This window comes from Heloderma suspectum, chromosome 4, assembly GCF_057233095.1.
Source record: "Heloderma suspectum isolate Gila_16-S chromosome 4, 16-S_ref, whole genome shotgun sequence".
Lineage (NCBI taxonomy): Eukaryota > Metazoa > Chordata > Lepidosauria > Squamata > Helodermatidae > Heloderma > Heloderma suspectum.
In genome coordinates, this window is record NC_139461.1 from 218,150,001 (window position 1) to 218,622,500 (window position 472,500).

The following is a 472,500-nucleotide window of genomic DNA, read 5'->3' on the forward strand; positions in this document are numbered from 1 at the left end:
TGCAGTGAAGAACACTGTATTAAGGGAAGCCATAAATGGATTTTTGTTTCAACTCAGAACCCACCGGTTAATTTTACATTCTCAGCTGGACATGAAAGGTACAGCCCCATTCATTATATAGTTTGTCTACAACAGGAGTGGGGCACTTGGGGCCCTCTAGATGTTTTGGCCTACAAAACCAATGGCCTCTCACCACTGACTATACAACCTAGGACTGACAGGAGTTGTAGGGCAGTACTCTGGAGGGCCACACATTGCCAACCCCTGGTCTACAACATCACTAGAGGGTACCTTGGTGACACATATAAGACCTCTGACACACAGTGGTGAATCCTTACATGGCCCATATCTACAGGGCCATGTAAAATAACTGAGATGCTAGAGACAGTGAGAGAAGTTAGTACTGAAATGCTGAACCAAAACTTACTAACATATCTACCACATAGTGATCTGGTTTGTACAATCAAATCAGCCCACCATGGCTTATTTAAACCACGGCAGGCTGTAGCACATGCCAGCTGGCAGCTGCCATTTTGAATATGCAAGCCATGGTGGGAAGGTGCCTCAGCTTGTCGTATCATGCAAACCTGGATGGCGCGAGTTATGTGAGGTTTAAACAACCTTCACATAACCCTAGAACAACCCATGGGTTGTTTAACCTTCACATAACCCATGCCAGATTTGTGCTGGGTTAATTAACCCACAGTTGTTTAGGTGATGTGCAAACCAGCCCAGATACTCTGCAAAACTATAAAAAGGTAAAGCTGTCCCCAACCAGTCGTGTTCGACTCTAGGGTATGGTGTTCATCTCCATTTCTAAGCCGAAGAGCCAGCGCTGTCCGAAGACGCTTCCGTGGTCATGTGGCCGGCATGACTGAACACCGAGGTGCACAGAACGCTGTTACCTTTCCAGCCAAAGCGGTACCTATTTATCTACTTGCAATTGCTTGCTTTCGAACTGCTAGGTTGGCAGGAGCTGGGACTGAAGACGGGAGCTCACTCCGTCACACAGCACTCGGGTCTCGAACTGCTGTCCTGCCAACCTTCCGGTCTGCAGTTCAGTGTCTTAACCACTAAGCCACCGCGGCCCCAAATTGCAAAACTACAGAGGGAGCATATTAGTGCAATGTTGGTATATCACTTCAGATCATGTACCAAAATTCACTTCAGATCACTGTCAGACTACAAGCCTTTGTTCATACATTAAGTTTGTGATTAGATGGGATGGGTTCAAAGCTGCCTGTTGAATGGAGCCAAGATGAAAAGAAAGAAACACTTTGCTTTTGGCATTTGGCATGTCACTATCTATACTATACAAAAGAGACAGAAAAATGCCATTATATAATGGACACATTTACCCTGCTAGAAGAATATTGTACAGTGAATCATGCCCTCAAATACTGAAATCCATATCTTTCCTGGGGGCTGCTTAGCACTGTGCTTGTCCAACATAAGGCACATTATTTTCTGCGCCATGAAAGGGTAAATAAAGGACACAATACAGAAGAGTGAGGAACTGCAATCTCACTCACTGCTGTTTTTACCCCTTCTCCATTTTCACAGAGACCATCAAAACCATTTGCGAATCATTTGCCCTGTGAGGAAGAACAGCAGGCCCATCTGCTCTGCGGTGGTGGTATCAACTGGGCCCTTAAGCTTTATTTGTAGCGGTGGAAGAGACGAGAAGCTGGCAGGTTCCAACTAGCCCCAGAAGACCAAGGCCCCACTCTGTAAGACCAACAACATCCAGTAGCTTTACAGCCATGTCAAGGAAGGTTGAGTCATGAGGATATTCCTTGGAGGCCAACCAAGGCCCATTTCTTAACAGTAAGCAGCCCATGTCCAGAACAGCTGGTCATTATAAGAATCTTATAAAATTAAGAACTGGTACCCGAGTTTTCTTGTTTTCTTTTTCTCTCCCTATCATTTCTTTCCTTTGTGTTCTGTCTTTTATATTGTAAGCCTGAAGGCAGGGCCTGTATTGTTTTTATTGACCCGTCAGCTGATCTGGCTGAAGAACAGAGTAGATACAATCAATCAAACAATCAATCAATCAATCAATAAAGGCACAATCCTATGGCCCCTACACATTATCTGAGGGGCCATAGGATACTGGGGATTTCCCCTTCCGAGACTGGAAACAAACAACACTCCGACCTTGGAAGGGAGAGTCTGGGATCTGACCCCCTGACCCCTTGCAGCCAGCATGGTATGAACTGCATTGGCTGCCCTACGTAGTCAGAAAATCAACCTCAGAAAAGGGGGAAAGGGGGCATTCCAGTGGGTGGGGAGGAGATCAGAGAGGCTAGGATATGAGTTATTTTAAGCCTCTTCCATCCTCCTTCTCTCCCCCACCAGAGCAGCTTCACTAGACAGAATAAAAAGCCCCTCTAGTGAAATATCTTCAGCAAAGGAGATCATTACCTTGTCGTGGTGCTGGAGCTTGACCTCAATGACGTCAAGAGCTAAACCGTGAAGGAACACCCAAGATGGGAAGGTCATGGCAGAGAGGTCAGACTAAATATGATCCCTGGGGAAGGAAACGGCAACCCACCCCAGTATTCTTGCCATGAAAACTAAACGGATCAGTACAACCAGAGATATGTTGGTATACCACTGGAAGATGGGACTCCCAGGTCGGAAGATGGTCAAAATGCTACTGGGGAGGAACAGAGGATAAGTTCAACTAGCCCCAGATGTGATGACGCAGCTAGCTCAAAGCTGAAAGGACGGCTAGCAGCCGATGGTGCTGGTGGTGAACGACGAATCCGATGTTCTAAAGATCAACACACCATAGGAACCTGCAATGTAAGATCTATGAGCCAGGGCAAATTGGATGTGGTTATTGGGGAGAGGTCACTATTAAATATAGACATTTTTGGGTGTCAGTGAACTGAAATGGACTGGAATGGGCCACTTCACATCAAATGACCACCAGATCTACTACTGTGGACAAGAGGACCACAGAAGAAATGGAGTAGCCTTCATAATTAATAATAAAGTGGCTAAAGCAGTGCTTGGATACAATCCAAAAAATGACAGAATTATCTCAATTCGAATTCAGGGTAAGCCATTTAACATCACAGTGATCCAAATATACGCCCCAACCACAGATGCTGAAAAAGCAGAAGTAGATCAGTTCTATGAGGATCTGCAGCACCTACTGGATAGTATACCAAAAAAAGATGTTATTTTCATTACAGGAGACTGGAATGCTAAGGTGGGTAGTCAAACAACACCTGGAATTACAGGCAAGCATGGTCTGGGAGAACAGCATGAAGCAGGACATAGGATGATAGAATTTTGCCAAGACAACTCACTGTGCGTAACAAACACTCTCTTCCAACAACCTAAGAGACGACTTTATACATGGACTTCACCAGACGGTCGACACCGAAATCAGATTGACTACATCCTTTGTAGCCAAAGGTGGCGGACATCTATGCAGTCGGTAAAAACAAGACCTGGAGCTGATTGTAATTCAGATCATGAACTTCTTATTGCACAATTTAGAATCAGACTAAAGAGAAGAGGGAAGACCCACAGCTCAGTTAGATACGAGCTCACTAATATTCCTCATGAATATGCAGTGGAGGTGAAGAATAGATTTAAGGGACTAGATTTAGTAGATAGGGTCCCGGAAGAACTATGGACGGAAGTTTGCAACATTGTTCAGGAGGCGGCAACAAAAAAATCCCAAAGAAAAAGAAAACCAAGAAGGCAAGATGGCTGTCTGCTGAGACACTGGAAGCAGCCCAAGAAAGAAGGAAAGCAAAAGGCAACAATGATAGGGGGAGATATGCCCAATTCAATGCAAAATTCCAGAGGTTAGCCAGAAGAGATAAGGAATTATTTTTAAACAAGCAATGCGCGGAAGCGGAAGATAATAGAATAGGAAGGACAGGAGACCTCTTCCAGAAAATTAGAACATTGGCGGTAAATTCCAGGCAAAAATGGGTATGATCAAAAACAAAGATGGCAAGGACCTAACAGAACCAGAAGAGAGCAAGAAAAGGTGGCAAGAATATACGGAAGATCTGTATAGGAAGGATAATAATATCGGGGATAGATTTGACAGTGTGGTCAGTGAGCTAGAGCCAGACATCCTGAAGAGTGAGGTTGAATGGGCCTTAAGAAGCATTGCTAATAACAAGGCAGCAGGAGATGACGGTATCCCAGCTGAACTGTTTAAAATCTTGCAAGATGATGCTGTCAAGGTGATGCATGCCATATGCCAGCAAATTTGGAAAACACAAGAATGGCCAACAGATTGGAAAAAATCAACTTATATCCCCATACCAAAAAAGGGAAGCACCAAAGAATGTTCAAACTATCAAACGGTGGCACTTATTTCACATGCCAGTAAGGTAATGCTCAAGATCTTGCAAGGTAGACTCCAGCAATTCATGGAATGAGAATTGCCAGATGTACAAGCTGGGTTTAGAAAAGGCAGAGGAACTAGAGACCAAATTGCCAATATCCGCTGGATAATGGAGAAAGCCAGGGAGTTTCAGAAAAACATCTATTTCTGTTTTATTGACTATTCTAAAGTCTTTGTGTGGATCATAACAAATTGTGGCAAGTTCTTGCTGGTATGGGGATACCAAGCCATCTTGTCTGCCTCCTGAGGAATCTGTATAATGACCAAGTAGCAACGGTAAGAACAGACCACGGAACAACGGACTGGTTTAAGATTGGGAAAGGAGTACGGCAGGGTTGTATACTCTCACCCTACCTATTCAACCTGTATGCAGAACACATCATGCAATGTGCTGGGCTTGATGAAGCCGAGGCTGGAGTTAAAATCGCTGGACAGCCATTTGTCAGGGATGCTCTGACTTGGATTCCTGCATTGAGCAGGGGGTTGGACTTGATGGCCTTGTAGGCCCCTTCCAACCCTACTATTCTGTGATTCTATGATTCTATGATTAACCATCTCCGATATGCAGATGATACCACTTTGATGGCTGAAAGTGAGGAGGAGCTGAGGAACCTCATGATGAAGGTGAAAGAAGAAAGTGCAAACGCTGGGTTGCAGTTAAACCTCAAAAAAACCAAGATTATGGCAACCAGCTTGATTGATAACTGGGAAATAGAGGGAGAAAACATGGAGGCAGTGACAGACTTTGTCTTTCTAGGCGCAAGGATTACTGCAGACGCTGACTGCAGCCAGGAAATCAGAAGACGTTTACTTCTTGGGAGGACAGCAATGACAAATCTTGATAAAATAGTGAAGAGCAGAGACATCACACTGACAACAAAAGTCCGCACAGTTAAAGCAATGTTCTTCCCCGTAGTAACCTATGCCTGCAAGAGCTGGACCATAAGGAAGGCTGAGCAAAGGAAGATACATGCTTTTGAACTGTGGTGCTGGAGGAAAATGCTGAGTGCGCCTTGGACTGCAAGAAGATCAAACCAGTCCATACTCCAGGAAATAAAGCCAGACTGCTCACTTGAGGGAATGATCTTAAAGGCAAAACTGAAGTACTTTGGCCACATCATGAGAAGACAAGATACCCTGGAGAAGATGCTGATGCTAGGGAAAGCGGAAGGCAGAAGGAAGAGGGGCCGACCAAGGGCAAGATGGATGGATAATATTCTGGAGGTGACGGACTCGACCTTGGGGGAGCTGGGAGTGGCGACGGCCAAGAGGAAGCTCTGGCATGGGCTGGTCCATGAAGTCATGAAGAGTCGGAAGCGACTGAACGAATAAACAACAACAACTAGTGAAATATGCAGGATGGGATGATGGGGAGGCAAATATCGCCTCTGCCACTCTTCCCGCCCTGCACTGGATGATCAGAAGCCTCTGGGTTCATGGGCTTCTGATGATCAGATGCAATCGAAAGACTATTCAAACATAACCAAGCAAGATGTAAACCTGAACAGGCTCCAGGGCAGTCCCACAAACCTTTGGCCACTGCCTTTCTGGGCAAATTATTAAAGTAATTATGAAGAAAATGTAACTGCTGCTTTACCCATCTCAGTATATCAAGCTCACTGGAGTAAACAGACGTTTATGTTCTCTGTTAAACATGAAATACACTGTTTCTCAGTTGCATAGCTACTCTTGTCAGATCTGAAGCTTTAACTCAAACTGTTGAGGCTTGTGCCTTCTTTACCAGGAAAACCCAAAACTACTAGCAAAGTTTGGACTGAATGGTGCCTGGCAACATTAGAGATAACATAGGAAGCTGCCTTATACTGAGTCCAATCACTGGTCTATCTAGCCCAGTATTGTCAACATCACTCTGGATTCAGGAGATCTGGATTCTAGTCCCCACTCGGCCATGAAGCTCACTGGGTGACTCTGGGCCAGTCACTGACTCAGCCTAACCTCACGGGGTTGTTGTGAGGAGAAATATGGAGAGGAGGAGGACCATGTAAGCCATCTTGGGTTCCTTGCAAGAAGAAAAAAGGTGGGATATAAATGTAATAATAATTGAACCTGGGACCTTGGGCATGCAAAGCAGTAACTCTACCACTGAGCTACGGCCCCTCACTGTGTGTTGCAGGTAACTATCAGCCTGGCCTACTGCCAAGTACTATAAGCTGCTATGGTCCAGTTTAGAAATTGTTATCAAAATGCAATGGCAAGGGAATTAAGAATGCTGATAGCTGAAGTCTGGGAGATATATGTATTATTTCAAAGTCACTATAATTTGACAGGATGTTGGAGTGAAATCTCTGTTCAAGTAAAGGAAGGCTTGAAAGTAGTACATGTAACCCATTTGAATAATAAAACCAATTAAAGCTACATGGTATTTGCTTTACTACCTCAACGTAGCAATATCGGGTGTGTGTTTTTTTTAAGTATTCCAGAAAGAACAAATTATGATGTCCCATTTAGAAAGGGTATAAACTGCCTTCTTTTTCCACTACCATGGTTAGGGGGTTTTTCTTTGAAGATTAAGAAAATCTTTCATCTCTTGAAATTGTTCAATTATGTTTTATTACCGGTACCTCCCAAAAGGTATGTTTAATTGGTGTGTTCAATTGGTTGGCTGCCAGGTAAGCCTGCATCCAATCCTCTCCAGCTAACTGCAAGTATTAACTGAAACATCTTAGAAGACAACAGAGCTCAAGATATGAAGGCCATCTTGTCCAAGGATGGACAACATGTGTTACTTGTGCAACCTGATGGATACACCACATGCTCATAGACTTGTTAAAACTTTTAGAGTAGTGTAGTACACGTTTAACAAGCAACATATGGCTGTGGTAACGCAAAGATGGTGATGTTCCTCTAAGAATCAGAGGGAGGGAGTACATTGACAGAGCACCACTTCAAAAGGTAGACTCTGAAAAATATCTTTCTTCCATGAATCTTAGTGTCTGTTAAATCCACCATCCTTCAGTTATAATGGTATTATGTCATGAGACAAGAAAATTGCAAGATGCCAAGATGTATTTTTGCTTATCACAACCTCCCAAAACTATTTATAAGAATAAAGATACCATTGCATTAAGTAGAGTTCTGCTATACTTAATAGCAGGCTTCTTAACAGAAGATTCTGGTCAAGTCCTGTAAATATGACTGAATAGCAAAGGTGCACTTTGTGTGAACAAAGGTGTATATACACACACACACACACACAATAATTGACATATTATAAGAATATACTATGGTAATTTAATAAAAATAATTTTATTCTGTCTGCTTTGCTAACTAGGAAGTAATTCAGAAATCTAGATTAAAAATGGTTAGGAAAACTAAAATGAGAGAAAGTTCATTTGAACAGGAAAATCCTATTAAAGTACTTTATGATCAGAGATCATTTAGTTCTCATTGTAAATATGCAATATCTTTTCTTTTTAAGTAGCCTTGTGCTTTCAGAGGTGTTAGTATTTTGAGTGTGCTCTAGGATCCATTAGGTCACCTTGTCCTTGGAATGTTGAAACGGAGGATTATAGGTATATACAAAAACACAGCTGTTCCACTTTTCCTGTTTTGTTTTATTTTTTGCATTAAATCTCTCCCACTTTCAGCCATCCAATTAGTTCCTCACTATCAAAAGACAGCTTTAGCCTTTCATCTTCTTGAAAACTGGATAAGACTGAAGGGTGTCATGGAAACCGTATCTAAGGTCATTTCCCATTTCAATTGTTTTGCCACCAAGTAAATAAATAAAATATACTGATTTATGAAATAGAAACAAAGGATAGTTGTTATTCCATCATACAGTGCCACACATACACAAAACAAAAATATGACATTAATTTACTTTACACACACACACCCCAATAACACTGCAATATGTAGATAAAATAAAATAAGAGGAATTTAAATACATAAACTCTTTCATAGTCCTTACGGGTAATGTTGTAGAAAAATCAGCTTTTCACAGCGGGCACTGTATTATAACATGACTATTAAGTGGATTTGAATATGTTTCAAACTATCAGCACATTCAGAATGTGGTTTGCCTATGACAAATCTTGTTCTAACCAGAGGATTATCTAGGGAGAATCATCATAACCACAGCAAATCATAAATTAGTTAACATCAGCTGTTTAAATGAGGAAGACGTGGGGGTAAAAGCAAGGAACCAACAGGACTTTGGTGCCTCCATTTGTGAAATGAACTGTGGAGCTGAAGGTGAGCATGCTCCTGAACATCATGGCAAGAAGACTAGCCTGACCGCATTCAATGCCTAAAGAAGAAGCAGCTGATTACCACTCCCCTGCCAGAAAGAACACTCAGCTCCAACTGCCAGTTGCCCTGGGACTACAAAAACAGAAGGGAAGTGTGTTTCCATCCCATCCATTAATCAGAGGACAAAAGGCTGCAGGGTTATGTGTATATGTATGAGAGGTTTGTGTCTGTCTGTCTCTGTAGTATTACAACCTGTTTTAAGCCACCGTAAGAAGCATTCAATCGAAAGGCATGGTATACATCTTTAAATAAATTCTTCAATAAATCAAACTATATAAAGCAGGGGTGGGCAGACTTCAAACTTGCAGGATCTACTTAGCTGGTTAATAAAACCCCAAGATCCACCAACCACAGCTTGGTGCAAAAGGCATACACTTAGGGCGCAATCCTATCAATTGCTCCCTCACCACTCGGAGGCCCCTGAACTTGGAAGCTTCCAAGTTTCCCATGCCCTGCCAGGTTGAGGGGCAGACGATGTAATCTTCTTCTCCCCGTCCTCCTTCTTTTTCTGATTTTCACTAGACAGGCTTTTCAGCCCATCTAGCAAGGCCACTCCAGGGGATGGGGGGAAAGAGCCTGGAGGAGGCTCAGGATAACTTGTATACTGGCATCTTCAGTCTCCTCCCCTCCCTCGCCATACTCCCTTTCCTCCTCCTGGGTCACTTTTCCATCCTCAGAGAAGCAGCCAATGTGATTCTCTCTGCACTGGCTGCAAGGGGGAGGGGTCTGGGGTTGGATCTCTGACTCCCTTTTCTGAGGTCAGAGTACTGTCTCCAATCTCAGAGCACTGTTTCCAACCTCAGAGGGGTTTTTCAAGTTGTGCTATGGTCCGTGGGATGCTCGCCCAGGGACCACAGGATTGCTCTCTTAGGGCACAATCCTATGCATGTTTAGACAGCCATGTTGGCTGGTGAATGCTGGGAGCTGAAAGACTTTTTTCTGCCTAAACGTGCATAGGTTTGTGCCCTTCGAATTAAAGAAGCCTAAGCAATGCTTGAATACAGGGCTGAACAGAGCTCACAGTCTTTCCACACACAAAAACACACCTGGTTTCCCTGCGCTTTTTAAAATTTCAGTAGTATAATCTAGGGGGAGATCAGAGTCATTTTGTTACTGCTATTGCTGAGCAATTGGAATTCAGAAGTCCTTCGTGATCTAAGTGTCAGGAATTGGATCGTCCTTCCCCTTCGCAATCAACACAAGGATACAAAGCTTCAGGCTAATACGACTGTATTTTGCTAGAGACTAGGCCTTCTACAAATGCAGATTCAAGGAAGCTCTCAGTCTGCATCAGGCCCTAAACAACTAATCTGCAAACTCTAATCAGGCAAGATGAACTGGAGGGTACTGAAGTTGCTTACAGTTTGCCCAGGAATCTCATGGCCAAACTCGCTTCACAGTGATGCCCTTCCCTTAGGGTGGCTCCCTCCTATGTTGGCTTCTAAGAGTGGCTATCCTGGCTGAGCATCTGAGCCCTGACCCTAACTTTTCCCACTTTGCTTTGTGACGCGCCCTAGCATCTCTCAAGTCACGCCCCTCTTCCTCCTCCTCTGAGACTTCAGTTCTGATGGTGGAGGGAGGGGGCAGTGACTCAGCCTGGGCCATCTGTTTGTCAAGGCCTTCAGAGGAATCTCTCCCAGCATCTTGGAGCTCTAGGGAAGGTCCGTCCCCTGGCTCTGATCTAGCTGTTCCAACCCCCATTCAGAATCAGAGCTGTCAGACATCTCAAGAGGCTTGGAGTCATCCCTGACACTAAGGATTTAAGCATATCACCCAGAGATCTACCAGTTGATCCAGATCTACCTTCTGCACACCCCTGACATAAAGGGTTACAAAGTTAAAGAGTAGGAAGATTTCTTATTTAAACAACTTAAAATACAAGGATGTCATTTTTTTAAAGTTTCATGATGTTCTGATAGATGTGGATTTAAAGCAGTGCCATCGTACCCTTCATGCTTCCACCAAATCCATGCAAAGCTATCACACTTTGGGAAGTGTTTTCAGCTTTCATTTTTTTCTCAGAATTGGTTCTTGGAATTCACAGAGGCCGATAACAGGTAGATTTTAGGAAATTTGAATGTCTTCATCATCAGCACACTTACCTCGAAGTAAGGTCTATTGAAAGCAATAGATCTTATTTCTAAGTTGTTTTCCAGGCCAAATTCAAGGTGCTGGTTTTGACCTTTAAAACCCTATACAGTTCCGGCCCAGCCTATCTCAAGGAGCACATCCAGCAACACCAGACAGGCTGCTTAACAAGATCAGCCTTGGATGGCCTTCTCTCTGTCCCATCGGCCAGGACAGCTGGACTGGTGAGGACGAGGGAGAGGGCTTTCTCTGTGGTGGCCCCCACTCTGTGGAACTCCCTCCCTAGGGAACTCCACCATGACCCCTCTTTAATGAGCTTCCGCCATGCATTGAAAATTTGGTTGTTTAGGTAGGCATTTGGGGTGGGTTAGGGCATTTTTAAATAATGTTTTAATTTGTAATTTTACTGTTTTAAATTGTACCGTTGTACATCGCCCAGAGTGGCCCAATGACCGGCCAGATGGGTGATTAAGAAATTAAATAAATAAATAAATAAATTTGGTGACACGGTGCTTATGTGGCATATGGTGTAGTTTGAAGAAAATACAATAATCTGTACTTGCATATCTAAACTGTACAAAAAGAGCAACTACCTTAGCCTTGTAATTTGTCACTCACCCACCTGCTTGACCAGTAGAGGGGGAGAGACCTGAGCAGAAAACTGCATAGCAGTTTTGCCACTCACACCAAACCATACATCCTCCGTCCCTCCCCCCCCTCTCCGCAATCCTAACCACACTCACTAAGGAATTAGTTCCACTGAGCATAGTGAGACTTACCCCATAGTCAACTGACACAGGATTGGACTATTAATCTCTAACAGCCTTAGGGCCAAGACAGACATCTCTTTAAATGTGTGTCTAGCAGCAATGTCTTTTCAGTTTTATTCTAGAGTAGATGTATGGGGCCTGATCCAGACTGGGGGCCCTGCACATGCTTTAGAGTGAAAATGGGGAGAGAGAAAAGACAGCTGCTAGACACACAGTTAATATATGTTTTGTCCCTTAAATAGCTAACAGTTCTTCATGACTACAGAAAGGAGAACCTCGGCTGCCAATACATCTTTCCTTTCCTCCTAGCCTTTAAGAAACAGAGCAAACATGTAGCTAACTCAGCACTGCTCAGCTGCACTTTCAGCTCACGATCCCTCTCTCAAGTGGACTATCCCTACCCCTATTCCACTGGGGTCAATGGAGGCTTTTCCTCTTTTTTTTAACCTTGCTGCAAGGGGGTGGGGGAGATTTCATGAAAAAAATGGGGGAAGGGGAAAGCTTAAATCTTCCTTTCCTGGAGTGCCATAGTTCCAATATAAATCAGGGCCTGCGCATGCTTCCAGGAGACTAGAGAAAGCTAGTGGAGTTATGCATGCTTGAATGAAAGTTTTGTTTGACCCTAAGTCTATATAGTTCCACTTCCACAAAGGCGCATAATGGTCTCAAATGCTAACACACATAATGGGCTCAAATGCTAACACACAAAATGGTCTCAAATGCTAACACACATAATGGGCTCAAATGCTGGCTTACCTGTAGACATGGCTCTTTTAGTGTTGTTGTCATTTTGACCACAGAGAAGGAGAGACCCTAAATATGAACACTTCTTACTGAAGCAAGTTCAGTTGATAAGAACAAATGCATTTGTGTGCACGAACACTTAAGTTTTACTTACAGCCACTTCATATGCATGGCTATGGGTGTACCATGATTGCATTTCTCAAGTGCTGGAGTTGGTACTGGGCACAGAATTCAGCATCCTGATCTCTTAGCGTCCCTTTCTTGCTCTAATAGTTATGAGAACAGACTGAAAATTGTGTAGCCAATGCTCAGTGAAATCTTATAAACCTACCAACTCCTGAAAAATAATGTTCTAGTTGCTGGGCAAGGCCTAGAGGGCACCCAAGGGATGGTAAAGAGGATGGTGCCCCACCCAGCTACCCCCTACTCCTTCCTTCAGCATATTCTCATCCCATTCCTTGACTAACCTACAGCGACCGTGGATGCTAGAGGCTTCCATATCCTCTGGGCTCCACTGAACTTGGCAGCAAGTTCAGAGCAGCTGGGCAGGTTTTCAGCTGCTGCTGGGCTGTTTCTGCTGGAGCCCCATCCCGGTGCTTGTCTGTGAAACGCAGCCAGCTTGCCTGCCAATTGGCTCAGCTGCCTCCTCCCTCTTCCTCTCTGTGCAGAGCCGCACAAGTCACTGCTGGGCTGCTGCGGCTGCTACCTCCAAAAGCAGATCCATCAGCTGCCTGGGTCAAGCCAAGATGAAACTCTGGCCACCACTTCCTCTGCCTGCCATGCTTCATGTCATGTACTACTCATGCACTGTACACACTCACAGAATAAAACTTCTACGGGTCTTCTCACTCCCATGGCTCACTATGTATGCGTGCACAACACTCAAGCACAAAACAAAACCAATCAATATTTGCGGCGAAAGCAGGTGAAGGGAGGGAAGTCCTCCTTCATTAAAAAGAAACAAAAACTTTGTCTGACAGGCAATCCCAGAGCCAAAAAATCAAGTGGGTCAGTCCAAAAACAATCTGTTGGCAACCCTACAGGAAACAGATGAGGCTGAGCAGAATTCTGAATAGTCAGGAGGTAAGATGTCTTCACCCTTTTCTGTGACTATCAGAAATAGAAAATATAAACAGTCACAGAGTTCTGATTTTCTTGGTGCAAAGTTGGGTGCAGAATAAACCCAACCCTGATTATTCATAACTTTTTATTACATAATTAAGGAGTAAGGAAAAGTCATGCATATTTTTTAACATATGAAGGATTGTTTTTTTCAACAAGGGCTAACATGCAATTGTGCATCTGCTGTGAGCTTTGAAATTCATGTACCACACTGCAGATCTGGCCTTCACCTTTATATATTTCAAAAATGAGTTGCTAATGAGTAACAAAATGGATTTTGGTTTGTTTTAAAATTGTACAATGTACTGCACTGTAATACGTGTAATACACAAGAGATATATGCACCAACAACATATTCGGCTAAAAAATATTTAAAACGGAATGGAGAACGTTGCATGCACTTCCTTGACTAAAAAGAAAACAACATTCTGTATTCTGTAGTAAGACAAAAATATTTTCCCCTTTATTTTCCTTTAGATAGCAGTATTTATTACACATCTTATAAAACTCACAAACTGCTCTGTACTTTCTTTATGGGGGAGGGAGAATTTATAGCCACTGTTTTGGACTAAAAATATCCATGTAAATGGACAAATGCTACAAGCTGTAATCTCATCTTTTAACAAGTTTATAGTTAGAATATCAGACAACAGGCAAAAGGGATCTGAACCAATGTATGTGTTCTGGCTCCCGTATCTATAGCAAGCTGTCTAAATATGAATGGAGTAAGACCAGTTTCTCCTCAGTCAGAATGGTCCTCACTACAAATGCAAAAGCTCCATTTGTAGGAGGAGGAATGAAAGTATTAAGTGCTCACACCACAAATGCCAATACCAATCCGTTCTGCTTTGCACACTACCAATTCCCTTCCCCCATCCCCATCTCTTTCTCCTCCCCCTCCAATTATTTTCCATTCAAGCTTAAAATTAGAAGGGTTTTTTTTTTTTTACTCTGAGTCAGAGGGACTTGGGAAGCTCCACAGGAACTGCAGAGAGATCCAGAAATGGACAATAGCAACCCTTCACAAAGCATTCTTTCATCTAGGCAGTACTTCTATTAAAAACATCCCTTTAACGTGCACACATTTTATAAAGAGATTATGAGGAGCAAACCCAAACACTAAATCACCCACATTATTAAGTTTTTAATTTTAATACTAAGGGAGGAAATGCAAGGCTTACAGAAAATGGAGCTGTTTACTCTTTTACAGCATTCAATGGTTGCTCCCAAATGCTTCAGCTGTGGTTATTATAAGACACATTCAAAATCCCAGTTGCCTGATGTTCCTGAGTGACTATGTTCTACTAATATGACCAAGACATTTATGAGAACCTCAACATTTGTGTTCTTAAAAAGTAATTCCACACTTGTGTGTGTGTGTGTGTGTGTGTGTGTGTAATCCCTGTGCCATGAGCATGATTTGGCTTAAAATACAAATCTTAATTCTTCTCTCAGACATTTAGTATGTGATTAACAGTGTCCTCGAATCTCAGCTTTCCAGCTTTCAGAGTTGAAGAGACATAAGGAAGACATCTGCATAGTATTTTCAAAAAGCTTAGTGTTCAGCCACAGCTTCTTTGGCCTGCATGACTACGTGCCCTGCCACCACAACCCCCGTTATTTTCCAGACCCTAAATACAAAACTCACCTGCTGCCACTATTCAATTCCTTGCTAAAACAACTGCAGGTTCTACAAAAATGCAAAATAATGTGTGTAAATTTAAAACATTTATGCAAGAATTAAAAAAAAAAACAACTTCCAGAATGTATGGTGTACAGAATATAATCCAAGTACAAAGTCTTGATTAAGAAATAAATTAATAAATATAAGTGTGTCATGCCACGTGTTCTCTTGTAAAATGCTAGGGCCTATAGTCTTCCAATTCAAGAGTACTTCCAGCATGCTTTCATGCAAACTTTAAGGCGCTGCTCATTACAGCTCTAAATTGTCAGGCACAGTATAACTTGAAAATAGCTACTCCCCATGTGAATCTCCCCTATTATTAGGATCTATGCAGGCAGTTCTTCTGCTGAGAGGTCCACACTTGTGTGAGTTTAATAACTGAATAATGGAATAACGGAATAACGGAGTAACAAAATAATGGAATGCCTCAATAATGGAACAAATTGCCTATGGGCTGCAACTTAGTAGAACTCCTATACATTTCTGGAAATTAATAAAAACCCTCCTCTCTTCCCCTGAGTTTTTCCAGCAAATTATTTATATGATAGTTGAAAACTGGGTTTTGAGGAATGTGAATTGATATTTTGTTGGACCATTTGTTTTTATGTGACATTTTAATTTCTGTTTGTCCAAAACCTTGTGTATTTTTAGTAGAAAAGTTTATAAACAAGCAATATTGATGCAGTAGATGTACTCTGCCCTTGAGTAGTCTTCTTTATTGAAGTGAAACATTTTGTCCTTGACAATAAAATGACCGAGTTTGGATGACACACTGCAGCTGCTAGGTTGCATATCTAATCCCCACTTGGGCGTTCTTGTGTCGTGCAAGCCTGGTGAGCATGGGTTATACAAGGATTAAACAAACAGACCATGGGTTATGCGAGGGTTGTTTAACCCTCACATAACCCATGCTCGCTGGGTTCACACAACACGACAACTCCTGAGTGGGGGTAGCATTAAAAATGGCAGTTGCACGTGCACACACACACACACACACACACACCTGCACGCAATGCCGCCTCACCGTGGGTTAAATCAATGTTTAGTCTGTCACTTTTTGTTTTGCCTTTTCCTACAGAGAGCAGGGGTGTGTGTGTGTGTGTGTCTGTGTGTGCGTGTATCTGGGAATATTTGGAGGATAATCCCCTTTAAAATACATGTTCTGTATGATACAAATCAAGGTTAAATTATATAGTTTTAGAACATAGTTTTAGAGAAGTTGTATACATTTCAGAGATGGTTACAGCAATCCTATACATGTACATGTCTACTTAGGAGTAAGCACCACTGAATAGATAAATGATATTGAGGCTGTTCACACAACATGACAGTTCACCGATAAGTAGATTTATCTATTTTCCTAACTTTGGCTGCTTTAAAGAGCTCTGCTGGGTGCAATCCTAAACACACTTATCTGAGGGTAACTACCATTGAATGTTCTAAAACTATCAAATTCAACTTTGATTTGTATCCTACAGAATTTGCTTTTTCAAAGGGATCCTCCTCCAAATACTCCCATGTGCAGACACACACAGCCCATTCGCTCTGTACGGGAAAACGCAAAACTAAAGATGACAAACTAAACAAGGATCAAAACATCAGACCAAGAGCCACCATCCCAGGGAAGACAGGGAAGCATGTTGTAGCATACACAAGCTGTCATAGCTGAAAAAGATATAACAGAAAGGTAGTTACGGTTGGGCTGGGGTGGTGGTGTTTTGTTTTGTTTTTTGAAGAACAGTTTTCTTCTCAAAATGACCAATGGTCAGGGATTATGGGAAATTTAGTCCAAAACATCTGGAGGACATCACTCCCTGATGTAGTGGATAAGCACTATAGATCAAGAGAACAAAGTCCAAAAAAACCCTTAGGAGGTGTTCTTGAGCTGGATGCTATCTCTCAACCCAACTTAAGTAAGAGTTATTGCAAGGACAAAACAGAGGATGGGGACAACATATTTGCTGCATTGAGCTTCTACGAGGATAAAAATCGAATTGATCAATGAATAAGCTGTTATTTTTCATCCCAATCCTGATTGACTGAATTCCCAAACATCATGACTGATGATACTAAGTTGCACAAAAAAAATAAACCATGTAAAGAGAGAGAAATAATGGAAACAAAAACTTGAGATACATTTGGCTGGCAGTTATGAAACAAGGTAAACTATCAGTATAAATTAGTGACAAATATTTTTCTTGGCTGCCTATTGTTTTCAGTTGTTGCAGACTTGATATACCTTGATATCCTGTCCAAACTGGTATGTGCTACTTTCAAATTGATTTTTCTCCCCCAAAATTTACTGCACCACCTCTTTGCTTGTTAGTTTTCACTATTTAAGACTTTATTTAGATCTTGAAAAAATGATGCTACTTAAAGTGAACCATTCCACATGAGAATAGAATAGAATAGAATAAAACTTTATTACAGTCAAAGACCAGCTCAAACACATGAGCATTATGTATTATTTCTACAGCTATCTCAGCTTAATCTTCCAGATTTCAAGACCAAACAACATGTTACATTACATTAGAAAAATACAACCAGTAAGCAATCCATAACAATTTGCAACTTCTTGCTACCAAATAAAGCACTCACTCGTAACAAAATTTACTTAAAAAGTCTTCCATGGTTAGTAGTTATGAGCAGATATTTTATTAATTCATGAGACTAAAATGTTCCCTCATGAGCTATCTACAACCATGAATACCTTCAGGAGACATGGCTTACAGATCTGTTGGAGACCATTCACAGTTTGTGTGGTACTCCAGGAACAATAGTGTTTGATCAGTATTTACCACAGTAAAAGTATGCAATATGAAGGGGAGGTGCACATCCTCAAACAGTTGGGATCATGTGTACTGCAGAACTATGACCGTATTGCCATGATGTGTTCACTATATTTGGAAATGAACCAGCCCTCCTTCACATTTTAGGGCTGGTTCAGAGGTAATGAACTTAGCTTCATAAACCATGGTTTATTAAATCAAAAACAAGCACTTGGCCCTTACACTCCTCCCTTGCCCTCCCATCCCCATATAAACCAGCTTTGATGCTTCTATTAAACCACAGTTTTTCAATGAACCAAAAAGCTGTGGTTTAATATTGGCTCACTGTCCAAAATATGAAACCAGGATGAATGGCAAGGGACAATAATACAAGCTTGACACTAATTTTTGACTTAATGAACTCAGCTTAGTAGACCATAATTTATTATGTCTGAAATGGTCCTATAGGTTTACCGCAGAGAACATCAGTGTTATCTAAAGGCCTGCCTCTGCATGCATAATGATGACAAGTAAGCCACAGCAAGATGGGCTCATTCTCTACGGTTAGGTGTCCTCTCTGGCATAAATTTTTCCTTCCTTTTTTTCACTTGCCTTGCCTACAGTTAAGGCTTATGGTGGCACTAATTTTACCAGTGGCTAATGCTAAGCAAAGTTTGCTCTTAACTTGAAGGCTAAACTAACCATTCTCCGTAATCACATAGTGTGGCTATGCGTGATAGTACTTACTCCTGTGTACCAACACAGCCTCGACTTGGATCAGGACCATGATGTTCTGGGAGAGGAGGTTAAATCATCCCCTCCACCCATTTTTTTCTCCGCCCACTATGCGGTGGGAGTGGGGACATGAAAAAGTCACCTAGGAGTCAATTGAGGCCTTTTCTTCTTTCTTTTTTTTTACCTTTCCCTTTTTTACCTTCAGTGAAAAATGGTTTAACCATCGCCTCCTAGAGCACTGTGGTCCTGATCCAAATTGGGGCCACATGGGCTTGCAAAAAGAGGAAGTAAAACAATCACACATAGCTGCACTATGCATGATTAGGAGAATGCTTAGTCTGGCCCCAAGAGTTGACATTAGCTTAAAACCCTGGTTTCCAATTCAGTTAATAGTGAACTGTGGATGAGCTTAATAAAGTCAATGAAGCTCTTAATATATTTGATTAAAGCAAGGTTTGAGACAATATCTCTTCCTCTCATCTGTGTTTTTAAAACAGAAAAGGTATGTTTTTAAACAAAAGGACAACATAGTCTGGAAAAGCGATAACTTCTTTTTTAATGGTTAACTATAATGGAATTTGTTTTCAATGAAAAAAGGAATATTAGGCTGAAATTTCAAACTTTATTAATATTATGATATGCTCCTAGGCAAAACATAGAATACTTATATACTAATAAATTGTAGATCTTTTTCAATATTTTTTTTAGCCATAGATTAAATCTGCCCAAGTGACCTGCTGAGAAATCCTCTTGCAACCAACACTATTTCCACTCTCTTGCTTCAGGTTGACAACTGCAGGGCCATGTGGAGGAAAGATTTGGCCCACAGGACATCAATTGCTGACAACTAGCAATCTATCTCAAAAGACAGATCAATATTTTATGTTCTACACATGAAATTTTTTAAAGGCTGACAAAGAAAACTAGTATTTTAAGGGTAGATGTTTCCCTTTTATTACTTTGCTATTGTATCCAAAAGTACAATGGTTGTTGTTTTTCAAAGTAAAAAGATATGCCAGTCACTACCTTACTATACTTCTTATCCATTATTTCTTAAATATAACACCACAAAGCTTGGTTATATTTCAGAACTTAATTAAATCAACCTGCCAGACAGATCAAAATTAAGGCAGATATAATTAAACAATTTTGTAAAACAAAGGAAAAGGAAAAGATGGCACCTGCAAACATTTCTTTATCATCTAAGCACTTCACTGCATGGCTGTACAAACACTATTTATAAACAAATAATTTTGTTTATAAAATTATACATGTATATAATTATATACATTTATAAATGTATACATTTATAATTGACTACAGCCAAGACTACATTCCTCTAATTGGTTCTTAGGCAAGAGGAGGAGATACTCTGGAAACGATTGTGGTAGGGAAACGTTATCTGGCCACCATGACATCAGCACCAGAGGGAGAGAAGAAGAGCACACATGGGTGCAGATGCATTAATGGAAGCTTATGAGACACCATCACAAAGGTCAGTGGATTTCTACCCTACCAACTTTAACCATTTATAAATAAGTAACTGCATCATCCGTTATACGCATGGAATTACACGGCAAACTATAAAATCATTAAGGAAATTACTTTTATTTTGAACAAAGAGAATACCCTTTCAAGTATCATGCAATTCAACTGGGACTAAAATCAGGTTTTGCACCTTTTCTCCAGAGGATATAGGTTAGTGTTCTCAAGTAGTGATGTCTATTAAAAGTAGGGCTAAGTGAGAGGGGTGCATAATTTCCCACTGGTTCATTTCAGTCAGGATCATGGTTACAAACTCCCGCAACTTTCTTATGTAGAAAGAAACCAGCTTTCTTTCCACCAGCTTCCACCATGTTTCACTGATAGTTGCTTCCACAATGCTTCACGTGATCATTAATCTTTGGCATTCACTGCCACCATGTGTGGTGATGGCCACTAAGCCAAAACAGTCTTTAAAGAGGGTCAGCCAAATCCAGGAAGGACAGATCTAGCAATGCCCTTTCAAGGATAGTCAGCGGCTATTAGTCATGATGGCTCTATAGAACCTCCATGTTCAGAGAAAGTTTGCCACTGGATGCCAGCTGTAGGACAGCAACAAATGAGGAACACTGCTGCCTCCATGCACACTCTGTGGGCTTCCCAGATGCATCTGGCTTGCCACTAGGAATAAGATCGGCCTCTGGTCTCATCCAGCAGGGCTTTTCTTAAGAGACCTGAGAGGGCATCTAAATCTGTACATGCAATGCCTTCCATTCAGACTTTTTGTTATTGTATGCTACAGTGTTTGCTACCAGGGTTTGAGACTCATGGGGCCGCAGCAATTCTTTTGGTATACAGTAAGAGATTATTACAGCCTGTGCTATATCCAGTTGGCAAAATTAAAGTGTGTTTTTTTAAGTGGAAGTGCCTAGCTAGAAAGCACAGGGCTTATTTTGTGTGCTTCCTTAACATACATCTTATCAACCTGCCACAGCTAAAGTGATTCCCAAAGTGCTTTATGGCACATTTGGATTTTCTCCCAGTTAATAATTCCCGCTTTCTCTTTTCCCCCAACATGACTGGCAGGGCTCTTCAACATAGCAGTAAAATGGGACAGCTAATTATCTACGAATCCACCTTGCTGCACCACATTTGGCAACTTTTATCTGCACAGGACAGCTGCATTCTCCGTGTTTGAAGTGAAATGTCAGTCTCTGCTAATGCAACAAAGCTTACATCACTAATGATGCCTTGACACTTTGAAGAAACAACTAAAGCCTAATTAAAAATTCAGATTTGTTCTCCTAAGCACGACAATATTAACTACTTTTCCACGAGGGCCTTGTTATATCTTTCCAAAATGTTTCATTTTTAAAAAGTGGAAGAGAAATAGGTTGAAAAACTGCTGTATTTGGGGCATTCACTGAGCCTTTTAAAATACTGTTATGGTTGGAACCAAACCAACACACAGCCATGTAAAACAGTTGAGTTTTACTTCACTGCCTTCCACTCTAATTACTGTAGTGTACACCATTTTGAAGCGGAAATGGCCCCATAACGCATTTATCAGCTATAACATTTTTTTGGTTTCAGTTTCTGTCAGTCAGAAATTTAAACAATCTATATCAACCCAAAGCCTAAGAAGAAAACTACATATGAGTCATTAAACTGGTCAATTTTAGTACAAGCCAGATATAGTATATACATTGTTAATGTAATTGTACACACTGAGTTCTTATAATGCAAAGCTTAATTTAATTGGTCAAAAGTTAATTTTTATGGCCTGTTGAAATACGTTTAATTGGATAAATGTTGCCAAATCATGGACAACCCATCTTTAGAATACAATGCAGATTAAAACAAAAACAAAAACATTGAGACCATGGGCATTAGAACACAATTTACCCCACAGTAGGCTCTACCTGAACATGTGTAATACCATCTACACCAGAGGTCCCAAGCAGCTGAAATTCCTTCCCTTTGTTCCAAAAAATGTCCTCTCAAATTATTCTTTGCAATTACACAATCTGGAAGTATCTGCTTCCTGGTTCCCATCCCTCTTTGTTCTTTTGCTCTCTTGCACATCCTCAATAATTGGGATATTGTATCTATTCTATAGTTTCAAGTCAGCTCATTTCAGACAAAGCCTTTTAACTAGAGTTTGCTAGCTTGGATAAAACAACAAACCACAGTTAAGCAAAAGGAAGGGGCCGTAACTCAGTGTGACAGAGCACCTGCTTTGCATGCAGAAGGTCCCAAGTTCGATCCCCGGCTTCTCCAGGTAGGGCAAGGAAAGGATCTTGCCTGAAACCCTGGAGAGCTGCCTGCCAGTCAGTGTCAACAATACTGGGCTAGATGGGCCAATGGTCTGACTCAGTATAAGGCAGCTTCCTCTGTTCCTATGTTCCAAACCCAACCCTGTGGGAGAAGGAGGGAGAGTGTTCACCTAGGTTCATTCATGTCACACTAAACTATGATTTAACATGACATCTGAACATGGCCAGTGTCTTTGCAGATAAAAGACTGAAAATATAAAAAATACTCCTTGAATGTCTCCAATGTCCATGGTCTCAAAATATCAGCAACTGCTGCTCCATCATACACTTGACTGGCATCTGATACACTGATTCAAGTCACCTAATTCCTCAGCAAAGGAGCGAACATTTTTTTACCCATTCTGTCCATATAAACTATCAACAATTTCTTTGTCTGCAACGACCCTGTTATCAATAACTACAAGGTAATGTAGTTCCTTTGGGAAGGAAACTCAAGAACTTTGGGGCCCAGAGAGTTTTCTCATCCATCCTTCCAGTAGTTAGAAGAGGGATAGAAAGGGAACAAAAAATACTCCGGGTGAATGACTGGCTACGAAGGTGGCACCGACGAGAGAGATTTGGATTCTGGGACCACGGGCTATACTTCCTGGAAGATGGGCTGTTGGCAAGGGACGGGTTGCACCCCACAAAGGATACGAAGACTGTGTTTGGCCACAGCATGAAGAACTTCATCAGGAGGACTTTAAACTGAATCCTATGGGGAAGGGAGATGTAATGTTGGGGGTAACAATGGATGTAGGCGCATGCACTGCAACGGAGAGAACAGCTCTGATAGCGCCCAATAATAGTCTTCAGACACATGTAGGAAGAAAGCCAGACTATGAAGCACATGGTCTTCGATGTCTATATACTAATGCCCAGAGTATGGGAAACAAACAGAACGAACTTGAACTCTTAAATACAGGAGGGAAATTATGACTTGACAGGTATAACTGAGACTTGGTGGGATGACTCTCATGACTGGAATACAGCAATTGAAGGATATAACTTGTTCAAAAAGAACAGGAGGAACAGAAAGGGAGGTGGGGTTGCACTGTATGTGAAAAATACATATCTCTGCACAGAAATACAGGAGGAGGAGCTTGGTAGCCCCATCGAGAGCATCTGGATCAAAATAAATGGAGCAAAGAATAAAAGGAACATGGTGGTCGGAGTCTACTACTGGCCACCCAACCAAGGAGAAGATGAGGATGAAACTTTTGAAAAGTAAATAGCCAATGTTTTAAGGAAGCATGATGTAGTAGTAATGGGGGACTTCAATTTCCCTGATATTTGTTGGGAGACAAATTCTGCAAAACATGGCCCCTCCAGGAAATTCCTGACTTGTGTGGTGGATAACTTCCTTCTACAGAAAGTAGAGGAAGGAACTAGAGGATTGGCTATCCTTGACTTGATCCTAACCAACAGAGATGACTTAGTGGATCAAGTAGCAGTTACAGGAACTCTGGGGGAAAGCAACCATTTTGTACTGGAGTTCTTGGTTCTAAGGGAAGCAAAAGCCGAGTGTAGTCAAACACGTACCCTGGATTTTAGGACAGCTGATTTTGATAAACTCAGAACAATGATCAGTAAGGTCCCATGGCAAGTGATGCTAACAAAAAAAGGAGTCCAAGATGGGTGGGAGCTTTTAAAAAAGGAAATTCTCAAGGCACAATTACAAACAATTCCAACAAGAAGAAAAGGTGGAAGACAACAGAAGAAGCCAATGTGGCTTCAGAAAAAGCTTAGGGATGACCTGAAAACAAAAAAGGACACATATAGGAAGTGGAAAGAAGGCCAAGCTACAAAGGAAGAGTACAGGCAGGTAGGACAGAATTGCAGGGATGGCGTCAGGAAGGCTAAAGCTGAGAACGAGCTGAGGTTAGCGAGGGATGCTAAAAACAACAAAAAGGCTTTCTTCAGATACCTGCATAATAAAAGGCTGAGGAAAGAAATGGTGGTTCAGCTATTAAATAAGGATGGCAAAACGATAACAGATGACAAAGAAAAGGCAGAGGTGCTCAATTCCTACTTTGGCTCAGTCTTCTCCCAAAAGAGGGTCTATGACCCCCCCTGGCAAAGGCGAAGTACAGGCTGAAGGGGCAGGATTGCAGCTTGAGATCGATAGGCATAGGGTCAAGGAACACCTAATTACTTTGAATGAGTTCAAATCTCCAGGGCCAGATGAACTGAACCCTAGAGTCATAAAGGAACTGGCAGAAGAACTCTCAGAACCACTGTCTATTCTCTTTGAGAAATCATGGAGGACGGGGGAAGTGCCAGATGACTGGAGGAGGGCCAATGTTGTCCCTATCTTCAAAAAGGGCAAAAAGGAGGAACCTGGGAACTACAGACCAGTCAGTCTGACATGAATCCCTGGGAAAATTCTGGAGCAGATGATAAAGCAATCCATCTGGAAGCACCTGGAAAACAATGCCATGATTACTCGAAGCCAACATGGATTTGTCAAAAACAAGTCCTGCCAGACAAATCTGACCTCATTTTTTGATCAAGTAACCTCCCTTGTAGACCGTGGGAATGCTGTAGACATCATATACCTCGACTTCAGCAAAGCTTTCGACAAAGTGACCCACAATATCCTCATTAGCAAACTAGCTAAAAGTGGGCTAGAAGAAACAACTATCCGGTAGATCCACAGAGTGCTTATCAATGGGACCTTCTCAAACTGGGGAGAGGTAACGAGTGGGGTACCGCAGGGCTCAGTCCTGGGCCCAGCGCTCTTCAATGTTTTTATTAATGACTTGGAGAAGGAGGTGCAGGGAATGCTGATCAAATCTGCAGATGACACAAAAGTGGGCGGGATAGCTAATACTTTGGAAGACAGAAACAAAATTCAAAGTGATCTGGATAGACTGGAGCACTGGGCAGAAAACAACAGAATGACATTTAATAGGGATAAATGACAAGTTCTGCACCTCGGAAAAAGAAACCAAATGCACCAAAGATGGGGGATACGTGGCTCAACAACACTACAAGCGAGAAAGATCCTGGAATTGTTGTTGATCACAAGCTGAGTATGAGCCAATAATGTGATGTGGCTGCAAAAAAGGCAAATGCTATTTCAGGCTGCATTAATAGAAGCATAGCTTCCAAATCTGGGAAGTACTAGTTCCCCTCTACTCAGCACTGGTTAGGCCTCATGTGGAGTACTGTGTCCAGTTCTGGGCACCACACTTTAAGAAGGATGCAGACAAACTGGAGAGGGTTCAGAGGAGGGCAACAAAGATGATCAGGGGACTGGAAACAAAGCCCTATAAAGAGAGACTGAAAGAACTGGGCATGTTTAGCCTTGAGAAGAGAAGACTGAGGGGAGATATGACAGCACTCTTCAAGTACTTGAAAGGTTGTCACAGAGAGGAAGGCCAGGATCTCTTCTTGATCATCCCAGAGAGCAGGACATGGAATAATGGGCTCAAGTTACAGGAAGCCAGATTCCGGCTGAACATCAGGAAAAATTTCTTGACTGTTAGAGCAATACGACAATGGAACCAATTACCTAGGGAGGTGGTGGGCTCTCCCACACTGGAGGCATTCAAGACAAGGCTGGACAACCATCTGTCAGGGATGCTCTGACTTGGATTCCTGCATTGAGCAGGGGGTTGGACTCGATGGCCTTGTAGGCCCCTTCCAACCCTACTATTCTATGATTCTGTGATTCTATGTAATTGAGCAGTTTCCATAAATGGATTGCCAAACTCCCTGAAGCCATCCCTCAGGGCATTATGTGTGTGAACTCAACTCTCAGGGTGGAAACTGAGCCAACAGAGCCCCAGAGCAGTTCTGATTCTGAGGAGAAACAGCAATCCGTGGGAGAGGAGCTCGCTCATCTCTCACAAGCACAGCAGCTGGCAGAGATTCCTCCTGCCAGCATTCCTGGGAGAGATAGTGACCCTAGCAGTGAGAGAACGCTAGAAGGGGGCTTGCTGGACGCTCAGCGCAGACGCAGGGAGTGACGACAGATGGACGCGGAAAGGAGGCGCACCACTAGTTTGGCGCGCAAACAACGGTTGCGTCCCAAGGACCCAAGGGAAAGAGGGGAGGATCTCTCCCTTACCCATACGTTCAGGGTCTTCCCGTGGTTCTCCTTCAAACGGGGACCAACTGTCTTACCTGGAGCTTAGGCTACTCTGCTATCTTTCCCCAGTGCTGTTCCTTGCTTTGTCGCTAGTGATTAGTATCTGAAAGAGTCATAAAGTAATAAAGGAATAAAGTCTCAGAAAGAATCCTTGTCGTCTTGTGTCCTGAGTTGGCTATTGGTGGGGACTGCAAGAGGCAGCTAGGGCACTCCTGACAGCAACTTGGAATTCTTTGTACTGGTCATGGTGAAGGGAATCCTTCTGCTACTGATTAAAGGTGCAATCCCATGCATTTTTAGACAGAAAAATTCCTAAAACTCCCAGTATTCCCCAGCCAGCCTGCTCCCTCCTCATTTGCATCCTCCCCCAAGACCGGAGCTCCAACCTCAGGTGAGAAAGTCACCATAGTGCTTTTCATGGCGGCTGCAAGTGGCAGGGGAAAACAATCCATGTTCAGATTCCCTCCTCTAAGGTCATAGGAGTGTCTACAGACTCAGATGAGAGAATCCAAAATATCCTATGGTCCCTGATATGCGCTTCCAGGAAACACAGGATTGCTCTCTCCATGTTACTATCGAATTCCTCAATTAATCAACAGATCTTCTGATCACTGACTATTCAACTTTTCAGTACTGAAGGATTCTCTGTCAACCTGCTACAACACGCTTTATGGCATTATGTTATGTACTTGGACTAAACTTTTTCCAAAGGGAGATAAATTTGTTTTATAAACCAAGTGACCAGAGTCCATTTCTTTCACAACTGATTGCCGGTGTGATAATGATCAAGGAGACTAAAACAGGATCATTTCCTTCAGACTATCACTATGCAGTAAAGCAATTTCCTTCTCTAAGCAAACATATGAAAAATAGCAAAGATTACTCTGAGCTACAGGTATGACATCCAGTACAAACATGGGCATCCCTTGGATTATGTGGAATGTCATAACACAAACTCCACAATCACACTGTCTTTTTCATGCACTTCACTCATAAGCTGGTAATGTATATCACAGCAGTTAGCTGAAGGCTTGCTTTGGTGACATGCATTATATTCAAATGGTAATTTCCACTACCAAAAGTATATATTCCAGCGCTCAAAATGACACTGTCAAGACAACACTTCCTTTCAACAACTTGAAGCACATGAAGAGCACCAACACTGAGAAATTTACTTCTTCTGTACAAGTCAGGATAATCAGTGAATGAGCCATTGCAATTACTGGAACCTGAGTTCTGTTCAATTTAGATGTCGATATAGGATGTGCTTCAGTCCTAAAGGAAATCAACCTTGAGTGCTCATGGGAAGGACAGATACTGAAGCTGAAGCTCAAATATTTTGGCCACCTAATGTGAAGAGAAAACTCTCTGGAAAAGACCCTGATGCTGGGAAAGACTGAAGGCGAAAGGAGAAGGGGACGGCAGAGGATGAGATGGCTAGATAGCATCACCGATGCAATGAATATGAATTTGAGCACGCTCCAGGAGACAGCGGAGGACAGGAAGGCCTGGCGTGCAATGGTCCATGGGGTCATGAAGAGTCGGACACGACTGAACAACTACAATAGGATGTGCTATCAGTCTACAGGTATAGGTTATTTCTCACAATCATCTCCCAAAATGGATTCACGGACCACTGTAAAGCATGTTTGTGTTTTTAGCATTATTTCCTTCAGTTTTAGAACATATGATATCAACAAACCTATCTGAAAAGGAAAATTAGACACTATATATTCATTTTGATTATTTATTTAAAAAACTAAACATTATTAAATCATATTTTAATGTTCACCTCAAAAACAACAGAGGGCAGTATCCAACAGGGCCATTCCACTGGTTCCGTTGTGCTGATGGGACTCACTGCTTGCACAAGAGGACCTTCGCACTTCTAAAAAATTATTCCAGAAACAAGCAGAAACACTAGTTTTCCAGCACTAGGGACAGATCAGTGGACCACCCTTCTGGGAGCTGCACTGACCTGGTCCATTCTAAATATGAGTGTTTTCTTTCATTTTGGGTTATTTTTAGAACAGCAAAAGCCCTGTTCTGCAAGTGGTGGGTCCCACAAGCATGCCAGCACAACAGGATACTACCCAGAAAGCACCACCATATTCACACACATATAATATAAAAAGCATACACCACATTGCAATCTTTCAATTTTACAAAATCTAAAACTGACTGTAAAACCGATATGAAAACAGTTGTGCAAAAATGCACATTTTTGTCACTGCTTGCAATCCCCAATTTTGATTATTTATTTCTAACATAAAATATGGGACTATAAGATTCTAAGCAGTTTGTACAAAAGCAGTTGACCAGCCCTATGAATACATTGTTAGAAAGTTAGATACTTCCCAAAATCAACAATGGTCATTGAATTTCTCTTTATCGTTAACGTTTTTACCATAAGAACGCCCAACGCAGCTTACAACCAAGGTCTCAAAAATACAACCTAAATTAACATAGCATTGCATATCATTTAACTAACAAAATTAGATTATTAAGACATTACTAAAATGACTCACCCATATAAAATCACTCTATGCTTCCAAAAATAAAATCCATTTGGATCGTTTCCTAAAACTCCTGCTATTCTTAAAAGGAGAGGCTGGCTCATATGGAGAGAGTAATTCCAGCCTAAATGAGTCACATGCAGGGCAATCCAGTGCTTGTCTACCCAGAAGTAAGTTCCATTCAGTTCAATGGGACTTACTCTCAGGTAAGTGTGTATAGGATTGCAGCCTTACTCAACAGAACAACTGACGATATCGCTCCCACCGGTTGCACGTCCATGTACATCACCTCAGTTGTCTACATCTGAGCACTGTGTTTCAGATGATTTCAGATATCAGATTAAAGTTGTCTTGAAAGTTAGGTCTGCAATTGCCTGCAAAGAGACGCAGATCTCCATATGATGCTGCATTCAATGTGAGTCCACTGTCTGTGTGTTCACACATTCATACTGAAAACATTGATCTGGTATTACCAAATGTATACTGCCATCTTCCCTTTTTAATTATTTATTTAACTTTATTTTAGGACACCTTTAAGGGTGTAATCCTCTCTAAGCTGCGTACAAGATAAAACCATACAAAGTGGATACAATAAAGATCAATAAGTACATATTCAATAAAAATCAATGAAAACAAAAATTACCAATCAAACCAGCAGCCCAGGACACTGTGAGGAACGCCAGTGAAAACAGGTGAGTCTTCGGGTTTCCTGAAGACCTGCAAGAAGGTGCCTAACAAAACCCTGATGGAAGCTGATTCCAGAGGTGCAGGACCACCACTGAGAAGGCCCTGTCCCTTGCACTCACCAGCCTAACTGCCTTTGGATTACATTCCTCATAGGTTTTGGTTTGTCTCTTATAAGGGATAGCTACCCAAACATCAGGTGCAAACAGAATCAGCTAGGTGGCTGAGTTGCTGGCAGCATTAGCCCCATATTTCCTATAGACTAGACCATAATAATGTGTGTCCCAGTGACACCAGATTACACATTTACACTGCGATGGGACAATTAAAATGTTTGTCAAATTTAAGGCTAATTAATGTTTTAAAATGTGTTATACATAGTTTGAGGCAGTTTATAATTTGAGCTAGTATTCTTTGTCAATTGTCATGGGATTATAATCACATGTATTTGATCTCTTTCCACCATCATATCTTAGGCACAGCCAAAGCCTGACTGCCTGGTAAAACTAAAATAATTTGACTTTAATACAAATGGTATAATTCTCTGAGGGCAAAGTTATAGATAATTTAGCGCAAAGCACTTGCAAAGACACAAAGCAAACCAGCAGGATGGGGAATTACTCCCCTCTCACATTTCTTTTAGCATCAGTAATTTTCAAAGTGTGTAAATTATGCAATAAATAGCAACACAGAAGCCTTTAGATAGAAGTGCAGAGTATATGGTGTCCCTTTAACTCTGGCACATTCATTATTGTATGGGCACTACCATGTTAAAGTGTGTTGTGAATTTTTTGACTTGGCAACCACAAGTGTTCTTCATATGCTAAGTCTCCAGCCAGCTTCATGTTTCATCCAATTACAACACCCAATTCTGAAGTGATCCGCTGACTGTTGCATGTTTTAAGTCTGCTTTTTCTTCACTAAATACAAAACATGCAGCAGTTTAGTGCTTCACAGGCTGAAGATCCCACTTTAGGTTATGCAGAACCAGAAACTTATCATGAACTGGAAAGGTGGACCTACTATTCCTATTTTAATTATATGGTATTTAGATATACAAGTACAATAAAACACAATTAGTGGACATTTTGGAGGAAGCGTGTGATATTCATACTCTGGATGGTTGACAAGTCTTCCATAAAAGCCATGCTGAATCAGATCGAAGTCCTATCTAGTCTAGCAACCTGTTTTCCAAGGTGGCAAACCAGATGCCTACTAGAAGCCCACAAGCAGGACAAGGAACACATGTGGTCACTTCCAAGAAACCACATGTATCAGGCAGTATCCTGCCTCTGATACTGGAGACAGTATATCGCCACCATGACTAGTAGCCATTGATATCCTCAATAAATCTGAGGATTAAAGTGTTCTAAATTAGTGGCCACAACCGCATTATGATAAAGCTGTGTGAACAAGTGTTTCCTTTCGTCTGTCCTGAATTTTCCATCATTCAGTTTCATTGGATGACCTCAGGTTCTAGGATTATGAGAAAGGCAGTAAAACTTCACCTTATCAACTTTCTCCACACCATGTATAAGTTCGTACCCTTCTATTACTTGTCTTCTTTTCTGAACTAAAATGATCTCAAAGGATTATTTTGGTTGCCCCTTTCAGCACCTTTTCTGGCTCTACAGTATCCTTTATGAGGCAAGACAACCAGAACTGTACACAGTATTCCAAGTGTGGTCACACCATAGATTTGTATAAAGGCATTCTGATATTGGCAGTTTTAGTTTCAATCTCTTTGCTAATGATCTCTGAGATAGAATTCACCCTTTTCACAGCTGCCACACACTGGGCTGATCTTTTCCATGAGCTATCCACCACAACCCTAAGACCCCTTTCCTGGAAGTCACTGCCATTTCAGATTCCATCACTGTATATATGAAGTTAAGATTTTAGCCCCAATGTTCGTCACTTTACACTTACTTATACTGAACTGCATTTGCCATTTTAATGCCCACTCACCCAGTTTAGACAGATCCTTTTGCAGCACTTCACAATCCCTTTTTTGTTTTTTATCATTCCAAATAATTTGGTGGTATTTGCAAACTTGGCCACCTCACTGCTCACCCTTTACTCCAGATCATTAATGGCCAAGTTAAAAAGCACTGGTCCCAATACAAATCCTTGAGGGAACCTCAGTATTTACAGCTGCCCGTTGTGAGAAGTGTCCATTTATTCCTACTCGATGTTTCCTGATCTTGAACCAGTTCTCAGTTCACAGGAGGACACTTCCTCTTATCCCATGACTGCGAAGTTTACTAAGGAGCCATCTTACCAGATGGGCAGCCAAATAGTATTAACAGAACCGAACTCCAGCATGTTTTACATTGTACACATTGACTATCATTGTCATTATTATATACCATCTGGTCACAGATACATCTTTGCACTAATGAGATCCTGCACCTGTGGGCAACTGTACGGGATTCAGCTCAGAGATGAGGTAACCACCCTCCCATTTCTTCTGATGTCTCCAAAATCAGGAGATTTCTGAAGGATCTGCAATAGAAGTGAATCTGCCTGATCTTAAGACTCATCTCCATTTCCTGTAACGTCCTTCACAGTGCTGAGATGTTCTGATCACCTGCAAAAAGTATATAGTACCAAAAGACTGCACAGACGTAGTAACCAGTATTGTTTCAGTAGGAGTTACAGTACAGTGGGCATGCCAGCTATTCATTAACATTTTGCCCCTTATACATGTTAAGCACAAGGAAAACACACACATCTCCAAAAAGTAGAGAACATACAGTGGACACATGATGAGGAGCACCACGCAGTTTCTTGGCACATGCCCACTGGATCTTTTGAGACATCCTTCTTGTCTTCACATTTTTCATATACAGGCAGAAAAATACAATTGCCATATAAAGTTTGAATCATTCCCTCAGAGACTAGTCTGGATATCATGAGCTTTGAAGGAGAACAAATGTCAATGCCTGCCAACTTGCCTTCTTATTTCTGAGCTTTTAATATATATTATTATCAGTTTCAAGCTTATATCAAGTACTATGAAAGACAGAAACTCAGAAGTCACAGGCTGTTCAAGAAATAATTGGCATGGCCCAAAATACTGGAACTTTCAAGGTTCTAACAAAAGCTTATAGGTCACTCCAATTTTTTTTATGTGAAGCATACAGCTTTTGAGTGATACAGACATGACTCTCACCCCAAGCAAACACTGTTATCCTTAAAATACTTGCTCCTTAGTAGTACCAATGAAATAAACATGTTCCTCCAGAGCGTTAGAGCTCAAAACCATGTGGTGGTTCCACATGGACCTACAGCCCGACTGGAGTCCACCAGGAGAACATTCAGTGTGGCAGTGCCCTTTCTTTGGAAGTTCCTGCCCCTGGAAGTCAGGCAGGCACCAACGCTGTGTTATTTCCAGCACGTCCTGAAAACTGTACTGTTCCAGGAGGCATTCCTTAATTGATCAATCATGGTTTCTATTAGCATTCTGTTTTTTTTTTTTAAAGCATAACTTTAATATGGTGTTTTAATCTTTTTATTCTTTTACTATTTTATCTTTGGGGTTCACCACTCCGAAATCTGCTTCAGATATGGCATGGTATACAAATATTGTAAATAATAAAATAAATAAATAAAACCTGTTAGCTATAAACTAGTGACCAATTCTTACATTACAACCATCATGTGTGAAATCTGTGGAAACACTTCTGAATGCAGGAGATTCCACACAGCAGCTGTAATGAACAGGGTCTGGTCACCTAACAGACCACCACAATGGCACGGATAATCCCTATGCCACTTCCATACATTCCTGATGTGAAGTGAATCATCTTAGGAACAAACTAGACGTTACATGGAAAATGCACAGAAATAGTCTGCTTTTTTCTTTCTCTTTTTAATGAAAAACAGTTGTGGGAGGTTACCAGTCTGATCAGAGGAATGGGAGGGAGGGGACTCTCTGGCCATTTTCCATTCTAAAATTAGGATGGGACAGTTACTTTTCTCCCCCATGGGTGGAAAAGCAAGTCACATTTTAAACAGAAGAAAAGCCAGAGTGGAAAGGGTAGCCCTTCCCTCCATTCTCCAATCAAGCTAGCAGCGTCCTGCAGCTGATTTTCATTATTAAAAATTTAAAAAGTCAGGAGACATACACACATCTCCCATCTAACATCTAGTGCAGTCCTTACTATGGAGCCACATGCATGTACATCACTTTGTACATGCAGCATCAAGTGATGGCTTGCATATATGAACAAGCTATCAGAGATTAATCAACATCAATAGGTACTTTCATATTGTCTGAAACCAACTCAGACCACAATACATTTCAGAGGAAATCATCCACACATTGGGCTGAGAGTCTCAAGTGTAAAATAAGTAAGTGATTGCACATGCATGCATGAGCTACTCTAGTCTTCTCCAAGCAATTAATAAAAAGCAATGGCTAACAGCCTGATCCTATACATGTTTACTCAGAAGTAATTCTCACTGAATTCAAGGAGACTCACTCCCAGGTAAGTCAGCATAAGATACATTGTTGAATTACCTCACTGGTCTATCAAGAAAAGAAATTCCCACTAATAATTAAACATTTCAATTAAACTAGAATGTTTTCACCCAGCATTTAGATGTATTGCATTACCTAGACACCAGCATCAAGCAGTTTGGAATCAGCCTAGTATGGCTTGACACCGGAATATAAAAATACCTTGGCACCAACATTACATTTGTATTACAGGTAAACACCTATGCACAGGGCACACCACTGAAAGTTACAGTGTTATCTTATACCTAATTACAAATACTACACTACAGAGACCTGTATTATTTCTCATTTATGAAATACAGTACAATACTATGCATGTTTACTCAGAATTATGTCCTGTTGTGTTCAGTTGGGCTTACTGTGTAGTAAGTATATTTAGGATTGCAACCTAAGTTAAAGAAAGCATCAAGTAGTTTTCATTTAAATGCTTATGATAATACTACTGATCAACATCAGCCAGACTCTTGTTCTGGATTATGAAAATACTTTACAGCTATTAATGAGATACAGCCATCAAACTGCAGAATCCTTTATACTTTTTATGTAACATTCATACAGTGCAAATGATTTATTTTCTTACTTATTTTGATAAAAAAATAGTGCAAGACACACAGTTATAAGAGTAGCCATGCAATCATCATCAGTATACTAAACGCAAATTAATACATCTATCTGTATTTAAAGCCTTCACACCAAAGTCAAAAGTTATTAATTCTTTGTGCTACAGAAAATAAAAAAACACTTGTATTTGCAGGCTCCTGTTTAGGACAATGCATTACTGCTACCATCCTCACTCTCTGTACAATAGATGTGTATTTTTTCACTATACAGATGTGTGTTACCTTATCACAGGTATTTTGGAAGAATTTTTTTAATATTTATATTAGAACTGCAAATCAAGCACTTCCTATTCATTGGGTATTAGAATTGTGATAATTCATTACATACAAGAAAAAACCTACAAGCTGACAGCTATAATCTGAAAACAGTAGGAAGACGCCTCCGAAGATTCCTATCAAAAGTTCAACATCTCAAAAATATTTTGCCCTGTATTATATATATGCACCCACCAATGGAGGGTCTTCTGAGGCCAAGAATTCCTCTGGTTCTTCTTCTCACTTTTCCAGCTGCTTGTTCAGTGACAGATTTACAGGTTCTGCTTCATCCATTCTCCTCCTTTTGGGCGGGGGATTTTGGATCATTTCTGTGGTGGGTTGGAGGCGGGTTGCTCCCTTACAAATGCTTCATGGGCAATTTTAACTAATTACCACAGATTCAAATGTACCCAACTCAACCTCTCAATGTGCATTCACAAACACTTCTGATATTTCATCTCAGTACCAAAAACTCACAATACAGCTGAAATGAAGTTTCCTGCTTCTCAAAGAGGAAATAAAAACCCTCTTGTGCTTTTCAAACCAACTACAGATAAACACTCCCATCCCCCCCTCATCATTAGTCTCATGAATCCCGGAGTGGCCATTCACTTTTCTGTTTTCATGCTATCCTGATTGCATCACGTCCTTCTGCTTAAAGATGACTTAGGGCGCAATCCTATGCATGTTTAGACAGAAAAAGTCCTACAGCTACCAGCATTCCCCAGCCAGCATGGCTGGCTAGGGAATCCTTGGAATTATAGGACTTTTTTCTGTCTAACTATGCCTAAGATGGCACCCTCAAACAGTCATCTTACACCAAATGCTTATAATTTTTTCCATGGCCATTAAGCATCTACCTTGGCATCTATCTTAGCTTCTATCGTCAATTCTACTCTTATTTAATGGTCAAAGAGAACACTGCATTCTCCTTCATCCCTCCTGACCATTTTCCCCTCACATCTGGAATATCAACACAAGTGTTTACCTTCAAAACTTCTTCTATCTAGTTCTCATTTGTTTCTACATTCCTTATACCACTAGTCGCTCTTCTCCGGGCTTAGTCCTTGTCATTCCTTTCATCTCCTTCAGTCGGTCTCTAATTTTAGGCCTTCTTCCATGCTGCCCCCACTGCAAGGAGCAGACTCATAATTAAGGTATGCAAAGGTCCTTCACTGTTTTTCTAGATCTTCTATTTCCTTTTTAATATATTCCAATTATAGCAGACAGCTGACCATGCTCTTAGGACCATAGGGAAATCCTCTATTATAGCATCCTAATGACTGTAGACCTTCAGGATAATTAAAATGTTTGACTACCACATGACTTCCCATACATAAATTAACATACTATATTGGGGGGTTGTCAACAAAATTACAATTTTCTAAATTAAGTATTTTCACTCTAGTGACTTACTTCTGTGTTAAATAACTTCAAAAATCATAGCAAAGTTGCCACCACCCACTTCAAGGTGAAACAGATGCAAGACAAAAATAATTTTTTTTAAGGGCACAGACCACAACATGAATATTAAAACAGGTTTTATTGTATTGATGGCATCTAGCATCACACGTCCCAATTAACAATAATGTGCTATACTAAGGATTTGCATCAAACACTCTTCCTCAAGCCAATAAACGGTTAAGAGATACAATTCTTAGGGACAGATCCTTCGTCACTCAAATATGCTGAAAAATTAACAGGAAAAGTAGCACATGTGCAATGTGTATGCATTTAATGTGCCTTGATATATATTTTTTTAAATGCCTTGTGCGCACACAGTGATATGCAGACATATACCAGTAAGGGAAAAGTTCATAAACCAAAGAATCCATTTTAACTGTACAGCATACCGAAGAATAGTAATATTCCTTGAATGGGATTTCCACAACCTACAGATTATACGCAGGTTTCTCAGGGAGGAAAGAATGTGCTGTTAGCTCTTGTGGGAGCAAGGAAGTGACTTCTGAATTCTCCATAGTTCAGTGTATCAATAATTCACTACTATCTACCTTGTTAAGCGAAGTCATTTTAATGCATTGCTTCTTACTATAAAGGAGGGGAAGAGAAGCACTGACAAAGCTCAAGCCCTAGGAGGGCTCCGAAACAATAATATTTCAAAAGATAGGAGAAGGGAGCGGGTTTGAAGACGATAAAGGGCCATTTGGGCACAGACCCCCTGCTGCTTCCATAGAAGTATCTCCTTTTCAATCCGGGAGGCTTTTAAAACTGCCTTTGCCACTGACCGTACCTTGCATTTGCAGTGTGTTTGGGATCCAATTTCACCTTTTGTCAGGGGAAGCTGCCGTTGGTTGTTGTAACACAGCTATTAGCCTCCTTTACAGAAAGCACAATAGTCAAACTGTCATTAATATGCAACCACAAAGGCAGAGGTAGGCTATAATTACTAATCTCCTCGCTCCCTCTGAACTGGGGCAAATTATGCAGTGCCGGGAAATGAGTTCCGGGAGGAAAACAATAAACTAGTTAAACTGCATTTCCAGATTTAAAAAGTAAACTATTCCTATTCTGTGTACATCTCCATTTATCAGTTTGACACTTTCCCCCACCCGCAATTTCTTGCCAGCTTTAAAATAGAGGGAAGCAGAAAAATCCGAAAATGTCAAATGCATAATAATAATCTGAACCAAAGCACTCAACCCCACCCCCCTGCCAGGAAGCCTTCAGTTTACATAATATTAGAGATAATTAAACCACGTGGCAACTCGAAGGAGAAACGTTAATAATCAGTTTAGGATTCAATTCTATGCTCACTTAACTTGGGAGAAAGCCCTATTGAACTCCAAGGGCTTTATCCCCAAGTAAACATGTATAAGATCATGCTGTTAATGTACTTTCTTTTTGAAGAAAACTGTCACTAAAATAGTCCAGAGAGAAAGCCGTATTGATCAACAATCAAATATAATTCCACACTTTTACGAATTATGGCTCCAGAGTTCAGAGGCTGGAATCATTCAAACTTTTCAGATCTGCCAAGGATTTCCATAACCACCTCAAAATGAAGTCGGTCTTTGGAAAAGGACAGAAAGTATGTTCCAAGCCTCCCCCCGCACCCCACCGTCCACATACACCGAAAGTATCTCTGCCCAGGAGGCAAGAGCCTGAAACCAAGGAATCATGTTTCAACATTCATCGATGCTCGCTTGTATGCGAGCCTGCTGTGATCAGAAGTCGGCAAATGGTGAGAAAACATGAACTCTTGCTGCCTAGATCCCCCCGCCCCGGTTCCCGCCCCATATCAACGGGGAGAGACAAGTTGGTGCCCCACATTGTGGAGAGTGGGGAAAGACGCCACTAGGAAAGAGGGTTCAGTCCCTGCACTTGGAGGGACGGATGCTACTTTCAATCAAGATTTTGAGTATCGAAAAAGCAGACATTCCAACAAGCAACAGCAGCACACTCATTTAGTCGCACTACAGAAAAAAGGAAAAGGAAGGAAAAGTAGGAGAGATGATTTTAAAGTGGGTGGAGGGTAAGAGAAAAGAAAGGGGGGGGGAACAGGAAGAAAGGATGAAGGAAAAGGAAAGAAAGAATACCAGGAAGGAAGATAAGAGAGGAGGAGGTTGAGAAACCAAGGGAAAGCGGGGCGGGGGGTAAGGAGCAGAAGGGACTAGGAGAGGGGGAGATTACCTGCATAGTGACCACCCCGAGCTCCTCCGTGGCCAGTTTTCTCATCTGAGTGGCTAAAACTTGCGCCTCATCCAAAATGGAAAACTCCGAGTCGGCGGCGCTGAGCCTCCAGAAAAGCGCCATGTAGACGACCCAGAGGGGCCGCCGGCCAGCGCTGCCCCTTCTCCAGGGGAGAGCCGGGCCGCCAGAGGGGCGGCGAGCCAGTCGGGCGGCCTCCTCCAGCGCTGCCGGCCTGCTCGCCATGATGCTGAGGGCGACTTCGCGAGCGCCCTGGCGGGGAGCGCGGCGCGCAAACTTTCCCGAGCGCCTCCCAAACTTCAGCGTGGGGTCGGGGGCGGGGGGAGATGCACGCTAAGCCGCGGGGCTCCGGGGAGCGGCGACCGACGTCTCCATGCGAGGGCCGTCGAACGCGCGAACCCTCCGCGGACCTGCCTCCAGCCGGACGGCCCGGCCGAGGCGAGCGTCCGGCGGTCTTCCTCCCTGCGCCGGGCAGCCAGTCGCTCCGCGCGCCGGCGCTTTAGCTCCAGGGCCACTGGGAGCTCTGCCTCTGCCGCCGACTGAAAACAGCAGCGGCTGCGGAGAGCGGCAAACTGCGGAGCAGAGAGCGGAGCAGGAGCAGCAGGGCCGGGATCGGAGTCACCGAGGGGGAAAGGGAGGCGTCTGGTGCCACCAAGCTGCGTGCAGCCTCTTGTGCGCAACAATGAGTCGAGTCGAAAGAATGGAGAGCCCGGGGAAGCCTCGCGCTCCCCGACGGCGCCCCCTGCCACGACAGGCAGAAACTTTCCAGCGAGCCGAGCCGGCCCACCTCCGCGCGCCTGCAGCTGGGAGAAAGCGCGGAGCTTTTCCAGAGCCGCCGCAGCAGCCTCGTTCACCTGTTGGACTGCGGGGATCGTCTGAGCGTTTCGCAGCTATCCTTTGTTAAACTTTGTTTTTTTAACTGGCCCCATCCATCTCCGGTCTTTTTACCGGATACGTGTGTGCGTCTTAGTGTTACCTGCCTATTTACTGTATTGCATCGTGCATCTAAGTCAATTCATTCTATACCTCCCAGAACGCTTAAGCCACAATTACTTTGCAGTCTTTATAGTGCAACAGGCCTCCACTGTTATATCTACTACTATAGAGGTGAGGAGCAGCTAGATTTTTAGCCTACAACTCCCATCAGCCCTAGCTGGCATAGCCAATGGTGAAGGATTATGGGAGTTGTAGGCCCAAAATCTGTAGGGACACAAGGGGTAGAATCCAATGTAAGTCCTACTTAGAGTAGACCCATTGACATGAACGGGACTTAAGTTAGTCATGACTAAGTTAAGTTCCATTCATTTGAATGGGTCTACTCTAAGTAGAACTTATGTTGGATTTTACCACCCCTGTGCCACGGCTCCATCTGTGCCAAGCCTCCTTCTGTGTTTCCAGTTTTCCCTAGGAGCAAGGAAGGTCCGTCTAATCAAAGCTCTGGTTTTCCCAGTAGTAATGTATGGCTGTGAGAGCTGGACTATAAGGAAGGCTGAGTGCCGAAGAATTGATGCTTTCGAACTGTGGTGCTGGAGAAGACTCTTACGAGTCCCCTGGACTGCAAGGAGGTCAAATCAGTCCATCCTAAAGGAAATCAACCCTGAGTGCTCATTGGAAGGACAGATAATGAAGCTGAAGCTCCAATATTTTGGCTACCTAATGCGAAGAGAAAACTCCCTGGAAAAGACCCTGATGCTGGGAAAGACTGAAGGCAAAAGGAGAAGGGGACGGCAGAGGATGAGATGGCTAGATAGCATCATGGATGCAATGAATATGAACTTGAGCACGCTCCGGGAGAGAGCGCAGGACAGGAAGGCCTGGTGTGCTATGGTCCATGGGGTCACGAAGAGTCGGACACGACTGAACAACAACAACAAGGATTCTAAAATGGTGGATTTATTTCACAATTGCATACATCCCATCCATGCCTCTTAAGTCAATTCCACACCTCATTGCTAGGTTCAATAAACGTAACCAAGGGACAAGAACTACCCCAAGCAAAACAGAAGCTGCCATTAAGCATTTTAGCCATTCTGCCAGGAATATTGACCAGCATATGCAGAATGTGGTATACATCAGATATATTTGTAGTGAATCACAATCACATGAAAAACAGTGGACTGAATGTGCATGCTGTGAAAAGGGCACGGGGAAGCTCACAACTCCCTAGGCTAGAGTTACGCAGAGTTGAAAATGAGGCTTCCCGCAGTAATTAGAGGTGCAAAGTGGAGGCTCCTAATGGTAATATTAAAAAGAACCAGCGCCAGCCCAAGACGTTCTGCTCTCTGAGACAAAGGTCAATATGGTGCCCCCTTCTGTTCCACATACAGAATTTGAGTTGGACTAGCACTTGGATCTAGGGATGTCAAAGAAATCCGCAACAAAACCGAATGAGTTTGGTTTTTTATGAATCCAATCTACAGATTCTGCAGCGGACCAGCTTTCTCCCTGTTGGGCGATTCTGCAAACTTGTGGACTGTTTTTCTAACCAGGAATTTTGTGCAAATGTTGTCATAGCAAAATATGCAAAAATAAGAAAAACCTAGCCAAAACTGCACATTTCCCCCATATGCTAAAGTGTGAAAAGGCGCATTAAGGTGCATGGGGGGAATTTTCACATTTTGTGGGAATTTGCACATTTTTGCACATGCAAATTTGGAAACTAAACAAAAAACCAGTTCCATTGATGGCCAGACAACGGAACGAAAGGCATGTGACAAACCATGAAACACAGACAGAACAGATTTTAAACAATCCATATATCCCTCCTTGCATCTTACTTTAACACTGGCGGGGGGGGGGGTCCTCCACCATACTCCAGGACAGCAGGCTTGTTTAGGGGTGCAGGACAGGCTGTGTGGCACATGCAGCTCTATCCTTCAGGACAAGGGAATGCCCCAGGGGTCCCAGGAGGATGCCTGCAGTGGGCTGCCATTGCTGCCCCCCCCAACATCTGCCACCTGAGACAGTTGCCTCACTCTGTTTAATGGTAGGACCAGCACTTAAAAAAACACTGAAGATTGATGTTTATTTTGATAGAAATAATATGGATTGAATATGGATTGTGAGCAAATAGGATGATGCAGCAGTGCTGAATATCATTGTGATGCAGGAGCCCAGAATGGAGACTTTGAGTACAGAAAACTAGGATCCAAATCCTTCCTCAGCTATGGAGAAACTTGGGTGGCCTTGAGCACTTCCGTAAAGCTCTGATTCATGGAAAATGAATAGGGGGGGGGGGGAGGACCACACCCACTGGCCCAGGGCCAAATGAAGACATTTTGCTGCCTGACTTGAACAACAAGATGTCTCCCCACACTCCGTATTCCATAGATAGAATGCTGACCAGACTGACAGATGAATCTTACTTCATCAGTGGCCATGGAAAATCTTTGTCCACACCTGAGGGTAGCAGACTGGCTTAGGGGGTGCAAGTCAGGCCATGTGGCATGCACAGCTCTGGGGTCTCAGGAGCATTGACTGGACGGCTGTCACACTTTGCACCCCCACACTCTCCTAAGGTGGACTTTTCACTTGCCTGCTGGTAAGGCCAGCCCTGCACTGGCCCCACACCCAAACCATAGAGTTGAACACATATCTTAGATGGTCTTAGTCTTACCTGAAGCTATATGCTTGATAAATGTATCTATATCTATTTTAAACTAACATTGTTCTTCGTTCACAAAGAGCTTTCCTCAATGGTAAAACTGGAAACTGCATTAGAGTATTTAATATTCCATAAGCATATTTCATTTTGAAAAGGTGAAGGTTTTCGAATGTTCCATGCATTTTCACAAGAGGCAGCCTACTCTTGAGAAAACATTTACAAAGCCCCAGAAAAAATACAGGACTGCATGTAAAAGTCTAACTGATTTAGCAACAAACAGTGACAGCTTCCATCCTGGGACATGAAGCTTAAAAGAGAGAGAATGTGACAGGCCAAAAACCCTAGGAAAAAAATCTCTGAGACATCCAAGTGGTAAAGCACTCTCCTGGGAAGTCAAAAAATGATTTGCAGTAATGCAAAGTAACCTCTTTAACCCTTTAGATGTACATTATCTACTCACTGCAATTGTAAATATTGGAGGTAATAACCCCACAACAGAACTAATATTTATATAACCATGTTTGGCAGCAATTGCACAGCAATAATAAAAAATAGGTTCCCAGTAGCTCTTCTGAATGTTACATATTTAGTAAATATTATTTACTATTTGTAATTAAGGCTACTTTATTGTGTACTTGTCCTCTTTCATTAGTCTTCAACAATTCTCTTCTATTCTCTGTTTTGTTCAACCCTCCTAAAAGTAAGTTTGAGATCATCACAATTTTATGTATGTAGAACATCGGTTGTATCCAGTTAGTCCTACTTAGAGTAGACCCATTGAAAAGAATGGGGTTTAAGTAAGTCATGAATAACTTAAGTCCTATTCTTTTCAATGGGTCTGCTCTAATGCAACTCTTTAGTTTATATTTGGGCCCCAATCCAGCTAAAGTTACTTATGCAATAGAAAGCTATGAAAAATAAGTTAGCTTTATTTTTTCCATTGGTTCCTATAAGACTTTGATCACAGCTAACTTTAGCTGGATTTGGGCCAGTGTTTATAATATAGAAATGGGCATGGCAATGAGAGGAAACTTGCCTGCAGCTGTGCATTTGAGAACATTCTTTCCATTAAACAATGTATCGCTAAACTTTATTTCTAATGCAAACCACAATGTTATGTCATGTCTAAATATGTAGTATTTCAACATATCTGTGGTACCCCATTGTAAAATTACTGGCTGAAAGACTGTTCAAGTTAGAAACCTCTCTACAGTACCACTGGCATTATTTCCTCTGAAACAACTTTGCCTCTCTTTTTCTCATTGGGGCTGATAATAACCGCTCTGGAAAATACTAGCAACTCACTCCCATCATGCATAAAAGCCTCTTCATGAGCAATGGATTATTTACACCCCTACTCTTGCCAGTGGATTGTCTAGAAGCATGGTGTTGCTCATGAGGTGCTTGCTGTAGCTGAAGAAACACCTTTATGGAGACTATTAAAATATTTCATTGCTTTCATCTCACAAACATAAATAAAACCATGTCCTGCCAGGAGAATGGATGCTGCTGGCAGGTGAAATTCCCCTTGCAGCCACCTGCACTTCCCCCAAATGCGCTCTAGGGGGTTGGGGGACCCTCTCGATGCTTGTTTTGGTAGAAAGTTGTTGCCTGAATACGGATTGTTTGCAGATAGGGTGGGTCCCAGTGTGGTGCAGGAGCTAGAAACTCTGGGTACAGGAAACCCATCCAAATCCTTGATCAGGTATGAAGAAACTGGATGGCTTTCAACAGTTCAGTATAGCCCTTCTCATGGATACTGAATATTTGGGGGGGATAAGATCTCACCTGCTGGCCCAAAGCCAACCCCAGACATTTTGCTGCCTGAGGCAAAGGACAAGATGTCTGTCCCACCCACCGTGATTGAGAGTTGAATCTTACTTCAACAACTGCAATAGGAAAGTATCCTTTACCACGTCTGAGGGCAGCAAGCTAGCTTGGAGGGGGGGGGGGCAAGGCAGGCCATGATGTGGCACATACAGCTATGTCCTCCAGCAATGGAGAACAACTGAGGGCCTCAGGAGGAATGACCGTGGGGGGTATTGTCACTTTTCACCCCCACATTTCCCACTGTCTGCCAACTAAGGCAGACTCCTCACACTGCCTACTGGTAAGGCCAGCACTGCACTGGCCCCACCCACAAACACTAGAGAGAACGGACATTGCTGGAAGTTTGCATCCCCCCTGCAGCCACCTGTGCTTCCCCCACATCTGCCCTAGAGGGTTGGAGGAACCTTTGGAGCAGATACGGGGGCTGCAGGGGGGAGAAGGGAAAGAGAAACTCTTGCTGCATGAGCAGAAGTCTGGTTGTGTATAATGCTGAATTTAACCCATAGACTGGAAAAGTAGCAGTAATTCCTCATGTGAAGTATTCCGTTATGCTCACAGAGTGAGTTGCTTTATAGCAACCCTTTTATGAATAGTGTGTCTTCCTCCCTGGACTCATTTAAAAATAGCCACAGTTTCCTTACCACATGTCAGATGCACATTGCCATGTTTCCAACTGTGAGGATATTTAAAATATCAGAAGTAGCCCTGCCTAGCACCCAGAAAAATATTAGCTACATGGTTTCCACCATGGGTTCTGGAGCACCTTTGGATCCAGTTAGATACACATTTTTGTGTTTTTCAAAGTAAGTGTGCTTGCCTATATGGATGTTGGCATAAGAATAAAAGAATCACAGTGCAATCCTATGCAAGTTTACTCAGAGGTAAGCCCTGTTAAGTTCAATAGGACTTACCTCCAGTTATGTGTACATAGGATTGCAGTTTAAGAGATCCAGGATGTGGTGGAACATGAGGTCCCCTACCCAAATTGTTTTCTCTGCCATTAGTAAGCCCTTGCCACGTTGACTTGTCCCATCTGCCAAGAAATCCTTGTGTGCCTGTCACAGAAACTCTGAACTTTGCAAAAGGATTCCGAGTCATGTTCTAGGGTGCACATTCATTTCACACAGGATGCTGACCAGGCCTGTTGGTGCTTCATGGTCTGTATGAACTGAGAACATGCCCTGGAAGTGAATATATCCAACATTTGCCTGTGGTTTCACATTGCAAAGAAAATCAATAGTAGTGACAAAGATGTCTTTCAGACAAGCTTATCTACCATTATTGATCTTCTCCTTGAGAAACCTCTGGTAAACAGCTGAAGAAGTCCAGGATTCTCTGGAACATGGTTTGAAAGCCACTGTCTCAAATTATAATCTAATTGTGCTCTATATAGAAGGGCATGGGAGGCAATAGGAACCTAGCAATGAAGGTAGTGTGTAAATGAGCATGGTCATTGATTGGTCCTTTCTTCCTAACATCTTGACCCACTCTTGTCCAGCACTTACCCAAAAACACATTGGCTGTTGCCCTGTGTTACTTACTCTTTTGGAATCAAACACGTATCCTATGCCTTTGGTCACCTATACACTTAGCTTGAGTATTTTGGCGTGAGGGGGGTGCTACTGAAGAAGTGATGGGACCTCAGCTCTGTCCCCACCCATTGTTTGGAATCAATCCAATTTAAAAACATGAATTCTTTCCCCATGCATGCCATAACGTGTACAAAACAGACAACATTTTATTCACAGTCCAGTGGCACTTATTAATCTATACTCCTACACATGTCTTTATAAATTATCTTCTCTATGAACCATAGCAAAAACTTTAATATACAGTTCACTTACTGTTCCATTATTATTTGTTTCATGACATCACTACATTTTTAAACCATCACTCATATTATTAGTCAAATATATGGTATAAAATAACATAAACACTTTAGCAATAAATTCAAACTGTTTCTTTTCTTAGCATTAACTCTATATATGAAATTCCAGAAACTATTTAAAAAAATCCATTTCTCATGGAAAGTTAAGTTGTGTCTGTTTATATAGAGGCTACATTTTAGACTTCCATTATTTTTGTGTGATTACTTTTTAGGCTGCCATCCTATGCCGACTTATCTGGACTCATTAAATCAATGGGACTTACTTCTTCATAGGCATGTATAGGATTGCGCTGTGAGGCTGCAATCCTATACACAACTTTGGTGTTTTTTTTAGCAGACATTCTTTTAGTAGACACCTTTTAGGATACATGCATAGAATTGCAGTATTAATAATACTGACCTACCTTATACAGTAAGTTCACCCCTGAGAGATTGTGAAGTGATCTCCACAGGGCAAGTCTATCTTTTCAGTGTTCAGCTGCAACAGGATTAAATTGAAAAGGAAGAGGACTAGAAACCAGGGCTTGGATCCTAACTTCTCTCCTATTAATGACTCTAAGGCTTTTCAACCTCCCTGTTCCCTGCTGGCCCCCTGTGCCTTCCACAGGGTTGAAGGACCTTTGGGAATGGGTATGGGATATTTTGTAGGAGGCTGCAGATGGACAGAAGAGTCAATGGAAATCATTGCACACACCTTTGCACAAACAGAAAAGTTAAGATCCAAACTCCAGAGAGCCGAGCCTTCACCATATAGCCACAGAACTAGACAGAAAAAAAGACACAGTGAAGCTCTTGTAGTATTCCAGGACATATCTCATGATTTACCCTCTTCCAACCTCCCTAGCTCCATTTGAATCCAGCCATATTGAACTAGAACTGAAGTACTGTATGTGGTATGGTAGAATGTGTGGAATTGCCACACCAGGGGCTCCAAGTTAGAATCCAGATGATCATCTCGCGGGAGAAAGCCCTGATAAAGAGCTCACATTCGCAGAGCCAGTGCAGTGTGAAAACCAATCAGAGCCATGCAAGGATCAATGGCCTCACCCTGGCCACTTTCTGCTGGAGGATGCCTTTCACTTTGCCCAGCTTCCTCCATCTCATCAATCCACATCCCCATGTGCATTTGGCTGTCTACATTAATAAATTTCTACCCACTCCAACAATCCAGCTCAACTGAGTGGTTTATCTCAGCAATAGCCATGGGGAAGCCAGAAGAAGAATGAGCTCCTGTTCCAAGTGGACTTGGCAAGTCCATGGCCAAGAAGCAGACTGGCAGCCCTGCTGAGTGTGGAGAACAGAGTGCCAGCTGCCCTGTGGGATGGGCCACTCTGCAATGCTTCTCTTCAACTTACCTATGGTTGCTACTTTCACCCCAGTCTTCAGCCCTAGAACGGGGGCAAGGAGGACCCAAGGATCTGCAAGTCTTACCTGGGAAGGGGCAATTACCAGCTAATACTCTCCAGTCACCATTGGGCAGGGTTTAGCATGATGCCCTCTTTTCCCTCCCCTTCACTAAAGCACATAAAGTGGCAAGTATTCTTGGGCTATCAAAGTAGGCAGTCAAGCCCCAGGTTTAATAAATAAGCTTTTTTCTTTTTCTTTTTTAAGATTAAAGATAAGGGAAGAGAAAGAGAAATCAGTTAGGTAGCATAACAGAATTAAACCAAGTTTACTTTGTAAATAAGCTACAATATACTATAGATACATGTAGATACTGTAGAATAAAGAGATATTCTGTACCTTACTTGCAAGTCACAATAGTCAAATTCATTAGAGGAAGAGTCACCTTTGTCTCTGGAGCATCAGGGGACAGAAACAGGTAGGAGAAAGAAAATCTACCAGTCAGGCTTGCCCAGCTTTCCTTGATGGGGATTTTATGTTACATTTGAAATAGGGTGTTTCAGCACATACACAAAGCAACTTGTGGAAATGGGCTATTAGCACCTTCCAACAACCCAGGTAGGATAGGAGGTGTGAATCAGAGAGATTTCCTATCTGCTGCTGGCATGCAGAACTCAAATGGAATTATCATCCTGCATGTCTGAGAGAGATGGATGAAATAGGTGACAAGGCAGCCTCCTTGCGATGAAGATTCTAGTTACTGGGCCAGAGAGAGGGAAGATTTGTCAAGAACCAGGTATTTTTCTGCACAGTAGGGCACTGTGTTGATTAACTCACTGATTCCTTTCCATTGTGCATCCCACCAGGAAGACAGTTGAAGTGAGCAAGAACAGCTATCATGAGAACAGAGTCTCAGCTGAAAAAGTCATAACTTCTATTGAACAGCATCAGTAATTAAGTGAGTTCTGAGATTATCACAGGATGCTTCCAGAAAGAGGGTTCTTAGCACTACCAAGTAGAAGTAGTGTGGAGCTATTTCATCTTTTTCTCCTTAACAGATTTTCTGTGGTCAAAGAAAAAGATGGAAGAGATACTGTGAACACATAAGACGGTTATGAGTGAACAACAACATCTGAACCCGTGGTAAAATTCTGTGAATGAGGCAGGGCGATGGTGCAATAAAAGCCTCGTCTTGAAGCAACCACAGAAGAACAGATTGTTGAATTTTTTGTTCTCTCAGAGCCCCTGTGCTTGATCCCAAAGTTGGTCATGCCCCCAGTTCCTTTTACCAGTGTGTGATGGGAGCTCACGTGGCTCACCAACAGGGCTCCCAGAATGCCTACCCTGTGACCCCTGTGAGGAAGACACCGCAATAAACCTTTGAGTAGTGGCAACATTTTGGTCCCTGAGGACCAAAAGGACAAAATGGTCTCTCCCCCCCGCCCTGCCACCTTCTATGTAAGTAAGCCAACTGGATTGACAGTTAAACACTGGTGACATGACAGCATCTTCCACTCACCTGAGGACAGCAAGAGGTGCACAGCAGGCCACATGGCACACACAGCTTGGTCCTTTATCACCTTACCCTCAGTCCCTAGCACAGGGGTCCCCAACCTTTTTGGACCTGTGGGCACATTAGGGAATTTGAGAATGCTGTGGGCACCACCACAAAATGCCTAATCAGTGGATTGCCATTTTGGTGTCTACCTGTTACGTCTATGGATCTTAGGCTGAGTCTTATTCAGCAAAACCTTTTGTTTAGTGTCCATTAGACACCATGATGTCTCTTTAATAAGGGATTGTCTAATTTGGCTAATTGCTGGTGGTGTAATGCAGCAAATGCTTCTTTTAAACATATGTTTTGGAAATGTCCAGTTGTTGCTTCTTTCTGGGAGAAGTTTATTACACAGATAAATTTTGTACTGGAACAGTCTTTAATATTCATTGACACGCATGCTCTTTTAATTATTTATCTGCTTCATGGAAATTAACAAATGCTGAGCGTAAATGGATTATCTGCATCATTTTGACAGCTAAAAGACTGATATTACAACATTGGAAGGATAAACACTCACCACCTATAATACAATGGATTGAGGACCTACACCGTGTTCAAGATTTGAATGGGTAGCATATAGATACCACTTTCAAATGGTTACTTATTTGGATATTTGAACTGCTTTTGTTGAAGCCTATGTATACTTGCTAGAAAGTTGTATGCATTTCATACAAATCCACGTATGCATATTAAAAGGGGAGAGATTTTTTTTTTTAAGTTTTGGGTGCCTACAGGCACCACATTGGAGACCCTTGCCCTAGCATGTGCTGCCTGAGATAGCTGCTTCATTCTGTCTAATGACAGAGCTGGCACTGTGTGCCAGAAGTGAATGGGAGACCTTCATACATGTCTGAATGCACTGTGCACCCATCTCTGTTCATGGGGATTCGCAGGGAAGGGACAGAAGATGTGGAAGGGTCCTCCTTTGAGGTTCCCTCCTTCTGGCTTTACCTGTGTGGGATGCCTTGCTCTTGTAAGTGCAGTTACTGGTATGGAATTGAGGTTCTTGGTGGGTATTTTCATCTGCAGCCCTGAGGTAAAGTACTTGTAAGCATTCTGAGAAGGTGAGTATTGTTTTTTTCATCTTTTTGTTCTCCCTGGCTGTTGGGTGTTTGTTATTTGTGTAAAGCATTCCCCACGGCTAAAGTCCCCAATAGACACAGAGTGATCTAGCCACATGCCATGGGTCTTAAACTATGAGACCTGTGTTCCCTTACTTAGTGGGTCATATATACTCCTGACTGTATGCTGTGTCTGGCTAAAGAGTTAGCTGGAATCTTATCCTCCACTGTGGCTGTAGGGGCAGAGTTGGGAGGTATAACGCGGTATAGAACGCGGCAGCTCACCTGATTAAAGGCAGCTGCCGGCAAGATCACATCACTCCAGTGCTGAAGGAGTTGCACTGGTTACCAGTTGTTTTCCGGGCCAAATTCAAGGTGTTGGTTTTGACCTTTAAAACCCTATATGGTTCCGGCCCAGCCTATCTTAAGGAGCGCCTCCAGCAGCACCAGACAGGCCGCTTAACAACATCAGCCTCGGATGGCCTTCTCTCTGTCCCATCAGCCAGGAAAGCTAGACTGGTGGGGATGAGGGAGAGGGCCTTTTCTGTGGTGGCCCCCACTCTGTGGAACTCCCTCCCTAGGGAACTCCGTCATGCCCCCTCTTTAATGAGCTTCCGTCGTGCATTAAAAACGTGGTTGTTCAGGCAGGCATTTGGGGTGGGTTAGGGTATTTTAGAAAAAGTTTTTATTGTAGAATTTTATTGTTTTAAACTGTTTTATTGTATGTTGTACATCACCCAGAGTGGCTAGGTGACCAGCCAGATCGGCGATTAATAAATATAATAATAATAATAATGCAGTCATTTGGGGGCTTTCCATTAATGCAATAAGAGTGTTTTAAGTTACACTGCCTCTCTCTTTTTTGGGCATAATGTGCCTTCGCCAGCACAAATGTGTCACTATGCCAACACTGATTCACTCTGCCAGCATATTTTCTGCCTCTACTACACAAGAGGATTTAGGACTGATCCTATCCTCACCCAGCGGGTGTAACTCAGAATTGTACCATAAGTAATTTGTGCCAGGAAAAATTGAAACCTTATTCCTTCTCTTCAAGATAGAATTGCCATTCCATGAGATCCAGACCAGTCACTACTTAGAACATACTATTTCTAAAAATAGGGGAAATCTTATATCTGCAGTAAAGGTACAGTGATATTCCATTAACAATGAAAGCATTTGTATGTGACTCCCCCATCCCCTACAGATTCTCTTTGGTTAATTTTTTCATTTAATAATTTGATTGATTATTGTCACAGAACTAAAACTGCAATTATATATGTATTCCATCAGATTTCTAACCTGTATAATACAAAGTCTTTCAGACTTAATTAAAACAACAAAGACTTGCAAATGTAGATGGATATATTCCCAGCTGACGTTTTTTTTCCTTCTTCCAGAAATAGGATTAGAATACTTATCAGTCCTGCTCTACAGTTCATATTCTTATCACAGATTTTCAGTTTCACTAGCTAATGAGAACATGAAATTGTTGTTTCCCACTTCAACATATCCATCCCCAATAAAGGTGACGGCAAAGTACAGTTTTCAGATGCCATATCTGAAATAGAGGAATCTATTTACATAAACAATTCAAGGATGTCACCCTCATTCTTTATAGCTGCAAAGAGGCCAAAGGAAGGAAATACATATGGCATATGAACAAGGGTGAAGATTAATATAACATATGGAGTGGTGAGGCGGGATTGGACACATGTCGTTGGGGGGGGGGGGCATCTCCAAAGCACAAAATTCCTCTGGGGACTGGGGAAAGGTGTTCTTGATGATATCACAGCAGGCCAGCCAATTAGCATCATCCACAGTCAGCTGTTGCTTCTAACATGCAGAACCATTTTTTTCAAAGCTCAGCTGTCCTATTCCTTTCTAGGGTTGAGCTCTGAAAAAATGGTTCTGCAAGAAGATGCCAGCACCTGACGCTAACTGTCTGGGCCTACTATGATATCACCAAGAACACCTCTCGCCCCCAATCCCTGGAGTAGCTTTGCACTTTAAAAAAAAGTTAAATCTTTTAAATCAGGTTTCTGATATACCCATTACACTTATGTTCTTTTTTAGTACTAGGATCTCCGGTTCTCCTGTTTTGACTTCAAGGGTTCTGGCGTTACAATACTAACACCTATACATTGTGTCTCACTCAAATGCCCTTTTCATGACCTAGGAAGTTCTTTCAGTATGTTCGTAGATTTACTAGACAGTAAAAAATACCCTACACCTAATATAAACTTGTTTCTACTGTACAACCAGGAATTATTTTGTTTAAAGAACCACAATAGTACAGTAATCGTTTTCAATATCTTGAACTGCTGGACTCTGGCCCTTTCAAGAAATTAGGCCCTTTGCTGGTATTGCCATTAAAGCAAATTTGTTAAGTCTGATTGAGATGTGGAAGTGTAACCCTTCCTTCCGCAAACAGGGCAATCTTGGAAAGAAAGGAAAAAAAGAAGGAAAGAAAGACTTGAAAACGAAATCTCTCAGCACATCCTTGATTATAGTACTGAGTTAGAATTACAATTAGGTTTAAGATTCTGGAAGAAATGCAACAAAATGAAGAAAGTCTCAAATGGTCTATGTATTGTCAGTGCCCTTTTTTTTGCTGGTGTAGCAAGAACATATAATTTAATGTATTTTAAATGTATTGAGATATATGAATCAAGGGCACAGAGTTAAGTATCTTTAAGTAGTATTGATTTTAATGGGAGAGATTTAAATATGCTTAACTCTCCTACTGAAATCTGTGGAACTTTAAAGTGCTTATGCCCCACATCTTTAAAAAGATACTTCATCCATGTCTTTAAAAATATTTCGCATTTATCTCAAATCCAATCTACATAATACAAAAATGGTAGGAGCTGGGTTGAATGAAAAACAGGTGGGGTGGCGGGATCAGAACTGGATATTATAATTTATTTATTTATTATTGCATTTATATCCCGCCTTTGTTCCTCTTGCAAGGAACCCAAGGCGGCTTCCATTATCCCCCTCCTCTCCATTTTATCCTCACAACAACAACCCTGTGAGGTAGGTTGGGCTGAGAGTCTGTGACTGGCCTAAAGTCACCCAGTGAGCTTCCATGGCTGAGTGGGGACTAGAACCCGGATCTCCCAGCTCCCAGTCCAACACTCTTACCACTACACCACACTGGCTCTCTTATAAGCATACAAGTAGCCGTTCACTCCATTATCTCATCTAGCAGTCCCATAAACACAAGGAAGAGAAAGCCGCAGGAATCTATGTGCTGCACAGAACTGGTATACAGAATGAAAATGTTATCAGATTAAAATTAGGGCATACCTATGGGGCACACTTTCCCACATCCTTGTCTAGATGAAGATGAGTAGCCAACGCTTCAGGTTTAGTCTAGGTGCTGCGAGAGACCGGTAGTAAGTTCCTGAAGACTATAGCAGTTACCCACTTGATAACTTACTATAGTAAGAAAAGGCTCAGAATGGGCTAGCTGGGGGGCAGGGGAATGCAGTTCTTACTCTATTAAAGACCGAACAATCATAGCACCCTAGCCTCTCTGAAGAGATATATTGATCTCTTCCCACACTGGAGGCATTCAAGATGAGGCTGGACAGCCATCTGTCAGGGATGCTCTGACTTGGATTCTTGCATTGAGCAAGGGGTTGGACTTGATGGTCTTGTAGGCCCCTTCCAACACTACTATTCTATGATTCTATGATGTTCCCAGTTTGCCCCCACCAGACATGATAGCTACAACAAGTAATCACTCACACAAAAGTTATCCTTTGTTATTGTTATTTAATGCATTCCTTAGCCGCCTTTCAAGTCTGCAATCTTCCTAAAATAGCTTACAATATAAAACAAACAATTCTATATCAATATGAAAAGTTCATAAAATCATAAATTTAAAACCAATTTAAAATCAACCAGTAACAAAACAATGAGGAGGAGGATGTTTTGTTACTGGTTGATTGTAAATAGGTTTTAAAGTTATTATTTATAAGTTGTTACAACACATTAATAAGTTATAAGTTATATTAAGTTATGATTATTATTAATAATAATCATAACTTAATTATAATAAGTAATTTTAATAATAATTCCAACAAGAAAAAAAGGTGGAAGACAACAGAAGAAGCCAATGTGGCTTCACAAAAAGCTGAGATAACCTGAAAACAAAAAAGGACACATATAGGAAGTGGAAGGAAGGCCAGGCTACAAAGGAAGAGTACAGGCAGGTAGCACAGAATTGCAGGGATGGCGTCAGGAAGGCTAAAGCTGAGAACGAGCTGAGGTTAGCGAGGGATGCTAAAAACAACAAAAAGGCGTTCTTCAGATACCTGCATAGTAAAAGACAGAGGAAAGAAATGACAGTTCAACTATTAAATAAGGATGGCAAAATGATAACAGATGACAAAGAAAAGGCAGAAGTGCTCAATTCCTACTTCGGGTCAGTCTTCTCCTGAAAGAGGGTCTATGACACTGCCACCGCCCCCCCGGCAAAGGCGAAGCACAGGCCGAAGGGGCAGGATTGCAGCTTGAGATCGATAGGCATAGGGTCAAGGAACACCTAATTACTTTGAATGAGTTCAAATCTCCAGGGCCAGATGAACTGCATCCTAGAGTAATAAAGGAACTGGCAGAAGAAATCTCAGAATCGCTGTCTATTCTCTTTGAGCAATAATGGAGGACGGGTGGAGTGCCAGATGACTGGAGGAGGGCTAATGTTGTCCCTATCTTCAAAAAGGGCAAAAAGGAGGAACCTGGGAGCTACAGACCAGTCAGTTTGACATCAATCCCTGGGAAAATTCTGGAGCAGATAATAAAGCAATCCATCTGTAAGCACCTTGAAAATAATACAGTGATTACTCAAAGCCTATATGAATTTGTGAAGAACAAATCCTGCCAGACTAATCTGACCTCATTTTTTTATCGGGTAACCTGCCTTGTGGACTGTGGGAATGCTGTGGACGTCATATACCTCAACTTCAGCAAAGCTTTCGACAAAGTGCCCCATGATATCCTGAAGAGCAAACTAGCTAAAAGTGGGCTAGATGAAACAACTATCAGGTGAATCCATAGAGTGCTTATCAATGGGATCTTCTCAAACTGGGGAGAGGTAAAGAGCTGGGTACTGCAGGGCTCAGTCCTGGGCCCAGTGCTCTTCAACATTTTTATTAATGACTTGGAGGAGGAGGAGATGCAGGGAATGCTGATCAAATTTGCAGATGACACAAAATTGGGCCGGATAGCTAATACCTTGAAAGACAGAAACAAAATTCAAAGTGATCTGGATAGGCTGGAGCGCTGGGCAGAAAACAACAGAATGACATTTAATAGGGGTAAATGCCAAGTTCTGCATCTTGGAAAAAGAAACCAAATGCACAATTACAAAATAAGCGATACTTGGCTCAAGAATACTACAAGGCAAATGCTATTTTGGGCTGCATTAATAGAAGCATAGCTTCCAAATCTGGGAAGTACTAGTTCTCCTCTACTCAGCACTGGTTAGGCCTCATCTGGAGTACTGTGTCCAGTTCTGGGCACCACACTTTAAGAAGGATGCAGACAAACTGGAGAGGGTTCAGAGGAGGGCAACGAAGATGATCAGGGGACTGGAAACAAAGCCCTGTGAGGAGAGACTGAAAGAACTGGGCATGTTTAGCCTTGAGAAGAGAAGACTGAGGGGAGATATGACAGCACTCTTCAAGTACTTGAAAGGTTGTCACATTGAGGAAGGCCAGGATCTCTTCTCAATCATCCTAGAGTGCAGGAAATGGAATAATGGGTTCAAGTTACAGGAAGCCAGATTCCGGCTGAGCATCAGGAAAAGGTCCCTGACTGTTAGAGCAATACAACAATGGAACCAAGTACCCAGGGAGGTGGTGGGCTCTCCCACACTGGAGGCATTCAAGATGAAGCTAGACAGCCATCTTTCAGGGATGTTTTGACTTAGATTCCCCCATTGAGCAGGGGGTTGGACTTGATGGTCTTATAGGCCCCTTCCAACCCTACTATTCTATGATTCTATTATTATTATTAGTGGCTCAATAAGGCTAAAAGAAAGTACATGATTTATTCTTAATTGAAAGCTATACCATATTGGTATTTTCAACACAACTTTTAGATCCAAACCATTTTTTCCCTGGCATACACTAAGTACAAAAGTTGTAAAATACGTAGTCCAGTAGATACTTTTAATGGAGTCTGGTAAAAAGAATTATGAAGGTTTTGTTTTTGTTTTTTATTTTAGAAAACGGGAAATAAAAGTATTTGCACCTACCCAGTGATAACCAGTTTAGTGCAGTGGTTACAGTATCAGACTGTGGAGACCCAGGTCAAAATCACCACTCATCTGTGTGTGAACCGACCTGAGTAACCTCAGGCCAGTCACTATTTCTCAGCCTAATGTACCACATGGTGTTGTTCTGAGGATAAAATGGAGTAGGTATGGGGAACAATATACTCCACTCTGAGCTTCTTGGAAGAAGGATGGGATAGAAATAAACACCAGGGCACCCACTAAGCCACAAACATGGGGGCCCTGGTTCATGTGATGTCCTCATTGGGAACTGCTGTGTCATTACAATGGAGAAGGCTTTTTCAGTGGTGGCACCTTGGCTTTGGAATACATTTCCTAAGGAAGTGAGCCTGGTGCCTACTTTACAAGCTTTTCAATCCCGCCAAGTTAAGACATTGTTAATTAAATCTTTGCACTGCTGGTAGGTTTTATTTTGCTTTTTATTTTATACTGTAGTTTTAAACTTTTATTTATATTTTATCATGTTGTATTTTATGATTTTAATTGTTGTAGAGCACTTTGGCTATTGGGCAGTATAGAACTGTAATAAATAAATAAAATTTACCCAGACATTAAACAGTATATATTGTCTTGATGTTGTATTCTTTATTTTATTATTTTTATGATGTTTCAGGTTCTTGTTTTATTGTATTATGATTTGTATATGTTGTACACAGTCCTGAAAATTTAATTGATGAAGGGTGGCTTAAAATGTTTTAGATAAATAAAATTATTAGTTCAATCAGAGATATAGAGGAAAATACAGAAAATATTATAATTATTTCATGTTCCTTTCTAATGGAATCTGTGGAATTCATCTTCTCTGCTTTATGACTAATCAATATATTATGTAACAGGATTAACAGAGAACAGGATCAAAGTAAAAACAGATGGGAATGGGATAATACAGTTCCAAAGCAGAAAATTTATAGAAGAGATAGACACAACAGGGCAGGTGGAATGTTGCCAATTTTGAGACACTGTATCTGAAGAAAGAAGGAATGTCATACAATATATAGTTTGGCAAGCAGGGCAGAAATTGTTTGGATTGAAATAAAAAGACCAAAGGAATTATAGGAAACTATTATGAGAACATCTGGCTCAGATAAAAAGACATCTGAAGTATTGATATAGATAAGGGAGATTACGAAGAGTTCAGGACAAGCAACAGCTGACTTCTAGATCTGGACTGGGAGTGCAATAAGCTATGAAGATGGCTCTATAATATTTTCCAACTTTTCTATAACACAAGTTGAACAAGCTTGGCAGCTTTTTAGGTCTATAGGTAGCCTGGTCCATCAAAGTAAAATGATCCCCTTTTTTATGGGTTAGGAGAGAATATGGGAATGTGTACTTTTCTTGTTCTGCTTACCTGTTCTATACATATCCATATAGATACCTAACCGTTCCTCCCACTCCCTCCACCATCACTACCAGCTATGGGGATACACTATTTATCTATTTATTGCATTTATACCCTGCCTTTTTTCCTCTTGCAAGGAACCCAAGGTGGCTTACATTATCCTTCTCCTCTCCATTTTATCCTCACAACAACAACTCTGTGAGGTGGGTTGGGCTGAGAGTCTGTGACTGGCCCAAAGTCACCCAGTGAGCTTCCATGGCCGAGTGGGGACTAGAACCCGGATCTCCCAGCTCCTAGTCCAACACTCTTGCCACTACACCACACTGGCTCAAAACAATCCTAAAGTCCCCCCCCCCAAAGACTCTGGATTGGAGGGTAATGCCTAAATCATTAGGCATTAACCATTCCTAATGAAGAGCCATGGTGGAGCAGGCCAAAGGCCTATCATGTCCAGCATTCTGTTACCACAGTGGCCAACCAGATGCCCATGGAAAGCCCACAAGCAGGACACAAGTGCAATGGCACCCATCCACACATGTTCCACAGCAACTGGTACTGAGATGCATACTGCCACTGATAAAAGAGGTAATATATAGCCATCATGACTGGGAGCCGTTGATAGACAAATTCATAGAGGATAAGGCTAATTTCCTTTTAAATCCATCCGTGTTGGTGGCCATCACTACCTCTTATAAATAATTCTATAGTTTAACTATGCATGGTGTGAAGTACTTCCCATTATCTGTCCTGAATCTCCCACCATTCAGCTTCATTGGATGACCTCAGGTGGGGGAGAGACAAAGGGCTTCTTCACACAGAGCTTTTATCCTACTATTGAGATTGCTCACTCATGGAATTTTACGGGTCCTTTTCATGACATCGTCAACCTCCAGGGCATATCCAGAGGTATTTCCTGGTTATTCCATGTTTAAAAGCTCCAGAAAAAATGAGGTATCAAAGAAACTCTGATCATTACGCCATTAAAACAGCCACTAGATGGTGCCATTTCATTGAGTTCTATGGAACCTTGACATTAAAATCTTCCCCTCTCAGCAATCACATGGTCACCATCTGGGAGTCCTCTGTAAACACGGAAGGGCTCCACAAAAGTAGGACTGTTTTTTTCTTTAATGTAAAGGCAGCCAGAGAAGAACCTGTAAATAGTAATAAAGTGTATAAACTGCAAATTTAGGCAACACAACTGCATTTGCAGATAAGGTAAGATACCACCAACTTGTGAGACAAGATATGCAAATGCTTAAGGCAGAGTTTCTCAGAGTTGGCTTTGAAACTACAGAACAGATTTCTCTGGAGCAATCCACCCTGCAACATCACTACTTAGTTTTTGACACTGTTAAGACATTTGTGTTCTCCAAGTCTTTCTGAAAAGCTGCTGCATTATGATTATCTGCTTTTTAAGCTTTATATTTTAAGATTGCTTTATTTTGTTTTATTTTTGTACAGCACCTTGGGCATTTTAATGGAAAGGTAGTTTAAAACAACCACAACTGCTGCAGGTTCATAACACAACTAGGATAATGACATGAAAGGGGTGGAGGAATATATCTTGCTAAAAACATACCCAATGTAATACTTTCCGCATTTCAAATGGAATTTCACCTTAAGAAATCAATGAGGAAAAGCTGAAATATACTGCATTTCTACATGAGAAAGGAGAAATAACAAGATTGCAGCATCAATTTCTTCTCTGAATGCATGGCCCACAATTTCAGAAACATCCCTAATCCAAACCATTCCCATTCTGGAGTTTTTCTAATTAGAGTATATTGGACCTCTCTCCCCCCTGCAAGTCTCTGGACACAATAATTTACACAATGTCTAACAGGATTCTGAGTAGGGTACTATTTCATTAATTAGCTCATCTAATGTTTCTGTGGATGCTCTGAATTGTTTTTCACAAAGGAGTCAGGAATTATAGCTAGGATTTTTCTTCATCATGATTCTGCCCCATAGCAGTGCCTCTGTTCATAGAGCATTGTGTATTCCTTGTAACAAGGCCACAATGACCACTCCTTCAACAAGATCATAAGTACATTTATCTTTTATTTTCGTACTTAGGGCACGATCTATGCATGTTTGGATGGAAAAAAAGGCCTACAATTCCCAGCATGCCCCAGCCAGTCATGCTGGATTTGGCATGCTGGGAGTTGTAGGACTTTTTTCTGCCTAAATATGCATAAGACTGCACCCTTACTTACTCTCCCATTCAGTACTCATTCACCAAAGATCTCCCCATTGGCTGTTTTGTAAAGGAGATCCCCCTTCTATCAGTCGCCAATATTATTGAAATCCGTCTTTTAAGGCACAATCCTATGGATGTTTAGATAGAAAAACAATCCTACAACTCCTAACATATCCCAAACAGAGAAAATGGCTAGTGCAGAAGCACCCTTAGTTGCCAGCTACTATCATAAGATAACATCTTGTGATATCATTAAAAAGTTCTTCATATTTTATTTGTGTGAATATGAAGAATGTTTTGAATAGTCCTTTTAAAAACAAGCTGCATAACCTAGGGCTGAGAAGAGGAATGACCCACTTATCTTAACATGTATTACAAGAATACGTTGTGAATGTGAGTAGTTAGAGAATTTACTGGGCTGCCAAAAGAAGTAGATGTTCAGACATGGGAATTGTCATGACAAGCCCAGTACTGATAAGAATTTCTTAATATTTGCCCAGTTCAGAAGTTGCATCATGATGCTTGATAATTAGGTAGGCTCGTTACACAAGCCTGAGAGAGGGACAGTGGGAGTGCAACCCTCTTAATTCCGCTTAATCTCTCATCAGCTTTTGATACCATCGACCATGGTATTCTCCTGAATCGACTCCGTGGGATGGGTATTGGAGACACTGTGTTACAGTGGTTCCAATCCTACCTATGGGACTGATTTCAGAAAGTAACATCGGGTGACTGTTCCTCAGCCCCTTGGCAATTGAGCTATGGGGTTCTGCAGGGTACCATCTTGTCCCCAATGCTGTTTAACATCTATATGAAGCCACTGGGAGCAGTCATTGAGGAATTTGGAGCTAAATGCCACCAGTATGCTGATGACATGCAGCTCTATCTCCCTGTGACAGCTGAATCAGCAGAGGCGATACAAGTCCTGGATCAGTGTCAGAGCTCAGTAATGAGCTGGATGAGGGCCAATAAACTGAAGCTGAATCCTGGCCAGATGGAAGCCCTATGGGTGAGTGGTTCCTGAGTCTGGGAGATAGACACATTGCCTGTTCTGGATGGGGTTGCCCTCCCTCAGAAAGATCAGGTTTGTAGTCCGGGGTTACTCCTAGATCCATAATTGTCTCTGGAGACCCAAGTGGCCACTGCGGCTCGGAGTGCCTTTTACCAGCTTCAGCTGGTTTGCCAGCTCTGGCTTCTCCTGGACAGGGATAGCTTGGCCACAGTGGTACAGGCATTAGTAACCTCAAGACTGGATTACTGCAATGCACTCTATGTGGGGCTGCCCTTGAGGCTGGTCCAGAAGCTGGAGTTAGTTTAGAATGCTGCAGCTTGGCTGTTGTTGGGAGCTGCCCCTTTTCAGGATTTAATTCCTTTGCCGATGGAACTGCACTGGCTGCCTATTCACTACTGGGCCAAGCTTAAAGTATTAGTTCTAGTGTACAAAACCTTAAACAACTTGGGACCAGGATACCTGAGAAAGCGCCTTCTTCTTGACCAACCTGCCTGGTCACTGAGGTCATCAGAAGGCTTCCTCCTGGTGGTTCCACATTGACCTATGGCCTGGTTGGAGTCCACCAGGAATAGAGCTTTCAGTGGAATTCATCGTTCCACAGGCCCCCTTCCTGTGGAATTCCCTGCATTTGGAGATCAGGCAGGCGCCAAAGTTGTGATGCTTTCAGCACCTCCTGAAGACATTGCTACTTTAAAAGGCCTTCCCTGAGTGACTAGCCATGGTTTATTAAGTTCAGAATCTGTTTTTTAAAGTGTTTTAATTGTTTTAATTATGGGGTTTTATTCTTTTATCTTGTTGTTCACCGCTCCAAAATCTTTGATCTGGAGTGGTATATAAATATTGTATATAAATAAATAAATAAATAAACCTTACTATTCTTTCTTAGGGCTTCATCACACAAGGCTAAAAATCCTGCAATTTACTGGGGCTTCTGCTTCCGGAATCTTTGTGAGATTAGATCGGGTCCTTTCCATGTGACTTTTAAAAAAACTAAACTTCTATGTGTTTCATTACAAAGCCACTAGGTGGCAATGTTGTTTTATTTGCAATAAAAGCGACTTCAAACAGTATACCCTCATTTATATAAACTCCATGGTGGGAGGAGGGAAAATGCCAGACTTTCGTCATCATGGAAAACAACACAGTAGAGGTTACAAAGAGCAGGAGGTTCCCTGGAGGAGGGCTGTGTCATGTACAGGACCCACAAACGTTTGTGAGTAAACAATCTCCATAGCAGGATAAAAGCCCCATGTGAAGGAGCACTTAGTTTCACACAATGCAGATTGAAATTGGTGAAAAGATGCACTGGGAAGGAGATAATATTAATAAACTTTAAAAAATAATATATGCATGTATTTGCCATACAAAAGAAAGCTAACATTTAAAAATTCTGGATTCACCATATAAGATAAATAGGGTGGTGTAATAAATATGATTGCTAATATTCATACTTCCACTCCCCACAGGTATCTCCTACCACCGATAACTTGCACATGAGATTGTTTTAAGTTCAAATTAATAATCTTTGTTGATTGCTTTGATACAGACCTGTGTGAGTTATCAACACAGAAAACCTGATTGTATCCCCTGAATGTATCTACCCCTTTTCTGTAAAGAGTAAAGCAGAGTGACCTTCCAGAAGCCAGTGGTCAGGGATGATAGAAATTGGTGTCCAGCACCATCTGGATGGCTGCAGGTTTCCCACTCCTGATGGAAAGGGGAAAAAAACCATGGTTTTGATTAAATGTTTCTTGTGCATCTTCCACTTTCAGATTTCAGGCTAACTGGACACTTCACAAGATTAATAATCAGACTCTTCCCTCCCCCCCTTCCTGTTTAAGCAGGAACTGACCTCCACTAATCTTGTGGAAGAGACTGACCTGTTAAAGATATTAAAGATGACAGATAAAACATGTGCTTAACTGACTTTACAGAATTAAAATTTAAGTGCAACTGTGTCAGCATCAATGGACTTGCATTCGTTTCTGAATAACATGTAGCTCATGATCCAGGGTTCAACCATACTTTTATTAATATACCTTAAATCTTAATGCAGCTGCTGGTGTCTCATGGAAAAATCCTCATCTACAAATCTGTATTCACAGTGTAAATGTGTCCTGTATCGTGGCAGACTGAGGAGATTAGGATTTTAAATTAATTACCCCTTTCTTTTTGTTAGGGTGCTTCTTTTGGTCTGGATGGAATTCACTTGTTTGCAGCACTGGCCCAAGACATTTTAGTGCCTGAGGGAAAGAACAAGATGGCGACCCCTCCCATTCCACCTATGAAAGCCAACCAGACTGACAGATTAATCTGTCTTCAGCACTTATGGTGGGACAGTATCCTCCACTGCATCTGAAAGCAGCAGGCTAACATAGGGGGCACAGGCTGCATGGCACAAATGTCTCTTCTCCAACAGCTTGCGGCTGCTTCCCAGCATCTCTCCTCTGAGATGACCGTTTCAGTCTGCCTAACAGTAGGGCCAGCCCTGCTTGTTTGAGGTGTTTGTCAAGTGCAAATGAAAAACTCTCTTGACAACATTTATCCTTCCCATATCTTCATGGGTGTATCTGATGTTCACTCTGTGTCTAGACTCTGACCCTATAAATGAACCATAGCTGGAAAATCTCCTTAGCATACTCGGAAACCTAACTTCAGAAGAATACTGTCAATACCCACCTGACTCACAGTCTTGTTCACACTGGCTGATCCTAAGTTAGCATCTTAAATTAGTGGGGCCTCATAGAAGCTGATTGGGCCATCCCCCCAAAACTACCACCCCTCTTTCCACAGGATCTCTTTGGAAGAGGCTAGCATGCCAGGTCAGTCTTTTCCAGTTTCCTTGGAGAATTATCCATCCATCAACTTATCAATGATAGGAGATACCGATACTGTTTAATAATGAGTGGGAAATGCAATGTATTAGATTAGCCTTCTCCAATGTGATGAGTCCAGATGTTTTAGACCACAATCCCCATCATTCCTGACTATTGGCCTATTGGCTGGGGCTGATGGAAGTTGTCATACAAAGCATATGCAGAGCACCTATTTGGGGAAAGCTGGATTAGATATTTGGGCACCTTAGTCTCTCCTAAATTAGATAAATCAGGAATGATCAATTATAATCCAGTGATTAATAAAATATAGAAAAGTCTAGAAATATGAAAATAAGGTAAAATATACTAGCTATGAAATATGTTTTTAATTAAAATGTATCAGTTGGAAAAAAAATGGCAAAAATGTTAGGATTCCTGTATGAATGGGAAATGGCAGAAGATTTCAAGGGAAATACAATTTTAAAATAAACAGGATGGTGTCAGTTAACAGTTATATTATACAGCTCAATTATTAGACTTGTTAGAGTGGATTAGACAAGATAATGTAACATCACAATTATCTTTTGAACAACAGACTGTTAAAAAACCTTGGAATATTTACCTTGGGCAAGAGAAAAAGAGCTGAAAATGTAATTGTATAGTAATGTTATAGTAAAAGCAATTTTAAAGGTTTGGAATAAATTACATCTCCTGCCTGGCATCAATTTAGTATAGTATAAAGGAGTTGTGGCAGCTTATGAACCTGTGAGGCACAACCCTAATTGAAGGAGAAACTAAAATATATATCTCAGAATCTTACAAGTTGGATAGGATGGGAAATACATTTGCTAAGAATGGGGAGTTGTATGAGAGAGCTCCAGCTATGGGGTGGTATAGAAATCTAATAAATGAAATGAATGAATGAATGAATGAATAACTTGAGACTATTACAGCATGAATTGAAACTAATAGAATATTTAGTTATGAAAAATTGATAGAAATAATGGACAAAATTACCCATTTTAAGTGTTTTGAACTAAGAGAAACAACACTACAGAAATTAAACAAGCAAGCATTGAGAAGGAAACAACCTTTGAAAAAACAGCAGCAGTGCAAGTAAGGGGAAGCTATTGAAAATATTCAGCTATTAATCAAGGTATTGTTTTTAGAAAGATAATTACCGCAACAGTGAATTTAACGAATAGCTTGCAAGAGATAACTGGAAATATGTCTGGAACACTTGTTTAAGCCACAGCGTGTGCTGGGCACCATTTGCTTAATCATCTGCCTGGGTGAGGCTTGTCATGCCATTCGAACTCAGGTGGCACAGCTTCTTAGAGAGTGAAACAACTCTCAAATAACCCAACAGCAGCTCATGGGTTATTTGAGGGTTGTTTCCCCTTCCAACAAGCCATGCTGCCCAGGTTCAGATGACATGATAAGCCACACCTGGGCAGACTATTAGACAAATGGCGCCTGGAATGCACTGTGGCTTAAACAAGCCACCATGGCTTGCTTAACCCACAGTGATCATATGAACCGGCCTAGTGGCTGCAGTGGGAACAGGGGAATTGGCAAAATTGGACAGTGGAAGTTACACAAGCAAAGCTTCTGCTTGTGTAACTTTGAATGCAATCTAGTAGTAGCATATTCCTTCATAAGCAGTGAATGGTAGTAGCTTGACAATCCATGGTGGCTTGTCACCCTTGCTTGATTCAGGGTGGCTTGTCATGACACCCAAACCCAGCATGGTTTCCTTAGCATGGTTTGTTAACCACACACAAGCCATCCTGAGAACCCGTGGCTTGTTGTTGGGTTGTTCAGGGTGGCTTATCATGACGTCCAAATCCAGCAGAGTGGCTTGTGCATGTTTTGCTGGAAAAAGCTGTAGAGCCACCTGGCAAGAGCACCGAAAAACCTGGTTGCTGCTTGCACTGTCCTCCACCTCTCCTCCTCCAGCTCAGTGCTTCATTTGACAGTGACTGGCTTTATCCCCTTGTTACCAGACTTAGCACAGCTATGGGTGTATGCATGACTGACTTACCTCTGAGTAAGTGCACACGTCCCCAATTCAGGACCATAGCAATTCGGGAGGGGAAGATTTAAGCTTTATGCACTCTTGTTTTCATGCCGAAATCTCCCCCCCCCCCGGGGAGGGGCGTTAACTTTTTTTTTTAAAGTCTTAATTTCTTTCTGTTTTTAACCATTTCCTGGGGCAGGGGGGCAGGATGTTGGCATGAAAACAGGTGAGGGGAAGCTTAAATCCCCCCTCTCAAATTGCTATGGTCCTGAATTGGGGTGCATATTGGGGGTGCACATATGGGTGATTGAATTACCCGTACAGGGATAGCTATGCTAGGAAGAGGAAAAGGCTGTGAGGAGCAGTCAAGGAGGATCTTTTTAAGTGTTAAAGAAAGAAAATAAATAAAACCCTCAGCCACCTCATCCTAAAATGAAGGTTAACACCCCCCTCCCCCCGAAGATATGGCACATATATGGAGAGCTAGTGTGATGTAGTGGCTAGAGTGTTGGACTGGGAGCCAGGAAATCTGGGTTCTAGTTCCCACTCGGCCATGGAAACTCATTGGGTGACTTTGGGCCAGTCACTGTCTCTCAGCCCAACCTACCTCACAGGTTTGTTGTTGTGAGGCTAAAATGGAGAGGAGAAGGATAATGTAAGTTGCTTTGGGTTCCTTGCAAGAGGAAAAAAGGCAGGATATAAATACAATAAATAAACAAATAAATAAATGTCAATGCAGGTGTTTTGCAAGGAAAGAAAGGAGGGGGAAGAATTTCATTACAGCAGGAGTATAGCCAAGTTGTGCCACAAAGGCCCCTGGGAAACATGCTGGGAGTGGGCAGGAAGAGGAAAGGGGAAACAAACAATGGCAAGCCAGCAAGAGGCTGATTATCTGTCAGCAGCAGCATGGCTTAGAGAGCGATTAACCAACCCACCAAGGCTTGTTTTCAGCATGGCTTATCATGATGTGTGAACCAGCACAATGTGCCCTTTGACAACCCCCCTATTTTTCTTCCAGTACCAGTTACGTAGGAGGGCAAAAGAAGTTAACTGCACCCTTGTGGATCACCACACCAAGAGAGCATCTACATTGCGCCCACCATCACAATGAAGTCGGGGTCCTGTCGGGTTAAACGCACTAGCTTTAAAACGTGATTATCCACACTCACCCATTTTCCCCGTTGGGGTTCTTGATCGAATGCACGAGCTCGGTTCACACTCGAGAGCTGTGCTGTTTTCCTGCTCTTAAAGATGGTGGCTCTCATTGGAGGAGCAGAAACTCTCCCTGTTTCTGCTGATTCCCCTCCCACTGCCCCTCGCTTCCTCTATCCGTGTGTGTGTGTGTGTGTGTGTGTATGTGTGTGTGTGTAGGGATGGTGCGAGCATCCTGTTGGGGCTTGAAGCCCGGTGAGAGCTTGTCCCTTGCTGCCGCCGCTGTGGCAGGTGGGGGTGGAGGGAAGAAGGAGGCACCTATCCTTTTCTCTCCTCCCCCCCACCCCCCGCTGGAGGCCAGGGCGAGAGGCTGGGGGGTGCCTGCCGATGCTCTTTTCCCCCGCACCAGCCCTCAATAGAACTTACTACTGAGTAGACATAAGATCACCCTGTAAGTCTGCAAGCCTCGAGTAAGCCCCATTGAGCCCCATAGGGTGCTCTGGAACAAAAGAGGACATTGCTTCTGAGCTTGGTGGGGTGGGGGATCAGAGGTGTCTCCTTTCATTACAAGGGGGCATTTTACCCTCTGCTCCCTCTGACTGAGAAATGCAGAGGCAGGAGATGCTCAGTTGGGGGGGGGGAGCTGCTTGTGTCTTCGAAGACTGCCCAGTCAAGAAATGTATGCTTGTGTGCAGAGAAATCAGGCTGGAGAAGGCCTATTTTTCGAAGATTTGAAAATTTGAATTTAATGCCTTAATTTTTTTAAAAAATAAATCACCTACAGGGTGATCTTCTGTCTACTCAGTAGTAAGTTCCATTGAGTTCAATGTGGCTTACTCCTGAGTAAGTGAGTGCCCAGGATTGGGGCCGTGAGAAAACATTACAGCACCAGTTAAGCTAGAATGGGGCGAAAAGGTGTGTACAGGCATTCAGTTGTGATCCTTAATTTTGTTTAAAAAAAGCCAAAGCAGGGGATAGAAGGAGGTAAAAGTTTGCGTCATCTGAAGGGAGAGAACAACCCCCTGCCTGCTCAATGCAGGAAGCCTGATTCCCAGGTGGTTTCCCATCCAAAATTCTGATGAGGGCTGACTCAGCTTAGCTTCCCAAATCAGACAAGAGCCAGCACCTCTAGCCCTCTGCTGGTTGGTGATAAAACTTCCAGCGCTGAGGAACCTATTCTATCAGTAGCCAGAAGACCAGATGGGCACATCTAGAGCTGTGATTGGACAGGAAGGAAATACAAACACCGCCATATATGGACAGGTGTGGGAGGGGACTACGCCCTTATAAGGTAATGAACACGGAGGAGCAGAGCACATGAATGGGAAATACCGGGATATCAGGGTATTGAAAGCGAGAGCAGATAAGTGGGAAATTATGGTCCCAATTCAAGGTAGGTCCTGCATAGTGTAAAAGACGAGTGGTGAAACCTTATTGGAAGCGGAAAAAAAACAGTAAGCATAGATCGGCCCCAAGCTGATGGATTTTGTTTGGCTAGCTGAATCAGAGGTTATACAGGCCAGATGTAAAATATCTGTTAATTTTTTAAATAAGTTGAACACTGAGGCAGGTTAAGACAGGCTATTAAAGCTCATGTGGTACATCTGCAACAGCAGGATGAGTTCCATCTGCACCGATCACCCAACCCAATTTTAGCATTGGAACTCTACTTTCTTAATGCATATTGAAATGCCTGCTGAAAGAACCATTCTGCCTATGAGCACTTCCTTCACCTGATGACATTCACTGCTGATGACTGATGTGGGAGTGTCAAACAGCAGCTGGGTTCCACCCAAAATTAGACAACATTATAGTACTGGTAGAGATTTTAACACATTCCTTTATCTATCCAATCTGACAGGTGGAGAATACTGTGTGGCTCAATTAGCTTACATTCATAAAATATTATCCTCCAATGAAAGAAGCTATAGAAGTGCAAAATGTCACGAATTGTAAAAACGCTTACAGGTCCCATAGTAGATCAAACAATTATAAATAATGAGGGAGGGGGAGGGGGAGGGGGAGGGGGAGGGGGAGGGGGAGGGGGAGGGGGAGGAACCAAACTACCAACATTGATTTAAAGAAGTTATAAACCTTAAGGAAGATAAAAATATAGGTAGACTCATTTGTCAATTTCTGTTCATTATTACTGTTTCACCAACTTAGACCACAGATTTCTGTCGGGAGGTCATTCCCTGTTGCCTTCCGATATCCTCAGTTAGCCAGAATCAACAAGCAGACAATAGTGCTCTTTTCCAAGGCTTTATTCCCATTCAACCTAATGATGCTTACAGATGCTAATTGCTTGATCCTACAAGTAAGACTTAAGAGGGCTGCCTACTCGGGGGTTCTAACCTTAGGAATCAGTTGATCTCCGTTTGGAGGGTCAGGCGGGAAACCACTGTACTTATGAGCTAGTAGGAGAGAGTCCACCCCTTTCCCATGGGGCATCAGGGCGCAGCTGTTGCTGATGCGCCAAGCGGGCTGAGCACCTCCTCTCGGCACCCACCATCTCCCGCTTGATGCTGCGCTGGCGCCTAGCATCCAGAAACTGCTGTTGCGCCTCCCTCTCCCTGCCAGGGTCACTATCACTCTCAGGAATGTGTACTGGGAGGGGCTCTCCCTCCGGCTGCACCTCTGAACAGCACACGGGTTCCTCTCCCGCAGTTTCTAACTCTTCCTCAGAATCAGAACTGCTTGGGGGCTCTCTGGGCTCCAATCCAACCCTGACAATTTCCTTGGTCTGCATACAGCTTCTGTGGATGCTGAGCCTAGGAGTCCACCTCCATTACAGGAGAATGCCCATTTTTCTAGATGCTTGATTCAGGTATTGTTGAAAATTACACTAAACTGCAATTCAAATTTCCCTAGATGTGGGGTGGCTCCCAGTGGGCACAAAACAAGTAGACTGCTCCAAGAACCTGGAATGAGAGTCACAACCACCTGCCAGGTTTGGGGACTCATACCTGTTTTAGCCTAGAAAGAGTATATTTTGCAGAAACAGTTGAGTAGTCATTCTTTAGAGATGGCTGACAATGTGGCTAAGGAGTTTTTAGAGCTAGAGAGTTGATTTTGGGGGAATGGACTGCAGTTGCTAAGTTATCATGTGTGCTTGCTTCTGTGCTCCAACAATCCCTATATAATTGGAAATAAACAGATTATTACAAAGGCCTTGTAAGTCTCCAGTATTCTCCCATCCAAGGTCTGCCCTGAATCTCTTAGAAATCAGAGAAAGGAATACCCCAAATAGCATCCCTCACATTGCTGGTTAAATATACCATCAAATTAATTTTAAAAAATTTATTCATAAATATTTTAATACTCTCCTCCCATCATATTCTGAGGGTAGTTTACCAAAATAATAAATTCCAAGAGAGGTGGCCTGTTAGAGAGAAATCCCATGGCCCCTAGACAGCATAGGATTTTTCAGACTCCTGAGGTCAGAGACAGTGTTCTGACCTCAGACCCAGGAGTCTGAGCTCTCTGTCCTCTCCCCCTTGCTGCCACCATGGAGAGAACCCTGAGACTGCTGCAAGCTCAGAGGGAAAAGTGGGAAGTGGAGGAGACCGGAACCGCAAGCTTACGAAGTTTCCTTGAGCTGTCCTAGCCTCCTCTCCTCCCACTCCGTAGAGCCGCAGCTAGATGGGCAAAATCACCCATCTAGCGAAAATGCAGGTCGAGAAGAGAGCAAGGGGACAATCACTTCCACGGTCTTTCCCCCCTCCCCATAGGATGCCCATCACTACTTCCTCATACTTCTATAATTACAGTTAAGTACAATGGCTTACTTGTAATTATACTTTAAACCTTTGTGAATGGATCTGAGAATATTAATGCAGTATTATATACTATATCAAGTCTTTTATAGATCTACGTTTGACATAGCATTCACATAAAAAATTGAAGCGAATTTTATATAACTCCTCTCCATTCTCATTTTAAAAAATTAACAGTAAGAAGGTAGAACTACACTTTTCTGCTTTGTCTGTTCTGTAATCAGAGGGATGAACAGGAATGGTCTACACAGTAGTACATAATTTGAGGACTATGTACTAATAACCTAAGATTAAGACTTGGTGCACTGGCAAATGAATAGGTGGCATGGGGAGGGAAGGGGTATTTCTGAGTTGGGTGCCCTTTCCTTTCCAAGAGGTGATCAATGCTTTGTTAGTGTCTAGGTCAGCAGAATGCTCATGTCAGAATCAGGGCCTTGTTTTCTTCAAGAAGAAAAAGTACTGTAAAGATAAATGACACTTATCAGAAATGCAGTAAACTGTTGTTCTTTAGGGGTGAAATCTCCCCAAATCAAAATAATAATAATAATTTGTTTAAAATGGAGAGCTTAGTTGCCATGTTGGTCCCAACAAACAAGAAATATGTGTGTGCACGTTGTGACAGATTCTGGGAATAGGACTAGGAAAAAGAGTGGTAACGGTATTCATCCCTGTAGTGTACAAGATGGCATGGGTGAGAGCTATGTTGGCCTCCAGAATATTGTGTGGTACTGATCTTATCTAGTCGTACGAATAGCAACCTAACTGATTGGAGAAGTAGGAATAACAATAGCGGCAGTTAAGAAAAAAATTATTAGAGGCTGTTCACAAGGCTAAAAGATATGACGCCGGAAGATGAGCCCCTCAGGTCAGAAGGTGTCCAATATGCTACTGGGGAAGAGCAGAGGGTATTTCCAAGTAGCGCCAGAAACAGTGAAGTGGCTGGGCCAAAGCCGAAAGGACACTCAGCTGTGGATGTGTCTGGTGGTGAAAAGAAAATCTGATGCTGTAAAGAACAATATTGTTTAGGAACCTGGAATGTCAGATCAATGAATCAAGGTAAGCTGGAGGTGGTCAAACATGAGATGGCAAGACTGAACATCGACATCTTGGGAATCAGCGAACTAAAATGGACAGGCATGGGCGAATTTAATTCAGGTGACCATCATATCTACTATTGTGGGCAAGAATCCCGTAGAAGAAATGGAATAGCACTCATAGTCAACAAAAGGGTAGGAAAAGCAGTACTGGGGTACAATCTTAAAAATGATAGAATGATCTCAGTACGAATCCAAGGCAAACCATTCAACATCACAGTAATTCAAGTCTATGCCCCAACCACTGAGGCCGAAGAAGCTGAGGTTGATCGGTTCTATGAAGACCTACAACACCTTCTAGAACTAACACCAAAAAAAGATGTCCTCTTCATCATAGGGGATTGGAATGCTAAAGTAGGAAGTCAAGAAATCACTGGGATAACAGGCAGGCATGGCCTTGGTGTACAAAATGAAGCAGGACAAAAGCTAATAGAGTTTTGCCAAGAGAACACGCTGATCATAGCAAACACTCTTTTTCAACAGCACAAGAGACGACTCTACACATGGACATCACCAGATGGTCAATATCAAAATCAGATTGATTATGTCCTCTGCAGCCAAAGATGGAGAAGCTCTATACAGTCAGTCAAAACAAGACCTGGAGCTGACTGTGGCTCAGATCATGAGCTTCTTCTTGCAAAATTTTGGCTTAAATTGAAGAACGTAGGGAAAACCACTAAACCATTCAGGTATGACCTCAATCATATCCCTTATGAATACACAGTGGAGGTGAGGAATAGATTTCAGGGATTAGACCTGATAGACAGAGTGCCTGAGGAACTATGGACGGAGGTCCGTAACATGGTTCAGGAGGCAGCAACTCAATCCAGCCCAAAGAAAAAGAAATGCAAGAAAGCCAAGTGGCTGTCTGATGAGGCTTTACAAGTAGCTGAGGAAAGAAGGGAAGCGAAAAGCAAACTGAAAGGGGAAGATATATCCAACTGAATGCAGAGTTCCAGAGAATAGCAAGGAGAGACAAGAAGGCCTTCTTAAATGAACAGTGCAAAGAAATCGAGGAAAACAACAGAATGGGAAAGACTAGAGATCTCTTCAAGAAAATCGGAGATCTCAAGGGAACGTTTTGTGCAAAGATGGGCATGATAAAGGACAAAGAAGGCAGGGACCTAACAGAAGCAGATGAGATTCAGAAGAGGTGGAAAGAGTACACAGAAGAACTCTACAGGAAAGATCTGAATGTCCCTGATAGCCATGATAGTGCAGTCACTGAACTTGAGCCGGACATCCTCGAGAGTGAAGTCAAGTGGGCCTTAGGAAGCATTACTAACAACAAAGCTAGCGGAGATGACAGTTTTCCAGCGGAGCTATTTAAAATCCTAAAAGATTATGCTGTTAAAGTGCTGCACTCAATATGCCAACAAATTTGGAACACTCAACAATGGCCGCAAGACTGGAAAAGGTCAGTTTACATTCCAATTCCAAAGAAGGGCAACGCCAAAGAGTGTTCAAACTACCGCACACTTGCGCTCATTTCACATGCCAGCAAGGTGATGCTCAAAATCCTACAAGCTAGGCTTCAGCAGTATGCGAACCGAGAACTATCGGAAGTACAAGCTCGGTTTTGAAGAGGCAGAGGAACTAGAGATCAAATCGCCAACATTCGCTGGATCATGGAGAAAGCAAGAGAATTCCAGAAAAACGTCCATTTCTGCTTCATTGACTACGCTAAAGCCTTTGATTGTGTGGATCACAACAAACTGTGGCAAATTCTGAAAGTGATGGGAGTACCAGACCACCTTACCTGTCTCCTGAGAAACCTGTACGAGGGTCAAGAAGCAGCAGTAAGAACCAGACATGGAACAACCGAGTGGTTCAAAATTGGGAAAGGAGTACGACAAGGCTGCATATTGTCTCCCTGCTTATTTAACTTATATGCAGAGTACATCATGAGAAATGCCGGGTTGGATGAATCAGAGGTCGGAATTAAGATTGCTGGGAGAATTATCAACAACCTCCGATATGCAGACGATACCACCCTAATGGCAGAAAGCGAAGAGGATCTAAAGAGCCTCTTGTTGAGGGTGAAAGAGGACAGTGCAAAAGCTGGTTTGAAACTCAACATTAAAAAAACTAAGATCATGGCATCTGGCCCTATCACTTCCTGGCATATAGAAGGGGAAGAAATGGAAGCAGTGACAGATTTTACTTTCTTGGGCTCCAAGATCACCGCAGACGGTGACTGTAGCCATGAAATTAAAAGACGCTTGCTCCTTGGGAGGAAAGCTATGGCAAACCTAGACAGCATAGTAAGAAGCAGAGACATCACTTTGCCGACAAAGGTCCATCTAATCAAAGCTATGGTTTTCCCAGTAGTAACGTATGGCTGTGAGAGCTGGACTATAAGGAAGGCTGAGCGCCGAAGAATTGATGCTTTCGAACTGTGGTGCTGGAGAAGACTCTTATGAGTCCCCTGGACTGTAAGGAGGTCAAATCAGTCACTCCTAAAGGAAATCAACCCTGACTGCTCATGGGAAGGACAGATACTGAAGCTGAAGCTCCAATATTTTGGCCACCTAATGCGAAGAGAAAACTCTCTGGAAAAGACCCTGATGCTGGGAAAGACTGAAGGCAAAAGGAGAAGGGGACGGCAGAGGATGAGATGGCTAGATAGCATCACGGATGCAATGAATATGAACTTGAGCACGCTCCGGGAGAGAGCGCAGGACAGGAAGGCCTGGCGTGCTATGGTCCATGGGGTCACAAACAGTCGGACACAACTGAACGACTGAACAACAACAACAGTCTTATTAAACCAATGGCAACACAACTGCAGAAGTCTAAACACAGATGTCGACCCCCTCTGCTGGCCTCCTCCTGATATGCACATTAGCAACTTTTTTCAAGGATGCAAAGAAGAACAAAGGTTCCTTTTCCAAGTGCGTGAGCAATGAATGAGGATGTGGTAATGAGACATCCTATTAAACTCAGATGGAGTCTTGTCATTAAAAAGAAAATACAGTGCTGGTGTCATAAATCTGAATTTTTCAAAGACAGAAGTGGGTGGGGCAAGGATGAGTGTAAAGCGAAAGAGCTGTTCCTGCTACAAGACTTGCAGTAGTGGCCAGAAACAGTGCTGGCTTAGGTTCGGGGGAGCCCTAAACAGGCCCCCTTCAGTCAGGCTGCTCCCTCACTGCCACTGTCACCAGCTGCTGCTGTTCCTCCTAATTTCTGCTTGTTTGCCCAGCGGAGAGGCAAGGAGCAAGCAGGCAGCTCCCACTGCTCCTTCTCTTACCACTGCTGTCTGGTTGCCTCCTTGCTTGTTTGCTCACTCCCTCTGGGCCAGTGAGAGAAGCGGGGGAACATGCAAGCTGCATTGCTGAAGAGGAGGGCCAGGCCGCTTGTCAGTTAGCTCCCCGGTGAGGTGTGGACCTTGGAGGCTGGCCTGGCTGGAACAGCTGGGAGGCTGGGGAAGAGGGCTTGCCAGCACTGCAACTTGCCAGCCTTTCCTTCTTGCTGCTTTCCACCTTCTCTGGAGGAGAGATGAACTGTATTTAAGCCAGTCTACTGTGGCCCCCTGAATGCAGCAAAACTGGTGCCTACTATAAGGGTTACTGGGTGGTGGCAATTTTGCTCTGTACCTGTTACATATTAAGTCTAGATTACTTCATTGTAATACTGAATTTATCCTAAGTTTACTGAATTGTGTTTTTTCTTATTTGAATTTATTGATACATTTTGTAAAATGCTCCCCGCCCCCAATGTGACATAGTTTGATAAGTTGATGTTTATTGTGAGCCACTTCGGGCACATTCCACTGTAGAAAAGCAGCATATAAATAAACTCAACTCAAACTATTCAGCTGTGGCCCACAGCTGAATAGCACTGCTCGACTGATTGGCTCATTGGAGAACAGAAGGCCTTTAAGCATGTGCAAAATATTTTCTCACCAATGGGTCACCACATGTGAATGTGTAGGCAGGACATGGGCCTTTGTGATGCAGAGCCAGTGAGCATCACAGTCAGGTAAATCCACAAGGTTCCACTGTCAGAGGATGTATTTCTGATCCGCTCCAGCTTCCCTGAACCACTTCAAGCAGCTGGATGCCTGCCATGCTATGACTAAAAAACACTCACATCTTCAGTGCAGTATCAATCCAAATGTCATGACGTGTTTATAGTGCAATATTTCCACGGTTTTCTTTACACTCAAAAACAGGTTTCCACTTTTTGTAAACTAAGGACCAAAACCAATGCCGGTTTCAGATTTTTGAGGGCTCTGGGGAAAGATACCCTCAATGGGTCCCCTCCATGAGTGAGGCTACCTATTCGCTGCCATTATCACCAGCTGGTATTGTTTCCCTTCCACTTTCTCACATTGCTACCGCTTGCTTGACTGGCAGAGAGCCAGTGAGCAAATAGGCCATGGCATCTTTTGCTCCTCCTTCTGACCACCACTATTGCCTGGTCCAGAGTGAAAGGCAGGTAAACAAGCAGATTGCAATGGTGAAGAGGAGGAGCAGGTCCAGGGGACTCTTGTGAGCAGTCCCTTCTGGCATGTGGGCTCCTGGCGGGTGCCCAGCCATGCCTACCCTAGATGCCAGCCATCTCCAAAACAGACATTACTTTAAATATGTGTCTAGCAGCTATGTCTTTTTAAATTTTTACTCTAGAGTAGGCACAGACCCCTGATCTGGATTAGGACCTTAGCATGAGGGGCCTTTAAGATCCGGGTTGGGCTCACTGTGTCTACTCTAAAGTAAAAAAATAAACAGAAGACATGGCTTCTAGGCACACATTTAAAATAATGCCTCCTTTGGTGCCAAGGCATTGCCCTCTGCTTCTTTCCGAACAAAACAAAACAAACCAGTAGAGTCTGGTGGCTCCAACAGCAGTGGGGTGGTGAATCCTTTCAGTGTTTCAGCCAGAACGCTACAGAGTTTAGAGAACTCTAGAGAACCTTTAGAGTTCTGACTGAAACCTGGAGCGGATTTACTGCCCCATTGACATCGGAACCACCAGCCTCCACTGAAAAAAAAGTCAGAGGAGAGATTGATGAAGGACTGTGCTTCTTAGCCATGTACACTCCAGAAGAGAAAGAGCAGAGTGATACTTTTCTCCGCCAAAGAATATGGTGTCCTGCTGAGACAGTGGAGGAGCTCAAAGCCAATGGTGCAGCCAGGACCATTACCTAGGGAGGTGGTGGGCTCTCCCACACTGGAGGCATTCAAGACGAGGTTGGACAGCCATCTGTCAGGGATGCTCTGACTTGGATTCCTGCATTGAGCAGGGGGTTGGACTCAGTGGCCTTGTAGGCCCCTTCCAGCCCTACTATTCTATGATTCTAGGACAGGACTTACAGGGGGGGGGGGGAGGTCCAAGGCCTCGCTCACCAGAATGACCAAGAGGGCCCCAAATGCAGCAGGGCTCACCACACTTTGACGTGAAATATTAGACATTCCCATCTTAAAGGTGGGGGAGGGACACCCTGCCAGACCATTAAGTCCAGAGTCTAAAGTTACCCAACTGCACCACTGTCCCAAGACAACCAAACTGGGGAGACGGTGGAGGGCCAAGCATATCTCTAACACTGAATGAAGTGGTAAGGAGGCAGTGGATGAAGGATTACATTCGTGTCGGATTTTCCTGCAGTGAAATTAGCCACAAGCCCTGTCCCCTTGTTACTGTGTTTCCCTGCATTGGCTGGATTTACAGATCACAGAACTGGCCCTCTTCGATCATTTGTTGGGGCTGCTTGATTGGCCCCAGACACTCGGCCACCCAGGACTCTGGTCCAGGAGGAGGGAAGATGGCCCACAAACACAAAGAAATCCTGCTCCTCCTTTAATTAGTGCAGGCTGGGCTGTTGCTTCTGGCATGTCTTGCCAATAGGGCTGCCAACCAGAAAACAATCAGGCCCATCTGTGTTCTTTTGCTTTCAGGTCAGTTGCCAGAAAAACAAGAGGGGGCTGTTTCCTTCTCATTCCACCCCGCAGCCATTTTTTTAAAGCTGCCCACTCAGATATTACGTTTTTGTGCTGGATTCTGATCCTGGATCCACTAGAAACCACTTTTTTATTTTTGTAAACCAGCTTGAAATATAAGGCAAGATGAACCTGCTCCTGATCTGTTCCAGGATCTGCCCAGGTATTATGATTTTCAAGAGCTGGCAATCCTTACTTGCCAAGCAGGAAGGGAAATCAGGAACAGACACTACTGGGGAATAGTGAAAAGGAGCAAAATTCTATCCTCCTTCCCCTTCCAGCCTTGGTGCAACGTGGTTTTGATTTCTTCTCCAATGTAATTTACTTCCAGAGAAGACAGTTAGGAAGGGAAATAAATCATAACTGGGCTGAAGTGAAGGGAAAAGTCTTTTCAGCACAGCCTGGTAAAGGGGTCAGCAACTGGGGGCTATGGAGTCAAATCTGTCCCTCAGGGGTAAAACCTGCTCCCTCTTCCAGTTGCCAACTAGAGGTGAAAAGCAGGGAGTAATGGCTGTGATAGAAGGTTAAGGGCCACTGGGAAGTTGCATCCCTCGCCTCTCAGAAGAACATCACAGAAGACCAGCCGGTCCCCAGCAATCAGCCAGAGAAGGAGCACTGCAAGATGCTTGCTTCCCCCAACCCTGCTCCCTACCAAAAATAAGAAAAGTGAGGGGAGGGACTCTCTAGCCTCTGATATCAGCCAGAGAATGAAAGGCCACCTGGTAGTTGCACCACTTCCATCCAAGCAAGTACGCCAGCAGGGGAAGACCAGCCCAGCCTCGACTGGACATAAAGGCCAGAACAACTCACCATATTGTTCTGGCCTTATCAAACTCATCTCCCTCTACCTTTTCACTCTGTTCCCCTTCCCTTGTGTATCTTGGTTTTCATTTTGTAAGCCCAAGGACAATTGTCTCATTTTTAAATTTGTGAGACCCTTTGAGAGGCAATACATGTCTGAAAAAGCAGGATGAAATAGAATAAACAAATAAGCAAAAAAAATAAATAACAGGACTTGCTGGAGATGGGACTTCTTTCTCCTCTACTTGAAGTGGTGCTCCAGACTTCCAGTTGCTCACTGAGGTGCAGTCTGGCCCGTCGTACTTGGCTTACCTCTGACGACCTTTTGCAGCATCCTGAGACTACTCTCTCCTTTTGGACTTGCCTTGGATGCTCATCTGCCTTTGCACCTTCAATAAAGACAGCAACCTCTTTTCTAAGTATCTTCTAATAAGCTATTTTAGAATGCTTACTGGTGGTTCTATATGTACCCTGAAGCTACCAGCTGTGTCTCTATAGTATGCTTAAGCAAATAAAGATATATTATGACTCACAAGCTTCATTAGTGGTGGTGATGATGATAGAATCATTGAGGCCACATTAGGCTGCATTGGGCACATCTGTAAGAACCCATGGACAATAGTGCCCACCACATCTCTGACTAAGGAATTACACACTTCCCGCCATATAGGATCCAACACATCCACACAGATAGAGCCTCATCAGCTAAGATGGAATTAATTAGCTCTTCTTCAGAGTATAACTTCATAAATACCAGCACCACACACATCAATCTGTGGGTTGCAGTTATGGATACCGAAATATCTGGTTTCGTTACATGAGATCAGATAGCAGCCTTACATGTGTCTTCACCTCATTCTCAAACCAAAGGAAGGCTGCAATCCTCCACCCACTGACCTGGGAATAATGCTGTTGAACTTACTTCTGAGTAGACATGTATAGGATTGCATTGAGAGTCTCCTTTCTGTTGTGCCTTAGCACTTGGTCTGCACTCACTTCACACATATACTAACTATATGTATTCTCTGTGCCACATATTTCTAGCCGCTGAGTTGACCTCATAAGCTTTCTTGGAACTGTAGGAAAGGAGAAAGGGGTAAGGTGTCAGCTAATTTCCCTTAGTACTTGCCCCATCCCTGTGCTTGCTTGCTCTTGCTCTCCCTCTCCCTGCCCCCTGTGGTGAGTGACTCTACCAGGTGTGAGTAGGGTCCCCTTCCCCACCTGCCAAACTGGTCATACTGCAGCTGCTCCCTCCCCCCTCACTCCACCACTACTTCCACACTTCCTCCCCCCATACTCTGCCACTCCCTTCCCCCAACTCCCTGGTGTCTGCTATGGCTGGGTTGGGGCTCAGTCCAATGGGAACCTAGGATCAAATCCATTTAGCAAAGTCAGCAAGCAAAGGGTCAGAGCAGTTTTATTAGTCTAGCACAAAGGGCAGTTCAAAGCAGGGTCTTTCTAGGAATCAGCAGCACAAGAGATCAATCCAAGGCTTCATGATGCTGGAAGCTGAGATAAAGGTATTGTTCTAGCAGCTACTAAGTCCCTACTGAAGAATTATAAGCTGAAGCTTCCAGAGCCCCACCCAGGACTCAGCTGTGGCACATCAGAGGCTTCTGGAAGAAGTCCTCCTCATGAGGAGGGTGCTACTCACAAGGGGCCCATTCGCACACAACAGCATGCCAGATTTGCTCCACAGCTTTTTTTGAATATTCAACCTCCCGTCAGGGGTTGCTATGTGATGTCCAAACCCAGGCACTATAGGTTAATTGTGGGTTAAACAACCCACAGTTAACCTGACTACTAATTGTAGGTTAACTGTGGGTTGTTTAGCCCACAAGTACCTTATAGTGTCCAGATTCAGACATCATGTTGTTGTTGTTGTTCAGTCGTTCAGTCGTGTCCGACTCTTCGTGACCCCATGGACCATAGCACGCCAGGCCTTCCTGTCCTGCGCTCCCTCCCGGAGCGTGCTCAAGTTCATATTCATTGCATCCGTGATGCTATCTAGCCATCTCATCCTCTGCCGTCCCCTTCTCCTTTTGCCTTCAGTCTTTCCCAGCATCAGGGTCTTTTCCAGGGAGTTTTCTCTTCGCATTAGGTGGCCAAAATATTGGAGCTTCAGCTTCATTATCTGTCCTTCCAATGAGCACTCAGGGTTGATTTCCTTTAGGATGGACTGATATGACCTCCTTGCAGTCCAGGGGACTCGTAAGAGTCTTCTCCAGCACCACAGTTCGAAAGCATCAATTCTTCGGCGCTCAGCCTTCCTTATAGTCCAGCTCTCACAGCCATACATTACTACTGGGAAAACCATAGCTTTGATTAGACGGACCTTTGTCGGCAAGGTGATGTCTCTGCTTCTTACTATGCTGTCTAGGTTGGCCATAGCTTTCCTCCCAAGGAGCAAGCGTCTTTTAATTTCATGGCTACAGTCACCGTCTGCGGAGATCTTGGAGCCCAAGAAAGTAAAATCTGTCACTGCTTCCAATTCTTCCCCTTCTATCTGCCAGGAAGTGATGGGGCCAGATGCCATGATCTTAGTTTTTTTAATGTTGAGTTTCAAACCAGCTTTTGCACTCTCCTCTTTCACCCTTAACAAGAGGCTCTTGAGATCCTCTTCGCTTTCTGCCATTAGGGTGGTATCGTCTGCATATCGGAGGTTGTTGATAATTCTCCCAGCAATCTTAATTCCGACCTCTGATTCATCCAACCCGGCATTTCTCATGATGTACTCTGCATATAAGTTAAATAAGCAGGGTGACAATATGCAGCCTTGTCGTACTCCTTTCCCAATTTTGAACCAATCGGTTGTTCCATGTCTGGTTCTTACTGTTGCTTCTTGACCGTCGTACAGGTTTCTCAGGAGACAGGTAAGGTGGTCTGGTACTCCCATCACTTTCAGAATTTGCCACAGTTTGTTGTGATCCACACAATCAAAGGCTTTAGCGTAGTCAATGAAGCAGAAATAGACGTTTTTCTGGAATTCTCTTGCTTTCTCCATGATGTAGCGAATGTTGGCGATTTGATCTCTAGTTCCTCTGCCTCTTCAAAACCGAGCTTGTACTTCCGGTAGTTCTCGGTTCGCATACTGCTGAAGCCTAGCTTGTAGGATTTTGAGCATCACCTTGCTGGCATGTGAAATGAGCGCAATTGTGCGGTAGTTTGAACACTCTTTGGCGTTGCCCTTCTTTGGAATTGGAATGTAAACTGACCTTTTCCAGTCTTGTGGCCACTGTTGAGTGTTCCAGATTTGTTGGCATATTGAATGCAGCACTTTAACAGCATCATCTTTTAGGATTTTAAATAGCTCAGCTGGAATACTGTCATCTCCGCTAGCTTTGTTGTTACTAATGCTTCCTAAGGCCCACTTGACTTCACTCTCGAGGATGTCCGGCTCAAGTTCAGTGACCGCACTATCATGGCTATCAGGGACATTCAGATCTTTCCTGTAGAGTTCTTCTGTGTATTCTTTCCACCTCTTCTTAATCTCATCTGCTTCTGTTAGGTCCCTGCCTTCTTTGTCTTTTATCATGCCCGTCTTTGCACAAAACGTTCCCTTGAGATCTCCAATTTTCTTGAAGAGATCTCTAGTCTTTCCCATTCTGTTGTTTTCCTCGATTTCTTTGCACTGTTCATTTAAGAAGGCCTTCTTGTCTCTCCTTGCTATTCTCTGGAACTCTGCATTCAGTTGGGTATATCTTCCCCTTCCTCCCTTGCTTTTCACTTCCCTTCTTTCCTCAGCTACTTGTAAAGCCTCATCAGACAGCCACTTGGCTTTCTTGCATTTCTTTTTCTTTGGGATGGATTGAGTTGCTGCCTCCTGAACAATGTTATGGACCTCCGTCCATAGTTCTTCAGGCACTCTGTCTATCAGGTCTAATCCCTGAAATCTATTCCTCACCTCCACTGTATATTCATCAGGGATATGATTTAGGTCATACCTGAACGGTTTAGTGGTTTTCCCGACGTTCTTCAATTTCAGCCGAAATTTTGCAAGAAGCAGCTCATGATCTGAGCCACAGTCAGCTCCAGGTCTTGTTTTTACTGACTGTATGGAGCTTCTCCATCTTTGGCTGCAAAGGACATAATCAATCTGATTTCGATATTGACCATCTGGTGATGTCCATGTGTAGAGTCGCCTCTTGTGCTGTTGGAAAAGAGTGTTTGCTATGATCAGCATGTTCTCTTGGCAAAACTCTATTAGCTTTTGTCCTGCTTCATTTTGTACACCAAGGCCATGCCTGCCTGTTATCCCGGTGATTTCTTGACTTCCTACTTTAGCATTCAAATCCCCTATGATGAAGAGGACATCTTTTTTTGGTGTTAGTTCTAGAAGGTGTTGTAGGTCTTCATAGAACCGATCAACCTCAGCTTCTTCGGCCTCAGTGGTTGGGGCATAGACTTGAATTACTGTGATGTTGAATGGTTTGCCTTGGATTCGTACTGAGATCATTCTATCATTTTTAAGATTGTACCCCAGTACTGCTTTTCCCACCCTTTTGTTGACTATGAGTGCTACTCCATTTCTTCTAAGGGATTCTTGCCCACAATAGTAGATATGATGGTCACCTGAATTAAATTCGCCCATGCCTGTCCATTTTAGTTCGCTGATTCCCAAGATGTCGATGTTCAGTCTTGCCATCTCATGTTTGACCACCTCCAGCTTACCTTGATTCATTGATCTGACATTCCAGGTTCCTAAACAATATTGTTCTTTACAGCATCGGATTTTCTTTTCACCACGACACATCCACAGCTGAGTGTCCTTTCAGGTTTGGCCCAGCCGCTGCACTCTTTCTGGCGCTACTTGGAAATACCCTCTGCTCTTCCCCAGTAGCATATTGGACACCTTCTGACCTGAGGGGCTCATCTTCCGGCGTCATCTCTTTTAGCCTTGTGATACGTTCCATGGGGTTTTCTTGGCAAGAATACTGGAGTGGGTTGCCATTTCCTTCTCCAGTGGACCACATTTTGTCAGAACTCTCTGCCATGACCTGTCCGTCTTGGGTGGCCCTGCACGGCATAGCTTATGGCTTCACTGAGTTACGCAAGCCCCTTCGCCACAACAAGGCAGTGATCCATGAAGGGGCAGACATCATGTAGCAACCCCCAATCAGTATGGTTGCAGAATGTTCCTGGAAGGCACCATGGCAAATCGTGGGTTAATTAACCCACGATTTGCCATCATTACATGCAAACTGGGTCAAGGAGCCCTGAGTAGCCTTGTTGCTGCAATTCTTGAGACATGAACTTTTCCTCTGAGTGGCAGCCTGTGCCACCACCTTCTGGAGCTGCGCATTCTAGTGCCTCCTCCTCTGACCCCATGGGTGAGATACAGTCCTTGGGGATCCTGTCTGGGGGTTCCTCAGGGACCACCCATGTTGAAGGGCTTGGTGTAGCTTCCCCACCAATGCCAGAGGTGCCTGGGGCCTCACTAGGGTCAGGGGGTCCTACAAGGTCTTTAGTCTCTGTAATGTCATGATCTTTGTCTAAAGAGTGTGGCCTGGGTCAGGCATCACACCTGGTCACTCCCATCTCCCCCACCCCAGTTTACCAGGTAGTAGCAGTAGTGAGCAGTCACTTTTTCCTTGTATTCTTTAGTTAAAATTTAGGAGGCGCATTGCGCAGTAAAGCACCTGCTGCCAAAGCTCCCGCTGTGTCCACCCGAGGCATTCTGGGCAAATGAAGATGGCAGGTGCATCTGGAGTCTCAGCAGCAGGCACTTTGCTACGCAGCATGCCTGCCCAACTAAATGTTGAAAAAGAAAAAAAAGGATGTTATGTGGCAACAGGTGTCCACCCAGGTATGCGGCTGCCCATGCCAGGATACTGACACTGCACCTGTTTACTGTCCCCCATCCTCTGTTGCTGCTGTCTCCCCTGGCAGCTGTTTAGGGGGACCCTGGGCTCGCACCCCTAGCAGAGCCACAGCTGGTACATTTTCTCCAGAACTTTCCCTCCTCATACATTTGCCTCTTCTGTTACTCTGACCCCTGGTTGGGGCACTAAGGGTGGTAAGATTTTATCCAGCCACTCTCTTACTTGTGGTATTTCAGACCAGACTACAGCTGCAGCACGAGCAGAAGCAATGCAGGAACCAGCACAATGCTGGCCCTTTAATGCTGGTTGCTCAAAGATGGGATACAGTTCAGTGATGCAATAGCTCTGCAGATGAATTTTGGTCATGTTAGGAAAAGGAGAAGGAGCCACAGGAACCTGGGCAGAGAAAGGAATCAACTACTTTGAGAGTATTTTGTTGAGAATGTGCAAGTAAGAATTTTGGTGAAACAAATCCACTACATTTCACGCTGTGGAAGGCTGGGTGGGACTTCATTTTGTGCACAACCTTTAATAAGCATCCAACATTAAATCTAATTTGACTCAATTCCCAGCACTGGAAGGGGCATTAGGCACTTTATGCTTTGGGGAAGAGTTATTACTGTTTGGCATCAATAATTAACTGGTCTCCTTTATTTTCTGTCTTTACAAAAGCAGAAATTAGTCAGGGGTTTCATATAAATAACTTCCTGCTCCGAGATGATGCATGCTGTGACAGTGAGGGACACAGTGATCCTGTAAGGTATTTTAATGTCAAATTGCACATTCACTCTGAAATAACAGAGCATTACAAATGAAGCAGTGTCAAGTTACAGGAAGCCAGATTCCGGCTGAACATCAGGAAAAACTTCCTGACTGTAAGAGCAATACGAAAATGGAACCAATTACCTGGGGAGGTGGTGGGCTCTCCCACACTGGAGGCCTTCAAGATGAGGCTGGACAGCCATTTGTCAGGGATGCTCTGACTTGGATTCCTGCATTGAGCAGGGGGTTGGACTCGATGGCCTTGTAGGCCCCTTCCAACCCCACTATTCTATGATTCTATGATTCATTGTACTGCATGCTGAGGATGTCTCGGGATTATTCAGGACCAGTGAGGCCCCCCAAGAGTCACCTATTATAAATTTGAAGTCCCTTATAATGCCCTCTCTCAATACCAAAGGGCCAAAAATGCTAACTTCACGAGGGCTGGGTGGCACTAAACTATCCATTCAGTAAGCACATCCATAGGAACTTCTGTGCCTTAGTAGACAAGAGTGTTGGATCTGTACACAGGACAGATCAGTACAACTGTCACTGATAAATCTTTGCATAGTAAAGTCACAAACAGTCACTCTGTACACATGGAGCAGCATCTTGTGATGCAGCATTTCCTGTAAGGATTATACAGGTATTGTGAGACTTTGAGCAGGGGCTGGGGGCCCTCATTGAAGCTTGAATGCTTGTGAATTGGATCAAGGGCTATGATCACCTTGATCCTGGGAGTCTCCTCCTTGCGCTAAGGTCCTGAAATGTAGGCCTGTACTGTACCTACTGTAGATGGGGTGGTGGTAGCAGGCCTGGCATCAAGAATAGGCATGGTCCGGCACCTGCTAGGGGCCCACACACCAGCAGAAACCCACTGAAAACAGCCTCCTGGAGTTGTTCCTCCTCCTCACCATTGTAACCTGTTTGTTCACTGGCCTTTCGCTCTGGCCCAGACAATGGTGGTGGTGGTAAGGAAGAGCAGCAGACACCACGGCCTACTTGCTCACTGCCTCTCTGCCTGTCAAGCAAGCAAGTGGTAGCACTGATGAGAAAAGGAGGATGAAGAGCAATAGCAGCAGGTGACAATAGGTAGACTTACTTAGGTAGACAGGTAGAGTTACTCAGAGAAGGTAGACTCACTTAGGGAGGTGCAAGGCTGACCTTCTCAGTGGGTAGACTGAGGCAAACAATTCAGGTGGCAGAGTGGGAAGAGCGGAAAATTGTGTTGTTCCCGCCCCTGGCCCTGCCAGGAGGGCCTGCCACCTCCTCCAGCAGGTGCTCTTGAGAGCCCCACCAGCTGCACTCCTGCTGTGGCATTTGCTGCAGCAAGAGAGTGGCTAGCACGGCTCTCTGGAGCAGCCACCCACCTTCCTGGTGTGCACCTCCATGTGCCCAAAGTCTCAGGAGACTCAGCCAAAGTCAAGACTTCAGGCAAGCTCTCATGAGACTTTGGGCGTGCTTCCCACAGCCAGGAAGGAAGGCAGTAGTGGCAGCTTCTTGCCCTGGGCAGCAAGATATGTTGGGCTGGGCCTGGGCAGTGGACCAATTGAAGGTGTCTTGCCCAATGGCCCTCAAAACCTGGAGCTGGCACCCGGGGCAGGGGCATATATCTGAATGCTCCTCCATGAAAAAGAAGATCCACCCACATCTCTTGATTTAATCTAATTGGCTATCTAGACCTAGATAGCTGAACTGAGTCCTCCTGACCCCTGCGGTGACCTCTGCTCTCTAAGACAGCACGGGCTGGATTTGCTGCATCTCCTGTGGTAAAGAGTAATTGAAGGAGAACAATAATATACGTTGCATTGCGGGCAACCTGGTTTGCACGAGGGAATGCACAGACTCCAGACAGACACCACAGGATGTTTAGTGGGCAAACGGAGGCCTACAACCCTGCTAATAAACATTGCTAAAACACCGCCCTACCATAGCTTCTTCTTTTTAAAAAAATAATTAGAAAGTATCTCTTGTATTCATTGCATTTCCCACAAAATGCAATAAATACCAAATGCAACAGAAGTAAATGGAATTTCAGTAGAAAATATAACCAATGCATTTTCTGTGTGTTTTTTGGATATGACATACAATCTGAATTGTATTTTAAACTGTGGGAGTTGGAGCTTCCAAACTGCCAAGTCACACCTTATTTCAGTCCGGCCCACCCCAAGCTCCTCCTGCCTACTCCACCAATTCAGGCCCCTCCTATGAGCCACGGTAGCTAAATTTAACTCCATTCTTCACAGGCAGCCTGCTTCTAAATGCCTGACTTCGAGGGCAAGCAGGAGAATGGCATGGTTCTCTTGCCCTGTTTGGTAAGCTTCCCAGAGGCATTTGGCTGGTCACTACTGGAAATAGAATTCTGGATGAGAAAGAGACAAGTGGTTTGTCCAAGAGCATAAAATGAGGACAAGGGAGAGATGGGGGTCTGTAGAAGGAACACAGCATGCATAAATAGGTGCAGTAGGTGCATTTCCCCAAACTGAAAAGCCTCATCCATTAGCTATGGCTCTGTGTGTTCAGCCACAGTTAGATTATGGGCTAGTCCTTGAACCACCTGTTAAGGGCTGAGAAGCGGAAGAGGGTGGTTGGACCCAGTCCCACCTAATTCTTATTTCTCCTAATAAAACATTGCCATTGTTGTTGTTGTTGTTCAGTCGTTCAGTCGTGTCCGACTCTTCGTGACCCCATGGACCATAGCACGCCAGGCCTTCCTGTCCTCCGCTCTCTCCCGGAGTGTGCTCAAGTTCATATTCATTGCATCGGTGATGCTATCTAGCCATCTCATCCTCTGCTGTCCCCTTCTCCTTTTGCCTTCAGTCTTTCCCAGCATCAGGGTCTTTTCCAGGGAGTTTTCTCTTCACATTAGGTGGCCAAAATATTGGAGCTTCAGCTTCAGTATCTGTCCTTCCCATGAGCAGTCAGGGCTGATTTCCTTTAGGATTGACTGATTGGACCTCCTTGCAGTCCAGGGGACTTGTAAGAGTCTTCTCCAGCACCACAGTTTGAAAGCATCGATTCTTTGGCGCTCAGCCTTCCAGCTCTCACAGCCATACATTACTACTGGGAAAACCTTAGCTTTGATTATACGAACCTGAACAGCACCAGTTGCTCAAGGGAGAGTTGCACTTTTGCTATGCATGGACGCAGTATTCCAATATATTATATTAGTGATCATTACAACAACCCTTTAAGATAGGTAAACTGCTAGCCACCCTGACACACCAGCTCCCTCTTCAGGAATGCCAATTTAAAAACTGTGACAAATTTCTGCAGACATTAAAAATATTAATAAATATGGGTATTCATGGTAACCTCATATGGCCTTTCGTTATAAAAATATAACACAGCTGAGAAATAAGGTTCAGGATTAGACTGGGCCACCAGTCCTCAACATGGGGTTGCCTCTGAAGAGGGTCTGGAAGCTGCAGCTTGTGCAAAGTGTGGAGGCCAGATTGATAGTAGAGATCAGAAGGTCTGAGCATGTGACACCAATTCTGGGCCACTTGCATTGGTTGTGTATATGTTTCCTAGCCCAATTCAAGGTGCTGGTTTAGACCTATAAAGCCTTACTTGGCTTGGAATGCAATGCCTGTGATGGAGTGGCTCCCTGGTATGAACCTATCCATATACTATGATCATCATCTGGGGCCCTCCTCCAAGTGCCTCTTCCAAAGGAGGTTCAGAGGAGAGCAACAAAGAGAGGGACCTTCTCAGTGGTGGCCCTCAATTGTGGAATTCTTTTCCCAGTGACAGTAACCTGGCCCAACATTGTCATCTTTTCAGCACCAGGTTAAGACTTTCCTGTACACCCAGCCAGTTGATGGCATCTGATGGGCTTTTTAAAATTGAAGTTCACTGTTATATCAGATCTTGGTATTTTATTGTTAATTTCTTTTAGCCTTTTTAAAATGTTAAATGTTTGTATATTAAAGGTTTTATATTATGTTATATTTTAGGTTCTAATTTTTGTGCACTGCCCAGAGAACTTTGTTTATTGGGCAGTATAGAAATGTAATAAATCATCATCATCATCAGGAAACCAGACAAGTTTCTACTATTTCATTTCTACCTCTTCATTTGGACCACAGGAAAATCTCAATTTTTTTCACTGGGGTTGGGGAATAAGGTTTAGCTGAATTTTTTAAAAAATCTTTGCTTTCCTAATATGGTAAGGAAGTTTTTATTTAATTTTAAAAAATTATTCTGGGATGATTTTATCATTTTGACATTCAAATTGTTGAGAGTCAGTCTGAAGCCCTTAGGATAGGGTGGAGTAAGAATCTAAATGAATATTTTTTTAAAAAAATTGACATGCAACATGTATAATTTAAAGTTAAAATATGAATGGATTTTATTACTTATTCATACAAATACAATGGTATTAAATTCCTGATCCTTGGCAAAACATTGTTTCTCAGCACAGATGGCCTGAGTTATGGTTGTATGAAAAACAGAAAGAATGAGTTCAGATGTATTTTGTTTTACTTGGTTTATTTGTTTGTGGTTGGGTAGAGTCTGGGGCCATGGATTCAAATCTTGCATTGTCAGTATGATTTGTCGAACACACCTTCAGAGCAGTGTGATCTTTTCCATCAAACTGGATGTATTCTGGGATACAAAATATCTATTCCTTTTTGTGGAACTACTGTGTCTAGAAATAAGGAGGAAATATCCAAAATAAGAGATATCTCACAATCTTGATTCAGCACTATTCAGGAGTTATCCTCCAGTCTCAGCTTAAACTCTCTCTCTCTCTCTCTCTCTCTCTCTATATATATATATACACACACACACACACATTCAAAAAGTGATGCAAGTTTTCTAGAAAGGATAAAAAAAGCTACAGAAATAAGCTCCTTTGATGACTTACAGAGACTAATCAAGCAACGTGTGCAGCAGTTGGATTATTTCCATACCACAGTACTGACCCAAGTTGTTAATTGTGTTAGAGAAATTGCCTTGCTTGGAGGATTGGTAACCAAGCTCACATGTTTGACTGCAGCAATGTATGAAATGGCAGATGCTTGTCAATGTCTGCAAAGGGAGATGCTCATCAATGTAAGAAAAGGATGATACATATCTGCAAACATTTGGACCCACCTAATGACACATCTCCAGGAACAACAATGAAGGTGTCCCTAGCATGTTTAGAACTGCCTGACTCTTCTCCACAAGTTAACACTTGTGCAGCCACAGCGGACATTATCGCCCTGTAGGGTAAAGCGGCTCTTTCCAAACAGGGATAAGCTTTTCTCAAAATCTGAAGCAGTTCTGAATCTCGCTTGGATGTGGGGTAGCGCCCCCTCTCCATTGCCTGCTGTGTGCTGAAGGCTTGGGTTGTTTATCCTGCAGCCATTCGGACCTGCTGCAGACAGCCTTTCTTCCTCTTGTGAAAAGTTAATCATTTAATAATAACCCTGGCAGAGTTCGCCTGAGCCCTTCCTTTGCCAGCAGCTCTCTCCCCTTCAGCACTAGTTTTCCACCCTGCTGTGACACTTCAGACAAAGCAGCTGGCCTTTATTACTTGTTGAATCAAATGTTTGTAAGAAGTGGCACAGAAAATGTCTCATTTGCTTGCTTCTCTGTCTCTCCCTCGTCTACCCAGTTTGCTTCAATATAAAACTAGCTTTAGATCATTGTGATGAAAGGTGCTATTAAGTGAAAATAAATCTGAATGGAGAGTATAATGGAGGCAAACCTCCCCCGCTCCAAAGCTGGCCCTTTTTTGATAGGAGCACGTCCATCTAGGAAGGAGCACTGGTTCCAAACCAATTTGAAACCAGGAGCCTGGAGACACACAATTGTGATGGGGGGGCAGGGAATGTGCTAGAGAGGAAAAAGACAAAACCTAGCTAGTGGATTTCGTTGAAGCTTTAACTGCCAAGAGCATATGATAACTTGAAGTCAGTCCCGGAGTAAGGCATGTACACAGGGTCATGGGTGCATCTCTCATCGCACCCACAATGTAACATGTAGCCCTGTTCACACAACCACATCTGTGGATAGGCGTGCATAAAAGCATAAGAAGATCCCAGCTGAACCAGACCAATCACCCAGCATCCTGTTTCCCACAGCCCAGAAGCAGGACATGAGGACTATAGCCCTCCCCTGCTGTTGTTCCCCAGCAACTGGTATTCAGAGGAATGCTGCCTCTGATCCTGGAGGTAGCATTGAACCATCATGACTAGGAGCCAGTCATGGGAGTTAAATTGTGCCTGCTAGCTCCATGCCCAACCTCCATTTATTGTTGCAAAAGATTGTTAAGCCATCTTTTAGGGTGCATTACCCTCACAGGGCAGTTTACAAGACTCTAAAACATATAAAAATAACCACAATATCAACATTTAAATCATAGATTAATAACAAAAAAAAATCAGCACCAGCTTAACTCACCACCCCCACCCCCTGTACAATTCAAGCCAAACACAGACCAGAACAAATATTCTGGAGAGTTTTCTTTAGAAACCAGCATGATTAAACTACATGTATTTCCCTGGGGCAGAACTCCAAAGGTGTGGGGCCACTATTTAGACAGCCAGTAACTGATAGCCTCAGAGCTATGATGAATTATAGGAGTTGCAGTCCAACACATCTGGAGGCACCAAGTTGGAGAAGGCTGCTCTAACAGGCCCCTGGAAAAAAAATATATTATGCCCAACACATTTTGGACAGGACTTTCCTTCCTCAGGGGCCACTTGAAAAGCATTTTTAGACATAGCATTGGGAAGATTTTTTGCAACACATTTGGAAAAAGGTAAGCAGTAGGCCTGTGCATGCAAATCCCCCCCCCCCCGATCTGACTCAGAAGCCACTTCAAGGCTTCCAAGGTGGGCCCAATTCAGCTCAGGCTGATTTGGGAGCCCCCATCCAACCTCGGCCTACAAAACCGAAGCAGCATTCGGATATCCGAATCTGGCTTCAGCCCCCCCCCCCCCAACACACTGCCCAGCCTCCAGCTCCTTGCCTGGGCCCTTGTTCGGGGGGCGGGGGGTGCTGCCACCAGGGGATCCGCTGCTGCCACTGCTGCTGGTGCTGCCAGGGAAAGCGCTACCAGGGAAAATGCTGCCTGTTGCAGCCCGCCAACAGCCAACAGGCACGAGGGCAGGAGTTGCCCTCCAACTGTGCTCTCCCCCTTCCTTGGAAGGAGGGGCAGTTGGAGGCCGACTCCTGCCTCTGCTCAAGCCTTCATGGGCTCCTTGCTTGCGAGGAGCCCATGAAGGCTGGAGTCAGGTGGTGGAGGCAGGAGTCGCCCTCCAACTGCACTCTCTCCATTCCTTGGAAGGAGGGGAGGGTGCCTGGCTGGAGGCCGACTCCTGCCAATGAGGGCGGGCTGCCAGCTTGCCGCCACCAGCTCCTAGGACCTCTAGACACGTCCTGGCAGCTGTATTGTTCCAGGGAATGGGGGGATCCATTTTCCCATTTTTGCGCCATGGTGGAGCCGTGGTTTTTCTGGTTCAGTCCACGGAGGCAGATGTGCTCTGTGATATGTTGGTGGTTTGGGGGATTTGCTCTGCAAAAGTAATATGAAATCAAGAGGATCCCTGCCAAGGATCCATGTTTTTGTGCCATGGCTGCACCCAGGAGTGGCGGATCCATGATTGTTCTGGTTCAGTCCACGGAGGCAGATATGCTCTGCGATTGGATGGTGGTTTTATGGGGCTCCCCTTTAAAAATCAAATGAAATCATGAGGATCCCTTTTTGATTTTATGGATCCTCCTTTTACCCAGTCCCCATAGCACATGCTATCTTCTCTGCCTCGTTCTGCCAAAAGAGAGTGGGAAGGGTCAAGGCTTCCTCTGCCATGCCTGGCAGAGACTGGGGCAGTTGCTCCCAGTGGCCGCAGCAGAGGCAGGATAGGACTGGAGCGGAGAGAGAAATGCCATGGAGCTTCCCTCTGGGCTCCCATCCGATCCTGCTGCTGCCACTGCCGCCACCACCACCACCATCACTGCACACAATGGCAGCTCGTCAGGGCAGCAGGAGGCTGCTCAATTATCAGACGGCTCACACACCCCAATGGATCATTTTGTGGTGCGCGCCCCCACTTCGGAGACCACTGCTCTAGCCAAATAACGTTCAGACAGTCCTCTTCTCTCACAGCAAAGGTCCCTCTCTCCTCCTCCCCCCTTTTCTCTCCCCTTCCTCCGCCTCTCCCGGTGGCTGGATCTCTCTGAAGCTAATACATTTGGCGCCTTTGCATCCTCTTGCCTTCCCTCCTCCCTCCCTCCTCCTCCTCCTCCTCCTGCCCCTCTGCATGATCTTTCAGAAGTTGATACATTTTGGAGACAGCCTGTCTAGGCTGCTCAGAAGGCATAAGAAAAGCTCTGAATACACAAGGCAGAGGAGGTGCTTCATAGAGGAGTTGCTTCTCTATGAGGCATCTCAGTGCTGGTCTGATCTGCTTCATATTACGACAAGGCGCCTCCAAATCAGCCAGCTTCGCATTGTTATTCGGGTTTTGTACCGAGGTGGTGCACAGCCCTAGTAAGCAGCCCCTGAGCAAGGAAAGTCCTTTCCAAAATGCTCTGGGCATAATTTTTTTTTTTCCAGGCACCTGAGAATATTTTCTCTTCTCTTTTGGGACACTTAAGTGCCTTCCACTCTTGCTGTTTCCTTACTCTAACAGGTAGCCAAAGTTCTCTAGAGAAGCCCTGTTCGGGTGGTCAGGTGAGTTTGTGATATCTGTAGTGGTGCAGGGGTGCACACACAAACTCCACCCCCAATGATCCCACATGCATGGGCTCCTCTCCAGATCTTTGCATGTTTAGCACAAAAGTCTGAAGATTTCAAAGCACATTTGGCTGAGAAGCCTCTGTGTAATCAGGAACCTGCATAGGGACATTGGGGGCAGGGCATGTGTGTACCTGAACAGGGCTAGAGAGCCAGCACCCCAAAAATGCTGTTAGCTTACAGTACGCAAAACCTCAGTTCTATCTTCAACTGTGTTCATACACAGACACCTGGATTGCATAATTTTTAGCTGGAACAGGGAAGGATCTGCCCCTTTCTCTGACTTGTTTTCCCTATTTACAATATTCCAGAATGGTCCTGTGTTAAATTGCAATTGTTCAATAATTAATTCCCATGGAAACACATCCCTGTAGTTTCCCTAAGAAATGGATGTGTCTGGCAATTTTGCCATGGGACTATCAAAGGACATATGTATTTTGAGTAGTAATCCTGCTGTGGAAACACACTCACTGCTCCCTCCCTCTCCCTCCCCTTCCCTCTCTCTCTCACACACACACACCACCTTCTCTCCTGGATCAAGCTCAGGTTGAATTGCTTTTGCTTGGTAACAGCGGATGCTGGCCGTACATCGTACTGATTAGTCAGAACTGGTGACACCTGTAGCCCACCTGCTCCCCCAAGCACTTTTTGAACATTTGAAATGTGTTCTTTTTTTCCCCCTAAGGGATGGGGACGGATATACATTGAACTGATTAAGGCTACAAACCTATACTCACTTACCTGGGAGTAACTCCTGTTAAACTCAGTGGGACTTACTTCTGAGTAGGCATGTATAGGATTGCATTGTAAGTGTCTATGTGGCACTTCAAAAAAGGTGAACAGCTACCTGAGGCAGGAGGAAGGAAAACGCCTAAGAACTGAATTTACTCTTGAATTAGTGGCATCTGAGTTTGTCCTCTTCACAGTGAATGCAGGTGTCAACTGGGCTCATCCCAGAATTTTTAAAAAAAATCCTATAAAAGTCCTTGTGTTGCGCTTTTCTACATGAGATATGTATTATGCACTCATGACTCCTTATTCATGGTTGTTTATAGGCTCTTTAGATGAAGTCATATCTTCCAGTTTCACTTCTATTTTTTTAAGAGTACTTTCCCATTTTTTTAGAGTGGTGAAAATGGGGTATTATTTCTGAAAGCAAAAGAAAAGTTATTTTCCTTGTTATGTAATTACAATCTTCTGCTATAGCACCGTGCCACCTAGAGGTTATGTAGCAGAAAAGCAGGAAAGGAAAAGCTCTTTGTGTAGAGCTTGGATCTCAATTCTGCAATGAAACTGAAGGTAGATACAGCGACTGACAGCCTTGTGTAGAAAAGCTGCGCATGTCACCTTGAAAAAGTATAGTTTATTCTACATATTTATTAAGATCTACACTCTACATCAAATTCTATTTGTAGAGTGCAAATAATGCTAATTGCCTACCCTAACTGGTTAGTGAGCCGGCTGATGACATCATTTAAGTAGGTAGATGATGCACTGAATGCTGAAGTGGCACGTGCAGTAGACATTGTGTAGCAGCCTTCGCCAACCTAGTACCCTCCAGATGTGTTATATGGCAACTCCCATCATTCCCATCCAGCCAATGCACACATCTAGAGGGCACCTGGTTGGGAAAGGCTGTTGTATAGGCTATGAGAAATAGGCAGCATTCCTTGAAATTCTTCATAATAGTGTTCACTGCATTCTGCATTTAGAAAGTATTTATCAGGCCTTGTGCTCAGGTAAATATCTGGATTTTATGTCCATTAATTTCCATGAATATGGTATAGTCTGGGAGCAGGCATTTATACGTCCCTTTATCAGTGTTTTTTCATAGGCTTTGTGTGTGATATATATTTAGCGAATGAACTCAGATGTGCTTTTGTTGTTGTCTTCCATCCCATATCATTCAAATTCTTTCTATTTTAATACGTACTTTAGTGTTTCGGTAGGTACTACTTGATAGGTATCATTCCAATTCTCTCATTATGTGTACAAATTTACTGGGGTGTGCTTAATTTGTACAGAATATGTCACTGGAACTTACTTGCCAACTGTAGCACTTTTGTCTGGCTTCATACCCTGACTTTAGAAGTACATCTCTCCTTCTTGCCAGTGTGTATTGTTTTTCTTTAAATATTCCGGCTGTCAAAAGGAATGATTAAATATCATTTATAAAAAAACAAAGGTACTTCAGGCCGTTTTTGACTGGGAATGCTCCTCACTTCATGAACTTGGATTTTTTTGGCTTCCTCAGTAACACACTACGAATCTGCATTTACTTAACTTAAAACAAGCGCACTTATTTTCTTCTGTCAGATGTTGGGGAGGTTGATAAACACATGCCAAACAGCCAATTTGCTTTCCATATATTCTTCTAAGGGTATTTTCATACTGATGTAACTTGACCGCATAACGTCAGTGTCAGGTGTTCAGATGCCTATAACCGTTGACACTGTCCTTGACTTGCAACTGATCCTTTTATGACAATGCTGCAAGTAACACCATTGTCACAAATGAATCAGAAGTATGCCAGAGATCCACAGTTCACAAATATCTCAACATAGGACTTAGCACACTAACTTCTTAGAGTTGTTGCCTTTACCCTTAAAGGCAGCTTATAAGTATCTACTTTAAATTAAATAAATAAATAAATAAATTAAAGCATTTCATCCCAAGAGCTGGATGGAGGAGCTGTTCTTTGTTTCTCTTAGCTAACACTCAACTATCAGCCAAGTATCCAGTTAATCAGGCTATTGTATTGAAAGTAAAAGACACCAGACCAAACAGGAACAATCACTAAATATATCCTAAACAAGAAGAGTAAAGCCAAGTTCACACTTTATCTTAGCAATATGGGACTACAGGGACACAAGTACCTTAGGTGTTAGTGGACTGGTGTGTGCGAACACAATGAGGCAGAATTGAGATTTAAGCTCTACACGAGGAGCTTTTCGTTTCCTGCTTTTCTGCTGCATAACCTGTAGATGGTGCTGTGCTATAGGGGAACATCACAGTTACATATGTAGGAAAATACATTTTCTTTTGTTTTCAGAAATAATATCCCATTTTCCCTGCTCTAACCCTGCCCCCCAGAAAGTGCTCTTTAAAAAACAGAAGTGAAAACTGGAGGGTCAGAATGTTGTCTAAAGGACCTGTAAACAACTGATTAAGGAATCACGAGTGCACAATCATGCCTCATGTGAAAAGCTCTTAGATGCTGACACTGGCTTTGAAGAACATACAAAAAATATTTACAGGTTAAATGGGACTGAACTACAACCATTATTCTCCCACCTTCATTCAGGTGAATCTCTGGAGAGCCATATTCTCTGGTAGCAACAATACAAAAACTACTTTAGGGGCGCCATTGTAAGCATCTCTTCAGCTATATGGAAAATGGCCTCAAGAATACTATTTGATATTTTCAACAAATAGATTTCTAATGTACCTTTCTTCATCTTTTAAAATGTACCTTTCTTGTTTATCTTTTCTCACACGCACACACACACACACGCACACACACACACACGCACACAACTTCTCTCTGGTTTAATGTCCACAGCCTATTCTTTGAAACTTTCAGCCATGTCTCCACCCAAACTACAAAGAGAAATGATAGAAATAAACAAGGATGATATTGACACTTGGCCAAGATTTGCCACCCCTTTCCATCATGTAGCTGTAACTTAAATTACCTAGCAAGAAGACATAGATTGTAGCAATGCCCTTTGTAATTTTAGCTCAGCTCAGTTATTCCAGATTGGCAGTGCTGATGTAACAGAGGGCAGAAATGTAGTTCAGTCTGTCTTCAGGCAGTGTAGGGTGAACTGTACTATAGGAATGGGACTTTGCCATTGTAAAGGTACATGGAAATGATTATGCACTCAGCTAAAAATAGGACAACAGCTGCTCTCAACATCCTCAACTTGTTTCTTCTCACGAGAGTTTTTTCCACAAATCAAGCACACAGGGAAGTGTATATGGCCTGTGTGTTTGTTTAGCTAGGGCCAAAGCAATCCTCCGTTCATTTTCTAGTGTTTCCCTTCTTTTCCTTAGCACCTTCATATTTTGTCTTTAGCTGTGTTTGGATCTTGCGCTAGATCTACTTTTGATGACAAGCGAGCTCGCTAACAGTCACAGCCCAGAGCTACCCCGCACCGCATGTGTGCACCGCCAAACTCCCTCTGCATTCCATAGCACTGTCTGATCAAGGTACTTTGGTTTTCTTCAACAAACCTGCCAGCATTCCCCTGCCATCATCATTAGTCACATCTTGTCAAGATGTTATAATCCTCACAGTATGTCTCTTCTCATCAGGTCATTATTACCATGTCAAAACAGAAACACTCTCATAAAAGTGGAGCGGGGAGAGAAGGGGAGATCAAAGCAGGAGGCCCAGTGGTTGTCGGATCTTGTAAGAACTCTGCAGTAATCTCAGAAAAGGGCTACTGACACTGCTTCAACTCCCACATATTTGGTTGGAGGCTTGGGATGAGACTTCTGCTCCTGCAGCAGGATCTCTCTTTTCCCCTACAGCTCCCTGATCCTTTCTCCAAATCTGTTTCTAAAGGTCCCCCAGCCCTCCTAAGCAGATTTTGAGGAATGTCAGGAGCTACAGGGGGAGGGGAAAATAAATTCCATTGGTGGACAGACATGATAGGATACAACCCCTGGGCCACAATCCAATAGAGTTAGGTGTGCTTCAACCCAATGATTGCAGTGGGTTTAAGCATGCCTGACTCTTTACTACAGTGATCTTCACTACAAGGCCTGAGAGCCACTGGCAACTTGGCATCACCTCAAGTATGGCTTCCCCCCACCCCTCTCATTCACTCACTTTCTCCCTTTTTGCAGCCAGTGCTTTACTGTGTTAGTGCAGCCACTAAAGTTGAATACAAAGTCAATGATATTAATATGATGTGTGCAAAATTTTCAAGCTTGCAATGTATGTCACTCAAGGATTTCATAGGATCTTGATCATTATGGTCCCTTTTTTCTTCCCCTGCAACTTTCAAAGTGGCTCTATGTCTATGCATAGGCAGGGGTCCCCAGTCTTTTTGGATCACTGGGCTCATTTGGAATTTTGAAAGAGTGCTGTGGGTGCTCACACAAAATGGCTATGATGGGATTGGGCTGCTTGCCCATTCCTAGAATAGCTGTGACCTGCTATTGCTGGGTCAGGCTCAGCCTGGCAAAAGGTCAAGCACTATCAGTCCAGCAAGAGGGCAGTTCAAAGCAGGAGAAATCAGTAGGCAGGCAAAGGTCAAGAGCACAGAATTACCAGTCAAGAAAAGTCCAAGAGCAGGGTCTGAATGTGGCCAAGGTCAAAACACAAGTAAACAATCTAACATACATGCAGTCCAAAGAGCAGAATCTAGCAGGCCCAAGACTCAGCTGCATAGAGGATTAGTCACAAAGCAAGGCACTGGAGCTGGTAGAAAGGCAAGGTTCTAACAGCTATCAAGTTCCAGCTGAAAGCTTATATGGCCAGAGCCTCAACCAAGGCTCAGCTGCAGGTCATCAGCACTTTGGGGGGACTCTTACTCATGAAGAAGACCTTTACTCATGAGGAGTTCAGTTGCTACGGGTCTGGATGTCCACGCTTCACCTCTGTGTGGCAGCCTGTGCCTCCACCTTCTGGAGCTGGTACTCTCAAGGACTGGGTGGACACTGAGCCTCCTGTTCTGATGCCATGGGCGAGGAATGGTTTTCAGGGATCCTATCTGGGGGTTCCTCAGAGTCTACTGCTGTTGAAGGGCCCGGTGTATCTTCTCCAGTGATGCCAGAGGTGCCTGGGCTCTCACTACAGTCAGGGAGCCCCACAGCATCCGCATGCTCTGCCGAGTCAGGCTTTTCATCTGAAGTCATCTCAGCCTCTGTCAGGTCAGGCATGACACATGATGGGCATGGCCAGTCACAGAACACTCATTCCCAAGAAGGCAAACTGGTGAGACTAAATGTAACATACCCAAGACCCTAAGTACAAGGCAGAGGTGGGGGTCTGAGCTCCAAAACACAAAACCACTCCTCTGAACCCAAATAAAGATGGCACTGTTGGGCAGCTCTTCACTTTGCAGCATACCAGCCTCACCGTTGAATTTTTTTTTAATTTTTAAAAATCTTAAGCGGTAAATTGAAATAGAAATCAGGAAGGGCAGGGAGCCTGGCAGGCACCAAGAGAGGAGTCTGTGGCCACATTGGAGCCCACAGGGACCACACTGGAAATTCCAGAAGTGTGTGCTTGAAAACATTTATTCATAAAAACACTATAGACCTTTAAAACACCATTTCTCTAGAAGTTTAGATGCCAGAATTCCTTACAGGATAACACTTTTACTATATGTTCCTGAGAAGTCTTTATAAAAAATGCTTTTGATAAATCCCTCTCAGGCAACTTCCTGTTCTACAAAATACAAAAATCCCACTCCTCAACAGGAAGGATGTACCATATTGTGTTAAAATTGCTAAAAGCCTTTATATACAATTAAAAACAAGAAAGTACTCTGGATAGCTGGCTTCAAATCAAGCAATTACCAAGTAATAGCACAGCAAGACTTTCTTTCTCAAGAGGTCTAAAAAAACTCTGTGAATAGGACAGTGATAGAGTGCCTTCTAGAGGACACTGAGCTCAAGAATAGTACACTGAAATCCAGTTCTCATTCCAACAAAGATACAAACTCATGGCTCCATCTGTGGTTCCTTCTATGAAGGGAATTTTAGATTTCTTAGCATTATTTATCCATTAAAAATGTATCCACATATGCAGGCTGCAGCCTGCTGAATACCAATGTGTTTTGTTACACTGAGGTATGGAGCAAGATTGGTCTTGTAAAAAGGACACAGTGGCAATTTTCATAACACATGAAAGGTACTTGGAAGTGAATGTCCATGTTGCAAGTTACGGGGGAAACTTAACATGATGATTTCTTACAAAGCATGAGGAGCAGAACTCTGCATGCTTTAGTATGGCTTGTATTTAGGAGGACAAGTTAAGGTGCATGCCCCTGTGGGTTAGCATAGGAGGAAGGAGTTTAGCATACGGGGCAGAGAAGTGTAGGGCTCCAGAATAAAGTTCAATGCATCGTCTCACTTCCTTTCATACAGCACTGTCACTGCTGATCGCAGTATAACAGACACAATTTAGCAGGTATTTCCCCATTCAAATACAACTTGCCAATATAGTGTTCCTCCTCACACAGCAAGCATGTAATTAGAAAAATACACCAGTCAACTGATACAAAAAGTACAAACCATTTCTGTGCAGAGCTTGGCATGCCTAACTCTGCCTATGATTAGACTGTTAAATTTATGACACGAAACTTCATCAGCCGAAGGGGCTGACAATGCTGAAATTAGGGAAATGCCAGTATAGTGATCCACAGGAATTTGCTAACGCTCTTCCCATGCTAGGGTCCTATATATAGTACTGAATAGGGCCACAGTCAAGGAGTGTCAAGTAAGCCCCAATAACGTACTGTTCTCACATTCACATTGCTGGGTTTCATTCAGCAGAGCGGCTACTTGCCTGCGCTCAGTTGAAGTATTTTAAAAACAAAGCTCTCTAAATGGTCCCAGATGTGCATGTGGAACTGTGCTCAGTTTGACACTTTGTTCCTCCCACATCTAATCCTGGCCATGTCCCTCTTTAAGCCACATGATCCTAGAACTCGTAAAAAGGGCCTGCGGTAAAACAGTTCCTATAAAAATGCACAAAACGGAAAAGCCTGGTTCTGCTCATAGAGTTAACGATCATTTGTTTAAAGCCAACTTACGATTAAGAACTCCTGATGTCTCCATTACTTTGAACTGAGAAAACTGTGATAATACTATCTTTAAAAAATTTTAATTATCAGCCTGCTCTTCAAGGTATGTATCCCAGCAGAAGCTGCTCTCAAAGGCCTTGCAGTGGACAAAGCATTGGGATGACCAGAGGCCCAAATAAGTTGTCATTTTGAAAATCATATATTTATACTGTAGTCATTTCTGGTAATCCTGGCACAGATCACAGCCCACCCATACTAGGCACTGCACAAACACATGGTGAGAGACAGACTGTGCTGCCAAAGGAGAGCTGCCCATAGGAAGGGAAACAGAACTGGAAAGCTTTCCACCACCCATACTATTGGCTAGGGATGGCATAACTGTACATGGTCTACTCTTGAGCTTCTCTATCCTTGCTGTGTGCAACGAGCACAAGGGTGACCAGAATAGCCCGTGAATAACCTGACTCAGAAGCAAGTATGCCACTCTCTTTCATTAGGAAGGAGCGGATGAGGAAGAAGTGGCACAGGCATCTCTCTATGAACCATTCCAGTGGTTGTCTTGCCCAAAAGTGATCAACAATGTATTCATGTCACTGCCAATGTAGTATGAGGCACATCTCTACTCCACACCTCTGTCTCCTTTCCTGTGCTTACCTTGTTACCCTGAGATCTCCAGCACTAACCTCAAGGCATAATTGACCTGGACATTTTCCTGCACAAGCCCATGAATATTAATGGGAGCTTTACAAGAGCTCAGCAACAGGAAGTAAATCATCCCAGGCTTGAAGGATATGGAAATTACTCTCAGCTGTCATATGGCGGGAAGGCATTAAAGGATGCCAGGAAGAGCTGCAGGCTATGGTATCATGGCTGGCTGGTGGGTGGGAAGTGTGAAGGAAAGGTTTCTCCTGGAAAATCTGTCAGACCGGCTAGCATCATTGGCATTGCACTAGAGGTTGCTTACACCTGTGCAACATAATTTACATTAGCGGTAGCGTCGCATTGGATGCTGCCCTCTGTTTCAGACTTATGTGTGCGGCTGGTGGATGCTGTACCTTATGGGTATGCTATAGACACAGGGGGATCAGATCTGAAGATAAGACTGGGAAGGGGACTGTACCTCAGGATAAATGGATTACAGAAGGACAGTAGACAGAGAAATGGAACAGCAAGATGGAATGACCTACCTAACCTTGTGGATTCATTTATAACGTATAAATGTCTACTAGATAAAGAAATGTGTAGACAAGGCTACCAGTGGAAGACGTATAGATGTCCCCAGTCATGGCATAAACCAGGGGCAGGGAACTGGATTCAGGTGGGGGGGCCAGATGACCCCCACTCATCCCTCTGTGGGCTAAATGATGTAAGGGCAGTCTGAAGATGTAAGGGGTGTGGCCCCAGACCCTTATGTTATGAGTGAGGTTAAAATGATGCTAAAATTCATGTGTGGTCTTTTCCCACAATTAATGAAACACTTTGAATCAAGCCAAGCTAGCTTTATCTGAACCACCAAGAAAACCCTGTCCATGTGCTTGTCTGCATGTGTGCCCTTTCATAATGAGAGAACACTGGGGGCTATGATTCAGGCAGTCTGAAGATCCTAGACCATGAGAATGTACCAGTTCCTGACAACCACCTTCTTGTCAAACTGCATAGGGATTCTCCTGATTCATATCTGAACATCTAGTCCTATTGCACAAGCAAATGAGTATTTTGCTTAATCTTAATTATACTGGTGACCATAGTTTAATCCCATCTTCTTTGATCAAGACTTGTAGACCAGAGTACTAGATCTTCCACTTCCTTCTCCCATTGCTCCTCATCTTGGTTTCTGGCTTGCTTCTTAAAATCCATAGCAGAAGTCCTTTGAGATCCAGATGCTTCTATGGTAGGAATTATGCAACAAAAGGAAACAAGAATAAATGGGGGGAAATCATTGTACAAAAGTTTGTGAACAAATAGAAATATGGAGCATTGAGGTATGTGTGCGTTGTGGCACTTTTGAGAGAGAGAGAGAGAGAGAGAGAGAGAGAGAGCAGTTGTTTAATAACACCTGCAATATTTAATTTTTCATATATTCTAAATAATGAAAATAGTCTTTTCATGTACTGAGAAAAGTGTAGCTATTTTAAAGTGACCTTTCATGATTTAGTACATGGACAATTTAAGAAATAATACACATATAATTATTTGTATATGGGAATATAACTTAAGATGGTAGAACATTATATTTGGGTTAGTATTGATTAAGTATTTGTTTTAGGTATAGTTACTGCATTGTTTATGTAAATGTCCCTGAGGAAGAGTGTATACTCAAAACATGTACACACTGGATTTTAAAGGGAAAAAAATTAATGGCTGGTATTTTATGTACACCATCCTGAAATCCCTTCAGGATGAAGGTGTGGTTTAGAAATGTTTTAACATAAATAAACATTCAAACATTTAGAATAAAACTATAATGTAGTTGAAATATGATTAAAGGGCAATACAATAACATTCTCCATATATTAAAAATGCAGTCACCAGGAAGACAGAGATTCACATTTGTCACTCATACAAGAAGAGGCAATGTGGCAGCAAAGATTTCAGCTGGGTATTAGAGAAAGAATCCTGTCTTGCAATTCTGAGGAATAGAACTAATTGCCTAGGGAGACTGTGTAGTCATCCTCTAGAGGTGTTAAGGGGAAGATGGATAAGCATTTGCCAAGGATGGATCATTACATTTTGGGAAGTCTCTTCAATCTCACAGAAGAATCTTCTCTCTCTCTGCATACTGTTCCAGCCAGAGTATGAACCCTCTGAGCATTAAACCACACCTGCAAGGCCTCCATTCCAGGTTCCCAGTACACAGGCTACTGGTGCATGGCACTACACATAGCTGTGGAAGGGCAGCATGATGCAAAACAGAAGGTTCTATTAAATGCCTATAGGGCATTCCTCCACATGATGCTCTTCACAAAGAGGAAAGAGCATAATGCCCATAGCGTTTTTCAGTCATCTAAATTGGGTTACATGATTTTTAACAGTAAAAAGATAAGCTATCATTTTTATACAGTATTATATATTTCCAGTAAGACATATGTGGGCAACCTGTGGCCCGTGGGCCAGATTTAGCCCTCAAATGCTCTCTATGCAATCCACTCTGAGAAGCCCCAGCCACTTTTGCCTGCCACCCACATGGCCAGCTATCTGTTGGGTGGCAGGGAACTGATCGTGGTTCCCTACTGCTAATAGTAATGGGGAAAAAGCAGTCCTGACCAAGATTGCTTCCGGGGGGCGGGGGTAAGAGGCTTTGACCTCACCCCCACCAGTGATCCCAAGACAGTCAAGATTGCTAGGGGGAAGCTTTAACCTTGCCCCGTGCGTCCCAGCAATCCTGTTGCAGTCAAGATCACTGGGGCAAGATGCCATCCCCAGGTAGGTTGTGCTCTTCCCAACTTGCCAAACAGCTGTCTTATGGGCTAGGAGCACAATCTTGCTCTGCTGAGGTCTGCCCTTCTCCATCCCAGCAGGGAAAGTCTGATCTCAGCATGCAGGGAGGGGTGGTTTAAACTATCCCTCCATGTGTGCATGTATGTGCAGCCCCCAACTTACCACCTGCCATCATATATGGTTCTTAGGGCCAAAAAGGTTGGCCACCCCTGATCTGACATCTCAGTGACTTCAGTCTCAGTGACTTCAGGAAAAGTTATTTATTTCTGCTGTCTACATGTATAGCTTTAGTGATATAGAAAGTAAAAAAAAAAAAAGCAAGTAAAGCATATTGGAATTTAACTGCAGCCTTTCATGGTTTCAGACTAGGAAGGCTCGCCTTCTCCTGTATGAACTTGCCCACATACTGAGTTAATTGTCAGAGGTCCTCCTGTGCATCCCAATGTCCCCAAAATATAGCTAGTTGGATCCTTCTCAGTGGCTGTGCAGAGGCTCTGGAATGCTCTCCAAAGGAAGCCTCATCTCATCCCTTCTCTAATAGTCTTTCATCGGATGGTCAAAACCTCCTGTTTTGAAGTGGTTTTAATTGCTATGGTTACATTATTTTTGATCATCATTTGCATTTTTATCTTTTTCTTAATGTTTTCAGGGTGTTTTACTGTATTTATTATTGTTGTAAAACTGATTTTAAATGATTAAAGGTGCAATCCTATGCATGTTCAGACAGAAAAAAGTCCTACAACTCCCAGCATTCCCCAGCCAGCATGGGTTCTCGTAGGACCTTTTTCTGTCTAAACGTGCATAGGATTGCACCCTAATTGTTTTAACTTATGTTGTTAGTTGTCTTGTGCTCACTGAGGAAAGGTAGGGTATAAAAACTTAAATACAGACAGACAGACAACTCTTGTTCTTCATTACTATAATTAAGAGGGAGCAGGAGTAAACACATGGGGTCCAGAGTTAAAATACTGGCCAAAGGTCCCACTGTAGTGTTTACATGACCTGTTATAAATTAAAATTGAATGCTACATCTTGGCAACTGAAGTTTATTACAGGGCCTTTCTACACAATCATTTGAAGTGTGTACCAATCATTTTTAGCCCTTATGTGTTACAGCCACAAGTCCCCTTTCAAAACCAAGATCATAATGGATGGAAAGTGCAGAAAAGAGTCTCACAAAATGGCAGATGGGTGTGGTGTTACTTTTGCTGCTTTTCACCAAAAGGGGAGGGGGGGAGAACTGGTAGAACAATGTCCTCAGGAGTTTTACAGTGGGAAGGGTATAGTAAAGAGTTACATTTTTCCAGATATGAAGCAGTGCAACTGGAATGTTGGAAAAATGTAATCTCACCACAAAAAAGTGCAGCCTTGTGGGAAGATGCGAGGCAACTATGTTCAACAAATAAGAAACAAAGGTACACTTATTAGACCTTGAAGGCTAATGAATACTCCTGCCTTACCTGGAGTTGGGCTTGGGGTACGTTGACTGACTGTCCGGCTTTCTAACAATTGTTGTCTCTTTTGTTTTTCAATAAATTCATAGACGAAAATTCGATGCCTGAAAGGAAAAAGAACCCCAGGAAAATTAGCACTATTGAGCATAACTTGGAGCATAACCAGAAACACAGGCTTATTACTATAGCATCAGAAGTAAAATCTTAGAAGTCTCATTGATTTTCAGTTAGTCTTATCTGCAAGAAACAGCCTTTAAGATGTGGGCACCAGAATTCTCACCTGAAAAAAGTATTTCACCATGCAAGAATGAAGCAACTCAGGCCTTGCTCTGCAACATACTTAGAACTTTACCTATCATTAGGCAAAATAAGAAAACAGGCTTTTAACCATTAAGCATGAGAAGAGACCCTTACAGAAGTGAATCAGATGAAGTATCCAGAGCACAGCCTTGTACAGGTTTTTTTTGGATGAGTTTCAGTTGGTACAGTTCGAAGACATTGGCAAAGTGCCTGCCCAGATTCGTGCAACCACTTTCGTATTGGGTCTTTGCCTCTCTTGGCTCATAAAAAGCAGCAAGGGGGGGGGATACACAGCTGGCTGGGCAGGGAGGTGTTTAATGCCTCCTTGCAAGAGGGAGTGGTCCATCTGAAAGAGGCGGTGGTGAGACCACTCATGAAGAAACCATAGCTGGACCTAGAAAATCTTAATAATTTTAGACCAGTGGCAAATGCTCCTTTCTTGGGCAAGGTCCTTGAGCAGGTGATTGCCAACCAGCTCCAGATGCTGTTTGAGGAGACCAATTATCCAGATTCATTTCAGTTGGGGCTCAGGCCAGGTTTGCGCATGGGAACAGCCTTGGTTGCCCTGTATGATTGATGACCTATGTCAGGAGAGAAACGGTGGGAGTGTAACTCTACTGATTCTCCTTGATCTCTCAGTGGCTTTTAATACCATCCTTCTGGGACAACTGTCTAAATTGGGAGTGGGAGGTACCTCCAACTTGGATGGTTGTCTCCAGAAGGTGATGCCTAGGGAATATTGCTTGATTCTCCAGTATGGGGTTCCGCAGTGGTCAGTTTTGTCCCCCATGCTATTCAACATCTACATGAAACTGTTGAGTGTGGTCATCCAGAGTTTTGGAGTGCATTGTCATCAGTATGCTGATGACATGAAGCTCTATTTTTCCTTTTCCTTTTTATCAGGTGAGGCTATGGGTGTGCTAAATCAGTATCTGGCTGTGACAATGGACTGGATGAGAACTAAACTGAAACGCAATCCAGACAAGACTGAGGTGCTCTTAGTGGGTGGTTCTTCTGACCAGATGGAGGGTTCTCACCCTGTTCTGGATGGGGTTTTACTCCCTGTGAAGGAGCAGGTTCATGGCTTGCAGGTTCTCCTGGAGCCCTCTTTGTCACTTGAGGCTCAGGTGGCCTCATTGACACAGAGTGACTTCGACCAACTTTGGCTGGTGGCTCAGCTACACCCTGATCTGGACAGGGATAACCTGGCTTCAGTTGTCTATGCTCTGGTAACCTCCAAGTTTGATTACTGCAATGCACTGTATGTGGGGCTGCCTTTGAAGACAGTTCAGAAGCTCCCACTCGTGCAAAATGCAGCAGCCAGATTGATAAAAGGTTCAAGAATATAACTGATTCTGGCCTGCTTGTACTAGCTGCCTGTATGTTTCTGAGTCTGATTCAAGGTGCTGGTTTTTATCTTTAAAGTCTTACACAGCTCAGGACTGCAATACCTGACAGAGTGCATCTCCCAGCATGAACCTACCCATTTACTACACCTATCATCTAAGGCCCTACTCCAGGTGCCTCCTCCAAGGGAGGCTTGGAATGAGGCAACAAGGGTGAGGGCCTTCTCAGTGGTGGCCCCCCAAGTGTGGAACGATCTCCCCAATGAGGCCTGCCAGGCACCAAGATTGTTGTTTTTTCGGTGCCAGGTTAAGACCTTCTTCTACTCTCAGGCATTTGACAGCGTATGATAAGGTTTTGAATCAAGTCCTGGATTTTCTTATTGTTGATGGTTTAAAATTGTTTAGGGGTGTGTGTGTGTGTGTGTGTGTGTCTGCGCGCACACACTTGTGTGTGAATGTGTTTATATGTAAATGGTTTTTATAATATTGTATCTTTATGGTTTTTAATCTTTGTAAACTGCCCAGAGAGCTTCAGCTGTTGAGTGTTATAGAAATGTAAGAAATAAAATGAAATGAATGAAGGAGCAGAAATATTTGGCAGGATAACCCACATTCTTAAGCATGCACTTATGGACTTTTGTGGATCAGAATGAGTGTGCCTTAGTACCTTTTGACTTATACTCCTTCCTGAAAGATGATTTTTCCCTATTCATGAACTCACAAAGGTTTTTTTAATGTGCTGTGCTATACAGTAAATATAGGATTTAGGATGGGGCATATCTACTGCTGTATTAGCATAATGTAACAGTCCATGATATTATGTTGTCACAGCAGACAAATACAGTGGCAGAAGTGTTTAGGATCAAGGGTGCAAGGACTAAACTAGATGAGTGATTCAGGAAATCCATGATCAGATCTCCTAGTTATCTAATGTATTTTTCAAAGCTTAAAAGTAGGCTGGGTGTGTATATGGGAGAGTGCGTATTAATTGGAATTGGGCCATGATGCTTCAAGAGTGTGTGCATGCGCGTGTAGGGGGAGATTTCAGAGCAAACAAAAAGGAAGGCTTGCCGCCTCCATCTCCCTGTTCTGTGGCCCCAATCCAGTTCAGGACCTTTCCCCTCTTATGGCTGCCTTTATGTTTTGTAAAAGACATTGGGACATCCAATCGTAGATCTTCCATGATGTCATGTACAGCTTGGTCCTAAGGAGACAATAAGATGAACTGCTCAGTTCATGCAAGTTTTTGCCTACCTACATGGTCTTGGGGGCTGTTCCCTGTGGCTCCCAGCAGTGCCACGATGCAAGCAAATAGAAATCAATAATAAACGTTTAGCCCACTCCATTCTTAAAGCATGTTCACCCTTTTTTATTAGAAAATGTGACTCCAGTGCTGGAAAGAGAGTGACACCTAGGAAACTCCCTTAAAAGAAAAACAACAACTATTGCAAGGGCAATGGTGTGTTGGAGAAGGGTTAGTCTTGAAATGTTTTTTCTTTTAAATGGGCCACATAAGCATTTTTGTGGTCCCGTGCATTTGTGTGAATCTTTACAGACTACCCCCACTCCTTTAATACACACACACACACACACACATACACACACATTAAAATAATGCAACTACTGTGCAAGTATACATAGGGGAGATGAGTCATTGCTGATGTCACTGACATGGTAAGACAGATGTCAATGACAGTCACAAGTGTTTACACACAAAAGTTTACATAATTTGCTTGAGTGGTTGCTAGGGGGAGGAAATCTGATTTGGCCAGCATGATTTGTGTTTTGATTGCTGTGAAAAAGAAATTTCTCCTTCCTGGCAAGGCATAAATGGAAAGGAAGTCAACCCAGTGAACCTGAGGGTCCCTTGATCTCCCAAAACATGAACAGTCTGTACAAGCTCTTGATTTATCCCTCTCATTACAACAAGCATGTACTTTCAATTAAATGTGCATTCAATTTAGTTATTCTCCTTTCAGCCACATGAGGGCATAAATGGTTTAGCTATCTACAAAGAATGCAGGAGGCCTGCCTTAAAATGTACCACGTACTTAAAAGTCTTCACTGAGCATTACAATAGTGAAATCCCCCTGCCGTCTCTTACACTGTTCACTGAACTGGAAACTCCCTTCCCAGTACAAATTTTAAATTTATATCTGTCTCTGTATACAAATTTGTCACTGTCATTTGTCACTGCCATATTGTATAGATAGTTTCAAAATATACCGTCTGGTACACATGGATAAACCAAGGGTTTTTCAGTGCAACAGAAATTAATTTGGTCTAATCATTAGGTAAGCAGGAGAAGGAAAAACAAAGGTATAAAATCAGGCAAAGAGCTTTTGTTGAAATTGCTTTGCCTGAAATCCCAGAATACGCATTTCCACTATTTGAAGTCAAATGTTCATGTGTACACTAATATTTTAAAATGGAAAAGGTTTATAGAACTGCTAATAAAATTACCATCAATAAGGGCTGTATGTGCGTGTGTATGTCTGTGCGCCTGTGTGTTTGTTGCAGGGTTTATGTGTTTCCAGTGTGTGTCTGTTATCTGTGTGCAAACACACAAACCCATACATGTCTCCCATGAAGTCCCTTGTCAGTGAAGGTGGAGCCACCCAGAGTAAAAAAACATACCTGGCTGTAGACAAAATCCACCCACCACCCCAAATGCTGGAGATTGCAATATCCAGACCAAAAAAATGAGTCTTGCCTCATCCCTTCCCTTCCCCAAAGTCCTCCAATTTGTAGCTAGCTTACTTTGTCCCATAGCACTTAATGGGAGCCTATGAAAAATGAACCCATCCATCTCTGCATAGCTTCATCCCAGCATTTCCTCATCATGCTATGATAAAGAGACAGGACTGAGGATCTGGCTTTTAGATATGTGTTGCCTCCTTACAGAAAAATCTGACCATCTATCATAGGATCTGCTAAACCTGCCCCAAACACTCACAATGGGGAACGTCAACTGGTGCACCTGCAGAATATCCACACACACAACAAAATGCTGGTGTTTCGTTGATATTACCCAGACATAGCAGATACACTGGGAAAGAACAAATGTTTAGGATCACTTAGTGTAAGTGGAATAGCTATGTAGCATATTGATACATAATGCTATTTACTGGGTCCAGCAAATGACAAAACCAACAGAAAAATATTGTAGCTTTTATGAGACAAGTGATAGGTGGTGACTGCTTGACAGTTTTTTCTCTTCAAACAACACATTTTCAGGCAGAGTCCAAAAGAGCTCTGTAGAAATAAGAAACTTACACCATCTAGTTATAAGCAGTACTGCTTTAAGTACTTTATGAAGCATCAGAATGAGACAACAGATAACTATTTACCATGCCATCATCAACTCAAAACATCCCCCATGGCAACTCCAATGTCACTGAGTGGCAGTCATCTAAAGGCTCCAGCTACTTGCTGAGCTGAATGGTACCAATCTCCCATTCTATACCTCTCCCCACTGGTATGGGAAGTCCACTGTTGTAATGCTCAGCTCACAATGTGGTTAGAGAGCCTCCAGACAATTGGTTATTTTCATGGTTCAAACTGGTAGAGGGGAAGTTTGAAGTGGTTGACTGTTCCCACCACAGTTTGTAGGAACAAATGCTACATAAAAGGAAATAACCTTGCAATCTATTTTATGAATTTAGCTTTAATCATCGTGATAAAATTATATTTAGTGTGTAGCTGAAATTATGGCTGTCAGGCTGTTCTTTTCTTCTTATACAAAGCTACATGTTAAAAGAGAAACTAAATGTTAAAACATGTATTGTCTGCTACAGGGGCAGCACTACAGGATGGATCACTTTACGCTCAGATCCAGTGTCACATATGTGGACTCATCTTTGGGCAAATTCACATCACCGTTTCTGTATGTTAAGTTGCAATATTAATTGCCAGTGAATTTGCTTACGGTGATTTTCAAAAATAGTATTTTCCAATATATTATATGTATTATATAGCCAGTACTCAGTGTACAGATACATGATGCTTATAAAATTATTATTTTCAGTATACTGACATTAGAAATGTTTGAGTGCTTCACCTGAGTACGGCTTGCTTGTAAGCCTGTGCTGAATAATTTGGCCTTGCCGAAGATGCTCGATAGACAATCTATGCTCATGGTAAAATGCTCAGACAACCAGTGCTGGCTCATGATATTTTGCTGCCTGAAACTGGCTCATGATATTTTGCTACCACAAATGGCACCTTCCAGTAGGGTCAACACTAAAAAGTCTGGCTGAACCATTCAGACACAAATCCCTTCCTTCAACTATCCCCTTTGCCCATGGGACCATCCAAAGCAGGCCGCTTCACCCTGCTATATGGCAAGGCCACTGGGTCTGCAGGCAACCATTTCAGCAGCAAAGCTACAGCTTGGATTGCTTGACACACAATCGTTGGGGAAATCAGCCCTCCACCATCCAAACCAAGCAACGGGTAAAAAGAACTGCTTCTATCCTACCACCAGGTGGCAGTGAAAGGTGGCCATTTCACTCTCATGAATTGAACGGGGGGGGGGGGAATTATAGCAATCTCCTTTCATACCCCTATGAAATTAACATGAAAAACCTGCTCTGATTCACAGCAAAGGCTGCTTTCTCAAACAGCACCAGCCTCTTCATGCCACAGGGAAAATAAATAAGTAAATAAATAAATTGATCAAAAAGGACATTCCTAGTTTTTTGGAATGTTTTCTTGGGTCACGTAGGATGCTGTGGTTCTACATGATGAAGCAATTATCAAACACATAAAACAAAGAACTTCTGTTAAGGGAAATAAAACAAGGAAGTTGTGTCAAAGAAAAATTAACCCTATCATATAAGAGTTTCTTCAGAAAGAAAAATAAACTCATTTAGTCCATAGTTTGCTTTCCTTGTATTTGACCCCAAATTAGATCTTCTTAGGGCTTCTATGCACTTGTGGCAAAACTATCAGGTAAAGTGCTTTTTCATGCCATACATATAAAAGATATGTATGAAATAATTAGTTGCAATCTTTTTTAGTACATTGGAAAACAAATTAAATAAATAATGCAAGTCACACAAAATAGATTATTCCATACGGCTATAATCTATATCACATATCTTATATATATGGCAACATAATAATCAGGCTGAACATTTATTCTGGGGTCAAAGGTACAGGGACACACACACACTCACACACACACTCCTTTGTCTCCAGAGCAAATCCCAAATAAAACTGAAGGCTTTGTAATGGCAGGTTGAGGAAAGCACTCCCCACCCACCCCCCAAACCAACTCCTTTCTGCGTATTCTGCCATATGTATAACTGAAATGCTGAAAAAGACAGGATAAAATAATTATTAGCTAGGTGGGTTGGTTAGCTAATATTGGGGATTACACCAGCTCAGGAAGCAACCAACTTCCATGCATTTATGTTGCCTCATCTCCTCAATGAGTATTAACAGACAAATTGGTTGCATTTGCACGTCATGCTAAACCATGGTGTAGTGTGATATGCACATGTAAGAATGAGCCTCAGCAAGCCTTATGCTTACACACACTGCTTTTTGTCCAATGTGGCCAGAAGAAGGACATCAGAAGGTTTTACTTCCAGTTTTAGCGACCCACGGTTTGCCATGACATCTGCCTCTAACAGCTAATAAGTGCTGCCCTTTGCAAAAGCTGTGAAACTGTCAAAGAGGCAAAGCCCACACACAAAAAAATGTTTCTATCCTGTATAAATTGTATTTGATGCAGATGGGCACCTTGCTAGACAGTATTATTGCTATAAGATTCTGTGTGATTTGATCTTATGACTGAATAAAGACATATGTTTTGATCTATTATTGACACTTGTTCACTGTAGAAGTGCGTGTATAACTATAATATCATGTCCTTAAATTTGCTATCATACTTGCTGAGTTATGTCTCCTAGGTGTGTACATTGTGAATTTTCATAAGATACCTACATATTTTCATCCCATTCTCCTTTAGCCACATTTTCTGCAACCCAGTTGTAGCGGTTTCCTATGAAGCTTGGGTCTTCAAACACTAGAAAGACAATTGAAAATAATTTTATATAAGAATAATTATGTTCAATGAACATATTAACTATCAGAACAAAAGCTAATTTAAGACCTGCTTCAAGGGCCCTTTTCCCCTGCCAGCAGAGATTAGGCAGTCGGCAATCAAGGAAAGAGCTTTCTCAGTGGTGGCACCCCATTAGTTGAATGCCCTTCCATGGCGAGTAAGGAAGGCACCAATCCTTTTATTATTCAGGAGACAAGTTGAAACCTATTTACTCACAGAAGCTTTTAAATATTTTTGCGGCTTCAGTGCATAATTATTTTATTGCTGTTCTTTTAAATTGTAATGTTTTAACTATTCTTTGTGTTTTAAGTTGTAAAAGATCTTATTTATTGTCCTTGCTCCTCTTTAATCAATTGCTGATATTGTTTATGGATTCTATTGCATGTTATGTAAGCTGCTTTGAATATTATTTTATTAGAAAAGCGAACTAACAATATTTTAAATAAATAAATAAGGGACTCGGCAGCAAAGTAGTGAACTACAAGCAGTGCTGGCTTCCGGTTTTTGAGGGCCCTTGGGCAAGACACCCTCAATGGGCCCCCTCCCTCAGTGAGTCTCCCTTCTTATCACCATTGTCATCAGCTGCGACTCTGACTCCTCCTCTTTCTCATCATTGTTATCATTTGTTTGTTTGACAGCCAGAGAGCCAGTGAGCAAGTGGCATCTACTGCTCCTCCTTCTTGCCACCATCATTGTCTGGGCCAGAGCAAGAGGCAGGTAAACAAGCAGGTTGCAATGATGAAGAGGAAGAACAAGTCCAGGGAGTTCTTGTCAGTGGGCCCCAGCTGAGGTGTGGGTCCTTGGCAGGTGCCCAACCATGCTTACCCTTGACCCCAGCCCTGACTACAAGTATTCCATATTGAATTGCATGCTGTTGTGCTATATTCAACTACATGCACCACTTCAGGGATGTAACCTTCTACTATTTTTGCATGACTTTTGGTATTATGCAACATGTTCTCTCTAATTTATGAAGAGGCTGCAAAAAAGATATGGAATTTCTCAGTAATACATTAGAACAACATTAGGATGTTTTTTAAGCATGCTTGAATTACTCTCAAAATGTTGCAAGCAACATGTCCTCACTGAGAAATGAAAGTAGAAGAACTACTCATCATCTTACAGGCACAATTAATGCCTGGCCAATTTTAAACAGGCCTGACTGGAATTTTGTTTGTCATTCACTTATGTTTTTTATTATTATTATGTACGTACACTTTTTAAAACCCTGTTTCAGAATCCTAGGGTACTTTTATGACACCATCACCCTCATTTACTGAAGTTTATAGGGGGGTCCAGATGCCATCGTCTTCTGTTCCTAACCCTCCTGTGTTTTCCCACCACTTAAGGGATGCAATTCCATTAAGGGAGCAATCATATGTCCCCCTAGACAGTGTCTGGGGGGACATAGGATCATTTGATTTCTGGACACCGAGATCAGAAACAGGGCTCTGACCTCAGAGCCCAGAAACCATGTTACTTTCCTCTGCCCCCTCGTAGCCAGCATGGTTCTGGCTACTTCTCTGTGCTTGGAAATGGAGCATGGAGACAGGAAAAGGGGGTGTTCCAGGGAGGAGACTGCAATGGCAGCCATACAACATGGCTGCCCCAGCCTCCTGCCCTCCCCCTCCAAAGCACCGCTGCTAGAAAGGCGAAATCACCCATCTAGCAGAAATGTAGGGTGGCTGGAGAGCAGAAGTGAAGATCGTCTCTGCGCTCCAGCTGCCCTGCATTGGATATTCAGCAGCCTCCGAATTCAGAGGCTGCTGACTATCTCCACAGGAATGCGCATAAGGAAAATAAGAGGGAATGATTGCATGATGCCTTCTGGTTGCTAGTGCCATGATCCTTCCATCTGGAAGCTCCCCTATTCATATGTGATCACAACAGTTTCATCTGCTGTCATTTGACATGCTATACTTGTTGCTGCTTCCTTACAGTCTTTGCATAAACCTCTGGTGAGGGGGGCATAGCTCACTGGTAGAGCACATGCTTTGTATTGTGGAAGATCTCAGGTCTGGCACAGTATAAGGCAGTTTCATTTCTATACATGCTATGTGCAATCCCAGAGGCCTTAGTGACGAGTCTGTAGTCAGATCCAGATCCTACCAAATACTGAAAACAAGTTATTTTTTAAGCAAACTGTACACTGAATTCTCTTAAGGAATTTGACTTTGAAAATGCAATGAGCATATGCTCCATATATAATGCCATAACAACATTAACAAAGCCCAGTATCACTCATGGAAATTCAGTTAACATGAAAGTAATTTTATTATACATATAAAGGTGTCAGAGAAACTTTGGGCTTTTTCAGTTTTGAGAATAGCCCAAGAATCTAGGTATGTAAATATACTTAGTTATTATGGAAGTAAGTGGAAATATAATTATTTTCACCAATGATTTCTAGACATTTAAGTAATCTTCCGTCGCCTGTCAAAATGAAAGGGGGCCAGAGTCCATTTTCACAACTTTCTTAGCTTATGGAAGGCATGATTTTGCATTAATCTGTGCTGATGTCCGGTCATTCTGCCATATATACCAATGCACATTTTTTGCTAGCTCTCACAAGATTAGCTTTTCAAGAACTTGTGTTAGGTGAAAAACATAAAGCCATGATGAACTGTGCATGTGGTACTGGCATCCACACAACCTTCTAAAAAAGCAAAGGAAAGTATAAGGTAGCTGTGTTAGTCCATAAGAAAAATCCAAAAGCTACAGTATTGTAAGACTTTTATTAGGGCCAACCTAAACGTCACAAAGTAATGAGCAAGCTTTTGTTCCACAACTTCCTCAGTGCATAACAGCACTCCTGGAAGTCTGTATGGCTTGACTTAAATCTGCAGCTGCTATACTGGGAGGTCATGAGAATGAGCCCTTGCACTTATTCAAAGCTAGCACAAGATCAGAATTGGACTTGCGATGTTTAATTTTACTAAAACCAAAAGCATCAGCTTACCTGGGGTTTTAAAATCTTCAGCTGCTTTTGATGTGGCAATTTCAACCCATGTCAAATAATAATCTTCAAATGATATGGCTGTAATCTTTCTGAAAACATATATTTGGAACAAAGGATGAGTTTTCAGGGGCGATTATGCAATTAGTTATGTGACACAGGTTTTCCTGCAGAATGGTTCACAAATAGCAGAATGAACAACATAGAGGTTTAAAGGGCTGTATTACTCACTACTCACCTTCCACACACACACATTAGACCAAAGAGCATGAGTTTAAAGAAACTCAAGCCCTGCCTACATACTTCCAGTTTGAGAAAGCTGGATTGGTTCTCACCCAAATCCTTTACTTTGATCTCTTACTTTAAAAAATACATGATTCCCTTTTATAAAATATGCACACTAAATGTAAAGGGTTTCCTCATAAAGAGCAGCTCCGACTTGCTGAAAGTAACAACAATAACAGGAACAAAGCTTGTAAATCCATATTAAGACTAATGTGTCTGTCAGAGCAAGTTCACACGTGAACACCTTTTCTCCATCTGATTCCTCCTCTGTATGCACAAACCTCAAAGTGAATCAGGCCAATGAAGATGCAGACTTTTCCAGAATTGTGGTGGCATTTTTCTTTTGCAGTGTGGCAAAATTTGAAGGACAATCCCTTCCATGGAAGGGATCACATTGAGAAAATAAAGTGACTAGTTTCCATCTGTGAACTGGGGAGGGCTTCTCCCTCCCTCCTTTTGTGTGAAACTGAAGAAAAAAGATTGGAATATTCCTGCCTGCAAAACTAGTCTGGAGGCTTCTTTGTACCTTTCCCTTTTAGTGGAGCTGCAGGACCCTAGAGCAAGACTCACTTCAGACAAGCATGATTTTGCTGCTTGAGATGACTTCTGCAAGAAAGGGTACATGATTCCCATAAACAGCAACCATCTTTTGTCAGACCTGCAGAGGTCAAGTGGGGAGAGGGAAAACCTATGGGAAAGCAGGCAAAGTTGCATGCAGCCTTTGAACAAATAGCCCTTAGGGCTCTTTGGGCTTTATGCACTGTTTGGTTCATACTGGACTCACTTCAGCAAAATAAGGCTATCACTGAATCACAATAATTAAGTAATTAAAAATGAAACAGCCAGCGTATAAAGAGACCAAACAGACACAACTGTGCATATGAGCCCCAGCCATCATGTGGACTTATCGCTATCACAGATATTTCAGCAGACATCAATGAGCTCAAGAAGAAGGAAACTAGCAACATGCTATGTTATGAAATGACAAGAATCTTGAGCACAATGACCATCAGTATTCTTGGTTTGTTTGATGTTCTTGCCCTGCTCTCTTCTCTTTTGCTTTTGCTCCTGCAAAATGCCAGCAGCTGCTCTTCAAAGACTTTATTCTTTTGCCTTTATTTAAAGTTGTGAGAAACTGTTCAACTATAAACACTGCTTCAGCCACTGACAGCAACGTTGGTACTTCTTTACTTTCTTAGTATCCTGAACTCTAAACATTTTTGGTCTCCAGACCATACACTGCCCTAAAACATTCTTAACATAGCAATTCCTTCCAGTGTAGGCCAAATCTTTCAAATTCTGCAATATAGGAAAGCTGTGCCAGAGTCTCTGTAGATTTGTATGGATTCCCAGATGCATGCTACCTGAAAGATCTACAACCTGAATTTCATTCCTGCTACGAGCAGCTTCAGTGTGAGGGGAGATCTACAGAGATTGTCAGTTGTTGGATGGATAAGAGCAGTGTCAGTGCCAACATATAGCACACTATGCTGCTCATGTTTTTAAAAGGGGAAAGATATCCTGTAGTTAGGTGGTCATTTGTGTATTGTGTATAAGAATGTGTGATGTATTCAACATTTTCACTTATTTGCCTTTGAAGACTTTCTGGAAACTTCTATTAGAACAAAATATAGCCGCTAGGCTATATGGATCATATACTGGTCATATGGATCGTATCTCACCAGTTTTCAACTCCAGTGGCTGTTGCTTCCATTTCCGGCCACAATTCAAAATGCCAGTGATTACTTACAAAGCTTGGAAGCCAGGGACCTGAAGGATCACTTTCTATGACATGAGCCTTCCCAAACTTCTCAGGCATTATCAGATAAATGCCTTCCTCCATGCCCCCACACCATTTGATATTAGGCAGGTGGTCACCAGGAAAAGAAGGCCATTTGCTCATAGTGTCCCATCTATGGGATGCCCTTCCCAAGAAGGCTTCCCTGATGCCAACTTTGATGTCACTGTATTGCCTTTTTATTTGCTTGGGCATTCCAGTAGTATAACTGATTTTGATTACAGCGTTGTCCATTCTGCTAAATATTTATGGTTCTGTTTTAATGTTGCTTCTGCTATTTTAGATCTAAATGGTTTCCATCATTTTATTATTTGCCACCCTGGGAATTTTACTGAAGGGTGGGAGAGTATTTTTCAAAATAGCTAATAATAAATTATTCAGACACATGAAAAAGAGTTAAACTGTACAGTTACCATAATTTGGATGGTTACAATATTTTGGCCCATTTACAGGACCTTAATCGTAAATTATTACCTCCTTTGGATAGGAACATATTCTTCAGGTGGATGGCAAAACTTAAGCGAAGTGACAGATCTTTCCAAACTGGGGTGAGCTATAAAAGAGAAGAACTTTTAAAAATATGTGTTCTGTTGGGCACTTACAAAGTCCAGTCATTTCATGTTAACCAAATGACAAACTAAGACCACGTTTAGATGCTGATTGGGCCCAATGCAATTACCTATGGGAGTACCTGGGAATGCCAATGGGCTCAGGACCTGGCCAAGATTAAATAGATAAAATGGTTTTGTGAATGGATACTTTCAAGTGTGAGGTAGACACTGAACTGCTGCTGTTTGCATAATCACAGCAGCTTGAAGAAGCACTGCCACTGCCATTCATTACACAGTGGCCAGTTGTCTACCCATCATGTGTAGACACTAGTTTATGCAACTAGTGCCACAATTGATCCTGTCTGGCTTATGAGATTTGCAGCTGTTCCACACATAATGCCATTCCACAGTCAATTGCATGGGGCTCAATGAAGAACTGGGTCTAACAAGGCTCGAGAATGCAATTCAGTGTATAGACCCAGAACCGAAATGATGATCTGACCCTGGAGGGGCCTTGTAAGTCAGCCTTGCTCATACCAGTCCTAAATCCCTTAACTTGAAAAAGTAAGTTCCATCAACTTCAGCTGGATTTTTTTTCTTCACACCTTTATAGGAAAGCATGTCTCTTGCTTTGAGAAACCACATTCAGCGTAAATGCAGCTATAACAGAGCTCTGAACCTTTGCCTTGATGTGGACTAGTAAGGTACTTGAAAGAAGACATAATTTCCTTCCAATCTCTACTTGCAAGAGAAGCAGGAGCTCATAAAGGGCAGTAATAGGAACCTGTAAGCTAGGGAGAAAGCGTCTAACTATTTGGGCCCTTCATAGAATCCAGAAGCAACACAGCAGACAAATGCTGAAAAAACTACAAGAGCAAAACAGGGCCTCAAAGAATTTTGCCATATGAAGATCAGAGCACACTACTTGGTGTCTCAATTCATGGGTGAGGTCCAGTGCCATATATATCCCCATGGGACATAATTCAGACACACCTCTGACCAGTTCAGACATGGAAAGTGCAGAATACATCTGAAGACAGTGGCAAAGTTGTGCTAATATTTACTTGGGCTCAAATCACAATGCAAAGCAGTGGCAGAACACTGATATTGCTGTGTGCATACTTCTCACTGTAGATGATGCCATGGAGTAAATCTGGCATCTGAAGGAATCATTGGTGTAACAACCCTAACTTTCTCTAATATCAGTGTTACTCTTGCCTTATTTTCCCACTCACGACCTCTGCATCACCTCTGAATAGTGCCTGGCAAATATGCTTTGTGAGATCACAGATCTGCCTAGAGAGCCTGTACTCAAGTTACATTGCCAATCACCACTAATTAAAATTTACTGCTGTATATAAAATAGTGGGTTTAAAAAAACCCATTTAAATGGTTTCTTCTAAAATTCCCTGTGGTGCTCAAAGAATATATTTATGACTAATAGCATAAAGCATGGAGGTTTATTACCTTCGAGGTGCTGGCTAGTTCTGACACACTGTATAACTCTGTGTCTATACAGGGGATAATTGTCCTGTAGCATTTTAGCTGCCTCCAGGTTCACTGCATTATTCAAAACTGGATTAGACAGCAAAACCTGTGTGGAGATACATGTACGTACCAGTTTGTAAAGCTTTATTAATCACCAGAATCAACCAAAAAAGTAAAACTGGTTTTACTCATGTAACGAAAGCTACAAACGCAATTCAGATGGTTTCGTTGGACAAGTCAGGGGAGACACAGAACATAAATCCTACTCTATGTATGCATGTAGATTTTAAAAATGTGTAGTCAGCCTACACCTCTCTTTTTGCTGCTGTCACCTCTCACTGACCACCCCGAAACAGGCTGCCATGGCTGAGTGGCAGTCAAGGGGGTGGATGTGGGAAGGAGGAATGATTAAGTCAGAATAATCTATTCCCTCTTTGCTTTTAAACCAGTTCTCAAGGAGCTAGCTTCCCAGACTCCACTCTTCTTATGTGGCGAATGGTGCAGGCCCCACCACACACAGTGCTTACTCTTAATTCTAGTGTATGTAGCATATGTGCACAGGTCCTTAGAAGCTGTATACTACAGTGAAAGAGTGAAGGGCCTTAGGCTGCCATGCAGGAGTTTCAAGCATTGATGTGTCCCTGGCATGGCAGGAGCCTCTGCCCTCTGCCTTCTGCACACGGAAGGTAGGAATTCACTTACAGCTTTCTGTTAGGCTTTATCCAACTGGGTGCCCTTGAAACACACCAAAGATATGCAGAAACATTTTGTCATAAGCCATTCAAATATTCAGGATAGAAAGCTAGTCATGTGATTTATGCTGTCCTCGCTGATCCGCTGCAGACCTATGCTAGCCTTGTGGACCCATGGCTGGTCCTAAACATCTGAACTATGGTGATAAAAAACGCTGAAACAGGACTTTCCTTCAACTTTTGCTATTCACACTGTCTGTAGGTGTCGTCAAAAACATCATATATCCAAATTAAGAATGTTATTATTGTTCTTGCTTTTACAGACCATCTATTTCTCCTTGTATTTTACTGCTTTTAAAAACAGTTTTGTAAAAACAGTATTGACATAAGGAGCATGGTAAACGCATGACTAAAACAAGGTGCAAGGAATTCAGTTTCATATTTCATAACTTAGTTGAAAAATGGAGTCAAAGAAACAACTTTGTACCAATCTGCTCTATAATGCATCCAAAGCAACATACTTCTTCTTCCCCCTCAACTGAAACAGATTTCCTTTTATTTTGATTTCCATGTTCTGGCTGTGAAACTTGATGGCAAACCACTAACAAGTTCAGTGAAGGAAATACATGAATAAATATTCCCACTTCATATAAATAGAATTTAGGTTTGAAATCAATACTGTGGCCAGAATCCAGAGAATGGTGAAACTGGCTGTGTGAGCCCAAAGGGGTATGTATTTCTCCCTCAACACTGCCCCCTGATACACGTCAAACTGCATTTGAAACTGAGGGGATCTTCCAAAGAAGCTTGGAAGAGGGGGAGGACAATTGTTCAAAACGTAAAAATCCCAACTGGACTAGTAGCTTGAGTGAACCTAAGTAGCTGTTAGGATCCTGGCCTTTCATATACAAAGCTAATTCTAATTCTCCCCACAACAAAAGAAAGTAAGAGAAATGAATGTTTGCAGTTTTTTTCTTTACCTGGATACTAAGTAGGATACTAGTCATCGTTAACCTGGTGTCCCACATGGTAGTGTCATCTAGAAAATCCACACAAGGTTTCCCAGACTGTGGATCAACTTAGATTGGGAACAAAAGCATTAATGTTCAAAATGTAGGTTTGCAAAATTATGTAATAATCAGATGGTTCAAACTTGGTATAATAATTCTATTGGAAAGGTTTGAATAAGGGTTATTCTCAACAACAAAACAGTGATGTCTAAAGATTTAACTACATGAAAGATAATTCATTTTGAGTTATATTTTATTTTAAAAATATACAGCCTGCTTTAGGTATTAAATAATTCAAAGTAGCTAACAAACAAAATTGTGAAAACAATAAATTACACAATAAAAACAAAAAGTACACAACAGCACAAACAAACAAAAAATAACCAAATTGCTGTAACCATATCAGCTGAAACTCATAAATAACCCAAACAGGGAGCAATCCATGCAAAAAGCAAAATGACAGCAACTCCATATTGGCCTCCTGTATTGCCCTGGCCATGGGCTGCTAAGGTTTGGTGATGCCGAGATAATAAGCTAGATCCAGGTTTGTTTACAAGGAGACTTTATTGAGTACTTACAGCACACAGGCGTACCCAATGGTTGGATCAGACAGCTTCTCTGAACCCAGAGCCATGGGGTAAAATGGGTTTTATACCATACATGTCAGTAGTGAGGCAGCATGACAGAAACAAGCGTTAATTAGCGTTCATTTGCAACTTTCCCAGCATAGGCTAACAGTACTTGTGCAGAGGGAAAACAATCAGAACTTTCCCAGCACAGCCACCTGTAACTCGGCATAAACATAGCCTCACTTCTCAGGCACATCCTAGGCCCTGATACGATACTAGTCTTCGTTAGCATGGAATGAGCTGAGGCCACGCTATCTACCTTTGACTCATCTCACATGCTCAGAGGCCCACTAGCAAGGAAATTGCACTTATAATGAACCTAAGCCAAGCATTATGGATCTCTAGGCCCCTCTAAAACTACAGGTGACGTGGTTACAGGCCTGGGGCCATTACACCTCCTTAGAGACAGGTTTTTATATGTGTTCTGAAAGCAGACAGTTTTACTGGGCAGGACTCCATGGGAAGGGAATTCCACAAGGCTGGTGATGGTACTACTGCTCCTAGTAAGCACGCAACAAACTTCACTGAGGGGAGGATAGAAAAGACCGCAATTAGTGAAAGCAGTACACGAGGGAGTACATACAGGAGAAGGCTGTCCTTAAGGTATTCAGGTTTCAAGCCGTTTAATGCTTTAAGAGCCATCATCTTGAATTGAGCCTGGAAACAAACAGGCAACCAGTGCATGCCAAACAATGCCAGAATAGTATGTTCTGATGGGCTATTCCATGCCAGCAACATAGATGTGGCATTTTACACCAGTTGTTTCTGGGTGCTTTTCAGGGGCAGCATCATGTAGAGCAGTAGTCAAGTCAAGTCCAGAGGTTACCAGATCATGAATGATTTGACTTTGAGGAAAGGATGCAGCTGATGTACCAGCTGAAGCTGGTAAAAGGCACTCCTAGTTAATCATCACCTATAGTTGAGACTCTAAGAACCATGCAGGATCAAGGATAACTTCCAAGCTGTTAAACTTGAGTATTTCAGGGGAAGTGCAGTCAGGCTGTACACCTGAAAACAGGCTGTACACCTATTCCTGAACCAGGCAGTCCACCAATATAGTACTTTTGTCTCATCTGGATTAAGTTTCAGCTTGCTTCAGTCTCTCACAAACACCAGTTCAGGGTTTCCATGGCCTTCCTAGGACTCAGGCAATGAGATACGGAACTGTGTGGCATCAGCATACTGATGACCCAACATGGTCACACTCCTCCTGTCTATTACCCAGCATGTCACCCACTAGGGGTGTCATGCTGTCTCAAAACCAGGCAGAACCCCAGCTGAAAGGGATCTGATAATCAGCATCATCCAGGAAAATCTGGAACTAGCACCTCGCTTAAAAATAGAAAACTGAATGCTACACAGTAATTGCCCAAATCAGAGGGGTCCAATTTATGGTATCATTCTGTTTATTTAAATGTTTATACTACATCTCTCTTCTAACAATTTCATCTATACAAATTATAATTCTAACTGGTGGATCTCCTTTGAAATCCTGAAACCTAGGGGAAGGAAACTTATGTAAAAATATGAACAATATACCAAAATGCAGTACAAATCCTGAGATATCAGAATACGAGTTGGTGTATATGTTCAGGACACCTGTCTACATTGCAAGTTCAACTCCCAAGCTGATAGCTCTTAGAAAGCCAGGACTGGTCCAGTGACTAGAGCTGGGTCTGAATGGTTCATCCATGAAGTTTCCTTGGTGGCTTTGGCAAATCACTGTCTCTTAGCTTAGTCCACCTCATTGGGTTGCTGTGAGGATAAAATGTAGCTCTAAGTTACTTTGAGAAATGTCAGTAGTAAATAAATAGATCCCTATCTTTGAGAAAAGGCTGTAATGATTCATTTATGTGCAACTTCTGAAACACACTCTGAAGTATCTATGTGATATCTAGGCGCAAAACACTCAGCCTCTGCTGCTGATCAAACACCATAGGAGGGACACTACAGTCAATAACATTCTTACCATTGGGATGGAAAGGAATAGTGGTGAAAGTGAGGCATGGAGGGATGCTGTTGTAGCCTTCAGTGTACTTCATTGATATTTGGAGTTCAGCTCCTAATACAGAAAAAGTACATACTACATGTGATTATATATAAGCACATACGCAGGCCCAGATTATGTGCATTTACTTGGAAGTACATCCCATGGAATTCAATAGGTCTTACTTCCAGCTAAGTATGCACAGATTGCAGCAAATATCTAACAACCTTTTAGATATTTATCAATACTTATATGCTGTTTTGCAATGAGCAATGTGCAAAGCAGCCACCAAATCCCTTGTAGCAGTAGGAGAAAAGGCCACCCAGTCACTTCATGGTTTTTTAATCCATTCTTTCCCTCACCTGTTGTGGGGAACAGGACTTCAAGTGTGCAATGCAATAGGCAATAGAGGGAGGCAGATGATAGGACCGGAAAGGGAAATGGCAGATAGAGCCTAGGGAATTTAAAGGGAAGCATACAGTGCCTGGGTTGTCAGTTAAAAACCCTATTTATACCTCAGTGGGATGTATCCAATGTTAGTTCTGCTTAGAATAGACCCACTGATATGCATGTGACTTGTTAGTCATGACTAATTTAAGTCCCATTCATTTCAATGGATCTACGCTAAGTAGGATTAACGTTGGATACTGCCCTATGGTGTTTTTGTTTTAAATTAAATTATGGTGGCTTTGAATTCACAAGTAGAGAAGCAGACTGGGGGCTTCTTCACATGACGCTTTTATCCTGCCATTGAGATTGGTTACTCACAGAATTTTGCGGGTCCTTTAGATGATGTTGTCAACCTCCACAGCGTCTCCTGCACTAAATGACCTTTATTCCATTTTTTTTAAGGGTCGGAGATAATGAGCTATCAGATATGCCCTCACCCGACACCAGCTTGTCTGGCTAAAAGGGGGGGGGCCATTGCGGGCGGGTGGGGTGACATGACGCAGGGGCCTTTGATTGGTGCACCCCAGTGGCACCACCATGCAAGGAGGGGCAGGCTGAGTTGCCTTAAACTCAGCCCCCTTCTCAAACTCAGGTCTCTGGCTCAACGCAGCTAGAGAGAACTACAGCTCCGCCAGAAACAACGAAGGACAAGGAGACCGGTGTCGTCGCGCACGCTGAGGGCCCCGGCTCTTGAGGCTGCAGTGCGCCCGCCCCCTCCTTTCTCCTCGGTCAGGACGAGGGACTTTGGCCTGCTGGAGAACGGCTTCATCCTTGTTCCAGCCGCCTGGACCCAGCGTACTTCTGCGCACCAAAATCTTCGCTTGGTGATATTGTTCGCCTCCCTCCCTCCTTCGCTGGCTCCTTTCCTCTCGCCCGCGCGTCCGCTCGGTCTCCTCGTGTAGTCGCTCTCCTGCCCGCTCGCCCGCCTGCCCGTCCGCTCGGTCTCCTCGTGTACTCGCTCTCCTGCCTGCTCACCTGCCCGCCTGCGCGCTCGCTCAACCCGCCCGCCCGCTCGCTCACCCTGCCCGCCCGCTTGCCTGACGGGCCCGCCAGCTGCCAGGCCGGCTCACGGCCCGCCTGCCGGCCGGCCTGTTTACCCGGCTGCCGGCCTTGCCGGCCTCTTCCTCCTCGCCTTGCCGGCCTCCCTGAGGTGTTGCTCCCGGAGGGGGGCGTCGGCGGGCTGGTGAGCGCGCCGCCGGTGTTTGCCAGCGGCAATGCTCCAAGCGACGGTCTGACTGCCCCCCCCCCCACTGGTCAGCGGAGCCTGCCTGTGGGAGGGGCGCCTGGCTGCTGAGCCGAGTCGGGGCGTGTATATCACGGCCTGATTGGTCGCTTCCCATGGGCTTGGGACGTCTCCCCCTCCCACCCAAAAATAAATAAATAATAAATAAATAAATAAATAATAATAAAAAAAAAAAATAGGAAGACCTGCAGCTCAGTGGTAGAGCACATGCTTGGCATGTGGAAGGCCCCAAGTTTAATCCCCAGCATCTCCAGGTAGGGCTACGAAAGAATCCTGCCTGGAACTTTGGAGATCTGCTGCTGCCAGTCAGTGTCAACAATTCTGTGCTAGATGGACCCAGGGTCTGACTCAGTATAAGGCAGCTTCCTATGTTTGTATGAAAAGAAAGCTTTAATTAAATAAATAATAACAATAATATTAATAATAAAAATTAATTAAATTACGATTATTAAATATTTAATTAATACAATTGCGTAACAGTGGCGACTGCCTGTTTGGCGCCTCCCGTGACAGGGTGCCCTCGGCTGTGGGAGCCCACGCTCAAACGCAGCTCCATCACCTTTGGCCCCTGGCTGCGCCTCTTGAAAATCTGATTTTCTATCTAAACGGTAGCGCAGCGCTCCCATCTTCATCCCCAGGCCTCTCTGTCTCGGTCTGGAACTCATACCCACAGATCTTAAGACTGTGGGGTGGCTGCCTATTGTCTGGGGTGCCCTGCGGCTTTATTAACTCTTTGATAGTGTCAAGGGCTCCTTAGAGGGCTCTCTCAGTCTAATCCAGTAGCCAAGTCCAGACATAGACAAAGGGATTCTTTTCAAAGCTTTATTCTTCCTTTGCAACTTAACAACTCTACAGGTATCAACTAGATCTGAGCAGCAGCATCCCTATGCCCTAAGTTGGAACAGTTGGTCCCCGTTTGAAAAGCAATTACTGGCAGACCCCTGAATATAAGGACTAGGGAGAATCCCTCCCCTTTTCCCTTGGATCCTCGGGGCGCAGCCGTTGAGTGCGCGCCTTCACTAAGTCTGCCATCTGTGCTCGGTCACTCCCTGGACTGCTAACTAAAACTAGGAATGTGGGGGGGAGGAAACTCCGTTAGCTGTTGGTCCTGGGAAAGAAGAGCGCGCTCCTCTCCCAGGAGCGACTGCTCTTCCTCAGCATTAGAACTACTCTGGGATTCTATGGGCTCAGTGTCCACCCTGACAGATAGCTTGCTTAATTCACCTCCTGCATCATGCCTCCTAAGAAGGGCCAGGGTGGTAAGAAAGGGAAGGGGAGGGCCCCGCCCCCCTGCCCCAAAAGTCCGCTGCCAAGGCCCGATTCTGACTCTGATGTGGACGCAGACCTGGTACTGGCATCAATTTTTTTCTCATTTGGAAGCTGCTGAGCGTTCCTCGTGGATCCCTCCTCCTTCCCTGGCCAGGCACAAAAATCCTCGGTGGTCCAGCACAAGCGAACACGACAGCAGACCCAACGCTCGTTGCTCCTTTCTATTTCAGATCGCCTGGACGCTATTGAGGCATCCACCTCCTCTTCATCGGCTCTTCCAGAAGGCTCACCGCCTTCAGCGGAGCTCCTCCCTTCTGCTGCCTCATCTTCCCTGGGCGCACAAGCAACAACCTCGGTTTTTTCCAGCTGGGGATCAGAGTGTGCCCACGATTGGTACAGCTCGTCTCTGGGTTCAGGGCACCCGGATGCCATTGAGGCCTCCATCTCGCCTTCGCAGGTTCACCATGGCAGCACCCCACCACTGTAGGCAGTCCACCTTCCTGCGGCATCTCCGTCAGCAGTGATCCAAGCAACATCCTCCTCCTTGGGGTTTCGCCCAGGCGACACAGCACACCTGAAGGCGGTCCGCCCTCATGAGGCATCTCCATCAGGAGCAATGCAAGTGGTATCACCTCCCTTGCTCCCGGGGACCCAGACACGGCTGCCCTGGATATGGGTGAGATGACTGCACCTCACCCCAGTTGTTCAGACGGGTGACCCTTAGGGCTGTGGGGTTGCTGCCTTAGCTTACCTACCTGGGGGCGGCTGTCCCTCCCAATGTCATCTCCCTATATGATGCTCGGGCCGCCTGCAGCTCCGTCAGTCACACCCCAGTAACCCCAGCCGCTTAATGCATCATCTTACAGGGTTTTTTCCTGGATTAAGTAGGATCCCTCGCCTGCCCCTGCCCGTTTTGGACATCCACGTAAGGGGCATATCAGATCCCTACGCTAATCTGGCGAGTTGTATTGTCACCAGGGCTACTCCTTCTCGTAAAGTCTTTCGCCCGAGGAGGTGTGCGAATGGCTTGTTGAGGCCTCTCGCAGGAGGGCCGCCATTGCCCTTCTCTGCGTAGGACCTGTTTGACCAGGACCTTTCACTCCAATTTTGACTCCTTCCCAGCTGGGGTCGGCAACAGATCTGGCCGTGGCCACGTTCACCAGGTGGTCTCCCGCACTGGCCCTCGGCCTCTGGCGGGTCCGCTGCTTCAGCCCTGCTATCTGGGCTGGGAGTAAAGCCCCACTGGGCACATGCTCCCAGCACACGTGCAGTTTCCGTCGTGAAGGCTCCCTTGTAGCAGCCAGCACTCTTGCACCTCTTGTCCAATGCTCGGGGAGGGGAGGGCCCCTTGGAAAAGCCGAGGCAGTAGGAAGCTCTGGATGGCCAATGCCTAGTAAGGTTGGCGCCGATACTCCGGCTTTAAGACACTACCCAACTGGGGGAACGCGTCTTAACTTGGAACACGGTTTATGCTAGGTTCTAGGGCCCCCTAGCATTATTTCTTTAGGTCAACATAGACCATCCCTACCTCGTAAGCAACATTTCTCCTCGCTAGGCGTCGACAGGTTCAGGAGAGGTTAACAATGCAGTACTGGCAGAAGGGTTTTAGCCCCCCCTTTTTTCCACACCCCGTTAGCTATTCTAGGGATCTCCCTTCTCGAAATGGTGCCCAGGAAATCCTCTAGGGAGTTTATCCTGATTCGTAACCTCTCTTTCCTGAGGGCCAGTCAATTATCAAGAGATCCCTGATCATCTCTGCTCAGTGTGTCACACCTCTTCGATGAGGCAGCTGTCTTTGTCTGGGATCCCGGCCACGGGTCCCTGATGGGCATGTGCTACATGGAGTCCAAAGATGGTAGTCATTGTTCTAACCTAACGCAAGTATTGCTTTCCCTTTTCTGTTACTTCGGTGCCCCTTAGCTCACAAAGGCTGAGGGCCTGTCTCCCACAGCAACATTCGGTGAAGCCAATCCGATACCCTTAGGTGTTATTCTCACCTCCCTCAGGACAATTTTCAGGTCCGTTAGGCACAGCTCCAAGTAGTTATACATCAGGCATGGCTTCAACTTAGTAGGGCTTTAATGCCACCTCCTTTCGGAAGTGTGAGCCTCTCCTCAAAGCCAGCCTGAGGACTCACATGGTTCCGCCCCTACCCCAAGGGGTTTCAGATTCTTAGGGCAGGTCCAATCGTGCAGTGGGTAAAGGCCTGTAGAGTGGAGGCTGCCGCCCCCGCCAAGCACATTGAGGGATAATCTTATAGCCAAGTCAGTAACCCCCCCCTTTGCTATGACAACATGACCACGTTATTAATTCTCCGTCCTCCCGAAATTGGAGGGTCATGTCATGTGTCAGTGTGTTCGCGCTCCAAAGTCAGTATTACAACATCTGGTTCTGGGTCCACCATGTGCCGGGTTAGGCAAACCCAATTGTCAATGCCTTGTCATTAAATTAGGTCAACATCTTCTGGGCCTTAGCCCCGTGGGTGCTCCATTCCCAGATCCCATCCTTGCAGTACTATGGGAGATCGGGATACTGAAGCCAGGCATGCCAGCCTGCATTCCATGGCTCTCCGTACAGGAGCCGCCTGCGACAGAGCAGGGTGTGTGTGCCGCGGATTAGGCAAAACCTCAGCGATAGGATTCATGGCCATTATCTATAGATCATTGGCCACAATTTCACGCCTCCGTAAGGAACAACAGACTATTTGGGACCATAAGTCGCAAGCTGGCCATTTAGCCTTCCAGCCCACAAAGGTGGGTTTCACTGACTCCATGTCAGAATTTAGGTTTCGGCATGCAAGATAGTGTTGGGCACAGATGTTTGCCTGCATTAGTAAATTAACCACCCTCTCTCTCCGGATACTCCTTTCGGGCTCCAGGGGTAATGGCCCTCCATTTGAGCTTTCCAATAAGACGTTTCCCTGTTCCACGTAGCAGCCCTAACAGAATGCAGGGTTGGTCTGGGCTCACAAGGCCGACTTGTCCCGGAGGGCCTTGATTTGCTGCAAAGTACAGGTCTGGCCCAAAGTAATCCATTTACATATTTGGTGATCAAATTGATCAGCATGGCAAGGGCACGGCAGTGGCCCACGGCCAAACGCAAGTCAATGGATTATGCTCTGGCGGCACCTTATGGGTTTTATGGCATGCCACGGGTCTGAGGAGGGGCCTCCGTTTTTATCACTTCAGCGGTTTGCTGTTGACTTAAGGGCAATTGTGTAGTTTCCCTTAATGTGCTTATTCCTGAGACCAGCAGACTGTTGTACGCTGGTACGGGTGCTCTTACATGGGCACGTTTTGATGTCTGGAGCTGCATGAAGAGCTTGTATGTCTTCTTCAGAATTCAGTTTCTGTCACCCTGTCACATTAAGATCCAGTGGCTCCATAGACATGGCATACGGTGGGAGTCCCCTCCTCACTCTGTCCCACCAAGTTTGTCAGTCTTCCTCCGCAGGTCCAGGTGCTGCACATTGGAGGGAATGACTTCGGCTGTAAGCCAGGCGAGGACCTGATGGAACAGGCCTTGGTTGAGATACAGGTGGTCCGGCATACCTGGCCGGAAGTAGCCTATTGCAGCCCTCACTGCTCCCATGGATCAATGGGAAGGAATGGAATGACGTTGCCAGTGGCAGGGCACGTTGGAAAGTGCACAGAGAAATGGCTTATTGCCAGGTGAATGAGGTGATGGATGCACCATCCGCCAGGGAATTTTGTGGACATGGAGGGAGCGTTACAGGTAGGACGGTGTCCGCCTGTCTCATTTAGTGAATAACATATGTCTGTCTGATCTGCAAAGGGGCCTCCGGGAAGTTCTTCTGCGCAGGTGGGGGGAGTTTCACAAGCTCTAGGCTTGTGACTCCTGTGGCGGCTAGGACGGGCAAAACAGGAAAGTAGGGATGGTGTGCATGCAGAGGCACCTTATGGTGACAGGTGACACCTGAGGGCCCCCCGAACGGGTTGTGCGGCTCGGCGGGGGGATAAGGGTTGCCTGGGAGACCAACCCTACTCACTCACCCAGGTGTTTCGCGGCACCGGGTTGGGGGTGACACCGGAAGGTCTACCTCCCCCAGAAGGGGCAGTCTGGAGGGATGGCGAGATCACCGCCACCCCTCAGGCTGGGTATGTTTTCGCCCAAGAAGTGCCAGCTAGCCGCTGACACAGTTAGATGCCTGTCCTAGTTACCCCTTTGCAGCTATTTCAATAAATGTGGCCCAATTTTTAACCCAAGCTTGTTGTCTGCGTCTTCTTTAACCCATCTCTGCTCGCAATAAAGCATTTGAGTTCCGCTTTAGTTCTCTCATGAAAGAGGAAAAGTCACAATAAGAGAAGCTAGACCACAGTGCCATCTAGGGGCTGTATAATGAAACATATGGAAGGCTCAGATAAGGCGGAAAAGGAGGGAGAAAAGTGGGCGGGGGGAAGCAGGTGTAAAAGGAATCTTTTCTGATCCTGCATTTAAAATGGAAGCAGAAAGCCCCGTTTTAAATGTGGGATTTTAGGCTGGTGTAAAGATACTCTAGAGTTCATTACATTAGCGCTTCTGCTTTTGAGAATTTGCAAAGCTGACAATAAATGTGCAGACATTTCAAATGTTATTGAAATCTGCTCCCTCCCCCAATATTTCCATCTAGCACAAAACATTTCAACATAATGAAATTTCATTTTGAAGTTAAGATTGACCTTGCAACCTAATATACAGTATGAAAGTACAAGAGCAGCACATGGACCCAAGCTCTGCCTTCTATGAGAGGAAGGGCTCCACTCACCAAAGGTCCCTCCGCCTAATTTATGGGGACCCCCTCCTCCCTGCCCCCATCACACAACAGCTCATTCCATTCAGCAGGGTTTCCTGCGTAGCTTTATCAGGGGCTAGAGGGACTGCTGAGGGAAAGAGGGGACGAGGAAGTCCACTTCCATCAACACAGTTGATCCAGTCTGGATCCATGTGCTACCCGCATTCAGTACAATAGGAACTGCTGTACCAGCACAGACATGAGTTGAAAGTGAGCACAGTAATGGGCGTGTTACTTTTGCTCCTACATAGATCCTGTCATTTCAGTGACTACCAGAACATGCAGATAGTATGGCTAGAATAGGAACTGTTGGAGTCACTTGGTGTCAAAATTCACTCCCAGTCTGCTTGCCGACAGTGCAGAGAACTTGTCAGAACAACTAGACCCAGCTACATCCTGGCTGCCTTGATTCTAGCCTCTCAGCAACCTTACATGAGGAAGTGGATGGAAGGCTGCTCAGCCATCGTCCGATCTCTATATTCTTGTTTTTTTAATCTTGCTCTTACTTAAAACAGGAATACTTTCTTGGGTACTCTTGAATTGTCAAAAGGTGCAAGGAATTACATTATTCTTGAAGAAATCCAACACATACGCTATTGGACTGAGATATGGATTCAAATTCCACCTCTAGACTGACTCAGCAAATTAATACAATCCCTCAATATAATTCAAGGTGACTGGAGATAGAACACAATATGTTGTAGTGCAGGAGTGGGCAACTTGTGGCCCTCCAGATGTTTTGGCCTCCTGCGTCCATTTTTTGTTCAGTCATTAGGTCGTGTCCGACTCTTCGTGACCCCATGGACCATAGCACGCCAGGCCCTCCTGTCCTCTGCTCTCTCCCGGAGTGTGCTCAAGTTCATATTCATTGCATCAGTGATGCTATCTAGCCATCTCATCCTCTGCCGTCCCCTTCTCCTTTTGCCTTCAATCCTTCCCAGCATCAGGGTCCCTGCGCCCATGCTCCCTTACTATTGACTATGCTGGCTAAGGCTGGTGAAACCTGAAGGTCAAAACATCTGGAGGGCCATAGGTTGCTTATCCCTGTTAAAGCATTTTGCAAAAGGTCCATATAGATAGTAAGCATTACAGTACATTAAAATACTGCATTGCATTCAGAATTGTTTTAGTAATGTAATATGACACTACCACAGAATTCCTAGGAAACAGAATACCTACCTTCCCATAGGGAATCCTTCAGTCCTTCGATTTCGGCTACCCATTCCATCAAGTTGTCTTTCACAGGAGTAACAGAAATGCCCTAAAGAAAGGAAAGAAAATGAAAATCTTTGGCTTGACTAATGTACTCCTCTGTGCTAGGAAAATGGCCTACTTCAGACTTAATGGGAATCCCCTCATTTATAATGCGCGAGAGGAGACTGGATTGGTTCTTCTGATGTCCATGCCTGGGGAACTCTAGTTTGTTTAAATCAGCCCTTCCCAACCTAGTGCCCTCCAGCTGTTTTGGATGCTCATAATCCAGGGGTAGGCAACCTATGGCCCTCCAGATGTCTTGGCCTTCAACTCCCATCAGCCCTATCCAGCATAGCCATAGTAAGGGATCACGGGAGCTGTAGGCCAAAACATCTGGAGGACCACAACTTGCCCACCTGCCATAATCCCTGACCATTGGCTATGCTGGCTAAGGCTTATGGGAGTTGCAGTCCAAAACATCTGGAAGGTGTCAAGTTGGGGAAGACTGGTTTAAACTATGGTTAATGAGAACGAGTCAGGTTCTGAAGCCTCAATTTGGCACACAAAAAAGGAGAGGAGATGAAGTGCAAAAGCTCAAGTTCAGGCAGGTTCTGTTCATGTAGTGAGAAGCTATAGTTAATTACAACTGAACTAGGCCAGTGAGTGTATTTGAATTTCAGATATGTCTACATATTATATAGAAATTACCATATGAATAATGCATATTTTTATCCTAAGCAGGACTTGGTTCAATGAGACTTACTTTCTCGTAAGTATGTTCAGGATTGCTGCCTTAGCTTATCATCATACCTTGTTTTGTGCAAACAAATAATTAGCTCAACAATTCATGAAATTAGATATTATTTCTAGATATCGAGTGCATTCCTATGGATCGTGTCCTCACTGCTTGGAAGCCCCCAAACTCAGGCTCAGGCTGGCAGGGCGGGAGGAGTGGTAGAGGCAGTCTTTGCTGCCACGTCCTCTGATCGTTGAGTGTTTCACTTCTCCGCCTGTCTAGCAAGGGCACTTTAGCGGGGGAGGGAAGGAGGCTGGCCTCCCCGGTCTCCTCCCTTTCTATTGAAACACCTCCTTTCCCCCCTCTCTGCAGTCAGTTTTCCAATCTTGGAGGCAGGCAGTGAAGTTCTCTCTGTGCCGGCTGCAAGGTGGGTGGGTGGAGGGTCAGATTTCCAATTCCCCCTTCCAAAGTTGGAGTGCTGTCTCCAACCTCGAAAGGGATTTTCCAAACCATCCTATGGTCCTTTGGACACTCACCCAAGGACGAAAAGATTTCTCTCTTAGGATGCAATCCTATGCAGGTTTAGACAAAAAACGTCCTACAATTCCCAGCATGCCCCAGCCAGCATGGCTGGCTGGGGCATGCTGAGAATTATAAGACTTTTTTCTGTCTAAACCTGCATAGGATTGCACCCTTAACTGATTTTATAGGCCATTCAGTCATATATGCAGGAAGTGTTTACAGTATCTTCCAAGCTTGCTGCTTTGCCTCCTACTAGTGAAGGGATAGAATCCATATTCTTGACTAATCCCATTCCTTCCATGGACAGGTGTTCTGTGTGTTTTTAAATAAAGTACATAATTTATTAAAAAGAGTTGCAAAACTCTTCCACACAGTTCAGATAATCTATTCCGGCCCTTATTTATCTTAATTCAAAATTGTTTCAAAGTTTATTCCTTGTTCAAAAGATCTTACACCAGGGAATGGTATGTCAACCCAGGATCCTCATCTCCCCAAAAATGCTGAAGGGGGGAAATTCGATAATTCCATAAACTGGATAGGTCTCAAAGACCAATACTATGGTGAGAAGCAGCATAGCATACATACAATCTCGAGCTAATCTCCCAGCAGCAATGTAAGGAAACCATAATTGCTTTGCTACAGCGCTACTAGACATTTGCCCAGCACATATAAATGATAACTGCTGCTGCTCCAGCTTTGTTGCAAAACCCAATAAGACATAGGACTTTTCTACATGAGGCACTTATCATGCGCTCGTCATTCCCCACTCACGGTTGTTTATGTGTTCTTTAGCTGACATTGTGATCCTCCATTTTTGCTTCTGTGTCTAACCAGCACTTTCAGTGAGTTTTTTTAGAGCAGGGAAAATGTGGCATTAAATTGTGAACGTGAAAGAAAGTGCGGTTTCTTCTTGTGTATTTGTGCTATTCTGCTATACCACAATGCCACCTAAAGTTTATGTAGTGGAAAAGCAGGAAAAAAAACACTCCTTGTCTAGTGCTCGGATCTCAATTCTGCAACGAAACTGAAAGTAGATACAGCAGATTAACAGCCGATTAACAGCCTTGTGTAGAAAAGCTCATGCACAGCAGTGTCACTCCAGGGACTCTTTACCTGGAGTTAGCACTTTGGGGATGACAGCTCTCCTGTGCCTTTAACTGCTGCATGACAGATAAAAAATTCAATCAGTAAAAGAGCATTCCCTAAACTGGTGCCATCCAGATGTGTTGGACTTCAACTCCTATCAACCCCAGCTAGCATGGCCAATGGTCAGGAATGCTAGGAGTTGTTGTCCAAAATATCTGGAGGGCATCAGGTTGGGGAAAGCTAGAGTAAAGGCTGTGCTTGTAAGGTTTCTGCCTGTTACGAAGCCTTTAAAGATGGCATTGACAACTTTGTTGTCAGGAAGTGGAGAGAAGGAAGGGCTGTTGGACTCTCATATCCACTAGCCTAAGCACTTGCGGAGCAGGTTTAATGGCCTAGCAAACTAGCTCCTGGTAATTCAAGGTATATGAGGAAGACTTTTTCAGAACAAAAAAGTGAGGGAGAGCTGGAAACATTTGTCAGCATTTGGTTAGATAATTCATAAATTGCCACCCCTCCATTTTAATAAAGGTAATAATCCTCTCTCCCTCTCATTTCTTTATTAAAAACATGTATAGCTGACTTCTCCATCTAGCTGGGGGCTTATCACAGCAGCCTGTCACTTACCATACGAAACATGTTATTTCAGAATCTCTAGCTTGATGGAACACAAAGAGCAGAAATTGCAGCTACGTAATATTCCTTATTATTATTATTATTAATTATAATAATGAGGAGGATTATAATAGCGATGATGATGATGAATACGGTGCCGACAATCTTGACCATTGTAAACAAAGTGGAGGAATCCAAATGTACTCACAAAGATGTCGGCTTTTCCAAACTCCATATACTCTCTTTCCAGTAATAAGTAAGCTCTTGAGTGATTCATAATTGCAGGAGCCTACACCTTGATCACGAAGCGTCACAGGGAATGAAATTTTCTGTTTTCTTTACCAACAGAATGAGCTATTTGTCCTAAAGACCACAGAAACAAAGGCTTAGCCATTTTCCTCTCTACAAATTGGTAAACTGAACTAGCAGGATGAATTTGTAAATAATGATAAATAGGAAGTTACCCTAGCAATGCAGTCCTGAAGCAGAGGATCTGAAACACGGCAAATTAAATTCTCTAGGCTGTCATGTAGTCACATTTGAAGAAGGGGAGACAGCAGCGAAAACAGGTCAGCCTTGATCCATTGCTTATAGAGCTTCGTCTGTCTGTCTGTCTGTCTGTCTGTCTGTCTATCTATCTATCTATCTATCTATCTATCTATCTATCTATCTATCTATCTATCAGAGCAGCTGCAGGCATAACATCTATAAGGAGAATGGGGACAAGCAGACCAAGAACTAAGCTGGCCTCTGTGTGTAGTACGTAACCTAGCAACAGCAGGTTTTCTTTCCTCTGAGGATACAACCTGGTAGATTAGTCCTCTCTCTCAACCAATCGGTATAGGTCTTTGTTTGCTCCTTTAGCCCACCTCCAATCATAGGGAACTTTTCATCCGGACACTGAAACTGCAATTCTCCATTTCTCCCGAGATTAGATTACAGAAGAACTGGTTTCCAAAACACAGGAAGTGTTCAGAAGTGTCGGTTATAGCTAAACTTCCCTTCCCTTCACTATAAGGATTAATCTCAGCTTCTTAATTGCTTGGCTTGATCAATTTACTTTCTCAGCAAGTAATTATGAGCTGGGCTGCTGAAGAATTTAAGATTTTGGCTAGATGAGGGATATTTCCAGAGAGAGGGCTGCTAGCACCATTCATTCATTCATTCATTCATTCATTCACATTTCTGTACCTGCCTTTTCTTCCTTAATGGATTTTCTGTGGTAAGAAACAAATGGAAGAAGCAGTGGGAAAACATGGAGGGTTATGAGTAGAAGATGCTGTTACCTGGATGGCCTGTAACTTTCCATGAATAACAGGGTGATGGTTTGATAAAAACCTCGCCTGTAAGCACTCCAGGAGTTGCTTAAGAAAATGAGGAAATTGTCAATTGGGGGGCAATGCAGTTTCCTGTTAATTTCTCAACCCTTATAGACTTTATACATGAAAACCTTCAAACCTGTCTAGTATTCAGTTCTTTCTGAACTGTAAAACTCATACTGGAAAGGCTCAGGATAATTGATGCGATGATGCCTGTGTGTGTGTGTGTGTGTGTGTGTGTGTATCTATCTTTATCTGTGACATAATCCAGGGGTGGGTCCTCAAGATCACAGCTATTACTGTGGAGTAGCTACTTTCTAGTTATTGCTTCAGCATCACTGACTTCCTGGGTCTTTGAATCAACATGCTACATGTGAAGATATAGGAAGACCAATTATGTGAACAAGATGATGACTAAATTAGTGTTTAATTTGCATTAAATCATCCTCTAATTCACACATTTATTAAATGTATACAACATTTCCAACCGCAAAAACATCCTCTCCAAAGCTGTCTACACTAGGAGGCGGAGAACAGAAGTTTAAACCTGTGCAACCAGATGGGACTGCCAGGTCTTTGTCAAAAACAGGGTCTATACTTTAAATGTTAATGGCAGGGCACTGAGACAAAATGGAGCTGCTAAGCAACCCATCCCATTCTCCTACCATTGCCTTTACCCACCTTGCTCAAGGGCCAAATTAGAGCTTGGCTGACATCAACAGATGGAGGAGGGGATGGCGTTAGGACCAGAGCATCGAGACTAGTGCTGTGCTGAAAGTTTCTCCCTTTTTTTTTCAGCCATTCTCATTCAATTTGATAGAAAAGAAATGGCTTTCGAAAAGAAATTCAAAGGAGGAGAAATTTCAAAGAAATTCTCATGGGCTGGGTTTGGGGTTCCTGTGCTTACCTTATTTATGGGGTGGCTGAGGAGTGTGCACGAGTGTTCTGTCTGTCATTGCACAGTCCACTCTGTGGCAGCCTGTAGCCTCCTTGGCTTCCTGTACTTCAGTTAAAGCCATCATGAGGAAGACATCATGAGGCAATTCCTCCCATGGGGCTTTTTCAGTTTAAAAAGTGCAGCTGGCCTGGGAGGCTGCAGAGCAATGGAAAGATGTGTAATAGAGAGAGAAAACACACACAGCACCCTCGGCCACTTCACAGTGATTAGGTAAGCTAAAAAATACCACTAAACGAAATTCAAAATTCTGCCTCAGAAGAGTGGAAGCCACAACACAGTTGATGCTGTTGCCCCCTACAGAAGCAGTGCAAAAAACCAAAAACCCTTAGGAAAAAAGAACTTGTGCGACAACCCCTGCCAATAGTGAGCCCTATCTGTGAGAAACTGTTGGAGAATTCTCCTCCCTTCAGAGAAATTTGGTGAAATTGTCCCCCCAATTTTTCTGCCCACAAATAGGCTGGAGAATTTTGAGAGGCCATTTGTGCACAGCTCTAATCGAGATTAGTTTTGGCACCTTGGAGCATATCAAGGCAACTTCCAGGTAAGGACTCATAAGCACAGCATCCTGATGGAAAATTCTATATGATTTCAAAATGTGGCAGGGTCTAAGGCTCACTTACATAATGGCCCAGTTTGCATGCCATGCTGGCCTCATCGGGGGTTGTTTGATCCCCATGCTGGCAACATTTTGAATATGTAACCTGCTGAACAGGGGTTTGCCATGTCATGTGAACCTGTCCACCATGGTTTATTTAAGGGTTAAGCAACCCTCACATAACCCTCAGTTTCTTGTGCAAATGGGGTCATAATTTTCTTTCAAGTCATCAACACACCGATGACTTGAAGAGATTGTCAGGCTCCACACTTTCTATTTATTTTTGCATGCCTGTAGAGGACGAATAGAAACTTTTCTATGTTTTCTATGGAAACATTCTTTTCATTGTGTTGTCACTTACCGAATCTGGACTTCATGTGTGAGAAAGTCACATGTTTATGTTATGTGTATGACATGACAGTGTACTTATGAACCATGTGCTGTTTAGAGGTGCGTACATGTATGCATGTGAGAGAAAGTACACGCCTGCATATGCGTAAAGCAAGATATTTATACCTGTATTGTGACAGTGTATGTGTGTGTCACAACATGTACAAATGCATATTTGTACATGGGTGATTGGCCAATTTCAAGTTTGCAAATGGTGGCCTTCACCCAGTGCTCCAAAGCTTCCCACATCTTATCTCTGTTATTTTTTCTTCTTCACAGTTTATTGTAGTTTTTGTGTTGAATTCAGTGTTTGGATTGAAGTGTGTCATCTTTACCCCAAAGGGGATATAGTATTCATCATGAAACAAGATAAAACTACTCCTGTAAGACTTGGTTCTTTAAATCATTCTACTGGCCATTAATTAAAGTAATTAAAGTCAGTCTGTGGCAGTAACATTGGAAAAAATATGTTTGCAACATCACATCTTTTCTTCTTTAAAAGCATTTTTGCAAATGCAACATCAGAACATAATTTAGGTGCTTCATTTCCACATGGCTCTGATCAAATCTGGATGCAATTTCAAGAAAAGGAAAAGGATTCCAGTTTTCAAGCTAAATCATATAACAGCTACATTCTGGCTAAAACATACTTAAGGGAGGGCTATGTACAGTTTGTTGCTATGCAGTAGGTGTGGGAAGGCCAGCGATTCTATAAGCTGGTATTGCAAATCCAAAAACGTGATGTTGTAACAAGGCCTAAGCAAATATAGTCCTCCTGGGACTACTACCTCTGTAACTGCAGTCTTTGGCCAATATTCCCACCTGTATTGGCCAGCTTCCATAGACCGAGTCTTTCTTTATTCCTATAACTCATGGTGTTTAAAATCCCAAATCATTTCATATCAGGGACAAAATCCTACATGGTGTTCTGTGATAGAGAAGTGCTGTCAAAAGCAAGGATAGAGAGAAGAAATGAAAATTAAGTCACATATTTCCTTTATGTTCCAAACATTCCACATTTGCTGCTCTGAGTAGGCTCTTAGGATTCAAACAGGAATATATTTTTTTATGTTGGATTCCTCCAACTTAAAGGTTTCTTGTTAATTCATATGGAGGATCCCTGTTCTTTCACATACATAAAATTATATTTTGTCTCACCAGTTCTTAGAGGTGTGCACAAGATTTTTGTTTAGGGATTGCATTTGTTTTCATACCTGAAAGCTTTGTTTATCTCATGTTTTCCTTTTTTTTTGAAGTTGCATTGATTTTGAATTTCCTTCATTAGCTCATTTTTATCTTTTTCTTTGTTATGTATTCATCTTTGGGGTTAACCCCCCCCCTTTTTAAAAATTTTAAAAATTAAAAATATGGTGGCAGTGACAGTAGAGCAGACATCAGTGGGCGCTCCTGGTGGCCACAGTTTGTTCCCTCAGAATGCCTCAGTGCAAATTAATTAGTGGCCACCAGTGGGGACAGCAATTATTTTTGCAGGAGTTACTAGTTTGGCCTGGTTCGCACATCACAACAACCAAGAATTGTAAAAAATTCTGGGTTATTGTGAATAACACTACTTGATTGCTTCTACTGCAAGTGGGAGCAGCTAAACATGCCACAGACCTTCTGTGGTATGTTTACCGTAACATGCAAACCAGGAACTCTGGCTCGTTTCTCCCCCGACAAGGCAGAGATCATTGTCAGGACCGAGTAATAGTGAGTGAGTGCACTGCCTTCTGTGTGCTTGTTGCTTCCACTTCCAGAAATCTGGGTCATTTAGGGGTTAAACAACCCAGAGTTAAACCAACAATTGCCCATGGTTTGTTGTTGGGTTAAGTCTGGGTTCTTTAACCCCTAAACAACCCAGAGTTCTGGGTTTTGATATCATGATAACATGATTGAAAGAGGAAATGACAAGCACACAGAAAGCAGAATGCTTGGTTGCTGCTGCTTGGCCCCGACAATTCCTGTGATAAACAACCTAGGAATTGTCATTATGTGCGAACCAGGCCTAGAATAAGCCATGGGTTGTGGTTTGTATACCCATTCGCTGCACACCCTTGCTGGGTTCAGATGACATGACAAACCGTGCCTGGCAAAAGTAATGATGGTAATGATGTTGCACGGGACAGGGAAATAAGCTTTCATGGCTTATTTTCCTTCCCCAGTCATGTGAACCCAGTCACTGTGGGTTAATTTTCCGGTTTGTCAGGGAGAGACAAGCCAGAGTTCCTTGCTTGCACATACTACTAAATGACCCATGGAAGGTCCATGGTTTGTTTAGCTGATTGGGCAGCCTGCACCGGACCTTCATCTCTCTAAATGCCTTGGAATTGCATTCTGGGGGAAATGGTGGCTGCCAGGAGTAGAGGCTGGTGTCTGATCTGCTGCTGCCAGAGACATGGAAGCCTCTGCATTCTGTCCGCCCCAGAAGCCTTTCACTGGACTCCCATTCCTGCTCATTTATTTCTCTATGCATTTGTTTTGAGATGAATGCAATTCGGTCCAAACGGCCCCCAAGTTGTTAAATTTTCCATTTGTCCCAAAATACACACGCCTAGTACTCAGTGATGCACTTCAATTATAGTCTGTCAGAATAGTTTAAATCTTGCTTCCCAGGCTACTGCTAAATATATACTTAGCACTAATGAGATGAAATGGGCAATTTCACCCACAAATGAAATCAATTTGTCCTACTGCGGGCACTACAGGTGCTTTCAATAATTCCAGTTTTTTTCAGAGTCTGTTTTGATACGTAGCCACAAAGTTGCATCTGTGTTTTTAATATTTTCTATTACCTTGGCAATATAAATGCTCTTATTCTTGCAAGATCAAACAAGTAAAAATACGATTGACTTTATAGGCTGTATCATCTTCTCTCATAAAAAACAAAGTTATAAAAATTATTGCAGAAATTTGCAGCTGCCACATTGTGGAGCCAAGGGGTTTGTAGGCCCACAGAGGGACTGGGGTAGTGGTGAGTGATGATCTTAGTGATTGAAGATCTAGCCAGAAGACAGACCTCTTCAGAGAATCAGTGGATGTGGTTTGCATGAGTAAGAGCCGTATGACAAGTCTCCAATATCATTAAACCTTCTTGTTATAGCAGTGCTTTGCATGTGCAACATAAGATAATTTGGCTGCTTTATTTCCTGTTGATGGACAAAAATACTCAGAAAGTAGGGACAAATATGTGCACAGTATTTTTTTTCTAGCTGTATTACATATACTCTAAATACACTACTGAGATTTTGCATTTGTTAATTAGTTCTAGCAGCTTCTTGAAGAGGCACATTAACCAGTCTGCAAAGCTGAAATGGGTCAACTAGCTAGAATCCCACTGAACCAAGCAAATACAAGAAGGAGCCTGGTGACAACATGTTTCAGCCCCAGTGACAAAGAAATAGAGCACACACGAGTTAAGCACCGATGTGAGGGGAAGGGAAGTGCTACCAATGTATTTATTTAATTCCTTTAAGTCATCATTTATAAATCATAAGATAACGCCAAAACAAAGGCACAGCACAGATTGCTAATCCCAGGAGAGTAATCCTTCAGAAATTTACAGTTTAAGAGCTAAATCCCAGGGGAGAAAATCCTGCAGCGGGCTATAGTCAACAAAAGCTTTTGCCATGATAAATATGTTAGTTTTTAAGGTGCCACAAGACCCTTTGTTGTTTTTTGCAGAAACTTCCAGCCCTGCTCTAGCAAAGAAGCCTGAGTGGTTGCACAAAATCTCAATCAGACACTTAGACTAAAGGGGCTAAAAGAACCAAATATATAGCTCTACATCAATAAGGGCCACATTGCAGACCTGGTTAATAGAAAAGTCTGTTTATAAACAAAATGTGTAGGGTCAGCTTTCAGTTTAGGCTCAGTTTTTAGGTAACCAAAGTTTAGGTATAAATCTCAGTCCAAATTTAAATGAAGCCTTCTTATGTAATTGGCTGCAATAGCAGCAGTTGGAGGAAATTAGGCAGGGTTATACATGCTTCAAAGGAGCCCAACTCACCAAGTACAAGGAGGAGCTCCAATGACAAAACAGTTTAGCCCCAGTGACAAAGCAAAAAGAAGTGAAGTACACACAGGAGTTATGCACCCATATGAGTTTGGCAACATGGCAAGGAGACCAGGGCAGTCAACCTTTCCCTGTCTTCTGCTAGTAAACTTATAAATAATAATAAAAAAAACAGCTGTGAAGACAGAAAGCCAGCAGAAGTGTGGACTACCCAGTTTATTGTACTGTGTCACTTGTATGACGTCTGCCTTATGGACAGGAGTCATGGGTGTATGCTCGATGTAATGAGCTGGCCATCAGGAAACAAGCTGGTTCCCATGAAGCAGGGGTTGCTGACATGGACAAGCTGAGAGAGACAGAAAAGTTTATGAATGAGACCTTCAGGGATATGAAAACCGTGTCCCAATCCCAGGGTGGCAGCTCCTTGTCAGAAATGGATTGTCCTTTCCCCTTCACAATCAACACAAGGAGACAAAGCTTCAGGCTAATACTATTCTATTTTCCTAGAGACTAGCCTCTTTATAAATGCAGATTCCAGAAAACTCTCAGACTGCCTCAGGCCCCTAAGCAACTAATCTATGATCCCTAATTAGAGGAGATGAACCAGATGGTAGTGAAGTTGGTGACAGTTTGGCCGTGAACCTCACGGCCAGACTTGCTTCGGAAGTCTTAGGGTAGGTCCCTCCTACATTGACTTCCAAGAGTGGCTATCTTGGTGGAGCGTCTGAGCCCTGCCCCTAACTTTTTCTGCTTTGCAACGCACCCTAGCGGCTCTCAAGTCACGCCCCTCTTCCTCCTCCTTGGAATCTTGAGTTTTTACAATGGAGGGAGGGGGAAAGGACTCAGCCTGGGCCATCTGCTTGTCAAGCTCTTTGGAGGAATCTCTTCCAGCGTCTTGGCTCCCTAGGGAGGGTCCCTCCCCCAGCCTCTGATCTAGCTGCTCCAACTCAGAATCGGAGGTGTCAGACATCTCAAGGCACTTGGACTTATCCCTGACAGTCCCCTGCTATCACAGGGAATGAGGATCTCAGAGGAGGGTGTCAGTCTCAGCAAGAGGGAAATGATCACCCAGAAGGGACCCATTCTTTGGGGAACAGATATCCCCTTGCACTGAGGATATGCCTCTGGGGATGGGGGACTCATAGTTGTGGGAGATTCAATCATTAGAGACATAAACAACTGGGTTTGTGATGGGTGTGTAGACTGCATCGAGAATTGTCTGCCTGGTGTGTCATGTGTCATCTAGAGCACCTGGTAGATAGTGCTGGCGTGGAGTCAGTGGTCATGGTCCATGCTGGTACCAATGACATGGGGAAATGTAGTCATGAGGTCCTGGAAGCCAAATTTAGGTTGTTAGGTAGGAGGTTGAAAACCAGGGGCACCTTGTATGCCAAAATGGGAGAGCTGGAGTGTTTCGTTTTAAAGGAGAACCTAGATATAGTGGGCATAATGGAAACCTGGTGGAATGGATAGAACCAGTGGGATATGGTCATATCTAGATACAAACTCTCTAGGAAAGAGAGGGAAGGACATACAGGGGAGGTGTCACTCTGTACATCAAAGAAGGCTTAGAATCAAACTAGAGACCTTAAAAGGGTCTGACTCTTCCACAGAATGATTATGGACTTTTTCAGCCCCCCAAAACAATTTAGCGTTGTGAACATACCATCATCAACCTGACCCAAATACTCAGGGTGATTTTGAGATGGAGAATGAAATCAGGGAAGCATCCAAAGGAGAAAGTGTTGTAGTAATGGGTAACTTCAATTACCCTCGCATAGACTGGATAAATATGTGATCTAGTCATGCCAAAGATATAAAAGCTCTTGATACTCTAAACTAGATGTGCATGACCTTTTTGGCCTCAAAAGCAACACTGGATGTTGGCTGGGTGGCCAAGGCCACACATGCATACATGCATGCATGCACACCCACACGTACTTACATTCACACACATACACACACACTTCAGGATTCATTGGAGGTGGGAGGAGGCTAAAGCCCTCCCTGTTCCAGTGACCCCAGCCAGAGTGCGGCTTTACTGCTGTCATTAGCGGCAGCAGACCAGTGATCTGGGCTTTGTGGGGGTTGCTCGGAGAGGGAGAAGGCTGGAGCCTCCTCTTTGCCTCAGTGACCTCAACCCAGTCATTGCCTTACTTCTGCCATTAATGGTTTTAATTATGTTTAAACATTAATTATGTTCTTAATTAATAATTACTGTTTATACAGTCCTCTAGATTGTTCAGTGTGCTTCACATCCATTAGCATGTTGTAATTCTTACAGAAACCCTTGTATGCGTATGTGTGTGTTTCCCATGTGAGTGGGTTTCCTCATTCATTCCAGCCACAGAAACTCTTGCTCTATATGCTACTGCTATAGAACACCTGGAACTGCCCCTTCTTCTGAAGTGAATGGAATCCTTAGTGGACTGGGCCTGTGCATCATAGTTCCTAGACCAACAAGAGATTTAATGGGTAAGTGTGCAAATCTTAAATACCTTCATGCAATGCTAAAATCATATTTTACTTGTTTGTCAAGCCCCAGCCTTCTACAAAATTCACACAGTACCCTGTTCTTTGTCTTGTACATACTTTCATTCCTGAACTCCCTGCAGGGCAATTCTCAGTTTCATTTGTGATGCTCAGTTTGTAAAAGTGACCCTCCCTCTCATCTTTGTTTGTGAAAGTTAACTTTTTTCTGTTCATTAAAATAGACAGGATTTTGTCCACAGATGCAGCTTATTCTCAAGTTTCATAAGGTATCATAGTTTTAACTATTGTATTTAGTTTGTTTGAAGAAAGGTACAATGATGATTTTACAATCTGAACGTTTGGGACATTTTCTGTTTTTATGTCTATGATGCAGAAACCATCTCTGCATCTGGCTTTATAAAATGTTGATTCTTGGCAAAGGTATTATTTCCACATTATCTAATTTAGAGTGAACGGCTTTCCTTTCTTTATTATACCCCCCGCCCCCGAATTCCTGTTGCTGTCTAAGCGCATCTACTAACAAACTGTACCTTGTGTGTGAAGCCAACGATTGGATACTTGGCATTGACAAAGTTTTCATTCATGGATGACAACAGTTCTATGCGCTAATTAATGTCTCTCCTGAATTTTACTTTTTTTTTTTTTTATAAGTGTGCAATTTTCTGAACTGTATCATGCTATGATGATGTAAAAAGCCTAACACATTGAAAGTACATGCATGGCTTTGGTTTTTCTTATGTTACAGAAAACTCAAAACCAGTCATGAAACACCTGGCTTTTCAGTGGTGACAATTTATATATATTCTCATTTAATGACCAGACTGTGTTTTTTACATCTCAGACCCTAAGCCTATATTTAAGCATGGAAATAATATGCTAAACGGTCACTAAATCTATGCAATTTGGCTTGAAATTCAGGATGCATCTCATAAGGACTTTCGATTTGTTTAGCAACAGTTTCTAGAATCTAAAGAACAAGGCAAAAGGGAGCTTTTGTCTTGTTTTTCGTACAACACCAGCCCCTTCACCACATCGCATGGTAAACTACTTTGGGAAGTGACGGGGGGTGGTGGTTCAAAAGCAGATTGTGGTGTAGCATGAAGGTCAGAAGTATGAAGCAAACTTCAGTTAGCCCACTGAGTTAACATGAGCCTACATATGTTTTCAGAACTTGGTCTATGTTAACAACAAAATTACAGGGGACAAAATCCCAAGAAAACTAAGCAGACAAGTCTTATTGATTACCCATAATTGCAGATAGTTCAATTTACAATTGAACTAAGACAGGAGCTTTATGAATATAAGTGTCTCAATTCCTGCAATATTTGTTCAATGGTGTAGTTTGAAATGCGGCATCACTCAAAGAAAAGTCAATACAGACATGTTGATAAGTATATGTGCAATTCATGATCAGTTGAAATCCACAGCAAAGTACCTATATTGAATTCTAACGGAGGATTGTCCTCCCATTGCCTAGATATCAGTTCATGCACATATATCTGTGCCTTTCCATTATCATTATACTGTTAATAGTGTTTACCGGTACATGGCCTCTTCAACTAAGCACAGACAGAAATCAAGATTTATGAAATAGAAACAAGCGTGATCTCTAAATGCTCACTTCCTTGCATTCCAATCAATATCAGATATCCTGTTCCATGTTCCCCTGCTTATGGGGAATCTATGGGGGTGTGGTTCCATTCTGGCAAGTGTGCTTTAGAGTACCATCTACAGGAAAGCCCTTTTGAACCCATCAGTTTATACATTTTGCCAGCTTCTTAAAACTTGGCTTTTCTAGGAAGCCATTGGAAAAGGTTGATGGGTAGTTGAGACCCTTCTGCTATTGCTGATTTTGTTGCTACTGTTTCCTTTGTTTTATTAAATTAGTTTATTTTAAGTCTTCATTATTAGCTGCATTGGGCTCCATTGTTGAGCGAAAATGAAATATACATTTTAAATACAAATATAAACAAATAATCCTGAGTCATCTGAGCGTGGTGTGTGTATGTGAAAGTCTGATCAAGCATAACAACAGTAAGTGATTTCACTATTTACATGCCAGTCCTATGAGCTGAAACATATGCATAGTAGCACGGAAACCTCTAAGTAGTTGGAGGACACAAATGATGATCTTGTGCACCCATCCTAGCAAAAAAGCACCAATTGTGGATGTTGTTGCAAGATTTATCTTCTGCCCTACTGTAGTGCTATGAAAGGAAATACACAAAGCACTAGTGAGTGTGGGAATATGATCTCCTCTGACCTTATGACCACCCAAAAGGTGGTTTTGGACCAACCAGCACTGTGGAATTTAGAGTAGAAGGAGGGTTAGCTGGACAGGAAGGTAAACCTGCTCTTTGCCAGATATCGAATGCCACAGGAGTCTGGTGGTCTAACCTACTACTTGCACTAGTAGAATGCTGACATTTCCTCTGGGAAAAAAGAGCAAATTTCTATTATTCTTCACAATATTTTGTGCACACACACAAAAACTCTTACAGGTTGGTACTACCAAACTGGGCCAGTTTGGGATGCATCCCAGTTGTTTCTGAGACACATGCATGAAACTATACCTTACCTCCTGTAATGTAATGTCACTTAATTTCACCCAATGCAAAAATGCATCTATGCCATAATAAGAAAATTACATTTAGGGCACATTCAGTATGCATTGAGGCACTACCATAAAAACACTTATTTTATACATTTTGATGCCACATCTCTATTTAGTAACACATCATGCATAGCACTGAACCCTACACCAACAAAAATGGTAAGCGAAACACCAGATCAGGCTCAGTGTCACCTCGGGCATCTTTGGGCAACTGACAGGGCCCCAACACCTTACCAGGGCCCACCAGTGCTGATGCCTGCTCTGGGCCCTCCTGCCTCCCCAAACTCCAGGGTTCAGGCTTACTAAGTGGTAGTGGCAGGGTGGCTGGCAAACTGTCATTTTAAATTGTCCACTATGTCCTTGGATGATGTTACTTCAGGATGTTGTGGATAACTACAATGGTGGCTGGGTCACAGCCACTTGACGCAAACCAAAGCTCTGCTACTGCTGCCTGTCACTGCCACACTCGCTAAGGACGCCCACTGATGCCGGAGGTGTTTACCAGAGGTCGCGTAGCTGGAGGGGGGGAAGGGGGCTAATACCTGGCACCAGTCCATATAGTCTTCATCTATAAAGACTAACAGCGATTATAATTTTTTTCATTCTGTTAGCCCTGTCATTTTAATAGTCTTGGTCAAACATCTGGAATGAGAGGTGTTTCAAGAAACCATATATTCCTCTAATCAGCGAACGGTAGTCTGAGTTGATGGATATGTGTGTGGAAGGCCATCAGGATGTGGTTTTTAATCCACTTGAGATTCTGAGTATATTTATTTATATCATCATCCAGAAAATATGTATATTATTTGAAAACCAAGTTTTAATAACCAGCAGCATATAATAATCAGGGTTTAATACCACTCTAGAATCTGAAATACACAAATGCACTTCGCCTGTGTTATTACAATTCCATGCTTACCTTAGTGCAACAGCCTTAATGAGCAGATCAATAAAGTAATACAGTAATTAAATGCATGCACTGAAAACAACCAAATATATATCAAAACAGTGACTGAATACCATGATATATTTTCAAGCCATCCCCACCTAGTTAAAAAATGAGAAACAGACCAAGAAATAAAAAGCAGGATGTATTTTTTCAATTCTGCTATACAAAACAAAAACATTTTTGTGCAAAAGATTTTGAAAAAATTGCTGTCAAGTGTTTGAAAGGTTGTGTATGTATAATCCATACAAAAACTATTTTAATAAAAAAAAGTCTGAGAAGCTGTAATTTACACAGTATTTTTTTCAAACATTACAGTGGTTTCAAAATAATCCAGATTGATTATACCTGAATAAATTTCAGTAATACAAATGCCATATTTTCTAGTAAAAAGTTAATTCTAATTCACATTATTTGAATGTCATACAAAAGTTATCATAGACAATTTCTAGAAAATTGTTGTGTACATCTGATGGAATGTAGACTTCCTGTTTCAAGGTTAACACTACAAAAGCTATTTATTTTACTGAATAATAAATATTCTTGGGAAAACTGATTGTCCATTTATTATAAAATAAGAATTTAGAGCTTTCTTTAATTCAAGGGTTGCATAGCAACAAAGGGATACAAAATTCTATTGCAACTACAGATATAAAGTCAAGAAATACAATTTTTCCACTCATTTATTATATGTATTTCCATGATGGTTCTTGTATTCTAAGTCTCTATTGCTTGCAGTACTCTCTGATATTGCGTTATGCTTTAACATAACATTACGCATTTTGAGTTTATGTATGAGTTTACACTTATCACTAGACAGGAAAGGTTAACTTAAAATAATTTATCTGCCCATCAAAGGTCAAAACAGAATACAAACATTCTTCTCTAGAAAGGATACAAATGTGTCTCTCTGATTTTGATTTGATATTGCACATCCACTTTGTTTCTGATTACGTGGATGTTGTTAGAGGAAAAACCCCCCAGCGCATATCAATGCCCAATGTGTGCCTTCACAATGGGGTAAAAGCAAATTTGTCACTGTGCCTGGCCTCACCCTAGCTTAACGGATCAGGTATTTGTGTATGCCTTGTTTTGCAAGGCTCCCATATCATGCAAGACCAACTAAGAGTGAAACTTCCATTCAACAGGGGTATAATTAATTGCTCTAAACATTTGGCCACCATACCACATTCAATAAAAGAAAAGAGAGACAAATATTAAAATAAGTGTTCAGAATAATAAGGTTGCCGAGACAGAAGCTGCTGTGATGAAAGAACTGTGATTAAATAAAATGTGTCACAGTTAAGTTTCTTTAAAAAAAAAGAACAATCACACAAATAGTTTCCCCTTAATATCTGCAAAATAAATGTACACCCAAGATATTGAGTGTTAACTACATTTTAAAAAAAATCTAGTTGGCAACTCTTTATCCTGTTAGACACAAATAAACTTCACAGAAGATACTTATTGCAAATATCTCTTTTTACAGCCAGAAGAATCTCCAATAAAATATTTGAATATAAATCTCCTCTAAAACATTCTAGTCCATATTGTAAATAGTTTTATTTACAAAGGTCTTATTTATTTACATCTCTGCTGAAATAACAGTCTCATTATGTCCATGAATATTGGAATCTCCTAATAAAGACGCCTGTTTGGAGTCAATTTTGTAGGGTTTTTGAGTTTTGTTTCCAAAAACGGTTATACTTATCCCACTTGGATGATTTGGCATTGACATGTGAGAGAGCAAAGGAATATTTGCATCCTGATTGGATCCTGAAGATGGCAAGCTAGTCACATGACCAGTGCTGGTTGATCCACTTGCACTGCTTGGTGAACGGCTCTTTGGTGGAGGACAGTGTTGAATTACCCTTGGTGGGCCTGCAGGCTGGTAGTGGGCAGCTGGAAAAGCAGCATATCCAGGAGGAATTGGATATCCATTAATAGGAATAAATCGTTGGTTTTGAGGTATAGGTGGGCCAATAAATCCAGCAATTTGGCCTTGTGGTATACCCTGTGCTGGGAACATGTAGTTAGGGTATCTAGGGTTACTTAGGTTGCTAACTGGGCTTGCACTCAGAGAAGTTGTTTGAGTGGTAGCATTTCCACCAGAAGGTGTAGTAGAACTAGTGTGACTTGACAGCCCCTCCCAAGACCGCAGCCTAGCATGGATATCTTTAAATCTTGGTCTCCGAGATGGTAGCTCATGCCAGCATTCTGTCATCAAACTGTACATTCTGGGAGGGCACTCTTCAGAACATGGTAAAAGTTGCCGTTTTCTAACCATTTCTATGACCTCTTGGTTACTAAATCCATAATAGGGCTGGAGACCAAAGCTGAAAATCTCCCACAGGACAACGCCAAAGGACCAGATGTCTGAATCAGAAGAGAACTTTCCATACAAAATTGCCTCTGGAGGCATCCAACGAATGGGCAAGAGGGATTTATTTTGAACTCTGTAATAATCTGCTGAGTATATTTCTCTCGACAATCCCAGATCAGAAATCTTCACATGGAGCTGTTCTCCGATTAAAATATTGCGAGCGGCCAAATCCTTATGGACAAAAAAATGACTTGATAAATATTCCATCCCTGCTGCAATCTGGACTGCTATGTGCAGGAAATCCCCATGATCTAAGCTGGATTTTACAGTACCGTCCTCATCACTGCTACACCCAACATCTGAATGTGGTGATCGCATAATAAGAAATTCATGGAGGTCCCCTTGGTTCATGTACTCAAAAAGCATGCAGACTGGTTGCTCTTGAGTCACAACCCCAAGAAGGCAAACAATGTTGGGATGATGCAACTCTGCCATCAAAGAAGCTTCTTGCTGGAACTCTGCCCACTGTTGTGGATTATTGTAGTCCTTTAGAGTCTTTATTGCAACCAGCTGAGCATGGTCCATGCCTGGTAGATAGAGATGTCCCTTGTAGATTTTGCCAAAAGCACATTCACCCAACTCTTCCATAAAACGAACAGCAGAAAGAGGCAGTTCTTTAGCTTTGCTCTGTTAGAAAAAAGACAACACATGTCAGAAGTAGTATTGGGCTGTTGCTGAATCTTGCACTGCCATAGGTCTCCTACTACAGAAGGCAACTGGAAGAATGGAACTACAGTGTTTCTCAAGAAAAGACCACTCCCAGCGTACAAGATGTTAGCTTCCCTTTCTATACAGGATTTAAAAGAACAGCACTGTAATCCATGCGAATATACACATTTCCATATAAGAAGTAGGTGACAGAGTAATTGAGGGAGGAGCTAAGTGTTCAGGGGCCTTAGGAAATAAGGCGGTCATTTACTTGGAATTATTGTTAGTCCCGTCGGTACAATTAACGACTCCAGTTTTACTAAAAGAGTATGGCAAACAAACAACCCCTCCAAAAAAAAGAGATAGAAAAGTGGAGTGGGGGTCGGGTGGGGTGGGGTGCAGGAAGGAACCAGTGTGCTTTTATTGTAATTAGAAAGTGACACACAGAACTGAATTCTAATTTTCCTGATCATTTACAAATTTTAGATAAATACTGTGTGAATTAATATATCACAGAGGCATTTAAGCAGCCAGTTGACTGTGCAGTGATGGCAGGAAATTAGCTGTATTGTTGAGAAACAGATGGTTTATATTATACAAATCCTTTAGGCTAAAACTTGTTTAGGTCTGGCATATTGTAAATTATATTTTAGTAATGAAAGTTAAATGACCTCTGTCTGACCTCCTGCAGGGTTGTGTGTTTTAACCAGCCTAGTGGAAAACTATGAAAGAAAATGAAGTCAAAGTTTGGCAGGAAGGGGGTTCATTTTGAGTTAAGCAGTTATAAATCTGCTTAGTTTTTGTTTGACAGGTATTTGTCATACATTAGTGTACAAAATACAAAGAAGTGTAAAACACATATGAGGCATCACGCCAAAATAAACCAAGTACAAAGGGAATTCAGCAGGGGCACTCCATCTCTATCAGTTGCTTCTATTAGATGAATAACAAGAGTGGAGTCAATTTATGATATTGTGCAATATACTTAATAGCAAAGTCATAAACATGTAATAAGTACCCTGAACTAGGGATTACTCCCTATTAAGTGTGCTTAGTGCAATCCTATACATGCCTACTCAAAAGTAAGCCCCATTCAAAAGGACCCATTCCCAGGTAGGTGAGTATAAGATTACCACCTTCGCCTCTTGGATAAAACCAGGTTGGTTTGTTTTACAATGAATTAATAAACATATATCCAAACTCAGTATGATCCCATATTTAAATAAACGTTTTTGGGAATGTATTAAAATAGCAGACAGTAGTACAGTGATTTCCTTAAAACTGTGAAATGCAGCCAGCTAGGACTGGTATTTCATTAGGAAAAATACAGAATCAAGAAGTTGGAAGGGACTAAAATAAAAAGGATCTTTGAGCTTGAAATCAAAATGAAAACATGTCTACTCTGTAAGTAAGTATTTTACTCTTATGTGACATTGGCATATGAAGTAGATGTCACCTGCAGTACCTTTGGTTTGTATGCATTTAGCATAGACATTTCTACATTCTGCCCTCTGACATGCTTAGGTTGTCTTTGTACTGGAGGGGAAGAAGACTTCTGGTTGTTCCGGCAAATACAGATGAAGAAAAACAGTAAGGCGATAGCCAAGGGAATTGTAACGCTTGGCACCAATATATACAGGATTTCCATTTTGTTCTTTTCCTTGGAGTCTTTTGTGTCTAATTCAGGTGGAGAACAACAGGAAGAAAAGCATAAAATCGCATACAAAGAATGTGTTCTTGTACACATAATAAAGACATATGGAACATATAGTTCTGAATCAGATTTTGTCTTTTGCATTAACTGTACCTTCTCTTTGTTGTATTTCTTGATGGGCAGCAATAGCACAGGGGCTGTATACTAACTAGATAGCTGTGTGTTATTGAGTTCAGTTTGGGTGGATGCATTTGGGTTTTCCTGGTGGGTAGCCACAGATCCTATTTGGGAAATTCTAGCTAAAAAAAAGTTTTCCATATCATTATATATTAATTCATGCAATAGCTACAGGGTATGAAGTGAACTTTGTGGAGCACTTTTAAAATCCCTAACAAATAATTATCTTCACATTAGTGTTGGATTTCATGTATCTCTGAAAGGCCTGACACATGCCAGGGGGCTTGTAGGATGTTTTTGTAGCGAAGACTTGACAGTAGTTGAGTAAGAAAAGACATAAGCTAGGCAAAAAGATATATATCCACCTAAACTGGCTGCATTTGCCCTGCAATGAGAGAGATTAGGCATCAAGAGAAAAAAGGGACCCATGAGCACTAAATGCAGAGTTAATTGTTTCCCTAATACTGTCTTTTGGCAGACAAGTATTTTTGTAGCTTAAAAGTGCTTTACTGGAGGGGGAAAAATGAAAAACCAATTCTTTTCCCTGCACAGAGTGGGTTTATGTAAGTAACATTACAATAATACCCATCTGCAGTGCCAGTGGCATAACCCATCAATGGCTAGGTGCCTATGAATCCCTTCCACACAAAATTTGGCTGACACTTTTTGATTGTATTGGGAAGTTGCCAACAAATTTGGAAGGCCAGACAGGCATGCAATACCTTGGCCAAACCAAATTGGGTGGAATGCTTTCTATATCTTTTAGGTAAAAAAAGCTACATAGATAATGTATAATATTACAGAGAGCCAACAGATACTGTTGTTTAGGACCTTGAAAGTATGAGGCTCTGCATTACCTTACTCTGACACTCCATGAACAACTTTGTTTCTTAAATTCAAGTGCAGGCTAGTTCTCTAATTTCTTTTAAGTATTCCTAATTGTGCTTCTTCAGGTAGGGGCAAAAATAAAACTCCTAATTTTCGGTTTCTCTGATTCATCTCTTTCACGGATGGGGAACCTGTGGCCCTCCAGATGTTATTGAACTTCAATTCTCATCAACTCCAGCCAGCATGGCCAATGGTCAAGCATGATGGGAACTGTAGTCCAACCAAATCCAGAGGGCCACAGGTTCCCCACCTCTGATCTAGTTGGACCCCACTTCTTATGCCATCCATTTGGTATTAAGTGGCCTCATTTAAATATAATGCTAAACCATAGTTTAGTATTATGAGAACAAGACACAGCAAACCTCATACTCCCTCATTCCTCCCTCTCCCCAGCATTGCCATGGGAAGAGTTCAGAAGCTTTTGCTGCCATTTTGGACTAACTGTAGCTTGTTGTGACATCTGGACCTGGACAAACTGTGGTTAATCTTAAGTATGATTTATTGAAATAAGCCAACTGTAAACCATAGTTTATGAAGCTGGCTTGTTTCAACTAACACTGAACTGTCAGATGACCCACTGAAGCTTCTGATCTCTGCCTCACAGCGATGCTAGAGTAAATTAAGGAGAGGGGAGCACGTGAGCCTGAGGACTGCTCTGGGCTTGTTCTTGTACTGCATTTGGGGGGGGGAGAACGCTTCAGAGTTTGGAGGGGGAAGGTGTACAGAATTCTTACACCCCAACTCTGGGACAATGATTGCTGACTCAGAACAAGTGTACCTATTCCTGTTTTTAAAATGCTGAAGAACATTTTTTAGTTTATCTTACCAATTTCTCCAGTATTACAGAACCAGGTAACTGCCTTCCTCATTCTTGTTCTCCATTCTTGCAAGGCTTTAACCTCCTGGGGCCTACACATCACTTCTAGATTGCTAACTGCTGGTTTCTATCAACACCCAGCATTTTCTCTTGAAGCAGCCATATAAATGCTGGCCAGTAGGGCATGCTGCCAAAAGAGGTGGGTATTCCGTACAGCAAACTGAGCACTGGTCCAGCTCAAGCCCTGCCAAAAGAGGCTAGTGGGAGCTTGAACATTAGCCTAAGATATCTTGACATGTAAAGACAGACAAGTAGGAAGAGAAGACGTGAACTACCAAGTCAAGGAAACCACATGTAACAAAGTGATGAAAGAGATGAGAAAAAGCAGAAGCGTTACAACCACTTGATGCATCTTTACAGGTGAAAAAAGGCTTTTGAATTTTTGGCAGCAAAACCTGTAACACAATTCACCTCTTTTCCCCTCTCTTCTATTAAAAGAAAGCTAAATAAGTATGTCTTTCAAAAGCTTTCAAAATCTGACTTCGTAGCTGTATTTAACATTCCCCTTTATCCCGTCCTGTCATATTTGAGGCTACCATCATCTTTTTGGGGTAGCCTGATATCTTGTAAAAATAGAATCATAGAATAGTAGCGTTGGAAGGGGCCTATAAGACCATCGAGTCCAACCCACTGCTCAATGTGGGAATCTAAGTCAAAGCATCCCTGAAAGATGGCTGTCTAGCTTCATCTTGATGCCTCCAGCGTGGGAGAACCCACTACCTTCCTGGGTAGTTGGTTCCATTGTCGTATTGCTCTAACAGTCAGGAACCTTTTCCTGATGCACAGCCAGAATCTGCCTTCCTGTAACTTGAGCCCATTATTCCACTTCCTGCACTCTGGGATGATCAAGAAGAGATCCTGGCCTTCTTCTCTGTGACAACCTTTCAAGTACTTGAAGAGTGCTATCATATCTCCCCTCAGTCTTCTCTTCTCAAGGCTAAACATGCCCAGTTCTTTCAGTCTCTCTTCATAGGGCTTTGTTTCCAGTCCCCTGATCATCTTTGTTGCCCTCCTCTGAACCCTCTCCAGTTTGTCTGCATCCTTCTTAAAGTGTGGTGCCCAGAACTGGACACAGTACTCCAGATGAGGCCTAACCAGTGCTGAGTACAGGGGAACTAGTACTTCATGGGTTTTGGAAGCTATACTTATATTAATGCAGCCCAAAAGAGCATTTGCCTTTTTTGCAGCTACATCACATTGTTGGCTGCAAATACTTTCAGGGCAACCTTAAGGACTGTTGTGACCTTATTCTGTGGAGAAATTATAGGCTGTAGGATGGAAGGTTTAAAAAAGTTCAGGAAAATATGTTGTGGAAAACTGGTTTCCATACTGATTGGCTCCACCATTCAATCAGGCATGGATTTATTACTACCCTTTATCCTCAAGCAACTGCCGGGTTCAGAAAACACAGGATTTTCCCCCACTGTGTTTTTACAAAAGATTTATGCTGTTATCTCTATGCAGACTTGAGGTTTAATTATTGTTCCAATTTTTGAATGTATTTTCATTCTGGCAGATGCAGTAGTAAAATGCATTCAAAATGAGGCACCCAATGATATTACTAGAGCAGCTCCTAAATCTACATGGAGGCCTCAGGGCTAATTCCACAAGTACAATTCATCACCAATTAAGTGGATTTATCATTTCTCTAAAGCTGCACCCTAACACCATAAAGCCTTGTTAGCTTTAAAAGGATCTCAATTAAAGTAGTTTCCCAATTCAGCATGCCATCACTTCTGAGTGTTTTACACTTCAAAAAAACAAAACAAAACACTGCCGCCCTAAGACCTGAATTGTGAATACTTCACACTTCAATAGCATTTTATACTTTTCAAAATGCCAATTAATATGACCATTAATTTAAATACCCTGCAGCTTGAAGTAGTAACATACTTATCCAGTTTTCTGAACTAAAGAAGACTCAGGTTTGTTTTGTATCTAATTTTTACAGAACTAGAAAAGCTGACAAAAAAGAATGATTAAAGTCAGGCACATGCACCATAGAATTGGTGGGAAACTGGCATTAAGTTGCAGACGTGACCACAGCAGGTGGGGGACTGTTGTTTGCGAGTTACAAGAGACAACTTTAATGCAGCTTATGGACAACTGCAGAAAGTGAATATAATTACAACCACCAAAAATTACTAAGATGTTTCTTCTGATCCAGATTGGGGGCCCGTGCCAGTTTTCTACTGAAAATCTCTCCCACCTGGCTGTTTTTTGTCCCTGACAGGGCTGTTTGTGACAAGCCGCAACTTCGGAGAAAAATAACGCCAAGTGGGGGTCAATTTTCAGCAGAAAACCATCGTGGGAGCCCAATCTGGGCCAGGAGCAGGTTCTGGATCTGGGCCCAACAGCTGCTTTTTTCCTCCAAAATAAAAGCCACCTGGTAAATTAAGCACCCGTGTTTAAACATGTGACTAACATTATGTGTAGTCTGGCCCTTGGTCTAAAGCTACAACTTCCGTATGAGGGAAGGTCACAACATCTGGGATTGTTTAGCTTAGATAAAAGACAAGTAAGGGGAGACATGACAGAGGTGTACAAAATTATGCATGGTGTGGAGAATGTGAATAGGGAGACATTTTTCTCCCTCTCGTATAATACTAGAACCCGGAGTCATCCCATGAAGCTCATTGGTGGGAGAATCAGGACAGATAAAAGGAAGTACTTCTTCACACAGCACATAGTTAAAACTATGGAATTCGCTACCATGGGATGTGGTGATGGCCACCACCAAAAGCCAATTTGGATGGCTTTGAAAGGGGATTGGACAAATTCATGAAGGATGCTATTGATGGCTACTAGTCCTGCTGGTCATATGCTACCTCCAGTATCAGACGTGGTATGGCTATGTACACCAGTTGCTGGGGAACATGGGTGGGAGAATGCTTTGGCACTCATGTCCTGTTTGTGGATTTCCTGTGGGCAGCTGGTTGGCCACAGAATACTGGACTAGATGGACCCTTGATGTGATCCAGCATGGCTCTTCTTATGTTCTTAACCACAATAAAATAATTTTCTTATTTTCTTTTCAAAATGCAAGAATTCTGTATTTACCACAAGCTGGAATGTCACAAAGCTCTGATTTAAAATGTTCATCTAAGGTGAAGCACCATGGAGCCTCTTTCTGATTTCCTGGATTGCGGCAGTAGGAATGGCCTCCATTTAGCTCTGGATATCTGACAGCAGTGAATGTATGTGTGTGGGGATATTGAGAATTCCATGGCTGGCACTGTCGACCAGATTTTGTGACGCTCATGGTCCCTCGGTAGTCTGCCCCTGTGCTGTTATAACATTTGTGATCTGTAAAAGAAGGCAGCAGTTCACTGTGGTGAATCAGAACAGAATTGCGCACACAGGTGTCTGCTAGGTATAAGAACATGAAATGTATCTCCAGAGAGGCATGCTGTGTTTCTGCTGGCTTATGTCCTAAAAACTATTAAGGCTCCCAATTTTCACAGTCTATAATGCTGGGCTTGCTATACATTCATATTCTTGAGAAGCGTTAAATGTTACGTTTCATTCACACACAAAAACCTTATTCCCAATATTTTTAGAATAAAATATATATAAGAACTCAAACCTGCCATGGTAACCCTGAAATGAATCCTTATTTTGGCATGAAAGTAAAGAGAAATTGTGAGACCCAATTGTTATTGAGCTATCTTGGAAATAAAGGCATTTGATATTATGTTCACTCTAATCAGTCTGTGATCGAACATGAACTTTTACTCAGTGTCTAGAGGTAGGCCTAGTAATATAGCTCACAAAGACTTCACAGCAACTTTTGACCCTTTAAGAAGTCTTTACTTACTATTAGTATCATTTACTTTAATGGAAGAGATAGTGGGTATTTTAAAGGGAAAGGCTTTGGGGTAGTGGACGTTAATGGGTATAAGGATATTTCAGAGAATAGTACAAATAAAATTTAAAATTAAAAGGCATTATTCTAAATATACAATTGACAAACAAAATCCATACAAAATGGGGAATTGTATTGGAAGATGGATTCTGGAATAATAAGCTGGTCTTTCCGCTAGGCTAGTAATCTGAAAACTGAATTTACACACTGTATTTATTATTAATTCTTCTTCTTGAGGTTTAGGGACTGCAGCAAAAAACGTTTTGATGGATTAGATATTACATCAAATCTACAATGGTCACTTACTCTTATTGATTGGATCTGACATAGGGATGCCAATGCGGATACAGTTTATAGCCTCGGGACTATCAGGCTGTGGTAGATCTTCACAATTCGGCAGCTTTAAGCGCATCAGAATCATGGGGTTGGATCTTGCAAAGATATACTCAGTTTGGCAGAGAACATTTTCCAGAATTTCACACTCATCGCGGCACAGGTCCCGTGGCTTTGCAACTGAAGAAGTCTCATCACAATATGGGAAAGCGTAATGGCACAGGGAAGGAATAGCAAACTGGGAACATTTATCAGATAGATGACTGGAAGTTCCAATCATAGTGAAGGCAGCTGTAATATATACACACCAAAGGAGTTTAGGCAATGTGATGTGGAGTGGCAAATTCAATACCATAATACTTGCACATACCCTAACAATTTACCATATCCAAATAAACACACAATAGGAAGTTAATTCCTGGTGAGAAGAACAGTACTTTTTTTTAAGTCCATCTTTTCAAAAATTATTTCAAGTCAAATTTTGGCAAGCCTGTGACCTGCCATGCTTAATGCTACCAATAAGAGACACCCTTCTATTTTTTATGTCTGTGTGTGGCTGCAGCAACAGGAGAGTTGTTAAGCACCTAGCAGGCACGATACATGGCTTGTGGATCACAGCTCAAGGGCTGAATTTGGCTTGATATATCCCAAATTGTACAGCATTGCTTTAAGAGGACACTGGCCTATAAAGTAGACATCATGTTTCCTGAAAAGTTTGGTCCAAATCAGAGCAGGATAGTTGCACTGAAGACCCCACTACTGGAGCTGGAATTACTCAAAACAAATTTGTCACGCTGGTATCAATGCAACTTAAGTACAACTAACTTTCTCTGGATTTGGGCCACTGTATTTATTCTAAAGTTAACAAGTTGTAAATATACACACACATTGGGAAAGATAAATAATAAACTTTAAACAATATACAAAATTATTCTTGCTTTATATCTTTTTAAAGCACACATTTCATTTTCATGGTAGCTTTTTCAAAATGTGCAACGCCAAACCCAGTTCTTTTCTTCTGAATAACTGTAAGTTCTCCTAAACATGTAAAAGTAAAATTAAATGTACATTAAACTATTAAATTCAGAGTGAGTTTGCTATAGTGTTCAGGAGTGGGCAGCTTGGAAGGAGTGGCCTTCCAGATGTTTTGCCCTAAAATTTCCATCAGGCCTAGCCAGGATCATGGGAGTTGTAGGCCAAAACATCTGGAGGGCCACAAGTTGCCTACCCCTGTGTCAAGGTCAAGAATGACGACAAACCAGCTGAAAATAGAAGGAAGGAAAATTCTTTACGTACCAGTAATCTGATTTTCTATTTCACCCTGCATATGCAGAGACTCCATATAAATGGTTCGGTTTCCAATAAACCTTGCACACGCAATTCCTCTGTAAGGCTGACAAAATCCATCCTCTTCATATTCATCACTAAAACCAAATATGCATAATATATGATACAATACTGTGTTATTAGTAATAACTATTACGATGAATCACAAAGTAAAATCGCTTAAAAGCCAAATTTAGGAATTTCTTCTTTGTTGTGTAATGAGCACTGTGGATTAGTCAGAGCGATTGTATATAAGCACTAACCTTGTGTACAACTGCCCTGGGCAGACACATCCTTGGATTCATTCAAGGTAGCCGGATCTTTCCACTAACTCTTAAACTGATTTTCACCCCTCTCAAGATTTCCATTCTTGTCCCATGTTATCTTTTTAAGATACTAGATCAAATTGAACAATCCAGTTATTTTCTAATCACCATTTTCCCCGAAAGACCAGTTTCCCAAAATGGCTTGTTTGAGAAGGGTTGTGGTGGAAAAGTGTTGGGGGAAGTTTTAGGCACCCATACATACTCTGGCTCTGCTCTGAATTGCCACTCCTAAGGCTGCTTTACAATTAAGAACCAGGCTGTGGTGGAACTTTTAGGAGTGGAGGAAGAAATATGCAATGTGAAAAAATGAGAACATTCAAAGCTAGACAGATTCACAGTTGCCTCAAATTACAGATGACAAGGAAGATCTTGAAACATGCATTTAAGACTGATTTAATGAATCTGCAGAATGAGCCTTCCTATGCATCTTCATTTGTATATTTGGAAGCATTTGGTAATGAAAAAAAATTAAACAGGTGTTCACCCTAATTACATATTGAAGTAGACGGACCCAATAACACAAGCCTAATCATATTAATCCGTGCTGTGCTATTGGAGCACCTAAGATCACGAATAAAGGTTTTCTTAGTACCAGTTTAATGCCACAACTGGCAAGGTTGGCACGAGCACCTGGACGTAGAGCCAGTGAAGTGTTGTTTTTCACTTGTAATGAATTATGCTTATATTCACAGGAACTGAAGTAATGAATAATGAATGGAATAATATTTTATTTTCCGGGTAAATCACTAAGGGCGCAATTCTGTAGAGACAGACGGGCGCCTTAACCTCCCTCGAAGTTGGAGGTGACTGCCTATCTAACACAGGGTGGAAGCAGCATGGAGGAGAGGATTCCCTCTGTACTGCAGCTGCCCTGCACTTTGCCTTAGATGCGCTTTTAAGAGCGGCTTCGAGGAGGGAACGGGGCTGGAGACCACAAAAGAAGCTGCCTAAAACAGCTTCCGTGGTCTCCTCCCATCCCCGCCTCCAGGAACTCCCTGTTTTCACCCCTCCATGAGAGGTGGCGGCAGTGCAGTTCTCTCTGCGTGAGCTACGAGGGGGTGGGGGAGGGGGCGATGAGCACGTTTCCTGGCTACGAGCTCGTAGCGCTGTCTATGAGCTTGGAGCTGGGAAACCGAAAAACCCTATCTCCCCCAGACACTGCCTAGGGGACATGGGATTGCTGTCTAAGGAACATACATTCCTATCAAATATATATTGGGTATATAGATGTTCAGTTTAGTTCAATGTTTTAACATTTTGGATTTGTGGATATTCTCATGACATGGGATTTCATTACTATATTGAAGACATAAAGCTTTAAGTGACAGAAGAGAGTGCCAGTGTACCTGATGACTAGTTACATTTAAGATTGGGCACCATGTCCTTCAAGGGTTGATTTTAGTAAGCCTCACACAAACAATCCCCCTTGCTTCCAGCAATTAGATCTCTAACCAAACCAGAAGGAACTTTGCCTATGAGGAGAAAGCTTTTCAAAATACACACAAATGATCAGGTGGCCCTAGATTGTCACATATATTGGCACCACAAACCTGTATGTAGAAATATGTTCCACTGATTCAACATAAAGAGCAACATAAAGAGTAGAAAAAAGCAACTTTCTCTGTTAAATTGGGTAACTTATTTTATGTGCACTGAGATAGGTAATTTTACTATTATATATAGCAGAGCATAACAACACACATATATTAGAACAGTATGATTTAGTTTCATATTCTTAACAAACTCTCCATCGTATTCTGTAATGTTCCAGCTTTATGTGAAGTAAAATGTAAAGGCTTTTGCTTGGCAAGAAATCTTTAATGCAAATGGATAAATAATATTCTGTCATACTTTCCAAAGGAGTACAAAATAACTACTTGTGTCCACGTTAAAATTGAATATATGCTCACTTTGTTTCATAACAAAATATTGGAAATTCAGAGTTTATGTTATACTTTGGAAGGAGAGAGAGATAATTATCCCAGATACTATTTTTGTATAATTTAAAAGTCACGTACAAATGTATAATATTAGCTTGGCATCTGATAACTTAGGTCCTCCCCTTATCCAATCAACACAAAGTAAGATTTTTATGAACAGCTTGGTGCTATGTCATAGAATCATGGAGATGGAGGAGGCATTTGTAGGCCATCTAGTCCAAGCCTCTGCTCAATGTAATCTGAATGGATACAAAATGGAGTACATTCTAGAGTTGCCCACACTTTTGGCAAGCTGCAAAAATGTAGCATCCTGAATGTGTGGTTGCTACCCAAGCTATTGTGCACTTATCACTTTTAGATGACAGGCAAAGGTCAAGATCATACCCCCTCCCGTTTCCATCTACAGAAGCCAACTAGACTGGTAGTTGAATCTTACTCCAGTTGGACAGCATCTTCCACTGCACCTGAGGGCAGCAGGCAAGAAACATGGCACACACAGTCCTTGCCCTCTAACATCATATTGCCGCTCCCAGATCTCCAGCAACTGCTGCCTGCGGTGGCCACCTAATGATAGGGCTGGCCCTGAAGTCTCTACATGTTCTTTCAAAGTTAAGATACAAGCAGTTCCACATGAGCAGTCCAAAGCAGACAGCAAAGGACTATATCAATATTATTTAATTGCCCAAATAATACTGTAACACAATAGCTAATGAAAATTCTAATTTCTTCTGAGAATTTCACATGCAGCCTGGACAACTAATTTTGCTGTTAAATGTATTTAGATTAATACTTATAAGTAAACATTGTGAAGACTGTGACCTGAAGCCGCAAACCTAGACTTTACTCCAAAAACCAGTAATTTCTAATGGAACTACTTCAGAATAAGGATTTGAGATTAGCAGCCTAATCATGATAAGCATTATAAACACTTTAGAAATGTCCGGAATACGTAAGCTGACAACCTCTAGTCAGTAAGAAGATAGGCATGTGCAAAGACAAATATCACTGATGAGTGCTGATGCGTTTCCTGCTAGTGAAAGTAAAGTAGCAGAATAGTTTGAATGGTTTTGTTAGCCACATGACATTGCTTATGTCATTAATCTCCTAGCAGAGACATATTGTAGCAATTATTGTGTATTTTACCTTGTCATCATTAGCAAGTTTAAAAACATATATCATTCATTTCAGGAAACTAAAAGGCTGCATAGAAAATTTTACTTCTGGATACATAGGCCTTGTGATGTTTATTATAAGTTTGGCCAGATTGATCTAACAGTTTGGGGACAGTTCTTAGCCATACAAAAAGATGGTGTAGTGTGAGTATGGAACATCTGTGATCCAGATTTTGTAGAGTGAATACCAACAGCCAACCGCCAACCCATTGCCACGCTGCCAATAATTCCAGAAAAGAAACCCAGTGCTGGGGGAGAAAATAGGCCAGATCTAGCCCTCTGAAAATGACCTCCATATTTTCAGATTAAATGGTTTGCAATAATTATTTCCTTTCTAGAAACCCAGTTCTGCAGGGAAGAGAGGCAAAAACTATGGTAGCTGCTGTCAGATCAACAGCAGCTGTGACTGGTTATGAAACAGCATTGGTAATACTGCTTGGATCTTTCTTGGCAACTTTCTTACAGCATTTTTCAACATGAACAACGACTCATTTGCTCACAGTTATGAAAATGGCAGGAATCTCCTAGGACTCACATTTTGTTTGACAGAGTTATTTTGGGTTTATCTTGGAGGGGAACTAGCCTTCCAAACTTCAGATAGAGAAATATATACAAAATGAGGACCAGACAAATAAGATACAACTATAAATGTTGACCATTGCCTATGCTACTAGACCTTTACATTAAAAATGGTGAATCTCTTGAGTATGCAAAACCATGTGACCATGGAATTTGGCATCTGGTGTAGAAATTGATATGCTGAGAATCTCAGCTTTCATTTAAAACAAAGTCAAGAAAGCCAAAACCACCATAAAGGTTAGAAACAAAACGCGAAAGTTTCTAGTTCTTATGATGGCTCAAATAAGCTTGAAAGCATTTTAGACATGATCTGGTGAAATCTCAGAAAGCCAAGAGAGACTAAACTGGACGTCTGTGGTCACAAAGTGGAGCTTCAGTGCGCGGTGGGGCTCCTTGACTGACAGAACCAAGATTGTGCAAAAATAATCAAGACAGAAAATTTTTATTGTTTGCATAATTTATTCAAAGTGCAGAATTTGTGTTGTCTTGCCAACAGTATTTTCATGTATTGGTTTTTAGTAGAACTCAGTTTCTGCTCTACAAACTAATACTTTATTGGTCCAGGTTACCTGAAAGACTGTATCCTCCCTTATGAACCTGCCTGTGTCCTGAGATCTTCTGGGGAGGCCCTTCTCTCAGTCCCACCACTGTCTCTGGTGGGAACCCGGGAGAAGGCCTTCTCAGTGGCTGCCCCACAGCTGTGGAACACCCTTCCCAGGGAGGCTAGGATGGCTCCCTCCTTGATGTGTTTCTGGAGGCAGACTAAAACATTCTTGTTCCAGCAGGCCTTTGGGACATAGTTGGAACCTGGGAGTAAGCTGCTAAAATGCTGTTTTAATGTTTTAATATAATTTTAATTGTATTGTTGTTTAATTTATATTTTAACTTTTGTATATTTTCATATGTTTTAATTGTATATGTTTTAATTTTTGTAAGCTGCCTTGTGTCCCAGGACTGGGAAAAAGGCGGGGTATATCATTATCATTATTATTATTTTGCTATCCTTGCCTAGACTGAGCAGTTACCTCTTGCTATATAGGGTATATAGAACTCTCATCATTACTGCACTGGTAGCAATAAGGAACTATGCCAGCCTTATATTGATTTTACAGCTCCAGAAACTTAAAATACAGCTGGATTTGGTATTACTTAGCAGATAGTTCCTGATGCTCACCTTCAGTTGTCAGCCCTGGAAGTTCCAATTAAACTGAAACACGAGAGGAAGAACTTCCTTTCTGGAACCAGCTAAGTTTTAGCCCTTAGGTTATTTTTAAAACTCTGTTTTACCAAATTCCTTTTTAGCAGACACTTGATACTGTTTTAACATGAGCCTTATTAACAGTGGTGAAGTGCTACAACTTCACAGTCAACCAGTTGTATCTTCATTGGCCACCCAGATGGCCACCCTTGCATGGCTTTGTTGTAGCGTTCTTAGCATAAATAATGTAGGCCTAAAGTATCTGAGGCCCACCTTAGTAAAACATTTCTCTATTTTCACACATACAAAACTATTTATCTGACATATGGGACCAGGAAGCAGATGTTCTCTAGAGAAATGCCACACAAGTATATTCTTTGCCATAAGTAGGAATACACACACTTTAGCACAATATGTGCCTCAAGCATTTAGCTTACAAGGTAGAGGATACTTTTTACCTTTTAGAATTCCCCCTGAATGATCTACATGATCATAAGCATTGTGCCAAATTCCTACATTCCTACTTAGATTCTATATAATCCTTACTCAGGAAGAAGGCCTTTATATATAAGATGTGGCCTGCTTTTCTGTTCCCCAGTTCCATTTATGCAATGGGTTAGTTATAACTTTAAATATTGCAGGTAATGATGGCATTAACTAGACAAATGTGGCAAATATGAACACAACCTTTCTATTCATGGGAAAACCAGGTGATCAGCAATTCACACAACAATAACCCCGTCTTTAAAAAAATCCTACATCTCTCTAACAGTTTTTCCTTAAAGAGCTCTGAGACATTTACAATATAATACAGTACAATACATAAATGTATACTAGTATACTACAAGCATATCAGTTAAACACATACAAAACAGTGTATCTAGATATTATTTATTATTTATAATTTATTAGTCACCTTTCTGGGGGAAAAAATGCAAAATCCATTTATAATCAACAGCATTAAAAATGATAGAGGCAAAAACAGAAGGCAACTGCTTAAAAATTAATTTAATTTGAAAGGCACAGGAGAATAAAAATATTTGTAACTTTTCACCCAAACACTAGTAGTGAGGTGGCTTTGTGGGCCTCCCTGAGAACCAGATTCCAAAGCTGTAGCACCACGAGAGAAATTTACCTGCCCTGGGTACCACTAGATGTTACTTTGTGCAGACATGAAAGCTGAAGGGAGGACTCTTCAGCAGATTGTGAAGAATGGAGATGGTCATGTGGGATAAGACTTCTGTATGCTTGGGCAGGCCTTTACAGCTTTACAAGTCATAATCTTTTGGTCTCAGTAGCACAGGCAAACTGTACCAACTGAAGTTGTCCAAAACGTTCCCGTGGCCAGCTCCCATTAATAAATGAGCTGCAGCAGTCTGCTACCTCTAGACTGTTTTCAAGGTGCACATGACAGTGCAGGAAGTTGCCAGTACATGAATGATAGTGGCCATGTCCCTACCCTGGATTGCTGGATATATTGAGCTAAGCACACCCCCTCTGCACACATACACCTGCCAGTGGCAGCATGGAAGAGGAACCACAGGTGCAGCCATCACTACTGCATTCCACTCCGTCTGGGCAATAGAACCGTCTGCTGCTCATCAGCCTTCCCTTCTCCCTGTAGTCACTACCCTGTTGGACCAGAGAAAGAGGGCTTCCAGAGCTCGAGACATTCCACCTCTTTCTCGTCACTAGAGAAGTCATAGACTTCTTGCTCTGAGCCCACCAGACAGGAGTAATGACAATATGGAGGAAGAGCAGCGGTTGCACCCACTACGTGAGCACAGAGGGCTTCTTCACGTGGAGATATTATCCTGCTATTGAGATGGATTACTCACTGAAGTTTGCGGGTCCTTTACATGACATCATCAACCTCCAGGGCGCCTCCCACACTAAATGACCTTTATTCCATTTTGTAAAAGATCGGAGATAATGAGCTATCAAATGACAGCGCTTGAGTTCTACTTGAGTTCCCTTGTTTAAAAAGGAAAACCTGCAATAAGAGGAGCCAGACCACAGCGCTATCTAGCATCTGTATAATGAAACATATGGAAGACTCAGATAAGGGGGGAAAGGAAGCATGTGTAAAGGGAGTCTGTCGTGATCCTGCATTTAAAGCAGAAGCAGAAAGTCCCGTTTCAGATGCGGGATTTTAGGCTGGTGTAGAGATGCTCAGAGTGAGAGGGTAATACTAGCTGTTACCATACCTCCTCCTCCTCACTGCTGCTGGAGGAGCCCTCTTCCACTGAGGCCACTAGGCAATGGCTGCTGTGTTCCTCCTCATTATTTTTATCAACACCACCACCTGGTAGGTCCCAAGAGAAGAGGCACTGGTGGCAGCATTTGCTTGTCCTCCTCCAGCACTGACGAAGTTGTATACCTCTGTGTGCATATTAAGAAGCCATACACAGAAACAGTGTCATTCAGACACAATTTGGGGGTTCCCAGTCGATGATGGGCCTTGGCAGGTGCCCAACCACACCGATCCCTAATGTCATCCCTGACTACCTATCCAAAATAACCATGTAGCTTCACACAGTTATACTCTTGCTGACAATTATGTTTCCATTGTTCCTGACAGTGCGCACTGTGTAACTTGAACACTTGCATACTGTTCCTCAAAATATTTTATAACACATCCTGCTGGGTGCACTTAATTATTAAATGCTTATATGCTCTGCAGCATGGCTAAGGTTTCCAAATTACTTACATTGCTATTTGACCGCTACATGTGTGGGGTTTGGCATAAGAGGACTTCTTCCACTTCTGTCTCAAATGGTAATGGCAACCTAGACCACATGATGCATCTCTTTGGGCACAATGCAGCAGAGTGAGTGAAGGACACATAGCTCATCCAGAAGAGGACTGTGGACAGTGATAGTCCTGGGTTTGTTTTTTGCTCTGCTAGGCAAATTTTAAAAGTGTTCCCCGCCCTGATCTGCTTTGCTCTATATGCTGATAATCTCAACAGCAGCAGATTAAACCAAAAAGAGTTGACCCAAATACTCTTTCCTTACTTTCATGTTTAAATCCAGTAATTTAGGGTTAAATCCAATGCTGCACTAAGAGAAATCCACTAGTGCAATGGGACTTTCTACCTCTCTCTTCCCCACTGCAGCCCTCTGTGCAGCCACAAATTTTAAAGGAAGATTTTGAGGGTGCAGAGGGAGGTGAATCACCTCCCCCCTATTTCCACAATCACACTGGGCCAGTTTGCATGATCACCACGGCTTAAACAACCCTCGGTGATCATGCAAACCAGGTCAACACAGTGATAAACAATCGTTAATCTGGAACAAATATTACCCTGAGATTCCAGGTCTTAATCACTAACTAGTAGAATTCTCTTCTATACTATTAAAAAAAACCCTGATAAATCAACTTTTATTATTTCTTAATCATCCTAATCATGAGTACAACTAGCCTGACTAGAAAGATCTGTTGAACACCAACATGAAAATAGGCAGCCTTTGATGCAATAGAAAAGGATGGGGAGGTGCAGAGACACTCTGAATAGAGCGAATATCAACAGAGGAGGGCAACAAAGATGATCAAGGGACTGGAAACAAAGCCCTATGAAGAGAGATTGAAAGAACTGGGCATGTTTAGCCTTGAGAATAGAGGACTGAGGGGAGGCATGATAGCGCTCTTCAAGTACTTGAAAAGCTGTCACAGAGAGGAAGCCCAGGATCTCTTCTCGATCATCCCAGAGGGCAGGACACGGAATAATGGGCTCAAGCTGCAGGAAGCCAGATTCCAGCTGAACATCAGGAAAAATTTCCTGACCGTTAGAGCAATACAACAATGGAACCAATGACCTAGGGAGGTGGTGGGCTCTCCCACACTGGAGGAATTCAAGGTGAAGCTGGACAGCCATCTGTCAGGGATGCTTTGACTTGGATTCCTGCATTGAGCAGGGGGTTGGACTTGACAGTCTTATAGGCCCCTTCCAACCCTACTATTCTATGATTCTAGGTACTATACTGCATTTCTGAACATCTTCCAAATTGCAGGCCATCTCTCTCTCTCTCTCTCTCTCTCTCTCTCTCTCTCTCTCTCTCACTCTCTCTCTGCCTTTCTTCCTCTCTCTCTGAGACATATGGATTGGTGATGCAGGTTATTCTGGAATTTGGGTGCCCCAGGTTTCGCTCCATTGTTGGGTAGCTCTGGCTCTAGATACCTTGTCTGGAAATGTGGAGCCTCAAATCAGAGAAAAATATTCTGTATCCAGACTCAGTGCTCCTCCTTTCTTGAATGTGGTGCTTTAAACATATAATTGTTTCACTTAGGTTTCAACAGAATGACGGAATGTGCTATTTTAGTGGCATCCCCAATTTATTTATTTTTTTGAAGAAAAGTCAAGTCATTCTGTTTTTTATAAATAAAGGCAGGTGACCCATGGAAACCAAGCCTCTAAAAGTAAACGCACCTTTACGTTGTTAGATTTCCTCCTATTCCTGCCAAAAAGAGGCTGTACACTAGTCATAAATGATATGGGCCATTTTCTGATGTGAATATCTGATCAGTAGAACATGGAATTAAATCAGTAATTTCACCCCTTGAAAAAGTATCTTACATTTTCATCAGCATCACTATGGCCATGCCTATTTTCTTTTCTTTTTTTAAAGAAAATATACGATTATGGTTATATGCTTAAATAAATATTATTCTTGGTGAGCCAATATTATGAATTTAAGTATGATGAAAAACAGACTGACCAAATCTGACAGTGTAATACATTAATTGACAAAACATAATTAAAGCTGTGTAAATGTTGACTGGTTTTTTTTAAACTTAGCACATATTACTAATTGCAAAAAAGTGGGGGGGGTTACAATTCTTATTGAAGTCTACTGGAAAAACAGGGCATGTAAAGACAAATATAAGAAGAGAGTTCCAAGTGTGTTTACAGTATTGAGAGCCTCTAGCATAGAAGCAAACCTTGTGCTGATCCTCCAAACTGAAATAAGTATTACCAGGATCATCACCCTTAGATAAAGAAGCCTAAAACAGGTTGCCATCAGCTCAAACAACTTCTCAATCAGATTTGACAGTACAACTCCCCATGCTAGCCCTGCTCCTAATGTGCCCAGCTGCCATGCCCCCCCCCATCCATGGGTTCGAGATACATGAGAAAGGCTCTACATTTGGAATTATGTACATGCATGAAGTTCCTCCATGTGAGGGGAACCCTGATCAGCTGAGGATCCTCACTCATGTTGAGGGCAAGATGGGGAACAGAGAGCACTTTCTCACACATGAAACATGCAGATGTCAGGGGGCATGGCTGCCAGGCATGGTGAGGAATGGGACTATCCCATGTGGCTCGGCAAACACCCTCACATGTTCCTTGACTGCATGTATTTAAAAAAAAATCTCAACCCCATTAGTATCAAATATAAATTCCACTGTGACACCACAAACCTCAATGGTGGGTGGGCAGAGGTTAACAAATGCTTTAAAGCGGGTACAAGCAGTTGTTAGGCTTATGGGATTTGCATCTTTTTAAAAACTAGAACCTGGAGGTTCCACTAACTGGAGCCAGGTGCACGTAGTGGCTCCAGGGTTAGGGTCAGATGCAATTTGGTGGCTCAGGAGGTGGGCTGAATTGCCTATTGCACCTCTTGAGACATATACCGGGATAGCCTACACATGTAAGTAGAACTCTACATCAGAGTTGCTGCACATGAGGAACTGTAGCCTGACTCCCTGTCCACCAAAAAGCCTTGTTCCTATTAAAAGGCAGATCTTAATAGACACCACTTATGTCTATTAAAAGGCAGACGGGGAAAATTCAAGAAAATGTTTCGCTTTGTCTGGAGTCATGTCTGATTTCACTGTCTGCAACTTGGTAACCATAGGATGAACTTCCTGTTTCTTTCTGGCGTCTTTGTTCTCAATGAACATCTTGTTGACTCCACTATGAAATGTCTTGGAACAAATGCTTTTTGAAACCAAGTTTTAAGAGACCCTGTCTGGCAACAGCAGTGAAAGAAGATGCCTAAAAGGTTGTCTGCTTTCTGTTTTTATGCTTGTGCAATGTTTGAGGTATTTTCAGTTTATTTATTTGATGCATATGCCATCCAACTGACAAATGTCCTCACAGTGTTTTAGAATTATAAAAACTAAAACAACACTAACAACCAAAACAATAATACAGCCAATGAAAATATTAAAATATTATGATATTAAAAGTATTAAAGAGCCAGCAATAAAATGGATAATAAAAAATTATAATTAAAGATTAAATGCCTGCTGGGAGACTTCCTCTCTCAGAGGGTTTCATGTAGCTGTTAAAAAGCATGGGGAACAAAATAGGGCTGCCACAATGGAATCTTGATGTGGCAGAATAACAGTCCCCCAGCACCACCTTCTGGAATTGGCTGTCCAAATAGGAGTGAAACACTATAAAACAGTGCCTTCAGCTCCCAATACAGACAGCATCCCCAGAAGGATTTGATAGTGGTATTGAAAGCTGCTGAAAGGTCCAGGAGAACCAACAGGAACACACTCCCTCTTTCTCTTGACAAAGATCATCCCACAGAGCAACCAAGACGGTCTCCACTCTGAAACCAGGCCTAAAACCCACCTGAAATGGGTCTAGATAATCAGTATTAGGATTCTCAATTGACCCTAACTCACAGAAACAAAACAAAGATTACTAAGCAAATGAAACCCAAACTAATGAAAACAGATATTTTATCAAATATATTACACTATCAGATATTTTGCCACTAATACAATACATGAAATATCAGTATCAAAAATTACAATACTGCAAGATTATAATATGAAAAGCAGAAAAATAAAAAATCCACTTGAAACACTGTAAATACCAGTATAAAATAATCACAGTAACACAGGATTACAATACAAGAAAATCAAAATATGACTCAGGTTGAGATGCCCCATTTCTCAAAACTGTGTGCTTCATAGGAGATAACCCTATTCACAGATAATATTCTTGCATGACAAGTCTCCTACAGAGCAGGGAGACATTTTGAGAAATGCAGGCATTTCAGTCTGATTCATTAGAAAATGTCTTTCTGTAAGGAGACGTACAGCTTACAGAGATGTTCTTCCACCTTTTATAGATATAAAAATATTACAATGTGTGCATGTGACCATTTTGTATGAATCTCTACCTATTTGCATGGAATTTTTATCTCCCTGAAAATGACACATTTTGAAACAGGCTGGCTGACTGGTCTGGTGGACACCTCTTAGGAAAGCCAATGCAGTTCAATCTCTCCTTGTTTGTTAATGCAGCAATTTGTGATCATATTGTCAGTTGTGATGTGCACTATGGTTTCCAGCAGAGATTCAAATATGGCCCACCTGTATCTGACCATTCCAAGCTACAGTATATTTATGAAGAGATGAGAATTCTTGACTCTGATAATCTTCCCATGCATTCTGAGGTTTGAAATGTGTATTGTCACCAACAGTGACAGGCTACGAAGGCTAACTCTTATCTTGCAGCAAATTTTAGGATCAAACTGCCAGTCTATTTCAGCATTTGAAAATATGCAATTATGTTTATAGCCACTCTAATGATAAAAGGTTTCCTCAAGATCCATATTACTAGTACTATGGCAGTGACAGAGCACATGTATTGCACACTGGAGGTCCCAAATTCAATCTCTTGAATCTCCAGGTAAGGCATATTGGGTAATAAAGCTGGAAACACCTGTGCCTGAGGATGCTTCAAGATAAAGCCTTTATTGTGCAACTGCACCGCCACATTCATGGAATTTTACAGGGGATCCACCAACACTGTCATTCATTTGTAGCCCTCTCGTATTTTCCCACCGCTAATTCTGCCTTTTTTCTTATCAGAAAAAAAATGGTTAAGGAAGAAAAAGATGGTATAGCTGTACAGTGCCAGTGCTAGGAGCACCCTGACTCTCTGAAGAGATGCTGCTTGTCAGGGTACACAATACTGAAGATTAGGACAATCTTTACTCTACCTTGGTATATGATGGCTGCCTGCATCCGTATCTTATATCTAGAAATATGATTTAGTGCCACACAACTTTATCTATAGAAAGGAAATTTATTAAAGTCAGTGAAGGTAAATGATGCCATAAATAATCAGTCTGTTCAACACTACTTGTTACTGCAAAGAATTAAAGCAGTTGAGGTGTCATTTCGGAGTATGCACAGTCCCTTTAAAATTGATTAACAGCCATTCATTAAACATTAAAAGAAACTGCTGTCTTCAATTTGAAATACACATACACACGGTGTGAAGTAGAAAAAGTTAACTTTTGGCTGCTGCTAAATTATCTAGGGTTTGTTTGGATTAGAGCCTTGGTTTTCTAACATCATTTGGGGCAGCTGTTGAGTCCCAACATCTTATATGCAGTTTTCTCTTAGTTAAAATAGATGGAGTGGCTTAACAACTGTGAAAACATTAGAAGTTCACATAACTTATGTGTCTTTCATAAATTCCACTCCTGATAGACACGTATAAATAGAAGCTATTCATTGGGGAATAATTGGTCAGCTTTAAGAATCTCATGAGCTATATTAAACTGGAGTCAGAAAAAGAGAGATTGCTCTTGAGATAAGAAATTGATTCCTAAGGCAACAAATAGCTATGTACATCTGCTTGAGTGAAAATTAAAACCTGCCTCTATATCCACAATGGAACTAACTCAGGTCAAGGAGTACATATGTGTTTTCTTCATAATCACCAAATTATACTTCTACCCATAAGTCTATGAAGAAAAGGGGAAAGAACCCTGTGAGTCCTATCCTTGGGGACAAGAAAGACCACACCACCATTGCAGGTAGTCACTTCTGCACATAAGTTGACAGTTATCTTATTCTGGATAGCCATAGGAGGTTTTCTTGCAGGTGATCCTGGCCCATGGCCTTGGAATTTGGCGTCTTGCTGCTACATAAGCAGGGAAAAGTGAGCTATTGGGAACCCTAAGGGATGTCTTTGAAGCAAGGCCCAACTAAGTACACATAATCTTCAAAACATCCCCCAAACCATCCTCCATTCACCATTACTGTACCCAAGCCTGAGGATGGACATTCAAGTAATTCCTCTGGAACAGTCCCTGTTCCCTCTACCCATGTCAGCCTGTATGTATTTTAAAACTTTAAAAATGTGTGTGCGTGCGTGTGTGTGTGCACGCGCGCGCACATGTGTGCCATAAGTTGCTTCCTCAAAGACCATAAGCAGAAGTCACATTATCTTTCTGGGCCATACGTGGTTCCTCAAAGATCATAAGCAGAAGTCACATTATCTTTCTGGCCCATACATGGTTCCTTGAAAACCATAAGCAAAAGTCACATTATCTTTCTGGCCCATATGTGGTTCCTCAAAGATCATAAGCAGAAGTCACATTATCTTTCTGGGCCATACATGGTTCCTTAAAGACCATAAGCAAAAGTCACATTATTTCCAGTCAAGCAGCCTCACAGATTCCTTCTGTCTCCTTCTGTTTTCTGTGTGCACAGTTCCTGGTAGAAAGGTGATGCCAGCATAGATGACATGAGTCAGTGAACTCAGCAGAGGAGCAGAAGGGGCTGGAAGTCATCAAGTGTAACCTCTATCACCATCACAAACAGCCTGCAGTCCCAAGGCATGACCCTTTGTACAGCAATGGTACTTAAAGAAAGTTAACTTAAATCCAAGCCTCATACATCACTGTGTTCCTGTTAAGGACACACAGTGGGGGTGCTGGAAAATATATATGTAAAAATGCTAATCAAACTAAACTTGCACAGCAGTAAGGAACGTAACTGATTTTCTCACAAAAACCATTATTAAATGTGCAGTTTGAGAAAATATAGACTATTTTACGGAAAACACTTTTATCCTAGACGGCCCGTGCTGTAATGCAAGTCCACTCATTCCTAGAAAATTGCTTCATTTCTTCTCAGCTTCCCAAGGATGAATACACGATTCAGAAAGTTACATAATCAGTCATAACTAGTAAGCTTTCAGGTCTTAGGTACTGCATGGATATACAAGTTCAAATATACAAAGACTGTGAAAAGAACTCCAAAATCTATTATCTACTATGTGGGCTCATAGACATCCAGGATTGTCAGCCTTGAATATCCCATCCAATAAGACATCCAGCTACCTCATTAGACATCAGAATAGACAAGGAAATGTGAAAATCAAATGTGCTATATAGCACAGGAATAGCAACAACGTCCAGGTGACTTGCACAGATTTATGGTGCCCTAATTGGTTATCACTGCCACAGATAGCATAAGTGGTAGTCTCTGCCCTGTCAGAGGTCTATTACAAGGGAAGAAAGCTGTGGCAGGTTTAGACAAACCACATGTTTTCTGCCTTGTCTTCAGTTATGCAAAAGTACTATGGAGCACATGTCCCCACTGCTCCTTCTTCTGGCTTCCTCCTTCCCTCAGAAGATACCTCAACGCTCATCAGCTGCAATGGAGCTTAATGATCCATGTAACCAGTTAGTAGCAACAGGAAGGATAGTATATGGTGGGTACTATGCATTAGATTAGAGAGATGATGGTTTTGTTAAAATTCTAGTGATGCCTGTGGTAAGCAATTGTGAAACGTTGTCCCTAATACAATTAATACAAAAGTGTTAAGGATAACACAATTTGGGATTTTTTTTTGCTTCTTGCATATCATTTTAATATTTAGGGTTTCTAAAAAAAACACACCAACCCCAGGAAATAGATCATCTATCAAATGTATAGTAAGGAACAAGGCTAATGCTATTCTATACAATGTTTCATGACAAGGTCAATTTTTATGATATTTTTAATAATGTTAATTACTACAGATAAACCCGTGTGCATCAATCATTTAATCTATCTGGTTAATCACTGGAAAAATTATTACCTGAGGTTACAGAGATGTTTAAAAGAAGCTGTCCCTTTAAGAAAACATTGTTTTAATAAACTCCGCTATGGCATATCAAGTCCAAAAGCTGGAGTCTCAGCCTGGCTAGAAAAGTGGTTTATATCAAGGGAAACTCTTATCATGGCCTGGTAATAGAAAACATGTATTTTACAAGTGCATTTAAAAAATCAACTGCAGCTTCAGCCAAGTTTTGTTTTTAAAAAATATTCCTATATGCTACCAAAATAATGAAGAAATGTTACATTTATGAGCAATTCACTTTAGATGGGAATCAAAACATACATTGCTGTTTCTGCATCGTTGGTTCTGTTAATGGGCAGTTAGACTTGATTTTGGCATGGCTAGTATCAGCCTTTTCTCACAACAGAGAACCTATATCTTAACATTTATCTAAATTAATACAAACGTGGAACAATTCCAAATGATGTAGTTACTCTGCTTTCTCATTGGTAATTTAAGTTTAGGCAAGAGCATCAGCCAGTAATATACACATTATTGACTCAGAATGTATCAGTGTTTCCAAATGCCAGGCCCACAGGCTTCTTGATGAGCCTGTTTTGAACCTTGGGGGAATTTTAAAAGCAGTTTCTGATACAGTGCAAACATGTGTCATTGGAAATGGAAGATCTCTCAACACTGCACGCTCACCCAAATCTTCTGAAACGGGACATAAACTTGGATATAGAGAAGAGTATCCAACTGTGCCCTAATGCTAGTGCTAATCGTGCTGCAGTGTAACTAGTGCTCACTAGGACAATGGGAAAAAGTGGTGATTTTCTGTGCCAAAATTCAGTGCTGCAAATCACCACTTTTCCCCATTTTCCTAGCAAATGCTAGTAACATTGTGCAGGCAGTTTACACTAGCAAAACATAATTAGCGCTAGAGCTGGGGCATAGTTAGATAGAACAATTAAAAAATTTAAATTTAAAAATTTAAAAATTGGAAGAACAATTTAAAAATAACCTGCCAATACAACAGCATAGAATAAAAAGGAAATGTGGTTGTATGGGTCTTCATTGACTCAAAAATTAGAACTATCTAGCTAATAAGAGGGCAGATCGATGTTTTTCTTTCCCACAGAAATAATCATGCACACTTTTTGTTGTTAACAAGATCAATAAACTTGACACATTGTGAAGTCAATGTTTAACCCTTTTTTACAGCAATTGAACTTCTGAAAGGAACTTCTACTATTACATTTTTGCCACTTTTCTATTTTAATATAGCTAACTCTATAGCACCGTGCATGGCTTTAATTATCAGAATAAATGATGTAATGCCTTATCTTTCTTCCACGTCCTTAATGATTTTGTGATGAAGTAATATAAGTTGCAACTGACCTCTGTAACTACCACTCAAGACCATAATATACACACTGGCTATGCAAACTATATTATCTTTACCTCTAAAAGTCCTTTCTAAATGTTCTATGGTTTATAGCAGCAGTGAAAAGCAGTTCAGGTCACCAGAGATTTATTCCTCCTTTTAATGTTTTTACTAGACTGAATAAACACATTCCCAAAGATTGAGACCACTGGCTACTCCAAAGATCAGCAAAGCACAGGGTAAACTTGTTTAAGTTGAAGTTTGCAAGATTGACACTTCTCTACAACAATGGGCAGCTTTGTTAGCTTTCAGTGGAACTGGTACGGGCCACATAGCTTACAATGTACCCTATTCCGTTGAAAGCAATAAATGAATCTGGTCTTACTGGCTTCATATTGGGTTTCATGTCATCTTCCTCACAAGGCTTCTGTTATAAAACGTTCTCACTATAGTATAAAGTCACCCTGCACTAAGCCGCAAAACATTGGTTCTTGTATAATGATTGTTTTCAGTTTCTGGTAGCCATCATGGAAGATATACACTCCAGCAATGAAGCCAGATGCAGAAGGACAAGTTAAGCTTTTCTCCATTGGAAATAAATCGGAAATTCTTGTGGTGTGGAGTGCGAAAAGTGTATTGCTTCACTAAATCAACCTCTGGATAAAAAAGCTAGCCACAAACTTTGCCTGAACTGGAATGAATCTGCAATCTTTTGAAGATTCAATAAAGTCTGGCAACGCATGTTTGAATTATATTATCTTTCAAGTCATGGTATTTGAGTGACCGACACATTGAAATGACACATGACATCTGGCACAAAAAGTATCTATTTTGTAATTTTTGCTATGTTTAACAAAATAGCTTTTTGGATTAACACACCAATGATGGGTGGACTTTCATTGTTGTTGGTTTGTTTGTTTTTTCCTGTGCGGAGCCCTTTGAAACTTTTCTGTACTGTGACAAGATTTATTTATTTATATATTCTTATTTAGCCCACCCTCAACCTGAAAATGCCAGGTAGGTAATAAGAGATGAACGTCCTATTTTTATACATCAATTAAAGGTTATCATAATTCCACAGCTTGCGATGTCTGCCCAATCAACATGACTGTCCCTCCCTCATATTATTAATGGCACTCACCCTTGCAGTCTACACTGCTGATGCCTGCACCAGTTCTGTCAAATCCAAAGCAGTAACTGCCTTACAGCTCCCTTGAAATCCAGATTTAATTGCTTTTTCCCGTCATTATTAAACAATTTTTGCAGCAACTGAATGAATACCGAAATAGATGAGAAGATGAAAATGTAGGATTGTATCCAAGGTTAGTCCTACTTAGAGTAGACCCATTGCAATGAATGGAATTTAACAACGCTCCATTCGGAATTTTTCCTGTTTTATTCTCAAATGGGGAAATTATAAATTAACTTTTGCTTCTTCTTTAATACAAATGTCAAATGTACAATTTTAGGATTTCCTCAAAGTGTTTATATAAACCTGGCTGATGCAGATCTCTGGTTTTTAAAGGTCTTAGTTTCAATTCATTAAATGAAATGAAAATCTGACCTTTCACCTTCACTTTGTGTGTCAATCAGTCAAGGGTCATGATGCTTTTTGTGTAGCAACTCAAGGTGTGTGCATACATATCTGGTTTCACGGTTCTGAGATACCCAGCATCCAAAGCTTAGAATAAGATATCTGAGCCTGTAACATTATGGCAATCTGAAGTTGCCATTCAGTATTATCCATTGTGTTTGGCAAACAAGACATAACAAGAGTAGTAAGGCTTGAGGCACTAATGTACCTGAAATACATTTTCCCTTTCATGAGCTGCAAATCCAGTTTTCAAACATATAATTTAACATCACATACGGTATGTTTCAAGTAAATTCCAGGTGAGAAAAACAAAGCTAAATGCCCCCACCACATTGTTGTATGTACTTAGATGCCTGCACAATGACGTTCAAACATACTTCATGCTTCTCATTAGAAGACAGCACTCAGAGGCATTCTTCTTTATACTACACATGTTCTAAAATTGATCCCAAACATTCAAAATAGGATCCAAGGCTTACGGACTTCAAATTATGCCTTGCCTGTGTAGCTTTTCTTATAAACAACTGTATAAACAATTGCAATTAACCTGTTGCCATTGGACATGACACCTCAGTATGCGATTTCTGCTTCAAACCAGTGCACATAATGCTGCCACAGGCAATTCTGTTCCCTTCTCTAGGCTTCCTAGGTTGTTGTTGTTTATTCGTTCAGTCGCTTCTGACTCTTTGTGACTTAATGGACCAGCCCATGCCAGAGCTTCCTGTTGGCTGTCGCCATCCCCAGCTCCCCCAAGGTCGAGTCCGTCACCTCCAGAATATCATCCATCCACCTTGCCCTTGGTCGGCCCCTCTTCCTTTTGCCTTCCACTTTCCCTAGCATCAGCATCTTCTCCAGGGTATCCTGTCTTCTCATGATGTGGCCAAAGTACTTCAGTTTGGCCTTTAATATCATTCCCTCAAGTGAGCAGTCTGGCTTTATTTCTTGGAGTATGGACTGGTTTGATCTTCTGGCAGTCCAAGGTACTCTCAGAATTTTCCTCCAACACCACAGTTCAAAAGCATCTATCTTCCTTCGCTCAGCCTTCCTTATGGTCCAGCTCTCGCAGCCATAGGTTACTATGGGGAATACCATTGCTTTAGCTATGCGGACCTTTGTTGTCAGCATGATGTCTCTGCTCTTAACTATTTTATCAAGATTTGTCAGTGCTTTCCTCCCAAGAAGTAAACGTCTTCTGATTTCCTGGCTGCAGTCAGCATCTGCAGTAATCTTTGCGCTTAGAAAGACAAAGTCTGTCACTGCCTCCACGTTTTCTCCCTCTATTTCCCAGTTATCAATCAAGCTGGTTGCCATAATCTTGGTTTTTTTGAGGTTTAACTGCAACCCAGCTTTTGCACTTTCTTCTTTCACCTTCGTCATAAGGTTCCTCAGCTACTCCTCACTTTCAGCCATCAAAGTGGTATCATCTGCATATCTGAGACTGTTAATGTTTCTTCCAGCAATTTTAATTCCAGCCTTGGATTCATCAAGCCCAGCACATTGCATGATGTGTTCTGCGTACAGGTTGAATAGGTAGGGTGAGAGTATAAAACCCTGCCGTACTCCTTTCCCAATCTTAAACCTGTCTGTTGTTCCATGGTCCGTTCTTACCGTTGCTACTTGGTCATTATACAGATTCCTCAGGAGGCAGACAAGATGACTTGGTATCCCCATACCACCAAGAACTTGCCACAATTTGTTATGATCCACACAGTCAAAGGCTTTAGAATAGTTAATAAAACAGAAATAGATGTTTTTCTGAAACTCCCTGGCTTTCTCCATTATCCAGCGGATATTGGCAATTTGGTCTCTAGTTCCTCTGCCTTTTCTAAACCCAGCTTGTGCATCTGGCAGTTCTCGTTCCATGAATTGCTGGGGTCTACCTTGCAAGATCTTGCGCATTACCTTACTGGCATGTGAGATAAGTGCCACTGTTCGATAGTTTGAACATTCTTTGGTGTTTCCCTTTTTTGGTATGTGGATGTAAGTTGAATTTTTCCAGTTTGATGGCCATTCTTGTGTTTTCCAAAATTGCTGGCATATGGCATGCATCACCTTGACAGCATCATCTTGCAAGATTTTAAACAGTTCAGCTGGGATATTATTGTTATTAGCAATGCTTCTTAAGGCCCATTCAACCTCACTCTTCAGGATGTCTGGCTCTAGCTCACTGACCACACCGTCAAATCTATCCCCGATATTATCCTTCCTATGCAGATGTTTCGTATATTCTTGCCACCTTTTCTTGATCTGTTCTGCTTCTGTTAGGTCCTTGCCATCTTTGTTTTTGATCATACCCATTTTTGCCTGGAATTTACCTCCAATGTTTCTAATTTTCTGGAAGAGGTCTCTTGTCCTTCCTATTGTATTATCTTCTTCCACTTCCGTGCATTGCTTGTTTAAAAATAATTCCTTATCTCTTCTGGCTAACCTCTGGAATTTTGCATTTAATTGGGCATATCTCCCCCTATCATTGTTGTCTTTTGCTTTCCTTCTTTCTTGGGCTGCTTCCAGTGTCTCAGCAGACAGCCATCTTGCCTTCTTGGTTTACTTTTTCTTTGGGACGTTTTTTGTTGCCGCCTCCTGAACAATGTTGCGAACTTCTGTCCATAGTTCTTCTGGGACCCTATCTACTAAATCTAGTCCCTTAAATCTATTCTTCACCTCCACTGCATTTTCATGAGGAATATTTGTGAGCTCATATCTAACCGATCTGTGGGTCTTCCCTATTCTGTTTAGTCTGATTCTAAATTGTGCAATAAGAAGTTCATGATCTGAACTACAATCAGCTCCAGGTCTTGTTTTTACCGACTGCATAGATGTCCGCCACCTTTGGCTACAAAGGATGTAGTCAATCTGATTTCGGTGTCAACCGTCTGGTGAAGTCCATGTATAAAGTTGTCTTTTAGGTTGTTGGAAGAGAGTGTTTGTTATGCGCAGTGAGTTGTCTTGGCAAAATTCTACCAGCCTATGCCCTGCTTCATTTTGTTCTCCCCTGGCTCATAGATCTTACATTCCAGATTCCTATGGTGTGCTGATCTTTAGAGCAAGGTAAAGTAGATTGGGAGCCGCGGTGGCTTAGTGGTTAAGACGCTGAACTGCAGACTGGAAGGTCGGCAGGTCAGCAGTTCGAGACCCGAGTGCTGCGTGACGGAGTAAGCTCCCGTCTTCAGTCCCAGCTTCTGCCAACCTAGCAGTTTGAAAGCAAGAAATTGCAAGTAGATAAATAGGTACCGCCGGCGGGAAAGGTAGCAGCGTTCCGTGCACCTCGGTGTTCAGTCATGCCGGCCACATGACCACGGAAGCGTCTTTGGACAGCGCTGGCTCTTCGGCTTAGAAACGGGGATGAGCACCGCACCCTAGAGTCGGACACGACTGGTTGGGGACACCTTTACCTTTTTACCTTTAAAGTAGATAAGTCATGTTCTGTTCCCCTCTTGCACCCATAAGTCAAGACATAAAGGATTGTTAACTGCTCTTCTTGCTTGACATTGAAGTTTAATTGCTGGCATATAGGCAACAAGCACCATATATAACTAATTCTTTGAGGACAGAAATGAAGGGCAACCGCCATTCCAGCCTCCTGTCTTGCATTTCCAGCCTCCCCTACTTATTGTATCTTTGACCCCATGCAGCCTCCCTGTCATAAGGTGGCAGTGTATGATTATCTGCTTTGCCTGTGGAAGCAGTCATGGCACATCTACATTTAAGCCTGCATCTCCCTATAGCTATCTGTGTTGATGAGTAAATAAATGTTCCTCTCTCTTAGTTCCTTAGCATGCAAAGCTAGGTCTTTGTGTCTTAGATCCTCTGGTACTGTATGACTATAAAATTTTGTGGTACACAAAGGCTCTGAATGCCAGCACACTCCTACTGCTAAAATACCTCTCTCCCCTCTCATTCTACATCACCCTACAAACTTCCCTCTCTTTATCATATCCCCTAAAATCAAAGTTATTCTTCTCCACATCTCTCCCTACCAAATATTCACTTTCTACCTTCCAGGTACCCCTCCTACTTTTTCGTAACTGACCCCCAGGCTTAAAAGTTGGAAATAGCCAGGTTGGGAGGCCTTTCATCAGCACCCACACTCTGCTACTTCATTCTGACTCCTCATGCGAAGAGGCTATAATGAGTAAACTCAAGATAGAAGCTGGGTTTTTTTTAAAGCTTTTTTAAAGCTTCTTTTTTTTAAAGCTACAGGCTGTCTCAAGGTTCTGTAGCTTAGGTTGACAACACACAGGCCATCAACTGGGAATGTCTAATTTATGTGATCGGTACACACATGAGCCAACAGATAGCCCTAGCATGGCTGAGTGAGATTTTTCATTTTTTAATTTTAACCAAGATGACATAACATAGAATGTCACATGTAATTTACATAATCAGTTATATGTATACGTATACGTATATGTATATGGAAGAAGTGTAACTTGGCAACAAAGTGTGTGAGCATTTTGTTCTGACAGTTCTATGTAACAGACAACCACATATTGCTTTCTCCCAACAGAAGTTGGTACACCTACTTTGTATATCCAAATTCCTTCACCTCGAGAACTGCTAAAGCACATATGGGCAACCTATGATCTGTGGACCACATGCGACGCTCGGAGGCCTTCCATGTGGTCCATGCGGGAGCCCATATCACTGTCCACCCCCATCACTATGGAATTCTCCACCATTTCCAGTGGGGGAAAAGATGAATGGGGAGAGTTATCCCCAGACACCTTCTTCGCCATGTAGATTGCATTATGAGGGAGAGAAAGGCATACAGGGAGATTCATCCCTGCATGCCTCCCTCCCCAGGTAGACTGCACTCCTTCCAACCCACCAAGCCGCTCCTGAAGTAGAGAGGGATCTGTCCGTCTCCTCACTAGCAGGGAGAACCTCTGAAAGCCAGGATCACACCAGCTGTCATTGGCATGATCTCCATTTTGAAAGACATCACAGCATGCTGAAATGGGGAGAGGAAAAGTGAGTGTGTCTGTGTGTGGGGAAAGGGGGGGTGTATTTGGGAGTGGGTTGGGGGCAAGGAATGTTGTGTGTGTGCATGTAGCCCCCAGATCAAAACCCATTACAGGATGTTGCCCTCAGATCCAAAAAGGTTGCCCAACCCTGCAGTAAAGCTGTAATAACCATGGCTATCAGCCTTTAGACTGAATGTAGTACCATTCTTGGAATTAAAATATTTGAGAAACCCTTTATGTCCTATTCCTCTCCTGTAGCAAAACGAAACATACACACCTCACACTTAACCCCTTAAAGGTTCTCCAATAGATACTTACCTTCAGGTTTTTTGTTTTATTTATTTATTTGATTTGTACTCCATTGTTCTACCAATAAAATGGTACTTGAGGCAGCTTACAACCATAAATAAAAACCAGATTAAAACAGCAATGAACAAATACATTAAAAGCACAATTAAAAACACAACAACAGAATAAAAACAGCGCCAAACCAAACAGACCCACTTACACGTCAAAGGCCTGCTTGGATAAAAACAACAAGGACATCGGAGAGTGAGCCAACCTATTCTCCCTCTGCAGTGAGTTCCACAGCCTGGGAGCAGCCACCTCTCTCACGTTGCCACCAAATGCGCCTCTGAAAGTCGTGGTACTGAAAGAAACGCCTCTTCAGAAGATCTTAAAACGCAGGCAGGCTTGTATGGAAGAAGGCGGTCTTTCAGGCATCCTGGTCCCAAGCCATATAAGTCACTTGGAATTGTTCCTGGAAACAGACCAGTCACCAGTGTAGCTATTGTTGCGATAAAGTTTCCTACCATAACACAAGGCAAAAGCCAATCCTCAAAAGCTATAATTATGAAAATGCCTATATATATATAGACAGAGAGAGAGAGAGCGGCAGGGTGGTGAGGGTTGCTCTGGAAGTAGCTTTGCATCATTAAGAATTGCTGGTGTATGTCTGAATTGTGTGAATCTACAATGTAAAATATGTCCTTCAGAAACAGGGTTTGTACAATGGATTGGTATCTCCAAGTAGAGTCCCAGATCAGCAAGTCTAAATGCTGCAAAGCTGCTTCCAGTACTCCTCACTCCCACTCACAAATGCAGATTATGTAATTGTGATGAAATCATGAACATGGCCTGTATTGGCTGGATTGCCCCAAATAGTTAACTTATCCTGACCAGCTTCATTTTTTCTAAGGCTAAGAAATCTCATTCTAAGCAGCCTTACCGCTGATCTGTGTACAGGTTTATTTTGTGTGTGTGCTTCTGTTTGCCACAAACAGCAGGGCTACTGTGACACCTTATTTATTGATCAGGCCTTGTCAAGAAGTGCTATAGATTCTGTCCTTGGAATCTGTCCCCCCCACCCCAAACACACACACCCATACCTCCGTTTGAAATGTCAGTCTTATTACTGGGTAGAAGTTCTTTAGAGCTTCTCCACACCAAACTTTTTATACCACAACTTACTGCTTCCAGGTTCTTTGCAAGATTATGATAACCTCCTTACACAGGCTGACACGGGCTTTTTCCTGGAACTTCCTTTGTCTGCAAGTTCTATATGTATCATTATACAGCCACTAGATGATGCTGTGATATAGCAGAACTGCGCAATTTCACACAGCGATGATTTCACAAAATGACATTTATTACTGCATTATCCCTGATCTTTTAAAAATTGGAATAAAGGTCAGAAAGTGCGGGAAATGCCATGGAGGTTGATGACATCGTGTAAAGGACTTGCAAACTTCCATGAGTGACCAATCATGAGTTTGTAATAAAAGTCCCATGTAGAAATGCTCTTAGTGTGCAGATATAACACTGGTAATTTACTCTTTCCCAATTGGCTTTTTCCTCAAGTCCTTCCTTTTACAAGCTTTTTGTCAGCTATACATTGGCCTAGATCAGCGGTTCTCAACCTGTGGGTCGCGACCCCTTTGGGGGTCCAACAACCCTTTCACAGGGGTCACCTAAGACCATTGGAAAACACATATTTCCGATGGTCTTAGGAACCGAGACACCGCTCCTCTATCCGTCTCCAGGTGGGTCCGCCCACATGCAGATACGCCCACCTACGAGTACCCGGCGTGATGACATCTTCGCGCCAACCCCATCACATTTGGATGTGATGACACATCACGCTGGGTGGAGCCGGGGAGCCCTCTCGGTCTCGGCCCTTGAGGTTGCGGCAAGTCAAGTGATGACACATTTGGAGACACATTTGGAGTCTCGCTCCAAAGACGATCAGACACGGGCTAGAGCTATATCTTCAGCCTATCACGTGGCGGTGAAGGCAGCAAAAAAGGAATATTATGCTGCCTCCATCGCGTCTGCAGAGTGCTGCCCCAGGAGGCTGTTCCAAGTGGTCCGGAGCCTGGTCGGTCCTGTGGCTCCGGAACCACTGGAGCATTCTAAGGCCTCCTGTGAGGCTTTGGCAAGGCACTTTGCAGATAAAATTGATCAGATTAGGTGTGTTACTCTGCACACTGTGGATACAGTTAGTGAGCAAGAGGCGGCCTGTGGCAAACCGGTTTTGTGGGATCGGTTCCAGCTTCTTCCTCCTGATGAAGTGGACAAGGTGCTTTCATCTGTAAGGCCAACCACCTGCTTACTTGATCCTTGCCCATCTTGGCTCATTATGAGCTGCAGAGAGAGACTGGGTGAGGGGATCAAGGCGGTGGTGAACGCCTCCCTTGAGGAGGGAGTGATGCCATCAGCCCTCAAGGAGGCAGTGATAAGACCGCTCTTAAAGAAGCCCTCCTTGGATCCTCAAGTTCTGAACAACTTTCGCCCAGTCTCAAATCTGCCATTTTTGGGCAAGGTGATTGAGCGGGTGGTGGCGGTGCAGTTGAAGGCACACTTGGAAGAAACTGATTATCTAGACCCATTTCAGTCGGGCTTCAGGCCTGGGCATGGGACAGAAACGGCCTTGGTCGCCTTGGTGGATGATATGAGGAGGGCTCTGGATAGGGGTGAATGCTCCTTCCTTGTTCTCCTCGACCTCTCAGCGGCTTTTGATACCGTTGACCACGGTATCCTCCTGGACCGCCTGGAGGGGTTGGGCATTGGAAACACTGTATTGCGGTGGTTCCAGTCCTTCCTCTCTGGCAGGTACCAGAGGGTAGCACTGGGAGAGGAGGTTTTGGACCCGTGGCCACTTACTTGTGGGGTGCCACAGGGTTCCATCCTCTCCCCGATGCTATTTAACATCTATGTGAAGCCACTGGGGGCTATCATCAGGAGGTTTGGGGTGCAGTGTCATCAATATGCGGATGACACGCAGCTCTACCTCTCATTCAAATCTTCACCAAGGTTGGCCGTAGAATCCCTGTCCAAATGTCTGGAGACGGTGAGTGGCTGGATGGGGAGGAATAAGCTGAAGCTCAACCCTGACAAGACCGAGGTACTTTTGGTGGGAGACAAGAGGAGGCTGGGGGATGTTGACCTGGTGTTGAATGGGGTACAGCTACCCTTGAAAGACCAGGTCCGCAGCCTGGGGGTCATTTTGGACTCCCAGCTGTCCATGGAGGCTCAGGTGTCAGCTGTGAGCCGGACAGCGCTGTATCAACTCCATCTGATACGGCGGCTGCGCCCCTACCTTCCCGACCATCTGCTCCCATCGGTAGTACATGCCCTGGTCTCCTCTCGTTTAGACTACTGTAATGCGCTCTACGTGGGGTTACCCTTGAAGACGGTTCGGAAACTGCAGCTGGTACAGAACGCGGCGGCTCGCCTGATTAAAGGCAGCCGCCGGCGAGATCACATCACTCCAGTGCTGAAGGAGTTGCACTGGTTACCAGTTGTTTTCCGGGCCAAATTCAAGGTGTTGGTTTTGACCTTTAAAACCCTATATGGTTCCGGCCCAGCCTATCTTAAGGAGCGCCTCCAGCAACACCAGACAGGCCGCTTAACAAGATCAGCCTCGGATGGCCTTCTCTCTGTCCCATCAGCCAGGACAGCTAGACCGGTGGGGACGAGGGAGAGGGCCTTCTCTGTGGTGGCCCCCACTCTGTGGAACTCCCTCCCTAGGGAACTCCGTCATGCCCCCTCTTTAATGAGCTTCCATCGTGCATTAAAAACGTTGTTGTTCAGGCAGGCATTTGGGGTGGGTTAGGGTATTTTTTTAAAAAAAAATTTATGGTAAAATTTTATTGTTTTAAATTGTTTATGGTGGGTTGTACATCGCCCAGAGTGGCTGGGTGACCAGTCAGATGGGCGATTAATAAATTTAATAAATAAATAAATAAATAAATACACCCTGTACAAATACAGATGTATGTGACAGGGTTGGCGCCATAATGTACTTATGCAGACCAGTCACACATGCGTAGAGAGCAGCTACTGTGTAGAAAGCAGCTGCTGTGTTGAAAGCAGCTACTCTGTTAAAAGCAGCTACTGTGTTGAAAGCAGCAGTATTGGAGGTAAAACAACACTTCATGAATTATAATTACTGGGTAAATGTAAAATCATGTACTGTAAAATCATCAACTACTGCAAAAAAAAATATCTGTACCATGGGAACTTAATCTGGATGCGGTCTTTTTATATTCAGCTGTGGTTGATGTGAATACTGCCCCCTTGTGATAGTAACAGGTATGTAAAAACAACAACACAGAGAATGGTAAATCATAGGAAACTTTAATGAACTGTATTGACTGAACTATGCCATGTATCATCTTTTGTATTATTAAAGCTATTGTTATATATTATTTTCATTAGCAAACCATCCCATGACAATGGATCGTGTAGAGAAGAACGTTAAGAAAAGAAAATATAGTGAGGATTTTTTACAGTATGGTTTTACCTCAATAATTACAGCAGGAATTGAGAAACCGCAATGTGTTATTTGTTGTGAAGTTCTATCAGCCAAATCTATGAAGCCGAACAAACTAAAACACCATTTTGATAGCAAGCATCCGGGCTTTGCCGGCAAGGATACCAACTATTTTAGAAGCAAAGCTGATGGACTCAAGAAAGCCGGACTTGACACTGGTGGCAAGTACCACAAACAAAATGTAGCAGCCGCTGAAGCTTCATATTTGGTGGCACTCAGAATCGCCAGAGCTATGAAACCTCACACCATTGCTGAGGCTTTACTGTTGCCAGCGGCCAAAGACGTTGTTTGAGTTATGATCGGAGACGAATTTGTTACGAAATTGAGTGCAATTTCCTTATCTAACGACACTGTCCACAGAAGAATAGATGACATGTCTGCTGATATTCTTGATCAGGTAATCCAGGAAATTAAATCTGCTCCACTTCCAGTATTTAGTATCCAGCTTGATGAATCTACAGACGTTGCAAACTGTTCACAGTTACTGGTTTACGTGAGGTATATTAATGATGGCGACTTTAAATATGAGTTTCTTTTTTGCAAACCTCTTGAAATGACAACTACTGCACGTGATGTATTTGACACAGTTGGTTCATTTCTGAAAGAGCATAAGATCTCTTGGGGAAAGGTTTGTGGTGTTTGCACAGATGGTGCTCCAGCTATGCTAGGATGTCGATCTGGATTTCAACGTTTGGTACTGAATGAGTCACCAAAGGTCATCGGAACTCATGGTATGATTCATCGGCAATTAGCAATGAAGACGCTGCCACAAGAGTTACAAGAAGTAATGAAAAGCGTCATAAGTTCTGTCAATTTTGTAAAGGCGAGCACTTTAAACAGTTGACTGTTTTTGCAACTGTGCAACGAGTTGGATGCGCCGAACAATGCTCTGCTATTTCACACTGAAGTGAGATGGTTGTCGAGAGGAAAAGTTTTAAAACGTGTTTTTGAGCTTCGTGATGAACTCAAAACGTTTTTTAATCAGAAAGCAAGACCGCAGTTCGAAGCACTTTTCAGCGATAAAAGTGAACTGCAGAAAATAGCTTACTTGGTTGACATCTTTGCTATCTTGAATGAGTTAAATTTATCATTGCAAGGACCAAATGCAACATGCCTCGATTTGTCTGAAAAGATCCGATCGTTCCAAATGAAACTTCAGCTTTGGCAAAAAAAATTGGATGAAAATAAAATTTACATGTTGCCTACCTTATCTGCTTTCTTTGAGGAACATGACATTGAACCAGAAAAAAGGATTACAATGATAATTTCTGTGAAAGAACACTTGCACATGCTTGCAGACGAAATTTCATCGTACTTTCCAAATCTACCTGACACCCCATTTGCACTTGCCAGAAGCCCATTCACAGTCAAAGTTGAAGATGTTCCTGAGACAGCACAAGAGGAGTTCATTGAACTTATTAACAGCGATGCAGCGAGAACTGATTTCTCTACAATGCCAGTTACAAAATTCTGGATCAAGTGTTTGCAGTCATATCCTGTTCTGTCTGAGACTGTGTTGAGCCTTCTTCTTCCATTTCCAACAACATATTTTTGAGAAACAGGGTTTTCCAGCTTGTTGGTTATCAAGTCTAAATACAGAAGAAGACTTGTTGTGGAAGATGATCTTCACTGTGCTCTTGCAAAGAGTGCCCCGAGAATTTCTGATCTGGTGAGAAAGAAGCAATCTCAACCTTCACACTGACGTTGGCTTTTTATGCATACTGTCGCAAAATGTAGCAATGTAGTTTACTGTTGTTATATTAAGACTGTTACCCATGCTACACCATGCTTCAAGACAAAATTTCATTTATTTGTAATTAGAAATAAATATTTCACAATATATAATTACATATTGTTTTTGTGATTAATAACTATGCTTTAATTATGTTCAATTTGTAACAATGAAAATACATCCTGCATATCAGATATTTACATTATGATTCATAACAGTAGCAAAATTACAGTTATGAAGTAGCAACGAAAATAATTTTATGGTTGGGGGTCACCACAACATGAGGAACTGTATTAAAGGGTCGCGGCATTAGGAAGGTTGAGAACCACTGGCCTAGATCATCAAATGAGCAGATGCTCCTTGCCGACAGTAACTTTTTTTCATTAAGAGATGGACTCAAGATTCCTATCAAGTTCAATTATCTTTCAACCTAGTCCACAGAGATAAGAAGACTAGACCCATATGCATTTACTGTTTAATCTGGCATTTCCACTTCATACTGTTAGAAGGGGGAATAACAAATAAGTACAGTATTTTCTCATAAAAGTGAATGGAGTATAAGACATGTGTATTCAGTTGAGCTTTGGCTTTGGGAAGGTGATTGTGGGGGCAAATGGAGATGGCTATTTAGCTAGAATTTCCTTTGCTGCAACCTGTGGTGTGTTTTGTATGGGGCATTTTTGGCTGGAAATCCAAAATAGCCATTGGAAACAGTGACCAAGTGTGTTTGTTTGTTTGTGGAGTTTATAACATCCACTGCAATATTTTAAAGCACTATTTAATAAACCAGATAGTTGTAGAAAAATGTATTAGATGTTCCTAAATACATAAACAACCCTGGATTACATCAGTTATTGTAAGCTGTCCTGTGAAAGTAGATACCCTAAAAACAGGGTATTAAATCAATTAAATTAATTAATAAAAATTGAAGGGTTGTTATAAACTGTTCTTACAGGGTGAAATCCAACACAAGTCCTACTTAGAGTAGACCCACTGAAATTAATGGGACTAAAGTGAGATTTTACCCTTGGTCTGACTCCACTTCCAGCCTGTAACATTAACACAAGGCTGCCTCCCAGGGTTGTCATAGGCCCTTTTTTTGGTTGAACTGCTTGTGTGAGCTCTGATTTTCTTTAAAACAAGGCCAGTTTTCTTTTAAATTGTAATATTATGCTTGGTTTTCCACCTATACTTTGTTGTTGTTGTTGTTCAGTCGTGTCCGACTCTTCGTAACCTATACTTATTTATGCCTAAATGCTTTGGTTGTACTATCTAATACTGATATGTAGATGTTTTGAGATTCTTTTTTATAAGAGAATGAGGGGTGTCTATTAGGGGCCTGAACACCTATAGTAGTAGAAGAAATTCTGATCATTTCTGTGCGGTTTTGTCACTTTTAAGGTAACTGGCCCAGGTTCGAGGTCGGGGAAGATGAGAAAACATTGTGCTTGACCAGAGGTTACCATGACAATAATGAACTTATTTGTGAATGCGTCTGAAGTTCACAAGATTTAGGATGCATGATCAGTTCTAATTTGTTTGCAAAGTGGCACCAGGTATACTTTATCTGATGAAGTTGATCATATTTGTATGTCAAATAGTGACAATGGTTATAATACAGATCCCTGTACTTGCAGTGGCTTCCTGCTTCCTCCACTGAAGTCAGACATTTTATATTTGCACAGACATTTCCCAATGCAAGCCCACAGAATGCACCGTGTACATGAAGCTCGGAGTACACTTCGGAGCTGTCAGCTCTTGTTCTAGCAATCTGATCCAATGGCGCCTACATGGAGCAGTTGGGTCTATGGACACAGAGCTCTTTTAAAAATACTAAAATCACACTGATTAATGCTTTTATATTTTATACTGATTTACTGTGTGCTTTTTGGTTTTAATTTTTGTGAACCGCCCAGAGAGCTTTGGCTATTGGGCAGTATAGAAATGAATGAATGAATGAATGAATGAATGAATAAATAAATAAATAAAATGATTAGCAGTTCTCCATGGAAGGTGAATGAATCCAGGTAGGAAGGTATACTGAAGTTTTTGGCACAGTGGCAACTAGGCCATATTGAACCACACACTGACTGAATCCAGATTTGCCAGATTTCAGCATTTAGAAAAGGGCTCTACACATACAGTCCTTGCTGCTGGCCTGGACTGGAGAAAAGAACTGCATGCACAGTACTTAATTGTGCCTGTGGTTCTCCATCAAGCTACATATACTACACACTTAGTGTCCCTACCTAGATGAGATGTATTTAGATGTTTATTTATTTTGCCATTTCTAAATTTTCTTTCCATCCAAAGACACTTACAAAGTATAAGCTTCATAATGTCATTAAGCCTATGCTTTCAGAGTGATGACAAAGTCTACTTAGAAAAATCAAATGTGTAGCCAGAGCAGAACAATGAGCTTTTATTCGCACAGAGTTCCTGTCCTGCTCCAGAAAGTTTGTAAAATAAAGGCAGCCTGTGATTTTGATTGATTTGACATATATTTTGTGGAATGAAATGAACCATTATAGCATCAATTATACTGCCACTGGTTTCAGATATGAATGGCCAAATCCTAAGATGTCCTACATCAGCAAGTACATGCTAAGAACTAGGACAATAAGCTGGTGCTCTAGGACAATATTTTGGACTAAGATTCCATTATTTTAAAAGGTTATATTTCAAAAACTAGAGAGGAAACATAGGAGGAAATTATATTTTCCTTTATGGAATTAATTTCTTTAAAAAATCATGTTGACATTTTATTTTCACTAAAATATATTTCATAAATATACTACAATATGTAAGAGTAATAATACATTGATATATTACTTCAGGCCTGCACATCTTGTAACCCATCCAGTCAAAGGCAGCCCATCAGCCATGTATGGTGACCTACAAGAAGCTAAACCTTCCATTTTTGTGTCCTACCTAAAACTGAAAAAACACGGTGGCTGTCAGTGACATGGCAAGCTACTACATTGGATAGCCAGTGTGGACAAACCCAGATTCAAATCGCCACTCAGTCATAAAACTCACTGGATGACTTTGGGCTAGTCACTATCTCTCAGTATAACCTACCTTATTAAGATAAAACAGGGAGAGACCTTTGTTTGCCACCATAAGCTCCTTGGTGGAAGGGCTGAATACAAATGTAGTAAATAACTAAATAATATAATGGAGTCATAAGTTGTTCAGGCCTGATGTAGCATATTTCGAGGATTCAAACACTTCAAATAGTGACCCCTTGCATTTATTAATCGTATGAAGGGGGTCCATGTGAGTAAAGGGAAGAGGGGCCACACTGCTGGCCCCACCATTGACACCACACTTGTCCTCCCCACAATCTCCATACATTAAGCAAAGGTCTGGAAGGGGAGCTGGCTGTCCTTGTGGGGTTTCCTCCATGAAATTGGGAGCCTTGTGCGATCAAGCCTCCACTAGTACAGCTGGCTCCCCCTTCACTCAACACACAGAGGTCACAACCTGGACCCAGGAGGATGGATGTGACACTGAGAGCATAGTCAACCATGCAGCCCCTTTTTCCTTTACTCATATGAAGGAAACTCCTATCTCAGTCTTCTCAGCATTATTATCTCCCTATTACAGATGGGAGAGTAAGGCTGAGAGAAGAGCAGTTTGCCTAAGGCAGCCTTCCAGATGTATTGGACTACAACTCCCAGCATGACTGGCTGAAGAATGCTGGGAGTTGTAGTCCAACACATCTGGAGGGCATCTGGTTGGGGAAGACTGACCTAAGGTCACCACTGAGAATTCAGTTAGAGACACCTTCGACACAGTTCATGTTCTTAGCCATTATGCTACAACACTGCCTGGAAGAAGAGCATTTTAATGCAAATAATTTTTTAGAAATGCTTCCACATTTGTATATACATATGGGGAAGACATACGAGATTGTTGCTTTTTAATGAAACATGACATTGTGAAAGAGTCTGTACTAAAGAGCAAAATTTGCATCACGCTTGGTTTAATTTTATACCCAGATGATTCTGGAGAACTGTGTTTTGCTCGCCTCTGCTCCCTGCTGTAAATTCCTTCAAGGCTCTCCAGCCAGTTTATATCTGATTTATACTGGTGTAAGTGCACCATCAAGTCTAAGATAATGATATAAGAAGTGGAAAAAGAGGGGAAATGACATGAAGATGGAAAAGGGTAGTGTTTCAACCATTTTCCCAGGCTAAAAGTATTTTCTCTCCTTTTAAGAAATCCTCTTATCTCTTGGAATCTGCTCTGCCATGTCTGCAGTGGCTGCGGCTGTTGCTGCACCAGACTGTTCTATCTCTCCTCTGACTGCTGATCCATCATGGCAGCAGCCAAACAGCTCAAAGATTAAGGAAGTAATACAGTTCTAAGGCCATTAAAAGAGTAGGCTGTTCCATGGGTCATGGAAATTATCTCAGATTTCAATGTGTGGCAAATAATGGATTACTACCGGGACAGGGGTTTAACACTTTGGGGACAACAAAAGTGTTTCAATAACTTTCTTGCTATCTGAAATGATAGTCTATTTTTCAAAACAGGCTGCCTTACAATGAAGTAGACCAATGGTTCATTTACAATGCCGTTCCATACAGCTCAGCTCAGAAGTAGCTCTCACAGAGTTTAATTATGTTTACTCTCAAATAAGTGAATGAACTTTTATTGTTCAAAGCCGTAGGCCAACACAATTTAAAAAAACACACAGGATAAAATACAATAAAAACCCATTTAAAAACAGTACACAAACAATGGTTAAAATGACACGTTTGCATCTCACTTCCCCTCCAAAGTAACAACCGCAAAGTCCTTCCCCCTAGATTTATAAGAGGGTACCGTATGATGCCTGGCTCTTAATTTTCTGGCAGCCGGGGCAAATTTTGCAACCTGGGTGGTAACAGATACATCGTTGCCTACAAGCAATATACAAATCTGATACAAGGGAGGTCTATTTGACAGAAGACAAAGGACATGGTGGAGAAATTTATATCTTGGAGGCTCATACAAATGGCAGTGAAGTAAATAGTGTTCGATATTCTCAACTTCGCCAGACTCACAGATGCTGAGTCGTGAATGAGGTGGGGTATTGTCAAAGCTCCCCTCCAGATAAGCAGAGGGCATGCACTGGACTCTTAAAGCTGTGAATGATTTTCTTAAAGGAGCCACAGTAAGCATTGCTCCAGACCAAATGCCATTTTATCTAATGGATACCAAACTGAGTACGACATTTGGGTGATGGTATATAAGTCCCACTGCTGAGAATATAGATGAATTCTTTCTTTGAACAACTGTTTAAGTCTCTTGGAAGAGTAAGCAGGTAAGACTTCTGTGCTAATCCCATAAGTATGTAGGATATGTCTTACAGAATTTACCCAAGAATTTTGTGTTGGACTTTGCAGTTGTTCCAAGAAACATTTTTTTGGCAGGCGGGAATCATTTATACAAGACAGCCAGTATAGGACAAGCGCAAGATGAGCACATGTTTTTATGCAGAGGATTCCTCTTTCTGTCCTTAGGGAACGGGTATGCATTGAGGGACAGCTAGCAGGAATCTCATAAAGGAATTTTGCGCCACCACTCTCAAATAAGTGGGTATTGCAGGCTTATCTGAATATTATCCACTCTGATTAGTGGTATTCAATATACTATATTATAAATGTATCATATGAATATTAGTACATCATGAACTGAAAGCAGGATCAAGTAAGAGATGCCAGTATAGGACAAAGTGGCAGAGATGCCAATATAGGGCAGTATCAAGAGTAAAATGCTCCCAGATAGCTTAAGCAGCTGAACAATGCAAAATACTATATGGGTAAGGCAAAGACCTAACCATGTGAATAAAGAGAAGCGGGACCACATTGCTTGCCCCACACAAAGAAGATGGGGAGAAGTATGCTACACAATTAATCTAATGTATAGGTCGACCTTCAGTTAACAGGTATATATAGGGGGAGAGAAATGTAAATAGTGAGGTCAGAGAGAAATGAAATGCAAAAAAAATATATGAAAAACAGACTGTGACAATTAAGTTAAAGCTTAAACGTATGCAAAACAAGCACAGTGACCATTCACAAAGTAATGTCGATAATAATACAAACATCCTGGCATAGCTAAATGAATTAACACATATAGCAGCATGAAAACTTGCTATCATGCTGGAGTATCCCTTTGAAGTTCCTTTCTTCAAGAATGGCCACTTTAAGGTTGGCAACAGCATGTCTTGGGAGACTGAACTGCTATTCCACTGGTTTTTATCAGCTGCTTTGAGAGGCCTATTTTTGGACTAAAAACCAGGGTACAAAGGCTAACACCCCAATGCTGTTTTTAAATTTTCTGTTCCTGCTCCTTTTTCATTCTTTTCCATTGTTGGTATGTGTTTTTTCCATTTCTCCACTCAGCCAAAGGGAAACCTTATCACCATGTATTGATACATCTGTGCAAGCACAGTTTCAAACATTAGCAGCCTGATACACGTAAGTTAATCTATACAAAGAAGAAGTGTGTATACACACACACACACACACACACACACACACTTGTTGGATCAGGAAGCACCAGCATGAACTGAATGCATGTGAGTGTCACCTGGCTCCACTGCATTACTTTCAGTTGGATGGATGTGTAGTTTATCTGGGAAATCAACCATTTGAAATGGGCCTATGTATGTTGGATTCTATGTGTGTAGGCCCCATTCATATTTTTATACACATGTGAATGGCTGCTGGTGTGGAAGAAAAGACAGGTACCCCATTCCCTACCACAGATAGGGGACTGATTGGGAAAAAGTACTGACTGATCCACCCAAGAAAATATTTTGCCTTCTTTCTGTTCAAGCAGTTTGCACTGGTATGTATGGAAAGTAATATGCTGCATACATTGCTACTGAAATCCATGATTTATTATGGCCTAACACAATGAACCTTTTCTTCCTAGCCTGAGACCTTGAGAGTTCATGTTCTTCGGATGAGGACACTGCCATTCTTTACTTTATTCAGTCAGGATACTCAGTCCTATATTTAATACCAAACTAGCCCCACAAGATTTATGACTGAACTCTCAATATTTTTTTTACTATACTATCTAGGATAAGCAGGGGGTGCTAATAAGATTGAGGGAGCAGCATAGGGGCTGGGAGTATTTTCCATTTCATTCTGCACCCTCACTACCACCCCTCCCCAAGCTCTACTATTTGTTCCACTGTGGAAAAATATATGATACAGGTAGGTGCCTGTTTTTGTCCCCCTTGCAGAGCAAATAATAGCTTGTGGGTGGTGATTTAGAAGAAAAGCAGGGTAGGAAAGTGTTAAACACCTTCAACCTTGATGTTGTTCCAGTGACAGATCTACCTGTGCAATGTACTTTGGCGCATAGTCACCAGAGAGAAAGAGAAACCAGCAACTTCCAGCAAGTCTGTTATGCTGGAAACGTTAGAAGACAGTGAACTACAGCAAAGTAAAACAAACAAACAACTTTTAGTTTGGCTTTACTCAAGCTCTTACACCTTGTTTAACATTAAAACTGAAGTAGTACGGAACGCAGTGGTAGATGTTGTGTCTTACAAGTTGCTTACCAAACCTCTAATGGATGACTGAGGAACGCAAGCATCTCCTAATCCCATATTGGGATTTAATATGGATTTTGCTCAAGCCCATAGAGCTAAAAAAAAGGTAGGCTCAGTAGAAAGAAACTGCTTTATTTTCCTAAACAAACTGAATACCTTTAATTAACTCCATTTCCTACCTAAAGCACAGAGATTCATTATATGATATTTCATTAGAAACTATAGCAACATGTCAGGTTGTGGTTACAAAATCTTACCTAGACTGCCACAGTGGCTGCCTTTGTACATAACAATAGGCCAGAATTGCAGGAAATTCTGACTTATTATTCATGAAGAGCATGCTCAATCGCTCCTGCTTGGTTTTGGGAGTGGGAGCAGCTGAATTAACCAGGAAGCAAAACCTTAGGATTGCATCTGAACCGGAACTCCTGGTTTGTTGCTCCACTCACAAGCCAGACTCTGAAGGACGGGTTTGTTGTTAGTTTGCAATTCCTGACTTGTTTGGAAGCAAAAAGCCAGGAGTCCTGGCCTGGACATAATGCTAAGCTTCCTGGTTACTTTCTGGTTAGTTTAGCTGTTCCTGCTGGTAGAAGGAGCCAAGTGGGAACAATTAGGCAGTGTGTAACAGCATGCTGCTGGTGAAAGATAATTCAGAGTTCTCAGAAATTCTGGCTTACTATTATGTGTGAACATGGGCAATCATAATGGCATACATCCAGAGCTACTTGATTCACTTCATATAACAGTGTAATCCTAAGCATGTTTACTCAATAGTAAGTTCCATGAAGCTCAAAGAGGCTTACCTCCTAGTAAGTGTGCTCAGGATAGCTTCTAAATATGCATTAGGGCCAACAGTATGCAGCACGTAATAACAAATTAAGATTGGGAATGAATAAAATCAGAGCTATCCCACATGAAAGGGTGTTGATTCTAATAAATTAGCTATGTCTGCTACCCCAGGCAAAACATTTAATTTTATTTTCCTGTTGATAAATGATTTGACAGTATTACATAGTCAAGAGAATCATTTATTTACATTAAACATGCTGCACTGCAACACTGTAATATTATTACTATTATGCAGTTAACTAAGAGATAAAATTCTCACAAGCAGAACAACTGGACTATTAAGGCTGCAATTCTATGTACGCTTATTTGGGAGTAAGCCTTATTCAACTCTATGGAACTTACTTCCTACTAAATGTGCTTAGGACTGAGTTGCAAGCTGTTAAACTAAGCACAAATACTTACACCTATGTTTTGCTGAAAACCAATGGAAGTTCTTTGGAAGTGAATGTAAATGTGATGGTAGAATGGTACCCAAACCTTTCCATCGTTGACAGTCATAGAATTTAGTAGGTGTTCTGCACTTCATCCTAGATTTTTCATAAGTTCCATTTCCTTAATATTGTGGGCAGCTTGATCTTACTGGTCCACAGTAGCTCTGGTGAAGCAAGCAGTAGCTTGTCTCTTTACAGCTGGCTGTTCACACAACACATTAACCCACACTCAGTGGTTGAGTGTGGGTTGTTGTTGAACCGTGGGTTGTTCATTGAAAAGTGGGTTAGCATGTTGTCTGAACCCAGGACATCTTTCACAGAGTGGCTTGTTAAGCATGCAGTGTGGCTTGTTAACCACCCTGAACAACCCAACAACAAGCCATGGATTCTCAAGATGGCTTGTTTGAAAAAAAATAAAATGCAATACTGTATGGTTAACCAACATGTGGAAAATGTCCTGGGTTCAGACAACACCGTAATCCATGATTCAACAAACAACTCACGGTTCAACAACAACCCATACTCAACCACCGAGTGTGGGTTAACATGTTGTGTGAACTCAATCGTTGGGAAATTCTGTATTTAACCAGGGAGATATTGCTGTCTGTTTCCTTCAAGACAAACGTTGTGTTTGCTACATCACATGTGCCAGTTGCCACACGTGCCAGAGTGATTAGCATAATTACCTTCAGCAGCGCAGCTTCCTGTATCATACGAACCCGGCTAGGATGGTTTATACAGCGCAGGCTGTGTAAGACTGAAAACAGTGAACTGGTTCACATGATCGCAGGGTAATCGTGGCTTGTTAACCACCCTGTGCATCCTGGTTACGTGCTAGCCCAATTTACATAATTACTCTTGCTGGACAAGGCTTGTCATGACATTGGAACCCAATGAGGGTGGGTGGTTGAGGTAATTAACAAACCACTCAGAACCCACTGTGGCTTATTAACTACTCCTACAATCATGTGAATTGGCCCAAGGACTGCACCAGCTCCTGTCAAGGGCAGGTAAATCTCAGGTCCCTTGGTTGGTTGAAGTGCCCACTGAGATGAGTCTCAGATGGGACACAATCCATCATTACTACTTCTTGCTGCTTTCCCAACACTTGGAATTGGGGTGTGGACCAGTTAGTATGGATTAAGGATCACGGAAGTGAGCAAATTGTTTAATTTTAATGAAGGAAGAGGTTGCCTCTTGCTTGGACAGTGCCCACTGCAGAAATCTTTGTGGGGCAGTGTGTGTGTGAAAATGGAAAACTTGGAGCCTGCAATGATTAAGGAGTTAATAAAAATAAAGAATATTGATAAGGATATTATCTTTAAAAGAGAACTTTATGTTTACAAATGTCGTAAGAAAATAAATGTCATGTTAACACCAATACCCATATCCATTCAGTAAAGATAAAGAATCTCTAATCTAGAGTAGCATACACAACTTCTATAGAAAAACAGAGTAATACATGATTTATTAATGTAACAAGTATCAAGCAACTCACGATGTGCCTGGGCTTGCTGTTGGAGGAGGACCTAGAGAAGCATGTTTTTTATAAAAAAAGAAAAAAAAGAGATTTTAGTAGGATGTTCTAGAAAAAAAACTTTGCTTGTCTAAACAGTATTTTACATCATTATATTGTTCCAAGTTTCTAATATAAGATTGAGAACTACTGTTATATAGCAGCAGTTGTCAGTACTATCAATACATATATATTTCCTCTATTTTTACTTAAGAGTTTAATGAGTACATTTTACAAACACGGACAGACAAGTATTTCACATGAAATTTTGTTTGGGTTTTTAGTACATTTTGGATTGGGACCTAGCCCATTCAAGACAATGGGAAAAAACACCTCTGTTTCACCATGGTAAATTTTTGACTATCAGTATCCATTACAATGTCTTTTCAATATTTGCTTTCAGGAAATATGAAAATGAGTGGCAGAAATAATCAGTGAAACACTAAACTGTAAGCTTTGTCAATTTAAACATTCTAAAAGTGTTTGTAAAAATGGTTTATGTGACCAAATTATATTATATAATATATCAAGATCTGGTTTTCTAAAACAGAATACAGTTTTAATAGTATGGAAAGAAAGACTCACTTTAAAATTACAATATTTTAAAATTGTGAACTATTAACTATAGTCAAGAACTAAGCTTTGAATATGGATTTCTTGAAAATCAGTCCCTCTGTGTTGCATTGCTGCATGACAAGTGAGTTTTGAACTGAAAAGCAGTTTGTGAAAACAAAGAAAACAAACAAAACTGCACTGGGCTAATGTGAGCCCTTGGGCTAACCTAAAGTAGCTCTTTAGATCCGAGCCTAGGATTTTGGAAACAAGGAAGCTGAAACTACTTTGTAGGATTTCTAAAGATAGGCTACGGGTTTCAGATGATGAGATCTGAGGGCAGGGCTAGTTTACTTCACACAACCACATTTACAGTAAAGTCATGGTACAGTGAGTTTTAAAACGGATCAGTGGTTGGTTTAAAACTGTGAATGTTTTAATGCATCTCCAGATATAGACTGAAGTCAGATCACGTCCTGGCTCAGCTAGTTTTTTTTTTTTTTAGATTATCCAGGAGATGTCAAGTTGCATTCTGGACATGTGTTTGCGGGAAATTTGTAAGACTGATTTCACAATCCAAAATAATTGAACAAATCAACTCTGGTTGATTTAATATGTAAAAATAGCTCTGTCAAGCAGCCCTTTGTGTGTGCATGTTATTCTTTATTTTATTGTATTATTTATTATTGTACACCATTTTGGAATCCATTTGGATGAAGGGTGGTTTAGAAATTTATCAACTCATTGTGCAGACATCATTGATAATAAGTCGGAAGTCCAGCAGATAAAGAGTTAAACCATGTACTAATAAGCTCTTCCTTTTCAGCCTATATCCATCTAATTTATTTATTTAATTTATTTAGCAATCCTACAACCCCTAGACAGCATCTGGAGGGCCATAGGTAGTTCCGATTCCTGGATCTGAGGTCGGAGTCAGTGCTCTGACCTCAGACCCAGGAGTCTGAGCTCCCTACCCCCTCTCTCTCCTCCTTACAGCCAGTGGCAGCCACATCTTCAAGGTCACAAAAGCGACCTCGGAATCCTCCAGCCTCCCCCCCGCCCCGATGCTTCAGCAGATGGGCAAGAAAGGCATTTTAGCTGGAGTGGGAAGAGCATCGAGAGGAAGATTGCCTCCGCCACTCCTCCCACTCTGCACTGGATAGCTGTAAGCCTCCAAGTTAGGAGGCTTACAGACATCCCCACAGGATTGTGCCCTTAGGTTATTTAGATAGAAAAAAAGTCCTACAACTCCGAGCATGGCTGGCTGGGGATTGCTGGGAGTTATAGGACTGTTTCAGTCTAAACATGCATAGGATTACATCCTTAATGGATTTCTTAGCCACCTTTCAACACTGTACTTTTGCCAAGGTGGCTTACAAAACATACAATTCTGTCTCAATAGTACCAAGTTCATAAAATCATATTTCAATTTTAAACAAATTTAAGAATGAACAAGTTACTATAAAACACAATTTTAAACAAGCCCAATCCAAAACTTAGGTAACCAACAAAAGCAGCATGTATAATCAAGATCTTTCAGCTAAATGCCTCTCTCACCTGTGTTTGGTGGAAGACAGACAGATCCTCAAACGCTAAAATGGTTAGTCTTCAGTCACACATAACTCTGTGTGTTTCCATACTCTGAAGCTTTTCTCCTAATCAGTGTTACTTGCGCCAAAGGGCAATATTAGCCCATTGGCTAGCTGTGTTAAGGGCTGAACTACATATAATGTTAAAAGCATGCAAGTATTTAACATGCATGTTTTTTATTATTTAAAATATCAGTAGAGGAGCTTGGTGGCTGAACAGAACCGGGATGGTTGTGTGAGGGAAATATAACCTTCAGCAGTGTGCTGAAGACCTGCCAAAAATCTACACACGTTCCCCAAAGCTGAAATTAGCATGAAACAACATGTGGAGTTTGGCCCTTAATGGTAAAATTGCCCCTGGCCTCAATACTGAGCACTTGGCAAGTTCTTTCTAACTTTATATTGCCACAAGGTTCTCCATTACACCAGGCAGTATTAAAGTATTTTATCTATTAAATGTCATCTGATAAGTAAGTAACTGAATAAATTATTTAATCTAACTGGTTTGACATTCTGAAGAAATGGGTCTACTCAGCAATGGGGCGTGTTAAGTTAGCGAGATATGTTGGGGGAACATCCGCGTGCTGTCCTGGGGACATCTGCCTCCACTGTTTTACCCAACATTCCTCAGGAATAGAAGCCTTCCAAACAAGAGGGACTTCTTACCAAATTTCACAAACAGTACCCCAGTTGTAGAAACAGTCTTCCTGCCATTTGTTGCCACACACTGAAAATAGCCAGTGTCTGTAGTATCAAGGTTTCTTATTCGTAGTCGAGACCCATAGCTTGTGGCACGGAAAGATATCCTTCTGGGTTCTTGCACAACAGGAGCATCATTTTTCAGCCAGCGCACAGTTGGAGAAGGATTACCAGAAACTTTACAATGCAGTTCTGCCGTCTGGCCTAGAGTAGTGGTGATATTGTTCATAGGCTCGTCAAGTGTCAGGAAATAATCTGTCAAATTCACAAAAGAAAGGGATTAGCTGTGGCCGCTGCATACATATTTGTGAACTGTTCTAACTATTCTAAATGTATGACATTCTTGCTTTTAAACAGCAGATGAGAAAATTCCATTAAAAGAAAGACAATGTTTTCTAGTATATTTATTGTGAATGAGCCTTTTTACAGATTAAAAAGAACGGTTAAAAACAAAATGCAGTTATGTGGCCCCAATTCAGGGGCATCAATGCACACAAAAGGCTCCTGTACCTATGAGCTTCCTGTTTCCTCTTTCCTTTTAGTAGAGGAGCAGACTGCACAAGCATTCCTTTGCATGTTCGGAGCTGATACTTCTATCAAACTGAATGGAGGAGTCTTCATCAATGGAGTTGTGTATGTGCCTTGCAGAGCATATATGGCTTTGGATCAGGGTAATTAACTGTACAGATTTATGGATGTATATCTTTTACCATATATAACACATACACATTTGTAAAATAGTACAAGAGGACTACCATAATTAACCCACTGAAGATAACATACACTCCCAGAGACAGATGCTGTATTACGTTTCGATGTATGCTCATAAAACTAGTCGTTGGGAGATCTGTTCTGTATCTTTCACATTCCAAATGCAGTTGTGGTTATGTTATCTAGACAGTATAGGTAATTGTTTTGTATTGTATTATAGAATAATGCCTTCTATTTTTTATGTTCAGAGGTGAGTGTGGGTGCTTATGTAGCCAAACAGCACCATCCAAGCACAAGAGGGAGGTATCTGCAGAAGTACAACACATCTTTAGGACAAAAACTAAGGGAGACCAAAAAACAGCCCAATGAAGGCTGAGTATGCTCAGCGGGCAGAGAATGCTGACTGACTATGTAATGCAGACAGTGTGATAAAACGGAAAAGGGGGGTGAATGGGTAGGAGTGCTCCACACTGCAACGTTTTCTTACAGGTCCCATTTATATTCTTATTATTCCATCTTGGTTCACCCGCTGCATTTATTTTATTTTATTATATAATTATACCAGGTTTTCTAAAGAATTTTGGGACTTATTTTAAACATTTGAAACCTATACTTAACAACAAAGCTAAAATTTGTTTAAATAAGTTCAACCACACACACATGTGTGTATATATGTGTATGTGGGGGGTTGGTGAGAGAGAGAGACTTACTTTGCTACATAAGTGACAGTTTAACTCTTTTAGGAACAGTATTTTAAATACAAAGCGGCACCCTCGTATGCTGCTTCATGCTGCTTCATAAAGTTTTTGGCCACTTAACACAATATGGTGATGACTGCTGGAAACAGCTTGTTACACATATTGCCACACGCTACATAGTTTGTTTCCATGCTGCATCTTGCCACTAGGAGAATTTGTGGGCACTATGAAGCCAATTCATATGAGGGAGAAGAACTGCATTTATTTATTTATTCATTTAACCAGTATTTCTACAAGCATTTCTACACCAAGCTAAAATCCCGCAACGTTACCAGAGCTTCTGCTTCTGGATTCCTTGTGGGATTACGATTGTCTCCTTTCCATGTGGCTTTCCCCTTTTTTTTCTTTCTTGGCAAGTTTATATGTTTCATTATAAAGCCACTAGATGGCGCTGTAGTATTATTTGTGATAAAGCGCAATTTCATCAGTGCACCATAGATTTACCGCAGTTCATAGCTGGAGGAGGGAAAATGCTGGCTTTCATCATCATAAAAAACAATGCGACAAAGGTTGCAAAGAGTGGGAGGTGCCCTGGAGGATGACAATATTGTGTATAGGGCCCATGGACTTCCATGAGTGACCAGTGAGGCATGATAAATGCCTTGTGCAGAAATGGCCTACATTGCCTTTCAGGGGGGAAAGCCCCTACAGCCAAAGTTGGCTCACACACTAAGCCATAAAACACAAAAAAATCCACTACTATAAGATTATAAAACTAAAATAGCGATCACAAACGCTTTTCAATCCAGCCAGAAAATTCATTAAAACAATCTAAGAGACAGAAGAAGTATAAACAATTAGAAATCCAAGCCAATATCTTTAACTAAAAGTAGAATGAAACAAACAGTTTGTCAGAGCTTGCCTAAAACCAAGTAAAGAAGGAGTAAACTGTATATCCCTTGTTTCCAACAAAACCGGCTCTACGTTTTGGAGGGCCCTTGGCCAGGGCATCCTCAATTGCCCCACTGTCTCAGTGACTCCACCTTCTCACCACCATTGTCACCAGCTGCTATGGCTTCTCCTCCTCTTTGTAATCATTGCTTCCACTTGCCTCCTTGACAGGCAGAGAGCCAGTGTGCAAGTAGGCAGTGGCATCTACTGCTTCTCCTCCACATCACCACTGTTGTCTGGGCCCGAGCAAGAGGCAGGTAAACAACCAGGCTGCAATGGTGAAGAAGAGGAGCAGGTCCACAGGGCTCTTGGTAGTGGCCTCCTGCTCACAGTGGGCCCTTGACAGGTATCCGACCATACCTACCCTTGATGCTAGCCACGATCTCGATGGTGAACATACAACCAGGGCCTTAGAGACTGACCTTAAGGCCCAGGCAGGTTTATATGAACATTGGCAAACTTTCAAATAATTGGTTCCCAATCTATTTAGTCCAAGGATAAGGAACCATTTGTGGCCTAGAGCTGAATTATAATTTGGGAAGCACATTATAATGTGCTTGAGGGCACATTGCAGCAGGGGGCTGGGCCAAAGGTAAAGGGGGGCAAAGTGGGTGGGGACAGACATAATTTGTACTGATTTCAACATTTTCCCACAAAGCATAGTTCAATTCTATGCATGTCTACTCAGGAGTAAGCCCCAGCACTACAGCTTTCAGGCATACAAAGCACAAGTCAGTTCTATGCATGTCTATGCAAGAGTAAGCCATAGAAACTGTCTTTTAAAACACAAGTCTCCAGTTCGCACACCTCCCTCCAAGCAGTTTCCATGTCCTGGCAATCTTGTGTGAACACAATTCTTTGAAATGAATTCAAGAGCTTTCTAAACTGTGAAGAAATTGCCCAATGATGTTCTGCCCTAACAGGGAGAATTAGCTGTTTGCTATTTATAAAGGAATACAGCTAAGCCATTAGAAAAGAGAAAGAAGGTCTTTAATTAAATTATTATCTTGTTAAGAATGGTCATGCTCAGTTTTGTTGATCATATGATTGACACAGCTATAAGATCAAGAATTATTTCATTTTGTGGAGCTGGAATGTTAAACCAGGATCAAGAGACAAGTTAAGCTCTTCTAATCCATTTTAGCTTCTTATTTCAAGTGCTACATTAAATTCTTTTAGTAGTAATACATATTTCAGATTAGAGCAAGGTAAGATTGAAAATGTGTCATTAACATTCAACACTGTCCTGGATGGGTTTTTGCTGTGGTTCACAGCCAGATCACAGGCTCTAATCATTAGTTAGTTAACAATAAATTTTCCATATAAAGCCACTTAGAAGAGGCTATAGATAGAAAATATTATCTATTGAGTGTGAATTGCCTTCTTACCCCAGCAGATGTGTTTTAGGTGAAGGTGACAATCTAGTTTGAAAAAACTATTGTCACTATTTTTGAAGCATTTTATACCTATTGCTACAAATACAACTCTTGCCTTGCTTACAGAACTGCTCATTTCCCCTGTTTGGGCAGGATATCTTCTATTAAAGCAGATGTCCTTCCCGTTCTGAAAAGTCATCTCCTACTTCATATTTGTTCTGGATGGCTTCACCACTATGATATTGAAGCAATGTTGTCAAAATGGTAAGTTGTCAAAGAGCTTAACTAAGCTTTATAGACTAAAACCACAGTAAAGGCCAGCTCGCCAGCAAGCTGTGCAAACTTGGCCATTCATCTGCATGTTCATTAGTCCAATTTTACTAAATGTAAGCTGCTTGAAAACTTTTATTTAAGGTGCTCAAACTTGGATGAGCAGCATGAGATGTCACTGGGATTTTAAAAGTATTTAGCCTCGGTGTCAAGATGTGCAGGCATGTATCTCTAGATATTGGATCAGATCAGCAAACAGATCCCTCACTTCTTCTTCGTGGTCTCTGTGCATCACACATATCGGCTCTGCACCTGCGCAGAGCCTCGATTCGGGAAACTTGGAAAGCTGAGAAAGTTTTGGTGGGAACCCTCCACCGTCCCATTCTGCATGTCCTGGCGGGTTCCTTCAGTTCTTCTTCAATCGCCAACTGTGGTGCCTCATCGGGAACTTTGTCCATTACTGGACTGCGTTGGATAATTTGCTGAGCTTTTTCCTTTTTATTCTGTCTGTATCTCTTTCTCCCTGTCGTTATTTCATTCTTTCAGTTTATTTTACTTCATTTCTTACTACTTTGTCCTCAAGAGCAGAGCGATCTTAGATCGCACATTGTTTGCCTTGGCATATGGCCTTGAAGGCTCCCTTTTGGAAGTGTTCGCAACATGGGAGTATGTTGCCACCATCTGCACTCCCTTTGCCTCTTCTTCCTAGGAGAAGGACATGTGGTAGAGGCATGTCCATTCTCCCAGGGTTTCTCTAAGCAAGCATGCAGAAACCGAGCAGGCAGACCACATGGAACTTTGGAAATGGGCACTGGCTGCTGTCGAGGCCCTCAAAGCTCCAATGGCACAGGTGCCTGCCTCTTCGAAAGATCAACCCCAACTGAAGAGAGAGAGAGGGAGCCCAAACCTCCTCCTCTCCTCCTGTGCCAGCTCTAACCATGGGCAGGACAGAGAAGCCTCTTACTCCAGGGAGGTCTTCAATGCTATCTACAGCTCAAAAGTTGTCCAAAAAGGCACCGATGCCTAAGACCCCAGACCCAGACAAAAAGAAAAAGTGGAGACTTGAGGAAAAATCGCAAGCAGAATGTCCAAAGGACTTTCCACCAACACCACCACTGCTAAACTTGCCAATTCCGAGGAGACCTGAGGCATCAGTACTGAGATCTGGTATGGTGGAGGTGTTGATACCAGGATCGATACAATACAGATTGCCTTGACATCCGAGAGAGAAATCAGAGATTCCACTCCTCCGCCGCCTGGCAAGGAACAGTACCAGTTTTGTCAGCCTGCATACTTACCTCAGCATCGAGATTCTCCCGATTCCAGATCTTCAATTTATTACACTCAGGCCATAAGATGGATCCTGCTTATGTGCCTCACCCCTGACATTGTTCATGATCACCGATGTCAGAGTGGGATAGACGATTGGACTGGTCTCTCCCTCCTCACCCTACCTACTATTGGGATGACTGGAGACACCATGATCATTTTTATGACTACATGGACTTGGACCCGCACCGTTTGAGGCCCGTCCCAACTGCCACTTTGTCGTGTCCACCAGCAGAGGATGTGTCTCACCAGTGAATGGAAACAGACCTTGATTGGGTTCCTCAGATGATGCCACCTTTGCCAGTGGTGGCTCCGCAGCCTCCATTACTTCCTCAGGTTACTGCTTCAGCATCTCCTAGGGTGTGCGAAGAAGATCTGCCATCTCATCCAGAGGCATCTCCACACTCCGCTACAGATGACTACCAATCCAACTCTGCTTCCTATTCCTTGGTGGCTCCATCAGTCTCATCACCGGAAGGGGCAGTAGGATCACAGGAACCCATTTCACCTTCAGAGGACTTGGGCCATTCCTCTGAACGGGTTCTGAGATTGGCGCAGTCTCTTGGGATAGAAACTCAGCAGCCTGTCGAAAGGCTAAAAGACCCAGTGTTTGATGTTGTTAATGTGAAGACATCGATGCCCATTGCCATTCCTTTTTTGCTGTTACTATAAACAGTCGTGGAAGGTGCCAGCATCCATGACGCCCACATCAAAGAGGCTGGAGAGCATGTACAGAGTCTTGGAAAGGGAGACGGAATTCCTATTTACTCATCTGTGCCCAAACTCTATAATTGTGGAATTGACACAGAGTCATTCTCACAAGACTCAGTCTGCCCCAGTAGGTAAGGAGGGGCAAAAACTAGGCTTTATGGGCCACAGGATTTATTCATCTACAGCATTGAGTCTTAGGATCTCTAACTATCTAAATGACAATGGCAAGATATCAAATGTTCCTCTGGGAAAAAATTGGATCACTTTGTGACCACTTACCCGACGATCAGAGGGAACTGGCCAGCGTGTTCCAGGCAGAAGCGACCAGAGTGGCAAGGCAACAGATAAACTTGCTCAACCTCCAGCTCCATTCAAGCCTTGCAGATAGTTCAGACATCCAGGATTCCAGCAAAGGCAGCAAGGCGAGCGCTACCAAAGGCAACAACAGCAGCAGCATCTATCTGCGTCACGGAGGCAATATCCGTCGTCCAAGTTCAGATCCACTCACCGTAAGTCTGATCCCAGGGGCAAGAGTTGTCTTTGACTCTTTGACTTTGAAGGAAGTGATTCTTCACAAGGATGCACCCCTCCAAGTTTTTGGGACTCATCTCACCGATTTTCTTCCAGCATGGAGGCAAATCACATCAGATTCATGGGTGCTATCAATCAGCAGCAGAGGATACAAGATCAAGTTCGACCCCCCCCCCCGGTATGGTACAGTCAACACCACCATCGGATGTTCTAGAAGCAGAGGTTGCTTGCTGTTGTAGAAGGGTGTGATCCAACCTGTCTCAACTCATCAACTTCTGCAAGGGTTTTATTCCCGAAACTTCACCGTACCGAAGAGGGATGGAGGGCTCTGGCCAATCTTGGATCTGAGCGATGTGAATTTCTTTGTCACACTGAAGAAATTCTGTATGATGACGTTGACTACCATACTGGCCCTGCTGCAGAACGGAGACTGGTTTGCATCCATTGATCTCAAAGACGTGAATTTCCATATAGCAATCGAAAAGTCAAGTCATTGTTATCTTCGTTTTGCCATCGGAACACAGGTGTACCAGTTTCATGTTCTTCCGTTTGGCCTCTCAACAGCACAAAGAGTCTTTACGAAGTGCATGGCAGTGGTATGTGCTTACCTCTGGCTGCGGGGAGTCACCATCTTCCATTACATCGACAATTGGCTACTAGTAGCACCATCATGAAGAAGCCTCCTTTGTTCGGTATTGCTTACAAGCAATCTTCTGGATGCCCTCGGGCTTTATGTGAATATCCAAAAGTCTTGCATGGAACCGACCCAAATTATCCAGCTTATAGGCACACTTCTAGACTCACATCAGGGCCATGCTTTCTTCCCCCAGGATTGAGCAGATGCACTGGTGACACTAGTGAGCCAAGCTCTCTGTTTTCGTACCATCACCACTTTCATGATTCAGAGGCTCTTGGGATGAATGGTAGCTACGACTGCAGTGGTTCTCTTTGCCCGCCTTCAAATGAGTAGCCTCCAACTGTGGTTCAACAGAGTCTTTGATCCCACAGGGGATGCACAACGTGCTCACCTGAGGCTTCCTGCAAGGATAAGACACTCTCTACGCTGGTGGATGTCCCTGCATCACCTTCTCCCAGGAGTGCCTTTCCATCCACCATCTCTCTCGAGAGCGATAACAACAGACACATCCTTAGGGGGTGGGGAGCGCATTGTGGCTCTCTCAGAGTTCAGGTCCTCTGGATGAGATCAGAGAAGGGCAAGCATATAAACTTCCTTGAGTTGCTTGCAGTTCAAAAAGCACTGAGGGCTTTTGCGGTAGAGGTCCGGAGCAAGTCTGTACAAGTGGCATCCGACAACATGACTGTTGTTTATTATTTGAACAAACAAGGGGGAACAAAGTTGGCTCCATTGGTGAGGCTCACTCTGGACATATTCGAATGGTGCACTGCAAAGGAGGTTTCCCTGGTAGCACTTCATGCTGCCAGATCCAGCAGTGTTTTGGCAGATCAGCTGAGTCGGTCTTTTTGGGCGTCACATGAGTGGCAGCTCCACCCTGAGGTTGTCCACAAACTGTTCAGCCGATGGGAAGTGCCTCTGATAGATTTTTTTGCTATGGAGGAAAATACGGTGTGCAAGAATTATTACAGCAGAGCAGAGGTCTAGCCTCCTTGGGGGATGCCTTCCTCCTGTACTGCAGCAGAGGGTTTTACTTCCTCTTCCCACCATTTCTACTTCTAACTCGAGTGCTGTCAAAGATACTGGAAGACAAGATAGACGGCATAATCATCACCCTGTGGTGGCTGAGACAGGGGTGGTTTGCCCTACTGCTCAGCCGAGCTCGACACCGGTATCATTAGCTTCCATTGAGGCCAGATCTCTTGTACCAGTGGGACAGACGGATTTGACATCCCGATCTTCTAGGAGTGTACGGATTCCCAACCGTCTGTTCCGTGGGGACAGATATGCAGATGATACCACTTTGATGGCTGAAAGCGAGGAGGAGCTAGGAACCTTATGACGAAGGTGAAAGAAGAAAGTGCAAAAGCTGGGTTGCAGTTAAACCTCAAAAAAACCGAGATTATGGCAACCAGCTTGATTGATAACTGGCAGATAGAGGGAGAAAACATGGAGGCAGTGACAGACTTTGTCTTTCTAGGCGCAAAGATTACTGCAGATGCTGACTGCAGCCAGGAAATCAGAAGACGTTTACTTCTTGGTAGGAGAGCAATGACAAGTCTTGATAAACTAGTTAAGAGCAGAGACATCATGCTGACAACAAAGGTCCGCATAGTTAAAGCAATGGTATTCCCCATAGTAACCTATGGCTGCGAGAGCTGGACCATAAGGAAGGCTGAGCGAAGGAAGATAGATGCTTTTGAACTGTGGTGTTGGAGGAAAATTCTGAGAGTGCCTTGGACTGCAAGAAGATCAAACCAGTCCATACTCCAGGAAATAAAGCCAGACTCCTCACTTGAGGGCAAAACTGAAGTACTTTGGCCACATAATGAGAAGACAGGATACCCTGGAGAAGATGCTGATGCTAGGGAAAGTGGAAGGCAAAAGGAAGAGGGGCCAACCAAGGGCAAGATGGACGGACGATATTCTGGAGGTGACGGACTCGACCTTGGGGGAGCTGACGGCCAACAGGAAGCTCTGGTGTGGGCTGGTCCCATAAAGTCAAGAAGAGTTGGAAACAACTGAACGAATAAACAACAACAAAGGTGACAGCACATTCTACACATGCCATGGTGACATCAATAGCATTTGACAGGGATGTCTCCATTCCAGAGTTATGCCATGCTGCGGCGGTGTCAATACTGTCAACCTTTGTGCGGCATTATCGCCTCGATGTCAGGTCTCGATCAGCCTGTTCCTTTGGTCATGCTGTGCTTTCTTCAGTTCTAAATTAGGACACCTACCCACCGTCCAGTAAGTGAGCATGCTACTCGCCCATATGTGTGATGCACAGAGACCACAAAGAAGGACAGGTTGCTTACCTATAACTGCGGTTCTTCCAGTGGTCATCTGCGCATTCACACAACCCACCCACCTTCCCTGCTTCGGTGTTCATGATGTTGTTCAAGTTTGATACCAAGGTGCTTGTTTATTGTACTCCTTTCGGCTGCGAAGTCACATTTGGGTCTCACTAAGGGAATAGATGGGAACCCGCCAGGACATGTGCAATGGGACAGTAGGGGAGGGTTCCTGCTAAAACTTTCTCAGCTTTACAAGTTTCCTGAATCGAGGCTCTGCGCAGGTGCAGAGCCCATATGTATGAATACATAGATGACCATTTGAAGAACTACAGTTACAGCCTACGGGTAAGCAACCTGTCCTTCTTCTGAGGAGAGGTTCTGAACACAATAACCTCTCTCCCCGCCTTGAACTAGAAATCAGGCTGTTTCTGATGTAGATACATGTGTTGGTTTTATATCCGCAAGATGTACATCACTAATTTCTCCTAGTTTCTGTTTCTAAATTTCACAAGGGCTCCATTTTTAGTTATTATATTTTTAACCTGCTTTATATTTTTAACCCACATCAGCCTCCCCGCCCCCAAAACAGCTTATATCTCCTCCATGCAACACTAGCTACTGCCTATATCTATTAATTTCTTTCAAATGTGGCAAGCTTATCCTTTCATTCCAAATTTCACTAGCTTCTCTCTTCAAAGGAGCATTTTGTCCATCCAGATGTTCATATTATCAACTGATAACTGTAAATGTTGTTTCTGACCATCTCTCCTAAGTATTGCCCATAATCCAAAACACTGAAAATCAAATTTCAAAGTAGAGTTTTGTAAAGATACACATTCCTTTCCATTATAGAACTACTGCAGATCTTCCATTGGGAGGGCAATGGGAGATGATCTTGGAGGCTTCAATGCCCAGCAGGGTTTCCAATGCCCTGCTGGGCTGTTGCCAGCAGGTGGGAGGACAGACAGAGGTGATTTTCATCTCTCTATCCTCCTTGTAAATTTTTCCCCTCTAGATAGGCCTCTCAGCCTGTCTAGAAAGGGTGCGCTGGCAGGGGGTGGGCCAGGAATGGAGAGGCTTGTATCCAGTGTTAGTCCTATTTAGAATAGACCCATTGAAATAAATGGGACTTAAGTTAGACTAACATTGGATACAACCCAATGAACCCAAGGGGCTAGCAGGAGATATAATTGCCATTTTACTGAAGATATGAAAGCAATGAAGACCATTGACTACAATTTTACAAGTAAGAAGGGGGAAATGGATTTACCACTCATTTAGGCTTCCATATAATCTGGCATTATGCACTTGAACACTTAAAATAACACTTAAAATAAAAAGTCATTCACAAGCAATGCCTATGTAAGATCACACATTCTTGAATTCCCACAAAAATCGCATTTAATAAAAAACATACGAATAGCACGGAGCTTCTGAGGAACCACATTCAAATTTTCTGTATTAGAATTCTTTACTATGCTGAACTTGATTGCACTTCAAAGACGGTAATTTAGCTGCTTTATAGGACAATACAGTCAGAGAGGGCAATATTAATTTTTCTGTGATGGTCGTGCTGACAAGGCTACAGAAAACTAACACAGTACATGCAGTATTTGCAAAGAAGCAAAACATGTGTGAGGTACAATTAACAGGGTGCTGATTAGTTTTCATCACATTAAATAATAATGGACATACCAAAAGTGGAGTTAATAGTATACGTTGCTACAAGATGGTTGCATCATCACAGAAAAAAAAAGAGTGTTTTCACTGATAACAGGTGGCTCTACGCCTCTGGAATGGGTTGCCAATTGGAGTCCATCAGGCCCCATCATGGCAAATTTTTAGGAAGGCCCTGAATATCTACTTCTTTCCTCTGGTCTTTTCCTGAATATGTTTCATTGGACTGTTATGGGTTTTTAGTCTCAATTTTGTTTTTGATTCTAGTACTGCCTGGGGTAGATGTTTTACTGCTGGTGTTTGTTGATTGTATTAATTTTTGCTGTTTCATCATTCGATGGGATTTTATTGTGTAAGTCACCTTGGAGGACTTGTCCTCGAAGGCAATCTAGAAATATTTGAGAGAGAGAGAGACAGAGAATCTGCTTTCAGACGTCTGTTGCAGAAAAAACAACAGAGTTTTGTGACACTTTATCATATAGACATAAGGAGTTGCCATGCTGAATTAGACCTGTGGCTCATCTAGTGGTCTATCTTGACCAACAGAGGGAATGTTCGCACAAGCTGTGCAGCTTAAAACAAGCCATGGTGGCTTGGTTAAGCCATGGCGCATGCTCTGGCATGCTGGGCACCATTTGCCTAATTACCTGCTTGGGAACAGCTTGTTGTGTCATCCGAACATAGGTGGTATGGTTTGAGGGGGAAACAACCGTTCATTAACCCAACAACAACCCATAGGTTATTTGAGGTCTTTTTCCTCCTCAAACAAGCCATGCTGCCTGGGTTAGGATGAAAGACAAGCCATATCCAGGAGAGTAATTAGGCAAATGGCTCCCAGCATGTGCTGGCACACTTCATGGATTAAACAAGCCAACATGGTTTGTTTAAGCTACCTCTGATCATGTGAATCAAGTCAGAGGTTCTCTAGTTTCTTAGGCAAGAGTCAAGAAGCTCTCTAGATTCTTAGGCAAGACTCTGGTCCAATCCAGATTAGGCTGTCTATAGAGGATAAGGTTATCCATGGATATCCATATAGTCATGATGGCTATATATTATGTCCAGTATCAGAGACAGTATGTCTTTGTATACTACTTGCTGGGGAACACAAGTGGTTGCACTCATGTCTGGCTTGTGGGCTTCTCACTGGACTACAACTCACCATCTCTGATCATTGTGGGCTTCCCACTGGACTATGGCTCACCATCTCTGACCACTGGCCATGTTGGCTGTGGATGATGGGACTTGTAGTCCAAAACACCTGGAGGGCACCAGGTCAGAGAAAGATAAAATAGCCCCTCAGAAACATTAACTTGTATTACTACTGTAGTAGTACTAGTAATAGTGGCAGAACTGCTTCACCTATTCTAGATATGAACCTTGGCACTGAAAACAGGTTAGATAATTGACTCGTGGCTCAAAATTATGCCCAGGACATTATACATTATTTGACTGTGGTGCTCAAGATATTTACACCAGAATACATCCTTTACTTAAATGAGACTTCTGAATTAGGAAGATTTAAGGACTACATCCGGGAGAGAGCGGAGGACAGGAAGGCCTGGCGTGCTACGGTCCATGGGGTCACGAAGAGTCGGACATGATTTAACGACTGAACAACAACAACAAGGACTACATCATAAATCAGAGTTATCATTTTCTTAGGTTTTTACACATACCAGCCTTGATTTGATGCTATCTACTTATAAAAAACAGAAAACAGTTTAATGTTAGAAATGTTGGGCTGAAACCAAAAATCTTTTCAAATTTAGACCACAAATAATATAATAATAGTCAATGTAACTTTCTAATTTGTTAAAACAATTTGCTCCCAGTCTTAAACCCTGAATGCCAAGTTTTAAACTACAGAGATTTTTTTTTCTTTATGCCTGTTATAACCACTGAAAAATGCTGACAGACCCTTACTGTAGCAGGCCTAGTGGGTTACCCTATAATGAACTTCTAAATTACTTGAGATAATATCTGGAAAGCTTGGCCTTAAATATGTTTCTGGTTTTGACCCATTGCCAAGGCAAACACTGCACATCATAAGTCACTTTCATGAGCCTAAGAATATTAACTGGAGATGCAGAATGTAAAATCTAAATATTAGATGTCTTTTATTTTGCAACTTTTTCTGATTTTTGTGTTATGGAATAGTTACAGCTGTGCTTTAATGCACATAGAAGTTTAACTTCTTTTTCATGGTCTTTGTGCATCACACATACGGGCTCTGCACCTGCGCAGAGCCCTCCGTTCGGGAAACTTCTATAGCTGAGGAATTTTTGGCAGGAACTCTCTCCCACTGTTGCTGTGCGCACGTCCCTAGTGGGTTCCCACCTATTCCTTCAGTTCTCTTCCGACCACCATTGTGGTAGCCTCGTAGGGAACTTTTCTCATTGTTCGCTGTCTGTAGTACAACTGCTGAGGTGTTTTTTCCTTCTACTTTGTCTTTCTGTCCTCTCATATTTTTTCTTCCTGTTAACATTCTGGATTTAGTTTCTTTTGTGTTCACGATCTCCACAATCCCCTACATGCATATGGTCATGTGGGCTTCATTTTAGAAGCTTGTCTGTTGTGGCAGTAAACTGTCTCCAACTGATGGACATTCCTTGTGTCTTTTCTGCCTGGGAGAGGGGCACAAGCCTTTTCAAGCCTTTACAAAACAAGTGAGATGTAACTGCTCTGACAGGCTGTAGGCTGTTCTGTGGAGGAAAGCCCTTGAAGTGGTGGAGCCATTGGTGGACAAATCTGCTATGCACAGGTGTCCTCGAACCCACCCACCCCACCTTGGGTTGTCAGAGACCTTTCCCCACTTGCTTCGGCCTCTGGGAGTTTTGGAGACTGATTTCTCCTCCGCTCAAGCACTGAATTCCGGCCATACTGACCCATCCACACCTGGGCGGTTGTTGAAGCTTATGATAGGTAGCAAAGAAGCTATCGAAAAAGGCCAGAGTGCAACAATCCTCTTTGGAGTAAAGGAAAAAGAAATGGAAAAGGCAGCAGTCAGGCCAGCTATGGACCCAACTCTTCAATTGCCTGTCTCAGTACCAACTGTACCATAGACCATACTGGCTCCTCTACTGATGCTTGATTCACCAATACAGTGTTAAGCCCAACTTACAGAATGGGCTCTCATGGCCGACCCTATGCAAGATCCTATACCAATCATGTCTATATCACAGGTGAGATTAGAGTTATCACCGGTCCTGGTACCAATTTGGAGGCAGACTGATCATCGGGGCAGATATCCCTATCACCAGGGTCATCAATCTCCTGAAGAGAGAGGATCTCTGGACTCCATGTTCTCGGGCTACTGCTCCTTGAGTCAGAGAGAATATACTTCTGGGTTCTACCAGCTTCCCAGATACAGATCCCAGTTGTCACTTTCAGATTGGGATAGGCGTTCGAGCTGGCACCTACCACCTCAACACACTTACTATTGGGATGAGCTGCACTCAGGATATGGAGGGTAGACACTGAAAAATATTACCAAGATCATCTTCGCTATCCAAGACCTGCCTCACCTGATCGGTACCGATATGCACGTCAGCTACAGTTTCTCGGCCTCTGCTAGACCTGGTAGGACATCGACCAGCCACTGGTAAGTCAGATTCTTACTCGTCCACATGTGTGATGCACAGAGACCACGAAGAAGAAAGGCAGGTTGTGTACCTGTTGTAACTGTAGTTCCTCAAGTGGAATCTGTGCATTCACACAACCCACCCACCATTACCTCTTTGGTGTCAATGTTGATATCGATGTTGGTACCAAGGCTCTGCTCGGTTCTGAGGCTGCAATGGGTGGTCTCAAAGAACTTAGGGAATAGGTGGCACCGACTACAGACATGCGCACTGGGATGGTGGGGGAGGGTTCCCACCCAAAATTCCTCAGCTGTAGAAGTTTCCTGAATGGGGCTCCACCCAGTTGCAGAGCCCATATGTGTGAATGCACAGATGACCACTGCTTGTCTTTCTGCAATCAGAAAAAGTGTTTTGTACAGGGAAATATGCACATATTTCTGCACTTATGTCCAGACATTGTTAAACAGGACACTTTTAGAGTATTTACTACTTTAAGTGACATCCAGGTGGGTTTCAAAGTACAGCTGCCAAATTCTGACAAAGGAATTTGAACCTCTGTATGTAATTACTCTAGCTTTGATTTCAAAAGTCACATTTTACAGTTGCACCTCCTCAGGGCCAGCCCAAAACATTTTGCTGCCTGAGGGAGAACAGCCAATGGCGCTTCCCCTGGCCCAGACGTAGGGGTAAGTAGTATCCAAAATTGGCCAGGTTATTTTGGCACCTTGGGCAAATAATACCACAGATGGATCTCTGTGGGAGTAATAAATAAAAAAAATAATAAAAAATAAGTAATAAAAAAATAAATGTGCTGTCCTTTTATGACACCCCAAATCAGCTGCCTGAGGCACTCTGCCCAAAGGGCTGGCCATGCAGGTGCCTTGTGATGAACAATTCCCTTTAGCACACTAAGGCTGGTAATGGTAAAGCACAGTACACCCATTTGGGCAGAAATTGTATGCACACTTATCCAGGAAAAAGCTCCGTCTTTGGTTTGCACTGTTAATCTTATCTTGCATATCTTTCTAGTAAAACCCTTCACGGCTTCTGGAGTAGCCGGAAAGGACCATATGCAAGGAAATGCACTGCATAAGTGGAAGGGTTGTTTGACATATCCTTCTTGCTTTCTTATTGTGGTCTTCAGTTCCATTTATGTATTTATTCCCCACCCTTCCTTCAAGGAGCCCAGGACAGCCAATTTGGTCCGTCCCCCCCACAATCCATTTTATCCTCACTACAACCCTGTAAGATAACAGCAAACTCCATGAGCTGGGTATTTGAACATGGGTCTCACTGGTTCCACATAAATCATTGAGGCTTTTGTTCTCAGAATCAACATGCTTTCTTTGATTTCTTGACAACTCACCTGAAGTATATCAAAGAGTTAAAGAGAAATGAACTGAAATGTTTGGACAGGAAGAAGGCCAACCACTAGTTTTGTCTCGCCAGCTTGCTTTTATATTATCAGAGCTCTCAATGAAGAACGGATAGAGCTGCATACGCTTATTAGTGCTGAATGGGTTCTGTTTCATCTTTATTGTTCCACCATATATAATCCTACCCAAGCTGATATACAGAAGCAGCCAACGGGCATCAGGGTGTGCAATCCAGCAACTGGCGATGGATGGCAAATAGTTCTAAAAGCTCAGCTACTGACACTCTTACCCTGCTATTACTACATACTACAGAGTGAAGCTGGGCAACTTTAGTTGCATACAGTTGTCTCAGCCTCTCTAGTTTACTTAACCTACAATAATTGAGAGAGCTAACTGCTGCCCAGCTTGATGATGTCATAAGGAAGAGGTAGTTTTGTTTGGTGTTTGTTGTAATAAAGTAATTGAACAAGCCTCAACTCTTCTACTACCACTCAAGCCAAGGAAGGAAGATGAAAAGGACTGTGTGCCTTTGCACTCAGCAGATCAGCTTCCTATGCTTAATTATTTATTACATTTTTAATCCCATCTTTCCACCAAGGAACCCAGGGTGGTCCCTTACCCTTTTGTCCTCACAAAAGGGGAATTGAGTAAACATAATGGTTGTGTGGGGATACAAACATGAGTCTTCCTTGTCGCACTCTAGCTGTATCCTTTAAATGCACCATATGGATTGGGAGCAGGATGTCAGAAAGACCACCTTCTGCCATATGAACTTGCCCACTCTTTAAAAACTTCAGTAGAGGCCCCACTCCACATCACCAAAACAGAAGACAAAAATGATACATATGCTGATTTACAAGTATAGGTGCAAATTTATAAAGACTTACTGTAATTTCAATAGAAATGCAACTTACTACAGTGGAGAAGATTGTGATCAGGTGAACTGATCAGTCTGCTATCCAGGTGCTAACAGTTGATGGACAACCTCAAGGTCCCTGCTCTCATTTCTTATGGTTCTTTATATTTGCTGGACAGCCGTTCAAATAGAGGACCGTCCTCTGTAAAGTAGGACATACGGCCACCCTAATGTTAGGTGGATGGCATCCCGGGACAGGGCCTTCTCAGTGGTGGCACCCAGTAATGGAATTCTGCCCTCAGCATTGTCTGATACCTACTCTGGTGAGCTTTTAGGTGCCTGGCGAAGACAGTTTTCTTCTTCCAAGATTTAAACAGATATTTTAATTCTGCCTTTCTTGTCAATCAATTGGTGCTGCTTTATTGTATGTTTAGATAGATACTTTTAAGTTTTGACGTTAGCTGCCTTGTATACTTTATGCTGAAAGGCAGTTTTAAAATGTTTGAAATAAATATCTGCTAATATTTGAAAATGAAAAGGAGGTAGAATCAGATTTCAATACGTTTTAGTCTCTGACCCACACTGAATGCAAAGGCAATAAAACTGGGGCAAAAGTATTTTAATAGTTCATTCCATATAGACCACATTCCTAAATGTATTCATTGATGAATAACTCCATTTTATTAAGAGTTCAAGGCCACTATGCAGATTAGGTTTCAAAGCTCAACAGCACAAACGCATGAATGTGTAGTATAAGCCAGAAAATATTTATTGTCGAACAGTCATTGTGCACTCAAACCATCACTGTGGTTAATACACAATTCTACCAGCTGCAGGGAGTTAACAGCACAAGGATTAACTTTTTAACCATATTATACCTTCAATGCCTTGACAAGTAACCAGGTAATTTTGCAAGTTGCATAATTACATAACATTTGAACAAAACAGCACTACATCATTCAACCTCAAAGCCACTGTAGATTAAAAGAAAAAGTCCCAAGAGATCAAACAATCTCAAGTTTAATTGTATTTAATTGTAGATGCAGAACTGGTCGGGAGCATCCAGACCACTAACACTGCGTCAGCCTTAATATCAATTGTCTGCCATCCAATGGTAATACTTGTATGTGTCTCAGTGTAATTTGCCCCTGTTTGCAATCTGAAGTCAACCTCCCTCACCAAGCATGCTTGTATTCCAGAAAGAAGAGGGGCTGGCACTATGTGCTCTAAATTTGAGGCAGGAATGGAGAATGCAGCAAGTGTGCGTGAGATGCAAGAGGCACCACTGGGGCCAACTGGAATGGTCTGTTTTTGTTGCACGCAGACCCAGTAACAAAGAGGAAAAAGGCAATTGTTGGGATTCAAATGACCAAGAATGTTTGCTAATTTTACAGAAGAGATCTACATATTCAAACTTTCAACTTGATAACTAATTAGCTCCCTTCCTTCAAGGTTGTTCCTTTCTCCTCACTGTTTTCTGGGAGAACTCACCTGGTTCAGGGTCAATGGCTAGCCTTTCTTGTAGTCATGACCCTTCATGGCCCTCACACTTAAGTGGCAAGGAAGGTCTGCTGCATCATCTCTGCACAGCCCTTATGGTTTTGTGTAGATAAATCATGTGTATCCAAGTGGAGGTCCTGACCCACTCCCCTCTAGCCATACAGCCTTAAAGGAACAGGTATGATGAATCCTCCCTTCGATTAAAAAGATGGCTCAGTGTATTCACCATATTTATATTTTCAGTCTGCCCCAAAACCCCACCCTTCATCTGCCAACTAACTATCCAAACACCACCCTTGACTCCCAAGCGAGAGTGTCATCGGTGGAAAAATCCCTCCAGCTAATGGTGAATATAGAGTAGGACCTTTCTACATGAGGCATTTATTGTGCACTTGTTATTCCTTACTCACAGTTGTTTACGGGTTCTTTAGATGATGTTGTGACCCTCCAGTTTCACTTCCATTTTTTAAGAGCACTTCCCCAGGTTTATTTAGACTGGGGGAAATGGAATATTATTTCTGAAAGCGAAATAAAAGGCATTTTCCTACTTGTATAACTGTGTTATTCTGCTGTAGCACAGCCCCACCTACAGGTTATGTAATGGAAAAGCAGGAGAGGAAACGCTCTTTGTATAGAGCTCGGATCTCAATTCTGTGACAAAACTAAAAGTAGAAAGAGTGGATTAAGACGCTCATGTAGAAAAGCTCTGGATGGGTAAAGAACAAAATGCTATGCAGCTCTATCAGCTGGCAACTAGTTTCCTCATACTGTATCCCGGGAGGGTGGGCTAGCACCAAGGTAAACACAAAAAGAAGCTGCCTCAGGGATGCAGCAGGACTCTGAACATCCCATTTCACCTCCTTTTGCACACCACTCTCTACGTTTGCAAATGGCCCTTCCTCTCTCCTCTCCCTGGGCCTAATACAAAAGCACCACCCTGCCCACCAGCCACCATGGGCAAGGGATGGTGACCACATTGGTCCTACCTCCAAGAAACCTCTACAAAAGGAAGAAGGAATTGCTGCTGGCAGGCTAGTCAAAAGAGATCCCAGAGATTCTTAAGCTCTTGTCCAGAAATCCTAGTCTGTGATTCAAAACAAACTTTGCATTCCACAATTCTTCTTCCTTTCTTGCCTTTTCTCCCCCTACCCCCTTTTTTTCCTTTCCTACATCCTTTGTGAATCTTTCCCGTGGCTTTGTTGCCTGCCTGGAATTAATTCCATCTCATTCGTTTGCCTGCCTGGCATTAATTCCAAATTGTCTTTTCCTAGAGTCAGGTTACTTCCAGCCAAAGCTTGTATAGAGTCATCACCCTACCTCATTCACGTAATTTTACACAAGGTTCAGATGTCATCATCTTTCACTTGTATCTCTCCTGTGTGTTCCCACTGGTTCTTCAAAAAATCCGTCGAAGAGCAAAAAATTGAATAACTGTACAATGCCTTCTATTTGGAAGCTTTAGGAGCCCTCCAACTGGAAACACCCCCAAGTCTTGTCTTGCATCTGCCCTGGAGCTGATCCTACCAAAACATATTGTAGCTGTGATTATAACTGTTTACATTCCTGTTGGCACTTAATACTGCGTGAGAGAAACACTACCATGTTTATCCACTCATATACAAATGTCACATGATGACTTAGCTGTATATGATGACTCTTATGGATAAAGAAGCTTTCTTGTCACTTCCCAAATAAAGGAAATCTTGTCATATTCTAAGCTTATCAACTTATTTATTTATATTGGTACCCTGCCTTTCTGCCAAGAAAATGGCAACGAAGGTGGCTTGAGAACTCTGATGCTATATAATATTTCAAAACTGAAATAGGAACTAACCTTCACTAATATCATTAATTAATTTATACTGCATCTTTTAAACTGAACTTTATTTAAAACATAGAACTTTTTTTTGAATAAAGTAGAAAGAACAAGGAGTTCCCTGGCTGTCAATATAAGGTGGACTTTCTACCTGACTGTGTGCTGCTTTTGACAGTTTTATCTACTTAATTATATATTTTAGATTTTTCAACTATGTTGTTTTCTGAAATCATTCGAAAATGTCCAAAGGGCTTTGGTGATAGCTTTGACACTGAAAACTGGTGAGCAAAAAAGGAAAATTTTCTTTACTTAAGAGCTCTTTTATGTAACAATTAGGAGGCCTCTGCACTTGTTACTAACTCATAATGTGTATCAGTTGCTTTTCCAAAATGGCTCAAAGCAAAGGAACTGATTACCTGGACCCATTTCAAACTGGCTTCAGAGCGGGATACAGAGTTGAGACTGCCATTGTTGCCTTAGTGGATGATCTTCGCCTGGAAATGGATAGGGAGAGCGCCTCCCTGTTGATTCTTTTGGATCTCTCAGGAGCATTCGATACCATTCACCATGGTATCCGCCTGGATTGCCTGAGGAAGTTGGGGGTTGGGGCACTGCTCTGCAGTGGTTCCGCCCCTTTCCCTCAGGACAGTTCCAAATGGTGTCGCTCAGGGATAGTTGTTCCTTGAAAAAGGAACAATTATGTGGAGTCCCTCAGGGCTCCATTCTATCCCCAATGCTGTTCAATATCTACATGAAACCGCTGGGAGAGTGACACCCAAATCTATTTCTCCTTAACATCTTTATCCAAGAGGTATGACTCCTCTGAATGACTGCCTGAAGTCAGTAATCAGCTGGATGAGGGAGAACAAGATGAAATTGTATCCAGGCAAGACAGAGGTGCTCATCATGAAGGGTCCTAATTCAGGTATTGAGGTATGTCAATCAGTTCTGGATGGAGTTGCACTCCCCCTGAAGGAGCAAGTTCGTAGCCCGGGGGTGCTTCTTGACCCAACCCTGCTCCTGGCACCCAAGGTGGAGGCAATGGTGCTTCGGCTGATACGCCAGCTATGCCCATTCCTGGAACATGTGGACCTCGTAACGGTGGTGCACGCACTGTAATGCGGTAACCACTAGGTTTGATTTCTGTAATGTGCTGTACTTGGGGCTGCCTGTATATTTACTTTGAAAACTTCAACTGGTACAAAATATGGCAGCCAGGTTGTTCTCTGGGACATCCCAAGGAGACCATATTACACTGGTTTTAAAATCCTTACATGGGCTGCCAATTTGTTTCCGAGCAAAACAGAAAGTGCTGGTTCTTACCTTTAAAGCCTTACATGGTCTAGGTCCAAGGTACCTTAGGGAGCGCCTTCTCCCCAATGTCCCAGTCTGCCACCTAAGGTCTTCTGAGGGCTATCTGCTGAGGCTGTCTAATGTGAAATTGGCAGCCACAGCAAGAGGACCTTTTCCTTTGCCGCCCCTCAGTTGTGGGATGACCTGCTCGTTGAAATGCACCTGCTGACCTTGTTGAAGGTTTTTAAAAGGGCATTAAAGATGCTATTATTCCGGCAGGCCTTCCCTTTTTAGAACTCTTGTTCCTTTTGCTGACTTTTGTGTACTGTTTTTAAGCAGTGTTGTTTTAAGCTGTGTTTTATTGTTGGATTTTTTCAAAATTGTTTTTAGTTCAAAGTTGTTTTAAGTTATATGTTGTTTGTATATATTGTTTGTAAGTTTTTATGTAAATGGTTTTTAAACTTTGTATATTGTTTTTTAATGTTTTAACTTTTGTAAACATTTTGTAAAAGATTGCTTCGACTCCGGGGAAGTATAGATATGTAATTAATAAATAAATAAATAAATATCTTATATATATAATTCAAAGTCAGGAGTTAGTTGTTCATCCCTTTTTGACTACCTTCCTGTTGACTGATTCTCATGAAACACACTTCATTGGAAAGCTCTTGACACACAGATTCCAAGAATAACAACCATTTTCACTATAATTTAAGATCAGGAGTTTATTTATGTCTATAAAGATTTTTTTTAAAGAATTAGGCTATCTTCTATAATAATGTACTATAAAGTTTTATTTTTAATATCAAAAAATGTCAAGTATGATTAAACAAACATAATTAATTGCAAATTGGAGCAAACTGAAATGTGAACACAAAAAATGTCTTTGTACACCTTTATAAACACAGGTGCAGGTCAAAGTACAATGATATGCTAGTCACATACGGCCTCTAAACAAATCATGAAGGGATTAAGAGACACACTTTGAATATTTCAATAAATGCAGTTAGATTAGTTAAACCTTTCATTACATGTGATTTTTCTCTGCGAACTGTGTTTGTGGGGAACCAATTAGCTTGTACAAAACTATTAAAAACATTGCAACCAACATTTGTGAGAGAGGGCAGAAGAGAAGTACGAATAAAAAAAAGACACAATGGTTGTATCCAATAGTGTCATTCCGCTAGCGAAAACGGCTTTGCGCTAGAGGAAACCAAGTTCTGAACTACACGCAAGGGGAGAATCCAAGCGAAGTTCTGCTTGCACAACCGCTTACAGATCTTAGGTTTACAAAGTGGTAAAACACTTATGCAACAGCAAAAGGCAGCAGAGCTCCAGTAGCACAGCAATTTCTTCCACTAATCATACTTTGAATTTAAGCCATTAATATTAACAATTACAAATATATGATAAAATAGCAGTCATGCAATTTTAAAATGACTGCATAGAACAACAAGGGAAAAATAAATTAAAATCTAGAACATACAAATTAGTGTGTTACAAATCACAAATAATTGTTTATCACGAATAAATGATTTGGAACAGGTAAACAAAAATCCATATAATCTTATAAACCAAACTAATAAAAAATGTGAAGGATTTTGTTGTCACTTTAGAAACCATATTGTATTAAACAGTCATGCAAAAAACTCAAACTATATCTGTGTGTATATATGCAAATGGAAGTGTGTGTATATGTATAACAGCTGAAAATTAATGCAATGGACAAAGATACACAGTTATTTTTGACATTCTGACATATAATCACTTTAAGCTCTGCTTCTTATTAGCCCTTCCTCTGCCTTTTAAAGATCTATTTTTTAAACGAAAAATGTCAGGAAATCTGGAACAGAAATGTATAATAAAACACGTCCCTTGGCCTTCTGATCTATTAATCTTTCAAATAAAGCAAGATAGCTGGATGAACCAGGAAAAGGTTATTATATATAGTTACCTTGTGTTTAATGGTCAGACATTCATTATCCTCAGTGGGGTTTAAAGGGATGCGGGGGGGACCAACTAAAGTTCAAAATAAGTTACACATTTTCTGAAACAGTTTAGCAGACTAGTGAATGGTACTTAGGTCAATTTCTTTGGTAGCTTTTGTTGTACGACCTTCACATTTCACACCCTATATTACTCATAAATGAGACATTCAAGAAACACAAATTCTCAAATAAAAACACACAGTCTATCAGTGGAAAAGCAAACAAAAGAGGTAATGTGCTGTAACTAAAAAAATTTTCAAACAAAGTCACAGTAATTTACTGCCTCAACTACTCATGGGACCCCACAAATAGAATTTTAAAAAATTGTCGTCCCATAAGGGGCGCTTGATTTACTGAATATCCCTGGATAGCAAGAGAAAATGAAAAGGTAAATTGTGCATGAATATGAACTCTGTAATTCCATCTCCTTTCACCACATGAATCAATTTCACATTTAAAGATTTCATGAGGAGGACCTAGGAATATCTAGAAACCACCACAGAATAGGAGGATAAGGGCACTAGATACTTACTCAGGAGAATTTCACAGAACTTGAACACTGAGGTTTTTGACCTTGCCAAATCAGATACTAACACAGACATTCTACACATATTTACTAAGAAAGTTATCCCATTATGTTCAGTGGAGCTCACTCCCAGGTAAATGTACAGAGGGTTTCAGCCTTAGACCAAAAGACTTACAGCACAATCCCACTCAGGAGTAGTCCCATTGAGTTCAATGATGATTACTCCCAGGTATGTATGTATGGATTGCAGCGTTAGAGAAAAAGGGAGCAGAAACAGCAAACCCAACTGACAGTTGGTCTGAACAGTAAAGGTAAGGTTTTTTTTACAAGTTTCTAAGAGTCCTTGCTCACAAAATCTTGATCTCTCTAGGAAAAAATATTACAAAATGTTCTAGGTTGAGGAGATTCCCAGAGTTAGTAAAAGATTACCTATGAACGTCTCCGTCCTCGTTGGCTGTACACAAATCAAGAAGCCACTATGGCTATATAATGATATGGCTGGCTTGTATATACCCGGTTACATATGGTGAATAAGAAGCATGTTATCAGGCAGTCAGGAAACGAAACTATACAAAAGTTGGTTTTATTTTTCTTTTAAGCCTCAAACAACTAAAAATAGATATATGCTGACTCGTGGGCTAGTAAAGAAAAGACTTTGTATAGACTTTGCTTTGGTATGCAGACAGGAAAAGTAATTTGGTCTACATTTCCTACTTTGCAATATGTAAATATTAGCATAGGAAGCAATCACTGAGTCAAAATAATGTTAACCAATGGGAGGGAAAACACAAACCAACACAAAAGGCGTGTGGGGTGGGGTGGGCGAAGCAACAGTTTACAATCACAACCCAAAGGGGGCGGTGGGGAGAATCAATACAGATAAACAGAAAGGAGAACTTCAAGAAATCATCATCATCATTGAGGAGGCCTCTTGTTTGCAGTATTTGCAGACCCTCTTAATATGTTTTCTTTCGCTTTCAGCTGCTGCTTATTAAGAGTATTCAAAAAAGGGGAGGGATTGAAAAGCGAATGTACCCCCCTCCAAAATGGGTGTCTCATTTCAAGTCAGACTCAAATCCAGACCCAGCTGAATCTGGATCAAGTTCAAAATACACCTTGCTTTCTGTCTCCCATGCCACTCCACTACCCCTGCCCTTAATTAAAAAATCCTTATCTTTGTGAAGGTGCAGATAACCAGCAGTGGAAGGGCTTTCTCCATCACAGGTACAAGCAACTCCACACCTTCTGAGCATGCTCAGGAGAGTGATTTCCTGCTGGGATCAAAATGTCACTCATTTCTAACCGCAGAGTAATTTAGCCCTATGGGCTGAGTGACTACGCCCTAGTCACCTTCTCTTTTCCAAAATAAGGAGGGGGGGGTTAGTTGTAAAGAGGGTGACTGGAAGGGGAGGGGCCTATGAAAACCGTTTGAAGTCTTGCAACCATTCTATGTGAATACCCACAAAACCCTTCACTGCTTTTTTAAATATTTGCCAGGAATGCTCACAAAACCTATTTGGTTTTTGAAGTACGCAGGAGAGTTTTTAAACATATCTCTACTGATCAGTGTTATTACCAAAGAACCAAAGTACAAATGTAACATACTGGAGCTACTCACCTCTCCTGTGAAACAGCGTCCTGTAATTACGGTGCTATTACCATAGTAAGCAATTTTCTTTGGTGAATCATAGACAGAGCCATATTTTTGTTGATGTTATTCTGTAAAGCATTGTGTACACTGATGTTGCTATAAAAATAACTAGTGAATAGACCTGGCTTCACATGGGTTGGAATAGCCCTTCATTTGATAAAGACTTCAAGCAAAGTTATGCACCCCTATAGCCCCCTGAGAGAGGGATCTACCCACTCCCTGGTGGGGGGGGGGCACAGCAGGGGAGAGGAGTGTATGTTCCTCAGACTACTCTTGCATGATTTCAAACTGTACTGACTGCAAATATACAATGGTCAGGGAAGTCAGCCTTCTAGTGAGTGATGGTACTTTATGCTTCAAACACCTGGACACATTGAAATTAATTAAAAGTAAACAATGTGTTTAAAAACCAAATAACCCTGAGGTGCACATCCATTGGGCCCCCTTATTATGCATGCCAAGTTTTAGGTGTCTAGGTTTCATGGTCTTGGAGCTGTGGCGTTGAACGACAAACAGATGTCCTCTTTTCTTATTATATATGGATAATATATATAATGATGTTAAACAAGTTATGCAACTTTATATGACATGGAGCTACACATCTCAAAAGGATGCAACCTCTGGCTACTATTGACCTATAGTATATCTGAATTGGTGGTCTACTGTCAAGATGCCTTATGTCATCTCAACAATCCCCTGAGTTTTTTAGTAAGACATCTTTTTCCTGAAAGGTCTGTGGAATCTGGCTTCTCCTCAGTCAATTAATGAAAAAATATATTTCTGAATATTTCTAACAACAAACAAAATGGTTCCTTCTCTGTGAAAAACCAACATATGTTGATAAGCAGGGAAAGAAAGAAAGAGAACAGAATGGCATTAGATGATTCAAAGATGATTTTAAAGCTGATCATTTTAATTTTCGATGTAGTATTTGTTTCTTTTTAAAGTTTTGGTGAGAAACCACCACCTCCCTGCCACATCAATTGATGCTTTCAACAGGTCTTCACGGGTGGTTGCGTCTCTTTTAAATTTCATTTCCTGTTAAAAAGGATAAATAGGCAACTGCTTAATGCTGCCAATTTAGCTTATTTAATAAAAACTGTAAGTTGAATGAGACTCAATTGGTAGACCGTCACTGAAGAAGTAGTCAGGTTGGGAAAAAATAACAATTTTTAAAGAACCCATTCAGTTTTACAATATTTTAATAAGAACATGAAAAATATATCTAATGAAATACTGAAGAACTTGTGTGTGTGTGTGTGTGCGCGCGCGTGTGTGTGCGGAGGGTACTTCTGAAGAGTGGCAGGAACTGTGAAAGCCACTGAATAGGGATGTCTGGTTAATTGGGAGTGCTGGCTGGGAACCAAGTTCACATGAGGCATTTAACAAGCTTTAAAATCCGGTTTATATGGATGCTTCTGAGGCCACATGCCAGCTCTTGGGGAAAACAGGTGGAAGTTGATTTCTTTAAACTGTATATTTGCATGACCTGTACATTTCTCAAAACAATTTTGAGAACACTTGAAGGATATGCAGCTGCGCTACTGACCTTGCTATTACATACCATATTCAAGATGCATGTCTTCCAGTGGTTTAAAACCTAAATAAGGATTTGGAAACCCCACCTAGAACTGACCATCTGAAGCCCTCAGAGGAGGGACTGTGGTTAAGTGATAAATCAACATGCTTTGCATGCAGAATAACTCAGGTTCAATCCATGGCATCTTTCTTTTTTAAAAAGGGTCAGAAAACAGTTGATTGAAAAACCTCCTGGCCTGATACCCCAGAGAATCATTTTACAGAATATTGTACAGAATATTGGTTTAGATGGACAGAATATTGGTTTAGATGGACAGACAGTCTGACATGGTATATGGCAGAAACCTGTATTCACTTCTCCCCATCCTAAAAGATGAGCCTTTCCATGATCAGAAAGTGAAAGCAGGACATTTGATGAGACAAGCTTTCAAGCAGCAGAAGCATGCTAACACTGGAGAGGAAAAAAAGAAAAGGATATACTAAAATACTTAGTATGGACCAAATTAGATGAGACCCCAGTGAAACAGGTACCCATATGCTTTCCCCAGCAGGAAAATAGCTGCTTTGGAGATGGGTAGATTAACAATATAGATTGTGGGGAAAGGTGTGGGATGAAAGACCCCTCTCCTCCAGCCTCAACCAGTGATGGAATGGCAAATTTTGAAGTGCAGGCACTCATCATGACAGTCTCGATAGCTACATCCCCAAGGAGAGTCCAAAAATGCAGGCAGCTGTGCATCTTTGTGCGCGTGTGTGTATCTGGCAACAGTTATCCATGCCTTGGTTACATCACAGTTTGGCTATTGCAATGAGCTCTACATGGGGATACACTTGAAGAGCGCCTGAAAGGTCCAGTTGGTGCAAAATGTGGTAGTATCGTGATCATATCACTCCAATACTGAAAAATCTGCACTGGTTGCCAATTGTTTTCCAGGTTTGATTTAAGGTGTTGGTGTTAACTTTTGATGCTCTAAATATCTTAGGGACTGGCTGTTTGAGGGTCTACCTATCTCGATATGGACCTGCTTGGTTATTAAGATAAACAAGAGAGGCCCTTTTGAAGACACACTCACTTTCAAAAGCCATTTGTTGGGTACGTGGGAAAGGTCTTTCTCTTGGAACTCTAGAACACACTCCTGGTGGAGTTATGACTGGTCCCCACTCTCTCAGCATTCAGGAAGGGGGTCAAGACACATCTTTGCAACTTGGCTTTTTAAATTCTCATTATTGTTTTTATTCCCCCCCCCCCGAGTTTTACTATGTTCTTATCTGATTATAGTTTTTTATGTTTTGAACTCTTTGTAAATGGCCTTGATATATCCCAGAAAAATGGAATAGAGATACACTAAATAAAATAAAGATAATAAATACATGTATGCACACACATACATATAAGTATATATACTCACAGGGACAATCAATTTCCCCCCAGTTACTGGGAGGATTGCGGATACACTCAGAGAGAACAAGGAAGTCTGAAGGGGTGGCAGATGATACCATAGTCCCTACTAATCAAAAAGTCCCAGCATTTCGTCCCTGTGAGCTCTGGCTCCACTACACCACTACAACCCAATTCTTTCTCCCAAGGCAGTTCTTTAAAAAAAAAAAAAGAAATGTTGGATGATCTGTTTATGGAGTTCCTACATATTACCTAGTCCTATGCTGCTTTAATGCATGCCTTCGGCACTCAAACAGCCTTCACCAACCTGGTACATTCCAGATATTTTGGACTACAACTTTTAGGGTTCCTGACCATTCACCACGTGGGCTGGGGTTGATGGGAGTTGAGGTCCACAACATCTGGAGAGCATGAGGTTGGGTAAGGCTGGCTTAGAACACTGAAGTGCAGCTAAAGGTGTTACAGCAGCTTAGCTACAAACAAGCTATGTCCAGCAAGCCGAACATAATCCACCATTCATCTACTGTGGCCTGTCAGATGTTGAACAACCTCTTTTTTTTTTTTGCAGTCCTAAAGAAGCTGCAAAGCCAGGAAATGTATAGGACCCTAGGTGAATTGTTATACAGGTCAATTGGGCTATGTTTGGCTTGGTGGATCATGTTGCATCTTAGAGAGAGAGTGGCAGTGGTCAATGAGTGTAGATCCTTCTAGTACATTCTGGCACGAGAATGTGCCTTGGCTGCAAACTGTCTTTCCTCTTCCTACAAAGTCATACCCCCTGCTGACAGCTGGGAATGGTGAGGTTTCATAGTGAAATCTATGTGACACTAGGATTTTAATGGCAAGGAATAACATAACATTTAAGAAAATATAGTCCCAGAGAGCTTACAGTCTATTCCAGACATTAAAAATGATAGGTGATGCCCCATCAATGAGTTGCAGGAACATTATGGGTAGCTCACTTAAAATTCCAGCAGTTGAAGGCACAGAAACACGGGCAGCAAACATTACAACAGCACAACATGCATGCGTGAGAACTTGTTCCTCCTGGATGCACAAGTGCAGAGCAACACAGGCACTGTGTGTGTGTTCGATGTCCTATATGACTGCTGCCACAAATGTTAAAGCATTTTAACCGGTCCTCCCTGTCTATAACTAACTGCTTGCCTCCAAATTTCATACCAAAATGTGCATGCAAAGTGACTAAGACTAAAGCATGTTAATATTGAATCCAGATTCCAAAAGCCACAAGATGAAATGTCAGGTAGGTCATAAACTGCTATAATTCACATCTTGACATTCTTTTCAAGCATGTGGAACGGGTTACTTGAAGTAAAAAGGGGAGTCCCAACATTCTTCAGAAATCACAGACCGAATATCAAATGATCGCTTGGCAAAGAAAACTGGCCCAAACTCCTCCTTCCTCTGACTATACCAGCAGATTTGGATACGACAAAGACACTCTAATAGTGGCTTTACAAAAACTAGAATCGTACTTCTTTTAATATATATTTGCCATTTACCTTTATCTAGTTCACTTGATATGTTCCATGACGATGTAGGCATTAAATCAGCAGCAGCTGACACATTTGTTCCTAAAAAGGAAAAGTAAAGGAAAGAAGAAAGAGTTAATACATGCACGATCTATAGATTAAATAATATGAGTGTCATATGACATTTTCGCCAAGCGATGCTTATGTGAGAGAGAATAGCTGTTTTAAAAAGCACTGGTTATTAAGACCTCCTGAGTACTCTGCAGTGCCAGAATCATTCTGAATGCAAAGTCCAGAATTGTTCTGACGTACAGGACTGTTTTGTTGAAAAAGCATGAGCCATGATGGCTACGAGATACCATACTAGATAAAAAACACCAGCCTCCAGGGTCTAATCAGATCTTTTAGTAGGTTTTTTTGAGAGATGAAAAATACTGTGATGCTATAAGCTCTCCACTGGTGGACAGTCACCTCTGCCCCCATCCTAACTCCCACCAACCAATAGATCTGGGGGTTAAGATTTTTCTGCCTGTAGTTTTTAAGATCCTTTCCCTGCTGTTAACCCCTGCTGTTCGTTTTTTCTTTGGTTTTATTCTATATCTGTTTTAATTTGTTTTAGATGTTATATTATGTTTTATTGCTGTATTCTATGGCTTTAACCTCCATTTTAAGAACTGCCCAGAGGGCTTCGACGATATAGAAATGCAGTAAATAAATACATTCAGATGGCCACATAAAAAGCTCTGTGCAAAGTCCTCTCCTTCCACAGCACATTCTTATGGTGCATGACAAACACACTCAGAGGAACTTCAAAAGTAACCTTTGATTATCATGTTAGAGAGAAAAAGTGAGACTTGAGTAAGTACAATTGCATGTATGTTTTACCTAGAAGAACACTCTGGATTTGCCTCAGTCTGTGCAACTGCAGTGTTTTGAACAGTGATTTTGCCTACGGAACGTAACAGTCTTGAGCAAGCACAGAAATTACATTCATATCAAATACTGTAGTCCTAATTAAGGAATGAATATAATGTAAGGATGTGCCAGGGCTACAACAGTGATGACAATTTCTCAATGCATCATTTATGGGAGGCCAGACCTTGGAAATCCATAGAAAACTTAATAGCTGACAGGAAGAAAACAGATTTTGCCTCTTCTTTGAGCCTAACTGCTCCTTGCATTCCACTGATTTCAGAGTACTGCATGAGTTACTACTAACATCAGTAAAGGAAAAGTCACTGTTCTATAGCAGATGGTGTGTATGTCTCTTTGTTTCAGTATTTGCAAAACAAAATATTTCATATGTAGCTAGAAGAATTAGCCAGATAACACTGTGCAAATAGAATGTTTTTTGTGTGTATATGTGGACTATATTGTTTCTACTTAAAGGTAGGTTTAGTTGAATCAGTTGTTTGCATAAAGCCAGTGAAGTAATGTATAGTAGGGACACTACATTCATTATATTTTTTTTTAAACTTTTTTTTTCATTCCCACCTGGTAGTAGAACTTGTATGAAAGCCTGCAGAGTATTCCCAATGTTAATCCAGATCTTGAAGGCATTATAGTTCATCTACGAACATTTTCATGGAACCAGACCTTCACCTACATGGAATCATGAAGCCAATAACTTCAAGGTGATATAAATGAGCCAGCTTGACTAACGGAAAATCTTGCCCAACAAATACATTATCTAAAAGAGGTATCATTTACTCAGGGACTTCCTGGAGACCGTGGAAGGATTTTTCAAGAAATTTAACATTTAATGAGAAAATTGTCTCAGAATGCAGGATAAAATTTGGTATATCTGAGGGAGTGGGGGTGTTAAAATGATACAAAAGGTGGTTTGGATAGCTCATTTTCGGTTGAAATACTTAATTTTTAATTTTTTAATTTGAATATTTATACACATAAATTTAGTTCTTCTTAGAAATCAGTGCTTATTATTATTATTCCCACCTTTCTTTCATCATGGAACTCAGGATGGCTACATGGGATTCCCAGGTGGTCTCCCTCCAAGCACTGACTAGACCCAGACCTGTTTAGCTTCAGCAAGGTGGCTGCCTCATGTGCCTTCAGACCATGCCATGGACCATATTTATGATGAGACATTTTGTTTCTTGATTATCATTAGTTTTCTAGAAATAATTGATGATATCTTCTTTATGAGCACTCTCATCCTGGAATATCATCTCTTAAATACTTTATAAAAAAACATACATCAACATCATTCTTTTACTATTTCCTCAGCTTTGGTCAAAATCCGTTCCCCATTCTCTATATAGCATGTTTTAATTTGTTGCTTCTGTTATCTATTTCCTCCTTCTTATCTATTTCCTTCTAGCATTTTCTCCCCTAAATCATTTTTGTACTAATGCTTAATAATGGAAACTGTCTTATGATGGAAATTCTGGGGCAGCTAGATTATACTTCTCTCTGCTTAGGCCACTGAAGACCACTGAACTGGTGATCCTACTGAATGATTATAATTTCCATACTTGTTTGTGTTTACAACATGTTTGGGAAACTAATTGTTTCAACACAGCATGCTGATTTTATTTCCTTGTAGTTTTATAAACATTTTAGCATTGCTTGATTTTAATAAATGTATTTGTGTATGTATATCGGATATCAAAGAATTTTATATGTTTGATATGTTTTAAATATGTTTTAAATAATAAACAAAGAATATGTTTTAAATATGTTTAATAGATCAGGATAAAAATATTTCAAATTATTTGATACCCCATAAACACATATATTTTTAAAATCACATGCGTGCATACACACATACATACTTTTCCTTTGTTGGTGAGAGATTATTTCCCATTATTATTATTACATTAATAATGGGAAGCAACACATTTTTATCCCAATGATACTTGTTATACAGAAATTTATATTACATTGCTTTTCAAGCCAAAGCCTGGTTTTCTGCATGGATATAACTGTCACTACGGTGACAACTCAATTAGAGTCCTGGCACTGATGAAAACAAAAGTGCTCACTTTTCATTACCTAGCACTAGATATGCCATTCAAGTGAGTCATCTATCAGAGACTGTAAAAAAGATTATTCCTTTGGAAAGACAAACTAAGGAATTATATTGATCTTTGTTCTGAGACAAAATTATCTGTACTTGTTATCTGTACTTTATGATGAAGCCAAGACAGAGCTGTTACTCAGAAAAAAAATAATCAGTGGCCTAGAATGAGATAAATATGTGAAGAAACAGAAAAGGGAAATCCTTCCACTGCTGGCACTTCATACAGCATTTGTTGAATGTCTTTTCCCATGTCTTCCAACTCCAACCCTTTTATCTTTCCTTCCTTTTCCCTCCTTATAGCCATAGTAGTCATCATGCCATTATTTTCAATAGGCGAGGAAAGTGTTGGAAGCTCACATATTTAGTAGGTGCATTTGCAAGCTCACCCCACATTATTTGCTTCACTCTAAAAACAAGGACATACAAAAGCTGTCTGACCTAGCACACCATGTTGACAGGAACTTCTTCCTGGCAGTGAATTGCATGAGCATGGCAGGTGGAAATTCTAAATTCATCCCTCAAGCTTGTGTAAATCAACACTGCGGGGCAATTGGCAGTATCCTATTTGACACTACTGCTAATGTAAATTATTACTGCGCTAGTGCAGACAACCTCTAGCGCAACATCAATAGCATTTTGTGGCACAATGATTATTTATTTATTTGAAGTATTTTTATGCTGCTTCTCAGTCAAAAGGCTTCCATATAATCAATTCAACAAGAAAACTTTTTTTTTTTTTTTTTACCACATAGGTGTTTAAAAATAACACCTCTCCATTCCTGCTATGGCAAAAATGTGTTCAAATAGCACATCATGGAGGCTAGGCAGGAAGCCTGCAGATTTGATCTATGTGCACCTCTAAATCCTTGGGAGTCCTTTGTCTCAGAACCTCAGTGTGTTTTCAAGGAAGCTAGGTATCTCTGCATATGAAACAAATCAGTATTTGGTCATTTTAGGCTAATAATATATATACATCTAATCACACTAGGATTTTCACCAACTATTATAAAATGTAGAACAAGGTTATATTTTGCTTAGGCTTTCGTTTCAGATTGGAATTTTTAACCCAGGAATGAGAACACACACAGTGCACTGGGCTTTCTAAAGCTCACAAGCCTCCTCAAAATGTGAGTAAGCTTGGGGATGTGCTGACTGGATAAACTCAGTCAGTCATTCTTGACATACGTAAAGAGAGGAACTTGGCAAAACAGTGCTGGTTTAAACCTCACCGCCATTTCCTTAATCCATACCAGGTGTGAAGGTATTAAAAATGTTCAGATGGGATATAAGCAAGCAAGTCTTAGAACACAAGTGGTATATATTCTGTGCTCGATTTATGCTTGTCTCATGGATCCCAGGCCCTGTTTCTACAACAATGGAAGGAGAAGGGAGCAGTGGCTCACCCGCATTTTTGTAGGAGCCGTCTTTGGTCCGGGCAGGGCTCCACGAGGGTGTAGATCACACCATTCTAAGTGGCTTCACATAACTAACTTTCAGGTAGGATGGAGGGGTTGGAGTGAACGTCATCTGAGTGGCAGGGGCTGCTCAACCAATAAGAGAGGCTTTCCCTCGCCCCCAGGTTCCATAATGAAGGTGCGAAGTAGTTACTTCCCCTTAAGCACATTTGTAAGACAAGTCTCCTAAGCAGCCCCAAGCCTCATTGAACACAGTGGGTGTTACTTCTCAGTAGACACACATATGCTTCTGCTGGGAAAGAACACAGGGCGGGGGAGAACACAGGGATGGGAAACCAGCCTCCTTTCTAATTAAACCGATACTGCACAGGATCTCTATAACGAAGCTGTGAATTAGTTACTTCCTAAAGCAATAATCCCCGTCATGGATCACTGCCTTGTTGTGGCGAAGGGGCTTGTGTAACTCAGTGAAGCCATAAGCTATGCCATGCAGGGCCACCCAAGACGGACAGGTCATGGTGGAGAGTTCTGACAAAATGTGGTCCACTGGAGAAGGAAATGGCAACCCACTCCAGTATTCGTGCCAAGAAAGCCCCATGGAATGTATCACAAGGCTAAAAGAGATGACGCCGGAAGATGAGCCCCTCAGGTCGGAAGGTGTCCAATATACTACTGGGGAAGAGCAGAGGGAATTTCCAAGTAGCGCCAGAAAGAGTGAAGTGGCTGGGCCAAAGCCGAAAGGACACTCAGCTGTGGATGTGTCTGGTGGTGAAAAGAAAGTCCAATGCTGTAAAGAACAATATTGTTTAGGAACCTGGAATGTCAGATCAATGAATCAAGGTAAGCTGGAGGTGATCAAACATGAGATGGCAAGATTGAACATTGACATCTTGGGAATCAGAGAACTCAAATGGACAAGCATGGGCAAATTTAATTCAGGTGACCATCATATCTACTACTGTGGGCAAGAATCCCTTAGAAGAAATGGAGTAGAACTCATAGTCAACAAAAGGGTGGGAAAAGCAGTACTGGGGTACAATCTCAAAAACGAGAGAATGATCTCAGTATGAATCCAAGGCAAACCATTCAACATCACAGTAATTCAAGTCTATGCCCCAACCACTGATGCCGAAGAAGCTGAGGTTGATCGGTTCTATGAAGACCTACAACACCTTCTAGAACTAACACCAAAAAAAGATGTCCTCTTCATCATAGGGGACTGGAATGCTAAAGTAGGAAGTCAAGAAATCACCGGGATAACAGGCAAGCATGGCCTTTGTGTACAAAATGAAGCAGGACAAAGGCTAATAGAGTTTTGCCAAGAGAACACGCTGATCACAGCAAACATTCTTTTCCAACAGCACAAGAGGCGACTCTACACATGGACACATCACCAGATGATCAATATCGAAATCAGATTGATTATGTACTTTGCAGCCAAAGATGGAGAAGCTCTATACAGTCAGTAAAAACAAGACCTGGAGCTGACTGTGGCTCAGATCATGAGCTGCTTCTTGCAAAATTTCGGCTTAAATTGAAGAACGTAGGGAAAACCACTAAACCATTCAGGTATGACCTAAATCATATTCCTTATGAATATACAGTGGAGGTGAGGAATAGATTTAAGGGATAAGACCTGATAGACAGAGTGCCTGAGGAACTATGGACGGAGGTCCGTAACATTGTTCAGGAGGCAGCAACTAAATCTATCCCAAAGAAAAAGAAATGCAAGAAAGCAAAGTAGCTGTCTGAGGAGGCTTTACAAGTAGCTGAGGAAAGAAGGGAAGCAAAAAGCAAGGGAGAAAGGGGAAGATATACCCAACTGAATGCAGATTTCCAGAGAATAGCAAGGAGAGACAAGAAGGCCTTCTTAAATGAACAATGCAAAGAAATCGAAGAAAACAGTAGAATGGGAAAGACTAGAGATCTTTTCAAGAAAATCGGAGAGATCAAGGGAATGTTTTGTGCAAAGGCGGACATGATAAACGACAAAATAGGCAGGGACCTAACAGAAGCAGATGAGATTACAAAGAGGTGGAAAGAATACACAGAAGAACTATACAGGAAAGATCTGAATGTCCCTGATAGCCATGTTAGTGCGGTCACTGAACTTGAGCCGGACATCCTAGAAAGTGAAGTCAAGTGGGCCATCGGAAGCATTAGTAACAACAAAGCTAGCGGAGATGACAGTATTCCAGCTGAGCTATTTAAGATCCTAAAAGATGATGGTGTTAAAGTGCTGCACTCAGTATGCCAACAAATGTGGAACACTCAACAGTGGCCACAAGACTGGAAAAGGTCAGTTTACATTCCAATTCCAAAGAAGGGCAATGCCAAAGAGTGTTCAAACTACCGTACAATTGCGCTCATTTCACATGCCAGCAAGGTTATGCTCAAAAGCCTACAAGCTAGGCTTCAGCAGTATGTGAACTGAGAACTACTGGAAGTACAAGCTGGGTTTCGAAGAGGCAGAGGAACTAGAGACCAAATCGCCAACATTCGCTGGATCATGGAGAAAGCAAGAGAATTCCAGAAAAACATCTATTTCTGCTTCATTGACTACGCAAAAGCCTTTGATTGTGTGGATCACAACAAACTGTGGCAAATTCTTAAAGAGATGGGAGTACCAGACCACCTTACCTGTCTCCTGAGAAACCTGTACGAGGGTCAAGAAGCAATAGTAAGAACCGATTGGTTCAAAATTGGGAAAGGAGTATGACAAGGCTGTATATTGTCACCCTGCTTATTTAATTTATATGCAGAGTACATCATGAGAAACGCCGGGTTGGATGAATCATAGGTCGGAATTAAGATTGCCGGGAGAATTATCAACAACCTCATATACGCAGACGATACCACCCTAATGGCAGAATGCGAAGAGGATCTAAAGAACCTCTTGTTGAAGGTGAAAGTGGAGAGTGCAAAAGCTGGTTTGAAACTCAACATTAAAAAAACGAAGATCATGGCATCTGGCCCCATCACTTCCTGGCATATAGAAGGGGAAGAAATGGAAGGAGTGACAGATTTTATTTTCTTGGGCTCCAAGATCACCGCAGATGGTGACTGTAGCCATGAAATGAAAAGACGCTTGCTCCTTGGGAGAAAAGCTATGGCAAACCTAGAGAGCATAGTAAGAAGCAGAGACATCACCTTATCGACAAAGGTTCGTTTAATCAAAGCTACGGTTTTCCCAGTAGCAACGTATGGCTGTGAGAGCTGGACTATAAGGAAGGCTGAGCACCAAAGAATCGATGCTTTCGAACTGTGGTGCTGGAGAAGACTCTTACGAGTGCCCTGGACTGCAAGGAGGTCAAATCAGTCAATCCTAAAGGAAATCAACCCTGAATGCTCACTGGAAGGACAGATAGTGAAGCTGAAGCTCAAATATTTTGGCCACCTTATGTGAAGAGAAAACTCCCTGGAAAAGACCCTGATGCTGGGAAAGATTGAAGGCAAAAGGAGAAGGGGATGGCAGAGGATGAGATGGCTAGATAGCATCACCGATGCAATGAATATGGACTTGAGCACACTCTGGGACAGAGCGCAGGACAGGAAGGCCTGGCGTGCTATGGTCCATGGGGTCACAAAGACTTGGACACTACTGAAAGACTGAACAACAACAACAACAACAACAAAGCAATAATGCAAACAACGGAGAATCAGAGCCGCTAGATTGCACTTTAGGGCACTTAGGGAATTGGGCTTTAAATGGTGCCATTTCAATTGAGGGAGACCTCTGTAAGTACTGATGTGGGCATTCAGAGGGTGAGCCTCATTCAACACAATAGGAGTTACTTCTGAGGAGACACTAATGGTTTTGTTGTGGGAAAGAGAGCAGTAAACACAAAGACAAAACATTTTAACTTGCAGGATTTCTATAACGAAGGCTCGAAGCAGTTACTTCCTAAGGCAATAAAGCAAACAACGGAGGATCAGAGCCTTGAGGTTGCACTTTACAACACTTGGGGCACACACCAACTACACCGGGGAGAACCTGACTTGAGGAAAAGAATCGGAGACTTTAAGCAATCTCAGGTAACCCATTTTTCCCCTGATAAGCTCTAACCCTAACCTGGACCCGGAGGACGTTAACAATTACAGGCCAGTGGTCAACATCCCTTTCTTGGGCAAGGTGCTTGAGTGGGTGGTTGCCAGACAGCTCCAGGCAGTCTTGAATGAAACGGATTATCTAGATCCATTTCAATCGGGCTTCAGACCTGGTTTTGGAAGGGAAACTGCCTTGGTCGCCCTGTGGGATGACCTCTGTTGGGAGAGGGAGAGGAGGAGTGCGACCCTGTTGATTCTCCTGGACCTCTTAGCGGCTTTCGATACCATTGACCATGGTATCCTTCTGGATAGGTTGTCTGGGTTGGGAGTTAGAGACGCTGCACTGCAGTGGTTCTGCTCCTACTTGGATGGCCAACTCCTGAAGGTGGTGCTGGGGGATTATTGCTCTGTGCCATGGCAATTATGCCACGGGGTTCCACAGGGCTCTATTTTATCCCCCATGCTGTTTAACATCTACATGAAACCGGTGGGGGAGGTTATCTGGAGGTGTGGGCTGAGGTGCCATCAATATGCAGATGACACCCAGTTCTACCTCTCTTTTTAATCAAACCCAGGTGAGGCAGTGGCTGATCTGAATAAGTACCTGGGAATGGTAATGGACTGGATGAGGGCCAATAAACTGAAACTCAGTCCAGACAAGATGGAGGTGCTGTTAGTGGGTGGTTGTCTGCCCGGCTAGGTGATATTCAACCTGTTCTGGAGGGGGTTGCACTCCCCTTAAAGGATCACGTTCGTAGTTTGGGGGTGCTCCTGGACCCAGAACTATCACTTGAGGCACCTCATTGGCATGGGGCACTTTTATCAGCTGAGGCTGGTATACCAACTACGCCCTTATCTGGACAGAGATAGCCTAGCTACAGTTATCTATGCTCTGATAACTTCTCATCTGGATTACTGCAATGCGTTATACGTGGGGCTGCCTTTGAAATAGGGATGTACGAAAGTTCCGCCACGGATCTTGGGGAGGCCGAAAGCCAGCGCATTCGGCCCCCCGAAATCGATGGCGGAACGGCCTGCCCCCCCCGCCCCCCCCAGGACGAGACTTACCTTGGGCGGATCTTCCTGGCGGCGGTGGCGGCGGCAGCTCGGCGGCAGCGGCTGTGGAGGACGGTCTTCCGACTGGCTGCCACCGCCGCCATTTCCAGTTAAAAAAAACAAAAAAAACATGATAGGCTATGTAAAGATTTACGTAGCCTAGCACGGCTAGGTTTTTTTTTTAAAAAGTGATAGGCTACGTAAATGTTTACGTAGCCTATCATGGCTGACTTAAAAAACAACAACGCGCGTACGCAAATGGCGGTGGCCATGGCCGCCGCCATTTGCGTTCCTTATTTTGGCACATCTTAGTCTACGTAAATATTTACGTAGACTAAGACGGCGAAAATATGGGGAACACAAATAGCGTAGACACTACGCTATTTGTGTTCCCCTTATTTTCGCCGTCTTAGTCTACGTAAATGTTTAGGTAGACTAAGACGTGCCAAAATAAGGAACGCAAATGGCGGCGGCCATGGCTGCCGCCATTTGCGTACGCGCGTGTTTTTTTGTTTTTGTTTTAAATCAGCCATGATAGGCTACGTAAACATTTACGTAGCCTATCACGGCTGACTGCAGGGACGCAAACGGCGGCGGCTACGGCCACCGCCATTTGCGTCCCTGCTAGCCAGCGGCCGGATGTCCAGCTGCTGGCGGAGCTGGCCGGCGGCTCCGCAGAATCGCTGCAGAGCACAGCCGGCCGGCCAGGATTCCGGGGGGGGGGAGGAACGGAGTGCCTCCCCCCCGTCCAGGATTCCGGGGGGAGGGACGGAGCGCCTCCCCCCCCCATCAGCATAATCCGCGAAAGGTAAGTGATTTTCATACATCCCTACTTTGAAATTGGTCTGGAAACTTCAGCTGGTCCAAAATATGGCAGCAAAATTGTTAACAGGGACTGGCCTGTGAGCTCATGTTATGCTGGTACTTTTCCAGCTGCACTGGCTGCCAGTCCATTTCCAAGCCTGATTCAAATTGCTGGTATTAACATTCAAAGGCTTTAATGGCTTGGGGTCAGGTTATATGAAAGACTGCCTCCTCCCATTTGTGCCTGCCCAGACCTTATGTTCATCCTCAGCGGTCCTTCTCCATGAGCCCCTGTCAAACAAAGTGAAGCAGGTGGCTACTAGGAGGAGGGCCTTTTCTGCTGTGGCACCCCGGCTGTGGAATGAGCTCCCTAGTGAGGTTTGCCTGGCACCTACATTGTATTCCTTCCGCGCCAGGTGGAGACCTTTTTATTTTCCCAGGCATTTTAGCATTTTAGCTTTCTAGTCTTTTAGCTTTGCTGTTTTAAATCGGTATTTTAAATCTCTGCATTACTACTAGGTTTTATTCTGGTTTTATTCTAGTTGTATTGTTATATTGTGGTTTTAATGCTTTCATATTTCTCTATTGTTTTACTGTGTAATTTTTTGGTTTTCATTTTCGTGAAGCGCCTAGAGAGCTTCAGCTATTGGGTGGTATAGAAATAAATAAATAAATAAATAAATAATAAAACCAGCACAAGTACATGTTTGTGTCACATCAGCAAAGTTTGTCCTTTAGGACTGAGCTCTCTAGTATAGCAACACTTTTTCTTTGTACAGCACAAAGAAAGTAGCTACTTCTCTAGAATTTATAAAGCAAGAGAAATACTGGAATTGTTGTTTTAAAGCTATTTGCAGGAGGATTTAACACTTAGTTTCTTTTGCACCTCAGAACAAAGAATGCAAAAATGTCTTATATCATAGGAGATGTTAAGTAAATCTTCTAAACAAACATACTTTGCTTGGGGAATTTAAGGGATAATTTGTTTCAAATAAACATGAATGCTAACTAAACATCACTAATTAAGAGAGCAATCCTATGGCCACTAGACTGTCTAGATGGTCATAGGATTTTTTGATTTCTGGGAACCGTGCTCGGAACCTGCCCCCTCCACCACCACCTCATAGGCAGCACAGTTCTTCCCCATCTCTGCACTCATAACTGCAGTGCAGAACGGCTGAAAAGGGAGCGTTCTCGAGGGCAGGAAGGAGACCGTGGAAGCATCGTTATGATGCTTCCTATGTGCTGTCCGGCCTCTCCCACACCCCCGCTCTGACGTCCCCAGCTAGACAGCCAAAATTGGCTGTCTAGTTGCAAATGCAGGGCAGCTGGAGCGTGGAGGAGAGCATTGGATAGTTGGCCATCTCTGAGTTCGGAGGTGGCCGACAATCCTGATAGGATTGCCCCTTAAAAAACTAAGGGGTAATATTCAACTTTAGGAGAGTGGACTTCCGCTTGTACAACAGAAATTTATCTTCCTGCCCTTCCCACTGCACCCCTACACACCCCACAAATCTACACCAGAGCAGATTTGGGTGTTGGGGGGGGATGCAGGAGGGGGAATCTATTCCACTGGATACTGTTCTCTTCGCAGACAGACACAACTGGATACAATCCAACTTTTTAAAGGTGCAATCGGTGCAATCCTATGCATATTTAGACAGAAAATAAGTCATACAATTAGCTTGCTGGGGAATGCTGGGAGTAGAACTTTTTTCTGTCTAAACATGCATAGGATTACACTCTTAGGGAGCTATAAAATAGGACGGAACATCCATCCTTGAGTTTCAGTTGTACTGATCCATCAATGGAAAAGTAAAAGCTACCAACCAGTGACACCTTCAGATTTCATTGTGAGAAGGGAAAGACATTTTTGTAAGGGGAAGTGAGTTGCCGCAAGTTCCAAACTCCTGTTCTTGGAAACATTTAAGGATAAATTGCAAAGAAGCTGTGCGTTTTAAGATAATGTGTTATGATCATTTTTGTATACATCACAGTGGCCATAGAAACACTGTCAACGCAGGACAGTAGCACCATTTTTTTTTTAATAAAGCAAAAGAATGTGTGCCTTTGGCATGCATTCCTCAAATCATACATAGTGCATTTAATTTTTCCTATCATAGCCAGTAAATGTGACGATAGAACCATGAGATGGTCAGAAATATATGCCCTTGAGAAATAACAATGTGTGGCTGTATATATCTAGACCCTTCGCAAATGCACACAAACATGCCTGTACATTGACAACATTCATAGAATCATAGAATAGTAGGGTTGGAAGGGGCCTACAAGGCCATCAAGTCCAACCCCCTGCTCAATGCAGGAATCCAAGTCAGAGCATCCCTGACAGATGGCTGTCCAGCCTTGTCTTGAATGCCTCCAGTGTGGGAGAGCCCACCACCTCCCTAGGTCATTGGTTCCATTGTCGTATTGCTCTAACAGTCAGGAAGTTTCTCCTGATGATCAGCCGGAATCTGGCTTCCTGTAACTTCAGCCCATTATTCCACTTCCTGCACTCTGGGATGATCAAGAAGAGATCCTGGCCTTCCTCAATGTGACAACCTTTCCAGTACTTGAAGAGCGCTATCAGAGCTCCCCTCAGTCTTCTCTTCTCAAGGATAAACATGCCCAGTTCTTTCAGTCTCTCTTCATAGGGCTTTGTTTCCAGTCCCCTGATCATCTTTGTTGCCCTCCTCTGAACCCTCTCCAGTTTGTCTGTATCCTTCTTAAAATGTGGTGCCCAGAACTGGACACAGTACTCCAGATGAGGCCTAACCAGTGCTGAGTAGAGGGGAACTAGTATTTCCTGGGATTTGGAAGCTATGCTTCTATTAATGCAGCCCAAAATAGCATTTGCCTTTTTTGCAGCCACATCATACTGTTGGCTCATATTCAGCTTGTGATCAACAACAATTCCAAGATCCTTCTCGCTTGTAGTGTTGTTGAGCCACGTATCCCCCATCTTATAAGCGTGCATTTGGTTTCTTTTTCCTAGGTGCAGAACTTGGCATTTGTCCCTATTAAATGTCATTCTGTTGTTTTCTGCCCAGCGCTCCAGTCTATCCAGATCACTTTGAATTTTGTTTCTGTCTTCCAAACTATTAGCTATCCCAACCAATTTTGTGTCATCTGCAAATTTGATCAGCATTCCCTGCACCTCCTCCTCCAAGTCATTCATAAAAATGTTGAAGAGCACTGGGCCCAGGACTGAGCCCTGGGGTACCCTGCTCTTTACCTCTCCCCAGTTTGAGAAGATCCCATTGATAAGCACTCTCTGAGTCCGATTCTGTAGCCAACTGTGGATCCACTGGATCGTTGTTTCATCTAGCCCACTTTGAGCTAGTTTGCTCATCAGGATATCATGGAGCACTTTGTCAAAATCTTTGCTGAAGTCGAGGTATATTATGTCTACAGCATTCCCACAGTCCACAAGGGAGGTTACTTGATCAAAATATGAGATCAGATTTGTCTGGCAGGATTTGTTCTTGACAAATCTATTAACCCCAAGTCTCTCACATGGAGCTAGGATAAGCCACAAGCTACATAAATACATAATTATAATTGGCCCTTTGTATCTCCTATCAGATTCAGAGGCCCACATTTAAATTTGGAGAAGCTTTTGAGGGCCACATTCCAGTGGAGAGCAAGGCCAATGGCAAAAGGGGTGGGGCCAAAAATACCAGCATATTTTAGCTTAAAGCTGTTACTGCTAGCAACTAAGCCTTAGGAGAGGCATTCCAATGTTTTAGAATGGGGGAAAACTGTACAAAATCCAGGAAACCATGAATCAATTGGCGGTTGGGGAAAGGAGGAGAAAAAGGGGGCATGGCCTTCTGGGAAACCCCAGAGGGTCAGATTGGGACCCCCAGGAGGGCCAGATTTGGCCCCCGGGCCTGAGGTTCTGTACTCCTGGTTTAGAACAACAGTTCTAAAACTGTGGCACAAGTCTCTTTAGGGGTGCAGTACAACACGGAAGAGGGGCATGAAATTCCAGGGAAGGAGAGGAAGCCTGAGGCAGAGGGACTTTTCTCTAAACAAAAGTGGCACTCCAGTGACAAGGATGGATCTAGGAGTACTCCCAAGCTACATACCTGCTCCTTTAGGGGGAGTGGAACTCTGTCTAGGACAGGTCGCTTACCCAATTCCCACACTTGGGAACCACCAAGCAACAGAGCTTCCTTCTTGTCAGTATTTAGCTTCAGCTTATTGGCCCTCATCCAGCCCATTACAGCCTCCAGCACCTTCACCGCCTCAGCCAACTCCGACGACAAGGACAAATAGAGCTGAGTATCATCAGTGTACTGGTGACACCCCACCCCAAAACTCCTAATGACCTCACCCAACAGCTTCATATAGATGTTGAACAGGATGGGGGATAGAATAAGAACCCTGTGGCACCCCACAGCTTAATAGCCATGGGGTAGAACAGGAATCCCTCAATATCACTGTGTGGAATCGGCCCTGCAGGTAGGAGCGGAATCACTGTAGCACAGTGCCCCCAACTCACATCCCACAGAGCCGATCCAGTAAGACACCATGATCAATGGTGTCAAAAGCCGCTGAGATATCCTGGGAGATCAACAGGGTATCACTGTCCCTGTCTTTCACCCAGATTACATCGTCAGCCTCAGCAAGCAAGGCTGTTTCAGTGCCGTACCCTGGCCTGAAACCAGGCTGAAGGGGGTCCAGATAATCAGTTTCCTCCAAGAACATCTGAAGCTGCCAAGCCACCACATGCTCAAGCACCTTGCCCCAAAAGGGAATATTAGCAATGGGGCAATAGTTCTCACATACCTCTGGGTCCACGGAGGTCCTCTTCAGGAGAGGGTGCGCTCTAGCCTCTTTCATGGTGGCAGGCACCACTCCCTGACAGAGTGAAGCATTTACCACCCCTTGGACCCACCCAGCCAATCTACTCCTGCTAGATCGTATTAGTCAAGATGAGCAAGGGCCAAGCTTACATGTGGTGGGACGGACTGATTCAAGCATATATATGATGTGGGTTGTAGCTGTAAGTATTTATTGGGTTTCAGTGTTTTACAGGGCTAGATTTTTATGCATTATTGTTGGTTCTTATTAATTATTAATTTTAGTATGATCATTTTATGGCTTTTGAAATGTATTATTTGTATACTGTATTTCTATATGTTGGAATCTGCTGGATGGGGGGCAGGGGGTGCTCCCCTAAAACATGCCTACAAATATTTTAAATAAATGCAATGAATAAATAACTTCTATTTATTTTAATGTATTGGTTACCATTTTCAGGCTAAAAGCAGTAAGGAAACCAACAACATACAAGACCCATTTAAAACTGTCTAATCATCTTCTTTCTCAAAATATTGGATCAAATTGGAGCAGACAAAGAAAAGAGCAGCTGCAATAGTATTGAATGAATAGAGAACTATGCAAATATACAGAATTCAGGGAAGCTATGATAAGAACCATGATGTTCCACTTGGATGTTTCATTCTTTAGCCAGAATAGAAACCAGTGTGCCAGCCAAGCCAGTTTCTAGTGGTGGGAGGTAAGTGAGTCATACATGGCAACTTGATCAAAGGTACTTCATGACAAACCTGTTCTTCCTATCAAACCAAAGCCACCTCTTGTTCCTGCCTAACCCACAGTTAGATGGTTATGCCTGTAGGCACCCGAACTATTTAAACATTTTTAAAATGAGAACAGCAAAATCCCCATTCTCTATCTTGTTAACCTTGTACATTCTGGTTTCCACCCCTCCACTAAATAATTTCAGAAGCCTTTTATATAAGACAGGAAGTTCCTTTGCAAGAACTTCTAAGATATGTTTGGAACATGTCAATTAACTTGGAAACCAGCTAAGTTCATGTAATTCAGCTCTCAGCAACTTCATCGAAACTATTCACAAGAATTTCATTATGCATTTAAGGACCCCAAAAATGTAATTCAAAAATAATAGTCAACATGGATTTCTATTTAATAGGCAGCCTAGAAATAATTTTAGATATATAGGTTTATACGCTTGTGTATTATATATGCACATTGTCTCCCGCTTTCTCAGTTTCAGGGAAGAGCACCAAGCTTCAGTGGGCCCTCACCATAGTGCCACCAATACCCCCAACACTTCCCCCCCCAACCACTAGGCCCTTACTGCCCCCACTTGGACTCCCCAGTAGTGCTGCTGCTGCAGCTGCCAGTCTCCCTGTTTCCTGGGCAGGCTACTTCTCTGGCTGGTTTACATAGCGGCAGTGACAGTGTAATGAGCTGGCAACCAAGTGGCCATCACATTTTACCTCATACAATGCAGTGGCCAGTATCAGACACCAGGCACAGCATTGTGGGAGATAAAAACATGGTGGCCTCCCAATACAAATATGCTGCTCAGCTGCTAGCCCATTACAGTGCTGCCACTGCTGGGTAGGGATGTTCATCAGATTTGGCTGAAGCCCAAGCTCAATCAGGCCCCTTTGCCCTTCAGACTGCTTCAGGGGCTTCCCAACAAAGTGATCAGAACTGAAACTGGATCCTTCACGAGATTTTTTTACTATTTGTCTTCAGAAAGGAAAACAGCATGTCTCCAAAAATAGTGTCTTCTGCTTTCATTTCTCTAAATGCTGATGAGGGAGGAAGCATGAGGAAGTGGTGTTGAGTGATTGGCAGGTCCACTTTCTAATCACAGGGCATGTTTTACCAGGGGCTCTCCAATCACTGCACTTTGGGACAGGGCAAGGATGGGTCCGTGAGACGGACATTATTCCAACACTACCAGACTTTACCATGAAAAAAAGCATTAAACTGTTTTTCAATCATCATAACTCTCTATCCCCCTGAAAACTTGCAAGTTTCTTACCTGGAGACAATGCTATTATGTGTGTCGTTTTCATACAAATTGCCCCAAAAAATGGGGGGAGGGAAGGTGAAGAAAATCACTCACTTATCCCCACATTTGAGGACTCCCCTTGCACATAATCTGCTTCACCTGTCCTTCTGAAACTTTTCTAACTTAGGGCCATCCCTATGCTGTCTACCATTTTCAGAAGAATGGTCCACAAGAAATATAAGGGGAGAAGCACATGCTTTTTTGGATACTCTCAATATGTAAATGTCTGCTGTTGCACAAAAATCACTGCACCTATTCAGCCAAAACTGGGCAGGCTTGATCCCCTCTCAGAAGGGGCAACTATCCTTGCAAATTTCATCCAATTCTGCCCCCCCCAAAAAAAAAGTTATCAGGAACTTCCTTCAAAAAACAAAAAGCCAAAAAAGTCACTGCACCTGTTTCACTGCAATTTTGCAGGTGTCAAATTGCAGTGAAGCTACTATGCCTGTACATTTCACCTACACAAACAAACAAAAGTCATCACCATTTTTTGATTTGCCATGATAGTCAATGGGAGGCATGAAGCCTTGGATTTCTGAATCTTGACTTGGGTTCAGTACTGTCAAACTGAACGATCTCCCAGTTGGTCTAAGCAGATCGAGCCATTTTCCAAAGTTCCAAATTGGGTTCCAACCTGAGCCATTGAGCCATTTTACAAAGTTCTAAATTGGAACAATTTCGGAGGCGGGATTGTGGACTGTGCAGGGCTAGCACTGCTCTAAGTGGTCTGGAGATGGTAACAATGCTGGGATGGTGGTAACAATGGACCAGGGAAGGGTTCAGCTCTGGTGGGCGCTGCTGGGGTGACCAAATATGCTGGTGTGGACCCCAGGCCTGCTCAGTGTGCCTGTTCTACTCATTTAAAAAAGCTTAAGATAAATGCATAATATACGCATTCCTCATTATTTTATATCCTAATTTCAACATTAACTATTTTAAACAGCAGCAGCCAGCAGTTTCAAAAACAACAAGAACCTAGAAAAGCAGTCGGTGGAACTATTAACTCTTGTGTATTAGTTTAGAACATAGTAATTTCAAGTCAATGTTAAAAAAAAAAAAAGCATGCTTCCCAGGCAAAGGACAGGATACAAAGAGCTACTTAGTACTGTTTGATTTGAAATGTTTGTAAAAAAATTATTTTTTAAGTGAAATAAATTCTTAAAACAAATACTCAGGTGAGCTCAAAAACTTATGGACACCCAGCTGGATTTTGGAACTTTTTTTCTCTTTTGAACCCAACATTCTCCTTAGGGTTTTTTTTTAACTTGCCATGTGGCCCAAGCAACTAAAATCCACTGGGAGCTCAGAACTACTTTTGTGGTCCTTTGAATCTCAGCCAAAATACCTACCTTACACAGTTAATGAAATATATGAAGAAAAATTACTCTTGACTAATGAGACACAACTGTAATTAAATATAACTTGGTAGTAAGCCAACTGTCATACTCACATACTTCCCAGAAAGAAGTTGGTTAATATCTGACCTTATAAATGTACCGCAAATGCGTTTCACATAAGTCAAATCTGATACAATATTCCATAATCAAATTATTTGCAGGCTCAAGAAAACTGTTCCTTGTAATTTAAAAAAAAACAGTGGCTACTGATTACTTTAAGCACAACTCTTTTAATCATTTTTAATAGTCCCAGGTCAAAACAAGTGGCCGGCCACAATCAAGAAAAATTATTTAGGTACACAGGCCAAGAAGGGATGTTTTGACTATTTTTCTTAGAACAGCAGCCTCCCCCTCCACACTATGCCGCATCTGCTTTTTCAAAGTACCAGAGTTTTTTTAAAAAGGGCTTCCTACATTGCATAAGAGGCTTCAGTTAGCAGGGAAATTAAAAACCACACACAATGGGGGTGTTCAGACAATCACAGAGGAAAAGACACCATCGCGGCTTCTCCCCCTGCTCCTGGATGTGCTGTGCACATCCCCATTGCGTACATAATTACCTGCACTGCAGTGCAGGTTGGTGTGTTGTGTGAACCTGGTGCGTGGTACACTGCAGTGCAAAAAGGGTGACTTCGTACCCACCCTACAACCCCTACTGCATGTCATGGGTTGTAGGGTGGGTAAGAAGCTACCCCCGCTGCACTGCACACGAGGTCTACATGCCAACTTGTGCTGCAGCGCAAGTAATTATGTAAACAATGTGCATACACAGGAGCGGGGAGAGAAGCCACGATGGCTTCTTTTCCCCCTGTGATCATCCCAACCCGGACACACGCTCTGTTGTTGAATTCTCTGGTTTGAGGCTTCAGCATCTAATAATCTCTCTAAAAAATGTGCTGTGTGAGATAGACTTGCAAAAGAACATGAGTGCTGGTTCTACACCAAAGTGCTGCATCTGGTAACATGCCTAAAGAAGCTTATCTTCCACATGCACTCATACAGAAAAGTTAGAAGGGTAGTAAACCAGTGTAAAGGAAGAACAATTATGTTAACTGTTTATCAACTGCCTTGGATAACATCTTTCTAAATTCATTAGCCATCGCGTTTCCAGCTGTTTGTGCATATAAAAACCAAGTCTGCCCTAGATAGCACCTTACAGCAAATGTGCCACTTCAAGAATCCAGTTCATCAGCCCATAATACAAGCTGGTATCAGCTGGTGCCAAAAGTAGACAAATTCACAACATGCTGACATTAGCCCTTTGTGATAAGACATGGCAAATTACTAAGCCCAACTAGATACTGAATTCTCAGGATAGGTATGCTGAAATGTGCCCGATATATATGTGAGAATGTCACAGAGGTTCAGAACAAGGCGATTATTAAACCTACCTTGAAGGAATGGCAAGGAGAGCTGGAAACATTTGGAATAAGAAATGAACATAATGCATCTGTGATTAAACTTGCCACTTGAGTGTCACTGTGGTCTAGTAGATAGATGTCTTTCAAGATCTGGACATGGACTTTCAAGAACTAGGGTCAAACCCAGCTCTGCCATATGTAGTTGATAATGGTCAAGTTTGCACAACACGAGGGTGGTTAATAAGCCAGGGTAGCTTGTTAATCACCCCTGCATGTGCTGTCATGCACCAGCTCATTTCCCTAATTACCCTCGCAGGGCACAGGTTGTCAACCACCCTAGCCCCACAACCTTGCCTGGTTCACAAGTCACAACAACCTGTGCCCAGAGAGGGTAATGAGGCTAATTAGGGAAATGAGCCAGCATGCACAGAGGTGGTTAACAAGTCACCATGGCTTATTAACCACTCTTGTGACTTGAGAACCCACTCATGGTGTCTGTCAACTTTGCTGTTCCATCTATAAAGTATGGTGATCTTTCTCATAGAATTATTGTATAAGCAAGTTCATATAGTATAATGTGATCTAGCAGTGCTACATAAATAAGAAGTAAGCTTTCAACAAATAAGCTCTGCACTGAACACTTTAACATTTCACTCTGCCTGGCTTACAATCCATGAATACAAATTGTGTCTCCTCTCTTCAAGTCATTATTCCCATTTTCCCATCTCCCTACTTTGTTTCACTGAATCTTCAACCATGCTTAAGTTTTACAGTGAAATGGGGGGGGGAGGGGGGGAGAATGATATGTTATTATTTTAACTCTACGGTTTTGACTTCATTCATTTTGTTTTTCCCTTAGTCATTATTCTGCTATATTTCTTCTCTCTCTTTAACCCTCTTTGTTGCATTTATTCTTTTGTCTGTTCCCTGTACATTAAAATTCCAAGCCCCAACATACATGGCTTGAAAATGTCAATTATCAAATCATATACAGCACACCCTGTAGTTGAAAGAAACCTTAAGATGTTTGGCAGACATCCTTTGTATAATGGAGTATAAAATTATATCCATGCTACTATTTAGTGATGGATATGTCTGCTTATGCAACTCACATCCCATTTGCAAAACATAACACTTGCGAATGAAGTTATCTGATCAAAGCTGCAGACTTCAAATGTTATACTTACTTCAAAGTTGGGGCATTGATTTCAATGGGGCTGTGGCAATGGTGTCCCTGGTTTGAAAACAATGACCTAAATGTCACTGTTGTCTACACAAAGTTACTCCTTTGAATGTCTCTCCTTTAAAAGCTACTGTAACCCATATTTTAAAACCCTTTTAAAGAGTGGTACTTCAAATTTTTTGAAAACTTTTACTCAAAGTGTAAAAGATGGACTTGTCAATTATGGCACTGTAGTTTTATGCATGCAAAGGTCTTGCAGGGGTCGTCCCATGAAGCTGATTGGTGGGAGATTCAGGACAGATAAAAGGAAGTACTTCATCACAGTGCATAGTTAAATTATGGAAGTCACCACCAGAAGATATAATGATGCCCACCACCTTGGATGGTTTTAAAAGCAGATTAGGTAAATTCCTGGAGGCTATCAATGGCTACTATGTATGTATGTATGTATGTATGACATTTCTATACCTCCAAACAGCCAAAGCTCTCCGGGTGACTCACAACAATTAAAACAATAAAATTCAACACAATAAAATACAATATAAAAGTTTAAAAATACAGTATAAAATAGAAATAATAACTGCAAAGTTTTAAAATACAGTATTAGATTTAAAACAACAGAAACTGAAAGAATAAAATTCCTGGGAAAATAAGGTCTTCACCTGGCACCGAAAACAGCACAGTGTAGGCGCCAGGCAAGCCTCTCTGAGAAGCTCATTCCAGAACCAGGGTGCCACAACAGAAAAAGGCCCTCTTCTTACTAGTCACCCACTTCACTTCCTTTGGTGGGGACACCCAGAGGAGGACTGCTGAAGGCTTAGGGTCTGGGCAGGTATATATGGGAAGAGACGATTCTTCAGGTAACCTGGCCCCAAGCTGTTTAGGGCTTTGAATGTTAATACCAGCATGTTGAACTGAGCTCAGAAATAGACTGGCAGCCAGTGCAGATGGAAAACTGCTGGCATAATATGATCACATTGGCTGATCCCTTAACTTGCTGCCCTATTTTGGACCAGCTGAAGTTTCCAGACCATGAACAACACATTTTAGTAATCCAGATGAGAAGTTACCAGAGAATGGGTAACTGTAGCTAGGCTATCTCTGCCAGGATAGGGATGTAGTTGCTGTATCAGCCTAAGCTGATAAAAGGTGCTCAGTACCACCAAGTCCACCTCTGCCTCTAGTTACAATGCTGGATCCAAGAGTAGCCCCCAAATTACAACCCTGATCCTTTAGAGGGAGTGCAACCCCCTCCAGAACATGTTGAACATCACTTAGCCAGGCAGATGAATCACCACTAACAGTACCTCTGCCTTGTCTGGATTAAGTTTCAGTTTATTGGTCCTCATCCAATCCATTCCTAGTCACAATGGCTACATATTAGCTCCAGAATCAGAGGCAGTAAGCCTCTGTATACCAATTGCTGGGGAACAGGAGAGGGATGGTGCTATTGCACTCATGTCCTACTTGGGGGCTTCCCACAGGCAGCTGGTTGGCCACTATGTAAACAGACTGCTGGACTTGATGGACCCTTGGTCTGATTCAGCATGGCTCTTCCTATCTTCTTATGTCTAGTTCACTTGCTGGGTTTACTGGACTAGCCTCAATGCGTCATGCCAATTTCTGTGGTGTATTGTTTACAGGGGAAAGATTGTATAAAGGGCTTTTCAGCAGTTGCCCCACAGTTGTGAAATACAGTTCCAACTTGGGTCTGTCGGGTCCCATTGTTACAGGTATTTAAAAAGGCCTTAAAGACACTTTTATTTATCATGGCCTTTTTATTACTGAGAATTTTCTTGACTGCTGGTAGTCGATTTTAACTACTGGTTGTTTTTTGTTGGGTTTTTCATGTTTGGGGGCTTGAGGTTTTAAGATTTTTGGTTTTATTGTTATAAAACTTATTGTTTGTAAGTTTTATATAACTTATAAATAATAATAAATAACAATAATAAATAACAATAATAAATATAATTTATTGTTATAAAGCTTGTTATTTGAATTTTTCTTTTGTGGAAGCCACCTTGAGAGTGTTTTACCCATAAACATGGCCTATAAAACTTTTAAATAAAACAACCAAATAAATGCACCATGCCCAATCACATTCCAATCAAAATGTTTCAGATCCCTACATATTGTTTGGATAAGTAGAACTAATTCCCAGATTGTCTGGATCAATGATTCCAGCATGGTATGTCAAGTAAGTACTCATCATTGGGCCAACGGGGAATCCTTACGGTCCCAAAGGAAATAGTGAAATAGGAAAGGCTAAAGATAGCATGTTTTGAGTCAGGAAGGACTAATAAGTCTTCTCATACAAAAGCTCACACATTATTCTGGTGGTATATGGGTAACAGGTTTGAGCACAACCGCACAAATAAACTAGCATACAAGTGAATATCAAAACCTGCACTTTGAATTTCAATAAGGCAAGACTCTCCAGGCTACTGAAAGATTTGGTAGTGACTTTAATGAATATTTATTGTAAGGATTCACTGTATCAGTCAGCCGATAAGCACAATAATGAAGGTATGAGTGTGTATTGTTACTTTATATGAACCAGACATAGTTCCTCCTGCTGCATTGTGTTAATGTTCAGATAATTATATTCCCTCAAGTTTCCAAGTTTAAATTTACTGCTATATATTTTACAGAATTCATGGATAATGAACTGTAGCACACAGTGGTAGAATCCACCAAAACACTACCTAGAGCATATGTGTTAGCTACCTACTGTAGTCTTCCTGAACTGTGAATCTGAACTGTAAGAGAGAATCTATCTTACAGTGTGTGTGTGTGTGTGTGTGTGTGTGAAGTGGTGGATCATCCACCATGGCCAAAGCCCTGCCAGGTCATGCTGGCTGGGATGGAAAGTCAGAGGAGTGTTTTTTTACTCCTACTTGCAGCATGGATGTTTGTTTCTTAAATCTCATCCCCCTTAACTGGTTGCAACGGGGAAGAAATTTCTTATGTCAGTGCCATACTAGCAATTGACATAATCAAACCTGGGGCCTCTCTAACAACTGAAGGAGCCTTTGCTCCGCCCTTGTGCCTCCCCATTTTGGGGCCTTGTAACTGCTACTACCATCGGAAATCCAGTTGGCAGTAGAATCACACCCAGAGAGTACTCTGTAGGCGTTGTGGGGGCCTCCACTGTGGAACTGCCCCCTGCTTGCAAAGCTCCTCCCTGCACCATCTTGACCCACTCCAGTCAGCAGATCTGAGGTTAGGATTTGCACTCTTAATTTCCAACTTCTAAAGCAGGAATGGGGAACGTGTGACCCTCCAAATGTTGTTGGACTGCAATTCCCATCAGCCCTAACACAGCCAATGGTGAGGAATGATGGAAGTTGAAGTTCAACAACGTCTGGGGGACCACACATTCCCCACCCCCATTTTAAAGAAAAAAGGGGCAAATGCAACAGTGCTGTTATAACAACTACTTATGACACATCAGATTACAGCTATCGTTTTATCTTTGCCACTGGGGCTTTCACTTTCATGTATACAATAAGCGATATCTCCTTGCCATTCTCTGTAGCAGAAATGCCTAAAGCTACTGAGAGTGATGAATGAGGTGTGGAACCTGTTGATGATGATACATCACAGATTGACTATCAAGGTTCAGCACTTGAAAAAAAAAAAAATTGCAGGAAACCGGAGGATTCAGGGTACACAGGTTTAATCTTTTGCAGGCCTGTGTTCTCAGATGGTTCTCTGTTTATGATGTCAACAGCATTACACCAGAGAAAAATTTGTTTCAATGATAGAATGTAAAAGGACATTGCACCCCAGTAGAGGCAACATGACTCCGTAGCATTTGCTCTGGGAATTTACTTGGTGCCTTAGGTCTTAAAGGCAAAATTCAGTGATTACTGATTAGGGTATATTCCAACTGAGCCATTTCTAACATAATGAGAAAACCAGTTGTTATACGCAATGCACAAATAGTAGTACTGTGAGTACAAATGAATCTCGATACACATTTAAGCAGCTTTTCTTGAGTGGAATGCACACCTCATGACTTACTAGTTCTATTTTTAGCAACTTGGTCTTTAGTTAAGGTCAGATATAAGATCAGTTTAAGATCGAAAACACATTCCATTAGTGTAAACAAGACTCTCTAGTGGGCAGACTTTGCTTGTCTTTCTCATCTCTGCGCAGAAAAGTTGTATGCTAAAATAAACGCAGAATACTTCCAAGCTTTCAAAGGAGGTACTAAACAGTCATTTCTATATGGATGTATAAACCATGGAGATTTGTTATGAGCATCACCCTTGAACAGAGCAGCATTTCAAAGGATCTTCACAATGTAACTAGTCCGTATTGGATACTAGAGTAATTGACCCTACCATCCTAAAAAATACTGAAGACTTTTGATGCTAGATAAATGTGTGCACATATGCACACACATTCACAAAGAGCCAGAACAACTGCTAACTAGTTTAGGACTATTACAAGGACCCAGCATGCTTAATCGAATGTAGCTGCATAGCATTTCAAAACTGGCCAGTCTAGGACTTCTGTAAAACCACTGGTCTACAGCAAAATCTTTTGAGTTATTGCACAACAGGACTGAAGTTTCATTTTGGTTCTTTCCCTTGGAACTATTAGACACAAGGAAGTAACAGAATGTTTGTGTGTGGATGGGTACACACAGCGAGGGAAACAATGACCTGGAAGCTTTAACTAGTGCAGAATACGGCTGCCAGAATTTTAACTGGAACAGCCAGATGGAATCATATTACACTTATTCTGAAGATGGTGCACTGGTTGCCTATTTGCTTCTAAGCTCAATTCAAGGTGCTGATGCATATCTTTAAAGCCCTAAATGGCTTGGAGCCTACATATTGAAGGAGTACCTCTCTGTCCACCAACCTGCCCATATCTGAAGTTCTTCAGAGGAGGCTCTTCCCCATGTACCTCCATTAGGGGTATGCAAAATGGGGAAAAGAGCCTTCTCTGTGGTGGTGCCCTGTTGTGGAATACTCTCCCCATAATTATATGATCAGTGCCAACACTGCAGTCTTTTTAGTGCCAGGTCAAATTGTTATTGCTTTGTTGTTTTTATTATACATTCTATTTTGTGTGACTTATTTTGGTCATGCTCTTTGTACACCAGCCTGGAAACTATAAGGATGAAGGGCGGTTTTAAAACATTTTAATAAATAAACTATCATATTTAAGGATGCTGAGGTTTCACCTGCCACCTATGTTTCACAAGTAGCAAAAATCTTACAAAGGAGACAAGATCAAAATGAAGGAGTGTACTCAGGGACTCTGTTACCTTAGAACAGCCTCTCCCAACCGTGCTTTCCAGATATTTTGGATTTCAACTCCCATCAGCTCTAGCCACCATAGTCAATGCTCAGGAATGCTGGACATTGTAATCTAGAACATCTGGAGGGCAACAGGTTGTGGAAGGCTGCTATAAACGATCCAAGTGTCTGAGGTGAGAGGAATATGTTGCTTCCTCTCTTGATGATGAAGGCTACAATCATAAACACACTTACTAGAGATTAAGCCACACTAGACACAGTGGGACTAGTTCCAAGTAAACATGCAAAAACTTGCGCTGTTAAAGCGCTTTTAATTAGATATCTGACGACATTTAAACATGAGCCATAATCCAGCAGAGATTTATTTGATTTCAATGGCTTAAGCATGACTGTGTTAGATAGTGGTCACTGTGACCTATGCTGATAACTAGAAATATATGCCTAGCACCTGATAGCAACTATATATTTCTAGTTTTGTGGCTACCCCTAAATGCAGAAAAACAACTACCCTGAATATCATCCCTGGACTGCATGAACATAGATGTGATTTTAGGTTTACCTATTAGTTTTGCAAGAAATATCCAAGTTATTGACTCGCTTAGGAAACAACATGTTCTGTGAATTCCAGTCACCAGAAGATGCAGATAAATAAAAATGGACAACGGAGAACTTTTTCTACTAAACAAGAATCTTTGACAGAGCTTTGTCAGCAGTCAGGGGTTCTGAAGAATGTTTAGAGGCAGAAAGTTAATTTTCTTTGGCTCTTCCTTTCCAGACACTCAGGTGACCCCACTGAGGCTGTGTGTTTCAGATAGCCTAGACCATATTTTTAGAAACCAATGCATAGCGATAAGCGAGAGCATTATACTAATATGACAGGGAGCACAAGTCAAAGTGGCTGGTACACCCATGTTAAGGAGTTCATGAAATCTGAAGCCCTGGCATCTGCCAGTGAAACTTTGATATACTCCAGCCCTCTGTAGAGAAAGCTTCTCTTCTAGTAACTCATAACATGCAGAACATTTTATTTAATTCAACTGCTGCAGGAGAATTACATAACTCTTAGAAATTTGCTTTGGCACAGACTAAGGACACAGTGGCACCACTTGTGTATACTTAGCAATTTCAGCATCCAAGGATTTTTCAATATTGTTGGAGATCCAATAAGAGAATGCTACACAATTTCTGGATTGGCAAAATGCAGATGGGAAAAAAGAACGGCTAGGTTTTAGCTATTTTATTTACTTAGTTTTGACATTTATACCTGGCAAACTTAGCTTTTAAAAGCACTATGGGTGGCTTGCAAAACTTAAACTCATTAAAACATCTTGTCAATAAAATACAATATATTTAAAAAGTAGATTTCTATATAGATGAACAGTAATGTTCTAATGCCTCAGGTAACTGACACTTTTGTCTTGACATAGAACAGCATTGCTGGTCACCTGAAAATGTGGCTTTCTGTTTTAAAGTTTTCAGCCTTCATAGTACAAGAATAATTATCTTGAAAATATGCACTATATGCAATGATGAACAAAATTTCCCAGTGTAACTACTGAAGGAGTTGCATCAGTAAGTCAGTATCAAACTACCATTGAAGTGTAGGGCCAACCCAAGACATTTTTTGTTGGAGAGGAGCAGCAAATGGTACCTCCCCTCTGTCAAGTCAAGGTGCATAATATCCAAAGCCAGCCAATTTATTTTGGCACAGGAGGCAGGAAACCTCACAAGCATTTCTCCCCATTCCTGGCAGTAAAAATATAACAATAACAAATGAAACAACTAACAATTTGCTGTGCTGCCATGACACCCCAAATCTTCTCACTCTGACTAATGGTAGGGTTGGTCCTGTTGAAGTGCACAGGCAAAATGAGAAGTTCTAAAGGAAAGGACCTATTTAATACAAGCTCCAGATGGGAGCCGACTGCCCTGAAAGAATTCTGAATGAAGCAAGCAAGCAGTGGCAGGAGATAAGAGGAAGTAAGAAAAACCCAACAGAAGGAGGGTTGAGTAGGAAGACAGTTATGTAATGCACAGGGACATATGCTGGAAGGGGAAGTTCAGAGCAGGTTTGGAGATTTGTATAAGGTCACAAGGTCTTATACAAATGGAAAACCCAGCATTTAAAAAGACGCCTGGAATGGGATGGCTTCTCAAAAAATGTGTAGTTCAATCTATTTATTTTAGTGGTGAAGTATACTGAAAATTTTCATCTTACCAGCCATATAGGAAAGATATGGTAAGCTGATGATCAAGTAAACATACAGCAAGATGAAAACTGGATGGTAGATAGGCATGAGTCATGACAGTCCTCTGTATCTCAGCCTCCATAACTGGGTCACAGGGATTGCCATTTTTGTAAACAGCTGCCTATCGCCCCAAATAAACAGAATTGCTCTAAAATGGTTTTGAGAGTAGATGGGTGTATGTATACATTATATTAAATGCTTAATGGCTTACACACAATCAATATAACAGGTGAGGAGCATTCATGCACTGGCTGAGTGAACTAATTTGTTGTTGTTAAGTTGTGTCTGACTCTTCGTGACCCCATGGGCAATAGCATGCCAGGCCTTCCTGTCCTGCGCTCTCTCCCGGAGTATGCTCAAATTCATAGCATCAGTGATGCTACCTAACCATCTCATCTTCTGCTGTCCCCTTCTCCTTTTGCCTTCAATCTTTCCCAGCATCAGGGTCTTTTCCAGGGAGTTTTCTCTTCGCATTAGGTGGCCAAACTATTTGAGATTCAGCTTCAGTAACTGTCCTTCCCATGGGCAGTCACGGTTGATTTCCTTTAGGATTGACTGATTTGACCTCCTTGCAGTCCAGGGGACTTGTAAGAGTCTTCTCCAGCACCACAGTTCAAAGGCATCAATTCTTCGGCGTTGCTACTGGGAAAACCATAGCTTTGATTATACGAACCTTTGTCAGCAAGGTGATGTCTCTGCTTTTTACTATGCTGTCTAGGTTTGCCATAGCTTTCCTCCCAAGGAGCAAGCGTCTTTTCATTTCATGGCTACAGTCACCGTCTGCGGTGAGCTTGGAGCCCAAAAAAATAAAATCTGTCACTGCTTCCATTTCTTCCCCTTCTATATGCCAGGAAGTGATGGGGCCAGATGCCACAATCTTAGTTTTTTTAATGTTGAGTTTCAAACCAGCTTTTGCACTCTCCACTTTCACCCTCAACAAGGGGCTCTTTAGATCCTCTTCGCTTTCTGCCATTAGAGAAATGATGACCATTAGGGTGGTATTGTCTGCGTATGTGAGGTTGTTGATAATTCTCCCGGCAATCTTAATTCCAACCTGTGATTCATCCAACCCGGCGTTTCTCATGATGTACTCTGCATATAAATTAAATAAGCAGAGCGACAATATGCAGCCTTGTTGTACTCCTTTCCCAATTTTGAACCAATCGGTTGTTCCATGTCCGATTCTTACTGTTGCTTCTTGTCCCTTGTACAGGTTTCTCAGGAGACAGGTAAGGTGGTCTGGTACTCCCATCTCTTTAAGAATTTGCCACAGTTTGTTGTGATCCACACAATCAAAGGCTTTAGCGTAGTCAATGAAGCAGAAATAGATGTTTTTCTGGAATTCTCTTACTTTCTCCATGATGCAGCGAATGTTGGCGATTTGATCTCTAGTTCCTCTGCCTCTTCGAAACCCAGCTTGTACTTCCAGTAGTTCTTGGTTCACATGCTGCTGAAGCCTAGTTTGTAGGATTTTGAGCATAACCTTGCTGGTATGTGAAATGAGCGCAATTGTACAGTAGTTTGAACACTCTTTGGCATTGCCCTTCTTTGGAATTGGAATGTAAACTGACCTTTTCCAGTCTTGTGGCCATGGTTGAGTGTTCCACATTTTTTGGCATATTGAGTGCAGCGCTTTAACAGCATAATCTTTGAGGATCTTAAATAGCTCAGCTGGAATACTGTCATCTCCGCTAGCTTTGTTGTTACTAATGCTTCCTAAGGCCCACTTGACTTCACTCTCGAGGATGTCCAGCTCAAGTTCAGTGACCGCACTATCATGGCTATCAGGGACATTAAGATCTTTCCTGTATAGTTCTTCTGTGTATTCTTTCCACCTCTTCTTAATCTCATCTGCTTCTGTTAGGTCCCTGCCTTCTTTGTCCTTTATCATGCCCGTCTTTGCACAAAACGTTCCCTTGAGATCTCCGATTTTCTTGAAGAGATCTCTAGTCTTTCCCATTCTATTGTTTTCCTCGATTTCTTTGCATTGTTCATTTAAGAAGGCCTTCTTGTCTCTCCTTGCTATTCTCTGGAACTCTGCATTCAGTTGGGTATACCTTCCCTTTTCACCCTTCCTTTTCACTTCCCTTCCTTCCTCAGCCACTTGTAAAGCCTCCTCAGACAGCCACTTTGCTTTCTTGCATTTCTTTGTCTTTGGGATGGATTGAGTTGCTGCCTCCTGAACAATGTTACGGACCTCCGTCCATAGTTCCTCAGGCACTCTGTCTATCAGGTCTAATCCCTGAAATCTATTCCTCACCTCCACTGTATATTCATAAGGGATATGATTTAGGTCATACCTGAATGGTTTAGTGGTTTTCCCTACGTTCTTCAATTTAAGCTGAAATTTTGCAAGAAGCAGCTCATGATCTGAGCCACAGTCAGCTCCAGGTCTTGTTTTTACTGCCTGTATGGAGCTTCTCCATCTTTGGCTGCAAAGGACATAATCAATCTGATTTCAGTATTGACCATCTGGTGATGTCCATGTGTAGAGTCACCTCTGATGCTGTTGGAAAAGAGTGCTTGCTATGATCAGTGTGTTCTCTTGGCAAAACTCTATTAGCCTTTGTCCTGCTTCATTTTGTACACCAAGGCCATGCTTGCCTGTTATCCCGGTGATTTCTTGACTTCCTACTTTAGCATTCCAATCCCCTATGACGAAGAGCACATCTTTTTTTGATGTTAGTTCTAGAAGGTGTTGTAGGTTGGGGCATAGACTTGAATTACTGTGATGTTGAATGGTTTGCCTTGGATTCATACTGAGATCATTCTATCGTTTTTGAGATTGTACCCCAGTACTGCTTTTCCCACCCTTTTGTTGACTATGAGTGCTACTCCATTTCTTCTAAGGGATTCTTGCCCACAGTAGTAGATATAGTGGTCACCTGAATTAAATTCGCCCATGCTTGTCCATTTGAGTTCGCTGATTCCCAAGATGTCGATGTTCAATCTTGCCATCTCATGTTTGACCACCTCCAGCTTACCTTGATTCATTGATCTGACATTCCAGGTTCCTAAACAATATAGTTCTTTACAGCATCGGACTTTCTTTTCACCACCAGACACATCCACAGCTGAGTGTCCTTTTGGCTTTGGCCCAGCCGCTTCACTCTTTCTGGCACTACTTGGAAATTCCCTCTGCTCTTCCCCAGTAGTATATTGGACACCTTCCGATCTGAGGGGCTCATCTTCCGGCGTCATCTCTTTTAGCCTTGTGATACGTTCCATGGGGTTTTCTTGGCAAGAATACTGGAGTGGGTTGCCATTTCCTTCTCCAGTGGACCACATTTTGTCAGAACTCTCTACCACGACCTGTCCATCTTGGGTGGCCCTGCACGGCATAGCTTATGGCTTCACTGAGTTACGCAAGCCCCTTTGCCACAACAAGGCAGTGATCCATGAATGGGAGTGAACCTTGGCCCTATGCAGGGACTAGTTTCTGATTCTTAAAACTACCCCAAATTAATTGCCTATAATTCAAGGCAGATGAAAACAGACTTAGAGGAAATAGCTAATTTAGATGAGAGAGAAAAAGGTTAAGAACAAAGTCATCCAATCCTGCTGCAAATTAAGGTTAAATGAGACGTTTTCAAGCTTTAAAAGAAACAATTTTTTAATATTTATTTTTTTTAGAGGCTTTAGGGGAGAAATTATATGAGCATCTGTCTAGGTAATTTAGGCCTAGTAAACCTACCAAATGTAGTATGCTTGCAGAAGACAACCTATTCTAACAATCCAGCGTAGTCAGTTGATGTGTCTCCCGGTATGAACCTACCCATATACTACACTCACCATCTGAGCCTCTCCTCCAAATGCTTCCTCCAAGGGAGACTTAGAGGGTGGCAACAAGGTCTTGGTGGTGGCCCCTGATTGTGGAACACTCTCCCCAGTGAGGGCTGCCTGGCGCCAACACTGCCATCTTTTCAGTGCCAGTTTAAAACTTTACTCTCAGGCATTTGACAGCATATGATAAGGTTTTTAATGGGTCCTGGGATTTACTGTTGATTAGTTAAAATTGTTATATTTTTGTACGTTGGTTTTCTGTTAAGTTATTATATTGTGTTTTTAGGGTTTTGATCCTGTAAACTGCCTAGAGAGTTTTGTCTATTGGGTGGTGTGGAAATGAATAAATGAATGAAATGAATAAATTTGTTGCAGAGATTGTACATGTGCTCTCTGTGTGTGTATGTACCTGGGGTATTTGTTTTTCTTCAAATTCAGCGACCTCCCGCACCCATTCCAAACCTCCACAGACTAGGGGGAATTGAAAGTGCTGTTTAAAAGATCAGTAGTGAGGGTGGCTACTGAAACAAAACCCCTGGATATTCACATACACAGTGCGTTTTGATTGCAGCTATGGATTGTGCTATTGGCCACGTGTGATTTTATTCTCTTGAGGTCAAAAGAACAATGTGCACTGAACAAAGAGATATTTGTAAACTTCTAATTGTTAACAGAACGTTGTTGTTTTTTAAAAAGAACAAGTGCTATATACAAAGAGCCTGGGGATTTTGTAATGCAAGAAACCTGAAGCACTCTTTTGAAGTACTGTAGGTGACGTGGGAAATGCCTGAATACTAAATAAGAGAATGTGTCTTAAGGATACATTGTTGGGTTGTGTGTGTGTCTGTAAAGGCCATAGTGTCTGGTCATGTAAAGTGATCTGAAGTATAGACTATTTGGGAGGATTAGGAATACAGGAGCTTGGTTAGCTTCCAAATAAGGAGATTAACGTCAGTATTTAAGAAAAAGACAAGCCGCTGGCTCAGAAAAGAAACAAAAATTTCAGTCATCTGAAACGAAATACTAGTTTGCCTCACTATGGAGGGATTTGTCAAGATTTACTTTGATGCGCTTTTTATTGTTGTCATATAACTGTGCACTTTTCAGAACTTTGGGCGGGGATGGGGGAGACACAGCCTATGCTATGAGGAACAGTAAACAAACAAGTCACCATCTGAACAAAAATCACACTGTTCTTTTGTCATGGAACTTTTGACTGCTGGAAACATTTTAAATGCATCAGTGCACATAACGCTTTACAGAGCAACAACAAGGATATAGGTATCTGCCTAAGGAGCTTACAGACTGACCTGGTTCAGATGATATGACAGCTCATTGCTGCAGCGGGCACCATCCACTATTATGTATATGCAGTACATAATATGCAAGCCCCAGCCAGGGGTTGCCGTGGCTTGTTGAGCAAACCAGGCAGCAGGGGTTATTTGAGGATTAAACAAGCCTCACATAACCCACAGTCTGCTGAGCCACATGCGTGAGCCAAGGCAAACGGGAGCGTGCTTAACTCTGATGGACCCTGTACTAAGAGAGAGAGAGGAAATTAAAGAACCCTTTACTTGTTTCCTCCCCAAGATGCATAATTAAGGGGAAGCCCTTATCAAACCCTCTGTTGCTCTTCTTAATGGAGCACAAGACATTTCTGGATCACTGATTTTTTCCAGATCGTGTGATGCTGGATCTACACACAAAGCACAATGAGGTGATAGGATCCTGAGACAGCAGAACAGACTGAACCATGTTACAATCAGGTGGGGAAGCCACACGTTGAAATGTCTCCTATGAGTAAAAAAAAAATTCCTATAAGATAAATAAATAGCTAGCAGCGCAAGAAGCGGGATCAGGTAAAACCTTTGCCCTTTATATGCTAGCTTTCTACTTGTGAGATGTTTGTTTTACGTGGGGCAGACTTTTAAAAAATGCTATCTCTCAACTGCAGCCTAAAGAACCCACTGTATCACCTCAAGATTCTACCACTTCATTCTGCTGCATGTGTAGAGCAGGCCTGAGAGAAAGCAGGTGAGGTAAATAAGGGTGGGGCTTGCAAGCAGAAGCCAGAGGGGAAGCCTCTGGGAGCAGGACTAATCCAGTTGGCTGCCAATTGCCTAACCCTGTTGGAGAACTATGATCCAGAGCCAGGCATACACACTCACGGCTCTTGCCGCTAGCTATGGAACAGCAAATCCCCAGACACAAAGAGGAATTTTTTACTTTGCAGCCAACAACAGAGCAACTCTGTTTGTGGTCATGTTCTCCTCTGCTGGATTGCAGCCTTTGCGCGTTCTTAGGCAATTCAATTACTCTGCAGACTTAACAACCACTGGAGGTAAAAAGAATGGTCACCAGCATTTTCTCCCATTATATGTAGCCCAGAAAATCTATGCAAACTTTAGCCAACCCACAGTAACCACTAAGTTACCAAATTTAACTGCACTTAATTGTAGCTGTAGCATATTTCAACTTATCCTATGTGGTTCTGGGTGACCACTTAATGAATATACCCATAACCCAATCATTCCCAAAGATCTTCTTGTGCTCACTTTTGGCAGAAAAATCCTCAATGGCAGGCCATGGTATCTATACCAAAATAAAAAAGGAATTCCCAGTTTTAGGAAATACCTTTACAACAAACATACAGTAGACTATTGTTTGAATTATCTTGGAGTAGTTCACGCTAACATGCAACACTGCAAATATGACACCAGGGAGTAGACAAATGGATGAAATATATGGCCTTTTGCAATGACAAAGAAGCCATTGCAGGGTCAGTTGCAAAGAGTTCTAAGGGTGATTCAGCAATCTCCTAATGAAATATACTGTTGCATAAGATGGAAGATACCATGGAAGAGGACAGGTCAGCTTTCATGACACCAAGAAGCTGGTACAATTTTGTGCATTACTTTTTAGGTAATAAGGGACTAACATAGAGAGATTTCCTGGCCATGGACAACAAAACCTGGTGACTGTGCCAGATTTAGGATGGAGCTAGGTGCATTGACAAAAGACATTATAACACAGTAACTAAAGATGATCTATGCTAGAATTGGCTATTAGATTCAATTAGAACTGTGTTCTTCTTTCCCTTTGCCCTGTAATTTCCTTTCATGCAATGTACAGACATAAGTAGACTTTAATTCTTTCAAGTTTGGAGAAACATTATGTAGAAATAACTTCTTGGAATTTGATCCTTCCAACGTTTTCCACTCAAAATATTTCAGTTTTCCACTTCAACAGATATTTTTAAAGGCCCACATTTTAAAAAAAAAAAGTCTGAAGCACTAGTGGAGAAAAAAAGAAAAGCTTATCAGAATGCCTTTTAAAACATCTTGCATATGAATAATGCACAAAAGTTCAGAAGCAAGACGTATACTTTGTTTTTAGATGATGCATACATATGATATAGCAGGCATCATCTTAGAAGAGGCATCTCTTCCTATGAGCAGGAATGTCTCTTTCAGGAGGGCTCTTGCCATTATAAGTATTTGTATGAAATTTTTAAAAATCAGCTGCCAGTTCAATCAGGGACACCATTTTAATCAAAAATTTGCAATTGATTGGTTAGGTTAATCAATTAAACTTTGCACCCCTACTTATATCCCACTGATAGTCACCCCCATCAGTCCATTCTTCCCTTAACCACTATTATGCAATCCTGCCAAGCTAAATTTATTTTTCAGCTTGTTTATCTTAAGGGACATTGTCTTTAACTGATGAGACACATGCAACACACAAATATTTAAGTATATACTGTCTTTTATGTAAATCTCACAAGTGCAACACAGTAGTTCACATCTTATAATATCGATCTTTCATCATTCTATCATGAAGTCAAGCATTTTAAATGAATCATAATATTGCTGCATTTTATTTCTGGCTCTATTTTCCATGCATTGATGAACACTGTGAGTTCAGTAAAGCTGGTATATGAGCTGTACTTTATTAAATGTCATGGTGAACTATACAGGCAGTGATGCACGGCTTATTAGTAGATTTAGGATTACAGAGGTTTGGTGGGAATGTTTCAAAACTCAAGTATGCTTTCCTTGGCTCATATGTCCCATTAGATGCTATTTTCCCTGACATTTTAAGAATTGTTTTATGGCTGCACTTTCTATAACTAATATCCATGGAGGTCAAAAAGGAAATTACTGTTCCAGGAATAGTTAAGATAGTATCCACAGCAGACAAAAACCCTGAGTTAAATAGTGGCATTCTGACTAACCTGATGATGTGATGATTAAGAATCCATTCTATCAGCCACTGGCCTCAGGCTGGGAATGTTCCCCACATGGCCTGTTCATCAAGTCAACTGGGTTTGCGGGAACATTTTTGTGGTTTAGCATCCCAGAAGGCATAGGTTTCCCACTTGCCTTCCCTGCTGCACTTCTATTTTCTTTTGCATTTTACTTGTCAGTGTTTTGCATGAAAGGAAAACTGTAACTGTGTTGAAGACAGATAAAAGGGACAACTCTTTTTAAAGTTGGCTTTTGACCAAGAGAGGAGTATTTGAGATTTTGTAAGAATAATGAGTGAGAGAATGTCACTCATTGATTTCTGATTGTGTAAAATGGTTTTATACATGTACATGAAAATTGTTTTATATTATGTTATTATATTTTATTTTTATGGTTTTAATCTTTGTAAACTGCCGAGAGAGCTATTGCTATTGGGTGGTATAGAAATGTAAGAAATGAAATGAAATTCATGACAGAAGACAGTTCGCAAGGAAACAGTGAGGGGCTAAGACTGGGCCATAATAAAACAATTGCCAACAAATCCGAACAGAAATCAAGATTAAACTTCTCTACAACCTGCTTTTGAAATTTTCCCAACTTCCAAGTATCAGTACTATTCTGTTATCTTGGTTGGGCCTATCAAGAAGAATTTTTGGCTATTTTCTCTAGAGGAATCAGACTGCCAGAACAAAGGATAGTAATGTTCAATAGCAAAAAGCAGTGCCTCCCATCCTTCATGCTCCCAAGTCTGGCTGATTGCCATATTTTGGATCTAGAGGAAAATTTACTCCTGGTCATATTTACCTAGGGACTCCAAAGTGGTTCTGTAGAGTGTGTAGCTTGATTCAATTGTTTGAATGGTCTGAAATTATCTATCCACCTGCTCTCTACTTAATGGAACAGGAACACACTGATTGGGTTATGATGCCTTTGGGTGGGACTGGTTGAGGTGGCCTTTTCATCCCTTGCAACTCTGTATTCAGATTGCTCAGAGAAAATAGCTTTCGAAGGAAAATATTCAAACTACAAGATTCAGGTCAAGATCAAGATGACCTTGCAGCCAGGAAATGTTTTAATCATTAAGGCTTGAGTTCTTACAGCTAGAAAATTGATATTCTTGGCTTTGTGTGAAGTATTCACTGTGGACTTTGTAGGTGAAAATACTAGCAATCATTTATCAAGGACCCATTGGACATCTAAGCACCCCTCAGATAAAAGCTAAAACAGATCTCTTGCTTGTAAGGACCTTTATAGGCTAAACAGATAAAACAGGCACAAAGAAACAGGATTCATCATGTAAGGAAAATGACCGTACTAGGATCATGTTTTATTAACTGCATCCTTTTCTGCAAGGATCTCATTTCTGTACTTTTATATATATAAAAAAACTACAACCAAAAACCTGTTTGGTTAACTTGTAAGGCAGAGAAGGAGGGAAAATCACAAAAAGATTTGGGGATACAGTTATCGTTGTTTTAAAATAATTGAATTGTAAAATTTAGTTGTTTCTCAAACATTTTCTACCATGTTTGCCTGTAATCTATCTACCTTTGCTCACTTCCTGTATCAGATCAGTACACATGATCAAAATTAATTTCTCAGGAGTTCTTCCTCTGAATCACTGACCATTAGCTGAGAGAGAGATGAACTTTACAGATTGAAATAAATCCTCTAACTAAATGGTTGATGAGGTATATCCATCCTATGCTATTACTTATTATGATTATTTATTTTATTTATATACTACCCTTCCTCCCAAGGAAGCCCAGGGCAGTACACAACATAGTAACAATACATCATTTACACATAATTTAAAAACAACCATAAAATTAAACTAAGAACATAGCACAACACACACATTCTTAAAACAGTAAGATCCTCTATGCTATGGTGCTTGATACCTTTTGCAATGTGTATGAGTAGATCCTAGGGCAAGTTCTGCTTTTGTAAGTTTTAGTTTGTTTCGCCTCTGCACAACCCTTGTAGAACAGTACAGAACATTTTAATTATGACCTACATCACCAAGGTGAATAAAACATTCTTAGTTTGATTACCAAAATGTTCCTGTGCCCAAGATATAACATATGGCAATGAAGGGGATCTGAACCCTCAAACTTGTTCAGAGCAGGAACAAGGACTATACGAAATCTTATTTTGCAAGTACTTTTTAGCTGCTAAAGATTGGTCAGTGGGGGCAGCCGTCTTCCCCCCCCCCTTTAATTAAGGATGCCCCTGGGAACCAAGGAATGCCTCATGCTAAGGTCAGGGCCCAGCTTCAGTACTGCAGTGGGCCTTGTAGGTTATAGCCGGGATTTGATTAGAAGTGGCCTGGAAGGCCTTCGGCCTATTCAGTTTCTGGAATGTCAGAGTCTGTGTGAGCTTATCTCCGTCAGTGTTCTCAGAGCAGAGCCAGGGGGAGTCGCCCAACTCCCTGTCCGCCGGCTGGTCTGGCCTTGGCAGGCAGGGAGGCTGGAAGCTGTCTGTGAAAACCTGACAGAGATAGGGTGGGGTTTGCAGAAGGGTTGCCCAGGTTGAAGCGTCACTGCTGGAGGGCTGAGCAGTGCTGCTCTGTTTAGACAAGGGCCTTGCTGAAAGGCTAAAGGCCCCTGTCTGTCAAGGGATCTGGAGGGGGTGTCCTACAGTCACACCTTCCCTTTTAAGTTGATGCAAAGGAGAAGAGCCTTTGCTAGGAACATCTTGTCTTCATTGCCTGAATCCTTCTCTGTTTGGATCCATCATCGTCTGGGCTTTTGGAGGCACTGTGCACATGGATTGGAACTTTGGATTGTTAAGGACTTGCCATGAAAAGTACTGTGAGGCTTTTCATAGACTTGAACTCTCGTTGCTGTGGATGGTGTGTCTGTGTTTGTAGTCAGCTCAGTGTACGGCAGGCTGGGTTTGATCTACGACTTTTGGACTTCCCTCTGCCCAAGCTCATGCAGCGTGGAGTTGCCAGTGCGAAAGCAGTGGCCTAGAACTCTTTGCATGTGTGGGTATGCCCTTCCCTTGATCTTGATGGGCCTTGACCATGTAGCCTAGAGTTATCAACAAAAGATTCAAAGTTGGACTCTTTCTGGGTGTGGGTTGTTTAGCCTTTCAAGAAGTTATCCCCTGATTGCCTGATGGAATCATTCCTTTTCCATGTCTGAAGTTGGAGCCCTGTGAAAGGATTGTCTGGGTTAGGTACACAGGACTCCAGAGTCCCTTCCATTGTGTTCAAAAACATAGAGATGGCAACGGAGAAACCATGTTGAGGATCTCAGTCACGGTAGTAGTGTTTAGCTTTGGACTGTTCTGGAATTACATAGACCCTATAGCTACTGACCATCAGCTATATGATTTCTGAAGAGTGTAACCATTAAGCTTTTGCCGTGGGATTCCCTGCAATAAAGAAATCTCACTGATTAGGTGTCCAGTGTCAGATTGCCTAAGCGTGTGCAATGGGGGGATTGGGAAACCTGACAGCTACATCATGATGTATCATTGCTCTGATTGAAATAAGGAAAGCCACCATGCTGCTGCTTATTGCAGTTAAAGTATCTGCACATTTACCAAAATGTTGCAGTCATTCTCCTGAGTTACAGTAAAAGATTCTGACAATACAATTCTTCATTAGACAACAGTGACCAAATATAAAGACTGACAAGTCATCCTAGTGATGGAAACATGGATACTGTACAACCCTGAATAGTCTTTAGACTCAATATCTGACAAATCGTATTTCATCACCCACAGAGATCATAAAAGATCAGAAGGGGACTCAGCAACAACAGCAGATGCATGAACAAATAAATGACAGTCTTTGATTGCAAAAAGGAACCCCCTCCCATGCCTTGTAAATTTCCAAACTGTGGCATGAGCTTCATTTTCTCAGAGTTTGACCACTGTGAGGAAAAAAAATAATGCCTCCAAGGAATACATCTAACAGTATCAAGAACGAGGTACCTTAAAGAAAGCTTTTAGGATTAATTGTTATTGATCAAATCACACAAGAGACATGAACTATCGAAGCTTATTTAATAAAAAGCTCAATGAAAATAATCATGCCAAATCAACATGTTATTTAGTACACGTGGCTACTGCTGAAGGAAAAGTTGCATTTCCCTTGTCTCCCTCTCCCCAGTAACATGTAATGCTACAGAATGTGTGACATGATGTCATCACAATCATCAGCCAATGAAGTGGAGTTGAAATGGAAAAACGCAAAGCATGATGACACCAACCAGGTCACACAGGTATTACAGATTTTGGCAGCACATATGTACTTCTGTAGCATATAGTTCAGCCTCAGTTGCATGTTTATACAAGAACCTGAATGGTATCAGGTAATTGATGCAAAGTCTTTGCAAATTGACAGGGAAACATTAAAAAAAAAATTAGGAGTAGTCTCAGGAGCTTTGGATGTTTTTCTAGATGTGCTGGTCTGTTTCATACATTAAATATCTGTACTCACATCTTAAAGATGCATGCCGATATCTTGTTACAAAAATTGACCAAGCTAAGCCTTCACCTTTTTGGAAGACTCAGGCATGGTTGTGGTATGTATGTACCTCAGGTTGTTGCTCAGAAAGACAACCCAGGATAGATGGATCAGATTTGCATTTAACTTGTTCAGACAAGTTAAAGACACCAAGACTGCAATCCTATACTCATCACTGCTTTGTTGTGGTGAAGGGGCCTGCGTAACTCAGTGAAGACATAAGCTATGCTGTGCAAGGCCACCCAAGACGGACAGGTCATGGCGGAGAGTTCTGACAAAATGTGGTCCACTGGAGAAGGAAATGGCAACCCACTCCAGTATTCTTGCCAAGAAAACCCTATGGAACGTATCACAAGGCTAAAAGAGATGACGCCAGAAGATTAGCCCCTCAGGTCAGAAGGTGTCCAATATACTACTGGGGAAGAGCAGAGGGAATTTCCAAGTAGCGCCAGAAAGAGGGAAGCGGCTGGGCCAAAGCCAAAAGGACACTCAGCTGTGGATGTGTCTGGTGGTGAAAAGAAAATCCGATGCTGTAAAGAACAATATTGTTTAGGAATCTGGAATGTAAGATCAGTGAATCAAGGTAAGCTGGAGGTGGTCAAACATGAGATGGCAAGATTGAACATCGACATCTTGGGAATCAGCGAACTCAAATGGACAAGCATGGGCGAATTTAATTCAGGTGACCATCATATCTACTACTGTGGGCAAGAATCCCTTCGAAGAAATGGAGTAGCACTCATAGTCAACAAAAGGGTGGGAAAAGCAGTACTGGGGTACAATCTTAAAAATGATAGAATGATCTCAGTACGAATCCAAGGCAAACCATTCAACATCACAGTAATTCAAGTCTATGCCCCAACCACTGATGCCGAAGAAGCTGAGGTTGATCGGTTCTATGAAGACCTACAACACCTTCTAAAACTAACACGAAAAAAAGATGTCCCCTTCATCATAGAGGATTGGAATGCTAAAGTAGGAAGTCAAGAAATCACCGGGATAACAGGCAGGCATGGCCTTGGTGTACAAAATGAAGCAGGACAAAGGCTAATAGAGTTTTGCCAAGAGAACACGCTGATCATAGCAAACACTCTTTTCCAACAGCACAAGAGGCGACTCTACACATGGACATCACCAGATGGTCAATATCGAAATCAGATTGATTATGTACTTTGCAGCCAAAGATGGAGAAACTCCATAAAGTCAGTAAAAACAAGACCAGAAGCTGACTGTGGCTCAGATCATGAGCTGCTTCTTGCAAAATTTCGGCCTAAATTGAAGAACGTAGGGAAAACCACTAAACCATTCAGGTATGACCTAAATCATATCCCTGATGAATATACAGTGGAGGTGAGGAACAGATTTCAGGGATTAGACCTGATAGACAGAGTGCCTGAGGAACTATGGACGGAGGTCCGTAACATTGTTCAGGAGGCAGCAACTCAATCCATCCCAAAGACAAAGAAATGCAAGAAAGCAAAGTGGCTGTCTGAGGAGGCTTTACAAGTGGCTGAGGAAGGAAGGGAAGTGAAAAGGAAGGGTGAAAAGGGAAGGTATACCCAACTGAATGCAGAGTTCCAGAGAATAGCAAGGAGAGACAAGAAGGCCTTCTTAAATGAACAATGCAAAGAAATCGAGGAAAACAATAGAATGGGAAAGACTAGAGATCTTTTCAAGAAAATCGGAGATCTCAAGGGAATGTTTTGTGCAAAAACGGGCATGATAAAGGACAAACTTGAGCCAGACATCCTAGAGAGTGAAATCAAGTGGTCCTTAGGACACATTACTAACAACAAAGCTAGCGGAGATGACAGTATTCCAGCTGAGCTATTTAAGATCCTAAAAGATTATGCTGTTAAAGCGCTGCACTCAATATGCCAACAAATGTGGAACACTCAACCATGGCCACAAGACTGGAAAAGGTCAGTTTACATTCCAATTCCAAACAAGGGCAATGCCAAAGAGTGTTCAAACTACCGTACAATTGCGCTCATTTCACATGCCAGCAAGGTTATGCTCAAAATCCTACAAGCTAGGCTTCAGCAGCATGTGAACCAAGAACTACCGGAAGTACAAGCTGGGTTTCGAAGAGGCAGAGGAACTAGAGATCAAATTGTCAACATTCGCTGGATCATGGAGAAAGCAAGAGAATTCCAGAAAAACGTCTATTTCTGCTTCACTGACTACGCTAAAGCCTTTGATTGTGTGGATCACAACAAACTGTGGCAAATTCTTAAAGAGATGGGAGTATCAGACCACCTTACCTGTCTCCTGAGAAACCTGTACGAGGGACAAGTAGCAACAGTAAGAACCGGACATGGAACAACCGAGTGGTTCAAAATTGGGAAAGGAGTACGACAAGGCTGCATATTGTCGCCCTGCTTATTTAATTTATATGCAGAGTACATCATGAGAAACGCCGGGTTGGATGAATCACAGGTTGGAATTAAGATTGCTGGGAGAATTATCAACAACCTCAGATACATAGAAGATACCACCCTAATGGCAGAAAGTGAAGAGGATCTAAAGAGCCCCTTATTGAGGGTGAAAGCGGAGAGTGCAAAAGCTGGTTTGAAACTCAACATTAAAAAAAACTAAAATCATGGCATCTGGCCCCATCACTTCCTGGCATATAAAGGGGGAAGAAATGGAAGCAGTGACAGATTTTATTTTCTTGGGCTCCAAGCTCACCGCAGACGGTGACTGTAGCCATGAAATGAAAAGACGCTTGCTCCTTGGGAGGAAAGCTATGGCACACCTAGACAGCATAGTAAGAAGCAGAGACATCACCTTGCCGACAAAGGTTCGTATAATCAAAGCTATGGTTTTCCCAGTAGCAACTTATGGCTGTGAGAGCTGGACTCTAAGGAAGGCTGAGCGCTGAAGAATTGATGCCTTCGAACTGTGGTGCTGGAGAAGACTCCTACGAGTCCCTTGGACTGCAAGGAGGTCAAATCAGTCAATCCTAAAGGAAATCAACCCTGACTGCTCATTGCAAGGACAGATACTGAAGCTGAAGCTCAAATATTTTGGCCACCTAATGAGAAGAGAAAACTCTCCGGAAAAGACCCTGATGCTGGGAAAGACTGAAGGCAAAAGGAGAAGGGGACGGCAGAGGATGAGATGGCTAGATAGAATCACCAATGCAATGAATATGAATTTGAGCACACTCTGGGAGAGCACGGAGGACAGGAAGGCCTGGCGTGCTATGGTCCATGCGGTCACGAAGAGTCGGACACGACTTAACGACTGAACAACAACAACGTCTCATTGAACTCAATGGGACTTATGTCTGAGTAGACATGCACAGGATTGCACTGTAAGTCAAAAGTCCAAAAATGTGCTGAAACCGTAACCAGTCCCAAAGTATTGTTTACCTTGAAATTGCATCTAGACACTAATGCCCAATATCGCAAGAAGTACAGGGGAAAATGTTGGGAAATGGTATCCTTGCAGTACTCATTGCAAGTGACAATAAGAAATATACTGACAGATTTTATATGATTCATTGCAGGTCCTCTGTATCAAGGTATTGTTTTTGTAAGCTGTTGCAAGACAGGCAAGTTTGTTCTGTCAAAGAAAAAGGATATAATGGGAGTAGAAGCCTCGAATGACATGATTTGTCATAGAAGAAACTAATCATATCATAGGACTATGTTTCTTTAAGCAGTTTTCAAACAGGCATAGTACATATCGCAAATTCATTGCATCTGCCAAGTTTTTGTTCTACTGTTGCATATAAATCACTGCGACAGCCACAAAAAGGGAATTCCATGGACAAAAGTAGAATAAATGTTGCTGCACTCTACTGTAACAAAAGTTAACAGCAAGTAGCTGTACTGTGGCACAACTTCATTTATCAAAATGAGCTCAGGGACTTTTATAGGTTTATACACAAACAGCAATACTGTTAATCTAGACTTACATTGGAAAACTATTCCAAAGGGAGCACACACAGAACATTTTGGCAACTGATATGTGGACAGTACAAAATTTTCTGCAATATCCTAGCAGTTTATTGGAGATAAACAGAAAGTACATGAAACAGGGACAAAAGCAAACTGCATATAGCATGCACATCAATTAATACCTTTGCCTAGAATATGACATGTGCTTGAAAATGTCTATTTCCCTTTTCCTTTAAAAGCCAGGAATAGCATAGAGCTCATTCATACATTACTTATTAAAAGTGTGTGCATAGAGCTACTAGTCCAGATAGCTATGTGCTGCCTCCAGTATCAGAGGCAGTATGCCTATGTATACCAGTTGCTGGGTAACATGGGCGGGAGAGTGCTGTTGCACTTGTGTCCTGCTTGTGGGTTCCTGGTCTACAGCTGGTTGGCCACTGTGTGAACAGAATGCAGGACTAGATGGACCCTTGGTCTGATCCAGCATGGCTCTTCTTATCTTCTTATAAAGCAATGGAATAGTGTGTGCAGCTGCTTGAAATGTGATGGTGTACACTCTGACATCTTAATCTCACAAAGCCATTTATTCATGAAAGCAGGTTTCATGAAAGAATGCCCAATCAGATTGTTGGCAATAATCCCGGCCATGTGTTCAAACAGGAAGAGGACTGAATCTGCCATCCCCTCATTCCTGCCCCCAAAATAGATATTTTATCTCTCCCTGACAATCTGACAGGGACGCTATGTCACCAGCTCCTGCATGGGATTTTTCAACCTAGGTTAATATACACACAGTAGTACAATGCCGGTGTGCACATGATGCTGGATCAAGGCATTCCTTGGTAATGCATGAAGCAGCCCCATTTCTTTCTACCATAGTGCAGAAATGACAGCATCCCTACTATTAATATCATTGTGAAGTCTTTAATTCCAAACCTTGTCTATTGAATTGCCAAATTATTATATTAGGAACACATTTTCCCATATTTGGAACATATATTTGTTTAGAGACTGCCTTGTCAGCTACCCATAAGACTGGCATAATGAGGAACAAGTGTGCCTATGCCCCCCAAAAAGCATTTTAGCTTCTTTTAATTCAATTAAAAACAGCTGAAAATAAGATAGATGCCATAGTTACTGGCCAAACATTAACTGAAGTCAATGGGCATCATAATAGTCTTTGGAAGGAGCCAAATAATTGCTGATCATCCAAGAAAAAGGTTGACAGCTCTCTGGATTGAACTAATTCCCTAGACTTAGATAAATACTCATTTTTAAAATCAACTTGTTACAAAACACCATAACCCAAACTTTCCTGGAGAATTAACATAATGGTAACATAATCCTATGCATGTCTACTAAGAAGTAAGTCCCACTGAATTCCATGGAACTTACTCCCAGGTAAGTGTGCATCGGATTGAAACCTAAGGGTGCAGTCCTACGAATGTTTAGACAGAAAAGAAGTCTGACAATTCCCAGCATGCCCCAGCCAGCACTGCTAGCTGGAGCATGCTGGGAATTATAAGACTTTTTTCTGTCTAAAACATGCATAGGATTGTGCCTTAAAATACTTATTTCTTGTTTTTTAAAAACTAAGGGATACTTTGGCTATACAAGATTTTTTAAAATTAAGAATGATGAGAGATATCCTTAACTAATGTATCGATTATTATAGACAGGACTATAAAAAGGGGAAGGGCCCTAGCTCAATGCCAGAGCATTTGCTTTGGACACAGAGGCCCAGGTTCAGTCCTCAGCGTCTCCATATAGGGCTGGAAAAAATCCTGCCTGAAATCATGGAGAGCCATCGCCAGTCATTATCTAGAATGCTGGGCTAGATGGACCAATGGTCTGACCTCAGTCTAAGGCCCCTTCCTACATTCCTATAACTTTAGCTATTTAGCCGACATCTTAAAGTTAATGAAATGAGAACTATTTGTTGCAAAAGCAAAACCTCTGAGAGCAAAAGCTGGCTCACCCTGGCATGTTATTACTTCATTGTTTATATATGAGCCTATTCTTAAGCAAACTATGTAATAAGTGTGACACTAAACCTATAATATATATATATATATATATATATATATACACACACACACACACACACACAATATTTTATGGGGCCACGGTGGCTTAGTGGTTAAGACGCTGAACTGCAGACTGGAAGGTTGGCAGGACAGCAGTTCTCATCTCATCTCATTCTGAAGGAATACCCTTCCTTGTACCAGCCTGCCTGTGCTCTGATACCTGTGGGGTAGGCCCGTCTCATTGTCTCACCACCATGGGAAGACCATCAAGTGGTGACATGAGATAGGGCCTTCTCTGTGATGGTGCCCCAATCTTACACCTGGTGCCAACCTTACTATCATTTCAGCATCACGCTAAGATATGTTTGTTCACACCAGCATTTATGACTGGTTAGCTCTGCTGTGGATTAATTAATTGATTACATTATTTATCAGAATTATATATATAACTATCTCTATGTTATAACTGTTATTCTGTTGTTGAATGTTTTAATGCTGTTTTACCCACCATGTTATTGGTTTTTAGTGAAAGTCAGTTTAAATGGAAATAATTGATAAATATTGGTGGCTTAGTGGTTAAGACGCTGAACTGCAGACTGGAAGGTCGGCAGGACAGCAGTTCAAGACCCGAGTGCTGCGTGACGGAGTGAGCTCCCATCTTCAGTCCCAGCTCCTGCCAACCTAGCAGTTCGAAAGCAAGAAATTGCAAGTAGATAAATAGGTACCGCTTTGGCGGGAAAGGTAACAGCGTTCCGTGCACCTCGGTGTTCAGTCATGCCGGCCACATGACCACGGAAGCGTCTTCGGACAGCGCTGGCTCTTCGGCTTAGAAATGGAGATGAACACCATACCCTAGAGTCGGACACGACTGGTTGGGGACAACTTTACCTTTTTAAACCTATATTTACCATGCAATTCTATACATATCTACTCAGAAGTAAGTTCTCTGAATGCTGTGGGACTTACTCCCAGGTAAGTGGGTATAGAATGGCAGCTTTAGAATATGGCTGCATAAAAGGCAGAGATGAGTTGAATACACCGGCTTACAGAGACAACTGAATGCCATGTACATGCAAGCAAATATACTAGCCACTATGGTAATATAGCTAGGGTAGGGTGGAGATATAACTCAATGGGACTTACTTCTGTGTGTGCATTCATAAGATTGTGCTGTATGTCTTCTCTACAAACATCCTAGAACAAACCTCATTGCTTAGCTGCTCTCCCCTTGTCATATTGCCCCACCACCAGTACAAATACTCATGCACTGAAAACTGCTCTGCATGGTCCCTGCGTTAGGAACATTTGAGCTACTTTGTGTGATGGGAGCTATTTAATCACGACCATCAAATATTTTCTAAGCATGCTGCAATTTCACATAACGGAGTATGCATCAAAGTTGTGCTTTACTCCAATTCCTTTTCCAAATTTCTTACCAGGAAGATCATAAATATGAATTGTCAACATTTTGGCATTATGCAATTGGAAAATTGATTTGGCTTCCTTTGGGGACAAAAAAATTGCTGTATTTTGTTAGTGGGGTAGGGCGACTAGCACTGGCCAGGGATCTCTTCAGGGTGAGCTACACTCTCATCTTGCTTGCCCAAAGGCCTTTATTCCCTACAACAGAAGCTGCTGTTTATTTCAAAATTGAAATGTACTGGATAGCAGAATGTACTGCCTGGGCTGTCTCCAGAAATGTTTCCGCCAACCTCAAGAAGCCGTCATCCCAACCCAGATTCCAATGGGGCAGAACTCTAGCCCATCCTTAAAATAGACTCTCTGCTTTAGTAGTTAATGGAAATGATGCCACAGACTGATTTTTGACAGTTAAATGAAAACATGCTGCAATAATAACAAAATCATAGACTGTTCCTGAGAAAGAGATTTATCCCCAACTCCCAGTCCGAATAGTTAGGCCCAATGCAGGATTTATATGGCTATATAACATTCCCAGGAAATAACACACACCTATATTATAGGAAAGAAAAAGAAGTAAAACAGATTCAGCCTAGTTGGCATTAAGAATGTATCAATAGTGTTATATAATCAGTGAGTGATAATCATCAGTGAGTTTTGGACTCCTCACTGTAACTATGCATGTTATTTCACCACTGCTCCCTCTAAAGTGCTGAGCTTAGGGATTTTTAATGCAACACAGCGGAGAGTTAAGGACAGAAGGTCCATGAGAAATAAAGCATAGAAAATTAAATATAGAGATTTCCCCCATATTTTCTTCTTTTTTAACAGTCCATCCAAATACATTGTTCATTCATTCATTAAGTTTGTTAGCTGCCCTATAATAATTGTTCTCAGGGTGAAGAAGACGAAATAAACACACATAATCTTAAAATGCACAACCATAAATTTAAAAAGCAACAACAAAAAATCAATTTAAAACAAAGCAGAAGCTAAAACAACAAACAATACAGAGATATAAAAACATTTAATAGAGTTTTTTGTTGTTTATTTGGTCAGTCGCTTCCGACTTTTTGTGACTTCATGGACCAGCCCACGCCAGAGCTTCCTGTCGGCCGTTGCCACCCCCAGCTCCCCCAAGGTCGAGTCCGTCACCTCCAGAATATCATCCATCCATCTTGCCCTTGGTCGGCCCCTCTTCCTTTTGCCTTCCACTTTCCCTAGCATCAGCATCTTCTCCAGGGTGTCCTGTCTTCTCATTATGTGGCCAAAGTACTTCAGTTTAAATCACCTTAAAACACTTTAAACATAAAACACCTTAAAGTATAACCCACAGTCCTTGGGTTCGGATGACATGACCAGCTGCAGACGGGGCTTGAATATTCAAAATGGCTGCCTGCACCAACCTACAGTGACTTGGATAAGGCACGGTGGGCTGTTTGTCATGAGAACTGGCCCATTATCTTGCAGCTCAACCAGACCAAGTAAGCAAACCAAGAGTTCAGTGACTGTGGTATTAGACAAACAAAACTACTAGATCTTTCAAACTCCATAAAAATAGGCTGAAGGGGCCAGCACTGAAGTCTGATCATCCCCTAAGAGAAAAGCTTAATAAGCTGCAGACTCAAAGAAGAAATAAAACAAATACATATTGTTTAATTTCTAGAATAAGATTAAAGTTGAATCCAGGGCCAGTGGCACACTTCTGGATGCCCTTGGGCAATGGTGCCTCTGAAGGCCCCTCCTCTCTGCTTTTGGCAGTGGTGGAATCCTCCCTCCTAGGCTCAACTCATCTCCCCTCCACTCACCCCTCCTCCTGTTCCCTCCCTCCACTCACCCACACTGTCTTCCACCCCGTCATCTTACTGCTGTCTGCCACCAAATGCCTGGCTCGGATGGAGTCCTTCCTCAGAACCAGACATTGTGGAGAGAAGAGGTGTCCCAGGAGATTGCCTGTGCCTCAGGCAATCTCCCAGGACACCTCTCCTCCAGAGCATCTGCCTGGCGAAACAGAGGATGGGAGATGCTCTGGAGAACAGGCAGCTGCTCCTCGGGAGAGGTTTCCTGGGAGATTGCCCATGGCTCAAGCCATCTCCTGGAACACCTCTCCAGACATCTCATGCCTGGCTCTGAGCAAAGGACCCCCAGAGCCAGGCATTTAGGTCTGGCCAGTTCTCTGAAGAGCAGCCCCAGCCACTTTCTCCTGTGGCTCTCCAGGGGACACATGGTGGCAGCAGTGGTGAGCGAAGGGTCTTGGGGGTCAGCAGGAATGGGCTTTTCTGAGCCTGTGGGCCCTTGGCAGCTGCTCAGCCTTGCCGACCCCCTGATGCCAGGTCTGGCTGAATCAGTTAGCAAAGAAAGTTCCTGTTTCTTCTAGCTATCCCAATTTTTAAAAATGTATGTTCTTCATATGAAAAGACTGCAATTTTTGTAGGGAAAAAATAACGTTAAGTATGTAGGCTAAAGCAAAAGGCAACTAACTAGCCAAATCCTTAGATTTATTTATTTGTAAAGCCCCAGATATGGGCTCAGATGTAAACAATTATTGCATATTAATCTATGTTGAAAAATTCAAGTTCAGAGTTGTGTTAGTTTGTGGTTGTTCATTAAAAAAAAGAAAAGACTTGGTCTTTGTAACTCTGAGCAGAGCAACCTTATGGCCCAGCTAAGATGGCCACCACTACCGAAGCTTATTGCAAGGTTACCAAAGTGCAATCCCAATAATGAACTGTGTTCCCCCCAGAACTGTGTTCTCCATACAAACACTATCATGTCCATTTTGCCTGGTACTGTAACTTGTTGTTATCACAACCATGTAGGTAGTTGTATTTTACAGGGTGAAATGGGAAAAGGTTGTCAACCAATCAGCCCTTTAGGTCAGGAGGTCCATGTTGTCCCCAGGTAGCTAAAGGGGTTCCCCACCCCCGGCGTCCAAGCCCCTTCAGCTGTTCAAAGGTGAGTTTTGACCACCAAATCTTTCCATTTTTATTAGAGCAAAAAACAGCAGTCAGGCAACACCCTCAAGAATTAACACTAGTACTTGTGGAGCAAATTTTACTTTTTGTTTAAAGAGAAAGTTAAAAAAAAAGAAAAATAGATCTTCCCCTTTAAAATCCTGAATTATTTCTGCTGCCTTTAAAAAAAGAAGCCTTTAAAATTAATGAGTACTCTGTGTACACCAATAAATTATTACTTGGCTCCCTTCTTACCCATTGAATGTTTCTTTTAAAATTAACTATGAGGGCTGGGCTAACTGCCCCTTAAATTGTCAAAATGCTTCAGAGACATGCAGCTGTGACTCCTATACCAGCAATGTCAATAAGGCAAGTTAAATCCCCCATGCCCCCAGGTTCTTTCAGATCCATATATCTCCATTTCAAAGGCTGGACAGAAGATGTCAGCCAGTGTCCTGTTTAACAACAGATTCTTTTTGAGGACAAAAGACTGCACAATTATTGTGCCAGGCCAAAGTATTCTTTCTTCTTACTCAAATTAGTCTATATATATTATTATTAACAATGCTCATGTCATTATAAGCAAACACACAGACAAATGACTATCAGACCAAGGGCTAATTTAAACATGATGACCCCCACATCATCAAGGGGGACAGTCAGTAACCATGTGATCAGTGCCGGCTCCAGGTTTTGGAGGGTCCCTCAATGGGCCACCTCCCTCAGTGAGTCTACCTTCTCTCCACTATTGTCACCAGCTGCTATTGCTCCTCGTTTTCATTCTAATTATTGCTACCACTTGCTTGCTTGGCAGGCAGAAAGCCAGGGAGCAGGTAGGCAGTGGCGACTACTGCTCCTTCTTCTTACCCCTACCATTGCCTGCACCAGTGCAAGAAGCAGGTGAATAAGTCAATGGTGAATCAGTGGTGAAGAGAAGGAGAAAGTCCAAAGGACTCTTGTCAGTGGGCACCTGCTGAGGTGTGACAATGCCTTCCCTTGACGCCGGCCCTGCATATAATGGCTATAACCCTCATGCACCTGAGTGTAGCCATCACCAAACTGCCAAACAGACCTGCATGCTACGGCCATGAACAAAGGAATAAAAGCCTTTTAAATCACTAGAAGACCTGTATGAATGGCACCATAGATGAATACTTTTTGGTGCCCTCCATGTAGAAGTCACAAAGTTTAAACCACCCTTCCTGCTACATTTGTAACAGTAGCTATCGCAGAATTTACTGTGGGCAAAAGCACAGGGCTAGTCTAAGAGACAGAACAGCAAATCCCTCCCCCTCCCCCCGCCTAGTCCTAGTACCCAAGGCCTGCCAAGTTATTTTGGCACCCGAGGCAGAAAATTCCACAATAATAATTACTAACAATTTGCTGCCCTTTCAGGACACCCAAAACCAGCTTCTTGAGGCAATCACCTCACTTTGCCTAATGGCAGGGCTGGCCCTGCAAAAGCACCAAATCACACAGTAAAGCCGTCCAAGAAAAGCAGTAGGAGGGCTGGGGGTTCTGAACCAGCAATTACCTATCCAGTTATCACAGCATCTCCTGCCCTGCCCAGAGATAAAGATACTCCTGGATGCCTTTATACTGTGAAAAGATATCCAGGCTGCTTTTTCCCGGTAGCACAAGATCTGTCACTGTAACTGCCTCTCCCCCGCAAAAAAGAGGAGTTCTAAACTGTGTCAAGTCCACTCACTTGTCCTGTATTCTCATGAGAATAGGGATGTATGAAAGTCACTTACCTTTTAGCGAAATTGATTCGAGGTGGGGGGGAGGCGCTCCGTCCCTCCCCCCCGAAATTCTGGCCGGCCGGCTCCGCTCCGCAGGGATTCTGCGGAGCCGCCAGCCGGCTCCGCCAGCAGCCGGACATCCGGCCGCTGGCTAGCAGGGACGCAAATGGCGGCGGCTGTAGCCGCCGCCATTTGCGTCCCTGCAGTCAGCCGTGATAGGCTACGTAAATGTTTACATAGCTTACCACGGCTGATTTAAAAGGAAAAAAAAATGCGCGTATGCAAATGGCAGCGCCCATGGGCACCATTTGCGTTCCTTATTTTGGCACGTCTTAGTCTACATAAACATTTACGTAGACAAGACGGCGAAAATACGGGGAACGCAAATAGCGTAGACGCTACGCTATTTGCGCTCCCCTTATTTTCGCCGTCTTAGTCTATGTAAACGTTTACTTAGACTAAGACGTGCCAAAACCAGGAACGCAAGTGGCGGCGCCCATGGGCGCCGCCATTTGCATACATGCATGTTTTTTTTCTTTTAAATCAGCTGTGATAGGCTACGTAAACATTTACGTACCCTATCACGGTGTTTTTAAAAAATCTAGCCGTGATAGGCTACGTAAATCTTTACGTAGCCTATCACGTTTTTTTGTTTTTGTTTTTTTTTAACTGGAAATAGCGGCGGTGGCAGCCAGTCAGAAGACCGGCCGCCACAGCCGCCAAACCACCGCCGCAGCCGCCGCCGCCAGGAAGATCCCCCCAAGGTAAGTCCCGTCCCAGGGGGGGGGCAGACTGTTCCGCCACCGATTTCGGGGGGCTGAATGTGCCAGCATTTGGCCTCCCCAAGATTCGTTGCGAAATTCTCTGACATCCCTACATGAGAATCAGGCCAAGTGGTGGTAACAAATCAGGCTCTTCTTCTGCCTCCCACCTATGGAGGAAGGAAGGAAATTGCCTAATGGGATCCCTTTCTGCCTGCTCTTATTGCAAAGCAGCCAGATACTATTTTACAGTGAACTGCGCAATCCTATCTGGGTTGCTTTGTGGCAGTACAGCAGCTGCCAAGGACCTGGTTCAGTACTTGCTTCTTTTCCACTCTAAGAGGGAGAGAGAAGGAGATCACCTAGTCAGATCCGTCATCACCTGTCCTGACCAGCAGAGGACAGCCCATACTGCCCAGCACAACACACAAAGATGAGGCGGAATGTTCTGTCCCAGCAACCATCTTTCCTAGTAGGATATGGCATTGCCTTACCTAAGCTACTTAGAAATGGCAAGAGGCTGCCTTCTTCTGGCAGCCAAACAAGCTGCCATGGCAAATGATCCCAGTAGTTAGGAGGTGAGTCTAGAGCAGCCTCCCCAAACATGGTGCCCTCCAGAGGTTTTGGACTACAATTCTCATAATACCTGACCATTGGCTAGCTGAGTCTGATGGGAATTGGAGCCCAAAACATCTGGACTCCAAGGTTTCATGTTGCCTACCCCTGGTCTAGGAATTGGCAGCAGAAGGTTATTCAGATCCCTCTGTGCAATTTTTTTGTTCAGCATGAAGGTATTATGTTCGCACTTTCTAGGATCAAGAAGCAGTTGGGCAGGAGAAGTGGAATAGGAACTAATCTCCTATCCTTTCTTCCAAGCACCAGCAATTGCACTGCAGTAAAGTGCAAATGTAGCCTAGGAATTTCTGTTGTGCTGAGCTTGTGGAGGTGAAGCCTCTAACACCTATTAGTGTGATGGTGTGATGGTTCAGAATGTAGAAAGGTAGAACTGGTGTGATGGTTCAGAATGTTCATTTGGTCAGGGAAGAAAGCAATTTGCACTCCAGCATTTGTAAGAGATGAGGGAAGTTGTCAATTTGGCTGGATTAAAACCTGCCTCAGGGGATGGCTGAGAACTGAAGATGTCCTAGGAGGTAGGGAAGCTATGAGACAGGAAGCCCAGAGTCAAGGAGGCTGATGGATGGCTTTCAAGCAGGCAACCGGCTGAGAAAAAAGAATACAAAAGAACAGAGGTGGAGAGTTTTTCTAAGAAAACTAACGTTTGGACTAAGGTACTGTGATTTTACATTTTAACATGTATATAACATAGATATATACATTTTTAAACTTCCATCTGAAAAAATCCCTTCCTTTTGTGAAGAATGCATTTTTCATCACAGTCCATATTTTTGCATAGAACTTCTGGGAAACACCCTGGGTGTTTAAATCTGGTTATTTAACCCAGATGGAAAATAAAATATAATCAGATGAGAACGGTTACAAAAAAAATATAACTAACAAACACTATCAGCCAACCCAGTGCTCTTAGAAGGTACCTATTTCATGACTATTTCACACAATGGTATTGTGTTTAAGGTATTGTACTTGAAAATGGATGTTTCATTCCATTCCCTTCTACAATCAAACTAACTGGTATTACTTACAGCCTCTATAAGTTTGTCTTGAACACTTCCTTGGTTTCCCTTTTATAGTATTTACCACAAAGCTATCCACAAAAAATGTGAAAAAATCTGCAGTTATGTTATAAGGAACTATGCATGGCAGCTCTCAGGAAATACTGCAATTTACAATTACATTTACTCCCCTCTCACCCAGTTCTCATGAACACATGTCAATGGCATACTGTGTCCTGGTTCTCCCACACTTGCCTCACACAGGATGCCACTGGAGCACTATGGCTACAGAAGCAAGCCATAGGATTAAGACTCTCGAGGTCTGACCCTCACAAATGTTTGAGCTTGTGGTAGCTGCAGTTCTTTGACTACCTTTAGTTGCACTAGGAGGTGCTCAGCCTGGCATCTCAGTGGGTAGGAGGTGAGTCTAAGGATAGAACCCTGCTGCTGCTTTTACTGGCTCTCAGAGAAAAAGTGGAGAAGGCTACTCAGTTTGCCCACTGCTATTATTTGCTGAGCACAAAGCCATAACAGGAAAAACTCTCCAGTCCTTTAGTGCGGCAGAGGAGAAGATCGAAAACACCTGCTTCTTGAAACTAACCACAGTTTCCCATGACATTCGAACTTCGGGAACTATAGTTTATTTAAATCTATCTTCCCCAACCTGGTGCCCTCCAGATGAATTAGCCTACAATTCCCAACATCCCCAGCCAGCATCCAAAGAGCACTAGGTTGGGAAAGTTTAAACTATTGCTACTTAGAACAAGCCAGAACCAAACTGTGGTTTCTGATCCTGGCTTGCTCATATATCATAACTAAAGTAAACCACAGTTATATGAAGACAGCTGTCATAGGGGCCTGTGGTTAGTTTAAAACCAGAAGCGCATGCTTTCTATCTCCTCCTCTGGCATACCAAAGAGGAGAAGGAACAGGAGAGCATGTGAGCAAGGTCATTCATATAGTACAAAACCACAGTTTCCCATTACATCTAAATCAGGCCACTATAACCTGCCATTATTCAGCTGGACTCAGAACAAATTTTCCCACCGTCTAACAACTTCAGCATTTTGAACTAATACAATGGCATGGGAAGATTCAATCCGGGCTTAACTCAGGGCATGGTGGGTGGCAGTGGGCAGCTATATCACACAACTGACTCCGCATATCAAAGCCTCTAAAGCTGCTGACTCTGTGTGAAAATTTTACCTGGGTACAAATCAGTGTCAGTATCTCTTTACTCAAAACTGTAACTGCCACAGGCTCAAAAAGCTGTGTGAATTAGCCCTAAAATGCCTGAAGTGAATAGTTAAGCTAATATGGCACCACTGGGTACCAGAGACAATCATAGATTGAAAAAGCAATATTATAATATGTATTATTAGAAAACGCAATTAATCTATGTCAACTTGATTGTTTTAATTATCATGGCTCCTTACCTATGAAAGAGAAGGATGAAGAGGAGAAGATAGAGCTATTCAGTTCTAACCATCTTCCATATAACTATTAAAATAAACATTTGGTATGTCACTGATACTGTTTGAACCTCTTAAATCAGTCTTCCCCAACCTGGTGCCCTCCAGTTATTTTGGACTAGAATTCCCAGCATTCTAGACCATTGGCCATGCTGGTTGGGGCTGATGGGAATCGAAGTCCAAAACATCTGGAAGGCACCAGATTGAGGAATGCTGCCTTAAACTGCTTATGTTTGTGAGGTATTTACCTTCTCTTCTCAATTTCAAAATAATTATGTTTAACAGATTTTCACCAAACTTCATATTGTTTTCTTCCCCCCACAAAAAAATTTACTGAATAAAAATCTGAGAAAATGTGTTGGTTTTTTCCAGATATGGAGATCTATCCTCTCTTAGATCTAGAGGAATAGTAGGGGACACACTTACAACCACATATGTCAAACTAAAAATCAGCAAGAATTTTGATTATCTCAGTATTGAGGTCACTTCCCTCTCAAATGCCTGTTTTATAAAAAAAATTATGTCTACCTATCCATGAGCAAGAAACAGAAGATTACTAATGTTCTTATGTAAATAAATTTGTGAACAGACATAAGACAAAATAATTATAGGTTTATAAATCAGACCAAACTTACAAAACAACCCTCTCACCTGGATATATCGAAGATGTCATCATAAAAGTTCAATGAGAAAGCAACACAAAAGAAAATGCTGATTGTGTGGATTATAATAACCCACAGATTAATAGAATGAGCAATAACTTGTTCAGGCAAAATGATCCTTCAGTTTTAGCTTCCCAAATGCCACCCCTTATTTCAGTAGAGCAGAATACAAAAGGAGCATTCATTCAGCCACACATTTCTCATCAGGGTCTAATAAATGCAGACGATAGAGGGGCACAAGCTCATTGAGAGGAATTGAAAGGAGGGAGGGCAGACAAATGTTTAATAACATTGAAATGTGATAGCAACCTATAACATACTGTCCTGGATAGGAACAATGGGGCCTCAGAAATTACTATTTGCAAATATATTTAGTCATACAATTAAAAAAACATTTAAATTAAATAAATGCTCTCAGGTTTACAAGTCCAAGGAAAAAATAATAATTTGGGGGACAGCATGGTGAGGTAGATGTCTTTGGCAAGATCATCCATCTTATGCCCTAATTTGAAATGGTGAATAGTCTGAAAAGTTATGCTCAGCTAGATAATAAATGAAGCTTTTAAACAGACACAGACACTTTGCAGATTTCAAGTTTTGTGTATTTGGGGGGTTGGGTGAAGGTTTTGGTTAACAACATCACCAAAAATATAATTTATAATTCTCAAACAGGCAGCACAAAGTGTTGTCCTCTGAAGTTGGAAACAGCCAAGCCTAAGATGGTAGCTCTTTATATGCACAGTGCCACGTCTATAAATTGGCATATGTTGGCAAGAACATTGAAACGATTATCTGTCGAAGGTGGAAGAAAGCTAGAGATTTTCCTAATCCTTTCTCCATAACAATGTATAAAATGTTTGAAAGAAGAGCTGAAAATTCAATTTTAAAGAACAAATAGCATATTGATAAGAAACTAAGCAATGTAAGAGCCCTGCTGCATCAAACCAAAGGCCCATCTAGTCCAGTATCCTGTTTCCCAAAGTGGCCAACCGGATGCCCACAAGAAGGATATGAAGACAATAATAATCTCCTTGTTTCCCAGAAACTGGTATTCAGGGGCATGTTACTCTGATCCTAGAGGTAGCATATAGTAGGCATAGATAGCCTTACTGTCTATACATCTATCTAATGCTCCTTTAGTACCATCTAATTTGGTGGTCATCACTGCATCTTGTGGAAGCAAATTCCATTGTTTAAAAACTGCTTAGCAACCTTTGTGATATTAAGTGCTAGAAGCCTGGTTCTATTTTGGTTCAAGCCAAATGAACCAAAATGGCTTTTGGCTTTTTCTGAAATATTCTACAGTGCCTAACCAATCCAAACCCCGCCTCCCAACACCACTGTTTCAAGCATACATTGATATCCCTCAATACCCCTGATACCCCTCTACCTGTCTACCTGCCCCTGGAACATGGAACAGCATTTCAGACGTCCTAAATTTTAACTTCCTTCCTAGCAACCTACATTTTGCTTCCAGAAGCACACAATTAAATTTTGCACATCACTGGTGCACCGTGACCATTGATCCTTCCTCAAGAACATCTACCAGCCTACAAAGTATGAAATCCACTGTCTTTGCACCATGCAGTCTATATAGCTGTTACAAATCACCCTCTACTAGTAGCCCCCCACCCCCAGAAGCATATCCTTGGTGTGAGGGGATATCATTCGCCCCTTGTAAGGGATCATTTCCTTTTACTTGGAGTGAAGCCTTTTCGGAGAATCTCATTCTCTGTAATAGCAGGGGAGATATTACCTGGGAGTGGGATATCCCTATCAAGTCCCTGAAGGCCTCATCCACAAACCTCACTCCCTCTCTCAGGTTATCCAGGTTAGCTATCTTAGCATCAAAGGAACAAACTGTACAAACTTGTCCCCCAACAGCCAGGGCCTCATTGCACCAGGCACACAGCCACAACATCTATCCAGCAGGCAGACAATTGTACATGCGCCATTGTGCAATACACTGGATAGATGCCACACTTCTGCTGACTTTCTGGCTTCACAAATGTTCTTTATTTATTGGGCTTTTCCAATCTGGAAATCTGGGGTTTCTAAAAAAAAAAAAAAAATGGTGACAGTTGACTGCTCTGACTTTCTCATCCTTTTGCTAAGTCATATAGGTGCCTAATATTTGTCTGATTAACTGTTTACCTTGATGTATTGTCACTGGGGCTGAAATGCTTAATCAGCAGGGGCTCCCCTCATGCTCATACACTTCAGAGACGCCTTTTCATATAGTATGATATTTACCAATATAATACTACCTTTATACAAATCTGTATCACGACCACACTTAAAATCCTGTGTACAGTTCTGGTCACCATACCTAAAAAAAAGATCTCGTAGAACTGGAAAAAGTGCAGAAAAGACCAACTAAAATGATCAAAGGGCTGGAGCATCTCTCCTATGAGGGAAGGTTACAACAGCTGGGATTGTTTAGCTTGGAAAAAAAGGAAGGTAAGGGGAGACATGACAGAGGTGTACAGAATTATGCATGGTGTGGAGAATGTGGATAGGGAGACATTTTTCCCCCTCTCTCAAAATACTAGAACTCAGGGTCATCCCATGAAGCTGATTGGTTGGAGATTCAGGACAGATAAAAGGAAGTACTTCTTCATACAGTGCATAATTATGGAAGTCACTACCACAAGATGTAGTGATGGCCATCAATTTGGATGGCTTTAAAAGGGGGTTAGATAAATACCTGTAGGAGAAGACATTCAATGGCTACTAGTCCTGATGGCTATGTGCTACCACCAGTACCAGAGGCAGTAAGATTATGTACACCAGTTGCTGGGTACATGGGCAGGAGGGTGTTCTTGCATCCATGTCCTGCTTGTGGGTTCCTGGTTGACAGCTGGTTGGCCACTTTGTGAACAGAATGCTGGACTAGATGGACCCTTGGTCTGATCCAGCATAGCTCTTCTTATGTTCTTTTTAAAGTGAATTTTTATTTGCCCAGCTGGGATTGCTCTTTTTCAGCTGCCAACAAATTTCTGAGAACAGCTTTAGCACACATATATGAATAAATGTCATCCTTTAAAGCTAAACATTTCAGCCAGTCATTCTGTTCTTATCAAAAGCGGTTCTGTACTTTTGGCATGATGAGATCTAAGGAATAAGCGCATGTATACCCAAACTTTCTTTCATGCTGGAGGGCTACAAGGGATTAAAATCCAATGTCACACAAGTGACTTCTACTCATGTAACAAGACCTCCCCTTGCTCTCCTTCTCCCTGCGCCCCCACCCCAATCAGCTCCGAATGGTCTTCCAACCCTGGAGCAGATTTGAGCAGTAAGCAGGAGGCTGAAGTGGGGAAGGGCAATCCTTTCCTTGAGCAGTTTCTGTTCTGCTGGCGAATGGCCAGCATTGGATCTAACCCAGGAAGAATACATTTTAGTTACTTAAGTTATCTCAGTTGTGCCATAAGTATTTTAAAAATAATTAGATTGTTAACTGAAGAAATCTTGGGGATAAAATAATTGCACAGCATCAACTACCTCCTTTGCGAGCCTCCTTTGAAAACCTTTTTTTTTCCAATTATGGGCAATTTCTATCGTAACTTTATAACACTAAGCATTCCAACACTGCAATAATTTCACCCAAAGCAACTGAAGTCTGTCCAACTTATTGTTGTATTTCCAAGGCAGCACTTTATCCCGAGCACAGTATGCCAGGAAGGTATAATACTTTCAAAAACTGTAAAATAGAATATTTACTGAAAGGAGAAGATATGTAATGTTGAGAGATGTGCATGCAATACAAAGGCAAGCAATTACATTAGAAAGAGGAAGAAGAAAAAAATTCCACCATGGGACCAGTATGAGATGGAAATGTAGCCCAATCATGCATCCCAAACAGCATATATACTAATAGGGATACACAAAGCTTTTATGGGGTGCAATCCTATGAGGATAGGAGGCTGCCTCCAAACCTGGAGGCGACCACCTATCCAATGCAGGGCAGGAGAAGCACTGAGGGGATCATTCCATCCGTGCTTCAGCCGTCCTGCATTTGCGGCTAGACAGTTGATTTTGGTTGTCTAGGAGTGGGAAGGCGGAGTGGGGGAAGTGGCTGCTGGACAACACACAGGATGTGTCGTACTGGCATTTCCGTCTTCCCCATCCCAGAACACCCCCTGGAATGCTGTTTTTGCCACTCCGTGCTCCTCTTCCAAGCACAGAGCCATTCCAAGTTGCCTGCGAGGCAGCGCGAGGGGAGGGTGAAGGTCAGTTCCCCAGGAACTGACCTTGGAGTGTGGGCTCTGAGGTCAGATCCGGGAAACCAACATATCCTGTGGCTGTCTAGCTGCTGACTAGCGGCCATAGGATTGCTCCCTAAGTAGCCTAAGATTACCCTCCAGGTTACTAGGTGGGAAAGTTCTTTAAAAATTGAGGTTCTTCTTTTGATTCCCAAATGTTTGTGGGAGGGGAGACAGGCAGGCTTTAAAAATGCCTGGGGGGGGGTAACTTTTGTGGACTTTGGGCTAAACTAGGTGATGCAATAGAGCCAACATTCATGGGTCCATCATGTTCACATATAAAATGGGTGCCCGTAGTGTCTTACTTTAACAGAAAAAAGGAACACATAGGGGAGGGATACTGAGACCTTCCTATCACCTCACACCCTACCTCCCTGGAGCTGGCTGCTCCAGCCACTTTTCTCCATTCCTGCCTCAGATACCAAAAGAGAACCACGAACAGAGAAAAACTACTGGAGAAACAGACTGAGGGGAAGTAAGGAACAGGAAGAGAGAGGGTTCAGTATGTCTCTCCAGTGTAGATATATTTTCCTGACACCAGAATATGACAAACAGAAGTCAGCCACTAGCAGCAAAGTACAACCTTTGCTCAAAAGTACTGAATCCTTGGAACACACGCCCAGCTTTCTAAAGAACCATACAAATAAACTTCCTCTATGGATTAACAAATTTATACAAAAACATCCCCTATTGCTAATATTATCAGACAATCAAATCCAACAGCAGAAGCTGAGCATCTTTAGTAACAGATGAGACAGGGGAGATACAAACCAAACAAAGCTGCAAAGACAAAACAAACACTCCAGAATAAACCCAGATTGACACAGCCACAACACGCCTCGTTAGAGCTGCTGGGGGATGGCTACAGCATTACAAAGACTGTCTATGCTAGTTTAATTACATATTCTATGTTCTGAGACAAAAATGGGTATAGATGCAATGCCAACGTTAATACAGAGGTGGGGAAGTACTGCTCAATACAAAATGCTTTTGGGTTGCTGTTCCAGAACCACACTTGAAACAACCAGGACCAATTTCACAAACAATTATTTCAGTTTTAGAAGCCCTTAATGTATTCTAACACTTCTTTTCTTTTCAAAGAAAGAAAACTTAAGTGTGGAGGTAAAAGGAAATGTTTAAAAGGAATGTTACTATACTAGCTCCCCCTCCACTCTTGCTAGAGTGACTCTGACTACCTAGAGACTGGGTGAGTGCTTCCTATGTACCATATATGTAGTTGGTTGTAACTATATTGGAAAGAATGATGGGATAACAGTGTAGGCCACTGAGATATCCACGCAAATGACCGCATGGAATGTGATCACTGTTGAAATGCTCAGACTGGTGTCTAGGGGAATCTCTGTTGTTGTTGTTGTTCAGTCGTTAAGTCGTGTCCGACTCTTCGTGACCCCATGGACCACAGCACGCCAGGCCTTCCTGTCCTCTGCTGTCTCCCGGAGTGTGCTCAAATTCATATTCATTGCATTGGTGATGCTATCTAGCCATCTCATCCTCTGCCGTCCCCTTCTCCTTTTGCCTTCAATCTTTCCCAGCATCAGGGTCTTTTCCAGAGAGTTTTCTCTTCGCATTAGGTGGCCACAATATTTGAGCTTCAACTTCAGTATCTGTCCTTCCAATGAGCAGTCAGGGATGATTTCCTTTAGGATTGACTAATTTGACCTCTTTGCAGTCCAGGGGACTTGTAAGAGTCTTCTTCAGCACCACAGTTCAAAGGCATCAATTCTTCGGCGCTCGGCCTTCCTTGTAGTCCAGCTCTCACAGCCATACGTTGCTACTGGGAAAACCATAGCTTTGATTATATGAATCTTTGTCGGCAAGGTGATGTCTCTGCTTCTTACTATGCTGTCTAGGTTTGCCATAGCTTTCCTCCCAAGGAGCAAGCGTCTTTTCATTTCAAAGCTACAGTCACCGTCTGCGGTGAGCTTGGAGCCCAAGAAAATAAAATCTGTCACTCCTTCCATTACTTCCCCTTCCATATGCCAGGAAGTGATGGGGCCAGATGCCATGATCTTCGTTTTTTTAATGTTGAGTTTCAAACCAGCTTTTGCACTCTCCACTTTCACCCTCAACAAGAGGCTCTTTAGATCCTCTTCGCTTTCTGCCATTAGGGTGGTATCGTCTGCATATCTGAGGTTGTTGATAATTCTCCCAGCAATCTTAATTCCGACCTGTGATTCACCCAACCCGGTGGTTCTCATGATGTATATAAATTAAATAAGCAGGGCGACAATATACAGCCTTGTCGTACTCCTTTCCCAATTTTGAACCAACTGGTTGTTCCATGTCCGGTTCTTACTGTTGCTTCTTGTCCCTCGTACAGGTTTCTCAGGAAACAGGTAAGGTGGTCTGGTACTCCCATCTCTTTAAGAATTTGCCACAGTTTGTTGTGATCCATACAATCAAAGGCTTTAGTATAGTCAATGAAGTAGAAATAGACGTTTTTCTGGAATTCTCTTGCTTTCTCCATGATCCAGCGAATGTTGGCGATTTGATCTCTAGTTCCTCTGCCTCTTCGAAACCCAGCTTGTACTTCCGGTAGTTCTTGGTTCACATGCTGCTGAAGCCTAGCTTGTAGGATTTTGAGCATCACCTTGCTGGCATGTGAAATGAGCGCAATTGTACGGTAGTTTGAACACTCTTTGGCATTGCCCTTCTTTGGAACTGGAATGTAAACTGACCTTTTCCAGTCTTGTGGGCACTGTTGAGCGTTCCACATTTGTTGGCATATTGAGTGCAACACTTTAACAGCATCATCCTTTAGGATTTTAAATAGCTCAGCTGGAAGACTGTCATCTCCGCTAGCTTTGTTGTTACTAATACTTCCTAAGGCCCACTTGACTTCACTCTCTAGCATGTCCAGCTCAAGTTCAGTGACTGCACTATCATGGCTATCAGGAACATTAAGATCTTTCCTGTATAGTTCTTCTGTGTATTCTTTCCACCTCTTTGTAATCTCATCTGCTTCTGTTAGGTCCCTGCCTTCTTTGTCCTTCATCACACCCAAAACGTTCTTTGCACAAAACGTTCCCTTGAGATCTCTGATTTTCTTGAAAAGATCTCTAGTCTTTCCCATTCTATTGTTTTCCTTGATTTCTTTGCATTGTTCATTTAAGAAGGCCTTCTTGTCTCCCCTTGCTATTGTCTGGAACTCTGCATTCAGTTGGATGTATCTTCCCCTTTCTCCCTTGCTTTTCATTTTCCTTCTTTCCTCAGCTACTTGTAAAGCCTCCTCAGACAGCCACTTGGCTTTCTTGCATTTCTTTGTCTTTGGGATGGATTTCGTTGCTGCCTCCTGAACAATGTTACCGACTTCCATCCATATTCCTCAGGCACCCTGTCTGTCAGGTCTAATCCCTTAGTCTATTCCTCACCTCCACTGTATATTCATAAGGGATATGATTTAGGTCATACCTGAATGGTTTAGTGGTTTTCCCTACGTTCTTCAATTTAAGCCGAAATTTTGCAAGAAGCAGCTCATGATCTGAGCCACAGTCAGCTCCAGGTCTTGATTTACTGACTGTATGGAGCGTCTCCATCTTTGGCTGCAAAGGACATAATCAATCTGATTTCGATATTGACCATCTGATGATATCCATGTGTAGAGTTGCCTCTTGTGCTGTTGGAAAAGAGTGTTTGCTATGATCAGCGTGTTCTCTTGGCAAAATTCTATTAAGCCTTTGTCCTGCTTCATTTTGTACACAAAGGCCATGCTTGCCTGTTATCCCGGTGATTTCTTGACTTCCTACTTTAGCATTCCAATCTCTATGATGAAGAGGACATCTTTTTTTGGTGTTAGTTTTAGAAGGTGTTGTAGGTCTTCATAGAACCGATCAACCTCAGCTTCTTCGGCATCAGTGGTTGGGGCATAGACTTGAATTACTGTGATGTTGAATGGTTTGCCTTGGATTCGTACAGAGATCTTTCTATCGTTTTTGAGATTGTACCCCAGTACTGCTTTTCCCACCCTTTTCTTGACTATGAGTGCTACTCCATTTCTTCTAAGGGATTCTTGCCCACAGTAGTAGATATGATGGTCACCTGAATTAAATTCGCCCATGCTTGTCCATTTGAGTTCGCTGATTCCCAAGATGTCGATGTTCAATCTTGCCATCTCATGTTTGACCACCTCCAGCTTACCTTGATTCATTGATCTTACATTCCAGGTTCCTAAACAATATTGTTCTTTACAGCATCGGACTTTCTTTTCACCACCAGACACATCCACAGGTGAGTGTCCTTTCGGCTTCGGCCCAGCCGCTTCACTCTTTCTGGCGCTACTTGGAAATTCCCTCTGCTCTTCCCCAGTAGTATATTGGACACCTTCCAACCTGAGGGGCTCATCTTCCGGCGTCATCTCTTTTAGCCTTGTGATACGTTCCATGGGGTTTTCTTGGCAAGAATACTGGAGTGGGTTGCCATTTCCTTCTCCAGTGGACCACATTTTGTCAGAACTCTCCACCATGACCTGTCCATCTTGGGTGGCCCTGCACAGCATAGCTTATGGCTTTACTGAGTTACGCAAGCCCCTTCACCAAAACAAGGCAGTGATCCATGAAGGGGAGGGGCATCTCTACACGAGCCTAAAATCCTGCATTTAAAACAGGGTTTTCTGCTTCTGTTTTAAATGCAGGATCACAATGACTCCCTTTTTTATGTGCTTCCCTTCACCCCAGCCCCTTCCCCCTCCTTCTCTCCTTATCTGAGTCTTCTATTATCTTTCATTGATCTCACTCCTCTTCTTGCTGCTTTTACTCTTTTCACAGAGGAAACTGAAGTGGAACACAATGGGGTCATTTGATAGCTCATTATCTGTGATCTATTTAAAAACGGAACAAAGGGCATTTAGTGCAGGAGACACCTTGAATAATCACGGCGTTATGTAAAGAGCTGACAAATTTCCATGAAGGCGCAATCTAAATCGCAGGATGAAAGCTCAGTGTGAAGGAGCCCTAGGTGGCTAACCTAAACTGTGGAATACTCATTGCTCTGAACATTTGCCAGAGCCCAAGCCCAGCTTTTGGTAGGCATGGATATAATGGTATGAGGTAAGCTTAAATATGTGCAAAGCTATACATTGTGTTACTTGGGCCAGCTGGTGTACAATATACATAAAAAAACCACTATTTGCTTTTTGTCAGTGCAGTTTCTTCATGCATTTATTATCTTTTTGTCAAAAGGATAACATGGCCCCCACAAAGGTTTTCTTTTAAGGAACAACAGCAAACAGATCATCACTATGCATTTACATATACACACCTTTATTCTAAGAAACACTGAGGCTGCAATCCTATACACACCTACCTTGGAGTAAGCCGCATTGAGCCAAAAGAGGACTGACATCTGAGTAAACATGATGATGATACCACCCTAAAAGTTTGTAAGCACTGTACAGATATTGAAAGATAAGGTAGTCTCTGTTGCAGGCTCGCAGTCTAATAGATATGATACAAAAGGAAAAATGGACGAGGAGGGAAGAGGAAAGCAAGCATTAGAGCACCAGTTCCTTTTCTGATCATAGATGGGGCCAGGTTGGTCTCAGTTCCAATATATGTGCTCTTTCTGGAAAAGAAGGGGAAAGCAAGCTCCTAGCAGCTGCTCTTTCTAAGGTCAATTTATGGGGCCAGCTTGCTATGATGTTCTTTGTGGGAGGCTGGGAGTGCTACCTCCCCGTGATCCCTGGCCAATGGATGAAGACAGAACCTGCTGTTCTTCAGCTCTCCTCTCCCAGGGCAACTATCAGAATTGCTCTGTGAATATGTTTTGTAAGATACTGGATAAACCCCTTGATAAGAAGTTATGTACCAGTGATGCATTTTGCTGCTCTGCCTTAGTTCTGCAATTGGTTGACCTTGCCTAGTCATTATAGACTTAATCAAGACCCATACCATCACCTGAAGTTAGACTTGTTCCTACGTTCAAATCCAAGCACAGAGTTATCCCTCTCTGCTAAATTCTACATAGATTAAATGCTACCACTGAGAATATATTAGCTCATGAACTCCACTTATTCATTCCTTTCACAGATTAGAAACATTATGTGCAATTTACAGTGTTTTAGATCTTTGATTCCCCTCCCCTAAAGAAAGCCATCTGCAATGCATCTAGCAAAGTTGAATGCCCTTTCACTGTTGACTTGGCAGGAAATGAAGCCCAAATCCTTGCTGTGCAAGGATACAGGCCTTTTTATTTATTTACTATTGAACTATCACTTTGGAATTTATATAGGCATTAATTTGCCTAGGCAATACTTACATTTTATGATATTGCCATACTCTCTTGTCTCTATTTCCCTTTATCAACTTTTAGAAAACCAGTTTTTTCGTCTGATGTTGCACACTTCAAAAGTTAGCTGTAAACTGCCTTAACCTTCCCCTCAGTTGTAATATTTCTTCATGTCACCTCTTCCCCATAGATGGTGCTGATTTTTAGAGGTTTCTGAGGCTGACATGGGGAGCTGCTTTTCCTCTAACATTTCACACACTACTTCTGCAACTGTTAATTTCCACATTTTTGAAACTCACCAGTGATCTGTCAGTACATACAGAAGGACTTTGTCAACTTTTCTGTTTCCTGCTTATGTTAGATTTGATTCTGGGTTCGTTTGTTGTTGTTTTTAATTATGAATGCAACTTTTGGAACCCAGCAATGTCTGAAGTGATATAAAGAAAGGAGGCAGTGACTCCAGTTTTCACATGTGGGAAGAACAGCATTGAGTGTGACAGCACACCATTGCCCTTAAACAGCTTCTTCATCTAATAATCCTCAGCCTTCCAAATTATACCTTGGAGGCAGGAGGAGTTTGGTTGGCTTTTTTCAGGTATGACATGGCCTCCGAGTTGTGCTTCTTCCTTCCATGCATCAACAAGTGAAAACCTAGTTTGTTGCTGCTGGGCAAAAACCATGAGGAATGAGAGACACATACCCTCTAACAAGGCCCACTAGACTACATGCCTCCTACAAAAGAGGATAACATACCACTCAGCATGACCAAGAACTATAAACTGGCCTGGGATATGGATATAGGTATACCTATATATGATTAGCCATCTGGCCAGGCTGCAACACTGGATAAAGAATGAAGTGATGTACAAGAGTTTCTAGACTGCTAGGCTGCCCCTGTGGGTTGAACATCCCAATGGCATCAGTCACCAGGCTGTTTTCGCTTACTTCCCTGACCTGTGGCAGAAATGCAGCAATACCCAGCTGTCAAGGGCCCTACAAGGGTTACAACGTTTCATAAGAGGCACTCTGGGGAAATGGAGGTGATGGATGTGATTGGAGCCTTGACAACAGGCACTGGCTTCTCATACCAACTGCACCTGTTTCCTGCCACTGCTGTTTCCTCTGCCAGTTGTTAGGAGGCCAGCCACAGTGCTCTGGATTTGCAGCCCAAAGTCCAGTCATATGACAGCCACTAACTGAGCCTGAGAAAAAACAGCTTGTCCAAGAAAAGCTGTATCAGTGGTGAGAGCTGAATTCCCAATCTAGAGGGAACATACTAGCCACTGAAAGTGACTGACAACATATTACTGAATATACCCTTATGAAGCATGGACATCTTTTTATCAATAGAAGCCACGAGACACAACCTCAAGATCAGAAATCTTGCTGATGGGTTGTCCACTTCTCAGATTATTCCTATATGTTCCAGGGATCACCTAATTATTATTATTTATTACTTTTCTATACCGCCCTACAGCCAAGGCTCCATGGTCAGTTTACAAAGACTAAAAGCATTAAACATTAAATTAAACAATAAAATACATTAAAATACAGTATAAAAGTTTAAAAACCATTTACACACAAACCAACAGTATACACAAAGACAATATATATCTAAAAACATTGAGCAATCAGCCTTATATAACCATAAGACAATCCAGGACTGATTAAAAACTCATCATATGCTGCCAAATGCCTGAGAAAAGAGATAGGTCTTAAACTGGCACCAAATAGATGACAATGTTGGTGCCTGGCGGACCTTGTCAGGGAGATCATTCCACAGCTGGGGGGCCACCAAGAGAGGAAATAGATTATGAATGCCTGATTTGACTACTCTGGACAGCAACACAGTGTTAGGAGTGCCCTAGCTGCCTCTTACGGTCCCCTCCAATAGCCAGCTCAAGACACAGACAACGAGGATTCTTTCCAAGGTTTTATTCCTTTATTACTTAATGACTCTTACAGATACTAATCACTAGCGACTAAGCAAGGAACTGCACTGGGGTAGACAGCAGAGTAGCCTAAGCTCCAGGTAAGGCAGTTGGTCCCTGTTTAAAGGAGAACCACGGGAAGACCCTGAACTTATAGGCTAGGGAGAGATCCTCCCTCTTACCCTTGGGTCCTCGGGACGCAACCGTTGTTTTAGCGCCAAACGAACAGAGCGCCTCCTTTCGGTGCCCTCCATCTGGCACCGCTCCCTGCATCTGTGCCGAGCGTCCAGCAAGCCCCCCTCCCCCGCTCTCTCACTGCCAGGGTCACTATCTCTCCCAGGAATGCTGGCAGGAGGAATCTCTGCCAGCTGCTGTGCTTGTGAGAGATGCGCAAGCTCCTCTCCCAATGAGAACTGCTCTGGGGCTCTATGGGCTCAGTTTCCACCCTGACACACAGGAGATTGTGTATTTGCTACTCTTCTGTGATCAATACTACCATATGGGCTTACATAAGTCTTTAGGTTCCAATCCAGATCTTCTAGGTTTTAGTTCTTAAAGCACATCCATATGTACAATGAACCGAATATGGATCTTAAGACTTTTAGGTAACCTTCTGTCAAGAAAGAAAGCACTTTAGTTTATAAATTGAGAATTGCCTCTTCCCCAACTTGTGAACATGAAAATTTTGAGGTTAGGATATGTACAGTCTTGCACTAAATGCAGATTACTTGCTAGTTATAGGATTTCTGCCAACTTTTCATTTTAAACTTCCTGAAGCCTGTAATACAGTTACAGCATAAATCTGCTCTGCAAATGATTACAAATAATTTAGAAGAACTGTAGGGAAGGAATGTGTGATTGTGCATGAGGACCAGGAATGTCCCAATGTTAAATAATGTCTCAGTATTTATAGAAATAATAAGTATTTTATTTAGCCTAACTGGTCCACTTGTTTGGATGAATAAACAAAAATGTGTAAATATATTCTCTGTTATGATAAGAGCCCCAATATCTGGCAGCAGTTGGGAACTCCAGAACTGATATAGGGGGACTCTCCATTCAACTATTTTATTTTATTTATTACATTTCTATATTGCCCAATAGCCGAAGCTCTCTGGGTGTTTCAACTAAACAGGTTGGTTTCTTTGTATATACCTAGCTGCGGTTTATTAAGTTCAGAATCTGTTCTTTTAAAATGTTTTAGGGTGCAATCCTGTGCAGATAGGCGACTGCCTCCAAACTCGGAGGTGACCACCTGTACAATGCAGGGTGGGAGAAGCACGGAGGGGTTCATTCCCTCTGCGCTTCTCCTGCCCTGCATTTGTGGCTAGACAGCCGATTGCGGCTGTCTAGCCAGGAAGGCAGAGCAGGGGAGGAAGCTGCCGTACAACAGATTGGATGTGTCGTACAGGCATTTCCGCCCTTCCCGCCCCAGAACGCTCTCCAAGAACGCCCCATTTCGGCCGCTCCACAATCCTCTTGTGAGCGTGCAGGACAGGGCTGTTCCGCACTGCCTCTGAGGCAGCGCAGAAGTGGAGGGGGGGTTGGTTCTCTGGGAACTGACCTTGCAGCATGGCCTCCAAGGTCGGTTCCCAGAAAACCAGATATCCTATGGCCATCTAGTCGCTGACTAGCGGCCATAGGATTGCTCCCTCCATTGTTTTAATTATGGGGTTTTATATTTTGTCTTGTTGTTCTCCACTCTGAAATCTTTGATGTGGAGCAGTATATAAATATGGTAAGTAAGTAAGTAAATAAATAAGCAAGCAAGCCAGTTTTGTGGTTCCAGAACATCTTGATTCAAAATATTGACTGGTATTTTAGAATTCACAACCCAAGAGTGTCCCTGCCTCTCCCCCCGCCCCCACACACTTTTTAGTTTGATCTTATAACTACTGTTCATACAGCCAGTGACTTATTAGTACCAAAATAATAATTACAACAACAACATTTACCAGTGTATCCTCTATGAGGGCTCAACTAATCATAATCAGGTCTGTGAGTACGACCTTTCACTTTTTAAAACCTCTAACAGCCATGTGGAGTGCTAATTTCATCAGGAAAGTAGCACTGAGAGAAGACAATATTTATTCCTTTCTACCTGCAGCATTTCCCTGATCTGAATTCCACTCCATATCCAGCAACCCTCTCCAAAAGCTGCTCTGAGCCACATGGAAAGTAAAGATGGGTCCAGCCTTATAGTTCTTATAACCCCAAGTTCAGCCTTATAGAATCCTGTTTTTCATTTTTTGATACTTGACAAATTAAATTGGAATTTGCTATTTTAAGTAAGCAAGTTGTTCATATCATATCAATCAGATTTCAGGAGATACAGTATTTTGCCACCTTATCTCAAGTTTGTTTAAAAGGTTCATTTCAGCAGCCATCAACTCAGAGAGCCAATTTTTCTCTATTTGCATTTAGATACTAGACATTATCCATCACGTCAGGCTTTCAGATAGAAGCATCCTATTTGAATCCATTAACACCTGAAATCTGTATAATAAATATCTAAGTTAGACATCTCTTCTTACTCTGGCAATGAGAATACACAGATTCATTCCAGTAGTGCACTTATACAGGCTTTTAAAACACCATGTGGAATGTTTCTTCCCTTCCTCTTCAAGTAGTAGATCATTCTTAATATGGGGGTTTCCACACATGAAAACTAAGATGAAACAAAGTCCACCAATCTCCTGATGTGGTTTATGCTTTTACTAATGTATGTACCTGTATGAGCTCAGAACAGAAGTCCCTTGAGGCCTTACACCAGATTTATATACTCCTAACACTACTTAAACATCTTCAAAATGATGTATTTTGTCTCTGAGGCATCTAATGGTTAAAAAAAGAAATTAGAGACCAAATTCATGACAGCCTAATTATTTACACAGGATTGGTTTAATTTCTTTAAACGAATCGGGCAGGTGGGGTGGCTCCACTGGTACATGAGTGCCAAGTGTACTTCCTTTTGGATGACAGTGTCACCTCTTTCCATGAAGCGAATTTTTATAAAAGACAAGACCAATTAACATTTAAGAATGGGGCTGTTATTTAATCTGTGAGCTGTTTAACAATAGGAAGTATTAGAAAGAAATAAACTGAAGAATAAAGGATTTGGGGCACCCATAAGTGGAGAAAATCCATACGTGGAGGATTCTATGGGCTCATTTGCATCCTGTTTCTCCCCTTTTTCCTGCACACATGCATGCATAGGCACACATGCAGACAGCATAATGGACCATCAGAAGAAACAGGAAATCTGTGCATGCTTCCATCTCCTCATCCAGCCTCCCTCTTTGTACAAGGCAAGTTAGACATGCTTTGTACAAAGCATGAGTACAAGGCACAAAGAAAGATGGCTGGATGGAGAGATGAGAGTATTCACAGCTTTCCATTTCTCCTAATGACCCATTGTACTATATACATGTGTATCCATGCATAGTTAGGGAAAAAGAAGATGGAAAGGTACTAAAGTGAACTGTCTCCATATTTTCTACTCACAGGCACTGAAGCTACATTGCAAATGAATTATACCCTTGCACTTTAACAGATCTTCTCTAAATCTGGAAACACCCTCATATATTCAGATAGTAGAACAGGAGAGCACCTGAACACAACAATAAACTAGAATTGCTGGCTTATCTTGGTTTACTGTAGAAGAACAGAGTGCTGGTGTACGCAGCTTACACGAGTGGGTAAATCAAACAAAAAGTGAAAGCTCTGCATGATGTGCGAAACTGTTTGTTACCCCAAACAAGCCAAGATTCATAAGCCAACAACAACCCTGGTTTATTCCTGGCTTATGAGCCAGGCTGGTTTGGACATCACGCAAACTTTTCAATTTCTTATTTGTTTTACCTGCACAAGCAAAGAAGGAGCAAATAAGCTGCATGTACCAGCATGTACCAGCTTGTTCACAATAAACCGGGATAAGCCAGCAATGCTGGCTTGTTGTTATGTGCAAGCACCTTTTAAAATGCTAAAATTACCAAGACTTGGTAATATTCATTTCATGTATGTATACTTCATGTATAGTAGGGCTTCTGATGGAAGAGGAGGCATTGATGATTGGGGGCTCTTGCACATGGAGCAAGTTGGCAGGGAGGTCAGACAATATGCAGTGTGTGACTGGATAAATCTGTCTAGCTCAGAGACAAAAAAGGAACTGAAAAAACATGCAGCTACTCATTACATTTTAAAATCTTGCTTTTCTCTGAAAGAATGATACAAAAAAGAGCCACTGTGAAAAAAGTATGCTCACCTTGGCTGTGGCAATTTTACAACACTATAAAGTTAGCAGTCTCCAGTATCCAATTAACAGCTCACCATATAAAATTAAACCAAAGTTACATTCCATTGTATTAGTAGGAACTTGAGGAAATATGTTTGTCCTCATGCTGACCTTCCACTGAACACTAGCTTATAAACCATTTTCCTTAGAGCCCTAGTAAAAGGCCAAGGAAGATTTATTAATCAAAACAATACGGAAAAGTGGCACACTTAAATAGGGGTTTTTCTCCTATGTTAAACTGCAGTGTAGTAAGGAAAGGACCTAGAATTTCAGGGGAAAGTTTCAAAAACAGTGGATCAGATGGGAGTTGCAGAGCTCCTTTCCCCTTCCTTAGTTCCTGCACTGCTATGTTATATGTTTTAAAACGCTGATATAATAATAAGCAATTTTAGGAGCTCCTTCAGATGCCACATAGAAGTGAACCAAACTTCTGCCTTCCCTGATTATGCTGTAGCCTCTTAAATGGAGCTTGTGGATCTCCTCTGCAATGAGAGCTCCAGATCTCACTGTGTGACACTGGCAAGACATCTTATGCTGTAGCAGAAGCTGGGATGCAAAAGAATAACTCGCTTGCATATCTTCTCTCTCCGCCTCTGTGTACTGTTTGAACTAGGTCTGAGTCTACAGAATAAATAATGTTCTCCAACATTCAGGGCCTGTTCCAAGCTTAAAGGACGCCTGGGAAAAGTGACCCCTGGTGGGACCCCTCCTTTGTCCAAATGCTTCAGATACTTAGAAAACACAAATATGAACTTTGTTGTCAAGGAATTATGCATGTCTACATTTAGAGGCCTTTGTTCCATTTTACAACTGAAAAACACAAACAGACAATTTTAAACGATTAGCTCAAGATCGATCAGTGAATCCATGATGGAAGAAATAACAGTTAAGTAAAAAATAAAGAATGCCTCTGAGAATATGCAGAGTGCTTTCCACTCACCACCGAGCAACTGCAGCCTCTCCTTTTCACACAGTTTTAATTCAGAAACAGGATGAACAGCATATAGCATTTCTCCAACATAGATCTAAGCCTCAGCACCTCTCTTTTTAGAAATTAAACACTGATCCCAACTCTGCTGCCAGCAAACTACAACACATAATGCTCTGTTTCCCAGCACAATCAATCCCTCATTTCTCCTCCATCCACCCACACACACATTTTTCCCAGCAACTCTTCACATAAGTGGGGTTTTCCCCCACAACTCTTTCCCCTCTTTCACAAACTCTCACCACTCTTCCCTGCTCCTTTTAACTAAATTTGTGGAAAAACTTGCCAGGGTTCAGTCCACGATTCTGCTTCCCATTCTGGGTTCTGGAATACTGGGGAAAAAACTATTTCTGATCATAAGCAAAGCGCCTTTTCTCACCGCCGAAGAACTGCAGATTCCGATCTCCGCATACATATAGAATTGCAAGATCAAGTTGATTCTGTGCACATGCTAAGCCCCAGGTACAAGACTGAACAAACATTCCTTTCTGGACACAAACACACTCACTCAACAAGTAATGTGATAATTTAATAAAGTGATAACATGATGAAAAGGCTAAGGATATCAGTATACTTCCTGGGATGACTTCTTCTGTTTTTAATTTGATTATTTGTTTTTTTAGTATTCATCATCATATATCTTAAACTTTAGGGCTCCAAAAGTTGACCATACATGCCCTATGTTCTGAAATGTTAAAACATTTTTACTTGCTCAACTAAACAATTTTTGGGTTGTCTAGTATCCTCAAAACTTCTGAACTTCAATACTATTTATGTATGATAAATACATAAACAACAAGTGATTTTGGATTTCTCTAAATTTTTTATTTTTGTGAACCGCCCAGAGAGCTTCGGTTATTGGGCAGTATAGAAATAAAATAAAATAAATAAATAATCTCAACCCTTACGTTAGGTAGGTAGGATACCTGGTGAATGGGATACTAACTCCCACCACATTCCCATTTGAAATGAAATGTACATAAGAAGGGCCATTGCTGGATCAGACCAAAGGCCTATATGGTCCAGCATTCTGTTCACACAGTGGCCAATCAGATTCCCATAGGAAGTCCAGAAGCAGGACATGAGTACAACAGTACCCACTACATAACAATAGTTACTATACATAATGATGTTGGACTTTAAGCTCACCAAACCACTAAACCGCACTAGAGCTCTCTCTCTCTCTCGCTCTCTTTTACTCACACTTTTTCTCTGATTTGTTTATACACTAAATGCATATCTACAATCTGGAGAGTTGATTGATTGCCCAATTGTATGTATGCTGAAAACCATTCTAGCCATGGAACTATGAAGGCAGTTATATTGTATAAAAAGGAAGTAACTGCCAATAATAAAAATGGGCTTTAAGGTATCATTTCAAAATGATCTTGGCTATATGAGATGCTTCATCCTTAGATATTCCATTTCTGGGTACCAGATTCCAACATTAAAAACAAAGACAACAAAATTTTGTTTGTATGCAGCCATCGTGTAACAAGGCTAAAAAATCACACACAATTCAATCCTAAATTTTGGATTCAGTGTTGTCAGAATGTGTGTATATTTTCATCCTTTCCTCTAAACACAAATTAATCACCTCAGAAGCCACGTCATTTTGTAACAAGCAACAGGATCACATTTAGTGCTGTGCCGAGCGACTATTCTCTTTCAATTTGATAGAAAAGAAATTGCTTTCAAAAAGAAATTCAAAGGAGAAGAAATTCCAGAGAAATTCTCATGGGTTGGGTTTGGGGTTCTTGTGCATATGAGGTGGCCATGGGGTGTAAAGAGATTCATTGCACAATAATCTCTATGGCAACCTGTAGCCTCCTCAGCTTCCCTCACTTCAATTAAAGCCATCACAAGGAAGACATCCTGAGGTAATTCCTCTCATGGGGCTTTTTCAGTTCAGGAATGGCAGGTGGCCTGGGAGGCTGCAGAGCAATGGAAAGATGTGTAGCAGACAAGAAAACACACATGGCGCCCTCAGCCACCTCGCTGTGATCAGGTAAGCTCAAAACCCAAAAGAAATTCAAAATTCTGCCTCAGAAAAGTGGAAGCCTCAACATAGTTGATGCTTTTGCCACTTGCAAGAGCAGTGCAATAAACCAAAAACTCTTAAGAAAGAACCTGTGCTACAACCCCTGCCAACAGTGAGCCCTATCTGTGAGAAACTGTTGGAGAATTTCTCCTCCCCTAGGAGAAATACAGAAAAATTGCCCCCCCCCCCCGCTTTCTCTGCCACAAGTAGGCTGGAGAATTTGGGGACGTTGTTTGCGCACAGCTCCAATCACTTTGCCCCTTCATGGATCACTGCCTTGTTGTGGCGAAGGGGCTTGCGTAACTCAGTGAAGCCATATCCTACAAGCTAGGCTTCAGCAGTATGCGAACCGAGAAATACCGGAAGTACAAGCTGGGTTTAGAAGAGGCAGAGGAACTAGAGATCAAATCGCCAACATTCGCTGCATCATGGAGAAAGCAAGAGAATTCCAGAAAAATGTCTATTTCTGCTTCATTGACTACACTAAAGCCTTTGATTGTGTGGATCACAACAAACTGTGGCAAATTCTGAAAGTGATGGGAGTACCAGACCACCTTACCTGTCTCCTGAGAAACCTGTACGAGGGTCAAGAAGCAACAGTAAGAACCAGAGATGGAACAACCGATTGGTTCAAAATTGGGAAAGGAGTACGACAAGGCTGCATATTGTCACCCTGCTTATTTAACTTATATGCAGAGTACATCATGAGAAATGCCGGGTTGGATGAATCAGAGGTCGGAATTAAGATTGCTGGGAGAATTATCAACAACCTCCGATATGCAGACGATACCACCCTAATGGCAGAAAGCGAAGAGGATCTCAAGAGCCTCTTGTTGAGGGTGAAAGAGGAGAGTGCAAAAGCTGGTTTGAAACTCAACATTAAAAAAACGGAGATCATGGCATCTGGCCCCATCACTTCCTGGCATATAGAAGGGGAAGAAATGGAAGCAGTGACAGATTTTACTTTCTTGGGCTCCAAGATCACCGCAGACGGTGACTGTAGCCATGAAATTAAAAGATGCTTGCTCCTTGGGAGGAAAGCTATGGCAAACCTAGACAGCATAGTAAGAAGCAGAGACATCACCTTGCCGACAAAGGTCCATCTAATCAAAGCTATGGTTTTCCCAGTAGTAATGTATGGCTGTGAGAGCTGGACTATAAGGAAGGCTGAGCGCCGAAGAATTGATGCTTTCGAACTGTGGTGCTGGAGAAGACTCTTACGAGTCCCCTGGACTGCAAGGAGGTCAAATCAGTCCATCCTAAAGGAAATCAACCCTGAGTGCTCATTGGAAGGACAGATACTGAAGCTGAAGCTCCAATATTTTGGCCACCTAATGCGAAGAGAAAACTCCCTGGAAAAGACCCTGATGCTGGGAAAGACTGAAGGCAAAAGGAGAAGGGGACAGCAGAGGATGAGATGGCTAGATAGCATCACCGATGCAATGAATATGAACTTGAGCACACTCCGGGAGAGAGCGGAGGACAGGAAGGCCTGGCGTGCTATGGTCCATGGGGTCACGAAGAGTCAGACACGACTGAATGACTGAACAACAACAACAACAACAACCAATCACTTTGATTCTGGCTGTCATAACCAATCCTATCACTAGGAGCACCATATAACTGAAATAACCTGGGCTGACTGATCTAACACAAATTGTATGTGACACCCAGGGAAGGTTTCAGTTTGCATGTTCAGTGACCAAAGTTCTTTGGGTTTAATTACTAGAATGAAAGCATCAGCAAAACACTTCAAGTAAGAGGTTAGAAAGTGACTGTTCTCTGAATCAGCAACATATATCAGAATACTCCCTTCATAGTGAGCAATATTCCAGTAAATGGAGACTTCTATTTTACTGGCAAAATACACTCAACTTTTATGGATGCTGGTGATAAATGACAGGAAGATGAACAATTACTCTCTAGATAAAATTTAAAACACACTGAGAAAAATGTATAGGAATAACTAACGAAATTACCATCAACAATTTCATTTAGAACTGGAGAGCTGAAAGGAACTCAATGGATCATAGAATTCAATGATCAAGGGGGCAGGAAAAGGCAGACCTTAGGATCCAATTGAGAAAGCCAATTCAGACTGTCATTTTTGGCAGAAAGGTGGGATATAAATTGAATACAAATAAACAAACAAATGAGGCATTTCATACAGCCTGTCTAGCTGTGCAGGTGATAATTGGGGAGAAAAAAGTTTTCTGTGTTAAAAAAAAGAAGACTTGGCTCACTGGTTATGACCCATAGATTTCATGTTGCTGATCTCTGATCTAATCTACCCATCCTGACAGAGGGTTTCCAATTCCTAAAGTACTGCACAACAGATGCCTCTCCAACTGTTTATTAAAAAACATCCCAAAAAGTAGATTGTACAACCTCCATCTGCAGCTTCTTCCTACTGTTCCTAAACATATCTCCTTATAGTTAACAGTGACTGAATTTGTCTTGTTCTTAGTGGACAGGGGAAACATCTGCGTCACAGCTAGGCCTGGCTGTTGGGGTGGCTGCAAGATCCCTCCTACCTGTGTGCCGGGGTGGCTACTGGTCCCTTGATGGCTGTAGTTGTGCCTGCTATGCTATCTTTATTTTCCCAAAATGCAGTGTACCAGAACATTCCCGGTGGATTGTGGGTAGCAAAAAGCCCCATAGTGGCTGCTCACAGTGGTGGGCCCCCACAGGCGTCACAACCCAACCATTCCATGTGGTGGCACTGTACCAAGGTGGCTGCGCCTGAATCCAGCCCTGAAGTGTGCATTCTCTGGCTCAGGCATCCCTTCAATCAACTGCTGCAGTTGAGGGCTTGAGCTGTAGGTAGAGTTAGGGCTTGACATCCTTTCTTAAGGTAACATGCTGCTGGCATTTCCCATACACAGGCACCAAAAGGGTCTAGTAGCCAGTTAGTGGCAGAAGGGACAGAGGATCAAGCACAACCAGGGGCACCGAGATATCAGGGACAGCAGGAGCTGGTACAACTGATAGGATTTGCAGGCACAGAACATAGAGTAATAAAATGGTCCACAGAGCACTCTATGTACTCTCCTCTGATTAAAGAACTCTTCATTGACTAATAATGTTGAGTTTTAATTGCTTAATCAACTAATTAAGTCTGCATAAATTTACAGGTGAACACAATGACAGCTTTTCAATGAACCATCACAGTAGGCACTTAGAGAAGGAATGCCTCTTCTAAGATGGGCCTACTACCCACAATTTTTGTTAATTCTTGTACTAGTAGCTAACATTTTAAAGAATACTTCTGCTCTGTTAACTAGGGGCACCTTTTTAGTCAAACAGAAGGTTTCAGATTAATGTAACCCAACCTTCCAAAATCTGGTGCCTTGGATTGCAATTCCCATCACCCCAGCCAGAATGGCCAATAAAGGCTGATTTAAATGACTGATCAACTAAAGTCGGCAGGCCTAAATTAACACCTGAGTCATTGTTGAATTCTTTTTTTTCCATTTATCTAGCTGTGCTGGATCAGGGTGAGGGAATCCATCATTATTTGAAGTTGGGCTCCATTGATACCTTTACCACAAATCAGTTAGGAACACACGATAGCATACGCATAAACCTACCTAGTTAACAGAAATGTCAAATTCTTTGATGGCTTTTTGCTAATCTGTTATTAATACTAATTGTACTTTTGGCAAACAACTCACAATATCCTTCAGATCATGATCAAGTAACATTGTACTTGGATCTCTGACAAATTTTAGGCCAAGAGGGAGAAGGGGAAGGAAAGGCATTTTACCTTTGTATGAGATGGAATGGGGGCCAGTTTCAAGTATCACTGTGAAGGGTCAGAAAGAGTTCATGAATCCTTTACCGAAACAATGCCAGAAAGGGCCCCTATCTATACAGCCAAAAACCAGGAGAGGTGTGTACCAGTGGCAATTACTCTTCCTGGTCATGTAAACATTCACAGACTAGCTATTTGCTGCTTCTGCAGGGGCTAATTGCTACTTTAGAGAAGCAGAAGTAAGTACCATCAGTGGAATAATGCAAGTGGTATTTAAACCATTCAACTCACATTATTTCCTTAGTAAATGTGGTATGTGAACACATTTTGATCAAGGAAACACTCTCCTATGTAACACAGCACATTTTCACCTTTAATAGCAGATACCCAAACAATTAAAAATTGCTTTTGAAACGGGCCCATTTTTAAAAGGGGTTAAAATGTGGATTTAAAAAACAAACAGAAAACAAACAAACAATGATACTAATGATCGGTAACCTAACAAAACACATAAGATAATGCATTTACTTCTGAACTTCCTGTCAGTATTACAGCTTAGTTTCACTTGGTTTGTACTTTTCGTTCTTGTCGTATGGGTTAAAAACCTCACAAAAATAGAGGAGTCTGCAAAAAGGACTGTAGATCAGGGGTAGGGAATCTGCTGCCCAGCCAGCATGGCCAATGATAAGAGATGATGGGAGTTATAGTCTTAACATCTGAGGGAACACATATACCTCACCTCAGGTATGATGAAACATCAAAGAGAGTATTATATTCAAAGATAGAAGGGGGGGGTTAAGGTAACCCTCTTGTATGTTTTACAGCAGTTGTCAAAATGTATTCAGAACTGAAACAGAACAGCATACCATCTGTTGTACGCTTTACTCATCCACACAATCCAGAATCTATCCTGGTCACACAACTTCAAAGAGCTACTTTAGGCAAGCATGCCCAGTAGGATCTTTGCCTTCTTTTTTAAACTTTAAAGTACAGGTCCTCATGCCACAAGCAAACTACTTATGAACCACCCTTATTTTCAAAGCATGTTCACCATGAGGAGCTCCTGTTCAAGTTCAAATTGTCCTTGGATAGGAATGCTAGTAGCATATTTCTTTGGATCCAGGCCAATATGCATTACGGGCGGGATATGCAATAGAGTAAAGTAATCTAATTTTACAGGTATCCAGACTTAACTTGAACTCACAATGAAATAAGCAACTTTTTACATACACAAACCATTTTGCCACAGAACCAGCTATAAAATACACAAATCACAATACTGCAAAGGGCAGATTTTGGGTCATGGACAGCCTCTGCTTGATGCTGGAAGGAAAAGGGCAGACAATGAGTTTAGCATGTGGACTTCCATATTTCTGAGAATCAAAATACATTCCTATGCTTTTGTAAAGAGTAGTGGGGGGGAATATTATGGCTTCTGGACCTATTTTGGCCACAATTTGTTGATTTATTACTACAAGAAGATATGGAGCAAAGCCAACAGGATATATCCGCCTCCTCGAGGTTTCTATGGAACAATCAGCCTTCAGGTGACTCACCACACAGAATCATGAGAGTGCCATAGGATGCAAGAAAGATCTTTGCAGAACAACATGGCCACAAGTTCAGAACCCATGCAGATCCAGACCCCGGGCCATTACCATGATGGAAATATTTCATTTCATTTATTATATTTCTATACCACCCCATAGCCAAAGCTCTCTGGGTGGTTCACAAAAATTAAAAACCATTATATAAAAATCATTCACATAGTGACGTAAAACAAATAACACACAACAACAACAACAACAACTATCTAAAACAATTTAAAACCATCAGCCAGAGACAATCAAGAGACTCATTATACACTGCTAAATGCCTGAGAGAAGAGGGCAGTTTTAACCTGGTGCCCAAAAGATGACAATGTTGATGCCAGGCAGGCCTCGTCAGGGAGATTATTCCATAAATAGGGAGCCAGCCCCCAAAAGGCCCTCTCCTTCGTTGCTACCGTCCGAGCCTCCCTCGGAGCAGGCTCCTGGAGGAGGGCCTTGGACATAGAGCATAGTATACAGGTCACTTCATGCCAGGAGAGGCGTTCTGTCAGGTACTGTGGTCCCAAGCCATGTAGAGCTTTATAGGTCAAAACCAGCATTCTGAAATGGGCTTGGAAGCATATAGGCAGCCAGTGCAAGCGGACCAGAATTGGTCTTATATGTTCAGACCTTCTGGTCCACATTATCAGTCTGGGTGCCTCATTTTGCACAAGCTTACAAACCGTCTTGAATGGCAGCCCCACGTAGAGCACATTGCAGTAATCTAATTTGGAGGTTACCAGAGCATAGACAGCTAAAGCCAGGTTATCCCTGTCCAGATAGAGTTGTAGCTGGGTCACAAACTGAAGCTGGTAGAAGGCACTCTGTGCCACTGAGGCTACCTGAGCCTCATGTGACAAAGGTGGCTCCAGGAGGACCCCCAAGCTATGAACCTGCTCCTTCAGGAGGAGTGCAACCCCATCCAGAACAGATTGAATACCCTCCATCCGGTCAGCAGAACTACCTACTAACAGCATCTCAGTCTTGTTTGGATTAAGTTTCAGTTTATTAGCCCTCATCCAGTCCATTGTCGCATCCAGGCACCGATTTAGTACATCCACAGCCTCACCTGAAGAAGATGAAAAGGAGAAATAGAGCTGCATGTCATCAGCATACTGATGACAGCGCGGTCCAAAACTCCAGATGACAGCGCTCAATGGTTTCATGTAGACGCTGAATAACATGGGGGATAAAACCAACCCCTGCGGAACCCCATACTGGAGAGTCCACGGGGCCGAGCAATATCCCCCAAGTACCACCTTCTGGAGCCAACCATCCAAATAGGAGCGAAACCACTGCAATGCAGTGCCTCCCACTACCAACTCAGACAATCGCCCCAAAAGGATACCATGGTCAATGGTATCGAAAGCTCACCTGTTGTAAGACTGGAGTCTAAGTCCAGGCAGATGCAAGAGATTTTATCCTGGAAGTGAATTACAAAGGAATTACAGCGGGCCTCAGATGGGTCTACTGTCTCCTTAGGGCCAGCATGTAATAGCCCACGAACGACCATGAAAAGCTCCGCTGGGAGGCATATGGAAGATTGAATGGAGCCAGTGAAATGTTGTTTCTTTGCCACCCTCATTGCCCCTAAGTTTACCTTACCATAGGCACACACCAGGGTTCGACTGCACCCACTAGGAGTTCTTCTCCATCTGTACTCAAGCTGTCTCCTATTTTGTTTCATCGCTCTCAGCTCTGGGGGATACCATGGAGCAGTACGAGGAGTGGGCGCTCAGGAGCAATCATGTCAACTGCCCAGATCATTTCTGCATTCCACAGATCAACCAGGGTTTCAACATGAGAGCCAGCCATATCAGCCAGAAAGCTCCCCAGAGCCCTCTGGAAACTATCCGGATCTATTAGCCTCTGGGGGCGTACCGTATTAATAGGTCCCTGACCCTTGCAGAGGGGAAAAGCTGCCATAGGTCAAAACTTCAGCAAGCAATGGTCTGACCATGACAGAGGGACAAGCAAAGTCCCCCACCTTCAGATCACCATCACCCTGTCCAGTTGAAAAAACCAAGTCTAGAGTATGCCCCACTACATGCATTGGGCCGATGACATGTTGGGACAGTCCCATGGTTGTCATGGAGACCAGGAAATCCTGAGCTGTCCCTAACAAGGTGCCTGCAGCATGAATGTTGAGAACAAGGTGCAAACACTCCAGACCAGTAGTCGCATGGACAGGGAGCCTGCAGAGGGAGATGGAACTCCTATTGATAACAACACAACCCCCCCTCTCTGGCCCTCAAGTCTTCCCTGATGCTGAACCAAATACGCCAGTGGGCAGAGCTGAGAGAGACCAACCCCTCCCTGCACACCCACCCAGGTCTTGGTTATGCAGGCCAGATCGGCCACCTCATCCACTATTAAATCATGGATAAGGGAGGTCTTATTCTGAACCGATCTGGCATTTAACAGCAGCATTTGGAGGCCCGAGGGCTTGCTGATAGGGCAACACCATGCCTGCATGTGGGGGGAGGGCCAGAACACGGCACAGCCATTAACTGTCTGGGCCATGTTCCCCTAAACTGGCTAGCCCCCCTCCCAATGCCATATCTCCCTTGACCTGTAACCATATACGACTTGCCCCCATACTCTCTCTCCCAGGCACATAACAATTTTTTTGTTGGAGAGCAGCTAACCCCACATATAAAGCTGCAAAGCCAGATGTCAGGGGGTGGCTCTTGCATCCTCCCCAAAGCAGTTCCCCACAAAGGGGTGACCCTGCTTTTGGTGGCGCTGCTGCCAGAGCACTACCACATCAGGGTGGGCAGATAACAAGAGCTGTCCCAGGAACCTTGAGCCCAGCTGGTCCAAATCAGCAATAAGCTGCTCAGGGGAGTGTTTTTTTCTCTCCAGCTCCAGCCTTGGAAGTAGTGTCTCTCTCAGGCAGCAACACAGTGCCAGGCAGGGTCAGAAAGATGGTCAGTTGGCCCCATCTCAGGTTAAATTGCAGAACATACTTCATGATATTTATGGAACCTTATTTCCCTGTTATCTATGTACCTATTGCCTAGAGCTCTATTCAGACCATATGCTTACCATTTAGTTGGACACACGAGCAGGGTGGAAGATTGCAGCAAGTAGCTCCATGCATGCATCAAGTATTCCCTCCCCCTGACGTCTCCATGTACATGAGCTGTACACATGGAGGCCTCCACATGACCTGGAAGCCTGTGTGTGAAAAGACTATGAACTATCCCGTTATCTTATTAAATAGATACGCTGTTTTTCCCTAACAGATCTCTTAACCTTTTGCAATTCCAGTCAATCATAGAAAATCCTGTCCCATTTCCTGAGAATACATAGAAGGAATCATTTTCCAATAACAAAGACTTGAGGCAGGGAACAACTGATTAAAATGAGTTCCGAGGACCTTTTGGGATAGTGAGATCCAAACTTAAAAAGGGGGGGAAAAGCTGTTTTGGATGCTTCCTTCACCCCTCTTCAAAAATACCAGAGTATCAGAGTTTCAGTGACCTGCAAGTCTGCAGGTGATTTGTCATAAGAGGAAGGTCTGTTTCCAATAAAATATAGAACTTGTTTCTTACTCGGGGGGGGGGGGAGCCTGTATTTATTTGAGGTCTCTTTGTAATTGGCCTGAGCAGGAAAATGAGAAAAGCCAGACCTTTTATGCTTTAACATATATATTTTAAAAGGAGATTCTAGTGGATTTGGTTTGCTGGAACAGAAGAAAGATCCTCAAAGAATATAGCTGATATAGAAAGCTTCTCTTACCTGATGTCCCCTCTTGTCAATTCTGTATATCAGAATCTCTTCAACATTGCTCTCTCTAGGAGTGACTTTGAATGTCCAACAGGTAGAGCCAGTGGAAAGCAAAACTGAGTTTGCATTTCCTTTTTTAATGCTTCAGTGTAACATCCAAACCCATGCAACTTGCTCCAGATGTGGGGAGAACACAAACATATCCCTGCAAGCAAAATGTTCAAGCCCCCACTTCCAATATTATAAAGAAGCGTGAGAACAAGAAGTACAGGCTCACTCATGCTTCCCCTTTCCCGTGTGTCAAATGCCCCAAACCATACTTGGCTGAGCAGACTTTGCCTTCTATCTCAATAAAAAGGTGAACATTCTGTCAGAAGTGGTAGTCTCAAATACCTTTTAGTATATGTATTTGCAACACAGGTAATAAATTAGATTGTTTGAGAAAGCCCATTAAAATAAATGGCTTGCATTAAGAGTTAGCCATCTCAAATGGTCTGGTATATTTAGCTTGTTCTTATTCCTTTCCTAGCTCTATCCAAACAGACCTGACAGCTTAACGTTGCAAGACTTCTGCAAACACCAAGTAGCTATACCATGTATGGATGGTGATGACAGAATCATAGATTATTCATAGCTACTGTAGGCACTTTTAATACTTCTTTTTCAAATTGTTGAAAAGGAGTAATAGTGGATCAAACATTTTCTGGAGTAATCCTGTTCTCCTTTAAAAAGAAAATTCTCCATCATGAATGTTTAATGAGAGAAAAGTAACGTGGAATAATTTAGGTGTAAACTCTTTCAGAAATATTTTTAAGGACTAAAAATTATTCTCATTGCCCAAGGCTAGATTATATGGTTACCTGACCTCTATGCTAAATCACATTCTGGGCCCCACACATCTCTGCCCCTTAATCACGTGTCCTATGCCAACAGCCACACAAAACATATTAATATTGTATTTTTCTTGAGTGCTACAGCACTTCATATAAATCATCACAATATACATTGCAGCATTTCTGTAAACTAGGGCAGCAATTATAACATCCCATATATAACATGGGAATAAGGTTGCAAGATAGGAGCTTGCTTATGACAAGAAGTCAATTCTTGACTGAACTCGAGATGTCAACCAGGATTTCCAAGCTCATAGTTCATGAGTGGTATCCAACAACCATCTTCTCCTGATGGAATGGTGGAAAAGGTTCACCTTTTAAGAAAAGGTGGAAGACAACAGAAGAAGCCAATGTGGCTTCACAAAAAGCTTAGGGATGACCTGAAAACAAAAAAGGACACATATAGGAAGTGGAAAGAAGGCCAAGTAACAAAGGAAGAGTACAGGCAGATAGCACAGAATTGCGGGGATGGCGTCAGGAAGGCTAAAGCTGAGAATGAGCTGAGGTTAGCAAGGGATGTTAAAAACAACAAAAAGGCTTTCTTCAGCTACGTGCATAGTAAAAGGCAGAGGAAAGAAATGGTGGTTCAGCTATTAAATAAGGATGGCAAAACGATAACAGATGACAAAGAAAAGGCAGAGGTGCTCAATTCCTACTTTGGCTCAGTCTTCTCCCAAAAGAGGGTCTGTGACCCCCCTGGCAAAGGCGAAGTACAGGCTGAAGGGGCAGGATTGCAGCTTGAGATCGACAGGCATATGGTCAAGGAACACCTCATTACTTTGAATGAGTTCAAATCTCCAGGGCCAGATGAACTGCAGCCTAGAGTCATAAAGGAACTGGCAGAAGAACTCTCAGAACCGCTGTCTATTCTCTTTGAGAAATCATGGAGGACGGGGGAAGTGCCAGATGACTGGAGGAGGGCTAACCTTGTCCCTATCTTCAAAAAGGGTAAAAAGGAGGAACCTGGGAACTACAGACCAGTCAGTCTGACATCAATCCCTGGGAAAATTCTGGAGCAGATCATAAAGCAATCCATCTGGATGCACCTTGACAACAATGCTGTGATTACTCGAAGCCAACATGGATTTGTCAAAAACAAGTCCTGCCAGACAAATCTGATCTCATTTTTTGATCAAGTCACCTCCCTTGTAGACCGTGGGAATGCTGTAGACATCATATACCTCGACTTCAGCAAAGCTTTCGACAAAGTGCCCCATGATATCCTGATGAGCAAACTAGCTCAAAGTGGGCTAGATGAAACAACAATCCGGTGGATCCACAGTTGGCTACAGAATCGGACTCAAAGAGTGCTTATCAATGGGACCTTCTCAAACTGGGGAGAGGTAACGAGTGGGGTACCGCAGGGCTCAGTGCTGGGCCCAGTGCTCTTCAACATTTTTATTAATGACTTGGAGGAGGAGGTGCAGGGAATGCTGATCAAATTTGCAGATGACACCAAATTGGGAGGGATAGCTAATACTTTGGAAGACAGAAACAAAATTCAAAGTGATCTGGATAGACTGGAGCACTGGGCAGAAAACAACAGAATGACATTTAATAGGGACAAATGCCAAGTTCTGCACCTAGGAAAAAGAAACCAAATGCACAGTTACAAGATGGGGGATACGTGGCTCAACCACACTACAAGCGAGAAGGATCTTGGAATTGTTGTCGATCACAAGCTGAATATGAGCCAACAATGTGATGTGGCTGCAAAAAAGGCAAATGCTATTTTGGGCTGCATTCATGGAAGCATCGCTTCCAAATCCCGGGAAGTACTAGTTCCCCTCTACTCAGCACTGGTTAGGCCTCATCTGGAGTACTGTGTCCAGTTCTGGGCACCACACTTTAAGAAGGATGCAGACAAACTGGAGAGGGTTCAGAGGAGGGCAACAAAGATGATCAGGGGACTGGAAACAAAGCCCTATGAAGAGAGACTGAAAGAATTGAGCATGTTTAGCCTTGAGAAGAGAAGACTGAGGGGAGACATGATAGCACTCTTCAAGTACTTGAAAGGTTGTCACAGAGAAGAAGGCCAGGATCTCTTCTTGATCATCCCAGAGTGCAGGACACGGAATAATGGGCTCAAGTTACAGGAAGCCAGATTCCGGCTGAACATCAGGAAAAGGTTCCTGACTGTAAGAGCAATACGACAATGGAACCAATTACCTGGGGAGGTGGTGGGCTCTCCCACACTGGAGGCCTTCAAGATGAGGCTGGACAGCCATTTGTCAGGGATGCTCTGACTTGGATTCCTGCATTGAGCAGGGGGTTGGACTCGATGGCCTTGTAGGCCCCTTCCAACCCTACTATTCTATGATTCTATGAATGGCATTGACCAATGGAAAAGATTCCTCCTCCCTGCTGCAGCCTCCCATACTGGCCCAACCAATCTGCTCTGGAGTACTGGGTGACCCAGCAGATTGGGGGGGGGGGTGCACAGGGGTCTGCGTGAAAGGAAAAGTTTCACTGCGTTAGTGGAAGTCCACTTGCACAACATTTAATATTGTCCCATGCTTTTATCGACTGAGCCATATCAGTAATACAGCAGGACCCTATCCCATCACATTATATCATTCACTATTTCAGAATACCATACAGACGCATGTAATGCTCAGAAACTAAATCCCATGACCTGGAAAGATCTTTCTGCATTTTATACTGGAAAAGCTGCTGATAGATCGTAGTTCCCAAAGATGAGAACAATTTGTGTGTCATGTAATAAAAAGTGTCATCATGCTTTGAGCTACATGGAATTCAGACCCTGCCTACAATGGTTATTTCTAATTTGCTGTGGTCCTGGGCTGCTTCCACGCTAAACCTTTTAATGCTGCTAAGAAGATGCTGTTCCACTATCAGCTGAAAGTAGATTTTAAATAGTGGTTCTACATGACATTTGAACCAAGCACTAAAATCACCATTTAAATCTGCAGTCCCCATCAACACCGCAAAGCCTTCTTTTAAAAGCCACAGCAGGGTTGATCCCTTTTTTATTTTTAAAAATTTAAGGGTCACAATTTTACACTAACATACCAAAACACAGTTTAAAAACAATGAACCAAGAAAAGGAGCTGGGGGATCTCCCAGAATGTGGGCTGAATGGTGTTCTGTGTCACCAGCCATACAACTGCTCTAGCTCTCTGGAGTAACATAGGAATGGAGAGTTTCCTCTCCCTTCTATTTCAACCATGTGTGTGTGTAGGGAGGAAAAGGGGTTCCCTGGGTGCTAGCTGTACCTCCCTTCTTGCTTCTCCAGCCCCTTGCACTGGGCATTGCTGCTGCGACTGCCTTCCTTCCCCCCACATTGTTGTCCCAGCCTTTTGGATCAGAGGAGGGTGCTGTTACAAGTCAAATTGGTTCCTCTGCTCTTCTCAGACAAGCAAGGGACTATTTTGGATAGCTACTTTTAGAGCTCATCTTATGCTTCTTTACTTGGATGTTAAGTCTCACTACATTCAATGGAGCTTACTGCACATTACTTGGGACTAAGTCCCATTCATTTACTTCTGAGCAAAGAGGCACAGGATCATACTGTTAACATGGTGTGATGAGAAAAGCAAGTTTTCAAATCATGTGAAAACAAGCTGCTTAGGGTAGCAAAGAGGCTTAAAACAAATGGACAGCACACCATCTGATCAGATACTGCTTCTAAATTTTGTATTACCAAATCCATAATTAAAAACAATTTTGAAATATGTATATTCCTACTGGTTATAATCAGCGTGAGTTGTTAAGCCCCCAAAAGGTAACTGGCAAGTCTTGCTCTGGGAAGGAGGGGAGAAGAAGAGAGTGATGACCAATCCCACTATTTCTTTATCCTTACTTTTCTTTAATTTGCTCTCCCGTGCATTAGAGAAGCTGCCCTACCTGTGCCTTCCTTTAGCAGCTCTTGGGAGTCAGCAAATCCTCATTGAAAAGTAATCAAGGAAAGGATATCGTAGACTAGCATGGCAACTAAAAAATGGTGAGGTATAACTAATCCGTTATCAATAGCCCGCTCCTCCTGCCTGGTCCCTCAATTGCGCTTTGCCATTCCACAATGGATACACTTGCACAAACATGGGAAGGGAATGCAGAAAACACTGAAAGTCAACTGTTTGGAAATGATGTAATCTAGATGCTCTGTAAAAAGCAAATGAACAAAGAATGACAATATTCTGGCATTGTACAGGAGCCACCCCTGGTTTAGAGGTTTAAGGCTACTGCAAGTGTTGGCCAGGAGATCCAGAGAACTGCACGACCAGTTCTGCACACCAAAACAGGGCTTGGGATTTGTTTTTGTAGACAGTAATGTCCCATACTACACAACAACTCACTTCTGAAACTAATCAAGCTGTCAAAAATAGTTTGTAAGTTAGCATGTGGTGTGTTTATATTTTAAACAAACTTATTTTAAGACATGTGTCTAGTTCACTGTGAGGATCTGTGTTCAGCCAATCAACTTCCAGAATTCTGCTGAATAAATGTTTTCTGTGGCCCAAAGTCAAAGGCCTAGTTTCACTGAGGCAATAAAGCTGTGTTTGGGCTGTACCACTTCATACTGGGGGGGGGGGGAGCTCATATGACTGGAATGCTCCTCCATAAAAAAACCATTCATACACATAAAAAATAGTATATCTGGGAGAAAATTAGACAAAATTGCTTTTCCTTGGTGTGCTAGCTTTCCTTTCCAAGTACAGGCATTAAAAATGTTTTATGGAGAAACATTTAAATTATGTGAGTTTCTCCACTTGCAGCCCCACGTTGTATAGGCTAGACTCAGATCTACTGTCTCAATGAGAACTAGGTCAAAATCAATAGTGCCAGAAATTACTCACAGATCCACTAGGTAATTCTCTCATGATACAAAGAACAACATGAATATAGTCTGTTCTTTCAACTGTTCCACCTTTTCCAACTTTTCTCCTGAACTGAATACAATGGGGAACAACTTTATCACATGGTGGAACCCCTGCTTTTCCAGGGTTCTAAACTGTGTGGGGAGCCTCCACGAGTAGAGAAGGTTTCCTGTTGCAGAAGTTTGTCCCCAATTTAAGGAGGGCAGTAGAGTCAGAGTGGAGCTAGCATGCTCATCCCTGCTGTCCCCATTGTGTAACTTGAACAACTGGATAGGTTCAGAGTTTTCTCCTTCCTGTCACTGCTTACAACCAGGTTTGCCCATAGAGAAGGGAGGAAGAGGCAGTTCTGTTCCTGAACCTTTGTTTCAGCAATGGCAGTTCTCTGTACTTCTATGGAGGCCACATTATTTACTCTTGCAGAACTTCAGTAAGAGCATCTCTAGGTCAAGAGTTATCAAAACTTCTACTAAAGGACCCAACAGTAACATTGGCTGCATTCACACATTATGATAAGCCAAGTGTGCTGCTGCACACAGCCTATTTGTTCCTGCTTCACCCAAGTGGGTAGACAAACCAAGCAGGGAAAGCTTACTATGATATCCAAACCTGGGATTCTGATTTATTGTGTCCAAACAAACTAGGATCATAAACCATCTTTAAACCTAGGTTTGCTTTTGGATTATGAATCTTGGGTTGTTTGGATCTCATAATTGTGGGTTCAGATGTCAGCCTGAACTATCCCTGCCTGGTTTATCTGCAGAAAGGGAGAGGTGAAGAGGGAGCAAATGGGTTGCATGCATCAGCGTACTGTTCATTCAAATTGTGAATAAGCCAGAACTTTTGGCTTATTGTTACGTGCAAATGCAGACATCGTGCTTTTGTTAGAACCCAACTAATTTTGGTTCTAAATCATGTGTGCAGCCCACAGAAGTAGAAAAGGCACTCTACTGTAGATGTTTGCCTAAAACATGTGGACAGCAGTGGTGCTGGGGGTGGAGCTACCACACTTGTGCACACTCTCCCTCGTTGCATGAGAAATTTGAACTGAATAGGACTTGAGCAGACTCTGGGTAGGAAAAGCAGATTGAAGGGGGGGGTTGGCATAGCAGAAGCATATTTAGGTTTGGATGCCTTTAAAATATATAGAAGAACATTGCGACATACATTAAAACTGATTCCTGCAAATAGAAGATTCATTTCAACATACTTTCATATGTTTCCAGTGGATTGCCCAGAATGTGAACTGAGACATAAATAATTTTGCAGATGGGACCTTAATTTTGGAGTTAGATTTTTATTAAGGAAATGAAGTTAACTGTACTACCAGTAAAGTTTTATAGATGTTAGTGTGATTCTATCCAAGGGGCATCTGTACCAGCCATTTCAGTACTCTCTAACCACTGCAGCCACATTACCCATACTGCAGGCCTCCAGAATTGTCTCAAGGGTTAAACATACAGCTTGTTGAGTGCTTGTATTTCAAGGACAGTCTCCTGAAGAGAGGCAGGATCTTGGTAGTTTGCATTATTATTATTATTATTATTATTTTGAAATGTCACTTTGAAACATCAATACACCTTAGGTATTTACCTAACTTGCTTCACATTTGATTCAAGGATATTTAGAGGTTGGAGAATACAAATGTTTTTCCAACTGCCCTATTTAAAATAAATGTTTTACCCTTATCTGATGCAGTAGTAGAAAAAGATATTCAAATGAAATAATGTTTCAATTAATTCAGCTGCATAGTGTGTCGCTTTTAACGGAGTCCTTCATAGTCACAAACAGAAAAGGTAAGTGATTACAGCTGCGTCCATCTACAGAGCACGTTTAAACATTACAAAGAAATGAGGAAAGCAGAAGCAACTTTAATTTCTATTTTCTCCATTTCTTTATAATGGTCTGGTTCACACATGGTTTATTTAACACATGGTTTGTTGCCCCACCTAGGGTTCGTCTGACAGATGATCAAACAAACCATGGTTTGTTTTCTCAATCCCCGAGTTGTTTGTTTCCCTCCTCCTTTGCCCGCTTCTTCTCTTCCTGTATCTCAAATACCTCTGCAATGCTATAGTACTCGCATGTACAGTGGCTAGGGTTTTTTTTAACCGCCCTTGCCTGCTGCCTCTGTAGCCTGGCGAGATATCCCATGAACAATCCATGGTTCTGGATTCACACATAATGACAAGCCATAGTTTAAACAACCCAGAGTTCACAAACCATAGGTTCTCTTTCTGGGATGTTTGTGGCTAACAAACCATAATTTGTTATTGTGGCCATGTTGACACATCATGAGAACCCAGAATTCAACAACCCAAACCATGGGTTAGCATTATGTGAGAACTGAGCCATTATTTGTACTGGCCCTAAGCAACACAATATAGGTAGACTATGTTTAATTGGACCAATAAATCATTTAAAAACATTACAAGTAAACTTTAAAACTGCATATTTTTATCAAGTGTAAAAAATTCAGTTTAAATTGTTCGGGGGGGGGTGGACTTACAGGCCTGCACTAAAGGAAACATGGGTGTCCTGGGTTTAAGAACAAAGGAGAGGGTGGCTAGGCCAGACTAGAATGTCCACCTTCTGATGCAGATACATTGCCTGTTTTTTGTTGGTATGAGCTGCATCATCCCACCCTCCTACCCAGTGAAACCCTGTTTGTTCTGTGAAGGACTACTTCTACATCAGTCTTCATAACCAACGCTTATGTCTATGGTTCACATCTGTACAGGTTAATGGAAGCCTCTGCCCAGATACATCATTTGCAAGGAGCTGCCCTCTTAGGAGTGACTACGATATGCTGCACTGCATAATGCATTTTCATTTAATAACTCACAATGATTTTGATGCAACATAGCCTATAGCCACAATGCCATAGTTTTGTAATTCTGACTTATTTTAGTGTAACATTGAGATGCCATAAATCTATGACATATGCACTCTTTCTGCACATTTATTCAGTTATGGAAAATGCAATAATACTGGAGTTTTAAAATTGTACTGTATATTTTAAAGATTTCTATCCCACCTTTCAGCAGAAGATTCCAAGGCAGCTAACAACTTAAAAAAGAATTCAACATCTAACATTAAAACAATAAATTATTAACAAATCACAAAGCAACAATACAAACAGCAGCAGGAGCAGAAATAAAAATAAATTATCTATTAAAAGCGCATGAAAATAACATTGTCTTCACCTGGAATAGAAAAGCTTGAGGTGCCTGTCTCTGGTGTAAATATTTCACAATTGCCACCTATCTAACCTCTGAAGGTGAAAGCACCCAGAGACAGGCTTCTAATGCATATCATAAGGAACAGGCAGCTTTTTGAGAGGCTTGCTGCTCTGTCCTTTTGTACTATATTTTCCAAAGAAATATATGTCTACATATCCTTTATTTAGAAAACACCACTCTCAATTGTACTTGATATTTTTCTACACTATCCAGATTAGTGTGCCAAAAACAGAGGTAAGTAGGTGGGTGGACTATATTTTATGGTACAATCACATCTACCACATGTTGCGCAATACACAAGATAATGTTGCAAGTAACCATTTCTAAGTTTTGATTCAGTTCATGGGTTAAAACCAGTATCATGCTAGCAGACCACTAGTGCTTTGTCCCTCTCTCCTCCCCTTTGCAGCCTTTCACAGCACCTGAACATCTGCTTCAGAGCATCTCCTAGCTCTCTGCAACAGATGTTGAGTTGCCCAGGGGGCTGCAAGGGGAAGGGAGAATTCATACCATTGGATCCAACCCCATGTGAAAATACTGTCTTCTATCAACAACCAGATTCCAGTAGTTTACTAGACGTTAAAAAGAGGATATAAGAAAATCATTCTTGAAAATAAAAAGAATGAACAAAATTTAATGTATTCACCCAGAAACAAAGCTAGGTCCACGTGGTACAGATCAGGTATCTTAGTTTGCAGAAATTTATTTAACAGGAATGAGCACAACAAGGCATACATACTCCTTCCTTTCCCTTCAGTAGGCAAGGTTCTTATCCAAACCAGGACAACTGCTTGCAGTTCTTGAGGGATGTCTTTGACCATAAAGCCAAAACAGAACTGGGCCAAAGAAGGCACACTGAGCAGTCTATAGAATGAAGATCATCAAGCACGTGAAACAAGCTATGTACAATGGAGCAAAAGTTTAAAAAAAAACCCTAGCAAATCTGGCCTCAATCCTGGCCAAAATGATCAGTTGGATTCCAGTGGTGAAACAAATCCCATCCATAAACCCTCACCGAAAGGAAATTGCCAAAAGCCAAAAGCCCAAAATACCCAGCGTCCCATCTTTTGTTGGGACAGTCTCTGTGGCACAGAGAAAAAAAGAAAAACCACAAGAACTAATGTATGTAGGATGAAAGATCCTTTGCAAGCACTAAGAGGCCAAAATGGAGGTAGCAGAAGAAAAAAATTATGAAGTACCCTTCATATATTTATCCAATGTAGTTCAAGAATTTTCTGCCTTTAGTAGCTTAAAAAAATCTAACTTCCAACATAAATTAAATGTACAAAATTGTAGCCATTATCTCTGTAGTCTTCCTTAACCCAAGTAAATGCCTCCATGCCACCTTTTCACCTCTCTGAAGAATTAGCAGGCCACCCTCTCCCTCCTAGCATTTAAATGAACGTAGCTCTTTTGAGGTTGTCTGGAAAAAACATTGCACAGGAAGCCTAGAAAATAGCTGACCCAGCATTAAAAACCCAAAGGACTGTCAGCCGCATTCTCATTGCCTCTCTAGTACAAAACCTTCACTCATATGGGATGATAAAGTAATTTCATCATGGCACTTGTTCAGGCAGCAGATTCCTCCACAGCTAGTTTCATGCTGCAGTGCTAACCAGAAAAAGAGGGCCTGTTCTAGTTTAGCACTCTAACCCCATTTCCCTTATCTTTTCTCAAGGAAGGTTTTTCCATGTAATATGCTAGATGGACCAACGGTCTGACTGAACCTGACAAGGCAGGTTCCTATGTTCATGTGAAGCAATGTGACATGTTGGGGACTCATCATCAATGTGAATTGCGTAAGCTGTTTAGTCATACTTAAGCTCCCCTATGGCTGCATATTACAGGGAGAAGTAAAAGTAGATAAGGAGTCTTTCAGGGACGCTTGTCTGCCATAACCGATTTTGCCACTGAGTAACTCCTGGTACACGTTTGAGAAAGGAAAACATGAGAGTGACAAGAATTGAGAACATGAAGAACTAACCTACAAATAATAAGTCTACAAATCAGGATGGAGCTAGCATGATGTTCAACAAAGGGCGGCAGCTGCGTGTCAGATTCCTCCTCCCCGATGTTTAGGCAGACTTTTCACATTGTGATACTGTCACATTGGGTGTTTTGCTGCCACCACGCTGCTACCAATGGTGAGGGGCAGGGAAAGAAACAACAAGCTGCAGGGAAACCACATAGGAAAATGTGCCTAAACATTAAGTAAAAGGGGGAACAACTGATATTTTTGGCAGCAACCTCATGCTGGGCATCACATCTAATTCTAAACTAAGAGGCAACATATCGCCTGGAACTCCCATCTCCTAAACCAGCCTTCCCCAACCTGGTGCCCTCCAAATATGTTCAACTACATATTGCATGGCTGGCTGGAGGATGCTGGGAAATGTAGTCCAACACATCTGGTGGGCACTAGGTTGGAGAAGACTGCCTTAGAGTGTAAAGGCATGTGGGAAATGCTTCACAGAAACCTATATTTAAACTATTCTATTTTTCAGAAAAAGTACTACTTTCACAAATTAGGCCATTTTGTAATATGAGACAAGTTTCTCTCTCCTGCTCTTCTGGACACTTCCCCAAATCCCTGTCACATACTCAACTTAAACATTGACCGGATAGCAGGTAAGAGTGGCTGCGAGTTGTAAGCATTATCAAGGAAGCTATACTGTAAATTGTTTTAAGACTGGGGGCAGCCGGAAGGGAGATGGACACATGGAACACACAGGCAGGGCTAGACTGCTTTGCCCTGATAGACGGTCTGTCCATGCAACTTCCCTCACTGTGCATCCAAATACAATGCTTTCTGTCTTACTCTTTCAAACTAACTGTACCATGTTTGTTATTATTTGCTGTCAGTAAATAATCCTATATTTATCCAGTATATGTCAATCCTTAGGTTTCTCTTTTATTGCAGTAAAACAGGTTAGATCCACAACTCATCCTTCTCCTGTCTCCCTTGCTTTGTCCTAATTTGCAGAGAAAGTTTAACCACAGAAAATCACTACATTCCAGACCCTTTGTTCATGTTTTGTGGGTGGTTTACAAGTGTGCTTAATACTGCATAAGAGTCCTAGATATGGAAAAGTGCCTGGCAGATTTGGATACTTTTATTTATTTTATGATCTTTTTTGTTTCTAAACTGAATTTATTTCGCATTACCTCCCAGCCATTGAGTCTTTCTAACGCCTCGCTATACAAGAGTCTGTGAGCAACCATTCTTATAGAAGAGGAAAGGCAAGTGAAGGTTCAATGATAATATATTGTTATGTAAAAAGACATCCTTTATTTCAGCAGAAATTCTTTTTTTAATTTGGAAATCAGGAAATCAGCATAGGCACACATTATGGGCAATCCTAATAATGTATATATGGCAGCTTCTTATGGGCAATCATGCAGTATCACATTTTCATTTATCATCTCAATATGGACCTCAGACATATTTTTGCTCCTACAGCAAAATATTGTGAGGAAATATTGGGGAATGAAAGAAGACAAATCCATTTCTGAACAAGGAATGTCATTTTTGGCCATCTGACATTATTACTTTTGCAGTAAATAAACTCCATACGGTATAGTACAAATATTACAAAATTTGACAGGATGATGTCTCTGTGCCTGTCACTGTGATATGCGTTAAGTATAAGCCCAATGAATACACAATACATTTGCCAGAAATGTCTTAGAAAATGAATTTTAGTGTGTGTTCTTGGTACATGGAAATATTCCAAATATGTGTTTATATATAATTTTGTTAACAGCAAGCACTGCAAATAAGGTCGAGAGCTCCTAGACATGAGTTTGCTGTGGGATTCTCAGTCACGCTTGCCTTCTGCTTTCCGGAGTCTGCAATCTGCCAGTTTAACAATATATTTAACTTGGTCAGGATTTGTACTATATCTTCCTCCCAAGAAACTGGGAGCAGGAATAAATGTGTTCTCCAGAAACTGAACAGCGGCTCTGTTTTTGGGCTGATTGCAGAATCCTGGCCTGAAATTCCATTTATGGTACTGTCAGCTTCAAACCATACTTGGATTAAAATACGATCCTTCATCTGAGAGCAAACCAGTCAGGATCCAAAAAGCTGTTTAGGCTCACTCACAGGACTTGTGCCAACCCAGTGGAATTTTTGACTTGTTTCTTTAAACAGCTGCTTTGAAATTCCCTTTGAAATTCCCTTCATTTTCAAAAGTAGGTTGCTTGCCATGTGGCGGGGCGGTGATGGCTGTTCCGAGAGAAAAAAACACACATGCCCATTTCTTCACAAAACTAGTTTTATGGTTCTTTGGAGCCTTCCAGTGCAAGGGTGAGTGGCACTATCATTATGAAGCCCATGGTGACTGCATCTGCTTCTGCTAACAAGGAACTTCCCATGTCATGATGTAGATGGGAGAAGCTGGTGTATCATACGAACGTGCCTCATACCACACCACATTACTTCTCCAGCTAATCCACTATCGACTTCAACCAGCAGCAACTCTACAAAGTCTTGCAGAGGTCCTTCCAAGATCCCTCAGATTCCTCCTCTGGCCTCTTCATGCCTTCTTGTGGCTTAGATCACAGGAAGACTCTTTCCTGAAACCTTTTCAGTGAAAGTAACTGTTAACTGTTCCCAGGTTGCTGTAGTTCTTATTTCTAGTAACAATCATAGTTTTAAGTTACAATGAGAGAAGCATGGGATGACTTGCAGCAAGTGGCAGGCAGCTCCTATTGTAGAGAAGGTAAGACAAATACAACCTCCACTGTTGTTTTTTTTTCTCTGAAATTCAAAGTTCACCCACCCAGCAACAAGTTAAATATCTGTCCATCTCTAGTGTGCTATAACTGTCTGGGTGCTGAGTGAAAAAAAGGCAGTCTCAAACATTCTGGGTCATGATTTTCCAAGGTTTGTACTTCTCTGTGTTCCTCTGCAGGACTGGGGGCACAGGATCCTAAATTCAATGCCATCTTTTCATAGTAAGGGAGAACAAGGCAATGCTTCTGCAACCCAAGAGGGAAGAATTAACCTGCTGTGCTTAGAACTGCATAAGGAAATATGGCAAATCCTTCATCAGTGTATGCAACATGATGAAACAAAGAAAAAAAGATATTCGTACTAACAGCTCATTGAGATTGTGCCCAGACAATTAAAGGGCCACAGGAGTGCACCCTTAGTTAAGGAGAGTCACACAAAGAAGGCTCCACCATTATATGCCTCAAAATTCTACTGCTTTTACAAATGACACCTCTTGAGCTAATAACTTGAAACTTGGCATTCATAATCTGCCCAATGAGATCTACAATTGTGCAAAATTTCAAATAAATCCTATAAAAATTGCCACAGGTACAGCAAGTTAAAAAGTGCTGAAAATTGACTTTTTATACTTTTTTCTCCAAGCTGCAGCCCAGCATATCATATATTTCCTTCAAATATTGGTGAAAACTACGGATGTACGTTATTCTGGCTTGTTGAAGAGGTATGTCTTTTATTGGTTTGGTGAAATTTTGAGCAGCAATTCAAAGGTTATTAAGCAATACAAAGGTTATTAAGGTTTTACTTTAGTTGAAAGCCTACAGCAGCAACTGCTGACAAAGTTATATAGGGCATGTTAATTTTCACTCTGAAGCTAGAATGTTGCCAGTACTCCTGTGTTTTCTATTGGAATTCTATTACAAAGGGCTTCTATGTCCCATGCCTACTCCTTTAGTTATGAATGAGAACTCACAACATGAGACTACACATTACTATGCAGACTGGTACCCTAGCATTGGGAGGTGGGGGAGGAGGATACAGAGATTTTAAGGCTTTGGGTCTGCTCCTCCTGCAGTGATCCCAATCTGGATCAGGGCCCCCATGCCTTCAATTTACTTTGCCAAAATGGCATCCAATTGTAAGGTAAATTCCAGGCATGGAGCTAAGGATAAAAGCCCCATACTCACCACTCTAGGGTACTAATCCATATGTGGTCCCATTAGCTTACTTTTGCATAAAAAAGAACACATGTCTTTAACATGTCTATATCTTTAACATGTTCTGAGTGTCAATTCCAAAGTCTTTAGCTTTAGACCCATTAGCCCAAACAAAGTGCTTGGCTACAGCACAGGTATCTTTAGCAGGATGAAGGAACCACTCTTTGGCAGTTTCTGCATTAGTGATCGTTTCATAGGTGGTACAAGTCTTTGATGCAACAATGAAGAGTGTTGTCTCTAGATTTATCTCAGCCAGTGTTTTGGCCATGTGAGTAACCTCAGTGTTGGATACAAACCATACACAGGGCCCTCCTTGGAATATGGCTTAAGAGCTTCAGTCACCATAAGGGATCCCAAGTCCGACCCACCAATCCCAATGTTGACCACATCAGTGATGGTTTTTCCGATGTAACCTTTCCAATCACCTCTGCAAACTTTCTGGCTGAAATTTTTCATCTTCTCCAACACTTTGTTCACTTCCAGGAATACATCTTTGCCTTCAACTAATATGGGAGTATTTGAGCAATTCTGCAGAGCAATATGGAGCACAGCACGGTTTTCAGTCAAGTTGATCTTTTCTCCTGTGAACATCTGCTCTCTAGCCTTTTCAAAGTCCCTTGATTTTGCCAGTTCCAGCAGCAGCAGCAGCAGCAGCAGCAGCAGCACTTCTTCAGTAACAAGGTTCTTGGAATAGTCAACCAAGATGTTCACTATTCAGTGTCAAGCTGAACTTGCAAAAGCGCTCCTTTTTGGCCTCAAAGAGCTGCCACAGGACCATCTGGCTGGCATGGCCCTTGTGCCACTTGGCCAGCTTCTAGAAGCTGGGGTCACCGGAGAGCACCATGCTGGACTGCGAGCAGGAGCAGCTGCTGGAGGAGGAACAGTGACAGGACGAGGAGCTTTAAACTAACATGCAGTTTGACCCTCAGAGAATTTGGAAGCTGGGGATGAAATGCACAGGGGTGGGGGCAGAAGGATCCAGGGGCTTACACCACCTTTCTGAAAGCAAAAATTCATCACAAAGGCCCCAATCCTTCCTCTTACTTTCTATATGGTAAAGGAAAAGGAAATGCGAGGATCGTGTTTCACACTAGGGGTATAATCATATGATACACTGAATGTGGTTCACACTCTATGTATGTTCATTAAGATGGTTGTGAGAATCTAGCCCTAGTAAGTCATTCTCATCATGTGTAAGCTCTACACAGGAGGAAGGGAAGCGGGAATGAGCTTGCTAGCTCCACCCTTCCCTCCCCATTTCTTCATGTGGAAGGCAACTATCTGCAGTGGGCAGCCTCCTCTGTCTGTGGAAGTTCTCCCTGGGATTATAGAATTCAGATTCTTGAAATGAAATCATGATTACCATTATTTAATTATTTATAATCCTATTTATCATTTAGGTAAACTCGTAAGAAAGCAGACGGAAATACATTGGGGAGAGGGTAGGACTGCCAACTCCATAATGATAATTTCATTTTCAAAAACCAGAGAAATTTAATGATCAAAAACCCCTGCCAGTTTAAAACCAGAGTTAAGGCTATCTCATGTTGGCTTAAGCTCCTCAAAGCCAGGAAATTGGAAGCTGATGCCTTAACTCACATGCCCTGTGATCAGTGATGATGCTGTGTAATGTCACAAATTGTGCTTGCTTACAACTTACCCTCCATGCACCCACCTTTTCCTTGGTCAGCAAAGATGCCCCACTTTGTCCTGGTCCTGCATTGCCTTATGAAGCATCTAAGGTTACTGCTAGAAGAGGGTTCCTTCCCATTGTTTAACCTATCCTGCCAGCAGCTGATGTAAACAATAAACTGGCATGGGTCAACTGACAGGAGGATTCCTCAAGCAAAACAGTAAGCTCAGATGCTTCATAAGGCAATACAGGACCAGGACAATGTGGGGCATCTTTGCTGGTCCCAGGTACACCATCCTCCCCATCTGGATTTGTGCCTGAAAGACCAAGGAAAAGGGTAGGTACATGGAGGGTAAGTTGTAAGCAACTACAATTTCTGACATTGCACATGATCATCACTGATCACAGGGCATGTCAGTTAAGGCATCCACGTTCAGTTTCCTAGCTTTATAGAGCTTGAGCTGATGTGAGATAGCCTTAACTCTGGTTTTAAACTGGCAGGTTTAAAAAAACACACACACAATTGAATAAAGATGTGGTTCAGGCCAATTAATCAAGACAAAGACTTGTGAATTTCAATTTATTTATTTGCACTGTGAACCTGCCACCAAGGACTAATTTAAATAGGTCCTTTTTGCAAATAATAAATGATACCACTTTAGTTGTCTCATTTTTACTCATCTAATTTATGCTTACCTTGTTCAACTTATATAAAAATGCAACTTTATGGAGCCATGTGATTATGTGAAAAGTGCAGATTTAATTAAAACAGAGGCTAATATCTAACCCACACAGTTTCAGAGCAAACCTGGAACATACAACACAAGCCTGCCCTGAAGGCTGAGAAGTAAATGGCAAATTACAAAGAGCTTTTTAAAAGCCACACTCTTTTAAAGCTGATCTCATTATTTTGGACAGCAGACAATTTTATATAGGGGTTGCCAATGCTCAGGCTGATTGCATACTAGTTCTTCGCAATCTACATTAAGTTTATCATACAGTTATTTCAAGATAAGAAAACAATCCTTCTTCAAGGCTACCACAGTATTTTCTCTCACACAATTAGTGCAGGAGGTTTGGAGCCAGAGGCCCAAAGGAAACGTAATTACTGTAAAACCCCCAACAATATTATAAACCTGATCTATGAAAACATTGTCTAAAAATATTTTCCATTTTAAATAGAGCAAGGATGCTCAGTGTACAAATTTTAAAACCTGTATTACTAGAAAATATTCACCATCACCCTGAACTAGCAAGGATGAGGGTGATCAATGCATAGATGCAGACTTCTAAGCATGGATTTCCTTGCTGAATTGAGTCCTGTGCGCAGGGTGCTGCACAAGGGGAAAAAATTGCTCCCAGAACCTGTACCGCAGTTATCCCGGTTGATTGGGATTCATGAGCACAGCTCCTACCAGATCCTAAGCAAAAGCAGAGCTGACAAAACTGGAATTATTGTGTGCGTGTCATTCCCTACTCACGGTTGTTTATGGGTTCTTTAGCTGACATCGTGACCCTCCAGTTTTATTTATGTCTTTAAACAGCACTTTCAGCAAGTTTTGAGGGTAGAGAAAATGCAGTATTATTTATGAAAGTGAAAGAAAATGCTTTTTCCACTTGTGTAATTGCACTATTCTGCTATACCACTGTGCTACCTAGAGGTTATGTAGCAGAAAAGCATGAAAGGAAATGCTATTTTTGTGTAGTGCTCAGATCTCAATTCTGTGACAAAACCGAAAGTAGATGCAGCAGATTAAAAGCCTCTTGTAGAAGTGATTTCAGTCCTCTCCCTGCCCTCCTCCAGCTACTTTCCTCCTAAAAGTACATGCAATTAGTGCTGCCAAAACAGAGTGCCCTTACACATAATGATCTATCCAGACAAGATCTTTCACTTCAAATGTGTACCTGTGTTTTTACCTTAGTAAGCAGTTTCCATTCACAGCATACCAGAGGGAATGGTAGCGGCATGGGAACACTGTCAAATTATTTCCCTAGTATAAACGATGGGTGGCATGAAACCATTACAAATCAAGAATAATTTAATCAGTCTGGAAATCACAGAGCAAAACAAAAGTTGTCACACAAGTCAAGCAATAGAAAGAGGAGCACCACTAGAAAAATGTGGTAAATAAACCTTTAAAAGGCTTATTCTTGTGCAATAAAAAATAAAAATGCTGATACTTTTAAATTTAAAAGCTTGCTAGAGTTTAAAACAGGAAATTTGACATTCTTTATCTTTAAAGAACTTTCTTGCAATCCTTTATCTGAAAAGATCTCTAGAGAAGTTTTAATCCAAAATGCATTATTTATATTCAACAAAAATAAAATTTACCTCCATTCTCATGTTATCACAGGAGTAAAAACCAATGTAGTTTGTCATGGAAAGCATGCCAAATGCTGTCTGAGTGCTTAAGTATGAACTACTCTAAAGAGGATGGTGATGATAATGCTTAAGTTCAACAACAAAAAGTCATGAGATAAACAGAACAAATAAGTTTAAATTTTACAAAGCATATATGTAAAGCATATATATGGCTTTAGTACACTTTTCTAAACCCATTCGGAGCAATTGCAGGCTTTACTGATATAGATAAACTCAAAGGAGGAAGTGGCCGACATTGTATGTATGTACTCCAAACAGTGATCAAAGAAAAGAGCTGTGTTAGCAGATCTGATCAGAATAGCAGAGTTGCCTGTTTTTGGATGAAAGGGAAAAGAAGCAACATCTGCCAATTTGAAGAATATGAAATAGAACTGGAGCATCAATCAAGTAATTGGTGAAATTAACCTTTCAGTTCACTAATCACAAATTGTGACTTGTGAGCTGATGGCATTCTTCTAAGGGATTAATTCACTGCCTCTTGTAATGCATTTAGAATAATTTTCCAGATAAGAAGTTGTTTCCAGAATTCAGTCAAAAGAAGCTTGCTATCATTAAATCTCTGAAGATATATTCTCTGCTCTGATATAAATATTTATTAACTAATGGTCAAAATCAAGACCAGTAAAAGAGTAAGGGAAACATTTAAACTCAATTGTGATACTTTAAAAAAAGATAAAGCTTGCAAAATATATTTCAAGGATCTATAGCTATGGTGAAATTTCAAATTGCGAACATCCTTTGAAGTGAAAGGCATGTCCCTGACACATTAAATCAGGCAGGATGATTAAGAAATACTTCAAAAATTGCGTCATGCCAACCCATCCTGACCTTTACTACAAACCCTCAGGTCTCCAATAAGAGCTGGGTGCTTTGTCAAAGCAATTTACCAGACATCTTATTAGCTTTGTCAGGGGTCTCACTCTTTAATTTGTTCAAAATAGTTTGCAAAGGCGTTCTGTGCACCCTTTGAAGACCATGTATGCAGATGAACTTTCTAATTCATTTTGCCTCTGAACTGGGGAGTCATCAGTTTCTCAGAAACAATAGATTCTGCCAAGTGTCTTTTCTGGCACTCAAAGAAAAACACAGGTGTTACCTTTGGCCTCCAGAAAGAGGAAATACCATTCTGATTAAAATTTGGGACACACTAGCCAAGACAACCTGAGTTTCCCTCGTTGTCATCCCACCATCATTTGAATATGTGAATTGATGTGAGACATGCCGCTTGCAACTCAGACACATAATTGGATAATTCCTGGAAGCCAGAAAGAATACACAGGCTGAGGAAAAAAATCTGCTATATTCCAGAGCAGCACATGGGGCAGCCTATAAAAATCATAGCCAATGTGCTCCATATCTACCTTTCAGCTTTTTCCCATAGGAATCTATTCCTTCATACCCTGAAAAATTCCATGCCAGAGTCATGGTTCTTACAGAGCTGTGTAAGAACCTAAGAGTTCGGCCACCGACTTCTCAGGAATTAGAATTTCATCCCGTTTTTATGCCATTGCTTATTTTCTTTTGATGAGCGGTGCAGTTTTTCTTGAGCACATACAATTATTCCCTTTATCCCAGCATTGCCTCATTTCTTTCCATTAAGGCTGAAACACACCCTTGAGCATGTAACACTGAACACACCCATAGCTCATAAAAACACTTTCCAACGTTTTTCTCCTCTCTTACTATGAATCATCCCTGTCGATGCAAATCACAAGGGTTGCCATTTACTATAAGGATCTACTAGTTGAATTTTGCTTTTATGCATTCCTTTCTTTGATTCAGAAACTATTATGACTTCCAACATTGAACTTCACTGTTCCCAGTAAACATACCCTCAGCCCAACAGTCAGACAGGTTGATTTGGGAATCACTCTTGTAGAGCACCTACCATCAGAACTTCAGAGAGTCTTGTCAGGGACAATCAGGTGCTCAAAAGAAGTGGAAAATCATTCATGTTTGGGAACTCTTTTTTATTTTAAGATCTGTAGCTATTCATGAACCTGAGGTGCTGTAATGTGGTAAAATGTGTTTTCATTTCACTGTGGTGAAATGTGTCTGCGAGGTGTCATCATAAGAAGATAAATTCATGATCAAGAACTGCAAGTTCCAATTTGAACATTAGAAGGAATATGGAAAGGAAAGGAGTTGGACACAAAGGAAGGACTCAAAGATTTGGAAATGTACAAGTGGCTTCTCGTGTTTTTAACAGCATGGAAAACGAGTACCTCTGAGGCCTCTTCAGATGTTCCTCTATGCAGTCACTGAACATATGAAGGGATCATACCTGTTAGCCCTGCTTCTGATCTAACTGCTATACATGTATAGGTTCTCCGCACAATTAGGAAGTGATCGTGCAAGATTCATGTACTACACAGAAGTCCTTTTCAAAAGATGTGATGCTTCTTCTCTTCTATACATTCAGTGTACATGTTATGGAAATGTATGGAGGGACTTCCGGTTGGAGCCATGTCGCCCTGGCAGCGTTCTGTGGAGGCTCTGCAGGACACTATCTCAAACAGCTTTTTAAAAGGTTGAAAAACCTTTTCATCTTCCTCTGGAATTAAAAGGGGGAGCAAGAGCAGCATCTGGATGAAATCTTGGAAGAGCAGCTTATTTTGCGACACAGCAGAAGGGTTGATCTCCAAGGTACCCTGCCAGAGCTTAGACATCGTTCAAAGTTGTTTTGAAACTCCTATCTAATTAGGAGCACACAGGGCTGACAAGTTCCAAATGTAGTTATTAGTGTTTATAGACTAAGAAATACCAACAATATTTGAGGACCTGCAAGATCTGTTTGAAGGATGGCTACATCAAGGAGGAAAAAAGGAGCAGGATCTCCGCTGACCCCCCCCATACCTCCCGTGGCAAAGACTCCGAGAACCGAAGGAAATACAGGGGAGTTACTTGCTCTGATGAAAACTTTGTCTTCGCAATTTGCTGAACAGGCTAAGAGGCTGGATACAATTCAAAATTCCATCACCGCTCTGCAAGGGGCTGTGGACTTAATTAACACTTCTTGACAAAAAATGGAGGCGAAGGTTAACAAGCTGCAAGATCGAGTGGCAGTGCAGGAGATTGCATCACAAGCTTTTTATAACAATTTCTCTGTCAGAATCTCCCAACTTGAGGCTTTCACGCGCAGGGAAAATGTACGTATTATTGGTATCAAAAATCTACCTACTGATATAAATTTGTCTACTTTTGTAGATAAACTTCTGCATGAGATACTCCCTGTGTCATCTGATTATTTACTTGATATTGAGCAGGCATTCCATGTGCCAAATGCCAAAGGGACTGGTTATACGATTATAGTCCAATTTGCAAGAATCTCCACAAAAAACTATATCCTGCGTTTGGCAAGAGGGGGCGGAAATCTTTTTTGGGGATCAAAACAAGATAAAGTTATGTTATTTCCAGATTACACCAAAGAAGTTGCTGATAAAAGAAGGCAATTTACCAAGACTAAAAACCTGGCAAAACAAATGAACTTACAATATAATTTAAAATATTTAAAATATTTTGCATTTTTTCTGAAGGTCGGATGAAGAAGTTTCTAAATCACGAAATGGCAGGGGTGTGGCTAATCGGAAAAATGCGTGAGACTTCTGTTCCAGCCCCATGAACTGGAATTTATAAACATGTTTTGTCAACTGGCTATGTTTAGTCTGTAAGATCCAGGCTAGGCCAGAGATAATTGCTCATATATATCCGGCTTTTTTCTCTCTCTTTTTTTCTCTTTTAAATCCTTTCTCTTTAAAATGGATATGATATACTGTACTTAAATCTACTGTCTGAGGGTGTATAGAAATGTGCACACTCATTTATATATCTAGTACAAAATACATTAGTGATTGTTGTAAGGTTGATTTTAAGCTTTATTATTATATAACAGTAAAAAAAATTAGTGATTTGTTATTATTACTTATCCTTTTTAATTTCCTTCCTTTTTATTATTATTACTAACATTATTATGAGACTTTGGTTAGTAATATTTTTGGCTGGTTAAATTGTTAAGTTCTATTATGATATGTTAACTGAAGGGCAATATATGGTTATTGGAAATGAATTGTAGGCCTGCTTCCTTGCTATAAGACTGATTATGTGATATTGAAATGTAAGGTTGATTACCTATGCAGTACTGAATTGTAATATTGCCAATGTTATAGGCATAACTTTTAAGTAGAATGGGATTTGAAGTTTGTGTGTAATGGAGTTTAAATTTAATCCTTTTAAGTAACTTTTTAATATTTTTTTCATTTTCTTTCTTGCTTTCTTCTTCCTTCTCCTTCTTTTGTTTTCTTTTGTTTTCTCTTTTTCATTATTGCTGTGTCCTCCTAAGAATACTGTACTTTTGGGAAACTGTAGATAATGATTAGGTTGTTGGTACTGTTTATTTCATTTATAAAGATAAAAAATGGAATAAAAAGTATTTTTTTTTAAAGGAAATGTATGGAGAGGGCTATGGATCTCACCCAAATACAAAGAATACTGAAAGTCAGTGGAATCATGTTATTCACAAATCTGGAATCCCTGCGTCTTGTGAACCTCTGAACTGAGTAACCACTTGTTTTGAACATCCAAATCAGCTCTGCTTCCAGTTTCAAACTAACTGGGCATGCAAGTCCACACGAAAGAGTCATTGAAGAAATGACTTCAAGGATTATTTAATCCAATTCTTGTACTAGATAAATTCAGTAGATCTAAGCCCTCATTGGCAGTTGCTCATCCACCTGAGTTTTTAAAACCTCCAGTGATTCTACAATGCATAGGCATACACACTGGGCACGTTCGCACGACATGCTAACCCACAATGGGTGACTAGCTACGCACCGTGGGTGTTTTGCCAACAACCCACAGTGTGTGGTTGGTGTGCCTGAAAGGCGATTGGGTGAACAACCCATAGTGTATGGCTTCCTTCCCCCCTCTTCCCCACTTCCCTACTCCTACTCCTCCTGCCCACTCAGGCACATATCCCAGCAGCCTGTGCAGCAGAATACGCATCCTGTGACCCCTCACCAAATGACCTGAAACTTAGTATGCACATCCCCATTAGGGTTCTCCACAAGATACAGTGCCAAAAGGACGATTTTCATAACTTTTAAAGGAGCTGCGTGGGATCATCCAAACACGGAGGGGGGCGGATTTAAAGTGTCCAAACCTTGGCCAAATGTCAAGAAACTTCATATGCACATTCCTCCTAAATTTCTAAACAACATGCTGTGACTAACACATACACTCCTTATTCCACAATTAAATGCAGGGATTTGCGCTTGCAAGAAGTTCTTCAGGAATGCAGGGGGTGCAAGGATTGCTAGGTGCAGACACAGCTAGATCTACCTAGATACCTGCTCAAGGCCATGGCACAGATTAAACACATCTGCCAAGAGAAGTATACATGGCAAAGAAGTGAGGGAGCATGAGAAGGGAGACTGCCAAGACGGGACGGAGAGTGCAAAATGTTGCTGGGCCAGGAATTGAGATCGCTTGCAAGCAGCCTTTTTTGGCCTCTGTAGCCGATTGTCATTACCCATGATAAAACTGCAGTCCAGGTTTGGATGAGACGCCAACCCATTGTGGGTAAAACATCCCACAGGACAGACCAACGGTTATAGAAAACAACCCACACTGTAGAAAGCTGTCCAAGTTCATACAACACACTAATCCATCATTGGTTGTTCAAACAAACAACCCACAATGGGTTAGCATGTTGTGTGAACACTGTCCCTTAGCAAGCGTCCCAAGATTCTTACATTTTGGACATTTTCCACAGTATCCAACCTAAATTAGCTTTGCCACAACTTGAACCCATTGCTTCTTTCCTTTCTTGCAGTAGCTCTGAAGCAGTTGTTTGATTTATGCTTTACAAAAGCTTTTTAGATACCCTTTTTTCAAATATCAATGTTAATACTTTTTTTTTTTGGTCTTCTCAGCTGTACAAATGTGACTGTTCCCTTGCCATGCCTTCCAAACTAATCACTGCATTTGTGGCTTTCTTGTGAATCTTCCGCTATATGACTAGATTCATTGTTTCTGTTAATAAAATCTAAAATGGCATTTGCTGTGCTTTTTAAATAAATGCCCAAGTAACCACGTTTAAGCAACACTCCCTCCATCAGCTGTTTTCAAGTACTGTCAAGAAATGCCATTTGGAATCAAAACTCCCCTCCCTCTTTGTACTGAAATCTACTGTCATACCTTGCCAAATGCTTCACAATCTGGACCTAATCTAGCAAGGAGTTTAGTGAATATAAACACTGTGATCCTCTAATCTCTAAACATTTCAGATAAATGTAAAGACCCATTCACATGGCTGTTTTGAAAGGGGTCAAAGGTACGTCCAACCTACATACGCTCACCTTGGGCTTTCATCAGCCCTCATCTATCCACAACTATGTATCAGTTATGAGTCTGCTTGACAGGATTCAAGTAGCCTGTATAACAGCATTCCCCAACTCCCATCAGCCCCAGCCAGCATAACCAATGGTCAGTGATGATGGAAGTTGTACTCCAAAACATCTGGAGGGCACCCGGTTGAGGAAGTCTGTTTTACAAGAAGAAAAGTGATTTTTCCAGTCCTGCTCACTTCCTGCACTTCTCCATTTTGTGTTGTAGAACTGAGATTTAATTATCAGTTCCATGTACCATCTACGTATGTTTAGAAATAATATAAATAATAAAGTCATAAGAGCAAATCACAGATACTTCTACAGCAGTTATACAGGAGCAAGTACCTCACTACTACACAAGTGACATGTACAACAGCACCTATGTTCAGGTGATGGGGGGAGGGAAGGAAGAAGAAAACGCATACATTCATATTTGCTTATCATTAAATACCTCTGAAGGAATACATGTCATGACTTGTTTTCTTTGCCCTTTGATTACCACATAAAGAATAAAGCAAGTTAATGGCTTCAGCTCACCAAGTCATAATTTGTGCAAAATGTTTCTTTCCTTCCTTTGTTCTCTCTGAAAAAGAAAGTTTCCACATGCGTGCCTGCTAGGAGACAGACAAAGGCATTAAACACCAAGTTTTTCTGTGAAAACTCAGAGACCAAGCTGTGCACTGGGCCCACCAGTGTTTCTTTTATATCAGAGCCAAGTAACATTCTTTGATAACAGTTTCATCTCTCAAGAGGTGCAAATCACTATATGCTATCTTATTAAAACCATTTGGAAAAAAAAGGCAAATGCTCTGGAAGCCAAGCATTTGTGCAATTTCAAGTGCTTTGCAACTATCAATGGATGCAAATGCCTCTCTTCAACTGGCTTTAATTTAGAACCATGTTATCATGCCTATCCAGGCTTAAATCAATATATTGTTCCAAAATGAATATCCAAGTAAATATTGCATCTCAGTTCAAAAATAGCCCCTCCCTCCATTCTTTAAAGCCATCTGAAATAGGATTTGTTCAAACAACCCTTGCCTAACCTATCAGTTGCTAGCAAGCTACACGGTCAGTTTTCACCAGTCCATTTTTGTGGTCCTAACTGTTCATTAGGATCCCAATCTACAAATACATAGCAAGCCTACTCAAGCCATTAAGGCAATGCTAATAAGGAAGATGACAGATTCTATGAATATGTTAACTGCTTCTTTTTGAGAGAGAGAGAGAGAGAGAGGGAGAGAGAGAGAGATGCAGGGACAGAAACAGTAACAAGCATTATCCTCTGTTGAACTTGGGTCAAGAATACTAGGCAAGGCAAAAAACAATCCACATGACAACTGAAGACAAAGAGAAAATGCCACATCATTGTCAGACACCAGCAATTAAACCTTTATGAAGCAGAAAATATACCTGCCAGCATTTGCGTACGCAGACACCTGCCGTTTGTGCCAGTGCATCTCACTTTCATTTCTCAGCAGCACTGCTCTGGATGGCAGCAGGCCAAGTGTTCAGTCCCGCATCTGACCTTTTAATTAAAAGGCACCAACAGCTCATCGCTACCTGCAATCACTGTACTTGCGATCACGGTGAAAGTTGCACCAAAACTCCCTCAGGAGATCACAGTTCTCAGCTTTTCCAGGAGATAAGAACTCTACAGGTACATGCCAAATTTAAGAATAAAGAGCTCCTACAATGATGGACATGGAAATCAATGTTTGCACCAAGCAGGGAACTGGAAAGCACCTGAGGCCCACGACTCGGTTCTTTCTAGGTATGAAGTATAGATACACCGTGGACCCTGAACTGGGCTGAAGTCCCTACTCAGCCTTGAACTTACTGGATGGCCTTTGCCAAGACATTAAATTACAAGCTCTAAAATGAGGATAATAAAAGATCAGGGCGTGACTTAAATAAATAAACATGATAAAAAGTTACGGGAACTAGTATGATAATCAATAAAAGTATCTTAGAAATTCTATTGATTATAGCAACATTGTGCACGTGCTCATTCCAGGTGACTGAGTAAAGCTTCCTGAGGCACTTCACTATGCTTAGGGTATGTCTTGCATGATCTGTATGACTGCTAAATATAAATTATTTATCAATTAAAGGTAAAGGTAAAGGTGTCCCCAACCAGTCGTGTCCGACTCTAGGGTGTGGTGCTCATCTCCATTTCTAAGCCGAAGAGCCAGCGTTGTCCGAAGACGGTTCTGTGGTCATGTGGCTGGCATGACTGAACACCGAGGTGCATGGAATGCTGTTACCTTTCCCGCCGAAGCGGTACCTATTTATCTACTTGCAATTTCTTGCTTTCGAACTGCTAGGTTGGCAGGAGCTGGGACTGAAGATGGGAGCTCACTCCGTCACGCAGCACTCGGGTCTTGAACTGCTGTCCTGCCGACCTTCCAGTCTGCAGTTCAGCGTCTTAACCACTAAGCCACCAATATTTATCAATTATTTCCATTTAAACTGACTTTCACTAAAAACCAATAACATGGTGGGTAAAACAGCATTAAAACATTCAACAACAGAATAACAGTTATAACATAGAGATAGTTATATATATAATTCTGATAAATAATGTAATCAATTAATTAATCCACAGCAGAGCTAACCAGTCATAAATGCTGGTGTGAACAAACATATCTTAGCGTGATGCTGAAATGATAGTAAGGTTGGCACCAGGTGTAAGATTGGGGCACCATCACAGAGAAGGCCCTATCTCATGTCACCACTTGATGGTCTTCCCATGGTGATGAGACAATGAGACGGGCCTACCCCACAGGTATCAGAGCACAGGCAGGCTGGTACAAGGAAGGGTATTCCTTCAGAATGAGATCTTCTCATAATGAGTAGCAACAGTAGCTCCAGTTGTTACTGATTCCCACTGGCACAAAAATTTCTACTCTCGAACTTTTGCGCTCCAGGGGAAGTTATTGGTTGGTAAGCGTCACACAGCACAGTTGTATTTGTAGATATTCATCAGCATTTCTAAAAGTCAGCCTCAAGAAAACAAGCATAGGACTCTACCAAGAAAAAGGGGGATGAGTCTTTATGAACTTTGGCAAGAAAAAGGGGGCTGAGTCTTTATGACCACAATTTTTGGCTTTGCCAAAATTTATGAACCCCTGGTTATGCGTGAACACAGTTGTCCCAGCCACCCACATGTCTTAATTTCCTCTAGTTCCCTTTCCCCTGGAATAGTTATGCATATTGCTGAATGGGTCTTTGTTTCTTGACTGCTCTGAGGACATAGTAGGTAGTAATAGTAATAATTTATGGGCAAGCAAGGCAGTGGTCACCATGGACTAGATTTGGCAATGAGATTCTAGCTGATGACCACTGGTATAGAAGTTTCACATCTTTATGATTATAAAGTGTTTCCATTGATAATTAAGTACACTTCCATAGTTATCGCTTCATTCGTCTTTTGATTACTTTGGGATAAAAGATTTGTTCTGTTCACTAGGCAAGGGGTGGGGAACTTCCAGAACACCAAGCCTCAGAATCCATACCACGGATTCCCCCTGGCCACCTCCTTCTCTCCCCAGACAACACCCACGTTATGACAAAAATATACCCCATTTACATACAGCTTTCAAAACAAATGCTTTTGAATATTCAGAGCTTAACAATGAAGGAAAACTCTCTCTCTCTCTCTGTGTAGGGGGGAATTTAGTTTCATATTCTACACAGAAAGGTGGGCGTGAAACTGCATCTCCATCCACACCATTCAGTATGCATGGGGTTTGCACTAGACATCTTATGTTAGGATGCATATCTGTACTCAATCTAAATGTACATCTCTCTCAATACAGCAAGAAAATTGCATGTGCTCACATGTACGATCTCTCTTGCTGGATACCTGGATAAAAAACTCTACATACACATTATCAAGGTTTTACAGAAGTTACAGCTTTTCTCAAAGAAAATATTTCATAATCCAAAATTGTTCTTTTTTTCTCATTTCAGGGGCAGGGGACAAAAAGGTCCCTGGGAAAAAATGCTGGAAAACTCCCCCCCCCCGAAATTGTGTGTGCTTGTGTGTGTGTGTGTGTGTGTGTGTAAGGGGGGGGAGTGTTTGGCCCTTCACATCTTTACTCAGTAGGTAATGTACCAGTCTTGGGCTGCCTGGAAGTCTCAAAGTGTGACCCCTTCAGAATGTTCTGTCTTCAGCCAAGAAACTTACTGTTTACACCTTTTCCCAACCTGGGGTCCTTAGATATTTTTTATTACAATTCCCATTATTCCCAACCATTAGGACTGCTGGCTGGGGATTATGAGAATTGTAGTCCAACACCATCTGGGACCTCAGGTTGGGAAAGGTTATGTAAACCTGCTGTGTGTAGTCATAGCACATGCCTAGTTTAGGTGGGAAATGTGCCAAGTGTTTCTAATGTTTATTCTCTAAAACACCTCATGTGAAGCATCCCTTTGATTTGCCATTTGACAAAATGAAAACATGGGTCTCGGCCATGAAGGACAGTCTATTTATTTATTATTGCATTTATATCGCTCTTTTTTTTTCTCTTGCGAGGAACCCAAGGCAGCTTACATGGTCCCCTTCATCTCCATTTTATTCTCACAACAACCCTGTGAGGTAGGTTAGGCTGAGAGTTAGTGACTGGCCCAAAGTCACCCAGTGAGCTGCATGGCCATGTGGGGACTGGATCCCAGAGCTCCCAAATCCCAGTCCAGCACTCAGACTTCTACACCACACTGGCTAAATGAAATCATATGGCATTGCAAGCAATATCTGAACCCCAAAAAGTTAAATGTGAGTTTACTTTTAATGCTGGCAAATGAAATAAATATGAATATGATAGAAATAATTATGGGCAGTTTTAAATCATTTGGGCATAATGATTTAAACACACAGGTGTTCAGCATGAGACTGTTGTCAGTGTACACATGTACCATAAATCACTGAGTATCTTGTAAAATCAGTTACAAGGGCAGGACATTGTAGATCTGCTCTTACAAGAGAAAGACCCCTACACCTGCACTGCTAAGAGCAGAATCAAATGTACAAACATGACATTCCTCCAACTTTCATTCATTCTTCTGATTTATTCTTGTCACGGAAGAAAAATCCCCCTTTTTTCATGAATCTCATGAAAAAGAATAATGTTGGAAATGGAAAATTTGCAAAACCCTATGTCTCTTTCAAACACTGCTGCATTTGAGGCTCTGGTCTCAGTGAGCTCTGCATATACCAGAAAAATTGAATGGGTTAGTAAGCACACAATCTGGAATGGATGTTAAAACTGAACTATTAAATAAAGATGACATTTTCATGACCAGGAGTCTGTGGGTATTAGAAATCAGGCAGGCGCATAGCCTTGAGGCAAGTTTCAAGTGTAAAAACACTGATGCCCATAGAGAAGGCTAGCATCTTCAATGGGATCTGCCATGCTACAGGTCGCAATTGCCTGCAGACCAACAGGCAATCAACATTTCTTTTTAATTTTCTGGATCAGTCTGGAATGGACATTTCAGACATTGCTGGCTGTGATCCACATCCCATCCATGCACAGGCATAATGGGACAACAACTGGGTGACTTGCTACGTATTCTCTGAAATTAACAAATACCTTCATGCTCTCACACCTTTTACAGTGCAATCCTATACATGTCTATTCAGAAATAAATCCACAGATGTCAATAAGCCTTACTCCCAGGTAAGGATGCATATGATATCAGCCCTAATTCTGCTCTGGTTCCTACAGCGTATAGAAGTCACACAAGCAGAGCTACCTTGCCAAGAATAAGCCTGTTTGGTCTTATTAACTCTGCACATCAGAAAACTCAGGATGAGAAGAACAAGAACCTTAAAAAGGCCTATTTCAATGAAACAGCAAAATACCTTAATTCTCACTCTTAACTTTTATGCCTGCCTGCCGATCTATATATGTTAAAGCCTTTAAAGACACAATCCTAGGTATGTTTAGACAGAAAAAAGTCCTACAATTCCCATAATCCCCAGCCAGCCATGTTGACTGGAGAATGCTGGGAGATGTAGGACCTTTTTCTGTCTAAACATGTTTAGAACTGCTCCCTAGTGCGCCTTATAGGGCAAAGCTCTCAAGCTTTACAGTCAAAATTATTTTAACGTTTGGAGAGAAAACGAAAGGAAGGAAATAAGAAGAAGAAAAATATTCAAGAGATTTACCACTGGAAAAAGCAACAAAGAAATGTTGCTCTCATGAGGAATGCAAAGTGAAATCTGGAAATCTGATTCAGGAGAGGATTACCAAACCTGTTCTATACATTGCTTTAAAACACACTCTATACTTGTTTGGGAAAAATCCTCAAGGGTTTCTGTCTATCCTAATGAGGAGATCTGGAAAAGTGGGTTGAATTTTCATAATTAATTCACACACTTTAGAGTGGTTATCTTTTGCAGTTTTGGAAATAAAAGTTTTGGAAAACATTTTCTCCATTCACAAATTAAAGAGGGACAGCAACGTTTCATAATAAAACTGAAATGAAATTTCATTTTGTATTAATATGGATCAGGGCAACACTGGGGGATCTGGGGGCTATTCCCCCCCCCATCAGACTCTCCCTTACAGGCCACACTCTGCAGGGCAACAGAAAAAACACATGGTCGTTTTCCAGAAATTTACAGCAGCAAACTGCCAAGGAAGCCAAAAACAGCCAGATCTCCCTTGTTTCCAAACAGTATAAAATTCTGGCAGTGGGGGCCACACCAAGGGGGCACCAAGGGCCATGTGTTGCCTACCCATAGATACACTGCACATTTATAAATATCTAATTTCAGAATTAATCAAATACTACTCTAGTTGGAGAATCATTCAGAATTCGACAGTTCTGTTATTCAATGTTAGATGTAAAATCCCATTGCTTGGCCCATAAGAAACACTGGCCCAATTTGGATGATCATTTTTTGGTTTGATAAGCTGAGACATATATGCACAAACCCTTTGCCTGCACATTCTGTCCTCACACTTCCCCTTTCCTCCATGGTGCACTGCAATAAGCCAGAAAGTCTTCAGTTAAGCATAGCTCCCATTTTGTCTGAACTGGGAAACTATGGTTAGCAGGTTTGGAACAACCCAGGATCTTAACCATATAGTTTCATAGTCTGGGAAAAATAAGAAATAGCAAAGTTCTTGGTTTAATTGTAGTGCACTGAGAAGGGAGGAGGGAAGAGCCTGCGTGCCATGATTGCAAGGTTCATTCATATCTCAGTTTATTAAGCCAAGATACGATTATCTGAATGCAGCCAATGTTGACTCAACTTAAATGATAGGCTGCTAATATTAGTGCAGAGATAAAACAAAAAATGGTGAATCATTGCAAGTATGAGCATTTGGGAGATATGAGATGTTAGCCTTCAGTAATATTATGGGGTTGGTTTTTCTCCCAAACTAAGTTGAAAACCTCCTAAAAGACTTTCTATTTAAACAGGTTTTTAACCAACTTCAGACCCTGGTTAAGAGTTAATGTTGATGCTGCTGTAATGCATTGCAAGAGTTAAGAACAGCAAGGGAAATAAAGGAGCGTTCACACTCTAGAAGAAACAGCTGGAAGGAATGCAAGATCCCATTCGCAATATTTTAGAACTCCCAGAGTTACATTTGTACTGGTCCTAACAGCCTTCATCAATTCTAGTACGGAAGACAATCCCTTAAGATCAACCTTTTAATGGGCCAGTCCACCTTATTGTGAAACCATGCCATAAATAGCCAGTTTGCTTTGCTTTTGCATTTCTTTCAGTTATAGACAAATTCATGTTTTTTTATTTGAAAGGATACAAAAAATATGTTGTTGTTGTTGTTCCAGAGAATTTTCTAATATGGGAGAAAAGATTTTAAGAGAAGCAAGATATTCTGTTTGTGTATTATATTTATATAGCTGTGACTCAAAGTTTGAAACTACGCAGACAATACACTAGAGTATTTCCATATAAACATTGCGACTGCAAGAGCATTTAGGAAAGATATTCCTGGAACAGTGTGCTCTAGTATTATACAAACTGACAACAGAACGTGTGTGTGCTTGGTTAGAATAAGAACATGAAATACTAACTAATGTAAACCTTTAATGTAATAGCAGGGTATGATAGAAGTAACCTACTGTAGACTAACTAGGAGTGTAAAACAACAAACCACAATAAATAACTAATTTCAATTTGTTTCCTCTCCTTTCAACAGGTTTTTTTTTGGGGGGGGGGTTATGCTCACAGCACTCCTGTAAGGGAAGCTAAACAGTGAACCATCTAGCCCGGTGAGAAGATATCGCCCCAAGATTACACACTGTATTTATGCCAGACTGCTTTAGCCCTTAGAGTCAGTATGGTGTAGTGGTTAGAGTGTTGGACTGGGACTCAGGAAACCCAGGTTCTAGTTCCCAGTTGGCAATGAAGGTCACTGTGTGACTTTGCGCCGGTCACTGACTCTCAGCCTAACCTACCTTATAGGGTTGTTGTGAGGACAAAATGGAGAGGAAGAGAATCATTCTTGAGGAAAAGGCAGGATATAAATGTAAGAAATAAAGAAATTAGAGTACAGCCAGAACAACATTAGCAGCCACAGTACCTGGACAGTTCAAGTGCATCCTTTGTTTGGACCCTGATGAAAGGAGTGTCTTTTTGGCAGCATGTGGCCAGCAGTATAGGGGCTGTTCTGTGCTTAGGAGTTGGTACTTGTGAATGTGCTTGTCCAGACACCGGGGGTGTTTGGACGATCACAGGGTGAAAAGAAGCCATCATGGCTTCTCCCCCCACCCCTGTGTGTGTATAATCCCCTGTGCTGCAGCGCAGGTTGGCATGTTGTCCAAATCTGGCATGCAGTGTGGCGGCGTGGCTTTGTACCCACCTTACAACCTTTACTGCAAGTCATGGGTTGCAGGGTGGGTACAAAGCCACCCCGGCTGTGCCACATGCAGGGTTCAGATGATACTCCAACCTGCACTGCAGCATGGGGAATTATACAAATGGCGGTCGTGCGGGGGAGTGGGGAGAAGTCACAATGGCTTCTTCTCCTTATGTGTTCATCTGAACCCAGGCATTAAGATCTTTGGCAGAGGCGGCCCTTCTCCAGGAACTCCCACCATCTGAGATGCTGTGGGTGGTTACCAGGGAAAAGCCCTTTTCAGTAGTGGCACAGATCTCCCTCAAGTTACTCATTAAAATAAACATCATTCCAAAACACCAGTCATCATTCCAGACTTCTATTTGAGAAAGCTTTTTAGTTCTTGGATTTTTTTCCTCTCTAGCAGCTGCATTTTCATGCCTGCAATGGCATTGGTTGATGAAAAACATCTACTTTCTAGTGCCTAAGTAAAACCAGCCATGTTAAAACAAGTCAGGTATAACACATACAGCTATTTGATGAGAAAGAAAAATATTTTACTGTGCTAAGTTAGAGTGACAAGGGAAAATGTCTACCAGCTTGAGGCTACACTTCCTTTTAATAAAGCACTTTGAATGTGTTCGATTAAACAGACACGAGTTTCTTCATTGCACTTTTCAAACTCATCTTAAAGGAAAGCAGTTAACAAATTTGATTTGAAGTGTGTGAATGTGTTCTAGATACTTTTAAAGGTCCCAGTTTTTCTAAGCCACAGCCTCATCCCCAAGTGCATGATTTTTATATTTTTGATTCTTTAATTCCACCAACAGAAAAGCTAAGAGATTCTGGGCCAGTTTGCATGACCATCGGAGGCTAAACAAGCCATGGGGCAGCGCAACTTAAACAGCAGCCCATGGGTTATTTGAGGATCATTTTCCCCTCAAACATGTCATGCCAGCCAGGTTCGGATGACACAGCAAGCAGGTGATTATGCAAATCGCACCTGTCACATGCCATGGTTTAAACAAGCCACCATGGCTTGTTTAGCCTACAATGACTGTCCAAACCAGGTCTAGGGACCTGCAACAGGTTACATTCTCCATTCCTTTTTCTAGAGTAAAATAAGGGAGAATTCCCTCTGACAATAAAAAGCATGTGTTCTTTAAAGTAAGGCTTTAAACTGCTATATTGTATCATGTCTCTCCAGCCCATGGGAACTCTTACTCCTATCTCTATGAACACACAAATAAAGAAACTGAAATTTGTTTTTCATCATTTAAACTTGGCTTTGTTCTGAATGGTAAAAACAACTGACAAGAAGAGCACTATGCACTTTCTTACCTCTTGTTCTTTTCCAGTACAAATCATCCCCTTCTGAGAGTACTTTGCATGTGAGAAGGAGGCACAAAGCTTTCTTTGTTACACAAAGCTCCGGTATAACATGTAGTTTACCCCTCACTACGCAAAGAACTGAATTCAGGTTCTTAATTTATACCTCCTCTGTGGATCTATCACCCATATCAGCCTACCCACACTTTAAGATCAGCAACAGAGCACCTTCTCATTTGCCCACCTTTGAGGACAGTTAGGTGGGCAAGCAGATGAGAGAGGGCCTTTTCTGTAGTGGCACCACACTTCTGGAATGTGTTGCTATTGAGGATCCATCAAGCCCCATCATTGCAGGCTTTTAGGAAGGTCCTGAAGACTTACTTGTTTACTCTGGACCTGATCATGTTTTATTGGACTGTTCTGGATTTTAGCAGCTATTGTGTTGGTAGATTTTGCCTTATGCTACTGTTTGTTGTTTTTATGACCGTATGCTGTTTTATTACCATATTGTTTTTATTATGTGACTGTTATTGTTGTAAGCTGCCTTAGGACAGCTCCTGCCCTGAAAGGGAGACTAAGAATATTTTGAGTAAATAAATAAAATCTAGTCAGAAGACAGGCAAAAGGAAACCACCATGCTGTCACAAGCATGTCCTGCTGATCTTTCTTTTTCTCAATCCATTCTGCATCTCCATCATTTATCATGTAAAGAATCTTCTGAAGTCAGAAACGGAGGCTGCAAATGTTATACGTTCATCCTACTGATAGAGCATAAGGGTAGTAAGTAACAACCACATAAAAACTAAAAACCAGTATAAAATATAAAACAGTCCAAATCTGTACACGCTTTTGAAAGGAAGAAAACAGTTTATTGAAATAACTTGTACTTATCATGCCAATTAAGGATTACGGAAATCTGAAGAAAGTGTCCAGACATGGGGCAGTATCCCACACTGCCTGCACACGGGTGAGACTCATCGCTTGCATAACGGGAAGTAGCACTTCGTAAGGCAACCGGAAAGAGTGGAAACACTCATTTCTGGAACAGGGGAGTCAGCAGAACTTGCAGAAGGGAGCTCCACTGACCTGTCCCATTCTGGAAACAAGTCTTTCCGCTTGTGTCCAGGGTTGCTTTCAGAAGCGCTAATTCTTTTTGCCCTAGTGGCAGGTCCCATGGGCACAGCAGAACTACTGGAGGCGCAGAGGCAGTATAGTATAAAACCCACAGGCTTTTGCAAACTTGGAGAGTTTTACAGAGCTGAGAAGCAACCATCCAGTATCAGTATCTCTCTATATGCCGCTGCTATTCTAATTTGTGGGGGGGGGGGGTAAGTAAGACATCCAGTGATCACAGGTTCAAACTTCATGTTATGTTTGAACCTAACAAGTACCTCTTAAGACAGACCCACTTACTCAGGTTTTCCTTGACTTGTAATTGCACTGCTCTGTTCTACCGTCCTTGTAACGTTTTAGGACACAGTCCTATCGATTGTGTCCTCACTGCTCGGAAGCCTCTGAATTTGGAGGCTTCCACGATTCCAATACCTGCTAGGCTGAAGTTGGCAAGGTGGGAGGAGCAGCAGGTGCAACCTTTGCCTCTTTGACCTCCATGTTTGGTAATTTTTGCTATACAGGTCTTTCAGCCTGTAGTGGTCTAGTGAGGGCACTTCAGAGAAGGAGGGAAGGAGGCACAGGAGAAATCGTATCCTGGCCTCTCTGGTCTCCTCCCCTCTCCACCCACCGGAACGCTACCTTTCCTCCTCGTCCGACGTTGCTTTTCTGAACTCGGAAAGGCAGCTGGCATGGTTCTCTCCACACCAGCTGCAAGGGGGAAGGGTTTTGGGTCAGATCTCTAACTCCCCCTTCTGAGGTCACAGCACTGTCTCCGATGTCAGAGCAGTTTTCCGAGCAATCCTATGGTCCCTGAGATGCTCTCCCAGGGGCCACAGGATTGCTCTCTTAATGTATTTATTAATGTATACTTGTGAACCGCCCAGAGAGCTTCGGCTATTGGGCGGTATAGCAATGAAATAAATAAATAAATAAATAAAACTATTTTACTTTGGTTTTATACTGTATTTTATATATGTTTATGCAAATCATTTAGAGATCTTAAGATATCAATCAGTATATAAGTAGCTTAGATAAATAAAAATAAAAGTAAATTACATAGTGTGTAACTGACCCTCTTGGTTATTTACTTCAAATGGGCCCCCACTCCAGATATGATTATGCATGAGGTAAGGATGTTTTAAGGGGCCGCGGTGGCTTAGTGGTTAAGACGCTGAACTGCAGACTGGAAGGTCAGCAGGTCAGCAGTTCGAGACCCAAGTGCTGCGTGACGGAATGAGCTCCCGTCTTCAGTCCCAGCTTCTGCCAACCTAGCAGTTCGCAAGCAAGAAATCGCAAGTAGATAAATAGGTACCGCCTCGGCGGGAAAGGTAACAGCGTTCCGTGCACCTCGGTGTTCAGTCATGCCGGCCACATGACCACGGAAGCGTCTTCGGACAGTGCTGGCTCTTCGGCTTAGAAACGGGGATGAGCACCGCACCCTAGAGTCGGACACGACTGGTTGGGGACACCTTTACCTTTTTAAGGATGTTTTAACCTTCCCTCCCCACCTGCTTCATTCCTAAAATTTGCTCCACCTACTCAAGGAGTAAAAAGCAGTTTCCATTGGTGCCAGTCTAAAAACAGGACAACAGTCTCTTCTTGCTGCTATTCCACAGCAATTGGTTTTCAAGGCATGCTGCCTCTGATTTGGGAGCTGCATATAGCCATTTTGACTAGTAGCAACTGAAGTTATAAATATTAATAATGGTGTCAAGAACCACATGTGAGTGAAGAGCTGGCCTCAACTAGAGGCCAACTAGAGGCAGTAAATAGTTGGCCTCAACAGACTTCAAAATAACTCAATTGCAGCAGTTCCCAACAGTGAGAACCTGTGTTATTTCCTTGATATGCTGAGTGAACTTGTAAATACCCCTCAATTTTTCCACTTGGGGAACTTGCAGCTATCAATGTTTGCATGGCTTACTGAAGAGAACAGTCATGGCAATAGTCTGAGGAGCTCTTGTCTCATTCTGACTATGCCTGAGTTTATAATCTTCAGTGAGTTGCTCACGCCTGCCTTCTACTATCATGAATCAGGGAGAAAAGTACTGAAGTCATTGTACAGCCCTGAACCAAAAGACACATGGAAACACTTTGAAAAGACTCGCACTTTGCCTTTGTGATGCAGTAGAAAAGTCTGAAACAAAAGGATGGTATTGGGGTGTTATTTTTAAGCAATAACTCTCACAATTATTTTTTACAGTCCACATGTGATATATGCTCAAACATGCATACAGATTTTTATGACATCCGAAAAACCTTTTGAACAGGGGTCCCCAATGCAGTGCCTGTGGACACTAATGCACCTGCGGGGACCTCCAATAGTGCCCTCAAACTTCTCCACTTCCTGCCCCTTCAAAAATTTATTTTTAATAAAAGACTTGAAGAACATTGGGCCACCTGTTCATGAACCTGTCACTGATCAGTTGCTCGGTGTACTGGAAAAGAAGGAAAGAGTTGTTTCCTGGCCCTGCCCAATCATTTTCCACCCACACAGACCTTTCCCCGTTGCTTTCCCTTTCCCACAGCCTCTAGCTTCATTATTTCTGTCCCCCCAATCCCTTTCCTCACTCTTTCTGTCTCTTCTACCCCTTTGCCTTGTCATTTCCCCTCCCTCCCAGCCTCTACCCTTGTTATTTTTCTCCCCCCACTGCTTTACCTTGCTGTTTCTCCCCCTCCTAGCCTCTTGCTTTGTTCTTTCTCTTGCTATCTCCCCTCCCTCCCTCCCATCCCTAGCCTTTCTCTTGCTCTCCCTCTCACTCCTTTATCTCACTGTTTCTTCCTCATCCTAGCCCCTCGCCTTGCTCTTTTGCTCTCCCTTCCCAGCCCTTCTCTCCTCTCTCTCTCTCTCTCTCACTCACTCACACACACACACACACACACACACACACAGCACCTTCCCAGGCAGGGGCTCTGATGGCAGAGGAGGAGGTAGGTGGGGAATGGAGTCACTGAACCAGAGCTAGAGGTAGAGAAAACATTTTCTTTCCTTTTGGAGCTGGGAAGGGTGTGTGTGTGGATAAGATGAGCAGAGCAATCCAATCTAACATAGGTCAGAAGTAAAAAAAAAAAAAAAGAGCACCAACCAGCTGCACCAGGTGGACCCTGAGCCTGTTTCTGCCCCTGCCAAACAGGTACTTAGGCAGGGCTGCCAGAGGCAGCACCTTGGTGTGAGCCTTGGCGTCACACCAAGTGCAATGCTAAGTGCGCACTTAGTGTCACACTTGGAGATGCGTGGAGGAGCATATGAGCATATAAGGACCCACCCACCACCTCTCCAGAGACATCAGCAGCCAGAGAGACACCAGCAACAAATAGCAGCAGCAGACTGCAGGAACTTTAAAGACCAGAAAGAAAGGGGCAAGACAGATTTTACCTGCTCCTTTTTAGCTCCTTCTCTCTTTTAGATTCTTTTATACTGTTTTATATTTTACATCTTAACATTTTAATACGCGCCTGGGAAGTCCATCGAGCAACTCAGGGGGTCGGGGAGGTGCCACCGTAACTGTGGTCACGGGTAGGGGGAGGTATGGTGTTGGGGGATTAACAGGCCAGTTGAGGAGAAGAGGGGCTAGACACCTTATGGCTATCCCCTTTTCTGGTTCTTCCCCCCACAGATGGTTCCTCGCAGCCTTACCAGCTTGCCCTCAGGTCTGGTGCTGCTGCTGAATGCCAGGTCAGCCCAAAATAAAATCTCCCTCATCCATGATTTGATTGTGGATGAGGGAGCTGACCTGGTATGTATTACTGAGGTGGGGGAACTGGGAAGGGTTACCAGTTTTGCCTTCCTGCACAGGTCTGCATGGCACTTTGAAGATAAAGTCCCTCAGATTCACCATGAATTGGACATCACGAGTAATGCAGCTCCTGTCAGGAATGCCCCTGTAGTCTTCTGAGCCCTCCAATAGCCGGAATCAACAGTCAGACAAAAGGGCTGCTTTCCAAAACTTTATTTCCATTCAGCCTAATGAGGCTTACAGATGCTAATTGCCTGAGACTCAGAGAAAATACAAAGGAAGAGCCTACCACGGGGTTTCTAAGGGTTAGGACATCAGTTTGTCTCTGTTTGGAGAAAAGCGCGGCAACTCTCTGAACTTAAGGAGTAGGAGGAGAAATTCGCCCCCTTTCCCGTGGGGCCTCAGGGCGCAGCTGCTGACGTCGAGCCAAATGGGCTGAGCGCCTCAGCTTGGCTCCCACAACCTCTTGCTTGAGCCTGCGCCTGGTGTCTAAAAGCTCAAGTTGTCCCTCCCTTTCCATGCCAGGGTCAGTATCGCTCCCAGGAATGTGAGCAGGGGGGGCTCCCCCGCCAACTACACCTCTGAAACCTGAGGGGGTACCTCTCCCACTGACTCTATCTCCTCCTCAGAATCAGAGCTACTTTGGGACTCTATGGGCTCAGATCCAACCCTGACAGTTCCATTGGTAGAGGCGTTCAGAGCACTGTCTGGTCCAGTTCTACTGGATGAGTTTCAGTTATTGAGACCTGAGGATGCGGACAAGGTGCTTGGCCAAGTCCGATTGACCACTTGTGTGCTTGACCCTTGCCCTTCATGGCTTATTGCATCAAATAAGGAAGGGATGTTCGGCTGGGTCCAGGAGGTTGTAAATTCCTCCTTGAGAGAGGGAATGGTGCTGGCTGCTTTAAAAGAGGGAGTAATCAGACCACTCCTGAAAAAGTCTAACCTGGACCCAGAGGATGTTAACAATTATAGGCCAATGGCCAGCATCCCCTTCTTGGGCAAGGTGCAAGGTGGTTGATGGACAGCTCCAGGCACTCTTGAATGAAACGGATTATCTAGATCCATTTCAATCGGGCTTCAGACCTGGTTTTGGAAGGGAAACTGCCTTGGTCGCCCTGTGGGATGACCGCTGCTGGGAGAGGGACAGGGGGAGTGTGACCCTGTTGATTCTCCTGGACCTCTCAGTGGCTTTCGAAACCATCAACCATGGTATCCTTCTGGATAGGTTGTCTGGGTTGGGAGTTGGAGGCATTGCTCTGCAGTGGTTCCGCTCCTACTTGGATGGCCAACTCCAGAAAATGGTGCTGGGGGATTATGGCTCTGTGCCATGGCAATTATGCCACGGGGTTCCACAGGGCTCTATTTTATCCCCCATGCTGTTTAACATCTACATGAAACCGCTGGGGAGGTTATCCAGAGGTGTGGGCTGAGGTGCCATCAATATGCGGATGACACCCAGCTCTACCTCTCTTTCTCATCAAACCCAGGTGAGGCAGTGGCTGTTCTGAGTTAGGGCCTGGGAATGGTAATGGACTGGATGAGGGCCAATAAACTGAAACCCAATCCACACAAGACGGAGGTACTGTTAGTGGGTGGTTCATCTGCACAGCCAGGTGATAGTCAACCTATTCTGGAGGGGATTGCACTCCCCCTAAAGTATCACGTTCGTAGTTTGGGGTGCTCCTGGATCCAGAACTGTCACTTGAGGCACAGGTGAATTCAGTGGCATGGAGCACTTTTATCAGCTTAGGCTGGTATACAACTACGCCCTTATCTGGACAGAGATAGCCTAGCTACAGTGATCCATGCTCTGATAACTTCTCGTCTGGACTACTGCAATGCGTTATACATGGGGCTGCCTTTGAAAACAGTTCAGAAACTTCAGCTGGTCCAAAACAGGGCAGCAAGATTGTTAACAGGGACTGGCCAAGAAGCTCATATTACGTCGGTACTTTTCCAGCTGCACTGGCTGCCAGTCCATTTCCGGGCCCGATTCAAAGTGCTGGTATTAACATTTTATTTATTTATTTATTTATTTCATTTCTATACCACCCAATAGCCGAAGCTCTCTGAATTTAAAGCCCTTAACGGCTTGGGGCCAGGTTATCTGAAGGATCGCCTCCTCCCATATGTGCCTGCCCGGACCTTAAGATCATCTTCAGAGGCCGTTCTCCATGAGCCCCTGCCAAAGGAAGTGTGGTGGGTGGCTACTAGGAGGAGGGCTTTCTCTGCTGTGGCACCCCGGCTGTGGAATGAGCTCCCTAGTGAGGTTCGCCTGGCACCTACATTGTATTCTTTCCGGTGCCAGGTGAAGACCTTTTTATTTTCCCAGACATTTTAGCTCTTTAGACTTTTATCTTTGCTGTTTTAAATCTGTATTTTAAATCTCCGCACTACTGCTAGGTTTTATTCTGGTTGTATTGTTTACTGTGGTTTTAATGTTTTATATATTTTGTATTGTTTTGTTGTGTGCTCTTTGGTTTTAATTTTTTGTGAACTGCCCAGAGAGCTTTGGCGGTATAGAAATCAAATAAATAAATAAATATTTCCCATTGAGTTCCATGTAAGCATGCATAAGACTGCAATCTTAAATGGGTATTTTGTTGAGCTTCTCTGGAGTTAAATACATATATTGGGTTTGGAGTTCAGACCCTTCCTCTGTTTGTACTCAGTTTCTTGGGTGAATTACTTGACTTTTGACTAGCCAAGCCCCCCATGGCAGCTATTAGCCACATCCACCATGGAAGCTATTTTGTGGTGGTGCCAACAACGGTTTCCCAAATTCCCAAATGTGCCCACAGGTCCAAAAAGGTTGGGGACCTCTGCTTTAGAAAGTGGTTTCAAACATAATATAGCAAGTCACAATCTATCCATGTTAAAGCATTTTTAAAAGTGTTCACCATGCAAAAATCCATTGCAACAATCAACTTTTGATATCACCATACACAAAAAAGTATTGGCATGTACAATCAGTATTGTATTTGTTACAAATAGTGTGTTGGCTGCACATTAGGGTTTTGCAACACATGCTCCTAGTTTAAAGATGGAATTTTCCACCTTTGAAAGTTTGTGCTATAATCTTATTTGGAGGAAAAGCCCTATAAAAACATCTACACTATGTTGGGAAGAAATCTATTCTCAATTTGTATGACAGTTATACTGAATAATTAATTCTCAGAGGAGAAATACACTCATGAATAGAAAGGAATTATAGTTCTCATACATTACGTATATCTCCAAATACTGCCACTCAAAACAGTAAGGAATTTTCATGTTGTATATGTATTCCTATAGACTTCATCTTCAGTTTTTCATCTATGTTCAGAAAAAGCTTTCCCAGAAATCCACAAACTATTTCATAATGAAACTACTCTTCATTCCAAAATTCGTGCAAACAAAAATAGACTACCAAAGCAAACATAAAATCTTCTGCAAAGGCATTCTCTCTGCCCAAATACTCATGTTTAAATGTTTCTAACTCAGGATTCCACCTTATTTCACAATGTACAACAAGAAGTCCCAATTGCTATTCTAAGCCAGACTAATGTTTCATCTAACTCTATATTCTGTCAACTGACACTAGCTAGTCAGATATCTCAGGAATGTTCACAAGCAGGACAATATCTATCCATTCATCCATGTTGGACCCCTAAAGTTGCAATCCTAACAGCACTTACGTAGAAGCAAGTCCACTGAAATCTAGATGTGGGTGGGGGAAGTTTAAGAGGATAGGTTTCCTTTTGTAGAAGAGGGCATTTTGTTAGGTATGGTTTGTAGTGTTAGGGTGAGGAGAGCTACATCTGCCAAATACCCTGCTCTATCCAACTATTAAAGATACAGGGGTCCTGTCCTGTTTTCCATCTGGTAATCTGACCTGAAATCAATGGGACAACCCTTTCAGTAAAACTTGTCTAGGTCTGTGCTTGAAAAAACCCACCAGCAACATGGACACTATGCTCCAACACTCCATCATTGGTGTGTCAACCACGAAAAACCCATGAAGAGAACCCATGGTTTGTTGTTGGGTTGTGAACTGTGGGTTGTTTGTGGTTAACAAACTATGGCTTGTTAGCGTTGCTTGCACACAACACAACAACCCATGGTTCAACAACAATCCACAGTTCAACGACAACACACACTCAACCCATACTATGGCTAGTCATGTAATGTGAACTAGGTCAGAAGCTTCGACTCAAAAAATTGTGAGCAGAAGAAAAATAGCTGCAAGCACCATTCTGCAAGTGCTTAAGCAACATTATAATAAGTATGTATAGCAGTTCTCATGATTATGCTTCTACAACAAACTATGTAACTGGCAGATCATCTTTGGACTTAGCTTCACAACACTCTGGTGCAAAGTCTAGGCTTTCTGTGAGGGGAAAACATCTTCACCATGGAAGTGGAAGAGCATCTTGGATCCAAGCCAAAACTCCTGAAATAATTAAAAGATGTCTCCAGATAAAAGAAGATGTCATGGGGCAGTTTGCTATCAAAAAAAAAAAAAGTGGATTCTGAAAGCTGTCAAGGCTCAAAAACAAAACAAATCCTGCAAATATATTTGAATAAGTGAAGCATTTACAGATTTCTTTCATTCCTTTTGAGTTCACTGCTGTGCAAAATCCTCACTGATTTTGCTGTGCAAAATCCTCCTAAAACAGAAGCAGACTCATCCCTAGTACAATCAACTTTTGTGTTTAAAGGGATGCTAATGAGACGTTAACAAAGTTTGCCAGCTCAGCCAGCTACCAATTAGCTACTGTTTCTGGGCACAATCATAAAGCCACTAACACAGCTTTAAGCTTTGAATTTCCTCTCCCTACAAAATAACAAAGAACTTTAAAAATTAATAAAATGGATTAAAACAATTATTTCTCCCCATTATATCCTTGGGTTGTAACCAATGTTACTTTTACTTAGAGTAGACCCATTGAAATGAATGAGATGTAACACTGATACAACCCTAAAGTTATTGCACCCATATTGGTCAGTTGATTTCTGTTAAATAAGGTCCCATGGCAAGCGATGCTAGCGAGAAAAGGAGTCCAAGATGGGTGGGAGCTTTTAAAAAAGGAAATTCTCAAGGCACAATCACAAGCAATTCCAACAAGAAGAAAAGGTGGAAGACAACAGAAGAAGCCAATGTGGCTTCACAAAAAGCTTAGGGATGACCTGAAAACAAAAAAGGACACATATAGGAAGTGGAAAGAAGGCCAAGTAACAAAGGAAGAGTACAGGCAGATAGCACAGAATTGCGGGGATGGCGTCAGGAAGGCTAAAGCTGAGAATGAGCTGAGGTTAGCAAGGGATGTTAAAAACAACAAAAAGGCTTTCTTCAGCTACGTGCCTAGTAAAAGGCAGAGGAAAGAAATGGTGGTTCAGCTATTAAATAAGGATGGCAAAACGATAACAGATGACAAAGAAAAGGCAGAGGTGCTCAATTCCTACTTTGGCTCAGTCTTCTCCCAAAAGAGGGTCTGTGACCCCCCTGGCAAAGGCAAAGTACAGGCTGAAGGGGCAGGATTGCAGCTTGAGATCGACAGGCATATCGTCAAGGAACACCTCATTACTTTGAATGAGTTCAAATCTCCAGGGCCAGATGAACTGCAGCCTAGAGTCATAAAGGAACTGGCAGAAGAACTCTCAGAACCGCTGTCTATTCTCTTTGAGAAATCATGGAGGACGGGGGAAGTGCCAGATGACTGGAGGAGGGCTAACCTTGTCCCTATCTTCAAAAAGGGTAAAAAGGAGGAACCTGGGAACTATAGACCAGTCAGTCTGACATCAATCCCTGGGAAAATTCTGGAGCAGATCATAAAGCAATCCATCTGGAAGCACCTTGACAACAATGCCGTGATTACTCGAAGCCAACATGGATTTGTCAAAAACAAGTCCTGCCAGACAAATCTGATCTCATTTTTTGATCAAGTCACCTCCCTTGTAGACCGTGGGAATGCTGTAGACATCATATACCTCGACTTCAGCAAAGCTTTCGACAAAGTGCCCCATGATATCCTGATGAGCAAACTAGCTCGAGGTGGGCTAGATGAAACAACGATCCGGTGGATCCACAGTTGGCTACAGAATCGGACTCAAAGAGTGCTTATCAATGGGACCTTCTCAAACTGGGGAGAGGTAACGAGTGGGGTACCGCAGGGCTCAGTGCTGAGCCCAGTGATCTTCAACATTTTTATTAATGACTTGGAGGAGGAGGTGCAGGGAATGCTGATCAAATTTGCAGATGACACCAAATTGGGAGGGATAGCTAATACTTTGGAAGACAGAAACAAAATTCAAAGTGATCTGGATAGACCGGAGCGCTGGGCAGAAAACAACAGAATGACATTTAATAGGGACAAATGCCAAGTTCTGCACCTAGGAAAAAGAAATCAAATGCACAGTTACAAGATGGGGGATACGTGGCTCAACCACACTACAAGCGAGAAGGATCTTGGAATTGTTGTCGATCACAAGCTGAATATGAGCCAACAATGTGATGTGGCTGCAAAAAAGGCAAATGCTATTTTGGGCTGCATTCATGGAAGCATCGCTTCCAAATCCCGGGAAGTACTAGTTCCCCTCTACTCAGCACTGGTTAGCCCTCATCTGGAGTACTGTGTCCAGTTCTGGGCACCACACTTTAAGAAGGATGCAGACAAACTGGAGAGGGTTCAGAGGAGGGCAACAAAGATGATCAGGGAACTGGAAACAAAGCCCTATGAAGAGAGACTGAAAGAACTGGGCATGTTAAGCCTTGAGAAGAGAAGACTGAGGGGAGATATGATAGCACTCTTCAAGTACTTGAAAGGTTGTCACAGAGAAGAAGGCCAGGATCTCTTCTTGATCATCCCAGAGTGCAGGACACGGAATAATGAGCTCAAGTTACAGGAAGCCAGTTTCCGGCTGAACATCAGGAAAAACTTCCTGACTGTCAGAGCAATACGACAATGGAACCAATTACCTAGGGAGGTGGTGGGCTCTCCCACACTGGAGGCCTTCAAGACGAGGCTGGACAGCCATTTGTCAGGGATGCTCTGACTTGGATTCCTGCATTGAGCAAGGGGTTGGACTCGATGGCGTTGTAGGCCCCTTCCAACCCTACTATTCTACGATTCTATGAAATTCTGTTCTTATAATGAATTTTATCTGTACTTCCAAAACTATTTTTTAAATATCAACACCTAGCAAGGAACACCCTAAGCTGCTGTTGAAATTTCAGCATGCTAATTAGAAAAGTAACTGTGCAATAGCTAAAAATCATCATTCAGAACATAATTCCTCTTTGCTGGTTTCTTAGAGGCCCCCAACTTGGGTGGCTTTAAAAGGGATTAGACAAATTAATGGAAGATCAGGCTAGCAATGGCTTCTAGTCACGAAGGCTATATATTATCTCCAGTATCAGGGGCAGTACGCTTCTCTATGCCAGTTGCTGGGAACATGAGCGGGCTTTTGGCATCACATCCTGCTTGTGGGCTTTCTATTGGCATCTGGTTGGCCACTGCGGGAACAGAATGCTGGCTTACATAGGCATTTGGTATGGCTCTTATGTAGGATATGTAGTAGTATATTTATGCTGTATATTTACATAGTATATCTATGTTAATAGGAGACATACTGTGCAGCATATATACTTCCCAACATTTTTTGGCATTTGAAAACAAGCACTCTTGTGTGTTGCATGCTAGACAAACAAAGAATCTGAACTGTTCTAAAATAAAATGCCACAATTATGGTTAGAGGAGCTATTCTGAAATACAGGGCCATCATTTAAAAGAAAAGGCACTTAAAAGAGACCTGCCACCAGCACCTTGAAATGCAGAAAGGTAGTAAAAAGGAGCATATATTCCTTACCTTACATGCTATTTTCAACAACAAGAGTTCAGAAGCCAAATTTTTTGTAAGGTATTATAGGACTCTATAATACCTTACAACTTTCTATAATACCTTACAACTCATACCTCTATAATACCTTACAACTCATCAACTTTCCCCAACCTGGTGCCTGCCATATGTTTTCAACTTCAGCTCCCATTAGCCCCTGCCAACATGGCCAATGGTCAGGAATGCTGGAAATTGTAGTCCAAAACATCTAAGACAGTACCAGGTTGGGGAAGGCTGCTATACATCAAAGTAAGGCAGCACACTGTTTTGATGAAAGTATTACTTATTGATGAAAGTATTACAAGGGAAAATCTACAGACGAAGCCTTTTTCCTGAAGCTTATGAAGACGCCTATAAGTAATTATAAAAGAAAAAGGCATTAAGTTAAAATCTGGAGGAGAGTGCGATTTTTAATGTTGATTATTACTAACTGGTATGTCCTTAATTAAGGAGGAATTCATTTTTCACGGTTTTCATTCGAAATAGTATGTACTTTAACACGTAACTTTCTACAAAAGCTATTAGATCACAGTGTTTAAAAATTGGAATGGCCCCACACGATCAAGGCAATGAAAATCGGACCTTTTATTTTGTACTTCAAAGTAACTGGAGTTCATGCATGAAGAACATGGTTCTTGAATGGAGGCTTCCAGGCCATCTTTTGATGTTATCAAATCAATGGTGTATATCAAAATGAATACACTCGTGAATCAGCATATCAAACAATGATAAATTTATTCATTTAACTGATCTTTTCATCCCCCACTAATGGCACAGAACTGTGTCTTATCTGAGCAGCCATATTATTATTGTTTCTACATCCAATTAGAAGGAACAGTACAGCATCTCCTACTTATCTGTGAACATTCAATTTTAAAAGGTACATTATAAGGATGCTGACCGTTATTTAGGATTCTCCTAAATAATTTTACCTGCTGCTACCTATCAACAGGGCACAATACTGTAAGCATCAGATATGAGACAGTACATTTTCCTCTATGCTTTTGTATAGTTAATACCCAAGTTGCTTCCCTTTATTATTATTATCTTTCATGGCTGGTGGCTACTAGCTATTAGTTCCATCACATACGCCTGGGGGAGACAGAGAAAAATAGTTGGGCAATAATGTAACCAGTGAAAGAGGGAGCTTCTGAGAGGAATTAACTGTAGCTTGCTTTGAGGGGAAATTGCTGCTGCTTTAAAGACCAGTACTGTCTCTCTGGATTTCTGCCTGTTTCCTCCCTCCCTGTTTAACCTATATATTTGTAAATTGATATTATATGCCATAACCCCCAATGCTATCTCCTCAAAAGAAAACTGACCCCCAAAAGCCTGACCCTGAAATGTCTTACCATAAGGAAGCGATGAGTGCAAAATAATATTACAAATGTCTTACCCCATGTCCGGCTTTCCTGGCTGCGGGGGGTGGGGGTGGGGGAGACATGGGCCATCGCAGTATGGTGCCAGTGGCGTGGGGAGGGGCTCCCTCCCTGGATATACTGTGGGTTCTGCTGGTCGCCCTTTTGGGGGCCAAGTAGGAATTTTTGTCTCTATGGTCTGAGTGGCCGGGGCCTTGAGTCTTTTTGCCTACTTCACACTGTAAGTGGGACGGGAGTGTCTAAACAGGCAAATCTGGTTACGTTTTGATTGTCAGGTTAATTTGGTCACATTTAGTTTCAGGTTGGCTAGTAGAAGTGGGCACTGTGTGAACAGGGATGGTGAGCATTCTGAGGCACCGTTTCAGTGACAGGTGATGCCTGAGGCCTCCCACTCAGGGTTTTGTGGCCCCAGTGGGGGGATAAGGATTACCTGTGAGGCCACTGAGGCCTCTCACTCACTGTTTTGTGGCCCGGGGGGTGTGACAGGGGAAGGCCTCCCTTCCCCAAATGGGGTAGTCCTGAAGGGTGGCAATCTTACAGTTGCCACTCAGTAGGCATAGAATGTTTCGCCCGATATATGGCCTGGCTAGTTGCCAGCACAGTTTAGTCGCCTGCCCAGGTATTTCCCCTTTGCAGATTTTCAATAAATGTGGCCCAAGTTTTTATACCATATATATGTTTCTCATCTCTTTATTCCCTGCCCCTCCTTTTGCGCACAAATGTAAGCTAAGCTGTTAAACTATAAAATCATGTAACCTACCATTCAAACCAGATTAGTTCCACTGAGTCAGAGCTGGGAGAGAGGCAGTAGCTCAGTGGTACAGCATATGCTTTGTATGCAGAATGTCCCAGGTTCAATCCCCAGTATCTCCAGGTAGGGCTGGGAAAACTCCTGCCTGAAACCCTGGAGAGTCGCTACTAATCACTGCTGACATTACTGGGCTAGCTAGACCAACGGTCTGACTCAGCTTCCTATATTCCTACTCCTACACCAAATGGGGCAGACATACACCAGTGCTAATGTTCCAAGGGCCCAGAGTGAAATATTCACACAGATGGAGAAACAAGCCTTGGATTTGTGAATACACTCAAGTACATCGTTATTTGTCAGGTGAGACCTAGGTGACTACACTTGTGTGCCTTCCACTGGCCAAGAAAAATAGGTAGATGGATCACACAGGCAGGATGTCAGTGCTGACATCTCAGATCACATGACATACCGCAGACAATGGAGGCGGAGGATGTGACAGCCCTAGACTCAACTGTCAGAACAATAAAGGTGCAACTACAGGTGGTGCAACTATGGGCCAAAGTTGCAATTCCTTTGTCAATATCTTGCCAAGCTATTGGTCCCAAACTATGAGGGATATAAGATAGCAAAGATGATGCTTTTCATTACCTCAGCTTATGATGGCAAAAGAGTAGGTTAATCATTTGAGTAACACAGAACTTTTTGCCAGGTTGAACAAAACATAGCTAATAGTATAATTAGATGACATAATGTGAACTGAGCGATCTGAGCAAATCAATGCCAAGTTTCAGTATTTCTGCCGCAATCAAAAATAAAAGGAATTAGACAAGGTATCTAGCACAGTTCTAATGTATACAGTTCTATACATTAGTAAGCTCTAAAATTTTACATCTTGCCCTATATACTCAGAGAGTTTTCAAGGAAGCTTAAATAAATTTAATTTTTAAATAAATGTTTAAAATAACCTATGGAATTAAACTACAATAAAAAGATAATCACCGCAACAAAGTAAAAACACAGAAATGACTTTAAATCAACCCACAGCAGTGTCCCCTTGGACCCAGATCAAGGCCCAAATGCCATCGAAACTAGTTAAGTCTTCACCAGCCTTCTAAAGGACAGCAGAGTACATCCAGACTTCCTTAGGAAGCACTTGTTACAATGACACGGCAACCACCAAGGCAGCCCTGTGTCTTTCTAGCCGCCCATCTCTCTCCAGATAACTTATTTTGAGCAGAGACTCTCTGAAAGATTTAGATGCATCAAGTGGCACAAAATATTGAATTCCCTTTAGTACTTTTCTTTGCCTTGACGCTACAGAGGAATCTGCATTTGTTCATTTTACTCTCATCTACCCTCTGACATTTTCCTGCACAAGGGGTTGGGAGTTGAAACAATTGGTCAGGAGCAGACCACCAAGTTAGCTGGTGAGTCCTAAAGGAAAGCAAAATTCATTACCATAGAGTATGTTTTTAAAAACACAGAACTGGCTTAAGGAGGTGGAGTGAGAACAGAGCAAGAAATCAAGGGCAGCAGTGGCATTCTTGGTCGAGACAAGAACAGAATGGATGCCAGCTGCTGCTGCTTGGAGCCAGCAGGAGGTATATGCCATTTGATACACAACTAGTAAGAGAAGCATGAGAAAAGCCTTGACGTTTCCCATGCCAAAATTGGTGGAGGCTGGTGGCTCCAATGTCAGTGGGGCGGTGCATCTGCTCTAGGTTTCAGTCAGAACCAGTTAGAACTCTAAAGGAGCTATCCAAGGTTGGTTAGCTCCTTTGAATTCTGACTGGTTCTGACCAAAACCCGGAGTGGATTCACTACCCCACTGACATTGGAATCACCAGCCTCCACTGGCCAAAATGAACCTCCACCCCACAGCCCCAGGGTCAGCTTGGTACACATGCTAAGGAGTGCTGGGTATCTAAACAAAAGGCATGGAACTGAAACAGGCAAAAAAGTCTTATGTATAAAATAATTTCATGGAAGCAAGATGACTGGATGAGCCAGCCCAGCAGAAGTGGTAATGCTTGGATTATTGAATATATCCCACTATTTCTACTTTGGGGGGGGGGGGGGTTAAATACTTTAGGCACACAGCAGACAGCTGAACTGGAAAGGGGGCAGAATTGTACTCTCATGAAGCTTAATATCTTTAAAAGCTCCCCCTAGTTGTCTTCATCTTTGGGGAAATGCTACTCTTGGTCACAGCATATGGCAAGCTAGCTTACCGGTATATATTTTTTAAAGTGTATTAAACACCATTTTTCTTCATCAAAAAACAACCTCCTAGCTATAATACTCAAGATGCCTATATTTCGTTTTGCCCATTTAAAAAAAAAGTTTGGCCGTACTTAACACAGCTGTAAGATAGTGAGACGAACTAAATTAAAGTGAGAAATGAAAAGTGGAGCAAGAAATCATGAATGGCACCAATTACCTTCTGTAGAACCATATTTGTACCTCCTTGTTCTCTGCTTTTCGGTTTTCAATACCTAAGTGACCCAAGGAACATCACCCTCCCTCCCTGCTTCCCTTCCCCACTACTTATTTTTTAACTCCACAAGTATTTATCTACATGCAGGGTATTTGTTGGTTTTTGTTTTGGTTTATGAGGGGTAGTTAGACTGGGGTTTTTGTGGGGCTGCTCCTGCTGCTCAAAGTATTACAAGGTCTCAGAAAAACTTAATCAGCCTTTAAAAATAATTTAGACACAAAAGATACAAAAAAAGCCTCTTTCTTTCTAAAGCAGAAATGAGAAACCTGCTGAGCAACAGATAGCTTATCATGTTCACAGAATACCTGCCTCCACTTAACCCTCTGGGGCTTTCTGCTTCAGCTGGTCCTTTCAAATAGGTATGTAGATCAACAAGAGCTCTTTTAAGTTCTTGAATCAAATGCTTTCGCTCTCCATCCCCCTCTAAATAATGTCTTACCTAACAACTTTCAGTTAGAACACGGGACTTCCATCTGTACGGCTTTTCCAGAGGACTCCAAATAAGGGACCACAGCAAAGCTGGGACAAGGCAGATTTGTTTCTGTCAGCTCAGCACAGATACCCTTCTGTTGATTAAAAAGGGCATCTGTGATGGGTCAAGAATTATTCAGATGATCCAAGCACAACACACTTTTTGATGTTACAGAGCCATTTTTATCAGGCTTCTCATGTGCCTCCAAGGAAATTTGATGTTCCTGTCATGAATGTGTGTGCATGGGCTCACACAGCCACTTCCTACTGTGTCCAGGATGTACTTCCTTAAAATGACATGCTATATGCTGAAGAGCATTGCTTTCGTTTCAAGAACAATAATCTGAACCCCTCAAGTATGTGCATGATTCAGCAGAACACACTTTAGCTGGAATCCTCAAACCACTCACTCCATCTACTACACTGGAGCCCCATTAACCACAGGGTCTGACTTTACCTATGATTAGCTGCTCCAGAACATGGAGGGACTTGTGAACGAGCACATCAGCAACTGTGTCAGTACAATGGTGCTATCGCAGGCAGAGACACCAGCACAAATATTTAGGTGAATTATTACACTGCTATAAAATCTGCCTTTACACAGGTGGATTGCCACTCCAGAATTCGACTCGGATTTATTTTCTCAGCATGCAATTAGATTATTTTAAAAGTCAGATGTATACAAATGTTTGTGAACTCTTTTTAGCTATACCATCACTGTACTGTATACATTGGTTAATACCTTCAGAAATAATCCATTGATCCAAATGGATCAATAGATTATTGATCCATTGGATTATTGATTTACCATGGAAGCATGGTAAACGCTGATGCAATCATGAGACTAAACATGCATAGATATTGCATGTTTTTGAAATCCTCTTGCCCCCTTTTTCTCACAGAAGGCAGCATTACAGAAGGCTGGAATTAAATGTACAAAAGGTAACAGAACTCGGTGGGACGTTAAGATGCTTGACTAGCCTGTTTAGAGTGCAGCAGAAAAGCTCTATTAGCACCCTGCTGTTTCTGCCAAGCCAGGCCAATCTCCCTGTAGGGAGACTTTTCATGTGTTATTATCATTGTTAAACCTCTTTGTGATGCATAGCAGTCAGTTTGCTACAAGCTGAAAGGGTGCTCTAAGTACAGAGATTTAATCAAGTTGGATTATTTATTTCAAGGCAATAAACATAACTATACTAATAGCATAATGATTTTTTCAAATGCCCATCAAAGCTCTGTTCTTGAACACAGCAGCGTATATCCTGGTCTTAAGGGTACTGAATATTGCACTGTATGTGATCTGAACAGTGCAGTCCTACACATTTCTACTCAAAAGTAAGCACCACTGAGTTCAATGGGGCTTCTTCCCATGTGAGTATATGGTTGTAGCCTAAATGTGCCAAAACTGTAAATAAGCATCAGTTAGTGTCAACATATTAATTTTAATGTGGCTTTTAATTTATATTTGATGGGTAGCAAGCTGCTAATCTTTCCTCCTTCAGTTGGCAGTAACCACCTCTTCACTAGCTTCAAGAATTCTTCCTTCTGGCAGCATGACAAAGTTGTCCTCTGGCTACAATTCCATCTTCTCTTTATCCCAAACACCTCACCCCTTGTAAACTCCAGGAGTTCCCATCAATAGTGTCATTTATTGCTTAATCCAAAATTTCAGAGTTAAGAACACCCTGGAGTAATGGATTTAGAAGTTCCCTTGGCAGGAAGATATTTGCTAAGTAATTCTTGTAGGCCTGTTGAAAAATCCCTGGGTGTTGTAGAGGATTCTAGGGTATGCACTCAATTCATATGTGGCACCAAGCAAACCTGTTAGGCCTAACTTTTAACTTGCATGAACTGCATTCTCTTCAATGGGGCTGCTCACTGAAGAGAAGATTGGAAATGGTGGATAAGCTACCTTTTAGGCAGCTTGTCCAACATCTTCTCATCAAGAAACCCCAGGGTCCTTAGGAACTAACTTGAAAACCATGGTATGTGTATCTACAACAATGCTACCTCTGAATCTATATGGTTCTGTGGAGTGGATGTGTTCTAGAAATGGAGATTCTATTGATGAAAGGGAGATACCTTAGAATATACAAGACCTAAACTTTCTAGGGTAGACCACCTGACACACACACAGAACAAGGAACAAAGCCCCATTTCCTCCAAATAAAAAAAACAGAACCAGCTCTGATCTTTTATCTATTCTGGCAATAATATGGTTGGACCCATAAAAATCTACCTCTCATTCAAATCTTCACCAAGGTTGGCCGTAGAATCCCTGTCCAAATGTCTGGAGACGGTGAGTGGCTGGATGGGGAGGAATAAGCTGAAGCTGAACCCTGACAAGACCGAGGTACTTTTGGTGGGAGACAAGAGGAGGCTAGGGGATGTTGACCTGGTGCTGAATGGGGTGCGGCTACCCTTGAAAGGCCAGATCCGCAGCCTGGGGGTCATTTTGGACTCCCAGCTGTCCATGGAGGCTCAGGTGTCAGCTGTGAGCCGGACAGCACTGTATCAACTCCATCTGATACGGCGGCTGCGCCCCTTCCTTCCCGACCATCTGCTCCCATCGGTAGTACATGCCCTGGTCTCCTCTCGTTTAGACTACTGTAATGCGCTCTACGTGGGGTTACCCCTGAAGACGGTTCGGAAACTGCAGCTGGTACAGAACGCGGCGGCTTGCCTGATTAAAGGCAGCCGCCGTCGAGATCACATCACTCCAGTGCTGAAGGAGTTGCACTGGTTACCAGTTGTTTTCCGGGCCAAATTCAAGGTGTTGGTTTTGACCTTTAAAATCCTATATGGTTCCGGCCCAGCCTATCTTAAGGAGCGCCTCCAGCAGCACCAGACAGGCCGCTTAACAAGATCAGCCTCGGATGGCCTTCTCTCTGTCTCATCAGCCAGGACAGCTAGACTGGTGGGGACGAGGGAGAGGGCCTTTTCTGTGGTGGCCCCCACTCTGTGGAACTCCCTCCCTAGGGAACTCCGTCATGCCCCCACTTTAATGAGCTTCCGTCATGCATTAAAAATGGGGTTGTTCAGGCAGGCATTTGGGGTGGGTTAGGGTATTTTAGAAAATGTTTTTATTGTAGAATTTTATTGTTTTAAACTTTTTATTGTATGTTGTACATCGCCCAGAGTGGCTGGGTGACCAGCCAGATGGGCGATTAATAAATTTAATAATAAATAAATAAAATAAATAATAAATCTTAGTATACCTAATGTTTTCTTTAGGACTAGCCTTCCCCAAGTTGGAACTTTCTAGACATGTTGGACTACAATTCCCAACCAGCCCAACCAGCATGACCAATGGGCATGCTGGTTGGAGGTGATGGCAGCTGAAGTCTAACACATCTGGAAGGCTCCAAATTGCAGAAGGCTGCCCTAGGCACTCCATAATCTCACAGATGCATCATCTGCCAACACCATGCTCCTCAGAAAAATTTACAAGCTGAACTATTCTTATGTATGAGAATGAAAACTATTCAGACATTCCCAAATGTATACTCTACCCTATCCTATAAATTAAGAGTATTTTTACATAATGGGCAGAACATAACTGGACAGCGTATAACACTTGTTTCTGAATGGGGCAGATCAGCAGAGCTCACAGAAGGGATCTCTTACTGACCTGTCCTACTCAAGAAACAAGCATTTCTGCGCATTTCTGGGGTTGCTTTCAGAAGCACTAGTTCCTGTGGCACGAGCGGGAGGTTCTGCGAGTACGACAGAACTAGCAGAGGCACAGTGGCAGTATAGGATATTGCCCAATGTCCGTTCCCCCATAAAGCAAATTTTAAAATCCACACTAGAAATTTTGTTAGGGGGTTGTTCTGTTTGCTGGTTCATCTGCTCTATGGGACCACGATCTGTACAGCATTTGTCAGTCCTCACTTTCAGCCCAATACTACGGAGGTGATGAACCTGGACTGTACCACTTCAGAATGAAGAATGGGGCTCACATGACTGAAGTTCCTCCATACAAAAAAAAAAAGTTATTTCCATATAAAAAACTAGACGTCAAAACAATTTGGGGGGCAGGGGAAGAACGGTAAAGCAGTAAAGTCATGGGAGCCCCAAGCTGTGCTTGGTTGCAACAGGGTTGCAACCTGACTGATAACTAAGCTTTCTTCCCAAGTGTTCATTGAATTTCACCCACTATGCAAAGCAGTATATTCACAGCCGGCTAATGTTTAAAATATGTAATTAAATTAATTAAACAAAATCATTATACAATCATTTTAACCTAGAACTGTATAATATTAAACATTTCTCCACAATTTGAGAGTCTAAAATTTTATAACCTTCCTTGTCTCGACAAATTTGCCACGCATTATTTTTCTACAGATCTCCTTGCTCAAAGTGGAAAGAAAAACACCCCTACTAATGGTATTCACATTATGCAGGATCAGCCAAACCTATTTCTGGGACTCTTCCAAGACCACCAACAAGGTTCCAATTACTTTAAAGTACATTAAAGCAAAAATAGTAATTGAAACTCTATAAAACAGATAAACAATAAACAGAATGAATAAGGAAAAATCCCCAAACATTTAGCAACTATTCCCCCTTCTAGAACATGTTAAATGTTTGGGTTCTTTATATATCAAGCAAGAAAGAACCCAAACATTTGACATAAGGGGGTTTGGAAGTGGGAATAGTTGCTAAATGCACATACACACACACACATCCCCAAGGTAATAAATGTTGAGAGCATTTTTTTATTGATAGTTGGCATGCTGAGTCAATTGAAAAAACATTTGTAGGTTTGTTCTCAGGGAATATTTCCTAAATTTCACTAGTTTTCAATTCTACAATAAAGACATCTGATTAAGAATTTAACCCAATGTTTACTGACACTGAAACACAACTTCAATAAACAAAGAAGAGGCATATTAAGTCTGACCATGAACATAAAATGAAAGATAAAATGGAAAAGAGGATTATGTATGGCCTTGGCTTCCTTAAGGAAGAAAAAAAGGCAGGATATAAATGTAATAAAATACACATTTCAGTAGAGACTGCATTGCATCTACAACTTTGCCCTGCTTTACCCAGGGGCTGAGGTCTCCAATGTGGTGCCCCTCACACCAATGGACATCTTTCTTGGTGCCCACCAGGCTCCCTGGCCCACCTGATTTTTATTATTTAGATTTTTTAGGGCACAATCCTATGGGGATAATTGGCTGCCTCCAAACTCAGAGGCAACTGACTATCCAATGCAGGGCAGGCAGAGCACGGAGGGGATCTTCTCTGCACTCTGGCCACCCTACATTTGCTGATTTCAGCTGTCTAGCCAGCGCACATCAGAGCAGGGGGCGGGGGGGAGGCTGGAAGGCATGTAGGCAGTGTCATAACAGCACTTCCACTGTCCCCTCCCCTCTCCACCCCCAAGAATGCCCCCCTTTCCGCTGCTTCGTGCTGCTCTTAGGAGCACGGAGCCGGGATGAACCACGCCACCTACAAGGCAGCAGGGGAGGGGGCAGGGAGGTGGTTTTCTGGGAACTGACCTTGGAGAGCTGGCTCCAAGCTTGGTTCCCAAAAAACAAGAAATCCTATAGCCATCTAGCCACTGTATAGCGGCCATAGGATTGTGCCCTTAAGTAAAAATTAACTGGGAGACTGGCATGCAGCTTCACTACTATTTTTATTCCCAAGAATGTTTCTGGGGCCCATACAGACCCCAGAGTCATTTTCTGAAAATAAAAGAGATGGGTGGTCGCAGTCTAGCACGGTCAGCCACCCAGAAAAAAATGAGAAAGCTAAGTTGGGGGTGGCAGGGAGCATCTTGCGGAGCATGAGGGGGTGTTTTGATGGTGCTCTGTGTGTGTCTTCTTTGTATGTGCCTCATGTGTGTGTTAGCTTGTTGGTTTGTCTTTGGGTGTATGTGGATGTTGTGCCTGTGTGGGTGTTTCTCTGGGCACCACCAGTTTGCCTTCTGTAAAATGGGTGTTCTGTTCTGATTTGTGGTTGAATATATGTGATTTGTAACCAGACTCCACCTCTCCTAGCACTTGGTTTCTTGGCCAAGTGATTGTGTCTATTTGTCATAGTTCTCTTGAAGCCTCATCAGGAAATGGGTGTTTTGACACTGGCCACACCTCCCATGGCAGCCATTTTTTGAATGACTAACCCCACCCATGGCAGCATTTTGTGAGAGCACCCACAACACTCTCCCCAAATTTCAAATGTGCCCACTGACGCAAAAAGATTGGGGATCACTAATATATGTTCCACCAATTTATCTTAGGTATCCAAGAATATCGGGACCCAACTCCATCTTTATCCAGCAATGCTTGAGATGAGACCAGAAAATGAGTGGTGGACCATGTGTTATATTTCCTATTAATTAATTAATTAATTAAATTTATTAATCGCCCATCTCGCCTGTCACCCAGCCACTCTGGGTGATGTACAACAATAAAAATAGTTTACACAATAAAATTCAACATTAAAAACATCACATTTCTAAAATTACCCTAACGCACCCCAAATGCCTGCCTGAACAACCATGTTTTTAATGCATGGTGGAAGCTCATTAAAGAGGGGGCATGGCGGAGTTCCCTAGGGAGGGAGTTCCACAGAGTGGGGGCCACCACAGAGAAGGCCCTCGTCCTCACCAGCCTAGCTGTCCTGGCTGATGGGACAGAGAGAAAGCCATCCAAGGCTGATCTTGTTGAGCAGCCTATCTGGTGTTGCTGGAAGCGCTTCTTGAGATAGGCTGGGCCAGAGCCGTATAGGGTTTTAAAGGTCAAAACCAACACCTTGAATTTGGCCCGGAAAACAACTGGTAGCCAGTGCAGCTCCTTCAGCACTGAAGTGATGGGATCTCGCCGGCAGCTGCCTTTAATCAGGCGAGCCGCCGTGTTCTGTACCAGCTGCAGCTTCCGAACCGTCTTCAAGGGTAGCCCCACGTAGAGAGCATTACAGTAGTCTAAACGAGAGGAGACCATGGCATGTACAACCAATGGGAGCAGATGGTCGGGAAGGTAGGGGCACAGCCACCGTATCAGATAGAGTTGGTACAGCTGACACCTGAGCTTCCATGGACAGCTGGGAGTCTAAGATGACCCCCAAGCTGCGGACCTGGTCTTTCAAGGATAACCGTACCCCATTCAGCACCAGGTCAACATCCCCTAACCTCCTCTTGTCTCCCACCAAAAGTACCTTGGTCTTGTCAGGGTTCAGCTTCAGCTTATTCCTCCCCATCCAGCCACTCCCCATCTCCAGACATTTGGACAGGGATTCTATGGCCAGCCTTGGTGAAGATTTGAAAGAGAGGTAGAGCTGCGTGTCATCCGCATACTGATGACACTGCACCCCAAACCTCCTGATGATAGCCCCCAGCGGCTTCACATAGATGTTAAATAGCATCGGGGAGAGGATGGAACCCTGTGGCACCCCACAAGTGAGCGGCCACGGGTCTGAAACCTCCTGTCCCAGTGCTACCCTCTAGTACCTGCCGGAGAGGAAGGACCGGAACCACCGTAATACGGTGTCTCCAGTGCCCAATCCCTCCAGGCGGTCCAGGAGGATACCGTGGTCAACGGTATCAAAAGCTGCTGAGAGGTCGAGGAGAACAAGGAGAACATTCACCCCTAACCATAGCCCTCCTCATATCATCCACCAAGGCGACCAAGGCTGTTTCTGTCCCATGCCCAGGCCTGAAGCCCGACTGAAATGGATCTAGATAATTGGCTTTTTCCAAGTGTGCTTTCAACTGCATAGCCACTACCCGCCCAATCACGTTGCCCCAAAATGGCAGATTCAAGACTGGGTGAAAGTTGTTCAGAACTTGGAGATCCAAGGAGGGCTTTCTTAAAAGCGGTCTTATCACTGCCTCCTTGAGGGCTGATGGCATCATTCCCTCCTCAAGGGAGGCGTTTACCACCTCCTTGATCCCCTCACCCAGCCTCTCTCTGCAGCTCATAATGAGCCAAGATGGGCAAGGATCAAGTAAGCAGGTGGTTGGCCTTACAGATGAAAGCACCTTGTCCACTTCATCAGAAGGAAGAAGCTGGAACCGATCCCACATATGTATTTTCAATTTCATGAAATGTTGTTTATACACACACTTATTAGGAATATATGTATTTTGCATGTGTCTGTACATTTATAAGAGTTAGCCCCAATGAGCAGTATATTTCCATATTGTGTATGAATAGCACATTAAGTACACATTTCTCATACAGCAGTGTACATACAATTTCCTTCATGTAAACAATATCCTTAAAGAAATCCTTCATGTGTGATTATGCCCTTATATGCATTTTAGAGTATATGTTGACAGGTGCTCAGCAGTGACCATTAAGATTGGTGGATTTATTCTTGCTGCTATCCTCAGGTGAAAACAGCAGCCTCCTCTGCGCCCCTCCCAACTTCTAGTAAGTAAGAACACATGCCTATCCTGTTGGCTGCCTGAGGTCCTTGGGGACAGGACAAGATCCACTGAGGACACAGTGGAAGGTCAGGCAATGCATCTTTGGGGTCACTAGTGAAGACCAATTGGAGAGAATAGGTATCAGTTTGCAGGATTAGCCGTACAGGCTGTAGCACCACAGATACTCCAATGCAGACAACTTGCTCCATCCAGCTGCCAGAAATTGAACTGAGCCCTGATATCCCGCTGCTAGTTCTGATGTCTGACCCCAACCACTCTCGGTGAGTGGTGGATTCCTTAAAGTTGCCACGCTCTGCCCTGGAATCTAGCACTTCTCTGGCACTCTGTGGTTTCCTGATACCTCAGGCAAAGAGGATTGGGTGAATGTGGGGTCCTGGGCAATGATAGTTCCTGAAGGTGTACTGCTAACCTGCAGGTCTGGGTCTGATATTGCCAGTATCTGATATGCTTCTCCCTATATGAACCCTCTGTTTCTACCTCTTTGAAGTTGGCAAATGGGTCTGTGCAAGAGGCTGTTAACAATATCACTCCTCTGTGGGACAAGCTACATGGGATGCTAAATGCATCACTTCAAACTCTGTAAATCTTTTTTTTTTTACTCTAAATAACAGACATTGGGAGGATCACAACCACAGTACAAAGGGAGAAAGATTAACACAGTACGTTCTGTCATGCATTTTTATTTACTAGGTATTAAGGGAAAGATGGGGAGAAAAAGTCATGGGGCTATTGTTTTCAGTAGCAGCCATGTGTCTCTTGTAATGTGTGTTCCACCCTAAGATTCAATTATTTCCCCCCACAACTTCTGGCTCCTTTTTACTTTATCCAACAAAACTGCAGCAGCTTTTCTGTCCTTAAAATAATACCATAAATCCTTAGCTAGTTTCCAACCCTAGTTCTGATTATTTAATTATTTATTCTCTGGAAAGAGTTCAGATGCAAAAACTCACTTTATGGCCAACAGATGAAGAATAGTTCAAAACTTAACATGGTATAAGAATGGTCTTTTCCTCAATGACCATAAGATGTGTCCACATGGTATTAATATAAAACTTTACTGGAAAGCAAAGACGAACACGAATATATTTATGGCAATTGGCAAGCTAATTACTGCTTTGTCTCTCAGTGGTCAGTGGTCCCCACAGGAAAAACTAATGTTATAAATTACCTGAACACATATTTATGCAAAAATGGATAGAGAAATGAGAAAAACATCTGTGGATACCTGTAACTCATCTTTACTGCTTTCTGGCAATTAAGAACAATGGACAAAAACAGCCATGCAGTCACATCAGCTGTACATTCTGGGTACAGCTCAAGCAGGTGTGTGTGTGTGAGTGTGTGTGTTTTATAATATATTTAATAATGAGCACTGTATGTATTAATCTCCAGGGTGGTCCAGTCTGTAAAGTTTAGCCTTGGAACCAGAAGATCTGGATTCAGTTCCTGGCCATGCCACTAGCTTTATTTGTAAAATATAGCAGACTCCTCAACTCTCCCCTTCTCTAACTGGGTGTACTATTTAGGAGCTAAAGCCCATGACCTACAAGCACTGGATCACAACAAATCAAACTGTTATTCCTTGACTGGGAATAAAATAGTAAAAGAATTGTGGGTGGGTGGCATACTGATGACATCATATTCTAAATACAGATGTTGAACATGGTGGAAATAATACTGATGCCTATGGGACATCACACAACAGATCCTAGGTCAGGGACTGGCAACATGTGGCCTCTGGATATTGTTGGACTGCAACTCCCCTCACCAGCTATGCTGCCTGGGGCTGATGGGCATTGTGGTATAACATCTAGAGGACCACAAGTTGTCCACATTTGTCCTAGGTGAAGGGGACATGCATACCACCATTCATTCCATTTTTTTGAATTGATGGATCCATTCTAGGTCCAGTCCTTGGAATCTTGCTAAGTACAACATGTGCTCCAACAAAATCTGCTGGTCAGCTATATATAAGACACTGAGAACTTCAGGGCTGAGATTTATTAATTACACTGGTCCATATTCTGATAAAGATAATGGGTCATAGCGAAGTGTGTCCATCTGTCACAAAATAGCATCTTCTATTGGAACCGATTTCCCCTACCCCTCTTGCCTTCCACAATTGCCCAAAATCTGCTCCAAAGAATTGGGGGACCCTCCTGAACAGATTTCAGGGGGTGCAGAGTCCTTCAGGGAGTCAGAGGAGAAGGAAAAATCCCATAGCATCAATAGAAGTCTCTCCCACCTCCACTGCATATACCAAACTCCATTGCATGATCATGGAGGACTGAAAAGGATCAAAGAAGGATGTGAAATTTAACGATGCCTGCAATTGTGCTACAATTCCCACCACCACCCTGCCCAAAACAGAGATTTCAGACAGGAGAGATGAAAGCTGGATTCTTGGAGAGAAACCTGATAACTACTTCCCTGAACAGAGTTGGTATCCTTTCCTCCCTAGAAGAGGCTTTGATGACCCCTTCCACAAAACCACCTTTGCTGGCATCAGTCAGATTTAAAAAAAAATACCCTGCAGAATCATGCAGATGAAATCTTGATATGCATTACCAAGTTGGTATCTTCCTCCATAATGAAATCATAAGGGTGGTTGACTGATTACCACCATGCAAAAGTAATCCTATGCAAGATAATGCAGAAGTCAGTCCTGCTGTGTCCAATGGGACTTTCTCCCTAATAGATGTGTTTAGGATTGCAGCCGTAATCCCTTGAGTGCTTGCTTTTGCTTCTCTATTTGCCACAGTTTTTCTATGGAATGGACCTCAGGCCTTGGCATCACATCCTCAAAGCAGTCTGGGCTTAAACAGCCTCCCACAGCTTCAGATGAAAGCACACTTGGCTTCTATGGGACTGATAATTGGTTTGGGCACCAAAAAAGGTGGGAATCAAATACAGCTGTAAGAAAAATCAAGAAAATAAAAAAAACAGCTTATAGATTGGTGGTTCCCAACACATTTCAAAAATGTTTCTTTATCAACATTTGTACTCCCCTATTTTAAAATACTTTCATGCTGCAACTCAAAGCAGATTTCTTCAAGCAGTCTTTAATAAGGAGCATAAACATTTTCCCCGAAATCTGTGCAGCTGTCTTTCTGTCACTGGTTATGGTTCCTAATTCCTTGGGAGCATGATTGCCGTCAGATGGTTCTTCTGCTTGTTGGATCCTTTTGGCCTCTGTACCTCAATCGGCCAAGTACCAAATGGCAGTTTCCTGCCTTACATACAATATTAACCATATTCACAATTTCAAACCAAAAAAAGTATAAGACAAAAATATGTCCTCAGCATCACTTTGAAACAAAGCCTCAGGCTTGCTACATCATTCATACCATTTTATATGGTAATCATAAGCATACTTACATGAAATCAGTTAAAATTTAAAAATCAGTTGGACTTGCTTCCAAAATAATCAGGTTTCAGATCTAAGTTCGCTGCTACCCAACTGAATAAATTAAAGAAGTGTTTGTTTCTTGCATGTTTTGGTTACTAGATAACGGCGTCACTCTATTTCTTGGCTTTCACCTCTTCTTCTCCTCCCTCCCCCAGGAGATAAATACTTTAGGGTGAAAGAACAGTTAAAGAAACAAGACTCTGGTATTCTGTGTAAGTGCACATTTAGCTTACTTTTCAGCACAGAAACACCTCCTACTTCTAATGTTTTATATCTATGTGCATGTAAGCTGCCTCCTATGGGTTAGTTTATGTTAAGCTTGACAAGACTGCTTTTCTCCATTTGGCCAGAATCATAAGTGATGTACTGACTTAAAACATTTTTAACCCGATGAAGCTTTTATAGAAAAATGCAGATTATGTTTCTCATCTGAACCTCTCAGAAAGTGAGAAGTTAATTGGACCACTTTAACATGCATTAAAAATCACTGTGATGTTATTAGAAGATGTTGATGCATCATCATTCTCAAGTGGCTAATTTGATTAATTGTCAATGTCTTCTTTGAGAGAAATGGAAAATATTTCTGGAATAGGAAGTGTTATAAAAAGGTTTTACAATTGTTTTTTAAAGGCACATCATCCCAGCAGAAAAAATAATGAAATGAAGCAGAAATTAAGGGGAAACTATCCTGAGGATCAAAAACTATCCCAGTTCCTAATCCTGAAAGTCCATCACTTTATTATACCAAAGATTTATGCTTGAAGAACTGGGTTTTGTCCCAACAGCCCACTCGTTGCCACCATTACTCAAAAATGGAACCTGCTTCCGTGTATGTACACAAACATTGCAATGCATACACATGGGTACCCTTATAACAACATATTTAATTTTGTACCTGAGAATCTAATTTTAAGTATAAAAAAATATGAGAAACAGCTTTAAAGGTGAGCTTATATGACAATTTATAAACAGGAAAAAGTTTGCCATGATGAAGCTTCCTTATGAATGAATTCACACAGTGGCCAGATGTATATTTAAATGATGAAAAGGTTGTTTGTAATACCTTGGCATGTTATCAAATACTTACCTGAATTGTGACAGGGATACATTCAAAAGAAAAACTTCAATATATTGTGAATTTACTGTCATAAATTATTATATAAACTCATCTGAAACTAGAAGTAATTTTTAGAACTCTTTACAAAAGTTATGACAACAAATCACAAATAATTTATTGTAAATCCATTACTATATGAGATTACCAAAGTAAACCCTTTGTGAGTTGTCACTTTGTTTTTAGGTTTAATGTTGTTACATATCTAGGTGATAGAATGTTTGATCTTAATATTGATAATATCTATTTCCTCATCCCAAGTGTAACATTTAAGAATATTTTCCTAGGTGCTCCACACTGACGTTAACTGCTATCAGTGATGCTAACAGCACAACAAAAAGGTGGAGATACATGATGATAGATAGATAGATAGATAGATAGATAGATAGATAGATGATAGATAGATAGATAGATAGATAGATAGAAGCAGTTCATCATATTTAACTGTTGTGAAATAGTTTCTCCTGGTGAGAACAAAACAAATTACTGCATAAATTAGTAAGGGCCCAATCCTATGCCTATTTAGATAGAAAAGACTACAACTCCCAGCATTCCCTGGCCAGCCATGCTCACTAGGGCATGCTGGGAGTTGTAGGACTCTTTTTTCTATCTAAACATGCAAAGGATTGCACCCTAAGTCACTCATGAATAATACTGAGAAGTTCAGAATTTCCAAAGTCTTACATAGTTCCTAATCCTTGGTAGGTATATGACTGGCATTATCTCTAGGGTATGTTTAACAAAGATTCTACTATAAAATTAGGCAGTGATGAGCTATATATTTGTGCAAAAGGTAGGACTATTTACAGGAGGATTCTTGGATTTCTGGTTTTACTGGCATAGACAGAACTGAAGCTGAATGGAGCAGTCTATTTCCAATCCATGTCAGTTTTGCATGTGTTCATCCACAAGTCTGTTCTGTCCTGTTCCTGCATCAATCTGTGATTTGTTTTAAACTGCACAAAAATGTACATTACTTTAATGTATTTTTCTCAAAATATGCATATTTGTATTCATTCTACCCATAAATATGCATTTTGTATGGATATTATCCTAAAAACACAGTTTTGCATGCATTCAACCTAAAATATGCATTTTTATACACATTTTGATACTTGTTTTGAAAGGGGAACTGAACTGAAAAAACTGGAGAAGTGGAAAACTACATCATAACTGTGTTCCAATCCTCTTATTAGTCTAGGAAGTGCAGATCAGGTCAATTCATTCAAACATGTGTGAAATCTTTGAACAACACTAGACAGAAGTATCCAGAGCACCTAAAATTCCATAGTGGTTGCAACAGTAGAAGAATGTATCAAAGATTGGCATAGGTCCACTGCTAAATAATTTGGTTTTCTAGAGCACAGTAAGCATGCACATAATAGCAAATCTGTTAAATAGCTTTGTTACTCAGAAATATTGCATCCTGAGAGAAAATTGCGACATTTGTCGTGTAACACACCGGTTTGTTCCAACATCTCCTGTAGACTTCCATCTAATTGTGTGCATGTTCCAGATTTACAACAAAACAAACGAAACAATAAATCTTTCACCAACTCTTAGAAACTGAGATGCTGAATTAATGCCATTTCAGATTATGCTTTGGCAGGAGTACAAGTGAATTTCTAACATAGGTGGTCTGCTATGAGTATCTTTCAGCCTTGGAAGATTTTTGTTACAGATTCATATCTCAAGCCAACCACTGTTTACTATCTTACGCAGCTCTAAAATGACAATATATAAGTCTAGGACTGGTTAACTCTAAATAAAGGAAAATACAGAGGATGGAACAAATGTACAGGGAGAGAAGTGACAGGCAGAAGGGTTACTCATTCCCTTCTACTTGCTGATCCTGTCTTGCAATGTCCCCTCCTCACATAAGCATTATGGGGGAAACATACAATTGGGAACCCTATGTTCCTTCATAACACATGTACTTCTGTGCTGAAAGTGAGCATTTCCATCCCTGATTCTAAGTCAGAGCCAGAAACATCTGGGGCCACCGCCAGCCTTAACACTTATCTTTCCTCAGAAAAGAGGCCTTTTGCAGCAAACCTTGGACTGTTTGGTATTGGAGAGTAGTACAACATTGCCAACTCATTCTTTGCTAGGGATACTGGGAGTTGCATGCATTCACCTCATCTACCTTCAAGTAACAGGTGCAATCACAGGTCAGAGGTCTTCATTCATGATTGTGTTGTAGACCCAGTTCTGAAAAAGTCTTTTTGTTGTTGTTCAGTCGTTCAGTCGTGTCCGACTCTTCGTGACCCCATGGACCATAGCACGCCAGGCCTTCCTTTCCTGCGCTCTCTCCCGAAGCGTGCTCAAGTTCATATTCATTGCATCCGTGATGCTCCCAATTAGCATTAAAATTATTCTACTAGCAGCCTATTCCCCCTTGTCACATTCTCTTCCCTGTACTAACTTGTTTTGATCATCCAGAGAAGTGCGGGGGGGACGGGACGGGACAGTAAACTAGAATTATTTAAATGGTGGTCATGATATCAGTTGGGTGATCAGTCTTTCTATGCCTTATTTTCCATCATGTCACTTATGTCATCTTAGAAAGGCTACTGAGATAGTTGTTTATTTCTTATAATGGCTACGTATGTCTTTCTACAGTGCCTTCTTCTACCATGTCCTTCTTTATTTCCCCCTCACACCCACACACACACAAAGAAAGATTAATCATTTCCACAAGCAATTCTACATTTTTTATGTTTCATAGTTTTATTAGCCCTTAGCCAAAAATGGATCAGTATTCAATAGATTCAGGAATTAATGACCTCATTAGAACACAATTCAGTTAATATACTTGTTGGATGAGATTTAATCTCAGGTGAATTGAGATCAGTTGTATTTAGTTTAGTGTGTTTAATTTACAGTTTATCTTTGTGTATTGTTCCTAGATACATATGTCCAAAGCAGCCTTCCCCAATCTGATGCCCTCCAGATGTGTTGGACTGCAACTTGCATAATTCCCAGCCACCATGGCCAATGGCTGATGCAAAGGTGCTACCAACAATGTGCAGGTAAGTAGAGGATGTATCACTGAGAAATGCCAAATTAAATTAAATTCAACAAGTTCAGAATAGTGCAAATAAATATATTTAGTCCTGTGGTCACTGATATAGCTTTATGCCCCAAAATATTTATCAAGACCTTGAAAAGCAACACTAAAAAATTGTCATGAGGATGCATCTGTCCATCTCCACCAATACAACTATAGGATGAAAAACAAAGAAGATTCTTATGATGTCAAGACGGAAGGAAGACATTCATGTTTCCCCTTACCACTTCCTGGTGGAGTTTGGAAATGATGGGGATAAACAAGTATATAATTACTTGGCAACCACCCAAGCAATTCACCAATTTTGACTCTCCCATCCATTAATCAGTCTCATGCTGGCATGAGGTGGGCAATGAATGGTGGCAGTGGCGGCAGCAGTGTCACCCCAGTGCCTAATGTATGAATTAATTATTACAGCCACAGACCAGTAAGGACTTTGATATGAAGAACAAACCTAGCAAGTTAAAAACAAACAGTTTAGTTTTAAAAGGAGGCCAAAATAAATTATTTCCTAATTTACATTGAAGTAAAAAAAAAAAATAGCAACCCTCTCAAGTAATATAGGATGAATCATCCTTTAAGCAGAACAATACCAGATCTTCAGAAGATCATCTGGAAGAGTTCTTAGTAGAGGGAAAGTCAGCTTCTCTCTACAATCTCTGTACAAATTACGATATAGGACTTCATGATCAATAGACTCTATTACTCTAATTCCACACAGACACAGACGTTTGTTAATTGGGATCTTATTAAATCGTTTGCTTAACAGTACACAGGGCAGCACGTTGAAACAAGTGAGCATAAATGCTCTCCTGTATTTGAAAACAGTGCATGCAGATACAAAGCTCTAACAATTCCATATTGTGAAGGATTACTTGAGAATAATGGGGAACTGAGTTCTCGTGCCTAATGTAGATTTTCCAGCTAGCTAGTCTTGTTGTTAAAGAAAACAAATATAGAACCTCCAAACAGACGGGCAAAGTTGAAACAAATAGGGTGAATGAAAAAGAATATATGTATTTATTGTAGTCCAAAGGCATCTCAAACCCAAATGGTCTTTCATTAGGTAATTTCAGAAAGAAGGACATTTCCAATTTGGAACACAAGAACATAGGAAAATGCCTTATACTGAGTCAAATACTTGGTCCATCTAGGACAGTACTGTTGACATGACTGGCAGCAGCTCTCCAGAGTTTCAGGCAGGAATTTTTCCAGCCATACCTGGAGACACCAGGGATTAAACTCAAGACCTTCTGTATGCAAAGTATGTGCTCTACCACTGAGGGCTTCTCCACACAGGGCTTCTATCCTGCAATCAAGATTGGGTACTCATGGAGGTTTGCAGGTCCTTTACCTGACATCATCATCCTCCAGGGCCTCTCCCACTCTCTGTAACCATTATCACTTTTTTTCGTGATGAGGAAAGTCTAGTATTTTCTCTCTATCCTGCCATAACCCACCATAGACGCCTCATGAAAATGCACAATTCCGCTATACTGCAGAGCCATCTAATGGTTGTATAATGAAATACATAGAACTTGCCGAGAAAGGAACTTCTTGAAAAACAGCCGATATAAAGGAGCTCATCTTAATCCTGCAAAGAATCTGGAAGCAGAAGCTCCGGTAAGCTCCAATACCCCCTGGCCTCCGATGCCATTCTATTTTAAAAACTATATCTATAACCTTAACAATCTTACAGTTTAATAAACAACATTACATTTCAATATCATATCATCAATCTTATATAAAAGAAACAGGTCTACAGTTCATTCCCAGTAGCCTATATAATAATAATAATAATAAAGAAATATACTGTTATATAATAATAAAACTTAAAATAAACTTCAACAATCAGTAATATATTTTATAGATAAATGCATGTGCACAATTACCCTCAAACAATAAATTCAAATACAGCATACCATATCTATTTTGAAATAAAAAATATAAAGAAAAGCAAGAAAAAAAGAAAGATGAAAGAGAATAAACGAATATATGTACAATCATTTATCTTCTGAGCTAGCCTGGCTCATGTAGACTAAACACAAGCAGTTAACAAAGCTTGTTTAAAGATTCCAGTTCATGGGATTGTGACAGAAATCTCACGCATTTTTACGTTCAGCCATGCCTCTGCCATTTCATGATTTAGAAACTTCTTCATCTGACCTTCAGACACAATACAAAGTGTAGCAGGATATTTTAAGTAATATTGTAAGTTCATTTGTTTTGCCATATTTTTTGCTTTGATAAATTGCCTTCCTTTATTCGTCACCTCTTTGATGTAATCTGGAAATAACATAACTTTACCTTGTTTCCAGGAAAGGCTTCTACTCTCTCTTGCCAAACACAGGATATAATTCTTCGTGGAGACTTTTTCAAATTGGACTATGATCATATAGTCAGTCCCTTTAGCATTTGGCACACGAAATGCCTGCTCAATATCAATCAGATGGGATAGGGAGTATCTCATGCAAAAGTTTATCCACAAAAATAAGCAATTTTATATAATTAGACAAATTTTTAATCCCACTAATACGTACATTGGATCTTCGTGTGAAGGCCTCCCGTTGAGAAATTCTGTCATTGGTTCCAACCGGACGTTGGAGTTCAAACTTAATTCTTTAAAGGGGAGGGAGAGGGAGAGGGGAAGGGAGAGGGAAAGAATCTTATTTTCTTTTTCTTTACTTCCTTTCCTCCTCTCTTTTCCTTTTTTTCTTTCGTTTCCCTTTTCTTTTTGTTATTGTGGTGTCCTCATCAGAATATTGTATTGCTGGGAAATTGTAGTATTGATCAGGTACACATAAATTGTTGGTATTTTCAGTATTGTTAGTTAATTTATAAAGATAAAATAAATAAAAATATATTCAAAGAAGAAGAAGAAGAAGAAGAAGCAACAGCAGCAGCAGCAGCTCCGGTAAAGATGCATGGTTTTACCCTCATGTAGAGATGACCTGAGTTATGGCTGACTCTTCAATCCCTATGCTGCAATTGTTTATCCCATTGTTTTTTCATCTTTTCTAATCTTGTTGGTAACTTTCCTAATGAAGTAAGCATTTGAGACCCCCTGAGCCCTGGACCTAAAGAACAGCCACTTGCAGGATGATGGGAGTACTAACACAGTATATCTTGAATGTTGACAACATCAGAACGAAACCTAGAATCTCACACTTGTAGTACTTATATCTTATTTTATTGGAAGGAAAATCCCATAAAGTGGAATGACATCAGAACTTAGAAGAAGACTATTTTAAAAAATCAAAAAGCATCTTGTCCTCACACTGTCTCTCTTTCCCTCTAAGAGAGCCTTATAAGATTCAGGGTTCAGTACTGATGGAAACCTTTTTAAGTAAAGGCTCCAACAGACTATAACACCTTAATGATACTATAGACTCTTCTGGAATCTGGCCAAATTGTAAACAGCCCAAACATATGTAGACTTCCAACAGGAAATTAAATAACTGCCTTGCTGGAAATATAAACCAATTTACGGTGGTCCAACGTGAGCTTTCTAAAACACTAACAGTATTTAAGCAACATGAAGCTATAGGAAAATCTGAATGAAACCAAATTAATAATCACCTTAAATCACTCATACACATTATGCACCACCCTAAGAACTGAAGCATTACGAGATACTTCATGCGTTATTGCATTTATGGACAAATTCATGGCATAGACATATATAGACAGGAGAGACAGGCACAGGAGATTCTCTCCCACATTTAGAGTATTGGTTCAAATTAAGCATTATATATACCACATACCTGCAAGAATAATTCAAAATAGAACTGCAAACATTACAAATATTGTTGTAAAGTCATTTGATCTCCTGCTTTTATTTCACCTTCAGTTCATTTTTATCATCTTTATAAACTAGGGATACAGCTAGGCACAATCTCCAGGGAGTAAGTACCACTGATCACAGAACTGGGCAGTGGTGCATTTCTATATAGCCATTCCACCTGCCATGTGTCATTATCAATATATAATGAAAATTAGAAGAGTAGTTAAGATTACCTATGGCACAAAAATAGATGAATTTTCACACAATGACCTGATTCACACAATCAAAACAGCTCACCATGGGTTTTTTAAGCCACGGTCAGTTGTGGTGTGTACTGGCCGGGATTTGCATATTCAAGCCTGCCACGGCTTGTCATGTCGTGCGAACTTGGGGACAGTGGGTTATGTGAGGGTTAAGCAACTCTCACATAACTCAACAACAACATGGTCTGTTGGGTTATGCGAGAGTTCTTTAACCCTTGCACAACCTACTTTCCCTGGGTTCGCATGACACGACAAGCCGTGGCCAGGCTTGAATATGCAAATCCCACCCGGCACACACCACAGCCCACCGTGGCTTAAACAACCCATGGTGGGCTGTTCGATCATGCAAACTGGTCAACTGCATCTGGAGTTGGCAAGATATTAATTGTAAGCCATACAAGACCTCCTGGGTGACTCTGAAGGACTTTTTACAAAATCGCTGTAAGACTATAATGCTTACCATAGTAAGCAACTGGCTCCTACAGCAGCGAAGATATAAGCTCATACTGGGATTCTGAAGCAACTGACTCAACGTGTATCACAATTGGGGTTATTGTTTCAATTAGGTGAGTTGATCCCCGCCCCAAATTACACTGACTAAAAAGGTATTCCCAATTAATTGGGCAGCAGATTATTTGTTTTAATTATTTGTATTACAGGTACTTAAGTGAACTGCGGATGGGAAGCACAGCCTTAAGATAGACATTTCCCCTTTACCCATATATAGGAAGAATGGTGACAGTGCCCCTGCGGGGAGGTTCTGCTGTACCCCAGGAATGATTGACAGGTTGGTGAATGGAAAAACAACAGCCATCCAGCACTTGATCCTGGATAAGCATGCCAACTTGGCTTGGATCAGAGAGACCAAGCCAAGTTGGTCTTAGACGAGACTGGCAGAGTGAATCTTTCCCAGCTTTGCCCATCTGGCTTCTCAGCGCAGCAGCAGGAAAGACCTGGGGTTATGCGGGAAGGTACAGTTACAGTGGTTTATCATGATTCTGGGGCTGTCCACACATAACAGCGGAATTCGTTGGCAAATCATGAGTTAATTAAGAATACAAGGTTACATGCTACCCATAATGTTTATGGGTAGCATGTAAACTTGTATTCTTCCGGGCAGAAAGAACCGGATAGAATGTGATTTCCTCTATGCTTCCTTACAGAAGCATATGAAGGGGAATAATGAAGGGGAATATTGCAGAAACCATCAAACATTGCTTCTTTCCAGCATCTGAAAGGAAACAGGAGTAAAGTCCTGCTATATCTCCCAGCACAAATTTAACACTCAGTGCCTGCTGATTGAATAGAAACCTTATAGCAATAAGAGCAGTTCCAGCAGCACTTCCAACAGTGATAAACTACCTGTGCAAATGCAACCACAACATTCTGGCAAAAGCCAGCATGCCACACAATTTAACCCAGTTACATTTATGACATTTCTATCCATAGACATGAATATGTATGTGTAGGGGGAAAGTTTTTTTTCCTTCCTAATTTTCCTTCCATGAATGTATCAGAATTCATGTTATGAAACAGGGCTCTCCTACCTCCCCTTGCCTCAGCAGCCCCCTCTCTCCCCTCCCCCAAATTCTGTTCCTGGAAGTCAGGGGGCCCTTGGGAATGGTGTGAGAAATGGTACTGGGGCCTGTAAATGGATAGGGCAATTGGTGGAAATCAACCCCCTATTCCATGAATTTAGAAGTAAGGATTCAGCCACTAAATCATGTAAAATATATAGTCAAACATAGTAATTGGAGACAATTGTGAACTGAATTTCCATCATTTTGTCATTAATTTTACCTAGTTTAATTTTTTAATTTATCTTTACACAAGCAAGTAGACTGCTATCAGTGATCACGTTGTTCTCTGCTACAACACCTTGCCAATTTGTGAAAGAAACCGTTAACCTGCCCCTGAAACAGTCAGAAGTTTTTGCTCCGTGTGAAATTATTAATAATGCTACCTTGTGTTTCTGTACAGTAGCACCTTTCATTGATTCAAGGATGTGAAAGTGTGTTACACAGGTGGATAAATATTATTAGTGCCCATTTTACAAATTAGGAAGCAAGCAACTTAGCCAAGGTCACATAGCAAGCCAATGACAGACCTGGGAGCAGAAAGCAGTTTTCCGTATTTCAATTCCTCCACAGAAGATAACAGGGAATTGGAGTAAAGCGTAAGACTTTACCAGAGGGATCAGATTGGCAGATCTAACATCTTAATCCTATGAGTTACTGCAGTAGATGCCCTCACACTGGGATTCAATTGTAGTCCCAGTAATGGTAAGGACCCAGTCAATGACCAGATTTGCATGATCATCACAGCATAAACAAGCCATAATGGTTTGTTTAAGCCACGGTACAGGCGGGACACGATTTGCCTAATTACCCACCCGGGTGCAGCTTGTCATGTCATCTGAACCTGGATGGCATGGCTAGTTTGAGACAACTCTTAAATAACCCATGGCCTGTTGGTGGGTTCATTCAGACTGCAAATCTCTTTTTTGAGACAGGGTTTATCTAAACTGCAGACCTCACAGCCATAACACCTGGCCAAATTTTGGGACTTGGTTCCCCCATCCCCTGTTTTTTCTACCACCTAGGCTGACGAAGAGCTTTGGATAACTTGAAAGCTTACACAATTTTGTGGAGTTTTGGTAGGTCCTAATAAAGGTATTGGATTTTTTTCTCATGGACTAGCATGGATACTTTTGTTTGTTTTTTATGAAATGTGCAACCACACACAAAATGTGCAGTTCCGTGAAAAAATACGCAAAGTAGCTGCACCCTGCAGTGCACAGTCTGTATTGAGCAGGGAGCTGGACTAGATAATCTCCGAGGTTCCTTCCAGCTCTGTGATTGTATTGTAAAGACAATGATGCCATAAAATATCCAATATTAAGACTGCTGTTCTGTGTTTGTGCATCTGTTTTTTCTCTCTTGTTCTTAGTGGGTTTTTTTATATCCCTCATGCCAAATGAAGTTTAGCTGGAGTTCATGATGTCTCTTGTGTGAAACTTGACTAGAATACTCTTCTTCATTAGTGCTGTCAAATTCCAAGGATTTTCTGCCACTGTAGGCTTCCAAATGTCATAGAATATGAATCTAAGCAACAAACCATGGGCACTCAAGGAAAATGCACAGGTGTGCTGTAGTAGCGCATGCTTGTATGTGAATTAGAAGCACACACCACTGTGCAGCTTCCCACCCCCATCCCAGGAAACATTCCTGCAGACTCCCGTGTTTTGAAAATGAATTCCTCCTCAATTAAGGAAATACCAGTTAGTCATCATCAGCATTAAAATCACAGTCTTCAGATTTTAATTTAACCCCTTTTTCCTTTATAACTACTTATAGGCTTCCTCATAAGCTTCAGGAAAAAGCTTTTTCTATAGATTTGCCCTTGCAATATTTTAATCAAAAATAGTGTGCTGGCTTACTTTGATATTTAGCAGCCTTCCCCAACCTGGTATTCTCCAGATGTTTTGGACTACAACCCCCAGCATTCCTGACCATTGGCCATGCTGGTTGGGGCTGATGGGAGTTGAAGTCCAAAATATCTGGAGAGCACCAGGTTGGGGATAACTGATGTCTACAGTAGAGATGTGAAGGCCCAGAAAAAAATGGAAAAACTCGGGGGAAAACTTTTTCCCCCTGTTTTTTTTCCAAAAATGAAAAAACTGAACAGTTTTGAATTATGAAATATGTTCTTTTCGAATTTAAGACAAAGTATTTATATATTGTTACCCAGTCATTACTCCCCCCAACATGATTTCTAAAAACTATGTAATAAGAACACTTTTACAGAAAGACTGGAGATGTAAAATGTCTGGAAATAATAAACCCATGGGGAAAAATATTTTTTAGTCCTCTCGTTAGAGTCCCAACTTAGTTCTTTCATTCCTTATTAAAATTATTGATATAAAGTACATTTTACTGATAGACCTTCATGCTCAGTTTCCCAACATGTGAGTAGAGTCACCACTGTGCATTCTTGACAGAAAATGTGCATTCTTGACAGCTTGGGTTTTGTTCTATAGAGTCCTGTGTTTCTGATGCCGTAGCAGTCATTTAATGTAGTTCTAATCTATTCAGACAATAATTACAAATTTACTGAGGGTGCAATCCTATGGGGATAGGTGGCCACCTCCGAACTCGGAAGCAACCACCTATCCAATGCAGGGCAGGAGAAGCACGGAAGGGATCGTTCCTGCCGTGCTTCTCCTGCCCTGCATTTACAGTTAGACAGCAGCCATAAGATTGTTCCCTGAGTTTACTTTTAAAAGTTTTAAAATATAACAATAATTTTATGAGCAAACTAAGTCATACATAAAATAATTTTAGGAACAGAAAGGCTGCTTTATGTTCCTAAAGCAGCCCTCCCCAAACTGGTGCCCTCTGGATGTCTTGGACTACCGTGCCCAGCATTCCTAACCATTGGTGATGGTGCATGAGGCTGATGGGAACTGAAGTCCAAAATATCAGGAGGGTACCAGGTTGGGGAAGGCTTTCTTAAAGCAAAAAATTGACTTTAGATCCGTAAAGAGAGCTAAAAAAATAAGTATTGCTTATTTTTCTATTTTTCAAAAAAATCCAATTTTTCTGGGGGGAAAAACAAAAAACAGAGGTTCTTTCCATAGCCTCAAAATTTCCAGAAATTTTACATCTCTAGTCCGAAGTCCTATAATACCTTACAAAAAATTGGCTTCTGACCTCTGTTATTAAAAATAGTATGCAAGATAAGGAATATGTGTTCCTTTTTACTACTTTTCAGCATGTCAAGCTGCTGACGGCAGGTCTCTTTTAAGTGCCTTTTATTTTAAAAGATGGCCCTGTATTTCAGAATAGCTCCTCTAACCATAATTGTGGCACTTTATTTTAGAACACTTCAGATCCCTTGTTTCTCTAACACACAAGGGTGCTTGTTTTCATATACCAAAAAACGTTGGGGAGTATATATGCTGGACAGTTTAGTCCAGCTAACATAAATATACTACTATGGGGAAGGCTGATATTGCTGCTACGATGGACAAGCAACAGTCCAGCAAGAGCAGACTTCTGATACGGTCTTCACCTGCCTCCTTCACTTCCATGATTGGCTATAGCGTAGGGATGTCAGAGGAATCTGTTTGGGAGGTGGAGCTGGGCGACCTTTTGCTGACTTGGCCCCCCAGACTCCGGTCTGACCTCCGCCAGATGGCCCAACTCGGCCCGCAGCGAGTCGGGCCAGCTGGCATATTTTCTGCCTTTGCATGGTGGCAGAAGGGGGAGGACACCCTCCCACTGCCATGGTGCAAGGCTCCCTCTGTCGCTGACGGTTGTGCCATGGAAGCACAAAGGTGGGAGGGAAGCATTCCCCCAGCTCCCCTTCCACCATCTCACAGCACCACTCTCTCTGTCTCTGCCAGTGGCAGGGTCAGAGACTGCCTTGTGCCACCACGTCAATGGCACAACATGGCAGCAGAAGGGTGAGGGAAAGCGTTCCCCCCCTACCCTTCCAATGCCACATAATGCTCTCTCTCTGCCACCACCTGGCACAGAAAAAGCGTCGCATCGCAGCAGTGGTGAGGTGGTGGAAGGGTGGGTGGTGAACGCTCCCTGCCCACCCTTCCGCCACTACCACACCACTGCTGCTCCGGTGTGATTCTCTCTCTGTCCCTGCCAGTTTCAATACTGGCAGGGAGAAAGGAACAGTTGTGCGGCGGCAGCAGGGACTTTGTTTCCCCCCCCAAACCCGGAATATGCACACATTCTGGGTTGTGGGGGACAAACAAGTTCCTGGATTGGGGGGGTGGACCTCCAACTCAGCTCTCAAGGGCAAGCCAAGCTGGGGGCAGCATGGGAATCTGACAGACCCTAACAGGGCCAGATTCCCACGCATTGGACATCACTACTGTAGCTGCATCAGTACGATCTATAACACTGGGCTGCCCTCCATGAAATATGGTGCACCCAGCAACATGAACTAAATGGAACACATCATGGTGCCAATGGAGGCTTTTTAAAAACCACCACAGGTGGTTTTTTGGGAAACAAGTGGTGCGAGATTTAAACCTCCTGCCCCACATGATGGTCATGATTTGGATCAGGGCCCTGCATGCTTACTTTAGAGCTTGACTATAAGTGAGTAGGGCAGTTAACAAAAGAAGTCTGTAGCCTGAAATCCTGTTCACGTCTGCTTGGAAGTAATATTCCTCTAGCCATAGAGCTGTAGGCATTGTATGTGCAAAGGAAGAAATATTCTGTTTACTAAACCCCATGAAACTATTCACCACTCATAGAGGAAACAAAAGCTTCAAAAGCAAAAGCAAAAACAAAAACAAAAGCCTGCCAAAGATCAATACCCATCTGGTGACAGCATGTTTCAGATTTAGGCGCACTACAGACAAAAAAGAAAGCTGCTCCATTATTCACCCACCACAGCATAAACTATACATTATTGCAATAAAAGCTGTCACTTATGCACAGCAACAAAAGTCACACTGACTTGGATAACAATGCAACCCAAAATATACGTTACGCAAAGGTATGTTTCACAAAATGGTTAACATTGTATAAAGGATGAAAGGCAACACTGGAAGAAAAGAGATTTAGTTAAAACAAACCAGAGATTGAACAGGTCACAAAATCTACATATTACTACAATGTTATTTTACTGTCCATATTTGCGCTGGCATAATGCATTTGCATCATTGCATGCAGCATTCGTACCAATAACAGCAGCATAATGTCACAATCTAGGGCCCTGTAGGAAAAGAAAGACTTACAACACAGTGCCTGCCAATTCTGCTTTTACTCAGCAAGCCACAACCAGCTCTTTCATAGCATGTTGTCCGAACTCAGACCGGCGGGCTGTTTAGGGGCTAAACAACTCAGTGGTTAACCAAACAACAAACCACGGGTTAACTGCTTGGTTGTTTAGCCCCTAAACAACCCAGTGGTCTGGGTTCGGACGACACGCTAAGTAACATACGAAGGAGTCGATCATGGGTTGCTAAGTAAAAGCGGACGTGGCGGGTGTGCTGCAGGCAGCGTGTCTGTTCTCTCCCACTCATCCTGACAGCCCACGGGTTGTTTAACTCATGGGCTGTTGTATTATATGAACCAGGTCAATGATTCAATGAAGCTTACTCCCAGGTAAGCATGCATAGAATTTTAACTTCAGCAGCAGTGGGAGGCCCTAGATCGCAAAGACTATCACAGAAAAGAATATGGGCAGAACTGTCCCTAGATTTTAGTATAATCCTTGTATATGAAAATATTGTATATGAGATGTTACGTCTTCAAGACATCTCATGAGACTGGCTCACAAATACTATCCTAACAACAGAGAAGGGCAAACCACATTGGAGGACTTCCATTACCAAAGTATTTGCTAACCTAGTGGTGAGGTTATATCTGATTCTTGCAGTGATTCATTCTGTGTAAGGAGTTCTGACACTGCATGCCTGGTGTAAGGGTGATACTGATCAAAATACTGTAACTTGTCAGAATATCTCATCACAGATGTCCACATGTCTTGCCTCACTGAATTTCAAATACTTTTATTAACTGCAGTATTTTTTTTAAATCTGACTAACTAAAAGACATGAAGGAATCCCTTAGATGAATCATCTAAGTACTGCTTAATGCCAGATCCAAACCATCAAGTTTCACAGGACAGTATGGTCCTCAGACAGGGATGACCCATGAATCGTGCAATATGAATAATCATCACTTTGAAACACAATACAGCCATTTACTTTGAACAAAACCATGAAAACTCAAAAGGATGCAGAAATAACCTCAAGGCTATAGTCAACAAACACATTTTAGTGGACTAAAATGAATCTTTTCACTGAACAAATTGTGAGCAAGCCAGTATAAACAAAAAGGCCACACAGACAACCAAAGAAAGCAGCCATTTCCCATTCAGGAGAATAAATTCCCTGAACTGAAGAAAAATAACTTCGGATATGGTTTTTCTATACATATTTTTTCTCTTCTAAAGAATAAAGCAGAAAAATGTACAGAACACTATCCACTTGTTCCCTCATAAATATGTAGCTTGTGAGATAATTCTTGAGAGGTACAGGCTAATTTTTCTCTTTTTATGAAATACTTCTTTCAAGTTTAACAGATATATTTTTATATTTTATTTGGATATAATATGGGGAACATATCTCCCTACTGGACCAGGTAATACATTAAAATGTGGAAAACACTTAAGGCCAAATTTTATCAGTCTCGGATAAACCAGACTTTAATGTATGTCTAAGACTGATTATGGACTACTTGTTGCGTCTGCTGTACTTAGAGAAGATGAATAGAGAATAGATGTAATAGAGAAGATGAAAGCTCAAAAGTGATTCTTTGAGGCCATGTTTGCACTGAAGGTGAATTCACTTCCATCGAATGCATAATAAATTAATTGTGGAAGGAAATTAAATAGGTAAATTACCACAGATGTTGGAATAACTCTTGACTAACTGCTCTATCTCTAACCATGAGATATGTGAAAAATCCACACACATTACATTGTTTTCAAAGCATTTGTAGTACAGTGCCATTGCATACAATTAGAAGTGTGATGCTCTGGAAGGCAAATTAAAAACAAACCAATCCAAATCCAATATTTTTCTTTCAAATATGGTATCTATTTTACTAAGTCTGGTTTGTTCAATGGTATTCATATTTGGGTTTTAACAATGCTAAAATGGTCAGCCAGTCCTCTGAGCCAGTGCAATAAGGTCTCGATACTTGTACAATGGACCTGAACCCCGACAGCACCAGATATAACTATAGCTGTGCCAGCAGTTGATTCTTGTTCCCAACATAAGACAGTGGTGCCATGCAAGGATATTTCTGTTGCACTGTTTTGCTCAGGTGATAAAAGTTGGATCTCCTTTAGGTAGCTTTTCAGGATCGCACTTATATTGCTGTAGTTTCAGAGAGGTTTTACCTGACAGTAAACAGCATGGCCTTCCTTCTTTTGCCAAAGACAAATCACCAACTGAATTACAGTGGTACAAGCCACTGCTTGAGCTGCTACAGCTAAACTCAATCAGGGAGAAAGAAAATTACAAAATTAATGCAATGTGTTCATCCGCTCAAGCTCAGAATATTCCATAATCCTAAAAAATGGTGATACATTAAGTTATATTTAAATATGCTACTTGTTACATTTACGTTCCGTCCTTCCACCAAAGATTAGTGTTTAAGGCTGCAGCCATATATATCCATTTACATGGAATAAAACTTATTTCTTAAAAAAATGTGAATATGACTGCTGTTAGCCTTACAACAATCCTGACTTGCCCAAAGCTGCTCTTTGATATTCACAGCTGAGAAGGGATTTGGGGTTTCCCATGTGGAAAGTAACACTCTAACCACCACACAAAGATTGGAAATTAGTTCCTATGTTCAAACCTATACACCACACAAACAATGGAATCCCTCCAGTTCATTTTCAGGTTTCATTGCAATCTTCTCAAAGTATAACTGAAGGGGGAAATTTTCACTTCCAGTTGGAGATGGCATCGTGATCAGGTCTTCACTGCATCTCGCCCGAGTTTCAGCTTTAAAATTACCTCTCTGAGACCATCGCGTTATCTGGGTATTTGCAATTAAACTTGCTTAAGCTTTGTTTTCTGTTTCTGCACTTATATTTGCTTGTTGTGCTTTTGGAAGTGAGAGGAGGATGGCAACATTGAAAGGGAAGAAAAACTTCCCTGCAACGCCGTCTACCCCTCCAACTGCCCCCCCCCCAGAAAAGGTTTCTAAAGAAGCTATAGAGGGAGAGGAGTTGCTTGTTTTGATTTTTAAAAATGTCCTTGCAGTTATTACTGCAGTCAAAGAAGCTTGAAACAATTCAGGATTCCATCTCTACTCTTCAAGGGTCTGTGGACTCGATAAATATTTGTCTTCAAAAGATGGAGTCAAAAGTTAGCACACTTGAATTCCGGGTTACTGCTTATGAAACTGTCTGCTTGAATTTCTCAACTGGAGGCCTTTGGTCGGAGAGCTAATCTGCATATTCTTGGCCTCAGAGAGGTGGCTACAGATCTCTATCTTGCTGAGTTCATGGATAAATTTCTGTGTGAGTTATTGGCTTTGCCTTCTGATTTTCCACTTGATATTGAGCGCGCATATCGTGTTCCCATGAGGTTCCAGAGTGCGGCCTGTTATTGTTCCAATTTCTACGTGCCTCTGCGAAAGAATATCTCTTGCATTTAGCAAGAGAGAGGGAGCTTCGGTGGGGGCCAGCCAACGACAAGATTATGTTCTTTCCCGATTATACTAAAGGAATCACTGATAGAAGAAGACAATTTACCAAGGTGAGAAATTTGGCAAAGTAAATACATTTGCAATATCATATCAAATATCCTGCCACATTTAGTCTTTTTTTTTTAAGGCCAGATGAAGACCTTTTTAAGTTCAAATGCTACAGAATCATTTCTCACTGGCATTAAAATTAAAACGAAAGATCCGTCTTGTTCGGCTTCTTGAGTTGGAATCCAGCCATTTTCTTTTTTGTTTTGCTTTGCTTTTCTCCCCCTCTGGCTGCTTTCAGTATATTTGTTTGGTTTGTAGTTGATAAGAAGTCTGGGCATCATGCCAGATCAAATGCATTGTACACTACTGCTTCTCCTCCTCCCCTTCCCCTACCTCTTCTATTCTTTCTCCCCCTCCTTTTTCCCTCTCCTCCTTCTCCCTTTGCATATGTATAACTACGTATATATAATTTTGGGTTCTGAGTGTGTTAATTTACACATTTTAGTAAATACAGGTTATATATAACTACTATATTAAATTTAGCTTAATAAGGTTACGTAGGTACATGTTTGTGTGTGTATGTACACATATGCATTTGTATATGTGAATGTATGTGTGTATATGCATATATATGCGTATATATATACATGTATGTATGTATATGTGTGTCTGTGTGTGTGTATATGTATGTGTGTGTGTGTATATATACATACATACATATGAATGAATGTATCTCCAGATAAAATATTAGTTAAAATACCCAATTGGCTGTTTAAAATTCTTTTTTATTATTATCATTATTACTAATTTGCGGGAGAGGCCTAGGTGAGCATTGCGGTTGCACATCGGTCCAAACGGAAGGCAAAAGTTTTTATTTATTTTTTTTTGCTTTTGATAAGGTTTTGGGGGGGTTGGTTTCTGGGGGGGTGGCACTTCTTTATGGTATGTGGACACAAACTGGATTATTTGAGTTTTATTTTTATTTTGCTTTTTTATTTTCAACTATTGTTCGTATTTCTGAATAATTTTAAATTTCTTCTCAGTTCCTACATAACAAGAATTACTTTGATGATGTCTGAAATGGTTAGTCTTAAATGTAAACCAAGGATGTATTTATTGTGCCATTTATGGTATATAAATTTGTTTGCAAATTTAGAAAGATGTGTTTGGGTGGAGGGGTAAATAATTTGTTTTTGTTTTTTCAATGTTTAAGGTGACTTCATGGAATGTCAAGGGGCTGCAAAATGTAAACAAACAGAAAAGAGTTCTTAATAAGTTAAAAGAGCTTAGTGCTGACAAAGCTTTCTCACAAGAAACCCATTTGATGGCTGCAGTTCGACAGATTGCAAAAGGGGTTGGTGAGGCCTATGTCACAGATACTTGAACATGGTATAAAGAGCTTGCAATTTTAATTCATAAGTGACTTTCTATTTCAGTTCAACGGGTGATTTTTTTTATATTGACAGGCTTTTTTTGATCTTGGTAGGAAAGTATATGAGTAAATTAATTGCTATGATTAATGCATATGGGCCTAATATTGATTATCTGGCTGTGTTTCGTGATTGTTTAGCTAAACTGGTTGATATTACCTATGATTATTTGATTGTGGCTGGGGATTTTAATGAGGTCTTAGATCCTTTGTTAGATAAGAGTACACCTTCCCCTAAGATTCAATCTGCTGTGAGATTGGCACTCCAGGATTATATGATGGAATATGGTTTAATTGATGCTTGGAGAATTTTACACCCTGCTGATAGAGAGTATACTTTTATTTCACCAGTTCAACATAACTGTTTTAGATTAAACTATTTTTTTTATTCCTTCATCTTCAGTATGTCAAATAAAAGATTGCAAGATTGACACATTGGTAGTGTCAGATTATACACCAGTATGTTTGGAACTGCAATTTCTGATCAGGGCCCCCAGTCTTTGTCGTTTTAATGTTTCTCTTCTTAATGATGAGAAGTTTAAAACCCAGATGTTAGCTGAATTAACAGAGTATTTCAATATTAACGAGGGTACAGCAGATTCGTGCGCCACTGAATGGGAGGCTAGCAAAGCTTTTATAAGGGGCCGAATTATCTCTCATGCTTCTTATCAAAAGAAGCTTAAAATAACTCAACAGACGTACTTTAATAAGAAGCTGAAATCTTTTATAACTCATTTTACCACTTCTCCCACAGCACAGCTCTATCAAGAGCTACAGAATACTAAGCATGAATATTAATAATATTATTTCACAACGGGTGGAATTTGCTCTGACCTGTCTACGACAGAAGTATTGGGGAAATGGTGAACGTCCTAGTAAAGGCCTTGCACATCATCTTAAGCAGCATCAACATCAAAATGTCATTTCAGCTATTAAAGATGAGTGTGGCAAAGTATATACTTCTCCTACAGATAAAATTCACACTTCTAAAAGTTTTATTCTGATCTGTATAGTACCGGTAATAAGATATCAGAGCAAGATATGGAGACTTTTTTTCTCAGATTAATCTTCCACATTTAGATTCCTCACAACAACAGCTCCTTTTAGCTCCTCTGCATTTAAAGGAAATTATGAGTACAATAATGAAAATAAAGACCGGATGGATTTCCAGTTGAATGGTATAAAACATTTTCTAGTTTTTTAGCCCCAAAGTTGTATTGTCTCTATAAACATATTTTTGAAGCGGGCTCCCTTTCTTCATTGTTAAATGATGATTCCTAAGCCAGGCAAGGATCATACTTATTGTGCTAACTATCGACCTATATCATTAATTAAAGTAGATATCAAAATATTAACAGCAATCTTGGCCGATAGATTACAAGTCATGCCTGTATTGGTTAGACCAGACCAGGAGGGATTTATAAAAAATAGACAGGGGGATGATAATCTTAGATTAGTTGTTGATTTGGTTGCTTTAAACGCTGAAAGAACTGATCAGGAGGCCATCATTTCCTTGGATACAGAAAAGGCCTTTGACAAAATTCATTGGAAATGTATGTTTATTACATTGACTAACTTTGGTTTTCCTATAGAATTTCTGAAATGGGTTAAAATTTTATACTTAGCTCCTAGAGCGAGAGTAATGACTAACAGTTTATTATCAGCTTCTTCTTTTTTTACTTGGGCGGGGCACCAGACAAGGCTGTCCGCTTTCCCCATTGATATTCGATTTATGTTTGGAACCCCTGGCGTGTACTATTAGACAAAATAATAGCATTCATGGATTTGTCCATTTTGGTTTAGAATTCAAAATTAGCTTTTACACTGATGATCTTTTGTTGTTTATCTCGACACTCCAGTCGTGGGTTCCAGCTTTGATGAAATTGATTAATACCTTTGGTGAATTGTCCGGCTATTCAGTTAATTGGTCAAAGTCGGAAATAATGCTGATTGAAGATTGGCTAGTACAGTAGAGTATACCCTATTGGCAATTTCAACGGTGCCCAGAGTTTATTACTTACTTGGGAATAATTATTCCTAGAGATATATCTCAAATGATTAGGTTAAATTTAAACAAGTTAATTAATTATATTTCATGAAATATAGATAGATTTTATTTATTTATTTATTTATTTCATTTCTATACCGCCCAATAGCCGAAGCTCTCTGGGCGGTTCACAAAAACTAAAACAAAACAACACACAATAAAACAATTTAAAATATATAGAACATTAAAACCACAATATAACAATACAACCACAATAGATGGGCATCTTTAACGTTGAGTTTATGGGGTAAGGTGAATACACTTAAGATGAATACCATACCTGGAATTATTTATGTTATACGTGGGATCCCTATACTTATACCTGGCAAATATTTCCAAAAACTTAATGCTTTATTTCATAAATTTTTCTGGGGTTCCTCTCCACCAAGAATATCTTTTAAAAGGATGCAACTTCCAATTAATAAAGGCAGGTTTGGTTTTCTAGATCTAACTATGTACCATCAGGCCTATTTGCTGACCTCTACTAAATTTTGGTCTTTTCCACTCAGATTAAATTTTCCACCTTGGCCGGTGTTGGAATCTTCTTGTCTGGAGCCTCTCTTTAAATGGATGGCATTAGGTTCTTGGCATATCAAGGAAGACAAAGCTCCTCCAACCATTTTGGCAGTTAGAGAAGTTTGGCGTATAATGTCACGTCAATTACAGTTTTATACATTTTCCCAGGCTACACTGACTTTATGGGGAAATACAGATTTAAGAATTGGTAAGAAAAGGTTTTTATAGCAGACCTGGACAGATAAAATGATTTTTACCATGGATCAATTAGTGGGGGTTGATGATGAGTTTGTTATTTTCAACTTTGCAAGATCAGTTTGATTTGCCTGCTACAGCAGAATGGCAGTACTTGCAAATGAAACGTTTGTTGGTATCTAGATTCAGTCCCCTTCATGGATCACTGCCTTGTTGTGGCGAAGGGACTTGCGTAACTCAGTGAAGCCATAAGCTATGCGGTGCAGGGCCACCCAAGACGGACAGGTCATGGCAGAGAGTTCTGACAAAATGTGGTCCACTGGAGAAGGAAATGGCAACCCACTCCAGTATTCTTGCCAAGAAAACCCCATGGAACGTATCACAAGGCTAAAAGAGATGATGCCGGAAGATGAGCCCCTCAGGTCGGAAGGTGTCCAATATGCTACTGGGGAAGAGCAGAGGGTATTTCCAAGTAGCGCCAGAAAGAGTGAAGCGGCTGGGCCAAACCCGAAAGGACACTCAGCTGTGGATGTGTCTGGTGGTGAAAAGAAAGTCCGATGCTGTAAAGAACTATATTGTTTAGGAACCTGGAATGTCAGATCAATGAATCAAGGTAAGCTGGAGGTGGTCAAACATGAGATGGCAAGATTGAACATCGACATCTTGGGAATCAGTGAACTAAAATGGACAGGCATGGGCGAATTTAATTCAGGTGACCATCATATCTACTATTGTGGGCAAGAATCCCTTAGAAGATATGGAGTAGCACTCATAGTCAAGAAAAGGGTGGGAAAAGCAGTACTGGGGTACAATCTCAAAAACGATAGAATGATCTCAGTACGAATCCAAGGCAAACCATTCAACATCACAGTAATTCAAGTCTATGCCCCAACCACTGATGCCGAAGAAGCTGAGGTTGATCGGTTCTATGAAGACCTACAACACCTTCTAGAACTAACACCAAAAAAAGATGTCCTCTTCATCATAGGGGATTGGAATGCTAAAGTAGGAAGTCAAGAAATCACCGGGATAACAGGCAGGCATGGCCTTGGTGTACAAAACGAAGCAGGACAAAAGCTAATAGAGTTTTGCCAAGAGAACATGCTGATCATAGCAAACACTCTTTTCCAACAGCACAAGAGGCAACTCTACACATGGACATCACCAGATGGTCAATATCGAAATCAGATTGATTATGTCCTTTGCAGCCAAAGATGGAGAAGCTCCATACAGTCAGTAAAAACAAGACCTGGAGCTGACTGTGGCTCAGATCATGAGCTGCTTCTTGCAAAATTTCAGCTTAAATTGAAGAACGTGGGGAAAACCACTAAACCGTTCAGGTATGACCTAAATCATATCCCTTATGAATATTCAGTGGAGGTGAGGAATAGATTTCAGGGATTAGACCTGATAGACAGAGTGCCTGAGGAACTATGGACGGAGGTCCGTAACATTGTTCAGGAGGCAGCAACGAAATCCATCCCAAAGACAAAGAAATGCAAGAAAGCCAAGTGGCTGTCTGATGAGGCTTTACAAGTAGCTCACGAAAGAAGGGAAGTGAAAAGCAAGGGAGACAGGGGAAGATATACCCAACTGAATGCAGAGTTCCAGAGAATAGCAAGGAGAGACAAAAAGGCCTTCTTAAATGAACAATGCAAAGAAATCGAGGAAAACAACAGAATGGGAAAGACTAGAGATCTCTTCAAGAAAATTGGAGATCTCAAGGGAACGTTTTGTGCAAAGACGGGCATGATCAAGGACAAAGAAGGCAGGGACCTAACAGAAGCAGATGAGATTAAGAGGAGGTGGCAAGAATACACAGAAGAACTATACAGGAAAGATCTGAATGTCCCTGATAGCCATGATAGTGCAGTCACTGAACTTGAGCCGGACATCCTCGAGAGTGAAGTCAAGTGGGCCTTAGGAAGCATTAGTAACAACAAAGCTAGCGGAGATGACAGTATTCCAGCTGAGCTATTTAAAATCCTCAAAGATGATGCTGTTAAACTGCTGCATTCAATATGCCAACAAATCTGGAACACTCAACAGTGGCTACAAGACTGGAAAAGGTCAGTTTACATTCCAGTTCCAAAGAAGGGCAACGCCAAAGAGTGTTCAAACTACTGCACAATTGTGCTCATTTCACATGCCAGCAAGGTGATGCTCAAAATCCTACAAGCTAGGCTTCAGCAGTATGCGAACCGAGAACTACCGGAAGTACAAGCTGGGTTTCGAAGAGGCAGAGGAACTAGAGATCAAATCGCCAACATTCGCTGCATCATGGAGAAAGCAAGAGAATTCCAGAAAAACGTCTATTTCTGCTTCATTGACTACACTAAAGCCTTTGATTATGTGGATCACAACAAACTGTGGCAAATTCTGAAAGTGATGGGAGTACCAGACCACCTTACCTGTCTCCTGAGTAACCTGTACGAGGGTCAAGAAGCAACAGTAAGAACCAGACATGGAACAACCGAGTGGTTCCAAATTGGGAAAGGAGTACGACAAGGCTGCATATTGTCACCCTGCTTATTTAACTTATATGCAGAGCACATCATGAGAAATGCCGGGTTGGATGAATCACAGGTCGGAATTAAGATTGCTGGGAGAATTATCAACAACCTCCGATATGCAGACGATACCACCCTAATGGCAAAAAGCGAAGAGGATCTCAAGAGCCTCTTGTTGAGGGTGAAAGTTCAGAGTGCAAAAGCTGGTTTGAAACTCAACATTAAAAAAACGAAGATCATGGCATCTGGCCCTATCACTTCCTGGCATATAGAAGGGGAAGAAATGGAAGCAGTGACAGATTTTACTTTCTTGGGCTCCAAGATCACCGCAGATGGTGACTGTAGCCATGAAATTAAAAGACGCTTGCTCCTTGGGAGGAAAGCTATGGCAAACCTAGACAGCATAGTAAGAAGCAGAGACATTACCTTGCCGACAAAGGTCTGTCTAATCAAAGCTATGGTTTTCCCAGTAGTAATGTATGGCTGTGAGAGCTGGACTATAAGAAAGGCTGAGCGCCGAAGAATTGATGCTTTCGAACTGTGGTGCTGGAGAAGACTCTTACGAGTCCCCTGGACTGCAAGGAGGTCAAATCAGTCCATCCTAAAGGAAATCAACCCTGAGTGCTCATTGGAAGGACAGATAGTGAAGCTGAAGCTCCAATATTTTGGCCACCTAATGCGAAGAGAAAACTCCCTGGAAAAGACCCTGATGCTGGGAAAGACTGAAGGCAAAAGTAGAAGGGGACGGCAGAGGATGAGATGGCTAGATAGCATCACTGATGCAATGAATATGAACTTGAGCACACTCCGGGAGAGAGCGCAGGACAGGAAGGCCTGGCGTGCTATGGTCCATGGGGTCACGAAGAGTCGGACACGACTGAACGACTGAACAACAACAACAACAAGATTCAGTCCGGCTGCTTTTACTGCTTCAGAGTCTCCTTCACTACTGGAAATACTTATTGAAGCTCATCAGATATATCGACCTATGATTCATGTCTACATTATGTTTGGGGGAGGCATGACTCTTCTGGCCTTCGTTTGCTGCTCTGCAATGCCAGGTCTGTGTTACCCAGAAAACATCCCTCTTCCATGACATGATCATGGATGAGGGTGCAGACCTGGCATGTATTACAGAGACCTGGCTGGCTGAGGCCGCTGCTCCAACTCTGGTGGCCATGCGTCCAGCCGGATTTTCGTATGCACAGCAGCCAAGGGCTGGGGATCAGGGAGGGGGAATGGCTGTTATCTACCGAGAGTCCTTGGTCTTCACCAGACCCGCTCTCTGGGAGACCAAGGTTGCTGAGTGCATATATTGGAGGTTGGGCCTGAGGGGCAGTCTGGGAATTCTGCTCATGTAACGTCCACCCCGCTGCATGACTGACTCCCTGGCCGAGGTGCTTGAGGTGGTCTCTGATGTGCATGTGCAGTCCCCTAACTTATTGGTGTTGGGGGACTTCAATGTACATTCAGAGGCCATCCTCACAGGAGCACCTCGGGACTTCATGCAGACCATGGCTTCCTGGGAGCTGAACCATATTCCAACTGGGCCCACCCATGTAGCCAGTCATGTGCTAGACCTTATGTTTGTTTCTGGAGAAGCGGGGAGTGATCTGGAAGTCAGGGGTATATCCACACACACACCCTTGTCATGGTCAGATCACGATCTGGTGACATTAGACTTCTCGGTTCCACAACTCCTCCGCAGGGGTGGAGGACCCTTAAAATGGTCCACCCCAGGTGTCTTATGGATCCAAATGGATTCCTGAACGCGCTTGGGAATTCTCTGGAGCACACCAACAGCCACTCGGTCGAGACCCTGGTGGGTGGGTGGAATGCCGCAATCACTGGGGCATTAGATCGGGTGGCTCCGAAATGCCTTCTCCCCCTGAACAGCGCTCGGACTGCACCATGGTTCAATCTGCAGTTACGAGCTCTGAAACAGGAGCTGAGATGGCTAGAGCGCCGGTGGCGGAAGTCTCGCTCCAAAGACAATCAGACATGGGCTAGAGCTGTATCTTCAGCCTATCACGTGGCGGTGAAGGCAGCAAAAAAGGAATATTATGCTGCCTCTGTCGCGTCCGTAGAGTGCTGTCCCCAGGAGGCTGTTCCAGGTGGTCCGGAGCCTGGTCGGTCCAGTGGCTCTGGAACCACTGGAGCATTCTAAGGCCTCCTGTGAGGACTTGGCAAGGTGCTTTGCAGATAAAATTGATCGGCTAGGAGTGTTATTCTGTGCGCTGTGGATAACAGTTAGTGAGCAAGAGGCAAACCAGTTTTGTGGGATAGGTTCCAGCTTCTTCCTTCTGACGAAGTGGACAAGGTGCTTTCATCTGTAAAGCTGACCACCTGCTTACTTGATCCTTGCCCATCTTGGCTCATTATGGGCTGCAGAGAGAGAATGGATGAGGGGATCAGGGCGGTGGTGAACAGGGCGCCCTCAAGGAGGTAGTGATCAGACCACTCTTAAAGAAGCCCTCCTTCAATCCCCAAGTTCTGAACAACTTTCGCCCAGTCTCGAATCTGCCATTTTGGGGCAAGGTGATTGAGCAAATGGTGGTGATGCAGTTGAAGGCACACTTGGAAGAAGCTAATTATCTAGACCCATTTCAGTCAGACTTCAGGCCTGGGCATGGGACAGAAACAGCCTTGGTGGATGATAAGAGGAGGACTCTGGATAGGGGTGAATGCTCCTTCCTTGTTCTCCTCGACCTCTCAGCAGCTTTTGATACCATTGACCACGGTATCCTCCTGGATTGCCTGGAGGGGTTGGGCATTGGGGACACTGTATTGCGGTGGTTCCGGTCCTTTCCCTCCAGCAGGTACCAGAGGGTAGCACTGGGACAGGAGGTTTTGGACCCATGGCCGCTCATTTGTGGGGTGCCACAGGGTTCCATCCTCTCCCCGATGCTATTTAACATCTATGTGAAGCCGCTGGGGGCTATCATCACGAGGTTTGGGGTGCGGTGTCTTCAATATGCGGATGACACGCAGCTCTACCTCTCGTTCAAATCTTCACCAAGGCTGGCCGTAGAATCCCTGTCCAAATGTCTGGAGATGGTGAGTGGCTGGATGGGGAGGAATAAACTGAAGCTGATCCCTGACAAGACTGAGGTACTTTTGGTGGGAGACAAGAGGAGGCTGTGGGATGTTGACCTGGTGTTGAATGGGGTACGGCTACCCTTGAAAGACCAGGTCTGCAGCCTGGAGGTCATTTTGGACTCCCAGCTGTCCATGGAGGCTCAGGTGTCAGCTGTGAGCCGGACAGTGCTGTATCAACACCATCTGATACGGCGGCTGCACCCCTACCTTCCCAACCATCTGCTCCCATCGGTAGTACATGCCCTGATCTCCTCTCATTTAGACTAGTGTAATGTGCTCTACATGGGGTTACCCTTGAAGACGGTTCAGAAGCTGCAGCTGGTGCAGAACATGGCAGCTTGCCTGATTAAAGGCAGCTGCCGGCGAGATTACATCACTCCAGTGCTGAAGGAGTTGTACTGGTTACCAGTTGTTTTCCGGGCCAAATTAAAAGGGTTGGTTTTGACCTTTAAAACCCTATATGGTTCCGGCCCAGCCTATCTTAAGGAGTGCCTCCAGCAACACTAGACAGGCCGCTTAACAAGATCAGCCTCAGATGGCCTTCTCTCTGTCCCATCAGCCAGGACAGCTAGACTGGTGGGGATGAGGGAGAGGGCCTTCTCTGTGGTGGCCCCCACTCTGTGGAACTCCCTCCCTAGGGAACTCCGCCATGCTCCCTCTTTAATGAGCTTCCGCCGCGCATTAAAAATGAGGTTGTTCAGGCAGGCATTTGTGATGGGTTAGGGTTTTTTAGAAAATGTTTTTACTGTATTATTTATTTATTTTGTTTGTTTATTAAATTTATTTAATATAATTTTATTGTAGAATTTTACTGTTTTAAACTGTTTTATTATATACTTGTACATCACCCAGAGCGGCTGGGTGACCAGCCAGATGGGCGATTAATAAATTTAATAAATAAAAATAAAATAAACAATACATTATTACCAATGAATAAGTATGATACAAGCGGTTTATGGCAGGAATGGAACAGGGAATTGGAATGTCCTATTTTGTTTAATCAATGGACTGCCGCCTTGGCATCTGTATCAGACATTTCAATGGATCTTCGGTTATGCCTTATTCAGCAAAAACTTTTGTTTCGGGTCTATTGGACACCACAATGTCTTTTTAATTAAAGGCTTGTCAAATTCAGCTAATCGTTGGAGGTGTAATGCAGTCAATGCTTTTCATATTCATATGTTTTGGAAATGCCCAATGGTTGCTTCCTTTAGGGACGAAGTTATTATATGGATAAATTGTGTATTGGAAAGCTCTTTAATATTTACTGATGTAAATGCTCTTTTAAATTACTTACCTGCTTCTTGGAATGTAACACATGGTCAGCGCAAATGGATTTTTCACAACCTTTTGGTTGCTAAAATACTGATATTACGATATTGGAAAGATAAAAGCTCACCACCTATATACACAATGGACTAAAGACTTAGCAACACTAGCAACATTTGAAAGAGTGGTATATAGGTGTAACTTGCAGATGGACTTCTATGTGGTTATTTGGTCTGCTTTCACTGAAGTTTATGTGTAACGTATTTTTTCTTTTTCTTTAATATTGTAATATTTGAAACTGCAGATTTTAGAATGTGTATTATTATTATTATTATTATTATTATTGTTTTGTTATGTTTTCGGTTTGTTTTTTGTTAAAATTCACAATAAAAAATGGGGGGGGGAATTCTGTTGTCAAGAGGACAATGCCTGATCACCACCTGAAAGGAAGAAATCCAAGATAAGTTAACATCACATAGTCACTTAAGAGAATACAGAGCTTTCTCTGTGGCACTTCCTCCCAAGGGATATCTGTTTGGCCCCTTCTTTACCAGCTTTTAAAATGGGCTTTTTGTTCTGTCCTGCCTTTAGGTAAAGATACTATGCTCTCCATTTTAAATTGTTTATTGGATTTGCTGTGCTGTGCAGTGTTTTAGAGTGATGTCTTAGTTTTGTAATAAGTGAATTTATTTTAATTGTATTTATTTTTTATCTTTTATGTGGGCTACCTTTTATGAGAATCACCCTGGGAAGGTTTTTGCCCTCAAAGGTGGCATATAGTGATAGATAGATAGATAGATAGGCAGTAAAATAGTAATATACTATTGCATGAGCAATTTTCCATTTCAGCCATGTCCTTTAAAGAGGTAGTTAATTTAATATAAATGCAGAACAAAAATAAGAGCTTCATGGGTGTTATGTATGTATTCTCTTAATGATCTAAATGGTTCTTTACACTTCCTTTGACAGGTAACATGTGCAAGTCTAACCTCTTAACTGATTAAATCTAACAGATACACACGTAATCCCCTTACTTGGAAAGACAGGATTGTTACCCTTAGGTCTTATAGGATTATCTGAAGTAATTCCAAGAGCAGCAGAACTGACAATGAACCACGGTTTGAAAAAGGGACTTTTTATAGACTTAAGCAATAACTAACCAAAAATGGAACACAGCATTTGCTTAGTTCCTCATTGGAACACCGCAGTTTTTATTTTGAGCATTTGATTTGGCTCCAAAAACACTGAAAAGGTCTTCTAACACCCTGTGAACCAATCTCAAAAGCTTTACACTGTAATGGGCTCTGGATAATAATCGCTTAGAAACAGCTGAACAAATTCAGTTGATCAAAGGATGCATAAAGCCCATCTCTTAGCATCAGCAAGAAAGAAAAACAGCTCAAGTATTCACGTTGAAGTGGTCAGTTTTTAATTTTGAGTTGCTTTCAAACATACACCTCCCTGCATGAAACCTGAGGCACTGAAGTCCCTGTAAAAGGACTGTACCACCTTGTTATTTAGGTCTGAAATGGCCCATAGTACCCTAAAGTAGGATAGCAGAAGAGAATGGAGAAAGAGGGTGAACATAGTCAGAGGCTACTATTCAATTGTGGAAATCTTTTCTCCTGGATTCTCAAAACTGCAACCCACATCAAGCCATCAAGAAATGCTATGCCAAATCCTAATAAAATGGGCACTGACATAATTACTTGGGAGGAAGTTGACAGTTGCGCTAGCAGTTGACAGGCACAGAGGAATCCTAGAAGCAGCACCATTGCCCAAAATGCACAGTCCCATCACTGAGCCCTGACTAACTAGGCAAGGGGGTAGGGTTGCAAGTTACCAGGAAGCGACATTAAGTAGGCTATCCTGCAGTTTCAAGGACAATGCCTATCCATTGTTCTGGGAGCTGATAAAGAAAATACATATGCACCTTTTTGAGTTAAATATGTGTCTAATTTTAATTCATAAAACTCTGAGCAACAGATATCAAACATTTGGGAAACACTAGGTCACTTCCACAGTGGGCAATGGGCCAAGAGGTTCCCACAATGCAAACAGTCAAAGCCACAGCACACCATCATAATCAAGGTGCTCTATGACCCAAAGAAATGTCATGCAAACACACCCTAAGGCTGCAAACCTGAAATCAATTGATCTTTATTGGGGCCCACAGGCTAAAGATATTAACAGTTTTGCCTCCTTAAAATCTGTTGATGTAGATTTTGTATTTCTATGGCAAGGCACAATATTTTAAAGCAATGCCAAATCTGATACTAACATATCAACCACCCCCATCACCACCAACAAGAAAACCTCCAAGTTGTTGCAGTTGGCAGGAAAGATTGGAATGCAACACGCTTAACCCCATGGGGCTTTGCTCAGTGAGGGTTTATTTCGCCCTGGGTTCATCCAGATGCCTGCAACATCCAAGATTCCAATGATTAGCAATTCTATAACATGTCAGTATTTGCATAAAAATGTAGCATACAGACTGGCTTCTATTAGTCAATTATTATCCAATGTATAAGGTTTCACAACAAAAGCTTCGGGAATGAAAGTAAGATGGAACAAAAACAATCTGTTCAATGCCACAAGAATTGCTTCCTGCTGCAAATACTAAAGCCAGAGCCCTGGGCTTCATTTCTCAGCTCGTTTCACCAGTCAAAAGAATCCAAGCACCACTGCACAAATCCTGGTCTAAAGGACATCACTAGCACATTGCTACTTTTCCAGTGCAGCCCCACATATAAGGTTTTTAATAACCAAAAAAGAATGCAAAATATGTGGTTCAGATAAGAGCCAGTGGCTCATGAGGGCCAAAGCCTAACCTTATAGCCAAAAGCTTCTACTGCAACCCTAAGCAAGATCAACAAGACACTCTATGCAGGGTTCCTCTTTTGTTAAATGGGTACAAATACAGATCATCCTGATGACCACCATGCCACCTAACAGAAAAAGCAGAAATACATCCTTAGCTATTACGGTTATGTCCTCGTTTCAATGGAATACTGGTTTTGTTGCAAAATTATCAAAATAACAGATATTAACTTTGGAACAGCACTGGTTCTTCTAGGCCTGTCTATAGTTTCCAAGGTCACTTGACAGCCCAGGTCTACCAAAAGCAAAGATTAATTCTGACCTGGCTGAATTCCTGCCATAGAAATACTTGCAGAGGAACAGAAGCAAACTGTACTGCAATGTATTTAAACTGCATATATGGGAAATACACAGGACAAATGGGCTCCCATGGCATACCAGTCAAGACTTTGGCATCACTGATGTATGATAGCATGAGTCATCACAGACTCATTTAGACCCATCTAGATCCATTTCAGCCTGAGTACAGACCTGGTTTGAGTAGTGAATCTGCCTTGGTTGCTCTCATGGTTCACCCTATTACTCTTGCTCAATCCCTTAACAACATTGGCATGTTATCCTAGTGAACCGTCTCTGGCAGTTGGGGGTAGGGGACACTGTTTTACCGTGGCTCTGCTCTTACTTGCGGGGCTGGTTTCAACAAATAGCACTAGGTGGTTACTTTTGGGGACCCCGGCACTTGTGCCAGGGAGTGCCAGAAGGTGCCTTCTTATCCCCAGTGCTATTCGACATCTATATGAAGCCACTGGGAGTGGTCATTAGGTGAGTTGAAGCAGAGTGTCACCTGCATGATGCATGATGGCACTCAGCTCTATTTCTCTGACACATCTGAATCAGGCAAAGCCATGCAGGTTCTGGGCCAGTGTGTGGATGCAGCAGTGGGCTGGGTGGGGGGCCAGTAAACTGAAACTGAGTCCTGGTAAGATGCAGGTCCTGTGGGAGAGCAGTTCCTGGATACAGGACTTAAGTAGTTTGCCTGTTCTCAATGGGGTTGAACTCCTTCTGAAGGAGCAAGTATGTACCTTAGAAGTGCTCATGGCATTATTATTGTCTCTAGAGGCCCAAGTGGCTGCAGTGACAAGGAGAGCTTTTTAGCAGCTTCAGCTGGTACACCAACTATGGCTGCTATAGGTCAGGAAGAGCCACAGTGAACCATGCAACAGTAACCTCACATCTTGAGTATTGCAACACACTCTACATAGAGCTGCCCTTTTGCGTGATCCGGAAGCTGCAGCTACGACAGAATGCATCCAGCAACAAGATTATTGTGCGATGCATCTAGCTGCTGCCAAATGAAGGAACTGCACTGGCTGCCAATTTGATACCAGATCAAGTTTAAGATCTTGGTATTAATCTATAAAATCCTAAACAATTTGGGATAAAGATACCTGAGAGAACACCTTCTCCCGTATGGAGCTGCCCGGCCACTGTAATCATCATCACAGGCCCTCCCGGTTGTGCCACATCCTGCAGATGTTAATCTGGTGACAATCAGGGAGAGGGCCTTTTCCATGGTGGCACCCATTCTCTGAAATACCCTCCTCCCAGAAATAAAACAAGCAGCAACTGTGATGCAGTTCAGGTGTATCTTGGAGGCTTTTTATTCACCTTGGCTTCTGATATGTAATGCCTCTCATTTTGATTTTCTGTTTGTTTTCTGTCAGCCACTAGCTATGTTTTAAGTTATATTGTAGAATGTATATTTTAATATTATGGTTTTAAAGTTGTACATTGTCTGGATAGGTTTACATGAAAGATGGTAGAAAAATCTTGGCAGCAATGGGAGAGGGAATTTGTGGATGGGGGAAGGAGACTGCCTGCCAGCAGCAGGTGCTTATGACACTTGGGCAGACACACTAACTATTGTAATTTACATGCTAGTAGGGACAGAGGGAATAAGCATTTCCCCAGTGGTTTGAGTAATGAAAAATGTAATACTTTCAAGAAAGTCGATTGGATCCCCTGCAACAAATGAAAAACAGCTTGTATGTTTGTTGCGCAATGAACTGATTGCCAAGAAAGACCTACTGTTATTGCTGTCAAATGAATGCTATAATACTATCACCTTCAAATTGGAATAACCCCTGCAGCTGCACTCTCTCTCACTCACACACACACACATGCATACACAGTTCAAACATAAAAAGGGAAAGGAGAGAAAGAGACCACCATAACTATCCTTACTAATGCATGTAGGGACCCAATCCTCCCTTTTTGTCTTTAAGATAAAAGCAACTTCAAGAGGTGGGATTTAGAGCACAGAAGTGGTGGAAGAAGAGAGATGGTGTTTATTTTCCCACTAGCCATTTTTCCCCTCACAAAAATACCCCAGCTGTGTGTTTTTCCCCCTTGAGGAATTCCACAGGTGTACTTATCCTAATAAAAAACAAGAAGGGTAAGACAGCTTGAAGGAGTCTGGGGGGGGGGGAGCTGGCAGATAAAGGGTTCAACACTCTCTTCCTCCTCCCAGTAACTGGTACCTCTCTATTCCAAATGACCCCCCTCAAGTTGCTTTGATGTTTAAAATGGGAGGTCAGACACTATTGCTCCTGTAAGAGGGGAGAAAAATCCACAAACTTTAATATATCACTTGATATCCCAATGACATCTAACCAGTACCATAACTCTATGAAATGTTTAATGATGCATTGCAGGTGGGGGTGGTCCATGATGGAAGATAATAATATTTTGGGAGGGGAGTTTTTAAGTAATACAATGCCACATACAGCCTTAAGATTCACTCCAGGATGCTATTTCAAAAGGTGTGGAAATTCCTATGTTGACTGACCTATTCCTGTTAATCTTAATGGTCCTCTCTGCTACAAAAAAAGACCTGCTACCATAAACACTTCCTACTTCAATTGTTTACAAGACCAGAAAATTTGTAAAAATGACCTAATAAGGATAGGCAACATGCCTCAACAAGCAAGCCTTTTCAGTGCTAAAAAAGGCATTGTTTACTAGCTTTCTTCACTAACTAGAACGTTTCCAGAAGGGTAGCCTTGTTAGCCTGTTGAAGAAAAAACAACAAAGTGTCCTGAGACACCTTAAAACGGAACACATTTGCTATAGCGTAAGCTTTTGTGGACCAGACCCAACCAGAATCTGTGGCTCTGCTAACTGTGACAAGAGATGGGGGGTTATTTTAAAGATTTCACACAGCTATTTGTTTTTATTTTGCTTTAAGCAACTTTATAGATATTCCTGGTATGCAAGATAACATCTGTGTAGCAAGCACCTGCTTTTAGTTAAGTGTTTTTGAAGCATTTTCAACTGTGAGATTTTCAGAGCCTCAGATGGCTGTTGCATTTCTCTGCCTGTCTCTAAAGAACCGTATCCAGTGTCACACCTCAGGGAAGGCATTTTTGTCCAGGCTCACATACTCACAAGCAATCTTCAAATGTCTACCTCTTGCTTGGGAAAGTTTAACTTAAGTTACCCGGACTTTTTCATGAGTACATAAATCACATCTCTCCCAAAAGACATTCATTACAGTAACATGTGAATATAAGACTCCTTTAGTAACAGTTTCTATTCCATTTGGGCAGAAAGGCAAGGTAAAAATGCAATAAGGGCACAATCCTATGCATGTTTAGACAAAAAAAAGTCCTACAACTCTCAATATTTCCCAGCCAGCCAAAATGCCCGAGGTGTAGACCCTGATCTTACATTGACTTGGATTCCTGCATTCAGCAGGGGGTTGGCCTCAATGGTCTTGTAGGCCACTTCCAACCCTACTATTCTATGATTCTATGATTATCCAGAATTAACTATTTATATTTTACTTAGGTTGAAATCCTATGTATGCTATTTTGATCATGACAAGCAGTGGTCAAACTTAGTACTTAGATCCTTGGTACTTAGACTGGTGTCACAGGGTCTCTATTTTATCTGTGTTGGTTTTCTATGTTACTAACAGTACAATGCTATGCATGTCTACTCAGAAACAAGTCAAACTGGGACTTACTCCAGGGTAAGTGGACTCGATGGTCTTCTAGGCACTTCCAACTGTACTATTCTATGATATGACTATTGTATGAAGTGTGCATAGGATTGCAGCTTTAGACCCCCCATTTAGAGCATCGACTACAACAGGCCAAACTAGTGAAGTGCCTTTTTAGGGCACCTCAAGACACCTGCCTTCTCCAATGATTTTCATGCTTTTGCAACAGTGCAAAATTTGTTTTAGAAGTGTTCAACATGAGGAGCAAGTAGGTTAAGGCAAGGGAAACAGAGGAAAAGGCTTCCCTGCACCAAATCCTTGGGCCATTGAAGCTCAATAGCAGGTTAGAGAGGGAAGGATTTCCCACTGCTGCAGCAAATCCCCATGCCTGCTCTGAACCTCCTGCCTTTGTCACTGGAAAAACAATGGCCTAAGGACCTGTTACATTCTTTGCCAGCTTCCTCCACAGGGCTAGTGACTTGCACCAGCCAATACAGGGCGATAAGGTATTTGGAATTGTCTTTTGACATTTGTCTTCTAGCTTTCTTTTGTTCTGATCAGTTTTTCATAAAGAATTAATACATGGGTATTTCTTCTTTGAGATTTTCCTGGACAATGTTACTAGCAATTACAGAACACAAAGTGATGCAAGAGGGCATATTTAAATCAACATTAGAAATACCAGATATCAGAGCAAAGTCTTTGAAGTGGCCTTATATCTTCACCTTTAACAGAAACTTACAAATGTGATATGAATTAGTGCAACTATTAAAATACCATCGAGTTTTATTGCCTTTACCCTTCAGCATGGGTCAAGGGGTGAGGACTTCAGGGTCACAGACAAAGAGTTTGACAGAGAGATTTCTAGGTCAACATAAACTGTGCAACTCCACCTGTTTGGGATTTTGAAATACAGACAGGTATGCATTTGCATCTGGGGAACAGATTTTGACTCTGTAAAATCACTGGGGGAAAATGGGACAACATCCACAAATGGAAAAAAAGCAGTACATTAGGGGCTATTTCATACATGAGAAACTTTTTCTATGCAATAGCATGCACTCATAGATTCATGGTTCAGCATATGTAACAATCATATGTATAAACGTGCTGGAGAACTATGGCCAATCCTGCGTTCTCAGCAACCGTACCCACAGAAAAATGTTTGTGTGCTATCATTTAAAGGCAGAGTAATGTTTAAAAATTCCTATATTTTATGGAAACATAGAACTGTTTACCTAGAGCCATGCATACCCTATGTGGAAAAAGTCAGATTTAACAACCGCACACCTTCAAAATCACACTACACTGAGCTGCAGCAAAGGGAATAAAGCAAGGCAGGGCCACTACCAGCTCTGCTAAGAAGCCACCATCATCAGGCTCCTCCCTCCTCCATCACCTGGCAGCAGCCATGATGTCAGCCACCAAAGAACACCAGCTGAGGGACTGCAGTGGCAGCAGGGAGGAAAGGGTTGCTTATTTTGCCATTATCCCCCTAGGTTTCCTGAAGTCTACCATGACGGGAGACAACAGAACCAACCATCAGCTAACCACTAAGAAGACGTCCACAAGAAGTCTAGAGCTTCCAGCTTCAGGCCATTGAATCTGGACTTGGTGTGGGCAGCCAGAAGAACTGCCAAGCCACTAGGAACCACTGTAGCAGCTGGTCCAGCAGGGAAGCCAGGGGAAGGATTATTTTTGCTGTCATCATCCCTACTGAGCTTCCCAGGGGCTGCCATGGTGAAGATCAGCAGTTTCTGCCCACAGACTACTAAGAAGACCTCTAGGATGACTGAAAACTGAAAATGAAAACTGTATTTTCATGTTTTTAGCCGACTTTTGAGGGCATTAGACATTTTAAATAAACAAACATGGTTCCATATATGTACTGTATTGCCTTTAACCTTCATAATAAATAACAATCCTTTCCAACAAGTAAACAAGAATAAGAATATGCATATGCTGATAACACTCAAGTGTGCCTCTCTTTTGCATCCTACAGTTTTGTTATGTGTGTAACATTTTGCCACAGTAAGGGACAGGATGTTAAGTGAGCCAACTGAAGTTGAACTCAAACAAAACTGATGTAATTGGTGTAACTTAGACTGAACAGGGACAACAATAATAGATTTATAAACAACCCAGGGGAGTAACTGTTACCGACGCAGGGCCACAAACAATTCTTCCTTTATACAGGAATTGCCTGTTTTTAGTGTTTATTATTATAGTATACCTAGCCCACTTCAAGTGTTAAAGAACTCATGGTAGCTACTAAATGAGAAATAATCTTGCAATATTAAAAATTCTGTTATATTTTCAGTATTGTGCATCATTGTGCATCTAGAATCATTAACAAAGTTGGATTTTAGGAACTATCATAAAGTAGTTAACATTCATAAAATAAATAGCTTATCAAAAGCAGTTAAGGGCGCAATCCAATGGGGACAGTCAGCCGCCTCCACACTTGGAGGCGACCAATTATCCAACGCAGGGCAGGTGGAGCGCGGAGGGGATCTTCTCCTCAGTGCTCTGGCCGCCTTGCATTAGCGGCTACACAACCGATTTCGGCTATCTAGCCAAAGCATGTCAGAGCGAGGGAGAGGCCAGATGGCGCACAGGGAGCATCATAATGATGCTTCCGCCACCCCTTCCCCACCCCCAGGAACACCCCCTTTTCCCCCATTCTGTGCTGGTCTTACAAGCACAGAGCCAGCAACGAACCACCCCTCTTACAAGGGGGCGGTGAGGCAGTTTTCTGGGAACTGACCTTGGAGTGCTGGCTCCAAGGTCGGTTCCCAAAAACGGAATAGTCCTACGGCTGTCTAGCCACTGTCTAGGGGCCACAGGATTGTGCCCTTAGTTAACTTTATGATACCTATTGCAACTTTTTCCTGGCCTGGAGTGTCACACGCATAATATAATGGCACTTAGGTGGATCAGTAACAAATAATAATTGACAATACCGGGCCCTGCTTTGGTCAACTATCAAACGAAAAACAGAATGACAAGTCAAATGTGGAAAGATGTTTTACAAAGCAATTACAAAAGAAATATGTAGGAATTCTTGGAATCACCGGGAAACAATCCAAGTTTGTCTCTTCGGAGACAGCCTGGTTGTAGTATTTTGAAAGAGAAGTGATAGCGATGTGAAATCTAAAAACCCAGCACAACATTATCTAAATATTGGATTACATGTTTAAACCTTTAGACTGATAAGTTATAGACTTAAAATTCCACAGAAGATATTCCTAAGAAAAAGATAAAATTCATTTATTAGCTTTTACATATAGTAGCTTCAAGGACTCCCCCCACCACCGAAAAAATAAAGTAATATTTTACGCAGCCTTCCACATCAAAAGAACATAACAGAATAATGATATTAGATCAGCATAGTAGCGGGCTCCCCTATAGTAACTTCCAAGAATAGGTGAGTTTTTCTGCTCTGAGATGAATATTCCAACGATTGTAACTTGCATCCTCATCTTAAACATATTACATGAAAGTAAAACAAATGAGAGTCAGCATGCTGTAGCAATTAAAGCAGCCTTCCCCAACCTGATGCCTTCCAGATGTGTTGGACTACAATTCCCACCATTCCCAGCCAGCATGTCCATTGGGAGTTTCGGTACAACACATCTGGAGGGTGCCAGATTGGGTAGGGCTGAACTAAAGTATCGGACTCACATGTGGGAAACCCAGATTTAAATTTCTATTCAGCCAGGATGCTTTAAGGCAGCGTAGACCTAACAGAAATGTCAAGAGTGAACGCAGCAGACACTGTTGGCAAACACATGCATTGTGGGCATGCACTTATCAGAGAATCAGAATTGGCTGTGGCTTCCTGTCAAGTGCACAGCTTTGTACAGAAATTGCAGCTGTAGACAAGTCATGGGGTACGAAAGTTGGTGCCCTCCAGATGTTTTGAACGGCAGTTCCCATCAGCCCTGGCAATTGGCCATGCTGGCTGGGGTTTAGAGAAGTTGTAGTCCAATTCCCAAGACTTCCTTAGAAGAAGAATGTTTACAATAAATAAATGAGTTAAATCCAACATCATGCTAGCAGATTCCACTAATCCAATGGGACTTTCTCCTTCTCTCCTGAAGTACCCCACTCCACCTGAAAACTGCTCTGGAGGGTTTCCCAGCCTCCTGGAGCAGATTTTGAGGATGTGCAGGGGGCTGTGTGGTTCCGCTGACGTTCCATCAGCAAAATGACAGCACTGGATCCAATCCTACATTTCCAATACTTTCAGCATACCTCAATTTAATATTGGTGGGTTGGTTGCCCAACCCTAAACACCTATATTCCAAAATTCAAAAGAGCCTTTAAGGGTTGTTTGTTTTTTATTGCAGCCAGACTCCCTGAAGTAACCCAATTTACCTGGAATAACCCTCCTCATATCAACTGAACTTAACAGTGGTTTGCAGCATTAATTGCAATTTTCATGATTTTAAACATTTCTAGGTTAGTGTGAAAGCAGAATTAGCATTAGTTAGCATTGCACTTAATTAGTTAGCTTTGCAAGCAAAAACATGGAAAGAGGAACTACTGTTTTAACTGAGCAAGAGATGGAGGGCCAACATGCCCAGATGAATGGAGAGATTGGCAAAATATTTTTTAGCCCCTTCTCCCATAGTATGAACAGAGGCGCCCTTCCCCTCAGGCATATCACTTGCTAATTACCATTGCATGACTTGTTTTGCACTTGGTAGTTAGCTGCTCAAGTACATCAGCAAAGAATACTTGCAGAGTCTCCCCGCAACCCCTGCTGTTGACCCATGGGAAACATGGATGAAAGCTCTTGGCTTGGGGGAAAGTGACTAAGGTGAATAACAGTATGCACTTGTGGGAGAAGAGAGGCTGGGTTCACACAACATGCTAACCCACACTCAGTGGTTGATTGTGGGTTGTTGTTGAACAGTGGGTTATCGTGTTGTCTGATCATAGTGTGTTTTCTGCAGAGTGGCTTGTTAACCACCCAGCAACAACCCATGGGTTCTCAAGGTGGCTTGTTCAAGAAAAATAAGCCACACTGCATGGTTAACAAGCCACCCTGCAGGAAATGCACTGCATTCAGACAACACTGTACAACAACAGAAGTCTTTCGGTCCCCAGATTCCCCCACTGTCTGATGTAATCCTATGAGGATAGTTTATAAGACCTATAATTTATAATATCTTGTTGACGTTTGGTCTTCTTATATTTGGACTACTAAATAAAGAAAGATTAGATGCATAATTATTAAATAGGTTTAACCCTTACAGTTATAGTCACAGTTGCGGAAACATGCAAAGCTATCCAGTGTAGTTGCAAAGAACACATTTTTCCTGCAAAATTGCTGATCTGACTTGAAATATTGTACTGCTATCATTTGAAAGCATATATTTGCGATTCATTTTTCGCTAATTTATTTATTTCATTTCTATACTGCCCAATAACCGAAGCTCTCTTTTGTTTATTATTTTCACATTCTTATTGTAAAAGACAAAGTCGAAAGGGCATTTGATTTCTTATATATTTAAACATCTGGAGTTGGTAATACGTCTCATAGATGTGATTCATTATCAATAGATAAATCTTATCTCCCAAGAGAAGCCAGATGGGTCTAATCCTGCATTAAGGTTCTACATGTCTCATGATTACACTGCTATTGATACTGGTTCACACAGGTATGTTCATCACTTGATGACTACTGCATCTAGTGATCACATTTTTGTGTGACGGATGTAGATTTAACATGACAGATAAACCTTTCTCATTAGCTCAGACAGCCTCATATGCAACGCTTTGTAGTGAGAGCTGTTCACACATTCAGCTGCCAGCCATCAAGAATATAGTAAGCAAGCAGTACACATGAACAGAATATTGCAACTGTAGCTTCCAACAATTTTTCTCTCTCTCCACACACACACACACAACACTGTCTTGTGTTCCACATTATTCCAGAAAGCTAACGATCAGCATGTTTTCACTCACAATCACTAACATGTATTATAAACCTCACTGATTGAAAGGGTAGATTGTGATTATGGATATTGCAGGATAGTTAAAGAGTGTTATCCATTGATAATAGTATTTATATTATTTATGCAGTGCCATCAAGTACATGGTCTTCCCAGCATAAGCAAATACATAAATAAAACAGGTCCCTGCCTCCAAAAAGCAGAGGGAGGAGAGAGATGGGAGAGACAAAGGATGAATATGACCAAATATACCAGGAATCTGTGTTCAGCCTGTTCAGCATGTGGTTGCAATCTTCGTGAAAAAGCAGGTTTGCAACCTGGGGATGCTCTTAGATCCAACTTTGTCACTAGAGGCCCTGACATCAATGGCATGGAGTACCTTTTACCAGCTTCAGCTCTTCTTGGACAGGGATAACGTGGCCACAGTGATCCATGCTCTGGTAAGTAAAGGTAAAGGTGTCCCCAGCCAGTCGTGTCCAACTCTAGGGGGTGGTGCCCATCTCCATTTCTAAGCCAAAGAGCCAGCGCTGTCCGAAGACGCTTCTGTGGTCATGTGGCCGGCAGGACTGAACACCAAGGTGCACAGAACGCTCTTACCTTTCCTGCCGAAGCAGTACCTATTTATCTACTTGCGATTTCTTGCTTTCAAACTGCTAGGTTGGCAGGAGCTGGGACTGAAGACAGGAGCTCACTCCATCACGCGGAACTCAGGTCTTAAACTGCTGTCCTGCCGACCTTCCGGTCTGCAGTTCAGCATCTTAACCACTAAGCCACTGTGGTCCTATGCTCTGGTAACCCCCTGGTTCAATTACTGCAATAGGTGGGCTGCCCTTGAAGTTAACTCAGAAACTTCACAATGTGAAGCTTCTACCAGAATTTTAACTGGTACAGCCAGATCTATTTATATTATACAAATTTTAAAGGAACTACACTGGCTGCCTATTCATTTGCAGGCCCAATTCAACACACTGGTACACACCTTCAAAGCCTTAAATGGTTTGGGATCAAGTAGATGAAGGAGTAGCTCTTTTCATACCAGCCTGCCCATATACTGAAATCTCCTTATTGGAAGTGTGCTATGCAACAACAAAGGAGGGGCCTTTTTGGTGGTGGCACCCATGTTATGGGAAGCCTTCCCTAAAGAGGTGCACCTAGCACTGTTATTTTCCCAGGCATTTTAAATTTGAGAAATGGCTTAACCCACTAGTTGGTTGCCTTGCTTTATTGTTAATGTTGTGGTTTTATTAAATATTGTAATGCTTTATGATATATTTGCTGTTCACCATCCAAAGTCTATTGGATAAAGGAGAACATACAAATGTTTTAAATAAAAATTAAAATATTTAGGCTTCTGGGTTATTTAGTTTCTTATATTTAGGTGCAGGATGTATGCTCAGAATAGTTTATATATGGCTCCCAATGTTCTCATACCCAGTTCATTGCTCAAGCCCACAAAAATTTAGCTTCAGCAATGCTACAGCATCGTGCTCTCCTGAGCAGTTCAAGTGAAGACAGGGATGAAGCTACAATTCTATGCCTGGTTACCTGAGAGTAAGTCCTCCTAAATTCAATGAGATTTACTTCTGAGTAGACATGTACAGGACTGCGCTGTAAGCAATCTTTGAGTACACATCTTTCCATAAAACCTCCAACCGAGATCTCATTCAAAAAAATCCGAGCAACTGTTGTTACTGTGTACAATTACATGCATTCACCAATGCCGCTGTTGCAGCTACAAATCATTGCCTTTCCAAAATTCTTGAATCAGCTTTAAAGAATTGCAGAAAACAAATTTAATGTAAACTACCACAGTCCTTGCCAGGAGACCCAGCTCTATGTTCCCCCTTGCTTCTAATGCCATCTTCAGAGCTGTTGCCATTCCCAAACTCAGTCACCTCAATTAACTTTTCACCCACCCCTTCTTGAAGAACAATTGAATTGAATCCACAGCAGCAACCCACCCGCCCTTCCATTGTGTCTCAGCCCAAAAAAGAAAAGAAAAAAAGAGGGAAGCTCTTAAGGCTTCCCACAGGGAAAACACTAAGGCCTAGGTTTGCCTTATTAGCCTGACTTTAAATGTTGCCATTGTGTTCTTTTGGTTTTTAAACATGCCAATTCAGGTAATGCTTAGGAATCCGCAAATCAGCCTGACTAACCAAATAGTTACCATTAGGTTCTGCAGATGCTGTAGACGCAAAGTATGCACAGATCTTACTGGGCTCGGCTGTTGCAAACTGTGAAAACGTGGAAGGGATAAAGTAAACAACTGGCGAGCTCGAGGCTTTTGTTTATTCGGATTCACGCATCGACCTCCAATTTCGTTCAACACAAAATGCAAACTCTTGCAAATAAAGGGGGGAGGAGAACGGGGGGAGGGGGAAACTCAGAAGGTTCCTGCAGCAGCTCTTGCAGGAAAGTGAGCCAAACAAACACAATCGGCGGGAAAGGCCGAGGGAGTTCTGAACAGCAGCACCTTCGCAGAGAGCACTCCCCTCAAATAAACAGCCCCCCAATTGCTGGACACAGTCGGTACCCAAAAGGCCCTTTTAAAAAGGTTTGGCTTGAACCAGAACTGCTGAGCCTCAGATTCTGTTTTCAACGCTCACCGCTGGAACATGGGAAGTAACACCAGGTTTGCTCTGAGCATGTACAGAGTATTTCCTCCCCCTCCCATCACTGAATAAGCACTATCATCACCCACACATCTGGAATTGGGAGAAGAGGCTTTCAAGGCAAAAGGGCAAGGCTTGCAGACCAGCTGGGGCCCTGGAACCTGTCCTTCTGCAAGTCAAGGATCGGACAACACCCACCAGATTTGGAAAACAGACTTCTGAGGGAAGGAAGGGAGGAGGGAGGAAAAAGAGGCCAATACTGAGGGCATTCGGAGTTGTCAGGCAACAAGGGTGGAAAGTGATCATGCCTCATACTAGAGCAAGGAACCTACTGATTCATTTTTAGCTGGCCTCAAACCGGGCTAGCAATCATGCCCTAAATGCCATGCTGCCTAATCTTAGACTGGTCGGGAGAGAAGAGGACGACGCGAGTCGTCACTGTGGAGGGAAATGCTTTCCGCACATGTTCAGAGGTACTGTCTTCACATGTTACTGGCACTGCCGGGCTAAAATCTCAGGCGAAGCTAAATCCTGGCTCAAGTCAAGCCGCTCGTCTCTGAACCCGACAGTCCATCATCCTCACCCTGCATGCAATGCAACACGTTCATTTGGAAGTCCATCCCACGAAGCCCATGCATATGGGCCTGCTTTCCATGCATATAGGGCTGCCGCCTAGAGAAATAAGGTCGTGGGACTTGACGTGGCAAAGAAACGCGCAAAGGGTCTGGGCCGTGTGGAGCCGCAAGTTCGAGTTCGATTCCAGCCGGACTCGCATCGGCTCCGAAGTTTCTCTTGCAAGGCAGCTCTGAGAACAAACCGCCACCGGCTCTTGGCAGCTGGGTAGGAAGGAGAAAGGCAGGCGGGGGGGGGGGGGGGGCAGCCTGGACTGACTTTTGCAGCGGCGCTCCCGCCGCCGCATCAAAGCCTTGGAGGAAGAGGAGCGGCAGCCGGGGGGGGGGCAGCTTTCTCCGCCGGCGCATCCTCCGCCACAGACGCCTGGCAGCGGAGGCGGGCGCGGGGCCTCGCTTACCTTGGGCTGCGGGTTCCGCCAGGCTCCGCGTGTGCAGCCACAAGAGCAGCTGCAGCAGGAAAGGGCTGCTCTCCCAGCCGCCCGGCCGGAGCTGCCGCTGCATTCCTGAGCCGGCGCCTGGTCCGCCCTCGCTACTCCAACATCCAGGAATCCGCGAGCGCTCGGCCGGGGCTTGGGCAGCCGCTGCCCGCGTCTCCCGTCCCGTCCCGTCCCGTCCCGCGCCGCGGAGCTGGTCTCCAGGCGGCTGCCTCGACTGCTGCCCCCGCCGCCTGCGAGCGCGCGCTCTCGCCTCTCTCAGCCTCCTCGCTCCGTGTCCCTTCCCCGAAGCTCGGCTCCAGACCGGCCCGTCCCAGGCCAAGGCAGCCCGCTGGCCGCGGGAGGCAACAACCGGCGAGCCGGCCCTGCTCAGCTCGCCGGCGCCCCCTGCTGGGCCAGCGGGGGCGGCGCCGCATTCGTCGTCCTTTTCAGGCCGCGAGCGTGAGAGGACCTAGGCAGGCCCCGCTCCTCGGCCTGAGTAACATTTCCACGCGCCTCTAAAACACGCGCGCGCTCACCCTCAGTGTTATTTTTCAAATGACATGCAAAGGGCATGCAAAGGCGATTAAAAAGGGCGCCTAAAGACTGAAAAGTTAAAGGAAGGAAAGGGCAGGGGGGAACAAAAACAAGGAAACCAACTCTGGAGTTGTGGATTGTCTTTGCCGAACTGGGATTTTCTGACACTGGTTAGAACGTGAAATGGACAGGCAACGCTGCGTATTGCCTGCTTCGTTATTTTTTCCCTTATTTTTATGTAGAGGCGGTTATGGGAGAAATAGAGGAAGTTGCACTGATCTAAGGAAGGGTTTGTTTTTGCTTTGTTTAGCCACATCAGAAGTAGCACTTCTGCGAAGCAAAGTGAGGGAAAGAAAGGGAGTCAGTGCCTGTTGAGGAGTCTGGGTGTGTGTTAGGTTTTATTGAGAAGGCAAGTAGCTGAGTGAAAGTGGGGAAAGTGGAAGGCAAAAGGAAGAGGGGCCGACCAAGGGCAAGATGGATGGATGATATTCTGGAGGTGATGGACTCAACCTTGGGGGAGCCGGGGGTGGCGACGGCCGACAGGAAGCTCTGGCGTGCGCTGGTCCATGAAGTCACGAAGAGTCGGAAGCGACTGACCGAATAAACAACAACAACAACGTAGCTGAGGTGTATGAAGTTACTCAGAGTGTATATCGAAAGAAATATACCTATATGATGTTTATAGAGCAGTCCTAACCCCTGGCAAAGGATGGCTGAGTGGGGCGGATAGGATGGGGTAGAAGTGCCCCTCTACTGGCAGAGACACATTCACCCACGGAGGCCCGTGGCATGGCCATAGAAATCTCCACAGGCATAGATCTACCACTTTCGGGGTAGGCCCTGAAACGGAGCATTCTCTCCACCCCCACAATTCAGCCTTCATTGGCTTCAGTGGGTGGGGACAATAGAAAGCAATCAACGGGGGAAATGACCAAAAAGCCACCGCCTCCTTCCAGCCTTGCCAGAGAAAACTGGCAGAACTCGGGACCGAGCTTGGGAAATCCTACTACAGACCCCGCCCCCTTACGATTGCTCTGCTAGGCCATGTTCATCTCTATTACACATATTTACTTAATAATAATAAATATTTATTAAAACAAAGCAGTTTACAGTAAGAACAATATGAAAATATACACCAACAATAAATAAAAACGGGTTAGAACAGCTTACAACACCATTAGGACAATACAAAAAATTCTAATAGTGGAAATGGCAGCTGTTAAAAGCTGTTAAAACTTTCAACAAATAAAAGCGAAGGTTATAAAGCAGTAGACAATACATTAGAAGTGACCTGAATTTTTAGAAAAATCTTTTCTAGCTTTCTAAATATAGAAAGAGGGGGTAGTTGGCACATCTCCATGGGGAGAGAGTTCCATAATCTTGTCCTATCAGAAAAAAAAAATTTACAGTGCAATCCTATACATGAGTTCTATTTATTTAAAATATTTATAAGCTGCCTTTCTGGACTAAGTCTTCACAAACCACTGAACAATTACATACAAATTATAATAAATGTACAATATAAATATATATAAAATGAAATTTTAAAATGCTCAAAGAAGCAGGAAGACTAAAATATAATTCAGCTAGTAGAAGCAGATTTTCAGCAGCATGTCCAATAAAAGCACATTAGTCAAAGCCCATTTGAAAGAGGTTTTTAAAGACTTTTTGAATGCCAAGACTGAAGGAGCCAACTGTACATCCTCTGGGAGGGAGATATACAGAGTAAATGCCAAGTTCCAAGTACACCCCAATCTAACCAGTCTTAAAGACATACTGATGCTACATCCAATTGGACTTATTCTCAGGTAAGTAGGTATAGGATTTGAACCTATGCACACTTACCTGGGAGTAAGAAGTGGGGCTCATGACTGAGTATATACATGCATAGGATTGCACTCTTAGGGCACAATCCTATGCATGTTTAGACAGAAAAGCGTCCTACAACTTACAGCATTCCCTAGCCAGCATGGCTGGCTAGGGAATGCTGTAAGTTGTAGGACATTTTTTGTCTAAGCATGCATAGGATTGTGCCCTTAATGGTCTAAATTGGATATATCGCCAAGTCTTAATTTGAGCCAGGACTCACTCAGACTTAGCTCCAGAATCTGTTTTCAGTGCTAAGGTGCCACTCCAGAGCATGTGAAATAATTTTAAAATAAACGTATGAAATGTATAGAATTGGATCCAGAGTTACGATTGGCAGAGATTTGCTAGTACTGGAGGAAGGGACTGAAGACAATTTTTGCTAATCTCTCCTTTCCCCTGCAGCCCTTGTCCCACCTGAAAATCTACGCAGGGGGTTGGGGGACCCTCCGGAGCAGCATGAGAAGCAGTGCAGGAAACCACTGGGAATCAGAGATCAGCAGAAATTATTTCTTCTGCTGGGTTTCCAGCTGTTCCAACACATAGAACATAATACAAACAAACAATTATTACAAGAAAACAAGTAAGAAAGGTTTATATGTTTGCTTATATAGCAGAAATGGTGATAAAAGGAAAGTGACCCTAAACACACAGAGTCCATTTTTCTCTCCTCTTGAGTAACCACAACCACCTCTACTCCCATATCCAAGATTAACAGCAGGGCAAGGCTTCTTTCGCATAAAATAAAATGATAGAGTCTTGTGGCCCCTTAAAGAATAACATATTTATTCTGGCATAACCTTTCATGGACTAGAGCTCCTTCTGACCTCCAGTACAGGCTGGTTCACATACACTTTATTTGTACAAATTAACTATTAGTTTAAATGTATGTAACTTTTTAAAAGCTCTTAGGCTCTTGAAAACTTAATATAGAAGTATCTTTGACACTGTTTTCTACTCCCCACCCCCATTATTGAGTAACCACATCTGGTCTCTACACCTCTGGGATCTGAGGGAAGAGCTTCCAGGTTAGAGGGCATGACTTCCAGGAAGGATTGTGACCCTGCTTCTCTCAATTTAGAAATTAAAGCTTTCCATGGTACACTGCTCTTAATTCTTCTAACTTGGAAAGAGAAAATGCTACCAGTATATAATTGCTCAGTGGAAGTATACCTGGATAGAAGGAAAACTCTTGTCAGTTTTACAGCTTTGTAACAGTGTGCTTGCAATCCTAAGTATACTTATTTGGAGTCAATCCCACTGAATTAATGTGACATGCCCAAGTAAACAGGTTTAGAATCTGTCGTATTTGTTTTATGTTTTACCTCTGAAAAATATACTGTTGTGTAATAGTTCTAGATGTCACTACTTTTCAAAGTTTCATGTACAAATGTGAATTTCACTTCTTTTTTCTGTTTTTAACAAAACATGGCATATCCTGGGGCCTCCTTAAATTACAACTGCCCTAGAGACCCCATCAGTTTTAGTCTAATTCATCTTCTGTTTCAGCAGCCTGAAACATGGTGGGCAGGGGGGACTACAAAAATATTTGCTTCTCCAAGAAACCCTGATAGCACCCAAGAGCAAAACTGTTCTGTATATTTAAGCCATAGCAGTACGATGACACTTGACTGGTTCCAAATAGACAACCCATGCGCCACAGGGACAAGAACCTAGAACTGTGGGCCTAGTGGGTGACAAAAAAGGAAACCATAGGAGAAAACTCAGCCATGCCATCATGGCTCCATATTGGACAGATCCCACATTCTCAAAATACCATGGCTGAATCTTAGCTAGAATACTAGTTACTGGCATATCATTTAAATTAAGGATGGAGACATTGCAGCCTGAGGGCCTAATTCCATGCAGACACAGTTTAAAGTGGACTTTGTCGTAGCTTCAAACCCTGCCCACTTTGCAAATTCTGCCCACTTTTGGCTCTGGCCCTATCCAATGCTGGATCCCCACAGGTTTCAACTGAGTAGGGGTGTACGAAATCGACTTTCCTTTCCAATCCGGGCCATCCACGCGCGGGGGGGGGGAGGTGATCTGCCCCTCCCCCTGGAATCCTCTCCCTGGAATCCTCCCCGGCCGGCTCAGCTCCGTGGCGAGTCCACAGAGCTGCCAGCCGGGCCCGTCCGCAGCCAGGCTGCGGCTGCAAATGGCATCCGGCATAGCGGCCACCATTTGCGTCCCCTGCTCTTTGACGTGATAGGCTATGTAAATCTTTACGTAGCCTATCGCGCGAAGGAACAGGGACGCAAATGGCGTATTTGCATTCCTGTTCCTTCACGCGATGGGCTACGTAAAGATTTATGTAGCCTATCATGTCAAAGAGCAGGGGACGCAAATGGCAGCCACTACATCAGCCACCATTTGCGTCCACAGTTTGTCAGTCCATCCAGCGATGTGGCAATGGCGGCCATATCGCTGGGGCTTCGGAACTGGCGGCAGGCAGGATCTGCTGGTGAGGACTTTGCAACAGAGGAGGAGGTAGGGGATCTGATCCTCCACGGACTTCGGGGGGCCGGATTCAATAGAATCCAGCCTCATTGGGGTCCATGGAGGATTTCTCCAACATCCCTACGAACTGAGGTAATGTGGACCTTGACAGGAAAATGGCTCCCCACTTCTGATTGAAATAGATGCAAGGTGATCAAGGTTACGACATGTATCAGGTTGAAGTTAGTCTTAATACACAAACACATGTTTTAAGATTGCTGACCAAAGACATTTCAAGTACCGGATGAGCTACTTACCTAAAATTTGAGGAAAGAGGCAGGAGATTGAACCAGTGAGCCAAGTCTGTCACCCTTAGGGACAACTTTACACAGCTGCATCACAGGAAGGGAAAGGTCTGAATTTATGGAGGATATAAATGAATAATCTATTAGGCAAGATGCTCAATCCATTACCCAACCTGCTACAATGAAGATTCCCTTAACCTAAGAAATTAGAAATGTGAAATAGCAACATAGTACTACTACTTTTATCATCCTGCTCTCTTTTAGCTGTTATTGATGGGAAAAGAATGGTGCAAATATATGCTATCCATTGGTTTAACCCAGAAAGCAGACGGAAACCATGAAGACAACTCCTTTAGAAAGTACTGCAACAGTGTACATAAAACTGATCTAAATGTACCAGATACATTCAGTTTGAGAGGAGGAACAGAATAATTTACAGTAATATAACATGAAAACATTATTTTTAGCTCTCCATCTGCCAAACTGCCCACAATTAGTAAATGCAATACGCTTCCTGGCCTAGAGACTGTTCTTCAGAGCACATCAATGAAAGTTAAAACACATGCTCTGGGAATACATCTGCTCTTAATCTGCAGCATTCTGAAGTCAACACAAATATTTTTGCTATTTTCCCCTTGACGCTCTACAATCAGAAAGCCTGCGGTGTGCTACAGTGGAAGAACTCAAAATAGAATAAACTTGAAAAGTGGGAGAAAGAAGCAAAACAGAGGCTTAAGTTAAAAATAATCATAATCAAATAAATTAAAGCATCAGGTATCCATAAAAGTGTAACAGTAAAGAATAACCAAGAGTAGGGCAAAGGAAGACCCTGGTGTAGTGATTAGATTTCTCCTATGGAATCTGCTGGATTCTACTTAGGTTTGATGAGCTGATAAAACTATCAGAGGGCAACTTTATGTAGGAGAAACCTTGCCTTTATGCATTCCAACATTTTTCTGAAACAGAAGGCTTGTAGTCAATATCCATAAAAATTAATTCTAGCAGAAAAAGATGTATTATAGACAACTTATTTTTTAAATGAAAAGGTAACTATGAAGCCTGCTGTCTGGGAATAATTTAGAAAGGGAATGCAAAGATGTGAGAGAAAAATGTTGTAATGTGGCAATTAGCTGTAGATCTATGACACATTTGTTGGTTGCATGGGCTCTTGTGTACAACCACATTGCAAGAACGCCTGTATTTTCCTTCCAAAATATGCTTTCCACATCATATTTTCCTATTATACTAATAAATGCTGTATTTTATTGACGTGTTTCAAACATTTGGGAAGAATATTCCTCATTTGCCATCAAACATACTTTTGAGTCTGGGGTTGGGTGGGAGGGGAGAAAGCCATGGAGCCAATTTGGAGGAGAGAAATGGTCGGCAGCAAAAAGTGTAAGTGCTCCTTCCCTTGCTGCCTCTCCACTCTAAATTCACTCATGAAGAGTGCAATCCTCTCATGTAAAAAAAAAAAAAAATAAAGGCCTACAAATCCCAGCTTGCCGTAGCCAGCATGGCTGGCTGAAGGGATGCTAGGAGTTGTAGGACTTTTGTCTGTCAAAACATGCACAGGATTGCACCGGAAGTGCTTTTCACTTTCTAAAAAGTATCAGGACCCAGTTACATGTATCTGTGTATAACACATAGTTAATTCTTTAGCGCTTACATAATGCCCACTCATAAAAGTGACAGATGTACAATCATTTTGATCGTGTACAGGGCTACCCCAAGACATTTTGCTGCCTGAGGCAAAGCAGAAAATGGAACCACTCCCCATGTGAAGGTGCATAGTACCCAAGCCTGGAGATGTTATTTTGGTACCTTACTGAGGCAGAAAATCCCACAAATGCTTCCACCTGTTCCAGCAGCGAAAAACAAACAAAACCAAAACACAATAATAAATTAGGGTACAATCCTATGCATGCTTAAACAGAAAAAAGTCCTTCAGCTCCCAGCATTCCCCAGCCCTCAGGGGAATGGTGCCCTTTCATAATGCCCAAAATCATCTGCCTGAGGCAGCTGACGAACTCTGCCCAATGACAGGACCAGCTCTGATTATATCTATAATATACTTCTTCAATAGCAGACTATTTAAGATTGCAGTAGTGTCAGGGGCAAGATTCTCAGCAAGCTTTCAAAGCCTATTTTGGGATATCTACTTCTGGGATATATTCAAGATGCCATTACTTTCATAAAGCATGTGCCATTCTGGGTGGCCTTGAATTAAGGTGTATTACAAGACTATCAACAACAACAAAAGACAAAGCGCAAGCTTACTGTTTATGGATATTTATTTATTAATATGCCCAGTAACAGATATTCCCTGGGTGGATTACAAAAAGCTAAGGGTGCAATCCTATGAAGAAAGTCACCAGTCTCTGGGGGAGACTGTGTAGCACATAGGAAGCCTTGTAAAGCGGCTTCTGCGGTCTCTTCCCCTCCCTGACCCCAGGACTGTTCCCTTTTTGCCCCCTCTGTGCTCCATTTCTGAGTGTGAAGAATCCGGCACGGAAAGAACCGAGGGCCCACACCCCAGCAGGGGCCCACTGACAAGTTTCCCCTAGAGTTGCTCTTCCTTTTCACCAGTGCAACCTGCTTGTTCACCTGGCTATTGTCCTGGCCTAGACAATGATAGTGGTGAGAAGGAGGAAAAGTAGATGCCCCTGCCTACTTGCTCACTGGCTCTCTGCTTTATAAGCAAGCAAGTGGTAGCAATGTTGAGAAAGAGGATGAGGAGCAATAGCAACTGGTGACAATGGCAGTGAGAAAGTAGAGTGGGCCCATTGAGGATGTCTTGCCCAAAGGCCTTCACAAATCAGGAGCCAGCACAGATGGGAACGTATGTCCTCCCATACACATTAAAAGTAGGGCTGTGCACCACTTGGGTTTGGGATCTGAATTCTGAACCAAAGCAGGGTGATTCGGACCGAATTGCTGTGGATCCAAATTGGATCTGGATTGGTCCAAAGTGGGTCGGATCGATCTGAATTGCTTTGGATTGCTTTGGACCAATCTAGACAATTCTGAAGGCCAGACATTTCCCTGTCTGGGAAATGTAATAATTAAAATTAGGGAGGGGAGAGGGGGAGGTGGGAACGGAGCCTTGGCAAGTGACATCTCTAAGTGCCAATAGGGCTGAACTTTTATCCCAGCAGTCTCCAATCGCAGTGGTGGTGGAGGAGTTGTATATAACAGGAGATTCTGTTTTCATTTCCCAGTGTGAGAGAGAGTTGGTAGAAGGAGGAGAATTCTTTATCATTGGATTGTGCTAGTGCAGCAGTTCCCAGTACCTATCCAGCTCTTCTCAATTCCATTTCTTTGTCTTTGTTTCAACTCTTCATCTATATTCTTGTTTAACAAATACAAAAAACACCCTTTTCTCTTCTGTTAGGTGTTTGTGGCCTTCCCCCCACCCCATAGCTTGTGTAAGTAGTTTTTTCCTTCTGTATCTGCTTTTCTCCTGGTCATGTGTGTGCTGTGTGAGTGCAACTTACACATTATTGTGCACAAGCAAACAGTGTGTGGCCAAAGCAGTACACTAATGCACACTCCAATATATACTGTAGGGCAAAGCACTACACAATACATGATGTGAAACATCTTAGGGGTATCACCACCTGTGATGCTGTTCTTGGCAGGGGCAGAGGTGGGCATGGGCGAGGTGCAGGTGGGACCAGCAGCACCAGCAGCCAGGCTGTCTTACCCCCAGTCTGGATAGTGCATCCCCTTCTTGGGCAGCAGAAGCAGCAGCTGGAACAGCTGGTCAGAGTGGTGCCTGGAGGTCACCGTTTGAGGAGAAAGGTGTTGGCATCAGCCTGGCAGGAGGAGCATCTCCTCCTTCTTCTGTAGTGGGAGAAGGGAGCCACTGGACCTACCTGTGAAATTTAACAGGGTCATCAACTACCTCTGAAGGGGCTACCACCATGTCTCCAAAGCTCATGTCCTTATATTAAAAAAACAAAGAAGTTACACCTACTCACTTTGTCTGATTTTCCAAGACGCTTCGCCTGGCACTTGTTTTCGCTTGTGTACATCAAATGACCATAAGAAGAATATGATCAGGCCAGGCTATATACATTTAAAAAAAAATGTTTTCTTCATCTTACCCTTCCTTTTACAAATAAGGAAAAGGGCTGCCAAAATGATTAGGGGGCTGGAACAACTCCTCCTTAAGGAAAGGCTTCAATGTTTGGGCTATTTAATTTAGAAAAAAGGCAAATAAGGGGGGAAGTTTATAAAATTATATGTAGAGAAAGTGGAGCAGTGCATTACAGCCAAAGAGAGGTTTAACTTTTTTCTTCCCTTAATGAGAAGAGCCTCAGGTCATCCAGTAAAGCTGAATAGTGGCAGATTCAGGACAGAAAAAAAGGAAAGTACTAGGGAAAGGTGTTATTTTGCACTTAAAAAAACACACACACCAGAGATTAGGGATAGTGACCTCCTAACTGTCACCTTAAACACCTTCTGATTAGGAAAGAATGATCTAGCCAGTTCAGTGATGGCGTTTATCTGCATCTTCTTCATCTGTGTCACATCTTTATGTGTGTGTTTCCATGGTGTAACCAGGGCACTGGAAGAGATAGGCAGCCAATGAGGAGTAGTGGTTAGGGTGTCAAGCTAAGATGTGGGAGACCAAGGTTCAAATCTCTACTCAGCCATGAAGCTCACTGTGTGACTATGGGCCAGTCACTGCCTCTCAGTCTATAAAACAAAAGTAGCACACAGTAAAAAAAAAAAATGGGGCTCAGAACCCATGTAAGATAAAATTCAATCCCTTTTCACTATGCCCTGTGCTATGAAATGTTAATAAAATATTATAATCTAATGTACTACCACTGCTACTACTATAGTAATATAATGCTTTAAGGATGCCATTCACCATTGTCTTGACAGAAGCACCAGCAAAATACAGTGATCATTATACCATTCATACACAAAGCTCTTTACTATCTTTGCAAGGTACAGTACTGTGTCAAGTAATGCCGTAAAATAGATCACCATAATTCTTGCAAGATGGTGACTGGCTCAAGGCCACCCAATGAGCTACCCCTTTTAAAATGCAAGGTTACAACATTCACACACATATATTCTGGCTCTTGAGTACTGCCCAGAATATTTATTCTGTAAGTTAAGAGAATAATTACATCATTGTTCTACAGCTGGGTGAGATACAGGGTATAATATTCTTTCAAATGTACTTTTGGGAAAGAATAATTTCTGCATCCATCAGTGGACTTCGAATTAAATTTTAATTCTGTTTATTGGTAATGGAAACACAAGGTTTTCCATTTCAGCTGCAGCCCAGATATATCTGATCTAATAAATACAAAAGATATGAAGTTATCACATAGTCTCAGTATCTGATTTCCACAAAGCTTCGAAGCTTTGCTCCCCCTGCAGTGTTCGAAGCTCGAGAGTACTGCCTTGTTTTGCTTGCAGAAGAAACGTCAGAGAGAATATATTCAGTCACTAGCCTGAATTTCATTTCGTTCTCTGAATGAAGAAAGGCAAAACATGCAAGCATACTGGGTCATCCAGTCTGAAATGTGAGAGCCATCCAATTTTTACTAAAGTTTATGGGAATTAAAAGAAAGCCTCTTCTAAAGAGAGAAGGGAAACTGCATCATGTGGAAACAATGGAAGAAGTGTATCATCCCAGAGGCTCCGAATTTTAGTAACTGATGTGACCATGACCATTTGAAATACCATTAATACATAAAGTCGGCTTTGCTGTGGTGAGATACAGTCAGTCATCTGGTGAGCAGTGCTAAGGATTTATAAACAAGGAACAGAAATGAGGGACGTGGGAAGGCAGGCTGCTTTTAATCCTTCATCCTCTCCTATTAATCCCCTTCCTGTTATTGTTCTCTGGAGTATAAAAGGATGACATTACCCTGCCTCAAATCTAATTACATGTACACTGACAGGGCCCCAAAATGACTCAAGAGTTCCTTCAGGTGTTAATATGCTGAATATGTGGCTAGAAACATTTAAAGAGTAAATGGCCAAATACATTTCTTAAAAGATGTATAACTTTCTTTATAATCTGAGCCTACATGAAGCTAGTGTATAGACCAACTCTGCTATAAGATGCAGCACAACTGTTCTGGTTGTGTGTGTGTGTGTGTCTGGGGTCCGTTCTGGGGTGTTTGTCTGTATATACAATACAATATGTATTGTATAAATGCTTCTTTGAACAGGCTAAGAGGCTGGACTGACTCCCAGTTACCTTTCTGTTGTAGGAAAAATGTTGCTGTTGACGTGTTTCTGTCACTTTATATATGCTGTAATGTGTCAAGAAAGGACTTTTCCATAAGTTTTGAGAATATCTTGTTATTTATTTGCAGTTTTTGCCAAAATACGGAACTTTCCTGTGTATTTGGGATCAGAACTCACCCAGTGGCAAGAGTTGGGTCTGTATAACTGGTTTCAAGCTGTGTTTGTCAGTGTCTTTAGGAGTAGCAACAGCAGTCTCCTGGTGCCGTGCCTTGCCTCGCCTCGCCTCACCTGGTACCTGACCTCCAACAGGTGTCTGCCTCTTGCCTTTCAGTTCTGTCCATCCAACTTGGCTCCCAACCACTAACCAATCTTTTGATTTTTACATCTTCTGCCTCAGGCCTTTAAGTTTTTGTCTGCCCAACTAGATACCCAGCTACCCTGTCTCTGACCCAACTGACTCTCACCTGCCTTTGCCAGAATCAGAACCCTGCTGCTACAGCCTGCAACAAAGCAAGGATGAAAGTCCTGACAACTTGTCTGCCCCATTCATGTATAAAGCAAGTGTGTGTATGTGATGGGTGTGCGTATATGTATAATCTGAACATCAAAAGAGGTATATGACAGAACAGAGCTGAACTCTTTCCTTTCCCTAGGGTGCCCACATAGGGCCAGGTGAACCTCTCTGGGTGAGAGGTTCTGCATCGGCATGCTGGTGACACTGCAGACCAAATCTTTGGATGACCTCTCCCAGCAGTTTCACATAGATGCTAAACAGCGTGGGAGAAAGCATAGACCCCTGCAGAACCCCAGAGCATGAGTCCCAAGGGGATGAGTAGGATCTCTCAGGATCACTTTCTAGAAATAGCCATCCAAGTAGAAGCAAAACCACCAATAAGTGGTGCCTCCCATATCCAACTCAGACAGCTTAAGCAAAAGAATACCATCCTTGATGATATCAAAAGCTGCTGAGAGGGCCAGGAAAATCGGCAGAATCATCCCATCGTACACACGCACTGTCTTTCTCTTGACAGAAGTAATTCCACAGTGTGATCAGGGCAGTTTCTGTCTCCAAACCAGGCCTGAAAAGCACTTGAAATGGATCGGTTTGATCCAGAGTGACTGGAATTGCCCACCCACCACTCTCTCAGTCACCTTGCCCAGGAAGGGAGTGTTAGCCCTGACCTCCATTGCTGCCACAGAGTAGGTCCAGCAATGGGCTCTCACTCGAATTTGATTGGACTTGTCTTGGGTTTTTCTCTACCTGCATTCCAGCAGTTTTCCTGCTTGCTGCATTGCCCTCAGCTCAGGTGTATATCAAGGAGCCTTACAGTGGAAGAGTTTGCTTGGGAATGATACTGTCTGCCACCTGACCATTTCAGAGGGCAACTAGGGCTTCAATAGGAGCACTAATCATACCACCCAGAAAATCCCCCACAGGCCCAAGAATCCATCAGAATTCATTACTCTCTGGGGTGGACCATTACAATAGGTGCCCTAACCTTGCCAAAGGGTAAAGCCACTGACAGTCTAAACCTCAACAAGAAGTGATTGCATGACAAGGGAATAGATGTTAAATCCCCCACTTTGAGATCACTATCCAGCTCCTTTCCAGTTGGGAAAACCAAATCTAGAGTGTGTCCTGATTCATGTGTTGAACCAGTGACATGTTGGGACAGCCCCATGCTTATTATGATGGGCAGAAGTCCTCAGCTATCCCAGACAAGACAGCCCTGGCATTGATGCTGAAGTGTCCAAGAGCAATCATCCTGAGAGCTTTCAAGTCCAAAACCACTTCTGTCAGCTCAGGCAGGGAGACTGCTCAGCAAGAGGTGGAGGTGGTATAGCAGCAGAATCCCCAAGTTATCCAGAGTGCCCACCACAAGGTACAAAAACTCCAAATTGGTACTCACCTCGACCAGACACCTGGAAAAGGAGAGGAAACTTCCATAGATAACAGTGATTGCCCTTCCCCAGCCCTCCAGCCTAGACTGATGCTGCAGTAAAGACCTAGGTGGGAATAGTAGAAAGAGGCTAACTCCTCCCAGTTCCCCCAGCCAGGTGTGAATGGTACAAACCACCTCAATTGTATAGGACTAAGTTCCCAATATGATAGACATCTGGCTCGTTTTATCTCAGCCTAGGCCTCAGTCTTCTCTCTTATGGATCAGCCCATATGAGGTCTCTTTTGGGTAGGACCAGCCCAAAAGATTTTGCTGCCTGAGGCATTTCCATTCCATTCTTTCCATTCCATGTACATTATCTGTCTGGACAGGCAGATGAATCTGTCTTCAACACTAATTATAGGACAATGTCCTCCACTGACCTGAAGGCAGCAACCTAACTTGAGGGGTGCAGAGCAGGCTGCAAAGCACACAGCTCTCTCCCTTAATACCTTGCTGCTGCCTCCCAGCATCGGCTGCCTGAAGCAACTGCCTCACCTGGCCTAACGGTAGGGCTGGCCCTGCTTTTGGGGAATCTCATCCATGAAACTTCACCCAGCTAGTTTTTTCCTCTGCCAGAGTAAGCACCCGTTTAGGATCATTTGTTTTCTTTTCATAGGCTAACTTCTTGCACACCTTGACTAGCTGGGGAAATGTATAGAGATGAGAGAAATCCCAACACTACACAGTGAAGCATGAGTTCCTAGACAATTAAGGTTTTGGGGGATCCCTGACAGCTCTTTGCCCCAATTGTAGCAGCTTCTAACTATGGCAGTATGAGTTCCTTTGAGAAAATGTTGTCTTCCTCTTATTTTTCCACTAAATGGGACATCAAGGTATTTTTCCTTGGCTAGACTTAAAGTAAACTCACCCAAATTTCTGGTTTTCTCTTTCCCTCTCCCTCTTTCATATGGCGCACATAACCACACATATATAAAGACTAAATAATCTTCTGAACAGTTAATTAACATGTATTAAATTGCAATCTTAATTAGAAAGAACAACTATACAAACATCCCAATAAATAAATGTTTTAAAAGACAATTACGTAACACAAAACAAACATTAAACTAGCACATAGAAAATGGTAATTTTTAATCACGCCTTTGTTTACATATTTATTCTCAAAGACTTCCCTCTGCTTCCTTCGCTACTTGTAACTTTATGTGTTTTACAGTAATTTCTTTGGAACAATTATGCTGAGCTACTAGTTGGCTTTGGTGAACAGTGACAGTCAGCTTGGTTTGTTTGTTTATTCTGAAGATTTCAAAATAGAACAGAGCAAGAAAAGATGTTTGGGATAATTAAAATGTGTCCAAAGACATCTCCCATGCATATTATGAAGGTAGCATTTAAGTACTATAAACTAGCTAGATTAAACAAATTATGTTTCTATTTTATATGCTTCCAGCCTTTAGATTAGCAGCTGTCCTGCAGTTTGGAAATATGTCACTAAAATTTAAATACAAATGTGAAAGGTTTTATAGCAGTGGAAGCAGGAAAAATGTTTACAGTTGCCCCCAAATGTTTGTATCTTTCAACCACTTCAGCACAATTCCAAAATAAGTTCTTTCCTACTGCTAGAGAACAGAATTAAAAGCTCGGAGTTGTTTAGAACCATGTTCTTTCATTTTGTGCCATGGATTTTAATAGCTGAGAGTCTGAAAACTGCCATTATAAAACTTTCTTCTTTGAGGCCCTATAATTACAGAGCAGCGTAATGCTTTTATCTTTACGGCATGTGGAAGGGGGTGTAAATTTGCAGTCACTGTCTCCTGATTTGCTCTGCTTTATCTCAGAGAAAACATATGCATTAAATACTTGCAGTTTACATAGGGGCAATTTCAGTCTCCTTCTCATTATGATATATGTGTGTGTCAGAAAGCAGGACAGCAATAGCTGGTGCAGCACTGGATCTGCACATGCCCGCCAGCCCAGAGTGACCAATCTCCCTGCGCGCACACTCACCCTGACACACATACAGCAGTGTCCAGAGAAGGCAGAGAACTTAAACTTGCAGATAGTCATACTTTGGGCAGGAGTCCTTGACACTGCAGTCTAAGCATGCTTGCTCATAAGCAAGTCCCACCTAGTTCAATGGGACTTACTCCCTAGATATTGACTTCAGGATTGCAGCCTCAGTGAAGGAAGCACGTTGTGTTGTTCCTGTCTAACGTGCCTTTCCATTTGGATATAAAATTATATTTTAGAACATGTAACGGTTGTTTCTGATATCTGCTACCCAAACACATGGCACAAAAAGGTAGCTAGCCCAATGGCCCTTCAGATCAATCTGTCACTGATAAAGCAACCATATATACCTGCCCCCAGTCCCCAAGGTTCTGAAAGAAGATCTTCTCATTATTTGTGCCTCTTCAGGATGGGGGTAATGGACGCTGTGTCCTTGTATAGACATTTTTGCAGTGAACCTCAAATTGATGCCAATTTCTTCTCTTTAAAAATAAGAGAGACTGATCTGTAGTTTTCTGAAGGATTTGATTCAAGCTACAGGACCAATACTCCACTAATATCAGAATCCCTTTCAAAATTAGCCCTAAGCCCAGGGACAAGGTACAGCCAGTATCCTCTTGCAGACATGAATGGGTAATGTGCAGTTTCATGCTTTGTGGACTTTAGCTCTGGACTAGTATAGCCTAGTTCTCTCCTTCGAGGACTGATGGAGAATTGGATACAGTGGAGGCTGGTGGCTCCAATGTTAGTGGGCTGGTGAATCCACTTCGGGTTTCAGTCAGAGCCAGTCAGAACTCTAAAGGAACCATGCAAGGTACTTTGGATAGCTCCTTTAGAGTTCTGCCTGGTTCTGACTGAAACCTGGAGTGAATTCACTACCCCGCTGACATCAGAGCTGCCAGCCTCCACTGATTGGATAGACACATCAAAATGTGTAGGCACTTCTGATTTCCTTTTGTTGGGTTCCAGAAAACCCAAAGTGCATTCTGGGATACTAACTTGAAATTTATGAGTGGGGGAAAACGTCTTCACCAATCACCACAAGATTAATAGATGTTCAGAACAACTAATGGAACTTCAAGGCATATTGTTCCATGGCATTAATGTTATATCTCAAAGCTCTCTAAAAAGCAGATGAATAGCTTTTTTAAGCATCACCTCTTCATATGGAAGAGTCTACTAATGTCACAGATTTTTAAATTTTCATTTGGGACCATATTTAGAGTAACACCCTTGAGAAGGAAGAGCAATACAAGGGCAAATGTGTTGTCTATGCAAAGGGTTTTTCACAGATGAAGCTTTTGGACTTTGAGCTTTTTAGCTGCAAAAGTCATATACATTAGGTGAAGCTGCAAAGGGTGGGTGGGGAAGAAGGAATACAAACACAAACTCAAAAACATCTGGATCTAATTGGATTCTGGTGGGATATGCAATAGCCAGCAAGGAAGGGAAAGTGTGGGAGGAATTGCTCACCCAACAGCTCTTTTGCTCAGGGATATTAGACCTCTGTGAAAATATTTATTGCTATCTCTTATCCAAAATGGGACTAAGTATTCCATAAACTAAAAGCTCAAGTGCTACACCATTCAGTAACCATAACTATTCACATTTTACACAATGCATCTGGAGATTAGGGTAGATGCAATTAAGCATTGGAGTTAGCCTTCCTAACCAGCTGCTCTTCCTGTCCAGCACTCACTTGCACCACATAACTCTGGATTGTTTGCTGCACACCTGTTTCTGTCCAGAGACATTGCAAATAGAGTGGCTGTACACAGTCTCTTCTTTATTTGAAACAGCCAAATGCTTTTTTCCTGTCTTTGGAAACAGTGACCTGGGTCACACGTAATGACAACCAGAGTACGGGCTGAGTATGGATTGGGTATGAGTTGAATATCAGTTGTTGTTGAATCATGGGTTGTTGTTATGTGTGAACCCTGCACTATGGTTTGACTATGGGTTGTTAACCATGAACAACCCAGAATTCATAACTCAACAACAAACCATGGCTTCTCTTCCTGGGTTGTTTGTGGTTAACAACCCATAGTTAAACCATAGTACAGAGTTCGCACATAACAACAATCCACAATTCAATGACAACCCATACTCTGGATTGTTATGTGCAAACTAGGCCAGTATATCCTGCTGCTGTAGTGCTGCTGTGCTGTTTCTATGGGTGAAGATAGAAATGCAGTGCTATTTGGTCTGTCACAGCTTTAAAGGGGCTTTCCGCCCCATTTTATTTGCATATAGCCCTTGGGCATTTCCAGTGCACTATTTCTGGTAGACTGCTGACACTGTGGTATCAACACATGCAAGTGCTTTAGCACAATGCAGTAGCAATAGTGCAATGCCATGCCAGTACTTGGTTACTTGTGCATTGGATTTCAGTGGCACTTTAATGGAATACTGCTGCAATCCAAGTTACCGTCATTGGACTTGGGAGCAGGATTCCCTCAGTACATCAGCAGTGTTATCCTAGCAGTCACAACTGAGCCAGAACAAACTAGGGCCATTTACAAGCACTATGTAACCAGCACATTTATCTACAATCTGTATCAGTGTAATGGGGAATTGTTACATGTTGTGTGAAAGAATTTCAAATAAGCATGTGATGTGCGGCCAATGCAAAGCCTATATACAGCTTGCAAGGCATCCAGCTTTTATTGACCCACTTTTGCCTGTAGCTATCTTTCTTGTCTCATTCAGGTACCCAGACCGACTGACTTCAGTTGCCATAGTCAGTTGAAACACAAATGACAAGTTGTTTTTCTCTGCCTCTTCCTCCCTCCCTCCCTCTTCCTTGTGTCAGGAGAAGAGTGAATATGTGGGCTATGTTAACTGTTTGCCTTTGTAATGCTATGAGGTGAATTGCAAAGTGGGCTGGAGGTGGGGAGAACTTTCAGCAACCAAGAAAGCAGCTAATTGCAATGCATGTTTACACAGAAGGAAAATGAAGGCAATGAGTCTAAGTGTGCATAGGATTGCAGCCTTGGTCTGGATCTAACCCAATGTGCCCATAATGTAAGCATTGTTAATACAGAATAGTGAAAAGCTATTTTAAAAATCAAAGGTATATTATAGCTAATGTAAGACTGGCACAGATTTTACTGATATGGGGAATGCAAAAACTGCAGAGTGTATCATGTGTGGAAATATCTTTAGATTAATTTACAATAATTCAAATGAGTCATAATGAGTCATATACATAATGCTTAAAATAGACTCAAACAAGAACACTTATATCTCTCATACATAAAAGTAAGAGAACACATGCAAAGTATCATTTGAGAGATCTGATCTGTGTATTTAATGAGACAGTTGCTTGCTGATCACCTTAACTAATGCTATCCCTTCCCTTCCCCTGTGGTGGGATGAGTGTGGGCCTGCAGTCTGTGCAACTGCACAATCTGTGATCACATGGATGAAAATGTTCCTGTGATCTGCAGGGATGTATCTCATTTCTGGTGTAAAATAAAGTACCATATGCCATGAAGTAGTGGAGGCTGCTGGGGCCGTGAATCCATTCTGGGTTTCAGTCAGAACCAGCCAGAACTCTAAAGAAGCCATCCAAAATGCTGCAGTCTATCTCAAAAATGGGTTTAGTACTTTGGATAGTTCCTTTAGAATTCTGTCTGGTTCTGACTGAAACCTGGAATGGATTTACAGCCCCACCGAAATTGGAGCCACCAGCCTCCACTATCATGAAGCTACCTTGAAAATGCTTCCTAATTACTGCTAACTTAACTTCCTTTCTGATTAGCTTATTGAGGGCTGCACTGCAGTCTTAAACATAGCTATCTGTAAGTTTCATTGAAATAATGCTAGCTGATGGCTTATTTGACCTATGGTTTGTTACCCTATGCAGGGTTTGTCTGGCAGACAATCAAACAAACTATGGTTTGTTTTCTCAACACCTGGGTTGTTTGTTTCCTTCCTCCTTTGTCTACTTCCTCCCTGTATCCTAAATGGCTTTGTGGCACTGCAGTACTGGTATATAGAGCAACTGGGTTTTTTTTTACTGCTCTTGCCTGCTGCCCCTGTAGCCTGGCAAAATAACCCATGGTTATGGGTTTGCACATAACAACCCCCCATGGCTTAAACAACCCAGAGTCCACAACCCAACAACAAACCATGAGTTCACTTTCTGGGTTGTTTGTGATTGACATTGTTTGTTGGCATGTCTGCTTTCACACATCATGAGACTCAAGAACCCATACCACAGGCTAGCATTTTATCTGAACCAGGGTAGACTCTCCTGTAAAAATGCCTGGAGACAGTTTTCTCAGAGGGTTGAATAATACAATTTTTAAGAAGGATCCCTGCTCATGTTGTGCATGCATCCATCTCACTTCTGTATTGTTTTTTTAATCTGAAAACTCTCTTGACCTAAGGTGACAGTAGGACAAAAGAAATGTGTATACGCCAAAAAAAAGGGGGGGGGGAAGAACCCCTCTCCCAAGCCAACTTCACCTCTCTTAAAAACCAAGTGTCCAATCTATGTATGAGATCATGGTGACAGGCACTCTTTTAAAGAGAATACATTTTAATTAGTGAGGGTTTAAGGAAAGTATCTACAGTTTCATCAGAAGGTGTGTGTGTTTTTTAATGGAAGCCAACAAACAGAAGTGTCACTCTTTTTCAAGAAATAGAACAGATGTTTTTTGTTTTTAAAAAGCAGATGACTGGGATTTTCTTTTTGTTACAGAGTAATCTAATTTACTAATCTGTTCCTTGTTGATTCATATCAATATGAGCCCTTTTAGTACTGAGAACAAAGCACTGAATTCAACAGTAAGACAAGTACACTCTGTCCTTAGTGTGCAAGAATACACCTTCTACTGTTCAGCTGCCTGGAGGGTGTTTATGTGACAATGCTAATCACATATCCACAACAACTGTGAAACAGCTATAACCACAAGGAAACCCATGGATACAGATGGGCATGTGCCTTGTACAGGGCAGCTAAACATCCTGCTGGCTCAGAGAAGCAGGTTATACGTTGACTGACAGGTTAGGTTTTGTCCTTTCTTTGTTCTTTAAAATTAGATACAGCCAGACACAGGTAGGTTCCAGTTACAGGCATCTGGCTCCTGGTTGCTTTAGAGTCCAGTGTATGGAAGGCTTATCTACACCTTCTCTCAAGAGAGGTTTTGACATCAGATCAGGCATGGCGTTGATGTGCTTACGCTTTCAACTTAGTGACCCCTTCGACATAAAAAAACGAGATCCATGCTAGACATTACAGGCAGAGGCGTGTAACATTACCTGGATGGTCCTTTTAAGAGAGGAAAAGAGACCACAGAAGCAGCAGAAGTTTCATTTGCAATTTCCCCATTCAGAATTCCTTCCCTCCAAGTGCATTTTGCCCCTGCAGAATTTCAAATGTATGTTTGTCTACCTTTGGAAATCTCCAGAGGCCTTCTGCAAGCCATCAGTTCAGACCTCTGGCTAGAGTTATCAGTCCCTGCCACAACAACCTGCTGGGTAGAGAGGAAGGAGAGGAAAAGAGAGCGTCAGAAAGGGGTGTGTGTGTGGGGATGTCAGAACGAGGGTGCTTCCAGACAGAGGAATCCTATTGTTAACAATCAAAAGGCACTGTGCAGCTTTTCTGTCTTTTCTTCCTTAACAGATATTTTTCTGGTAAGAAAAAAGACAAAAGAAGCAGTGAGAAAACACGGGAGGGCTGCAAACTGAAGATATAGACTGGAATGCCCATAAAGTTCTGTGAATTAGGCAGTGCAATTGCATAATTAAAGCCTTGTCTGGAAGTACCCAGAGAGAAGAGGATTGCCTCTGCCTCCCTCCCCCTTCACTAACTGCTGGCAAGCAGCCCCCAACAGATCACCCCCCCCCCAAGGGATTACCTCCTAACCTTTTCATTCTCCTGGGCAGTTTAATCCTTCAGTTTTAAAAACTGTGTTAGTGCATTTTTAAATTTTTGGATTGCTGCTGGCTTTCACTTTGTTTTTATTCTGTTTTAAACATTTTAGGTTTTTATATTATGCTTTATTTTTTGTATTTTGTTTTGTGAACCACCCAAAAACCTTTGGCTATTGGGTGCTATATAAATGTGTGTATGACTGTGTGTGTGTTCACACATGATTATGAAGGTTTAGGCTGCAATCCAATTGCAATAGTCAGCAGCCTCCAAAGCCAGAGGCTGCAGACTGTGCAATGTAGAGCAGCCATAGCTGCTTTGGCCGCCCAGAATTTTTGACTAGATGGCCGATTTTGGCTGCCTAGCCTTGGCTTCGGGAACTGGGAGGGAAGGAAGACGTGTGGTGCATGGGTAGCTGCATAAAGCGCTTCCATGGTCTCCTCCCTTCCCTGCCCCTGGGACTACCCCTTTCCCTCTGACTCCGCATTCGGTTTTCCAGTGCGGAGACATAGCCGGCACAGAGAGAACCACACTGGCTATGAGGGGGAGGTGGCAGGGAGTGCAGTTTCTGGGCACCATGCTCAGAGCCCTGACTCTGACCTTGGTTCCCAGAAACCAAAAAAAACTATGGCCCTCTAGACAGTGTCTAGTGTTCATAGGATTGCTCCCTTAATTGGTTTATTAATCCATTATAACAGATACAATTCATTTACTAACATTTCTTTAATTAGGTGGCAGCTCTACCAGAGTCCCATAATTTGGTTTGGCACAATGCCCATTTTTTTAATCCAGGTCTGCCACACCAGCTAGCCCCAGCTGTTCCAGACATTCCCCTCAGCCTCTTAGAGCTTTTGAGACATTGTTGCCAGTACCCAGTCATAAACAGTGCAATCCTATGCATGCTACTTTGCAGTAAGTTCCATTGAGTTCAGTGGAGCCTACTTCTAGGGAAGAGGGTATAGGATTCCACCCTGTTGCCTGCCCTGTTAGCCACCAAAACATTAAGTACTACATGGCACCAAAGACCTGATATATTCAAGTTTTGTAAGGGACCACAGTGGCCTCCACAGGCCATGAGCCATATCTGCAGGCTACACTAAACACATGTTTTCACACAGAGTATGTGAGGGAAAACTGGAAATATGAATCTTTTCATCAAAGCTGGAGGAAAGGGAGTGATTAACTGAAACTTTACTCTCCTGTCTGTCCTCAAAGCATTTCACTCATATGAACTATGGCCCATATTTGGGAGTGCATTTGGAACTTGCTCAATAGAGCCTAGATTCTACGCCCTAGAACAAGGCTCCATGTGCCACTCAAGACATGGTGGTTTCGCTGGATGTTTAAGATCATACTTCTGGATAGCAAAGGGCAGCAACTTGTGGATGCATACACCTTTGTTTAGGGATGTATTTGGCACATTGATAACCTAGCACCTTTTGATCTGATTAGGGAATGTTTTATGAAGATAAATATTACCCAGATATAATCGAGAAACTGAAGCTGCAGTCTAGGCCTTGTTACCAGGGAGTAACTCCCACTGAACACTAGTGAGACTTTTCCCCAAACCAACATGCATAGATTGGGCTTCAAAATTCTGAAAAGATACAACCCTGAGCATAGTCACTAGGAAGTAAGTCTCATTGAATTAAGTGGGACCTATTTGTACAGCAGTTCTGTTGCAGAGCCACAAATCCACAAACTGACATGCTTCGATCAAAACAGGATTAGCATACTCTTTAAAGTGACATTCTTCCACTATGCTGCAACCTAGGCAAGGGATTCAGGATAAAATATCTTATAATTTACTATTAAGGTTTAAACCTGTGTCACTGAATAAAAGTGAGAGCAACCACTTCTCTCCCTCAACAGACTCAGTATTTAGAACCTGTCATGTACAGTTATGTGTTTAGCTTTCAAATTAAGGTTAAGAGGAGCGGGGGGGAGACACCCAGGAGGAATGTAGAGGCCTCATTACGTGCTCCATCTGGCTCTCTTGGCAATGGGGACTGTGCTTGCAGCATGATTAGTTTTGCAAAAGTCACAGCAATAGCTTATGCTCATGGCTCCTGACACTTGTAGAAAAATAATGCTGTGTAGTTTCTTGGGCTCCTATTACTGGCACAGTGCAAGCAATTTGACTATGCAGCTATTAGCAATCTTAGAGGAAGGAAGTGACCCATTATTGTCACTCAGTAACTTTACTGAAGTAAGCTGTTAATGAAGACAAGAAAAAGGGCTGTATAGAAAGGATAGCCGATAAAATATAGCCTAGCTGGAGCATAATTGACAGACACACCCTAAAATCATCCTAATTTAGTGACGCTACTACGGGGGCTTCTGTATGTTTTGCATGTATTTTCATCATCAAGGGCCCTGATGCAATTCATGTGAGGAACTGATAACTGACTTTATTTAGACTTGGAAATGAGCAGACATGTTGTCAGAAGTACAGAATTATTAGGTCTAGTCTACTCTCTTATTTGTGGGCAGGTCCTATATATACACAAACAGTCTAATAGGTAAGTTTGATTCACTTAAATTATAGTGTGGTGCTGGCAGGAACAAGACAAAGGAGGAGGAGTAAGGTACCTGGTCAGACAAGCCCAACTTTTTGTTCCAGACCTTTGATAGCAAAAGGAGCATCACTCACACACATAGGAAGTGGCAGCTTTAGCTGTGCAAAAAGGAAAACGTCTGGAGAACAAAATTTTGTCACTGATGTTTGACTGAACAAGAAACCTTGATAAAATTTGCCACATTTTAGATAATGTTTGCTGGGTGGTGCATATTCACTCCCACATTAGATTTGATGAAAACAGGGATATTCATGGAAGAGCCATTCATTGTTACTGTTAAATGTTACAAACCCAAATGCTTTCGCAAATTTTGGCTACTTTCTAAGAGGAAAAACTGAGCATAAGGAGGAACATTTTGAGAGAAGGGCTAATTTGCACTAAAGCTGGTTGGCTCTCTCACACACATTTATACTAGGTTTCTTGTTTGCATGTTGAAAAGTTCTTATGCAGCCTGGTCCTGGAAATGCTTTGTTGGAAGCAAGTTTCACTAACGGTGCAATCCTATCTGGATAGTTACCAGTCTTCAAAATTAGAGGCTGCCAACTATTCTATGCAGGGCGGCTGGAGAATGGAGGGGATCCTCTCCTCCGTGCTCCAGCTGCCCTGCATTTTGGCTAGACAGGAGATTTTGCCTGTCTAGCTGCAGCTTCGGGGAGGGAACGAGCCTAGAGACCCGATAGGAAGCTGTGTAAAGCAAATTCTGCAGTCTCCTTTTCTCCCCACCCTCAGGACCGCCCCCTTTTCCCTGCCTCCGTGCTCTGTTTCTGAGTGCGGACATATAGCCGGCATGGAGAGCACTGCACCGGCTATGAGGGGGCGTGATTTCTGGGCTCCGAGGTTGGAGCCCTGGTTCTGACCTCGGATCCCAGAAACCAAACAACTCTATGTCCCCCCAGACACTGTCTAGGGGGCATAGGATTGCTCTCTAATTCAGGAAAGTATGCAATTGTACACATGCTAAAATAAGTCCTCTTGCTTCATATTGTCATGGCCCTGAGGCTTCTAGTACCTTCATTCCCCACCGATTAACACTCTCTCAAGCCCAGCTTCACACTCTCTCCCCCATCTTCAGGTGACTCCAGCTGCAGAACGACTCTACAAAGTTCCTTCTTGAAATGTTGAAACAACAGCAGGAGGAAGAACCCAAGCAAAAAACCCCACAGGCATAGAGGGAAATGACCAATTATTCCTGACTCTGGAAGTAGGATTCCTAACTATCTAAAGGGGATTGCAGAAGGGTGCTGTATGAATAGTATGTCTTGCCTAGAAGTGGACAGCAGCATAGCCATGTCCCAGGTTTCCTCTTGATCCTTCTCAATACCAATACAACTCGAAGGTGTGAGCATGACAGCATCAGGTTACAAACAAGGAGACATGGCTGAGAATCATGGCCTCATCCAGTAGACCGTAGGGCCAAGATTGTAGGCCTGCAGGCAAGAACATGTACTTTTTTGCCTAATTTTTTAAATAGCATCTCGAACAGCCTTTCCGAGCCTGGTGCCCTCCAACACTTTAACTAAAGCGTTCAACATTCCTGACCATTGGCCATGCTTGCTGGGGTTGATGGGAGCTGTAGTCCAAAACATCTGGAGGGCACCAGGTTGAGAAAGACTGATCTAGCACATAGTAGGAACTGTATAAACAGCAACATGATGATGATAACTAGAGCAAGTGGTGAGGTGGCAATCCAACAAGTATGCAATGGAAATCCATGGCAAAAAGTAAAAATATTTTCTCTAGCTTTTTGCTCCGCTTCACACATGTAGTTTTCAAATCTGAGTTAATGCATGCTATATACGTAAACCATAATTTTTAAAAAAATTAAAGCCATTCTACAGTGATAGTGCTTCATTTCATTTTAATATCTTGTAATGCTTGTTTTTGTGGTGAATTCTGTGAGGGAGTGGCAGGGGAGTCTTTATACAGCAGATTATAGCAAAGAGTTCAGTTGATAAGATTATTTTTTTTTTTAACGAGATAGCCCACAGGGATTGGGGAAAGACAAAAATTCACAGTGATTGTACATTTTGTGGCACAAAGCTTAAAAGGAAGTCTACACATTGCCCAAAAAAACCCAAAACACCTTTTGTGCAGAGGCAATTCAGAGCAACTCCTGAGAAAATGTAATGTTTTATCAGGATTTACTCCTGTGGTTTTTATACAGCCATCTTTTAAATTCCTGCTAAACCGAAAGGCAGCATAAAAAGGCAATGCAAATCAGCATACACATAGTGTAAACTCTTAAAAAATATCACACCTATCCTTTTATCGCTTTATAGTGCTTTTGAAAGAGTGTTAGCATTTTGGGGAATATATCTGATAACAGGAAGGCAGATGATCTGGTTCCAATTGACAGCAGCCAATCACTCCGTAACGCCTATGGCTTCAAGTTTTACATTTATGTGATGACAGTGGGACCAGTGCGGCCAGTTCTCTCATGAAGTTGTGAAAGCTTCAGTGCAATGGAGATGAGAGGAGCCAACATGACCTGCAAAAAAGGGAAAGGGAAAAAGGAAAATGAGGAGAAACAAGAGAAATGCCAGTCAAAATCCTGGGAACAATGTAGTATTTATTATTCCAACACATTCACATATTGGTCATAAACATTGTACAGAAGCATAAAATTAAGCTGGAGGTGGTCAAACATGAGATGGCAAGATTGAACATCGACATCTTGGGAATCAGTGAACTAAAATGGACAGGCATGGGCGAATTTAATTCAGGCGACCATCATATCTACTATTGTGGGCAAGAATCCCTTAGAAGAAATGGAGTAGCACTCATAGTCAACAAAAGGGTGGGAAAAGCAGTACTGGGGGACAATCTCAAAAACGATAGAATGATCTCAGACGAATCCAAGGCAAACCATTCAACATCACAGTAATTCAAGTCTATGCCCCAACCACTGAGGCCGAAGAAGCTGAGGTTGATCGGTTCTATGAAGACCTACAACACCTTCTAGAACTAACACCAAAAAAAGATGTCCTTTTCATCCTAGGGGATTGGAATGCTAAAGTAGGAAGTCAAGAAATAATCAGGATAACAGGCAAGCATGGCCTTGGTGTTCAAAATGAAGCAGGACAAAGGCTAATAGAGTTTTGCCAAGAGAACATAGCAAACACTCTTTTCCAACAGCACAAGAGGCGACTCTACACATGGACATCACCAGATGGTCAATATCAAAATCAGATTGATTATGTCCTTTGCAGCCAAAGATGGAGAAGCTCTATACAGTCAGTAAAAACAAGACCTGGCGCTGAATGTGGCTCAGATCATGAGCTGCTTCTTGCAAAATTTCGGCTTAAATTGAAGAACGTCGGGAAAACCACTAAACCATTCAGGTATGACCTAAATCATATCCCTGATGAATATACAGTGGAGGTGAGGAATAGATTTCAGGGATTAGACCTGATAGACAGAGTGCCTGAGGAACTATGGACGGAGGTCCGTAACATTGTTCAGGAGGTAGCAACGAAATCCATCCCAAAGAAAAGGAAATGCAAGGAAGCCAAGTGGCTGTCTGATGAGGCTTTACAAGTAGCTGAGGAAAGAAGGGAAGCGAAAAGGAAGGCAGAAAGGGGAAGATATATCCAACTGAATGCAGAGTTCCAGAGAATAGCAAGGAGAGACAAGAAGGCCTTCTTAAATGAACAATGCAAAGAAATCGAGGAAAACAACAGAATGGGAAAGATTAGAGATCTCTTCAAGAAAATCGGAGATCTCAAGGGAACGTTTTGTGCAAAGACGGGCATGATAAAGGACAAAGAAGGCAGGGACCTAACAGATGCAGATGAGATTAAGAAGAGGTGGAAAGAATACATAGAAGAACTATACAGGAAAGATCTGAATGTCCCTGATAGCCATGATAGTGTGGTCACTGAACTTGAGCCGGACATCCTTGAGAGTGAAGTCAAGTGGGCCTTAGGAAGCATTACTAACAACAAAGCTAGCGGAGATGACAGTCTTCCAGCTGAGCTATTTAAAATCCTAAAAGATGATGCTGTTAAAGTGCTGCATTCAATATGCCAACAAATTTGGCACACTCAACAATGGCCGCAAGACTGGAAAAGGTCAGTTTACATTCCAATTCCAAAGAAGGGCAACGCCAAAAAGTGTTCAAACTACCACACAATTGCGCTCATTTCACATGCCAGCAAGGTGATGCTCAAAATCCTACAAGCTAGGCTTCAGCAGTATGCGAACCGAGAACTACCGGAAGTACAAGCGGGGTTTCGAAGAGGCAGAGGAACTAGAGATCAAATCGCCAACATTCACTGCATCATGGAGAAAGCAAGAGAATTCCAGAAAAACGTCTATTTCTGCTTCATTGACTACGCTAAAGCCTTTGATTGTGTGGATCACAACAAACTGTGGCAAATTCTTAAAGTGATGGGAGTACCAGACCACCTTACCTCCCTCCTGAGAAACCTGTACGAGGGTCAAGAAGCAACAGTCAGAACCAGACATGGAACAACCGAGTGGTTCAAAATTGGGAAAGGAGTACGACAAGGCTGCATATTGTCACCCTGCTTATTTAACTTATATGTAGAGTACATCATGAGAAATGCCGGGTTGGATGAATCACAGGTCGGAATTAAGATTGCCGGGAGAATTATCAACAACCTCCGATATGCAGACGATACCACCCTAATGGCAGAAAGCGAAGAGGATCTAAAGAGCCTCTTGTTGAGGGTGAAAGAGGAGAGTGCAAAAGCTGGTTTGAAACTCAACATTAAAAAAACTAAGATCATGGCATCTGGCCCTATCACTTCCTGGCATATAGAAGGGGAAGAAATGGAAGCAGTGACAGATTTTACTTTCTTGGGCTCCAAGATCACCGCAGACGGTGACTGTAGCCATGAAATTAAAAGACGCTTGCTCCTTGGGAGGAAAGCTATGGCAAACCTAGACAGCATAGTAAGAAGCAGAGACATCACCTTGCCGACAAAGGTCCGTCTAATCAAAGCTATGGTTTTCCCAGTAGTAATGTATGGCTGTGAGAGCTGGACTATAAGGAAGGCTGAGTGCCGAAGAATTGATGCTTTCGAACTGTGGTGCTGGAGAAGACTCTTACGAGTCCCCTGGACTGCAAGGAGGTCAAATCAGTCCATCCTAAAGGAAATCAACCCTGAGTGCTCATTGGAAGGACAGATAGTGAAGCTGAAGCTCCAATATTTTGGCCACCTAATGAGAAGAGAAAACTCTCTGGAAAAGACCCTGATGCTGGGAAAGACTGAAGGCAAAAGGAGAAGGGGACGGCAGAGGATGAGATGGCTAGATAGCATCACGGATGCAATGAATATGAACTTGAGCACGCTCCGGGAGAGAGCGGAGGACAGGAAGGCCTGGCGTGCTATGGTCCATGGGGTCACGAAGAGTCGGACACGACTGAACGACTGAACAACAACAATCCAGTGTTAGTCCTACTTAGAGTAGACCCATTGAAATAAATAGAACTTAAATTAAACTAACATTGGGTACAACCCAAAGGATCTAGAAAACTGCATATCCACAGTCACACCATGCAGGGCAGAATCTATGTCTTAACATGAAGAAATCTAGGGAAGCATCATTTCCACTGAACAAACAAGTTTCTAGCAGTCACAGTTATACAGTAAAAAAACAAACCAAAACCAAAAACTTGAATGCATGTAGATAAGTATCCACTTGAAGTTCTGGAGCCAGAGAGAAGAGTTTTGGTATTTTTCATGCCTCACAATGACACACCCAGTGATAGGTGTGTGCGTGTGTGTCTATACACACACAACTATTCTTGTTCCTTCCTTTCTCTACCAAGAACACTTTTTTTCTTCCCAAGTCTGCACTGCAAATAGATTCTTGGCCATCTGATGCCATCTGAGAACTCTCAGTCTCACTACAAGGAATAAGCAGATTCTGTAGGAGAAATGGGACAGAATGAGATGCACAGCTGTGCAATAAAACCTACCTGTGGATCTTCATAGATTTTTGGTGCATCTTTTTCATAGCTATCAATATACAGTCGCACAGTTGCTCCAGCACTTCCTGTGCCACTTAGTCTGAAGATGATGCGAGAACCATCAGTGAAGATGAGCCTCAAACCCTAAAAAGAGCAAACACACAACAAATGAGCAGTTTTCTTGGAAGGCCGCTCCTCACTGAGCCTTCCTGAACACAAAAAGTGGTTAGAAAACTAGAACTTTGTTTGACAGCTAGCCAACTACCATGGGTGATCCTGTTAATATTCTTGACTGGGGAACATGAGTTCCAAATTCTCATTTTGCTGTATAGGTGCTCCAAAATATGCATGAACGAAAGAATATTGTGTCATGACGTTAAACATCTTGTAGTCCATTTGTCCATAGCTTCTTTTCCACCCAGATAAACTTCTTAGCAATGTTGTTTACATGTGTCATCCAGACTTTTGCAGGAAACTCAGGATTCTAATAGAGGTATGTAAAATTCATCTTGGCATACTCTTTTGGGGAAAGGAAACAAAGCATATGCCCAACACTAGCCTGGCTATAGTTAAGCAATGTAGCTGGGTCACAGCAGAGACAATCCTGTACTTTTGTTGCTGGGAACCAAGGTCTTGCCCTGATCTTGATACCTGAAGATAACATAATGTGAGTTAAAGAATTAGCACATTCCATTGTGGGATATATTTTATGAACTATCCCATGTAGAGTCAGAGAGATATTTCATCTTCTGTTGATTTGTAAAGGCTGAAACTCAATTATCAGGTGCTGCTACTTTACACTTAAGAGGATGACGAGCTGCAACTCCATGGATAGGTGGAAAAGCCATAAAATGGAATGTTTCAGCCAGGAGGATTGCTGTGACTATTCCAAATGAAAAACTATGAAAAGCTCGCTGTTATGACTTTAAAACAATCACACGTTCATTACATTTTGTAAATACTGGAAACTCTATTAAATATCACTGGATTCAAATCTTCAATTAGTGCTTGCCATGACCTGAGTGGAGTAGCTGGATTGGGAAGATCCCTGTTTAGAGCAGGGACATTCAGAGAAAAGATACCACACAAACAGACCCGAACAAGATTTAAGGAAAGTAAGCTTGGGAAAGGAGCTAAAGGAAGGGACAAGGAGAAGGACAGAAATAAAAAGGAAGAAAAAACACAGCTGAGTCTAGGGATACATTCACCAGTTATGGTGCAACCAAAAGAGTTTGATGAGCCATCAGAGAGCCTAGCAGTGGTCTCCCCCATTTTCTTTTAGATGGCCAATTAGAGGCTGAGCCCAAGGAAACCAAGGTAAACAAATTATTTCCAAATTACATTAAATTGAAAGCCATCATGGCAGAGGTTTCCCATGGAAGTAACCCATTTTGACTACCATTCATTGGAACAGACAAGACTTATGTCAAGTTAGTTCTAAAGCGTATTTGATTAGTGACATGCACTAGGTCACTCTTTCTGGCCAGTCAACGCCCAAAGGATATACACTCCCCTCCTTTCACATATCATGTAGAAAGGGCTTCAGGAGATGAAGTGTAAGACAAGAGGATCTTACAGGAATTTTCAACCAAGCTTCCGATTAGAGATAGTATGTCTATAAGGTCCTGCATTCTGGAGATTATAGTTTAGCAGAATAGCCCCTTGTGGCCATGGAAAGGTTACGAGAAGGACACAGGTCTTCTACAGTTCCCACTAGTCACCAGACACTGGGCTGCGGTGGCATAGCATAATATGGTCTTATTACAAAATGGAACTAAATACAAAAATTAATTTAAAAAAACCTATTCATATGGCTACAGACATCTTCATTAAATTGACTTACAGAAGCAAGACACACCTTTCCTGACATTGAAACCCACACTGAGTCCCAACTTTTTTCTACCTGGTTTCTGGAGATGCTTCCATCCACAGGATCACTGTACTCAAAATTATCAGCTTTCTCCACAGTGTATGATTTATCACCCGCTGATAGCTGCTTCCCCACAAAGGAACGGTCAAAAAAGACTGTCTCTAGATCCTTCATCATCTTGTTAGCACCATCAGCATCCACCTCTTCATAGTCATATCTAGAAGAAACCAGGGAGTCTTTAATAAGACAAATATTGACAAATATGGGCAGCAAGCTCCTTATTCTGTGAGTTTTTAAAATTTTCGCTTTTTAGACACCTCTGGAACGCTCTCCCAAGGGAAGCTAACCTGGCGCCCACAGTGCTATCTTTTTGATGCCAGGCTAATCTCCTCCAGATATTTGGAGAGCAGGTGGGAAGTCCCATTCCATCGGTGATATGCTTCTGTGGGGAGAGGAACCATTCTAGATGCAATCCCTATAGTCCACAGGAGGGCATCCCAGGAACCTTAAGTATTGCAGTTCCCACCAGATATGCCTGTGATGGTGGCGGGACCGCGAGAAGGGCCTCTGCTGAAGATCGCAGGGCACAAATAGGCTCATAGGGGAGAATACAGTCTTTCAGATAACCTGATTCTCCCCTCTGCCCACCATAGGATTGCTCTAGCCAGAAAATATGCAAGGGAAAGCATACACTTTTGCTAGGATTGTAATAATGGAGCTGGATTCAGACTAAGTAAGCTGAACCTGCTTGCCACTGAAAATCAATGTGAGAAGTTAGTCAAGGCTAACTTAGATACCATTTATTTCAATAGGACATAAACATAAATAGGACTTATTCTGGAATAAAGTCAGCTTATGTTCTTTCTTCCACGCAAGCACAATTCTCCAGAAAATAGAGAGCAACAGAGCAAAGCACATGTTAGAAATAGTGGCCATAATAGAGGTCATAATTTTCAGTCAGTGGTTGCAAAGTGATGTTAAGTAGTTTCTGCTTTCCAGTCTTCCCACCAGAATTACAGTGGCACTGTAGGCATTCAACTTTTGTACCAATGAGTCTCCTGTGCAAAACAATAGGTGGATTTACACAACTATTTTATCCTTATTGTAAGGTGCAACGTGTCACCACTAGACACCCACCAATTTTTAAATTCCAGAGCAGATACAAGAAACACAGACCTATCATGCAGTGGGAACCCAAAGGATAAGCATCTAGGGAGCTTGTATAGACTTCTGTATTCTGAATAATGTCTTAACTGTATATAATCATATTTTCACAGTCTTCGTATCCTATGTACAACATGTTATTTAACAGAACCCCATGAATCACTCAAGGGCAAAATCTGTATGAACTTTACATAATGTGATTTAAAAATTGGTGAAGAATCTGGAACTTCAAATAATACCAGTCCTTTGCCTAATCATTTCTTTGACAAAAGTTATGACAATAGAATTTCTGTTCATTATAATTAACCGCATATAATGTATGGAGTTGCCATGAAACCATTCTTATGTGAAATGAGCAAATCCTTACCTTGTGAAGAAGTTCCGCCCATATTTCTGCCAATGATCTTTCAAGATCTCTTCCACACTCTGTTTGCGGACAGCGATGATCGACAGCCATGCCAACACAGCCCAGAGTCCATCTTTTTCACGGATATGATCAGATCCTGCAGCACACATACAAAATCATACAAGTAGAACCACTAGTCCCAAACATGTGGAGGGCACCAAGTTGGAGAAGAGTGACATAAGATTTTGTTGGAGTACGGTGGCTCCAGTTATTCTGCACTATCACCGTATTCATGGATATGTACCTGGTTAGGTGATCTGGCAAGGAACTGCTCCTTCTCTTTCAGCTCTGGCTGGCTCCGAGCTGGATTTGCTACTTCAGCTTTCCCTAACCCAGTGCCCTCTAGATGTGCTGATCTACAAATCCCATCATCCCCAGACAACAGCCAGTCTAACTGGGCATAATGGGAGTTGTAGCCCAGCACATCTGGAGGGCACCAGGTTGGGGAAAGCTGGTCTACTTTAACACTGTTTCCCAACATTTGGTATATTAGCACTAGAGTGGGCATTGTTGTTGTTGTTCAGTCGTGTCCGACTCTTCGTGACCCCATGGACCATAGCACGCCAGGCCTTCCTGTCCTGCGCTCTCTCCCGGAGCGTGCTCAAGTTCATATTCATTGCATCCGTGATGCTATCTAGCCATCTCATCCTCTGCCGTCCCCTTCTCCTTTTGCCTTCAGTCTTTCCCAGCATCAGGGTCTTTTCCAGAGAGTTTTCTCTTCGCTTTAGGTGGCCAAAATATTGGAGCTTCAGCTTCACTATCTGTCCTTCCAATGAGCACTCAGGGTTGATTTCCTTTAGGATGGACTGATTTGACCTCCTTGCAGTCCAGGGGACTCGTAAGAGTCTTCTCCAGCACCACAGTTCGAAAGCATCAATTCTTCGGCGCTCAGCCTTTCTTATAGTCCAGCTCTCACAGCCATACATTACTACTGGGAAAACCATAGCTCTGATTAGACGGACCTTTGTTGGCAAGGTGATGTCTCTGCTTCTTACTATGCTGCCTAGGTTTGCTATAGCTTTCCTCCCAAGGAGCAAGCGTCTTTTAATTTCATGGCTACAGTCACCGTCTGCAGTGATCTTGGAGCCCAAGTAAATAAAATCTGTCACAGCTTCCATTTCTTCCCCTTCTATATGCCAGGAAGTGATGGGGCCTGATGCCATGATCTTCATTTTTTTAATGTTGAATTTCAAACCAGCTTTTGCACTCTCCACTTTCACCCTCAACAGGCTCTTTAGATCCTCTTCGCTTTCCGCCATTAGGGTGGTATCGTCTGCATATCGGAGGTTGTTGACAATTCTCCCGGCAATCTTAATTCCGACCTGTGATTCATCCAACCCAGCGTTTCTCATGATGTACTCTGCATATAAGTTAAATAAGCAGGGTGACAATATGCAACCTTGTCGTACTCCTTTCCCAATTTTGAACCACTTGGTTGTTCCATGTCTGGTTCTGACTGTTGCTTCTTGACCCTCGTACAGGTTTCTCAGGAGACAGGTAAGGTGGTCTGGTCACTTTAAGAATTTGCCACAGTTTGTTGTGATCCACACAATCAAAGGCTTTAGCGTAGTCAATGAAGCAGAAATAGATGCTTTTCTGGAATTTTCTTGCTTTCTCCATGATGCAGCGAATGTTGGCGATTTGATCTCTAGTTCCTCTGCCTCTGCGAAACCCAGCTTGTACTTCCGGTAGTTCTCGGTTCGCATACTGCTGAAGCCTAGCTTGTAGGATTTTGAGCATAACCTTGCTGGCATGTGAAATGAGCGCAGTTGTACGGTAGTTTGAACACTCTTTGGCATTGCCCTTCTTTGGAATTGGAATGTAAACTGACCTTTTCCAGTCTTGTGGCCACTGTTGACAGTTCCAAATTTGTTGGCATATTGAGTGCAGCACTTTAACAGCATCATCTTTGAGGATTTTAAATAGCTCAACTGGAATACTGTCATCTCCGTTAGCTTTGTTGTTACTAATGCTTCCTAAGGCCCACTTGACTTCACTCTCAAGGATGTCTGGCTCAAGTTCAGTGAGCGCACTATCATGGCTATCAGGGACATTCACATCTTTCCTGTATAGTTCTTCTGTGTATTCTTTCCACCTCTTCTTAATCTCATCTGCTTCTGTTAGGTCCCTGCCTTCTTTGTCCTTTATCATGCCCGTCTTTGCACAAAACGTTCCCTTGAGATCTCCAATTTTCTTGAAGAGATCTCTAGTCTTCCCCATTCTGTTGTTTTCCTCGATTTCTTTGCATTGTTCATTTAAGAAGGGCTTCTTGTCTCTCCTTGCTATTCTCTGGAACTCTGCATTCAGTTGGATATATCTTCCCCTTTCTGCCTTGCTTTTCGCTTCCCTTCTTTCCTCAGCTACTTATAAAGCCTCATCAGACAGCCACTTGGCTTTCTTGCATTTCTTTTTCTTTGGGATGGACTGACTAAAGTATGTGTTGTGTTTTATTATCACCTTGTTATTAAAATGCTAGGTTGGTAGGAATTTATTGATTTAATGTTTAGGAATTAAAAAAAAATAACTGAACTGTTACATTTTTTCTTTGCATGTTGAACTGAAATACCTGAATAATTTAATTGTATTTTAGCATTTTAATTTTTTATACACTTTTCATACTGTTTGGCTCTTATTTTTTAATATTGTTGTATTTGATTTAGTATGTTATTGTTAACTGCTTTGGTCTTCCTCTTGGGAGGAAAAGTGGGATAGAAACATAGAAATGAAAATTGTTAAGATGTTGTAGATGTTTGCTTACCAGTACCAAAACTCTCCTCTCCACACAGAGACAGCTTGCTTGCATCCATCAAATTTCCAAAGAACTTCCAACCTGTTGGAGTTTCATATAGCGCAATCTTTGTAGCTTTGGCCACCCTTCAAAAAGACCAAAAGAGAGTCAGTGTTACCAATATTTTACTATAAAAAAGAGTAATTGTTATTAGGCATCCTGCTTCATAAACTAGGGATAGAGGTCTCATGTAAGAAGTCATCTCATCTTATGAGTGCACATTTACCTTACTTGAGCATCAGCTAGGAAGGGGGAGAGCTGAAAATAATCACATTTCAAAGTTTTAGAGAACACTGCCAAGCAAGGTCAGGTCCCAAAGGACCATGCAACTTGATCTGTGTGCCAAAAAGGACTTTTTGGACTTGGGTTCCTGAATAGAAGCCCCTTATGCTGCACAAGAAGCCACTTTTGAAATTGGAGAGGAGTCTCAAAAGCAATTTGTTTGGCAGACCCTGCTGTTAAAGAAAAGAGAATGTCAGAATCTCATTGGGCATGTCCAATCTCTTAGAACCTAGCCAATATTTTTTGCGATACACAGTGCACAATCCTATGCATGTTTAGATGGCTGGCTGGGACATGCTGGGAATTGTAGAACTTCTTTCTGTCTAAACATGCAGAGGATTGCGTCCTTAGTATATTAAGAATTAAATTTAAAAAATAAATTTATTTCACTTTTCTGTAGATGTCTATAAATTTATTTACATTTATAACCTCCTCAGCCAACAATTAGCCCTAGAAATGGCTTAGATACATAAATTACAGTAAAAGCAATAAAAATGCATTAAAACACAAATCAATTTAAATGGCACTACAAGACTGAAAGAACTCCAGCCAGCAATTAAAACAACAGATGCCACTTTAAGGTAGAGAAGGCCACCTTAAAGAGAGAGGTTTTCACTACCTTCCCTAAATATAAGTAGGGAGTTGGCCAGACAGATAATCCTAGTCAGTAGTGAGTTCAGTAGAAAGTGGGAATCAATTAATGCTGTACCCCAACTAGAGATCAACCTGCCACACATATTGAAAATACCTAAAAACTCCCCAGGAAAAAGTATATGTTGAAACATGTAACAAGCACCTTATCTCATGGGGGATAAAGCTATTAATGGCTACTAGTCATGATGGCTATGTATTGCCTCCAGCAGTATGCAGAATGCCTCTGAATAGCAATTGTTGGGGAACACAAGCAGGACAATGCTATTGTGCTCATATCCTGCTTGTGGTCTTCCCAGTGGCATCTGATTGGCCACTGTGGGAACAGAATGCTGGACTAAATAAACTTGGCTCTTCTTGTGTTAACATGCAGGCCAGGAATTCAAGGTTTGCTCTTGCAGGCTAGAAATCCTTTATGCACGTTTGCCTACTCTGATATTTTCAGGTAATCTCACGCACTTGTTTACTGCTGGGTGAAAACAACAAGATGCTTTTGGCTGTTCTTACATGATAGATACCACAAAATATGCCAACGAAGATTTTTGACCAACTCATACTGTGTTTCCCAAAGAGGCCATCTTGTTCAACAGCCTGCTACAATGAAAGACCCTCCAGGCACCACATCCCTGTCCTCCCATTCACCAATTCCAGCCACCTGCCAGGTAATTCAGGTACAATAACCTAGGGGTGGGCAGAAGGTAATCTCCAGATGTTTCCTGACTTCATCTGCTAGAAACCACTGCCAGCATGGCCAATGGTCAGGAATGCTGAGACTGAGGTAAAAAAAAAAAATCTGGAAAACTACTTTCTCCCCATCTCTGCAATAAGCCAAGGAGAAGGTACACATGCCTGAAACCAAGCAATCGTCTTTTAAACTCTCAACAAATCCTCAATGCCATTTCTTCCTTCTCCTCCTCTGCACAAGAATCCCTTATTATCAGTCCTCCCTCATGTGCATCCACATACCTGATTCTCCTCTGTCTCAGACAACAGAGATTCAGCTTCTAGCTCTATCCCCTTTCATAAACTGAACAGGAGCTGCACTTGACTT

The 472,500-nt window shown here is 42.2% G+C and overlaps 4 protein-coding genes across 9 annotated transcripts in view; all 4 read right to left on the minus strand.

The window, feature by feature from the left end:
• Positions 1-39,478, minus strand: part of CACHD1 (cache domain containing 1) — a 175,967-nt gene extending 136,489 nt beyond the window's left edge. For both annotated transcript variants that reach the window (XM_084848253.1, XM_084848254.1), the window contains exon 1: positions 38,712-39,478. In XM_084848253.1, coding sequence (XP_084704379.1) covers positions 38,712-38,954 — 243 coding nt within the window. In that variant the 5' untranslated portion in view covers positions 38,955-39,478. The remainder of the gene's footprint in view (positions 1-38,711) is intronic.
• Positions 39,479-103,048: 63,570 nt separating this feature from the next.
• Positions 103,049-138,224, minus strand: UBE2U (ubiquitin conjugating enzyme E2 U). The gene is made up of 10 exons (XM_084851641.1): positions 137,677-138,224; positions 134,498-134,579; positions 125,547-125,639; positions 122,919-123,016; positions 121,226-121,352; positions 119,682-119,760; positions 117,128-117,216; positions 114,048-114,129; positions 106,456-106,553; positions 103,049-103,443 (listed from the first exon to the last, which is right to left on the minus strand). The coding sequence occupies exons 1-10, from the start codon at positions 137,743-137,745 to the stop codon at positions 103,307-103,309; spliced, it is 954 nt and encodes a 317-aa protein (XP_084707767.1). The 5' UTR covers positions 137,746-138,224; the 3' UTR covers positions 103,049-103,306.
• Positions 138,225-150,657: 12,433 nt separating this feature from the next.
• Positions 150,658-434,984, minus strand: ROR1 (ROR family WNT receptor 1). Of its 3 annotated transcripts, none has more exons than XM_084852303.1 (9): positions 434,593-434,984; positions 236,916-236,987; positions 206,647-206,934; positions 203,822-203,852; positions 162,917-163,044; positions 161,594-161,911; positions 160,483-160,728; positions 155,292-155,503; positions 150,658-153,805 (listed from the first exon to the last, which is right to left on the minus strand). In XM_084852303.1, the coding sequence occupies exons 1-9, from the start codon at positions 434,693-434,695 to the stop codon at positions 152,381-152,383; spliced, it is 2,823 nt and encodes a 940-aa protein (XP_084708429.1). In that variant the 5' UTR covers positions 434,696-434,984; the 3' UTR covers positions 150,658-152,380. The 3 variants fall into 3 exon arrangements, with proteins under 3 accessions (XP_084708429.1, XP_084708431.1, XP_084708430.1); XM_084852305.1 differs by lacking the exon at positions 434,593-434,984 and adding an exon at positions 350,239-350,307; XM_084852304.1 differs by lacking the exon at positions 434,593-434,984 and adding an exon at positions 312,338-312,502.
• A 25,207-nt stretch (positions 434,985-460,191) lies between these two features.
• PGM1 (phosphoglucomutase 1) overlaps positions 460,192-472,500 on the minus strand; it is a 45,351-nt gene continuing 33,042 nt past the window's right edge. For all 3 annotated transcript variants that reach the window (XM_084852306.1, XM_084852307.1, XM_084852308.1), the window contains 5 exons: positions 470,487-470,602; positions 467,690-467,825; positions 466,192-466,375; positions 464,298-464,432; positions 460,192-460,838 (listed from right to left, as the gene is read on the minus strand). In XM_084852306.1, the coding sequence (XP_084708432.1) occupies positions 460,749-460,838; positions 464,298-464,432; positions 466,192-466,375; positions 467,690-467,825; positions 470,487-470,602 (661 nt within the window). In that variant the 3' untranslated portion in view covers positions 460,192-460,748. The remainder of the gene's footprint in view (positions 460,839-464,297; positions 464,433-466,191; positions 466,376-467,689; positions 467,826-470,486; positions 470,603-472,500) is intronic.

Excerpts from the sequence above, each read along its gene's own strand:
- UBE2U (XM_084851641.1), bottom strand. The coding sequence starts at position 137,745 with ATGAATCACTCAAGAGCTTACTTATTACTGGAAAGAGAGTATATGGAG. Across the intron at positions 134,580-137,676 it reads TTGGAAAAGCCGACATCTTT|GGCATTTCTGTTACTCCTGT; the intron begins GTGAGTACATTT and ends TCCTTTCTTTAG. Across the intron at positions 114,130-117,127 it reads TGAAGATTTTAAAACCCCAG|TGTTTGAAGACCCAAGCTTC; the intron begins GTAAGCTGATGC and ends TTGTCTTTCTAG.
- ROR1 (XM_084852303.1), bottom strand. The coding sequence starts at position 434,695 with ATGCAGCGGCAGCTCCGGCCGGGCGGCTGGGAGAGCAGCCCTTTCCTG. Across the intron at positions 236,988-434,592 it reads GGCGGAACCCGCAGCCCAAG|GAACAAATGTGTCAGCTGCT; the intron begins GTAAGCGAGGCC and ends TTTCCTTTTTAG. Across the intron at positions 161,912-162,916 it reads AATAGAAAATCAGATTACTG|CTGCCTTCACTATGATTGGA; the intron begins GTACGTAAAGAA and ends TATATATTACAG.